Below are 406,910 nucleotides of genomic sequence, written 5' to 3'. Positions count from 1 at the left end.
CATTGTAATGGATTCGCTGTGGGGAGTTTTTTTATCTGGCCCAGTGAAATATTGCTTGGTGTTAGAATTCTTGTTATGCATAAGAATATGCTTGTTTTGATTGGTGCGTTCGAGTTTTGAATTTTCAGTTGGACTGTGTGATTGGCTGGGGCAGGACTAGACGTTCCAGAAGAAGTGCATATATAGCCAGGTGCTGGTGGGAAGAGGGCTAATTGAGAGTTTGAGTGGTTGGTGGAGTCAGGAAGGAGCAGGAACAGGAACAGGAACAGGAGGAGGAGGACCAGGGGTCAGGGAAGGAGGAAGAAGACCAGACAGGTAGGTAGAATGATTTGGTGCATGACGACTTGATTATTATCCCTTTCTCCACCAGATGGTGCTGTTGATTTATGATTGAATGCACAAATATCAGAAGTTAGTCTTTTCCAGTTCATGTTAGGGAAGGATGAGCAAAGGTTGGTCCTGTTTAGAAAATCACCATGCTTGAGCAACATCACTGATACGAAATTCAGAATATAACACAAGAATTATCAGTGGCCAAATAACTTGAGATCTGCTGTAGTTTCACACAATGAGTCTCACAATTAGCTATGAGTCAGCACTATCATGAACTCAACTAGATAACTTCAGTTAAGCCCCACCCCTCGTTTTGTTCCCTTCCCCATGTGGGTAATTCTGTGTGCTTACCAGGATGCTGTGAGGATTATGACAGAATAATGTATTGCACGCTTGAAAGCACATGGGGCTGTGCCCCTGATCATTCCTATTGCCATCTCCCCTGCCACCCTCACAATAACCTCTTAGCTCAGGGCAACCCAAATTATATCAAGTGGGTTGCAAGAGTGCTTTGATGCAGAACCCATGGGCCACACATAACCTTGTCACGCAAGACGGTGGAAGCAAGGCCAAAATTGGACGACCCCCCCTCCCCCAGCCCTTTCATTCCCTTCACAAAGCTGGCTAAGCGAGGTGCTGGGCTATGGGAAGGAGGCCCAAGGCTCTGTCCAGGGCCAGGAGCCCCCCAGCCTTCTTCTGAAAGCTGGGAAAGTGCTAAGTAGGCTTTGGGAAGGAGCATAGCTGTCAACTTTTCCCTTTTCTTGCAAGGAATCCTATTCTGAATAAGGGAATTTCCCTTAAAAACAGGGAAACATTGACAGCTAAGGAGGTGCATATTCTCTAGCTTTTTCAAGCCACTCCCATATCCTCATAGCTCTTTAAACCCCTTATTTTGCAAACTGCCTTGAGATGGTTTGATGAAGGGTGGTATATAAATTTAATAAATAAATAGATGAATAAAACCCCATCATATCCTCACAACTCCTCTGTGCCCTGCTTTAGTCAAACCTCTTCTGTTATTTAAAACTGCCATTTAAAAAACTTGTTATCTGTATAGGAAGATATAACTCAAAATCAAAAATGAGGTAACGGCATATAACAATAAATGCAAAAATCTGTGGAAAAGATGAGCCCTGTGATATATGGCATGTAAAGGGTTAAAATGAGATTGACTGTTACACAATTGCTCCTTAGTGGGTGGGATTTATAGTGTGCTTGTGTGCCAGTCCTCTACCAACTCAGTTTGGTGCAAGCCAGCCTCAGAGCTATTTGTTTTTCCTCTGTAGTTCAGCAACTGCTTTTTTTGGTGAATGCTGTGGTGTAGGGTTAACAGGAAGGTGTGCAACCATGTGAGTAGATACACAAAGGATCCACCGAACCATATTGCATGGTGTCAGAGCTGGGCCTGTTCCCCATAGACATCTCAGCACAGTGGTTATGGCACAAATATGAGTTTCCAGGGAAGCTGGTACTTCAGGGCAATGTGGCCAGCAACTGGAGAAAGTGGAAGCAGGAATTTGAAGTATACAGCATTGTTTGCGATGCAGTTTTAAAGGATGGTGAATCAAAAACTGTCCTATTTCTGCATGTGCCTGGGGAAGAGGCTAGGAAGGTTTTCAATATCTTTCAGTTCACCAAATAGTCAGATAAGTAAAATATATCATTTGTTACCAGCAAATCTGAGGCCTACCACACTCCTAAAAATAATGACTTGACAGAAACAAGTTCTTCACATGAATTCAGATGGAAGGGGAAAGCACTAATCGCTATGTCACTGATTTAAAGATGCTTGCACAAACTTGTGAGTTTGGAGAATTGCTTGTCTTCCTCATTAAATAACCATGCTGTTTGTAGAGCATGCTCAGGCAGGCTGAGGGCTAGGTTGCTAAGAAACCTTTATTTAAATCCTAACTTGTGCTGTAGACATTTGTTAATCAACTCCTGGACAAGGACCATAATCCTTTGTGTACGCTGTGCAAAAGGTATCCCCTGCTCCCTGGTGTTCCAGTTACTGTTGCTGGCAAGCCTATTTATTTCTAACTGGACACTGGTGCAGAGAATGTGGCCAAATTATTGCACAAGAAGGTGAAACCAATCCCAGCAAGTGTCACCCTGACTGCATTTGGAGGGACACTCGTAGCCTTTTGCAAGAAAGGTGTTTTGAGGTGGACCATGCAGCATGTGAGACTATGCAACTCATCAGGTGTGTGAACGAAGATCATGCCACTTGGCCACTGCTAAAGATGTAGCTCCTTACAGCACACTCCTATGTTTTTGCTGGTCTGAGACACTTTCCAGGAGTTCATTACATTTATGTAGACTAAGTTGTGCCCCTAGTTGTTTATGGATGCAGGGATATCTCCAACACCATAGAGGACCAATTGCAACCAGCCCCACAGTACCTCAAGTTTATTGGGTCGTCTCTAAAGTGACTAAGTCTATGTCCTGAACCCCAGGCTTACCTGGCAGCAAATCCGAAGTCCAGGGTCAAGCCACACGACCAAAGTCCAAAGGTCAGGAAACACAGTCCAGAGTCAATCCAAGTAGCCAAATTTGAAGTGCAGCAGTCAGAATGCAGTCCAGAGTCAAACCGAAAGCCGACTCCAGGAGCATTCAAGCAAAAGTCTATCAACAGGGGCAGCAGAGCAAACACAGCACCTCAGCTCTGCTTCCCTCTTTGTATGCTGATTGCAGCATCTGGGCTTGATGAGGCTTGTGACCCTCACCTGTTCTGAGCCTACTCCAACTGAGGAATCACACGCCTTCTCCCAGAGCTAATGAGCCCCACCTGGCCAGCTAGGGAGCTGGGCTGTGGGGTATTGTCTGCCCCAGCCTCCTAGAACACCCCTCCCTCTGCTCCCTACATCTCAAAGCCCACTGTGTTCATGGGGACAAGAGCCCCTCTGGCTCTGGTGATGGGTCCTGCCGCTCTGGTTCCTGTGCATCCAACCCCTGTCACCCTCTGAGTACTTCCTTCCCCCTCCCCTGCTTGCCCCAGTGTGTCCCAGTCCTGGCTACACCCCTCGCTGGGACCCTCTTCCTCCTCCCCATCATCCTGCCAGTTCATGACAGCCTATAGCTGAAGTATTATACAAAAGAAGAATGGGTCGCTTAGGCTGTGTCCTGACCCTAGAACTTCAAGAAGGCTGTCAGGAGACAATTTTACATTCACACAGATGTTGATGTCCAGAGAAACTTGGCAAGGAAGAAACCCTTTGCCATCCTCAATGAAAAATATGACTACTGGCAATGGGTAGGAGACCCAGCCAGATGGGTGGGGTGTAAGTAAATAATAATAATAATAATAATAATAATAATAATAATAATAATAATAATAATATATTATTATTATTAATTATTCTCAAGTCGTGGACTGAAGCCAGGTGACAGCAAAGTAGATGCCATTAATAAAATGCCTTCACTGGATTATAAAAAGGGTTTGCAACAGTTCTTAGAGATTGTTCAGTATTTCGTTGAGTTCATTCCCTCTTAGGACTGTGCAGTGTGGCAAGTTGTCCAGAACAACTAGCTTTAATCCTTCCTGCAATGGTACCTATTTATCTGCTCGCACTGGCATGCTTTCGAGCTGCTAGGTTGGCAGGAGCTGGGACAGAACAACAGGAGCTCACCCTGTTGCGGGGATTTGAACCACTGACCTTCTAATCAGCAAGCCCAAGAGGCATGGTCACAGCGCCACCCGCTCCCCTAAAGAGTGTCATAGTGTGTGCGGGGGGGGAGGGGCTGGTTGACAGCAAGAGATCTGTCTTCATCTGTTTAACCACTTCATGCAAATATTCTGCAGTAAAGAATGATATAATTTAATCATATTTCCTTGGCAATCCAAAATTTAGAACTGCAGGTACTTTCACATCATACCCGTAGCAATCTAGGTGACAAACCAGGGGAAGTGGCATCTGAATGTGCTCCACCTGACCTATTCATAGATTAGCAGACAAAAAGGTTATTTAAGAGGTTATCCAAGATAACCTGAGACCATATTTACCTATGATGTTTGTTCCTTTATCACCGGCACAAAGACGACTTGGGATTAGGAACTGAGAATGACTTACTTGTAGTGAATGGCTTCAGTCACATCACATTTTGTTTTTAGTGATTTGTCCAGCCACTCTTGGGAAGTTCTCCAACGCATGAAAAGCTATGTGTTTATTAGTTAAAATATAGAATTAAGACCACTACTGCATAGACATTTTACTTCAGTAGTTTCTGATTTCCAGCCACCACCAGGAGGCAGATGGCTCTTCTATATTAATTTTCAGGTACCCAGACAGTTTTCCTTACATTTTACTGCTCTCTGCAATGCTGATAAAATGGGCATTTCATTTGTGGGGAACTGGTTTAAGATACTGGTGTATGTTCGTTTGTCATTTCATACCAATTGGTGTTGAGAGGGAGGCTAAGGAAAATTATTAAGCCCATGAAATAAATTTATGTGTTTAGTTCCCGATTTATTACGTTTATACCCCGTGTTTCAGAAATATTTTCCATGGGGCAGCTTATAAGTTTTTAAAAACCTTCTTACAGAAATTAATGGGGCACAACACTGCCATAACTTGCTGCAGGGTATGAGACTCTTAAGGTAGGAAATCTGTTTCACCCTCTGTGTTCTTATGTATTTATTAATCAGTAAGAGATTTACCTAATTCAGTATCATGTCTCTACCAGTGACTAGTATGTGTGTTTGTGTTGAGCGATTCATACCTTGTTCACTACCACCAATTTAAAAATTTTGCATTAAACATGCAACTGAAGCACAGTAGATAACTAAAAAGAACATCTAGGAAAGCCCAACCTAAGTCATGCTTTAATTTATTCACTTCATATAAAAATCTCTTAAGAATGCATCTGAACACAATATATAATACTATAACAACATACATTGTGTGAAACTTTGAAACAAAATAACCACCTGGAACAATGCAGTGTTCAACAGACATACAAACCCATTGATCATGCACAACTGTGCTATTTCATCAACTAGTTAGTCACAAGTTGGACTGAAAGCTTGGAACATAGTTTTACAAACTGAGATTGGCACTGTATACATGCCTAACAAGCTTTGTTGGAAGAAGTTTCACAGCACAATTATCACACCAGTTCACATTTTGTCATAGAAATTCACATTGGGTTGTTCATTAATTGGAAACTGACACTTAACATTTTGTGGCATTTTACTGTAGGTTTCCTCTTTCAAAGTTTCAGTAGTTTCACATCATCTGAACAGATGATTCTAAATATTTCTCCATCACCCACCAACTGTGATGATTTCCCAAATGCCAGTGGAAATGAAACCCCCGTGAGCCAATGCTACCTGAATGCCCTCTCTGGGTTCAATATGTCTCTTTTAAGCTATGTTCAGGTTTTTCTACTTTATGCAATACAAAAGGTTACAAGAAAGGCAACTCTTATGCAGAGTATTCTACACAAGTAACATCACCACTGACAGGCAATGTTAATTTATATAAATTAATACTTACAAAACATTACATTATATACATTAAGTAATAAATACACTGTTATAAACAGTACTGGACATGTTAGAGCTCAAGGCAAGTGCAAGAGAGAAAAGGGGACATGAACAGTGGGGAGGAGAAAACACAAAGGACCAAGCGTGCAACTTCCACCGAGTGTTTTTTTTTAAAAAAATAAGGGGAGGAGCATGTACATCACATTACCTCAGTATGTTGACTTTTACATGTGCTGTATTGTGCTATGGAACAGAAAGCTACACTTTATCGTGTGCAAAAGAAAGGTCAAAAACAATTAACCAGGGGCGGGTGGGGGGGGGACATTTTTCAGTAGCTAACAACACAGGTTTTGCAGGGTTGATAAAGTGACCAATGGTGCAGTAATGCAAAGAGGAGGGCACCCTGCTTTATTTAGCAAGTCAACGTGATTAAACTGCAATAAAGAAACAAGTATTGCCCCTACAAAGGAAGACCTATTTCGTTAAAACAGGAATATTTTTTTAAAAAATTATACATCAATATCAAACATGTTTTGTTGTGTACTTAGTAGGTTTCTTGAAAAGACGTGGAAGTTCTTTTTTTTTATAAAAAAGGCACACGGGTCTGCAGACAGGTGGACAAGTTTTAAATGCAGAGTTACAAATCAGTAGTTCTACATGCCAGACCTGTCTAGATTTCAAAATCTCTTAAGAATAGAAAATATTTCAGCCGAGTGTTGTTCACGATCAGGCTTGTTCAGTTGCAACTCACACTGGTTCCAGATTTTGATTTTTTTGGCTGACAAAGCTTAAGCTGCAATATAAATCACCTGTTAATTTCCTGAGCAATCACTACACGCTCTTTAACCCTGACTCCAATCTCAAGTAGCTGGAAAGGTCTTTTAGCCAATGGTAGGTGCTGACCTAAGACCTCGATTTCAGGCTAGTTAGCAAGACAACCTGCATGTGCATGAAGTATTTAAATTCACCCTTACAGATAACAATATATTAGGTATCGATAGGTGATGTATCTTCTGTCACAATTTCTATATTAGCTTCACTTTGGGAACCCCTTCTTCCTGGGTCAATCACACAAAGTGTCTTTGTACTGCTGAAGTAGCTGATACCATCACTCTCTTTCTCAGGCCCATCAGAGTCCTCTTCTTCAAGCGTAAGCTCAAACTGGAACTTCTCCATCAGGCCCTGACAGTCTCTGTTGCGTTCATCAAGGGGAGGAGAAGGGCTCTGAGGGATCATGCTCTGGTACCAATTCCTGTTATCTTCTAGAGTATCCAGGATATCTTGGGCGTCCGGCTGTACTAGGTCTGCCCACGTCTCCCAAAGCGGGTGGACAATGTAATCAATGAAGCCAACCTGCAAAGCAACAGAAAGAAGTTACCACGGGTCTAAATTTGTTAAGAACAAAAGAAAGAACTGTAAGAAAATACACAACATGAAAAGCTGCCGCTATAATGGGTGCACAATGTGGTGAACTGCATTTAAGCTTGGGGGGTGGGGAGAGAAACTGAGAGCTGAAATTGACACGTCCTTCCATCCCTACCTCTGATGTGAAGTTTTCTAACAGTTTATAACTGTAAACATACTTTGCACAACGCACTCTATCTTTGGACAGAAGCAGAGGGGTGGATGATGTTTCCCTTTAATATTTATATTCTCCTCCACCAGGAAAGAGAAGGGAGGCAACTGCTCTTACACCCAGCCCCTTGCACTCAGTGTGGGGATACAGTAATGTTCTGTGGAAATGGTGTGTCATTGTGGGGAAAGAATGATGCCTTCACGTTTTGTCTGATGAGTAAGCTCTGAACTGAGTTAGTTCTAAGTTGCTTGACAACAGGAAGCGCAGAAGAGAGAAAACTGAATGGCCATAAAAGCTATCGTCTTCCGCCTGGCCAAAGTTTGTCACTTAATTCCAAAAGCTGCTGGACGGCAACTTTACAGAGCAGGAAAACAGCTCTCCAAGGAGCCCATCGCAGTCCTAGGATGTTTGGTTTGGAAATCACATTTGCCTTCTTCAGACACAACAGGATGTTAAATGAGCCGTTATAATTCCATTGTAACCATTGAGACAGCTTAAGCCAAAAGGTGACGAAAACTTCCTGCAGAGTATGCTCAGGAGAGACCTTTAAGTTAAATACAGTAGCTTTGCCTGGTTATTAGAAGGTGGGGTTCTTCAACATTATATAGCCATAAAGAAACGCCACTAGAAATGTTTCAACTTTTTTAACACTAAGTAGAAAGTTTATTCTCTTAGCAGACAACTTGAACCAGGAAAATGCATAGACTTTGTTTTACCTGTTTTGGGATTGTAAAGGACATTGTTTAATCTTTTTGTGCTATCTTTTCCATTATTATTAATTATTATTATTAGTAGTAGTAGTTTTTTTCAACTTGATTTTCTCCCAAGGAATTAAGGGCAGCATACAACTTCCCATCCATTTTATCCTCACAATTTCTGCTATTTTTATCCTGTGAGGTAGGTTAGCCAGTGACAGTGAGATAGACCAGCCAAAGATAACCTAGTGAGCGCTCAGTCCCTACAGTTTAAGTTCCACTACTCAAGCCTAGGCACAGCCAATGTGGTGCCCTTCAGATGTTGTTTAATTACTGCTCCCATCATTTCTAACCATTAGCCATGCTGGCTGGGGCTGATGGGAATACAGAGAACACTGTATTGGCTACCCTTGATATAGTCATTACCCCAAAATGGTTCTCAAGCATTTGCAACTAGAATTGGGAATATAAAAAATAATAATGATTATATCCCTCACACAATGGAGACGTTCATAGCTGACAGAAGAGGATTTTTTTGCTAAAGTCCACAAAGGTTTCAGAGACATCTAGATATTTGGAATCAATCTGTGTTCAGCATCAGATACAAAAATAAACCTTCTGGAATTACCAGTAAATGCAAATAACACAGAATTGGGGGTGGGGAGGACATCCACCCCACCTTAGAAAAAGCTCACACTCATGGCAAAACCCCAACTGAATATGTGGCGGTGGGGGGGAGTAAAGTAAAGTCAAATACCTGTGACTTCTCTACAGAAGCTGTGTGCTTGTCACACATTGGGCTGATTTCCATTCCTCTCTCCCGTTCTTTGTCCCCCTGCTGGAAAAATTCCTCCATGATTCTGTCTGTCCACTGTCGATAGAGTTCAAGGGATTTTGTGGGATTACTTAAATCAGCACAATGGACCATATTTCGGAGAACCTGTAATTGCATAACCTGCATTAATATGAAGGCTCACATACTCAGGGAGAATAGAAAAACATTTCATTCTCTACTTGCTGGCACATCCTGTACAATTTCACATTAAAAGAAGAACATTTCGATCACAAAAAATACCCTTATTTTGGAGTATTTTATAAAAAGAACATTAAAATACATTTTTACTAAGTCAAGATGTGGATTATTTGGTGAGAGGTCATGTTATGTCACCCTAATTAACTGTGGATATGCACGATGAGCAATAATTTCGGTTTGTGCAAGCTGCACTAACACTCTCCTGAATACTCAAGTGCAAAACTAAACTAAACCTAAACCCCAGAAGTGGGACTAAATCAGGGACTAGGAGTCCTGTTTCATGGGTCATGGAGGAAAGGATTCCAAACCTGAAGGGATGGGGGATGCAGGACCAGCCCCAAAAGGGCTGTGGGACCATTGCCTCTCCAACCCAAGGATGCGGCACTGCCATTCTTGGACTTGGAGGACTTTACAGCAGATGTCCTGAGGCTCCTCTGCTCCACTGCAGTATTGGGGAAGGCTTGGTTCTTTTAAGTAAAGCAGCCCCTTGCAGTGCAGGCAGGGCTACCAAAAGGCTTTAGTTGCTGCTGCTATATAAGGGCTCAGTTTATTCCTTGCTGGAGTGACTTCAGAGCTCTGCCTTGTGTCTTGCCTGAACCTCTCCTTTTCTTAGATCCTGGTTGGGCCTTGGCTCACCACACCACAGAGCAGGACAAACATCTGCTTATACCAGCTGCACTTGCTCCTGGTGGAGTACAGGATCAGGTTTAAGGTGCTGGGTTTAACCTTTAAAGCCCAATACCACCTAGGACCCTCGTACCTACGGGACTGCCTCTTCTGGTAAGCCCCATGGAGGACCTTACAGTACAAATAACAACACCCTGAAGATCCCGAGCCCCAGGGAGATTAGATGGACCTCGACCAGAGCCAGGGCCTTTTTGGTCGTGGCCCCAGCCTGGTGGAACACTTTCTCAGAAGAGACCAGGGCCCTGCGAGATTTGACATCTTTTCGCAGGGCCTGCAAGACAGAACTGTTCCGCCAGGCCTTTGGCCAGGTTCAGTCCGACTCATTTTCTCTTTGTATGAACAAGTACGAAGGAGGTTTACCAGCCCGCTCACAGGTCCTTATAATATTATTGGAAATAGTTGGTCCAGGTGAGTATTAACCACTTTCAATTTTAACTTGAGGATAGCCATTTGTCCAGTCTAATTTTAATTTTAATTTATTTGAATTAATTTTGGGATGCATTTTAATCCATTGTTTGTTTGTTTTTATGCATATTGTGTTTTATATGATGTTAGCTGCTTTGAGCCCAGCTCCGGCAGGGGAGGGTGGGATACAAATAAAAGTTATTATTATCTATTATTCTTATTCTTATTCTTATTCTTATTCTTATTCTTATTCTTATTTGTTACTTCACAGGAAACTTCCATCCTACCCTTTAGCTTAGAGTTGCATTCCACATTACTTTACGCTGCTTGTGCCTTAAAGATACAAGTGTGGAAGAAAGAAATGTGTCCAGACTCTCGTGTCTTGAATCTGATTCAAGATCAGTTGGGAGAGAGTTAGACTGAAGATCTAAAGGTCCCTGGTTCATCTGGGTGTCAGCAAATCCTACAGAGTGTTAGTATCGTAGTGAGACTGAGGTACCCAATTTCAAATTCTGTCTCAGCCATGGGATGAACTATCTCTCAGCCTAACCTCCCTCAGTTAGTCTAAAAAGTGTCACTTTATTCCCCCCCCCTGACCTTTATAGAAGACGTAATATGGAATGCCATATAATCTACCTCACATAGTTGCTGTGAGGATAAAATGGAAGACAAAACTACATTTACCAGCTTGAGCTCCTTGGAGGAAATAAATCAAATGAAAAGTGGTTTTGTAGCACCTGAGCTGTCAAACTCGTGAGTCTGATTCAGAATTTGTGACCCTGATTTATGCAGGTTCACAGACAGTGCCTGCCAAGACTGGCATCTAGCTGGCCCTTTGTTTTTCCATGCATTATAGATATCCGAATGTCTGTCTAGTCGTGTTTCTTTCCACCCTACTTACTTCCTAGAAGCTGGAATATGTTATATAACTGTTGTAGCTCTCGGTTGCTACAGGAGGGCCAAAGGTTTAATGTAGGAGATTCTGTGAAGGGATATTTTCCTTTCATATTTATGTAATGCTTATTTAGAAATGGGAATTCTGTGCCAACTGGGAGAAATTTAGAACTGAAGAACAATGGGCTTGTCATGGGGCACTGTGCATTGCCACAAAGCTAGTTACTCTTCTGGAATATCTGTTGTGTCTGAAGCACTGAGGAACTGTAGGACAAATATTTCATCAAGATAAGGGTTAAATAAGTAGCCTCAAATAAAAATATTTTTTTCAAGTCACAGAAATTTCTAGGAATATTCTAAAATGGATGTTTCTAGGTGTATCATCATCAAAGTGGAAAAAGCAGGTAAACTATTGGAATGGAGTCCCTGTCTTTAAGAAATAAACTTCTTCTTTAGCCACCCATGACAAGTCTTAATCCTTGGAAGCCATAAGCATGTGAAGAAGAAACTTTCAGATTGCACAACACTTGGCTGTACTACAAATCCAAATGATCACTGAACTGATTATACTCCTTATGACTGTGGGATCCTGTCTTCTCCAAGTGGGTTTGAAGAATGTAGGAAACCACAAACCACCAGATTCCTATCTTGTGGAGAGGTTTATATGATTATATAGTTTACGTGCGCAAATGTCAGTGTGCTTATCAGCTCAGTCACGTTTGCAACTGCCGTTGCAAGCACAGGGGAAATTTTGCGTTGCAACATCTACAGTAGCATATAGTCAACGTTTGTCCCAGCTGGTTTCCTCTTACTACCCCCTTTGGTGCAAGTCACTTCCACAGCCATTACTATGCCATGCTAAAGCTGCAGGTGGCCTTGTATCCTCACCTTAGAAAGTTGTCCCAGCCCGCCCCCCGCCCCCCGCTCCCAACTACCAGAAAATAGGCTGGCTTTTTCCACCAGAACAACAGTGCAATGCCTTGTGCTAGAAGTTCTTTGACGCACAGCAGAACAAACTATCAGGTTCTGGACACACCTTCTCCACAGTAAATCAAGAATATAACTTGTTATGTTTTCTGTTTTGATCCCTAAAGGAAGTCACAGTAAGCAGTATGCCTTTTTAAAAGAGAAGTAGCATCACAAAAACAGAAGCTCCCGTACACACCTGTATTCTGTCTGTGTAGTTATCTAGAAGCAGAACTCCGGAACTTGTCACTTTTTTAGTTTCCACCATAGTCTTTAGGTCTGCCAGTAGGGACATGTGTTTGGACATATCTGTGGCCAAGACCTATACGAAAAGAAAAGTAATTGTTGTAAATGCAAGGAAGTAGAAACCTGAATTTCGGTTGCATACATTAGAAAAATGAGCAGTAAGAAGTTTTCAGGGGGTGGGATACCCAATCCTTACCATGTCTATCACCATTTTCCTGAGAGTTTGACGTTGCTTCTTGGTCAAGTTCTGGAAGATGTCACAATGCTCTTCTTGTAGCAGCTTAAAACCCACAGCAAGGTGGTGATTTTCCAAGACTGACTCATCATTGTACATCAGAGCAAGCTCAGAATCTGACCAAAAAACCCACAAAAAAACAGATAATGTAACTCATTAATTCCTAAGGAAATTCATCTTCAGTATATTCAAGGCTTCATGATTTAAAATGAATGTATTATATTTATTACGTGATTTTTTAAAAAAGTTCTAATTAGTAAATAAGTTTCACGAAGTATAACTGCCCAAATTGGTGGTATGTGTGTGTGTGTGTGCGTGTGTGTTTGTAATAAACATAGGACTCACTTGTATTAATAAGAAACTGGTTGGAGACACCAGGGTGATCCACATCATGAATTGCTGCTGCAAAAATGGCTGCAAGAATTTCCAGATCAGTGAAGACAGCCTAAGGCAAAAATGAGCAATAGATAGATCATAATTTTGAACTCATTAACCACGCACACAGACATCAACAGGAACCAAATCATAGGCATTTCTTAAAGTAGGACTAGACTGTTTTAGTCACACATTATTAAAATGACACAAACAGTTTAAAACTTTCAGGACCATTTGCTACTTTCCCTTCATTCTGACACATTCTTCTGGGCTCAATAGACCCTGTATACCTACTACAGGTAATGTAACTGCACATATATAAATCTACTGCATTCAATATTAAGTTTCTCCATGTAAAAATTAAAATTTTGATATCAGAGTATTGCTGAGAAGTTCCATCTTAGAAATCAAGGTCTAAATCAGGCTTCCCCAACCTCGGCCCTCCAGATGTTTTGAGACTACAATTCCCATCATCCCTGACTACTGGTCCTGCTAGCTAGGGATCATAGGAGTTGTAGGCCAAAAACACCTGGAGGGCCAAGGTTGAGGAAGCCTGGTCTAAATTAATCTTACTAACTATATACCCAAACCCTCCAGATGTTGCTGGACTACAATTCCCAACCCTCACTGCCCAGTGGTCATGCTGACTGGGGTGATGGAAGGTGAAGCCCAACATCTGGAGTGCCACAGGTTCTCCATTAGTGGTGTGGAAATCAGCTTAATTGTGCAACTACCAAGAATGCAAGAGCATATCGGAACAGCTGTAGAATCCCAGAAGGGTGAAAGCAACTACAAAGGAACAGGAATTAAAATAAAACAAAGAACTGCTGTAAATAAATAATTAACCTTCGAAACAAATTCACTATTGCAACATGAGTATTTCTCACTGCAGGTGGGGAGCTACTCACATCCAAGGCTGGGGTGGACAGGAGGACATGTGTTGACTGGGCTACATCAGCTGCATGGAGACTGTTGTGGTAGGCCACATCGGAATGGTAGTGGTCTTCCAAAGTCATCATGTAAGCTATGAAGGTATCTGATGAAATCTTGAATGTCTTTAGCAGATCTCTCTCCTGTTTCAAGATAATTTAAATTGCAGAAGGTTATAAGGTGATGCAAACCTGAAGGCTTCATCATAGGGGTGGATGGGATGGGACTTTTTGTTGTTGCTGCCTTTAAATGCAACCATCTGAAGCAATATATAACCAGTGAAATTACGAACCTGAAAAATAGCATACATAATGCAGGTGAGAGGTCTACTGTGTGAATATCTTGCAACGTTAAATATGTTCAGACCCCATTTATTCAGATCCTCCAGCTCCTAGAGGGGGAGAAAACACTCAATATTAAACAAAAAATAAGGGATTTACAACACTAATGCAATGAAGGCAAGCCCATAAGTAGTCTATAGCTATATTTATAAACTCAAAACTCTCTCTCTCTCTCTCTCTCATAAGACAGTTATCGAAAGAACATTATATATCATGTAAAAGGAACAAGGAAGAACATCTCTTCCTAAATTGAAGCTACATATTTGAACATAAAGTTGAACCTTGATTTTCAAACAGCTTAGTTCTCAAACGTTTCGGCTCCCGAACGCCACAAACCCGGAAGTGATTGTTCCAGTTTGCGAACTAGTTTTGGAAGCCGAACATCCGATGGGGCTTCTGTGGCTTCCAATCAGAAACCCTGCTTTGGTTTCCAAACGTTTTGGAACGGATTCTGTCTGACTTCCAAGGTATGTCTGTATTTAACTATTTTTTGCTACCATGCTAATTATGTGCTAGGGAGTAGTGAGTCAAAACTACACCCTGTAATGGTGAATTCTTAAGCTACATAACAGAATACTTTTCTGATATAATCAGAATACACGTTTGAATACTGGTGTTATATACTATATTAAGCAGCTGATCAAAATCTCTCTCTCTCCATTGGTAGCAAGTGGTATCTTACACCAAAAGACTAAAATAACGATAAGTTAACTGCACTCACCTTGGCTAGATGGTCTTCCTTTTCTGTTTTCACACCAAATCTTGAAATGCTAGTATTATTCAAGCTTGAACTATGCATTAGCTTTTTCACACCACTGATCTGTGTCATGAGCTGCTTTTTCTTCTTCTCTCTATCCTTCTGTGTGGGAGAGGGAATCTCTACATCATTCTGTTTGTCTGTGAAGAACATATAGAGAAATGAATTACAAAGTTTATGAAGCAAAGTATCATCTGTTTTAATATCACTTGTGTACAATGTTTATATTATACTACTTGCTTATTCAAAATAGTTTAAACAGTTTAATGGATTTATAAATCTAATGCTTGGATACTGTTACAAATAAAGACAAAAACTACTACTATTGCCAAGATTATTTTTAATGATTAATAACCAAAGGTGGAGCTATATGATGGATGAAGTCAACGGGAGCCATTAATGGCAGAGGCCCTTAAAAAGGGACCAATATCACTGACAATTTTAACACAGTGATATCATCATTATTTGTTCAATAGATATTTTGTGCACTTGATCAGTGCTTGGATAAAGATTGTGGATCGAAGTGTTCACTTTGTGGGCCAAAGTGTTCAACTGTCAACACCTAAGAATATCCACTGAAGACAAACGAGTTATTTTTACTTATTTTTTTTTTTATAAAAGCAGGCAAGTAGGGCTGTCCTGGTGAAATGGGCAAGCCACTTCAGGCCCAACCACAGAGTTATCTGACATGGCTGCTCTAACTTTTCAGCTTTATAATGCACCATGATGAATAGCCCCAGGCAAGCAAACACCATTCTCAACCCCACTACTTCAAGCCTGGGGAGTATGGAATATGGATGGTTGCTAAGCAACGTCCTGCAACATTAACTTCTGCCCTCGATAGCACCTGTATGCTCTTATACTTCTAGATTTTACTAATTAGGTTTTTCTTCTGTTTAAAGGTGGCGTAAAGGAATAAATCACGCTCCCTTCATACGCCACGGTTTCATCTGCTGCCCAAGACATGCCATGATGAAATGCGCACCCCACAGCATTTTTTCCAGTTTCTTTGCTCAAGCTCATCCCTACACAGCACTGGGGCTTCTGCGGTCACCCTGCCTGACCACAGCTCCTTTCATTGCATTGGAGACTGATTCCTAAAGTCCACTAAAAAAGACTTTCAATGAGAGAAACAAATGACTACACTCAAAGCAGAAGTCCACTAGGTTCTTAAAATGGGTTGTTGGGCGGCGCAGTGGGTTTGGGATTGGAAAGGAAGGGGTTGGGGTTGTAAACATAAAAAGAGCCTGCTGGATGAGGCCACTGGCCCACCTAGTCCAGCACCCTGTTCTCTCAGTGTCCAACCAGATGCCTGTGGGAAACTTGCAAGCAAGATTCGAGGGCAAGAGGACTCTCTCATCCTGTAGTTTCCAGAAACTGGTGTTCAGAAGCATTACTGTCTCCATAGTCCTCTCCTCTGTGAATTTGTCTAATCCTCTTTCAAAGCCAATTCAACTGGTAACCATCACTGCCTCCTATGGGAGTGCGTTCCATAGTTTAACTAAGTGCAGCTACATCACTGAAGCATCATTGCACCTGTAAGAACAGCTCCGCATGCACATCAGAGCCTGGCCATGCTTGTTAAAACCTAACTTACACACAGAATGGAATGGGTTTGGTGCTAAATAACTTACCCAGGAAAGTGTTTGAAATATATTCAGACACTTGGTTCCCCGATCGGCTCATTTCCGAAAGGTGTGTCAGTTCTCGGTTCAACATTCTCTTGAACTATTGGTAATTAGAAGAAAAGAAAACCCAAACCATCAGTTTTTTTGAATGATACGTGCACAGTAAATAAAATGGGACATTATTAACTAACCTAAAGATGACATCATTCAGCAATGCCTTTATCGATAAACTATAAACATATAATAAATATTTTTAGACGACATGGTGCGATTTAAGGTTATGGTGCTGTCAGTTTTTTAAAATATCATTTTAAAAAAGAAGATACATTTTACCTAATTCTGGAAAACTATGTCGATTTTAGAGCAGTTTTTGGTCTCACAAGTTATAAACCTGTTCTAAATCTTGATCACGAGCGATTTAGCTATTTCCCACATACAACACAAAAGCAGCATCAATTTATATTTTTTTTTGCCAGGAAAAAATGAAATGTTAATATGGCATTTGCCTGGACTATCAAGTTGCATACAACTTAAATATACTTTGTGTAAATGATCATAAAATGATGCTCCCATTTTTCATGACATTCTATTTGTATGTCAATATTACACCTTACTGTACAAGAATCTAACATGTTTAAGCCTATATAGCAATAAATATGATCCTGATATATACTTTACATATAAATAACACAACTGGACATTATTATTTGCTTTTCTTTATTTTAAACCCACCTTGATATAACCCCAAGATACAGATAACAAATAGTTTGCCTCAGGCATTTTTGGAAGACTTTGCACGCCAAAAGTGAGAAATCTCTTATGAAGAATTCGCAGATCAGAGAGAGGAACTCCTCAGGAAGAAGGATTTCCCGGTCAGTGAGATTAATATGGGTAAAACTCAACAATTTCTGTAATAATGGCTACTTGCTACCCCAAGACAACACCAAGGTTTGTATTCCAGGTTTGAAGAAAAGAATGTATTGTTGGAGGCTTTGTCGGCAAAAGACACACACAAAAATGATGTAAAAGGGCTGCGTAGAGGAGTGAGAGCTAATCCAACTGTTTCCAGCAAGCTGCCTTAAAGCACTTATGAATTATGAATAGTCCTGGCTGCTTAGTTGTCTGAAGGGGGGTTTCCAAATTAGTGTTCCTTTGCTGAACTGAGCGAAAAAGAACTGACGGCTGCTTTTGTAGGCATTGCTCGATTTAGATATACAGCCATCTTTTCAAAAGAAAGATTAAAATGGAGGAAGCCCTGTGCATATCTAAACAAGGCAAAATAAGGCGAGCAGCCCCCCTCCTCCTCTTCTTCCTCCTCCTCCAGATCACTGCATTGCCATTAGGGGAAATCCCCTTTCACTCACAGAGATTTTTAAACACAGCTTTAGGACACTGATTTAAAATTATAATTGTTTTCTCCCTACCATTTCCAATATGATTTTGTATTTCTTTACATATACAGAGAAGATACATATGCTCACATCTGGCTAAGAAGTATTTTAATGTTTCAGTGCAAAGAAAACCAGACAGCTTTCACTTCTGAAATTCTTAGCAAACATAGAAAGCGATGTGATATCTGCAGAGCAAAATGTAAGATGATTTCCATAGCCTGTTCCCTAAAAGAAGTTATTCAGAAGCCCAATGTGATGCAGGATGCGGCATGTTGTCATTTACAAGCCCAGGCTGCAAAGGAACCACGGCATGCAAACGCTGCCTCTTCTTATGTCAGTTTATGAATCCACACTAAAAGCACTCAGTAAAGTGAAATAAATCAGACTGAATGATTGTTGTCATTTCAAGCACATTTGCACCGCTTTTGTCTCTTCCCCCCGACCACTTTAGGAGTCAGGGATATTCTAAAAATAAAGGTGAGCTTCATATTATTTCTGTTTTTAATTAGCAGCCAGCGTAGGTTCATAATGTAAAGCTGCTTTCTTCCCCACCCCCACCCCACATATCTCATTCCCTTCTTCAAGAGTTCATATACAGCTGGTCAAAAGAATACCATGGTACTATGGCAACAGCACCACATGACAGCACCCTCCTTTACAGACAGGCTTCCCTTCAGATTACTGTCATGCAGCCCTAATGGCCTGCTACAGGAATTCCAAGAGTGCTTTAAGCAAATTGGAAGCTAATTCCTGAGATCTAAAGTGTGTGTGTGTGTTTGTGTGTGTGTAAAGCCAGTCTAGTAATATAGAATCTCCGTCTCTTTGGACAAAAGAAATCCTGCTATTTGTTGGTTCAAACCTAAGCTACAAAAGCTTCGACCAGAAAAATATTTTTATCTACTTCTTAAAAGCTGTTAAGCATTTTTGGTACCAGAATCATGACGTCATGATCTATATCATGATAGAATACATATGAACTATAAAGAATAGTCTGTTATATGGAAGTTGCATTAGAAGTATTATTCTTTCTTCAGTCACAAAGTGATTTATTCAATACGACCTTTAGCAACAGAAAACAGTAACATTTGTTTCTTTTAAAGGTAAAGGGACCCCTGACCATTAGGTCCAGTTGTGGCCGAGTCTGGGGTTGCGGCGCTCATCTCTCTTTATTGACCAAGGGAGCCGGCGTACAGCTTGCGGGTCATGTGGCCAGCATGACTAAGCCACTTCTGGCGAGCCAGAGCAGCGCACGGAAATGCCATTTACCTTCCCGCAGGGGCGGTACCTATTTATCTACTTGCACGTTGACGTGCTTTTTAACTGCTAGGTTGGCACTGCTCCACAAATTCACATAAATACTTATTTAAACTGGTTTTTAAGTGTAGCCACAGATAAGCCCCCGTTCCCACAATCAGTGCTGCTTCTCACTTCAAGCTCTTCCCCTTTATTTATTCCCATGTTAGTGGAGTTAATGCGTAAGAGAGGTTGAGTGATTATATAGTAACAGTGGGTGCTTCCAGATTGTTGCAGTTTTGTGGGTGGCATTCAATGGCACACTGGCAAATTCAGGTTGCAAAATTAAAGTGGGTTTTGAGCCCTTGCACAATAAATCGCTCCCCACACCTCCACCATAAAGTGCTGTGATTGATGCAATGTCGTATAACTTCCCTGCAAACAAATCAGGATGAAGGCCTGGAAGCAACCAATACATATTTTGCAACTGTGGGGCAGAGCTAGGTCTATTCCTTTTCCTTGCTTATTTTAACTCCTTGTGGAAAGGCAAGAGATTTACGATCCCATTCTCTGTACAGCCATATCTTGGATCCTGAACGCCCTGAAACTTGAATGTTGTGGTTCCCGAACGCTGCAAATCCGCAAGTGATTGTTCCAGTTTGTGAACGTTCTTTTGGAACCCAAACGTCCGATGGGGCTCCAATTGGCTGCAGGAGCTTTTTGCAGCCAATCAGAAGCTGCGATTTGGTTTTCAAATGTTTTGGAAGTCAAACAAACGGACTTCCAGAACAGATTCCGTTCAACTTCCAAGGTACAAATGTACTGGCAAATTGCAGCGTAGCTTAGCAATAAGTGCCATATTACAGTTTCAGAATTGGTTCCAAGTTGACTGTTCTATTGATATTCCATTCAATTTCCCGCATCTCTTATGGCTTGGAATAAGTGATATCCTTTTGAAATATGAAGTCTTGGCAATCCAAACATTTTAATAGCTTCTCCCCATGCTGATCCTAGGGTCAACCTTTTATCCTAATAATGGCTTGGAAAGGAGCTCATTGGGTAGAGAAACATATTATTTACTCTCCTTTCAGGCAATAGATCATGTTTTGATTTTTTTTTAATCAAATGCTTAAAATAGTATACAGGTGTGATTAGCTATTGTTTAGATAAATTGCTTGTTTGGTCTTTACCACATATGAAGAACCAGCCTGCCCAGAAATTTAAATTGTACCCCATGCCCAGATAATATGTAAATAATTTCACAGAACTCCTTGTTTGCTTGCAACAAGGTAAGCTAAGTGTTGGAATTCAAACTACATAAATTAAGAAGTTAAGAAGTAGAGACCTCTGCTAACTCTACTCCGCAGGGCTAAAAAAGTTTGACCTGAAGAGGTTCCATTGGAATTGACTGACCAATCACCACCGCTAAACAGAAGTTGCACGGGATTTTCTCCATCCTAACAGGTAGAAACAAGATTGGTTTCCAATAAACCATTTATGAACCTTATTCTTATCTGCCCCCACCCTGAGGGCCACCTTAGACTGGTAGATGAGACATCCCGCATGTCAATCATTTGACATCATTGTGGGCTTGCTAACTGCTTCACGCACCACTTCCCAAAATGCTTTACACAGCCAGCTGGTTGTTAGGTGCTTGGGAACCGCAGCACAAGGGGCTTTGTCAGCCCTATGGCTGATGCTTTGGAAGTGCTAAGCACAGGGCTTGCAAAATACATTGTGCAGTGCTTCCCAAAAGCCTGAGAGCCAGCTGGCTTTGGGGCATTTTGGAAGCACTGCACAATGTCCTTTCTTCACAGCCCTGTTTTCAGTGCTTCCCAAGCATTGGGACAGCAAAGTGGATTTCTGCAAGGATCAGCTATGCTATCGGCTTTCCCATGGGAAACCAGTTGCACAGCTGGTCCTACAGGTTTGAACTCACCACACACCAGCTGATCGATAAACCATAACTATAACAAAATTCCCCCATTCCTCCACACACCAGAATACTCTATGATGTTCACAGATCTGAAGTGATTGCTGTGAAAATGAAATAGCTCCAAGTTGTGATGGAAAGCACTAAGGGATTCGTTCAGAAGCCACGAATAATTTTGACCCCAGAACAAAATAGCCAAGACTGAAAACTAGCAGCAGCAGAACAACATCTGTTAGACACATACCCTTCAGTCCTCTGTGTGACTGCTTAGTTCATTTTCCCAAGTGGGCTATATACGCAGTAACAGGAAAACTGAACAGGTTGTATAACCAGTTCAATGGCAACACGAACCTTGCTAACAGCAGCCTATGTTGTGTCTTTTAGATTGCAGGAAGAGCACACAGCCAATACTACCTATACATGCTTTGTCCAAGTAAAAAAACAAATCTGAGAATCGGCCGTCAAAGAATGTTCAGAGCTTTTAGCTACTCTGGCTTATTACTACTCCTACAGTACTCAGCTGCCCTCACTTTCTACACAGATAGGTAGCCGTGTTGGTCTGCCATAGTCAAAACAAACAAAAAATTAAAAAAAATTCCTTCCAGTAGCACCTTAAAGACCAACTAAGAACTGACTTAGTTGGTCTTTAAGGTGCTACTGGAATGAATTTTTTTTTGTTCTCACTTTCTACAGTTTGGGTTTGAATGGGAAATATGTGATTGAATACTTTGGATTTTGGAAGAGAAAACACACAATCCTGGTGTTTATGTGCAAACAACAAAGAGTTATAAAACTCTGAAATTAAATATAAGCTACAACGTATCTGAACCGTTTCCTTTACAGACTGCGAAAAGAAGTCTTTTAAATTGCCTGCCAGCATTGTGTGCTTCCAAGTGGGTGCTCTGGGAGAAGCGTCACATGGACAGAGGCAGCTTCTGGTGTGCGTCACTCTCCGACCGGCTCATGATGGGTTTGCTCAGGAATATGTCATAAGATATGGGCAAGAGAAGGTGTGAATGATGCTCCCTGTGAAGGTCAGGAATCTCAGCCACGTAGGCGCAGGGGAATGACTTTCAAGCTCATGAATCTCATTTAGGACTCAGATCAATGGACTGGTGCGCCAACAACTTAGTCAAAAGCGAAAGAACGTCAGGCTTTCAATTAAGGAAGATTTTATTCTGAGAACCAAATCAATATAATCTAAGACATTTAATTTTATACTGAACACAAAGCTATGGCTCTGTAATATTAATAAAGGAGTTTGGATAGGAAGTAGTTTTCTTAAATTTGCTTACAGTTGGGGAAATAATATATATATAATCTGACCAGCAGTCTACAGGGGAGAATTGCCTTTCTGCTGACATTTGAAGAGCCCAGTCACCTATAAATTAAATAGGGCCTACATGAGAGCAGGCTGAAGACTGCATGGGTCTAAGAAAGAGTTCCTCTCATACTCATTGTCCACACTTCCTTTGCTCACAATACACTTCCTTTCAGATGGATGTGTACAATTAACAGTGAAATACTTTGCATGTCTATTCAAAGGTAAGCTCTGTTAGGTTCAATGGGAGGTAAGTGTGTGTTCATACAACATGACAAGAACCGTCATCATGAACATGACAAGAACATAGCCCAGCATTCTGTTTTCAGGGTTAATGCTCACTTAACTTTCCTCTGCTTTCTTCAGGCATGACCTGCGATTTAAAGTTCAATTGGAGCAAACATTCCTTTGCAGCAAACCCAAATTGACGTCTGCTCTGATTTAGCTTTAAAGAGTGGGTTTTTGCTCTTTAAAGCTCAGGGGGACAAAAAAATACCTCACCAACAACTGCTCAGACATGGAACATTAAAGCACAGTCCTCTGCCTGGGAAGAGTGAGGCAAAAGGTAAGTGTGGAAAAGCCCTCAGAATGACCAACCAAATGCCTATAGAAAGCCCACAAGCCTAAATGGCAATCTGAAGAAGCACCAGTTTAATTGGATGCTACTGGAAGTTAGGCATGCCCAAATCTAATTTGGATGAATTGAGCAAGAGCTGAATTCAGAACAGGGGTCCATTGATGTCAGTTGCATTCAGATATGCTGCTTAACTTTCTCTTGGTTTTTGCCATGCCACTCAGTGGAATTTCCGTGATAAAGGCGGGGAGGAACGTACAGGGCATTGATAGGTTATGACTCTGCTTAACAAAATGTAATCCAGTGACATTTTGAAGCAACTGGTATATAGATAAATTGCTTGCTTGGTCAGCAACTTCAGATGGAGTCTTATTGACACTGAGTTTGCACCATACAAACAAGCCTTTATAACATTCATATGGAGCACTGACTGATGTCAGATGCTGCATAGAAACACAATTGTGCCTGCAGGGTAAGCAAATACTGATTTCCCCGAATAAATCCATGAATACTAGTGTAGCCCTCTGTAAATATTTTTTTAAAAAAATCTAAATTACTAAAAGTGACATGTAAAATAACTATTGCATATAAACAAGAGAAAATTATAACTATTTTAGGTTAGGTAAGTTGAATGAATGCTGCAGTTTGTATATTTCAGTGAGCTTTCACAACTTAATTTGCATTCATAATTTTTCCCCGCATGTAGAGTGAGATTAAATTGTATTATTTTAATTAAGACAGTGAAATAAAGATACTGCATACACATAATCAGTTACAAGATCACACTTTGTGAACATCTGAATAGATGATTAAGCTTAAAACCCATTCTATCATTATCTTTTAACAATGGTCAATGCAAATGTAAAGCTGTGAAAAATAGATCCCAATTGTGAAGTTTTCCTGTTATGCATGTTTTCAGGCTACTGTAAAAACAATTATGAGCTAATTAACTGTGCCAGACATTGAGTCATTCTTCAGTTAATAGGTTTGCCTATTGTAAGAATTGCTAAGTATGATGGTGTCCCTGCTTTTCTTCTTGTTTTTAAAAACACTGCACTTACAATTCTTTAAAAGGCTTTGGGAAGTACTACTTCAGATTTGCATTAATGTTGATGTTTTACATTTACAATAATAAATTAGTCACCTCCCTCTCTTTACTCAAAAGACAGATGGCAATTTGACCAGTGAGCCAACTATATCCACTGACTATCCCTTGAAAGACTGAGGTCCAGCTCCGAGGGCCTCCCTGCGAGAAGTGAAGCTGTAGGGAACCAGGCAGAGGGCCTTCTTGGTGGTGGCACCTGCCCTGTGGAATGCCCTCCCACCAGATGTCAAGGAAATAAACAACTCTCTGACTTTTAGAAGAGATCTGAAGGCAACCCTGTTTAGGGAAGTCTTTAATGTTTGATGTTCTGTTGTGCTTTTAATTCTGTTGGAAGCCACCCAGAGCGGCTGGGGAAACCCAGCTAGATGGGCGGGGTATAAATAAATAAATAAATAAATGAATAAATATTATTAATGATCCTGGGTAAATTTGTTTATCAATGTCTGTCACATCAACTGCATGAACTTACTATTAGAACTGACAAAGTTCTTGCTACTGAGCTCACATCCCACATAATTAACCTCAGCAACTAGTTCTTGGTCTATTTAATATAAAGTACACTGGGCATAATCCACCTGTCTCAAGGCAGTAGATGGACTTGATGATTTTCCCTCATGCTTTCTAGTCCTGTAATTTTCTAAAATAAGTGCCAGCGCCAAGAATGAGGACTTTCAGCATGCTGGACACATGGAATGATCGGTCAATTTCATGATAAATTACAACCTTTTTTACTTTTCTTCATACTTCTTTCCATGGGAAAGCATGGAAGGGCTTGAATGGGAAAGAACTGCATAGGATTTTTAGATTAATTCAAGTTGTAAGGTATTCAGACGAAATCAGTCTTGCTTTTAAAAAACAAATCTGGTGCAGAAGTTCCACGTGAGGAAGAAACACAATCAATGATAACATGGGAGAAGTTGGCATTGTCTGGTGCCATGTTTGGGGAAAGAGACTCTTGCTAATCCCACTAAATTCTTTATTTGGCACCATGCTCAAACTCAAACAAAGGACGTGAGTTGTATTCAGTTCCAAACAGGATATCAACATCAATTTAGAAAAGGTGAGAGGATACATGTCTGCACATCACAGAGAGATTTAGTTTTGAATCTTGGCTGAAGAACAAAAATATAAAAAATAAATAAATGTACATTTCCCTCATGATCAACCTCATTATCAATTTTCATTTATCTCACAGCGGTGTTACATTTTCTTTTTTTAAAAAAGGGTGGGGGACAAAGAGGAAGGACAGTCCAAAATAAACACATTAACTCCTCTCCATCTTTTCTTATACAAATTTTGGTCTCAAATCAATTGCTTATTGAGCCAGTTTTGCAAGATCATTTGCAAGATCATTGGCATTCCTGAGACAATGTTATGGCACATTAAAATCCTTTATTAATTGTTGATTTCAATTAATCAATGTCACCCAGTGTTAAGGATATGAAATGGAACTGCTCAGTTTCCAAATTTGCAAGGGAAAATAGCCAAAACTCTGTTCCTCGGTGCTAACTAAGCCCAAAAAACCAGGTAGCACGCCATAAGCTGCATCTGTATTCTGTTAAGGCAACCATCATCTTCCTAAATCAGAGTTGGGTATTCTGCAAACTCTAAAGTTCTAGGTAGGATATTAAAGGTAAATAAACCCCAGTGAGTTCTCGAAGTTTGCCCACGAGGGCTAATGGTCATGGCTAACTTCTGTTTATTAATTCCAATGGGTCTACGCTGAATAGGGCTAGTTTTGGACACAAAGCTTATTATGTCCTATTATTTATATTTATTTATTTTACATAAGTTTTAAAAGTATTTAGTCTATTTTAGCGCTATACAAATGTTTAGCAATGGTAACAGCAACTCCCTAATTTGGCAGTGCATCCTAAATAGGCCCAAAAAACTAATATTTGCACAACTCACTCCTTGCTATAGAAAATAATCTGTTTGCTTTCCTCTGTGCTAGAAGAACCTGACTGAAAACAAAGTTAGCCAATCCAGTTATTATCTGGTGGAATGTTCCTCAGTACCTCCATAAACTCTCACAAAGAGTTTAGTAATAATAACTTAAGCTACTAGAGAAAGAATTAGCTATTTAACGCTTATAGTCACTAAATTGCTCCAGGGTATGTGAGATTTAGCGGGACGCGGGTGGCGCTGTGGGTTAAAGCCTCAGCGCCTAGGGCTTGCCGATCGAAAGGTCGGCGGTTCGAATCCCCGCGGCGGGGTGCACTCCCGCTGCTCGGTCCCAGCGCCTGCCAACCTAGCAGTTCGAAAGCACCCTCGGGTGCAAGTAGATAAATAGGGACCACTTTCTAGCGGGAAGGTAAACGGCGTTTCCGTGTGCAGCTCTGGCTCGCCAGAGCAGCGATGTCACGCTGGCCACGTGACCCGGAAGTGTCTCCGGACAGCGCTGGCCCCTGGCCTCTTGAGTGAGATGGGCGCACAACCCCAGAGTCTGGCAAGACTGGCCCGTACGGGCAGGGGTACCTTTACCTTTACCTTTTATGTGAGATTTATTATAAGGTTATGATTCATTTAAGAAATCTATTGATAATAATGGAGCACCTCTAATGACTGATTAGTCTAAACATTCTTTCCTGTAGCAACTTTCCTCATTTGCTTAGGCAAGGACAAATAGCTGTAGCCTATCAGGAGAAAGCAATGCCAAATCAAAGGTCATAAATCTAGGCAAAATTCCCTGATTTACAGCTATTAAACTCCACTTTAAAAAAGCAAAGGGAATGAAAGGAGTAGGTTTTATAGCTGACTGCCCAACAGCTAATCTAGACAGTCTTTGGGAGGTTTATGGCTATTTTGCAATGTATATTAAACAAAGGAAGTTACAGTAAACTGAAAAGCAGGAACAGTTTGACACACCTTTAGGGAACCATCACGTACCAAGTGAGCAAGATCTAGAGCTTGCAAACTTATAATAAGACACCCCCTTCTTTCCCAATATGGACATTGTGCAATGAGGCACATAGACAGCTGGAAGGCAGCCAGCAGTTACCTCCAGAGTTTACATTAGTGTCCTCGTGTTTAGTTTATTTAGCCTCCTAAAACTGAGGCGTGACCCTGCGTGTCTTATGTGACTGAAACCCCTTTTGAAATAGTGCAGTGAATGTTTTGTTTACACCAATAGATTTTCATTTACAGATAACAGACAATAGTCTAGTATGTAAATTGCTAACAAAAGACAGAATAGAGCCATAATGGAACATTTCAGCAAGCGCCTACGTGATGTAGGGACACATACCCCTTGGGGTCATTTAGGTAATTCTGAAAGATCATATCCTGGTGTGCTTTGTGAAGGTCATGGCTCGCTTCAGTCAAGTCACATGCCCATAAATAAAGGCAATGAAGTCATAAGGTGGGGCTGGGGGGCTGGAGACCCAAGTCCTATTAGGAAAGGTCGAAGGAGTTGGGTATGTTTAGCCTTGAAAAGCTACTGTTAGGAGTAACATGGTTACCATCTCTAACCATTTGAAAGAGTGTCACATAGATGACTCTTGTCTCTGCTGTTCCTGAAGTTAGAACCTGAACCAGTGGGTTCAAATTACAAGCATGGGGATTTCTGTCAAAAATTAGGAGTAGCTTCTTGATGGTATGAGCTGTTTAGATAATCATGGATCAGGGAACAGCATTTTAGAGGCAAGGTGCCCAAAGATGTGTATTTTGGGGTGCCTGTAAGATCACGAACTTGGAAAATAAAGCTTTTTCAGGGTGAGATCTTGACCTGAAATCACAAGCACATAATGACCACCATGCTCTCAAAGGGGGGGGGGGGAGGGATGTCCCAGTTTTTCTGGGGAAGCTGACAAGTTTGACAGTGGTTTTAGAAGGGAGCCGACTCTCCTTCCTTAAAAGTTCTTTTTCCAGTGATAGCTATGGCTTCCTATCAGGGATGGTTCCTGTATCAGAAGGGGTTTGGATTAGATCAGGTCTGCCATGGGGAACCTTTTGCAGTCCAAGGGCTACAAACCCTCTAGGCAACCTCCACACATGGTGGAGGAACAAAAACATTTTTTTTTTACTTTTGTACAGAAGGTTAGTTTCTGCACACACTCATACAGACACCTCCATTCTCCATCCGGAGAACCAAGAGGCGCTATCATAATTGAAGGACACATTCCAACGACATAAAAGCACTCAGGTTGCAAAGCAGAACCAGTGAGAGGTGTGGTCTGGGGTGAGTTCTGGGAGCCTGAAGGGCCACATCTAGACCCCAGGCTGGAGGTCCCCACTCCTGATTTATACTGTTACTGAAGTACCTTTAAACATTATGATTCTATAAATGTAGAAAGAAGACATGCATGTTCTCCAGGCCTATGAGCAAAACACGATATACAAAATTATCATCTAGGTAAAGGCTAAATTTCTTCAACAAGCTATGCAAATTGGCTATAAGCATGCCCAGGATACCTGAAGACCTGACTGAGTGCAGTATTTATGATTTTTTAAATATACTGTGCAACTTATTTCTATCTCAGCTTTATACAGGCCATGGAAAAACACAAAGTGATGTCTGTTCTAATAACGAAAAGCAGGTTGAGTGTATTGGGCAGGTCATTATTTGGTTCCTCCTTTTAGGAGGCAATGTTTTAGGTTCCATCCAGAAGCGTTCAGATCTCAAATTATTATTCATATTTGTCAGAAGCACTAGTTTTACACACTGAGTGACTTTAGTTAAAACGATAAAGTACACTTGTATACCTGCAATATATGTCATGCTACCTTATGAGATTTCTAAAAACCACCACTTCCATATATGCTCCACCTAATAATAATCAGCCACTAAGATCTTTGTGTGGAAAGGATTCTAAAATGCAAATAAGGAATGCCAATAAAAACAGGATTGGAAACTTCATCAAAACAAAGAGTTGCAAAAGAAACACATCATGAACCAGGAGCCAACAGCAGCAGGAAGTATGCTAATTTGTATTTTATAGCTGAATGGGATTAACACAACATTTGTGTATCATTTTAATGAAATGGGAACATGCCCAGCCACAGTGAATGCTTTGCTACTTTTTGCTGTTTGCTCCTCCAGGGACCTTCTGAACTGTTTTCTACGCTTCTTCATCTGAATGTCAGAACCACACGCTGTTGAACACCAGAGATTAAGTTCCTCATATTCCTGAGTAATGTAATTATTCATTTCAGCGACATTTGCGTCTTCTTTTTTACTACAAGTATTTTTACAAACAGGATACATTCATCCAAGGTTCTTTTTCCCATCACCAAAATGATCAAGAAACGTATTCTGGTAACATTTTTGAATAAGTGAACTACACTAGAAACCAGTCACCCCCCTCTTTGTCTACTGTTTTTGCAACGCTGTACTTCAAAACTACGTCTGTCAGGAAGGAGACAGGAAATTCGAGTCACACTTACAACAGCTGTGCCATGCCCACTATCATTCTCAAATGACGTAGTTTGGCTTCAGTGGCAAAGGGCCAGGAACTTAGCAATAGCAGAGGTCAGGAAGATAGGTCACTGTTTATACAGCTCTTGCACTTGGGATCATGCTGGCTCTATATGCTTTCTTCCTTTCTCTACTGTTGCTCTTTCCGTTATTCTTTACTCAGGGGGAGGTAGAAGCATCCTGTTTTCAAAGCATCAGACTGTTTTGCTACTGCCATATCTCTGCGCAGACGGCGGAAGAGAGGCAGATCATTCTGATACTTCACGGATGTGGAAAACTTGACAATTAATTAATTAATTGACATATTTTAAGAGGCTTCTTAAGAGCTTTTGAAAAGCTGCAATCACGCTGTAGTTCCAGCTGCACGACACATGTCCAATATCCAAATCCTTTAAAAGCACATAAGGATACATTTAGGTGAAATAGTAAGAATTGTAGAGTTGGAAGGGACCCTGAGGATCATCTAGTCCAACCCCCTGCAATGCAGAAATATGCAGCTGTCCCATATGGGGATCGAACCTGCAACCTTGGCGTTATCAGCACCATGCTCTAACCTATTTTACACAATCTAGTAAAAAAACTGCAAATTAAAGATGAGAGGAGTGTTGGGAGTCCTTTGCCTGAAACCTTATTCTATCTTTATTGCCTCCTATTTAATTGCCACGTAGCCCTTTTTTTGTGTAAAATGTCCATATCTCATTATTGCTCACAACAGGGTTGTGAAGTTGGTTATTAATCCCTAATTTAAATACAAATTAGGGCAACCCAGTCAGCTGGGCAGGGTACAAATAAATTATTATTATTAAGCAGCATAGTGCATGATGGCGACTTGAGCAAGGTTAAGTAGGTAGTTTGTGGCTGGGTCTATGAAGGCTGGATATTAAAAAGAGGGTTTTGTTAAAGAAAATGTTGAAAACAGCGTGTGAAAACTGATACCTTTGCAGAAGGAAGCAGAGTAAGATATTAGGCCCCATAGCTTGCTTATCATAAAAGGCCACGTACAGTGGTACCTTGGGTTAAGAACTTAATTCGTTCCGGAGGTCTGTTCTTAACCTGAAACTGTTTTTAACCTGAGGTACCACTTTAGCTAACGGGGCCTCCCACTGCCGCTGCTGCGCAATTTCTGTTCTCATCCTGAAGCAAAATTCTTAACCCGTGGTAATATTTCTGGGTTAGCGGAGTCTGTAACCAGAAGCGTCTGTAACATGAAGCGTATGTAACCATAGGTACCACTGTACTAGTGTTAATAAGAGCACCTGGAGAAAGTTATATAGAGTGGTTATATAGGTTAAGTACTTAATTCGTTCTGGAGGTCTGTTCTTAACCTGAAACTGTTCTTAACCTGAAGCACCACTTTAGCTAATGGGGCCTCCTGCTGCTGCTAGAGCATGATTTCTGTTCTCATCCTGAAGCAAAGTTCTTAACCTGAGGTAATATTTCTGATCTGTAACCTGAAGTGTATGTAACCTGAAGCGTATGTAACCCGAGGTACCACTGTATGCTGATTCTGGAATCATGTACGGTATGTTGTAGCTCAACTGACTGCATTAACAGTGCAAAAGACTGTTCTGTTGAACAGTGCCTGGATCACAGCAGATAAGGTGCCCATGGCCTCAGGGAAGTAGATGTGCCTTTTGTTTAATCCATCAATATTCAGGCTAATAGCCAATGAAAGAGCGACTCTGGTGTAAATACAGTCCAAGCGATAAGGTGTTAGAGATATAATGGGGAGATTTTACAATTAATTACTAATTAATTACTACATACAATCAGCATGGCTCTCCAAGTGGTTTGGTTGAAGGCATACATACGACACACAAGCATATCAACACATTTTTACCCCTTTTAGAAATGTGCCTCTTAACATAGCAACACTTTATATGACTTGTCATTACATATGCAACTACTAATACAGTGGTACCTCAGGTTACATACACTTCAGGTTACACACTCTGCTAACCTAGAAATAGTGCTTCAGGTTAATAACTTTGCTTCAGAATAAAGACAGAAATCGGGCTCCGGCAGCGCAGCAGCAGCAGGAGGCCCCATTAGCTAAAGTGGTGCTTCAGGTTAAGAACAGTTTCAGGTTAAGAACGGACTTCTGGAACGAATTAAGTACTTAACCGGAGGTACCACTGTATACAAAACCAGAACACCTTTCTTTTACAATGTACAATGCAGTAACTGAAATCAAAGCAATACATACTATATTTGCTGCATGACAACTGCGAAGATAACTGTACTGTAATTATCAGCACCACAGACAATTTACTAAAAACAATTATTTCCAAAGTTATTGATTGTCCCAATTATAATCCCATCAGGATTTTAAGTTCCATTCCTACAAACACTCCTTTAACTTGATATCGCTGCCTAATTGTTGCTATTCCTTTGTATCTAAGGGATAATTAATACAAAATCAGGAATTGTTCTGAGTATGTAAATATATACAATAATCCACCCCCACCCCGATTTACAGATCACCTAGGTACCCAACACCTATTTAACAAAATCAAAGAGCAAAACTTGATTTCTGGATACAACTGTGTTCTGCGTGAGAGCTTGCAAAGTTTGACACCACACATGTCTACTGCTCCACCTCCATAGTGTAATGATAGGAACTACCAATATTTAGCAGCTTTAATAAGAAGCAGAGGTGGTGTGTAAGAGTTCACCCATTTTCTTTAACTTTGTTTTTGGTAAAATCAGTAGCAGGTCTGATTGCAGATACAGCTGTATATGTGGGGAAAAAAAGTTTAAATCCCTATGCAACTAAATTCCATTTTTCAAAACCATTTGGTGGGGGGGGGGGAGAAATAAATATTTTCCTCTTACCTTATTCGATGCCATTTCGCTAACAGATCGGTAGGTCTGAATGGTTTCAAGTTGGTCTAAACACCAGTCCAATTCCTCCAAAGTTTCCATTGCTAATTTTTGATAAGATTCCTCTGCAAATAAACACACAGGCATGTAGTTAGGCTTGAGTGATTGCAGGCTTTCCATGGTGGAATCGCTGACACGGCTCGGACCGAGGCTGCTGTAGGTGCTGCTGCTGCTGCTGTGCTCTTTCATCATGAGTTCTGCGAGCTCCTGTTCCACTCTCCAGCAGAACAAATCAATGCACGTCTCGCCTTGGAGTGGCTGTTGTGGTTTCATGGGCTTTCTTCTCTTTTCTTTTTGTTCTTGCTGGCTTTGAAGAAGCAATGTCAGTACTACATCAACAAACTTCCTCTCGTAGGGGATGTAAGGGGAGGGACCTCTGACAGGCTCATCTGCATTGTACATTATGCACTCACAGAACAGATGAGGAAAAGCGAGTTCTTCGTAAGCAAAGGGGTTTTTTTCCGTCTCCTCTCAAGCATTAATCATGCGTTGAGATTTTTTATAAGACTTTTAAAGTGTCACCGAGTGAGATTAGGCAATCAATCTGCATCTCTCAGTTTTCCCTTAAAAAAACTAACTTCAGATAAAAAACAAATGAGCAGGAAAAAATAACTGGAAGTAAACTCCCTGAACTTCTGCAGCTGTGATAATCCTCTCCACAGAAAGATCGTTTGCATTAAAAGAGGAGGGATTTTTCTTGTTGTTAAATCCGTATCTATTCAATTAGGTGTTCAATGAAATGTCTCTTAACAGGAAACCACAGAAATACTGGATTTTTATTTAAACTGGCAAAATGGAAATCCTGCTTCTTTTAACCAACTTTAAACTCCCCTTTAGTTCATGCCAAAGTCACAAGGAAATTCTGAACTGGATTTCCAGAGGGATTTAAAATTTGACTGTAGTAAGGTAAAGGTAAAGGTAAAGGACCCCTGACAGTTAAATCCAGTCGCAAACGACTCTCACTTTGCTGGCTGAGGGAGCCAATGTTTGTCCGCAGACAGTTTTTCCGGGTCATGTGGCCAGCATGACTAAGCCGCTTCTGGCGAAACCAGAGCAGCGCACGGAAACGCTGTTTACCTTCCCGCCGGAGCGATACCTATTTATCTACTTGCACTTGACGTGCTTTTGAACTGCTAGGTTGGCAGGTGCAGGGATCGAGCAACGGGAGCTCACCCCGTCACGGGGATTCAAACTGCCGACCTTCTGATCGGCAAGCCCTAGGCTATGTGGTTTACACCATAGCACTACCCGTGTCCCCCTTTGACTGTAGTACACTACCATTATTTTCCTGCCTTTGCACATTTGATCTGGGGAACAAGCATTTATCTAAAATCTTTTCTAAAGCTGCAATCTTAAATGGACTTATGAGGCTAAATTTGTCCTGTTGAACTTACTAAGATTTACTTCTGAGTAAACAAATAAACGTGGAGCTTAGGTGGCGCTGTGGGTTAAAGCCTCAGCGCCTAGGACTTGCCGATCGAAAGGTCGGTGGTTCGAATCCCTGCGGCGGGGTGCGCTCCCGCTGCTCGGTCCCAGCGCCTGCCAACCTAGCAGTTCGAAAGCACCTGCGGGTGCAAGTAGATAAATAGGGACCGCTTACCAGCGGGAAGGTAAACGGCGTTTCCGTGTGCAGCTCTGGCTCGCCAGAGCAGCGATGTCACACTGGCCATGTGACCCGGAAGTGTCTCCGGACAGCGCTGGCCCCTGGCCTCTTAAGTGAGATGGGCGCACAACCCCAGAGTCTGTCAAGACTGGCCCGTACGGGCAGGGGTACCTTTACCTTTACTAAACAAATAAAGGATTCTGCTGAAGAGACCCACAAAGAATCACAGGCAGGTGTGGCCCAGGGAGGGCATGGGTCTCCTCTCCCTTTCGCAAAATGATAAAACAAACAAACTTAAGGAAAAAAATAGTTTCCTTATAAGAGGTTGGGACTCCAGTGACCTGCCATCTTAATTTGCCAAGAAACACCAATACAAGCACATTAGTAAATGCAAGTTTATGTAAATTTGAACACAGGCTTGTGACCTTTAAGTACTTAGTAACTGTCTGGACTACAGGTAGCAAGCACCTCAGATTTGGTGATAAAAATTACTTCTAAAAACCCATGATAGTCGTTGACTCAAAAGTTATGCACCAGCATAAACCTGTTTGCTGGTGCAAGGATTGTGGGAGCTCAAATTATATTTAGGGTTGAAAGACAGCCCCCTACCTCATTTGCAGGTTGCAAATTTAGGGAGGGGCTATTTTATTGATTTTGGGTCAAATCCTTTTGGTTCATGTGGCATGCCTATGATGGCAAGTGGTGCTTTTCTCTTTTTCACTTTAAGCAATGTAAGTGATGTATATTTCTGCCACTGCCTGTGGCCCCAGTGGAATCTTTCTCAGTGGCTGCCACTTGTGGCTACCATTCTGCCCTTCCCTTGAATGCCCTTGGTATAATGCTTTGACACGTAGCATAATTCCAGGAGAGAGAGAGAGAGAGAGAGAGAGAGAGAGAGAGAGAGAGAGAGAGAGAGAGTAGAATGATGGCTGCTGGCTGCCAAAAATGCCATGATATTGTTGCTGGAAATGGCATAGGAAGTCCGAAGCAAAACAATGCATCATTAGTCTGAAGATGGAAAAAAAGAAAAGAAAAAGAGCAGCTGCCATGACTGCTCAGCACCTGTTCAATAAATTTATATCTATCTTCATTCAGGGTGTCACTGCAGGAACTGTTACACACACACACACACACACACACACACACACACACACACACCAGTATATATATAAAACACTGAGATTAGGTAAAGGTAAAGGTACCCCTGCCCGTACGGGCCAGTCTTGACAGACTCTGGGGTTGTGCGCCCATCTCACTTAAGAGGCCAGGGGCCAGCGCTGTCCGGAGACACTTCCGGGTCACGTGGCCAGTGTGACATTGCTGCTCTGGCGAGCCAGAGCTGCACACGGAAACGCCGTTTACCTTCCCGCTGGTAAGCGGTCCCTATTTATCTACTTGCATCCGGAGGTGCTTTCGAACTGCTAGGTTGGCAGGCGCTGGGACCGAGCAGCGGGAGCGCACCCCGCAGCAGGGATTCGAACTGCCGACCTTTCGATCAGCAAGTCCTAGGCACTGAGGCTTTAACCCACAGCGCCACCTGTGTCCCAGTAATAATAATAATGATAAATTTATTATTTATACCCCACTACTACTAGTAATACCACTCCTCCTCCTCCTCCTCCAGGTACAACTATTTCTCTTGTCTTCCAAAATAGTGCAAACGCAGAAATAAATAAGGAACACAACTGGGAATTCTATTCTATTCTTCTATTCTATTCTATTCTATTCCATTCATATACCAGCCATCAACATGATGCCTTCCAAATGGTTTGGACTACAACTCCTATCAGTCACAGCCAGGAAAGGAGCTGTTGTCCAATATGGTGGGCACCATATCGTTGGAGGATACATGCACAGATATAGATATAGATACAGTTATACCTCGGGTTGAAGTAGCTTCGGGTTGAGAGTTTTCGGGTTGCGCTCCGCGGCGACCTGGAAGTAACGGAACAAGTTACTTCCGGGTTTCACCGCTCGTGCATGAGCAGACGCTCAAAATGACGTCACGCACATGCACGGAAGCTGCAAATCGCAACCTGCGCATGTGCAGACATGGGTTGCATTCACTTCAGGATGCGAATGGAGCTCCAGAACGGATCCTGTTCACGTCCAGAGGTACTACTGTATAGATATAGATGATATAGATATAGATATAGATATAGATATAGATATAGATATCTGTGCAGCTTTAAATCTCTAAGCAGTAGAGAGTACTCACCCTCCCTTCCAACTCAGGGCAATTAAAAGGAACCACGTGCTTTCACATAAAGTTCTATTCCGAGTGCTTAAAAGGGCTACAGCAGGAGAGTTATTTTCTCTCCAATAATAGTCATACTCAGAGTAGACCCACTGAAACCAATGGATTTAAATAATCTGTGCTGCAAGTTCATGCCATGTAAAACACGACCTCCTGCACCATATGTGACATTGCAGCCAAGGTGGTTTGCTTTCCTCCTTTGGAGAAAGCAGTGGGGATTCAAACCACTATCCCCCACTATGGAGCATTCCTCCCCCCCCCCCCCGCAGTTGTCTGCAGAGGGGGAAATATACTGTTTGGCATAAGCAGTTTTCTCAAGTCTTCCCGAAAAAGGACAACTGTGTAAGGGGAGAAATGATGTACATATACAGCTTTACAAGAGGGCCAATAATTTAAGGAAGGCCGCATTTCATGTTAAGATGTTACTTGAAAGAGAGGAAGTTCCTTGGAAGTATTATCTTTCACATCAGTGTCACAATTTCTTATAATTCACTGAGCAAGAGGAAGTGGAGTTGGCTTGTCTGTGGCTGAGAACCTGTTATTGCAAAATAGCTGCTTATCTGAGGAGCCTCCACACGCTTCTTTATGGTAGTAGTTCCAGTAATGGCAACACATTTAAGGCACAAATACCAGGCAACAGTGAAAGGGGATCTCAATAACTGTGCCTATTTTGTAAACAGCTTTGCATCCATGCACTCTAGTAACACTTTGATTTGGGTCTTCCCTATACCAAATGTTAAGTAGTGATGCAGAAACACCATTTACCTCGAATAATACCTGGGCCCCTATCAGCTTTTTCTATGAACAATGGGGGAAAGTGCTAAAAGGGATCACAATGGTTTGGCACGTGTGAGTTTTTGTTCTGTCACTTGGAAACTGTAGTGTGGGATGAAAGCAGGAGGGAATGTGGAGGAGGAAGATACATCCACAGTTTTAGCAGTAGCAGCATTGGCAGTAGGGAACTGGCACACATTTCAGTTGTGCATTGCATATCACCCCCATTGTCCCCCCAGAACTCCTCCCCATGTTGAAGTAGACCGAATGATAGTAGGTAATCATAGGGGAAGGAGGCAGGGTTTGTAGTGGGAGATCACCCCCAACATATACTCACAACTAAGACTGGACTATAATGCAGTGATCAAATAGAAAGGATGGCTTCACATAATATTGAATGAGTAAAGAGTTAAAGTAATCGAGTTCTGGACATGAACCAACAGCTGCTATAGGATTTGCCAGTCTGATCTGCTAAATGCTGTTAGCAAATAGGCAGAAATGGGACATTAACTTGAAATATGTTTTGTTATTAACTACAACTGGAGTAAAAGCTCAAGGATGAGAATATCCAACACAAATAGGATGTCTTAGCATTAAAAACAGCAAAAATTCATATTATGAACCCATTGTTTGCAAACTTTGTTAATGTCACTACTTCTAATTAGTTGCTAAAGTTAATACTTTTAAATAAAAACTAACAGGCAGCTATTAAAACAATCGAGTTTATATTTCTGTAGTGGTTCAGGACCCAGAGGCATTGACTTGTAGCAAAATATTCAGTTTCACAAAAATCCTACCAGGAGATCACAGAAGAGAACATTCTACAGTGGAAGAAAAAAAGTGTTATTTACTTCCGAGCATGATTTGACTAAGCAACCACCATGTGCTTGAAAGTCACGTTGGAGATTAGAAATGTGGTTGAGAAAGAGAAATAGTGACCTACAGCAACTGACTGCACACACATCTGGGCAGGGTTCATCTGATTGTTAATTAATCCCAAATTAAACATGAACGCGAGGAACACCCTTTATTTAACTTTCAAAGTTAAAAGAGTAGCATTTCATTCAGGCATGTCCAAACATAACAGAAAGTAGATAGCCAAGCAAAAAATTGTGGTCTTCCACAGTTTATACGTATGTGAGGCTGTGTCTTTACGCATGCACATTTATATTAGATAGCACTGATTTAATAATTCTTATTTGGGGGGAAATAAAGCTTCATAAACCGCAGCTCTAAAATGCACATTGTTGGGAATGAATCCAAGTGCTGAGGATCCTAGCTTAGTCCTTGCCTGGAATGCCTAATTAGGATGCCATTGCTTCTTTTACTTGGATATTTTTCAAACTGATTTAACAAATACTTTGCTGAATATTTTATTTTGTGGCTTGATTCCGAATAAACACTGATTTGTGTGTTCAGCGTTCCAAACACTCTGCTCCACCCAGACAAGTCTATAAAGTTGTGGGAGGGAGAAGCTTCCCTGTGACAAGATATGAGGCTGCTTATTAATAGCAAAATCATGTGGATGGGGCCAAGTGCATGGGCAATTCTTATTCCAGAAAAGAGGTATTGCAATCTGCATGACGCTTTAGCATGCAGCAAAGGTTGTAAATAGGCAACACAATCCAGATATTTTGGTAAACACAAACATGCACACACCCTGACATTTATTTCAATGCATGGAGCTGATTATGTGCACAAAGGAACTGTGTGTGAAAATCAACTTCACCACCAAAATTAGGGAAGAGACTCAAGATCTACCCACACTGGAAGAATGGCAGATGCAACTGATGGACTATATGCAACTAGCGGAGATGACCGGCAGAATCCGAGACCTGGGAGAAGAAAGGATTGAAGAAGATTGGAAGAAATTCAAGACCTACCTGCAGAAATATTGCGATTTAGTGGAATGCTAAGAAGGATGCTTGGTTATAAATAATTGGCTATCATTAAAATAGATTAAGAATTGATATTTAAGCATGTGGTTATAGATTTGGAAATAAGATGATAATTTGCTTGACAAAAATTATTAAAGATGTAAATGGGAGCGGGAGACGTGAGGAAGCTCAAGAATATTATGAAACTCTGTTAAAACAAAGCAATAATGTTTATTATTATTGTATTCTTTTTTTAAAAAAAACCTTAATAAATATTTATTAAAAAAAAAAAATTAGGGAAGAGACCATTCCTGGCAAAAGAGCACAGGCAACACATAAAAACTTTTATACGTAGAACAGTTCATGCAGAACACACCATAGCTATGACAGCTATATGCCTGCACATTTCAGACTCTTGCTTTTGAGACAAACAATGGTCCTAACACTTTCACAAGACTAAGGAGAGTGATGACACTTGGTAACTAGAGTCTATGAGCTAAGAAATCCCAAAGTTGTCTTACTCTGGTTTATGTTACTGAATCTTCTCGTATTCAGATGGCATCATGAACTGAGGTGAGAGGAGCTTGTGAGAATAAAATATGGTAAATTCTATTTATGACCACATTTATTTAACCAACAGAATATATTTAGTGATAAAGTACTTGTGATTTGCAGGTTCCAATGGGAACATCTGCTTGTTTTATTTAGTCACCCATTTTTTAAAAAATACCGCTCTTCATCTGTAAAACATCCCAGGGCACCAGAAGCTTTCGACTGCAACTATCCTGCAGGATGCTTGCTTTGCCTTGCTATAAAGTTCCACGGAGAAAGGCAAATCATTATGCTATAGGGGAAGAAGCCAGCAATATATATAAATCATTTACTTTTGTGGAGAGTGTTCTAGCCAGGTTGGATGCCCATTTCATTTCCAATAGGAGTTTTGAGAAGGCTCCAGTTCTATCGAAGAGTGCGGAAGCCTTGAGAACCAGTGCAGTCATTTGTCAGTGCCTTGTATGAACAGGCTGAGTTTGCTAATAAAAAGGAAGAGCACCTTAGAGAGTGATTGGCACTTGGAATTCGAAGCAAAGGGCTTCCTGAAAGGACGGAGCTAATAGGGGGCTCAACCTTTCACAAAGCCATAAAGATGGCAAAGTAACCAGCTGTGCAAACCTCGGAATAAGGAGCAAAGAAAAATTGGGAATGACTTTGAAAAAGTAAGCTCTGCTTCACAAACACTATGGGGTAGTTACAGCAGCCATTCTAAAAAGGGTAAACTCGCTCGTGTCTGCAAAATCAGGTGAAGTGAAAGTCCCCAAAATCAATCCAGCTACTTTAAAAAAAGCACTCTGCACCAAAAAGGGGGGAAAGGGTGGGGGTGGGGAAGCTACCATTTCTCAAGATGCTACCATCAGTTCAACATTACAAGGGATTTGCCCAAAGGTACCAAGGAGCTTGGTTCAACTGGAACTCTGCATGAATCCTGGGATCGTGTATTTCATTTTGGTTTTGTTCTGAACAACAAGCATGGTGACACTGCAAGGAAATAATAGAGGAAGCTACAGTGGTCCAAGCTAAGGATACTCCCAATAGAGGAAGTCCCTGCAGTTCCTGCCAAATACCTTCCGCATAGTAATTGCCTTGCAGGGGAATTTACCTGCAGTAATGAGTATGTGTAATTGATACGTATGAAAGTTCACGCCTAATTAGTCGCCAAAATGTATAGCATATCTAATGGTAGTGGGCAGCTAGTTCTTCTTAGGCTCCATATTTTGTAAAGACACTATCCCACCCTGGAGAGTAAACTTAGCTATTTGTGGGACAATCCTTAATTTCAAAATAGATGCAGAAGCTGATGTAATAGTTATTTATGAGGAGGTTTACGAGGGATTCCAAAACTCCTCAACCAGCGTAAGCTAAAACTGTTTTTTACACAGCCTAGTGGGTTGCCTATTAAATCTTTTATGCTTTTCCATACAAACAAGTTAGAATGAGGAGCAGCTTGTGTTCATCATGCCGGGCAGTATTTTATCCCCATTTACCATCTATACAAAATCACTAGGAACCATCACCAGGAAGTCTGGGGCGCATTGTCATCAGTATGTTGACAACACCCAGCTCTATTTTTCTATTATATCTGAGACAGGCCAGGATGTGCCTCAGTGCTCCAAGTGGTTTTTTGACAAATACCTTGGATAAACCAAATATTCTTGGAAATCTTGCCACTTGGGATTACAAATGCTTCTGAGCTTTTTCAAAAGTAGTTGACACAACTCTGAAAATCTAGGAAGACCATAATAACTCAGTTGATGTACACGGCACTTCAGTGGAAGTCTATGACAAAGTCCAACTGCAGAGCAATGTCTTTGCAAAACGATCTGACACCACCAAGCAAAAAGAAGTTATACTATCAGCCATCACAATTTGATGTAAGAACTACACCTACAGGTGGAGGAGGGACAAAAGCCTTATAGAATCAATAGGAGCCAGCAGAGCTCTGAGGTCTTGGGAATCAACTATTTTAGTTGTCTGATGTTGTAACATCCATGCTGTTATCTTTGAGTTCCAATAAATTAATACTTAGCCTGGTTCGAATATATTGTTTTACTTTAATAACCATTTACTCTCTCCTCCACTAATTCTGTTCTCTTTATATATTTTAAAGCAATTTACTCCATTTTGAAATGTTATCCCAAAAGATGCACTTGTTAACCTGCAGAGTTATTCCTCAATGTTCTAACTTTTTGTTAGAATTGACAGACAAGCAATTCATCATTTCCTCCATGATTCATGAACATACACAAGAATTCAGCTGGGCGCTGAAGAACTAAGCCTAGGCAGTAAAATGATAATGTGATGAATCATCCATTTGCTCTGGGAGAGAGATCTGTGTAATCTTTCGTTTTCATTCAATGTCCGAAGATAAGTCTCTCTGTACTCTTGGCTATTTCTGCTTCTACATATCCATTGACTGTGGTATTTCTAGTATGCAGGCAAATCCCATTCCTTGATTCCCCTTATGATATCATTGCTAAGTGACATTTGACAAAATGTTTCCTGCATTTTGCTACTTCCATTTGGCACCATACAAGTGCTGTCACTTTTCTTTCTGATTTGTGGCAGCCTCAGTACATTGTTTCCTGCATTTGGCTCTTGGCAGAACTCATTGCCAGGATAAAGAACTAGGCTGAGGCATTAATACTTTGTGGGCAAAATTCAAAACGTCCTTTCTTTCTTATCACAATGTTTCAAGTCCCTTTGTCAATCCATTTAGAAATGCTTATGGAAAGATGAAATAACACTCCCTGACTAAGGCAGTATATGCAACAAAGCAAATAGGGGGAAATATATTTTAATTATGTTAAAAAGTCCACAAATGTCTACTGATTTTTATGAATCTGATTTCATTTTTATGAATCTCTTAGTCCTGACCCCCTTACAGGCACACTTGATAGGGATGCAGGAGAAGGCCTTCTTGGTAGGTGCTCCCAGATTTTGGAACTCGTTTCCTAGAGAAATTACTATCAATCATCATCATCATCAATTTATTTGTATGTCGCCTTTCCATAGCTATAACCATGCTCAAGTGGCTTGCAACAAGATTAACATCTTTACAAACATAACAAAAATAAATAAAACACACCAAAAAGTACACAACCAAATGGAAACAATATCCACATAAATCATATGACGGATCTTAAAAAAAAAAGGTACAAAAAATAATATCAATATTAATAACAGCAACAACAAACCCCAACCAAAAGCTCTAAACAATATCACAGCCAAAGAGCCTGTTCAGCAGCTTTCGTAGCTGAAGGCAGGCAGGCGGTCTCCTTTCCTCCCAGGCCAGGTAGGAGAAGGCCAGCAAGGCAGGGAACAGGTCTTCCTGGGCTCTCAGCCAAAATTAGACTGGTTCCCTCCTTGTTGCCCTTCCACTAGTAGGAGTGGACTTTCTTGTTCCAACAGGCTTTGGGAATTGACCGTTTTTAAGGAAAGGGCTGGTACTATGATGTTTTTATTGTAATAATGTGTATGTTTTAACGCTTATTTTTATTTTCTTTAATGACTGCTTTTCCCCTATGTTTTTAGCTGTTTCTTTTTTAGCTGTAAGCCACTTTGAGTCCCTGTCCCAGGCTGGAGGCAATTAGCAAATATGAATGTTCATGAGATGTTGTCAATAACTTGCTACTTATCCACTGACCTCTATTTCTATGAAAATATGTCTTGATAATCCACATCTTTATTTAAGTCCACTCATAGGTTGTACGCGGATTAACTGAAGAATGAAACCTGAAGCATTTATTTTATGCATCAAAATAAGCTTCTGAGTGCATATGATAAATCTATTTCTTGCATGTTAAACACCTGCATTTTCTGGCGCACACGTGATAAAATAATGACAATGTTCTCAGAGTTTTCTCTCATCATTATTGTTTGTTACATGCACGAAAGCTTGCTGAAACACTGTAATTCTGTACACAATGGAATAATCCATAATCAGCAGCTCAGAAAAAAAATCCTTAAAAATAAAAGTCTGCTAATAGACCTAAGAGTGTTTCTAAAATCACTTTTTAGCAATTTAACCATCCTTGACTAACAAAACTGTGGTTTAATGCCTGTGGTTTTGATGAATTTTTAATGAAATTCATTTTCTCTTGTGGTGAAATCAGTTTTAAAAATAATCTATTGCTAAGTAAATCACAGAGAGGAAGAGGGATGAACTAGAAGAACCCTCCTTTAGTTATTTAATTTTTAATTAGTTTAACTGGGTTATTTAACTTTTCTTTCTTTCTTATTGGGCTTAGAGGCAACCCAGAAAACTCTACAGGTTAAGGCTGGTACATACATTCAACCCATCCAACAATCACCTTCACATAGTGGAGAAATAGGCAACTTCATCTAGTAGTTTCATATAAATGTTAATAATATGCTGTAATATAATGGTGGGGTCTAAAAAACCTAGACAAAAATACTGGATCTTGTTTCTCATTGCTTATTTAAAGTTATTTTAACATTTCCAGTTACCTAAGACTTCTTTACTTTCTTCGCATAGCAAACAGACCATGAGAACTTTATACCCACCCTGGAATCTTGGCCCTAGGTGACAATTTGCTACTTAAGAGTCACAACATGTCAGCCATATAATGCAATTTAAAGATCAATTAAAAAAACAAACACCCAACTGCTAGGATTGCTCTGTAAGGCTGCAATTCTAAACGTGCTTTAGAATAAACCCCACAAGATACAGCAGAAGTTGCTCCTGAGTAAATCTGCCCAAGACTGTGAAGGGCACTGTTAACTACGGGAGCCTGAGTGACTCATTCTTAAGCACAGACCCTTCTAAGATTTGCTAACCAGTGGGGAATGAACTTGGTGCAGTATTCCATACATTACGTCAATGGTGCAGTTAGGGCTCAAACAAGAGGTTGAGGTCTGGGGCCTCACAGTTCCATCTTGACAATTCTGAGAATGGCAGGTGATGAGGGCACTAGCAAAGCACGCCACATCAACACCTGGGCCAGCATGGCCATGCTGGAGTTGTCTTATTGTATGTTTATTGTTTCACAAACATCCTTTGTGTTGTGCATCCATGATGACTTGTGCTCATGATGCTACTGGGAAGGTCGGGGCAATCCCGCTTTTGATACGTTTAGCAGCTACGTAAGTTCTGAGATGGCCACACTGCTTCACTTTCAGCCACTGCATATCCTGCTAGTTTTTCATACCACAGTCATTTTACTTTATTTTTGTCCTGCTTTCCTTGTGCAATAGCTCCGCCAGACATCAATAATGTGGTAACATTGGAGGAGCATCACAGAACAACTTCTAAAGCAGAATCAATTCACTACTATTATTATGTCAAGAACATGTAGCAGAAGATGCCCACAAGAAAACACCAATCTAGAGGCGCCCTTCTTTTTTCTTATATATATATATATGGTTAAAGATGCTCATTTTATTATTTTTACTTTTGGAATCTATTATCTGTTTCTACAACAAAATTGTCCTTCTTCCAAAGTAAATGTGTTTGGAATCAACAAAGCAGCCATGATTATACAATGACACTTAAGTGAGTTTAAAATGCTAAATTGTACATGTTCAAAGTTGCTATTATTATTTTTTAAAAAGATTGGAAATTTCTCTCTCTCTCTCTCTCTCTTTCTCAAATAGCCACCCACACAGATAATGAAGAATCTAGATGTTTTTAAAATATGGAATAGCAGTGGGAGAAAGAAAAAAATTACATTACCAACTAAAGCCCCCTCATCTCAAATTACCTAGCTAAACCACTGTATTATTTGCTTAGTTCACAGGGATTAATAACCGCATAGATAATGGCATGGACATATTTTCCACAGGGTAAAGCAAAAACAGCAAGTCTGCCTTTCTAATTAAGTTTGAAAAAATAAGGTGAATTGTCATCCAAGAGACACTTAAAAATCCTAATCTATAGTTTCTGGGTGTTAGCAAAGTATCTGGTGCATTTATATAGTTGTTCCTAATGCTATACCCGCTTATTTGATTTTGCTTATGCTGTCTTTATTGTTGCTTTTTATTGTTAGATATGGTTTTAATGTAACTAACTGCGTAAAGTGGTTTATGGAATTTAAATTTAAATATAAAATTGAAAACAAATGAAATAAAAATAAAAATTCAACTCAAGTAGTACATGTAGGCACTACTTTTAGTCTTCTTCGGTAGCGAATGGTAGCATCAGAAGTAAACTTTTCATGCTCTCATAATCATATCATGCAATAATGGATTCTAGCCGTGTCCCAGATTTTCCAAACTGGTGCTGACATCAGAAGGAGCTAGGAAAACTGAAGGCATGGGATATGGCCCATAACAGCAAGAGTTAAAGAAACAACTTTGACTAATCATTGCCACCTACTTTCTCAGTGCTTGAATGAGTCATCAGGAGTAGTTCTCATTTTCTAAAACTCAGCTTCAGAAGTTTATATACACATAGTATTTTGAATTTGATTTCACACAACTTAAAAGTTTGCTTTATTAAAAATTTGGCACGTGCAAATCCTTCCTTGCAGACACACTGTTGATATGCACCCCTTCTTTTATTTTGAGGCGCCTAAATTTCACCCTTCCCATTCCTAGCTGGCAATCTGTGAGACCAGGATGATAGGTTGCTGGGATGGCTCCAGTGGCGTAGCGTGGGTTGTCAGCACCCGGGGCAAGTAATTTGCACCCCCTAACCCGTGGATTTGCGCCCCCTAACCCTAACCCCCAGATGTTGTGCCTGGTGCGGCCGGCCCCCCCCTGCACCCCCCACGCTACGCCACTGGATGGCTCAAAGGATCACTGCTCTGAATCAGCCCCAGGTGACAAGAGTCCAATGAAGTTCTCATTTGGACATGGAAATGTATAGATGCAAGTTAGTAAGTAAGTAAGTAAATTGGAGGCCTGAAATCACCTCGAGAAAAGCAATGTCAGCTTTGGGGGAAAACACATCACTGTAGAAAAGCTATCACCACTCTCAATAAAGCACATTTAATTAACCCGGGCCTTCACTTTCAGACAGACTCTTTTCTTCAAGATTGAGTCTGTCTGCATATGGTATACAAAACTCAGAATTCAGCTCGGTGGGTTTTTTAAAGAAATGTAGTATGAAGTGATGCTGGAGCCCCCCTGTTTACATTGGAGCACATTATGAAAGGAACTTGGCTTTGCTAGATGGAGGAATCTTCCTAACAGACTGAAAAAAGCAGGGAGCAATAAGGAAGGGCAAATGGCAATAAAACAGAGGCTCGATTACCTACAAATCGCTAGAAAACAATTCTAGTGCTTTCGTTGTAAAACATACCTGATTGTTCCATCAAAAGGTAAGGTCGTCCACCACATGTTTAAGGGTGCCATATAATCCTCCGTTGTGGAGCTCTAAAAGGCCTTTTAAAGAAAACTCTTGCCTGTCAGATCCATTCTGTCTGGGACAGCTGCATATCCTGCACTGTGTATCTAAAGAGGATGGGGCAGGCAGCTCTAGGATGTATGTATTGCCCTGGTTAACATAATGAATGAATCTGTCAGTCACTCTCGTCTTGGAAGAGCGCTTGCCTCCCCTCCTCCCCTCTGGAACCTCAGAAGGGTTCCTTGGCTACGCTCGGGGAGTCCCACTGACATCACTGTTGCTTGCTCAGCTGCCATAGATGGCAGTTGGACTGGGTGGAATGGCTGAGGGCATGATGGGTGTAGCACGTGTGGAATGCCTAACATGAGAGTCCACAGGTGTGGGTGACAGGGAACAGTTTACATCGGTTGCTATGGAACCGTGATTGGCTTACACATCTTCAGAGCCCACAGGAGGCTCGCTGAGGAGAAATGGCAGCGATTTTTTAATAGACTCCATGAAATCAATCCTTGAAGAACGTCTGGAGTCAAAGGCTAAAAAGGTTTGGCTGACTTAATGTTACATGATATATGTAAGCAAGTCCATCTACAAGAATGTAAAATTAGCGTTGCTTTTCAGTCGGAGCTGATCACAAGAAACTACTCTTTAAGTCTCTCATTTAAGGTTGTTTATGTACATAGTAACAGAATGGCAACCCCTGAGCGAATCTACCAACAATGAAAAGCAACGAAATTTTCTAAAAGACGGAAGAGGGATTGTGAAGCAGAGAGACGTGAAGGGAGAAACGCTGCCTCTTATTTTTCTGAACTTCTAAAAAGAAAACCTGATGTTCTTCTTTTAAAACGTGTCTGCCTCTAGGTCTTTGGCACAAGCTTACTGCTGGGAGGGCCAGCAATCTATTTAATGACTGCATTGACGTCAATAGCATAACTGAAATACTTAGTAAGATGCATGATTCCAACTTTCAGGGGGTGTGTATTTCTAAGCAATGGGAAAATGAGAAGTGGATTCTCTGTGGGAATGAACTAGCCTTGCAGTGCAGGAAATGAAGCCACTATTGTAGCCAGGATCATTGGACACTAGTCAGTTAATTTGGGGTGGGCTGGGGGGAGTTTATCTGACAAAAGAACTATTCTTCATTTTCTCCAGCAGACTTCGTGTATATTTTAAAGATCGCAATATTTTCATTTACAATGCAAAACGACAGCTTATCTTGTTGGCTGTTCCCAACTATTTGCAACAACATCAAGCTTCATTAGAAATTTACTTTTTAATTTTTTAAAAAGCTTTCACATTAAAAACAAAACAATTGAGAGGCACCGTTGAGTTTCCTAATTTAGATTTCTACCAGTAGGAATCTACTGTGTTATGTTTTCAAAAACACACAGTATAATCTAGCCAGTCTAAATTCTTTTAAAGCCAGAGGAAGGACCATAGTTCAGTGGAAGAGGCCATGCTTTTCATGCAAAAGATCCTGGGTTCAAAACCTGGCATTTTCACAAAGAAATAGCAGAGACTTGTCTGGAACCCTGAACAGCTGATGCCAGTAAGTATATATACAATAGTGAGCAAAATGGACTAATGGTTTAAGTTGGTATAAGGCAGTTTCCTATCATTACTACCCATTTATTGGAAAGTGACCCCCTCTGAACTTTATCAGACAGACTCATCTCTGAGTAGTCATGTTTAGGATTGTTGTGCAAGCCCAGACATTTCAGTGACACACGGTTAGCTTTCCTGTTGAATCGGGAATTGTGGGTAGGAAGGTGGAAATATCTAAATTAATGGTTCTTGTTAGCCTGAGTAGCACTGAGTTAGAAACAAAAGAGGAATGTAAATGGGTAAAATTGATGGTAATTGCAGCCAGACAGGTTATAGCGAGTAATTGGAAAAACGCAGAAGAGCTAGGGGTGAACCAATGGAGGGAAAAATAGAAAAATATTATAATCTTAGAGTATCTAACTGTGAAGATACGTAAAATGAAAGGGTTTAAGGTCAGTGAGAAGGAGGAGGATTGGTTTGAGAAAATATTGACTTATTTGGGCAGGTTTGAACAATTTGGGGCAATTAAAATGTTAAAAGTTAAATAAACCTTGTGGAGGGAGGAGTGTTAAGGTATATAGAATTGTACATATGGTTGATTTGAATATGTTATTATTGATTATGTATACCCAATGTATCAGCCACCTGGGGGTTTTCACTGTTTGTTTTCACTGTTTGTGTTTTGGTTGTTGGTAAAAAAAAAAACACAACCAAAAAAACTTTCCTATTGAAGTCTGTGTTACTTGCATGATTAATCTTGGCTTGCTTCTATCCCTCCTTACTTATGTGATGGTGATACTAGCCATTTTCAAGTATGTGTTAAATTTAGATATTTAGCATGAAACCACCCTACTATAAATTCTATATTAACATTTTTATTTTTTGCATCTGAACTGGTTTTCATAGAAGTAACGTAACTTCTGATCTTTAAAGTCTTTTTGTCACAAAGGCAGTAATTTTATATCCCTGTATTCCTAGTATAGAGCTGTCCTATTACTAGAGGTCAACTTAAATGGCTTCAGTTTAGACCTACCTGGATACAGTGAATAGTATATGGGTCTGAGAGATTTGGGTTCAAATCCTACACAGACTCATTCTGTGGCCTTAGGGAAATCACTGCTCTACCGTGATTCCTTTGTGCCTACCTCATAAGGTTATTTGAGCAAGAAAACCACAATGAAGACTATGAAGTACTCTGCAAGTGATATATGACAAACAGTTATAGTATTTTATCCTGCATAACTGAGTAGGTGCATGAATTTGCGTCTATATCCCAAAGCATCAGCATGCATACCCTGAGCTAGGTGAGAAAATCCTCAGAGATTGTCATGAGATTTGGGGCTATGATGGCAAATTCCTGCAGCTCATTTACTATATGCACATCCATAATCTATATGGATTAAAATAAAAAGTTCTCAAAATAGTTATACAATTTGGTTACGATGATATTTTAGATAATTTACAACCTAGCCATTTATCTTTTTCTTTGGACTTTCATGCACAATAAGACACAAAGTACATTTGATTGTTCATGTAAAGGCATGTAAGGAGTTTAAGAAAAGGCCAGCTGATGCAGTAATAAAGGGAAAACACCATTTCACACCTGCTCATAACAGCAGAGCTTTTACTATACTTAAAACCCATGAGCCTTGGGAAACTATGCAATTTGTTGCACACACCGACAAGCTAATGTTGCAAAGCATAAAAGCCAGATTTTGTACTGTTGGGCATGTAATTCATTACCATGCTGCATTTATTTTCTTTTGAAAACACTTGAGGAGCTTTCTCTTTTTCTCTCTCTCCCTCCCCACCCTCAATCTGTTTCTGTAACAATTCACTGTCATAATAAAATGATTCCATCCTTTAAAAATTATGCTACAGCCCCAACAGACTCAAGTAATACCTGCACAGTCCAATATTATCTATGTCTACTCAGAAGTAAGAACTCCACTGTGTTCAGTGAGGCTCACTGACAGGAACTCATACTGGAGATGCCGATTTAATCTGTAAAATAATTCATCTCAGGGTGGTCTATAACATAATTTAGCTTTCAGTTCAAGTAAAACATTTATACCTAATTTGTTTATTTAGAACTATTCCCTTCTTTAAATAAACATTTATACAAAAGTTACATTACAGCTTTGTCTACTGCCAAAATATCACAGAATGATCACTCCAATATTCACAAGACAGTGATTGAGGATTTAGAAGTATCCTAAACTTTCATTTTTCTTTCAACAGCAATGTTGATGATTAAAGAGTTTGCTTGTCCATTTGTATGGAAGGTCAAAATTGATTTTATTTTCTATAGTATTTTCACAGGTAAACATACTCCTTTTAAAAAAGAACGGATGGTAAGTCTTTTCCCCACTCCTTGTCCGTTTCACCTGAACTCCACCATACCTTCGGACTCATGGCATGGTTTAAGTTTCAAACATTTGGAATACCTTGATGGATTTTGTGTGTGTGTGTGTGTGAGTGACTTAAATTCACAAACTGTTCAACTATAACATAGGAAATTGCCTTATACTTTGGTTTACCTAATTCATTATTGTCTACAGTGACGTCCAGCATCTCCCCATATTTGAGATACAGGTCTTTCCTAGTCATTCAATATGGTGTCATGGATGAAACCTGCAATCTTTTGCATGCAAAGCATTTGCTCAACCACTGACCTATGGTTCTTCCCCATGCTTCTTTGCCAGCCCCCACACTTGAGGGGGAAAATACGTATTTACCTGGTGGAGGGTAGAAGAGCTAAAGGCACCATAGCAGCAAATAGCGCAAGGAGCTTGACTATAAGTTCCAGCGTTCTTGGCAGGCAAGGATGTGTAGAACAGGTCATTTCAAGGCAAGGAGAGATTCCAAAATGCTCAGCAGTACTGTGCTGAAATCTGTCCTGTTCAATTTCTCGAAATCGTTCTTCATATGCAAAAGAGGCTTCCATTTTTTCTACCTCATTGTCCAGGCAGCTTAGAATTTCTGTGGGTTTTGAGCTTACCTTATTCCTGCAAGGTGGCCAAGGATAGTATATCTGTTTGCCTTTCCAGTAAACATTTCTCCAGCACTCTGCAGCGTGTCTCTGGCTGCTGTACTTCCTGAGCTGAAAAAGCCCTCTGGAAGGAAGTCTTCTCCTGGGCTTTGATTAAGTGCAGGCACCCAGGAGGCAGCAAAGTCATACCACTGGAGAGATGATTTGAAGAATGAAAGGTCACTCACAATTCCTTCTTGGCCACCGCAAAAGTAAGGCAAGCGTGACAAAAACCCACAACTCATCCATGATAATTTCATTGAAAGTTTCTTTTGCCTTTGATTATTTTTTGAATACAATTTCTTTTCTCACTAGCTGCTGGAGAATGGCTGAAAAAAACATATAGAAGAAATGCTACATCATGTTACTACCACTCAGCTATAATGAATATGCCCTATGCATCTACAGTGGTACCTCGGGTTAAGAACTTAATTCGTTCCGGAGGTCTGTTCTTAACCTGAAACTGTTCTTAACTTTAACTAATGGGGCCTCCCACTGCCGCCGTGCGATTTCTGTTCTCATCCTGAAGAAAAGTTCTTAACCCGAGGTACTATTTCTGGGTTAGCGGAGTCTGTAACCTGAAGTGTCTGTAACCTGAAGCATCTGTAACCCGAGGTACCACTGTATTCCCATATGCATCCGAGGCTGACATAGCATGAGACTGCTTCCAGCTGATAGTGGAACTGCAACTTCTCAGAAGCATTAACAGCATGGAAGCAGCATGTAACTGTATGAATGCAGTGGTACATTTTTGCATATATATTTTTGCTGCCAAGGGTTGTGGTACAGCAACTTGGATCAGTAACAATATCTATTATATTACTGTTGCCTTGAACTAAAAGTTTTTCACACAGTTGCAGAACAGATGTTCCCACAAACTAGATTTATTTATTTGTCAAATACTTGCCTTTTTGACCCCTTAAGAGTCTTTTTAATTTGTGAAAACAGTTCTGTGTGTTCCTGTGGTCTGTAATTACAACAAAATTAAAGGAGGGGGGAATCTGGCTGGATTTTAGGACAAAGCACAGGGTGTATTCCTAATGCATGTTATTCATCCTCTCTGTGGCTTTAAGACTAAGGAAAACATCTCATGACAAGACTGGACAGCTGTTTAAAAGAACATTAAATTAGTAGTATAGTGTAGTAACAGAATGTGAGCTGGGAAAACTCCAGTTCAAATCCTGCCCGAGCCACAAGCTCACTGAGTAGGCATAGGCAAGCCAGTATTTTTTCTGCCTCAGCTCCCCACTGGCAAAATGGAGATATCAGCAAAGGCCTACCTTACAGGGTTGCCATAAAGTTTTCTGCCATGTTGTGCATGAAGCATTTTCAATATTAAAAATGCACTAAACATTATATCTGTGTTGAATATTACTCTGTCCTGTCCGAGAGATGGCTCCGTCGGTAGAGCGTGTGACTCTTCCTCTCGGGTTGTGGGTTCAAACCTCACATTGGGCAAAAGATTCCTGCATTGCAGGGTGTTGGGCTAGATTTATCTTTGTGGTCCATTCAAACTCTACAATTCCACAATTCTACGATTCTATGCTCTGCTGTGGGGCAAAGAAACTCCTTGTATAATCTTTAAAGAAAACATAATGAGTGAAGAATTGCCGTTTGCTTGCCAAGTTCTGGAAATTCTATTTAGTGCCAAGAAATGTGTTGTGTTCATTTCCAGTGCAAATGCTGAATGAGGTCTGCCTCCTTCACCAAAGAACATTACACTTGTCAGCTGGCTTTAAGCATTTTGTGCTTCTCATAACAGGATACAATTCACACTTCTAAAGCAAAGAGAACAATCTCCTCTGATTCAACTGATGTTAGTTGATTGTGTGTCTTCTATGATGATGTTAACAAGAGAAGCAACCTGTGATGGAAAATAATATTGATCTGCTAGGAAACACCACTCGTATACTTTAAATATCTGTGCATCTTTCTTAGACACTTGGACAAAATAAAAATAAATTTGCACCTAGTTTGTTACAGGCATGAGGAAACCGACCCTGCAGATGTTGCTGGACTACATGATTCCTGACCACTGGCCATGTTCTGGGGCTGATGGGAGTTCCTCATCCCTACTCTATAAGTATATTGTTTCAAATAATGGGCAAGGTAAACATGTATCTCCACTAAAATAAAACTTAAAAGCAAAGTACCGTAATCTATAGTGTAGTTTACACTTAAAAAAAGAGAGAACCAAATTAGTGCAATTAATATAAAGAGACATGGTCGTATCCAACCAAGATGTCCTTTTTGCTTGCACAATGCAAATTCCTCTCCCTCTTCTGTTCATGCTCCATACCCATTCCAGAAGAACCCCCAGAACAGATTATGGAGGCACAAAGGGGGAAGAGTGTCCTTGCACAAATGGGGTGACCTTCTTGGAAACAACCCCACAGTAGATGAATGCATATATTGAACTAGTGGTTAAGGACACGTGAAATTCTGAAATTGCTATGAACACAGTGGGCAGCCTTCAGGGGGGAAAAGGTATGCAAAGATCAATATTATCTCTTTAAACTACTGACTAGGATTAAATCTTAGGACTTATAATTGGGAAAATATTTTGAAGAGTCCAAGAATGTTTTCATGATTATCACAGCCTGAATTTTTATAGTCACAAGCCACATGGGTTGACACACCAGGGAATTATAACTTGGTGTGTATTGTTTTCACTAGGCATAGAACTGTTTCTATTATTTGTATTTTTTTCTTCTCCCTGTGACTAAATATCAACATTTTGACCAGATATGTGTAGCAGGGATCTTTAAGGGGATCCTTTGATTGATATTTCCATTTTAAAAGAAAGCAGAAACAAAAAAGACCATATGTGAAATTATTGTCTTTCAAAGGAATACTTGTGAAATGATAAAAAGTAACATTGTGTTGGCATTTGGGGTGCATGGAAGAACTGGGAGCTTCTTCACTCATGATTACACAAGCAATATTCAGTATTGTTATACCTGAGCAGTCAAATGCCATACAACCATTGCTAAGGCACGAATGATGAGGATTGAACTGCATTTTTCAATGAGAAAAGATTGCTGTTTCAGTTTGAGGATGATTCAAGACCCCGCCCCCCTGCACGAGAATCACAACAAAAAATGGGAAACAACACTGCTCCTTGTTTCTCAAACAACCTGAAAGTGTCAACAGAACCCCCACAGAGACGATAGTCTTTTGTTGGGTAAAATAATTTACTCTGCCATAGCATGAAACAGAAGCCAGAAGAAATAAACAAATATAGATATGTATATATATATTGCTGACCCTACTGAAAAAAGTATTTAACTTCTTGATCTCTAGTCTTTCTTTTTTCTGAAAGCTGGCAAGAAATATGTCACATTTATCCAAACGAACAGAAACTCTCTTATTAAGTTTAATGGTTGCTGTCTGGGATTCTAAATGGCCATCTGTTTCCAAATTAATCACACTTCCTAAATTCGGGCATCATTTCCTCTCCCCGCCTTTTAGAGTAAACTAAACATTTAAAAATGTATGGATTTGCTTATGTACCATTGGAAGATAAGAACATATGTTGTTATTAGATGCATTATCCAAATATCAAGGCATGGTATTGATGGGAGCCCAATCACGCAGAGGAATTGCTGAGCAAAGTGTTGGCTTTAGAAGCATAGTGGTAAAGTTGTACAGCCAACAGAACTGGGGCCAGGACTGGCAGTCTTGTGTCCTGGAAGCATGAAGTGAGTACTGGCATGTATAAAGAGCTGAGATGATGGTGACCTATGCCAATGACAATGTGTCCTATGAAGGAAGTTGGAAGGAACAAAAGGATGAGTGACAAAAACCATGAGTAATTTCTAGAATTGTTAAGAGAAGCTGCTTTGAGCTTCGTAGCAATATCCTTGGTTCCAGCTGATGCCTCTTGCACAAGAAGACAACAAGGCATAGCACTTGCACCAGTATCCCAGCACTGATCATCAGTAAAGGGTTTTTGTTGTTCTTGTTGGCAGCCATCTATCTCAAGAGACAATGGAGAATGCCTCCAGGGCTGAAGTCAAACTGCTGCGCTAGCAGCAGCTAAGTGACTTCTCCAGGGCACAAGCCTGGGCAGTGTGTATGGAGGTCCTGGGCTGCCCAGATGACAAGACCCCTCCCCCCGGCCTCACTGATGTGGTTCAAAGGAAAGCAGAGCAATACATTTGACACCAGCTTGGCTGCAGGAGTTGCTGGAAGGAGGCATACAAGGGCCATCCAATCATCTTAGGGACTCCACTCCCAAAGATATCCCACAAGGCAGCAAAGGGTTAGGATCAGAATTTTCCTTCTCCTAGATTGGCTACCTTCTCAGATTGACGAGACCCATCTGCCCTTCACTTCCCCCTACAGCACGTGCAGAAAACTGCCTTCTTGACTGTTGGGACCCACTAATGATCTTGTCCACTCAATCCGCCAGAGCCTGTCTTTGCATGTAGGGAAAGTCCCTAACTCACTAAGGGTTTCTTGAATGAAGGCTTATGCTTAGGGCTCTTACATGGCCCAAGAAGGCATATACAGTTATGAGTAGGCCTGCTGCATGAACTTTGAAAAGGCTTTTTCATAGTCCAAGATGACTTATGAATGATTAATGAAATGCAATACAGTATTTCAGCTTAAGAACACACTGCCAACAGTTAGGTACAGCCAACATGGGGTCACCAACTTGTTGCCTTTTGGTGCACCTATGGCTGCAAAAGTCTTCCCTGTTGTCCACATGACCCCCTTTTCCCTGCTGAAATTAGGCTTCAAAGAAGCATTGGAGCCAATGGAATGGGTTGCTCTGCATGTTTAGTTGCAGGATGTGTGTGCTGCCCGTGAGTTTCTTCTGTTTGCAAAAGTGCTCCCAAAAGTTTGTGACCCCTGCTGTATCTGCACAAAGAGACAGTGAAATGCATCACTCTGCTACAGAAGTCTCTATGTAAAGTTGTATAACCAGGTTGGTCACAAATCAAGTGTAAAGCCACCACACATTACATCACTGAATCTTTTCCTATATCTCTTCTTTTCTATTACTGTTTCCCCCTTCTTCCAGCTAATGTGTTGCATGCATATCTTGCCATCTGCTGGATTCTCTGTATCCAGTTTTCTCAATGGACAGTCGCTAATCTTTCCACAATAACAATCTTCTTAGTCACAAACCATCGCACATTTTTTAAAAAGTGCTTCTCCTGGATTACCCACTCAGGTTACAGTGACAGAATTGTCAAATAGTTTTCTATCCACCTCTCATGAATGATCAGAACAAATACAAAGAAACAAGGGGGAAGCACTGCAGTTCTGATTATATTCTGTACAATTATGACACAGATTTGCTCTATGCTGTAACTGTACCTAGCCCTGATGATTGAAACATTATATCTCTAATGGGTTTTAATGGAATCAATAGTACTGTTAACTGTTTATTAAAATAAAAAATTATTGCCACTTAAACACTGTTCGTTCAACAGAATACATACCCTGAATGTTAACCCTGGAGACTGGTGGTTGATTTGCTGCCGGTGACCTCCTGTATAGGTATAAATAATGCATCGTGAGATTCATATTGCCAGGGCTGGTAGGTACCTGTTAATACAGTCAGAAGGGGTTTTTTCTTCTTCTGCATTTCACATGAACAATTGATGGTTATGTGAATTGTGTGAATGTAGAATATTTTCATATGGATCAGCTTTTAGCAATGTTTTTTCTTCTCTCCATGTATCCATAAGCAGCAAACTGGAATGTTTTGCATAGAGGATACAGTATATTGCCTGATCCATGTGGCACTTGCCACGTGGCGCAACTGCCACATTCATTCATTTGCAAGCAACTTCCACATGAGGGCAAGTTTAGGAAAAGTGAGGTTGCACTCTATGAAATCATGAGCTGGAAGGAGCAGTGCTTTTGATATGAATAGAGCAACACATGCATACTTATTGCATTGGGATGCCTTTACAAGTCTAGAGAAAGAGAGAGAGCGAGAGCGAGAGCGAGAGCGAGAGCGAGAGAGAGAGAGAGAGAGAGAGAGAGAGAGAGTGTGTACTAGTTTTATGTGACATTCTAGGTTGCTTTAATACCACTTAAAGCCTTTCCAAGACCAACAAAAATAGACATCCTGTGAAAAAGCCAATTCTCTCAAATAACCATCAGTTTAAACTGGTTTCAAATGAGAATAAATTATAATGAATTCTGTTACAAGTGCCTCCACGATAGTAAAGAGATGATAGAGGTTTTGAAGTTATAGAAGGAATGCTTCATTTTCTTCAGGCATAGCCATGAGAAATAGCTATCTGATGTGACACTGTTTCACATTGTACAATGCAGAAGGGGCATGTAATGTCTGACTTCAATCTTTATTGAATTCAACACTTCTTGGCTAACAGCACAATCCTAACAATGTCTGCTCAGAAGTCACTCTTACCGAATTCAGTCAGGCTTACACCCAAGTGACAGTGGTTAGGTTTGCAGCCTTTCCCCTGCAATCTAGAGGGCTAAGAAAGTAGACTAGAAGTTGGAAATTCTTAGTTTAACTTTCACCTTGGCATGAACCCATTAGGTGGCTTGACACAAGCCACTATTTTTCTCAGCCGTGTCCTCGTCCCAACATTAGTGTAATGACACTACTGTCTAATAATGGGCCATACTGATTGGGGCTGATGGGAGCTGGAGTCCAGCAACATCGTATCTGCCTTATTACTGTTGTCATACAAACCTCAATAGAATACAATGTTTTAAGCAGTTGTGCCATTGGCCATGCTTAGGAGTGCCCGATTTATAGCATACTGCTTTGCACTCACAAATAGTTCAACAGTCTAGGTAAAATTCCTCGACACATTTTAAACTATTAGTGACTAAAATCCAGTTTCATTAAAATCAGTTTGATTTTGACATGAGTTCAATATGAGTCAGGCTGCATGCATTACATTGGGCCTCATGCTTTTTCACTATAGCTCCCTCACTGAACAAAGTGCCAGCATTGGTAAAAATCAGTCTGAGATTGAAGATATGCCTTATGGTACAATTCTGTGCATATTTTGTCAAACCTAGATTTCAGTGGTCTTTCTCTTTAGTAAGCATCCATAGAATGGGAGCTCAGTGAATTTTGTAGCACCTTTTTTTTAAAAGGAGACAACTTACTTGTTTGATGCTCCTTGCAGATTTGTCAATAACGTGAAGTTATTCCTTACACTTCTCAAACTAGCCAAGACCTACAAAAAAAGAAGGCCACACTAAATATTAAAACAAGTGCAAGCATTCAGAATGTACATATAAACATTTAGACAGTTAAATACTCTAAAGCTTCATTGATTTAAGTAGTGGGAGAGAACTAAACACATGATTGACACTTTCCCATTAAAACAATGGGATTTCACAGTATTGAATTTGACTGGATCGTGCCTAACAAGCAAAAAAGCCGCTAAATATTCAACATCATTATACAATATACACAGCTGACCTCATACACCCTTAATCAGGACAGTTATTTGTAGGAAACAATTAGCACATGAAGCTGATGCAAAAGAAGTGATAACTATAATGCAACTATACACAATCTAGTAATGCCATGATATTTGGAACAGGATGCCTGGGTCAGGGTGGGGCCGGAATGGGGGGCTGTGATCAAGACATTATGGCTGACTATACAGTAAGACCTGTGACAAATCAGGAGGCCAGATGCAGTGATGAAGGAGGAGGAATCACATGGGCCAGGATCCTTATGAAGCAAAAGTGCAATACTCATAACTTCACTCTAGGCTCTCAAATGCCTCAGATAGGCCACCATCTGCACTAGAATCAGTGTCACAATATTTGAAACATACCTGAGCAAAAGGTGTAACTATCAGGTCATCTCCATGTCTAGCAAGAAATGAAAAGAAAAAGAATCCCATACAGTATTTTAATAAACAACCACATAGTCAAGAAACATGATGCATTCTCATATTGTTTGAAATCTTTGGGCAACATCTCGTGTTACAGTTGCATACTCATGCTGTACATACAGATTAAGATGTGCACTGAAACACACATGTAGCAACTTTGAATCACTATGGAAATTCTGTTTCTTCACTGCTACACACAACCTTCCTAGTGTTGCATCTGATTTGGCCCTCGCTCCCTTGCCTTCTAACCCCTGTCTCTGTGACGCACATTCATCTTGCATCACTTGGTCACGTATGACGTTTTCCACGTCTCTTTCCTACCTCCTTAGTGTACCTCACTAAATGAGGTAAGTGATTATGAAAGAGTGGGCGGGCTGCAGATACCTTTTGGGTTGGTTGCAGACTAGGTTTAGGCTGTAAAGTATATTTTGACACTATCTGCACTCATCACAAAGCCAAACCTGTTAAGAACTAGTCAGCCAATCTGTGGGTTCCTGGAGAGAAGATGGTGGTCACTTTGGTCCTCTTCTGATCCTGCTGCTACCCAGGGATAAGCTATGGCTGGACTAAGCTTTACATCTGAGCCCTTTCTTATAGCTTATGTTGCTGCAGAGAAAGCACAAACTGTAGGCAAGTTACTGCTCATGGTTTATCTGGCTTCAGATGCAATGCTAAGCCAAACCAAACCATGGCTTTATTCACGGAAGGACCAGAGGAAGAGCAAAGAGCAAAGAAACAGTGTAATTCTGTATGGGAACCTGAATTTTGTTCTTTTGCATTAAGCTTCGATTTGCATGGTTTGGCTTAGTGGTACATGCAAACAGTGCCAGATGTGCATGTATATGTTAAGGGGAATGTAACTTGAATGGTTAATGTGCATAGCTAGCCATTGTGCATATTCACCAGGCCTCATGAAGAATGTGCACGGAATCCGTCCATGAGGAGGGAACTGTGCACATTTCCCAGCCAAAATACATAATACCCAATGTGCATTGGGGGGAATGGGCATATAGTACATTGCATAATCTCCAACAGGCTTTGGGGTAGGTCCATTTCTTGAATGTATTTTGTATGTTCTTCGGACATATGCACATTATCAAATTAGTATGTGCAGTCTCCAAGAAACAAATCCTCTTCTTTATTTCTTGTTCAGAAGTCTGCAATCTGTACTCCCCAGGCTAGGCTGTTTCTGACCCACTGTGTAATGTTACGTGGTCCACAAGATACCCTCACACTGATTGACCAAGAATCAGGAATGGGGGGCTTGAAAGCTTATTAATTAATTGATTGATTGATTGATTGATTGATTGCATTTTCATCCCACCTTTCCTCTAAAGGAGCCCTTTTTCCTGCAATCCAGCACCCCTTTTAACCACTATCAGCTGTTTCCCAGACAGCTGAGTAGCACCTTCCACCCTCCTTCCAGTGTGTAGGGTGGTGGCATGTAAGATCAGATGTACTTTACACTTTCTCTCCCAGCTTTCTTTTACCTGCTGGGTAACCCTTCTTCAGGTGGTTACATCTTCTTTCCCCTGTGATTCCTATTAGGATTGGCCCTAGCTACTATAAAGAAACCCATTAGCTTAATAGCAGCACCAAAGGAGGGGAACTTCCATGAGAAATGTGGGAAGGGGAGAGAAGCTGTAAAAGTTCCCTTTCTTGTTGCATAATATTGTATAATATTGCATAACATTGTATGCATAATAGCTGGAAACTGTACAAAATTCAGCCAAGATTTGCACATTCTCCAGGGCCTGTTGAAGATTGTGTATACTGAACTGAAAATGTGCACAAATCCCTCTTCATGGAAGGAATAAATGTACTTTCTCCATGAGGCCTGATGAATTTGCACAATGGCCAGTTACTATGCACATTAACCTAATCACTCAACTTACATTCCTATTAACATATATACAGTAAATCTGCAATTTACGCAGGGATTACGTTTCAGGGATCGCAGCTAAAGCCCAATCACATATAGCCAAAGGACACTGGGGTCCAAAGACATTGGGTTCTTTTTTCCTAGGGTCTGATCCTATTTTTTAAATAATTGCCAAACACATAAAGCTGAATGCACGCAAGTTAAATGCACATACATTGTGGGCTTACTGTATCTATACCATTGCTTATATATATCTATATATTTATGCCAACCTCAACTTATTTATAAGCTGGAAAGATACTATGAAAGGATTATCTGCTTATGATAACATATATTCAATAAGAAACTCTTTACCACCTATACTATACCTACTATACCTCTGTTTTATGTATCCATACAAGGCTGCTTCTAATGTTCTCCAATTATAGTGTATATTCATAAGAAGAAAATAATCTGAGCAGGAACTACCACTCGGTTCTTGCAATACACGGCAATAAGAGCCAGGAAATTCAAAGTTAGGGCTGTACACTCCCTCTCAGCTGGAAAAAGAGCAAAGCCATCTGAGTAAAGGTCAACTTTAAATTTTCTGGCTTTCATTGGTTTTAATGCTATTTGCAGGGATTTTCAGTGAATTTTCAGCATGGTAGTTACAATGCATGGTAGAAAGGGCATTAAAATCTTTGGGGTTTTCATTAAATATATATTCTCATTTATAATCAACCATATACACGCTAAACATTTTATTAATTAAAAAAAAACTGTATCCTTTTGACTTAGAAATGGCATGTTACAATTGTGCTGATGTGTTTATATTGCTCTGGATATTTTATTTATATATACTGTATACAATTAGAGATTATAGCCTTTACTTTTTGTGCATTAGTTGTTTTACTTGCATCTCAAACAAAAAAAAACATTTTTTCAACAGTCCCTATCATAACTTAGCATTATAAATAAATCACACTAAAGACATAATGCCCTACCATCTGGTTTATGTTTTTAAAGACTTAAAATGAAATTCTATACTCAAAAGTAAATGACACTGAATTCTTTGAGTTTTACTCCCAAGTAAGTATGTATAGGATTGCAACCTTAAATGCATAAGGAAAGAGGATGGAAAAGGTAGAAGAGGAGAACCATTTGATAATTCCAGAATAATGAGGTAAGTTTTTGTTGAAAGCCAACTAAAGCCAAACTTATCTTCACCTATAAACCCTTAAATCTACAACACCAAGTAGTTTTAATAACATTGCTGCAGGACTGTACAACCACATATAGCTAATGTAAGACATGCTCAATAAAAACTAGTAGCCAAGGGCAATCAGAATTTACTGCTTAACCTAGGCCATCAAATTGTTTATATGCGTTGGTACGGCACATGGTCCTACTAGAGTATATTGTGATATGTGTACTTACTGTTCACTTGGTAGAGAGGAATTCCTGGACATAGTCTTTGGTGAGAGGTCATAGTCACTGTCTGATCTATAAAGAAATGACTCTCTGCGCTGGCTGTGCCCTGGAAAAGTGGTATGGAGCACAAGTCCTGAAGAAGAGCCAGCCTGAGGGTCCAGTGGGCTGCGACCGGGTGAGGGGCCATTTTCCACATCAAAGCTGTGAATAAAGCAAGCATGGCTGTTACAGGATAGCATATTCTTCACCTTAGATCATTACTTTATTCAATGTGTTCAAATACAAACAATATCATTCACTCCTCCATGTTGCAACAGGGAAACGGAGATGCAGAAATGCAAAGCCATCAGAACAATATTTTCCATGGGTGGCTGCCATTGTGCTTCTCTTTGTCTTTTTACTACCATTTAGTTTTCATTTTGTTAACAGCGTTTCTTGTTAAAATCGTCCCACCATGTACTGCACACCATCATCTGCCTTTCCCAAACGTTCTCTTCATGCATCATCTCCCTTAAAGCTCTCTGAGAAATCTATACATCCTTTATGTGAGCTTAAAGCCACCTTTGAATAACCTTTGAGAGCACTCACTGTGGACACAAAGAAAAGCAAATGAGATGTCAAAATGCAGAACACACAAGATTTGCAGTAAAACAGCAATTCTGTAAATTTATCTCCCAGGTGAGATAAATAACAACAACAAAGGCAAAATCAACCAAACAAAGGTGATTTCAGATTTGTCTGTAAGAATTGGTTATTCTTGGCACCAGACATTCAATGGTAGAGTGGTACCTTGGTTGTCAAAGTTAATCTATTCCAGGAGTCTGTTCAACTCCCGGAACCATTCAAAAACCAAGGCACGGCTTCTGATTGGCTGCAGGAGCTTCGGAAGCCACATCGGACATTCGGCATCCAAAAAACATTCGCAAACCGGAACACTCACTTCCGGGTTTGTGGCATTCAGGAGCTGATTTGTTTAGGAGCCAAGCTGTTCGAGAACCAAGGTACCACTGTACAATGCTTCCTTATACAGCGGTTCGTCAGGAACAGTAGGCATAATCACATCATGTGGCTTTAAGCTGTTTGTGGCCAATGTGAAAAAGTATTCTCTTTTGTCTTCTCTGAACACCTGGACAAAACATGCATTTACTGAAGAATGCTACTATATACAGAATCCTCAGAGCTCCAACCCTTACTCCAGAGTATAATGGATGGAGCCATTGCTACAAGAGCTCAGATAGCCTATCCATCAATTCCACCAATCTCTTTTTATAGGCCTGACACCAATGTCTTTAATTATTGTTCCCTCGGAGACAAAAGTGTAAGGGCTCCCTCACCCAAATCCCCTTTCTCCTCTAACCTCTCTTTGGAGGATACCAACCTCTTAACTTTGTTCCCCTAAACTGCAAGCAGGATAGAATGGATCCCAACAATCCTCTCCTTCTCTCAGCTTTTCCTCTTCCTACTTCTTCATTAAGCCCATGCCTCCCACAAAGCATTTCTGCTTTATCACTGCATGATGGGAGGAGCGCTGCGCTGATCAGCCTGATCTGGTTTATTGCCAGCGGAGGTTCCTGCAAAGACTTACACAGACATAACACTATTCATGTTTCCTCCTCGCAGATGTACTGGAAATATTGAAGGGGGATATTTTAGGAGAAATGCGTACTAAAATGTGTAGAATTTAAATGCTGGCCTTTCATGTGTTCTTTAAAAAAGTTCTTTTTACACACAAAACAAAATAGAACTGACCTGTGATACATTTCCAGTGAAACTGAAAGAGGACAAACTCAGGCTGATCTGAGCAGCAAGCCCTTGTGTTCATGGTTTATTGTTTAGAATATGAGCCAGCCTACTAGTCTTGAATGTTTCCAGATGTGAGCTGATTAAAAATTGAATATACTGAATCATTTGCAAGGGAATGCTAAAAATGTTCATTCATGCTGGAGAAAATAGTCTCATGAATCCACCATGAGGAGATACACACACACACAATGCTGCCATTTGAGATGCCTGATATTATACTTTGAATTTATACTGTGGAACTCTTGCGATGTCTTTTTCATAGGCCGTGAAACTTATTTTGGCTCATTACTCAATAGGGGAGATAAACGGCTTGAACTATAGTAACTTAGTTGACTATATAACTCAGTTGATTCATTTGTGTGAGGAGGGGGAGTTAATATTTTTTGTTTTCAAAACACTGTGTCTAACATTGCTGTTCTGAAGTCCTTATTTTGGAACTGATAAGGACTGCATCCTCCTATTTTCTTCTCAATATCAAGATACTCCTACCCTAATTACTGTTGAACAGATAAAAGTCATGCAGTATGAGATGCAATTAGTGCCTTAAACTGTTTACATGTTCTGCACTTGAACTGTGTCTTGTGATGGCTAAAATCAAGCAAGCTGAACACGAGAAAGTTGGAAAACATCTAATTTTCCTTGCTTAGTCATGTAGTTGGTTGTTTGCCATGGGCACCTTTGCAAACCAGAGAAACTGCTGTGGGTACCACATGTTGCAGAACTCTCCCCTCCCCAGCTGTAACCCCCTGAAACTGCCCTCGCACCATGATTAATCTTGAGAAGAGTGTTCTTTCAGCTAAAGAAGGCTTCTTTCATGCCGAACTTCAATGAGGAGATGTCAGCATTAAGAACATCTCTGTAGGAAAAGATGCACTTACAGGTGCCATATTAGTGGATGGTGATATTGAATGGGGAAAGTATTCTCCTGTACCATACAGTTTCCTGACTAGTACCTTCTTTTTCTGCACCGTTTTAGGTTATACAGTTCCAGGTACGTTTATGCAGCATGAAACATTCCTTTGCACTTTCCATGAAGTGGTGGCGAAGGATTTCTCCCCCCTTTTAATTATGCATGTTTTGGTGTGTGAGGATTTATGCTCTATTGAGAAAGTGCACCGCAATAGCCTTGCGGTTTTTCATGTGAAAGAGAGCACACACACACACACACACACACACACACACACACACATATATATATATATATATATATATATATATATATATATATATATATACACACACACACACACACACACACACACTTGTATATATAGAGGGAAACCAGTGCAGAGATTACCATATTTAGTACGAACTTTACAATTTCTAAAACAAAATCATCAACTTTTTGTTTAGAAAAAACTCAGAAAGTACAGTGGTACCTCAGGTTAAGAACTTAATTCGTTCTGGAGGTCAGTTCTTAACCTGAAACTATTCTTAACCTGAAGCACCACTTTAGCTAATGGGGCCTCCTGCTGCTGCCATGCCACCGGAGCACAATTTCTGTTCTCATCCTGAAGCAAAGTTCTTAACCCAAGCTACTATTTCTGGGTTAGCAGAGTCTGTAACCTAAAGCGTCTGTAACCCAAGGTACCACTGTAGTGGTAAAGCACTTTAGCAATCTATGAAAGTACAGGTAGAACGAACATCTTAACACCATAAAACTTGTCAATAGTTAGGGATGGAGCAACAGCAGCCATCAGTGGAGGCTAGTCAATAAGGTCAAATGGGGCACTGCTCCACCAACTTCTGCCAGCCCCCAACTTCCTTTCTTACAACTTAAGTCTAGCAGAGTGGCTTTAATTAATTCTGGCTCTGTCTACTGTTAGTTGCTCCCTGCCTTCCACCATTGGATACCAGCCAACACTGGTAACCATGGAAAACTTCAAAAACTGCCATTTTTGATGTATAACTTGCTGTTAAAGTGGAATACACAAGATGAAACGGTTAAATCGGCTATGGTAAAGTGGGCACAGGATATTGGATATAACATCATGTTTGAGGACTGGGAGAGGTTGTGGACCACTGGGCTGAATTTTACTGCATGTAATGCCTTGAAAGAAAATGTTATGAAAATGATTTATAGATGGTATATGACTCCAGTCAAACTTGCAAAAATGTGCCACTTGTCCGATAACAAATGTTGGAAATGTAAAGAAAGTGAAGGAACATTCTTCCACCTCTGGTGGACCTGTCCTAGAGTGAAGGCTTTCTGGGAAATGATATATAATGAGCTGAAAAAGGTATTTAAGTATACCTTCTCTAAGAAACCAGAGGCCTTCCTGCTGGGCATTGTCGACCAGAAGGTGTTAAAGAAGGATCAAACTTTTTTTATGTATGCAACAACAGCAGCAAGGATACTTGTAGCTAAGCATTGGAAAACCCAAGATCTACCCACATTGGAAGAATGGCAGACGCAACTGATAGACTATATGGAATTGGCTGAGATGACCGGCAGAATCCGAGACCTGGGAGAAGAGACGATAGAAGAAGATTGGAAGAAATTCAAGATTTATCTACAAAAATATTGTAAACTGTATGAATGTTAAGAAGGATGCTAGAGTATAAACAACTTGGCACCATTAAGCTAGAGGAAGTGAATTATGAAGATAAGCTAAACTTAAGAAAAGATTAATATTTGGAAGTTTTAGGTTATATTCAATGTTTTAAGATCTGAATAAAAAGACACTTAAAATTAGAGATATAACATTGGAAAATTAGATAATAAGAATAGAAACAAGGGGATAAATTTGCTGGACAAAACTTTATAGACAAGAACGCAGGAGCGGGAGATGTGAGGGAGTCCAAAGAAGTTAAGAAAATTAAGCCAAGAGACGTGTTATATTGTTTTGTTTATTGATATTGTAATCAAAATAAAACTGTTAATAAATATTTTTTTTTAAAAAAAACCCCAAAACTGCCATTTTTGTCTCAATTGCTGCCTTCAGCACGCATTTAAGAAGCAAGTAGACTTGCTCACATGGCCAACACATGTTGCACAAGGCACGCTTGGCAAATCCAGACCGTGATTAACTCCCGCCCAGAAACCAATGTCCCCACTGTGGAAGGATGTGTGGATCCAGAATTGGCCTCCACAGTCACTTACAGACTTATTGTTAAAACCGTGCTTATGGAAGACAATCTCACTCGGCTACAAGTGATCGCCAGAGAAGAACTGCCTGTATGTGTTCACCCAGATTCTCTTTGAGATTGGATAACCAGAACTGTGTTCTGTGTTCCAGATGCAGTTGCACCATGTATTCATCTGAGATTATGCTTGCTGTTGAGAGAGAGGAAATGACAAATGCACTTGAAATTTGTTCCTACTATGCAAATCATTGCGCACAGAATTTCTGGTGACTGTAATTCATTCTGTCCCCCCAGTAGTTGAATATGATTGGCAGAAAATGCTAGCAGCACATGAAAATATTATGCTTTAAAAAATATCTCCTTCTCAAACAAAATATTTATTCCTGAATTAATTCCATAGGATTACACTGCCATTGTAAAAAATAAAATAAAAAATCTGATATTAATCAGCATCCTGAAGGTCCCAGGCCTCAGAGAGGTTAGGCTGGCCTCAACTTGAGCCAGGGCTTTCTCGACTGCGGCTCCAATCTGGTGGAACGCTCTGTCACAAGAGACTAGGGCCCTGCGGGACCTGACATCTTTCCGCAGGGCCTGCAAGACAGAGCTGTTCCACCAGGCTTTTGTCAGGGTGCAGCCTGACTCCCTCCTCTGGCAATCTGTACAGAATTTTGCTTAACGGTTGCCATCAATTTGATTTTAATTAATTTTTAGAATGAAATGTTTTTAGAATGTTGGATTATTTGATTGTTGTTAGCCGCCCTGAGCCCGGCTTCGGCTGGGGAGGGCGGGATATAAATATTATTATTATTATTATTATTATTATTATTATTATTATTATTATTATTATCATCATGTATGTCCACATTATGTGCTTTTCCTGCCCCAGACTGAACTGTTTGCTACCCTTTGCTTTCCCTTTATAACATCAAATCACACTGCAGCTTTGATAGTGCGCAATGTTTACAAAATTGACCAATCCCAAACAATCACTCATGTTTAATTACTATAATTCTAATGTTTTTAGAACTTCAGCTATGTTTCATATCAATCCCCAGAAATTCCACTGCTAACCTGACAGACCAACAACAAGCATCTGGGTCTAATTTGCTCAAAGAGCATGTGGGATGAGATCTGAATCTCCGATGTGAGCCCAGCAGAGAATGTTTTCACAGCTGCAAAATCTTTGAACCCAGAAGAACTCATAACTCATCCACTAAGACTTTCTCTTTATTATCTCTTAAGGGAAAGGGTGGGAGATGAGTTTACTATACTGAGATATTAAACATGCATGGACAAACTCAAAATTGGTCTAAAAATCTCCTGGCAAACTTGCTGAATGCAAGACACTGCACTTCCAACTTCACTTTCTGAAAGTTTGTGTAATACAGTGGTACCTCGGGTTACATACACTTCAGGTTACATACGCTTCAGGTTACACACTTCGCTAACCCAGAAATATTACCTCGGGTTAAGAACTTTGCTTCAGGATGAGAACAGAAATCGTGCAGCGGCGGCACAGCGCAGCAGCAGGCCCCATTAGCTAAAGTGGTGCTTCAGGTTAAGAATAGTTTCAGGTTAAGAACAGACCTCCAGAACGAATTAAGTTCTTAACCCGAGGTACCACTGTACTTTTTTAAAATTTTGTGAACCGCCCTGATATCTTATGATACAGGTCTAATAAATAAGTCTAATAAATAATATAATAAAATGAAATAATAAAATGAGTTAGTGTAGCCACTATAGTTTCCTAATAAATTCTGCAGAACTTCTAGCTACAGCTATCTCATTTGCTTTACATTTACTCTGAAGTTGATATTTTTTCAGGCCCATTTATTTTGCCTTTCACGGAAGTGGCTTCCTACACTGCAGGAACATTTTCAGGCCTCCTCCCCATTCAGCAATACATGAGAAACTTTCCTCCCACAAGTTCTCTGGCACATGCAGAGAACCTCAGGGAGGGGGATCAGTGTTGACTGCCAATTAGCGCTGGTAGTACGCCAAGCAAAACTTTGTGGAGCTCTGTGTGTGTGTGTCTTTTTAGATAGCTAGAGATATATAAACAGTTTAGCAGGACTGCACTAGCACTCTTGTGACTCAGAACAAAGAACTTGTATATCCATAACTGGATCTTCTCACATAATTTTATTTTCCAAAAAGCAGCTGTGGGAGGCCTGATTTGGATGGGGGCTGCAAAATAGAGCAGTGGGGAACCTAATCTTTTCTCCTCGTTTCAATTCTCTGCTGCAATACATTCCCCCTTCCAAACCGCCATTAACTGCCGACAGAAAACAAAGACAGGCACCCTCTGTGGCACAAATTCTAGCTTCCAAATATTGCAATTTTTAGACTTTCAAAATCAACATACACTAAGCAAAGAAAGCTAGTATACATGCCATTATCATGTATCATGCCAGCAAGATTGTGGCTGTCTCTGGCGAATACACTATAATGATCAGGAACCATTCACCTAATTTGCACCAGATTAATAAGGTGGCATTTAGAAGCCCATGGCATGTAGACAACACCTCTGTCATTTAAGAAATTCTTTCCATGGAACTCAGAATTCCAATTCAAATGTCTCCCAAGTTCTCTTAGAATTCATATTCCCAGTCTTTAGAAGGTCAGCAATGTTTAAAATATTTTCATCTTATATATCTCATTTATTGTCCCTATTTACAATCGCAAATACCATTAATTATCTACAAAAGATCTTATTTTGTAATCGTATCATGGCAGGAAAGTTACTCCATTGCAATTTATGATATTATGAGAGTACAAGGACAATTTGGGAGAACTTCATAATGATATCTCTTTCCTTTGTGGGAAAAATGAAGGTATCTTAGAAGCTTCAGTTATAACTTATTTCATGTGTATTTGTTTCTAACCTGCTGCTTGATTCACAATTTATTCTCCTTTTCTTACACAGTCCGTGCGAGCCAAAACAGTCACACCCAGAATGTTAGCTTTTCAGGTAGAGTGTTAACTTTTCAGCTGCGTACTCAGTTGACGCTGAGTGATTAAGTTTATAAATTATGCTCACCATCCATTCACAAAACTAAGAAACAAAATCACATACAGAATGTCTCTAGATATTCCATTAAAACGTTATCTGTTTCATAGTCATTTGATTCAGATACCAGATCAATCCATGCATGCAAATACATTCCTCTGTCTCCTCAGCAACGTATAGCACACAACATGAGGGCAATAGCATGGTTCATGTGCATTCGCAGCTTTATTTAGGCCATCTGAAAGGTCAGTGTTACTCAACTGTCATTTCTCCTGTTTCGATACACTTTTAAATGTGTTTCACATGTAGAAACTCATCCGCTTCGTACAGATAAAAGGTAAATGGATGTGACATCACAATGATTTCTCCCTTAACTTCTGGTTAACAGCCACATTCTTATTCACACTTTTTCGTACTTGAATTAAAACTAAATCTCAGTGTAATCAGGAAGAGGATTGAATGGTGCCAGCAATATTTAATATGATCCATAGCTTGATGAAAAGTAAATAATGAGTTGAATCCAAGTAAGCTATATTTCAGTAAGTCACCTCTGAATAGGACGTAACTGGATTCAACACTATTTTCTTTCTTGTTAATTCTGAATACAGTGGTACCTTGGGTTACATACGCTTCAGGTTACAGACTCCGCTAACCCAGAAATAGTACCTCGGGTTAAGAACTTTGCTTCAGGATGAGAATAGAAATTGTGCTCCAGCGGCGCGGCAGCAGCAGGAGGCCCCATTAGCTAAAGTGGTGCTTCAGGTTAAGAACAGTTTCAGGTTAAGAACGGACCTCTGGAACGAATTAAGTACTTAACCCGAGGTACCACTGTATACAAAGAGGCAAATATAAAACCTTCTTTAAAAAAAATCAAAATCAAGCGATTACTGTAATATAATAATGATTGTGTCTTTGAAAGTATTATCCTCCCATTTCCTAGACCTGGAGTGGGGAAACTTTCTGCATTAGAGGGCCAAACTCCCTCTTGGGCAGGCTTCCAGGGGCCACATGCCTGTGCTGGAAAGGGTTAGAGGAAAAGTGGGTGGAACAAGGAATGCCCATGTTGTATTTGTACAGTAGGTTAGTTTCTACATGCATCTCTCTCTACCCTCTGTCCAGACAAGCAAATTATTGGAGTTCAAGGACATATTCCAGCTGGGGAAGCACACTCAAGGAGGCCTGGGAAGAGGGGCTGTGGCTGAGGAGGGAGGGAACCTGTGGATAATTTTAAGGGTCAGATGGAGATGGTTGGTGGGCTGCATTTGGCTCCTGCCCCTGCCCATTCTCATGCCTTTCATAGAGAGTATTAAAGTGTTGGGCGGAATATTGAATGATAGCCTAGTGTGGCCACTCCTTAATGCCTTTTTGCTTACATTTCTGTAAACATATAAATGGCTGTACAGTGGAACCTCGGTTCCCGAACGCCTCCGTTGTCGTACGTTTTGGTTCTCGAATGCCAAAAACCTGAAAGTAAATGCTTCTGTTTTCAAACATTTTTCAGAGCCTGAACGTGTGATGCAGCTTCCGCTGAGTGCAAAGAAGCTCTTGCAACCAATGGGAAGCTGCACCTCAGTTTTTGAACGTTTTGGAAGCCGAACAGGCTTCCGGAACGGATTTCGTTCAAGAACCAAGGTACCACTGTATTTGTCTTTCTCACTGATAAAGGAAAGCAATGGTTGGTTTCTACAACTGTAGGGTCCTTTAGATCACTACATTTTTAAAGAACACCCCAAAGGTAACACCAGGGGTCAGCAAACGTTTTCAGCAGGGCGCTAGTCCACTGTCCCTCAGACCTTGTGGGGGGCCAGGCTATTTTTTTGGGGGGGAATGAACGAATTCCCATGCCCCACAAATAACCCAGAGATGCATTTTAAATAAAAGCACACATTCTACTCATGTAAAAACATGCTGATTCCCTGACCCTCCGCAGGCCGGATTTAGAAGACGATTGAGCCAGATCCGGCCCCCGGGCCTTAGTTTGCCTACCCATGGGTAACACGGACAATTGTTGCTTGTTATTTTAAGGAGGCAAAATGTAACACTGCAGTAGGCTCTCAAGATGGAGCAGTTTTGGGTAACAACTGACCTCAAAGTTAACCACTCAAAGATGAGATTATCACAAGCTCGATGGATGCTTCTGCAACCTCAGGCCTCTCCCTCTCTGCTTCATGTCCTGAGTCTGCATGGCTTCCAGCATCTGGCTCTTCTCTCTCAATCAAGCCTGTTGCTTCTTCAGCATCCAACCATTCTGTCCCCCTTCATCCTCAGACCTGTCCTCAGGGTCCCACCACCACTTCCCTGGCTCTGAGCCTTCCTTCTCTAGGGCTTCCCTAGGGAGTTTTCTGGCTAGAGCTTTCCACCATTCTTCAACATCCAGCCAGTCCCTGAAATCAACTCATGCCATCATGATTTAAACTCTAAATACTGTAGAGGTGTCAATAGTGAATACTATTAATGAGTCCCATATTAGGAATCATAGCAAGCAGCTGCTATTCAGTGAGTGCCATCTACTGGAATACTGCATCCCAGCTGTAGTTCTAGTCATTGCCATCATAATTACTCAAAAAACCCACCCCATCTGAAGGCAGAGGTGGGCAACTGGATGAAGTTGGCAATACTATGTAGAACTATCTAGAGAAAACATGTTTAAATAATAGAGAAAGAGATGTACGGATCAGACTAGATTGTGACTCTTGCCTTTTTAAATATTGCTGGCTATCAGCTGCCACAAGGTCTAAGCACCAACTTGTCAGATTTTCCGTTCATGATGCCCACTAGGAAATGCCATTTCCAACACATCACCATTTGGTCTTTGAGCTCTTTATCACATTACCTTTAATTAATTTAGAATTGGAATTAACGTAGATCATTCTATAAATCACACCAGTACAGCATTGTAACTGTTATACCATAGTAACTTGCATTTTAGCCAGATTAGGAGATTTAGTGAAAATCCTATCTTTAACCACCTTATTTAACTTGAAATACAAGAATACATTCTTGAAAGAAAGTAAGATAATAATCTTTCTATAGTCTCTGGAGATCCATATTAATCTTTATCAGACAGAATGGAAAGATAGTTCAGATCTCAGGTACAACAAATTACTACTGTGGAATATTATTTATAAAACACCATTCAAAAAGTCCAAAGACCGCTTACAATGATAACCATACATACATACTATTGCATATATAAAAATGTTTTTATTACATTTTTATTATATTTTTAGAGTGGCTGGAGAATAGAGGTGGTGTCTGACAGGACCTTGCCATTTCCCCAAATAAAACCCTGCCCCATACTTGCCATTTGACCCATATTGTACTTGAATGCTTTGCCATGTTGAGTAAAAACAAAAACAAAAACAAGGTGGGTTTGGGTTGTTTTTAAATGAGGGAAGTGACTTAATCAGCAAAATGGCACAGTGAAAATAGTTAATTCCCTTCCTTCCCCCCTTGCCCTGCACCTTAATTTGCTAATCTTCTGGGAACTGTTGAGGAGGGGATCCAACTGCATAACGTGTAATGGAACTATTCAGAAAGCTAGCATATGTATTTGAGGCACTGCTAGCAGAATAAGGAGTAGAAAACAATCCAAGAAGAACAAATTGCATTCCTTATGGCTAAAGCAGAAGTTATAAAACCAGCAAAAGCAAGATAAAAAATAAAGGAAAGTTTCCCTCCCCACCTCCTACTGCCTTCTAGATGTTAACCGAAGGCAGGGCAGTAGGTGGCTCTGTAGCATTACTTGTCAGCACCAAGTATTCTAAGTAGGAGGGAGGCATGTAAGCAAAATATTACAGATCTGTGTTACTGTATTAATTCACTGAAATATGCATTTTAGGAGATACCAAAGCACGATTGCGCACGATGAAAATACACATTGATTTGCTCCAGGATTAAGTGCAAAAGAACTCCGATGTGCGATTCTGTGAAAAATACTGTGGGTTAAACACACCCACCCATCCCGAAACCACATTTTCTAGACTGTTACATAAGACCTAGACATTATTTTTTTGCCTCAGCTAAAAGTGCAGAGCTTTAACTATAGAGATGCTAAAAGAAAACTTCAAGCGTTATTTTTCTAAAGGAAGACCAATTTGATATTAATTGAAAGTGAGTGGCGAGAGGTGGACTAAGTTTGTCATTAGTGAAGGCTGCTTCTGCCTGCCATAAACCACCCTCCTTGCCCTGAGAGCTGAAAGGAAAACTATAAGGGGCTTTCTGGTCTTTTGAGTATGGGTAGAAAAGTTGGTGTGGGGACGTATTGCTTGTGACTATTACTGTCAGCAGCTTTAGAAATATTTTGAGCAGAAACCTGTGGAAAATATGGTATATACCGTACTTTTCCATGTATAAGACAAAGCTTTCCCCCTCTAAAATTATGTTCAAAAATGTGCCTCATCTTATACATGGATAGTGAATGGGGAGGACAGGTGATTGGCTGCAGTTGTGGTCAGCGACGATTGTTGGCTGCTAGAAGGGCTGCTTTGGATTGGCTGCTGCTTCTCTAATTGGGTTGGCGATTGGTTTCTGCAGCAAACACTGCTGTGGATTGGCTGTCGCTGCCGCGATTGGCAGCTGCTGTTCTGGGACGCACGCGATTGCCAGCAGACAGCTTTTCTCAGTCAGGTAAGAGATTTTTTGCTGGGGAAGGGTCTGTTTGTGATTGGCTATTGCTGTGGCAAGTGGGCGATTGTCAGCGTTGATGCTGTGTGTGAGCAATTTTTGGCAATTTCTCCCCCTAAATCTGTAAAACTCAGGTCAATCCCCCCCCAAGCTAAACAACTCTGAGCCATCTCCCCATTTTCTTAAATTTGAGTCCCCCAAAATGGGACGGGTCTTATACAAGGGGGCGTCTTATAGACGGAAAAGTATGGTAAATAAAATATGGCTATATTCATAAAACCTTGAGTTACAATACGCCCCACCATGAACGAGCTGTGCAATTCCTAATTACAGCAAAAATCAAGAGATTTTTGGACATTTTCTTACAACTTACCAGTAGGAAGTAAGTAGCTCTGACTGTTTCCTCTAAGGAAGACTGCTGAGCAGGTATAAATTATGATTGCCAGGCTCTTCACACATACTTTTTAGTCACAAACATTTTGATCCAGCAAGGAGTTCAGATAACTAGGAACTGGGGCCGTTTGACCAAATATCGGTTCAGAAATGCAAATATTGAAATGTAGTTGTCATTATTTTTATTAGGACCCATGGGGGGGGGGGAGTCAGGAGATTCAGAGTAATCTCAGTATTTGGATTTTGAATTGTTGTTTGTTGTGTGTGTGTGTGTGTACACATACATACACACACACACATATATATAAATAAAAAATACATTATTTAAAAAGAAAGAAAGGAATGCAAATATGTTTCCATCCCCATCCCCTTAGCGGCGTTAGTTCTTCATTTCAATAAATATCATTGCAGTTGGCCTCTTTTCTAAATCCCAAATCTGAGATAGCCACAAGATTTAAAACCTCAGGTTTCATTTAAAATTAAAGTAAATCACGGCATAAGGCCTCAGGGAAGCAGAAATGGTTGAAAATAGGTCCCAGGCTCTGCAAATTAGTTTCACAGATGAAGGGGGAAATTATCAGAATAATATTTTGGTCAACAGCCTGGTTTTCTCTGGATCTCAAGGGATTATCAAATGGGTGTTAAAACAATATGCTACTGTCCTCCCTCATGGCCTAGTTCTACATTAGTTCAGAAATGTATCATGTGCAGCCACTTTCCTTTGCGCGCATGCTCCTCCTTCAGTTGCTGGCCTTGGTGCAACTAGTAATGACATGACTCCATGCCTTTCAAATTTCCAAGTTTATTGAGCCAATACGGAGCCAGAGCGGGCAGCATGTCAACAACAGCAATGGCCCTGCCATTTGGCAGAATGAGGCAGCTGCCTAGGTCCAGTGATGCAGGAGAATGTGGCAGGGAGGGATCTTGAGAAGTCATCCAACCCAACCACAACCATGTAACAATGCTATAAAGCCAACAATGATCAAGATAAACTGATGGTCAAGTTGTATCAAGCTCAAGAACCTGATTCAGTAGTATGCCCTGATGCAGACATCCTGTTTGGATGTTGTCTTTATTGGACAAAACAAAGCACATGCAGAGATGTTAGAGAGTGTCCAAGGTGACAAACTCACAAAAGGAAGAAATTCTTGTTGCTGCTGATACATTTTACACAACACTCACCTGAAGTGGATTTAAAACACACACATACATCTATATTTAACTTCCCTCCCTGCAAGCACCTGTTATGGGGGAGAGAGAAACATAATCACAGGGCTAAAAAGGACCCATGTAGTCCTCTAATGAGGTCTCCTGGGCTTCACTATTTCCCACATGAACGGAATGTTCACGCAAAACTATATACAAGGCTCTCTTGTAGCTATATTCTGCAAGGCCAATAGTGCTGGGAAAACTGTCCTTCAGGGAAAGTTATCCGGCATTGGCACTCTTTTAACTGAATAACGTCTGCTAAGGTTTCTAAGGAATCCAGTGCTCCCCAGAAGATAGCGTGAAAGCCACAAGCCCAGATACACAATCCTTAGATTTTCATACTCCACAGTCCATCCAGATATTAGGTAAAAAGGTCAAGGTAAAGGACCCCTAGAGGGTTAAGTTTAGTCAAAGGCAACTGTGGGGTTGCGGTGCTAATCTTGCTTTCAGGCCGAGGGAACCGGCGTTTATCCACAGACAACTTTCTGGGTTATGTGGCCAGCATGACTAAACCTCTTCTGGTGCAACGGAACACCATGATGGAAACCAGAATGCACGGAAACGCTGTTTACCTTCCCGCCGAAGTGGTACCTATTTATTTACTTGCACTGGCATGCTTCTGAACTGCTAGGTTGGCAAGAGCTGGGACACAGCAACGGGAGCTAACAGTGTCCTGGGGAATCAAACCACCGACCTTCTGATCAGCAAGCCCAAGAGGCTCCATGGTTTAGACCACAGCACCACCCACGTTCCTATATCATCCAGATATTAGCACACCACTAACAGAGGAAGCAAGGTACACCCTGCCAGGTACTAGACAGTTGCAGCCAGTTGCTCACACAGTTGGACTATGCCACATATTCTAATATACTTTACAAACAACCCGCATGGATCACCAACCATTCTAACATGTATTTAAATACCAGCTTCTCATCGAATGTAAAATTGGTCCAAAACTGAGGACTGTGCATCTGCACATTTTTACATGTATGCATAAAGGTATTCACACATGTGCTCCACAGAGCAATTTCCAGTCCTGAAAGACCTTTCTGAAACGTGCTTTAGCACTTAAGGCTGGATGATGTCCAAAACACCAATCAATCGTGAGACTAAGAGAATTATCTGTCTACCAGCCCCAGGGAAAGTCTGGTAAAGAGCAAGATCAAAAAAGCAAGAGAAATCTAGTGGGCATTGCCTTTATGCAACACCATGAAGGTCACATGCGACATACTCTATTAATCAGCCACATCAACCAAAAAGACTATTTGAGCAAGGTAAACAAAACAAAAATGGCCAATATTAGAGAGTCGCTATTTACACAGCTGAACCGAACATAAAGGATGGTCAGCTCAAGTTGGACATGAAATATGTTTAAATTTCACACATGATTATAGTAAGGCTGCATTCTGCAAATTTATTGAAAAAATATACTATTCCACAAGACAATGTTTTATTTTTCAGATACTGTCATCTAAATACAGCTAACTTGGGTATTTCACAGTAATCTGACTGTTCTGGAGCTTTCTCTCTCTATTTGCTTCACTTTATTTACTTCTGTTCTCTGAATATGGTTTATTGAGTGATCAGAATTACACAGATTCATGTGCAAGGAACCGATGTGTGTGTGTTATATGTCATTTGATGTTTACACATTCTCTCCTATTCCTCCAGCAATGCCTAGCCTCGTTCACATTTCATGCAAAGCTATGGTTTGTTTAAGCTGTGTGATATTCAACAAACCATGGCCTGTTTACTGAAGGCTTGGCTTGCTTTCTCCCTGCCTACTCTTCACTGCCTGCCAATATCCTAAGTAATTTTGCAGTGCCCTAACCTGGCATTACCAGACCCCTCTCCACTGGCTGCCTGTATGAAAGAGTTGAGATCTCCATCAAACTGTTTGGCTGATCGCAGCAGCAGCAGCAGCAGCAGCACCATACCAGCACCCCCTGCCTTCTCCTTTCAAAGGAACACCTGGCATTTCTCAAGTCAAGAAGCTCTTTAAGCTTTTCCTTGTACTGCTCTGCTCAGATATTTGTTTTTCGCCGTTTTGTAACTCCCCATCCACTTTTGGATAAAGTGAATTCCTGGCAAAACATAGGAGTCTTTGGGGTGGGATGGTGTACAGCGTACAGCTTCCGGGTCATATGACCAGCATGACTAAGCCGCTTCTGGCGAACCAGAGCAGCGCACGGAAATGCCGTTTACCTTCCCGCCGGAGTGGTACCTATTTATCCACTTGCACTTTGGCGTGCTTTCGAACTGCTAGGTGGCAGGAGCAGGGACCGAGCAAAGGGAGCTCACCCCGTCACAGGGATTTGAACTGCCGACCTTCCGATCGGCAAGTCCTGGGCTCTGTAGTTTAACCCACAGCACCACCCGCGTCCCATGAGAGAATTTAGGAGAGCCTTAATTCTTCCCTTAACCCAAACTTTTCTAAAATTGTACAATCAATGTTAGTTATTGCAAACATTAATTAAATATATGTTCAAAAGATAGGGAAAAACAGCATTGACACAGCTATTCGTTCTCTAAAGAGCACCTTTGAGCTTGTAAGTACCTGGAGAGAGAAATCAGAAGGATATTAAACTGTGTAAAATATTTGCAAGTTTAATTCATTTTTTGACAAATTTATGCTGGCAAGCAGATTATCATTTCACACAGTTCATCCTGTGTCCTTACGTTCACCCTGTTATGTGAGCCTGCAGAAAGCCATTGCTCTGAAATCTTACTACGGAGTTCCACATGTTATGAGGCAACACTATTTTAATACAACTTAATAACTGAAAAGTGGAGTAGAATTGGACATGGGTGAGTTGATGAGGGAGGGGGGGACTACAGTGGTACCTCTGGTTACGTACTTAATTCGTTCTGGAGGTCCGTTTTTAACCTGAAACTGTTCTTAACCTGAAGCACCACTTTAGCTAATGGGGCCTCCCGCTGCTGTTGCTGCGCCACCGCCACGTGATTTCTGTTCTTATCCTAAAGCAAAGTTCTTAACCTGAGGTACTATTTCTGAGTTAGCGGAGTCTGTAACCTGAAGCGTATGTAACCTGAAGTGTATGTAACCCGAGGTACTACTGTATACTGCAATGCCCTAGGCTCCTTAGATCATCTTCAGAGATATTCATAGCCACTTATTTTCTTCCTGTCAGACCAGTGGGTTCTTTGGTAAAGCCGATCTTGTGCAATAAATTGTGCCAGCTTCAGCTTGGACATACTGTCCAGCTTTGAAGGATAAAGTGAATTGTAAGGAGGGAGGGAGAGAAACTCCTCTTCTACACTATCTAAAAGAATCTGTGCCAATCTATTCTCCATGAAGATAAAGAACCCAAGCTGCAATTGTTAGTAGTGGAGCACCCCAGGATTGCTATTTGCCCAGGAGAAATGTCTAAATCTGACCAAAACATTGTCGACAAACTGGATTTACCAATAGCTACTCCCTTTATCAAAGCTCCAGGCTGTTCTGACTAGGCTTTTAACTTGCTCGCAACACAGCTCAAAATAGAACTTAACTTTGGTGGACATGTGAAACACCTCCTCTTCTTGATAGAACATCATCCACAGAGCAATGCACAATATGTAATTAGAAAAACCAAACTTCTGTCACATTTGAGCATTATTTATAACCCAGGTTTTCTGTTACTTACTTGAGAACATTATATTTATAGCTGTATGTTCCAAGCTATATTAATTCATATTCTTCTTTCTGAATGTGTCTGCAATATTTCCTATGCTTTCAACTATTTTAAAAACATTTATTTTAAGGACAGATTGTTATTTAAGGTACGTACACCATACATTTAAACCCCACTACTCCCCACAAAGAATCCTGTGAACTGTAGCTTACCCACCACAGAGCCACTATTCCCAGCACCCTTAACACGCTACAGTTCCCAGGATCCTTTGGTAGGGGGAACTAATGCTCTTTAAATGTATGGTTCATAAGTCAGCAGAAACCTAACTTTTGAACAGGTACAGAACCAGCATCTTCCCTCACGGGAATCTGTCTGCTAGTATATTTTATGCTGCTTCTGTTGCCCTTTTGGGCAGAAAAACAGCCTATACAGTGGTACCTTGGGTTACATACGCTTCAGGTTACAAACTCCGCTAACTCATCTGTAACTCCGCTACCTATCTGTAACTCCGCTAACTCAGAAATAGTACCTTGGGTTAAGAACTTTGCTTCAGGATGAGAACAGAAATTGTGCTCCGGCAGCACGGCAGCAGATGGAGGCCCCATCAGCTAAAGTGGAACCTCAGGTTAAGAACAGTTTCAGGTTAAGAACGGACCTCTGGAACGAATTAAGTACTTAACCCTGCGGTATCACTGTACATCTAATTATAAACCAATAAGCAAACTCACGCTGAGGCTATTGACTTCTGTTCTAGATCAATCCAACTTTACTGTTTATATGAGAATACAGTACTGCAAAGGCCGGAACCACACACCCACACACCCACTGTTAGGCACTTCAGTCTCACTGAAGTAGGCTGCAAGATTGCAGCAAAAGATTGCTCAACTGAGATAACAACAGTGATGGAGCAAGCAATAAAAGAAACAGCCACTTCCTTCCCAGGAAAAATGTACTGTCTAAATACACCAAAATCCAGTTAATCTTTCAAAAATTTATGACAAGCATATAAAGGCATAGCCTTTTGCGCACAAAACTATTTCACACACTCATAAAAGTTGCTCTCCCAATAATTTTTTTATTCATTTTCTGCATTATATGTAACAAAAGGGTGAATTTTTATAAATAATGAAGTGCGAAAGGCTAGAGCGGAGCACTCTAGGTAGCTCCGAATAATACTTCAAAATGACAACTCCAAGAAAGGATAACTGCATGCCATTATCTGCTGGTGGTGCATTGTGATAGAGAAGCATTAGCCCCAACCAGCTGAGTGCTACTTTGTGTAACTACAGCATGTGCCAGACTGGCCTTTCAAAAACGTCTCCCCTTGGGAATTATATATATATATTAAAAACAGGAATTCAAAGTTACCCGCTGAAGTTCAGCCTTTCGGGGAAGAAAGCAACATGGACTAGACAGGCTGTGCGCTTGCAGAGCTTAATCACGTTTAACTTCTATGGAGAGCTTAGGGGCTACTACTGCACTTAACTACTGAAGACAAATTTGGGCCTCAAAGTTTCTCTACTCCAGCAAAATCTGGGCTTCGGAGCAAGTTATAATCTAAATATGGCAAGCCAAGGCAGAAAGGCTTAAATAGGGATCCAAAGATGGGGTGTAAACGTAAGGAACAAAATGTGCGTATGTATCTAGAGCGTTGTGTCTCTACTACAGCACTTCCCATGGCAGAAGAGAGTTTTAAACCACATTTAAAGCAGCACAGCAGCTTCTCTGTGCAGTGTTGAAAAAATGCAGCTGTGAAACTAGGAAATAAACTATATGCCCTCCACATATAAATATCATTCCCTTATTTGGATATTGATCCTACTTCTTACTATACAGATTATAATGATGATGGCTCAGTTCAGAGGCAACATTAAGCTGTGGTTAAGCAGGAGTGAGCACTCCCTTCCCTCTCATCCCCTGATGTTTGGTGCCAGGCCTGGTGTCAACACCTGGCATGGCGAGGTGAATTCTGGAGGAGCCCATGAGCCCAGAGAGCTCACTGCAGCTGATGCTGGCCTCCTTTTAATAAAAGAAAAACGCAAACATAATTATGGCCTGGCACTATGACTAGAAGTACTAACATGTACTATGTTGGGGGAAGAGCCCACAGACACCGGACGCAATGAGGACGGCAGCAGTGGCTTCAGCTGCTTTGATCAGTGCTTCTCTTCACAGATTCAGGCTGAAGTAGTGCCAAGCAGGCTGGAGCCGTGTAGCTTTCAGCTGGAGCTGTCCATTCTGCTGCCCACTGCTGTCTGTCACCTTCACTCCCTTGTAAGCATGCAACATGCGGGTATGTGTTAACGTTAGGGAAGAAATGTAGGTGGCTGCTTTACATTAAGTCACACCAGCTCGATATTTTCTACACAAAATAGCAGTGGTTCTTCAGAGTTTCAGACAGGGGAAATTCCCAACGCTACCTGGAGAGGCCAGGAAGCTGGTGTTCTACCACTGAGCCACATGTATTTGGGTAACCCACTTTGCCCTGGGCCCCATCAAACCAGGTGCCAGTCCTGTCTGGCCTGGATGAGAGGAGAGCAGAAGTATAAACTATTAGATTCCAACTAAGTGGAGTTTGTCCTTCTCAGATCTAGCGACAAACTCTAGTTCACTAAAAAATATGAAGCAGGTGCTTCCGATCTCCTCCTTGCAGCCTTGCTGGAGGAAAGGGAAAGGAGGACAGCATGAGCCCAAGTGTCAAGGTGCTACGAGTGGCTCCTGGCTGGTTGCCCAGGAAAGTATAAAGACAATGAAAAGTTTCTTACAGTCCTTTTTGATTTCAATCTTTAAAGAGATAGGCTATAGAACCCAGCCTATTGGATAGTGGCATTGGCCTGAGTGAATCTCCACCCCCCCGTCTCTCCCACTTCCTCATTTGTCATCCTCATGACCTCCTCTATGGGTACTGCTAAGTGCCCTCTGTCTTTGAGCTCCTTGTTCTCCTACTTTTAAGGCTCACTGGGTTCTGGGAGATGGAGGGCCTGGAATCCTTTCAAATGACAACGTGTCAGCCAGGTGTTGCTCTGGATCTCCCATGATTTCCCAGCTTTTCCCCTCATCTGCCTCTGAGCTGTGACCTCCCTCACACACTTGTTGTAAATCTATACTGTCTTCCTCTTCCTCCTCCCTGGAAGGGTCAAGATGGGGAGGCGGTCTCCACCATTCCTCCTCTGCCCAGTCCCTGACACCAAAGCTCATTCACCTAATCCAGTGGGTTTAACATTATGCCCAAACTGAATGTCAGGAGCACTGCCAGGTCTGAGGGGAACCCAGGTATGACATCCTAAATGGGGTCTCCATACCATCATGGCCATTCTCACAAAAGAAGAAACCCTGTTTTCCCAAGGGGACTGTACCACTTGGTTTAGTTTAGTTTAGTTTGGTTCCAAGGCAGCTTACTCCTGAAAGCTGCTGAATGAGGCCCTGGAGGGTCACCGAGGGAGCAGGATGCTGGATGGGACAGGCCTTTGGTCTGATCCAGAAGGACTCTTATGTCCTCAGCTGCAGGGGGAGGGGGCAGAATGCAATCAGTTCTGTAGCTCCAGTTAGGGAGGTTATTCTCCTGTTTTCTACCATGTGGAAGAAAGAAAGCAGAAAGGGTCATACCACTGACTTGCTTCAAAACCTAGTAGGGGGGAAAAATATATTGGGAGAACTGGAACTGAAAATGATATGTTTCTTTTATTAGTTTTCAGATAGTGGATTCACAATACTGACTTCTTGCAATATACTGCAGGGTGTTGTTGTTTTTCCTGGGGGAGCTATTTCTCCCGTGAGTCTTAACCCAGGTAGTGGTTTATACACTCCAATGAAGAGAATTTAAATAGAGTATCACATGCTGGAGAGTCTGCAGAAATGAGGAATTGTGTATCAATATCAAGGAAGCGACATTATTACTTTTTTTAAAAAAAAGCAGTAAGATTTAATCTTGCAGTTCTCCATTTAACTGTGAAGACTTAATTTCTAGATATAACCATGCTCTGATAATATTTTCATAATTACAAACTAATAAATAAAAATCATCCAGAAGGAATAATAACAATTTCTTGATGAGCTAACCACACGGTGCTTGGAAGAGAAGAGTAATAAATAGATTCTCTTATCATTACCTCTGCTGCAGTCGATGACTCAACACTGTACTGGCATTATATCCCAGAATAGTCATGCTTCTTTTTGCACCAAATAAGAAATTAACTATGCTGGACTTTTCAGCAAACTCATTTTTTTGTGAATTGACAGTAAGGACCCTGTTTTAAAAGACAGAGGGGCTATTTTTTGAATGTTTCTATTAAGCACATAACATGGTTTAAAGGATTGAATTAAGTCACTCGTTAATTGTTTCAAAACATTAGTATCTGCATTGTTGTTGTTTAGTCATTTAGTCGTGTCTAACTCTTCATGACCCCATGGACCAGAGCACACCAGGCCCTCCTGTCTTCCACTGCCTCCCGCAGTTTGTCAAACTCATGTTTGTAGCTAGTATCTGCATAGTGTTTTTTTAATTTAAGTAGTTTCTTTTCATTGCATGTCTCAAAGCATCTTACAGAACAATAGAATACATATATGTTGCAATCTTTCTTCACAGTGGGGCTGCTCCACTCCCTTGATCATTTTTGACTGCCCTTTTTGAGCCTTTTCCAGATCTATGATAACCCTTTTGAGGCAAGGCAATATAGATTTGTACAGTGGCATTATGACATTGAAAATAAAACTGTCAGTCTCTTTCCCTGTGATCTCTGGCACGACATTCACCTTTTTCACTGATCAACAGCTTCAACATCTTGGCTATGGATGCACACCTCTGTGCTCCAGCTCAGCCACTGGAGGGATACTCCATTGTCTGCCAAGGCAGATGGATACCAACAACAATATTTGTACTAATAAAGTACTAATAAAGTTATAAAAAACCAAACATCTGGAAGCAAGCAATGCTCAATATTTAAACAGAGAACAGGAACGGACATAATCAGATAGATAGATAGATAGATGATAGATAGATAGATAGATAGATAGATAGATAGATAGATAGATAGATAGTAGGCAACCTAAAGCCCGGGGGCCGGATACGGCCCAATCACCTTCTCAATCTGGCCTGCAGATGGTCCGGGAATCAGCATGTTTTTACATGAGTAGAATGTGTCCTTTTATTTAAAATGCATCTCTGGGTTATTTGTGGGGCATAGGAATTCGTTCATTCCCCCCCCCCCAAATATAGTCCGGCCCACCACATGGTCTGAGGGATGGTGGACTGGCCCACGGCTGGAAAAGGTTGCTGACCCCTGGGTGGCACACTCTGGGTGGCTCCCAACAGAATATTAAAACACCAAACATTAAAAACTTCCCTAAACAAGGCTGCCTTCAGATGTCTTCTAAAAGTCTGAGAGCTGTTTGTTTCCTTGACATCTGATGGGAGGGCATTCCACAGGGTGGGCGCCACTACTGAGAAGGCCCTCTTATTTCCCCATGTTTCTGCCTTGCCTGTCCCTGGCTCTTAAATACAACATAGTCCCTCTACACTTCATACACAAACAACCATAAAATCTGGCTGCTTTACTTGCCACCTTCCTACTCAAGAACAAATTTATGAATCTTTATAGCGGGCAATTGCAACCAATGGGAAATTGATGTTTTCCAAAGACTAATTACAACATAATGTATACTTAGAAGGTCTGTATTTACAGATAAAAATGGACCTTATCATTCTAAAATAAGTGAAATTAAATCTATCACTTTTTACTCTATTGTTTTTCAACATTACTGCCTGTCACGAGGCAGCTTTGGAAAAGGAATATATTCCTGTTCTTTCTTCTCCCACCCCAAATAATCTATTTGCGGTCTTTGGAGAGGAGCTGCCCACATGTTAATTCTCCATCCTCATTGCCTTTTTCAACACTTCCCAAATTAGCATCATCTCTTGTATTAATTAACAGGCTGTTTCTCCTCATCGTTCACATCATTAATAAACAAGCTAAATTAAAGCAAACAGGAAAACTACTTTAATCAACCCACACATCTTCAGAATTTCAGTAGAATATCCGATATATTTCCGTTTGTTTCTTCCTGCACAATTTTTATATGCAAGCTAAGTAAAACTTGGAAGGAAAATTCTACCCAAACAAATTTTCCTCTTGATTGGAAAGCTACAGTCAGTGGAGAGCAATTATAGCAAATTTGCCAACAAAGAATTGTCTGAGGCTCAGACACTAACGATCTCACTCAGAGAAGCGGTGGAAGTTTTGAAGTGGTGCCTGGAGCCACTTTTGGAATATGAACCGCTGGAAGCCTTGCTCTAGACGAGACAGAGGTACTATTAATTGAGAGTTGTTCCATTCCAGGAAATATTCGGCCCTTTTGGATAGGCCTGCACATCCTTTAAAAGTCAGGTTCCCAATTTAGGGTGCTCCAGTGGTGCCTGTCATTGTAGCTGACTTGTACAAGTTTGTATATTAAGAGATATTCGGTAAAATGTTATGTGTCTTACAGAGGTAAGGAGCGAGCGCGAGGAGGGAGGGATAGAATGTTGGGGTGTGCTGTGCTGATTGGCTGATGGTAAGGCCGTACACATGAGGGAAGCGAGAAGGGGAAGGGTGGCTGGTGTTGCTGCTGAAGAGTAGGGGAATAGGGCAGGGTTAGGACTTACATTAGGAATAGAGTTCTAAGCGCATGTTAGTTATGATGTATGAACACTGTATCCAAGCACTGTATTGAAAACAAACCGTATGAGCACATGCTATATTCAGCTGTTGCTACAATAATAAAGACTCGTTCATTCAAACTACGTCTCATATTTGGCCAAGCTATCAAGGCTGTGACAAAGTCAGCCAGAAATATTAGGTCTATATCGTGGCAGCAGAAAACCAGTGGTTAGGAGATTGCTTGAGGTATTGGAAGCCCAGAGTGTGAAGAGGTGTGTATGAATCTGAACTTACGATACGGTCCATCTCTGTAGACCATGGCATGAGTATAAGATTGACAATAAGCCTGATATGACAGTAGATCCTTCACGATGAGCTTTAGTGAGCTTTGAACAAGCCTGATTCCAGCCTTCTGCTGAAAGGCATTCAGGAATATCCCCGAGTTCCCACACATTTGACTTATAAGATGCACCACATGCAAATTTTATTCAACTTAGAGTAAACCAACTTAAATTAATGGACCAGAGTTCATTGTTTTAAATGGGCTTACTTTGAGTAGGACTAAAATTTGATAGAAGCCTTTGAGCTGGATTCATTGTGATTTACAGTGTGCAGAGTTACCTTTGAAGAGAATTTGGAAACACTAATTGGTCCGTAACACAACTATCAGAATACTTCTTGGCAGTATCCAACTGAACAGTTGTGCAAGCACTTATGGCTACACAACCAAAATGCCCCCCCCCCTCCTCTCGTGAGCCTCTATAAACCTGCTCCAAAGGGTGGGAGGAAACCTATAGCAGATTTAGGGAGTGCACAAGAGGAAATGAAGTTCTGTTCTACAGCCAAAGGTGCTTGTGGAACAGTATAGTTGGAAAGAGCCCAGAATGTTTCAAGAGCTGACTTTACCTGTCTGCCTAATCCCAATTGCTTTGCTTCTACTCTACGTTTCACCCATGAGAGGCAGGGTCCTTTCCTCTACGGGTGCCAAGAGACTGGCACATGTAGCCAAAGGATGTTTGCCCAGCCACTGATGGCAAGCAGCCCAGCCTTTTCTTATTAAGCAGGCTTTTAAATGTATTGCTTGTGAATCTTTTAAACCATCATTTTAAATTTTACAATGTGACGAAGTAAATCATAAATAATACTGCATTTTATAATGGGTTTTTTGGTGTTCCAAATGTATTTTTGGGCCAACTTGAGTACTATTGTTACTGTTATTAGAAAGGTAGGATAGAAATGTTTGAAAATAAATAAAATAATCTACATACAATTAAGTTACCAAACGGTATCTAAAAATGCACTGTTGGTAGCCTTGAAGGTGAAGATAATTGCCTTTGAACTGCTGGAAAAAACTGAGCTTCCCTGCTGCCACAGACCTTTGCTCAGAGAGCCACCAGACAGCACAATCAAACTGACATTGGGCCCCAGGCTTATTTCCTTTGCCCAGTTCTCCTAAAGAGCTACTTTCTGTGGCCGATGTCAACTACATCATATTTTTAAAGGAGAGATGTGAAATTAACATGCACAAAGTATTTCTGCAGAAATTCCAGTTTAGGGTACACAGACATCTTCATTTCTTCTGGAAGGCCATCTCACATTCTCTGCTTGATTATCTATCAGGCTTGTTGCAAAATGGTTCAGCTTTCTTCAGAGAGTGCTTTTAGCTGTATTCGCAAGTATATTTGCTCAGTGAAAAATTAAAGGTTTCTTGTGTAGAGTAGTAATCCATGTGAGACTTATTGGCTCTGGAAGCCAATAAACCTCTTGATCCCACAGGATTTCTGCACCAACCCAGACATCTACCAGAGTCCTATCAGCAGAATAAGAGCACTTATTTCCTTTGCACCTGCGCAAACCACAATCCAAACTCCAGTGATTTTCCCGCTGTGCTGCAGCAGTCCTGGCAACTTCCTGTGATATATAATCACAAGAGGAACATTAAGGCTTTGTACCAGGTATTCTGTATGGATACAACACTGTGACCCAGCTTTATGTAAGAGACAGGGATTTACATAGAAAATGGGATGAGAACTACATATTATTAGTATCATGTGAGATATCCACTTTTCAACAGAAAATGTTGTATGCAGCTATTACGGGAATCTTAGGGTCAGAGAGTGGAACTTAGCCCAGTGAGCTGCCAACATAGACTACAGGATTTGCATGAGCAAAACAGGCAGGGTTGTTTTTTCCAGGGGACCTGACTCAGTTCCAGCACCTCTCAGATGGGTTCTGGAACCCCTCAGTTGAGTTCCGGCACTTCTCAGGCGGGTGCGACTGCCATTCTAAGAGAAAGAGGGAGGCATTCATGGTGAGTTCTGACACCTATTTTTGTAGAAAAATTGCAATGAATCAAGATAAGGATATGCAACATCAGCTCATGCAATTGGCAGGCCAAATGAAGCCTCAAGATTGGGCAAGCCTCATACAAAATGCTGTAAGACTGGCCTATTTCATGTTTGAAAACTAAGGTTAAGAACTTGATAGAGAAAGCCCCTTTACAGGGTCCTCCAGCATATAAGTCTATTTAATTTTCCCAGTAATGTCTGGGATTTTAAATGCAGTATTTATGTCCCAGGGGAAATTCTGAAAGGCAGAGTTTTGTCCTGGATCTTAGGCAAGTGAATTTAAAAATCATGGTTTTTGGCATATATTTTTTAAAAAGCTCAGTTTTGGTGGTCTCCTCAAAAGAAGATCCATTTTGTGGTCTACCCCCCCCAAAAAAAGCTCAACAAATTTTGGGGTGTCCTGGTTTTTACTTTTTGAAATATGGCAATCCTAACAGAATGGGCACCTTTGTGGAGACACAGTGCAGCACCATAGTGGCTGTTTGTCCTGCCTCTGTTTCTGTATTCTGGGAGCATGAATGATGGGAAAGAAACAGAAAGCCTCTGAAGGGCACTGCAGTGTGAGGGAACAGAAGAGCCACAGGCATTTGCATGACATGAGTATGTGTTGGTACCAGGGAAAGTACTCCAGTGACTCAAAAGTGAGGACAAAATAAAAAAATTCCTTCCAGTAGCACCTTAAAGACCAACTAAGTTAGTTCTTGGTATGAGCTTTCGTGTGCATGCACACTTCTTCAGATACACTGAAAGAGAAGTCACCAGACCCTTCTATATAGTGAGAAGGTGGGGAGGGGTATTACTCAGAAGGGTGGTGGGAATGGGTGATTGGCAGATAGCTGTGATGAGCCTGTTGACAACTCTTAACGACTGCAATAGGTCTTACAGGAAAAAGCAAGGGGTGAGAAGGTGAAAAATGGCTTTGTCATGTATAATGAGATAAGAATCCAATGTCTTTGTTCAGACATAAGTCCATTGAATCCAATGTCTTTGTTCAGACATTATCTGTAACTCAAAAGTGAGGAGTTGAGGATGGTCCACATCTTCTGAAGCGCAACACAGGAATTTTACTTGGTGTTACAGCGCCTCTCTTAACCTTCACAAAACGGGAAGAAGGGCATGAGGCGAAAATGTACAGGGGAAGAATCCAATACCTTAAGGCATAATACCATATCCGTGCAGACTGTGATGTTGTCTATCTCACAGAATCAAATTATGCTATAACCAGTACTATGTTGTTGTTGTTCATCATACTGTACACATGCCCTCCAACATTTCTCTGATGAAAAAAGGATGTCCTGTTCCTAATAATAATAATAATAATAATAATAATAATAATAATAATAATAATTTTACTATTTATACCCCGCCCTTCTGACTGGGTTGCCCCAGCCACTCTGGGTGGCTTCTGACATATATAAAAACACAAGAAAACGTTAAACATTAAAAAAAACTTCCCTAGGGCTGCCTTCAGTTGGCTTGGAGGTCGGATAACTCCATACCTTCCAACATGTGGCTGATGAAAATAGGGACATCCTACCATACCCTCCGGCATTTCCATGTGCTGCGCTGGCTCGCCAGATGCAGCTTTTCATGTTGGCCACGTGACCCGGAAGTGTCTGCGGACAGCGCTGGCTCCCGGCCTCTAGAGTGAGATGAGCGCACAACCCTAGAGTCTGTCAAGACTGGCCCGTACGGGCAGGGGTACCTTTGCCCTTTACCATACCCTCCAATATTTATTCAATGAAAATTGGGATGTCCTCAGGAAAAGTGGTACATTCTGGGATCTAAACAGAAACTGTAGTCTGGGACTGTCCCTGAAAAATAGGAACACTTCGAAGGTCGGCTGTACAAACTACAAACTTTAAGAAATATAAGATGAATTAACGTTTGCATTACTTTCCCCCCCTTCAATGCAGACATTCAGCTGCCTGCAAAGCTCTAAATGGTTTATTTGGGGAACGTTGCTCCTTTTTAATAATGCACACTCCTAACACACTAATGCCTTTTGTATCATTACTAATTAATGCAGGTAATTTCAGTACTTTAAATCAGTAAAAAGCTACATCTAATCTGTAAAGATATTAGTGTAGTGCAAATAATGCTAACAACAACAACAACAAAATCCTTTTCACGTAGAGAAAATTCCCTAGTATGTATATTAGCAAGCAAAAGCATCTATTTCAGCTGCTTATTTTACTCATTCTTTTAAAAAAACCTTCCACAGCTTTAAATGAATTAATTGCAGTTAAACTAGATAATTCTTTCTTGTTTTTACCCCCTCTCCCCACGCCAAAAAACCTATAAATATGACATAAGCAGATTAATACTGAACACAATGGGTTGTTGGGAGGCAGAGGTGGCATTTTCGTTTTTTAAAAAATCCTCCTACAATTGAAGCATCTTGTTTAAATCCTTATACACATTTACAAATTCATCATCTTTCAAGGCTGAAAGATGCAGATAAGCAAAGCTCTGTCATTTTACATCTTTCTACATCTGCATTCTGCACTTGCCTTTTAAAAAGGCATCTCTCCACATCCTAGCTAACGAAATGTTTTGTTTTTAAAAGTGAAAAGAATTAATGTGGGAAATGAAACAAGCTAGAATGAGAAGAGACAATCCCTAACTTTTCCTGAGCAGTGGATTATAGAATCAGTGCATTTTTGTTCCATTTATGTGCAAGTTTACTAGGCGTCTTGGACTGGTTTGAAACCTCCCAATGACGTCAATGGGCCAGAGAAATTAGAGCTAAGCTAGACAGCTGCACTGCACTGAATCTACTGAGACTTTATTCTTTTCTCTCATGGTGACACCCGAGACAGATATTATCAATCAGGCGCTCCTGGCTCAACACCAAAGCAGCAGTGTTTCAGCATTCTGAACCTTGCAATTGCAGCAATTAGAATAGCACAGAGCATCTTAGAAATATTATTGCCCAGCATGATTATTAATAATCCAAATAAAACATAAGGTTTCATATATAACTGCAGAGCCATTAAGTATGAAATCTGCTTACTGATCTGTAACATCCTTTAAGGGGGGAAATCCCAGTAGTAAAAACTGGGAAATCACATTAAAAGGTTTTAATTTACTTCCCTTAAAAGTTTTCTTTCTTTTCTGCAGTGAGGAATTATAAAACCAGCACAGCAGATGAAGCAGTAACACCTCTTTCATAATCTAAAGTAACCTGATTTCTCTCTCTCTCTCTCTCTCTCTCTCTCTCTCTCTCTCTCTCTCTCTCTCTCTCTCTCTCGTTCAGTAATACATAGCAATTATTCTAGTCTCCCTTGACTATTAAATATAACCAATAGACCTATATATAGAGACAAATATTTTCCCCTCCAGAACGCTTTGGTTATTTCTTTATGGCCTACTCTAACTTATATTGATTTTACAATATTCTCAGCTTTAGTACAGATTTCTTTCCAACAAATGCTGCGCTGCCTAAAAAGAGTCAGCAATGGAGGCGTGGAGACCGTCGCTGCCTTGGTGAGGAAAACCTCATGTTTCAGTGAAGAAACTGACACCTGTCTACAGCAATTGACAGGGTAGAAGGAATTTAACCCCCCAAGGTACCCCACAGTGGTAGGCCACCTCCAAAGAGAAATGGGATTATTCCTTTGGGTTGTCCCTCTTTGGAGTGCTGTGAGAGTGCCAAGCCTCCCACCCCCTGCCTTGGATTGCCCCTGGTCTGGGGGGTAGGGGGGTCCCTCTGGAGGGGAGTGAGCTCCCTTGTGAGCCTCAGGGCTGTCTTAAGCATATACGGCGCCGGGGTGCAAAGATCCGCCCGGCGCCCCCCCCCCCGGTTGCCCAGTCCCAGGTGCACAGGAGAGCAGAGCCGGCTGCCCACCTCAGCATCTCACCGGCTTAAGCGCCCCCAAACTTGTGGCGCAGAGCCACCCACAGCTTTAAATTTCAAGGCAAACTGGCATGGAAGAGTATGTTTAAACCTCTTTCCTGTTGGCCAGTTCATACCATAATTCTTCCCAACCAGGCTTTTTGCATGGAGGGAAAAATATGGCTATCTGTATCTCTTTTCAGTTGAAAGAAAAACTGATCAGCCGGCAAAGTGTTAAGTTGCATTTTTTTTCTCCTCTCCCCTCCCGAGTTTGTTTGCAGAAATTGCCTGCTTCAAAGTGTGGTGACAAAAAGAAAAAAGCTAAGATAAAAGGTACATATAGGTAAGTGTAACATGTTGTTTGTCCCTGAACCTCACCCCAGGTTCATTTTCTACTCCAAAACCTTTCAACTGCAGATTGGATTTGGTACTAGGGGAAAATATATGCTCTCTCATGCGCATCTTACAATTGTGGCCGCATGTGATGAGTTACAAAGAAGATAATTTGTGAGGAGCAACTATGATGAGAATGCTCACCCACGTTCCTAATTCTACTACTTTCCTAAACTAAGGAAATGAGTGTGGAGACGGCTGATAAAGAGTCAAGTTAATCAGTTTTGGGTCAGGCACTTTTCATTTAATCTGCATTGTGCTTTGTGTGCCAGTTGCAGAAAGGCAGGGCAGAAAGGAGAGTTTTGCAGACAGAGCATTATGCATGCCAGGGAACTGTGCTCAGTTTTTATAATCACCAGAGCTAGAAATACAGACGTACGGCCCTCAGGAAGTGGAACTATTGAACAAAGCTTCCAACAGGGCTATGGGCAGACATGGCATTTGCCAGTGGCTCAGTGCCAGATTTATGTATAAGCTAAACAAGCTATAGCTTCGGGCCCCACTCTCTTGGAGGTCCTAAAAAAATTTAAAGGAAAAAAACCTGGATGTACATTTCCAAAATATAAGATAAAAAACAAATGAAATAAAACCTACATACAGCAACAGTGTTTTGTGCTGTGTAGGTGCCTATGATGTAAATAATGGGCCCTGCCTGCTCCCTAAAATATCACTGGTTTGCTCATTTCTATATATAGGGTGCCTACATTCTGCATGGACTGGTTGCATGGCAACCTGTGCAAATGGCTTTAGATACCCATTAGATCCATAAATCCCCATATATCATATATTGCACACAAAAAACAGCAGCAATTTGTTGTTGACAAAGGACATATACAGGGCCCCATTATAGCTTAGGGTCTAATCAAACCTAAATCCGGCCCTGAGGTGGCTTATAGTTTTAAGAAATTTTAAAGTGCTGATAGCATTGCCTTCAGTTGCCTCTTCCTAGTAATTAGAGGGTACAGTTGCTAACATCACAGATGCAGTTTTATACAAACTTTCAGGAATCTGGCACCTGGGACATCACATCAGGAACGCCCCGTGAAGTATGCTTTTAGATTCAAGCATGTGCACACATACTCAGATTTTCTTTATGTATTAGATTATAAATCCATATTTCATCTGCTGCTTGTGGGCTATGTTCTGTTAAGCTTGCAGCTGGAAGCTGATCCTACAGTTCACAGTGAGTAATTGCATATAAGCTATTGATGGCCATAGGGAAAGACTGCTGAAGGTTACTGTGCTAGCAAAGCTGTGATGATCTGATGTGTTTTCCAGTTCAGTCACAGAGAAATAGGCTTCACAATCATTATAGCACAAAGCCAGGCATCGCAAGTCCCATTCTTAACTCATTAAACCCAGCACTCAGTAGAAATCAATTGGAATTTCTGCTGAAGGAATACTGGGATACAAAAGAGGAAGAGACATGTAATCACTAGGATAGTGAAGTTTGCCAAATAACCTTTTTTTGTAAACAGCTTCCTGAATTGATTATATATAGACTACACAAACAGCTTCCTGAATTGATTATATATAGACTACACACACATTCCCAATTATGTGAATATAAACATGCCTGTATTTATGTTCTAAATCTCACACATTTGCAAACAAGGTCCATATTTAATATAGTCCCATATAAGACGTTATTTAACTAGAAAATGTGACATCCATGAATATACCATGAGATGGACCAGAAATTTAAAATGTATTACATAAAAAAGGAAAACATACAAGATAGGGGGGATGTCTCAATGTCAGATTTTTTTTTTTTAGCAGTGATGAGTGGGATAAAAATAGGTAAGGTAAAGGTAAAGGTACCCCTGCCCGTACGGGCCAGTCTTGACAGACTCTAGGGTTGTGCGCTCATCTCACTCTAGAGGCCGGGAGCCAGCGCTGTCCGCAGACACTTCCGGGTCACGTGGCCAGCGTGATGAAGCTACTCTGGCGAGCCTGCACCAGAGCAGCACATGGAACGCCGTTTACCTTCCCGCTATAAAGCGGTACTTATTTATCTACTTGCAGTTAAGTGTGCTTTCGAACTGCTAGGTGGGCAGGAGCTGGGACCGAAGGACGGGAGCTCACCCCGCCGTGGGGATTCGAACCGCCGACCATGCGATTGGCAGCATGTTAATGAAATCTGTAGAATTAATCAAAATGGGAAGCAATAGTTGTATATATAGGATAAACCTCATGACCCAACGCTTCGCGTACACTGCATTCCCAAAGTGACTACTTTTAAAGCAAACCAATATCCTTTATACTATATTTCACCATCTGCCATGGATGCTTCAGTTGAGATTCCTGCAGTGCAGGGGGTTGAGCTAGATGACCCTGAGGGTCCCTTCCAAGTTCACAATTCTATGAAGACAATAGAAAGGGTAATGTAACCAACATCTTATTAGGATGGTAAAAACACACACAATCCCTATATTAAAAAAGCTCAGTGAGCAAGAAGAAGAAGCACTGAAGCACAATACTTTATTACCACAAACACGCCCCCCCCCCATTGCTTCATCTGATGGAATTTTCTTAATCAAAACTATGGTTAAACAATGCATTCTTTGTCTTTATTTGACTGTAGTTTCTTGAGTATGTGAAAATATTTGTCTTTCCTGTTTTCCATTGTGCTTACAGTCTCCTGCTATCTCTCTCCTAAATAGGAAATTTGAGAGAGTAGGAGACCAATTATAGCTTCCTTTAATGCCTAAATTTAAGAATTAATAATGTGCTAGTTCCAGCACATTCAGAGATGGAGTATTATGCTTTAAAAAAATCTGATTTAACTCCGGCATCAATAGCTGAATTTTATTCATGAGAAGTCAGAATGACTGCAATGTGGAAGTCTGCATTAGGGACCCTGAGATCTCCTGCTCCTGGTCTGTCACAAATTTCCTATTAAACCACACCTTCCATTGCCAAACACCCCCACTTCACTGCCTAATATATACAATAAAGCTAATGTGCCCATCCACTTTTGCCTGTAGTATCCTTTGGATTTGTAATGTTCATTAATGGGAAAGAGATTGGAGTTACTGAAATTCCTTTTAAGCCTGCTAAAACATCCCATCCACTGAATATGCTAGAGACAGGCTTCTAGCACCACAGAGGCTCAGTCTTCACTGCAGACCTTACTCCTGTGTAATCGAAGACACAGGCAAAGCAATCTAACCATCCAGTGCGAACAGTGGCAGGTTGTTGGCACAACCTTCTATTTATTAGGTAAAGGGTAAAGGGACCCCTGACTATTAGGGTCCAGTCGTGGCCGACTCTGGGGTTGCGGCGCTCATCTCGCTTTATTGGCCGAGGGAGCCGGCGTACAACTTCCAGGTGATGTGGCCAGCATGACTAAGCCACTTCTGGTGAACCAGAGCAGCGCATGGAAACGCCATTTACCTTCCCGCTGGAGTGGTACCTATTTATCTACTTGCACTTTGATGTGCTTTCAAACTGTTAGGTTGGCAAGAGCAGGGACCGAGAAACGGGAGCTCACCCCGTCACGGGGATTTGAACCGCCGACCTTCTGATGGTTCTGTGGTTTAACACACAGTGCCACCCGCATCCCTTCTATTTATTACATCCACATATATTACTGTACACTCCTCAGCCACTCACCCCGAGATACAGGCAAATGGCTCTTTAATCCACACTCCTCCAGTGCGAAAAACATAGGCTTGATGGAGTTCTCCTTTATGAACCTGAACAGCTATGCTCATACCCTCCTCCTTACCAAGCCAAGACTAGAGAAAAATACTTAAAAGGATGAGAGATGAATTATTAGAGAGGCTGTGTTGCATTTTACTGATGAGGAAGGGGCTATTTGCCTGTGAGGTAGTGGGTCATGCCAGTACTACAGCCCCTTCAATCTGTGTTTGGATTTTTTAAAGTATTATTTCCAAAACACAACAACAGAAAGCAAAATAAACAGAGTTGCATTATGTATTGCTGATACAGGGCAATTCGTTTAACATTATTTTTGGAAATGTTCTGCATACTGCATTTGTCTTTACCTAGCCTCTCAGTGCAGTTCAAAATATGCTTCCTTTAAAAAATTAGTTGCCAGCCAGGGTCACAGAAACCATATCAGAATATATGAACACACAAAAGCTCCTCTACAAACAAATCACATAAACAAAGCTTTTGGGCAGGCAGGGCAAAGTGATGGTGTTTGCTCAGATCAGAAATTTATAGTGAGATAATGCAACGGAGAGCTACCGGGTTTTAGGACGTCCGCAGCACGGCTCTGGTTAGACTCAGTTCCATCATTACCTTCATTTCTCCTCCTCCTTCTCCCCTCATGTAATTATAGCTATGAGTCAACAGTGATGGGAGCTTGAAGGTTGTGCAAAAAGTACTGGTTGCCTATATCTGTTAGGAAGACAGAGGTTTAGAAATAGAATTGAGGGGAAGAGGGCCCTGGTGGAGACTGGGGGGGGAGTTTTTGTGTGGGCAGAGGTGGGTGGCTCAGAGACAGAGACTTGGAGTCAGAGAATAAGGGTTTACATAGGCCTGGTGGAGAATGGGGGGCAGGAACTGGGAAGTTAGAGTTTTTGCACAGGCGGAGGCAGGTCAGTCAGAGAGAGGGGGTTCCGGTTCCCTCCTGTTTGGTGGAGAACTTTGAAGTCATTTCTGCACCAGGTAAAGTAATTTTCAGCCCCCCAATTCTCCCCTGACCTGTCTTTTATTTGCCCAGCCAAAGGTGGCAACCTTACCTGCCCTATGCTCCTTAAGGTAGCTTCCTGCTTCCAGGTGCTAGTGTAGCAGAGAACAAGTCCCATCACCAATGTTAAATTAAGATTCAAATGCTGGTCTGGTTGCCTTCTACTGTGTATGTGGATGGGGGCCATGTTACCATCTTGCTCTGGATGGCTGTACTAAGTAGCATACCATTAATGAAGACGCATCACCTAATGAATGCATCGCCTAAAGAGGGCACAGCTTAGCATGTTCATTTAGATGTATAAATGCAAATACAGAAATAGTTATTATAATTTAAATAGAAATAGTCAGTCTCACCACAGGGGAGAATACTGACCAGGTGGCATCAGTGGCGTAGCGTGGGTTGTCAGCACCCGGGGCAAGGCAAGTAATTTGCGCCCCCTAACCCGTGGATTTGCGCCCCCTAACCCTAACCCTGGTGCGGCCGGCCCCCCCTGCACCCCCCACGCTACGCCACTGGGTGGTATGTGTGCAGCCTCCTGATTAGGTGCTAACTGCTGGTGGGGAACTTCAAGGCCCTTATTTCTAACTTCTTCTGGTTCTTTATCTTGAAACCACACTTGGACTGGTCAGCCCTTGAAATACAGGCCATGTTCAAATAGAGAACTGCCCTCTGACAGCTTTTCAAATACAGGACTTTCCTCTGTAAAGCCACATTAGTAGTCAGACTAGCTGAAATAACTAGGTAGAGGAGGTTCCTGCCTAATTTTTTCAAGTACACAAACATTTGGACCACCCTTCACCTCTTCTTGGACAGTATAAAATGTCACTCTATGAGGTTCTTTGCACTTGGTTCCATGAAGGCACAGTTCTTGACTAATTGCTAAAAAAGGGGCGGGGGAGCATTGCTACTTGGACCTGCATTCTGGCCAACAGCCTTGCTGTAATACTTAACAGATTGGAAGTTATTCAAAGCAATTAATATGCCTGCTTCCCGGCATCAGTAACACAGCCTGAAGTTTTAAGAACTAGCTATGATTTAGGGTGGTGGAGGAAATAGATTAAGCCTTCAAACTTTGCCTGCATAGGTATTCCATTAATATTATTTATTACCTTTACACCTACACTGTCTTGAAAGTTCAATGCAACTGACAACAGCATATCCACATTTAATTAATCCTCAAAACAATGCCTGGAGGTAAGTCTGCATTATTTCCATATTGCACATTGGGAACTGAACAAAGAACCATCAGTTTACTCAAGGCCACTTGATGAGTGGATAGCTGATGAATGGAATTTGAACTTGTGATGCTGCCAAAATTCACTATATCAGCCTTCTGAATATAAATGGTAAGAATTGTGCTGCGTGAGATGTATTTTCTGTTTGGTTTTCGAAGCCCAAATACAGTTTATCCTGGGGGCAAGCGGAGGGTTCACCCCATTACTTATTTCAATTCAGATTCAATTTTGGCTATCTAAACCTAGATTTAGTTCAGGGCCCCATTATTCATATAATTTGCAGAATCTGACAAGACAAAACATTAACACTTAAAGCAAAATTTCTATTTAAAAGTTCATAAATCCAAATGACAGTGCTTCAGTTATTTAAACAACAACAAGAAGAAGAGCTTAATAAGCTTTCATGAGAAATTACAGCTTTTGGTAATATTTAAAATGTCCAATCACTTCAGAAACTGTTGATTGAAATATTTTGAGCCTAATTTAAAAATTGCACATGTCTCAAGCAGATAAAAAAGCATAGGACTTTATGTAGTGGCATTCCTTCTGCTCAAACACAACATAAACTATAATACATGATTATATATTACATTTTCAGGGTCCGAAACCTGCTGATCTTCCAGTTACACTCCTAGTAGACTGATAATAATGCTGGACACAAAGTTAAAACTATTGGGGTGAGTACTGACTACAAGAGACTGCCTGATTTGGGTCAAAATCTGAAAGTCTGAAGCTTTGTATCTACCCAGTCACTATTATGGGGAAATCAAGAAATAAATATGACTTTTTTTTTATTTGACAGAATTAGGTGAAATTTGCAACTTAGCAGCCTCTGTTGTGTGTGATATATGTTACTCTATGCAGAATGTTTCTCTGCTATTGTAGATTTAGTCTTTGCATAATCTGGAAACAGCACTTGTGAGTCAGGAGATAATATTTTGTGTGATATGTAATAATCACACCACACTGGCTTATAAACTGTTGTAAATATTACCAGGGTACTCTGTAGTACAGAATTAGATCAACACTACTATGTGCAAATGCTCCCACTGCCCAGTGCCTCCTTTATGCTAGAGCAGGCTGGAGTATTTCCTGAACCTTTAAGCTTCTTGTGGCTCAAGAGGATTCATTCTGAGCAATCTAAAGCAAACCTTTTAACTCACCCCCAATGTGTTTGCACTGTGTGGAAAGTCAAAGGACTCTACAACATCTTCTGTAATCCTCTCATGCGTATGTTAGCCATGTCTCTCAATTCCCCAATATCCTATTTTAGGAAAGTACAGGTCTGTATCCAATGCTAATCTTTGTCAGAGTAGACCCATTCAAATTAATGGATATAACAAAATTAGGTCCACTGATTTCACTGGGTCTATTCTGAGTAGGACTAGCGATAGATACAACCTACAGAACAGCCCAATAAACAAAATTAGGATGTACCTCTGCAGAACTCTGAATGGATGAGAAGAATTATTGTCAAAAACTTATTATTTATGCCACAGGGAAAGATTAAAGTAGCAAAAACAAAAACACGGGGGCCCTGTTAACTAAACTTTCATCACAGTGAGACCATGTCATTGTGCCACACTTTTTTGCAGATCCAGTGTCAATGTCAGATATATTTTAAGGGATTAGAAGCTTCGGAGGCAGAGGTTCTTAGAACTGGTAAGAATATGTGTGGTGGTATGGTCAAACGAGGTAAACCTGAAAGTGTCCAGTTCAAATTTCACATCAGACATGAATGAATTATGTGGTCTTAAGCTAGCCACTGTCTTTTAGTCCCACTACTAGGAGGAACTGCCCCAAATTGCAGTTGTATACTAATGTAAGACTACTATCTGTATATCAACATAAAGAACCCCACCCTTTAATTCAAGAATTCACAAATGTATTATATCTAAGAGGATGTATTTTTGGAAATACCATTCTACCTCCAATTGCATTGCAATGGCTGAATTCAAACAACATTAATAAACATCTGCATCCCCCCAAAAAAAGCAGTTTGTATTTTAACATTGGCAAAGGAAACTGTATTGATAAAATTATGTCGAAAATGCAACACTGAAAATGTTAAACTGAAATTAAAAGCTACATATTCACAGTCTATATCATCAATTCAAGTTGTTTCATTTGTTGTGCAGTCCTTGTAAACAAGACACGTCGACTTAACTAGAACTTTATCCATAGGATCGGTAGTTCATGTCTATTTACAGCCATTTCCCGCAATCCTGTCAACAACATTTAAGGCAAATTTTGCTATCACACCACAAAGAGAGTATTGTACCAAAATTGAGGAGTGCTGATGCAATGAACCACAAAACACCAGTAACATTTATGAAACATTTATCTTTCTTCCTGCCTTGCTGTATATTCTAATGCATGTTTATATAACACAATTGTGGGTTCAGTATATTTATAGCTATCTTTCACAAACATAAGTAAATTCATTGGTAAAACAAACTTACCATATCCATGAATGACGGCGACTACAGAAATTATTAATATTTAACATCTTCCAATTTTTTGTTGTGTTCTTAAATTTAATCAGAAGCTGGTTTTCTAATTTCTCCATAATTTGCTTAACTTGCACACAGAGCGCTCCAAAAGGTTTTTATACTCTGTAATTGAGTATCAGCTTGCATTTCAGTTTGGATGTCATACATATACAAATATATATATGTATGTGTGATGGGACGATGAGCTGCTTGTGCGTAAAATGCAAGTCCCTCAGAGTTTGATCAGGTTTTCAAACCTCTGCCTGTGACGGAGCCCCTCCAGCATGGCTGCGTCAATCACTAGTAGAATCCGAAAGTGGCTGCTTTCGGAAACGTTTCCAACATAAAAGCTCCTTAACGGAAACACGTCGTCTGGCCTCTCGGCGTGACAGTTTCCGTCGAGGTGTGGGTGTCCCTATAGGAGGTCCTGAGACCTCCCCACTGGTTTCGCTTGAAGCGTCTCTGAGCCATCCCTCCGACTCACTTTCCCTTGGAGTTCTTGCTCGCCCTCTACTGGTTCCCTCTTCCGCTGCTACTGCTCTCTCAACCTCAGGGAGCCTTTGCACCTGCGGCGCTTTAGATGTCAGTTCCCTGACATCCACCTCCCCTCCAGGGCCCCCTTCACCCCCTCCCGTCTCCTCTCCTACTGGCGGTGAGGAGGTAAAACCCCTGAAAGAACCTCCCTCATCTTCCGACGTCGCGAACACTTCCTTCCACTTGTTGCTGTTCCTACTCTCTAGGTACTCTTCGTCATCAGAGTCCACTCCATCTTCCAACTCCGACTCCGCGAACCCTTCCATTTCCTCTTCCTCATCGGTGGTGCCGAAATACTCCCTCCTAAACCTTGCTATAGGCTGAGGTTTCCTCGGGAACCTTTGGTGGAACGTTTCTGTTAAAACCTCGTCATTGACTTCCTCTGCACTTACCCAGGTGTTTTCTGACTCCGGTTCCCCTTCCCACGCCACCAAATACTCCACCTGATTACCCTTCCACCTGGAATCGAGGATTTCCGCTACATGGTTGCGGCGTTCCCTCTCTTCCAAGGCTGGTCCCCTGACGTGCTCCCCTTCACGTCCCCCCCTGTATGGTGACAGTAACGACCTGTGGAACACTGGGTGCAATTTCATGTGGTTGGGTAATCGGAGTTTGAAAGCTACCGGGTTGACCTGCTGAATCACCTCAAAGGGTCCCAATCTTCTGGGCCTCAGTTTCTTACAACCCCCTTTGAACGGCAACCCTTGGGTTGACAACCACACTTGATCCCCCACCCTTATGGTTTCACCTTCCCTTCTGTTCTTGTCTGCCTGCTTCTTATATTGTGCCTTGGCCCTTTCTAAGTTGAGCTGGAGCTGCTGATGGATGGCTTCCATCTCTTCTACAAAATGTTCAGCCGCTGGAACGCTCCATCTCTCCCCTCCTTCCCCTGGAAATGCCCTGGGGTGACACCCGTAATTAGCCAAAAAGGGACTCATCCCTGTGGACACATTCTCCGCATTATTGTAGGCAAATTCTGCCAACGCCAACTTTTCGACCCAATCGTTCTCTCTGTCATTGACATAACACCTAAGATATTGTTGAAGAATGCCATTTGCCCTTTCCGCCTGCCCGTTGGTTTCAGGGTGCCGGGCAGTTGAAAAATTAACTTCCACGTGTAGCAAGCTCATGAGCTTCCTCCAGAACCTGGAAGTAAATTGTTTGCCTCGATCTGAGATCACCCTCGAGGGAGCCCCGTGCAACCTAAAGATATGTTCCACAAACAACTTCGCCGTTTCTTCCGCTGTGACTGCATGTGAGCATGCTACAAAATGGCACATCTTAGTTAACAGGTCTACTACTACCATGATGGCTGTTTTCCCCTTGGACCTTGGCAGATCCGTCATAAAATCTATTGATATCGCTTCCCAAGGCCGTTCTGGTGTGGGTAAAGGTTCTAATAACCCTGCCGGCGCCCTTCTTTCCCCTTTGGCTCGCTGACATTGGTCACACCCTCTTACATACTCCCTTACATCTTCCCTCACCTTAGGCCACCAAAATTCCCTGGTAACCAACCACATGGTTTTGTGTTGCCCAAAATGTCCCGCCGTGGGGCTATCATGCAACTGCTTGAGTACTCTCCCCCTCAATTCACCTTCGGGTATATACAGTGCCCCTTTGTAATACAATGCCCCATTTCTTTCCTCAAAACCTCCGGGGCTCTCGCCCTCCCCCCTGAGACCTCTGAGCTTATCCTGGGCATATTCATCATTTTCCGTTTCCTCCACCAGTTCCCGTTGCCCCACCAGCGCCGCCCCACACACCCAGCGGTCCTCCGGGATGACATGTCTCTCTTCGATCACCTCCTCCCCTTCCCAATATTCTGGTTTGCGTGAGAGCGCATCCGCCCTGACGTTTTCTGGGCCTGGCACATAACAAATCTCAAAGTTAAATTTGGAGAATTCCTGTGCCCATCTCACTTGTCGTTGGTTGAGCACTCGAGCTGTTCTCCAATACTCTAAATTTTTGTGGTCGGTGCACACTTGCACCTTGTGTTGTGCCCCAATTAATAAATGTCTCCACCTCCGGAATGCTTCGTGAATGGCAAGTAGTTCCCTGTCATACACCGTGTAATTCCTCTCGGACTTATTCAGCTTCCGCGAGAAGAAGGCACACGGTCTCCACTCCGACGCACTCCTCCCCGGTTGAAGAAGGACCGCCCCTATAGCCCGGTCGGATGCATCTGTTTCCACTCTCATGGGTTTTTGTAAATCCACATGCAGAAGTTGTTCTTCCGAGGCGAAAGCCCTTTTCAGTTCTTCAAAGGCTCGATCCGCCTCCACCGTCCAAACAAATTTCTTCTTGCTGCTGAGGCAGTCGGTGATGGGCGCCGTCAAGTGGGCAAAGTTCTTGATGAACTTCCGATAAAAGTTCCCAAACCCCAAGAATCTTTGCACGTCCTTCTTGGTCTTCGGTGTCTTCCATTCCAGTACCGCTTGAACCTTGCCTGGATCCATGGCCAATCCCTTGTCTGACAAGCGGTACCCCAGGAATTCCACCTCCTTGGTATGAAACTGGCACTTCTCCAGTTTCACCCACAGCTGGTTGGCTTGCAGCCTGCCCAACACTTCTCGAACGTCCCTCACATGCTGTTCCTCATCTTCCGAATACACCAACACGTCGTCTAAAAAGGCCACACAGTTCTTGTAGAGCAAAGGTCCCAGAACGTGGTTTATAAAAGCTTGAAAACAGGCGGAGCCCCCTTGTAGACCGAAGGGCATAACGAGGTATTCAAAGGCTCCCAAAGGGGTAAACATGGTGGTCTTCCATTCATCTCCCTTCCTTATGCGTATCAGATTGTACGCCCCCCGCAGGTCCAGTTTTGTAAAAATCTTTCCCTTCCTTACTCTGGTCAAAATGTCGTCAATTCGGGGCATAGGGAAAGCCAGGGGCTCCGACACTGCATTGAGGGCCCTGAAGTCACACACCAGTCTCGGTTTGTCTGTGTTCTTTTTGTCCACAAAAAACACTGGGCTGCCCCCCACCGCTCGGGACTCTCTGATGAAACCTCGCTTCAAATTTTTGTCAATGAACTCCCTCAGCTCCTGCATCTCCCTGTCTGACATGGCGTACAGCTTGCCTACTGGGAGTTGGGCCTCTGGGAGTAGGTTGATTTGACAGTCAAAGGGTCTATGCGGTGGCAGTTTGTCTGCTTCCCTTTCGCTGAATACGTTGCTCAGATCTGCGTATTGCGGGGGCACCTTCCCTTTGCCCATCACTTCCATCCCCGCTAGGGTGACTCTGTCTCCTCCCGAGACCTTCCCCTCCTTGCAGTGTTCTAGGCAATGCGCTGACCCAAAGGAGACCACCCTCTGATGCCAGCCCACTAGCGGATCGGGTAGCGCCAGCCAGCTCATCCCCAAAATGATGGGCGCTCCTCCCAGGATGGCCACATTAAACGCTATCTGTTCGGTGTGCCTTGCCACTCTCATTATCATCGGGACAGTCTGTTGGCTAACTTCTCCCCCCAACAGCTCTCTGCCGTCAATCGTAGTCACCTGCAAGGGGTTACTTAAAGGGATGGTCTGTATCTGGTGCTCAGCTGCAAACTCCTTACTCATGAAATTACAGGAGCTGCCTGAATCCAAAAGCGCCTTGACCTTTAGTGGGTGTCCGTTTGGCAGTTCTAGTAACACCTCTATCACTAAAGCAGGTCTGGGAGGTTCTGGCATGGGCACTTTCATTGCTCTTTGGCCTGGCTGCTGTGCCCCGACGGTGGCAGCCAGGCGTTGGCTTTTACTTGCTCCTTGCTTTCCTCTTCCTTTCCCCCAACAGCTCCTGCCATCCCTTGCCATTCCTTTCTTTGTGGGCAGACTCTGGCAAAGTGCCCTGGCTGTTGGCAGAGATAACATCTCTTGGCGCTCTTTCCCTCCTTCTTCCGCCCTTCACTGGGATTTGAAACTGCGCGCGCCCGCGCTGTTCCAACTTCCATCGGCTCTGCCGGCGGGAAAGATGGCTCTGGAATGTCTGGAATGCGGAACTCCCTCCAACGGTCTCCTTTCCCTTCCCGCCTTTCCAAAGCCCTCGCCTCCTGGCGCGCTCCTATGGCCAGCGCAGATTTGGTTAATTGGTCCATAGACTCCGCCCTGGGCCCCCGGGAAAGCTCATCTTTGACGGTTGAAGAAAGCCCCTCTTCGAAAAGCATTTGGATGGGCTCCGCCGATAGGTCCCACCCCAATTTATGAATCAGCATAGTAAATTCAGTCCAGTACTCACGGACAGATCTGCTTCCTTGCTGGCAAGCCATTAACTGCCTTCGCACCACCCCCTGCTCAATATCGCTGGAAAACATCAGGTCCATGGCACGAAAAAACTTCCTCGTGTCCTTTAAGATCTCATTATTCGCTGCCATCAGGGGTCTAACCCAATCTTTCGCCCCGGATTCGAGATGGCCAATCACATACGCCACTCGCGATTCCTCGTCGGGGAAGTCATCAAACTGCAAGTTTAGAGCGTATTGCATCTCTGTTCTAAAGGCATGATAGTTCCTGGGATCCCCCCCGAATTTCTGCACCAATCCTGGTACCTTTCTGGCGAGCGGGGTGGTTTTCTCCTTTCCCTTTTCTGCATCCTGAGCCCTCCTCTCCTCAAGCCTCGCCGTTTGCAGCGCCAACTGGATCTCCAACGCTCTGTACCTTTCTTCCAGGCTTGGACCCCCTCCAGCTGCTCCTGCACCCCCGGTTCCGGCTGGGTTGCTCATGATGCTTCTCTCTGCACAAGCTGGCTTTCGGTGACTTTCGGATTGCTGTGATGGGACGATGAGCTGCTTGTGCGTAAAATGCAAGTCCCTCAGAGTTTGATCAGGTTTTCAAACCTCTGCCTGTGACGGAGCCCCTCCAGCATGGCTGCGTCAATCACTAGTAGAATCCGAAAGTGGCTGCTTTCGGAAACGTTTCCAACATAAAAGCTCCTTAACGGAAACACGTCGTCTGGCCTCTCGGCGTGACAGTTTCCGTCGAGGTGTGGGTGTCCCTATAGGAGGTCCTGAGACCTCCCCACTGGTTTCGCTTGAAGCGTCTCTGAGCCATCCCTCCGACTCACTTTCCCTTGGAGTTCTTGCTCGCCCTCTACTGGTTCCCTCTTCCGCTGCTACTGCTCTCTCAACCTCAGGGAGCCTTTGCACCTGCGGCGCTTTAGATGTCAGTTCCCTGACAGTATGAATGCAAATAATTTGCTATTCAAAATTCAAGGGTGCATTCAGAACATCTTCCGTGGCCTTCCATAGTTCCCTGCTTATATCAGAGAGAAACATCTATTCTTGGCAAAAAATATCTTGACTGCAGTTTCCTGTTTTCATTTATATAATCCTCCCCCAACGATAATGAAATCCAAAAATGAGAAGGATAAGCAGGAAGTTTATTCACTGTCCAGCCATCAGCTTCAAAGTGAAGTCCACAGTGAAATCCAACATTTGTGGATATGTTTTTAAACTTCACTTACTCGTCATCAAGTTCTTGAACTTCACATTACTCCTGCAGCTGCAGTACCTCTCATTTGACTAGCTCAACACTGCTTAGCATTTCTGAGTGAGCTGGAAGCAGTCCTAACACAGAAAATTGAATTTCGTCAGTGGCATAATACACTGGTAAAGCAGCACAGGGTGAAAAGTGTTTAGAAAATATATTGATTGTTGTTAGCTGCCCTGAGCCCAGCTATTTTATTATTATTATTATTATTATTATTATTATTATTATTATTATTATTACTTCTCATCCTTAGCCATTGAAAGTAAAAAGAAATAGAGTGCTACTTATAGCATCAGCACTTACAGCTAAAGATACCAAGTGAACATTTTACAAGATTTAAAGTCTGTAGCCTTTGAGCATGTGTGCGCGGCGCACATGTGCAAATAGAGGCACAAGGAATTTTGTCTATCAACTTGTTAACTTTCAAATCAACAGCCCAATCAGTGATAGCCAAGCATGAAGGGTCTACTTTTAACAGCTTTCCATGGTAGCTGCCTCCATGTAGCAAGCAGTTTTCCTGCCATGGTTCACTTTTTGTTATAGTTGCAAGCCTAAAAAAAATGCAGTTATGTGGACAACAATCCCATGTCTCACATTGGGAAGCTGTTGCAATTTAAGATGGGGTGGGGATGTGCTGGTTCCCAGGGCTTCTGAGAATGTAAATTATGTTCTGGAATTACTAGAAGAGTATAATTAAATTGAGTCCTGCGGGCCAAGTTAGTCAATACTTTAGGGTGTTATTTTTAATTATTTATAGATAACATTTGTATCTTGTATCTTCCATCCAAACAGGATGCCTCATGGCATAAAACAGTACAAATAAAATAAAAATACAGTTTCAAAAGGTAAATTAACAAACAATCCCACATCAGCACAAAACCAGCAGGAAAATACATCAAAAACAGCAGATAGTGCCATAAAGTGCATGTTTTGACTTGATGTCTCAGTACACCCATTCAGGTCGAGGGAGCCGGCGTTTGTCCAGACAGCTTTCCAGGTTATGTGGCCAGCCTGACTAAACCACTTCTGGCACAACAGAACACTGTGATGTAAGCCAGAGTGCTTGGAGATGCCATTTACCTTCCCACCACAGCGGTACCTATTTATCTACTTGCACTGGTGTGCTTTCAAACTGCTAGGTTGGCAGGAGATGGCACAGAGCAACAGGAGCTCACTCCATTGTGGGGATTCAAATCGCTGGCCTTCTGACTGGCAAGGCCAAGAGGCTCAGTGGTTTAGACCACAGTGCCACCCGCATTGAAAAGGTGGCTGAATCTTCTGTCCTTGTTCTCCAAACCACATGTGAGTGGCATATAACAGGGCATGTCCTGATGTCCACAGCTAGTTGCCAGGTTCATGCAGGGAATATCCAGGTCCTTTTAAAGTGCTAAACAGTAAGCGCCAGGCTAGGGGCACATGTGGATAAGTGGAGTGTGTCAGTGCACGTTAACAAACTAGGTGGGAAAAAGCACACATAAAAGGTGTGAAAGGAGTCATACACCACTGACAGCTTTGCTAATTACTGAATATATATATATACTATATATATATATATATAGTATTTTTTTAAAGGCTGTTTTCAGGGGAAGCCCCATACAAATGGGCACAGGATTTCCATGTTCTTAATTGTTTTTAAAAATAGTAGGGGGGGGAGGCATTACATAGAAGCACAATTTTTGCAGGGAGCCCCTGATTACAAGGAGGCTTTCATCAGATTCAAAGGTAATTCTAAAAGATGTGTTATCACACCGTACAAAAGAAACGTAGGCAGCCTAGCAGCAGGCTAACAGCATGAATGCCACTGAAACAACCTCAGCTATCAGCTGAACAGCTAGCCGCTAGCTGCCAGCAGCATTTAACAATGAGTCACACATTGCTGCTGGAAGAATATCATTATTGGCCTGACTTTTGAAACCAGTGTTGGACAATAATGCCTGTGCATTCAAGTGATGGGCATAAAGAAAAGAAAAATAAGCACTTACGCCATTTTATTAATTGTGGTTTTCAGCGAGAAAGTTTAAACCTTGTTTTAAAAAGGAAACACTGCTGCATATGAAACACTAAAACAAGTTTCAATGGATTAAAGAAAAATAAAATGCTGGCCAGAAACATCACGTGCCCTTTACAGGGATTTCCCACCCTAGGAAGAAGTAGAAAGCTTTATTTCATTGCCCTGACTGACATTTAAAATTAACCACTTTACCCATGTGACAGTACTGATGGTATAATTAGTGCTCATATAAGAGGACTCGTAGAAAGTTGTGGCTGCGCTTTGTATTTCCTATATCTTCTGTGTACCCATTCCCTTTTCATATACCCCATTTTCTTGCACACTGTATAGCTTTCCACCAACATGGCTATTGAGGCCTACTTGACCTGCCTCAGTGGGTTTGCCTATGTCAATGCTACAGGACTAGGAGCTTAAGCTACAGAGCATTGTGATCAGCTTATACCAATGAGTTGTGAACGGATCAAAAGAGAACTCTGTAAATACAGCAGCGTGGATGAATGGGTGGTTCTTGAATTTCCAAGCACTGTGGATAGCACCAACAGCATCAGCGAAAGCTTTTATCAAAAGTTATAAAAAAGACTAAGTTGTTGTTCAGCATCACACGGGATCTTCTGACGCTCTTTGATTCTCAGTCCAGTGTTTCTACAGCAAACCTAAGCTGTCTACTTGGCTCCAGGAAGATGGGCTAAAGTGCATCCTGGAACTTTGCATGGATGCCTGCTTGGAAAGATAGAAACAGAGCATGTTAATGGTGACTTCTGCTGGTTTCAGTTGGAATGGATAGTCCCTGTGCATGCAGCCTCTCAGTAGGACCATCTATCTGGTGTGCTTGTTTCCTTCTCTTGTCCTCCAGCCCATATACTCTTCTCATCCCTTCCCCACAATGTGCTCATTTGATCCACTCCTCAAATGGCTGTTGACTTATAGGTGCAGCTGTTTCAATGAAGAGGATGCTAGTGGACTTAAATCCACGTTTTGTTGTGACCTTTAGTCTTCAGTTCCTGCTTACTTCAGCTGAGATGTTTCTGTTCATGGGCAGAGGACATATTTGGAGAGCTATAGAGATCTCTCTACCTATGGACAAAGAGCTTGGAGCCCTATCCCAGGATTTCTTTTGTTTTCTGATATCTCCTCAATGCATGTGGTGACAGGCAGCTTACCGGGGGCTGTATTAGCTGTCTGCAGGTTCTATGGCTATTCACCGTGCTTTTTTGTTATGATGGTCATAAAATATGAATTGTGCATCGCTCATGCAAGGTTCCCACTTTTACGTGATGTCCCCCAGAGTGCAGCATCATAAGACAGAGTCCTTGGTGTTCAGTAGCCCCCTGACTTCCTTGAGAAGTTTTTTGAGGATGCATAGTGGAAGTGAATGATGAACAATGTTGGATACAATCTATGCACTCACACACATGCAACAGCAGCAGAATTCTGGATGCAATTTATCACTTTCAAAATTCAATTACTTTTGCTCCTAGAAGTGAAATGGAGTTTTGGCCCATTTTCATGCTCTAGAAATTGCAGAGTCTGTTAGCCCACATCATTAAAAGGACGATATTAACATGCTTTGTATTGACACATAACTGTGGTCCAGAAATGGCATGTATATTTTATGCTCAAGCAATCTGTCAGATAAGAGGAAGTCTGAAAAAGATGCATGAGAAAGAAACTCCCACACACCCCAGCTAGATACTGGGTACATTATTATATTTTTTTGCTATTTCCTCCTGATACATAATACATATTTATGGACATGGCAGCTAATTTATTAATCCAATAAAATACTGACAATAAGGATAACTGTAGAATCACAGGACTGAAAGGAACTCATGTATAATATCGCCCCACTCTCTGCGTGCATGAAATTCAGCCACCATTCACCCCCTATCCATATCACCTAAATTATAGTAAGTCACAGAGAACAAAAGATCTCACACCTGAGATTTTTCGATGATGCAACTAATCAACTGGGCAAATCATCCGGACAGCACAACCAAAATTAGCCCTTAGCGTTTCTGTTAAACTACACAAAACTAAGAATAGTTCCAATTTTTAAAAATGAGCCCTACATTAAACAAAGCTTTATTAATTTCCAAATGAATCTGAATTACAGGTGTAATGGATATTTGACTTGCCTGAAGTGACCTGGGACACATCTGAGTCAACATCAAGGATCACTTAATGATTGTCTGGGAAAGCTTCTTTAGCATCTAGATGCTGAGTGGCTCTAAGCAAGCCATAGACTTGTAAGAGGTAAAGTAAGAGGGCAGGGAGGAAGAGAGCAGGGGCTCTAAATTAGATGAACACAGACTTGTACAACTTTAGCAAAAGACAGAATTTTCTCCATGGAGCCTCTTTTATTCCAGGAATATCATCTGGATGAAGCAGAGTAAATTGGAACATTTTTGGAAGCCTAGCTTCTTCACAGGAAGATGTAAATTATGAAACAGTTAAAGTTAAAGGTAAAAGTAAAGGGACCCCTGACCATTAGGTCCAGTTGTGACGGACTCTGGGGTTGCGGCGCTCATCTCGCTTTATTGGCCGAGGGAGCTGGCGTACAGCTTCTGGGTCATGTGGCCAGCATGACTAAGCCGCTTCTGGCGAACCAGAGCAGCGCATGGAAACGCCGTTTACCTTCCCGCTGGAGCGGTACCTATTTATCTACTTGCATTCTGAGGTGCTTTTGAACTGCTAGGTTGACAGGAGCAAGGACCGAGCAACGGGAGCTCACCCCATCGCGGGGATTCAAACTGCCGACCTTCTGATCGGCAAGTCCTAGGCTCTGTGGTTTAACCCACAGCGCCACTTGCGTCCCTTATGAAACAGTTAAGCATCCAGCAAAACAATTCTCTTTATATATAAAAGGATTGGGGAACCTGTAGCCCAGATGTTGCTGAACTACCCTCCTGTCATCATTGACCATTGGCCATGCTGGCTGGAACTGTTGGGGGCTGAAGTGCCATGAAACCTGTAGGACCGCATGTTCCCCATCCCTGCTATGTAATATGCACTGACAAGTCTACTGCCTCTGATAGCTCAGTCATTAGAGCACAAGACTCTTAATCTCAGGGCTGTGTGTTTGAGCCCCACATTGGGCAAAAGATTCCTGAATTGCAGGGGGTTGGACTAGATGACCCTCGTGGTCCCTTCTAATTAACTGTGAAAGGTATGGGAGCCCAAATTTTGAAAGGCTGGCTGCCCCCAGTCAGTGATAGCTGTAGGACTATAAACAAAACATTACAAACTAATTTAATAACAAATATTGAAACGCTAAACTATAAAACTGGCAAGTCCTTTAGGCGAGAGAACCTGTTAATAGAAAGGCAGGCCACCGAATGGTTCTGCCCATTAAATTAACTTCCTCTTGCACACAATGTTCAGTAAACATACTTGGCTTCATTCAAAATCAGCTCAATATTTATGAGCTATCTCTGAAAGCATTCCAAAAACAGCTCATCTCTGTTGGCAAGTTCTCTCCTGGCTTGTAATGATTGCTGATGCTCTTCTGTGCATGTGCCTATTGTATTGACTCTGGAAAAGGTAAAAAAAAGAAGTGTGGAACTTAAATGCGCATAACCCTGTGAAAACAAACACAACCTAAAAACTAGGAAATGTTTTAGAGCTAGATGGGAACATCACTGCTTAAAATGTTTACAAAATCATGATAATTGACCTGAAGAGAGAGGGCACACCAAACAGAAACTTGCTTGACTGAATGGTCTGGTCAGCTAGTTCACAGAAAGTGATGAGAGTTTCACTGAGAGTAAGCTTACTGAAGAACACTTAGCACAGATGCCCACCTAGAAGCTAATGTGCAGAACTTCATTTTACACTGTGAGCCGGTGTCAGGCTTCAGGGGATCCGGTCCCCTTCCCTCACGGCTGGCAGCCAGAAATGGGAAAACAAGAAGTTCTTACCATGGTATTTTATTCACTATTCACAGAGAGAGAGGGATGATGCTGACTCTCAAACAATGGCATTGCTCCGAGTAAAGTCCCACCCCCTCCGTCTCTCCTATTCTACTTCATCCCTGCGCTGGCTGATCTGTGCTTTCTGCCTCTGAGCTTTCTGTTCTACTAGAGTCATACCTTGGTTTTTGAAAAGCTTAGTTCTCGAACGTTTTGGCTCCCGAACGCCACCAGTGACTATTCCGGTTTGCGAACTATTTTTGGAAGCCGAATGTCCGATGGGGCTTCCGTGGCTTCCGATTGGCTGCAAGAGCTTCCTGCAGCCAATCAGAAGCCGCGCTTTGGTTTCTAAATGTTTTGGAAGTCAAATGGACTTCTGGAACGGATTCTGTTCAACTTCCAAGGTATGACTGTACACTCAACGCATGCTGGGTCCTTGGAGAGGGAGGATTAGGAATGCTTTCCAAGGACACTAAGTCCTAGGTCTAGTCTCTGACAGCCAGAGAAGTTTTTATGGAAATATATCCAGGCAATATGTGTGGTAGAATTTGTATGTTGAATCGGGTAACTGTTATGCCTTGGGTGACATAACATATGTCTCCCCTTCCCCCAGGTATGTTCTTGTTAATGAGAATAGACTGACAGCTGTTCCACGGGAACAGGAAGTTTCGGGGGCACGTTTAATTCACTGAAAATAGTTCTAGTATCCTTCCCCACAAAAAAGGGACTTCTCGCAGGTATTTTAAAAACATGTCCACTTCTTTGTTTCATTCTGAGATGCTGCAGGCACCAATTTCCTGGCATGATCATCATAACCAAACTGGAATTGGAAAGAACAGCTTTGGAAGCAATGCATGGCTGGCTGGCTGGCACCTCCTGTGATAAAACCTTTACCACGCAAATTCAGTTTGGCAACCAAGTTTGTCTGCTGCCCAAAGATATGCAGGAATGCCAAAGAATGCAGAAATTCACAATTTCCCAAAACCAAAGCAGTCTGTAGTCTATAACACATAGCTCCCAACACCTAAGTGTCCTGGTTTAACTGCGGCTCACAAGGATTGGCTTAGATATGCCATTTTGGTTTGAATTCAAGTTGGACAGCAAAAGAAGAAAGGCAGAATCAGTAGCACAGCTTTTCTAGGTCCACCCCAATAGGAGGTGACTTACGAAAATCTTCTCTGTGTATGCATGGCAGCTGCAAGCACTTGAGAAGTACATCTAAAGCAGCACATGCTTTAGATGGGACGGGGATGGTGCTGTGTGTACAGTGCTGTGTGTACAGTGCCCCCAAAACACATCTGCATCAGGCAGTGAATGCACATTATCATTAGGTGTGTACACACTCTAGAGTTGTTCATGTATGCCAAAAAGTAACCTGACTTAGCATAGTGGCTCAGAGGCAGAGCTGAGAAAGGAATCAGAAAGTACGCAGTTTGGATCTCACACCTGGCATGAAATTGCCACGTGGTTTTAGGCAAGCTCTACTCTTTTCTCAGCCTCAGTCCTTTTCCCTGTCACCAGCTGTATGGTAAGGAGGTTTACACAATGTTATGCCTATGCTTGGGGGGGAGGGGAGAATTCAGCCTTGGAAAAAATATCTCCCCCTCTTCAAGAGTTTCATTTTAACTTTTTTTATTTATTTACAAACCCTCGGAGGCTAATTTATGCAGCACAATAGCGCTGATTGATTTTTAAAAGGATGAAATTGCTTGTGGCTTCCAACAAATTACTCAGCTAGACCAAATCCATTCAACTCAGTCATTATTACTGACTATACTGCTTAATACTGCAGAAACTCTGATTTGCAATTCAAATTTCTATGTCTTCAACAGATAGCATGTCTGTAAGTGTGATCTGCACCCTGTAAAGTGGTAAACAGGGATCACACGCTGCCAGTTAAGCAAATCCTCGTGCAAGAAGAAGTAAAGAAAAATAAAATTTACTGGAGAAAACGAACTCAAAGAGCCAAATGTTTATGGCTAGTGCTAGTTCTATAAGTATATTGTTCTACATTTCATTATAATGTGATATGTTGTCAGTGTCAGAACTGCTACACACGGTCTAAACATGCTGATCAGGGATGCAGAATCACCCCACTGCTTTTGCAAGCATTCGAATCAAATGTTGTTGTGTGCTGGCGGGGGAGGGGGACATAATTAAGGGCTTTAAGAGTTTTCAATGCAGAATACAAAGACTTGCGCATCTACATCTTCCACCTTCCATTTCTTCAGTGCCAAGACCCAACCTGCCGCATGGCAGAAAATTACAGTGGTGGCGTGTGTGGCTTCTACGAAGGTCCCAGATGAAGCTTCTTTTTCCACCAGGGCCTGTGATTACAGGTCCTGGATTACAGGGTTCTGTCTTGGGCCCGGTCTTATTCAACATCTTTATCAACGATTTGGATGATGGACTCAAGGGCATCCTGATCAAATTTGCAGATGACATCAAACTGGGAGGGGTGGCTAACACCCCAGAGGATAGGATCACACTTCAAAACGACCTTGACAGATTAGAGAACTGGGCCAAAACAAACAAGATGAATTTTAACAGGGAGAAATGTAAAGTATTGCACTTGGGCAAAAAAAATGAGAGGCACAAATACAAGATGGGTGACACCTGGCTTGAGAGCAGTACATGTGAAAAGGATCTAGGAGTCTTGGTTGACCACAAACTTGACATGAGCCAACAGTGTGACGCGGCAGCTAAAAAAGCCAATGCAATTCTGGGCTGCATCAATAGGAGTATAGCATCTAGATCAAGGGAAGTAATAGTGCCACTGTATTGTGCTCTGGTCAGTCCTCACCTGGAGTACTGTGTCCAGTTCTGGGCCCCACAGTTAAAGAAGGACACTGACAAACTGGAACGTGTCCAGAGGAGGGCAACCAAAATGGTCAAAGGCCTGGAAACGATGCCTTACGAGGAACGGCTAAGGGAGCTGGGCATGTTTAGCCTGGAGAAGAGGAGGTTAAGGGGTGATATGATAGCCATGTTCAAATATATAAAAGGATGTCACATAGAGGAGGGGAAAAGGTTGTTTTCTGCTGCTCCAGAGAAGCGGACACGGAGCAATGGATCCAAACTACAAGAAAGAAGATTCCACCTAAACATTAGGAAGAACTTCCTGACAGTAAGAGCTGTTCGACAGTGGAATTTGCTGCCAAGGAGTGTGGTGGAGTCTCCTTCTTTGGAGGTCTTTAAGCAGAGGCTTGACAACCATATGTCAGGAGTGCTCTGATGGTGTTTCCTGCTTGGCAGGGGGTTGGACTCGATGGCCCTTGTGCTCTCTTCCAACTCTATGATTCTATGCTAATAATAATATGTGCAATAGCTGTTTCACACTGGGGGTTCTGGGGCTTGAAGTCCTTGTTCTAGATGGGGAAAATAAATGCTCAGCTCCCTCGAAGTATCTACTGCCGCTGCTTCTACCTCTGTCTTTCCCTGCCTGTAGGTGAGTTTCTGCTCCTTGGAACATGGGGAACATGTAGAAAAGTATCGCAGATCAAGGCCAGCATAGTGTGGCAAGTACAACTGTGCTTGCCTTAATTCTCCTTGCAAGTGTTTGATCGGGGTGCTCAATTACACGAGGGCCTGCCCAAATGCTCATCACATCCCTATCACAAAGAACCGGTGTTAAGAGATTGCTGCATTTTATTTTATTTTTTTATAAAAAGCCTGTACTTGGAACAGAATATATTAGTCTCAAGTAGTTCTGTGTGCCACCCAAGGTTGCTTTGGGCTTTGGTTTCTCATGCAGTCTTCCTATCCCCTGCCCCTCAAATGCCACATAAGAAACTACTTCTGAAACTAAGAGCATTGTTTTATAAAGAATATCATGTCAAAGGATGGGAGGAGTTAGAAATGGCATGCAGGTACTGTAGGGCACCTTTCCCCAACCTGGTGCTCTCCATATGTTTTGGACTACAAACTCCATGATCCTCGGCAAGCATCTGGAAAGTCCCTGGTTGGAAAAATAAATGTAAAGTAGATCGTTGATCACAGCCATTTTTTCCGCACTAATTTCTAAAAACGCTGAGAAATAATCCAGTTGTAAGAAGTTGTTGGGTTGCTGTTACAGATGTCATAATGCCAATTAATGTGTCAGAAAGTCATTTATTCTCTCACCTAACCAGAAAAAGCAAGATGAAATAGAAATCAGAAGCAAAATTTCTCTAGGGAAATCCCCAATGCTACATGTCTGAACAAGTGGGATGCATTTAATGTGGCATATTGGAACAACACTGTTAAACGGTGGAGGTTGGGGCAAATGGGGCAGGCCTCCCCCACCACAATCTTCATTCCTCCAAGCCAACCTGCCCACCTTTTTACTTATATCAAGTGCAGGGGTGGCCCTCACTGTCTGCTTCCTCCTCCTCCTCTGGCTGCTTAAAAACCATACTTTTAAAAGAGCCCCTCCCCCGGCAAATAAATCCGGGAAATTGTAGTTTACCCTTCACAATTCCCAGCACCTTAACAAACCATTCTCCCAAGATTCATTGTATGGTGTACCTTCAACCTCGGTCATAGCTTTCACCTTGCAGAACTCAGCAGGGTGAAGGAGGACTACGAAGGTAGAAATAGTTGTTTCTGGTTCTGGCTCCCTCTCCTGTTGGCTTTCCTGCCTCCCGCCCCAAAAGTCCCCATGGCAACTAGCCACGCCTGTTTCTAAAGTATTGGAAAGAGGCAAAGAGTAAAACACCAAACGACACTTGGTGCTGTATTAAAACATCATGGGAACGTTCTAGCTGAAGCTGTATTCTCTAACTAAATAATACTGAGCGGTTTTTAATAATAAAAAACCCTAAATAATGTATCACAAATAATCACTGAATGGCAGATACATTACAAAACGACATCTAGCTTTTACACATCTCCATTATAGATGTTAAATAGATGATAGATAGATAGATGATAGATAGATAGATGGATGATAGCTAGATAGATGATAAATAGACAGATAGATAGATATAGCTATATGTCAAAAAAAAATTTACAAACAATTTTAAACCGAATGCAAGAATGTGTTCTGATAAATGCACATTAAAACACATCCCCATCTGGATTACATTTTGTATTTAAAAAATACCTTAAGGGAGAGTTCATTACTCATTTCCCTTTGTATACATCTGAAGCTTTTAAAATATTTCACAACGGTTTATATATAAGATGTTCCACCGGAGATCTGTAACTCAAGAGATATACCTTAAAGAGACTAAAATTATGAGTAAATGTAATCAAAAGGAAAACACACACACACACACACACACACACACACACTACACATCCGCCTTCTACATGAAATGACATTTATCAACCCTGCATACATGTCTGTATGGTTGCCTTTAACATTTACCAAGAAATGATGGCATATGATTTTCTTCCAATTCTAATTTAAAAGAAATCTACCATTTGTATACTTCCATTTCAGGGCTATTTGGATTAATAAGTAAGATTAGTTTGGGAAGATGTATTAGTTATTAATGGAAAACAATTATTATGATATACTGCAAATAATATCCAGTAGTGAACTTTCCCCTGCATACATTATACATCCTATTTCAGAATACGTCAGTGCCAAACTATAACAGCCTTTCCTGGTTGCAAAACATTGCCACTATTTTTCTGACCTATGGATACTGCCTAGCAATGTTATTCCAAGCACGCTGTACTGTACTTACCCCCTTCATCCCACAACAGGCAACAAGAAGCAGTGTTAGAAACAGAAAGATGAAAGCTAGGAGCTGAATGGCACCTTAAACCTGGGTCATGGACGCAAATAACAAGAATACAAAGCTGAAAATGAATGAACTGCAGCTAAAATCTTACATTCATTTTTACATGGTCTAGTCCTCATCTGAAGATTGTAAAAAACAAAGCCATGCTTCCCCCTGCCTGCCCCCCTAATATTCTCAAGGGGGTCTCTTCTCCAGTCTTCAGAGAGTGGCTGGAAGTGGGAAGGCAGAAAAAGGTCCTCCTTTCCTTCCACTCTGCAGTTTTAACCTGAAATCTTAAGGCACAGAACTGTGCCCAGAGCCCAGAAACTGCTTGCACTCATGAAATTCCTTGTCGCAAAACGCACCTAGAGCAACGGGAGTTTCGAACGCTGGCAAGTAGATATCTCTCCGGAGACTTTTGCTGAAAAGTGGCTTGTAAGTAACAATGGACAAAAAACAAACAAAACAGCAGCAGCAGCAGAGCCATCGTTTGTCTCTCAAAATAGCAAGCAAGAGCTTATTGGAACATAAGAACTCACAGAACTCAAAACCCCCTGGGTTCTCCCTACAGAATCCTCTAAAGCTCCGTAACAGAACTACAGGTTCAATTGTTTGCAACTGCAGCCAGGAAATAAGGAGGCATGATTCAGGGTGAAATTGGTTAAACATGGAGCACATTTATGGAACGAACCTACAAAAAGATCTTCAGGGTGCTAAGTGATAACCAATCAGGCAAACCCAACCTGCAATGTGAAAAAGGAGACACTGTCCATTCCATTGGCCCATTCCAAAAAGGTGCCTTAGGATGCTCACCAAAACCTATCCTACCTGTTGAATTCCCGCACATACCCAGCAAAATGTGACCAAATCAACCTATTTTTACAGGCATCCAACCCAAAGGAGCAGGGCTGGGGGAGCGACAGAGAGAGAGACAGTAGATAGTGCAGAGTAGGGGGACTCCTTGTTGACTGAGTCAATTAGCCAAAAAAATCCTGCAAGGAATTTGTTACAGGTCCCACTCAGCTCCAAATACTACCAGATATTCCTGCAATGTGCTTAGGAAGGGTGAGTAGATGCCAAAGAAGTCTGAAGATGCCAGAGAGGGGGCAGAGGGGCTTAAAACAGTCCAGTAAGAGGTGCTCCCCCATGGCAACATTACGTGTTTGTACCTGCTAAGTGTTGTGAGGCTCACCAGTGCCCCTCCCTGGAAAAGCTGATGGGCCAAGTGGTGAGCAAGATTCCAGGAAGGAAGGAAGAAAGGAAGGAAGAAAGGAAGGAAGGAAGGAAGGAAGGAAGGAAGGAAGGAAGGAAGGAAGGAAGGAAGGAAGGAAGGAAGGAAGGAAGGAAGGACAAGTCTCTAGTGTGGACAATAACATCAGCGATCTTGCATTTCTGAGAATTGAAATGCACGCAAGAATAACCAGTTCATCTCATCTACGACTTTTTAAAAGAATCACTTAGAAAACAGCACTGTTAAAACAGGCAAGGTTTGGGTGAATTCTGGAAGCTTAACGTCTTATTTTACAAGTGGGACCCGTAAAAAACATTGCACTGCATACTCCAAGATTCCAGCCAGCCATGCCCTCCCTCCAGGAGACTATTCCATCCCCACCCTTGTCTTGCATTTTTATTTTCTGACACACAACACTCCATTGCTACTTGGTCCATGCTGGATTGTGCTTTGCTCCCTTGGGTTGTTTGTTTTTGGGGTTTTTTAAAGATACAAGTGCATTGGTGCTTTGCAAATCTCGAGTTTCTGCTTAGCAAGCAGGTCACCCCTGCCATTTCTCAGTTCTCCCATTTTAGCCGGCCACACCGGGCGCAACATCTGGGGGTTAGGGTTAGGGGGCACAAATCCATGGGTTGTTGTTGTTGTTTAGTCGTTTAGTCGTGTCCGACTCTTCGTGACCCCATGGACCAGAGAACGCCAGGCACCTCTGTTCTCCACTGCCTCCCGCAGTTTGGTCAAACTCATGCTGGTAACCTCGAAAACACTATCCAACCATCTCGTCCTCTGCCGTCCCCTTCTCCTTGTGCCCTCCATCTTTCCCAACATCAGGGTCTTCTCCAGGGAGTCTTCTCTTCTCATGAGGTGGCCAAAGTACTGGAGCCTCAGCTTCACATTCTGTCCTTCCAGTGAGCCATGGGTTAGGGGGCACAAATTACTTGCCTTGCTGACAACCCACGCTACGCCACTGTTCACCAGCTGAGTTTGCTGTTAGATGGAGTGATGGGTCTTCTAATGCTAAAATGATGGAGAACGAAGTAGAGGAATCCAGTCATTCATGAACAGCGTAGCCATGCACATTTTGGATTTAACGTCCCTAGGAGCATCAGCTTTACATCTATCTGACCACAGTACTAGCTGTTTGAACTAACAGCAAGAGAAGGCAGTTATTCTGAATGCTTATTTAAGAAGCAATTTACTGAGAAGCCAGAAGGGAAAGTAAACACATATGGGTACCACATTGCTTCTTTTCTCAATCCCATTTGACTTTTAATTTATGTTGACTTCAGACATATCTACACATACAAAATCAGAACTTTTTGCCCCTTCCTTCTTTTCCTCTTTTCAGTCACATTAACTGAAACCAGGAGGCCATGAGAAAAATAAAACTGTCCAGGATTCTTGTTAAAACTGCTTATACTCATAAATTGTGACTTTTAAAGCAGTGTTGTGGCATATTAATAATTGTGGCATCCTATCTGAAAACGTATCAGTCAAAACAACACAATTTGCTGTACAGATTGGCATGCCTAGTTTGCTAGATGTCGTGTATCTTGCTTAATTTGCCCCAATAGGAATATACCCGACTTAAATCTGTATTGCATGCCGCATAAAGGGATATAAATTATCAGCCGGAGTAACATGTTATATGTAATATAGGAAGCAGAATGGTAAATCAATCTATGGCATAATCATTACAGCCCAGGTAATTTTGGTCCCTGACAACATTCAGCAAGGAAAACAGCTTTGAAGATAGTGTTCAACTTCAATTATACCGCTGCTTCCACTGGGTTTCTTTGAATTACTTTCAGTCAGAGCTTTGGCTGTGTATTGCCTACATCCTAGCATCCTAGAGTCATGGGCTCTCCAAGTGTGAGTGGGCCTCCCTATGGAGATACAGGCTATTATTAGGATACACAGAAGATAAAAATGAAAGAGGAAAACAAAAAGCAAGTAGAGGAAGAATTGCATGAGAAGTAAGGGGAAAAACAGGCCGATTAGAAACAAAATTTATGGGGGTAGGGAAAATACAACTACACTATCCTATCCATCTAAGTGCTAGGACCCTTCAAGAATAAACTTAGCTTGTTCTCAAACACTTAATTCCCAGTTTCAAAAGCCTGATTTCATAGACTCATAAAACTGAAAGGGGATCCTGAGGGTCATCAAATCCAACCCCCAGCTATGCAGGAATCTCAACTGGATCATACATGACGGGTGGCCATCCAATCTCTGCTTAAAAACCTCCAAGGAAGGAGAGTCCAACACCTCTCATCCCAATCATCCATATAACTGCACATCCATAGTTTCCGACAAACACTTGGACAAGTCTTCAAGAGATTTACTTTACTGTCAGGAAGACCTCTGTGTGTTTAACAGTTAAGCAAACGGAAGAGCTTTACCTGTTAGTTCCATGTGCCCCTCAGGTGTCCCATAGAGCTCTATATCTAGCCCGGCAAGTCTTAGGAAATACTTGGTATTTTGGTCAATAATATAGTGCCACTTCTTTTCTCTTTTTTGCAATATACAAAATGATTTTCATAGAGGGTTTGGTTTTTTTAATGGATTAACGAAGACAAATTTTAACAGAGCTAAAGACTATTGAACAGCATGTTTTCATACAAAAAAAACTGCTCTGTATTTCAACAAGGACTATATTTTGTATGATGAAATATGCTTTAAAATGTTCAAGTAGCTCTTTTTAAGAAACACTCGTTATTTTAGGAAAATACAAAATTAATTATACTTAGGAAATGTTTGAAAAATCTCATTAACTTTTTTCAAGCCTGGCTATAGAACACTGTTACAGCATTTTCCGCAATGAAAACTGAAGCATATTTGTTTCCTTGGAAACAAAGCCTTTCACCTTCCTTCACAGAACCTTAACCCAAAGAGAACTCGTTAATGAGGGCCAAGGTTTAGTTATTTTAAGCCAGAAAAAATGATAACACAAAGCTATATTTTTATCATTGGAACTTCAAAAAGGCCACTTAACCCAGCTGATTGAATGAACAATATCTTCACATAATCTAAAGCAATTAAACCATTGAATTAAGCACAAATATATTATTTGTCTGAATGACTATAGTTTATTTGCATTTTAGTGTTCTGTTGAAACACACATGGTGAAATGATAGAGCAGTGGGATACACATTCAATCATGATTAAACACCTTGTTTTTTTTCTAATCTTCACTAATAACAGGGGTCATATTTAGCTGGAAAAAAGTGAATTATTCTATGAACCCTGTGGAGCTATCATCAGAGAGTGAGGATCCTGAAGAGGTGGAGGCAAAGATAATTAATTGGAGCTAAATGACCTGGAGGAGAGCCTGCATAGGATGAGGGAGGTGGCATTGGTGCCTCAGGAAATGCCAGTGCTGGTGGATGGAGCAGAGAGCAGGAGCTGGATCCCAGGAAAGTGGGATCAAGTGGGTTGTCAGAGAGCTGTTCCACCCCTGTGATTTCAGACACCTTTAGTCAGGCCATCCCCAGCCCATCCAGTCTGTCTGTAAGGAGCCTCTCACAGGGGAGTTGTATGAGAGGAAATTGGATACTGGGTCCACTGCCAAGGGCATGGAGATTCCAGCACCAGCATGAATAAAACTCACACATTCCATGCCACTCACAAAAGTGCTCATTTGCTTTTCCAGAGCATTTGCCACATTCAGGCTTGCACCTGCCCACTCTTCAAACCGAGAAGGCACAGAGAATGCAGCTTGTTGGATCAATATCTCAGATCCTGCTTAGCCTTGCCTTTCATCTGCTGTGCCTTTAACTCTAGTACTGCCAATGTGTCACTCAAATCTATGCACAGAAGAGCTTAGCAGAAACAGGCAGGTTTGTAGTTTGCCCTGCTTCCAAGACTTTCAGTTCCCATGTGTGTTGCTAGGGACCTTCTCTGCAGGTCTTGAGTTTTTCTGAGTGGGTAATGAATTCAGGGAAAATTGAACTGAAGGGAGGCGATATTGTTTATTTTGTAGAATATTAATCTGAGAAAATCAATTAATTTAAGATAACTATGTAGATATTATTGAGGGCAATTTAATCAGGGGTAATTAAAGAGAATACAGTGGTACCTCGGGTTACAGATGCTTCAGGTTACAGACTCCGCTAACCCAGAAATAGTACCTCGGGTTAAGAACTTTGCTTCAGGATGAGAACAGAAATCGCGCAGCGGCAGTGGGAGGCCCCATTAGCTAAAGTGGTACCTCAGGACTTCCAGAAAAAATAACCTGAGGTACCACTGTATAACTGATTTGGAGCAAGATTTGTTGGAAAACTGAGTTAAATAGGAACTAATTTGGGATGATCTGGAGTGGAGTACCAATTAATTGAGGCAATTATCTGGGATGGTTTGGATGGGAAATTAGTTGGTTTGCCCCCTGGGACATTTAAAGTCTAAATCTGCAACCATACATATAAAGTAGAATTTGCAAATTGTATGCAATTAAAAAAATAATACATTTTTAAAAATAACACAGCCTCAATTTTGCAGTGCTTTTTAAGTTTGCGGAAAACTTTTCTTCTCTCTCAAGCCATCCCACATTAGTCTATTTTATTTATGAAGTTTTTAATTCTTGTTGGTTTTTATGTTTTAATACTACTTTATGATTGATATTCTATTTCTGTACACTATGTACCTATGCATTTGAGATGTAAACTTATTGTGGCTTACTGATATTATCTGTATATTTTTTCTCTTTTGTTTTCTCCACTTTAATTTTATTTTCCCCTTTTCTTTTTTATTTTCCCTGTTAAATTTGCAGATAAAAAAAATGCTTTTTTTCTTTACTTTAACTCTTTCAGTAGTTTACTGTCAATATTTTCCATAAAAATATATTTTGGGGAATCTGCATGTAAATATTTATGTGTATTAATGCACCATGTTACGGCAATGTTTAACAAATGAAATAATTTCAAATAGAAGGGAATATACCAATGCCTCGCTTGCTCTCAGACGAATGAATGAAGGAGAGCTGCCTGTCATGTGAAGTGCATCAATTTATTTTAAATTTCGGGCAACCATGCTGTTTAGTTGTACCTTCAGAACTGAACTAGGTCTGTTGATGAATGCTAATGAAGTGCCTAAGGCAGTACAGTACACCAGAGAGACAACCTTCACTGTTGGAGGTGACAAGCGAACCACAGACGTCAAGATGTCCTGATGTGACAGGTAATCAGAAAAAAAACAACGTTTGGAGTATTCAAAACACTGCCTGCACATAAACTCTATAATTAAATTACATTCTTTTGAAGTTGCTGTGAAAGGACTTCCAAACCTAGGCTTAAGATAGTTTTAAGAGTTTGAACCTGTTAAAGGGATAAATCGTTAGTAAAGGATTCATTAGATCCCTGATGCTGATGCTCATCATGAGTGAGGCACATGAGTCAAACACTCCCTTGGCCACAAATACAGGTACATGCTGAAGCTCCAGGATAGGAAGAGGGGCAGATAAGCATGCTAGATTTTACTAGTGTCTTCAAAACACATACAGTGGTTCCTCAGGTTAAGTACTTAATTCGTTCCGGAGGTCCGTACTTAACCTGAAACTGTTCTTAACTTGAAGCACCACTTTAGCTAATGGAGCCTCCTGCTGCCACCGCACCGCTGGAGCACGATTTCTGTTGCGTGGACAGGCGGAGTCCCCAGATCCTGCGCGGTCCCCCCGTCATGTAGAATAACGACTCAAGACAACGTGCTATGGGATTAAATTGGCCACAACTTTATTAAATTTCAAATGTGGGTAGACCTTGGCTCAGGCATTGGGCGTTCTCCCTCCCCAGTCCCCAGCCGGGGACCTAGGGAGCATCAGGGTTATCAAGTGTGTGGGGGGGGGATGGGCCGGCTCTGGAGAACATATGTTCAAGCAGAGATAGCCGCCCCCGTAACGCCGCCGCCGCAGGGGAGAGCAATGATGACCTTCCGGCGTACGGTCAAAGCCTCCCTTCAGAAAACCCCTTTAACGGGGAACCCGGGTATCGCCGCCGCAAAGAGGAAGATGGACAAAAGGATTCCGCCCAAGGCCTGATACCGCCAAAGTTGTGACATTTTGCTACGGGAAAGGCGAAACCTGCCAATGCAGGGAAATTCCTTTCCGGCCCTTTAACAGCGACCTTAACGTAGCAGCGCCCGCATACCTGTGAAGAAAAGTTAACCTGCAAAACCTGTGAGGAAAATTAACCTGCAACATAAGACATTGACTGAGGGTGGGTAGGGTGGGAGAAGCTCTGGAGCCAAGTGAGAATTCCCAGGTAAGATCCTCCCTCCTTTGTGTGGGCAGGTAATCCCTCCCCTACCTGGCCTGGTCTCCTTGGCAACTCTTCCCCCAGGTGGGATTGGACAACTGACTGAGGTAGGCGGAGACCTCCAGGTATCCCACCTGAGGGAAGGCAAAGCCTAGCCTATGCTGTTGGAGCCGCTCCAGATCTAGGGGCTGCACACGTCCACGCAAAGGGCGCCCCCCGTTTTAAGCGGATAGTGGTCATTCTCATCCTGAAGCAAAGTTCTTAACCTGAAACACTATTTCTGGGTTAGTGGAGTCTGTAACCTGAAGCATATGTAACCTGAGGTACCACTGTAGTTACTTGGCTAAGGAAAAGAAAGCATGTAACCAGGGTAAAAAACAGGGAGAGAAACGCAGAACACTCTACATGAAGATATTGTTTTCTGGGACAATAAACCCTTCTAAAACAAAAGGAACTTCTGGTCTCGATAGCCTTGTTTTGTTCTGCCATTCCTGTGCTACTGGCTCCAAATGATTTCTTCTGGCTTTCAGTAGCAGTTCCTGATGCCTGTGCCAACTTTTAACTTCGACTTAAAGATTAATAATAGTCTTTTAACTTAAATGTCACGGGCACCTTTAACTCCCTCTATCTTGCACTCTTCAATAAGCAATGCCAGCTACAAGGAGGCCAAATATATAGTTCGTCTTTAAAAAGCTAGTAGACTGCCAAACTTAAGGAAATACCAATTTGGTAATAGTGTGGAATAATATATTTCCTAAAGTGATCATTACAGTAATAGCTAGGGCAGATATATATGCACTTCAAAAAGCAGCTTCATTCCAGATGAATACTTTTCTGTATCAGACTATTACCTACTAAATACAGTGTCCAGAGACATTCTGTGCAGCTATCCACTACATATTCACTCCTTAGCTGAGCTGTAAAATTGCAGATAAAATGAAACAGCTACAGACTTAGCCTTTACAGTACCACTTCGTGCTTAGAATTTTGCATGCAAGTATAAGTAACAAACTACAAAAATATAATGCACCTCAGATAACAACATTTTACAAGGGCTGAAAATTCTTACTAGGGTTATAGTTACAAACATAACCCTAAAAATAAATAAATAAATAAATAACTTATTCAATGTTTGCAATAAATAATAATATAGAAATGGGATCACTGTTGGTGGGAGAAATCCAATACTATTAACTGCAAACGGTTTCACACTAAAGGCTGCATACAAATTATGGAAAGTTTAGTTTGTTAAGGGTGCTGGGAACTGTAGCTCTGTGGGAGGGGGTAAGCTACATTTCCCAGGATTCTTAAGGGGAAAGACGTGTGCTTTAAATATATGACCTTCATTCAGCAAAAAAGTAGAAGCTTGATTTATACATTTGTTAAAACCTTACATGGTATCTATCACACAGGCATCCTTTAACTGGCTAGTGAGAATGATATGGGGAGTAAAGGGAAGATACTAGCTCTAAAATCGGATTAGATCAAGCAAACTAAAACTTCACAAGCTATCAAAGCTCACTGTTACCATGCTGATGGTATGACTAAAAAAGTGGTGTACAGTTGTACCTTGGTTTTCAAACAGCTTAGTTCTTGAAAGTTTTGGCTGCCGAACGCCGCAAACCTGGAAGTGACTGTTCTGGTTTGCAAACTATTTTTGGAAGTTGAATGTCCAACGGGGCTTCCGCAGCTTCTGATTGGCTGCAGGAGCTTCCTGCAGACAATCAGAAGCCGCGCTTTGGTTTCTGAACATTTTGGAAGTCGAACGGATTCCATTTGACTTCCAAGGTACAACTGTATAAGCCTTTAGAAAAAATTAACTCAATACAGCTGCACTTAAGACAGCAGCAAATTAGACAGTGTAATAACACAGTCAAGAACACACCCTAGTATCCCGCATTAAATAATCCAAACACCTCCAGTGTCCATAGTCTTCAAATCAATCCTGCTTGTTATAATCCCTCTTCACCCATAAGGTTGATATCCCAGATTACTTAATGCAAGTGAGTTACCCTTGCGTGCTCTCATTTTCATTTGCAACCTGCAGATGAGTGAACTATATGATCTGGGACCCTGGGAGTCCTCCTTTCCCCAATGGTGCTTCAAACCTGCAGGAGTCTGTCTTTTTATAGCAAGGTAATTTAACTGTGTGCACACAACATATTTTCAAAATATACCAATGGCTGAGGCATTGAAAGTTCCAGAACGTGGGATATCATGGAGAGCAAAAGGAAATAGATCTGAGCAACAACCTTTGTAGCTGAGAATTTGGGAGAAATACCTTACAGGGTTTGTCTGTTTTCATTTTAACTATTTCAGCCCAATTCTATTCAGAGCCTAATCATTTTAATTAGCAAGGATTCTGGCATGTTTAACTTTGAATAGGATTGCATTGCAATGCTCCAAAAGTAAGCCCAATTACTTGGAATTAGGCCCCTCTTAAATCACTTTGCAAACATTGCAAACTAGCTGGCTGCCTACCTGCTAAGCATTATCCTGCGATGAGCTTCATTGTTTCTACCTTTTCAATTTATAATAATCTGACAGGCTCTCTACAAGATGCTTGCAACCACTGCAGAGATGGAGACCACCCAGCCAGCACCATAATCAATAGAGGAAAGCAACCTGTGGGTGGTTTCCCAAGATAGTCAGTTTCCAGAAATAGAGAGCTGAGACTTTGCAAAGAAACCAGCTCAGAATTGCTAAGCAGTCTCTTCAAGCCAAGCCCTCTGTTCCCAATCCTTGACAATTCCACTTGAAGCTCCATAATGGCTGACTTTGCTTTTTTCTCCCCAGTCAGCAAGTTCCTTCCTTTTATTCTCTGGTCCCCAGTTCTTCATGCACCTTTGAAGTGTTTTTAAGGGAATGGCGAACTCAAGCCAGGCCAATGCATAAATTATTTAAACGGGATCCCAATTGCAGGAAAACTAGAAGCTCACTGTTCAGGACAAGCTATATTCTAAACTCCCCCTGCCCTGCTGCACAAGCAGCCAAGCACATTGCCCACCCCCAAACTTCTTGTAACCCCAAATAAACATGGAAGAGGGAAGAATTAATAGAGAAAGAGACTGGAAGGAAGAAAAAATAACAGAAATAAACTACCTAGTAAACTGACATAAACTACCTAGGAAACTTTCCTATAAGCAATCACTGATCACTTAGAAACTTCTTCGAAGACTAAAGAGCTTATAAAGTGTTTCACAATTAACATACAATTGCACGTCAATTTAAAGCAGAGCTCAGCCGAACCTTATTAGCTGAGCAGAAGGCTGTATTTTAAGAAAGTGTCTACTGTACTTCGCACTGTTTACATTTGCTATGGCAATTTTTGTTTCCAATTTCTCAATATTCCCACAACACACAAATATGAAATATCACAGAAGAGAAATTTAAAAAAAAAACATGCAGCCTTCCTTGTTTAGAATCTATTTTTGTAACCGTTAGTTTTCCACTGCTGCAAAACAATGCTGTTTACCTTCAAGTAAGTGACAAAATGAACAATTTGTTGCCTTGCATTTTAAATTAGCTGCAACAGGCTACATGGAAGCATTAAGTATCTACTGCTGCCCACAGATTTAAACAGACAAAATAATTAGGGGACGAAGGGTGGTGCAGACAATTACTGGCAGAGAGGAGTTATGCATACCTCTGTACAGTGGTACCTCGGGTTACAGACGCTTCAGGTTACATACGCTTCAGGTTACAGACTCCGCTAACCCAGATATAGTACCTCAGGTTAAGAACTTTGCTTCAGGATGAGAACAGAAATTGCGCAGCAGCAGCGGGAAGCCCCATTAGCTAAAGCAGTACCTCAGGTTAAGAACAGTTTCAGGTTAAGAACGGACCTCCAGAACGCATTAAGTTCTTAACCCAAGGTACCACTGTATGGGACGCAGGTGGCGCTGTGGGTTAAAGCCTCAGCGCCTAGGACTTGCCGATCGAAAGGTCGGCGGTTCGAATCCCTGCGGCGGGGTGCGCTCCCGCTGCTCGGTCCCAGCGCCTGCCAACCTAGCAGTTCGAAAGCACCTCCGGGTGCAAGTAGATAAATAGGGACCACTTACCAGCGGGACGGTAAACGGCGTTTCCATGTGCGGCTCTGGCTCGCCAGAGCAGCGATGTCACGCTGGCCACGTGACCCGGAAGTGTCTCCGGACAGCGCTGGCCCCTGGCCTCTTAAGTGAGATGGGCGCACAACCCCAGAGTCTGTCAAGACTGGCCCGTACGGGCAGGGGTACCTTTACCTTTACCTTACCACTGTATAATGAAAACACAATCATGGCAGTAACTTTTGTCTTCTAATTCAAGTATGTGTGACTGTAGGTAGAAGCAGTGAATGGGACAATCAGATATGAGATATGGGGTCCCAGTGGACCATCAACCACATTATTCGTCAAAACAGGGTGAGACTTGAGTCGAGAGCATCAGACTGAGGTCTCTCACAGGAAAAAGAGGAAGACTCTTCAGGTTCGAGGATACTGTTTTGTAGCACCTGAAGCAGAGATGAGGATTCTTTCCTGACTGAGGGCCCGCACTCCCTTCTGGGCAAGCTTCCACCCTCCCAGTGGTGGGTGGGGCAGAGGCAAAAGTGGGTGGAACCATTAATGCAAATTTTACCTTGGTATGATAGGCTTAAAAAGTAGAGACATCACTTTGCCAACAAAGGTCCGTATAGTAAAAACTATGGTTTTTCCAGTAGTGATGTATGGAAGTGAGAGCTGGACCATAAAGAAGGCTGATCGCTGAAGAATTGATGCTTTTGATGGTGCTGGAGGAGACTCTTGAGAGTCTCATGGACTGCAAGAAGATCAAACCTATCCATTCTGAAGGAAATCAGCCCTGAGTGCTCACTGGAAGGACAGTTCGTGAAGCTGAGGCTCCAATACTTTGGCCAGCTCATGAGAAGAGAAGACTCCCTGGAAAAGACCCTGATGTTGGGAAAGATGGAGGGCACAAGGAGAAGGGGACGACAGAGGACGAGATGGTTGGATACAAGAAAGAAGATTCCACCTAAACATTAGGAAGAACTTCCTGACAGTAAGAGCTGTTCGACAGTGGAATTTGCTGCCAAGGAGTGTGGTGGAGTCTCCTTCTTTGAAGGTCTTTAAGCAGAGGCTTGACAACCATATGTCAGGAGTGCTCTGATGGTGTTTCCTGCTTGGCAGGGGGTTGGACTCGATGGCCCTTGTGGTTTCTTCCAACTCTATGATTCTATTATTCTATTCTATGATTCTATGATAGTGTTCTCGAAGCTACCAGCATGAGTTTGACCAAACTGCGGGAGGCAGTGGAAGACAGGAGTGCCTGGCATGCTCTGGTCCATGGGGTCACGAAGAGTCAGACACAACTAAACGACTAAACAACTAAACAACAACAACAAAATGATAGGCTAGTTTCTATGCACATTCATGCTCCCCTCTTTGTTCTCTATCCAGGCAAGCAAGAGGCATTATCAGAATGCAAAGACACATTCCAACGAGGCAGAAACACTTGGAGAACATGTAGAACAGGGCTGAGGAGGTGGGTGTTGCCAAGGGAAAGTCCCATGAGCAAGATAGTGAGGCCTGGAGGACCACATTCAGCACCTGGGCCTTAAGTTCCACACCCCTGACCTGGAGTTGATTTCTCTCCTTTCTTCTGCCTGACATTGTGCTGCCTGGGTTGTGTGGCTGGAGGTCTGGCCCAACCCTGTTACCAGTGGCCCTTCACAGTCTGAGGTTTTGAACTTGAGACCAGATAGCTGCAGCCTTACCTATATCAGTCACTAACAATGGACCTCCTCGGGTTCTGTAAAGCTTAATATGGATATTTTTTGTCACATTAAGTTTAAAAAAACACACACCACCCTGCATGTTTGAGATAAATTCTGAAGTCAAAAGAGTCCTTAGGCTGGAAATTTTAGGTGCAGGCGACACCACTCATTGTGCACCCTGTGAGCTAATTTTCCAGATCAAGTCATAAGTTCAGTCTGATTCCACTCTTCCAGATGACTTGCACATTGAGCATTCACCCTGATTTGTTTGTCTGGCTTTTTGTTTGCTCGTTTCGGAATTGGGTTTGTTGCATAAGAACACCTAATCCACTTCAACTGAACAACCTAAATTTGATGGTTTAGGATAGAATCATGCCTGCAAAATAGTCACAGTCTGGAAGCTTTCCTTGATTGGGAATAATAATAATATTAATATTTGTTGTTACTGCTTCTGTGTTACTAACCTCTACTCCTCATAGAGAAGCTGCTCAGGCTTCTATACTGCTTCTTTGGTACAACCACCACTGAAATAAATAGAGCTTATCCTTCCAACCCTCCACCAATAAAGTGTTTTGAGGATTTGTATCTAAAGCTGCAGCCCTGGGGCTATTTAGTCTAAGAACGAACGACATTCTGACACATGCTGTGCTGCTGCTGTTATGAGCCATTTTGCTTACAAACAGGGACTCCAGAGAGTTGCAGCTTCCAAAAAGATTAAGGTCCCAACTATTAGTTTGGTATAGCCATTCCCAAAGTGATATTTATTGATACAGATGCTCTCTTGGAAGTCACACTGCCTATAGCTAATGAACATTTGTTATGCACCCATGACTTACAGAATCTAGGGGCAGAACAGAATTAAAATTGCTGAAAACATAAAACAATAAGGGTATTGCTGAGGAAATAACCACTAAACTTATTATTTCATAATTTTCCAGTTTGAATTAGTTTCTGGGAGTAAATAAAACGACCAAAAGAAAGTCAGTGCAGCTTTAGATTATGCGCCGTAAGAAAAACATTCACCTTCTGCTATCAGAGCTAGAAAATCAAGTTATGATAAATGCACTGGGGAAATTCAAACACAAAACTAGTGGCTAAGAAACAGTGCTTCTTAGTTTAAAATAATTCATGGAAAAATCTGGCAGCATCTCATGCCATCTTGACTGTGTCACTGGAAATGAATAGAATATTCATGACTTCTTGACAGTGTAAGCAAACTTCTATGATGTGTCCCGCCCCCACCTTGCTGCATATCAGGATAGAGCCGTATGCTAACATGGGGAAGATTCAGGGGAATCTATGCATGTATGCTAACATGGGGAATATTCAGACCTGATTTTCCTGCTGTCATTCCTGTTTTTCTTGACTATAGTTGATGCCACATTTGAAAAAAACGGGGGGGGGGGGACAGTGCACTTAACTTGAACATTCAGTGGTACAATGCTGGTAAGGTTCTGAAGAGGCTCTTTCATTAACTACTCACCAGCAACAAGAGGTCATACAAAAGAGATATAAGCACAGGGACCTGTGGCAGACACAGGTGCCAATTCTGTCCCCAAGCTTACTTTGTAAGTGCAATTATAGGACTTAATAAGGCCATCCACAACATTAGGGGTCCATTCACCTGCTCACCCCCTAATGTGACAAGCCATCATCTGCCAGCAATGCCCTTGTGCATTCTACACAGTGCAAGCAGGCCATTCTGTATATACAAAAGAAGGGACACAAATCTTCCATCAGAAATGGCAGTATCAAAAACACAGTAGGGAAACATTTCAGCCTCCCAGCACACTCTGCAACTGACCTTAAGGTGGCTACACTGGAACAAAGAACTTCAAAGGGTGTCTGCAAAACGATGCTGATGAAACCATCCAGAGAATACAGTGCTGTCACTTGTGGACTGAATCACATGTCAATTGGCTCAGCAATGCCAGGATGTTTACTGTTAATAAAATTATTATCACAGCCTGTCCTTTTCTGCATTTCTATTATTTACAAACTCATTTTGCACACACAGCCCAAAAAGAAAAGTGTGTGTGTGTACACACCTAAAATTCAGGATAACACTTCATATATCTGATGAAGTGGACTACATCCATAATACATGTGTAAATCTTTAAGGTGCCACAAGGCTATTTGTTGTTTTTTTAGTTAAATATGCCACTTTTCTATACCAAGTGTAAAAAAAAAATGCTTCAAACAATTTTAGAGAGACAGTGGGTTTTCAAGGAGAAAAAAGAAAAACAATGACTCACACACTTTCCACCTCTTGTAATCTTGCTAAATAAAGTAACAGGAGAACAAAGCTGGTATGCAGCCTCTGGCTACATTTGTGTGTGCATCAAGCGAGATGGCACAGGATCAAGAAGCGAACAAGCCTATCTTGAAATCACCTTTGCACTGCTGCTGTTCAGCCTCAGTCATAGCCAAAGAGAAATGCAAGAGAGGGGCTTGAAATATTTCCTGGCAGCGCTACGACCTTCAGTAAACAACAAGCAATCGATTTTTGAATGAAAATAAAATGGTTAAAACCTATTTCCTAGCTATCCACTTTCTTTTTTATTGTTCTCCTTCCCTTTTTTCCACAACCTGGAGTTCATCCACAATTTACAATTGCTTCAGCAGCCTGGTAAGTCCAGATACTGCACCCCAAGAAAAGGCTGAAATGGGGATGTTAGCACTGACTAAGTCGATCTCTCAGACAAAATCAGAATTGCATCGTATTTTTATTTTATTTTTAAATGTCTTTTTAGATGAAAACACACACTCCAATACCAACTACAATGTAAAAGCAACGATAAATACCCCAGCACGATGTGCATTTGTTATGAACATCGGCTCAGTCACATGGGAAGCAACCTCTAGCTGACAGAATTTCCTGTATCCACCCCTTCATTTATTCCCATTTGCAGGTCATAGTCAGGAAAGGCATATTTCAAATATTATTTTGCATTGTGTTACTAACTCTACAGTGAACTATAGAATTTCATTGCCTCTTCCGAGCGACCAGTTGTCTTTAGTCATCCCTCAACTGTCACCTAAAAGCAGCCACTGTATAAAGCTGCTTGAAATATTCCCATCCCAGGTGGTTGGTGGTATGAATGTTAACTTTAAGAGCTGGCCTAGTATTGATTTTGTAACCTGCCCTGGGAATCTTTTTGGTTTAAGAACAGAACAACAATGTTAAGCAAATAATATAACTAACAAGAGAGTAGCTGTATTAATCTACTACAGGAAGACACCACAAAAAGCCTTTTAACTCCTTAGGTCAAACTGTATGTGACACAGCCACTTTGTAAGGCGCAGAAGAGATGTAACATTCATCTTCTTCTTTTCTCACTATTTCCCAATTCCTAATCACCCAGACTCCTGTTGTCCCAATGCCACAGGATTTCAAATATATTTGCCCTCTCGAAGTATCCAAATTGTCCCACCGGAAGAATAGCAGCTCTGTAGTTAAACCCTATAGTTTTGTGTTGTCCCTTGCAATTATTTTGTTGTCCTCTCCTCTATCCTCAGGAAAACAATTCAGCAGGAATTTTAGGGAAGGCAACAGAGCTTGCCAAGAAAGGGGAAAGGACTGCAATAAATACCAATCTGTAACTGGCCAGGGAAGCCAGCAGATAGCTGCTAAATTCCTTCTCAGTATTGACACTCAGGCCATGTGCTATTTGTCCTATTGGGGATCTGCTCTTGCCACTTAAGTCAGGGATCATTACTTCAGCATAAAAGACCTACACTTGCTGTGCCTGTGATTATCTTATATTCTTGGTGTATTGTGCTGAGTGTATAGTATTATGGACTGATGAAGCTGTTAAGAAACCTGCTTAACATCCGGAGTACAGGTCTTCTGATCAATTGTACTACTTTTGCCGTGGGATGGTAAGGAGGTGCTCGTCTGCAACTACTACTTACGTATGACCCCTGCCTCTACATATGGCCATGTGAAGAACCCTTTCTTGCAACCGTTCCCACGTACATGACTTTGTGCTTCCAGTAGATAACTAACTGTAGAACGATTTGCTTGTTTCAACTGTGCTATGACACTATTATTATATACATTATTAGCAGAGTTGTGCCACTAGTTGACTGTATGTCTATAAGTATCTCCAGGCTTTGATATGCACGTTGCACTTTAATTTGCTGAACTAAGTAAAATTGCCCTTTATATTTGCAAGCTGGTTTGGTGTTTTGGTTTTGTTGTATTACATAGAAAATAGAAACCATGCAAACCAGTGAACCAGAGAATTATTTTATGCAGCTTTTTTTTTTTTGAAGGCTCAGAGCCTGACATGTGAAAACTAAAGCAGAAATGCAAAGGCTATATTTTAGTTTAAGCATTACTGTTATTAAAACCATGATAAATAGTAATGTAACATTAAATGCAATATTGCACAGCAAGCCTCTCTTTCACTTACTACCAGTGTGACTTAAAATTAATCACATATTTTCTAAAAAGAGACAAGTGGCTGCAATTGGGTCATTGCAACCCATGGAGCAAATAATATGCCAATATAAGAAGTACAAATGTGTGCAGTATTCACCAGGTAACAAAGAACGGCTTAAACAACAAAAATTCCCATGGCGCAGTGAAGCCTAACATGTTCATTTCGCCATAACCTTTTGTGGACTAGAGCTCATTTTGTCACTTGGCAGACATGTTTACTCATTGGGATGAAGAGAAACAAGTTTGAAAACCGTGGTGCAGTGATAAATACATTTTTGTATATAGTTGGAGCTACATCGAAATGTTGTGGGTCTACTGCTGCTGTTTGCATTACACAGGGCCACTGCTTATACCATTTCCCCTTCACTGTCAACTTAGGACACAAATCCATACATCTGACAACATGGAACCCTGTTGATTTTGCTATAAAAGACAGAATCAGCTATCCCTTTGGATTAGAATGGCTTCTATCCTTGGATCATAATGGATAAATAAAAAGTTTCCTAAAGAGTTCTTTAAACAGATAAAAGACACACCGCTGAGGTACGAAGTTTTTGGCAGGCAGAGATATGAGAAGTTCTGTGGGACTCCATTTTCAAAACGACATTTGAATTGCACCCTATTGCCTTCAAGAGTTATGGATCTAAGAGACAGAAATAGACTCCACAGAAGTGACTTCCAGATTTGTATTAAAAACATTTCTCAGATAAAACCACCTGCATATATTTTTCCCCATTCAGATAATGCCACCCATTAAAGTTGGAAAGTATACTTTTGGCAACTACGATGAAACTGAACTAAATAGGATTCTTGAAAACTTAGGAAAATGCGATGTGAAATACTTGCTCATTTTTTTTGAGTTTGCTCAACTACAAGTGTAAATGCTGCAGACTTACGGTATCCCGTAAGAAACCAACAGAACAATAATAAATCCATTAAAATGAATGCCGTCATCAAGATTAGATTACTTTGGATTGCGTTCTAATATTTATAGAAGGCTTAGGCAACTATTTGGCTTGTGCCAGTAGCTGTTGCTGATGGGACAGGTATGGCAGAAGATAGGGAACACAAGAGTAGGCAAAGCCAATGGCAGGTGGAGTCCACTAGTTCTATCCTCCCCCCCCCCACTGACTTGTACAATGGCAACACAGAGTTAAGATGAGGAGGCCAAGATGCAGTGTCTTCACCCCCTGGATAGGACATAAGAAGACAGGCAGGTGTGGGCAGGCTGAGGGTAGACTGAGGTTGGTGGGACACTGCTGTGTTTGCCCTAATGGACCAGTCTTCACCAAGTACACTGCAAATATTGGAAGTGGGAGAAGAGTCACTTCATTTCAATACATGGGTTTGGGAGACTAAGCGTACCCTAAGCATGGCAGTTTGGGAAGGACCCATATCCTCCAGAGTGCTTTTCGGTGTACAGATCCAACTGTAAGTCAAATCATCTCAGATTTTATTGCTGATGGGAAACCAGAATCATGAATGATTCTCACATCTATTCACGGTTTGTGCTAGTAATGTAATGAGTCAGCTCTTTAGGAGAAGCCTATTCATAAGCAATGGAGGTCTATTTTTCTAGAATAATGGCTCAGCATGACTTGCTCAACGCCACACAATGGAAGAGAAATAAATAATCAATCCAGTTCCAGTTATTTCAACAAACATGGAGATTAAAAGGTAAGTCTCAACTGAGTTTAAAAGAGCTGAATTCCAGAGTGTGTTTAGAGAGGCAAATAGCTGCTGAGAGTTCCAAGACTGTCAGAAAAGCCACAAAATATGAAGTAGAAAATGTTTTCTGAATTGTTAATAGAAGGTCATAACCTCCACACAGCTACCTGACTTAAAGAATTAAAGCAGCCACCTGCTAAGAGCTGTTCCAAGTTGAGTTAAATACCCTTAACTGTCTCTTCCTGCTGTTGCTGGACCAGCACACAGTGTATTGCAAGCTAGTTAGCCTCTTACTGATAATCCTTTGGTATGTGATAGCCTCTCCTATGCAGTATATGTTCTGCTGATTGTGCTAAATTATCCATGCTTCAGGTATCTCTCACCTCCACTTTGTGAAATTCTACATAAATGTGATATATACCATATTTTTCCGTGTATAAGACAATGCTTTTTGCTAAAAAAAAAGGCAAAAATTGGGTGTTGTCTTATACACGGATAGTAAATGCAGAGGGGGGATGTGCGATTAATGGCAGCAGCAAGCATAAGAATGGCAGCGGCAACTGGGCGGGTGATGGTGGCTGTGGCAAGGCCTGCTGGTGACTGACTGCAGCAATTGGGCAGGCGATTGGCGGCTGTGACGAGGCAGGCAGGCAATTGGCAAGTGGGTGGGTGGGCTGCTGGTGGCGGCAAGCGGGCAGACAATTGGCGACTGCGAAGAGGTGTGCGATCGGCAGTGGCTGTGGCAAGTGATTGGCAGTGGCAGGCAGGCGGGTGAGAGATTGGCGGAAGTGACCTTCCCCCCTAGAATAAGTGCCCATATCTGTTCAATGTCTGAATGTCTGGAAGTGAGGCAGGTTGTTCACTTCCTGGCTAATCTTGTGTTCATTGTACATGCATTTGTATATGTGTGAATAAGGCAACAAATGTGAGTGGGTGCTTCCTGCTCAAATCCCCCCAAAAGTGGCAGAAGGTTTGCACTCCTCTGGAATTTTAAGAAAGTTGCATATCGTTTTGCAAAATACAGTTTAGTCTGCAACAGGAATCAGAAATTGTTAATCAGAAACTTTACACCATGGAAGCAGAATTTGTTTTTGACCTACTGAGAGCAACACTGCAGTTATATACTAACCTATGTAATGGAAACTCAACAGTCCTCACCCCACTGAAAATCTACTTTGGGGGGGCACTGAATCCTCTTCTGCGATTTAATGACTCCAAATTGCACCCCTTCAGCTGTTTTTATCCCCCATAATTTCAAATACACGTTTGCCCTTGCAAATAGGCAGCTAATGGAAGAGCCACTTTGAGAGCATGATCAGAAGCAGACACGTGGTAGGCAGAGAAAGAATTAAACAATCTCTTCTACCTGATTGAAACATTTCATTTGTGCATTTGATTCCTTGTTTGTTGCAGACATATGCAGGTTATGGCCAATACTTTTGTTTCAATAAAATTACAAAAACCTAAAACTTGATGGTTCTGTGTACAGAAATAGTGGAATTAAATTAGCATAAACAAATAGCACACATCCTAAGTCAGGATCCTGACCATGGGGAGCATAGCACAAATCAAGTCGGAACTCCAGGCACCTGTGAATTGCTCTCTGTAGAGGCTTGCAGTTGCAAAGGACAGACATATTCAACATTTCCTGTGAAGGGAAAAACTAAATTATAATGGTCGTTTGCCTGGATGATAAGTCATAGGAAAATAAGAAGCTGCCTTATGCTGAGTCCCAGGTACTGGTCCATTTAGATCAGTATGGCCTACATTGAATGGCAGTGGCTTTCCAGGGTTTCAGCCCTAACAGGAGATGACAGCGACTGAACCTGGAACTGTCTACATGCTTTTCCTCTCCCAACCCCACCGTCACACTTGATATCCATGGCTGACTATAGGAAAGTGGGGCTTGACCTTGCCTTGAAACAGTGGACACTCTCTGTTCTTAAAAGACTTACCAAACTGAACAGAAAACTCTATAGATGTAGAAACCATAGTTACGATTTAAGGGTGATTTTTACAAAGTGCTGTAAGGAAAAGAAAAGGCACTCTATTTATTATAAGACAAAGCTGACCCAATCATATGCAAGCCATCTTCAGGGACAGCAATTATGGTCACTAATTTGTGAATGGGAACAATATCAAGTCTAGCAAGTAGCTAGGAAGGAACAGCTGCATGAATTGGTGAGCAGGGGGACAGGTTGTGTAGCCCTAGGCACAAAAGAAGGAAGCAGAAGGAGGGAGAACAAAAGGTCAGGAATGCATGAAAGAAACCTGATGTTCTCAGTATCTTATGCACAAAGGATGGGTTTTGGGTCTCAGATTATGAGAAGCATCTAAATACAGATAAATGTCTAATCTCAAGTTTTACATAGAATAAGAAAACTGTAGAACTGAATAACAGATTTAAAAAGTTAATTTTTAGTTGCCTTGTCGCCTATGTACCAGTATATATGAAAATGTAAAACATTATTATTTATATTTTTTATCATTTCTGTTAGAATAATGCATTTTTTTGTTGGTTAGTGCTACAGGCTTTCTTAAACTTGACATAGTTAAGAGTATCTGGAGGTTATTGAATATGTCACAAAACCGCTCACCTTCCCAGGAGGGCAGAGTTGTGGGCTGGCCATGAGCACTCCCCATGCACAGCGGGGGAGGGGGGCATGGTGATGCCGCTCACGTCATTGGGAGTCCCTGCCAAATCACGCCCCCACAGCCAACAAATCAGGTCAACTGTGGGGCGTGGCTTACCGGATTTAAACTTCCACACGGCCGGTGCCCATTCTCCTTTTTCTCCTCCTGCATCAGATCTCCTGCCCTATTTTCATGCGTTTGTCATCTTGGCCTTGCTATGGACTACGGTTGGTCACCTGTTGAGGGGGCCAGGTAGGAATTTTCCTACTTGGCAAATTGGCAGCAGCCATGTGGTTTTCTCCTGCCTTGTAGCAATCGTCACAACTTTGTAAAGTTTTGTGGTTAGGCATTGGTAAACCTAGTTTATGGGAGGGGAGGTTTTGAACTTCACCTGCCTCTCCTCTTTAAGGGTATTCCGTTAAAGGGATCCAGGGATGTGGATCTTGTCCAAAGCCCAGGTATGGGATAGGGCCATGCCACGATCCCATTGGGGACCCTGGGGGAGCTCACAGTTGATGTACATCAACAGAGCTCCCCATACTGGTGGTTGACCCTTATGGGACTACCTGCATGGCAGGCAAGTGTCAGATATAGCCGGTTCAGTTGCAATGCCTCAGCCAATACCACTTACATCTGTAACCAATAAAGTTATGGCCTTATTTATCCCATTAACCCAAAATATTGGTGTCCATGTGTTTCATTATCTAAGAAATGGGCTGGTGCTCGGGGCCTCGGCATGCAAAAAGACCAGCATAGTCATTAGCTACAGAAGCAAGTTAGTTCTCATGAAATTCTTCCATTTGCGCTTTCACTTTCGGGACTGAGCATGTCACAAAGATGATCCTATACTCTTTGAAAGTAAGCCACTGGAGCCATGTGTCAGAATAGGTGAAATGACATTTAAGTCACTCATGGCACAGAGACGGCTGAACTTCAAGTGTCCTAAGTGGAGAGGGACTATTTTAGAGGGCACTCAGTTATAGGTTACATACAGAGGTTTCCTTTTATGGTGAATTGCAATTCTCTGACTGCTCTTCTGCTCTTTCTTCTGGTACCGGCATCTTTTATGCTGAGAAGACAACTAAATAAACTAGGAAGCAGACATGGGGGCTGAGGTAATTACAGCTACATGACAAACTATCTGTAGGATTTATATTGCTTTCTAACCCCAGGACTAAAACATGCTCCCGACTATTAGCTAATCTATCTGAAGAAAGGTATTTTTTGACCTTCTTTCCTTATTTCATCAATGTCTCTCAGTATTGTCTCATACTTGATTAAAAACATGACTACATCTTTTCTGCGTGAAATTAATTAGAAAACCAGGACGTTCTGTTGCCATTCATTTCACCACAATCAAACGTCCCCTTTAAAAAGCATTTGGTGAGGTTTACTGTAATGTTGCAATATGTTTGGCTTTCACATGCTGATGTACAACTACTGTCCAACATGAAAAGTGTACAAACAAAATCTGCTGCTAAAGTAATCCAGATCAGTTAAGTAGTTTTAAAATTGTTGTTCTGCCTCCATTACCTGTGTGAAAATACCGTGTTCAGCGATTCTTTACCAACTTCTTATTCCTTCTCTTATCCCTCAGATATTTTATTCTAACATTCAGCACTAGGATGTCATCCCAACACATGGTACACCCCTCTCCCATTCACATAGTGTTCACCCCAAGCGAGAACACTGTGCCTACATGTTTGCTTTACAAGGCCTTAACAACTTTGGCTCAGGGTACCTTAAGTACCACCTGATTCCTTTAAATGCTTCCTAGCCACTGAGGTATTTGGGAAGCCACACACTTACTACTGTCAAACTTCCAATGACTAGTAAAAACCTCTTTATTTCAGGAGGCATTTTAAGAAAGTTGTCCAATTTTATGGTTCATTTTAACCGATTTTATCTTTATTGTTTCTTTTAACCTTACTGTATTGCCACAGATATACAATGTATACTGTCTATGTAAACAGAAAATAAAAAAGTCAATGCATTTCATACAAAAATATCCTGGAAGGATAAATTAGGCTTGAGGGAGCTTGAATTGTGAGGTCCTCCCTGAACTCTACAAGAAGGTTCCACTCTCTAGACACCCTTTCCCAGCGTTATATAGCTAAACAATGTTCAGGTTTGGGTCTAACATCCAGTCATGCACCACTGCCCTCAAATGCTATACAAAACAGTGGAAGAAGGCTCCAGAGAGGTGTCATGGAACATTTTTTTCATTTGCTCCTCCTCCATCCTGAAACATGTCGCTACAGAAACCGTGCCACTTGTAGGATTCTCAAGACTAAAAAGTTGGTTTATGGGCATATCCACTCTGGTTTTATCTTTATTAATACATAGCAACTAAGGCAGCATGTTGAATCTAAGTGGTCGGTTTTACAGGTTTGAAAATCCTTCTTTCCACATGGCATTGTTGCATGCCACTCTAATCTTCAAGTGGTGCGAGATTCCAGACTTTCCAGGTCCTTACCCAGGGTTCATGTTTTCTTTTGGGAATGAGGCACAGCAGAGACTGTGGTGTCTTTAAGATATATGGCTTCTTTACACATATATAAAACCTGAGTGTTCTATGGAGGTGTTCACAGAACTAACTCACCCAAAGGATTTTGTTTTTCCCACAGCTGCAGCCTTGGATTCAAGCAGAGATGCAGCATCACACTCACTCTCTCTCTGCTTGCTGCTCTGCTTCTCAGTCATATCACCGCTAAACTCTCTGCTCTCAACTCTGGCTTTTGTCGTTCTCACGATCTACAAACTGAGGGAGGGCCCCCATCTATTTGCCACCTCCCACAAAGCCCTTTTCTTTGTTCTCCTTACACCTCACCATAATTCATGCCTTTCTTTTGAGTGCTTTGATTACAAGTTTACCAAAAGAGCAACTGTTCTTCCTGCCCAGCTGACACACAAAAAGTACCCCATCTCTTCCTTCCCACCTCTCATTTCGCTTTTATCCTCTTCCTTATTTTCCCATTTATTTATTTTCCATTACCTCTGCAAAGGCCCAAGACTGTAACAATAAGAACATAAATTAATTACGAAGCACCTCTGTTCTTTCCAACTGTTTTATATTTCCCAAAGGGACAATATATCTTCCCTCCTCTCAAAAGTTAGTTTCTGCAATCAAAATCTTAATCAAAATTATTCTCCATTTCTACTATCAATCTATATTTATTTTTACAAATAATGGAAAAGCTTAAAATTAGCGAAAGGAAAAAATAATTGATTGAAAATTATTTTGTCAAACATTTCATGTGTGCAAACCTATACCTGTGTGAACAAATATCTCTGTGTTGAAAAATGTTATTGCCCCTCTGTTTCTAAATAAGCTCTTGCCCTATCATAGCTCTGGGTTTTCAAATAATTGAATAAAAATGGGACCAGGATACAACCCTGTTTTGTGCTGAAGTTCTTTGTTAAAAGGTTATTTGGAGGAAGATCTAAATCTGTAATAGACTTTTTAGTAAAAACAACAGATGGCAATCAAACTGGTGTTCAGTAATTAGTTCAAAGCAGACCTTTCTCAATGGTTGACATCACTGAAAAGAAGTTGCACTGGGCTACAGAGGCATCTAGGTTGATGGTGACAGCATGACAGCAAACAGAGATTCCTTATAAACAGTCACATATTTGAAAACAACAAGGAAGAAGACAAAACTTATTGTCAGTGGTTCAGTATCCAGTGCTAAAACCTGCCCACAGCAGCCCATTACTTTCTTTAAGAAGGGAATAATAGTATGTAATTTGTAAACCATGTCAACTAAATGTAAAGGGAAGTGATTGGTGGGAAGCAATCTATCTCCTTTTTTTTAAAATAAAAAGCTCACTACCAAGCTCACATTCCAGCCCAAATGAAGTAATGAAATTAATTCATGAAATCAAAGAGCTTACAAATGACATCAACCCACAGGGCCAGTGTTACTTTTTTGAAGATCTCATTGGGAATCTTGTTTTCGTTTGATACCTCATGGCTGGAAAGATGAGCAATTAATTTATCTGCATCTAAAACAGCTATCAAACTTACAAATAATCAGTACTGGTCCAGCGAATTTCTAAACCTTGGGCAACTTTAATATAGCAGCAAAACAAGCAAACAAATGTTGTTTCTAAGCCATATTTGAGATATTAACATGAAACAAACAGCTCCAATCCTAGCAATTGTTGCCAACATCTACAAGAAAGGGATGTATTGAACAGAAATGTTTGAACAGGACCAAAATGGTATTTGTGTATATTGCTTTTTTGCCTTTATTTGTGTTCTAGAATCCCTTTTCTTTTAAGAATAAGAATATTTTTCTCATTTATACCCCACCCATCTGGCTGGGTTTCCCACCACTCTGGGCAGCTTACAATGTACCGGTATCTAAAAACATAATAAATATATCAATCCTTAAAAACTTCCCCTAAACAGGGCTGCCTTCATATGTCCTCTAAAAGTCAGATGTTTATTTCCTTGACATCTGAAGGGAGGGCATTCCACAGGAAGAGTGCTACTACTGAGAAGGCCCTCTGCCCTGTTCCCTGTTACTTCACCTCTCGCAGTGAGGGAACCAGCAGAAGACCCTCGGAGCAGAATATCAGTGTCTGGGCTGAGTGATGGGGGTGGTGGTACTCCTTCAGGTATTCTGGGCCAAGGTCGTTTAGGGCTTTAAAGGTCAAAAATGTACTGGGAGCCAGTGAAGATCCTTTAGGACCTGTGTTGTATGGTCCTGGTGGCCACTCCCAGTCACCAGTCTAGCTGCCACATTCTGGATTAATTGTAGTTTCCGAGTCACCTTCAAAGGTAGCCCCACGTAGAGTGCATCATAGTACTCCAAGCAGGAGATAACCAGAGCATGCACCACTCTGGTGAGACAGTCTGCAGGCAGGTAGGGTCTCAGCCTGCGTACCAGATGGAGCTGGTAAACAGCTGCCCTGGACACAGAATTGACCTGTGCCTCCATGGACAGCTGTGAGTACAAAATGACTCCCATGCTATGGACCTGGTCTTTCAGGGGCATGGTTACCCCATTCAGGAGCAGGGAGTCCCCCACACCCACCCGCCCCCTGTCCCCAGAGAATTGTACTTCTGTCTTGAGAGGATTTAACCTCAATCTGTTAGCCGCCATCCATCCATCAACTCTCTCCAGATTTAATAGCCAAATGGGAATCTTCCATTTTGATTTTTCTAACAACTTGATCGACAATTTCTGGCTTCATAACATTTGTGTTCAAAACAGGATGCCATTTTAGGTTTAATTGTAGGTAACGTAGTCATCACTATAAGAGTTAATTAAACTCTGTCAATTAACTAATCAAACAATACAGTATGAGGGGATATTATATTATTTTTTTAAAAATATTTTGCTTACTAAAGGTTCTGACTGTAATGCAATCATAATAATTATTATTACAGTATTATCAATTCCCAATTATAAATATAATAATTATAATTAAGTAGTGAATAGGTTGAATATCATTTGGAAGCTTAGTGTTCACCATATAAGTATTAAACTTGGCCATGATTTGTATGAAAGGCCTTCAACATCTTCATCTATGACTGCATGTAACTATCAGACCTACACTGGAACAATGAGTTGAAAATCAGGTAAAATCCTATTTTCTAATCCAGGTGGCCCCTACCTTTTACAATTTAATGAAGTTATGTAAAAGCTGTTTTCAGCTGTTTTCCTGCCGAAACATCCTTAGGATGTTTTAAAGAGGAAAATGTAGTCATTCATGTGAAGGCCCAGAATAGAAGCAATTAACTGGTCCTCATCTCTGTTCAAGCGTTAAATCTCCAACCAGCATAATAACGACATTTGCATAACTATTTCCTAACCATTCAAGGGGTGGACAGAGATCCAACCACAAAGAATCATCATAGTATTGAGACCTGGGAGAAAAGATAGACATTAACCAGGAAGAAAGAAAAATAATTACCAGCCCAAACCCCAATCACAAAAATGGTGTAGGTATTCAAAAGTAGATACTTTCACTTTCAGGTCTCAGCTTCAAGCCCTTTTCTGTCTTAAATTTTATTCCACGGTACGGCTGCTTTATCCCACTTTCTGCATCCCTCTTCCTCGCTCTTTATATTCCAAGACCTTATGTGAAACAGCATTTTAAGACATATTTTTATGTAGAACAATAGCAAGGGTGTCATACTGTTTTATGAGTTAATAATATAAATCCCACGTTGGGATGAACTGTTTGAATTTTGGCTCCCTACTCTATGCTCCAGGGAACCTTGATATTGTTTCTCAATTTTATTATTCTTACGCTTCTATAGAAAACTTTTTCAGACATATGCTTAAGTACCCATGAGGGTCAAATGCAGTAAAATAAACTAAGAATACTAATTACAGAATAATTACAAGCATACAGAGATATTTTGTGGCTCAGATAATGAATAACTGACTTATGCTTGTGCATTAAGACAGGAGAAATTAACACAAATGAAAATTAAGAAATAACATTTGCAAGTCCTGTGGGGTTAAATATACATTTCCTCTTCAAGGAACTTAATACACACAACGTAATACACATGAACCTTGCACCCAGAGTTTTAACACCCTGAGCCTTGATTAAATTCTAACACTTACATTCCATAAATTTAGAATCAGTGCCCAGAAACTCATAACACTGTCTTTGCAGAGCGGTATGGGAAAATGCTGTATCCTTGAAATCCAGCAACCCAAGATCACAGTTACCTAAAAGTGAAACAGTCCTTACAATACAACCTTGGGAAATATAAATGCAGCTTACGTTCGTGCTCAGCACAGCCTCAGGGAGAGGGCAGAGTAAGGGGGCCCATCATCCACGCAGCCACCAGTGGCCCCAGCTGGCCATAGGGGGCTCACAGGATGCTCTGCTCAAAATGGCCAATCATGGCAGGGGGTGGGGTGGGTAGGGAAAAAGCCAGTTTAAATGCCAGCTGTGTTTGAGCAGGCAGTGCAGTCGGCAACCAGACTACCCAGCAGAAAAATGAATTGAGTTGGATCCATAGCCTATGTTCTGGAGTGGTGTCACCCATACCCCTCTTATCAGGATCAAAATTCAGGGCAGTAAAGGGGTCCAGAGGGAAGACTCTGTCCGACGGTCCAGACAGGAGCCATTGGGCCATAGAAAACCTAATGGCATCCTGGCAGGATCACCGCATTTTGATCTTTTTCATGGGCAGATCCCTAAACCCAGAATTGACCCTGAAGGAGTAATCAATCAGCAGATGGGTTGGTTGGTTGGTTGGTTTAGGACATATCCAGTTTCTAGACCAAAACCTACTACACCTGTATTCAATAAAGTTGTGGTCAATTTTTATTCCTGCTTATTGTCTTGTCATCATTTCTGCTATTGCATCTCACCCCACCGGGGTCACTGACCTGCTGTGCTTGGGCCCGCAAATGGCCCACATATGGCTACCTCAAGAGAATTTATTTCAAGATTAATTTGGCAATTTGCAATTAAATAATAGATTATTTATCTTGTCAATCATGCTCTGATATGCTTTCATCTTTGTATAACATATAAACATTATTTCAAATGACAAGAGAAATTTACATTGAGAAAATTGGGATTACATAACACGACAGGTTTTAAAATACATTTAGAGACAATTTTAGAAGGAAGTTGAGTAGCATTTAATGGAGCAGGGAAATAAACTAGATCTATGGAACAGTCAATTTTCCTTAAGAAAGTTTTTCCCTTTCCTCTCATGCTATTAATTTTTTCTTTCTTTCCAGTTCTGGCTAGATTCATGGGAGGAAATGGGATGTTCACCAACTTTAGGCTTGCCTCCAAATGTCACCTAAAACAATTTGAAGTGAATGCGAGTGAAGGATGAGTGCATGTTGTGAAGAGAAGGACTGAGGCAAAATTTCTTTATATCCGCTGAGGAAAATAAAAAGAATTTGAGCCAGCTTAGCAACGTTTCTCAGAGTAGTTTTGCACATCTCTCATTTCAAGATAGAGACAGTTTGACAGAAACATGGAATACTCCTAATATGTAATGCTGGGAAAGTTATGAAGTAAACAGCTTTTTAATATTTATGTGGTGAGCACTAGGTCTCCCTCCCTTTCCCCTTCATTTAGCTTTTTCTTAGAAGCAGACTACATGCTACATCTAAATGATTATAACAAAGGTCCAGCAGCCTTTTTAAGAAAGAAGGAAGGAAGGAAGGAAGGAAGGAAGGAAGGAAGGAAGGAAGGAAGGAAGGAAGGAAAGAAAGAAAGAAAGAGGGGGACAATTTAAAGAGCGGGCAGTTTTGAGTGGAGTTTTGAGAGGTTCTGAAACCTTCTATTGTCAGCAAATTTTCTGCTCATGATCACTTAATGGCTTCCCTATCCTGTATGATCCAGAGGCATGATTACCATCTGGACCCAAAGAGCTGCACAGAGAGTTTCATCCACTAAAAGGAGCGTTGGACTTGTTTTTCTGAAAAAGCACGTCCTCTAATGCCACACAGGACCACCTCATTTTTCTACCTGGGCAAAAGACAAGATGGTGCCATTCCAGCCAACAAAAGCTGACTGAACTGGGAGATGAATCTTAATCTGGCAATGGAATAGAATCCTACAGTGCACCTGAAGGCACAGCAGGTGTGTTCAAGTAGTATGATGGACCTGTGGTATACACAGCAACTCTGATGCCACATGATAAAACTGATATATTGTGACATAACATGGGGATTTCATGTTCAAAGATGGAGGACAGAAGAGAAGGCAAACCTACTTCTGGGTGTGACTAAATTAGTTCCTTGCCTGGTGGGTTCATTGAATTTTGCCCACCCACAAAAGTATGCCCAGTAATCTCCATGGAGGGAGTAGGCCAGAGCACACATAATTTTACATACATAAACTCCCCAGGCCCACCATTGAAATGAATGAGGGAGCTTGAAAGAACTCCCTGTGCATGTCACAGCACACCTGGGACTCTGGTATGGTACCTATAGCAAATCTTCATATTATTTACAAAGCAGCACTATTTCTGAGGCAAACCCATTTGAAAAATGGGCACATTTTTTCCCTTTTGCTACCAAAATTGTTACTTTGAAATAATTTCCATATTAATTTTGAAGATAACCATATTTTCTGAAAACAGTAAGAATTGCATTAGCTAATTCTCTGTAGTGTAAAACACACACACACATCCTCAGACAAGTGAAAGGAATGAAGTTATTTTGAGTTGTGTAACTAGAGGAAAAGAAACAACAGACATTCTCTTATACTGCATTTCTCTAAATATCTATGTTTCCATGGCAACAAGCTCTATCCTTCTGTGTTTACTAATCTATTCTGCTCAATCAATACTTTATGGTAATTGTTTCCAGGGAAAATGTCTACTCTATTTTATAAGAATGCACACTGGCAAAATATAATTTCTAAAAGCAGTGTCTGTGCATTAATAAACAACAAACCTTTGAAAGCAAGTTAGAAATGTAACATTATATTATAAATGTAAAATTATGTTAGCTATGAAACTAATAACCTTGACTATGAGATGCATTATTAGATTGAACCTGCAAAATCAATATTCCTTAGCTCAATGCTTGATCCTCTTGGGAAATTTCTGCAATACGTCAGACTTTTGCAAACTATTTATCACCAAACCATGGATCTCTCCACTGCCAAATCAGCAGGTGTCGACTCTGTCCTAATCTCCTTAACCTCTCCAGTGCAAATCCCCTTCATGCACTAGGGCTTCCATGAATATCCTCAGCTAATTCATCTTACTTGTCTTACTGTTTCCAAACAAGAAAGTTCTTCATCTGCATTCCTCTGGTCAGATAACATTCTTCAAGGGTCACTTGACTTTCCATCTCTCTCTCTCCTTGTATACTCTCTGTACCTACCAACACCACCAGTTAATCACGAAAACTTTATCCTTCCTCACATTGGTACTCCTGATCATAGCACTTCGCCTTGTCTTATGTTGCAATAAATAAGACCCTTCTTCCATAATCCTTTTGACAAAATGATTCACACTTTAATTATCTGTAACTTCCTCCTCTCTGGCTTTCCATTCACACATCTTAGCTCCCTCACCTTTATCAATAATTCTGCCATCAGAATTGTTGAAGAGGCTATGGGGCACTCAAATATTCCTCCATTTATGTTGGGAGTGCCCACCTGTACAGGAATGTTGGTTAGAGGTAAATAACCTCCAGGAACCTACAGTTTTACCACAGTGTGAAACACAGCTCCCTTAGGGGTTTGTGAATATTTCATATTTCATATGTCTCTTAGTTCTGACTTTGTATCAATTTAGAAAGTCTGTACAATGTCCCTGCCCTGCCTTCATTGGGCATTATTGTACAGTGTGCATATATATAAACAAAACCTCCAAACTAACCAAATCATCCATACTTAGATGATATGATATCCCTCCACAAATCCTTACAGTGCTTTCCTGTCCAACTATAGGCCTAGCACAAATATTCAGAGCATGGCATTCCCCACTTTTCCCTTACATCCCAATATAACCTTGCCTGTGGCCTTCACTCCTCCAGCTGTGCCACTTTCAACCATGCATGACACCCCACCTCAAATCCTTATCGTTGAATTGTGCTGTACCATAACATCTGCATGATGTCACCTCTTAATTCTCCATTCTTCCTCAAAAATCACGTCTAAGTACCTGTAAAATGTATGTGAGCATATTCATCTACTGTTTACTTTGCCTCCATTTATCTCCCCGCCCTCTATTTTCTGTGTCTGCTGTGGTGAATTTCAGATAGTAAGCTCCTCAGCCAGAGACTCTGGGTGTTTGCCATTATTCCGTAAAGCACCATGCACATCAATGGGGCTATATACATAAACAACAACTAATGGTGCAAATGTTTACTAAATATGGAAGACTTGAGTTGGCACATATCTGTGATATCTGTTTCCAGACATCCCCATTCAAATTTTTGATAGATAGGCCCAAAGAAAGGCAAACAGAAACATGGGACAATCAAAACAGAGGGTTATCTTTTTGGAAAAAGTCCGTCTCGTGGCATCCAGCAAAATACCAGCTCTCTGCAACTATAATTTCATTTTATGAACTTGTAAAAAATATTACAAATTGCAACAAATGATGTAACGATTTCATAAGTCAAATATAATAACAAAGGATCAAATATGGTGAGTGAAAATTTAACACACAGAGGTCAATGGGAACTTCGCCGCTAAGCAGTAGTCCTGTATGCTAGAAGACATCTGTGTAATAACCAACGTGGATCAGATTTTGCAAGACTTGGCAGCACTGAAGTATGTACTAGCTGTGATAGAATCAGAAGCAAGCCAGTGGTTTCAAGGGAAAGACTCAGAAAATCCAATAGTTGGATGATGATAAATATATGCCAAGGTCAAAAATATGTAAACAATATCAGGAATGAAAACCAAGCTATAACTTCTAATGGTGCAGAAACAGAAGGGAAATGGAGGAGAAGCAGGTAACAGGCAGGAATATTCTGAAGCAAGGTTAAGCTGGGTTGCAGTTCAGAGGTAGAGCATGGGCTTTGTATGCAGAATGCATCAGTTCAATTCTTGACTACGGGTGGGAACGAAGCTGATAAGAAAATGAGCAAGAGCTGCAGCTCACTGGGTTGTGAATGCAACCTGCCATTTCTCCTGTGTAAGCTCATGATTGGTACAGATTTTTAAAAACATCTTTCACACATAATTCCCCCCTGACTGCTTTTGAATCCAGAGCATGTTTTTTTGTTCCCCAAAATGAAAATAAATCTTTCTTAAAATATCACCTTTCCCTCCTTCCCAATCAGCTGCCTGCTTTAAAGGTTCTGGATAGCTCTATGGTAAAAGTAATAGACCTGTTTGTTTTAACAAATGCACCACTTGCTTGAAGGGTAAACTGTGTTGAATTAAATGGAGCTTACTTCTGAGTAGGCAGATTTGGGACAGGAGAGTTGGAATCAATCAGAATTGCGCAACTCGCCATACTGGGCCCAGGCCATACAAATACTATGAAATGTGAACCAGTACAATCTAAGCTTGAGTGACAAAACCAGTCATCACTAAATATATAGGCATAGAAGCCAGTCTGATCTCTATCTTTCACATCTTCAGGTAGAGATAAGAATGTCACCAGTTTGAATCCCTGGAGAGCTGCTGCCTAGTGCTGTAAAAAAATATTGAGTTAGACCACAGACCAATGGCCTTACTCACTGTAATGTAGCTTCCTGTGTTCTTAACGTCCAGGTTAATCTGTGCAGACCCATTTATTCTCAATTACTCAGTGGCGTAGCGTGGGTTATCAGCACCCGGGGCAAGGCAAGTAATTTGCGCCCCCTAACCCTTGGATTTGGGGGACGCAGGTGGTGCTGTGGGTTAAAGCCTCAGCGCCTAGGACTTGCCGATCGAAAGGTCGGCGGTTCGAATCCCTGCGGCGGGGTGCGCTCCCGCTGCTCGGTCCCAGCACCTGCCAACCTAGCAGTTCGAAAGCACCTCCGGGTGCAAGTAGATAAATAGGGACCGCTTACCAGCGGGAAGGTAAACGGCGTTTCCGTGTGCGGCTCTGGCTCGCCAGAGCAGCGATGTCACGCTGGCCACGTGACCCGGAAGTGTCTCCGGACAGCGCTGGCCCCTGGCCTCTTAAGTGAGATGGGCGCACAACCCCAGAGTCTGTCAAGACTGGCCCATACGGGCAGGGGTACCTTTGCCTTTACCTTTTAACCCTTGGATTTGCGCCCCCTAACCCGTGGATTTCCCTAACCCCCAGATGTTGTGCCCGGTGCGGCCGGCCCCCCCTGCACCCCCCACGCTACGCCACTACAATTACTGAACATTTCTGAAGGTCGGTGGTGGAATATTACACACCTAATAAGTGCAGCTTTTGAGGCCTAGTGTCATTCTCTTCCATATATGACATACTTCTTTTGTTGTTATGTTAAACATTTAATTTAATTTACTTCTCCCATTAACTACTTTGAATGTAGAATTCTCAGAATTTCTTCCAAACTCACATTATCATAATAATAATCCATTAAAAATGATTGTAATAAAAGAAAGAACTAATGTGGGGGGATGTTACTGATTAACTTGATGCTAGACAACGTTTAGATTCTTCAAGCAACGTACTTCTACAAAATTAAAAGGAAATTAATTATTATGCTCTTATTTTGAATTTTGTAATAAATCATGCTAAACTTAATTACTGTTAATTACGAAGTTTGATTGAACATACGTTTAATGTACTGCTTTGGCACAGCTTAAAAGGTTGTGTCAAATGAAAAATGGAGCCTTATAGGGTTCATGCTGCAAAATGGTAAATCTCAAATCAAAAGCTGAGCAGTAAGAGGAAGACAAAAGCAATCAGTTCTATGAAAGATAAAGGTAGGAAAAACAGAAAATAACCTGTCCCTTTCCAGTTAAGAAAAGAAAAAATACAAACCTGCTTGAAAATTTGCTAAGAGGAGACTTGATGAATGGGATTACTCCATCTGTTAGGTAAAAGTAAAGGTACCCCTGCCCGTACGGGCCAGTCGTGTCCGACTCTAGGGTTGTGCGCTCATCTCACTTAAGAGGCCGGGAGCCAGCACTGTCCGGAGACACTTCTGGGTCACGTGGCCAGCGTGACGAAGCTGCTCTGGCGATCCTGCACCAGCGCAGCACACTGAAACACCGTTTACCTTCCCGCTATAAAGCGGTACTTGCACTTAGGGGTGCTTTCGAACTGCTAGGTGGGCAGGAGCTAGGACCGAAAGACGGGAGCTCACCCCGCCGCGGGGATTCGAACCGCCGACCATACGATCGGCAAGTCCTAGGCACTGAGGTTTTACCCACAGCGCCACCCGCGTACATCTGTTAGGAGTATCCTCTAAATCAGAACTTTCCAAACTGTGTGTCACTGCAGTGTGTTGGCTGCAGTGTGTAGGTGTGTCACACAAACACTCCCTGCACTCCTCTCGGGGCTGGAAAGGGGCTAGTTTAACCTCCGGTTTGCTAGTAAAGCTGAATTACTGTGTCACAAAATGTTGCATGTCTAAGAAGTGTGTCACCCAGTGCTATTATTCTAGAAAAAGAGGTGCCGGAACTCACCATGAACGCCTCCCTTGTTCTCTTAGAAATGCAATGGCGCCCACCTGAGAGATGCCGGAACTGAGTTCTGGCAAGTTCCGGCTGAAAAAAAAGCCCTGGTGTCACACTACACACAGTAACTCAATTGCTAAAACAATTTGTGCCCCTCCATTCCTCATCCAGACAAGTAGAAAAGTTGGTATCAGAAGTAAGGGCTTCCCATGTCTGAAGAATGTGCACTTGAATGGCATGAGCTTATCAATTGTGGGTTCAAGAAAACTATACTACTACTACTACTACTACTACTAATAATAATAATAATAATAATTTATTATTTGTACCCCGCCCATCTGGCTGGGTTTCCCCAGCCATTCTGGGCGGCTTCCAACAAAGATGAAAGATACACTAAAATGTCACATATTAAAAACTTCCCTGAACAGGGCTGCCTTCAGATGTCTTCTGAATGTCAGGTAGGTGTTTATCACTTTGACATCTGATGGGAGGGCATTCCACAGGGCGGGCGCCACTACCGAGAAGGCCCTCTGCCTGGTTCCCTGTAACTTGGCCTCTCGCAGTGAGGGAACCGCCAGAAGGCCCTCAGAGCTGGACCTCAGTGTCCGGGCAGAACGATGGGGGAGGAGACGCTCCTTCAGATATACTGGAAGCTCCTGCAGCCAATTGGAACCACCGTCGGACATTCGGCTTCCAAAAGAACGTTCAAAAACTGGAACAATCACTTCTGGTTTTCGATCGTTCAGGAGCTGGAACATTTGACTTCCAAGGCATTCGGGAGCCGAGGTACAACTGTACAACACTCAAGTAAGGGTGATTTTAAATGGTATGTGAAAACAGAATCACATAATGTACAGAATCAATTAGGCTAATGGTAGGACTGGCTCTGCTTTGGCTGGGCAAGTGAGACTGATCTTCATATATTACACAACACACTGCTGACTGCGCATCACAAGATACAGAAAGAATTTTTGACATATTAATTGCTTAGGCCAGGTCACTTTCCCTACAGTGGCCCAGGGTCAACAAGGTTGTTTATTCGGCTTAATGTGGCTGTTTTGATGTTATATTATCAGCATTGTGGTGCTTGAGTTGGGCATTGTTTCATTGTCCCAACTTTCTACACAAATGTCCAGTGCAGACCCATGGGTAAATGAGTATAGAGAAAATAAAATAACCCCAGGAAGAAAGTCTTTGTACAAGTAGGGTGAAACAGAGAGGGCACCTCAGCAGACCCAAAAATACAATATTTATTGTTATCGTTACACCCTGTAATGTTTCAACTTAAAAACTTCCATGTTGACCTGCAAGATCTGTGTCAAAAGAACTTGCCTGCAAAAGCTGAGTTTGAGTTCCCATGTTCCTCAATCAAGGTGTTGCCTCTAAATCCCAAGTTTGGTATCTGTGTTTTCATTTAAACTGCAACGTCAGCTAGTTCAAATATTAAATCAATACGAAATCACAACAGTCAAAGGTAAAAATACACCTGGATCATGGGTTTAAATTCTTTACAATACAGGGACTTCCGGAGGCGGCGCAAAACGGCAATGGCGGTCCTCTTTACCGTGTGAAGAGGGGCTCCGCGAAAAAGGGTCGTCCGCTGCGGCAAAGCGGAGACCCATTAAGACAAACCGTAGGCAGAGCGAGCCTGCGGCCGTGGGACTCGGCGGGTGCCAGAAGCCCCCCCAGAAACGAGGAAGGGACCTCGTAAGAGGCTCCGGAACGTGAAAGGGGGAGCGGCGCTGTGAGTTCATCGCTCTTTTCGCGGAAGTGAAGCCACGCTGCTGTTGCTGATGAGCGTCGACCTTTCTTCTTGAAAATCATCGGAATTGGCTGCAATTTACCCGTGAGTAAGGGGTACTAAAGATTGACTAAAGATTGACTCAAATTCATTTAATTCGGCTGAAAACGGGAGGCGAGTAACAGGAAGTCCGTCTCCCGGTCCTGCTAATCAGAGCAAAGCAAAGAACCCGATGTGGGCTGAAGCGCTCAAAAGAGACTTTGAAATTAGTATGAAGGGGCATTAACAGACTGTGTTCTTCTAGAAATTAAAAAGATTGAAGGATTAAAATTTTTTTTGGTTTATTGCGCTAAGGAATCTTCCCCCTATTGTGAAGTGACGTGGAATTGAAGGGGATAACCGAGCTATCGGACTGCCAGTGTTGCAAAGGAGTACTGTCAGGCTGCTGAAACTTTTTCTTAAGTATAAATTGTTGCATTGATGGATACACTATCGCTTTAATACTGATATTGGAACCTCTCTGCTACCTTGTGGCACTATTTTGAAACAGAACTATCTGAAAGCCTCCTTTTCGAACTTGGGGACTATAAAAGTTGAAATAGGAACTTTGATGGTGGAAAAGAAACTTTCTTTCTTATGAAAACCCCCCCTAGTGGATTTGCGGAGGCATAGAGGTCTGGGAACTGTACCTTATTGGGATTTTTTGTGGTTTAATTGTTTACATTCTGGACTTGCCTTTCTCATGGATTGAAAGACTATTTGACCTTGAACAGAGGCAGCTGGGGAATGAGTGGCCCAGGGAAAACAAGAGCATCTAAAGCTAAGGAAGCTTTAGCTGAGGAAGCTAAAGAAAAGAAAAAAGATAAGAGAGCTGGGCAGCTTGTTCAAACAACGTTGACTCATCAACGCAGATCCTCGGTACCAACTGTGCTGACGGCGCAGGAGGAAGAAGTTGAAACGCTTGCAACAGAAGATATGGCAACTGGAGGAACTGATCCAGTCTTGAAACAAATTTTGGAACAACTGGCACTTTTGAATAAGAAGGTGGACGATCAGTCATCTAAAATTGACAGAGCTACATCTACTATCAGCAAGTTAACAGATCAGGTTTCCCAGCATACTCAGGCTATTGAGAAATTGCAAGGAGCTACGGCGGAGAACTACAAATTAGCTGCGGAAGCCAATCAAAAAGCTGAGCAAGCGTGCAAAAAGGTGGAGGAGATCAAAGGGGAAGTAAGACCTCTGAAAAGACAGGTAGGAGAACAGCAAGCCTACCTGTCAATGGTGGAACTGAAAAGTAAGGAATGTAATCTTAGGCTGAGGGCTGTCCCAGAGCTGGAGCAGGGCAACCTAGAGGAATTTTTGACGCAGTTGTTTTCTAAATTTTGGGGGGTTGAGGAAGATAAAGACTTCAAAATTGTGACGGCCTTCAGATTGGGAAGATCGGTTAAGAAAGACAAGTCCAGAGACTGTTTGGTTTGTTTGAGAACAAGAGAGGAAAGAGACAAGATACTAGGCCAACATTTTAAAAAATCTCTGGAAGTTGAAGGCAAAAGGGCAGAAATTTATAGAGACATTCCTAAATATCTGTTGGATCTTAGAGCCTCATATACAGACTTGGCTAAATTGTTAAGGTACAACGCAATCCCTTACAGGTGGGAATTTCCTCAAGGTCTATCATTCACCTATAAAGGAAAGAAGGTAAGAATTAAAACACCAGAGGACCACCAGAAGTTCCTACACGACAACGAGGAGGACCTCCAAAAGAGAGCTGTAGATTCTTGGCCTCCACCACCGGGATCACCACCAAGACCCGTACCATCTGGAGGCGGACCGGCACCACAGCCTTCGGGAACGGAGGACAAATTAGATACCCAACTGTGATATTTAAGAAGTAGACCAGGATGTCTCTACAGCTTCTTAGTTGGAACATAAATGGCGGGAATTCTCCAGAAAAACGGAGAAAAGTATTTCATATTTTGAAAAAAGAACAATTGGACATTATTTGCCTGCAAGAAACACATGTGACAAGACTCCACAGAAAAGTGTTAATTAACAAAAGGCTAGGCCAAGAATTTATCTCATCGGACAAAGTTAAGAAAAGAGGAGTGGTGATATATGCAAAGGAGAACTTGTCACCAAAATTCGTATTTAAAGATGAACAGGGTAGAATTTTGGCAATTGAAATTCAGACACAAGGAGAAAAGTTCTTAATTCTAGGAATATACGCCCCAAATGATGGAAAATCGGAATTTTTCAAGAAGCTGCATGAGACTATGCTGGACTATTTGGATTACAACAACATTATCATGTTGGGAGATATGAACGGAGTCGCCTCAGTGAATATGGATAAGTCGCAAAGTGCTAATATAACGAAAGACGGCAGACTACCAAAAACCTTTTTCGAAATGACTGACAATTTGGATTTGAGTGACATATGGAGGATCAAGAACCCTCTAGGGAAGGAAGGAACTTTCTTTTCTGAGGCCCACATGACATGGACGCGAATCGACCAAATATGGATAACTAGAGGGCTGGCACCTAAGACCAGAAAAGTGGAAATCTGCCCAAAAACCTGCTCCGACCACAACGCTTTGAGAATGGAATTGAGATTAAATACAACCGGATCTTTCAGATGGAGAATGAATGACGCTTTGTTAAGAGATCAGGAGATTGTTAAGAAGGCCCAAAAAGTTTTAAAGGATTATTTTGAAATAAACTTAAAGACAAATGTGGAAAAAAGAACAATCTGGGACGCAAGTAAAGCAGTTATGAGAGGGTTTCTAATTCAGCAGAACACGATTAAAAAAAGGCTCTGGAATGAAAAGAAGGAGAAGATTTTGGAGAAAATAAGAGAAGGAGAGAAAAAACTGAGATCCAGGCCTAAATCAAAGGAAGTATTGAGAGAAGTGAAGTTTTTCCAGGCACAATATTCGAAACCGATAAATCAAGAGGTGGAATGGAAAATTAAACAAATGAAACAAAGATCCTTTGAATCTGCTAATAAGTGCGGGAAGTTGTTGGCTTGGCAGTTGAAAAAGAGACAAAAGCTTAACACAGTTACAAATCTAGAGATTGAAGGGAGAATGGTTCAGAAACCCGAGGAAATTAGAAAGTGTTTCCAGAGATATTTCAAAGAACTTTATTCACAAAGGCCACAAAAAGGCTCGGAGGTGGACCAATTCGTCACAACTAATGGATTACAAAAAATACCCCAGGAAATGAGAGCAACCCTGAACTGTAATATTACAATCCAAGAAATTGAATGCGCCATTCAGAACCTCCAACTGGGCAAGTCTCCGGGACCTGATGGACTTACTTCCAAATATTACAAGGCATTGAAGGATTCATTGATACAACCATTGTTGGAAGTTTGTAACCAGATTATGGAGGGGAGGAAGGCACCGGAAACGTGGAAAGAAGCTTTCATCAGGTTGATACCAAAATCAGAAACTGAAAAAACTCAACTTAAAAACTACCGTCCTATCTCACTCCTAAATGTGGATTACAAAATCTTTGCAGACATTTTGGCAAGCAGGTTTAAGAAAGTATTAAATGAAGTGATTCATAAGGACCAAGCAGGCTTTCTCCCTGGCAGACATTTATTTGACAACACAAGAAACATCATTGACATTTTGGAATTTTTACAGATTAACTCAAATACAAGAGCGGTGTTGATCTTTATTGATGCGGAGAAAGCCTTTGACAACATTTCTTGGATGTTTATGAAGAAAAATTTGGAAAGGATGGGAGTAGGGCGGGGGTTTGAAAATGGAATAGAAGCAATTTATTCAGAACAAAAAGCTAAATTGATAGTAAACAACGTGGTGACAGAGGAGTTCAAAATTGAAAAAGGGACACGACAGGGGTGCCCTCTATCTCCTCTGTTGTTTATTTCAGTCCTGGAGGTGCTATTGAACATGATTAGAAATGACCGGTTGGCACAGGGAATTGTGGTCGGAGAGAAACAATATAAATTGAAAGCATTTGCAGATGACTTGGTATTAACATTACAGGAGCCAGCCTCTAGTACTAAAAGAGCGTTAGAATTAATTTCTGACTTTGGTCGGGTGGCGGGATTCAAGCTGAATAAACAAAAAACTAAAGTTTTAGCAAAAAACTTGACAACTACTGAAATAGAGGAGTTCAGAAAAGAAACAGAACTAAATGTGGTTAAAAAAGTAAAGTACTTAGGGGTGTACCTGACCTCCAAAAATTTGAATTTGTTTAAGGACAATTATGAGAAATGTTGGTCAGAGATCAAAAGAGACTTGGAAACATGGTCAAGACTGAAACTTTCCTTGTTGGGCAGAATAGCTGCTATAAAGATGAATGTATTGCCGAAAATGCTATTTTTGTTTCAGGCCCTCCAGATCGTGGATAAGGTGGAATGTTTTGGAAAATGGCAGAGGGATATATCTAAATTTGTCTGGCAGGGCAAAAAGCCCCGAATAAAGTTTAAAATACTAACAGATGCGAAAGAAAGAGGGGGGTTTGCCCTGCCGGACTTGAAGTTATATTATGAAGCTGCAGCCCTCTGCTGGTTGAAGGATTGGATTTTGTTGGAGAACACCGATGTCCTCGACCTGGAGGGATTTGATAATGCTTTTGGGTGGCATGCATATTTGTGGTACGACAAGGTTAAAGTTCATAAATCGTTCAAAAACCATATTGTCAGAAGGGCAATTTTTATGGTCTGGTCAAAATATAAAGACTTATTGGAGAGTAAAACTCCGAGGTGGCTCTCACCGATGGAGGCCAAAGCACGTAAAAGACTCAATATGGAGGCCCACTGGCCTAAATATTGGGAAATAATTGAAAAAATTGGAGATAAATGGAGGTTGCAGAGTATGGAAAAGTTAAAAAACAAGGTGCGAGATTGGTTGCATTATGCTCAAATCCAGGAAGTTTTTAAAGCGGACAAAAAAGTGGGTTTCCAGGAGGAAAAATCGAAACTAGAGACAGAGTTGCTTGAGCCAAAATCTAAGTTAATTTCGAGAATGTACAACTTGCTGCTTAAATGGAATACACAGGATGAGATTGTTAAATCCTCCATGATAAAGTGGGCGCAGGACTTGGGGCACAACATTATGTTTGAAGACTGGGAAAGGTTATGGAACACCGGAATGAAATTCACGGCATGTAGTGCCTTGAAGGAAAATATTATGAAAATGACATACCGGTGGTACATGACCCCAGTCAAGCTTGCAAAGATATATCACCTGTCTGATAATAAATGTTGGAAATGTAAAGAGGAGGAAGGGACATTTCTACACCTCTGGTGGACCTGCCCGAAGGTGAAGGCCTTCTGGGAGATGATACATAATGAACTAAAAAAGGTGCTTAGACTTACCTTACCCAAGAAACCGGAGGCCTTCCTCCTGGGCATGGTAGACCAGAGGGTGGCTAAGAAAGATAGAACTTTCTTTATGTACGCTACTACAGCAGCAAGGATCTTGATGGCAAAGCACTGGAAGACACAAAATCTACCCACACTGGAAGAATGGCAGACGCAGCTGATGGGTTATATGGAACTGGCTGAAATGACTGGCAGAATTCGAGACTCGGGAGAAGAAGAAACGGAGGAAGTTTGGGAAAAATTTAAGGACTATTTGAAAAAGCATTATAAGTTGTATGAATGTTAAAAAATGCTTCTCTCTGGGAAATTATAGCTTCAGTATCGGTAAATCTTTGAATTGGTAAATAAGGCACAACAAGACAGAAGTGGTGTAATGTAATAATTTTATTGTGTTGAAACTGAAAATTAATGGATTCGGATTGAAAAGTTTAGAGACCAGATATCACGATAAAATGGAAGATATATTATTATGTTTAAAACAAGTCAACAAATTGCTGAGGTTTTGGTTTCACAGAGAATGCAGTGTCCGGAAGATGGGGGGAGTCCACTAGATTTATGGAAACATGTATTTGGAATTTGAATTTTGTATATTATAAACCTAATAAAAATTATATAAAAAAAAAACAAAAAAAAAATTCTTTACAATACAACATTTCAGAAAAGCAGCCAAGCAGATTTCATGAATGAATAAACAGAATGCACAAGTTGATTTAAGGGAAGGGAGAGGTTCATGACTCATGCTTTGCTAAAGGGGAAACTGTGCTGCAATATTAAATGCATTGTGATTTTACTGTTATGAATACATTATAGCAGCATTGTATAACAGGTAATAGTTATGATACTGTACATAAATGGATCTGTTTCTCCTCTTGTTCTTCCTTCCTTCATGGATCTTCACCCCTCAACAAAACTAGCCATGTGACATAAAAAATAGATATCAATTAGAATATCTACTTTTTTCTAGATGCTGCCATATAGGAACCTATTTCTGCTGAACAAGAGGCATAACTTCAATAAGCCCATGCATTTCAGTGCTCCAAGTGTATTTGAGTCAATACTCCATGCTTTATGTCCTCAACTTCCAGGTTCGTAATGCAACTTCCAGGTTCTGCGTCATCTTCCTACTGCTTGCTGTCAAAACTGAAAAATATTAACTGCACCATACTTAATTTCTCCCCAGCTACAATACTTTTCATATTATTTTTTTAAAAAAACCAACCACCACCAAATTGTCCCTTAAGCTCAACACCTTTTAAAAATGCCTTAGATCTTCTAATTTTATTGTAAAATATGGTTTGTTTCTGATGGTTGCATTTTAAAGTAATCCGATCTTTATTACAATCAGATTACACACTAAATCACAGTTTTCATTGTTCTTTAAATGGTTGTGATCCACTTTGAGAACATGTATGAGGGGCAAGATATAAATAAATTAAAAATCCACATATACAGTACACATTTATCTGTAAGATGTACATGGAACAACATTCTCTGCCCCCCAACACCTTCTGAATGGTATTCCAGAAGCCAGATTTGTGTCTCATTTTACACAGATCAGAAACATAAAGATGCTTAACATCAGTTTCACTATTTGAAATCCTTATTAAAGACAGGAAACATTTCTATGAATATTTTTCCATGAATTTAAACTGTTACTCTAAACAGGAGTTCAAAAGTCCAAAGTAGCAATTAATCTCCCTGTTCATCCATTTCATAATTATCTCTAGCATTTGTATATCCTCTAGGAAAATATATATATACCCAGCAGAGGAGAGTTACACAGCCTTTTGCAAATCCCAAGAGACATCATGTCAAGTTAGAGTATACAAAAGCCTTACTTATTGCATACTATTTACATTACTATTTTCATGCTCTGATGCCCATGACCTCCTATCCCAAACTTTATTGCAAATAAAGAAATGTTTATTTTGCTTGCATAGCAAGTATTATCAGCATTCTGCTTTAATCCTTACTTTATTATACTATTTTGAAGCAAATTGCAGGGTTAACATTGTCATTTTAAATAAAAACAGCAAACAAATTCGAAAGGAAGGAATGGGCTTTCTGTGCCAAGTTGCAGCACCATTTGACTCAGATGACAGCTGGAATTACTGTCTCTGGAACCCCTTTCTAAACACAGCACCATATCAGCCAATCTCCTGAAGTTAAAGCAGGAAATGAGTAGGACATTTCCCTTTCTTTTGAATAGCAAATAGTTGTTGACTAGAGAGAAAACACAACATTGCTGACTACTCAGCTGGGGGCTTGAACAAATCTTAGCGCTCACTGCCAATCAGTCTTGTGATTGACCACTCTGAGTCAGCTGAAGCACCTTAAATTTTACTCCAAAAAGCTGCTCAGATTCATGCAAACACAGCAAACTATTTTTCTGTAAGGTAAGATGCAGCAGCAGCAGCAGCAGCAGTAGCAGCAGAGCCAATTATCAGCAGCAACCTCAGTATTGGGAAGCCAGGGATGCCACACTGCCACCCCTCCCCCCCACAACTTCTGCTAGCTGCATGAGAAAGAACACAACCACATGGCTAGACAGATCACATGGACCTGCTCTGCATGCTTCAGTTGAGATTGCAGGCGGTTGGACTAGATAACCCGTGGGATCCCTTCCAACTCTCCAATTCTATGACCTTTCTATTAGCTTTCCAGTACTCTACAGATGGCTACACAGGAGGTTCTTGCTAGAACAAAGGTGACTAATGCATGTACCTTGGGCTAGATATGGTTTTGAGTGGCCTGTGGTCCCCCCTCCAGAGTTGGCCTGTGTCAGGGCATTTTGTTTGTCGCTGCTAATGTGAGAACTGCTAGCAGTAGCTTCCATCGATCTGGGGAAAACTGGAGCCTCCAATATGGTGAGAACCCCCAACTGGCAGCACTTTATGGAACAAACCTAATGCCCCACCTCCTTCAAATCATTACAAGGTAGGGGCAGGATTGTTCTCTTATTTCCTTACATTCCCTCCTCAAAACTCACATTTTCCAAGAAGCCTTTACATCAGAGGTCAGCAGGGACTAGTCCACTGTCCCTCAGACCTTGTGGGGGGCCAGACTATTTTTTTTTGGGGGGGGGATGAACGAATTCTGTCAGGGAACTGCCATCGGAAGGACAGGAGGTGGAAGGGCTCACAGAGGTTAGGAGAGACTTAGCAGCAGAAGAGGGAACCAGCAGGGGGAGAGAAGGAGCTCCGAGGGAAAGTGAGTCGGAGGGATGGCTCAGAGACACTTCCAGTGAAAACAGTGGGGAGGTTTCAGGACCTCCTATAGGGACACCCACTCCTCGCCGGAAACTGTCGCGCCGAGAGTCCAGAAGACGCGTTTCCGTTAAGGAGCTTTTATGTTGGAAGAGATTCCGTAAACGCCCACTGTCGGATTCTGCCAGCGACTGACGGAGCCATGCTTAAGGGGCTCCGTTATAGACAGAGGTTTGCTGACTTGGCCAAACTCTGAGGGACTAAGCTTTTACGCACAAGCAGCTCATCATCCCATCACAAATTCCTATGCCCAACAAATAACCCAGAGGTGCATTTTAAATCAAAGGACACATTCTACCCATGTAAAAACATGCTGATTCCTGGGCAAGATTGAGAAGGTGATTGGGCCGCATCCGGCCCCCGGGCCTTAGGTTGCCTACCCCTGCTTTACACCATCTCCCCTAATCCCTTTACCTTATTGTAACTAAGTCAAAGTATGTGTAATTGAAATAGTGTGTTGTTGCCAGCCTATCCACAATCAATTTTCCTCCTTCCCTGCTGTCTATTTTATATGCATATGGAATGAGGTAGGGACCTGTCATACCTCTGCTTTGTAAAGCACCATGAACACAGATGGCGACAGATATATATTCATCTATAGGAAACACGTGGATCAGATGGCTAACATGGTTCCCATGCAAGCATGATAAGCCCCAAACAACAGAGGTTCATAGAAATGCATGTAACAGAGCTCCAGATTTTGAGGTCTGCATGAGGCTGATGAGTAATGAGAATTGGATCAAAGCAGGTTTATCACTGATCCCTTCCTCATCTTTAAACCAACAATGGACACCTCACCCAGCAAGCTGGCTGAAATTACTTTGTCTACACTGGGATGTCAAACTTTTATTTTCTGGTCTAAGGGAAGATCTGCAGAACACGAGAGAATCCAATCTAAAAAGGGCAAGATTAGAAACATGAAGGTAAAGAATAGTGGAACAAATCAACGACACGGGCCTTGCAGACTTCAAGACTCCAGTTATTTTTCAGAGTTCCCTGCTTCAACCCTTTCCATCATATACAGTATGTGTCTTTACCTACTTTTAAATGCATATACTTTTACCCAACACTTCATCCTTTTGTCTGCATTATGGTGGCTGTCACTTCCTCCTCCCTCTATGTTTATATAGAACTTCTCCATCTCTCTGCTACAGTGACAATGGAAACAACTTTAATGGCTTCTCTAATGCATTAACTACTGTTATGTTATACCACAGTCAGCTCCATTTTTTCATTAGGTCTCTCCCCCCCCCCCCACCTGCAGTTAAGAGTCAGGAATAAATAAAACTGAATGAGTCAGCAGAGTTGCCTCTCAGGAAAACCTGCTAAAAAGAAAGATTCTGTATTTCCAACCTCCTGCACTTGAGCCTTAGCTGAAGACAACTGTACAAGCAGATGGCAGCGATTAAAAAACACACCTGCCCATGCCCATTGTGCCAAATCTCACCCTCTTTCTCTAAAAAGGAACCCTTTCTCCCAAAATAAAACAACCATTGGGATTTTGGAAGCATTCTAAAGTGCAGTCTAAAAGACGTCCAGTTCATTCAAAACAGCTACGAAGGCAAGAAGACTGCTTGCAGTCGATTTAAATCTAAAAAGTATACGTTTCCCTGCAGCAGCCATTTAGCAACGGGCCCTTGCACAGAGAATAGAGCAGCTCTAGCTTTGTTTCACAAATGGTTTGAATGACGTCATTAGTGTCATGGTTACAACATTGCTGCATAAAGCATTGGTCATGCTTCTTGCCACTGATATAATGGATCATTTCGAAGAGCAGAGCTGTTCGCAGATTCCCTCTCCAAATCTGTAAAATAAGGCTAATTCCTCCCTTGCAGGAATACAGGATTTGATATTCTCCCGTGAAGAAGGCTAAGAAAACATGTTCCAGTTTTTGCCTTATTGTTAATGTTCTACATAAATAGGGATTCAGTCTAAATCAATGCACCTGTGAATATTATCTGTATCTGCTTAGCAAAGTTACTTTTTCCAAAGCCTGACTCATTTTTAGGCAATATCCACTGCCAAACATAATGAAGAGAATATGGTTTTTTGTTTTTTTTGCAAATTTCATGTAGCCTGATGGTAACAGTCTTGTAGCCACAATTAGCAATTTGAAACATAAGAAAAGCAAAATAAATGAATACACTTGCAGACAGCAGGTGGACACATGCTTTTTAAAAAGAGGAATTCACATACATAATAAATACAGAATTCATTCTTTTAATACAAGTCAGTATAATGGAGAGCTCCTGAAAGCTTCAGAAATCTCTTTTCTGAAACTGGTAGGTTCTCCAAGCCTGCACTACTTACAAAAGGAACTTAACAAAACTCCTTCTATTTTGATAAACATTTGAAACCACAAAATTAATTTATCAAGCACTAGGAATTCCACACAATCTACGGATGCATGAAAACATCGCCACAAAAAGAAAACAAGTTGCCTTTATAAGGTCCATTCAGGCTAGTTGTTGTCAAATCACAACATCTCTCCACAATTCCAGCTGTTTTGAGATTATCTTTATTTTCCAGACCTTGGTATATTGTACTAAAAACATATTTCAACAGCCACAATGGACCACTTTAAAGCAACACTGATATACCATTGTAGTTTTAAGCAACTTTCCTGGGCCTCAGTTTTAAAATAAAAAGCCATTGCAATGCTACTCCTCACACCATTGGTGTATCATCAGAAATCTCATACCATGCATGAGGAGCCACGTTGTGTCTCTTTCCTATACCGCTATCACTCTTGAAAATTTGTTTAATTTAGGAAGGGCTGCAGCGTGGCCTCATCCCTGTCCTGACTGGACCCAGGTGTCTCATGTGATGCATGCAGCAGCAAGGAGCTGAAGTGCTTGCAGCCCACATTCTGCTAAAGCAATAGTAAAATAATTTAATGGGAATGTGATAGGCCAGTTTAGCAGGGGGTAAGTTTAATTTTGCCAATATTCCTGTAAAGCTGGAAAATTTAAGTTGGGAACTGAGACAGGAAGACAGCGACTTTCCTAGGGCCATCCAGTAAGTTCATAGCCCAACTAATGTCTCAAGGTTCAAACACAAAACCTCATGGGCTTTAAGACTACAATTCCTCACATCAACTGAGGTACATGAAGGGGCCTACTGCAGATGACACAACCTTGATGGCAGAAAGCGAGGAGGAATTAATAGAACCTTTTAATGAGGGTGAAAGAGAAGAGCGCAAAATATGGTCTGAAGCTCAACATAAAAAAAAAACTAAAATCATGGCCACTGGTCCCATCCATAGCTGTCAACTTTTCCCTTTTCTTGTGAGGAATCCTATTCAGAATAAGGGAATTTCCCTTTAAAAAAGGGAAACGTAGACAGCTATGGTCCCACCACCTCCTGGCAAATAGAAGGGGAAGAAATGGAGACAGCAAGAGATTTTACTTTATTGGGTTCCATGATCACTACAGAGGGTGACAGCAGTGATGAAATTAAAAGACGCCTGCTTTTTGGGAGAAAAGCAATGACAAACCTAGACAGCATCTTAAAAAACAGAGACATCACCTTGCCAACAAAGGTCCGTAAAGTTAAAGCTGTGGTTTTCCCAGTAGTGATGTATGGAAGTGAGAGCTGGACCATAAAGAAGGCTGATCCCCTGAAGAATTGATGCTTTTGAATCATGGTGCTGGAGGAGACTCTTGAGAGTCCCATGGACTGCAAGAAGATCAAACCTCTCCATTCTTAAGGAAATCAGCCCTGAGTGCTCACTGGAAGGACAGATCCTGAAGCTGAGGCTCCAATACTTTGGCCAGCTCATGAGAGGAGAAGACTCCCTGGAAAAGACCCTGATGTTGGGAAAGATTGAGGGCAGAAGCAGAAGGGGACGACAGAGGACAAGATGGTTGGATAGTATTCTCGAAGCTACTAACATGAGTTTGACCAAACTGCGGGAGACAGTGGAAGACAGGAGTGCCTGGCGTGCTCTGGTCCATGGGGTCACGAAGAGTCAGACATGACTAAACAACAACTGCATGATACATTGCTTACTTCTCCTAAACCTTCCCCACCTCCCAGCTTCTTTGAAACACTTTAGACAGTCCAGTATGATAACTGCTTATCTGCAAAGGATGGCTTTATTTCAGGACTGTTGCTTCACAGGCCAGCTTCTACCATGTCCAAAGTTACTCTCAAGATGCCTTTCCGTAGGCCTCTTCTCTTGAGGTGGCTGAACTTGGCAGGCAGAGCTTAAGAATTCATATGGCTTCCTGTGCAGGAAGGGGACTAGGCAGATCTGGAATACAGCTATTTCCTCTTCAGCTCCACCCAATGGAGGTAAGGGAAGGTGCCTAAATAATGGACCCTGCTGGAGGAGTAAGGGCCAAGCCTCTCAACTTTGTGTGGGGAACTCTCATCCAGCCTATTCTCTGGACTTTAACTACTCTGCTTCCCCTTCTGTGGGACTTTTTACTGCCTCCAAGTTTCCCCACCCCATCTGGCTGATGCCCTGCATCTGTATTCCTTCCATTCCATCAGTTAGATGAGGAGCACCCCACTCCACACATGCGGACCCTCCAGGCAATGGCCAGGTATGGTCTCCTCAGAAGTCATTACCTGGTTGTTGTTTGGTGATAGGGATTGGAGCCTACTTAAGGGCAAGGTGCCAGCAAAGGACTTCCAAGTCCCAGTGGCTCATCACAGGGACTTAAAAGCCTGACTAGGTAATTACATTTGCTGTAATGGAATAATCATTACAACAAAGACTGTATAACATACAGAATTGGACATCCCAGCATGCTTAGGAATGAGTCAGTGACTATTTAAGCATAGTTTAGCCTTAATATTTCTTCATACGAATTCCATTCAATACCTTTACAAAGATATAGACGGATAAAAAAATATACATGTAAGTGAGAAGGTTGTTGACATACTTCCATAAACTGGTGCTTGATTATGAACTCAGTGGAACCAAAAATTCAACAAAGCCATGCTGCAAACAAAATCGTTCTAACACAATTTGTAAGTCTGAAAGATTTCTAGCCATCTGTAATGATAATAATGGGATTCATCTTGATGTTATTAGGGCAGAAAATTGTAACTTGATAGGAAATTCACACGAGATGACAACCTTTAGTTTCCTATACTGTCTTTCCATTTCAAAGGAGTAGCTGGAGTGCATGAGTAAGATACACAAATGAATTAGGGCAAAGAATATCAACTCAAGCACTGAGCGCCAGCTAGCAGCATAGAAGTGTAGCTGCACTGAGTCAGGAACTACAGACAAACCCAAGATTTGATTGGGTTAGGGTTCAGGTTGAGGTTGAGGTTCTTATAGGGCTTCTTCTAAATGCAACCTTCAATTGGATGCTCTGAAGCAAGGATCATCATCCAGTACAGATTTAATTAAAGCGATCAGAATCAGCAAATATGATGCAATGAATCATATCTGATTCCTTTGCAATCTGAAAAAAAATATGATTATGCTTTCACATAATCTCCCTTAGGCCTGGAAGTGCAACTCTGTCAATGTTCCCATAAAAGGAGTGGAATGAAAGCTATGGAGCTCTTATCTCAGTAGATGGGAGCTAAGTGACAGTTGTGGTGGGTTGGGATGGAGGTGAAGAAGAATAAGGGAATAGGAATATCAGTTCAGGGAACTTGGCAGGATGCAAGCTGTCATGCAAAGATATTGCTGCTGGAAAGGCCAGAATAGCTTATCACACTTGCATGTCACAGCCTCTAAAAGGTGAGGAAGGCTGGTAAGGAAGACAAGAGAAGAGCTGGAATGCCAATGTGGGGAAAAAGAAGTGCTAGGGAGGTTCGGGCAAGTGAACCACCTCAGGAATGACTGGCAGCCACTTGTCTGCTAGGGCTCCCTTTGTTACTGGGAGGGATTTGGGACACAGCCCGTGGGAATGTGATCTGTGGCAGAAACAGCTCGTTCTAAGGAAGGGACAGGTACCTTAAACCAGTGTTTTCCAACCTTGGGCCTCCAGCTGTTTTTGAACTACAATTCCAATCATCCCTGACCGCTGGTCTTGATAGGGATGATGCGAGTTGTAGTCCAAAAACAGCTGGAGGCCCAAGGTTGGGAAACATTGCCTTAAATGACGATACCAGAACACACAGAGAGACAAGTTTGAAGTCTCCAGTTGCAATAGGTATCCTGTTGCTTCTTGAGTAATACTCCTGTTTAATTGTCCTTCCCTCAAAACAGCTTCCATTCCATTTGAAAACAGAAGCTGCAATCAGGTGTGTACGCGTCAATGCACTAGAGTTCAGTGCAGGGAACCAAAGCAGGTAATGGACACTGGGTGAAGACACCACTGCCCACTCCTGGTGTGAACAGAAACATATAAACACAACTTGAAACACAGGGTGGGGGTGGGTGCAACCTTGCTGCATTTCCAGCCACTAATGTGTACATTTTCTACTATGGCTATCAACCTGCTCCTTTTTGCTCTAGGCTCCTTTATGGGGCAAAGCTCTGCCCACGGATTAAAAATTGCTAGGCAATGTATTTACTCCCCCAGGCCCCACCCTCCTAGAAGAAGGAATAGGAAGGATAAAAGAGAGCCTATACAAGACCCACATCACCTGGGCCACAATGGCCACCAATTCCTCATAGTGGATCTAACTGCTGACCAAGAATCTACCTGCTTCTGGGAACAAGACTGCCAATCAACTATTCTCCTAAAGAGAGAGAGGGGACAATGATGCGTAAACATACACACAAAAATGCCAGCAGGGCTGCAGGCAAAAAGCATCCACTCTATTCTGTTGGACATCAATAATTCAATACTAAAGCAACTAACTCTTGCATCAAAATCTGTTCTTTACTGAAGTGCTCTGTCTCTAAACGCTAATATCAATACACAAAACTGAGATGTAGAAGATTCCAATGAGGTTGGTTAATGGTTTAGAGTTTCACTGAATTTTGAGAGGGAGTAAAAGTCTATTGATTAATTACATTTCGTATTATGCGTGATTGTTTCATATAAACAAGTTTCAGAATTAATGCATGTTACTGCAATCACCCATTCAGTACTATCACAGCTAACACTGAAAGCAAAAGTGAATCGTTTGAGCAGCTGGGCTCTTCAAAAGAAAGCAATATCTCTAAGAACTTTAATTGAGTAATAAGTCAATTATGCGACTTGGCTTGTGGAACTTCTAGTCTATGTTGCAATGAAGACTACATCTGTTAATGTTTATATATTCCTCGTTAGTGGCCAAGAAAAAGAAAGGAAGATACATCCCATAAAACAGCATCCTGTACATTATACAACCTGTTAGAGTATAACGACAACAGCAGCCATCTTTCACTGTGAACATTGCAAAAAGACCCTCTAATAAGCCAACAAAAACATAGGCCCATTACCAGCCAACTGATAAGTCCATTTTAAGCAGAGGGAGCCAGACTTCATACTGACTTATTACCCCATTAGCACACACACAAAAAGATGGGTTATCACTTTTCCTGGCTGTTGATTAGCGAAATGGGCAAAGGTACAACGATGTTTGAACACAGCAGACCTACAAGTAATTGCATATAGAAAGCTCACCTCATTATAGTCACTTCCTCCCCAATTTCTGCTTATTTGATGATGTTGTCACTGAATAGGGCAGATATGATATAAATATTTTACCACGACCCTGGAAAACTTGTTTACTTTGTATGATATATGAAGAAGCATTTCATAATTCAAGACTTTGTGTTATTGCCCCAACTCTATTCATTATTTTCATTGCCATGATGCTACACTTTGTCAAAGGGAAACTCCCCACCGGAGTAGAAATCATATATTGAACAGCTCTTCAATCTGAGCAGGCTGAAAGCAAAGAGTAAGGTTACCGTAACTTCTGTCATAGAGCTTCAGTATGCTGATGACAACGTAGTGTGTGCACGCTCAGAGGATGACCTCCATCCTAAATATCTTCGAAGAAGCTTATGAAAAGTTTGGCCTATCGCTCAACATCAAAAAAAACAAAGTGTTGCACAAACAAGTACAAAATAATCCCTCTGCAGCACCACAAATCCAACTCAGTGGTGTAACGTGGGAAAATGTCAATCATTTCTCTTACCTGGGCAGTTATCTTTCCACAAGGGCTAACACTGATGCTGAAATCCAGCACCGCTTGAACTCTGCAAGTGCGGCTTTCTCCCGATTGAAGTGCAGAGTGTTTGAGGACTGGGACATTCGCAGGGAAACCAAAATGCTTGTTTACAAAGCTATTGTATGACCAACCATACTGTATGTTTGTGAAACATGGACCACTTACAAACTCCATCTCCAACTCCTCGAAAGATTCCATCAAGGGTGTCTCTGAAAATTTTTACACATCACTTGGGAAGACAGGCAAACTAATACCAGTGTACTGAAAGAAGGAAAGATCACCAGTGTTGAAGCAATGATTCTTCAACATAAACTTCGTTGGACTGGTCATGTTGTGCGGATGCCTGAATATCATCTTCCAAAGAAACTATTCTATTCCGAACTTTAAAATGGAAAGCGTAATTCTGGTGGTCAACAAAAGAGGTTTAAAGACTGTCTCAAGGCAAATCTTAAAAAACGTAGTATAAACACTGACAACTGGGAAACACTGGCCTGTGAGCACTCCAGTTGGAAAACAGCCTTTACCAAAGGTGTCATGGGCTTTGAAGACACTTGAATTCAGGACGCAAGGGAGAAACATGCTAAGAGGAAGGCATGCTTGGCAAATCCACGCTGTGATCAACTCCCACCCTGAGACCAATGTCCCCACTGTGGAAAGACGTGTGGATGCAGAATTGGCCTCCACAGTCACGGACTCATTGTTAAAACCGTGTTTATGGAAGACAATCTTACTCAGCTACGAGTGATTGCAAAAGAAGAAGAATTCAAGACAATGGTTATAAAAAATAACCATTGTTTACTGGCTTGCTTTGGGCATGCATTCTTTGATGCTAGAAACAAAACAGTATGAATTATTGAAGATAAGAAGTCTCACCCACCTCATTAGACAGACACATTGTGGGATAATTTGTGGACACTTATTAATCTCTTTCAGACTTTGATAGGGGTGTGAGAGAGAAAAAAGGTCATAGTGAATTCTAGTAAATCACTTCAGATATTCAGTGTGAGTTCTGCCTTGCCCAAACTCCAGAATTTGTTGACAACCTATTGTATACTAAGAAACTTGGTTCAGCTGGGACTCTTCACATACCTTGATCTGCAGTTTTTGATTTTACTTTAAGAGTAGTATAGAGGGCTATTGTGGTGGGCTGAGGAAGCATTGGAGAAAGTGGGAGCAAAGAGAAATCTTCACCTCAAGCAGGCAGCTGCTCCCTGACACAGTTAATTCCAAACTTAAATACCAGAGCCAAGGTGAAATGCCATGTATGTTTTGGCATAATCTGGTCAAGAACCTCCCACCAGCAGTAAAACTGAGGACCAGCAGCAAGCCTACTCACCCAATCTCAAATTAATTAAGAAGCTAGGGGGTTACATTCCGTGAGAAATTTTATCTCCTTCCTCTCTTGGCCTGTAAGAACATAAGAAGAGCTTGCTGGTACAGGCCAATGACCCATCTAGTTAAGCATCCTGTTCTTACAATGGCCAAATGGATACCTATCAGTGAAGACCCCCCCCCCCTCAGTGGAGACACCTGTACAGAAAACCAATTGTGAGATGGCTATGTTTACTCCACTTCTATCTTCAAGGATGTGGAGGCGACAATGCCATTTGCACAAGTGGATCATGAATACCCGGCCTCTATGGAGGAGTTCCTATTTGTTTTCCTGGTCCCAGATCTCAGGACAACAATCACGCAAAGAAGCTATGCCCACTCCGCTCTTCAGAAGGTGAGTGCTGGAGGAATGATCAAAGGCTTTGCTAGGCCTGGCCTAGCCTAGTACTCTGACATGCTTTACCTGGTTTGAACATGTAGATCTGGAGGCCAATGTTGGGAGGCTGCACTGACTTCGTAACGTACAGACACAGCTAACAGTTCAAGTTCTGAGTATGAAGTGGCAGTATCAAAAGAACCTGGACATTTAATAAAACTTCTACTTTACAATACCTAGGCAAATCTTAACTGAGATTTCTATTTAATAGGAAAGTGCAAAAGCAGGTATGCAGATCCATTTTGTTTGTACTCTTTAAAAGCTTTATTCGCAAGTAGATAATCAACTCACCTCTACTTTGGAATATGATATAGGTGCTAAATTGTGAAAATTGTATAGTCCTCTTGTTTGTTGCCAGTATAGCTGTGGCCTCATCATGTAGCATGACCTAGATCCATAGAGCCTCAAACACCAATGGCTGCTAGGACTATGCAAGTATTTACATTGTCAAGCATGTTAAAAGGTTAATCAGAAGATGGCCAAAACTAAGTTTTATTAGCATACTGAGAATGTCAGGATTCTGCAAATGTTGTATAGATTTTCTTCAGGTGACAACAGCTTTCCATGAAACACCTGACCTTTGGAAGGTTTTCTATATCTATCCTGTCTCAATCCTACCTGGCAGATGTAATTCTCACATCCAAACATATTAGTTATGTTTAGGAGAGGAATTGAAAATAATTGTGTCTGAAATGGACCTCTGGCATTTCTTTGTTCAATAGAACATTTTTTCCTTTATGTACACTCTTCTGGCTTCATAGCATATGCTCAGTTAAAAATTAATCTCCCTTCTCTATCAGTTTCCCCCTCTATAACTAAGTAACAATTATCCCTAATTATCATAGCCACATCCTTTATTTTATTAGAACCAGATGCTACATAATTAATTTCCAAATCTATCCAGATCTTTAGTCTATGATCTGTTAGTAGGCACTTCTTTGGCTAGAATAGAAAAGACTGCATTTATTTATGAATGAAAGCTTTTCTCAGATTTTATTCTGCCTCTGATAAGAGTCCCAGCTCAAAACGCACATGGGATTAACTGATGATACCTGTGGCTTTTGTTTCCCCACCTCTGGCACATTCAGAAGCATTAGAAATCTTACACTTAACACATTTAGCATTTGTTTCTTTTTCTATTAAGAAGGGGAAAAATAATGCCTCAATGCCTTTCACTAAAAGAGTGGAATCTAACAAAAATATAGCTTGCATTGCACTGATGATAAAAGGTGAATAATATGCAGTAGGATTCTATCTCAGTTTGTCTCACAGCAAATCAGTGTGTGAAGGACAGGAAAACTGAGAAATGTTTAGTGTGGGAAAAGGCTTAAAGATATAATGGCTGAATTTTGAGTTATCAAGCATGGTATTCTGTTTCTACATGGATTTTTTTTTAATAAACAGTCTGCCCAATAGCAGCCTTCCCTATACCCTCAAATGCTTTGAAGTGGTCCTCCATTGCAGTAGAATCTCATGTGGTGTGTGAGGTTGCCACCAGAAGGAAATCATGCCCTTGTTGTGTGTGTGTGTGTGTGTGTGCGCGCGCGTGTGTAAAAGCTGTCTGATAGCAATCTGCTCAGCTTTAATCCAAAGCTCTTCCATTCTTCTCAGGGATCCCAAAAGCAAGTTTCCAACTATGGCAAGCTTGTACCTGAGTTAGTTAATTCCAACCTACTAGTATCAAGGGGGGGGGGGATTTTAGAAAAAAGGAAAGCTACCTGACAAAAAAAAGAACAATATTGTTTTCTCCACCCTACTCAGGCGAGCACAAGCCGGCATTGGACGGTCACTCACCCAAACCCCACCAGTTAACTCTATCAGTTAACTCTATCAGTTAACTCTATCAGTTAACAGATGGTTTATAATTATATAATTATTTAAAGTAGTATTATTTATCTCTTCCTTCCCCCTCTTTCTTTTTACTCTATCAAGAAGTAATATTTAGTTTTACTACTAAAACTAGTAGTATATAGGTATTATATGCTACCTATATATTATCATCATATATACTGGTATGATATTGTTATAATTATGCTTTGGTGTGCCCCACCCACCCAATAAAACTTAGGAAACTTGGGAAATCCAGAGCTAAAGCCAACCCAAACCAGCAGCCTGGTGGTTCTCAAGTCATGAAGAACATCTGTTCCCCTCAACTCAGAACAAAATAAATAGCGGAATTCACAGTGAATATTGGCATAAACAGCATCTACATTTAGAATATACAATTGAAACTTGCCAGGGATTTTGAGAAAGTGAGGCCTGGAACAAAATACAGTGGTACCTCGGGTTAAGTAATTCATTCCGAAGGTCCATACTTAACCTGAAACTGTTCTTAACCTGAAGCACCACTTTAGCTAATGGGGCCTCCCGCTGCTGCTGCGCCTTCGGAGCACAATTTCTGTTCTCATCCTGAAGCAAAGTTCTTAACCTGAAGCAGTATTTCTGGGTTAGCGCAGTCTGTAACCTGAAGCGTATGTAACCCGAGGTACCACTGTATTGCAACGTAGGAATGGGTTCTGCCCAGGGTTCCAGCCAGCCACGTCTTTTCATTCCATTCCATGCTCGCACCACACCCCTCGCCTGTTTTACCATTCCTTCATGGGAGCTGAGCATAGAATGGGGCTCATATATACAAGTTAAGGCACAGCCCATGTGTGAGTTTCCTGCGAATGATGCTGCTTGCTTAGCAAAGGCTAGCATGTAGAATTACCTGCAGTGCTGGTTTCTTGAAGCAGAAGGCTGACACAAACATCATAACAATAACCTTGGGCTGTAAGTAAGAAACCTGTCAAGTTGAAGGGGGACCTATGGCAGCCTGGACAGACAAGGAGAAATATTTTATTCAACTTTTGATACCCTCTTTCTTGCGCAGTCTCACAAAAGGCTACTGTGAAATAATAATAAAAAATAGAATAGGGAATCCAAAGCCATCTACTTGGATAATGTGTTTAGAGATACTATTTCTCTGTATTTGTTAAGGTGCATAGTGGGAAAGAGTCAAAATTCAGCCAAGAAAACTTGCATTAGTATAACCTCAGAGGAGTTAAGTCAATGATGTCCAGGGGATTATCTCTCTCTGTATATACAAGTGATTCTGAGAATAGCAGCACAGAGCCCAAACATGGCAAATCCATCTGCCCAGCTCAATTCTAGCAGTTTAGCAAAGGGTTACCTGAAATAATGGATTTTTTTAAAAAAATCAAGCTTGCAAGAAATACAAAAAGGTTAATTAGAGATTTTCAAGGAGGGAGGGAGGGAAACATGTGCCAACAATAAAGAAAAACAAGATGAAAAATCTTGGGAGGTATGGGAAACTTATACATGCATAGAATCGTAGAGCTGCAGAGTTGGAAGGGACCACAAGGGTCATCTAGTAGTCCAACGCCTACGACCCTGAGATTAAGAGTCTCATGCTCTACCGACTGTGCTTATATTGTAAAAAGACAAAAACCAGCTTTAAATCATGCAGAACTGAGGTTTCAGGCAAAGTCAACAAGCAATAAAAATGTACATAATGTACAGCTGAAAACAAGATTAGCAATTTGCAATATTTTAACAAAAACATGCAGTTTACGTTATATGTTAGTGCTCCTTGTAAGCAGTTGGATGCATGGATTGGGACCTGAGAACCATGGCATGCTGAGGCAGATCCCAAAGACACCTAGGCAGAATTTCAGAAGTGAGACTACCCGAACCTATCACAGAAGAGTAAATCCAAAGGAAGAAAGTTGGTCCAAGGACCAGATCAAAATCCAAAGAGGAGAGGGGAGCAGAAAAAACCACAACAACTCTTGGACTAAAAAACCCAAGAACCATAAAAAAGAACCACCAAGGACAAAATCTAGTTGTTATTAGAGTTGGATGGGGGGGGAGGGGAGAGAGATTCATTTCTAAAAAGGGGAGAGGGGTGAGAGACGCATTTAAAGCTGACTCTATCAAATTCAAACTTTTCAGAACAATATGTGAACCAAGATGCAACCATCCTTCAAAATTCACACATATCCAAATTTTGCAACATAGTTCTCCAACCAAACAGTGTTTACAAAAATGCATATATTAGGAGGAAGTATACAAAAAGAAAATAGAGGATAGTAGTGCAAATAATTTTTTTTAAAATAATTTTTATTCATTTTCAAACACACAATAAAAAACAAACAAAACACAAAACAAAAACATACAAAACATTTAAACACGTATAATTTCATAATCTTACTTTCATGCACCTTCTTTCCTCCGACTTCCCCATACCTCCCTTTCGCTGCATCCTTATTTTACAATTCTTTAGCAACCCTTTAGTCAATTTGTCTATTATTTCCCTTTCATTAAATTTCCTTAAATTTATTAGTTACAACTGTAATTCTCTACTTCTTACCCCTTGACATCTTAACACTCCTCAATTTTACAACAATTTTTCAGATATATTTTAAATTTCTTCCAATCTTCTTCCACTGTCTCTTTCCCCTGGTCGCGGATTCTGCCGCTCATCTCTGCCAGTCCCATAAAGTCCATCACCTTCGTCTGCCATTCTTCCAGAGTAGGTAGTTCTTGCATCTTCCAATACTTTGCCAGAAGAATTCTTGCTGCTGTGGTAGCGTACATAAAAAAGGTCCTGTCCCTCTTTGACACCAATTGGCCAACCATGCCCAAGAGAAAAGCCTCAGGTTTCTTAGGAAAAGTCCACTTAAGGACTTTCTTAATTTCATTATAGATCATTTCCCAGTAGGCTTTAATCTTCGGGCAGGTCCACCAAAGGTGGTAAAAGGTACCTTCAGCCTCATTACATTTCCAGCATTTATTATTGGGCAAATGATAAATTTTTGCAAGCTTGACTGATAGTAGTGCAAATAACATACAAAGATGCATTCTACCAGGGAAATTTTTTCTTGCAGAAATGTGCACATTAGCCAAAGCTGCATATTAAAATGTGTTTCCTCGCCAGGACTTTTGAAAATAAATAAATATACTGCAAATTGCTGCAAAATGTGTGTAACTGAATCCAAGATCGGAACAATGAAAAATGGAGAAAACGTAAATGGACAGATTCTTCCATCTGTCACTGTTATCTAGGCCTGATCTTAGAAACATTGATAGTTGGGCCATGGCAGAGATAACCAATCAGCCATAGTGTGACAGGCTGGGCTGGGGGATAGAACCAGGGAAGACAGTACTATCCCCTTTTTCCTTCACCCTCCAGCCTTCTCCAGCCTGCTGCCCCTTGATCTTTTGGACTACCACTTCCACTGGCAGAGGCTGATGGGAGTTGTAGTCAAAAACACCAGTTGGAGGAGGGCACCAGGTTGGGGGAGGCTGCTCTGTGCCACATCACAACCCTCCCTCATCCAGCATACATCAAATGTATTTTATCATGCTCAGTTACTAAACGACTGTGGTTTTATTCTCAGTTACTCTCTTTCAGCTTAGTCACTCCTATTCTCATTTATTATCTTCTTGCATGATTAAGTGTGGTGACTGACCTTTAGGGAATTTTGATGGGTCTCTTTTGTATGCCAGCATAGCAGTGGAATGGTTTTAATTATGGTACAATCATGATGCAACTGTGTAAGGAGCAAGCACTTCATTCAATATTTTATACAGTTCTGTGTTAATAAAAATGTGTAGTAAGAGTAGATTTGCAATTCATTAGTCTTTTCAGCTTAAACAAACGACAGAGGAAATACTGCAGTGAAAATATACTACTTATCGAAAACAGCATAAAAGGTTTTTAAAAAAAGATTAAGTGGGTTCTTCATGTTTTAAATAAAATAAATAAAAATAAACTTAGCTGAACTGCAATGTGCAATTCTCCAGTGATACATCTTGGGAGCATTTTGCTAAACTTAGTGTTCCTAGTCCTAACAAATTCAGAGATTCATAATAAGACACAATTCAGAATCTTTTAAGAGATCTCAGGTTTGAATTTTTTGAAAAAACAAACACTGGCCTTATCTCATTGCATAATTTCCCCACAGTGTGTAGGAACAGCATATCAAAACAGTGTTTGATCTTCCTCTGAATCAGGTTTATGCACAGTTCTTATGGGAATATATTCCTGAACATAAAGTCTGTGTGTGAACTGCACAGCATTTGCTCCCGAAAAATGTCTACAGAGAAGTCTAGTACTTCTTGCTGGGTTCATGTGATCATAGCTCCGCTTTAGCCTAAATGCCACAGTTTTACCAACCGAAGAGACTCAAGACAATGCAATGCTGGCACCTAAGAATAACAGTCTCCAAAGAAGTTCTGTTAGAGCGAAGATTCCCATTTGTGAAACAGAACTTCCCCTCCCTCTCCTCTCCCTGTGTAGACCCTCCAAGTGTCCCTATTTTCCAGGAACGTCCCTGATTTAGAGAAGCTGTCCTGGTTTCTGATTTGATCCTGGAATGTCCCAGTTTTCCTTCGAATGTCCCTATTTTCATTGGAGAAATGTTGGAGGGTGTGGTAGGATGTCCTAATTTTCATTGGAGAAATGTTGAAGGGTATGAAGAAGTGTGCATGCACACGAAAGCTCATACCAAGAACTAACTTAGTTGGTCTTTAAGGTGCTACTGGAAGGAATTTTTTTTTTGTTTTTACACGTAAGTTAAATGTGTGTAACTTATGTGTGTATACAGGTTTTTTCTGTTTCCAGTAAGCTTCCAGAGGATTTCAAATTGAATGCCTATGTGAAGGAACAGCATTATTGAAATCCTGAACATATCTAAGCTTATTATCTCTGCAAAATAAAAAATAATATATGCAGTGTATTATTTGCTGCCAGAAATGCCATTTTAACTTTGCATCACTATCAGCAAAGTCCATGAAGATTACTAAAGCTAGATTTTAATTTGTTCATAAGGATTAACCACCACCACTTGTTTATGGATCACAATTACAAGGAAATCAGTTTACATCACAGAAGACTTAGAGTTAACACACACAAAAATCTGCATTCATTCTCCAGAAACAGAGTTTATAAATTAATTACTTCTATGGGGTTAGACTTGCAATATTGGTTTCCGTCATGTAGCAATTGTAAGATTGGATTTTGAAAATATATCAAGAAAAATTCTCAACTTTAGAGCCACCTACGGCAATTAAATATGTATTCTGCACTAATGAGCATCAGAGCTTAGACGCTGTAGTGAAAAGCTGAATGCAAGGCATGGTTTGATAAAGATGCTTTGACTATTATCCAGCAAAGTATCCCTAGGTGCTGTCTAGTACTCAGCATGGAAGTCTGACCCATTTATCCACATGCCTAAATAAGGATCTGACACTTACCTTGTACTCAATTTTAAGAGGTCACAATTTGCTCATTTTATCTGCACTCTGTGAAGCTTCAGTACTACCAACAAATTACCAATGGGAGGGTTTTGAACCTAAGCACAATGACATACCTTCCTCAGAATTTATTAGCTTACTGAACTACTTACTGAACAAATACATTCTATTCTTTAAGCACACAATCTGTATAACAGTTTTGAGAACAAGGGCATTTAAAGGAAAAGCCTATGCCCCTGAACAGTCTTCCTCTCATAATTTTCCAAAATCAGAAATTATACATCATCTAAAACAGAGGTTGGGAACCTCAGGCCTGGAGACAAATACAACCTCTCTGTCCCATGGGACTCACCCACAACCTTCCCTGGCCTTGCTTCACAACCTCCTTTGTGGTGTTTTTTTGTTTGTTTTTTGTCTGTTTCTTTTTGCCTGGGTGGAATGTGCCTCTTGAACTCTTAATAATGGCTCTTGCTTGTCTGGATGAGGGGAAGGGAAGGGTTTGTGTAGGAGCTACTTTACAGTACAAAGGACAAATTTACATTCATTTCCCTGCCCACTTTTGCCTCTGATCCCACCCATCACTGGCCCCCAAAAGGCTGCCCAAAAAAGGAATATGGCCCTTAGGCTTAAAAATGTTCCCTATCCATCTTCTAAGGCAATGTAAAGTTCATTTCAAGGAGTTAATGGGTGGCAATATGCAAGGGTTATTAGGAACACATTTTCAAATATTACGTTTGTTTTAAATGTGTTTAAAAATTGTATGCTATGATTTGTGGTTTTGTGCATGCATTGGGATTTAATTGTTTCCCCTTCCAATGGCATTTTCATGGCCTCGTACGTAGAATGCCAGTCTAAAGAGTCCCTCAACATTAGTGAGTAGCTTTTCAGGGACATCGGGGAGACGGCAGTAGAAAGCAGGAAGTGAAATGCATTCAGGCAACCATGATAGACTGCACACAGTCTTTTGGTTCCCAGCATAGATCTTTGTCAGGATGCTGTCAGCAGCTCCCGCCTGGTTGCCAATGAAAGTATAAAGACAAGGAAAAGTTTCTTACCGTCCTTTTTTATTCCAATAAAACCCAGCCTCTTGGATAATGGTGTTGCATCAATGCCTCCAGGGAACTGGGTTAGTCCATTCTTGCCAACTCATCCAGCAGGGTTTCACTCAGCCCTGCATGGTAAATAGCCATCAAGGCTTCCTGATTCCATGCTAGCTCCTGTGACAGCAAACTGAACTCTGTACTACTCCATTATCGAGTAATGAAAACATTGTGGCCTAATTTGAACATTAGATTGCTTGGTATCTGATCACTGATTTCCACACTGTGGCTGCACACCAAATAATCTATCAGGAGAGCTATGGCCTGGCCAGGATGCAGGCCTGTTATAGCTGCTGGGGTTGACCAGGCATGTGAGCTACACCTGTCCTGAGCTTTCTCCAGCTGAGGAATCACACATATCCACCCCAAGCTAACGAGCCCCATCTGGGCTATGGGTGCTTGCCTGCCTTCCCTCAGAACTGACAGTTGTAAGTTTTGGAATCCTGAGATCAGGGGTGGTATGTCCTATTTTATCACTTTATTGTCTTGCTTTGAAATCAGAATGGTTTTCTGATTCATCTGTCTGTTCGCTGTCAATTGTGCACAGTTGATATAAAGCTGAGTACAAGTGGGGCATGCAATAAAATATTGCAGTGTGGATCACTCCTGTTAAGGGTTCCAGGAAGGCATGCCCCTTTTCAAGCTACTCCATTCACTGACCATTTCCATATTTTTCTCCCACTCGAATAAACAGTTAGCATCTTGGGCCCACCAAACCAGATGTTTGGAGTTTAGTGTAATTTTTGGGTTTGTTTTTTTTTTAATGTATTTCTTGGGACTCCAAGACTGCTGATATCTCCCTAGTATGTGTGCTTAAATGGTTCCATTTTGGTTGGATAAAGATACACAGTTTGAAAATGAATCTTATAGCAGTAATCCTGTTCAGGCATTTTCCATACATAGAACATAGACAGAACATTTCTACTGCAAAAGGAAGCAGTGGGACTGTGCCAGTTGTTTTTCTTCCGACTTCTTGCAGGGCACACACAAGAGGCTGAAGGCAGGATTGGCAGCATGGTTCTTCGGTCTCCTTCTCCATGCCTGAACAATGCCTGGACAGGGCTAGTGTCAAGGAGGCTTGAGACTTGTCTCAGTGGTCTATAAATGCACATTTTGTAGACAGTAGTGGTCCAAGCATTAAATTTCAAAGAATTTTATTTATAAATAGCGAGTAATTTGCAGATGAATTAAATGGATTTTGTATCAGCAGCACTTTAGCAGCATTTATTTTGAAATTTAGGAAATGAATATTATAACAGCACTCTAAGGATACTTGAATGAAAAGGCCTTGAAGACCTCTTCAAGACAAGCACTATCACATTCTATTTATTCCTGAACATCCTTCACCTACTTTTCAAACTGATTTCTTTTTACTGAAGCCCTAAGCTTACCTTTAATTGCATCTACAATTACGCTGTGATACAACAGATTTCAGTAGACAAGTTATATAAATAAGCAGCTATGCAAAATTCAGCTGCAATAGGAAAATTGGAAGCATCCATGTTTATGAGCACCCATGTTTGGAGGCATGAGCCTCTGAATGTCAAACACTGAATACAAACAATACAAACAGGTCTATTGCCTCCACTCCCTGTTTGGATACTTCCCTGCCCCTTATGCCTTTCAGCTGTTGGAAACAGTGCAGGGTGCTGGAATTGTTTATTTATTTTAGGCATTTATTTATTTTTATTTAAGGTATTTATAGACAACCCTTTGCTAATATTTCTCCCAGGACCCTTCATAGTGCAGAACAGCAGCAAACAGCAAGGTACATGAAACAAAATAATTAAAATGTACAACAACAATTAAATGTCCATTAAAGCAGCAGAGTGGAAACTTCATTTCTGGTGTTTAAAACACAGCATACTTCCAATACTTAAAATACAAAACCATTAAAATGCCCGAGAGAACGAAAACGTCTTAACCTGACAGATACCTAAAGGGTAACAGAGCAAGGGAAGGTGAGGTTGTTTGGGAATGGACTTCCACAACTGGGGCACCTTCAGACCTTGCTTTGACAACATGAGATTGCTCCTAAGTTCTTAAATGAAAGCTAGCTTTGATTTTTGTGCTTCGCTTTTTGGGCAACACTTTTAAGCAGGAAGGCATAACGTTCAGAAAAATGCTCATATTTTCTGTGTTCAGCTCCAGTCATGCTCAGTGACAGCAGAAGAATAGTGGAGAAAACTCTTTAGACGTTTTAACTGGAATAACTGTCATAGGCAGGCAAACAAATCGTATAGCACAGCTTCCAAAACCAACAGGATACTACTATCCTTGTACATGTCCCTTTGCAAAGAAACTATCCTTATAGGCTTCGTGTCAACAGGATCTGGTATCTGAGCAGGAGATCCAACTTAATTCTGCCTTAGGCTGCAATCCTAAGCATATCTATACCAAGCAATAAGTCCCACCGAGTTAAAGAGAGCTGACCTAGTAAACACATATTTAAGTCTCAAGAGAGATCAGGCATGAAAAAGAATAATTAGAATGAAGGTACAAGTGGATTTGATTGGGAGTCATATGCTGAATGAAAAACTAATGAAAAACGTAAGACTAACCATATTTCATTAAACCTACTAATTTCTTAAATACTTTGAGCATAAGCAACTAATGAGAGCGTATAGGCTCTTTGTAATTTGACTTAGACTATTGCTCTTCAGAACTAAGCAGCATGAAGTTCTGAATGAAGACTGTACTTTACTGTGGTGGGTAGGGAAGAAAGATAAAACAACCCGTCTGGAAGTATCTTTTCTCAGCAGCTTTGCATAGATGATCAGTTTTCAGAGAAGTGGAATTGTCATTGCCCACTCTGAATGCATTCATGGTCCCTGGTCAAACCAGGTCCACAAATGATTTAAGCTCTACTAGTGAAATGTTCAAACTAGCTTCTAGCAGTGGTTTCCAAAGGGTGTGATGTGCCACACTGGTGTGACAGGAGAGGATGGCATGTGTGGTGGGAATATTCAAGGACAATCAAAGAAACATTTAAACATCTCAGTGTAGTGTAGTGGTGTGGTGTAGTGTAGTATCAATTTATTATTGTTATTATTTGCAGAATTTGGATAGATAAATTTTCAAGATGAGAGCAAGAGCTTCATGTGATACTGAGGACAGTCCTAGTTGCGATCCAGAAAATGCTGTTAGAACAGAACACTGGAGAACACTCATTCAATTTGAGACCAGCAACAGGCCCAAGCAACTCTGTCAACTCTTACAAATATGAAAGTTCAGAAAACAGAAAGGCTTATTTGTGTAGATGAGAAGAGATGAGAGTTTGTTTGTCTCAAATTAGACCTAATATATATGAGATTACCTGGCAAAAGCAAGCTCACAACACTCATTGAGCTTGTATACATATTTAAGGTACATATATGGAAGAGTCATTTACTACTATATTTTGGGAATGATTCCAGCTCTTATGTAGCTGCATTGTGACCCACGATCGTATTATAAAGTACTTGTGTTCTGTGTTATAAATCAAGCACTGCCAAGAGTTGCTTCTTTTTGTTTTCCAATGAATTTCTTATCAATAAAAAAAAATAGTTGTGGTGTGAGCAAATGTTTATTCTGAAAGTGTTGTCCAGAGAAAAAAGCTGTAGAAACACTGTTCTAGCAGCACCAGTAGTTTGTTTTTTTGGGGTTTTTTGACCCACACAAAATGACCACTTTGTCTTGCCATAAAAATCACAACAGCAAGCAATAAAGTAAAGCAAAGCAATTATTGTTGCAGCACACCTGGATATAAATTTCGGCAGCAGAAGGAACACAGCCTAACTTAAAGGATTTTGATGCTTTGTGGAATAAGTGTACAGATCTACAAAGGTATTCATCCTCCTCGCACCGTATTCTCACAGCTGCCCAAACAATGATATATTGTTATATTTTAATGGGTATATGCACATATATAATTGGCACATCAACCATACCTCATAACTACTAACGCTCTGGCATATATTCCTCCAGATTTCAAAAAGAGAGAAAAAGAAAAAGGGGGTTCAAATAATAAATGCATCGCCATGAGTCCACTGCATATCAATATAAGTAATTGTTTACATTGTTAATAAAAAATGGCACATGGGGGAACCTTGGAGGGGGAAAATCTTACACAACCAGCAACATGGCGGTTATTCTGTTAAAGGCAACCAACATTCCAATGAATGACAAGAGACTGTAGGCAGATCATTTCATCTGATGTTCTTCTGTCTGTTGCGGTGTTACATGACAAAGCCTGAGATGACTCAGTATTATCTATTGCTTTTTAGTTGGATGTACTATTGGCAGGATGGGCCATTTCTGAGAGTGCAAGTGGAACCTGGCTCACAAGAGTTCACACCTTCACTTGGCTTCCCTTTAGTTAGTGTGGAGATCCTGGTTCTGTGCAAAGAAAAACTTCTCAGGAAAGTGGATTTGTTTTGCAATACGTTCAAGCATTATGGGCTGAGCAAATCTGCAGTCTGAGCCAGGGAATGACGAACTTTGGCAACATCAGTATGTGCTGCTTAGTGGATCACTTTCTCCCAAATGAACCTGCTGTATTTTAAGGTTCTCTTCAAAGGAGATACTTTAAGCTTACAATGGCTATCATCAAGCAGAGGTTCTTCTTGACTGTGACATCTGTTGGATGTCTTCCCCAGGGAAGCTCCCCTTGTGTATTTTAAAACCTTATTTTGCCAGAGCTTTTAAAACTTCGGGGACTTGAATCTTGAATTTATTTTATTTTACTGCTATAATTTTTAATGTTTTGCTTCCACTGTTTCTTCCACTATTGTTGTGATTACTTGAATTTATTGTTTTAATACTTTATATTAAAACTTTTCTGCTCTTATACGGTACTTTGTTAGCTGTCCTTGGATCATTAGAGCTGAAAGACATCGCAAAAATAAAACACTGAAAGCCATGCTAGAGGCTGATGCAGCCATGAGGCTGAAATTTAATGTAAAAATCTGGATTCTTGTGATTCTACAAGCTTCACAAAACAACTTCCAAACCATTTGTTCTAGTGGGTGAGTAGGTAGAATTCTCTTATTTGCAAATACAAGTAGTACTACAGATTGTTTGGCAGATTAATAAATGTCATCATTTGTGTACATACAAATTCAGCGTTCACTAGGCTTGCAACAAATGCTAATACTATCAAAATACAACAACCGTACTAATTAACCATCAAGCAAGACACTCAGACCCATCCAAAATGAAAGACAAAAGCACAGCATTTGTCCATTTTAAAAGATATTATGTTATGTTCCAAATGTCTGCCTCTGAAAGCAGGGACAAGGATAATGTAATTTGCAAGTACACGATTTACACATGTTTACATTCTCCTCTCACAATATAAACACATGTAAAACAAAAAAGACATTTAAGTGTTTAAAGTTACTGCCATCTCTTTATAAAGCAGCTGCAAACCTGCATAAGCACACTCCTGAGTAATTATCAGGAGGTTAATGGAAATGTTTCTGTGAAAGCTATTGCAGTGCTACAGCTTATGCAACATTAAAATATGCCATCAACTATAACCAAAATCCTTTAAGTAGCCAAAAGAAGCAGCAGGAAACAGTTGGGCAGTCCAGAATAAGAAATAAGTTTATTAACAAATCTATTTATCCAGTAGTTTAGGACCACATTTTAAGAACAAGAAAAGTAACTCATTAAATATTAGGTTCAACACAGCTTCCTACCCTGGCCCATGTGTAAAGGGCAGTGCACATAAGCCTCACTGCACACAACCAGTACCTGCACCAAGTCTCTTGAACTATACCATGGCTGTCCCAGTCACAGAACTCTATACCAGATATGGTGCTTCCATAGAAGGCTTGCCACACCCAGAAAGCGTCCAGATGTTTGGCCCTCTGTTAGCCTGCATACATAAGCTGCTCTGCTTGGACCCCACAAAGGATATGGACAGAAAAAGAAACAGCAACAGCAGAGAGGCAAGTATTTCACCTTTATTGAGATTCTTCTGCTTAGGAGGCTGCACCACAGAAACTGGAGAGGAACCTGAAATGGCTTCACAGGTCTTGCAACAACACAGTAGTTGAAGGACCAAGGGTGCCAGTACCCAACAATCTAATCATGACAACCTCCCATATCGAATGAAGATTGGTTCATAGGTAGGGAACGAGTATAAGTAATGCAAAAGGCCAATGGAAAATGGAAAATGCAACCCACTTTGCATTTGTTCGTACAAAGCCAGCAGGACAGGGGCTTTACAAACATCCTTCAGACGAGAGAGGTCCACAACTGCCATAGGGCTGCATAGAGTTCTGTAGGGCTGCTTACCGCAGAACAGCTCACACTCCCTGAAGGAAGGCCATTTCGATTCCCCATGAGATGAAATCCTCAGAAGAGTCATGTCAGAGAGTAACTGTTGCATGGGCTCATATGGAAGGGGACATCAGAACTTTAGAGCCTTTAGGTAATCAGAACTTTAGAGCCTTTAGGGCTTCAAAGTTAAGAACTAGCACTATGAATTATGCACTGTGAGAGCCTTGGTCTATACTGGATAAGCAGCTGGGTCAGCTCATTTTGCTCTAGCTAAGGTTTCTGAACTGTCTTCAAGGGCGGTTTCACATGAAGTGCGTTGCCACCATCTCACCTAGAAACCACCAAAACTTTAATGGCAGCAGCCTGGTCTCTATTTTCCAGCACCAGGCATAGCCAGTGAATCAGCTGGAACCAATCAAAAGTGCTCTTGGCACAGCTGTCACCGGGGATTTCAATAATACTGGTCAAGCAGCGTTGTTTCCCATTGGCCTTCTTTGTGGCCAACATATATCAGATGTAATAAAAATAAGGAACACTACCAAGTGCTCTGCTGCTTCTGCCAGATACAGAGAGATGAAGAGTGTACCATCTTCATTTTTATCTCTCTGTCACTGTTTAACAATCTGAAGAGAAAACAAGTGGAAATCTTTTCCCAGAATCTATCTACAGTGCTATTAAATGACCAGCTGCCCATATATCTGCTGACGTATTTGACTGACCTCTTTCTCATCATCCTTCCAATAACCCATTTGTACTGTCTCTAAGCCGGATAGTGTCTTCAGACCAAGTGAAACAAACCATACTCCAACTGCAGCACTGGCAAAGGGATAGCTAAGATATTAGGACAGTGAACTACACAGAACTGACTCGTGCAGTTAATTTCGAACCATGAGAAAATTGAATTCTGTGACATTTCTTTTTGGTATGGTAAGCCCCAAAGAAGGATACATTCCAAGATAATTTGATTTATAATAACATGCTGCCTGAAATGTACTCCCATTGCTTTTCTCTATGGTATATTCTATTATGAATATATTGGCTTCAATCTGTGGTCATGTGGCATCAGGCTTCCTTTTCCCAATGTACTTGTATTGGTCAATATTCAAAACAGCTGCTACAGCTGTTCATTTGCTATAAACAAATGCCAAAAAGAGAAGGAAAGCTCCTTTTTAGCAAGTTATTTTTTTAATGCATCAGTAAGCATTTTCCTAACACAAATATAAACTAAAATATTTTAAATTATTCCCCCCCTGCACTGTAAGTAGATGAAATTATCAAAGGGAATAGGTATATTTCATATATGTATACATACTTATATAGCACATACAATTTTTTGTCACCACCTAGCCCTCATCCTGCCTTAGTTTATAAATTAGGTATCAACAAATATGTTTATAGACATGAGAAAGGGTTTTTTTATCTTAAAAAACCCACACAATCAAGTTACAACATACTTGGGAATGTTAATCAAACATATACCTAAAAATGCGGGAACTAGGTGCATATCCATGAAACATATCCAGAGTTCATGTTGGGAAGAGAAAAGCCACAGCACAGATTAATCAAATCTAATCAGGTTCCTAATCCTTTATTATTTTCTCTACCATGATCAATAGAACAATTTCCTACTTATTTTCTGTGATAACAAATTCCAGATCAGAGCGTCAGCTACATCACCACACAAAGGGCTGAAAAACCAAAAACTGTCAGTTTAAGAAAACTGGCTGCCAGCTAGACCTTTCTTGAAGATGCTTTGTGAGAGGGAGATATTTGCCCTACAGTCAAATGACAGTCATGTCAAAATTCTAGCACATCACAGTCTTTTACATTGGAGCGTAAGGTTCCAAAAACAATCCATTGCAGGATAAGATTCTCAACACTGGGGCAGACTGCTTGGAAAAGATATATTCTGAAAGTCACATTTAGCAAAGCTTAACTAGAATCCTCATGAGCAACATATTGTTTGCTTTGAAAAACATGACGTGAAGGACAGTTGCAGAAATAATGTAAATATACATAATTTGACTATTGCAGCAGGTACTGTAAACAGATAACAGGCTTTCTTTTTTCTAAAAAAAAAGTGTAGAAAGCAAAGCCACAAACACCCTTTTAAATAAATATGAATATCAAGGTAGCCTTACCACGTATGTGCCACTGTAAAACGTCGCCGTTGACGGATGCTTTTATTCACCAGCAACTTTCTGAAAAAGCATGGAGAGTTCCTTGGAGAGCTGCGGGGGGAGATTTTTGGAGAGGTGGGTCTGTTCCCCGGCACTCTGGGAAGCTCCAGTTCCAAATGCATTTGTTCTTTGAAAGTCTTTATGTAAATCTCCGTCTCTGGAGCAGCAAGTTCCTTAGAAGAATCTTTTGCTGTCATAGCTTGGATGTTGTGTTAGCTTTCACCATTCAGAAAACACAACAATAGCACAGCCCAGAGACATTGCTGCAGATTCAAATGCTGATAAATCGAGAACCTCCGTGCCAGTCATTCAGCCAGCTGAGGTCTGAATGAAAAGGCTGCCTAAAGCAACAGCAGCATAATCGAAGAACAGATAAGTCAATCCCTTCAGAAAAGAGCTTGATCAGTCCTGGCTTTCCCTCTGAAAATGCGCCAGAGTGCTTTCTGTGTCAGTAGCCTCCTTGTGGATGTGGTTTGTCTGCAAGCTACATGGTGTGACACTCGCTGAATTCATTCAGCTGCATATACCAGCTCATGAAAAATGCATAAGGACTCCCCATCAGTCCTTTCCCACATTATGTTAGGTTTAAAATACCTGATCAACACAAACTTTGCTTCCCTCCCCCCATTTCTGAAAAATGACACCCTTTATTTTCCTGCTTGTTACAGGATGGCTGTTTGAAATCCAGCATGTTTTATTTTAAAGGGTTTTCATTCAGAATTATTTGCTCACAGCCCACACGGCAGTTGCTCCACCTACAACATGCTTATTGGTTCAACTTATTTTGACAAGTGGATGCAAGTTTGCCCTTCCTTATTCTATACATAAAGGGCACTTTATCAGTCGGACTGCTTCAGAAGAGATCTTGTGCACACACACCAAGAGCCTCCAGCTCATGATCTCTAAACAAAAGCAAGGCTAGAATTGACCATATTATTAGCAGAATGTAAAAATAAAGATCTTCATCCAAAGGCTCTACAGTCAATAGACAGCAAATTAAAACATTTTTTAAACCCGCAAGGGATGGGGGGGAAGCAAAAGCAAATAAATAGGTAGAGTTTTGCTCAATCTTATTTTCTATAAAAGTTTAAGAGCCTCCTGGGAAGTGGCAATCACTGCTATTGTGAAAAGCAAGAGCAGCAAGGTAAGATCACGCTCACTGTTGCTTTATAGTGAAATCGCACCTGAGCCCTAAACAAAAACGAGAGTTAAATAGTCACAATGAACTGTTTAGGAAGAAGGCGTTAATGCCACTGCTTCTTAAATTATCTATTTATAGAAGTATTTAAATACTACTCTCTCATAAAACATTGGGGCAGCATACAGAAATACAGAACGAAATAAAATCTGGCAGAGGTAAGTTGAAAAGGCTACATAGCTTTAAAAATTATTAAAGGAGAACTTCAGACAGGTGAAAGGAAAGGTGAGTGTCCGGCTGATTCTGCAGCTTCTTAAATCTGGTATTTCTATTGCAATAGGTCCTGGTCAACCTCATTCTCTTCTTTAGACCCTTTTAGAGTTTAGACCCTTATCTATACCCATTCTATTGTACCTTTGATTCTATTAGCGAGCACAATGTTTTCTTGCAAAAGAAGCACCATAGGGCGCAGACAATATTGGGCGGGATGCTTGCTGTTCCCACAGGTTATTTCATTGTTTTGTACATTCTATGCAGTTTGTGTTGTTCTTGCCATCAAATGCTTTCCTTGGCTGATGTGCACTTTTTAATTAAAACAACATTACAATCAGTGTTCTAATCACACTGCAGGAAGTTTCCCCTCCCCCTACACTGTGAAAGACACATTACTGAATATTACCATATCCGTAAAGACCTGGTGTGTGTGTGTGTGTGTGTGTGTGTGTGTGTGTGTGTGTGTCACACCCTATCTTTCAAACACGCCATCCGGCTGTTGGTAGTTGCCAGCTACTAGCGCAAGAAGATCTAAGCTATCCATTCTGAAGGAAATCAGCCCTGAGTGCTCACTGGAAGGACAGATCCTGAAGCTGAGGCTCCAATACTTGGCCACCTCATGAGAAGAGAAGACTCCCTGGAAAAGACCCTGATGTTGGGAAAGATCGAGGGCAGATGCAAAAGGAGACAACAGAGGACGAGATGGTTGGATAGTGTTCTCGAAGCTACTAACATGAGTTTGACCAAACTGCGGGAGGCAGTGGAAGACAGGAGTGCCTGGCGTGCTCTGGTCCATGGCCTCACGAAGATTCAGACATGACTAAACGACTAAACAACAACAAAGCAAAAACTGTATGCAGTTTTTGCTCAAACTTCACATAGCGTTATACGGACTTCACTCATTCCTGAAGCACAGCCCATCAAAAACAAACTAGGCAGTGCTGCAAATGATGCTCCAACAGTTAGAGCCTGACAGAATATAGAGCAGCTCTCATAATCAATCACTGCGGGGGAGTGTCTTAGATGTCGGTTCGATGGTGTCAGCAACTTTTCCTCTTGCTGTTGGACTCTATGACGGGAATGGCCTCCCACACTACAATTCCCATCAACCCTGCCCATTGGCCATGTTGGCTGGGGCTGATGGGAGTTGGAGTCTAAGTGCAGATGGATGGCTACAAGTTCTCCGCTCCTCTGTTCCCAAATACAATGGTACCTCTGCTCACAACCTGGGCAGAACGCAACCCGCGTCTGCGTGGGTCACAATTCGTGATTTGCAGCTTCTGCACATGTGTGTGACATCATTTTGAGCGTATGCACATACGGCGAAACCCGGAAGTAACCTGTTCTGTTACTTCCAGGTCACCGCGGGACGCAACCTGAAAAGATTTAACCCAAAGCGTCTTTAACCTGAGGTATGACTGTACCTCCCACAAGGAAAACCCAAGACAAAGATGAGTAGCACCATCTTTTTCTGTATCTGTATCTAATTCCATTCCCCTCCCCAAACATTACACTGTGTAGAAAAAAAGGAATGACATACTTTGTAATGAGAGATCCATACTTCTCAGCCTATATTATAATAATGCTACATGTCAGGGAGTGCACATTAGTAACCATAAAAATTGTAAAATAAAAATCAACTTTTTTCAGACGATTATTTAAATTTGAGTTCAATGAAGAAAATAAAAAATATGGAGGCAGCAGGAAACATGCAGAAGAGAAATAAGTGTGCTTTCCTGAGCTGCCACTATTGTTGTATCTTTTCACCAGCAAAAGGTTTCTCACAGGGGGTATTTTTTGCATTATCAATGCATTTTTTACACCAATGGAAAATGAGTAGCTTTTTAACTTGTTGAAAATGCAATATGTGGATCAATAGACAAACATTTACATTATTCTCTTCTTTCTGCCTCCACTGATAGCCAATGAAGGACAAATGCGCTAAATTTGAATAAAGCTGGGGGGGTAGTTATTTAATGTATTGTGCAATATTACACTTAGAAAGAGTAATACTAACGTTTTACACATAATACACATCTGACAAAAGAATAGCATTTTCAAACCAAGGCAAAACCTTAGGTAAAGGTAAAGGGACCCCTGACCATTAGGTCCAGTCATGGCCAACTCTGGGGTTGCGGCACTCATCTCGCTTTATTGGCCGAGGGAGCCGGCGTACAGCTTCCAGGTCATGTGGCCAGCATGACTAAGCCACTTCTGGCGAACCAGAGCAGCGCACGGAAACGTCGTTTACCTTCCTGCCGGAGTGGTACCTACTTGCACTTTGACGTGCTTTCGAACTGCTAGGTTGGCAGGAGCTGGGACCGAGCAACAGGAGCTCACCCCATCGCGGGGATTTGAACCGCAAACCTTCTGATTGGCAAGCCCTAGGCTCTGTGGTTTAACCCACATTCTTAAGGCATGGCCAAATTGTGCATGACTGCCCTACATTCAGTCTAGACACAAAGGAACAGTGTCCCAAATTCCTCACTACTACCTTCCAATGGGGGATTTTGCAAAGATGCCACCACTAATCACTATTAGTGGTATTTGAAATCAGATAAAGTGACGACAAGACCTTCTTTGGCCACTACAATGAAGCCATCCATGAGTCACAGGAGATGCTCATCGCTCCCCTTCCAGCCCTTACTTAAACATTTTTTTTTTAAAAAATCATTCCCCAAGGCTGAAGATTGATCATGCGGTGAGTCCTAGGATAGGAAGGGAGGTCCTTTCTTGGACTCGTCTCCAGGCAGCGCAGCTTAAAGGGCTGAGCAGGAAGCTGCCCCTCACTCTCATTCACCCACCCCAGCCAATCTGCATTCCACACACACTGACTTTCTCCCATATATTTGAGCCAGACCAAGCAGGAAGCAATGCTTCCTCTTTCATTTGTGATTTCCAAATAAGGGGTTAAACATGTGGCAGGGGAAGGGAGGAAATACTTATCTCAACCAACCTCCCCTTACATTTCACCTCTTCTTCCCAAACCACACATGAGAGCAGCGTTGGGGGGGGGGGGAATTGCTTTGGGAGAATTTGGAAGATCTGCAGTAAGCACCATGTCACAGGGTCTCAGAAGTCAGGGGAAGAAGTAGAAGAACACAACTGGGAAGCTCAGAGGGTGTAAGAGAATCAGCTGAAGAAAACCATGCCCTCTCCAATGTTACTCACCACTGCTGGCAAAATAGGAAGAAGGGTAGCCCTTTTCAAAAGCTTTGGTTGGGAGGGCCAGCAGTTCACCAGTCCTACCTTAAAGTGTGGGGTGGGGAGGAGAGAGGGATTAATTGTGTTTAGAGTGCTGAGGCTATAATACACACAAGACATTCATTCCCACATATGAGCTACATCTCAGACATAGCAGAACTAGGATACCATTCCCACCAGGCTTCTGATCTATCCATTTAACTCTTATAATCAGTGTAATCTCATTTCAGGGCTGTGTTTCAATTTAGAAGCAAACACCTAATTTCGCATATCTTTCTGGCGCTTCTCTATATAGTGGTGACTGTCACGGTTTTTAGTTCCCTCAGTCGTTCAGATCATGTTGAAAAAGCTATTATATTCCCAGCTTGTTGCTTTTTCAGAAATGGGCATTAAAGCTTGTATCGAGAGAAAAAACAAACACCTATGTCATAATATGTGAGTTGGTGGCTTATCTGTTTTGCAGATAAGGAAAGCATTGCCATGCCTTGAAAAGGAACAAATTAATTAGGTTTACAACTGTTAATGCTACTCAGCAGAAAGGCTCCATGGTAAGGCCTTAATAATGCCACCTCCTAATTTTACTGATGAAAGAATCCATAAGGAAAAGAAAACAAGTAACTAGCTCATAAGACATTTTTTTCACAATGAAAGCAGAATAGTTTCTTCTTGCTCAGAAACTGGAATCTGTTTTAAAATAGTACTCAGATAATGGAGGCAGGAAAATGGTACCCTCTTTGGAGATGTTTCAGGAATACGATATTCTCAAATTCCTTTATAAATAGCATGGACCACATAGATCGAAATTAAAGGGTGGATCACTTATTCACTTCTCCAAATGGTGCAACGCAGGTATCAGCAATTTAAAACCATCAAAATACACACGCATATTTTGTGAGGAAACATGCAGCCCAAGAAATTTTTTTGAGAAGATTTAATTTTGCAGATTCATGTGGAATGGAATTATAGGCAAAAGTAGGAATGCAAATCAGATTTGGACACATCCTGAATCACAAGGTGAAGTGAGATCCCTCCTCAGTATTTTGGGTTTGTCAGTGGTGACGTGGGATCTCTACAAGGAAGCACAAGTAGAAACAGAAACAAGTAGAAGCAGTTTGTAGCTCCTCTGGAATCCAAAAAGAAAAACAATACTGCAGAGAAGTATCTTCTGCAAGGAAAATAGCATCTGTAAGCTTACCCTGATGCCAGGCTGAGATGATGGTGGAAGAGAGAGCAAACATCAGAATAGAGAGGGGGTGCAGAGGAAGAGCCCAGGTGGAATGTTTCTACTAGTACTCCCCAATCCCAGTGCTTTGGGAAGAGGGGGGAGTTCTGCAAGAGTGAAACGTCTGTTCTAAGCTTATGCCAAGACGCTCCCCATCCCAGGAGTGGCAAGGAGGGAGGATCTCCTTTGTACATGACAGCTCTAACTTATAATCAAAGGGAATTATTAGGCAAATTCCCATCCTACACACACCCTAACTACTTTAAAGGTGTCCCACACAAAAGCCTCAGGACCTACTTATTTACAATTTAGCAGGTCTATTGCCCAGTGGTACCTCTCTCTCGTTTCTGCAATTTTCAAGCCGATTGCCTGCAAAACACTTCAGCTGTGTAAACACAACATTTAATCCTAGAACCAATGGATAAGGAGGACTTGTTTTTTTCTTGTCCCTAGTCTGCACATAATCTAGATCTATTGCACATTTCTCTCCCCTCCCCAACTGCTTCTTGAGAAACTGGTTTCACTCCCAAAAAACAAAATCTTATTGTGAAACAGATGAAAACGGATGTAAGCAGTCTTGATGATGGCAAATGTGTGTGTATCTACACCTTCCTAATTACATTGTGGGTGGCCATACACCAAGTCCGCAATGCCACCTCATTCTTCATTAACCGAGGGCATGTGAAGAAGGAAAAAGTCTGCATAACCTAATCAATGGGAGGGTTTTCGGGTATCCACTTCAACCCTTGTGGATGAGAAAATAAATCTAGACTGAATGTTGAGGACAAGCATGAACGATGCCAAATTAAAGAAAACTACCTTTTTTGTGCTCACAATTAATTAGTGTATACATAGCCTAGAATAAATCCATTTTCATCCATCCTAAAACTATAACAAGCTATCCTTGTGGGAGAAACCACTGCAGTTATCCTTCTGATATTTCACAGGTTTCGCATCTTCAAAAGCAACCAGCAAATTTCACAATAAAATTTGATCCAATTAGATTTTCATATTTTGGTTATTATCTCCATAGAATTATCAACAATTCTACTTAAGATTCTCAACATTAAAAGCTCTCTCTCTGCATAGTTATAAGTCTAAAGTATCATGCTATATTGGTGTGGCAGAGCACAACATTGAAGCATTTTGTATGCCTTGCTAGGGAAAGATGGGAGGTTTCATTGACTCTTTACAATACTGATGGCAGAGTAATTGGGTGCTTCTCCCAGAAGGTACATTCCATGAAAGCACATTATTTGGATAAAATTAGTTACAAGGCTCCTCTTTCTGTCACTTAGGTCATTGTACCATCTAAAAGGGATTAGCAACAATGAGTCAAACTAAAAGAAAGGAAAACTTCATATAACAGCTGCTAGGAACCTTCTTAGCACAATGTTCTCTAAAAGCCAAAAGATAATGCTAACCCTGTCAACTAAAAAAAAGGGGTGGTTTCAAACAAATTATAGATAAGATAACACTAGCTCCCCCACATCACCCGAACCCAGAAAGGAAGCTTTGGAAAATTCCATGCAAATGATGTTTCTATTTTGCAAAGCAATGCCAGCTTTTAGTACAAGCAATGGCTTGCAATGAACGCTGAGAGAAAATATGGCTGGAATTCAACCTGCACGGATTGGGTCCAGTATCTGGGCAGTCTTCAGCAAGTCAGATCACACCCAGTGCTGTTACACTTCTCAAAGGTCTATGGTGAAGATGAGAAAGACTGCGAGGCAGTTTGCAGAGTTATGATTATCATTACTGCCATCTTATACACTATCTGTCCTGAATAGGTGCTACCTATAATTATGTTTATAGGTGGAGAACCTACCTAGCTGTGTGGGCAGGAGGAACCCACTGATAGCATCTCTCTGATCAGTAGATTTCTTCTGGGTATACAGTATGTGGAATAATATCTGCCTGCGGCGATAGCCAAAATTACATTTAGCTGCTGTTTACTTTCACTAGCCCAGCAGAGCCACTGCAATTAAGGTTAAGTGAATCAGATTCTGTCCCTTCTAAGGCAGCATAAAAAATTGCCCTGCACTTCAATCAGTTTCTTGTTCAAACACTGGGATGACAACTAGAGTGTCTTGGGTACCATGGTAGACAATTATATATAGAAGGCTTTTTATTATTTCTGATGAAAAGGAAGATAAGCAGTTACCTGTGACAATCTAGCAGTTGGGGGAAAACCTGATAATGCAAACTTGAAACAAAGAAAATGCAAAGAAATCTCTGTATCCATCAGCTACAATATTATTCCTTAAAGGATGCCAGTATAGTAAATCAGAGGGAGTATTAGTAGATGGAAATTACCAATCCAGAACTGTGCATGTATGGCTTGCTTGGCATTGAGGACATATCAAAAATATTTACCAAGTGAATGAAGAAAAGCACGGTTTTCTCAGCTTGGAGCGTCATTATGTGCAATCAAGAGGAAAAGAAATATGCCGTAGTTAAATTTCAGAACTGTGGGTGCTGACACTACAGAAGTGAAACAGTACTTATTCCAGGAGGAGAAGAAGGAGTAAGGCAGCTACAAATGCTTCTGCAGTTATAAAGACTTACTGCACACTTTGGAGACAACCTTCACAGAAGCATGTATAGTTGGCTGGCAGCCCGTTCATTTCTTTGTAATCAGCAGAGTGTGGTAAATCATCCTGCATTATTTCACAAAGCTTTGCAAGTGTCTGTGCTGTCATATATGAGTACCTCACATAAACATGATGATCGACCTTTTTCTAAAATGTGCAGGATGTCAACCATACTCTGCTACAATGCTATGGGTCCACAGAAGATAGAAATAACTAGGAGAGCCTTGTTAATTAGACAAAAAGTTGTACAACAAAATCTTTTTGGTGTACTTGGAATATTTCCTGTAGAATGTTTAATTCAGAGTAAGAAAAAGGGGTTGGTGCTGAGAACAGGGGGGGGTGTAACTATGAGCAATATTATCCTGATGCAAATAGATTTTGGGTGAAGGAGGACTATTTGTAGAACAAGCGGAACCCATTTTCTTGTATTTTGTGAGAAAGAATTCTCCCACTCTCCTCATCCCACAGCTTGTTTGCAACATCTGCTACTTCACAGCTGAATGCTTCCAGAAGCCAGCCTCTGAAAAGCTCTTTTAAAAACAGGCAACATATTTTGAGGACCTTCCTCATCTTTTGCTTGACATTTCCAAGATGGTGGGCTAACCAAAAACTGCAGTACATGAATAGTTATAAACTGTATGATTCAGTGAAAACAAGGTTTGATTGCTCAAAAGGGAGAAATTATCAATCCATAAGAATGCAAATTATTATTCCCCACAGCAAACATTAGCCCACCACAGAACTGGGGTTTCAAGTTGATTAAAGTACACATCCCACATAACTAATCCCACTCAAGTCTTTGAAGTGTCTCCGATGGCTGGACAAAACTTCATGTTTATTTTAACAACCATGAAGATGCATCACTCTTTTAGTGGACATCTTCTAAGAACAGGCTGTTGCAGAAAAGATGCATGCCAAAATCAGGTAGTTGAACAGAAAATCCATTTGTTCTATCAACTCCCTTCTTATGACAAACTGAAGTTACTTTTAATTAAAGCATGAGTCTTTTAGATTTCATGAATCATGAGAATGATCAATGCTTTGCCCCTTAGGCAGCTGCTGTATGAAGAGTCAGGAAACTGAAGTCAAAAATTAAGTTTTGAAGCAAGTCAGATACAGCTGAGTGGTAAAGATTCAGCTTGACCTGGAAAGCTTGATAGTCCTTCCAGGCCAGGGGGAACAAAATGACCAAGACATAAAAACATCTCAAGAATCCATCTGACCCCTAATCCTGGATTTAATTTACCCTTTTGTTTTGTGTAGAATTGCCATCCTTTATTGATTCCCTTTCTACAGAATATCCAGGCCACGCCACTGTCAAATACTTGCATGTCTTTTCAGAGCTGATTTGTGGTGACTTTTTAGAATCTACAACACAACTGCAAAACCAGCCTGTACACTGTGGGCAGGTAAAATGACAGACATGCATACCATTGCTTGGAGCAGTGCAAGAAGGGGTAGAAGAGAAAGGGACTGTGCAGTTAGCTGCTGAAGGAAACCAAAATGTTCAGTTTCATTTATACACAAGGTTCCACATGAGGAAAACTGGGAATCCTTAGGGACTGAACCATGCTACCCAGAAGCATAAATAGTGTTGGCACCATCTCCCCTTAACCGCTACAATTTGCTGCTACTGAGGAAGGGAACAGCAGGTGCACAATGGCTAGCAATAATTTTTATTCCTTGTTTTTACAAAAGTATGCAAATAAATGAGGATGAAAAAATGGTTGGGATTGACAGTCCTTAAACAACTGAGAGCAGGGGCTTAAAGTAAGCTAGTTCAGAAAAAGGAAAGGAAAGGCAATTTTAGCTATAGAAGGAATATTAAACTCCAACCACCAGGGAGACAATTGGTGATTAAAGGAAATAGTTCCAAATATACTTTCTAGAAAGTACGGAGTTACTTCTCAGTAAAAAATGGCTTCAATCATTCCCGTTGTTGACAAGCATGGATCTGAGCTTCTGTTTTGTTATTTTGCATTAGTTGTTTGGGGGTTTTAATTTTTAAAAAACCAACCCATGGTTATAAGTACAAATAATAAATAGGTAAACAGCAAATATGAATGTAATTTATTGAGTGTAATGGTAAAAATGACAGTATATTATGTGCTGTATGGAACCATGTTATAACTGCACTTCCAAATGGTCGCAGAATAGTAATACCTCAACTGCGCTAAAGGGTCCATGTCACTCACACATGTTTCTTGGCCCCAACTGGACAACTGGAGAAAGTTCGTCTGAATTTCCACCAGAACTTCTCCCATTCTGACCTGAATGGAAGTTGATCATGTACTGTAATTTCCATTGGTTGAAACAGGGAAGGGTAGAAGAAGTTTGCAGTGAATTGCGCTCATCATGTTCAATTTAATATGGTATTCACATAAAAATTATTCATGTGTGGATTCCTGTTTGTGGAAGGATCTGAAGTAAATCAGTGCACCCAGGATGGTATCCTTTTCTTTCCTCGGTGCTCCCCTTTGCAACCTTAGAATGGAGGAGGGGTCTGCAACTCTTGCAGGAAACCTTGAGCAAAGAACTCTGGATCCTTCCTCCTCTGGCCTAGTTCCTGCAGTCAGTCTTCCTACATGGTTTCATATTCCTTGCTCAGTTATCTCAGATAGCTAGCTTTGCTTCTATGGTTGTGTATGCCAGCCATTGTCATAAGCCACATCACATCAAGTGACATATAAATTCAGGGTAGCTACCCAAAGGGATCCACTGTAGATCTTACCCATCACTTGCACTTAGAGGGGTTCCTTAGCGATATCAAATCCAGGCTTCTCCCTGGCTTCCTCTCATTTTACTTCCTTAAAAAAAACAGAAGATGGAGAAGATAATGGGCTTAAATATGTCTGGCATGCTGACATGGTGTGCCATAATGTACACATGCACACCACTTCCCAACAAGCAACCTCAGACCATGGAACAGAAACTAATACTAAATGCTATTATTGCACCAAGAATATTCTTCTGTATGGCAAAAACATATGCATGTGGTGGTGGTGTGTGTGTGTATGTAAATTACTATTTGAAGTATAAAGCAGGCAGGAGCTAATGTAATTGTAGCTGGTGTTCTCTCAATGAGAACTTCCTCAGCAAGTTTGAATCTAGTTGGTTTCGAATATTTATCAAAGAATATTTAACCGTCTGCTCTATTATTCATAATGGGTAATCACAGTTGGCAGGATGTGATGTGGGCTGCTTTGGGGATTCTCTTCTGAAGTGCACAGATGTATTTTTTACTAATGAATTCAAAATCCAAGCAAGCTTTCCACAGAGAAAAATATATACATGCAGACACACTTCAGTAATTGGAGATTCTGATACAGCACCGGGGAGCAAGCAGAAAGCGGTTTGCATACATTGATGTGTCAATTTTGACTGCTGTTTCCATCCCTTAACTTGACCATTCCAAGCAACTCTCCTGTGACTGTCATCCAATAATGAGATACAAATGAAACAGCAACTTTGACAGATACATATCCATTACGTATCTAAAGTGAAATAGTTCCTGCCACTAAACAGCTCTCAAGTGTTAGTGGCTTCTGACCACATGTGTGTTTCAACTAACATCCTAGAAGAAGCTGAACCACAAATACCCAATACAGTCTATTGTAATGTAGTTGAGTTTTTTGGGATAGATGTTCAGCCGTGGGCTTTTAGAAATGTTAATTGGGTTTTTACCGACATCTCAGGTTAGGCAGACAGATGAGGAAAGGGCACCTACTGCAATATATATATATATATATATATATATATATATATATATTTGCTTTCGTAGATTATATATATATATATGACCAAATACTTCTGGTATAGCAGCTTAAGTTATTCAGAACTCTTCTTCATGTAGAACAGAGTGTTGTCTAGCATTATCTTCAGATGTACAATTCCAGATTATAGGAAGAGCAGATGAAGTACAGAACTACTATGTACCTCCAGGCATCTATTACCGGTACATAAAAGGCATAGAAGCACCCTACAGATTCATTTGGGGGAATGGGCTAAAAAGTAGAAAGAAAGGCTAATGTTTGTGTCAAATACGGCTGCTAGAAAATCTGTCTGATTCATTATTTTTCAAAAGTATTCTATTCCTAATGTACTGGAAAGAGAAGCACATCAGGATTCCTTCATTTTTCTGTTTAAATTCTGCTATATATAGTTCAAATGCATAAGTAGTGCAATGCAGCAATGCTTTTAGGCATCACCATCTCCTCCGCAGCCTTACATTCCTAAATTCTGCAAGCCTTAAATTCTGTTAGAACCATGAACACACTTGCTGAAAGGGACCACTTGGAGACTGTTTGCAGTAAGAAGGTTCAAATAAAGATTCAAACTAGAATTACACGCTTGTAACGACAGAATCCAGATGGAAGCTGAAAACAGGAATATGGATAGGGCATGTAGGGCCATAGGCCTTAAAAATAAAAAGCAATGTAAGGAAGGGAGAGCTGGACCATAAAATGAATTGCAACTGAAAATAAGCTCTTTTAAGTGTTTAGATTTGAAAGTATATTTTGAAATGAGAATGTGGGAACAAAATATCAGTCAAGGCAGTGGCATTTGACGATGTTCATATGATGGTGGCTGAAGGTTCTGACCATAGCAATTTGGGGGGGAGACACAGGACAAGTCGTCTCGATAATTAACTAGTGTTTGAGGGTGGCTGCCTGCTAGATTAGGAATACAAAAAACTAAACCCAGGCTAGACACAAGTTATGGCTGGGGGGTAGGCAGGGCTGGAGTTCCAAAAGAAGTTGAAATACCCATCATTAATGTCATTAGCCTGTATTTATCTGACCAAATGTGCATCTAGGGCCTCTCCAGGACTTTATGCTATTTGTTGATATGCAGAGGGCAATTGTGAGTGACTAAGACATGGTTCAGACACAACAATCTTGGGCTGATAAACTGTGGTATGTCTGATCCATGTTTCATATCCTGGTTTGTAAGCAGTGCTTAAACTACACTGCCGGCAGACAACTCAATTGGTTAGGGTGTGGTGCTGATAACACCAAGGTCATAGGCTCGAACCCCATATGGGACAGCTTCATATTCCTGCATGCAGGGGGTTGGACTAGATGATCCACAGAGTCCCTTCCAACTCTACAATTATGTGATCATGGGAAGCTGTAGTTTTAACAAGCCAGGCTAGGAAGAGGGGTAAGAAGAGAAGGAGAAGGGAGCATATGGGCTCATGGACTTTTTCTTCAGGCCAAGATAATTACATCTTAAATGAGGTGTAAAAGTTTTTTTTGGTTTTTTTTAGTATTAATTGACTTCTCCCAGAATGCTAGGACTGTCCACATGTTTGCAACCTCGTGAATAGAACCAAATGGTTCAAATGTCCTGGAAGGCCTATAAACACCATCTTGATAGGGGAATCATCGGTGCAAGCTGTAAAAGGAGATCCTATATGCTTATCTGCTTGCTTGAGCCTTAGTTTTTGGTTTAGTAAGCTGGGAGAGGGAATGGCAGTGGGGAACGAGCCTCTAAACCCGGAGTGGTTGATTGGGCTATTGTTGAAGCTTTTCTTTTAAGTAACCCATACATGACTAGCCCTTCACAGACAAAGTCATAATGCTTGGTGCTTCAGTGTCCATCCTGCGGCAGTGGCCAGGAACCCTGCATTGCATTGCTATGCATAAGTCTCTTGACAGATCTCTATAAATACAGCTCTAGAACTAAACACTCTAGAATTTTGTGCATCTTTCTTCGGAATCCCTGCAACTAGGTTCTTTGGGGCATCAGTCAATCCTTCTCCCCAGTCTGTACTGTACTTGGACTCACAGAACAGAACATCTCAAGTGTAGAAAACTAATGATGTGTATTTTGTATCTGTGTAATTTTGTTTTAAGAACTTAAAATTAGAAAAGGTACAAAGTGTGCATATCTCATATCTATGTAAACATATTTCGAGTCACAGCAACTAAAATAAATTATTTACATTTCAGGAGTGTTAGCCTTATTCTGCAAAAAACAAAACAAAACAAAACAAAAAGATTTCCAATTGTGATAAAGCTTATAGTAATTTTGCTAACTTGACCATTACTGCATATTCATACAATTTAGCATCCAATTCTAAAATAGTGGGAACTGATGTTGTTTCTCATCATTAACATAAGATTGTCATGTAGCTATGACAAGATAGAAGATAATTTCCCACATACACTTTGGTATGAATATGCAGAAGATCATTTCTCATGGACACATTGCAAATTGATGGTATATATGCCAATGAAAGTGGCTAATACACAATCCCAACCCAAACAAGCCACAGTATGTTGGTTCACACAGATATAACTCTATTTTCTTGCATTTGACTATAATGGCTTAATTTATATGTTCTACTTCAACCAGTTTTTGGATGAGGATACAAGTTAATAAATACATGTTAGTGACTTCTCTATAAATTGTTATATGCACCAGATGTTTTAGGCTCACAACAGTTCATTCCCTAGAAAACTATCCCATGATTCAAACTTGCAATGTTATAAAATGTTTCCACTGTCCTCATTTCAGCTCAAGAAATTTCATTTCGATCACATTCTTTTTCCCTCTCTTTTTAAAGCATTTCCCCTTAAATATGGTTATTACTATTTTAGGATTTTGTGGGCTGCATCTAAGCACTGATTTTTTTCAGCAGCTCAATTCTTTTGCTAATTGGTCCTGCTGAAACAGCTCTCCCAGTTTTAGATACACTTCGAGCTGTCCCACTTTACTTTTGCTGGGAGTACATTACTGTAAGAGAATCATTAAAACATATTCTCTTCCTCTGCTTGTGCAGCTACCTGTATCCAGAGCTTTCTGTATTTTCAGATACCTGCACTGCATCTTGGAATGATTTTCCGCAGCAATAACGAGCCTATTGCGTACCCAAACAATAAATTTCATTCCCAACGAAGACATAGCTGCCTTTGTCCAAACAAGCAGAATCATCTATTCACATTTTAAACCACAACCTGTAGTAAATAATCCCACAAGTGTTTCATGTGATTATATAAGGGAGTTATCGTCACGCTAAACGATAATAATCATACCATACTCATGCAGCTACCCTAAACAGAGAATATTCCTGCTGAGCTGAAAGATCCAAGATATTCATCTGTGACAGCAACAGATGAAAGCTAAATATAGACAGCCAAAACACTTCTCTGTATATTTTCAGTTAAAATGACTTTACTGATAAACCACAGACAGCACAAATTAACTCTTTGGCAATTAGTTTCTTGATATGATTCTATATGCTACCGTACCTGCAACATGCACTAGATTTAAGCACAGCTAAGAAATTCTGAAAAGAAAATGGCTGAAAACCAGGACTTAAGTCAATTTCTAAAGGACAGCCTTCCCAGGATCTTTAGTTGTTTTTGATTTCCATTAAAATAGGTAAAGGTAAAGGTACCCATGACCATTAGGTCCAGTCGTGGCTGACTCTGGGGTTGCGGCGCTCATTTCACTTTATTGGCCGAAGGAGCCGGCATACAACTTCTGGGTCATGTGGCCAGCATGACTAAGCCGCTTCTGGTGAACCAGAGCAGCACACGGAAACGCCATTTACCTTCCCGCCAGACCTATTTATCTACTTGCCCTTTGATACTCCTGTGATATTTTGGTTTCTCTCAATTTCTCATTTTTCCATTCTTAGTTCTCCACAATTCTACATCTGTCGGCACTTAAAAAAAACATTTTCACAAAAATTCATCAGCATTTTGCGAATTGCTTTCGATATACGTATCTTTGCAAGCAAATTTCCCTAATATAATGAGTTTTGTATGTTATTTTCACTAGTATATGCATTTTTATGAACACCTTCCCCTAATATACACATCTTGCTACATATGTGGCTGGAGAACTGCACTGGAAATTTTAAAATATGATAATTTTAAAAGATAACTGCACTTTGGTTCACATATTCATTCAGGAGTGCAAGTCAGAAATTTTTGCATTGAAGTGTAAACTGAACCGAATTTCTCATTTCTTTATTGAACCTTACAATTTAGAAATGGGCTATCCAAAATTCAGTTTAAGATGTATTTTATGAAATGTATCATAGATATAATAAAAGCTTCTCTATTGTTTTCAATCACAATAAGACGCTAGTCTGAGTGGACAGGCAGATTTTTCCACTTCAAACTGCAATGTGATCAAAAATGTGCAGATGAAAACTGACTATAATGGCTCTCACCTGTGGGCAGGACTTTTACATCCTTTCATCTTTATTTACCACCTTCCCACCTTTGTTTTAACTTACCTTGGCTCAAATGGTGGCTTAAGGTTTTGAATTTTCTTGATCATACCTTGTACGGGTACTCACAGTTAAAGACCAACAGTTGTGGGAAAACAACATGGATAATGTGAACAAAACTTATATTGCAAGCAAGCACAAAGCAGTATGTCCAATACCCTGTCCTAATATTTGGCTGAGCCACAGATGCTAGATCTAACTCATTTATTTCCTGCCTGGCATTATTAAATTCAAGTTCTCTCTCGTCCAAGAAAATAATTCCTGTTTTGGTCTGTTGGCTTTACAAAAAGCACAGTCATGGCAAGAAATTTATCACAAATATTTATTCTGAACACTTTCATAGAATAGAAATATGTTATTGCGGTGAGCTATGCCAAGCTAAATAGCAGTAAACATGACCAAAAGGCATATAACCTTTCACTTCAATATGCAAGGAATACTTTCCCATTTTGTTGGCATATTTCCATAGTTCAGTGGACATGCCTTTCAGAATTTTTTTTTAAAAGAAGGCATAAATGACAAGAGAGAGTAATTGTGTTCAACACATATCAAGGTCTATGCTGAAACCAATAAGATTCCTAACCATTTGGGGCAAGGCTTCAGGGTAATCTCCATTTTAAGAAAAGAAGCCCCCAAAGCACACCGAAATATTTTTTCCTAGATGAAGTCTTCAAGTCTATATCCAGCTCTAAAACAATTCAACATTCACGATATCTCCTTGGTTGTCAAGGAAACTTGCGATAATCATAGTAATTCTCTTTTCCAAACTAAGCTATCATTTATATTGTCCAGAAACAGTAGATTGTAATTAAAAACCATTTTCCTATGGAGTACATTAGATGTTACAAACAGCACATGATCTATTTTTTTTTCTTTTTAAGAAATGTCACCTTGTTCTAAAGAAAAACATGGCAGGCATTGAAGGACAAAATGGTGTCTGTGTGTGCAGATATGTGCAAAATGAAAAATAAGCTTCCCTGTCATCCAAAGCCAGCCTTTTCCAACCTAGTTCCCTCCAGATACTTTGAACTACAACTTCCATCAGCCCTTGTTAGCATGTCCATGAGAAGGGCTTGCTGGATCAGATGAGCGGCTCATCTAATCCAGCATTCTCTTCCCACAGCAGCAAAACCAGATGCCTACAGGAAGCCCAAATGCAGGACCTGAGAACAACAGCACTCTCCCCACCCCACATGCCCCAAACATCTGGAGGGAACCAGGTTGAGGAAGGCTTCTCCAAACCTTATCAAACAAGCATAGATCAAGACTAAAACATTAACTAATCTGTATGGACAATATCACTGAACTGGTATTAGAAAAATATTTTTCAGTATTTAAAAACCTATGCTATATTTATGTGGCAGCATATAAATGAGTTCCACACACTCCTGGCTTATATAACATAATGCTAATTGCGTGTCGAGGTCCCCAAGCCACCCCCCAAATAACTCACAACGCACACTTAATTTTTGTTTAAGGTTTTTGGCATAATTTTGGCCACAACTTTATTTAAATACAAAACCGTGAGTGGTTGTTTAGGCATTGGTTAAGACTATCTGTCCCCCCGCCTGGGGACAGAACTGACTTCCGGGCACCACCGAAAGACAGTGCCGGGGAAAGCAAGTCGGGGAGAAATGGAGCTGAGTCACAGACCCTCAATTCTCATCCACATGCTCCCCGAAGGCTTGCCGGCCCTAGTCCCATTCCAGGGATTGGATGAAAAGATGGCAAGCCCCAGGATTCCTTTAACAGAATTCCCTTTCCGCAGCAACCATGGAGGGGCAGGCCCAGCCTATCCCAACCCCTCCTCCACCAATTTATAACCAAAGCCTAACCGCAACCTTACAAGTTGTGACGATTTGCTACGCAGTAGGCAAAAACCAAATGGCCCAGCCAATCAGCCCGATGGACAAAATTCCTACCAGGCCCCTGCCCCAATGGCAGACGACCCCATGACAGGCATAGCAAGGTCAATGCAACAACCCCTTACTCAAGGGCGGGTGGGCGGGTGATCCGTTGCACACAGCAAAGAGAAAGCTCCAGGCTGTGTGCAGAGTATTTAAACATTTTACCCCTCCCACCCAAACTGCAACATAACTTTTACCCCAGCAACCCAGTGAACCAATCACTGCCCCACGCCATCTTTAGAGACCCTGCCTCGTAACAGAGGGGTGGCTCAGCAGACCCCACCGCAACACGTGCTCTCCATGAAGGAGAACACGCTTTGCCTTCTTAGGAGTTCAAATGTTGGTAAGCAGCTGACATACAGTCATACCTCAGGTTGAATGTGCTTCAGGTTGAGCACTTTGGGTTGCGCTCCGCAGCAACCCAGAAGTAACGGATAGCATTACTTCTGGGTTTCACCGCTCGCACATGCGCAGACGCTAAAAATGACATCATGCGCATGTGCGGAAGCCGCAAAACATGATGCGCAGATGCACTGTCGCATCTTATGTTCTATTCAGGATGCGAACGGGGCTCCGGAACGGATCCCGTTCGCATACTGAGGTACCACTGTACTCTCTACACTTTGTTCTTTATACTCCAGCATTTTGCTCATTTTAACCCACCCCTAACATTTTTTCATCACTGAATTCTGTTCCAACTTCTTCGATTTCTACAAAGAACTGGGGTAAGGAAGGAAGCTTTAACTACTGTTTAAATCCAGACCTCTTGTGTTTCCTTACAACAATTCTTGCACATGTAATAATTAACCAAAGCTTGCTGCTGCTCATCCCTCATGTTCCATAGGCTAACCAGAAAAAGCAAGGATAGAAACAACAACTTCTGCCCCATGAAGTCCTCGATTTTATATGGGCAACTGCTGCACCTCTAACAGAGATTCTTGAAGTGAGAGGATCATAACAAGCTCAATCCTAACAAAAAATACCCACCGAGGAACCTTGCTGGCAGGAGGCAGCAGCAACAGGTAACCTTTCTTGCAATCCAATTCTAGAAAGCCAAAGCAACCTTTGTCTGGCTCTTTGAGAGGCTCCTAACCCTTTACACCCTGGGTGACTAAATTATTTGGTTACTACCACAATACGTTTGGTCCCTTCTGCACTTCTATTAATTTAAAAAACCAAATATGTGAATTCTTTACTGGAATCATATCCGTTTCAATTCTAAACAGTACACAAAATGACCTTGAAACTTGGGGATTCCTTCAGATAATGCTGGATACAGGTAACTGCTGTGCAAGAAATAAGTGTGGCCCAGTTCACTCTGCCAGTGTCAGGCAACCATGTGTTAGATGTTAGTTTTGCATAGCAGCGGGTATATGAAACCTGATACTTGTTGGGTCCGATACCTTGAAAATGGCCCTTGAAAATATGAAAAATGAGCACACAAACTGGGAGCAAACATTTTGAGTTCTGCTACATAGCATCTTTCCAAATGCTATCATTCATGTCTGGATGTCCTGAAGACAGGATAGGTATGGCCACTGAACAGCATGGGTGAAGCTCCTACACATGGACTCATTCCTGTTGGACCTTTCTCTGAAGCAACCTCATATACCCAAACCAGATTCCTTGTTTTATTGAAAGTCAGGATTAATTATCTCCTAGTCCTTTGTTATTATTTATTTTGACATACACAGTTCATTGCCTAACAACAATGTATGTCAATAAATGAACCCACAAAAAATGCAAATGCCATTTTTAAAAATGAAATATTTTATGTTTAGCAACACTAAAAAAAAATTATTGCAAATACCAAACTTCATCCAATTTTGGATTGACCCAGAATGCCAGATTAGGCCCTTATAAACTCCCTTTAGCAGAGATTTGCATACTTCCCAATAGAAGATAATCTCAATCTTTAATAATGTAAGAAATATTTTAAAATAAATAAATACCCTACTGCTATTCATCAAAATGTTCCAGGGTGATGTACAAAACTATGAATCAAACTAATTCACACAACATAGAAAGACAATTTAAAACCAGCAAATAAACTTAACAAATACAGTAAGAGAAGAGGAAAAACAGAAAGAAACAAGCAGACAGCAGAGTAAGACAGAATTCCAAAATTTATCTAAGCTTCCCAAACAGGAAGCACCTGTTTTAAGCACCTTGTGTTTAAAAGCCTGTAATGCCATTGCCAGATGTGCTCCTTGGAAAGGGAATCCCAAAGTCATGACTCCAACACGGGGGGGGGGGGGGGGTTAAACAACCCTCTCCATTAAGGAAAAACAATCTACATCTGCTGGTGATCTTAAGACCTTGGCAGGCTGGTATAGGAAGAGGTACTCCTTCAGGTATTGGGCCCCAAGCCCTTTTAAGACTTTACAGGTTTTGAGGGAAGATACAGTAGATCAACTGGAGACTATCTGATGGTTGATAAGAGAGTTGTAGTTAAGTCTCAGCACGATAGCTTTTGAAGCAACCTTCGTTGCTAAATCAGTGTAGAGGGAAACTGCAGCCAAGGTTCTGACAGAAGCCTGGCAGACTCCACAAGGAAGAGGTTGTGGATGTGACTGAGCAATGCAAGTATGGTCCACGGTGCCTAGTTAATGAGTGATAACTGGGGGAGTGAAAGTGAGGTAGGAGCCTCATAGTGTAATAGACTTATCTTTTGTTAAGATGAGAAACTCCGAAGCTCACTTCAGCATCTTCTTAAAGAGGCAGGGACCCTGTGTTATGTTTGATATACCACTAAAGTGAGTTACCTAGCAGCACATGCATTCCTATTTAAAGTAACTGCAAAACCATCTAGAATGAGATGTTGATCCTTTCACACTGTTTTCTTTCATAGCCAATGCATAGAATGTACATAGACTACCAATTCAAGCATAGGGAAATATATTTTGTTAGCTCCAATTTATCTACGTGAGAGAAATAAGTACAGTATATATGTTTTGCACAATTTGTAAAAATATATGTTTTGATAATGATAATACATAAATTCATGCAGGTGTACTGGTGCCTAGAAGGTGTTTTAAGATCAACACATAACAGGATAAAAATTGACCTGCAGTATCAGAAGTCACATGCCAGAAAGCTTGCCAGAATGATTAAAAACATGACTAATTGCCAAGAGATTTTCTGAAGATGCCAATGATTAATGAGTCACTTTGATGTAACTTTTGAAAAACCCAGTCAATATAAAATGTGAATGCCGGTTCCAAGAAATGCTAATGTTGCAGACAATATGCACAAGAAAGCTTTCCCACACACTCTTTCCTTCAACATACTTGAGTATTTGGGGAGGGGGTTTAAGGGAGGGGTAGCACCTCTTGTGGGGGACACGCCATGCTCCTTCTGGAGTAGTTGGTTCAACACTGGCCCTTACCCTACACTCAGCTCTCACCTATGGCCCCTAGAAGCTGTCAGCAAGTGACAGCAGCCACAGGTGGGAAATGGCTTCTACCAGCCTGTTAAACCAGGTGAGTGTAGCCGATGGGTCTCAAACCCTCATCTGGCAGATTGAGTGGACAAGACCAACAATGGGTCCAATAGTCAAGATGATAGTTACAGGGAAAGATGGGCAGATGGGGCTCTTCAACCTGGGATGGTAGCCCATCTAGGAGAAGAAAAGCTCTGATCCTAAACATTCGCTGCCTTGAGGCAATACCCATTTCATGCTATAGGTTTTGGGAGTAAGCCTTGAGGAAAAATCTGTACCCAATGCCTTGAGGGACATCTTCAGAAGAAGAAAAGGCTACGGTGTAAACCTTACACAAATCCTAAAACAGTTGCCTCCTTCTAGCAACTCCTGCAGCTTAGCCGGTGCCGAATGTATTGCTCTGCTTTCCTTTGGACCACATCAGTCATGCCAAGAGAGGGGGCTTCTAATCTGGGCAGCCCAGGACTTCCATGCACACTGCCCAGCCTTGCACCCTGAAGAGGTCACTTTGGTGCTGCTAATGCAGCAAAAAACAATGTAAGAAGTGGCAGCAGCTACAAGTTACCAGTCTCTGCAGCCACGGCAGGTGCTGTGATTCCCCAGCGGTTTGGCTTCACCCTCAGAAGTACACTCCACTGTCCCTTGAGACAGACGGATGCCAACAACAACTTGAGTCTTGATATGCATAGGTAGTCCTATCTTATTTTTCACTTTGGCTATGGAGTAAGTGGACTGCATCACAGTATGAAGAGGTGTCTATAGCTGTACCCACCTGCCTCTATTCCAATTTTATTTCATTTCACATTGTTTAGCAGAATTGAAGCATAGATAAAAAGAAGAGCCTTCCCTTTCAAAATGCAGTGGCATCAAGAAATAAGAGTTTATGAATCTGCGTGGGGAGTTGAAAAGAAATTGTGTAAGTTATCTCACACGTATCTCGAAATGTCCAAGCTCTTCCTCAGGTGCACAGTTTCCCTTCACTACATCCATCCTCTGCAGGTGCTTGTCATTACAACCAGTGCACAAACAACTTAAAAAAACACTTGGGGGTGTGCACTTATGTAATCACAGACAAATGAAGGGGTAAGCATTGCATCTCCAACACCCATCATGTAAACAGGTGCCGACGCTTGGGAATGAGAAGAGTGGAGAGGGTTTGGCTCACTGCTCCAAGGTAACTGTGCAGTATTTTACCGGAAAAGGTATTTGTGACACTACAGCAGACATTCTGTAATGACACTTAGGTTTAGGATTCTGCTGCACAATGCCTATTAAATCAGACATGACCTATACTGCCGTATATCAGAAACTTAAAATCCCCCCCCCCAAAAAAACAAGCCAGTGCTAATTCAATAGTACTTTTAAAACACAAATTAGGAGATATTTCATCCATGATGGCTGTAACCAGTTTGAAGATATTTTATTAAATGCATACTGTATCAGAAAAGAGGTGCAGCAATGCCCTCTTGTGTTGTAAAGAACTAATCACGAACCAGTAATTTCTGGTTGGATTTAGCTAAAACTAAACGAGAACCTGTTTTTAAGAAACATGCACATGAACTTTGTTTATTACATATTTTAAAGGAGAAAGTGTTAAAACTGTGCCAAATCTATAATCATAAGTGCATAGAGGGACAACCATATGGGGCTTGCTCTTTCTGGAAATAGTATATTTTAAGGATGGAAATAGTTAAGTAGAACATATAACAAATTTGGTAAGAGCGGAACACCTGCGTTTTATCTTTCACCCAATCCCACATACCGCATATTCATGGCAATCTATACACTTATTCAGGCTGCCAAAGCCAGCCTTGGATAATCATTTACTATCATTGTAAGGAGATGAATGAGAAATCAAATATAAGCAAAGATCAGCTAGATATTCAGATCAACATTGGTCTTGCCAATCTACACTTTCCCTTCAAATCAAATAAATGCAACCAAAGGAAAAACCTGAAGTAAACACCCTTGGCTCAGCTCCTCAGTTTGTATGGAATATTTATGACCAACTGTTCAAAAGTGAGAGGGGTTTTTTTGTGGGCAGGGTGTGAGTCTGTTAGCACATATGAGGCTGCGGAAAGGTTTTTCAGCTGGGAAGAGAGTAGACTGAACTATAAAACTGTTGAAATGATCATAGTCTGTTGGCGAACCATATAGCTGATGGGGGAAACACAGCTCCAGGCCTCTCTCTTTTTTTCAGAGGAAGAGGAATAACATCATCGTTCAGGGTGACAGGATAACTGATGGATGCTTCTTACTCCCATGAATGAAGTGAGGCCATAAATGGTTTAACTAGTCAAAGGCCTGGGAGAAGATAGGTGTTTTTTGCCTGGCATCTCAAGGTGCCAGCCAAACCTCCCTGAGAAGAATATCCCACAAGCATAGAGCCAAGGCAGAAAAAGCCTGTTCTTATGTTGCCACCCTCAAAACTTCTCATAAAGGAGGCACACAAATAAGGGCCTCAGATGATTGTTGCAGGGTCTGGGTTGGTTCATAAGGGGAGAGGCTGTCCTTACGGTATTGCAGTCCTGAGCCATTTAAGACTTTAAGTAACATACTTTAGACTGAACGTGTTCATTAATAGTGTTGGGATTTTGCAACATATCCAGGTTGGAAAACTTTTAAGTTTTTAAAATAAATGTATGCAAAGGTAATAAGATCAAAGAATGTTTCATCTTTCTAAAGTAATAGAAAGCTATACAGATTAAAGGCAAAAGGAGACAAGCTGTTCAAACATAATGCATTAGGTATCCTAAGAAAAGACACATGCCTTTTCTTTGCTATTCATTTGGGATTTGTGAAAAGAAACGGCTTCACGCCCCCCATGAATTTTTGTTGAACAAGGCATCACTAACATCCAACAGAATTCATTAAGTAGATCTTGCTGAAAGATACACATTCTGCTCATGCCCTCAAATATATTCTAATAGTCTCTGGAAAGTTTTCAGATAAAGTTTCCTTGAGAATATGGACTGCTATTCTTAAAACCTTTTGAAGATATTATAAAGGCAAAATACAGTAATACAGTAATTAAATCAGCATTAAGATTTCAAGCATATATATTGCATCTTTATACTGGAAAAATATTTTACAAATTAAATTGAGCAAGTAGGACCTGCAACAAAATACTGCAGTATATCCGCCCCCAGGAGTGCTCCTGTCTAACAGGTAAACTGTTAGAAGCTCTAGAAAGCCAATTCACCCTCACTACTCCTCAATTCTCTTTTACCCTCATCTTTTCAGCATTCCATGGCTCTAGGTGTACACTTAACATGGTCAAAGGATCAAGGAATAAAGTTTCCTAAAATAGCAACTTTGTTTAAAATTCTAGAAGAGTGTGTGGTAAACCGTTTCACCTCTGAATGGTTTTTATAAAATGGACATGCCATGGAAATCCGGTCGGTTTTGAAACACGAGCATTTCTTGTTATGAAACAGTCTTTCTAACAAAAGAAAGGCCTTAAGATAATACGTAACAAACTTCCCAGATGTAATCTCTCTTCGAGAAACTTACCTATCCTGGTAAGTGGTAATGGCAATGCTGGGAAGGTTCAGTAGGGGCAAAGTCGTGGGTCTAGAAATGTTATCTGGTGTTCTTGCTCTTTCACTCTGCCTTTGGGACAGTGGTGGCAACTGCAAATTACCAGAGCAGCATCTTCTTCCTCTCCAGAGATCTATGCCAAGGGTGTTACTAGATGCGCTATAAGACTTGCTCAGGCCGCATTCTAAGTAATCTTTCACATTCTGTAAAAAAATAAAAAAAATAGAGATTTTGATTTATACAGGGATTCCATTTCATGAATTAGAATATCAATAATGCTTACAAATACAAAATGGAAATGTACACTGTTCATTCACATGAAAAACATATAAAATAGTTTCTTAACATATAGTGTGTGTGTGTGTGTGTGTGTGTGTGTGTGTGTGTGTATACAGATAAATAAGCATATTCAATTCTGCACTAATATATTTTGGCAAGCTGTGTGATTGGCTTCCAGCCTGTGACTACAACAGTGAAATTACAAAATAGCTGTAAATGAGTAAAAAGTCAGTTCAAAATGGTGTTGTGTGCAATTCACCCACCAGCCTAAACAGTTAACTTAAGCACATGCTAAACTTTTTCCTACTGAAATCAAAGGGGCATAATGGCCTGATTCATGTGTCATGCCAAGCCAACTTCACACGGATATGCAGGCTTCCAGAGAGCAGAATGCCACACACCTCTGATCCTATTTGCTGCTTTGTTGCCATGAACCAAGCCAAGGTATTGCTTAGTACAAAGGTGAGGAACCTTTGGCCCATGGGCCAGTTTGGGCATGTCAGAAGGTCCAAGCTGGCCCATAAGTCCGTTTTCCCCAAACCATACCTACCTGTCCACTAACTGATATGAATTATGAGGTTATCAGGTGGGCAAGGTAGAATTCTGTGATAACTGCAAGCTCCTGTTCCCAGAAGGGAACGGGGTGCACAACCAATGCAGCAGGATTTAACCCCTGCTCATCCAAGGACAAAACAGAGCCTGCTTAAAAAACAACAAACCCCTTCGTTTCAGCAGCACCTGACATCATTGTGCCACCGGGTAATTGACAGGTCAGTGGCTATCTACCTGTTAAATATGGCCTGTGAGACTGATCCTGATAATGATCTAGGCCCATGGAGCCAGAAAAGTTCCCCACTCTTGACTTGGTGTGTCATCCAAACCCAGGCTTGTTCGTAAGCTCTTTCCAAATTAACCATGGGGTGTAACCAAGAAAAAAACCTTGTTACAGGTCATGCTTAGTGAAGAAAAGGCTTGACCAACTGCACAATTTGTGAAGCCAAACAACAGACCAGAATACCATATCGGCCCAAATATAACCGGTACCCACAAATATGGCGCACCTTTAAAATTGAAGGGGGAGGAGAAAAAAAAGAAAATCTTCCTGCCGGTGGTCTCCCTCCCCTTCCCCCTTCTTTCCAGAGGCTCAGGGGAGGCATGGGAGCAGCGGGCAGGCTGTGCGCCATTGCCCTGCACTCCTGGCGGTTCTCGGGGGGGGGAGCCGTGCCGCTTTGCCAACGGCCTCCCACCCCGACGGCTCGGGGGAGGCTTGGGAGCAGTGGGCAGGCTGCGTGCCATTGCCCCGCTGTCCTGGGCTGCTTCCTGGGGTGGGGGGGACCTTTGCTGGTGGCATAAGGTCACAATTATAAGCCACACTTTTCCCTGGCAGAATTTGGGGGGGAGACTGTGGCTTACATTCAGGCCAATTTGGTAATACAAGAGCTTCTGAAAGCAATCTTAGTTCCATCACAATAGGAAAATGTCAATAGTTGACTAAAAATATTGAGTAGTAACTTCTTTCTTGTCATTAACATGGCACATTCTTGTAGCTAATAAACTTATATAGCTTTGCTACTTCCCTTTTTTAAAGGGTTGCAATCCACACAAAAGTAAAGTGGGGGAGAGGGGAATTTAGCAGCCTAGTTAAATAATTTTTCTCTCCAACCTCTCATACTTTAAAACTAGTCCATAACAAATGTGGAAAAAAGAGCACACCAGAGCATGAGAAATTCATGTGGACCTTTTGAACATTAAGAATGTTGGGGGCGGGGGATTCAAACAGGATTTTTGCAGGGTGAGGTATCTCACCTTCCAGTGACCCGCATTTCCTCCCAGGGAAGAACTTATTTTCATAAGGAAATAAATATGCTCAATGTTTGAGGTTTGAGACAGAACTCAGCAAAGAGTCCTGGGTGGGGCCCTCCAGCTTTGCCAGCCTGGTGGTGGTGGCAGCAGCACTGCGATCAGCACCAGAAAGCTTTGAGACATGGTTTTAAGTTCCCACACTTCTCTGGAGCAACACTAAGAACATAAGAAGAACTCTCTTCTGAAACAGATCAACACCCACAAAGCGGACATGAGGGCAATAGTACTCTTCCACTCATGTCCCCCATAAGCTGGTATTCATAGGCATCCTGGCTGTGATACTAAATATAATACAGTGGTACCTCAGGTTACAGATGCTTCAGGTTACAGGTGCAGCTAACCCAGAAATAGTACCTCAGGTTAAGAACTTTGCTTCAGGATGAGAACAGAAATTGTGCGGTGGTGGCGCAGTGGCAGTGGGGGGCCCCATTAGCTAAAGTGGTATCTCAGGTTAAAAACAGACCTCCAGAACGAATTAAGTTCTTAACCCGAGGTACCACTGTATATAGTTATCGTGGCTAGTAGCCATTGATAGCCTTAAAGCAGGCATAGGCAAACTCGGCCCTCCAGATGTTTTGGGGACTACAACTCCCATCATCCCTAGCTAACAGGACCAGTGGTCAGGGATGATGGGAGTTGTAGTCCCAAATCATCTGGAAGGCCGACTTTGCCTATGCCTGCCTTAGAGGCTTTGGGGGAAATTAAAACAGTAGGTACAAGCCTGCTGGCACAGGAGACTCAGGGAAGGTGCCAACACAGCAATGGGCATGGAGGCCAAAGATGCTGCATGATGCTACTGGGCCTACCTTTGTACCAATGCCATTTTCCTCTTAAGCGGGAGCAAATTCTGCACCCAATGGATCTAGCTTTATCTCAGCTATGAGCAAGCCAACTTTCTCTATGCAGCCCAATATACTGTTTTTCTGCGAAATCATAAATCATGTGTCACAAAGGGCACTGGCACTTCTTGCTGATATACATTTAAAGCAGCAGGAAGTGTGTGACTGGCTGATGTTCTCAAAGAAATGCCTTAATGTAAGCGCCTGTATCTGTTGTGAATAAGAAGTATTTTAAAAAGGAGGCAAAGTAATACATATACAAACAACTGTGTCAACTAGAATGCAAATTAAGTAGGTGAAGGTAGCCCCCTGTACATATATAAAGAACACACTTACACCATCTGTGGTGACTGTCATCACACTCCTGCTTTTCTTCATGATAGCGATCGAAAATTGTCCCAGTTATGTCAAGCACTCTTCTCAGTGGTGTTTTCCGCCAGACCAATAAACCTAGCAAAAGAGAAGATAATCATATTCTCGGTCCGAGCTGAAGGATCAATCACACATTTTTTCCACAATTGACTCGGCCTTCATATGTGGATTTGTCATGAAAATACTTGGACACAGTAGAACTCCATAAATATAATTATTTTGCAAAATAATAATTGAGTTCAGTTTTGGGAAGATACATTCATTCATTCATTCATTCATTCATACATACATACTTTTATGTGTATGCCACCTTTCCACAGTTCAAGCCATACTCAAGACAGCTTACAAAATGAAAAGGAATACATAACTACAACATAGCAAAAGTACTCATAAACAATCCCAGCTCCAGAATGCATTGTCACATTTTAGATTAAAAAGAAGCAGATGGATTATAAGTTCTTAATTGATCATTACATCATTAATCTATATTTATTCAGCTAAAGTAAGGAAACCATGTGTGTATTTATCACTCTAGAGGAGTGACTGTAAAAATACTAAGGGCCCAAATAATCTTTACAGGTCAATCACCATGATTTTCCCTGTATAGAAGGATGGTGCTTAGAAACAATCCATTTCTCATTTTAATCATTTCCTGAAGCCATGCCAAGCCATGTCATTTTAAGACAATCACAGAAAGATTAATTCACACAATAGGAAGAACTTATAGCACCACCATAAAGCACATGCCTTGCACACAAATGGCTCTAGGTTTCAATCCCTGGCAATTCTAGTTAAAAGCTAGCTGTGGTGGGAAAGATCTGCTGAGTCCTTGGAAACCTGTTGACAGAGCAAGCAGTACTGGGTAAGAAAGACCAATAGCGTGACACAGCATAACTCAGCTTCATTATCGATGAACCACCTGAAAGTTCCAGCTCTTTGCAGGATAGGAACTGAATAGTGCCTTCAATTTGTACAAGCACTATAAAACAGGTAAAAAGGTAAAAGATAAAGGACCCCTGGATGGTTAAGTCCAGTCAAAGGCGACTATGGGGTTGCGGTGCTCATCTCACTTTTAGGCAAGGGAGCCGGCGTTTGTCCACAGACAGTTTCCTGGGTCATGTGGCCAGCATGACTAAACCGCTACTGGCGCATGGAGGACCATGACGAGTACCAGAGCGCACAGAAACACTGTTTACCTTCCCACCGCAGCGGTACCTATTTATCTGCTTGCACTGGCATGCTTTCGAACTGCTACGTTGGCAGGAGCTGGGACAGAGCTGGGACACAGGTGGCACTGTGGTCTAAACCACCGAGCCTCTTGGGCTTGCTGATCGGAAGATTGTTGGTTTTAATCCCCACAATGGGGTGAACTTGGAAACTGGTAACTGATAATGTTGACTCTTTTGAGAGATCCTGGGTTTCACAACTGTACAAAGAAACAGAAAATCAAAAAGTTTTCTAAAAGATAGAAAATCTGTAGACCTCAAGGTCCTTCTAGTGTTATGAGTTTGACGGGGAGGAAGTAGGCTGTAGGCAGAAACCCTTCATCCCCTGCATCCAGCAAGTGTTGAAATATAAGCTGGGCTAGCTTCCTGTTGAAGTGATTGTCTGGGTGATGGGCCATTATGGAAATCAAAGGGGCTCTGTGGGAGACAGCAAATGGGTGGGTCCCCTGCCCCAGCTCATGTTTATTTAAAAGGACGAAGCCAGAATCAGAGTTGAGTGGCAGTGATGTGATCTAGAAGTAAAGCAGCAAGCTGGAGAGAGAATCAGAGCAATATGTGAGAGCAATGTTCGATTTCTGTTTGAATCCAAGACTGTGGCTGTGGAAGAAGCAATACCCTATTGGGTGTTAATGCTATGGGAGCCACTTGTGGTGTAGTGGTTAAGAGCTGTAGTCTCATAATCTGGTGAACCGGGTTTGCGTCCCTGTTCCTCCACATGCAGCTGCTGGGTGACCTTGGGCCAGTCACACTTCTTTGAAGTCTCTCAGCCCCACTTACCTCACAGAGTGTTTGTTGTGGGGGAGGAAGGGAAAGGAGAATGTTAGCTGCTTTGAGACTCCTTCGGGTAGTGATAAAGTGGGATATCAAATCCAAACTCTTCTTCTTCTCTTCTATGAACCCCTCCATCATAGGCTCAGGTTGTATGTATGTGTAAAAAAAACCAAACCATATATCATAAAGACACCACAGTCCCCGCTGTGCCTCATTCCCAAAAGAAAACATGAACGCTGGGCAAGTGCTGGAACTCCTAGACTATCATACCACTTGAAGATTGTGGTGGTGTGCTCATGAGAACTGGTGCAGCAGGAACATACATTTCTCCATAAATACCCTGCAGAACATCTCTTTGTTCTAGAAGCAATGTGCAGTGAAACAACAGTGTGGTCCCTCTTGACTTTCTACACATAACATATAAAACTGATTGAAGAAATGAATATGAATCCAATTATTGGATATCTGTGCTGAGGCAAACGTGGGCTATGAGTGCCCAACAGCAACATTCCACAGAGGCCCTTTGAGCTAACAAATCAATGCAGTATCTCAATGCTTACATAATTCCTTCAAGATATGAATATACATCCTCTGGATTCCCCCATACACACCTCTAACACAGAGTTCAGTAAACAAAAACAAAAACAAATAAACACACTGACACTCAGAATCTCCAGAGACAATAAGAGGAAAACCAAGCTACAAGACAATTTTTAAACAACAAACCACAGTAACTAATCAGATTCTGAACACCAACCAACCAACCAACAGCCTTATATCAAGTCCTCTTGTCAGAGAATAAGCAATGGTCACTTCTCAGCACACTGCAGAATGCCATGCGTGCTCTTCCCTCACATATGAAACCCTGACTTTAAACAATGTATAAAAACAGAAGCAATCCAATTAAATGCAAGTAAACTTCATATCCAGAAGAGACCGTTCTTTTAACTAACTGAAGAAAGTGACTTCCTGTATTTTCAGTCTCTTTCATAGTCCAGCCATTTTCCTGTGGATGAGAACTAGAATTTATGGGTTGCACCCAGTGCTGTACTAGTGGGGTTCCAACTCTCTGAAGCTGACTCTGGGGGCATGTGGGGGCTGGAGGGGGAGGGGGAGAGGAAGTTCAGAATTCCCTTACAGCAGAGGAGCTACAGTGTTGGCTACAACCCAATGTTTGGAGCCTTGAGATCTAGCTGAGTAAAGAGTGCTCTTTTTGTTGATTAGAGGCTGGTCAAGTTTGCCTTTGATTATGAACTATAAATTTCAAAAGAAAACCCCAGTTGCATTACACACCAGTTTCTCAAAGATTGTGCTTGAAGCACTGAAATTCCTGGGTACATCTAAGATCACAACTTAGAAATCTTGATGAAGATCTGAGCTTCATCAATGGCAAATGGACACACTGACCTTCGGCAATTTGGCATTTTTCTCCATTAGCTGGAAGTTAGCACATTTGAGCATTTGAGAGATGGGCAACTCATGTACTGTCTCTATTTCTGCTGTAGCAACCTGGAACATCAAGTCAGGGATCTGGGTCACCATAAGAGATTGTGTTTATACCATTATGTTTTCACCAGGAACCAATGAAGCCCAGATATTCAAATGGCATGAGTAGTTCTCCCAATCTGCCATATTAAGCTTGAGATCATTATCTGATATTTTAACTGTAATAACTGTAATAATTTGACTTAATTGCTCACATTATTCAAATTCTATTACTGGGCCCACATGGGCAGTGACCATTCCTATTGTGCTGCCTGATCATGTGATCCAGAGTAACCTTTTCATTTCTCACATTGCAAGACTGACCTATTTTTAGGTCTGGTAGCTACATCTAATGCCAAATAATTTCTTCATGGCTTATTTACTAGCAACTTATAGAGAGCAGCACTCTTTGGTGTGTGACATCACCATCAAATTTATGCTCCATATCTTGTGTACTTGGGGATATAAATCCCCAAATCTCAGGTATTGAAGAAAATGTATTTCAGCCATTCAGATAAAACAAGGGTCCTTGTATGCTCTCTAGAAACTCCAAAATATTAGTTACTTTCAGCACTCATATTACAGTTCATATTAGTTACTTTCAGCACTCTTTTAAAAAAAAACCTGATCAGTCTACACTTAAAAACAGAAAGTATGGTAATTTCTTAACTCAATTTGATTTTAGAAAACAGCAATATAACCAGCTGATGAAAACAAGAGTGCAACACTGTCTTTTTAGTGTTTGTTAAAAAAAATAATCATAGTTTTCTGTTGCTAGAGGTCAGTACTCAGAACAAGATGACTCAATGTTCGTTACCTACCTCCTTTTCAACATGTCAAATTTCATTAATTCCAACAGAGAGAAACTATTATCCACACCTAGTTTTAAAGTAAGATTATTATCACCTCTAAATTATGGACAGCATGTTCTGAAGGACCAATTTACTGCAGTCATAATTGTTTTGTTTGGATTTTGTCTGAAGCAGATACACGATGACAGGTTTGTAATTACAGAGACCAAACTGTATTTCTGATCCTATAAAGATTCCTATATTTTGGGCGTGGGGGGGGAGACTACTGCCTATTCAACAGGTTAAAGAAGAGAGTTCTGTGGGGTTTTGGAGGGCATTCAACTTTAAAAAATAAATAATGGTGAGAAAAAACAAATATGCTTTTAGAAGGAAATGATACTGATCACTGCAACAAACTCTTACAGACAAACCAAAACAGATGATTTAGGGATAAAAAGCAGAGCCCTGAGAGTGAATTAAGAGGAAAAGCTTTTAGGAAGCAACAAATGGATGAAAGAGATTATCCGTCACACAGATGTAATTATATCACTTGTCAGCTGGGATCACACTGAAACCATCCAATTTCCTTAGCGATCAGCAGCACCTTAGGATCTGCTAGTAACTTTTAACAAAGAAAGCGGGTAGTATAGTCCAGGTTTCACTTTGACTGAACATCTAAAATCACCTGCTTTGCACACATGGAAGAAGCAGGTTCTGCAGTGATCATGGTTCTCAGAAACTGTGCCTTCATGTAAAATTGCTGAATTTTTTAAAACTAAAGTACATCCAAAGTTATTTCAAACTTTTTTATATATAAACAAACACCTGTTTCTTTAATCCTATTCATAGTTTTAAAGGTCTGAACAATTATAAATTTGCTCAATAGCTCAAATAAGGAAAGTTGTGAATTAGACATAGGTTCCCTGCAGGATAGTAGCTGTTCACTGGGGAGGGGCAACAGCAGGCAGACACAGTCTCAAAACAGCACATAATCCTCATTTCATTATGCTAGACGACCAACATGGTGTTGGTACAAAGCTCCCAGATTTGCTTATTTTCCTCAGTCTGACCCAATTGTTAAGAGGGCAGGTCAACACATTTGGAAACAAAGATCTTACACCTTTGACAAGCCTACATAGTACGACAGGCCTGTTTCATTTCTGGCAATAGCCAGGCAAGTCATGTGATGCATCGCTATTGCAGGAAGCAATGGTCTTATTTCAGTGCCAGGTGAAAATGTTCCTCTTCTTGTAGGCCTTTAGCTAATTAAACCATCTATGGCCTTTTAATGGTTGGACAGTGTTCTCGAAGCCAGCAACATGAGTTTGACCAAACTGCGGGAGGCAGTGGAGGGTCTGGCGTACTCTGGTCCATGGGGTCACGAAGAGTCGGACGCAACTAAACAACTAAATAACAACAACAATGGTATTTTAAACTGGGGAGATATTGCTTTTGTTTGTTACTATGTTATGCATTTTTGTGCTTTTAGATTGTAAACCACCCTGAGATCCTTGGATGAAGGACAGTGGTAGCAACTACTACTACTACTACTACTACTACTTCATATCTATGGCTTCTCTCTCACACACAAACACAATCAGCTTCCATTAGGGAGTCTCCTACTTTGGTGTCACAATGGTTAGAGGACTGTAAAGATACATGTCCCCCCTGCCGCCAGAATCAAATCATTAAAAATGAGTATAACATATTTAGTCTCCTTTAAAAATTCCAGTAACTCTTTCGATCTGTCAGAGAAGGTACAATTATACTGCCATTGGTTTTCATTTTCTCCAAACATGATGGGAAAATCTATACTAATATAAACGTGTTACATTGCTTCTTGACACAAGGTTTAAATTTTTGTGCAGAGCTAAACTGAAAGTGCAAGTAATTCTTTCAGTATTCTGACAATGAAAGCATAACTCTACCGAGATTTTTTAAAAAACATTTACTTGTCAATGAGTTAAAATGCATGTCTAAGAGATAAAAGGTATTTTTTAAAAACTTTATAGATTTTGAATATTGTGTTATTTATGAACTAGAAATGTGTATTATTAGTGATTTAAATGCTCTCCATTCTAAGAATGCCAAAGGTCAGTGGCTTCAACCCAGAGAGCCATGAGGGGAGTATTGTTTTCTCCTTCGTTCTGCAGGGAAAAGACTTTAAAATGTGCCTTTAAAGAACCACTCGAAGGTTGGGATACTGAGGACTCATTTACCCATTGATACTGTAGATTAGTAGCTCCTCGTATGTGCCTTGATCCACACGACTTCACCTCAATCAGCACCCACCTCACTTCTTTTCAACAGTAAATTCTAATGTGCCATTTCATGAGATGATTAGGAAAATAATCCAACCCCAAATTATATCTCATTCTGAAGCTGGACACAGTGCAGCAGGCTGTTATGTTGGGCAGTCAAGTCAAAACTTTCCTCCCTCCCTCCTCCTCTTCCCCACAGCCTCTGCTTCTTGCATTTCTCTCATTTGCTAAATTCATGCCCATTTTCCCCCTCCGTTTTGCTCCATCTCTACTTTATTCAAACCTCTGTGTTGTTTAGAACCATTGTTTTCCTCTACTGCGGTGCAACCTGCTTTCTCTTTTTCTCCTCACCCTGATTTCATGCAAATCCAGGGCTGCGATGCAGGACTATAATTCCTCCAGTGGGGCTACATGATGACAGTCTTACATTTTCATGTATATAGGAAGGAAGGAAGAATGCTTTGCTATAGCTTTGGAATGGGATGGGGGATGCAGCATTGTTGCATTTGGACCTGAATGTGTAAATGGAAAGTTGCTGGTTATAATAATAAGAATTGCAAATTCCAACATTGTGCACTGGCAATTTCTATCTAGCTGGGTATAAAACATTTGGAGCTTACTCTCCACAGCTTTTAAACCATTACTTTCCCCCAAGACTGTAAGTCTCAATGAGTGCATGCATATTAATAGTCACCATTTCAGGACACTGCACAATTATCACACAGAAATAAGAAAAACTACCTTCGATTTCCAGAATATCCTTTCCTCATTCCAACATGCAAGTTACAGTGAAGGGTGTTGAGTAAAGAGTAACTGGAGTGCCATTTAATAAATTTCAAAAGGAGCATGTAGATGTTCTGGTAACCAAATCCTATTAGTAGCTACAGATATGATGTCAGACAAAGCAATTTGTGCCAAGAAGGATAAATTATGAAATAGCATCTATTTTAGGAGGATTTGTTGCTTTTCTCCCACCCACCTCCCAACGTTTATTTAGGGCACTTCCCTACATCAATTTCCCCACCAACGACAGCAGCAAATATGCTAAGACTAGAAGCAATTTGCTGAGAACAAGCTGATGGTTCGTGGTACACTGCCATGGTCACTCACACAAGCTGTGGGTGCTGCCCGTGTAACTAACTGGACGTCACATGAGGAAACAGGATGTCGCTGTGGGAGATTTCCACAGTAAAACATAACAAATCATGTTTGCTTGTTAGTATATGAAAGGATTAAGGGCAACAGAGTTTTAAGTGCTACGGTAGGCTCAGTTAGGTCACATCCCCTCTTCTCCTGAGAGGAAATAAAGCCTATTTACTGTTTCCTCTCCCCCTCTTTGCTGCAATGACTTTTCTTAGCAGTCCTGGCCAACGCAAGTTCCCTTAGTTTTCTCTCTCTCTCTCTCCTCAACCAACGTTTTGTCTTACTTTTCAAACAACGGTACTCTCAGGTTTTCTCTTTCTGTCCCAGTTCCAAAGACGACACAAATGATAGCTTGGAAAGTGTAAGGGTGCCTATAATAGAGCCTATTTGCTCTTTATCGACCAGGAATTCAGTGCAAAACTGCATAGCAGTGTCTATAGCTGTGTCTTGGCAATTTCATGAGGCATGGATCTTTAAATTCGTGATGCAGGAGTAACTTAATTGGCAAAGTAAAGGAAACTGTTGAAATAGCATTGAGTTATTAGAGACTCCCATATGCCAACTTTCAGGTTTCATGAAGGACAGGAATGAAGATGATGCTCTTTAAAAAAAAAAAAGCCAATCACAGAGATAAAGCAATATCCCCACCCCACCCCCCCCAAAAATCAGTGGCAAATAGCTACCATTCATCACACCACCTACCTGCTATTTCTATTCACCAACAGGAAGTCAATTATTCTTTTATACAGATAGCCCTCAGCGCTAAACATTCCTGCACTGAAGTGACTCATGAGAACAAATTACAAACCTATTTCTGAAAAGAAAGAAAGAAAATGTGGCAATCTATGGCTGGGACTGACAAAACTATAAAAACCTGCAGATGTATCTTATACAAAAAAAAAACCACCATTCCTCTCTGCAAGTGATCTATAGACTTGCTGGGAGTCTTGGCTGGCTAGTTACAGACTGTGTGACACCGTTAATTGAACGGAAAAGGACACTGTATTCCTAGGGGTGGGGAGAGCTGTTTCCTGGCGAACAGCTTCAAGCCTCACTCTGGACACAGCTCTCATTTTCCAGCAAAGCTTCACTGTGTAGGCCTACCTCATGCTGCATCTTTCTGTTCGCAACTTATACAAGATGGCAGCAGATGAACTGTGACCTTTACAAAATATAACTTCTCCCAAATACGTATAGCAATTAGCAGCTTTAAGTCACGGAACTTAGTTGGGAGCCTTTGGGACCTCTAGATTTCTCAAGCAGCGACCTAGCTCAGTGACAGAGTGTGGCTGAGAGGAATTTACTACTCCAAAGCTGAACATAGACCCTACCCTGATACTGGGAGCCCTAGATACCTATTGCAATTGTTGTTGGTTCTTTTCCCACTCAGTAGCAATCTGAAGGGGAAAGTATTGACTGTTGTTAATTGTTGTTGTTGTTGCTGCTGCTGCTGTTTATTAAGTTATTAAATCCATAGATCTCAGGGTGGTTCAGAACATAAAACTGCAATATAAAAACCACAAAATACATAGTAAAAATAAGAACAACAACAAACCAACAATCCCCTTTCCCAAAGCACATTTAAAAGAGGACCGGATGCCAATCAGCCAAAGGCCTGGTTGAAGTGAACATTTTCGTCTAGCACCTGAAGACCAAAAGCATGTAAAGGGGGCGGAAGGGGAGACAGACCTAAAACTAGATAAAGATGGCATCAAGTTGCCTCCTTGAGGAGAGCATTCCCAAGCAGGAGACCACTGTTCCCATGTTGTCATGAGAACTGTTGTCATTGTTCTCATGTTGTCACTCTCTGTACCTCACCAACAGGGCACTTTTTTGCATGAAACAGATGGTTCTAGGTTCAATCTTTTGCATTTCCACTAAAACCAGTAACTCAGGTAGACTCCACGAAGGATCTTAACCCAATATCCTGTAAAGCCACAAACAGCACTTAACTAGATGGATGAGTGGTTTGAATCGATATAAAACAGCTTCTTTTACTTGTACAGCTACAGTGTGATCTCTCAGGTCAAAATACTGGTTACACAAGCCGATTGGTTACTTTTAACAAGCAGATAAAAAAAAAAGCACCCTCAACTCACATTGCTTCTAATGGATTTCATAGCACAAATCATCTACATTTTACAGATAAGGGGAATTAGGGCAGAAAGAGATTAAGGAACTTGCCCAAGGTCACACATAAACAACCCCAATGGGGACTGTGCCAGTGAAGCACTATATAGAAATCAAACTGCCAATACCGGCTTTAGAAATGCTCATTAAAGAATAAATAACTAGACTATTACCAGTAAATACATAAAAATGCCAACCAGAAATATGCAAATATGAGAATGCATTCAGAAATTATCTCTACCCACCTATCTGTCTATCTATCTGTCTATCTATCTGCTTAGAATACACAACATTCACCGGAAGATATGAAAACCATGTTCAGAAGAGCTGGTTTTCTTCATATTCGTTTTTTAAAGAAGGGAGAACACTATTAAAAAATGTATTTTATTAGGGAGATGTTGAGAACACCCCATGGCATGCGTCCTCAGAACACCAGGGAAGCAATATTTTGTGTAATAGTCCTGATCAGTCTACGAGCGGGCAACTGAAAGTTCTCTGGTTTTCAAAAATTCTATGCATATCCATAGACAATATATATAGTGTTTGATCTGCAAAGGATACCATTTCGCCTCTCCTACCAAAAAGGTTTAGCACAGGAATAGCATCCCGATCTCTCACAAATGTTCCTTCATAGCAATAAAGCTCTGGACATGACATCTCTTTTATTCTTGTACTCCGTGTGAAACAAGCCAGATGGTAGCTTATAATCAGCAGCATCCTTAAGTGATATAAATATAGGACATTTCTAAAGTTGTCTTTGTCTACAAAACTATCAGTTTTGTCTTGCTGCTTCACACTGTTCTTTTGTAGGTGTATTATTTATATGCTTTTGCAGACCTCTGCTCCAATTTCTTCCATTCAATATTCTTAAATAATAATAAAAAAACACCTTTGCATATGAATGGGGCTGTACAGGAAAGCACTTAAGGTCACACTGCAGCAAAGAATGGGAAGTACAGCAATGGGTGCACCGATGAATATGCACACAATGAACTGGGCAAATAATTCTAGAAGCATCAGATAAAAACAAGGGCTTTTGCATTTCCAGTGCTTACATTATATCTCCATCGACACTCCAGCATGCTCTGCCATTAAGGATCTTTCCCCCACCCTCAACTAAGAGTACATGACTAGTAAGCCTCTCCACAGAAAAAAAATATTTCTAACAGTGCTGTTTCCTGAACTTGCGTGGGGGAACCCTGATCCCCTCCCAGTGAGGCTGAATGGAGCCACCAACACAGGCCTGTTGTGTATGGTGATGAGGCAGACTGCCACACCAGCCTGAAACTGATGCAATGAGTAGACGGATGCCATCTTTATGGGGTTTTGGCACCCGGTTCAATCAGGTCTTTTAAACAACTCATGTAGTCTGAGTTTCTTTTTCAAAATCTGTGTTTTGACTTTAGGAGGTGCCATGAGATTTGTTTTTGTTGTATGTGTATTGATTTTATGTCTTACTTTGTATTAAATTATTGGGTTTTTAAACTTATTTTAAGTCTCCCAGAGAACTTTGCGTTATAGCATGGTGTACAAGTGCTATATATAAACAAATACATTTTACAGGGACTCCAGGCAACAAGTTAGTTCGTTTATGTCCAAGATTAATCCATCACAGACTCTTTAGTATTTGCAGATAATCTTCTCTTACTCAAGGATCAAGCCTTGAATTACTTTGAGACTTAGGTTGTGGAGGATTTTACTCTCTACTAAAATCCTTTTCAAACAAATTGCCTTCACTTCCATGTACAATAGAATGCACCTACTTCAATAAACTATTCCCCATATATAATTATGTAGCCACTCCAAAAGTAGTACCAGATAGCATATTATTGTGCCTTATAATTCAGTCATCTTTTTAACTCAGATAAGCCCTAAACCATCTTGACAGCCTGCAAAAAATCCCCAACTCTTTAATTGCTGCATGGTCTGGCAACAACTGAATAGTAAACCATGTCCCCAAAAGCTAGATTCATGCAATTGTTGTTCAGAGCCTCGTGATCTTATTATTGAACATCTAGAAAGAGCAACGGGAGTTTTTGATGCTGACTTCAACAGGAGAGGAACTGCATATAGTAACATACATGCAAAAAATAATAATCTGTAAACCCATTAAAAACTTTATAAATGTTTAGTTGTTATGTAAATACTTGAAGCAGCAATTACATTTGTAGCAGGCAGGGCCTGAGAAGCAGTTTAATGTTATAAGGACACCTGTGCCCCCAACTGTGTGCTTGCCATGCTCAAATTACTATGAGAGTATGGGTTCTCTGGATGTTAGAGGTCTCTAGAACAGTGATGGGGGGGACATCTGGTCCTCCAGATGTTGCTGTACTGCAATTCCCATCATCCCAGGCTACCAGCTATGATGGCTGGGACAGGATAGAGTTGGAGTTCAACATATCTAGAGCAGGGTTTCCCAAACTTGGGAAACAACTTGGATTACAAAAAAAATTCCTTCCAGTAGCACCTTAAAGACCAACTATGTTAGTTCTTGGTATGAGCTTTCGTGTGCATGCACACTTCTTCAGATACACTGAAACAGAAGTTACCAGACCCTTCTATATAGTGAGAAGGTGGGGAGGGGTATTACTCAGAAGGGTGGTAGGAATGAGTGATTGGCAAATAGCTGTGATGAGCCTGTTGACGACTCTTAATGACTGCAATAGGTCTTACAGGAATAGATCTTAACGACTGCAATTCCCCAATCCTGTTCTAAGGTGTTTCCTTATTTGGTGGGGGGGGGGATACACTCCTCAGATTTTATTCTACCCCTGCTACCAATTGGTATACATCTTGTTTTTCAAATTGCAAGGAATGAAGCGCTGCTCAAGAAAGCTAGCTCTTGCAGCTCTGTATAGAATCTTCAATTAATATTTCAGATGCAAAGAAACGTTATCCAGAAACTATCGTGCACAAGCCAACACACGAAATACTTCAGAAAGCGACCAGCATTAAATATGACAAACTTGCATTGCCAATCTATTTGCTTCTTAAGCTCTGGGAGTGGGAGGAGAAATAAAGAATTCTCTGATCTCCCCCCATGAAGTTATGTGAATAGCAGGGCAGGATAAAGACTGTCACATGTGCTATACAATTCAGACCAGGTAAGCTACTCCTACTGGGATTCTAGGAACTTTCAATGTAACATCATGAAAGACTTTTATTAAAATCCTTTCAGACAATAAATCACATCGGTTGGTATTGTACCATCAAAAACCTGCATTTATATCCCATTCTCTAAAGCACAGTGAAAATGTAAAGCTAGAAAAAGTGAAACCAGACGTGAGTATAAATGTGCTTCCTCTTATGCCTCCCCCCTCTTGCACCTACGTAAATGGCTATGCTCCACTCGACTCAGGTTTGGCATCACTTTCCCTATTGCTAATCCTCATTAAAATGAGCCAAGGGATATTTATTATTTTTACTGTTTATTAAATTTGCATAATGCCCTTTGTCCGAAGATTATAGGGCAGTTCACAACATAAAAATACAGAATGAGAATACATAATACATAATAAAACAAAACATATTTAAAAGGCCCTAGAATGTTTAAATGGCCCAAGGCTTGGTTTTAGAGAAATGGTTTTGCCTGAATCCTAAAGATATGCAATAAAGGCACCAGGTGAGTCTTCCTGGGGAGAGCGTTCCACAAACGGGGAGCCACCATAGAAAAGGCCTGTTCACCACACCCTGGACCTCTCCCATAGGAGGCACACAAAGAAGGGCCTCAGGTGATGATTGCAAGGTCTGGGTTGGTTCATATGGGCAAATACAGTCCTTGAGGTCCTGAGCTGTTAAGGCTTTATAAGTCTTGGGGCCAAACTATAAAAGGATCCACACTCTCTCGAAAAACTCTGTCGAACAGCACAATGAGGATATAATGGAGACAGTTTAGGATATTCCTAAACTGCTTTTGTTAAGAGCCTGTGTTAAATCAGATGCATTAGTCACATCACAGCAATGGACCAGATGGTATGGAAAATACTTAGAATTTAATCAGAGCTGAATGACAGCCATACTAAGCTGTCCTTAGGAACAAAACAAAACAAAAAATGCTTTGAGATATAGAAGCCGCTTTTTAATTTTAAATGTTTAAATGTTTGGAGATACTGGTGTGAACTGGGGATATTCCTTGGTTGTATATCCTATGGAAGTCTTTCAAGGCAATTGTTAAAAAATATTGCAGAACACAGTTATACCTTTAAACAAGAAAAGTACACTTATATTATAGCTGCAATACAAACATAGCAACTCAAGACCTTTTGTTTCTCAAACAGAACAACAATTTTCTTTAAACTGCTGGATTTTAAAGGTTAGCTTCTTGAAAACTCCGTATTATTTCTGTTATGGTGAATTAAAAACCTTTAGATGCACAGCACCCTACAGTGAGGCAACAGTGTCAGCTAAATAATCCATAAGTCACAGTAGGACTCATTAAGGAATCACACATCAGAAGAAGCTGGCCCAGGTATTCCTGCCGGAAGCATTCCAAGAAAAGTAGCAGTTCTGCTTACTTAGAGACACAAACCTGAAACACACAAATTAAGTGTTCTGCATATTGACCTTCAAAGTGATACACTCTTTTAAATGCTATTGACTACTTCTGCTCTTCATATATAGTGTGAGTTCATGAAACACATTATCAATTTTTATCCTTGGAAAATGTCAAATTGATTAAAGGTTGTTTCTAAGAAATGGTCTGAGGGCAGCCAACACTTTTCTAGGGATGAGACGAAGCATCTCTGGTCCTTAAAACTGCATGGATGATGATCAATTGACTAGGGAGCATATATAACCACTCTTTGGAGGAAGAACATGTTATAAGTGTAATAGATATATATTCTGCACAGCAGGAGCCCATGATATGCTTACAGCATTTTAAATTATATCTAAATTACCATTGAGAAAATGAGATAACCATGATTTGTAAGCCAATACATTATAACAGCCCAACCCAACCTGGTGCTTCCCAAATGTATTGGACCAGCTGTACTTCCTGGGGGATGATGGTAATTCAAAACACCTGGAGGGCAGAAGGTTAGGGAAGTCTGGATTATTAGTACAGTAAGCCTGCAATTTGCGTACATTTAGATTTTGCACATGCGACAAAAATATTAAAAAGGGGACAGGGTTCCAGGGGAAATGACTTTGGGAATCCCATCCGCTATTGAACACAATGGATTTTGATTGTACACAATTTTGGTTTTACCTTTTTATGATCCCCAGAACGTAACCCCCACATAAGTTGTGGACCTACTGTATGTATTAGAGAAAGGTGTGCAACTGGGGTGTTGTGCAAACGGGCCACTTAGTGAGGTGCTGGGTTTTGTTTTTAAGTGAGTAATTTCTCTTTATGCCCCAAAGCCATGTTTTCTCACCAGCAATAAAATAAAGCACTCTTTTCATTTTTGGACATTTAGCATCTCCCTCAATTTTGCTTGTCATCCGCAGTACAGATTAGTCACATTCAAAAAAGAATTTCATTTTGCATGAGTAATAGATGTTCAATGAAATCTCTATGTGGCCTTTAACGCATGTTGCACACTCATGCACATATTCCTGTAGGCGGATTTTTGCTGTGTGTGACTACAATAAATCTGTCTGTTTTCTACCAGGAGTAACATGTTAGCATACTAGTCTCTACTGATAAAGGTTCAAATGTGAAAAGTGGCTCATAAATGATGCACCGTCATAAACTATTGTAAGATTTTTCATAATGAACATTCTTCATATTCTCTGTGATAATATCGCATAACCATCACCATTCCCTGCTCTGGAAAGCACAGTTGAGGAACATAGGCAGGCAGGATTAAGGCACAATTTTGTGAGGAAGGCTAGATAGCTCATGAAAACCTTAGCCACACTGTGCCTTATGCAATCAGACGCGTCACTTTCATAAGAATTTTAAAGTAACTGTTTTGCATTCCAAAGTGAATGTAAAACAAGCTGGTCTATATTTGTACCAGGTGCAGACGAGTAGAGATAGGTCTTTAGTTTGTGCCTTTAAACATTTAGCATCTCCCTGGAACAGCCACTAGGAGAAAACCAGAGACTTTTCCTTCCATTTTAAATTAACTGTGGTCAACTCTGGTATAAGGCAGGGATGAGAAAGCCTGTGACCCTCCAGAGAGTGTTGGACTATAACTCCCATGATCACTGGCCATGATGGCTACCGCTGATGATAATTAGAGATCAACAAAACTGTCAAGGTAAGGAAGTTTCTCATCCCTGGTTTAAGGAAACAAGACAATGTAAAATTGTGGTTTTCAAGCCTGACTCATTTCCCGAAATCATACTTAAGCTTATCCAGGTTTGTCTGGATTTGAACTTAATAAACTGCACTTAATAAAAAATGGACAGAAAAAAACTAAATGTACTAGAAAGGAGGTAGGATCTGCTAGACCAAATAATTTCAGATGGTTTCTTAACCATTTCCATTTCAAGATATCTAATGAAGCCAATTCTGCAGTTTGCCAGAGAATTTGTTCCTGAAAAGTTAGGAATTTTATCCTTGCTTGTATCTCTTTCACATCACCTCTTATCTCAACATCAGTAGCAAATATCATGTATTCTACCTCCTTATTCAACTCCCATAATCTCACTGCCTTAACACTTTATTCTTCAGACCAAGCATCCTCCAAAATGTCTTGCATTTTCAGTAATTTTAAGAATTATATTAAAAACCACAACCTATTGCAAAAGAAACAAGCACATCTGTATTATTGTTTTTAAAGTACCGGATTAAATGTTTTTGTTAGGTTACAATTATCGTAATACAACAGCAAGTCGCTGAAGACGTGTGATCAATTTGTGCTTCATTAAAATATCCATGTCCTTCTGAATAGCCTGGCCACTTTACTATTTTTTTCAAAAAATTATATCCGGCCTTATCTTGTCAAAAGGCAACCCAAAATGGCTAACGCTATAGAATCACTGGAACAATGAAAGACATAAATCAACAGGGAAACAATATATAGAGGGAAAACAGGAAAAGCAAGAGCTACAGCAGCAATTAAAAAACAGCATAAATATAACAATATATAATAATCCAAGCAAACAACCCAACAGAACTGAAACAACAACAATCAAACAGTTTTAAATTTAACTCAGAGACGTTTTGAAACAGTTGGGATTTGGCCCAATGTCTGAAACAGTTTAGTGACCATATACTGTAGGTATAGGCCTTTCTGAGGAGGGTATTCCACAAAGTTGGTACCATAACTGAAAATGCCCTGCTGCTCACCTGGAACAAGGCCTCCAATATTAAGATTAAAACCAGCACCTTCAGTTATTACTAGAGACAAACAGGTGACCCAAGTACCGTATTTTTCGCTCTATAAGATGTACCAGACCAGAAGACGCACCTAGTTTTTGGAGGAGGAAAACAAGAAAAAAAATATTCTGAATCTCTGAAGCCAGAACAGCAAGAGGGATCACTGTGCAGTGAAAGCAGCAATCCCTCTTGCTATTCTGGCTCCTGGGATAGCTGTGCATCCTGCATTCGCTCCATAAGACGCACACACATTTCCCCTCACTTTTTAGGAGGGAAAAAGTGAGTCTTATAGAGCAAAAAATACGGTAAATGGAATACGATTGTACTGATATGCCCCAATTAATTATGTCAGTAGCATGGTACCAGTACCCAGATATTCATGGGCAGCCTCACATACAGTGTGTTATAGTAGTTGAGCCTGGAGGTAGAATCATAAACTCATAGACCTGTAGAGTTGGAAGGGACCACAAGGGTCATCTAGTCCAACCCCCTGCATTTGTCCAACGTGGGGCTAGAACCGACAACCCTGAGATTAAGAGTCTCATGCTCTACCAACTGAGATGACTAGAGCATGACACGTGTGACTTCTCCAGGAAGGGCACAGAATGTTAAAAGGTAGTCACTACCATCTGCTGATCTTCCAAAAAGTAGCAACAAATGAAAAGGCACCCATACACTATAAGCCTGACCTTTCAATTGAAGGGTAGCCCCGTTCAGAAATGGGCTGCACATCTCATCCCAATGCAGATGGACCATCAGCCTACAGTACTTCCGTCTTATATGAATTAAGTTTCTCTTGGTTCTGATTATTTCCCCATTTAAACTTGTGTATTTATTCTCTTTTCATATGGATAATACTTCTCACAAAATTGGAATCTGTATCTATGAAGACTTTTCTTCTGTCCAATGTAGCCTGATTATTAGCATGATATTAATATATTTAATGAAGCAAACATCAGCTTATCTGCTTTCATAAAAATGTTGACAAGCGTCGGGGACAGATGCGTACAGGACCCTGCTTCTACTTGTCAGCTTCATGTTGATCTGGTGATAACATCTACTTGAACATGGCATTTTAACCACCAGGAATGGATGGCAGTAGGTTCCTGGCCAGACACAGTCTCACTTTTGCCTTCTGTCAGGGCACACAGGCCTTTTTTAAGTAGGTCCAGGGAAGGTAGGGATGGGGTTGCTACAACAATTATTTCAGGGCATTGAGAATTACTTCAAGAACTAGCCCTAGCCTCCCTGATGGCAGGCAAATATTCAGAAGCTCCAAGGAGGCGGGATTGACCCAACAAAGTTTTTAATACTTTGGAACCAATAGGTTAGTAAACTAGGTTGGTTTAAAGTTGAAACATCCAGGTTTCTATCAACATAATGCATTATTTGTCTGTGGGACATCTTTAGTAAGTCATTCAATTTCAAACTCACATATTGTTTTCTTGGAATACAGTCTCACAGTCTTTCAAACACATTAGAGTTCTAATGGCTGCAAGCTGATACTCACATAAATTGCCATGAACTTAGATAATATATTCCTGCTGTTTGACAACTCAGCCTAACCATACAGTGCCCCTGTTCCAGCGCATGCAATGCCAGAGCTAACAGTGTTCTAACACTATGCTCACTCAGCAGCTCAATAGCTGTGGAAACCAAAAGGTAACATGGCGAGACAGACGGCGGGGAAAGAGCCATGCAATCCGTGAAGTATTAGCAAGGCCATAGATAAAGAGGCAGATTCTCAGTCCTGGCAGGATGTCTTCCCTTCTCAGTGTGTGCACTGCAATACGAAGTTTTCAACTGGATCAGTTATAACTCAAGGAAAAGATAAAGCAGGGGTGGGAAAACCCTCCTGACTACAACTCTTATCATCCCTGACCATTGACTGTGCTATCTCAGGCTATGGAAGGTCCAACACCATAAAGACATGGGTTCCCCATCCCTGCTATAAAGGGGATAAAATCCTTACACTGCATCTAAAAAGCCTTTTTTTTTTGCCGTACTTTAAAAATCAGGCATTTACATAGTTGCACATTTGTTTTCCTATAGACATAAACAGGAAGAATATAACTTAAGTATTCACTGAGCCATAAAGCATTGTTTTTACTCTGTTGAATTTAGATTGCTGTTTATTGTGAATTGGTTGTTGCCTTCTTTTTATTTTACGAAAAAATGCTGTTGTCTATAAAGAAGTGAGCATACATCTATGATCTAAAAGACTTCCTTAAATATAGAACTGCCATAAGACATTTCCATTGAGCCATTCACAGCCACAAGAGAGAGAAAATGTAGAGAGAGTTTGAGTGATGCTTTCAATAACAAATCCAGCATAGACTGTGCAGAGTACAATTTAAATATTCCGGTTATGCAAACTGAATAGGAGTGGTCCCCAAGGCAGTTCACATGATTAAAAAAACCACAAATAATTATGTTCGTATAGCTATAGGATAAACTGCAGGGTTCACCAACCTATTTGGGTCAATCAGCACATTTGGAATTTTGAGGGGGTGTTGTGGAAACCCCCCCATCACTTCTCCCTCAGGCAGAAACCATCTGAGTGTGCACATATAGACACTGCCTCAAAGATGGATCCAGTAGGATTTAAACTGATTCTCTTTAATTTGCACAATTTTACAGAGTCTTTAAAAAAAAGAGCTATCAAATTAATATTCACATTGGTAGAGTGTGCAGTAAAAAAATCACATTTTTCTAGGCATGGATCCTTACAGATCCTCATGGGTTTTTTTTACATAGGATGTCAGTGAAACCACCAACAAATCACAGAGCATATCCAGGTGGCCTATGATTTGATGGTGGTTTTGCAGGGATCTCTTTAACAACAACAACAACAACAACAACCAAGGTCCCTAAGGATCTGTACCTTAGATCCATGTTTTTGCACAATGGCAGTGCTGAAAAAGCACAAGAGCCATTATTTCTGTCACTGGAGGCAGATGTGACCTGTACCTTGATGGCCGATGGCGGGCTGTCTCCTTTCACTCACTCTCGTCTGACTCTGAAGCTCCTTACTTTCTCTCTTCCTATTTTTCCCTTCCCCATCCCACAAGATCGCTCCCCTTTCCTTCAACTGCTTTCTGTTCAACAGCTCAGGTTGCCCATCTGAGCCTTGAAAAGCACATAAAGTTGTGAGAGAAAGCATTGTTCTTCCAGCTTCTTCATTCAATTCTGTAGTATTGGGGGGGGGTAGCTAACCACCCTCACTACATCTCACCTAACAATACAACAAATGGGGGGGGGGGTGCTCAGAGGCTTCACCGAGGTATGTGTGTCCCAAATTGTGCCTTTTTGCCATGCTGACATCCCAAGGATTAAAGGATTATCTAACAGTAAGCGTTATAGAAACACTTTACTGATTTGGATTATCTTAGAAGACTGGCCCTACTATCAGAACTAAAAGAACGCCAGCCTCTCTATAGGCCAGTAAGATCATTTCGATCATGGCATCACATCCTACAGAATATCATAGGCCAATGACTCCAAACCAGGCATTTGTCCATTGTCCCTCCCTCTGCCATGTGAAGCAGCAATCATCTTCTAAAAGCTGATCTTTTTGTCCAAGTTATCCCTGAGCTGTAAGATTGGACCCCAATCTATGTCCCTGAATCCCCCAAATCTCTGTTTTACTTGTTTTTTATAGATGTCTAATATTGTTTCAAATTGCATTTTTGTTTTGTTTTATATGGTACATAGTGCATACCACTTAAAAGAGATTTTTTAAAAAAAATATAGGCAGTTTAGAAATGCTTTAAAAATAAATAAGGCAGAGTAATGCAGCTGATTTTGAGTATCAAGAAAGAGCAGTCAGCTGTTATAGTATTTAATTTAATGCTGTATTTTTATTGCCAAGGATTGAAGCAGGGAGAGGCTTGTGGAATTTTCTGCCTCAATTGGCAAAATTACTTCACCTGTCTTTGTTACAGTGCACCCTGTGCTTGGTTTATGTGTCATTTTACATAGTTGCTTTGTTAGATTGCCTCTTAAAACATTTTGTTCAGAAATGGATAGCTTCGCCACTTATACTTTTCATATCCCACAGCTCTTTGCTATTTATAGGGACCCTTAGAAACATGGCCATCACGTATAGCTCTTTATCAGTACAGTCTGTCATATTCTTGACAAGTGCTTTGCAAATTGTTATCCAGTTGAGAACGGATGCTGCTGCTTCCAGTTTCTTTTGTAACATGCCATGCATTTTCAGATGTGAGATTTCCATGCTGACGCAACAGCAATAAAGCACATCCATAATGCATTCAGACCAAACTAATCAACTGCCTAACGATTAACTATATTTCAACTGGAAAGACACCCCCCCGCATCAGTACGGGGTCAAATTAAATGCAACAATAGATTGTCTCTTTCAGTTTTAGCAAATAGCCTTCTGAAAAGTTCAGCCTGGATTGGCACCATGGCACTGGGAGACAAATTTATAATCCTTCCCCTTATTGTCACATTCTTTAAAAAAAAAAAATCACCACTCCCAGCTGCTATTTACCATCTTAAGGAAAACTAGCAAGTTCAGATGTTCAGTGGTAAAAGAAGTGCGGAAGAGTTAACTTTTTCTATGACTTTTCTATGCAATTACAGTGGTACCTCGCAAGACAAAATTAATTCGTTCTGCGAGTTTTTTCATCTTGCGAATTTTTCGTCTTGCGAAGCATGGATTCCCATAGGAATGCATTTTTAAGAAAAAAGAAACAAACTTGCAAGACGTTTTCGTCTTGCAAAGCAAGCCCATAGGGAAATTCGTCTTGTGAAGCAACTCAGAAAATGAAAAACTCTTTCGTCTTGCAAGTTTTTCGTGTTACGAGGCATTCGTCTTGCGAGGTACCACTGTATAGTGATTGCTATTTGGATGTTCCTAGGCTGCTGGTGGTGGTAATGTTTTCTGTTCTTTTTGCGTAAGGGCAGTCATGATGGCCTCATCAATAGGATTTAGTAGCGATGGCATTCAAGGACATATTCGTCCTATATTGGACTGAGGCTTGGGAAGCTAGGAATGCAGGTAGCTTTGGCTGCTAAGCCTGGGTTTTTCTTTCTCTCTTTTTTCGCAGCTTTCTTCACCCAAAAAGATGTGGGTCATTGAGTATAGCTGCTTCTTGTACTGGATAGCGAGGCATACTGCTGCACATTGACATCTTGGAACCTTAGCAGAATGATTCATATCAAATGATTTAAAACCTGAGAGATGCTATGGCTTCTTTGTCTCCTGAGTTGATGGGCATGTTGAAGTCCTGAGCCCCTGCTTATGTAACTGGTAATTAATTTGGGAAATAATGACTTGGGTTCAGTCTCAACTGGTTTACTGCCTCTCAAAAGTGATTGGGCATGACTGAGATACTGAAGCTTTGACTTTGTCTTGAGATCATGGCAAAGATCATGGCAATGGGAAGTACGCCAGGGTTATGGGCAAGATATCCTATGGCCAAGAAGAGAGCTTCACTTAAATCAAATACTGAAATTGCCAATGCAGTTTCTTAGTGGTGGTGGGTGTCCAAACAACAAGAAGAAGTTACGTAGGTACAACCACTTTACTGGTGTGATGAAATTCACCTTTCCTTCTTTCTTTCAAATCCATCTTTCTGACTAGGGATGAGACATTTTCCTCAAATATAATTTGATATCATGTCCTCTTTCATTGTTTATATTGAGTTGTTGTGGGATCTATGTTGGGGTTCTTGCTGTGTTTTGAGCTCTGGTTTGGAGATGGGGGGTGGAAGCCAAGCAAAAGAAGCCCCGTCTCTGGCAGGTGCACAAGTACTGTGACAGGTGGGCGAGCTGGTCCCCCTTCCTTGACCAAAAAGCAAGACAGCTTAATCTGGAACAGCTCAGATGTAAGATGGCCTCTGGGGTCAAATGGCAGGGCAGTCATGGCAAGCCTCAGGGACATAGGCAATAAGGGCTCTTCTGGTAGTTTATTCAACAATGTTGTGGCCTGTTTTAAATCCATTCATTTCACCACCCAACCCATTCTTGTGGGACACTGCTTATAGATGCACACATATCAAAGACAAACATGCCATATTGCAATTTCACTTTTTATTTCTTCCAGAATTTTTCTCAGTAGCTGATTTTAGTAGTTTCTTCTTTTTTAAAAATGATAACAGTTCTTTTCAAATTAAATGATAACAGTTCTTTTCAAATTCCTGTACATTATTATACCAGATCCTTTCCCTCTCCCTTCTCCATATAGTCCTAACAGTTCATTTAATCACTTTTATTTGTTTTAAATCAGCTTGGAAACAAACTTGGAAATGTTGTGATGTTCTTTTTGAGACATCTCCTTTGAATACTTAAACTTTAACCTTACAAAGTATATTACCAATTCAGCTGATATAATAAAAGATCTGTTTCCACACAACTTTTCTCATTACTAAATGAGACTACAATACAAAAAAAAGAGCATGGTTCTACTGCTCATTAAGGCTGAAGACAATTTATGCACAGATTTTTCCCCCAGAGGGGGACCCAAACCTGCTACAGGTCAAACCTCAAACAGGCATGTATTTCATGTCTGGAGAAAAGGGACTACTATGTAATCACTTATTAAGACACCAAGAAATGTATCTTCACCTTCTTGCTCTACTTTTCAATTGACATGAGGGGGAGATAATTTTCTTTTCTGCTGTCATGGGATACATTAACTGTATATGCAGTAATACACCATCTTCCTCCGTGCTTGTGTGTGTTCCGCAGTGAACATTTAGATAGTAAAGGGCCATGCGAAAACACCGAAAGCAACTGACTTACCCAACTTTTCCTCAGCCTTGTTTCTGTGTGAATGCATTTTCAAGGATGGTGGTATAAAAATAGGACGTTGCCTCCTTGTTTATAGGGTTTGTTACAAGAAACATAAAAGAGACCTGTTGAATTAGACCAAAAGCCTATCTAATCCCAACTTCCCATTTCCTGAAGTTTCCAACTAGATGCCATAGGCAGGGAACAGCAATAGTCCTCTGCTGCTGTTCTTCTGGTATTCAAAGGCATGTGGCCTCTTATTCTGGTGGCAATACATAGCCATCGTGACAAAATCATTGATAGTTTTATCCTTCATGAAATCATCCAATCCCCTTTAAAGTCCACAGTTTAAGTATGTACTGTGTGGAGAAGTGAGCCCTGAATCTTCTAGCATTCAGCTTCATTGAACAATTTCTAGTCTAGACAAATACCTCCTCCTGTCAAAGTTCAGTTTGCCATGAATAATTCTGTGCACATCTATCATGACCCTGTTACTCACTTTTTCTTAAATGCCCTGCTGCACAGGAATAGCAGCTGAGTGTCAACAGTACCAGAACCAAATTCAAAGGTAGTCAAAAGCGCAGAGACAGCACAAGAAATGGGGGCCCAAACACAGGGAGTCCAATGACTTGTCAGCGCTGCACACATGTAATTCTCACATTCTGTGCTTGAAACATAAGGCTCTTAAGCCTGAGCCTTCAGAGTCCCACCCAGAGCACAGCTGCAGGACATCGGAGTCACCTGAGGATTTGGTCAGCTCACGAGGACTGCCTTACTCATGAGTATCTCATTTTCTTCTGAGGAGTCCTTGTTCTTAAGTGGGCACTCCAACATCCAGTGGTTGACTGAGCTTTCACCTTCAGGAACCTGCACTCCCTAGGACTCACATGTCCACTCAGCTTCTACCTCCAATACTGTGATGGGGCTGTACCATGAGGAGAAGATTCGGCTGCCATGTTCCCTAAAAGCGACAGATCCTGCCAGATCTCTGAAGTCCCTTGATATGGGCAGCTTCTCTATGATGTTTGTCTTTAGGAGCTTCAGGTCACTCTGCAAAGAGGATTCCTCCAGCAGGGGCATGACATCGAACTATAAAGTCCCCAAAGTTGGGATGTTTCCTCATAAGGGAGTTGCTACAGCCCAATGATCACGTTGGCTGTTCTTTTCTGCATCTTCTTGATCTCAACAATAACATTTTTGAGATAAGAAGGCCAGAATGGTGTGCAATATCCCACGTGCGACTGCACCACAGATAAAGGGATTGAGAAGTACAATATTGTGAGTTTTTCCTTTCTGTGCCTTTCTTAATGATTCCCAGCATGGAATTTGAGTTTTTCATAGCTGTTGTATGCTGGGTCAACACTTTCATTGAGTTTTCCACCACTGACCCAAGATCTCTTTCCAGGTAAGTCACCATCAGTTCAGGTCCCATCAGTGAATTTGTAACATTAGGATTTTTTAATTATTATTTTGCCCCAGTGTGCATTATTTGAAACTTACTTTCATTGTTTTGTGTAGTTTTCGTAACTTGCTTATGAAAGGAAGTCACTTCAGCTATTGCAGCAGAATCAGAGATTTGCTTAACAGCAGTGAAAGATCTGGATAGACTATAAATCCACTCCCATTTGGTGCCATAGCTGCCTGTATTTATCACCATGTAATAATTTGCAACACAGGCAAACAAATATGTGAATCCATCTCTCTTCTGTGTTTTCTAACAATTCTTAGTCTTTCTATGGACGGTATTGTTCATTAAAGAGATAGTCAACATGATGCCCTTCAGATGTTGCTGGACTACAACTCCTTTTATCCTCTACATTGGCTGCAGCTGATACAAGCTGGAGTCCAAAAATAGGCATGTTGGCTACCCCTGGTTCGTTATCTGCAAAGGACCAATTTCAAAATCAAAATATCCATCCCAATATGAATCAAGTTAACTGAATTGCTTCTGGAAAATGCTCTATGCCTGTAAAAGTCCATGTCTATACTGCATGAAAAGTGATTTTTTTGCTCATTTTCTTACATCAACCTATAGGATCCAAATTGTGAGATATATCCAATTAATTCGGATGTTTGCAGTATTCTAGCCAGAAAAGTAGCGTGGCTTACCTCATGTCAAATTGTCTTGTCTTCAAAGAAACACACAGTCTCCTGAAAACACACAAATCTGATGGCATCAGAGAAAAGTGCCTCATTAATTTTGTTTGTGCAAATAAGAAACAATTTCATTTCAAGCTTTAAATGCAAAACAGAAGCTAGAAAGCATTTGGGAGGTCCTTCAACGCAGAACTGAACACCAAATATAGCACACAATATATGAACTAATCTATAGCAGCCCAACACTGCAGCTTTAGGCTGTACTACAGACATGTACAGGGACACAGTAGTGGTGGAACTTGGAACGAACGAACTGTTCAACAATACCCAGGGCTGTCCCTATCATTAGACAGAGTGAAGCAGCCATCTCAGGCACTGGCGGAGGAATGGGGGTGCAGAGGGAGTGGACCGCCCCTGGCACCACTATTCTGGTAGGGTGCCATTGCGGCGCCCCCCCGACAGCCGCCACACACACACCTGGTCACCATGCCCCCACAGTCGGCATATCATGCCCCCAGAACACGCACCATGCCCCTGCGGGCAGCGCCCTTATGGGTGGTCTACACGCCCCCAGGATGTGCGTCACACCCCTGTGGAGGTGCCAGCCACATCCCCACCTGCTCTCCGACCCCGGTAGCGGAGCATGCGGCTTAGCCACTGATCTCAGGTAGCAGATGCAGGGGGCAGAGAGTGGCAGTGAGAGATTGGAAGACAGCTGTGTATGCCGCACAACCTGCCTTTTGACCAATAAAATAGCCTCCTGTCCTCAAGTGTTGTCTCATGGCTAGTGTTCAACCCTAGCTTCAACACTGTTCCACTGCTACTGTAGAGGTAAGATTCAGCTGCCAGTCTGATCAGCTTATGAACATGGAAATGTGGCTGAAGCACCCGAATGCCTTGGGCTGGCCTTGTACCCCATCTGAACCGATTCCACTTCAGAACTACATTTATAACGCTAAAACGTTACAGGATGTATAAATGTTAGGGTACTAATGGAAAAAGCTGGAATGAAAATCAAAGCACACTTTTCAAATATTAGATAGACAATGGGCAACAGTGCTGACAGTCTAACTGCAAAAAAAGGAAGTGACAGGGGGGAAGCAGCAGCCTTATGCAGATGTGCTAAATATGGTGACAATCAGCCTATGGTGGGATGATATCACTCCCTCCTACACATCATGACTATTGCCAGATTTAGAACAGTTGCATAGGTACTAATAGTTCTTTTCCTAAATATACAGAAGATTTCATAACTCAGAGCTTTTTTTGCTCAGATGTTAAGTGAGGGGCAGTACCTCTGGTGGGGGACACGCCATGCTCCTTCTGGTGTAGTTTGCCCACCTTCAGTCCCCACCCTGCACTCAGCTCTCACCTGTGGCTCCTAGAAGCTGTCAGCATGTGACAGTGGTCACATCCTGGGAAACAGCTTCAACTGACCAGGTGAGGATAGCTGGTTGGGTCTCAACCCCTTGGTTTGTTAGGGACTTCTCCCTGAATGTGAAGACAGGCTCTGGTGAATGGAAGGATGAGACCAATAGTGGGTGCAATGGTCAAAAAGATGGTTTCTGCAGGTGCTGTAGAGGGAAGTGAGGGGCAGATGGGGCTCATCAACCTAGAAAGATCATCCATCTAGGAGGAAAAGAATTCTGATCCTAAACCTCTGCTGCTTTGCGGGATATCTACAGGAAAAGAAAAGGCTAAGGAGTAAACCCTACACAAATCCAGAGTGGAGTCCCTAAGACGGTTGGATGGCACCTTGTACGCCTCCTTTCAGCAACTCATGCAACCCAGCTGGTACCAAAGTATTGCTCTGCTTTCCTTTGGACCATATCTGCAAGGCCAAGAGGGAGGTCTTGTCATCTGGGCAGCCCAGGATCTCCATACACACTTCCCAGGTTTACACCCTGGGGGGGGGGGCAATTTCAGTGCTGCTAATACAGTGGTTTGACTTCACCCCCAGAGGCACATTCCATTGTCTCTCAAGACACACGGACGCCAGCAACAACTTTTTCACATGCAGGGAGATGGTGACTTGAGGATGCTATCATTGAGTGCTTCCCACATATGCATTCTGAGCGATAGTTGGGTAGAAGACTGTGTAATAAAGGTAAAAAGGTATACAAAGGACTGAATTAATTCCTAAGTTGAAGCCTTGAGGACACACACATAATACTATGTTCCACTGAGGATTTCTTTCAGGTAAAGACATTTAGAATTAGGTGTTCTGACTGCATTATACACTGCAGCTAATTGCAGCTTCCCATGCAGCCTTTTACCTGAACCCTAAGCATACACATTCATAAACATTACATTAACTGGGCTGTAATTGACAGGTAAGTAAAAGTGGGTTGTAATCTTAGGATGGAATTTAAAAGGGCATAAATGCACCCTGTTTCATTTCAGTGCCATGTTTGCCTCCATTTGCCTGCAAAAATTTGTACCCCTGACATCAGAAAACAGCTTGATTTTCAGTCGCAAGTTTCTAAGGAGTTTCTAAGGAGAAATCAGGAGGAAAACAGAATTAATTTTTCCCCTTTGTAAAAAAAACCCCACCAAAACCTCATATATATGAGTTTGCTTCAAAGCCCTAGTAATAAAAGTAAAGGGCTTTTTAGATTACAGTACAGTGGATAATCCTTAAGAACAAAATATACAATAACAAAATGTACTAATCAATATACCCTGAGAATTCAGATAATCTTCAAGTGAAAACGACTTTTCCACAATATTTTCATCCAGATAACCAGTTCTTGCAGCAGTGTGCTACACTGCTACCATTTTTATGCACAAGTTTTATTTTACCCAACATATTCTTGAACAGGACAACCTACAGCCATCATAGCTTTTTTTCCTCACCATGCTAAAAAATCTGAGGACTAATATATATCACTCATCATCACTCAGTGTGTGTTAGGTGAATATGTGAATGGTCTCATTGAAAGAGTACTGTATTGTGTTTGAGGTAACATCATCATCATCATCAAGTTTTATTGCGGCAAAAGCCAGTGACATTAAACACCACAAGATCAAACAAAAAGAAATCAACAACAACAACAGAAAAAAAAAAGATTACACAAGGGAACTTCGCAGTGTGCCATTCAACAGAAGAGATTTACGCTTCCTGATTACTAAAGTGTAAAATTTGGCCACCTCATATGATATTGAGCTTGAGGAGTCTTCCAGAAGGTATTTTCGTAGAATTTCGGGGGAGGATAACATCAGCAAATATGAAACTTCAACACATGTTCTTTGACCTGAAACGGCTGTTTAACATTATACAAATAATCAAGAGATGAAAAACACGTATCTGAGCTCACCCTGAGATTATCTGGCTAAAATTTTAAGAAAATAGGCATAAGTGTACAAATAATATTTGTATACTTTATTAGCCGTGTAGATTATCATAAAAACAACTATGCTGAATAGCTTCCAAGCAGAGTGAAGCTAACAATAACATCTTTATAAAGTGGTTGATGAAATGGAGATGAACTAAAATCATTTAAGATTTTCTAAACAGAAGACCTTCTAATTAACCCCCTAAAGAGTGCATCACTTTAGCAACAACTTCACTTTCAATGATAAACAGCACTTAGACATACAAGGTCCACCTATGCTAACCACGTGGCTCCCTTTTAACACCATATTATCCATGGGCAAACTGGAACAAGCCATCTTTAAGGAACTTGCCAACGAAGATGATACACAAAGTATATATTTGCAGTATGGACCAGTGGCATGGAAAGTGTGTGACAATTCAGGAACTGTATCAGTTCTGTTTATCCAGGAATCAATTTTTTATGCAATAGCACTACAGTGGTACCTTGGTTTGCAACCGCTTTGGATTACAACCGTTTTGGATTACAACCACGTCAAACCCAGAAGTGTTCCTTTTTTTGGATTACAACCAATTTTGGTTTTGCCCCATTGGCGAAAGCGCACCTTGGGTTACAACCTGTTTTGGTTTACAACCAGACCTCCGGAACGGATTATGGTTGTAAACCAAGGTACCACTGTACTGAAAAATGCACACCAAACAAAACAAGCTATACACTGATATTCATATCTGCTGAAACTGGGATTCCTGCCATCCGAAAACAAATCAAGTGCTCACAAATATTAAAAAGAAGTATTCTGAATATGCCATTATCCATAAAAGCCACAAAGCATCTGTCTATCCAAACAATCCATCTACTGTAAAGATAAAGAAGATACTAAGAAGGAGCACCCTAAGACTTGGGTGGCATACTTTTAATCTACTATCTCCTAAGTAAACCCCTTGCCAGCCACTTCACAATACCTTGAAAAAGCTAACAGAAAGCCTTATTTCATTCCACAAGTCTCCAAATGTCTGCCATCAACCCAGGGTCATATCACTGTGAATAAAGTCATTGAAATACCTGTGCTCATCTTGAAGAAATTGTTGCTTTCAAAAGCAGAATGACTGGCAAGAAATTCAAGAGAACGTTGTATGTTGTAGAAGGCAGATGTCACTGCCACACGCAATGCGTTGGAAAGACTACATAATTTTGCACCCATTTCAGAAATGGCAGGTCACCCATCACAACAAAAGAACTTGAATAACTGATAGAAAAGCATTTTAAACGTAGATACTACCTTTCAGACTTAGAAATATTTCCAACTGAGAGATCATCCAGTCATGACACCCCACTGGTCACACTAGAAGCAAGACATAACTCCTTAAGTCAGAGCATCCCAACATTCTATAGCCTTAATTTAAAGAACAACATTGGCAAGTGTATATGGTGTTTTGTTTTGTTTTGTTTCTAAAACATGATCTCCCTAAGAACTCTTTCTCTCCTTTGCATTCTTCGAATTACTACCTTGGTCCCCAGTATCTGGTCTGTTATGCAGATATATTATGCACAAAGTTGATCAAGTAAATATTAGTATATAGCATCAGATAAAAAAGTTTTGGCCTGCAATAACTTTTAATTTGTAATATTTTTAACTTTATCTGATGGTTATGTTTATCTTTCCTTTGTTGGACGCAACTCTTGAGTGTGTTTGCAGGAGTTAGATGTAAATAGCAAAGTATTGTTATTAATGTTCTTGTAATAACAAATACATTTGGCCTTAAGATGTAATGGGTAATTTTCTGCTTCTACATACTTAACTACCCTTTCAAACTAAATATACATAACACAAATCTTGCAGGTAACAAAATAAAAGAGGAAGGGAGAGAATTTTTGTTTTTTGTTTTCAATTGCATGTATAACTAAAGCCAAAACTAACAACATTATTTAAATATGAAGTACAGTATTGATTTCTTTAGATATGTGACCCCCGGCAAAGATTGCGAAAATGTAAAAAGATCCTCTAAAATATGTTGGAAATGTGAAGATAATGAAGGTATGTTTTTGCATATGTGGTGGACCTGTAAAAAGGCAAAAGACTTCTGGGAAATGATATATAATGAATTAAAAAAGATGTTTAAGAAAACTTTTCATAAAAAAACCTTAAGACTTTTTTGCTTGGAATAACGGGGGAATACCAAAGAATGTAAATAGACTATTTATGTATGCTACAATGGCTGCTAGAATGCTATTTGCCCAAAAGTGGAAAGAGGAGGGTGTACCAACGAAGGAAGAATTGATAATTAAGATGACACCAAGACAAGAAGAAATTCGAGAAAGATTGGAAGAAAATTATAGACTATGTTAAACAACACTGTAAATATGTCAAAACATTAGCAGGATTGGCGTAGCATTTATGAACTAATTTGATATTTTAGTTAAATATGAAGAAGCGAAAATTAATTGGAAAAGTAATTATATGCAAGGGGAAGAAATGAAAAAAAATTGGAAACCGGGGGGTGGCGGGAAGTCAAACAAGATGAATGGGAAAATGTTGTTATTTTTTTAAAAAAAATTGGAAAATAAAAAAGATTTTAAAAAGATTTCTTAATAGTGCATATGGTTTAAAAACCCACTGTTACCCAACCAACATATTAGGTATATTGGCTCCTAAATAGTATAGTTCCAGTAAAAGGATTTTCTTCTTCCATATAGATAATGACACCTTGAAATATATACAGCTGCTGACAATGAACATGAAATAATACAACCTTCTAATTCAGCATTCACTAGCTTTTTCTGTAAATCTTATGCTTAATCTTCAAGGCAGTTACTTTATGGGACCCTCCATGAGTGTCCCTGCACAGCAACCGAATTGATTGCTCTCTTTTTCTTGTTCAGGAAATACATACAATGCTCCATCAATTCCATGCCACCTGTTACCCTCACTGTGAAGTAACCTCCTAAAAACACAAATATGTCCTCCAAACAATATGTAAATCAAAAATGGAGCGACAGTTCTCTAGGTCTCCCTATACCCACAAATCCCTCCACATCACACTACATAAAAGAAAACATTAACTTATATAAGAAGATGTAAAATAAAGGAAAGAAAATGGACCACACAATTATTGTTATTACAAGAAAAAACATTGAACAGAGAAAAACTTAGACTGATTCATTTTGTTTTTCTAATATATGATAAAAGGCAAAAATACCAAAATGTGTGGGCCAGTGTCCTGCCATTCCATTACAAATCTTATGAATGTGATAGCAACAGGTTAGAAAGAGCTGAGAACTTAAGGATTAATAACCGAAATTACTTTTCAAAAGGGAAAAAAATGGATGAAGCGTGCGCGCGCACACTTTGCTTATTAGTGAGGATACCCATTTTTTTCACATGTCTCAATATTATATAAATGCAGCAGTAAAATTCAGAAATGATGCAGTCCTAATTAGATCTACTGTATAATGTGTAAACATTATGGCCAAAGAGATGCGAGTGTAACCTGAACACATCCACCATGCATGTATATCACTGGTGAAGGAGTATGCTAAGGTAAAACCAATATTCCTTGATGCATCATATTAAAGATCAAAAGCAGACTAAGGGATACAACCGTAAGTAGAAGGCATGAACTAGTGTTGTCACAACCGTTCAAATATCTCCCACAGTTCTGCAACCCATTTATCCATCCCCCCACCCAGCCACCCCCCAGAAAGTAGGTCAAAAAGAAAAGCAAGGAAATAATCACAGCGCAGCTATAAGCAAAACAGTGCAAATTGTCCTGCTTTCCACTGAACAGCTAAGCCTCAGTTATGATACCACACACTCACTGCACGGTTTGGGCAGAGTTTTTGTTCCAGAGATTGTTTGGTGCAAGTTCAGAGGATCACCCGCCCGCCCCCCAACCTCCAACCGCCGGCTGCTTCGCCTCAGCTGTCAGCACAGGGAAGAGGCAGGCTAGTCTTAACCTGTCGCCCCCGAGAAGTCTCCTCGACAGGCACCTTGGCACCCCGAAGTTCACCGGCGCTGTTCTTCCTGTGGGTGCTCTGGCGGCGAAAAGGCGCCAGGAGTTTGTCCTCGCCAGCGCGAGCCAGAGAGCCTTGCATATGTGCTGCACGTTCCAGAAGCCAGAACACCGTCGGCAAGCAGGCGGGGAGGCATTTTGGTCTCCCTTTGGGTGGTTTAAACTAATTTTAATACTATTTTTATATTTTTTTAAAAAACCCTAAATGCCTCCTCCGCCCGTCTCCCCACCGCCACCCCGGTCATCTTTTGGTACCCCTCTGACGGGGAAGCGAGTGTGCTGCACACCTCCCCACACCGCCTAGGTAAACAACCCACGCCAGTACCCACGGGTTTTTTGGGTAAGGGGGCCGAAAACGTTGCAGCACCACCTCGGCGTCCCTTGGCTACTCGCCTCCCCCCCCCCCCCCGCCCGGGAGTATCTTACCTTTGCCGCTATCCTTCCTAGCGGAGGCGGCAGTGGCAGCGGCGGCGGCGGCGCGCGCTCCCTCTCCGCCTGCCCGCCCCGCGCGCCCCGAAACGAGGCTCCCTCGCTGCTTCCGCCGGAGAGGCGAAAAGGCGCTTTCTTTTCTGCGCCTCCCGACTAGCGCTCGTTGTTGCTCCTCCACCTGATGCTCCCCCAGCAGCGCCCAGCGGCAGCAGCAGCCGCGTCGGTCTCTCCTCCGCGGCGCCTCTTCGTGAGCAGCAGCGGCAACAGCGGCACCTAAGGCTGCCTTAGAGCTCTGCCAGGCTGCCCAAAGCAGCGCGCTGAACGGCAGCGTAACACAGTTGGTGTGTGTGTGTGAAGGAGGGGAGAGGGCGGGACACCACTTGTCGAGGCTGCTCTGCTCAGCCAGGCAGCTCCAGGCGCTGACAGACCCTCTCCAAGCATGCAAACACCAGTTGCGCCCTGGTCAGTGGGGACGGCAGAGAGCTCGCGTTGCTCTGGGAGGAAGGGGTGGGGGAGAGAAATATTAAATCTCAGGCAGGAGGCTGAAAGATTAGCTTCAGAGATCCGTGGGGGCACAAATGATCTTCTACCCCTTCTTCAATGAGCAAGGGGCGTACTAGCCGTCAGGCAAGGGAAGTCATAAAATGGGGCCTACACGGGATGTTATATATCGCAATGTAGTCTGCACCGCTTTGTCAGACTTCAGTACTCGTCCTTACAAGCTGTTTAGAAGTTTCTCAAATAAGAAGTGTTTGTCTGTGGCCATATTTGCCCAAACTGATACTTCACTGCACATGACATTCCTGTGTTTTTCTCATAAAATTTGCACACCGTCATTATTTGAACATTACCCATTTCCACCTGCAATTTCCTACAAGGAGGTGGTCTTGTGAAAGAGAGGAGGTTTCTCTGTTTGCCCAAACCTGAATAGCCTGTATTTGCTTTACATAGTACAGTATTTTACATAGCACACATTTGCACAGTTGTTTCTTGCCACACACAAATTGTTTTACATGCACATGCGGTATGTACTAAAGGTTTGAAACCAGATTGATTTCCTTATCTCGCCCTAGAAGCCCCACAGTTTTGTACAGTATGCAACAATTCTTAACTGGATATTCTTTGTCCCTTCATGTGACTACAGTTCCCAGGATTTATACTGATATGAGACAGAAACTGAATGAACATATATTCCAGCTAGCAATAAAAGAGGTAAGGCAAAGCAGCATTTGACCATAAAACTGATAGGTCCAATCTCCTTCCACTCCTCCAAGAATGCTACTTCTATAAACCATTTCCGCAAGGGAGGAAGAGGGGCTGTTTTTACAACTGGGCAAGGCTTGAGCAGGCCCTCTGCATAGGGCCAGTGGTGGCCACCACACATGCTGACCTGGGCCTCCATCAGGCACTACCACCCCCAGTTCTGCTCCTTAGTAGTGCTGCAGTTGCCAGTTACTCAGCCTATCCTGGACGGGATTACCTTGTAGTGTTTTGAGGGTGGAGGCCAGGGTATGCCATGTTATATCACCCAAAACTTGGCTGGTGCAGACTGGAGCTGAGTGAGCCCTTGGCACTCATCGCAAAAGCTCTGGTGCCATCAAGTAAGCCCATTCAGGGTGAGTGGGTGAATCACTGGCAGTTCTGTGGCTGCAGCACTGCCTGTGGGAGCAAGAGTTGGTTGGCACTGGTAGCAACAGTGGTGGGTAAGCATTGATAAAGGCTGGTTCAGTGGGGGAAACAGGGTACTGCCCCACCAACCTCAGTCCACCTTCAGCCAGCTTCCAGACTTACAACAAATCTGGGTGATGGAACTGCTTGTCAGCTTCCTCATCCATTGTCTCAAAATCCAGCCACAGTATACATTTAAAGCAGTACCATATCACTTTAAATAGTCATGGCTTCCTAGGAACTGTTGTTTGTTAGGGTTGCTGAGGGTTGTTTGGACACCCCTATTCCCCTCAGAGAGTTATAATTCCCAGGATTCCCTGGGAAGAGGGATTGATTGTTAAACCACTGTGGCAAAAGATGTTGCGAGGTCTGTGGACTGAGCATGCTATGATGTCAGTGAAGCAAGGCATGAGATTCTACAAGGACCTACTTCACTGAAAGACAATACGATTGCAACTTTCAAGTGCTATTCACAGGAAAAAATCCTAAAAGGCCTTGTCCATGGAATATAGAGGAATAATTACAAATATAGAATTCTCCATCTGAGAGGTGGATTGGGGATTATCTGATGTCTTTAATGGGAAACTGTGGTGAGAGTCCTAAGCAAAGGTGATCAAAGCCATCTGTTTGTTGTTGACAGAAGAGTGCCTCCCAGCGAGGACTGATGAAGAGGTGTTGTTGTTTTTAGCAGTTTATGCAATCAAACTGCTGTGAAACATGCTATGAAATTTTTTACCACTTTAAGTTCTTATGCACCTTATAGCATAGTAGTATTAATTGCTATTTATTTTACAATATATGATCAAGCTTCTAGGAACTATGAGCACAGTTCTTTTAGCCCCTATGAAAATTTGTTAATTTTGTACAATTTGGTTTAGTACTGCCATGCAGTGGCTGTTAGAAATATTATAGTTGCCATGAGGTTACATTAGGATGATCATTATATTTGTTATTAATTGTTATGTTTTAACTGAAGGACAGTTTGTTTTATGATGGTTTTAAGTGTTATTTATTTAACTTGAGTTATTTATTTACTTATATTTGATACTGTAATGATGTATTGATTTTTATTTCTGCTGTAAGCCACTTTAAGCATATTTATATGGCAGGAAGAAACAAGAGATACAAACCCTTCTCCTTCCTCTTGCCCTCTCTCTCTTTGCTCTCTTTTTCAACCAACAGTTAAAGCAGACATGTCACTGCTTGCTTCAGCTCCAGGCTCAAAATATAAGTATTTTGCCTGTATAGTTTTTACTGCTGCCTTTGCTGTGAACCAATGCAAGACTATCAAGTAAGTAAATCATATTTTAAACTTACTTTACAAATTGTTTTTTGTTTTTGTTTTTTTTGTTAAGTGAGGTAAGAAGGGGGAAGCCAGCTTACTTCGTTAGTTGGACTTGCTCAAAAGTCAGGTTTTGCAGCCTAATTCCCAAAGCTTCTATTTTGCTGCCAAGGATGAGATTTTAAAACCCTCTTTAACCTACACACACGAAGAGGAAAATTGTAGTTAATATACCCTCTCATACTCATCAAACCCACCCCACAGAAGTCAAATTTAACTTCCTATAGTAGTCTGATAGCGACCATTTTACATGCGTCCAAAATTGATGCACAGTCACATACTTCTTGTTGCTGATCCGGAAGTTGCCCGAAAACAGGGGTGGGGCTGAACAGGGAAAGCTTATGTACACTTCGCCGAAACACACGGGGCAGGAATGGAACCCCTGTGCAAAATGGTCGCCGCCTGTATAAGAAAGAAGTCCATAATTGCTAGAATGAAGAGGGATCTCAGAATTTCCTATTCATTTTTGAAAGCTGTTCATTTTTTTGCTCTGCATTTCTGCATCTCTTAAGATATCATAACGAAATCATGCATAACGATTCCTAAAGTCAAGAAGCAGGGTTTCATCTATGTTTTGATACAATTGGACACCATTTTGAATCAAAGTGGTGGACTGAAACTTAAAAATTGCACCGACTTTAACCACTGATTTTTTAAAAATGCACTGATTTTCCCACCTTAGAATTCTGAGTAATGCTGGGTTTGAGGCTGCTAGTATCTTGAATAAAGAGAATAAAATGTTCTTTGGGAAATTATTTTAAAACATTGCTTCTGTGGATACTCTCAGCGCAATCACTTGCCAACAAGAGCAAAAAGCTACCATCCTTTTTGCACACTGATGGAACATCCATCATAGCCTACATTTGCTCAGGCTACACCACTCTGAAAAGAACAGATGATGCTACCAAGTCTGAAGGAGCCCTGGTCCAAGTGTCCTCTGCCCCCCTGCCCCATACTGCTGTGTTCCTGCTGCTACTTTCCCCACTGCAACACTGGTGACTTTGCTCCCACTCTGTTTACCAGGTGGCAGTGGGAAGAGGTCTCTCTTTCATATATATATATATATATATATATATATATATATATATATGCTTTCGTAGATTTTCACGGGTACAGGAATGCAGGTTTTGGTGTCCTCGGGTGTCTTCCCGTGTAAAAGTTGGGGTGTCTAGGCGACGTTTCGACGAGGTCTCACTCGTCATCTTCAGGCTGGTGCTTTCGGCTTCTTGTTACTGGAACAGAGCTATATATATATATATATTTACTTACACCCATGGTTGGGTGGCTGGGCATGCTCAACAATAAAGTGCTGGTCAGTATTGGGGAATGAAGATGGTGGGCAGGCCAGGACAGTGATGCTTGAAAAATAATTAAAGTAGCAGGTCCTGCATTCATTAAAAAATAAATAAATGCATAATTAATATGACATGAAATATTCTGATGAAGACTGAAGCAATTATGTCGATGTGAACTGTCGTAGATTAAAAAAACACAAAGCAGGTAGGGTGATGGCAATGCCACAGAAGCAACTTGTCATCAGGGCACAAAACACCTCTTCTGCCTCTGCAGAAGTTTAATTGGAAGCTACAAAGCAGACTCTTGCTAATTCTCCCATATTAATTAGGAACCCTGCTGTGGATTTTCAGATTATGCACATTAGTGAATAAACAAACAAGCTTGAATCATCATTACAATCCAGGAAGTCATGCTACAGAGAGCATTTTGTGCTCATTTGGGTTAGTGTCAATTAGTGTTGTTTATGGGGGAAATGTGCTTATATATTGGTAAATAGGCATTAGGGATGATTTTTTGTTTGTTTAAGTAATGGGCTCTCTAATCTCAGAATTTCAGTTGATGTAGTATTTTGTAGCAGTTTTGCAAACAGGATTTTATCCGTGTGTGTGTGTGTGTATGTGTGTGTGTCCCTAAGTAGACTGCACCCATTAGAATTGGAGGACTGTATATATATTCCACCACAGAATTTGGTACCAAGGGCAAAATCCTCCATTCTGACAATCCCAGTGTTCATAATTATACAAAAGTTCTTAACCACAAAGAAGAGCTTAAAGTCTGTGAGCAATGCTAAGGTGAAGTCTCCATATCTAGAGTGGGATTCAGTATTTTTAGTGAATGTAAGAACAAACAGCAAGCTATGTAGTTAAGTAATTTTTGACTCTGAACAACTTGGAGATATCTTACTACCCTTTCCTATTACTGGATCATTTATGGGGGGAAATTGAATATCACTGATCCTGGTATATAGGTGCTCAGAAAATTTCTATTGCTCAGTAGTTTTTTGTATGTGACTTTAATCAATGTACGGTAATATCCACTGTGTTTCTGCCACCCACACGTGTGCTGATATTCTCAAAGAGTTGGTAGGAAGTGTTATTAAAGCTGGAATGATTAAGCATGTGAAAAAAAACCAGTCTTGTAGAATAGGGATCTTAATTGCTTCTGCAAAGAGGCATGCTGCTTCACTACTAAAAAAGGCCCTCCAATTGCAGAGGGGTAGACAAACAAAAAAAGGACTTCTGAATTTGGAGAAGAAGAGAGGTATCATTGGCAGAGGTCTGAGTCCCAGGCTATGTCCATGCAATACATTTTAGGCTGGCCCCTCAAGCATCCTGAACTGTGTAGTTTGTTAAGGTTTCTGGAAATTAGAGTTCTTTGGGGAGTAAACTACAGTTACTAAGATTCTTTGTGGGACTGTGAGACATCACATGCTTAAAATGTATTATGAGGATGTGGCCTCGTCCTTGGTGCTGGGCTCTGGAACTGTTACTCCTTCCCCCTTTTTAAAATATCGACATGAAATCAATTTCATATCAAGTGACAGAAAATGCAGTGACCGAAGGGCTTTGCATTGTCTTTGCTATGTGCCCTACATCAGATAAATAGTTTAAAATAAAATAAGGAAATCTGATCAAAAGAGGATTTAGGGGTAAAAAAAAGTATTGTTCTGCAAATTGATAGACACACACAATTCAACATTAAGTTCAACTGCAGAAGCTGGAAATTAAAACTGGAAGCTGAATGTTGCATTTCAGGCCTAGTTTTAATTACCGTATTTTTCGCCCTATAGGATGCACCGTCCCATAAGGTGCACCTAGTTTTTTGGGGGGGGAAATAAAGGGGGGGAATTATTTCCCCCCAGGCGCGGGGCTGGGGTGGGGGAAGCCCGAGCTTTCCCCGACCCCAGCCCCCAAACAGGCAGCTCTCTGCAAGCCGTGGGAGCCCAGCACTGGCTCCCGCTGCTTGTGGAGAGGTGCGCAAAGCCTGGAGAGCAAGATGGGTCGGTGCGCACCGACCCCTCTCGCTCCCCAGGTTTCAGCGAAAGCCTGCATTTACCCCATAGGACGCACACACATTTCCCCTTCATTTTTGGAGGGGAAAAACTGTGTCCTATAAGGCAAAAAATACGGTATTTATTTTGGCAACATGAAAAAAAAATCATGCAACACAGGCTGTGCTTTCTTCACTGCCAATGCATTTTCTTTAATGTGAACAGACCTGAATATTTATAGTTTTATTGATAGTAATTCCTTTGTAGTACAAACCTAGCCCAGAACTTCTTTGTTATGCTGTTTGTAAAAACCTAAAACTTGGATTGTCTCAGATGTTGTGATTCAAACTGCATGTCTAAATAAAAAGGATTTTTTCTTTAGAAGTAAATGACAGAAAGGAGCATATTAAGACGGGCTCTGTTTTTCAGTACAAGTGGGGTCCTACAGCAGAATCTTTGCAGTGTATCTCTAATCCATGCACAGGGTGTTCCTGTTCAGGAGTCCAGGTGGCCTCAGGCAAGAGCCTTTCCTGCTGTTCAGGCTTCTTCAGAAGAGAGGTTTTCCTGTGAATGACAATGGGGTAAGGTACATCTCTGGAGAATGATGGGAAGCAGGCCCATGCAGAGCTTGTCTGAGGCCCAGGGTGGGAGTTTTGTTAGAATGAAGTTATAAACTCAAAACAAAAAAACAGCCAGTCCCTAGCAGGGTCCCCCTATTAGCTTAGCCTTCCGAGGCCTGGGACAAGTATAGCCAGCTGCCCCCCGCCCCTTTGCATGGGAAGAGTTCTTCCTCTTCTCCATTCTTCTCTCCTGAAACATCCCGCTTTACCGCAAGTAGGTATGGGGGAGAATTTTCAATTCTGTATGCATTTAAAAGCAAACCTACTTAATTTTCTTTTTTGAATATTTTTTATTAAGAATTTCAACATAGCAATTTATCAAAAAAAAACATCATCTTCATTTCCCCCCCATTTTCCCCTCCCCCCTCCCCAAGAAAAAAAAAGCCCAACTTTCCCACCCCAGTCCAGACTTCCCTCAGTTCCTCTCTCTGGTTTTTCAGCACATGTTATTCTCTGCATATTATAAAATTGTAAAGATCCTTAATTTATCTATCTATATGTTACCAATAAAAAGTTTGTGTATGTTTATTCAAAACCTGCCAAGGAGTCCAGTTCATTTTGTTGTTTCTTTAAGTACTTTGTAAAAGGTTCCCATTCTTCTTTAAAGTCACAGTTGTCCTTATCACGTAGTTTGTGTGTCAATTTTGCCAATTCCGCACAGTCCATCAGTTTCTCTTGCCACAGTTCTTTGGTCGGGATTTCTTCGTTCTTCCATCCTCATGCTATTAAGACTCTTGCTGCCATTGTCGCGTACATGAAGATGTTTTTCAATTTCCTTGGCAGGTCTTTTCCTACAATCCCTAACCAAAACGCTTTAGGCTTTTCTACAAATGTTAATTGGAACATTTTCTTCAACTCATTGTATATCATTTCCCATAATTTTTTTATTTTACTACAATCCCACCACATATGGTAAAATACTTAATTTCCATTTTCTGAAACTCTGCCAATTGAAGCCATTTTTCTAAATTGTCACTTCTCTGAATTTTGCAAGGTACTTCTCCAGCCAGGGTATAACTTGCATATACTAGTGTAGGGTGGTCCATCTTTTCATACCAAGTGGACTTCAAGAGTGGTTTGACATGGAACCACCCCGTGCTAGGGTATAACTGCTTAAAAGTGCATAAACTAGTGAAAATGAAAGATTTGCCACTTCCGAAATGTAAGGACAAGTTTTTTTAATATCATAGGATTTGTTCTGCTAGCCCTAATTCCCATCCGCTTTCTGGATACCCTTATAAACTGTAAGAGGCATGAGGTCAATTCATTCTTTTCCCTCTTCCTCCATAGATCTAGAGCACTCTTCAGCAGTCATGCTTTATCCCAAAGAATCCTGATAACTATAGTTTATGGAGGGTGCTAAGAATTGTTGAGTGACTCCTCAGAGAAGAGAACATTTTGTTCCTTTCTCACCTGCTTGCAACCATAGCATTAACTGATAGACTCACACAAGCTGTCCAAAATCTAGTTATTTTAGACACCTTTTTTCCTCTCTGCGATAGAAGACTTAGAGCTGTTGCTTATAGAAAACAGCAGAAAAACCCAGGAATTTAGTATGGCTGTGATTGGGCAGTTATATATCCTCTAGGTCTGGGCAATGTCCAGGGCCGACAGTATATTGTAGGTGCGGCTTGCCTGCCAATTTTGTTTTTTAATAACTTTATGTTATTATGTTATTATACTAGGTACTGCCATACCTCTGCTGCTTGGTTTTTAATAGAATGTTGGCAGCTACTTCGTGTGTGTGTGTGTGTTTGGTTTCATATAAAACTTTCAGTCTCTGCCATTTTGACAGTATTTCAGATGGAGCAACTAATGGAATGTTTAGGAGTATAATAAACAAACTTATGGGCAGGATATTTATTTTACAATAGATTTTCTCCCATACCATGAGAGAGAGAAGAAATTCCGAAATTCCAGTTCTTTCTCCTACTCATGAAATAGCTTTCAGTAATCAATCAATCAATCAATCAATCAATCTTTACTCTATCTTCCAATTTATTTGTAACTCATATTCCCAAATATTTAATTCTATGTTCATTTCTCCATGGTATTTTGGTTATCCCTTGAACATCTTTTAAATTTTCATTCAAAACATTATAACGTAGCCACTGTGCTATCTTATAATTTATTTTATAGCCTGATATTTCGCTGTAACCTTATGACTTATTTATAAGATTTCTGGGAATGAGACACAGGGATTATATTAGTATCCAAAGAGCCATATTGGATCCTATGAATGTGTATGTTTTCTGTTATTGCTATAGTCCAAGGTTAAATGATCAGAAGGTCTGCAGTTCGAATCCCTGCAACGGGGTGAGCTCCCGTTGTTCGGTTCCAGCTCCTGCCCACCTAGCAATTCGAAAGCACGTCAAAGTGCATGTAGATAAATAGGTACCACTCCAGCGGGAAAATAAACAGCGTTTCTGTGTGCTACTCTGGTTCGCCAGAAGCGGCTTAGTCATGCTAGCCACATGACCCGGAAGCTGTACGTGGACAAACACCGGCTCCCTCGGCCTATAGAGTGAGATGAGCGCACAACCCCAGAGTCGTCCGTGACTGGACCTAACGGTCAGGGGTACCTTTACGGATAAATGACAGTAGCAAAGAGCAGAGGGTATAAAGGGCATCCCTGTCTAGTTCCTCTAGATAAATTTCTTTACAAACTTATATACAACTGCATTCTGAGGGGCTCCCATTAATATGTAGAAACATTTAGCTTATTTTTGGATTGTCCTCTTAAAAACTGATACGTATTCAATCACCTGTTAATTATCAATGATACTGTAATGATACTAAGGACATCACATTTGTCTGCAATCTACTTGTTTCTTATTTATAGGACTCCATTTTATATTACTGGGATGTAGTTACAGTGCAACCAGTCAGGAGTATGGGAAGTACCTGTGAAAAATGTCGGTATTTTCAACATCTCAGTCCTATACACATTTACCTGAAAATAAGTTCCACTGAACTCCATAAGTAAGCAACTAAGGATGCGGAAGAAATTTGATTCAGTTCACATTCAAAGGTGAATCTATCAAATTCACACTTTCTGAAATATGTGAACCAAAGCACAGCTATCCTTCAAAATTCACATTTCCAAATTTCACGATACAGTTCTCATACAAACAGTGTTTAGAATTATGCACATATCGGGGAAGTGTGTGTAAAAAGAAATATATTAGTCAAAATAACATACAAAAATACATTATATTGGAGAAATTCCCTGCACAAAACTCTACATTGATTAAAATTGCATGCAAAATGTCTTTATGAGGGGGAGATCTCATTAAAATGCAATGAATTTTCATAAGGATTTTTTAATAAATAAATAAATCACAAATTGCTGAGGGAAATGTGGAGAATTAGATTTCAGACTGGAGAAACTGAGGTAACCAAAATCAACAGATCCTTTCATCGCTAACTGACAGCACTAAACCTGTTGTTAATGCTACTTGCTTGTAAATAAGGTATTGTTCAATCTTTCATTACAATTAGAATTATTTCATTTTTAAGGCAAATATTTGAAACTGAGAAGTGCTTCAAATTCTGGCTTGGATTTCACTCCTATATTGAAATACTTTTGATGGCAATGAATTCCAGAAGAGTATCCATGTTATTCTGCTGCAACACAAATGGACAACAGGTCTGTGCCACAGGACTTTTTATTGTTTCCGCAGTACTTTTGATGCCTTGTGCATTAAAGGCATTGACAGTAGCCTGGCTTTTTGTGTTTTTTAAAACTGTTGATTCCCGGATTTCGCCTCCACTAGACTATCATCTATGAAGAAACACTTATACCACCATTATCTCCAACTGTATTGAATTTGTAGCTCCACTCTAATGCAGTTATGGCCCTGCTAATGCAACCTTGCAAGAACAGATGTTTGGACCAGGATAGCTTCAAGGGTTTTTCATAATGTTCTTTTAGACAGGCTCCTGCCATTGATGAAGTCTGAAAAATGTTAGTTGTCAGAGGCTGTGCTAGCAAAGCAGGATATATTACATATATTTGTAACCTACAGAGGGTGTGCGTGGTTGCTGAGGGTGCAAAACCGAGGGAATCTGTAGGGTCACATAGGGTCCCCATCCACACTCAAAATCCTTCACCCTTTTTCAAAAATAATAATAACCCAGCTATAATTTCCAGTTCCCAGGACTCCAGTAGGCTGTTTGTGTGCTTTAAATGTGCAGTGTGTGTAGCCATGGTGGTACATGTAAGAGTTCTAGCAGTGGAGGGGAGTGACCACATGGTAGGCCCAATGTTGCAGGGAAGGAAACTGTTCTGACTGAAAGCCCGCTGTTTGGATTTGGGCAGAAAAAAGAGAGAAAGCAGCAAGCTCCCATTTCAAGCTCAGCGGTGAAGAGCTAGTAATTTGAGTCAATCGTGCTGTCAGGACAGCACTCTGGAGCAGAAGTCAAGGGACTCACACAGCAGAATCAACAGCAAATGCAACAGGGCCTACTGAACCCCCATTCTGATGGAAGTGAAGTAAAACACAGGGACGGCTGTAAAGTCTGGGCCTACAAATTACTCAACAGAACCAAAGAGTAGGGCACAATAGAAAGGGGATGACAGTGTTGCTCTTCTTTACTTAAGGAAGCTTCAAAAGTGCCTCAAAAGTGTTACGTTTTGTTCCGAACTGTTGTGGTGGTGATCCGTAGCCCTCCATTTCCCCACCTCCCTGGCAGCACCAACCCCTATTAACTCTTCACATTTAATGTGGAGTGCAGATTTCATTCTCTGCTTTCTTGGGCACATAAACAAATGGAGGAGATAGAGAGAGGAAGGGTCTTTTGAACTCTGCTGCTATTGGCATTACTGGAAGGGTAGAGTGGATGGGAATTCTGACCAGAATACCCTTTTGTCCTGGGTTGGGGCAACAACAGCAGAAAAGCAAGGGAGAAGAAGGGATATACAGTACTTCACGTTCTCCCATACAGTGGTACCTCGGGTTAAGTACTTAATTCGTTCCGCAGGTCTGTTCTTAACCTGAAACTGTTCTTAACCTGAAGCACCACTTTAGCTAATGGGGCCTCCTGCTGCCGCCGCGCCGCTGGAGCACGATTTCTGTTCTCATCCTGAAGCAAAGTTCTTAACCCAAGGTACTATTTCTGGGTTAGCAGAGTCTGTAACCTGAAGCGTATGTAACCCGAGGTACCACTGTACTTGTTTTAATTCCAAACTTGCTGGCCACATTGAGGAGCTGCTACTGAGCTAGTCCAAGCTAGTACTGCACTAAAAAAAAACTCTGAGGGCGGGATTCACTTCAGTAGATGCCCTGTGCAAGGACTCCCTGTTGCACAGTGAGACTTCCTCACCTCCTTTCCCATCCCCTGGCCCCCCCAAATTGGTTTGAGGGGGTTCAGGAGAACCTCCAGAACAGCACATGGGGGCAGGAGAGAAGGAATTATTCAATCTGGCAAGCTGAAAAGGTCTTACTGATGGAACGTTTAACATAGCACAGTGTTGAATTTCCTCCTTTATTTTAAAATATTTTCTTATTTGAGAAGAGTATCGTACCCTTAATTCTTGCACTTGGACAAAAGTGGTCTCTTGATGCCCTGTAGGTTGTGGGGGAACTCCAACTCTGAGCCAACCACTGAATGGGAAGATGGATTTAGCAGAGGGACAAATCTCTCCTTCAGCAATTGCTTATAGCCCCCCACATATTTTTAAAGAAGCAGTTGACAATTTAAACCATTATGTAACTGCTTAGATTAAAAAGAAGGTAGGAAATTGCTTCCAAAGCACCCATGGCTCTTTAAGTGGGGCGAGGGGAAGGGTGAGCAACAAATTGAATCCATTATAGCATTACGTTCCACATTCAGCATGGTTATCGGAAGTCATTATGCTATTTGGATAACTGGTTTGAATTGGATCATTTGGATTTAAGGTATACCTTGGTTCCCAGTTCATCCGGCATCATCTGGTTGTAACTTCATTTTGTGGCTGCGAAGGAAGGACTCGAGGTTTCTCTCCAAGTTGTTCAGGGTGGTATACAAAAACGGACGCATTTGGATTTTGCCTGCAAAGGAAGATTATGGGCTCATCTAGACTTCCTTTTGTGCTGTGTTTCTAGGCACAGGTCCACGTTTTAAAGCTCCGTGTCTGAGAGTTTTCTTTCTTGTTTTTTGTCATGACAATTTCCCCAGGAAAGCCTGTGTTTCACCATTGAATTGGAGCCAAGCGCAGTCGGGTTTTCCAAGGATTGCCATTTGCTCTGATTCAGTGGTAAAATGTGGGTTTTTCCAGGGAAAGCACTAGGACGAGAAACAAAAACTGCTCAGACATGGAGCCTTAAAGCACGGGCCTGTTCCTGGAAAGCATGTCGCAAAAGGAAGTCTGCATGAGCCCTTAGAGTACACTTCTGATTCTTCCTTTTTACAGCCACCCTGCCTTGAACTTTCCCATGTCTGAAATCATGTGGGTATGGCTTGCTAAAAATGGATTTGCAGGCCTGATTAGGCCAGAGGTTCTGCACCACTACACTAAATTGTGGTTTAGCATTATGTTCAAACAAATACATGATGTGGTCTCATCCGTGAATCACATGGGTTGGGTGGCTGATCTTGTTACTTCCACTGCCAATATTGCCAGAGCAGACTGAACCCTGTGGAAGTTGCCCTTGTCACAATGCAGTGGGAAAATTCGGGCATAAATCTCCCTTTCCCTCAAGGAACTGTGCAGACACATCAAGTTATTTATTAAGAAGCCTCCACATAGTGAGTCATGGGCACTCGGATTCATGGCAGGTATCAAGAAGTGGCCTATGCTGGCCATATAGAGCCATTCACTTTGAGAACCTTGGCTTGTGTTACTGAGCAATAGTCACTTTATAATTTGAGATGAATCATAACATCAAGGCACACTGACTCTCGCAACAAGTACGTAAGACATTCACCGGTAATTTTGTTCTGCCTCCTCCTCCTCTCTCTTACAGAGCCCTTCTGTATTTCATACTTGAAAGATGAACCAGGCTCTTCACCACTGGGCTTGCTATCAAGAACGAACATCTAGCAAAACGTCTAGCCTTCAGCCTTTCTGCCTTCAAGCAGTAGTGCATGTACTTTGCATGCAAAAAGTCCTACGTTTAATCCCCATCATGTCCAGGTATGTTCCAGTCAAGAGTCCTGTTAGTCAACATGCACAGTACTGAGGTAGATGGACCACTGATGTGACTCAGCATAAAGCATCTTCCTAAGTATCACTCATCACAAAGACATTTTGATGCCTTCTGAATAGTGGAGTATTTGATCTGGGCTGGTCTTTCGCAAAAGTGTCTTCCTATGGAAATTAAAAGCAGGTTAATGAGTCAGGCAGATCAAGGTTTCCCGAGGAGCTGCTTTCAGCAGTTGACGCAGAGGAGGAGGCTGGGTAAGTGTTGATACTAAGCCTTCTTACATTTTGAGGCGTATATGAGTGGGTTACAAAACAAATTACTAATCTAGGCTGAGACTTCACAGGGCTGGTTGTTCAAGAAATGCTGCCATGTTCTTGGTATGTGGGCTGGAAATGTCCCCTGACTGAAACCCTGGAGAGCTGCTGCCAATCAGTGTCAGCAACAATGAGATAGATCTGACTCAGTATAAGGCAATTTTCTATGTTCTTAATAAACTTTGGGAGCTATAATAATAATAATAGCAGAGGTGATGGTGATGGATGAATATTATGTGAGGGTTCTCTGCTCGCCTTCTATTTAGATGAGGTAGTCCAGGTTCACCCAGTTTGAAGTTTGATACTCCAACTACTTGCAACATGCTTCCTATCTCAACCTAACACTATTTTAATGAAGGGAACCTACATGAAGTATCATTTTATAATAATTGCTCTCTTCCTCCCTCTGAAGTCTCCTTCTCTGTATTATATTCATGCACACATTTTATGTGAGCTCTACTTAACCACGTAAATATGAAATGCCAGATAGAGTATATTACATATTGCTTAAGCAGGCCTGGGATGAAATCTCTCGTTATTTGTGCCCCTTTATGCTGTTCATGTATGCATCTTTTGACCTTTTGTGGGTGGTGTTTTCCATTCCTTTTCCCCTTTTTTGTGATACATGTACATATCCTCCAACTGATCAAAATAGGGATGCTTGTTTTTTGTCCCTGAGCTCTCGCAGGAGCCAGATCACTCAAGCGAGAGCGTTGGACCAAAAGCAGGACATTCTGGGATAGACTCGCAAGTCAGGATGGCTTCTGTAATTCTGGGGTGTCTCACTTAAAATTGGATGTTTGAGGGATATGCATGTGGCCACCCTGTGCATGTATGCAACTTTCCACTGGAGTAAATAAAAGTTTAAATATGAACATTTAGTACCGACTCAAGCTTGCCAGCCTACTGATTTTAGCTGGCTAGGCATATACTTTACTGTATATGTATGTGACCTAATAATAGTATACCGGTTTTGCTTACAATTTGCTTACAAAAGCATACCTGAAAATATGAATAGTTCCATAAAACGTCGCAGGCTAGTAGACCTGTTCTGACAATGCATACTCTTTAAGCAAACTGCATGATTTTAAAAACTACTTACTTCCAACTATGAATTCTCAGCACTATAGCCCTAAGGGATACCGCCTACAAAACAAACAAACAAACAAAAAACAACACGAAGGGAGGAAGACAACTGTAATCTCTATGGAAGGTAACTTTTTCTTGAAAACAGACTATTAAGGGTATAATCCTATATTTTGGGAGTAAGCCACATTGAATTCTGAGTAAACATGCATAGTGTTGTGCCTTAAGATATTTATGTTCTTTAGAAAATTAAAGCCTTGTTTTCTCCCAGTTGTAAACCTGTGTCTCAACTGTACCAGTTCTGTGGGACATTCCCCCCCACCCCCCACAAAAACAATCCTTTAAATAGAAAACCAGCTGGGCTAAAACCTTTATCTGTGTGTGTGTGTGTGTGTGTGTGTGTGTGTGTGTGTGCGCGCGCGTTTAGGGATTTAAAAATATATACCATTGGTGTGTTTGAAGGAACATTATGATATGCAAGTTCCCTGCTGTAGTCTACAACTCACTAATAGGGATGCCCAACACTGCAGTCCAATACATGTCTATGCAGAAATAAGTTCATGGAGTTCATGGGGCTTATCCAGGTAAGTGGGTACAGGATTGCAGCCTTAATCAGCCAGTGCACATACTGTAGTTTCACACAAACATTAATTCTGTTTTTCCTGTGCATTATTTAAAAAACTGAAGTTGTTTCCATTATCATCTAAATATAATGGGTTTCCTTACTAACTGAAGGCAAGTAGAAATTCAAACTTGCTTTAGAGACCACAAGATGGCAGGCTACTGCAGCATAAGCCTTTGAACAGAGCAGGGAGGGGGAGAGAAGCTTTTTAGTTTGAAATTCAGAGGCAAGATAAATGCTACTTCAGATTAAAAAAAAATTCTTAAGTGACTTTTGTATTGGAAGGAAGCCTTCTATCATTTGGCCAAGGTATTCTTTTTAAAAAGAATGTAAAGCTCCCGCTGAGAGATAAAGCACATTTTGCTTTTTGTCCTGAGCACTGTATCTAATATCTGCTGTTAGTATGAGCTATGCCATTACAGAAATGTCACCACTTCCTTAAAGTACTTTGGGGGGGGGGGGAGTGGGAGCAAGGAATGGCCAAAGGAACAGCATACATGCCAGAAGAGAAAGTTAAAATACACACCATCAACTAAGTACTTTTTGTAGCCTATGTAGTTGAACATAAGACTACAGGATCCCTATTGGATCAGAACAAAGTTCCAATTAGTCCAGAATTCTGTTTCCGTTGTGGCCAAGTGGGAAAGGCTATGGGAAGCCCACAAACAGGGCATGAATGCAAAAGCCCTCTGTTGTTTGCATTTCCCTGCAACTGGTATTCAGAGGCCCACTGCCTCAGAGACATTATTGCAGTCACTGATTTCTTTATCCTCTATGAATTTATCTAAGCTCTTCTAAAAGCCATTTAAGTTGGTGGCTCTCACTGCATCTTGTGGCAGTGAATTCTATGGTTTAACTGTGCACTAAATCTGGATGACATTCAGAATATAAGAAGAGCCTGCTGGATCAGCCCAGTGGCCCATCTTAGTCCAGCATCCTGTTCTCACAGTGGCCAACCAGACACCTATGGGAATCCAGGAAGCAGGACCTGAATTCAACAGCACTGTCCTGAGGCTTCCAACCACTGGTATTCAGAAGCGTATCTTCGAGAATGGAGATAGAACAAAGCCATGAATTTGTCTGTCCCGAATCTTTCAATAAAAGGTTCAGAGAATGTACTGAATCTGGCAGGAGGCTGACTTTCACAGTAAGGTCTTCACATGTGGCCTCTTGACATGTAAGCGGATCACTGGAAAGAGTGTCTGGAGATGTAAAATACAACTGGGTGGTGTTTTTCTCTAACATTCAAATGATCTCATTCAGCGCAAATGAGCCCAATAAAGCTCAAGTGCAGGTATTTTGTCTCTTAGCATGGCAGGAGACGCACATCTACAGCAGTCATGTATCTTCCTGCAAGTTTCACTTCAGATCTTACAAATAGGCACTGCTGGTTTGTGTATGAGAAACTGCACATCTAGCTGGCATTGCTTCTGTAATGTCTGAAAATTATCTTTGGCACACACCCCTTTTCACCATGTCGGGTCGTTTGCAAGTCTCTGTGAACTTTGCCCTCTAAAACTAACCACTATGTTATGGTTTGAAAGATCTTTATTATTATTCTTTGTGCCAAGAATTGATAAAGAGTCAAGAACCACTGATCTTGGCAGGGACTGACAATTCCCACTTGGCTCCTTTGAAACATATATTTGCTCCTGAAATATGTAAGGAAGCCAGAGGTTTTTAATGAGCTTGGAGGTTAGCATCCCAGGACAACCCAACTGGGTCAATAGGCCTTCAAGGCAGTTCATGGTCTGTGTGTATGCAAGGACAGAGATACCATGTGCCACACCACCACTAAGTGTGCATTGTGATGGTGGGTGGGGGAGAGACATGTACATAGATTGCTGAAATCCTTCCAGTTCAAGAAAGGCATGAAACAATCACAGGAATTGTCCATAATATATGTACAAATTTGCCCTGGTTGTTGGTGACATCTGTCTGTCTTGTGAGACAATGGAGGAGTACGCCTTTGGGGATGTAGTCATGTTACATCATGTTTAGGGAGGAGGGTGCACACACACACATAAATGTCCCCCTGGCTGTATTTGCACATGGACAAACAATAGAAGACTTAAACCTGCTGCTCATGTAAAACCTTGCATTCATAACAAAGCTCCAGGAAATTAAGATACTTCCAAACCAGAATCTCCCATCAAGGTGCTAATCTTTTACTTCATCCCTACTTCATAACTGCATTTCAATTTTGAATGTAATGAGTCACTTCAAGTGTAAATTCATTTCAGTGTCTTACCAGGAAAAAAAAACATGGCTTAGCCTTGAGCCAAGGGGCTAATTCTCAGAAATTGTTTTCAATGTCCAGGGCTTAGCTTCAAAACATATGAGGGGAAAATACAGAGTCATGTTCATATTGTTTTTCCTCACCATTGAATGAACCGGAAAACCTTCTTTCTTGTGAGTACATGACAGACTGTGTAATCAAAAATCAAATATCTTTAATACGGTCAATGACCAGAAAGGACAGACTGTGTAATGACCAAGCAAACCTGAGTTCTGTCACCTGTCATTTTTACTAATTATGCATTAAGATACCATAAAGAGAGTTAAAAGCATATATTGTAGCAGGGGGTGGTTGAAGTAACCATGCCAGCTAGTCTATCTAACTAAGATGGTGAGATTTCACTGTTTCTGACCCCCCAAATATAGTATCAGGTTTTGCATGGTGCCTGAAACAAAACCCAATGAAGCCTTTTGAAAGGGCATGGGGGTGAGCAGGCCCGAACAGAGGCAGCGGGTGGGGCAGCCAATTGGCATGGGTCTATGATTTCCAGGAGGCCTACTCTGAGTCCCTCTGGTAGGATATTGTAAAGAGAGTCAAGGGGGATCCTTTAACACAACATATTAATATTTTAAAGAAGATACATAAAACATTAATACAAGATAAAATATAGATAAGTAAAAGCAGAAATGGGGCCTTTATTTCCCATCTGGCCTGGGCCTGTTACCAGCTTTGCATGGCCCTGAGGGTGAGGGCACAAATGTTCTCTACCCAATAAGCTCTTTCCAGCCGTGGGTGCAGAAAAGGTACCAAAAGGGTGCAAATGAAGCATCAGAATAAAAATCCTGAAATGTCCTTCACAGAAAGCAATCAACATTAGACCACTCTTTTTGAAGCCATTTCTTGGATAAATAACACTGATGGCTCTGTTAATGCTTTTGGCCTCTGCTATTTTGAGCTGCGGAAGACAAAATGCATGAACACATGGTGTGCCAGTGAGGGAGGTCCTGACACTGAACTACTTAGTGGCACAACTATAGCAGCACGACCTGCAAAAGTTGATCATGTTGGCGGCAGCACACAGGTTTCATCCTGATAACCATAGTTTTTACACAAATAGAAACTTATTTGAGGGGGCGGGATTAGATGCAAAGAATCAGTCTGGAAAGAAAATTGATTGTCCTTTATTTTTATGCATATAGATTTGGGTGAAAACAGTTGTTTATGAAATCAGGATTTGGAGACCCTGAGTCTCATCCAGCTCTCCTTGCACACAACTGAGTGGAACAATTAGTGGCTCTGGACAAGTTGCACACATATTGATTTTAATGCTTAGTAGTACCTCTTAGCATATTGTCAGGTACATTGATCTTAATAGATATGTGTACATCACTAAATGTCTCATCACTTCCTCATTAAGTAGCTAAATGTGTGTGAACCTTCTGCTGAAAAGTGATCTGCCTGAGAGTTCGCCCAAAGGGCTGTTGGTGGAGTTTTATTTGTGCTGGTAGTGTTGTATATGCAGCCCACCACTAAACGCTGCAGTCACCAAACATATAAGGAGGAAAAGCAAGTGGAAATCCCTCCCCTGCAAGCCAGTGGGCACAGTATCTAACAACAGCCATGTTATTTTAGCACCTGAGGCAGAAAATCCCACAGGTACCTTTGTTGACTGACAGGCCTACTTGTCATTATTTGCAGGACTCAAGCATTAAGAAGACTCTGCCTTCTTCAAAAGGTAATCTGAACATCCATTTCAAATCATTGTTAACCATTTCAGTTTGGCTTTTTATTTGCTTTTCCATGCATTCGAAAAGTGCTGAAGTTTTCCTGTAATTCGTTATACAGAGAATGGGTTTGCTGCTATAAAACAAAAGCACTCAGATTGTTAAATTTGTCATCATCTTTCTCGCAACTGAGAGCTGGAACCATGGGTGGGAGTTTTGCTGTCAAGGCAGGATGAACCACCCACTCTTTCTGCAGATATTTGGATGATATTTTAACCTTTAAAGCTAAGTTGCTAAGTGACATTGTTTGAAAAGAGGTAGCCTTTCTGTTTTTTGTGTTTTGTTTTTTTAAACTAGGGCACTAAAAAGAGGTTCACATTTCTCAGGTGTGCAGTTTCTCATGCCACAACTCTGCCTGAGTGAGGAAAGACTTCACCTGATCGCCTGGCTTTTGCGAGCTCTAAAAGAGGCTGAAGCTGTTCCTCTCCTTTTGGGAACACACCTTTAATTAAAGAACACGTATAATTGCTGGAATATAACCCTAATGCATTCTGAGCTTGCATTTACCTTATGGTGTTGGAAAAGAGGCTAGAGCTAATGAAAAACAGGTGCATATGAATTTATCTCAAATCAAGGGGCCTTATGCACTCAATTAACAGCTCTAGTGGAGGGATAGGGAAGCATTTTCCAGCCAGTATTTTTGTTGATTTCTGGGCAATATGGCAGGGGTGGGGGGCAGGCACATGCCAATGGTGAGTAGGGCAAGAGAGAGAAAGTGGATAGAGCAAGTAATGTGAATTTTAGCTTGGCAAAGTATGCTAATTTCTACACACACTCACATACCCACCTCTGTAAAGCATTATCAGAATTATGGGCGACATGCCAGCCAGACACAAACACCCAAAAAGGATGCATGAAAATGAATGTAGCCTGGCACAAGTTCTGAAGGTAAGATGGAGAGGATCAGAGGGCCAACTTGGCACCCAGATCTGAGGTTCCCCATCAATTCAAAGAGTTGAGGATTTCAGTGGCATTTAAGAAGGTAAATGTTCTCTGGATTGCTCCCAATGTCTTTAGTCAGTTGCATTCTATAGCTGTTGCTCTCTGCTACCACTGGGTGCCACTGGGTAACAGAAGCATTAGAATCTGATACTATGCAGCAAACGTCCTGTCTTAGAAATGTCTGATCAACTACTATAAGTGTATTGGGAATGTCACCATTGTGCTGTTGGTGGATGTGGGGTTCACTGAAAGGCAAGTGACATGTGGCAAAAATATGTAAATATGTTCTACATAAGATCGTAAATATGTAGCCACTTGAAACCTTCTAATTGCTGCACGCTTGGGCATCACTGCTCTTGCCCCATATTGTGGTCACTGAATTTCTTCACTGGGCTCCGTTTTGCAACTCTCCAGACGCTTTGCGTCCCAAAAGTTAAACAAAGATTCTACACACAGAAGAGTACAAGGATGTTATTAAAATACAACCTCAACAGTAAACATTTTATTCACAAAAATAAATACAAAAGTACTCTGGCAAGTATTTTAAAGCATGAGCTCAAGAGATACCCCACAACTAAGAAATCGTGGTTCAATGCCCAATTCAAGCCACAGTTTCGGCAGGAACAAAAACCCAGAACATTTTTACACTCAAATACCAAGGATAGTCAGACAGAATGGCGTGAGAGGTTAACAAACCATAATTCTACAGACGTACAAAAGCAACGTGGTACTTGTTACTTATGCCACTCACAGGCCACAATTTGAAAAATATAGTTAGATTATCTATCATATAATCATATCTAGCTGCAAATGACCCGTAATAGTGAATAGCATATGTGAATTCAATCTGAGTTATTTTCTTGAAGGTTAACAGAAATGACTCATGGATGTATGGATGTTCCACCTGGATGTGTATTCAAGCGTAACCTGGATAAATAATTTATCACTCAGCAAAACTTACAACTATACTACCAAAGTTGTAAGAATCAACCCTGTTTTGCACTTAGCAGTGGCTGAGGTATATCGATAGGAAGGTGTTGGTTAAAAACTACCATTAGCACCTGTCCTGGATTCTTCCTGAACAAAAGCTATAAGTGCAGGTTTATGTGCAATTTGGGCACAGTACTACCCAATAACATGTGTCAGCATGCACTATGCTATAGAGTCTGTGGGCAGGACCCACTAATTCTGATGGGGTTCTCCTTGTCAACAGAAGGTATGTTATTCCTTCTGACTTTCCCTTCACATCCCTCTGTTCCTACAGCACCATGTGGTAGTGAACAGGCCTTCTATTTCAGGTTTTATAAGTAATGTCAATAATCAGAGTTAATTAATACAGCTTGCTACTTTTTCACCTGAAAAAGTGTTGTAAGCTATGCTCCACGTTCATATAAACATATCACTCCTCTAATAAATATCTGCTACACAATGTGCGCATCACACACACTGTTGTTGAAAGTACTGGGAAGCTATTCATATGTTGCTCTCCAGGGCCAGTGTTCCACCAATTTAAATGACAAGAGTAAGAATCAAAGGATAATAATGGTCATTTCTAAATACCTGTATAGATAGACCTGCATGGGCTTTGCTCACAGTGCGGCATTTAGCAGGTTGTAGGAGCTAGGATCATTTTGACAGCAACTGGGAGCATTTTGACAGCAAAATGTACGAAACGTCCTCTTACCAACTCTGCTGCTAGAGCAATCCACAATGGTATGCAGTAAGCAAGGGTGATGCACAGAGCAGAGGTACCTGATGAGGAAATAGCTGTCATTGACTAAAACAAACCAGCTATGGCTATTAGCTATGGGTGAGGGCACTCCTTCTCCCAGCTCACTTCCACTGAGGACTGGGTGGAAACTATGCTTCACCTATGGTGGTTACCAAAGTAGTTCACCTATGGTGGTTACACTTCACCTATCCATGTAATGCTCTGACTCTTACCAGATCGCAGATACTACCGTGTCAACCAAAGCACTGAGCTGCTGCTTGATTAGTCCTGTACCTAGGAAATGCAAAAGCACCCTAAGGCCATTGCAGTTTAATAAATCAGCATTGTGTTGGGAAGTAGGCCAATTTCGGCTGCCTGACTACCTGCAATTGTCTTTATGACATCAGAGTGCAACATGTAGTGCATGCAAGAGCAGTAACCAGAAACATGAGAGCATTGGGGGTGGGGGATGAGGAGGTAGCATACAAAGACTGCAAGTGATTGTCTTTGGGTCAGGATGTCCTCTGCTTTTTCAGGACATGACTTTATCGTGGATATCTTTGCATTCTTCCTATTATCTAGAACCCAAACATTTTTCCTAAACTTAGTTTCGGGGAGGGGGAATAGTGCTATGGAGAAACCACCAGTGATGTTCTGTTTACAATGAGAAAGGACCAGTGCTGGGATTGTGTATAAGGCCTCATTTTCTATTCCTAGCATAGCCTGGCTAAAACAGCTTCATGTAACAGATCAATAAAGGCTTTTGCTCAAAACCATGAAAGGTGCTGCCTGCCAGTATAGGCGGCCCTGGGCTAAATGAATCAATGACATGAACATAAAACATAGACCCTTATATTTTGACAGAACAGTGTAAAGTAGAAATAGCATCAGTGTAATGCTTAAAATTTCCCAACCCCACCCCTCCGGTGTCTTTTTCATCTTTGTGTGGATAAACAGGGGAATATCAAGGGAGGACCTGTTCACTTCTAATCATATATCCAGTGTTTACATAACAGGAAAGAATTTGGGCAAAAAGCTGTGCATCTTGACCAAATTTACTGTGAGCATCAATACATGTACATCAGCCAAAGCAAATTTGGTTCTGCCTACCTAATCATATCTCCCTCTTGGGACCTAGAGGAACATTTTACTGGTGACCTACATACATTCTAGTTCTTAGAATTTCCAGATATTGTACAATAAGTGGACTGGGATGATGATAAAAACTTGCATGATGCAAATTCCTTGTCTTTTTATATTGGTCCATGAAGGTAAAAATATTCATATTTATTGGAACTGTTTATTTTCATGTCCTCTTGAATGTCCCAGGGCAATTCCGACTGGTGAGGCTGTATTTTGTTATTCACCTCCACCGCTCTCCAGGCAATTTGAACACTGAGATTTTACAAGCCTCATTACAGTGCTCTAAAGTAATGGAAATACTGAGAAAACAGACCATAGATTGAAGAATCACAAAAAGCAATCGTAAAATGAAGCATTATATAAGAGTTGCCCAGGCTTCTAATCTTCACTGTCGAAGGCCTTATTCCTAGGCATCATTAGCGTTAGCTACAGTAATTACTAAAGATTAGGCTGGGGCATAGATAGAACAGAGCAGATGGTAGATGCAGAATATGCAGATGTTGCCTCTTTTATAGGAGTTTATAGGAGTGCAAGACTGAATGTCATTTTGAGATTTTAATAGCAATTCTAGATAGTATATGTATGCACTCTGCTTGTCTATGTCACTGAAACTAAGACAAAGAATAAAGCTCCTGAAAACTTGGGAAATTTCTCTTCGTTGGTTACAGTTAAAAACACGAAGCTATTTTTTTATTACTACTTAAAGAGCAGCAACTACCCGTGATTTTGCCTAGAATTGTGTGTATACTTTAGAAGTGGGTCACTACATCCTCCTAACCTGAATTTCAAAGTACGACAATTAGCTAAGCAGTATGAACAAACAGTAAGGCACAGCATTCAGAGTTCAGAGGCACAGCAAATAGAAAAGTTAAGGTGCTAATCAAGATTAGAGCTATGGTGAAAGAGCTGAGTGTTTTTTTGTTTTGCCTTGCTAACTCATTGTGGTAATGCTTCTTGCTTACAAAACCAACAAGAGTTTTCCCATACATTCAGATAAAACAGCAGGCCACTGATAAAACCAAACACACAATTCCTCCAGGGCTGATTTTGTTCCATGTACTGTACATTCATTAGACAGGTAGCAACTGTGGGTTCAGCTTCAGAAATTATGTAATAGATTTCAGTCTGCAGTGCTTTTGATACCTAAAGTTAAGCTGAATGGTGAAATAGTTACAAATTATTGCCTTTTCTTACTAGGAAAGCTGTGGCTTGGTCCTGTTACCAGACTCTTTGAAATGGACTAGGGTTGCTAGCATCAATTAATTAAATATATATTTAAAAACACACAAACAAATGATGAGTGGTTGGGGTAGCTATGGTAAAAGTCAATAAATTTGCTATCTCTTTGAATGCCTGTTCACAGTGTTGTCACAGTGCTATCAAAAATGGGTTTTTCAGCTGTTTTGGATAGTGGGAACACTTTTGTGGTTGTGGCAAAAGTGTGACTTGCCACAACCACATAAAAGCTTTCAAAACCCCTGTTGACCTGGGATATTGGAGACCTGGACTTTTGTTAGACCAATTCAGTCCACCAAAATCCATGGAAGAAGCATGGCTCTTCTAAGCCAATTCCAATGAGTTATCTGCCCACCTAGAACAATACCTAGAGCATTTGTTCCCACCCTGCTTTTTGTGGACAGAGATGCATCACTTCTCTACAATTCTCTGCTGAAGAGCAACATTGGAATTGGAACACAGCCTATGCTACCTTTGTATCAGCTTCAATTCTAAACTCATTACTAGTGAGTGAGTCTCATTGGGCACACTGAGACTTAACCTCTGAGCACACACAAACTTTGCACTGTCAATTTTCTATCCAAATTATGAAGGAAGGCATGCTGGTGTTTTAAGATCCATTGCTGAGGGCAACAGTATCTTACTCAATGACAAATCCACTTAAAAAACAAAACAATGTTAGAACTTGATAGCCCTGTCCCTGTTACACTGGGTAAATGGATGAAAAATATCTTTGAAGATTTTAATCAGAGACTGGGCATATGCAGGTGTTGGTACTCATATACTCTTCAGGCATCCCCTCCATGCAATGTGGTCCGAATCATCATGATTACAGGTGTTGCTCAAGCATATCCATATTAACAGACTGGCACTGATCCCAAATGACAGGACAAGCTTTAGTGTTGAGAGATTAGATATTAGGAATATGCTTGCACAATGCCACATCTAGTTGTTTAAGACAGCACACACACACAACCCCCCCATACCTATTCAACATTTTTTTCACATGTTCCAGGCTGGCCCACCCATGAGGCAAACGGAGGCAGATGCCTTAGGCAGCACCCCCTGACCCTGTGTGCTCCCCCCCCCACTTCTGGAGAAGCAGTGGCAGTGGGGTTGGCTGCTGCTGCCGCGTCTCCTCTGATGCCACCGCAGTCTCCTCCCAGCATAGAAGTGAGGAGAAGCCACTACCACCTCTCCTCACTGCTGGAAGCTGACGCAGCCAAACCGTAAGCCCCATGACTCCGACTTTGAGGACACGCAGCAGGGGCAGCAGCTGCCAGGTGAGGTGGCACCTCCCCTTTTTGCTTCAGGTGGCAAAACAGTCTGGGCTGCCCCTGCCACCTTCTATTAAAGTCCTGGCTAGAAAATTGTATGAAAATACCCTTGACAACAGTGCTCTTTGGAGGAGAGCTGTTACTAGTTGCTTTGCAGATAATGTGTTTCAGGACAACCGGCATTTGCCTGGCTGCTTTTCCCCAGAAAAGCCCATGGATTAGTGCTGATTTGGAGCCAATGGCAATTGAGTTTTCCACAAATTGCTGTTTGTTCCAGTTTATAGCTGAAGAGTGTGTTTTCCAGGGGGAGGTGGTGGAGCAAAGGCAAAACCACTTAGACCCATGTTTAGAAAGCACAGGACAACCAAAAAGCTGTTCGGAACCTTGTTTTCTAGCCACAGGACAAGCAGAAGAGTGGGTAAGTTCTGAGTCTACTGTGTAGCAAAGCACTTAGTTTGGTACTAAAAATAACATAAAACACCCTACACTCAGTATAAATCAATATATCTAATATAGGGGGACATTTTAAGGGTCTCTTCACTAGATCAAGCAGTATCCAGCCCTCACTTTATTCCCCATGCTCCCAGTCACCCATCCAGTTTCAGTTGCTCACTATATGCTCCCACATAACACATGCTGTGTGCGAGTGCATGTATCTGCCTTTCCGATAACAGATAGGCTTTCTCTTCTCTCCCAAGTTTCTAAAAATGTGAATAGGGAAAAGCACACGTCTTTTAAATGTTCATAAAATGGTGGGGGGAATATGGGGTGATATAATACAAGGCTCAGCGAGGTTGTTGTTTTTTTAAGGTTTTTTTGTTTGTTTGTTTTTTTAGTAGCGCCATACAGCAAGAGAGTCCTTTTCTGGTTTTGAAAGTTCTCAGAATGATGCAGTCATGGAGCAGATGGGGGACAGGGGAGGAAAGGATTTGTTCCTTTTGAATTTAGTAAGGCCACTATGGCATCCAAAAGATTTGGATTCAGCCACATTTCACATAAAAGTTACAATGGAATTATCAGCCAGGGGGAGGGCAGCAAACACATTTTGCCAGGAACCTAATGCTGTTTCGTTGTTGTACCTGGAGAAAATGCAATATTCTTGCAACAGAAGTGCAACGTTGAATAAAATATGTGGGCTATGAGTTAAAAAATAAATAAATATGGGCCTGTTCATTGAGGAAAAATGTGAATCACGAGGAGAGAAAAGAGGCCTTAATCAAGAGTACATCAAGAGTAGTACACTTCAATAGGTGGCAGCTTAGACTTTACCACTGGCTGTCTCATGCAATTTAATTGCCATGGTCTGGAACTGTGGCATGTATGGTATGAAAGCTTGAACAGGGGTTTCACACTTGTTGATAAAGGGATTTAGATCACTGGTTATATCTTGAGGAAACTTCATGCCTTCAGCTAGAGCATTGGTGTGAAAGTGACAAACCCCATTGGAACTTTCTGTTAAACAGATGTCATTTTCACTTTTGAGTGAGCTCATTCCTAAGTAGAACATGCTTCTCTTTGGACTGTCTTCCTCACTGAAAGTTCTACCCTGCTCTGAAGGTTCTGAGAAGCCCTCAGAAGAAACAACAGAAAGAGAGAGCTTTTGGGGGGACAGGTGTTCATCGCAATCAGGCAATAGCAGAAGTGACTGATTTCCCATTGCCCAAGAACTGCCAGAGAAAGATGTTGGAACTAAGGAATCATGGCCTACAAAACCTCTTACAAAAGAACTGCTTAGATCCTTTGATGGCTCATAAAGCCCACTTGACATGGAGTTGGTTAAAATAGTTGCATATTTTATATTAGATTGTCCTGTCATTCCACCACGGGTTTCAGCATCATGGACATTCTCAGAGACACTACCACTATTGAAATGGCCACTAGAGCAAGCTGAGTCATGCTCCAAGTCTTGTGTGGTTGCAAACAGAGAGTCAATAGCTAGTAAGTCTTGTTTGTCTTCGTCTTTCATTGCTTTCTCAATACTGATATCTTCCAACACTATTTCTGACTCCAGAAGAAGAGGACCAAATGACAGTGCTTCAGGATGCTTGAGAAAGAGATGTTCAAAGGTTTCAGGCTAGAAGACAAGATACATTTTAATGCTCATTTATTAATTAATGACTTGAAATGAACAGAAAAGAAAGGTGGGGGAAAGGAAATACATTAAACACTTCAATTTTATTATTCTTAATTTGGCACAACTTTAAAAGCCTGATGAATGTAATGGCATTCACATTTCATGAAGTTGTATGCTTTATTTTAAGTAGTGTGCATAAGCATTATAACAAAAGAGAGATTAGTGCCAGAAATTTGTAACACATTTACATTTATGATACCATTGGAGTTTGGATAATACTGAAGGTTCCATTTCAGGTCAGTCTCTGATGAGCTTATATAACAAAGGGAAACATAATTGTTCTGAACCAGATTTTCATTCTTGTCAATGAAGAGAAAGTATGCATGCATTACATTGGCAGTGCTGAAGCCCTGAGTCTTGCTCCCTATTTATGCCTTTGGAGTAGACTGGTAGGAAAAAGTTCCTACCCATTTCTACTTCGGAGGGCTGGGCTATAGTGCACTTTGGCAGCAAACTGGTTCATACAACTAGCACAATGAGCACCCACCCACTTCAGGGGAAAGGGCCTCAAAATTTGTTAAAGCAATTGCTCTGAGCCAGTTTTTCATTCATGTCATTTAGGAGGAATTATGAGAATAATGGGGAGGGCAAAGTTTTGCAGTACTTAAAACCCACAAGTTGACAAGTAAAATTGGCTGTGGTCAACAATTACAGTCTCTGCAAATTATTAAAGTCCACCCAAAGCCATCCAGCTTGGGTAATTAAGGTTCACAAGTTTTATAGCCTATAGTATATGGAAGAAATGATGTGGTCTATCTACACCCCTTACTTCTCCAATCCGGTAGAAATAATGATGGATATACGTGTCATTGGTACAAGTGTTTATCAAGAGCAGCCAGCCCTTATCAACTTCAAGAATTTAGTCAAGTGCCATACCTAACAGGCTACTGTATCCTGATATCTGGTCAAGTTGCTCCCTACTCTGACGAGAAGTTTTCTGGTATCTGTTAAGTCTGCATGGGGAATTATTCTGGCTTCTTGAAAAATCAAAACTGTTTCCTGCAAATTTGTATCCAGTGGTACTAAACCCATACTCCGATCAGATATTGATTAAAATGGAATGCCATTTTGCTTCCTTCCTACCTACTAGCTACCCAGCGCTAGTTCTAGAGTCATGGGATAAGGCTATGCATTCCAGGTGCATAGCTTCTCCTCTTACCCTGCTCAGGTAGGCAGTTTTTATAAGCCCAACAGAGAAGAAACTAAAGAAAAGTGGCTTATAAATCTATATGACTATCAAAATACAAAAAATTGCAGTAGCTAAAATAGGAGAAGAGAGACTGCTTATATAACACAGGGCTCCCTTGGGTGCTATAGAGATTTTCTGTACAGAGAGACATATGAGGCTCCCACAGATCACACAGTGATAGGGCTTGAGTTTACCACTACAGCTTTCTAAAGCAGCTCTCTGATACTTGACCTACAGAGTCAAATCAAGGACACAGATTGCATATATCAAATAAGCCATATGTTAGCATGAATGAATATGAATTAGAATATGAATTAATATGAGTTAATATGAGTTAGATGTTGTAGGTACTGTTTCCTGGCAAAAAACACCCCACAATGCTACAATGATAAAATAGTTAAATGCAGAGTAAATTGCTTAAGCATTTGGCTGTTAAATATTTGCTCTTGAATATATGCATCAAATGGGAGTGCCAGGAAAACATTTTTACAGCAATTTAAGCCTGTGAAAAGTAACATGAAGGTAGCATTCATAACTTCAGTAGCTGTCATATAAAATTTAGTTTGGATTCAACTGCAAGGTAACGAGAGAGTGCAAAATACAGTCACTCAAAGTCCTACATGCAATTTATTTGTATTCACGATATGAAAAAGTGATCCCACTGACTTCACTGAGGAAACTGTAACTTGGTAGTTTTGAAGGATTGGAGTGTGGCTGCAAAAAATAATGATTTTTCAATATTCTGTAGACATGAGGTTGTCTGAAACATTACTCCTACTCAAGAGTAGACCAACTAAGGTTAATGAAGATGACTAATTTAATTTTTACTGCATGCACCTTTGTTTATGTTGCATTTTTCTTTTGTAGAAAATTTCAATTACATTTTGGTATTTCTATGTTACCTTAGGGCATCCTTTCTGGTGTGGGCAGAATCTTATTTCTCTGTCTTCCCTCTCGTCCTGCTCCCTATCCCCAGCTCCCCATGCCTAAGTAATTAAGAATGGCTGGATGGTAGGTGTTCAAATACCTCCTGTCCCCTGCAATACCCTGGTGTGATGCCTGTGTTCTCACCTCTGCATGCATTTCAAGAGGTGAAAGTAGAAAAAGGCCTCCATTGAGCCATAGGTACAATGCCCTGTACACAAGTGCTATACTTATACTAGGAAGTATAGCCCCTTTAGTGTTTCCAATAATAAACTTTTTGTTCAAACATGTTCAATATTTTTACGAGCTTCTTCTAAAACTGAACTTCTACACCAAGTGCACTGACGTAAACAGAAATTGGAGGGAGGGCATGGAAAATCCTGTTGCTTTCAGAACTCATCCTCTGTTACATATATTGGCATTGCTTTTTAAAATGCTAATACGCTATTGATATAGTCAAGTAAATACAATAAAGAAAGAAAAATGAGTTTAATAGACTAACTAGAAACTGTAATATGCATAACCACAGAGGACCCAGTCAGGGAATTAAGAAGGTTTTCAGAATTATGTTCATTTCAAAGGCAATTTGGAGATGTATACATCTATGAAATGAAATTAAAGTGGAGTAGATGTGCATAGCTAAACAAACAAGTGGGATTTTCCATATATCTTGTTGTGTGACATTCAGTACTCTGATGGACATGAACAGAAATCACATGTACTTCCGTAATAGTGTTGTCAGGCATCTCTTGTCTTTAAGAAAAGTCTCTTCATACAAAGAAGATCACAGACCCATAGAATCTAATAGCTTCTCATTAACACAGAGTGCCCTATTTTGAAGGATTTTGAACTGGAAGTTCCGTTTCTAAGGAAGTTCCTATTTCATATTCCAACTGATAACCTCAAAGTCAGTCGAAAGTTTAAAAGCCATAATGTCAGAGTAATTGGGTACTTTTCTTACTAATCAAACTAAGTAGAGAGGGTTTCTTCCTGAATAAAACTGTTTTAGATGTGGTTACTTATTCATGACAGTCTCTTCTTGCTTCCTGTTCAATTTATAGGCAATATTAGAGTAAGGTAACTGGGAGGAGTTCAGGGCTGTGCCTCTACTGACTATGCTACTCAGCTACAGTGGTACATCTAGTTATAAACTTAATTCGTTCCGGAGGTTCGTTCTTAACCTGAAACTGTTCTTAACTAGAGGCGTGCTTTCGCTAATGGGGCCTCTTGCTGCTGCTTCGCCGCCAGCACATGATTTCCATTCTCATCCTGGGGCAAAGTTCTCAACTTGAAGTAACTTCCAGGTTATCAGAGTTTGTAACCTTAAGCATGTGTAACCTGAGGCGTTTGTAACTCGAGGTACCACTGTACATACGTAGAGCTCTATTGAAGCCACAGAATAATTACGTTCTAGGTGGTCAACACACTCAGCAGCACATACTGTGAAGTGTCGGTTCAACTAGCAAAGCATTTTAAAAGACCATTTATAAATAAATGGAAATATGGCAGAAAGATTGATGTTTCTAAGGCCATGGCATTCTGGACTCCTATTGCTATTGTTGTAAACCAAGGATGGGAAATATCAGGCTTAAATGCAAAATCCGGTTCCCTTCCCATTATGCCACCCCTCATTTAGTCAGCCATATACTACTGATGGTCTCTCTATGCATTCATGTCAGTTAAGGCTGGTTAACAGGAGTCTTGGGGAGTAAAGTGAGACACCAGACAGATGCCAGCAAACAGCAACAGTTTGCCATATCATTCAGTTATGGACTTGTCATCAACGTTAACTATGGTTAGTTTAAACAAGCCTGTTTCAGAAACTGCAGTTTGAAGTAAGTTTGTTTGTAACCAAAATTCGCCCATGTTAACCAAAGTTGCTGGTCTGGATGACATGACAAACTGCAATAAACTACAAGCTGAGCTAAAGGTGTCCAAACTCCTCCTCCCAGCCAAGCAAGAGAAAGAAAGGGATGAGGGTTGCTCTCAAGTGTAGGCTTGTTCCCATGTTATTAAATCATAATGTAGCATGTCCTCCTAACTTCTATCTTGATATGTATGCTCCCTTTAAACCCAGCAAACCCTTTACCTGGTCTGAAATATAGAAAGTGTTCTCAAAATTGTATACCAGTAGTGCAACTTTTGAACAAAATCATTTCCAGCACTATTATGTATGAACAAAATCAGCAGAATAATGAAATGATATGTAAGTAATTCTGTCTTCTGAATTCAAATAGATAATTCTTCTAACAACTCTGTATAGGAAGTCTGGGAGCTGTCACATTGGTTCAGCGGGCAGTGATCATGATTAGACTTCAAAGAATGTCCATTCTCTGTTTAAATGAAATGAAATAAAATTAACAATAAAGATGAGAAAATAAATATTTCACTGGGAATGAAAACTGAAATAACTTATAATGGTGGGAAAACCTAATAAGCAAGCATTCTCCTTGATCATTAGGATATTTCTAGTGCCCATCTCAATTTTTAATATAACATTTGTGATTCCAAGGTAAAATTATCTAATTGTAAACATTGTCATTAAAGCTACAACAGCTGCACTAGCAGAGTCCGGTTTACCAATAAATGCACCAAAATCCTATAGAAATGTACCCATTCACTATGGCAATGCACCTGCTTTGCATTCAGAAGGTCCTAGGTTGAATCTTGGCATTTCCCAGTAGGATTTGGAAAGGTTACTGTGAAAACCTAGCTCCTACCAGTTAGTGTAAACTAGCCTTCCCCAACCTAGGGCCCTCTAGATGTTGTTGGACTCCTATCATTCCCAACCATTACCTATGCTGGCTGGGGCTGATGGGATATTGAGTTGAACAACATCTGAAAGGGAACCAAGCTGGGGGAAGTTAGATACTAAGTGAAATGGTCTGACTCATTCTAAGAGCTTCCTATGCACCAATTGCATGCAGAATATTCTCTTCACATGGGCTACTTTATTATATTCAAAGGAGAGAGGAGAGCCATGCACATATTTCTGTGAGCATGAGAGGTTGCTTCTTGTGATGAAGTGTCTCCAATTCACATAAAAGATCCCTGGATTAGGGCATTTTTTGTTGGATGTGTACCTGTGGAACCCATGTAGAACCCAATTTCATCAATTTAATAGTAGGCATTGGCTTTCATTTCCAGAAAGCCCCGTTCATTCTAGTATTTAAGTTTGCATGAGAGTAGCAGGCACATGATTAAGTTTCATTTCTTTATTCATGGCCATTATTTACAGGGTTGTTAAAAAACTTGATGAGTAAATAAATTAGTTAAAATCAAATAAAGCTCACAAATCACTGAAATGTATTTAAGTGGGGATCCATACCTTTTGGAAGTTAACTCCCTGTGCCCAAGAGCAATTCTTGGGGTTTGGAACATCATCCCAGAATAATTTCTTCATTCTGAAATATGCCGATAAGATATTGATTTGGCACAGTGAAGGATATAATCACTTTTCACTCTGAATACATATTTCACAAATAAAGATTTATTCTTTTTAGAAGCCATCTTGAAACCAATAGCACCTACAGATGCTTTAAAAATGTCAACTGAATTTAAAAATTACCTAATTTCAAAAATTACCTAATGGCATAGCCATTGCGGCACACCTGCCAATGTTCTTGCAAAACACAGATGTTCCTGTTTCCTTGCTCCTTTCACTCTCCTTCCCAGTAAGCAGCAGTAGCACACTTGCGGGAGCTCAAGTAAGCGCCACTGTTGTCGTCGTCCCCCGTCCCTGCTGTCTGCTACTGGAAATTGCCTTTCCATGGATTAATCCATAACACCTTTCAAATTATTCATCTCAATCTAAACTTGCAAACAGATTCAATACAGGAAAGGTTTACCTTTGGTGCAAGACCAAAAGACCTCCAAGCAGCAAAACGGAGCATGAAATAACTAGGGGTAGAATCACATAGAAGTTCACATCATTCTGTTTTTCAATTCCAGCTGAAAATAAGACCCAGCAGTTTAAAACAGCTATCACTACAGAGAATATTTACAATGTAATCCTACAGAATGAACCTTACTCCAAATTAAGTGACCATAAGATTGCAGACTTGGTTGTTTGCATCAGCTCGTACGGTTGAACTTGATTTGTTATTCCATAAAGTTAAATGAGACTTGGATATATAGAGTTGTATCCAATGTTGTGTGAGTGGCATTCTGCTCATGCAATGGGACTTTCCCTTTCTCTTCTCTTGAAACCATGCAATTAAGTAAAAATAATGAAATGCTCATGTATGCTTTAAGTAGAGAGATTGGAATTGCTTACAGATCATTAAGATTATTCATTTAAAAATTATTGAATTTTCCTGGCATAATCAAGACTCAAGATGTGCCATGCCATTGCCAACGTATTATCTGATTTTTTTTCTCATTAAAAGTTAGAGCAAGAAATCTTGGTCTGAAGGAAAAGTGTACTAAAAATGCCAGTTGCTCACCTTTGGAGAATCCATATGTCACTGTGGGCTTTGTTACTCCTTCAGGAATTATTGGGAACAAACTAAATTTGTATTTCTCAATAAGAATGAAATTATCTGGAACAAAGACAACATAGCACATTTTTAATTTGGGCATACATACTAAAACTTCTTAACATTTCCTAATCTATAAAATCCGTAAAACAGTGTGGGCCTTGCAACGCTGAAAAATGAGCATCTCTCTTGATTTCTATCATTAGGGTTAATGTGTTCCTTCATATGTTCATCCCATCCAGCAAGTCCATTGTTTAGGCATAGTGGGAGCAGTTACGCAACAACATCTGCAGGGCCATGGGTTCTCCATCCCTGCTTTACAGCCTTTAGAAATTAGGAAAGAATAAAAAGTCACTACACATAACAATCCTCTGTAACTGTTCATCTCACACAGAGACCATTCAGTTACTGTATCAGTCTTGTCTTAAGAAGGATAATCCACAATAAATTTCAAAGATGAGCTGGGAAACACCATTTCTAACAGAGCAAATTGCACTGTACGCCAATGTTAAATAAAAGGCTATTGTGGAGACCTTTTGGAATTTATGTTAAATGTACAATAGTTGCTAGCCTCTACAGTTTTGCGGTAAATCTTTATCTATAATCAAATACTGGTGGGAAGATATTGAAACACAAGAGAAGCTGTAATAGATTTTTAAGTACAAACTCACCCAAAATGTGGTACTTTCTAACATTTGAGGGAATCATAATCCATTTAATCTGCTCTTCTTCGTTTAAGTTTGTCCATTCAATTACAAAAGATGTAATTATATAAGCCACAGGCGAAAGTGTCCAGGACACAATGACACAACTGCTGTTCACTGGGTAGGCACTGAGAGACTTCACAATGTTTACTGACAAAACAGGAAAACAGCATATTGGTCATCAGGTACATTATTCCTTACAAATTAGGAGAGAACTCATCAGATGCTACAGAGAAGAGTGAAGATCCTTCTTTTTTAGGCATGTGGAGGTACCTGATGAAAGTTGCATTCCCCACCCCCAACCCAAATTCCTGCCCAGATGGCAGGAACTACCGTATGTGGCCTAGCTTTCCCTGCCTCCTAATTTTCTGCTGGCAGCGGAAACTCCTATGATTAATTAGGTAGAAGAGCAATAACATGGCCTCACCACTCAAATAACTACTTGTCTAAACATGAACACATTACAAAATGAGAACAGTTTATTACAAACTAGATTACTGAGCTAACAATACTTGAAGCTATCAAAAAATGTTTTTCTTACCTGTGCTGATTTGTTGTGATAGAGTTAAAATGAAATTGACTGAGGAAGTTCCAATTGAGTTGACAGCTAGAACCTTAATGGCATGTACCTCCTCCGTCCATGAAAATGTGTAGGCAGTATCATTTTCTACATAGTCAGACCAAGTAATGTTTTCTGAAGTATTATGCTCAACCACATAGTCTAGCACACTGCATAAGGAAAGATTCTTCATCAGTGGCTGTAAGAAAAATTCAGATACATTAGGCAGTTCAATTGTGGATTGAGGCTGGTTTGGGCAGAGGTGTATGTTTTTTTAAGGAGCAATTGAGGGTTGGTATTTCATTTTTATGTTAGCAAGACTAAAAGCTACAGTTTATAATAATTACCATGCATCTGTCCATAACTGCCTATAACAGTCCACCTTCGATTACTTCTATATTCCAATAAATATAAATTGAAATATTTAACACAGTTTGCTGGGCAAGCAATGTTGGGTTTAAAATAATCAAACTTAGGTTTTATAGTATGAAGTGTAGTGTAGCACAAAGAGAAGTATTTGGGTTTTTAATTGGTGAAATAAATTTTACATACGAAACCTGATTTCAAACAGCCTTTTCCTTTGTGAATTAATGCTTGTCATTCAGAATCAGACACCTACCAAATCATCATCCTTTCTTCCTATTTGATAAGTGATGTTAACAAATATGAGTGACCTGTGAATTGTTAAGGGAATGTCTGACATCCTGGCAGGCTGCGCAGTAAGGGTGCTTGAAATGCTATTAACTTAATTCAATTTCCCCTTTTGAATAATAATCTATGAATAGTTCTTACTTGCCAGGCCCCTGCTAGCTTTGGCCAACAGGGATTGGACCATGTCCAAAAACAGATTCTCTCATTCTTCATGAGAAAATGTTTCTGTTTATTAAAAAGGTGGCACTTGGAGATTCAAGAGGCTCTTTTCTTTGTTAGAGATCTTTTTCCTGTGCCTAATGGGAAACTTTCTGTCAGCCTAGAGTGGCGGGTCATCATCATGGGATGATCTTCATGGTAAGCTCTGACGTACAAGCCTAATTAGACAGACAACAATCCTAATTTGGCTTGCAAGGCCATTTTCTCCAAGCCATTACCACCTGCCCCACACCAAACATCATATTCTGATCTGTCACAGAGCTCTATTGTAAACCTATGTTTCACTGGTTTTGCTAACAGAAATTACCAGTGTCTTAGGTCTGGTATCCTTCAAAGCCAGCCAACACCCACAATATATATCATGAACATCGCACAAAAAAATAAACCTGAAATAGATTTCAAATATCTCATTTACCCTCCTCCATTGATTTACCTTCCAAAAAAGAGTAACATTTTTCTGGTTCCTTACTGAATCTTCATTAATGGTTCTCCAGAATTCAGGTCCTCTCAAGGGAGCTGGGGGGGTGAAAATACAGTAAGAAGCAAACAACAACCTATCTGGTTATAAATTTAGTAAAAAAACAAAAAACACCAACCCCAACAAACTGAAAGCATACAGGTAAGACACTGACTGACCTTTGATATCCTTAACAACTGTATAGGCGGGTCTGCTCCAATCACTCCAGTAGCCCACTCCATCAATCACACTGCAGCGCACCTGGATGACGTATACTGCGCAGGGATCCTGCACCTTTGTGCTGGCAGAGCTAACTAATGGATCAGAAACCTCCTGCACCTGCAACAAAAAAGGATGTTTAAACAAACAAAAAATCAAACAAAATCATTTCTGAGTGACAGGCCAAGATCTTAAATCTTCAATAGGCTAACTGCTACTTAATCTTCATCCAATTTGTAGGGGCCAAAGCACTCCCCAGTGCATTTTTCATTGTGCAAGTCACACATAAGCTGACCTGAAGAACAGTTCTCCCTGGACACTGTCACAAATTGTCACCTGTAAAATATGCCCAAATTTCAGCCAGTTACCACTTTCCATTTTCCTTCTGAAAACAAACAAACAAACACTGCACCAGAAATGCAATGAATTTTGTCTTTGTGTGTGTTTACTAAGCCAGCCAATGTTAACAGATTGGTGTAGTAAAGCATCCCATCATTTTTTCATAGACAAATAGGCAGAAGGAGGTCAAGAAAGGTCATGAAGTTTATGGGGTGTCAGCAAATGGGCACAAACCATATTTGTCCAACCAAGGGCAATTTTCTACCAGGAGTTAGAAAAACACCCCACAAAACTATTAGCATTGGTTCTCAGTTGTAATAAAGTTGTGGGTTTTTCTTAAAGAAAGATTACAATATTTTCATTACATTTTACTTTAAAATATAGTTTTTGTTTGTAATTGTTCATAATTGAAAATAACCCATCATATAGTGGAAATCTCATTGGCGTGGAAAATACACCCCAGTTTCCCCCTCCCTCACACACAATGGGTGAAAGTTGATCTACTGAAGATAGGCATGTCACAAATGTTTATTTTGCTAGACAAACAAAATGCTGGAATCCACACATTTTTACAAACTAGCAGCAAAACGCCATTGCACCCTTGCATCTCATGATGCACAGGCTAATTTAGATTAAGTGTGGCCATACCTCCCAGGCAATTTCTGTTCCGTTGACAGCATACCGAATCTGAAACTGGAGGTCATTCTTTGGAAGTTCTGGGTTTTTCCAGCTCACATTCAGCAGTCCCGCTTCCCCTGTAATTTCTGCTTTGACACTGGAGGGAGAAAACGGCTTCACTAGAAAGTTAAACAAAATAAATTTTACTGGTTTATGAGGTCTCTAATAGAATCTATAAAGCTGTGTGTCAGTTCTTCCTTACCAAACTGGCATTAGAGCAATGTATTTTTTTATATATATTCATTATAGCTGTATCCTGTCTTCTTAACAATTCATTTATTACATTTTGTTAAAAATATTTATAGCTTGACCATCATCTATACACTGGTACCCAAAATGGTGCCCTACAAGTGTTGTTGGACTCCAGCTCTCATCATCCTTAGGGGGCAAGGCCTGTGATCAGGGATGGTGTCAGTGTGGTCCATAAACATCTGAAGGACACCATGTTGGCTCATTCTGATGCCAGCTTGCTATACAGAAGCATGGAATAAAATGGGACAGGCCAAAATAATGCAGCAAAGCAAATAACATAGACAGAAACAGGGACAGCCAAATCAGCAGAGTACTTCAACAATCACAAGTATAAGACATTAAGATGCCTGGGTAGATAGATAACTAGGAGCCATAATCAGCGCAACACTGGCACCAGTTATGCTTCTATGAGGAGAACATTCTGCAGCTGTGGTGCCATCACAAAAGAGAGGCTGTCTTCCTCACCACAACATTAATAACTTGTACCGGCAATGGAACATAGAAAAGAGCCTCCTCTGAAGATCTTAAGGCACTCCTTCATGCAAGAACTGTTTTGTATGTACTTCAGTAATTTTGAAGTTTTTCAATACCAGTTTAAAAAAAGCAAGCACAAGGATGGCCGTGGTGTGTGTGTGTGTGTGTGTGTGTGAGAGAGAGAGAGAGAGAGAGAGAGAGAGAGAGAGAGAGAGAGAGAGAGAAATACAACTGGACTAAACTATGGTTTCAAGGGCTAAAATATATTGTGTGGCATTCAACTAAGTTTTACACAGAACAGATCCATTGAAACTAATGGACATAACTAAGTTAGGCCCATTAATTTCAGTGGGTCTCCTCTCAATAAAACAATCTCAATCTCAATAAAACAATCCACTGAAGCAGAACTCTATGCTCTATAAAATGGAAAAACACAGGGAGAATAAAAATGTCTTCATATAGGTACCAGATGAGCCTCACTTTGGAGGGCATATTCCATAACTAGGGTGGTACCACCCCAGTTTAAAGCCATGAACATTTCGTTGTTATTAACAGCTTTTCTTTTCAAAATGTTCATAATTCCTTATGTTCTATTCCACATGCCATCTGAAACGTTGGGTATGATACTAAGCGTATCATCACCAAGAAGCTGAGAATCCATATGAACTGGGTGTAGTTTGGGGATAAACTCCCTATGAATGGTATATGTTCAGTTGGAGACAAGTTATAACAGGGGGAAAGTAACAAGGAAGTGATGGAAAATGGAAAAGGAGATGAGGAATATTGAAAATTAAAGCCATTGTTGGAAATATCTAGTTATTGCATGCTGTGGTAATTCATACACTTAATTTTCTTTCAGTTTTAATAAAACCAGCTGTCACTGGCCATCACACAAGCTCACCATCATTGACTGGATAATTTAAATACCATAAGAAAAACAAATGCTTAGAGAAGAGACCATAGTGTGTGTGCATGGGCTGGGGGAGATAAGGAACTGGAGGGGGCAGGCACAAAGGCACTTATGCGAGAAGGAAGCATATTATAGTTCTGTAATTTACAGTTTTCAAATTAAAGTCTGAATTACTGTGGGGTGGCTGGGATTTTCCATATTGTATGCATCTTGAAAGTGTGGCTAGGGTCCAGAATCCCCCCTCCTCTTAAAAGCTATTGGTATTCTACAAAAGTGAAAAGCTACTTTACAAACTACTTTTCCTCGGCAACATCATTTGAAAGAAACTCCTAATGAATTGGATAGCATGCCCAAGTCCCTTGAGAAAGGCAATATACTGCAACCTGTGGGTACAAAAGCACCAGGGGGAATGGCCATAGCTCAGTGGTAGGTAGAGTCATATACCCTGCATGCAGAAGGTCCCAGGCAGGCCCAAATTTAAGCAACTGGAGGCCCTGGGCTAGGAGACCTTGGGAGGCCCAAACTTATCAATGATCCACTCTCAGAAAATGTTTTCACTTACCTACTTCTTTTGGAAGGATACACACTGGTGGTGATGTCACTGTCCCCAGTGAGTGCTTAATCTCGATCCACATTGTGTATCCAGACAGGAGATAAAAAGGCTGAAAAATGCACTCGTAAGAATTATTCCTCTGTGAAGTGCATTCTTTTACCTCCGAATCAGAAGGCATACTTGGAGACTCTGTACAATACACATCACTCCTTAAAAAGACATGAAAACATTGTTTTCAGTTTAGCTATGAGATTATATGCATCTGGAGATTAACAATGCAAAACTGTCATTTGTATATGCTGTAAAAAAACCTAATACAGATGAGAAAGCCCTCAAACACCATGTTTTTTACCCATCAATTTAACAAAATTTGTTTTTAAGAATTTCTCTCTGCCTACTCAGCTGAAATGGACTAAATATCTCTTTCAGAATCAGTCATTTAAAAATGGTTCCCAAAACCAAAACAATCCCTGTGAACACTGAAAAGGGAATAACAACTCATACATATAATTATTCTTTGCTGTTAAATTACCTTTTTCACCAACATATTTTTGCTTATGAAAGGTATCATGGTGCTAGATTTGCAAGCGGGACTGAATTCCCTTGCAAAACAGAAGTCAGGCTTATCCAAGGGAAATTCTTGTGATATTTTGAATGCAAAATAGATGAAGCAAGTGAAGGTTTATATCTCCCCACTGGCTACCTATAACCACTTTCCATGGCGGGGGGCAGGGGGGTGTTACAGCCTTCCAGGTCAGTGAATGGAACCTCAAAAAGGTAATGAGCTTATACTGACATTGCTGTGGGTTATTCTTAGCATTGAAATGGCACCCTCATATTAACATGCTTCAAGGCTTGGGCCTAGACTGAAGCCATTGCTATCCCCACCATGTTCTTTTACCTGTTCTCTGCATCACTGCCTTGTCCCACACTGCCTGAAGCCAGTGGTGCATTTAGGTAATTTTAATCTCCAGGTTTAATACTCTTACAGGGATCCCCTCTTCCGATGGTAATGTGTATTAATTCACTTTGAACCAGTGGCGTAGTGTGGGGGGTGCAGGGGGGGCCGGCCGCACCGGGCGCAACATCTGGGGGTTAGGGTTAGGGGGCGCAAATCCACGGGTTAGGGGGCGCAAATCACTTGCCTTGCCCCGGGTGCTGACAACCCACGCTACGCCACTGCTTTGAACTGCCTCATAGGGATTATGGGAACTGTAGTCCAACAACATCTGGTGGGTACCACATTGATTATCCCTTTGGTAAGTCTATTTGGATCTCGGTACCTCAATTTTAGAAATTAAGCACTATTGAGCTGTAGTCTAAGGAACTAACAAAACATTCAACCTGAGCAGGGCAAATTTTGCAGGAACACATCAGTTTGCATCCTTGGTCATTGTACTTTAGGCTAAGCAAGGCTGCTCTCCATTTCCATTTTAGGTCATGGCTACTCAAACAATCATTAAAAAAGGTTCTTAATGTACCTATTACAAGATAAATATAAATGCACAGACCTTGTGACAGATCCATATCCATCTCGCAAGCAGACACCTGTACAAACGTTCCCTACATTAATGTTTTACATCACAGATGTGATTTGCCCCACTTGACCAAGCCAAGAGTTTGAAGTCTTTCTGAAATTAAGATGTGCCCAGCTCCTATTCAGTTTCACATTAGTTATTCAGCAATGGGCAATGTATTGGCAATTTCACTAGAAAAAGAGCATACCTTGCAGCTTGTTTAAATCACTGGGAACCCTGCCACACAAAATAATAATAATAATAACTGGCTCTAATGTACATCTTGTTGGGAATATGAATGAATTATTCTAATACTGGCCTAAGAGCGTGTTGGAAAGCAGGGGTGGGTAATCTGGGGCCTTCCAGATGTTGTTGGACTTCAGTTCCCATCAGCTGAGCCAGCATGGTCAATGGTCAGGAATGATGGGAGCTGTAACCCATGAATACTTGGGGGATCCCAGATTCCCCATTCCTGCTATAAAGAATCAAAACTACCAATTCTATCTGGAATCTCTCAAGGTAGATGGATAGCTCAAAATACAGATTCTTGAGTAATTTTTATAAAACATGAATCAGCTATACTATTCTCTTTGTACACTATTTTGCAGGCTGTGGAAACTGGTGAAGAGACAAGTTTCTTAATTTCCTTCTCGCTCATTGGTAGCATATTTTCATTTGTGTGTGCACTCATGAACAAAAATTATTCAAGGCTATATGTTACCCTCAATTTTTAAATAAAACTTGTATTTATTTTTATAAAGCATTTCTCGCACACAGAATACTTCACAATCCTTTGTCTTATTCTTCTCCACAATTACTGTGAAGTAGGTAAATAATAATTTCATTTTGAAGGTGGGGAACTAAGGTTCTGAGAGAGCCTACCCAGAGATCCCACAGCCAAGCAGCTTTGAGCCAAATCTAATACTCCTTTCCCTGGCAGGAAACCTCAGAATTGACATGTTGCTGCTGCTGCTGCTGCTGCTGCTGTTGCTGCTGCTGCTAATACTATTTTGTACTCTGCCCATCTGGCTGGATTGCCCCAACCACTCTGGCCGGCTTCTAGCATATATAAAACACAGTAAAACATTAAACCTTAAAAAGCTTCCCTATACAGGGCGGCCTTCAGATGTTTCCTAAATGTTATATAATTACTCATTTACTGAGGGCATTCCACGAGGTGGGTGCCACCACCGAGAAGGCCCTCTGCCTGGTTCCCTGTAGCTTCACTTCTTGCAGCGTGGGAACCGCCAGAAGGCTGTCAGTGCCAGATATCTGTGTCAGTGCCAGACATATGTATCCCTTCAATTCTAGGAGATGCTCAGATCTGGGTCTGCAACTGCAGAATAAACTTGAGAGTGAGTTAGGCTGAGAGGCTTTCCCAGATTTCCCATAAGAAGGGATTTGAACGGGTTTTCTCACATATGAGCCCAATACTCTAAGTACTGCACCACACTGGTTCATTTGACAAATTCTCAGCTCATAACAAATGGTAACAGTATGCTAATTGCAGTGGATCTTTGTGAAATGTTAGCAACCTGGTGTTATAGCTTCATTAAATCAAGTCCAACATTGTTGCCTCTCACATGCTTTCCAAGTACAGTATGTGTTTTTGGGGTGGAACACCACTGTAATTTGAGAAACGCCCGGTGAATGAATGACTAGGATATACAGTGAAACCTCTACTTATGGACGTAATCAGTTCCAGAGGTCCATCCGTAAGTCAATCCAATTGGTGGTAGAAGTGCCATTGTGCACAGGCGCATTTGGCGGCAGCACACTTCTGTGCATGGGCAAATTGCGGCAAACCAAGTATTTACTTCCGAGTTTGCCACAGTCGCAACTTGGATCAGGCCCAAGTAGAGGCAGTCATAAGTAGAGGTTCTACTATAAAGACACATTTGGCCTGCATTTTGACAGTACACTTAGAAGTAGGAATGTAAACACTGCCACGTTTGTATTTTGATAGGCAGGTTTACCTGGCAGCTTCCCAGCTCACTATGCCATAGATTGTCACTGCTAAATGCCATGCTTTGTCTCCAAATGTACCACCGTTAAAAACATATTGACTCATAAGCAGGCATCCAAAGCACTTCAAATGGTTTTCTGCGTCTTCTAGTGGCATTACTTTGCTGTTCTCAATAGGTAAGAGGCTATTCCAGAGCAGCACACCAAAAGGCATGAGAGAATGGAGTTGTGGGGTGGGGGTGAGGAATCTTCCCCACCACCCCCAGTGCAAGGTGAAGTGCTTTGCACATGCACATAGACATCTCTGGATATGACTGTCCCACAATAAGCTCCATATTGATCTTTGATATTATAAAAGCACAGTTCCTTAGCATACACCCAGTGAAGCTGAGTAGCTGTCTAGACCTCCCACTTCGTCTTACACTCACATGGCTCTGTTTTGCCTCTCAGTATAGTCATAGCTTATTCAAAAACAAAACAAAACACTTGTGAGCTCCTGTTTACTCACTCCACTTTGGCAGCAAGTATATGTGCTCCCTTAGAATGACCCAGCTCATGCTTTGATAAACATTAGTCTATTTCATACTGCTTGCCTCTGGTTAGAAATATGTCCATTGTGCCCTGCAAGTGTTTTCAACCCACCTAGCAGGTTCACCCACTTCTGATCAAATAAGAATCCAAATGACTGTGGCCACAATTCCAACTAAGACTTCATAGCAAACCTATGTTCAGTGGCACACAGCAGACATAACCAAGTACTGAGCTAGTGTAAAAGGCGAGTTGGCACTCAGTGATATAAAATGTCCAACTGGGAACATAATAGGTAAGTTCATATGGGTCTCTGGAATCCTTCTGCAAACATCTGCTTTGAATGTTACATTTAAAAAATAGATAAAAAGAAACTATGGTTTAATGTGCATATTACTGAAAAGTTATCCGGCCCTGTTGCTGACATGAAACAATGCAAGCTTTGGCTTGCTGGGACCTTTGAACCTGAACTTGTGGTTGGTTGGTTGGTTGGTTGGTTGGTCATAACCAAACATAGCAAGGCAAAGGTCTACCAGGCTTGCGTTTTGAGCATGCTGCTTTATGGAAGTGGGTCGTGGGCAACTTACACCCAGCAGGAGCAATGCCTCAATGCCTTCCATATCTCTGTGTCAGGAAGATTTTAGGCATCACATGGCAGGGTGGAGTCTTAAACAAATGTGTGCTCTCCTAAGACCTCATTTCCAACATGTTCTCAGCGACATCTACTGTGGCTTGGTCATGTCCACAGAATGGAAGATGGCAGGATCCCCAAGGGAGAGCAGATAGCTTCCACATTAGGGCTGTTAGCAGACCAACTCTGCAGAACAAAGATGCCTGCAAACATGACATGAAGGCTGGCAACATTAACCTCGCCATACGGGAATCCCTTGCAGACTATTGCAGTCTGGAGACAGACAGGTTGTATATTCACAACAGTGACCAGAGGCGGAATGACTTTTGGAAGAAACACAGAGAGAAGAAACGCCATGTTGAACCTGTAGCAGCAAAACTAGATATCTTCATCTACACACCTACAATACAACATGTCTCTTCTGTATTGGTCTTCACAGCCACAAACGCTGAAACTCTCCAACAATTCTACTTTACCCCTGAAGGTGTACTTTTCCATTATCTTCCAAGACAGATGAACGTCAACAACTACATAAACAAAATTTCTTCTTGGGTGAAACAAACCATGAGCCCAGGTTCAGTTCTCATTATAAGCTGCACTCTGGCTTGTTTCCTGGAGCAGCAGGAGGGAGGAGTGCAGTGAGACCGTCTGACCAAGTGTACTATCCTGGTGCTCATTCACATTAAACCATAGTTAAAAACAAACTATGGTTTAATGTGATGTGTGAGCTGGGCCACCGGTTCTTAACCTTTAACACACTACCAACCAAGTATACACAGGCATAAGTAGCACTGTGGTTAGTAAAAGGAGAAATATGCATGGTGGTTATTGTATTCAACCCGGAGGAATGGAACTAGGGAGTTGCTTTGACAGAAGCACTATATATGGGTGAGTCTTAAATTGGCTGATTGGTTGTTGTTTTTTTAAAGTACTGAAAGTATATTCTATATTATTAGAATGGCCAGACATACCTGTGGCACATAAACCTTTCAAGCAGGCAGCCAGAAAGGAAATTGCTTATTTAATTGGCCCCTCAGTGGCATATTTAGCTGTATTTTCCCTCTTAATGTCAGACAAACAAATGCAGATTAAATCAGTACAATTCTCTCTGAAGATTTAGCACAGGATTTTTTTATTTTTTTTATGAAAAGTATATTTCAACTACCAGCATCAAGGGAAGAATAAACATCAACTCATGACTGACCTCCGGTTGGAAAAGCATTGCAGAATTTCACCTGCAAAATTTCAATCAGTGTAAAGATCAAGGGATTTGCTTTTTTGCTACACATTGTCTCTATCTGAACTATGTGCAGTGTTGCAGTGATACAAGATTATGGTGATTTAGAAACTATGGGCCAGTTCAGACATAATTCTGGCATGGCTTCACATTACCTAAACATGCATGGATTAATCTTAGGCACATAGGAACATATGAAGCTGCTTTATACTAAATTGTACCATTGGTGCAACTAGTTCAGTATTGTCTACACCAGCCTAATTGCTACCAGAGAGATATGCTCTACTCCCCTTCTATCCTGCCATGGCTGTGAGATCTGTCTTAAACTAACCACAGCTCCATGTTATGTCTGGACTTGGATGACTGTTGTTAGTTGATACAATGGTTAGTGAAGAAGCCAGAATGATACACCATGGCTTGATTCTAGCTTGTTTGAACTAAGCATAGTTTAAAGTTGTTCTCATTGGTGAAATTGATGCATGAGATAAAAACAGTGGCCCAGATTTGACAGAACACTAGAACTATGACTTAGAGACAACTACTTACACATCTCCTGTAGAGAATTCCAGAGGTGACACGCTACTTAGAGAAAGCCCAACAACTTGTTACTTATACAGTAACTGTGCTTCCTGAAAAAAGGAGATAATAAACCAGGCCCCCTCAAGGCACAATAGGGAGTATATGGGTGGAAGTGTTCCTTCAACACTGGTCATTTTAGATTTTTAAACTGGACACCATCTGTTTTGAACTGATCCCCAAAACAATATCAGTAACCACTTTAGCTTCTAAGGCTTCTATTATTCAAGACCTTCTGTCAGACATTTTCAGGAGTCTAGCTGACGCAATCTTGACAATGAAAATTGTCAGTTACTCACTTTTCAGAAGACAATGGCTTAAGTCCTACTATAAGCAATGGAAGGAGTGAGTAGCAACTAATTTACGTCTCATTTTAATAGGACTTAGCAGTGGCGTAGCGTGGGGGGTGCAGGGGGGCCGGCCGCACCGGGCGCAACATCTGGGGGTTAGGGTTAGGGGGCGCAAATCCACTGATTAGGGGGTGCAAATCCAAGGGTTAGGGGGCGCAAATCCACGGGTTAGGGGGTACAAATTACTTGCCTTGCCCCGGGTGCTGACAACCCACGCTACACCACTGGGACTTAGCAATAATTTTAGCTGGATTAAATCCTTTTACTGACCTCTGAACACAGAGTCAGCAATGTCCTATCAGAGAGCTGATCACTTGATGCAAGTGATAATGGAGATGGGAATGCTTGGATTTAGTCCCCTCCTCTAAGCAAAGTCTGATGTGATAGAGCCAATAATATATTCACAATGAGTAAGCGTGCTCAGCACTATCAGGAATGAAGTCTCTAGTGCCATACATCTAGATTTTCTATGATATTACTGGTCAATTCCTAAAAAAAAGCTCAACAACTTTTGGGGTGTCCTGGTTTTTACTTTTTGAAATATGGCAACCCTATTAGTGAATCTCAAACCTGGGACCTCAGTATATGAGATAAACATTTAGCCTAAACATTGCCATTAAGATCACAGCAGACTGGAAACAGGGGAAAGACGTATAAAAAAAATAATTCCCAAACTAATCTTCCTGATTATAAGACTTTCTATCTCAGGATTTCCTCTTTGATCTAGCAAAAGTGGGCCTCAGACCTGATGCTTGACTGTCCTAGGCTCAACTACATTTATTTGCTTCCTGCTTTTATCCCCCACCATTTCCAATGTGGCACCTTTTCACAAAACATCAGATTAAAATGAACATGTACCTGTAGTATCTCAACAGCAAAGTGCTCTCCGAAAGCAGTGGGTCTGTGTTGGTGGACCATCTGCAAGTCATTTTTTGCAAGTTGCCATATGTTTCACATGTGATGCTGATATTAACATCTATTTAAAAGACAAACTTAATCAACAGAAAATCTAAGAAAAAATGGATTTACCAACAATAATTTAAAAATAAGCAGGGATCTTACCTATTATATATAATTCAGCATAACGGTGATTACATTCCTTGTTTTCATTACAACAGTATAAGGCATTAAAGAGGAAATTCCCTCCAGGCTTCATAGCATTTAAGTTGACAAGTGTTACTTTGCCAATGTAGTCATTCACAAGTGTGTACTGATGCCTAGGGATTTCTTTTGCTAAATTTAACCACCAGACTATCTTCTCCGATGAGATTACTTTATCTTTGGTTTTGTAAATACAATAAAAGGAAACATTTGTTCCAACACTTGCCAGGATTTTTGAAGGGAAATACATGACTTCTGTTACAAGAAACAAAGTGGAAAAAGACAATAGAGACAAACATTATAAATTGGAAGAAAACAATCACATACCAAAATGTATGCAGTGCAGTAAACTTTCAATATATATATAATGAGTGCTAATGATAATTTACAATAGAAAACAATGAATATCCCTTTTCTTCTTAATTGTAGTGTTTAAGATTACTTATCCAACCTGTCACATGTGTTTTAGTCTGTTTTTAGCTTATTGTTGATTTTCATTTGTTTTTGAAATGAAATTTGTTGTTGTCGAATCATCTTTCTTTAACTGCCTTTTATTGATAATTTCAGTGTTTTATTTTGTAGACCACTTCAAGGTTTTATTACAGTCAAGTCGTATATAAATTTTGTTAAAGAAATGAATATATATATATATATATATATATATATATGCAGGTTTTGGTGTCCTCGGGTGTCTTCCCGTGTAAAAGTTGGGGTGTCTAGGCGACGTTTCGACGAGGTCTCACTCGTCATCTTCAGGCTGGTGCTTTCGGCTTCTTGTTACTGGAACAGAGCAGGATCTCAGTGTTTGAGTTCCTATAAATACTGTTGAGGGGGTGTGGTGTATAGCCTCCAATGTTCTGGGCAGAGAGGAAGTTCCCAGGCTAGTGTGCCTTTTCTTCTTTTGTTCCTTAATTACTTGAGGGATATCTTGAGCGATTTCTTGAGTGATATCCTGAGTACCACTTAGGTGGGTCATTAGGTGTGGATTAGTTGCTAAAGTCTTTGTGTCTTGACCTCTTGAACTTTGTGAAGAGTTTTTCTGAGAAGATGGCTGTACTGCACTTAGTTGTGCTCTGGCTTGGCTTCGTGTATAGGGGCGAGCTGTGGTTTTGTGGCCTGTGTCAGCCAGATCTGTGTAGGGATTGCAGGGGGGTGCAGCATCCGGAGGTGCCACCATGGTTTGGCTACTGGATGGTTTGGACAAACAAACAGACGAATAAATGCACGTATCGCAGAACACAAGAACGCCGTCAAAAAAGAAGAAAAAACTTCCTCTCTTTTCCAACACATGAAAGAAACAGGACACGAAATTAATTTTGCAGATTCCAAATTGCTCTTTAACATGGAACATCACCACAAGAGAATAATCATGGAAGCCATCGAGATAGAGAAACACCCTCACAACATGAACAAGCGTGACGACACATCCCGCTTGCCAGACATCTGGAAATTAGCCCTCCCCACAAAAACTGACACCAGATCCAGAGGCACACAGAACGCCATCACCAATCAACCACACCAGACCCAAACCCAGACCCTCTCCACAGATAAATTACAGACACCATCCAGTAGCCAAACCATGGTGGCACCTCCGGATGCTGCACCCCCTGCAATCCCTACACAGATCTGGCTGACACAGGCCACAAAACCACAGCTCGCCCCTATACACGAAGCCAAGCCAGAGCACAACTAAGTGCAGTACAGCCATCTTCTCAGAAAAACTCTTCACAAAGTTCAAGAGGTCAAGACACAAAGACTTTAGCAACTAATCCACACCTAATGACCCACCTAAGTGGTACTCAGGATATCACTCAAGAAATCACTCAAGATATCCCTCAAGTAATTAAGGAACAAAAGAAGAAAAGGCACACTAGCCTGGGAACTTCCTCTCTGCCCAGAACATTGGAGGCTATACACCACACCCCCTCAACAGTATTTATAGGAACTCAAACACTGAGATCCTGCTCTGTTCCAGTAACAAGAAGCCGAAAGCACCAGCCTGAAGATGACGAGTGAGACCTCGTCGAAACGTCGCCTAGACACCCCAACTTTTACACGGGAAGACACCCGAGGACACCAAAACCTGCATATATATATATATATATATATATACAGTGATTTTTTTTCTGGGAGGATGCAGGGGGATGCATACCCTAAACATTTTGTGACTCTTTGTACTTTTGTCCATTTACTGTATTTACTTTTCCCGATTTGAACTATAAAATGGTGATTTTCTTGAGTCAAAATGAGAGTACTTCCTCAACATTTTTTATAGAAAAAAACACTGTATGTGTGTGTAAAATTTTTAGCTACAGGTGGAAGGTTCAGTCAATTTAAGTATTCAGTGAAAGCATACATAAGATACAGAGAACAGCAAACAAGAAATGGCATGCACATGTATAGGAAAAGGAGTCATACATTGAAAAAAGGGCTCAGAGTTTTTCTGCATTGTATACCACTCTATGAAGGAGAAACCATTTTGTCAGTTTAAGAGGACCAGTGTGGTGTAGCGGCGAGGGTGTCAGACTAGGACCTAGGAAACCTGGGTTTAAATTCCCACTCTGCCATGAAGCTCACTGGGTGACCATAGGCTATTCACTCACTCTCAACCTAATGTACCTCACAGGGTTGTTGTGGTTCGAGGACCCGACCCCCGCAATGTGGAAAGAATACACAAGGACACGTGAAGAATGAGGCCGGGCGAAGGCTGTCGCCGCAGCAAAAGGCTGCTGAACACGCCCCCCCTCAGGCACCTGGTTGGATGCCTGCTGAGGGGCGTGGGCGCCAGCCAGGTGAGGTGAAGGCAGGGGGCTAACGCCCCCTGCTAGGGGCGAAGCTCAGGCTCCCGCCCACAACCACTCCCCTCTCCTGCAGGGAGGAGAGTCTTTATAAAATGGGAAGGCAGAGAACTATTTACACCACTTTGAGATCCTTGGGGAAAAGTTGGGGTGTACATGAAATAGATAAATAGATAGATAGATGATAGAGATAGATAGATAGATAGATAGATAGATAGATAGATAGATAGATAGATGATAGATAGATAGATAGATGATAGATAGATAGATAGATAGATAGATAGATAGATAGATAGATAGATAGATGATAGATAGATAGATGATAGATAGATAGATAGATGATAGATAGATGATAGATAGATAGATAGATAGATAGATAGATAGATAGATGATAGATAGATAGATAGATAGATGATAGATAGATGATAGATGATAGATAGATAGATGATAGATAGATAGATGATTGATGATAGATAGATAGATAGATAGATAGATATAGATACAGATAAATAGATAGATAGATGATGATAGATAGATAGATAGGTAGGTAGATGATAGATAGAGATAGATGATAGATAGATAGATAGATAGATAGATAGATAGATAGATAGAGATAGATAGATAGATAGATAGATAGATAGGTAGATAGATGATAGATAGATAGATGATAGATAGATAGTAGATAGATAGATAGATAGATAGATAGATAGATAGATAGATAGATAGATAGATAGATAGATAGATGATAGATAGATAGATGATAGATAGAAATAGATAGATAGATAGGTAGGTAGATAGATGATAGATAGATGATAGATAGATAGATAGATAGATAGATGATAGATAGATAGATATAGATAGATAGATAGATAGATAGATAGATAGATAGATAGATAGATAGATAGATAGATAGATATAGATAGATAGATAGATAGATAGATAGATAGATAGATAGATAGATGATAGATAGATAGATGATAGATAGAGATAGATAGATAGATAGATGATAGATAGATAGATAGATAGATAGATGATAGATAGATAGATAGATGATAGACAGACAGACAGATAGATAGATAGATAGATAGATAGATAGATAGATGATAGATAGATAGATAGATAGATAGATAGATAGATAGAGATAGATAGATAGATAGATAGATAGATAGATAGATAGATAGATAGATAGATATAGATAGATGATAGATAGATAAGGTTTTAGCAACTCAGTGCCGCTTTGGTGCCCACAGCTATGCACATACTATTCTTCAAGAGGACTCCAAAACACACACACAAACACAGTGCAGATACAGAACATCATAATACAAGCGATCACTATAAGTGATCATAGTATGGAAACATTTAGGTCAAATGTCCATATGCTCCAAGCTCAGATTCTAGTACTCCCAGCTTAGGGTGCATGTCACACGAAAAAACAGTTAAATAATTGTATTGAGGCACAGTTGTCCCTAGTGTCCTAATCAGGGTTTATTTTTTGGAACTTAGTCCTGGCACTTCCCAGGTGGGTGCCATTGCCATTCTAAGTGAATGATGGAGGTGTTCATAGTGAGTTCTGGCACCTCTTCTTGTGGAAAAATAGCACTGGTCTTAATCCTTTGGTGGGTGACAAAACACTGCCAGAGTAACCCAATTTGATCACTAATTGGCAAAATACTACAATGAAGTGTTTCACTATAAAGGGTTAGCTTGCTGACTCCTGCATAGTAACTCTTTAATGAAAGAATAAATTTCCAGTGCAGTTCAGTTCAGAGGGAGTTCCCACAAACCAGGCACTGCAATATGCAGCATTACCAATTTACACTAAGTACAGCCTTCAGTGTTAAATATAGGTCTGAACATAATTCTAATTAAATACATAAATATATAATTGTTTAGTTCCAGCATTTTGTACTTCTGGTGTTAATGCACTGAGGTGAATACAAAACAGCTTCTTTGCTGCCACAATTTCATTAATGGGTTAATTCTTTTTCTATTGGTTTAACACTAGAATTAGCCATTGAGAGAATAGCCCTATCTGAGTTCCCTGCAGGGAAGATATTACCCTTCCTAAGGTTCTCGTCATGCTCATCACAACATGGTATGTGACCAGTAAAGCACATGTTTGCTGAATATTAATATTTCATCTTATGCATTAGAGACTTATAATCCTTTACTACATTGTTTCCCATACATTCTGTGTGCATTGCCAGAAACAGTTTCTTACAATATACTGGCAAATGGGATGGAGTCCGGAAAGCCAATTGCTAGAGGCAAACAAAGGAGTGGGTCCAGGACTATTTTTCCTTGACTGCACATCCAAACTGAACATACCCTTGAGATCTTGTAAAGAAACTGAAAAATGCTTTCCTATTCACAAGCACAGGAATTGTGTTTTCTCCTTCCTCACACCTGAACATGATGCCAGAACTAAAGCATGAAAAAATTACAGCCCATCCTTCCGTCACCCTAAAAGTTTTTCTTTCCTTAGAAAATGGGAGAGAGACATGTCTTTCAGACACACTATGCACACTGATGCCTGTCAGTGGGGTTGGCCCACTCACCGGTGGAGAAGTTAAGCACTTTCTGTTTCCATAAAAAAGGTGTTCTCCAAGTGCTTTCCCCACACCATAATAATGGATAGCTATTTGCTCATAGAGGGAAAAGTAAAATTGGCCTCCTTCTTTCCTATGCCCTTTTAAAATGGGGGGGGGTTTCTTTGGGGGGGGGGTTATTGGGTTGTTATTGTTTTTATTTTAATTATGAATTTTGTGGTTTTGTATTTTTATTTTATTCTGTAGACTGCTCTGAGACCAGTGGATATAGGGCAGTATATTAATAATTAATAATAATAATAGTAGTAGTAGTAGTAGTAGTACTGTAGATCCCCTGGAAGCATCCAGACTTGTGGGAGAGTTTCCCATCTTCTCAGTAGGATAAGGAACTCATGGGGGAATATCCCATTAAAAAAAGGATCCCTTGTATCATTCTCCTACTCAGTGGTCACTCAGTGCCTATAACTGGGCTCTGCCCTCAGAGAACTAGAATCTGAGTTTGGAGGTGGGGGGAATGTATGTGCATAAAGCAGTTTCGCATAGTGACTGGATTAAGTAAGAAATGTCCAGGAACTCTTTAATCATTTTGCTCTTTGAAAGTACGACTTGTTCTGTGGTTTCCAGATGCAGAACCATGCCACCCAGCCTGGCCTGGTGAAGAAAGTCCACACACATATATTATTCCTATAACATGTATTCATACATCATGCCTTACAAATAGGGATATGTTTTTCAAAACAGATAATGATCATATGTTGAGATTCATAGGATTGTAGGCTTGGACAGGACCCCAAGAGTCACATAGTCCATTCTTTGTCTTCCACAGTACTAGCAAATCAGATTTCCACCGGGGACAAACCTTGTAAATTCAAGTTATAAGGTGTGCTCCAGTCGCTCCAAAGGCCTGGTCCGTAAAGGCTTTTGCATCGGACTTGAACTACATATGAAGAATCAAATAGTGTATTGCTTATGATCAATGACGTTTCCCTGGTCTTCTCAACCACCTATTAAATTATGTCAAAAACAAACAGAACAACACTATTAATGCCACTCTTGCAACACTTTAACTTGAAGCCAAGACATACATTCAGATATGATGTGGGCTTATTATGGCCATAATGCAAAGAACTGCATGTAGGAGTTCCATGTACACCTAGAGGTTCTTCCAGATCTCCATTTCAAGTCACCACCCACCAAGTAGTTTTTGGATTAATGTACATGGGGAACATCATTAGGTGGAATTGCCAATCCTAATGTGTTCACACAGAAGTGGTTTCTATTTGCTCACACATCTGTTTGGTTTCTGGCCCAAACTGTGCTTGCTTAGCATGAGAGTTCAAAATGTATTCAAAGAGTGCGTTTCTACAAATAGCTTGAGCTAGGCCAAAGTTATGTGGTCCCATTAAAGGTGAATTTTGCCTTAATCTCACTTTAAAAAAAAAACCAACCCCCAGTAATAATCTTGTGCATCAGTGCCCCTACAGCACAAACCATGTTAGTGCAACCCAGTAAAACTCAAGTAATGAGTTTTAATCCCTTTGATCACTTTAATTCAATTGATTTCAATAGTACTTTGGCAGCAATGTTTACTGGACCATGCCATGATATGAAACTATCACTGTTTGTATTAGTTACATGAAAAAGTCTATAGTTCTATTTGTGTTCAGAAACTTTTGTAGTGCATTATTGATATTTTATTTTTTTTAACAAAATTCTCACAAATGAAATGTTAAGGCTGTTAATATTAAGACAAGGATTTTCTAGATCAGAACTTAACTTTCATCTTTGGCTTGCTTATTTCATAGAGTGAATTTGGGAACAAGAAAAGCATCACCTGCCAAACATTTTCAGTTGAATTTGCAAAGCATTTTATTTCATACTGAAGTGGATGTGATATTGATGCTGGGCGAGACCAAGATATCTTTAACTGTCCTTCGTCTGTCATATCCATATGCAGATGTGATGGAGGTTCAGGCTTTACTGTAAAACATTATAATCAACAAGGTAGTTTAAGCATGCTGGTTACTCTGAATAGCCACTTATATTCCCATTTTTATTTTATATTCATTTTTCATAATATATGCATATTATACATTAACATGCATACACACAATGATGCAAAACGTCTTTCAAAGTGACACAGTAACTGGAGCATGCTTTTTAACCTTACGTGGCTTTAAGCTATGAAGGATAACCTACTGCCTCATGCCCCAGTTCACTGAAAGTATTTCAACATATTCATAAATGCTTTCCTGAGTTGCGGTTGTGGTCTGGAAGAGCTGTGGTGGCAGCTTGTTCAGTTTCCAAAAGAAGAAAAAACAATTAATTCAAAATCCCTCTATCATTCAGCATTTGAAGGCTTGGAAGAGAGGCTTCATAGCTGGGATGTAACAATGAAATGGAACCTCAGCCTACAGTTGTAGTGGTGAAGCAATAAAAGTGAGGCGCTTCTTTCAGTGATGAAGAAGACAGTGCAAAAGGATGACATAATGATTTCTAATTCTCAGGGTGACTAACAGCATTCCCTTAATTGTACAAAAGCCAGAGGGGATGTTGTAGGGGACTTAATTGTCAATCCACAAACAGTTGTTAATTTTAAAAAACAAAAACATGCAAGCCACATATGTTAAATGCAAACATGCATTTGGTCCTTAGTCAATCCTATATTGAATGCAAAATTCCATAAGCAGAGGCCCTTAGGGTGGGTGCTGTGGCCAAGTGTTTACTGTGTCCTGGAAAGATCAGTAGCCTCTGCTGGATGGACTTGCACTCCCTTTGAAATAAACCTGTGCATAGTCTGGGCATTCTCCTAGCTCCATCTTTGTTACTCAAGTACAGGTGGCCTCAGTGGCTAGGAATGCCTTTTATCAACTTTGGCTGGTACAGCAGCTATGGCCATACTGGTTAGGGATAGCTTGGAGACAGTGGTCTGTCCACTGGTGGATGACAGGATTGGTTTGCTGCAATGCACTCTGTGGGGCTTTGTCCTTAAGGTTGGTCTTGAAGATGCAGTTGGTGCAGGATACAGCTACTAAGCAGCTGACCTAAGAGACCTACCAACAGCATGTTGCACTGCACTGACTGCCAATGTGCTGCCAGGCTAATCCGTAAACATGGGCCCTGGCTTTCTGAGAGACTGTCTAACTTCCTCCATGGACCAATGCAGTCTCTACAATCCTCAGGAGGGCCATTCGTAGAGGTACCATATGCTCCTGTATCTGTTTGCATGGTCACCTTTAGTGTTCTAGCACCAACCTTCTGGATTTCCATTTTGATGTTAGAGGAATGCTGGCAATGCTAGGCTTCTGAAACTTCAAGATGTTTTCTTTCAGATGAGTGATTCCAGCCATACATACTGGTATTTTCTGTTCAGTGATTTTTATCTTTTTATGGTTCTAGCCTTGTATATTGGTTGGGTATTACGAAATGATAAACAGTGAATAAATACATCTAAGAAAACAATTAAAAGTTGCTATTGGGACTTAAAGTACAATTCAAGCATTTACTGAAAGCACAGTCCTATACATGTTTATTTAAAACTATGTCCCCCTGAGTTCAATGGGAGTTACTCCTAGGTACTATATATGGATGCAGGGTTGCAACCTTAACTGGATATAGTCAATGGCTGTGGTCCAGAGGACTGATTGTACACACAAGAGTATATTCCTTCAAGGCCTTACAGAGGATTTGATGTGAAATGAACTCCACCTAGTGCCATTTTTAATTCTAGATATAATTAAGCTAGATAGTACAGTTTTAAAGTAGCAGGCCACTCAGTGACATGATTTGAAAGAATCACTGTGGCATTATTCCTATAATCCCATCATCTTTCAAAAGCATTAACCTAATTTGTAAGCAACATGAAATGGTCATTCTAAAAGGTTTCAATTAATTACAAAAAAGATACTAAGAAAAATAGGCTACTGAAATGTTCTTTTCATTATGGTGAGAATGTTAAAACACTAAACAGTTCATAAATGGTCAAATGTTCATAAGGAGCTGCTTCTTCAGCCAGAAAGCAACAAAGCATTAAAAGCTTCCGCCATCTGATTGTACCATTTCCCATGACTTGATTAAAAAGCAGAAGCAAAGCTTTCACCTTTTTAAATGCTAAAATTCTAATTTTAAAAGAATCTGTACCTTGATTTTAAAACACCCATTAATAAGCAACCCTTTAGAACTTTATTGAGTCTCAGAGTCTTCTGAATGTACTAGAAAACTTTTTTTTCTCTCAATTGTCTTTTTTCATTGAGCTGGAATGAAGAAGATTCTAGGGGTTGGAATGAGATTTTCCAATAATTTTTGATAGTGATGTCATCCTCAAGAATCCAGGCAGTTCATTTGAGTTAATGTATACATATTTATTTTTTCAAATCCACATTGTGCTGTGAAGATGCAACAGTTTAACGATTCCAATAAATGAATATTTATTTGCACATAGTATGCACGATCCAGCCAGAGTTAGGCATTTAAAAATTCCATGGATTTCAGGAAGGAGTCCTGGGTACAAAAATGGTTATTTATGGAAAACACGTCAAATGGCTGTTTTCTTCAAGCTAGTAATTTTGGCAATTTTACCTGCTTTCAGATGAACATTTCCTCCATGCAAAACTTAAAGCCCATTCTTAACTTTGTGCTGGCAGTACACCTTCAACCATTCAGCTGGTTTTTGTTTCTGTGAAGCAGGCTCTAGGATCTTAACTATTGCCACATTAGATTTGACAGTGGCTGTTCTATGTTTACACTGCTCCAGCCATGCAGAAAGAGGGAGAGCATCCATCCAATTATAAGAAGGGGGAAATCTTGGAGATCGATCTGCCGTGACACCTGATTACTTTATGATCGTCAATCAGCAGTTTATAACGGGTCCGGCACACTTCTTCAAAGCTGCGCCACTGTTGCTCCCTTCAGGTCACGGCTTAGCAGAGTAGAACACACAGCGGTGTAAAGCAGACTTACTTCCTTCTTCTGGCAAGCACACACAGACAGCTCTGTCTATTTACAGCTCTTTATTGAAACATTTCAGCTACAAAGACCGGGGCTTCTTTCAGCCATATCCAAAGGCACGTCTTTCTCTCTCACAGATACACAGAGAGAAGTGAAAGTACAGGGAAAAACTCCTCCTCCTTAGCTTCTAAAAGCTTCTGTCTCCTCCCGGCTTACGTCTGACGTCGGAATGTGACGCACACTCAGAACCCTTAACCATTTAAGTTCTGAACACTCACACCCCCCCTTGCGTTGGATTCCGACTGCACCTGTGGAACATCCTCAGCAAGACTCTGTGAGATCAATCCCTTCCCCAATGCCTTGCGCCCTCTCTTGGCGTCCCTGTTAGGCAACTGTGGAACCACCTCACAACTCTCAGAATCGCACTGTGCGAAACTTACCCACGCACCTGTGGCCTGGTACCTCTCTGGTGGAATACCCTTTGTTGTGCGACTGGACCTCCTAGGCACAAACTCAGGTGTTCCCTCTGACTCACTTTGATCAGCAGGTGTGTCCTCTGCATCATGGGATTCCCCCTCTGACTTAAAGCGTCTTCGGATCCTCTCCATCACACTCACAGGAGAACTAGGCTCACTTTTGGGCACTCTCTTTACAACTTGTGGAGATGCCACATTCTGCTCTTGACCCTGGTCAGTGACCTGGTCGTCATCAGCAGCCTCAGCCTCTTCTTCCGCCTCATCAGAACTGTCTTCTGGATCAGAGAGACATTCTGATAGAACATCACGCCTGACAGGAGACTTTGACTTTACATCCTCCTCACAGAACTCAGCGTGTTTACTGATCAGCACCTTACTCTGATCACCTGAAGGGTAAGCAAACCGCCATGCACGGGCTTCTGGCTCATACCCACAGAAGATCATTTTCTGGAATTTGGCTCCATCTGGCCCTCGCAAAGCCTCAGGCGCAGAGACAATCGCAGGAGACCCAAACTTGCGCAGAAAGTGAACCTGGGGTTTGCGGCCATTCAACAGAGAAAACGGAGTGTCACCTACCAGCGAATTGTAGGTCCTATTCCAGGTGAAGCATGCAGCTCTAGCCGCCTCCAGCCAAAACTGTGGAGGTAACTCAGACTCTGTAAGCATCACCTGTGCTGCCTGAACCAGAGCTCCACTCCTCAGCTCTGCCACCCCCCTCTGAACTGTGTGACGTATCCCTTTCTCGTGAAAGAACTTCTGCAAAGCAGAACCAGTGTACCTAGCATTTCTGTCACTGATGATCGCTTGCACTCTGGTGGAGAACCTTAGTTCCACCCCCTCAATCCAGCTCTTGATCAGCTGTGCTGCATCCTCCTTGGATCTGAGACCATGACTCCAGGAATTCTGCGAAAAATCATCCAGAAAAGTCAGCAGATACCTGGCTCCCCCTAGACTCTGTTCCTGGACAGAATTGGACAGATCTATGTGTACCAGCTCAAAAGGTTTGGTGGTAACCCGTTCCACCTTTGGGTAACTGCACCCTCTCACCTTTGCCTGCTTGCAAGTGTCACAATTAATGGCACTTCCACAATTTTGAATCCTACACCCCTTGGCAACCTCGGGCAGAGTCTGCAAGTCCTCTACCGACCCATGAATTGTTCTCTGATGCCATACGCATGCACATGAGGCATCATGAGTGGGAACTGTAGTACGCTGGTTGGGAACTGTAGCACGCGACGCTTGTGCTTTCTCAACCTTCCCCTCACCCCCAAGAGACGTTTTAAGAACGAAAAGATCATTCTGTCCCCGTTTCACTTCAACAAGTCGTCTTCCTTCTCTGGAGATTGTGCAGGAATCCCCCTGGAAACAAACCTGAAAACCCTTTTTTAACAAATAAGGCACAGATAACAAACAGTGAGGCATCTCTGGGATGGTGCACACTTCGACCTGCTCCTGCAAAACAGAAAGGAACAATGTACCACAGTTAGTGACATTTTTCCGCTGTCCATTTGCAAATAAAACAGTTTGTCCTGTGGAAATTGCTTTGCAATTCCACAACGTGACTGCAGGTGTCTCAGGAACCATGTTGCGGTTAGCTGCAGAGTCAATAACAAAGCAGAGCTCGGAATTTTCCACACAACAGTTCTCAAACACAGCCATGCTAGCAGAAACTTGATAAGACTCTTCCTGTTTACCACGACCACCTGGTTCAGTTCCACGCCTGCCTGTCTTCCCAGGCCTGTTGCCACGGAAACCCGTCTGGTTCCCATGAGAAGTGTCCTTGCCAACATCCTGCCTCGGCTCTCTGCTCCGGTGGGGGCTACTGCCACGCAGACGTTGAACTCCAGTGGAAAAACACTGCCCGGGGCTGCTGCCAGCTGGCCTGGCCTTCCTCCTTCTGGAACGGCGCCTCCCACCAGCCTGGCCCCCCCTGAAGCTCCTTTCTGCTTCAGCACAAGTGAAAAGTCCTTTAAACTTGCCTTTGGAACTCTTCGCCCCCCCGATCTGCTCACTAGCGCTCCTAGAGGCCAAGACATCGGGAACAGGGCCTGCCAGTCCAGCCTCTCCAGGACCCAGTCCATCACACAGACGTGTAGAAGCATTACAACAGCTCCCCAACACTGTCCCAGCCCCCATTGGGCTTTCTGGGCATCCTTCAGCCTCTCCTGGGCTTCCTCCAGCCCCCCCTGGCCTGGCTCCCGCTGAGCTTTCACACACACTCCTCAGCGCCTGCCAGGCGGCCTGGGCCGATTCAACGCCCTCAAGATGAGGCTTCAGCGATTCATCAACGCATGCTCTGAGCATATCCAGCTCAAGTTGCATTCTCTGCTGGCTATCTTCAGCCCACGCAGCCCCACAGCTTGCAACGCCTGTTCCAGCTGCTGGCCAGCTAAGGGGTGATTTTGGCTCCCATTGGCTTGCTTCCCAAAGCCCCTCGACTAGGAACCATCCCCTTATTCTTCTGCTCCATATTGCCCAACTCTTTAGAGTGAGCTTTTCCAGAGGTATATTCTGGCTTTTGGCCATCTTCTCCCGTTCTCCCAAGGTGCCCCAAGCTGTACTTACTCCGTACTCAGTGCTCAGTACCAGCTCCTACGGCTCTCCCTTGCTTGGAGTAACGATTCCAGCTGCTTTTAGCTCCAGCTGCTTCTCAGCTTCCAGCCAGCTCTCTGTATCAGCAGCTCTCATTGCCTCTTAGAAGCAGGCAATTAATCATTCTTGCTCTCCGGCATCCAGTCAGCTCCCGTTGGCCTCCGACGGCCCCTCAGCCTCAGAACGCTAACTTCAAAGACATTCCTGGAGCTCACACCGACCGCTTTACGAGCGTTGGCTGACCTTCCATAACCTCTTGGAGATCGATCTGCCGTGACACCTGATTACTTTATGATCGTCAATCAGCAGTTTATAACGGGTCCGGCACACTTCTTCAAAGCTGCGCCACTGTTGCTCCCTTCAGGTCACGGCTTAGCAGAGTAGAACACACAGCGGTGTAAAGCAGACTTACTTCCTTCTTCTGGCAAGCACACACAGACAGCTCCGTCTATTTACAGCTCTTTATTGAAACATTTCAGCTACAAAGACCGGGGCTTCTTTCAGCCATATCCAAAGGCACGTCTTTCTCTCTCACAGATACACAGAGAGAAGTGAAAGTACAGGGAAAAACTCCTCCTCCTTAGCTTCTAAAAGCTTCTGTCTCCTCCCGGCTTACGTCTGACGTCAGAATGTGACGCACACTCAGAACCCTTAACCATTTAAGTTCTGAACACTCACACTCACCTGGGAGGAACGCAAGCAGGACACTCCTCCTGCCTGCAGATTCCCTACATGTCTCTTAGGGAATTCTTTCCCCCATACACTCTTCTCCTCAGATGAGCTCCAGTACCAGAAGCAGCATAAGAGGAGCTGCAGGGGGAGAAGTGCAGGGAGAGTTCTGCACTATTTATCCAGATGACACTTTTGCTTTTGGACCCTTACTTCCCTCTTTTTCTGTGTGACTGAGGCAGTTCAATATTCATACACACAGAACTTGCCACCATCTTGCGTAGTTCTGCGCTGTGCCACAACAACCACATTTTTAAAAATAAAATGAAAAGGATTTTGCAGGCATGGTTAAGAACTGTGCAGGATAATTCATTTCAATACATTAGAAACTCCTGTCATTCAGGCTTCCATGCCAGCCATACAATGAACAGAACCGGCCTACCAAAGGGATCAAAGTTACTGTGCCAAGAATTTTCTTACTTCGGAAATGAGAGTATGATTAAATCTTAAGGACACCATGAGCTAATAAGCATTGCTCTTCATTTACCTTGTAGAAAAAGTAAATGCTGCATAAAACTGAAAATACCAAGGGCGCGTCCAGGCTTACATTTATCCCGTGCCTAGAAAAAGTTTCCCACTTGTCCCATGCTTTCTAGCCATAAGGTCCAAGTGGTTTTCTGTATGCTCCGCTACATTCCCCTGGAAAACCCGCTCTTGAGTTGTAGCAAACATAAATCCATGAAAATCCTGACTGACGTCTGCTCTGATTCAGCGATAAAAATCGAGTTTTCCCAAGGAAAAGCAGTCGTACAAATGGAAGTCTGGATGAGCCCTAAGATCCTGAACCGTTTCCACCATCAGTTTCATGTTGGGAAAGAATTATGTCGTTATTGTTATGAATTATGGCAGCTTCAAGAACAAGCTTAACATTGCTGGAATTACTATAGGATGAGATATCATGTATCTTAGGGAATTCATTCAGGACTTACATCACTGATTTTACTTATTGTATTTTGCTATATAACTAAAGTATGTTGGGAAAAGCAAAAAATGCCTTGCAATACCAACATTTTATTCTACACTAGCTTATGTATTTGTGTGTTGCTTTGAGGGAGGGTGTTTTCCATAGAATAAAGTTCTGCCATAGTGTATACTCAGTATATATTCTGGAATCATCATTTTGGAAGCTTCCTCAGACTCTTTTTGTTATTCTGATTTTAACACTTTGGCCAATAAACTGAAACTTACCAATATCTGTAGGCTTGACTAACATTAGCGGTGACTGAAGCAATGTCATTCCATCTGTGATCTTGAGCCACATAATGTAAATATGCTTGAACTTTGCTGAAGTTATCTGGCATTTGTATTTTTGGTTTTTTACAGCATTGCAGTGAGTGACCGTGACATTGTCCTTTAGGGAACGTGTAGAGGTACTTCCCAATGATACATCTGTTCTGAATTGTAAAAGAAAAAGAAACCCATCAGTTGTGAATATTTTGTATGAAGTAGCATGTCTAAAGCATTTTACTAGATGTTGTTTTTAAGATGGGTTAATTATTTTAGATCAAGATTCTCTAGAAAGACTATGCTGAACATGCCAGAATGCCACTTTTACCCATACAAAGACAAGAGAAAGGTTGTGATCATTTTGTTTAAATTTTCCCCAATGCCTAGTCATATTAATCAAACAAAAAAGCAAGAGTACTGGAGTTAATGCCATTGTATGTCAAGACCCTGAGACCACCCCCTCACTGATGAATAAGACACAAGGACACGGATATTAGGTTAATGTTATTGGGCAAATTTAGGCCACAACTTTCTTGGTTACAGAATGTGAGCGGTATTGGCTTAGGCATTGGAATTGACCCGACTGTATCTGACTCCTGCCCATCATGCAGGGAGTCCAGTAAGGATCAACCACCGGTAGGGGAGCCCCATCGATGCAAACCAACTCAAGCTCCCCCTGGGTTCCCGACGGGGTCGTGGCATGACCCTAGCCCTGCCCCGGGCTTTGGACAAGATCCACATCCCCAGATTCCTTTAACGGAATACCTTTAAACTTGGGGGAGCAGGTGATGGCCACACCTCCCCTCCCCATCATAAGATTAACCAATGCCTAACCACAAATCCTTACAAAGTTGTGACGACTGCTATGAGGTAGGTGAAAGCGAAATGGCCCATGCCAATTTGCCAAGTGGAAAAATTCCTACCAGGCCCCTCAAGGGCGACCAACCGAGGTCCATAGCAAGGCCAAATTTGAAACCTGAAAAATAGGGAGGGAGGGTGGGAGATCAAGGAAGCGAGTAAAGAGGAAGCTCTCTGGCTTGCACCTCAGTTTAAATGGGTCCCAGCCACGCCCCTAGCCAGTGGATTGGCTGGTTGGTGAATGATGTGACCAGGAACCTCCGGGTGACGCAGGACTTTGTCCCACGCCCCCAGAGGGAAGTGGATGGCCATGTGGTCCACCGCAACACCTCCCCACTGGGAAGTGGAGGGGATTTGTAGCTTGACTGTGCAGCTTTTATTTATCCAAAATTCTGAGGGGGAAAACCATATAGCAACATTTAGTCTTTTCTTAGGAACAACCTACACACTGCATATAAACTTAACATTTTCCAAGTGATTTCCCACATATGTTTGGGTATGGCTCTACCCTCAATCCAGCCTTAAAAACTGGCTATGCCAGCAAATGTCACATAGTTGGAAGTCCTACTGTGGGGATTAAAGGATGGTCTTTGTGCAAGAAAAAAGCCTCAGTATGTATTTTAAAACATACCATAAAATGTTAAGTACAGTGCCGGAAAACAAGAACACATTTTTACTCACTGGAATATGCTTTGAAAGGCAATAAGAAATTAATTTTCAAACTGTGAGATTAAAGCCTTGGAACAAGTAGATAAACTTGCACAATTTTTTAAAAAAAAACTTTGAAAAGAATAATAAGCACAAATGCAATATAAAGTCTAAAACTTTTAAACATAATTTCAAAACAAATCTGGGGCTGGAGAATAGAAGATACAGACTGAAGGAACTGATGTTACAAACTGGCCAATAGATAACCATAGCTGTGAGGCAAATGACAGCCTTTGGGTTGTAGCCATGTAAATTCTACTCAGAGTAGAACCAGCTGAAATTAATGAACCTAGTCCTGTCCATTAATTCAGTGGGTCTTCTCTACTAACATTGGATACAACCCTTTGTCTCCTTTCTGGGGTGGAGGAATGGGGTTTTCTCAGTTTAGCCTGAATCTCACACAAAACAAGTCTGAACAGCGTACACATCAGGTCAGGGTGGTAAATAAGTCTACATTATAGGTATCAATGGCACTATCAAACTGCCTTCTCACTCTTACAGGGTTACATTTGTTTTCAGCAGAAATTTGTTGAAACCTGTTTATATTGAGACAATAGCATAGTTTCCACACAAAGCATACTTCAAAATTCATTAGTCTCAAGTAATCCTCTAACGTTAATGTCACAGAATTTGAGGGGGGGGTTCATGTTCTGTTTTTGGATAATTTGCTTCTCCAATTCCATGAAGAAGAAGGAAGAAGAAGAAGAAGAAGAAGAAGAAGAAGAAGAAGAAGAAGAAGACTCATTTAAACCCAATCGCTCCTGCTATTGCTTTGGAATAAACCATGGAAAGTATTCATATTCTGGCTTTTTAGCATTCTGTTTTGTTCCTTCTGCAAAACTCAAATAAGCCCAAAATATCTTCGGTTGACCTCCCCAAATAAATTTGGTTTTATGCATTTTTCAATATATTGGAAAACTCCCATAGACTCAAGCAAAACTCTTATTGAAAAAAATGTACTATTTTACTGAACTATCCAAAATGTAAAGCACAAACACTACAGTATGAAGTATGTAAGTTTAATGTGTATTAAAGACCTGCTGCAGAAAAATCAATCCTTCATTTAATTGTCCGTAATAGTTAATGCAAGTGTGGCACCAGTCTCACATTAGACCATCCACCATCCAGAGAACTGTGTAATTAACTCCACACACCAAATGGTGGTTTTAGCTTGCCTCGCACACAGCAGTCCAGCCCAATGACCCCTGTTTTGAAACACAGGTTTTTTAAATTTAAATTAATTCATCAGTGTATGAAATGTAAACATAGATGTTTCTATGTTTTTTATCTTAAACTTCTGTCACTTGTGCTGAGCCTTGGTGATAGTATGGCTATTAGCTGAGATAAAGGACCTCCCAATCTGCAGAAAACACTGTTGAGGATACCCTGTGGCCAGGACCCAGATATGCAGCCAGGTCATTTGTTGTTATTTTGCTACAGATGTTCCCTGTATCAAGGGGGAAACAAAGCCTCCAGCTGTAGCCTTGTTTTCTTCTGCACATGTGGAACACTTCTTTGGATGATGACCCACAAATCTAAGTGAATGTGGAACATCCTGAAATTCATGAAAAAGTGACACGTAGTAGAGGATGGGGCAAATGGGGCGCTGTCCCACCAACCTGTCTGCATCAGCCAGCCCCCACTTGCCTGCTTTCTCTCTTAGAAGCAGCCCAGGAGATGGAGTGGCTACCAGCATACTCTTCAGACTCAAGAGCTGCCCTTGTAGAACTCAGCAAGGAGGAGCATGGGACAAAAATTCGGATCCATTGATGCTACGTATCATTGGTTATGGCTCTACCATCTGTTGGTCTCCTTGTCTTCCACCCTACCAGTTCCAACATGCACCAGCCACCACTGCCATTAAGTAAATGCTGAGTCCATGTGCCCACTGGACCACTTTGATCAGTGCAACTGGCACTACAACAGGTGCCACATCATACCCATTCTACATTTATAAGAGCTTGGTCATTTAGTTGTGGCAGCATCTGCACTTTGGAACTCCTTGCCTGTTGAGATTAAGCAGGCACCTTCACTGTACTCTATTCCGTGCTTGCTGAAAAGTAGCACAAATCCACAGCCCCTTTTGAGACTCGTCTGATATGTGCCAATGTGCTGCGGGAGAGTCATACACTGACACTGCATATTTGACACTTACAACTTAGTTACAGCTCAAATAAGCACAGCCTATGTGACAGATGAGCACATAGATCAGCAATGTGCCAGAAGTACTGGGTTCACGCATCTCACAACATTCCCAATTTAAATCCTTTCAGTTCCTGCAATACTGAATGCAGTAGACACAAGTTGCATTTTCTCCCAATCTTGAGGGGGGATATTAAAATTAGGATAAGGAAATTAATAACAAAAAAATGACAATTGTGCACAGTGCGAATAAATTCAGAAATATGAGAGAAGGCCAGCCTTCCAAATAATCCACTGAGCCCCCAAATGATCGTTTCTTCGAAAGCACTAAAAGGCAGTCTGGGGAAAGGGAATGCAAGCTTTGTTGTTGTTGTTTAGTCATTTAGTCGTGTTCGACTCCTCGTGACTCCATGGACCAGAGCACGCCAGGCACTCCTGCCTCCTGCAGTTTGGTCAAACTCATGCTGGTAGCTTCAAGAACACTATCCAACCATCTCATCCTCTGTCGTCCCCTTCTATGTCGTCCCCCTGTTTCCCAACATCAGGGTCTTTTCCAGGGAGTCTTCTCTTCTCATGAGGTGGCCAGAGTATTGGAGCCTCAGCTTCAGGATCTGTCCTTCCAGCGAGCACTCAGGGCTGGTTTCCTTAAGAATGGATAGGTTTGATCTTCTTGCAAGCTTACTATGAGACAATCACAAACTTTATTGGTCTTTTCGGTTGGTGCTTACAGTTCACAAATGTGAGGAGATAATGACAAAAGCTCACAGCAGCAAAGAATATTTCCCTTAGTTTTGCAACATGAAAGGTTAGTTCTTGAAACTGGCATGAAACTGCAGAACTTTATTTTTAAAGTTGTAAAATTAATGTTTTCCTGGACCACACTTCGGATAAACAGAGTGAAAAAATATATACTCTTTATGGTTTGGCTTCAGCTTACACTACACTAGTTGAAAGTGGAAAGTCAGCATTGTTCCACTTGCCATTTCCTTCTGTAGTTCTAAGAGAAACCAGCTGTGGTATTCATTGGCCACTGTTCTGTATTCTCTCTTTTTTATATGTTACAGTTGCATTGTAATGTGATGGAAAATTCTTTGAAGCACTCAAGAAAAATGTTGTTGTTTTAAAAAAAGCATTTGGCAAGGTTTCATTGTTGCCTATTATTCATATTAGAGTTTTGCCAAAAAAATATTGTACTCTAAAATCATCTGAGGAAAATATGTTTTGAGTATTTTTTTAAGGGAAGCATTTGAAATAACTGAGTATATTGGGAGTTTAAACAGCCTTTCAGTAATTAATTTTCAGCTACCATAGAGATCAATGTAAGAAGACATATGTTCATATTGCCAAAAGGTAGAAATGAGAGTTAGATATCAAATTTCTGAAGAAAAGTTCATTATATGAATTGGTTGTTTAGGAAATATGCTCATCCTACTGAACAGCGAAGGAGATGTTCTTGGCCAGAGTTAGAAACTGCCTGGCTGCATCTGCATATTTGATGGTTATGAGGGTACTTGTGACTGCATCCTGGCTATATATGTCTGTTAAGCTGTCTGTTAAGAGATATCATAAATCATGGACAGCTATTCAAAAGTTTGAGCAAAATTAACGCAGCTATTTTTCTCAGTAGATTTATATCCCAATAAATTCTTACACTGCTTGCATTGCAGTCAACATTCAGATACCCAAAAGACTCTGGAACAAGAACTCCTCACTCTGCATGCAGCCTAATTCCACCACCAAATTCCAAGAAATAATCCTTGGTTTCCCCTTAGTTTGACAGACTGATTTTAGAACCCTTGTTGCGGCACAAGAAAGTTAGAGTCACTCTGTTTAAAAAGGAGGCACATTATAATTATTTTTCTCTGCAGTTAACATAGCAATGTTTGAGAGAGCATGTTGTATTCTATAAATATGATGCGGGATGTGATGTTTGAATCTACTTGCTGATACATTTTTCAGCCAATTCTATTCTAACTCAGAAATAAGTTCCACTGAGATCAATAGGTCTCAGTGCAGCCTTCAGTAGAATATACTCAGCTCACTGTTCCCCACAGAGGTGAATGTCCAAGGCTGTAATAGCTATTACATATTTACAGAGAAGCCAGTGCTTTCATAAAATATGGGCAGCCCATATCAACAATTGTAGTATTCTTACGATAGGAGATTGGGAAAGACTGGAAACATGCTGGATCCTGTGTTATATGTTTTTGCACAGTAAGTTTACATTATAGGAGACAAAGATTTACTATAGTATCATGAGTGTCTGATGTTGTGTTTGTAGCTGAGAAGAACATACCGGTAGTCCTTCTACAAGTCCTAACAGAAATGTGTACCATTCATATGAAAAGCAACATGCTTAGATCAATGCTATCATCAAAGTTAACCAAACATACACTTTTATGACTAAATTTTGCATTTAACATAAAGGACACCAGGTCATGTAAGCAAAACATCTAACTATTCAAAAGAACACATGGAATAGCAATAAAAAATTCCAAAGGGGCTGCGTGAAGGGTACTGCTGGAAAACATGCCAACAGTAACTGAAGAAATATAAAGTATCTGATGTCAACATGATGAGGCAGACTAAGTTCACCCTTTATGGCCAAACCATGAAATATTGCACAATAAGTATATTGACAGAAGAGACCTCTGATCTAAATAAAATGCTTTGTTGTTGTTTAGTCATTTCTGACTCTTCGTGACCCCATGGACAAGAGCATGCCAGGCACTCCTGTCTTCCATTGCCTCCCGCAGTTTGGTCAAACTCATGTTAGTAGCAGTTTCATAAAAGGACAAAGATAGAGCAGGGCAGGGGGAAATCCCAATGGTAACAATTTGATTTTAAAGTTTGGTATATAGGGGCAGCTGATAATTTCCTATACTCCTCTCTCAAACCCATTACCACCACTAGTATTAAAAAAAGTAAAGCAGAATTTAAAAAAATATCCTGAAAATTGTAAACTACATAAATTTCACATTTGACATAGATTATACTTACAATGTGTACAACAGATTCACTGAAAGGTCTTCATGCAGGTATGGTGATTTAGTAGATAACTCCACAAGACAAAATAACTCCTCTGTGCTTTCTTTAGACCAAAACTGTAGATTCCATATTGAATCTAAATGGAAAATTTACATATTTTTCAGAACTTCATTGCAAGCCAAAACCACTGAAATACCATGTACCGGAGAGAACACATTTCTAAGAAAGTTTCCAATCCCAATTAAATAATCAAGTGTTCTTAAATTATGGGGCGATCTTAATTCTTTTACTGGTACCAATACCAATAAATTCAAAACATCCTCTTACATTTTCTGCAGTGGCTCCCTGTTTGTGGAATGTTCTCTCGGGGGGGGGGCGGGGTTGGTTGGTACCTTCACTTACACACCTACACACCTTCAGGTGCCAGGCAAAAACATTACTCTTCAACCAGGCCTTTGGCTGATTAACATCCTATGCCAGGGGTCAGCAACCTTTTTCAGCCATGGGCCGGTCTACTGTCCCTCAGACCATGTGGTGGGCTGGACTATATTTGGGGGGGTGAACAAATTCCTATGCCCCACAAATAACCCAGAGATGCATTTTAAATAAAAGGACACATTCTACTCATGTAAAAATACACTGATTCGTGGTCCAGATTGAGAAGGTGATTGGACCGCATCCAGCCCATGGGCCTTAGGTTGCCTACCCCTGTCCTATACCCTTTTAAATGTGTTTGTGGGAAGGGGTGGAGGTTATTAGTTTGATTGCTTTTATTATGTATTTTGTGGTTTTTATTTTGTATTTTTATGTTTTGAACCGCCATGGAAGAAATATGGAAGAAGGGCTGTATACAAAACAACAACAATAATAACAATGATTTTCTACAATAATAATAATGATTGCATACCAAGCATACCTATTTGTTGAGATGTAAAAGCACCGCTTTCCGAGTACGTAAATGCCTTGATTTCCATTTCTGAAGTATATACAAAACAGTTAATATGTGTATCACTCCACTGGCAACATAGGAAATGATCTTCAGTCACCAGTGATGTGCCATTGGCTTTAATTGTACCGTGTTCCTCATTTATGCTAGGACCATTCTCTGCAATTCCAGCGGGCAAAGAAATGTTAGAAGTCTTCTCTGATGGCACACATGGTAGCTGAAAGCTCTGTGGAGGAATCTGATATACCATGCAATAGGAAATTACCATTCGAAGAAAATCTGAGGGTACAGGGAGGGAAAAGGATTAGTCTGAATACCTCATATAACTGAGAGCTAGAACATTTATTAGCACAAGATAAAACAAATTCTGGGCAAAATTACTGAACGCACACTTCCAAAGAGATGCATAAAATCACAGAAATATATTCACTGATACTTAAATAATTTTTTGGCCACCAGCTTAATTCTGGGTTCCCCACCACCCCATTATTTTATTCTGTCATTACTCATGAACAAAACATCTTCAGCAAGGAAGGGTATATATTATAAACGAATGTATTATAGAACAGCATATTTATATTTAGTAAAATTTAGTTACAAAATTCAGGAGTACAAATTATTATTATTATTATTATTTACATTGTTTTATATTGTCAAGTTTTTAAATTTCGCAACTGGTGTTTTTTTGTCTTGATACTGGTCACCCCCACTGCCTAAAACCACTTGTGCTTACTTTGCAAAAGTATGTCTCTGTACGTATAAAGGCCTCGTGCAGTAGATCAGTGTATGAGGAGTGACAACTATTAGCCCCGCCCACAACATTACAGGCAATGTGCAGCCCTTCCCCCTGGAGCTCGAGGGGACAGCACAAATATGTGCAGGGAGGGGGCCTTCCATGTGACCTGGAACCCCCTGCACAGTTAAATGTCCTTTCCTCTTACAGTAAACAAAGCATCACTCATCTTCTTCATATCTTTTATGCCTAGGCCTTGCCCCATAAGACTGGACCCTGCAGTCACTGAATTCCTGCTCTCTGTGTTGTATCACTGTTTTTATGATACTGTTTTGTTGTTTTCATGTTGTAATTCTGTCCACTACGCAGATATCTTTAAATATTGAACAGTTTAGAAATGCTTTTAATTAAACAACCAAATCATTACCACGTGTTTAAACAGGATTCCAGATCACGTGGTAACCTTCATCCACACAGCTGAACACACAAAGGCTCCCTGCTGCAGAAGCATGTATGGATGACAGCAACAACTGCTAGTGAGCACATGCAACATTGTTGGTGGTGTTAGCCAGCACAGCCCCACACATTGGTTCGACACGTGAAGGCGATATATAAAAGCCTAGTGGCTATTAACTTTAAGATGGCAATTCTGACCATATATTATGTATATTTTGTAAGAAATCAACAGAACAGAATCATGTTGCTAATGTTGAGATAATATATAGTGTTCCCTATCTTTTGAACATGCACCTGTGTATGTGGTCAAATTATAAAATTTGCAACCAGGTGGGGGTTTTTTGAATAATTTTGATTGCAACTGTATGCTTGGCTTGCTATATTATTACATTATCTAGAACGATTTCATCACAAAAATGTTTCCTCTGATATGATTTGAGCTATAATATTCGTCTGCCAATCTGTTACTAATTCTAGCATCAAATCCCTCAAAGATACAGAGAAATTCAGGGACACTGGCCAAGTAAGAAGTGCACCAAATAGACGACTAGCATCTTCTAAGATTATTTTCTTATGCTGTTGTTTAGAAAGAGTAGCCGGCAACTTACTCAGCTGTAGAAATCCAGTCAAAATATTATACCAGTTCATCTTGGTCTAAACAGCAGATCTGAGGGCAAAAACAATCAGGGGGAAATAATGTCACACTGGCATTTATAGAAGAATAAAGAATATTTACGACACAGCAAACCAACTCCTACTTAAGGCTGACTGAGAAGGACAGCCTTGGATCTGCTGGATCCAAAGTCCATTGCTTGCTAGTTCTGAGCTCCTATACTTATAGGAATTCCCCCTCCCACTGAAAGCAATGAAATGTGGGGTTTTTAAAAAAATAAAAATAAAATACACCTCCCTCCCAAAGTGAACCAGCAGCACTTTGGAAGTGATGGATTGACTTGCCACTTATCTCTTCTCCCACCCCCACTGCCTAATTAGGATTTCTGTGTTACTAAAATTGCAGTTCTTAGAGATCCTGTACATTTGTGGAAAAATAAAGAAACCTAGAATTCAAAGGCATTTTGTCAGAGGAGTTGATGCTTTCAGCTATGGTAACAGCAGTTCTGCATTTGAACTGTAACAAGTTTAGTTATTCTCCCAACAAGGAAGTTTACATGGTCAAGCATTACAGCAATTTAAAAGGAGTGGTTATAACTGCTATTGTGCATTTGAGAATAACACCAATATAGAAGCCATTGTGGTTATAACATGCAGCCAATGATATAGCAGAAAAACACAAGCAATGCATCTTAGAAAAAGTCAACAGAACTCACATATATTTAGCCTTTCCATTCATTTTTCTATGGCCTTGAGAGCCCCAACGCACACACAGCACTGACTAGACACCCACCATTCATTTCAGTTGAGAGAGAGCAGAGCTATTTGCGCATTCTTTTTGAAGCACAGATCTGCTCTTTCCATTTAAGTAAATGAAAAACGCCATACATTGTGCAAGAGTCCTGTCCCCCCACATTAGAAGTCTACATTTTATATAACGCTCCAGTTATTTAATAGCATGTGAAACAGAAAGAAAATAAAACAGAATATGGGTAGAATTGTCTTCTCACCAGAATAAGGAACATAGGAAGCTGCCTTCTACTCAGTCAGACCATTGTAGGATTTGAAGGTGCTCTTTCCCAGTCCTACAGTAACGAACGCTTCTGGTTACGCACGCTTTGGGTTATGAGCTCCGCTAACCTGGAAGTAGTTGCTCCTGGTTGTGAACTTTGCCCCAGGATGTGAGCAGCAGCCACGCGCGCAGTGGGAGGCGCCGTTAGCAAAAGCGCACCTCAGGATAAGAACAGTTTCAGATTAAGAATGGACTGCCGGAACAAATTAAGTATGTAACCAGAGGTAACACTGTATATCTCAACCTCTTCTGTAAAAGTAAACAGTATCCATTTCTTCTGCAGCCTGTAGTATATATTATCAACATTTACTAAACCGAAATAGCTTTGTCTGCTTAAAAGCCAAAGCCAGAATGTGATGTACCTTTATAGGAAAACTACTCCTTAAGTTATTAGCACGACAGCAGCTGCAACCAGTTAAAGTCAGCTTCAAGAGTTTATAAATTGTCCTTCCCATACATCTGGGACAGGGAATCTCTGACCTAGTGGGTCTAACTAGGCCCACAAGGCCTCCACATTTTGCACATTAGGCCATTTTGGCTAAGCTACATCCACCTACCAATCACTCGACCTCATACATGACATCAGGTGTAGGCAGGTAAAAAGGTGGCCAGGTTGGTGCACCTGGCGCATCAAAGCACAGTGCAGAGCTCTTTACAAAGGGTTTCCAAAGAGCCTTGCACGGAGCTTTAAAGTCTTGCTCATCTGAGCTTCAGAACACCATGAAGGGCTTTTTAGAAGCTTCTTGCAAAGAGTGCTTTGATGCCATGATAATCAGCTGATTGTTGGGACCTCAAAGTGCCGTCCAGGGATCCTTGCTTCATATTCTCTTTCACTATTAGCAAACCATAATTATGATGCATCTTACAATAACCTTAGAAGATACTCCTTCTGAGGAAATGAAAAATTTAGCTATCTCAGATCCATAGCAAACAATTAATTCAAGTAACCCAAATGGATTCTGCAAATTTAGATGTGGCTATTTGTTAAAAATTTGTCCGGGGGTTGGGTGGGTTCTATTTAGTAAACAGCAAGTGAACTGGTGCTTAGTCAGATCTGGACAATGGTAGGGTAGGGAGCTTTAATCCCTTAGCAGTCCAAAAAAGAATAAGCTCTCAGATCATACAAATCAATCCCCATAAAAGCCTGGGTGAACCACAACACTGTTTTCAGTCAACACGGAAATATTTCCAATGCTCATGCCACAAATTACTGTGCAGATTTGCATGTACATTCCCTTCTCTCTCAATATCTGCTCCCGTAAAGACATAGAAAGTGAGTGTTGAGGCAGCAAGCCACTGTGGCAAATTGGGGGTGCAGAGTGATTCCTTAACATCCTGCTTAACTCCCCAGTTCTTTTCTGGAGTCCACAAGAAACATGACACTAAATATGCCTGGATATACCTATATAAGAGCCAAAAGTTCAAGCAGTATATAGCTACAACACCAGCATAGGTGTACTGAGCATGAAATATCCATGCCACATGGTTACAGCTAAATAGTAATGTTGAATTTATTTAGGGAAATCAAGGGTTTGACAACACTGAAAATAAGGGAAGGAAGGAACTTCTAAAATTGGCATCACAAACACACACAAACAGAGAGAGAGAGAGAGTTGGATCCAGATGTATTCCAGAAGAAGAAATACTGGCAGTGCTATTGTTCTGTAAACTGTTGCACAAGAGTCAGTGGAAGACCTCACACACTATGGACTTTCAGGGCCAGATTCAACTAGCAAGTCCCGCATGCCCCCAACATTGGCTCTGGGGAGGTCAAGAGAACCCCCAAAATAGCACAAGGGTGGAAGAGTAGGGAATCGTTCTATCTGGCAAGCAAAAATGCTTGCACCGATGGGACAATTGCCATAGTGCTACATTGATTTCCTCCCTTAGTTTATTTTTCACATGTGTGAGGTCGGGAAATGCTCTTCTGCTTGTGGAAAAGGTCTATTTGCAGAAAAGCATCTCTGAATCTCATCCACTGTATCTTAAGCTCTTTACTTCATTGTCAGACAATGTATTAATCTAGACAGGGTCCTTTAAACTTATTTGATTCCCAAAGTTCATTTGTTGCTCAAGGCATTTTCAAATTGAAGACAAGCTGGCTGTGTCTGGCACACACAAAAACCTACCTCATACTGGAAACTCTCTGGTCAATGTGGAAGCTGACTTTGAAATTTACTGCAGAAGCAATCACATCTAGATGGGGTGGACTTTGGCCAGGGAAGATTTCCCACTGTCCCTGATGCAGATCAAAGTTGGGAGTTTTAGCTAAGTACTGGGTGCTTTGGTGCATGCCACATCTGCACTCATAGAAAGAGGAAGATGCTTTCAAACATTTAAAACCGAATTAGCATTATGTCACTGACAGAGGGAGGATAGGAAAGGCAGATTGCAGGTGTCAGCTGCAGACTTTGCTTCACAAAGGGTATATGGACACACACATAGTCCCATCCCATTGCAATGTTAAAGGATTGCCCTGTGGAAGGCAGCTATTATTTTGCATGCATGCCGATACCACCAGCAACCATTTCCCAACCCTGGAAGCTGCAGATGGCAGTGGGGATGCTCACAATGTGTGGGTTCCTATCCACAAGGCAAGAACTTCTAATTTTAAATGTGGTATGTACAGCATTCACTACTTGAATGCCACTTTCAACAGCATTCCAACAACGAATGCAAGATCAGTCTTAAACGGGAGCTGCTTACATGGGGTGAACTTACGAGGTCTGTAACATTATTTAGGAAGGAATTCAAATTTAATGTGATGCAGCCTCAGTGTCATTAAGTCCATCACTTTAAATCAGGAAATTAAACTGAAATTCATTATTCATATTCACAACAACTAGGCTAAAAATGAAATAAAAAGGGCTGCTGTGAAAACACATTTTATTGCTTATAAAATAAGATAAAAATAAGAAAAATTGTTCTTTTCCATTCCCTAGAGTTTCACTTGGACATGGCAAGTCACAAATGTCCCATCAGTCATGGCTGCCAGTGACATATTGAAGACATTAGCACCAAGAGACCAAACAGGAAGCCAAGGCACAGGCCCAAGAGATGTGTGCTATGTTATTTTTCTGAATTGGAGGAATGTTATTTGCTTACCAAACCAGTTTTAGTGTTATTTACTACTTTGAAGGAATTGAATCTCTCAAACTATTTTATGGATTTAGCCAAGCAATTTGAAATAATAGGTAAAGTCTGCAAAAGCCACTGCAGTAATACACACTGCATTATGTGCAATCTCTCTCTGAATTACATAGCGCACACTTCTAATTAGCCAAGTTGACTGCAAAATTGTATGTGCTCAGTTCAAAAAATGTTGCAATTCTCAGCAGGGGTACAAAGAAAGCAGTCAAACGCCGCACACTGCCCAATCTAATGCAAACCTATTGCAAGCATCTGTCTTGAAAGAATAAATAAAGCAGATGCCCCTCTTCTTCTCATTCAATGCTACAATAAAAAATAGAGGACCCAGTGAAGAAGGGTGCAAGAACTGTGAAAATAATAGCCATGCATACTATTTCTAAAATTCAGAGGATGAGATGTTCTCTTAATAGCCCTCATACAGACTTCCTGCTTGTCAAACATTCTGTAATGAGGAAGCTCACCAATGGTGAACAAGTTGCTGGAAAGAAACAGTTCATCCACTAATACCAACATTCCCCCTCAATTGCCGAGCCAGAGGGACAGTTGGGCACATTCTCAGTTGTGTTTTTATTTCACTTGTGCATGAAGTAATAGCTATGATGTTTTTTTTTCCACAATTCAATTTCCAAAGTTTCATCAGTGTAACAACTTTGTCTCCATGTATCCACACTTTCCTGTACTCTTTCAGCCCCAATCTACTTTGTCTACAGGCTGTAGCCATAAAGCTGTTGTTGCCATGCTGCACCATGTTTGTTGGCAGTGTTACCATGGATATTGTGACACTGGCTGTAAAAATTGTTACGTTCTCTCCAATTGTTCATGTGCTGAACAATTTGCATTTAGCTAAATGACTGATCAAAACAGGAAATTTGAAACATAATTTTAGGGATATGCAGCATCCCCCCCCCAACAAATCAGAAAAGATAGGTCCTCTGCAATATCCCTGAAGTTTTGACAGAATCAAAATTGCAAAACTTAGATACATTTTGAGCTAGCACAAATGCATTAGAAAATGCATGTGCCCAGCAACATGTGAGCTTGAAGACTCACAAGGGAAGACAGTCAAGAAGACAGGACCTTGGACAGCTCTAAATGGCCCTGCTAAACCAGCCACAGGAGATGCTACAACTGCAGGGAGTGTTAACTAAAGTGTTATGTAGCCTAACCAGACCGGAAGTGCTGTAAGCTCTGCTTCAGGAGCAGCTGGCTGATCAGCCAAACAGCCCTTGCCTTATTTTGTAGCTTTTGAGTTCTGTGAGGCTGGGGAGGCAGGAGTACTGCAGAGGACCCACCCTCTGAATCACAGGGTGGTAGCAATGGTCTACTTGAGAAAGTTGCTGTCATGAGTTCCACAGCGATGCCTTAAAGAGGGCAGTTGGGATGACAAGAAGGAGTGGGAGATGCTCAGAGAAGTCTGATCTCGGGAAAGGTCCTAGCAGGTTGGGGGATGGAAATATGGGACCCTAGAAGGACTCTGGCCCAGGATAGGGTCCCAACAGCTTGGAAGGTGGAGATCCAGAACCAAGGAAGAGGCCTAGCAAGGTAGCAAGAGAACAGCCTGCACCCCGCAACACAGGACACCCCAAGTGCAATGTCACAGGCCACTAAGCCAACTGGCACCTTTCCATGTCAGTGAAACACCTTCTGGGGAGGCACCTGGTGATAAGTCTGACAGCAAGTTAGCTCCGTCAGCGTCACTTCCATCTCCAAGGACATGGAGGTGACACCACAAACAAACCATACAAGCCCAGCCTTGATGGAGGACTACCCATTTATTTATCCAGACCTGAGGCTTGGGACATCCACTGCACAAATAGCTGTGCCTGTCCTGCTCTTCAAAAGGGGGCATGTCAAATGTTGCATCAACCTCTTAGCTAAGTCTACTCATGCACTGTCATGCTCTGCTGTGCTTTACTAGCTTGTAACCTGTAGACCCATTGGAATACTGTGCTGACTTCGTTAATACAGCCTTTAATACCTCCAGTCATGTTGACAGTTTGAGATCTGAGGAGGAGAGTCAGAGTTGGGACAGCTGCCTCAAGCTCATCAGAGCCTTCTGCTATCCACTGAAAGGTCCCTCAGTCACAACAATGGTACACAACTATAGCTGAAACCAAATTTCAAGGCAGCCACTCTTCATCTGAAATATGGTAAGATTATGCATTTGTTTTTAAATCAAGCCAGTGTTAAATTTTAGCAACCTCAGGATGTTTGACATACCATATTCATAAAAATTAAACATAAACCATGAAATTTAATACAGGAGTGTACATGATAGAATTGTAGCTAAAGCACAGCTGAAGTCCACAAAACAGCTAAAAAACCCCAAATACCCATAAAACCATTGTCATTAAAACACAGTTAAAAAGCAATAGAACTTTTGAAACAAGGTATAGACGACTAAATTACATGTTTAAAAAACAATTTTTTCAACAGCAAAAGAGACTTTATATTTCCAGCCTGAAGCTATAATCCAATAACCATACATCAGTTTTGAATGAATTTGTTGTTGTTTAGTCGTGTCCGATTCTTTGTGACCCCATGAACCAGAGCACGCAGTTTGGTCAAACTCATGTTCATAGCTTCGAGAACACTGTCCAAGCATCTCGTCCTCTATCATCCCCTTCTCCTTGTGCCCTCAATCTTTCCAAACATCAGGGTCTTTTCCAGGGAGTCTTCTCATCTCATGAGGTGGCCAAAGTATTGGAGCCTCAGCTTCAGGATCTGTCCTTCCAGTTTCCTTAAGAATGGATAGGTTTGATCTTCTTGTAGTCCATGGGACTCTCAAGAGTCTCCTTCAGCACCATAATTCAAAAGCATCAATACTTTGGTGATCCGCCTTCTTTATGGTCCAGCTCTCACTTCCATACATCACTACTAGGAAAACCATAGTTTAACTATACGGACCTTTGTTGGTAAGGTGATGTCTCTGCTTTATAAGATGCTGTCTAGGATTGTAATCGCTATTCTCCCAAGAAGCAGGCATCTTTTAATTTCGTGACTGCTGTTACCATCTGCAGTGATCAAGGAGCCCAAGAAAGTAAAATCTCCCACTGCCTCCATTTCTTCCCCTTCTATTTGCCAGGAGGTGATGGGACCAGTGGCCATGATCTTAGTTTTTTTGATGTTGAGCTTCAAACCATATTTTGCTCTCTCCTCTTTCACCCTGATTAAGAGGTTCTTTAATTCCTCCTCCTCACTTTCTGCCATCAAAGTTGTGTCATCTGTATATCTGAAGTTCTTGATGTTTCTTCCAGCAATCTTAATTCTGGTTTGGTTTCATCCAGTCCAGCCTTTCGCATGAAGAATTCTGCATATAAGTTAAATAAGCAAGGAGACAATATATAGCCTTGTCTTACTCTTTTCCCAATTTTGAACCAATCTGTTGTTCCATATCCAGTTCTAACTGTAGCTTCTTGTTCCACATAGAGATTTCTCAGGAGACAGATGAGGTGATCAGACCCTCCCATTTTTTTAAGAACTTGCCATAGTTTGCTGCGAATGAATAGAGAGATGGAAATGGAAGCAACTGTACCTCTGAAGGGAAGGCATCCCACAGATGAGATACCACCACAGAGAAGATGATACCCCTTCACAGTGGATCTGACATGAACCATAGATACTGTATGTGAATTTGTTTTTCATTATCAATATTCCGACTGATATTTCCCAACAAACTTTAAAAAAACAAACAAACAAAAAACCAACCACCATTAATGACATATCAGCATGTATGTAGCATTTCTTTAACATCAACAGGAACTGGAAACTTTTGATTAATTATGTTTTAAAATCCAGTCCATTCCTATGCTGAATTTGAAGAAATGGGGTGGTATCCAACTAGGTCATACTCAGAGCAGACCCACTGAAATCAATGGGTGAGTGAAGAAGTTATACTCTATTTCAGAACAGCCATAGATGAAACAGCACTAAAATATAAGTGGGTCTTTCAGCAATAGTTCAAATATCAAATTAGTCACCAATGATCAAATGCAAACCATACAAGAGTGGGAACACATCCAATAGTTCTGGCACTAAATGGAAAGTGAAAACATAAACTTTGTTTTATTATTTATTTATTTATACCCCCACACATCTGGCTGGGTCTTCTTCAATTTATCTATTAACAGGACAAAAAGCTTGTGAAATAAAAACATCAACAGCTGTTAGTTAACATGAAATGGGAACAGACTACTGTGCACACCCAAACTATCTTTAAAAATAAACAGCTGTTTTTGAATATTAAATAAATGCCTCCAAAGCATAACATCCTACTAATAATGCATATGGATATAGTGCATATGGCTATGTGTTCTGATTTTCATAACTAACTACATGGATCTCCTATTAATTTCTTTGAGAGCTAGAAGTCACTCCACACTCCTAAAAATTGGGTCCTCCATATAATTAGCTTTTTCTTAATTTGAAATGTGGCTGTATATTACAAAAAGTGTTCTGAAAGAAGTAAAGGCCTTAAAAACAAAGCAAGACTTCTGCTTGTAGCTTGATCCTTTCCCCCCTGGAAACAAATCCCACAATATTAAATGGGACTCACTCAAGATAAGTATGGATGACTGCACCCTTAACTTTAGAAAGCTATGTAATTTCCCCAATTATTCTCTACATGCTCAGCAGAACACCGAGTTCCCCATTCTGTTGCTTTAAGAACTGCACAAGAATATGAGAGCAAGAGTGGGGCTTGTTAAAAATCATCTGCTGCAGGGTATTAGTATTTATTGTAAGCATGTAGTGGTATGTATTTTTGCTGTTGTGCCACGTTTAGGAGGAAAAGTAGCATACAAGTTAAAATAATAATAATACAAACAAAGCAAATATACATTCAAGATACCTTGGGGTTGCGCCACTAAAAGTGAAGGAGTAACATACAGCAAAATGCTATACGTGTTTACTCAGAAGTATATCCCATTGTTTTCAGCAGGAATTACTCCCTAGTTTTCAGCATAGCAATCTTACACTTCTATCAATAAGTATTATCCAACACCAATAGCAGGCCAACCTTGAATAGACTAAGGTAGATAGAGAAATTCTGTAAGCTGTGAAACAAGGGAGCCACATCCCTGGAATTGGAGTAATCGATTCACAGGTTTGTCACACATACATGATTACAGAGTTGCCACACACTTACCAAGAAACAACTATTTTCATGTTACATAAGTAGTCCATGAAACTTCCATGGTTGCTTCCAGATGAGGTGTGCATTCATCCCAACTGGTTTCCACAAAGTTTGTAAAAGATTACATGATGTCCATTGATTACATTGATCATTCGTTCTTATTTGCTTGTGGGGATGTTACGCAACATCAGGTCAAACCATTGTTATTCCACATTTTACAGTGCATTTCCCCATCACTTGTGACAAAAAAGACTTGTATTTTCCCCCTCTCTGAAGTAGCTTCATTGCGCAAGAGGACCATATCCACTTTAAATGTACAACTTGAACTTACTGATATGCACTTTAATCCCATCCACAAATTAGCAACAGACTGGAAGCACCCCATGCTAAGGTAATTTGGAGGGTTGGTTCACATTTAACATCCAAACGTGGCTTGGCATCAACAGGCTCTATGCTCAGGGTTGGCAGGCTGAGAGAAAACTTCAGCACTTCCTCTTCCACCTGCATGCTATGTTTTAATCCATTATTTCCACTTTTGTGTAAAATGTGGTTTACCACTGGGTGACAAACCAGAAAACTGTGGTTTGTATAACTCCTCCAAACTAGTAGGAGAAATCATTGTTTGATCCTGATTTGCAATCCTAGTTCTGAGGTATTTTCCAATCCACAGTTCATGCTCATAGCTTTTTGGGTGCAACAGGTGTGGAATGATTTGGATTCTACATGGTCATGTTTGCATGTAACAGTAAGCTTAAGAAACGAAACTGTGAGTTGTGTTCTGGTGCATGTATCCTGATCACTTCTGCTTTGCTCATCCCTCTTTGAGAAGCAAATAGATTAACGAACCCAGGATTAGCAAACCCAGGGTTGTGATTTATTTCTCCCTAACAAACAAAAATCAGTCTTAAACCAAGTTCGTTGCTTGGCGGCAAATCCAGGCTTGTGCTGCAATATGTTTAAGTCTTTATGGCAAAAAATTACTATGCAAGCTTGTCAGGAAATAACACAGATTACAAAAAGAGAGATTTGATTCTTCAAATAACTTATTCAAACTGCTTTTTTTCATTCCTAGTGATTCAAATCCTGATTTGAATCAATTATTTCAGTGAAGCCATCATGAATACATGTATAAATAATCAGCATATTAAGTCTCACCACGGGTTATTTTGATACTATGGGCCATACCCAATGAAGTAGTTCTGACAACACAAGGCTGTGCAATAAAACTTCCCCTCCTTCTCCTCTTCCTGCAACCCCAATTTGTTCTAGGGTTTCCCTCAACCCTCCGGAGCAGATTTTGAGAGCGTGCGGGGACAGGAGGTGCATAGGGAGAAAGAGGGGAAGTTCCATTGTGCAAGCAGAAATCTTTGCACTAGTAGAAGCACTTCATATATATTTAATAGATCATCACATATCATAATGCCTTCAAACAAAGACAGTGACTCACAGAGGAACAGGCTGCATATCACATTTAGACATAAATATTTTTAACTGAGTAGGTTTTGTAGACACAAAAAGACAATACAGAAAGGACAAGGTCACTCCCCCACCCCCACCCTGCAAAACAAAACACTTATAAAACTCTACAGATTAAGAAGGTACTGCTGGCTGAATATTTATTTTCTGTATAGACATTTCAGTTTTCCAACTGTCTACAGGGAAGAAGTTGATGGAGCATATAAACGTTCCATTTTGGCAAGCTTCTAGAATTGGTCTGACAACTATGAAAAAGCTCCTCACTTTCAGGTCATTTGCTTCCTTAAGAAGTATCTTCTGGCACTAAGCAGAGAATACACAAAATACAAAAAACCCACAACTTCACTATGTCAGTCTACCACCACCATTAAGTTGCATTTACATTAAACACAACACACTACACTACACTTGATCTTAGTCAAAAGACTGAGAAGCAATTGATTGCAGACAAAAGGTAATCAAAGTTTTCTTGACATACATAATTGTCTTCATTGTGGACCTTAGTGATAATTTTTAACATGATGCCAATATTATACTGAAAGTAAATTTGTTTTACATAGAATTTTAAATCATAATTGTTATTTGCAATTGTGGACATTACTTTACGGCTTGTGGTTGGCATCCATCTGTCTTGGAAGACAATGGAAGAGTGCGCCTTTAGGGGTGAAGTCAAACTACTGGGGAGTTACAGCGCCTGATGTAGCTGTAGAGAGGCATGTTTTACTGCAACTGGGGCAGATGAAGACATCCAGTTGTGCTGCTGCAGATGCACCAGGGTGTTTCTTCTCTCTGCACTCCTCCCAATAGTCATTCCTTCTCTGGTCACTGCTACAGATGTGCGACTTGACTGTCTGTCTCCAGGCACTGCAATCATCTGCAAAGGATTTCCCACACAAGACTGATATTGCCAGCCTTCATGTCACATTTGCAGACATCTTTGTAACACAGAGTTAGTCTTTCAAAGGGCCTGGTGCCTGAAGCCTGTTCCCTGTAGAGCACATCCTTGGGGAACCTGATCCTACCATCTTTTATTTGGTGGACATGACCAAGCCAATGTAGCTGTCCCTGAGACAAGAATGTGAGCATGCTAAGAATATGGGCTTCAGAGAGAACATCTTTCTTTGAGATTCTGTCCTGCAATGTGATGCCCAAAATCTTCCTGACGCAGTGCATGTGGAAGGCATTGGGGCATTGTTCCCAGTGGTTGTAAGTTGCCCATGACTCACTTCTGTAAAGGATACACAATACACAAGCCTGGTACATCTCCAGCTTGGTATTGGACATTTCCCCATACCCTTTTGGAGAGGCGAGCCATTGCTGTAGCTGCCTTGCCAATAAATACATGTGTTCAGCTCAGCATCAATGAGGAGGTTGCTGGTTATGGTGGAACCCAGGTAGACAAAATCGTCTACCACCTCAAGCATGTAGTCATCACTGCTGATGCTTGGAGTGCTGGCAACATCCAGGAAGTTGGTCTTCATCAGGCTGTCGGAAAGGCCAAACTCCTTGCAGGCTTGGACAAATGACCACAGAGCTTCCACAGAGTGTGCTGTCAAGGCTGCCTTATCTGGAAACAACATCTCTTGGATAAGGATCCACTGCACTTTTGTCTTGGTGCAGAGACCATACCAGGCCGAACAGACCCTTGTCGCTCCTCGAATGTAAGGCGACACCATTTTCAGTTGAGCTGAAGGTGTATGAGAGCACTGGGGAGAAGAATTTGCCAAAAAGAGTTGGGGCAAGCCCTGTTTCACGCTGTCATACTGCTCGGCGCTGCATTTGTTATCGTTGAAGGATATCATCATCTTGTGAAGCTTATACAAAATAAACTTAAATAAAAAATTGAAAGTTCTGTATTAAAATTCCTGCAGAACACAATTTTTATTTTTATTTTTATTTGATTGATCTCTACACTAAACCTCATTCTCTTAATTCAAGGCAAGATTTATTTATACCCCGCTCATCTGGCTGAGTTTCCCCAGCCACTCTGGGCAGCTCCCAATCGAGTGTTAAAAACCATACAGCATTAAATATTAAAAACTTCCCTAAACAGAGCTTCCTTCAGATGTCTTTTAAAAAAAGATAGCTGCTTATTTCCTTGACATCTGATGGGAGGGCGTTCCACAGGGCAGGCGCTACTACCGAGAAGGCCCTACTTTTCAAACTCCCCTCATTTTCGAACGTAGTTCACCATGTGACACAGGATTATGTTGTCAGGGGGCAGGGGACATAGCCCAAAGCTTCCTTAGCTGTGCAGAAGTAGTTATGTGGTACTATGGTCAATGTCTCTTAGTTTGATGCAAGGTCAGTTCTTGCCCTATTTGCTGTGGTCTCAAGGCATTCAAAGTGAATGTGTGATGAAAGCCACCATGTCTCATGGGCAAGCATTCCCCATAAATGTCTGAAGGAGACTTATAACTGTGTTCAGCTGAACATTCTTAGAACCATGCAGATATTTCCAACGTGGTTATTTAAATACTTCCTTTTCAGCACGGCACAGGGCAAATTAGGGGTAGAATGCATGCGCCCGTGCCTCTGTCACACATTCTTCCCCACGCCGTGCAGGACTTCTACCCCTCATAACTTTCAAATATCTGGAATTCACTATTTGCTGGTATTTGTTATTGTTTAGGGTTGCCATGTGTCCTCTTTTTCCAGGACAGGTCCTCTTTTTCAGGGGTAAAATTTCTGTCTGGGCAGATTTTTAAAATTTGCCAAAATGTCTCTGACTATACTTTCTGGATGAGACATAGACATAACTAGTGCCTGAAGACTTGCTTTCCTCTTCTCTTCTCCTGCCCCACCCCCAGCAATATATCACAGCTTCTATAGCCTGCATATATTTGGGGTATTTAAAATTAGAGTCATCATGGCATTCTCTTTTTTTGCTCTTCAAAATATGGCAACCCTATTGTTATTTGTTAATGCTTCCTACTTTTTAACCTACTTTTATTAAATATTTTCTCTCAAATGTTTACAAATTAACTCTCTGCTATACAGATTTGGTACAGGAAGAAATCTTGTCTAGTCTTAATTGTACTTGTAGGCGCTGCAGTCAGGATCCAAAAAAAATGTGAAACAAATGGAGCCAGTCTTTGAAGCTTTTTTTTTTTTTCAAGCAGCACCTCTCATAATTTTATGCACACTGTGAGTAAGCTGTTCTGGACACAGTGCAAATTCTGAGTAAATCTATATGGGCTTGCTTTGTAGTAGGACTTTCAAAAGCAGTTTGTGATGTGGCATAGGGGTCAGCTATCCTATGAAAATGGGTTTTTTAAATCCACTGGGTGAGCAGAAACTCTAGGAAGCTGCTTAGATCTCATCTATGTAGATAATAAATAATAATTTCAGATAGCCACATGAAGAGTTCCCCCTCTCTCTCTTTCATTACGTACACCTAAACACAAGCCATGGAGCAGTTTGCATCTGCTCTCCAAAATATTAGAACAGCTAATATTTCAAAATAATTTAAAATTGTATTTATTAAGCAAACAACCAAAGGTCTCAATAAAATGACTCTTCACCCTGTTCTGTGTCGTGCGAATCCCACAAGGTTTGAAAATGAATGGAACGTTATTACACTAGGAAACAAAACAAGTGCCAATGAAAACACTTAAGTCCTAAACAGTCCCATTGCATAACCCTTAATTATGCTATCTTTTAATAGCTACTGCATCTTTACATGACTGTTACAAAGTTAATGCCAACAACACATTGCTTGTGTAATTTCAAGCAAAAGAATAGATAAGTTAGGAATGTGTTTCAAATCAATAGAACTGCCGCGCATGTGTGCGCGTGTGTATGTGTGTGCAAAGGGTCCATGTTAGTACATAAGAAAATGAAAGGGGGGAAACCCCACAGCTGGGCAAGACTTTTATTAGTATCAACCAGCAGATTTTGGCTGTACAAAATCTAACATTTCCCACCATTTTAAAACCTATTTCTGGAACCAATTCCAACTGATGTAAATACACATTGACACATTGTGGTAAGCCATAAGCCATGACCTGCTGTGAATGAGCAGCATGCTAGTGGCACACTGCTGAATTGCTCCTAACTTTGTTCCTCCCTCCCTGGAGCCAGGAGGAACAAACCATGAGCCTTGGTTTACCATGATATAGGAACCAGCACTTGTGGCTTTGTTTCTCTCTCTGTCACCCACACCAGAACACTGTCACTCTGACCCAAATTGGCAATCTGAAATCAACAGTACATTGTACCAAAAGCTTTTTAGAATTTGGACTTGGAGCAGCAACTCATGAATGCAAATCCCTGCACAGCCATGATCAAAGTTGCAGCAGTGGCCTAGGGTATGGCATCGCATACACCAACCTACCTTGGTAGCTTGTTGTGATGATAAAAATGGGATAACCCCTGCCTAGGCCACCAGGAGTTCCTTGGAGGAAGGCTAGGATCAAAATGTGGTAGATGTTGAGTCTTCCAACTGCATTACAGGAACTATGATGTGCAAAAATGCCACTGGTAGCAGATCACTAAGAGAGTTGTAGGTTACAGCTCTGGTGAGATTTGCAAAGGAAAACCTTACCAGCGCTCATTACAAGCTTCTCTTCGATTTATTTATTTTTCCAGGCTTTTTGTTTTAGTTTGCAGTCCTTGTCGTGAAAACTTTTGAGAGAACAAGACAAATAGCTCGTTTAAGGTGGCCAAACTACCAAGGAGCTGAAAGCATCTTTGCCTCTCTTTTTCCAAAGGACAAAAGGAGCTTCACTGACATAGACTGAAGAGATCTGAAACATAACCTAGGAAACTCTACAATGATTACAACTTGCAGCTGTAAATGTCAACTCCGAGCGAGTTCCTCCTGTCCTCGGTGGTTCCGCTAAAACTGTTGCACGTCCCATTTGTCAGACGATGAGGACAAGAAGACTGACGCGGATGCGCAGTCTGGTCCGCGGCAGCGCAAACACAAGCCTGCCTTTATCGCCTGGCAAATCGCCTCCCAGCCAGTCGCAACACCTCACACGCTCTTCGCTTTCCCCTCTCTGCGCAAACTTCAGCAGGTCCTTCCTGCAGCACCCTTTATGCAGTGCAGTCCTGGCCATGTTTACTCCGAAGTAAGCCCTCCCTGGCTTCAACGAGACTTACTCTCTGGCCAACCTGCCGTCCCAAGCACCTAGGAGCCACCCAAAGTTAACTGAAAGTAGCCCTACCCGACCAAAATAGTAACACCATATTAATACCAATGCTAATAATACTAATAATAATAACAACGATTAAAGCTCCTGCGAGCTGCGGTGGTTATAGCGGTGTGGCGCACCAAGGCACCCACTGACGCTTGCGCTCCCCAACGCAGCCAGTGCCAAAAGACCCTCGGCCAGAACTAGCCAGGCAGAAGAAGGAGAAAAGGAAAACACGTACCTTTGCTGTGGCGACCAGCTGGAATCTCGGCCGCTCTTTTCACGCAGGGGGGAAGAGAGAAGGGGGAAGGAAGAAGGAGAAACTGCTCCCGCTCCTGTGAGGCGCGCGCCCTTTCCCCTCAAGCCCCACGCTCTTCACCCGGCTGGCAGTGGAACCATAGCTCCCTCTCCCTCTCCCCGCCTCCCCCCCCCCAGCCCCCTTCGGCCTTTATGCCAGCCAGCCGGTCAGCTCGGCGTCGGCGCCGTCTGCAGAGGAGCCTTGAGGCTGGCGGGCGCGCAGCGCTGGTGAGGACAAGCAGCGGGCGGGAAAATGCTGCAGCTTCTCGCTCGCTACCTGTGCGGCTACTAGCACTCCCTACTGGGGACGCGGGAAGCGCCGGCTGGCCAGAGGCTGGGGCCAGCGTCACGTGGCGCCCGAGTCTCTCGCTACCAGGACTTATAACGCGCTCCTTCAGCCGTTGGTGCTGGTCGTGGGAACCTTGCTCGGCGTCTCCAAGGACGGCTTTGGCCACCTCCCGGCACCTGCCGCCAACACTTGCGCGGTTTCAGCGCCACCCAACGCCTCTGGCCTTTCCCGCCACTTGGGCACTATACGCTCGTGACAGCAGCCCAAGTTGTATTCGGTGGAGAGCAGCACTAAGCTTTCAAAAAAGTTGTTGTCGTTTTCCAGAGCATAAATTAAGTACACATAATAGGAAGTTAAATTGCACAATACTTAGGAGCGTAAGGGGGGAAAGGACATTAGCAGTTTGGTACTATTCTTGGGGGACCTGGCCATTTTGTTTCTTAGAAATTTCGCACGGAGGACAAATGTCCACTATAGGTCCACCACATAAACAAGAGTTCCATTTCCCCTAAAAAGCTGCCCCTGAGGTGACTGTAGGGACAAAGTAAGACATACAGTACAGTGGTCCCTTGGGTTCAGGTTACAGACTCCGCTAACCCAGAAATATTACCTCGGGTTAAGAACTTTGCTTCAGGATGAGAACAGAAATCGTGCTACGGCGGCAGCGGGAGGCCCCATTAGCTAAAGTGGTACCTCAGGTTAAGAACAGTTTCAGGTTAAGAACGGACCTCCAGAACAAATTAAGTTCTTAAACTGAGGTACCACTGTACTGTGTTCCATATTACTTATTCCTTCATTGGTAGTCGCCAAGCTTTTAAACATAAAAACATAAATCTACACTGGTATTAAGGGACACAAAGAGAATACACAGCAGATAGCCAGGAATGGTGGATTATTTGACTAATATTGCTTGCTGTGAGAACGAGGACAGAAGCTGGGACTAGGGCCTATCAGAGATCCAGTCCATTTCCATCTTTGGACACCCGGACTCACAACAAAACAAAAAATGAAGAGTCAACACACAAAAACAATGAAAGGCATTCCTCATTCAACAACCAAACGCTGCTTCCTCGATTAGTTAAGGTTCAGAGCAAAAAATAAAAATAATTGCCATGAATGCAAGTCTGAGAACTAAATAAACAGATTGATTGGGAGAACTTTGCATATTGTAAGCCGCTCGGATTCTCACTCCTAATCCCACATTCCCATTTAATTCTATAGGACTTACTTATTAGTAGACTTGGTTGCTGTGCCAGTGGCTTTTTAAAACATATGATGGGGGGGCAGCGCTTTTAAAAAAGAAAATCTAGACCTGCCTAGCGCAGTATATGGTTATAATTTGTGTGCAATGCACACAATGCTATAACACACCTCTGTGTTTCCCTCATGTGTGCATAAATGCTTGCTTGCTTAGTGTCGCATCCCATGGCATTTAGAAACTTGCACAGAGTGGTAGGAAATCCTCACAACTGGGACTTTGGCAGCACTTAATGCAGAGAGGTTTATAGCCAAGCTTTGCTCACGAGGCACCTTGGAAGAGGTCAATAAAGTTTTATTTGGAGTGAAAGATATTAAAAAAGAACAAGAGAAGAAGCCGCAGAAGCATGCACACTGTACTGCAGGCCTCAGCTCACACCTTCTTAGTACACAGACTGCAAAAGAAACAGTGGCCTAGCACAAAATAGCTGCCACCTTCAATAAAAACAGAAAAAGGAAAGGGACAGCAATATGAAATCGTACTAATAATGATGAGTAATACAGTGGTACCTCGGGTTACAGATGCTTCAGGTTACAGACACTTCAGGTTACACACTCTGCTAACCCAGAAATAGTACCTCAGGTTAAGAACTTTGCTTTAGGATGAGAACAGAAATCATGCAGCGGTGGCACAGCGGAAGAGGGAGGCCCCATTAGCCAAAGTGGTGCTTCAGGTTAAGAACAGTTTCAGGTTAAGAACAGACCTCCAGAACGAATTAAGTTCTTAACTCGAGGTACCATTGTAATAGTAACATTGATGGTATCAATGGTGTTTGTGCCTTTGTGCTGCAATCCCTAGACCTTGCTGGTGGCAAGCATCAGGGAACAGATCAGGATGATAATGATGCCTCTGCAATGCCCACTACAACTTTGGAACAATTCCTGCTACAGGGCAGGCAGCAGGAACAAGAAAAGGTTATCATAACACACACACCCGCACCCGTTAATGTTCAGCAGATGTCAATCTCAAGCAGTTGCTTCTTCCCCCACTGCTACCTTTTTAAAAGTCCCTCAAGTAGCTGGCTGCTACTTGCTCTGCACAGCTGGCAGGCAGCAAAGCAAACACAGCAGTCCCTAGGCTTCTTTCCTCCACCCCCTCCATTCTAACACACACATTATAAAAAGTTTCTCAGGTAGTTGTTTGATATGACCAGCATGGAGCAGAGCAAATACAGCAACCAACGGCTGATCCCTGTGCTTGTTCCATCACTTCCAGCCCTGCATTTCCCTCCCGTGGTCAGATCAGTTGCCCACTGCCTGCTCCACAAGGTCAGCAAAGGAAACAAGAGCTGAATGTGCTCCAGTGCTTCTTCTCCCTCCCCTCTTTTTCAAAAAGCCCACAGAAAGCATACCTTCTCCTATCCTCTTTTCCCCCTCCTAAAGCCCTTCCATGGACAAAATAAAGAGATGGACAGCCCTGGTGCTCCCAACACCCTCCAAATAAATAAATAAAATGGGTAGCAACCATCCTAACTGGTTGCTTGCCTTGCAAGTATCTCCTGGCATGAAGTGCAGCTGCCCTGACTTGTCCTTCGCTCCAAAGAAGAGAGGAGTTGACACCACAACCAATTTCAGAGCAAGAACAGGCAGCAAAATAAATGCAGCAGCATATGGATTGACCTCTGTGCTTCATCTCTCCCAAAGCAAAATGCTAAACAGGCCCTAGCACTGCTTCTCTCCCCTTCTCTTTCTATAAAGCCCAGGAAAAAAAGATTCAGATGGACAGAGAGGAGGTGTGCAGATCTGGTTCTTCCTCCACCTGGACATCATCTCAAAAATGAAAAGGAGAGGAGGAGGAGGAGTTTGGATGTGATATCCCGCTTTATCACTACCCTAAGGAGTCTCAAAGTGGCTAACATTCTCCTTTCCCTTCCTCCCCCACAACAAACACTCTGTGAGGTGAGTGGGGCTGAGAGACTTCAAAGAAGTGTGACTGGCCCAAGGTCACCCAGCAGCTGCAGGTGGAGGAGCTGAGACGCGAACCCGGTTACCCAGATTGCGAGTTTATCGCTCTTAACCACTACACCACACTGGCTCTCATCTTCTCACCAACCATCTTCTCACCATGAACATCTTCAGTGACTCAGCCTGTCCTCCGGAGAGGAAGGGGAGGCGATAACATCACAGCCAACTGGACTACTTAATTTACTTTTTTACATTGTTATCTTTTTATCTTTTTTTACATCGCTTAACGTAACTCAACTTCTGCATGACTTGCTGGCAGAAGTGGATCAAGAGTTAATTCAACAAGATGTGATTACAGCACCATTGAAGGGTGGTCCCATCTTGACAGTCAGTTGGTTTGAGCACTGGGAACTTTTTGTTAATAGCCAGGAAAAAGCCTAAATTTCATTGAGAAATTTAGTTACTTTTAGCTGAGTCATTAAAAAGCGTTGTGCATAAAGCAGTTCAGTCCCTTCAGGTCAATGGGACCTGACTGCCGCATAAGGCAAGCATTCTCAGTATCATGTAAAGGGTAGAGGTAGGAACAAAATGGCAACTGAAGCAAAATATTTTGAGGAACTACATACAAAGTCAGAACAAGATCTTTTTTCCATTATATCATTAAAACTGGTAAGTCACAGTTTATAATTTTCATTGCAGAGAATTCTTAGATCAGACAAGTGATCTTGGGACATTGTTGACAGATAATACTTTATCCTTCTTTAGTTTAGAAAACGATATTTCGCCAGTAGAGTTTGTAACCATTAAACACAGGAACAATCTGAAAATTGTTTCTGCATTTGGAAAACCTGTCCAAATTTTCTACTGGAATATTATTTGATACATATATCTTGGTAGGTAAAATTTTCATTTTCTGGGAGAGCTTGTTTGACATACGGTTGGGAGTGCAAGAGTTCACTGAGCAGACTAAGGTCAACATTCTTTGGATATTCTTGTATTAACATGTTGCCACCATTGCAAATCTGTTGATAGCAGGTTCACCAAAAATGAAAAATTGCCAGCTGGACTCCTACAACCTGTTGCTTTTCTGTCTAAGTTGGCTTTAAGAGCATCTATGACAGGAATAAATGAATTTACCCTAAATTTGTCTCTTGGATAAATTTTGTCTAAAGGTGCTGTGCCATCATTGGTTTTTTCATAGTCTCTGACTTCTTCTGATAGTTTTGTACTCTACATTCAATAGAGCAATTTTTTCTTGCTGTTCAGTTTCATCAATATTAGCAATAGTGTGCTGGAAATATTTACACATATGCTCAATGAAATTTGTGAACTGTGGAGTGCTTTGCTAACTTGTTAACAGACTACCTGTTCCAGGAAAAAACAAATGCACCAATATAAGATGTGTGGGATGTAATCCACTGGGAGCAGTCAAATACAACATTCCTTGTTTTGCTAGAGTGGACATGCAAGGGAATGTTTGGTCCAGCCAGTTGAAACTTCCTGTTCCTTATGGCCTGGAGCATCTTTCTTTGCATGTGACTAGTGGGTGGTGGGCATGATCTTTCCAGACCTGGTAAAAGGACAAGGCATCCTGCCACTCTCTCTCTTTCCCATCTTCCTTTCATCCTGTGAACTTCCCGGACTGCTATTTGCAGTCACTAGGTCAATCCACATAAGGGGTAAACCTATTTGTATATTTAAGCCTTAAGCCTGCCTTCAGGGATCACACTGTGCTCTGCCTGTTCATGAGTAAACCTTTTTTTATTGCTTGTGAATAAGACTGTGGTGTCTTTATTCTTTTAGGAGGGATTCAAGGGGTCTTACCAGGAAAATATTAGAACACATTTCAATTCAAGAATGAATTGCGTATTGTCTTAAGAAACTCACACGAGTTTGCAACTAGTTTTCTGCTGTGCATGAGAAGGGGAATGTAAACTCTGCTAAGTAAAGGAACTTGCTAGCACAAGTTAGGAAGGTTATTAATAAACAATATATTCTCTTCTGCCATTCTGAACATTCCCACAAGATGAATGATGTAACTACCTAGGGAGAAAGCTTATCAGGTTGTACCAGATAATAAACTGAACATTAGTCAACAATGTGATGCTGTGACTCAAAAGTCCTTAGTCATTTTAGATGCTTTCAATACACAGAAGGTATTAGTCATGATATGTGTAAGGCAATGCTTACAAAACACATTATTTGAGGAAGCTAGACGAACAACTTCATTTTCATGAAAAAATAACACAGTAGCAAACTCCTTGTGAATGGGAAACTCCTGACTAGGCAGATACAGTTTAGGCTAGTGCCATCCAGTGATTAAACTATATAAAAACGCTATCCATGCTGCAATAGCAGACATGCTATTGCAGAATGGTGGAAAACATTAAACAAGGTCTGAACATCCCACTCTTAGCTGCATTCAAGATGAACAAAACGGCATTTAAGATTAATTCTAATTTTAAACCTATAACTATAAGCAATGTTACTAATCCAACTGTAGCAGTCATGAATCCTCATCGTGCAACTTGCTAGGAAAATGGAATAGGGTCATAGGGACCACGCAATGGTGTTAAGACCAGCAATGAATGTATTGCTTGCATTTGGGAATTTGTGGGTGTTGCCTTACAATATAGTAATTTTGACCTGACCCCTTAGGTAGGGAATCTTCAGCTCCAATGCCAGTCATGGCTCACCAGGGAGTCCATGTTGGCCCACAGGACCATTTCTCCCAAACCACACCTACCTGTCCATCAGCTGATGGCACTGGGTAATATCAGCTGATGGGCACCATGGCAGTGTTCAATTCCGCTTACAGAGCTGGCCTCTGTATCCCACAGGATTGAACACTCTTCTCATCAGCTGGTGAGCAGAGATTTCAATTTTGCTGGGTGTTGCTTTGTCCAATCCAATCTAAATAACTTTATTGTATTAGCCTCTGGCCATGACAAACATGTTGTTTTGTCAGTGTATTCCCTGAAGGAATAGGCAGACCTTTTCCCCAACCCCATGGGTTAACTTTAACAGGTCTTGTCCACCTATCAGTCACCTAATACCATCATTATATATAATGATTGACAGGTGGGTGGCACTGCTCCCCTGTCAAAGTTGACCACCACGGTTTGGAGGGGGAGAGATAAAGATTTGGTCCAGTGGGCCAAAAAGGTTCTACCCCTTGCTTTGGGGCAAGGCATGTGCTTTCGTTTAGTTTCACTTTGTGTTCCTTTAGTAATTTTTAGCTATGCCCAGGCACAAACCAGAAGCTGTTTTGCACTGGCTCTAATAAAATTCTCAACCCCATGAGCATCCACAGGAATTTGTGTAAGAGGAAGGGAGAAAATAAATACTCCAAGCAAATTAACAAGTTAAAGGCAGAGAGAACTACGCGTGCATAGCCTAGCAAAAAGAAGTAGAGAGATATAGGTTGAGGAGGTTCAACCATGTAAATGCACTTCAGAACGAAGAGGAGCAACAATAGTTTATTCTATCCACTGAAAAGAGGTGCAGAAACAAAGACTGTAACCAAAGCAAATCATTTTACACGTCAAAAAGATTGTTCATGCTCAGTCCAGCTTTTATACTCTCTCATACATACATGCACACCCACACCCACCCACACCTGCCAAATAGCAACACTAACTCCAACTTCTGTGTCACATCACACAACTATTTCAAGTTTCAAAGCTGATTGTGGCACTTTATCTTGTGAGGTAGAGCAGAGCAGGTCTAACTGAGTTAAGTACTAACTCAGAACAAAAAAGGAGGGAAACTTGTAGTATGGTGTGCTTCTAATAGTGTGCACACTAATGTATGTATGTTGTGCACACTAATGGTGTGCTTCAAGCAAGCATATTTGTAACTTTCCTACTGTTGAGACTGGAGGTGGTGGGGACAACTGACAGCACTCATCCATATGACCTTAGTGACTGTGTTGGGATACAAGGGTTCAGGCGGTCTGTAGGGTATCCTGGACCCAAGTTGTTTAGGGCTTTGTATATTAATAGGGGAACCTTGAACCTGGCCTGGTAGCATATGGGCAGCCCGTGCAAATGTTTTGGCAGAGGTGCTGCAAGCTGTTAAGTGTCTGCTCCCATAAAAAATGTTAAAGCTTAGAATTCTAAATAAGCCATGGCTCTAGATCAGACACAACTTTGGCTTGTCCATACCTAGAAAGCATGGGTTCTGAGTGGTTTTTCTGCTTCTTCTGCACTTTCTAGGCATGGGTCTAAGTGGTTTTTGCCTTTGCCCAGCTGCATTTCCCCAGAAAAAAACACTATTTGGTGCTAAAACAGAACAAATGGCATTCTACAGAAAACCCCACTGCTGTTTGTTCCAATTCAACACTAAAGATTAGGTTTCCCTGGGGGAAAGCAGTGAGGTAAACACAGGGGTGGATAAGCCCTGAATCACACTAACTTTCTCTGAATTAGGACCTTTGAGAGCATTTTTGATTCATTAAAATTAATGGTTAAGCTTTCTTCTTGATAATTGTTTTAAGTACTTTTTATATTTTTGTGAGTTTGAGTGTGTATGTGTGTGGAGTCTAATGGAGAATCCCATTGTTGAATTAGCCAGGCCAGGGCTACAACGGCCCTAAGTATGGGGTGTTAGTATAAGGAAGTTGCTTTGTGCCAGAGGGCAAATGGGTGGGCTGGTAGTTAGAAGGACAAAAGCCATAGTTGGGCTGGTTTGTGCTGAGCTAGAATCAGACTGCTGGCAGAAACAGAGAATGAGAGCCATGCTTAATTTCTGCTTGAATCCAAGACTGTGGCTGTTATGTACTGAGTTGAATAGGATCCAAAATGCAGCAGTCTGATTGGTCCTAGAACAATAGGATTCAGAATGCAGCAGTCTGATTGGTCCTAGAACAATAGGATTCAGAATGCAGCAGTCTGATTGGTCCTAGAACAATGCAGCAGTATGATTGGTCTGCAGGAGCCACCCAATCCAGCTCCAGGTGGAAGTGAATCCGCAACCTGATTGGCCTACAGGAGAATTCCGGGATTAGCCAATCACGTGCGGCCCATTGTGTAAATAATATATATAAAGCAGATATTGTGGGGGAACTTTCATTCCTCCTCACCACTATGAGCTGAATAAAGACCATGAAATCCACTCTCAACTCCGAGTATATTTTAGTGGCTATGGAAGAAGCAAGACCTTCTGGGGTGTTAATGCTGTGAGTCCCTCCATCTTAGGCTCAGGTTGCATGCATGTGTAAATAAACCTTATATCATAAAGATACCATCATCTCCGCTCTCCCTCAGTTCAAGGAAACCGAACCCCAGGTAAACGCCTGGAACCCATGGAACCTCACACCACTCAGAGATTGGGGTGATGTGCAACAATATTTTATTTTTAAATTGTTGCAACCCACCCTGGTACATCATGGTGAAAGATGGGTAAGAGATCTAACATATAATGATGAGATGTGATTCAGGATTGCTTACCTGTGTTCTCCTCTGAAAATTATAAGAACGCAAACCAGACATTTGCATTGTCAGTTCTGGTAAGAAGCTGTACACAATTGTTATATTTTAATCTGCAATGGTGGGGAATTACTTTGCACCCATTCTTTATAGCAATAGCTATTAAATACCTACAGCTATTATTTAAGTTGATTCATTTACCAGACTTAATTGCCGTGAGTAAATTAGTTTGCACTCTTATTCCAATAAAATGAATAAGAAATAATGTTACTCTGTTGTAGCTGCCTCTTTCTTCAGTGGAAGATTGTAAATGTTCACAGCAAGTGTTTGATATTAAAATATTCAATATCTTCAGTGTGCTTTGGCCACACAGTTCTCGTCTGAATTTATTCAAACAAGGGATCCACAAATGCTTACTAATAGGAAATAAGACTGCACAAATGTTTAAATGTTCAGTTTTGAAAGTCTCTTTCTCCCAGTCAGTCAACATACCTGTCTGAAGTTCATTAACTCAGTTTTTATTTGCAATAATATCCAGAACAATGACAATTTTGTGTATTAACATAATGGCATGAAATACAATAAGTATATTTATCTTGTGAACGCATACCTTCTCATGCTCCTCCCTCCCCAAACAAGGCAGCCTGGTGGGAAGAAAAAACCTGGTTTGAAGCCATAGCAACATTTGTTAAGAAATTAAATGGTGTTCCATCCAAGTACTTTTGGCCATAGCTTTACAGTGCAATATGCCTAAATACCCACGTATTCATGTATTATAGTGTAGCAGAAAGAATTACAAAGCTGTGCCTCTCACTCACATCATGTCAATTTATAAAGTGATTCAGTATTCCTACTGGATTATGTTTTCCAAGGATGCTGAGTTTCAAGGAGACAAATATCAAAGATGCAGATTTTTCTTATATACCACTCAAGTGGCATCATACCAGTAGAAGTGGGGGAAAGAGGTAGAGGACTTTTCCAGTGTAAAACTCATTTGTTTCACTTTCTAAAAAAAACCTTTGGTGGATTGCCTATACATATGGTGGGTTGCCTATAGATACATACTGTACATATAGCGAGATTTGAGATGAGGACAGTTAGTTCCTTCTCTTGGTGTGCAGTCCTGGCCTAGATCTCGCAGAGCCAGCTTGGGACCTGAAATGGGGCGTTCTAGGTGTGGAGAGGTCTCAGCTGGTCCAGGATCAATTGGATCCCAAGCTAGCCCTGCCACTCTGTTAATCCCTGCTGGATAAAAGCTAACATTTGTATTGCAAATGAAATGCTCTGGATGTTTAAAATGTTCTGGGGCTTCTCCATTCAGTTAAAACGTTGGATTGATCCATTCCTTTCTCCCACCCACCCATTAATCATTTTTATAACAAGGAATCAAATAATTTCATCCTTGCACTCTTACCCAAACTCCCTGATATTTAATCAGCATAAGTATGTAAACGATTGTCTCTGATTTTCCAGACATATTCAGGGCTAATACAAACTCCAAAATAGCATTAATCTTCCTACAGTTCTTACACAGTTCTTCCCCCATGCTAGACCACAACTTAAAATCAGGGAGATGATGATTGATTAGGTGCTCTCCTGATGCGAGCGGCTGCACATGGAGGAAGTTAAATTAACTCACATGCCAAATAATCCATGGGGAAGTGCATCTCCTCATTCTTCTTATGGTAAGCACCCTCTGAGGAATTCAACAGAAAAATATTTTGGGGGGGGGGGGTACTTATCAGACTGAGTGCTAGTTTTTAACCCTGTAGCACTTCCATGTATTTACATAATTGTGACTTTGAAACTTTCAGACTGTGAAATGATATCCCCATGGTCCTGGGTGCACAGGTGATTGTATATATATTATCCCCAGCTCACCCTTCCCCAGTATCCACATTTTAAACATGAGCACGGGCTCCAATTTGCTCTATATCAAGATACAGAATTTCCCTGCAATGAGGATAAGTAATAAAACTGGGTGTCTTAATTGCTGCAAATATGTGTACCTCCAAGCAGCTAGAAGGTGGTCAAGAACTGTAACAAAACAACGATGATGGAAGCAAATGTCTCTCACCTGCCCTTAAAATTAGGTTACCAGATTTTTTTCAATGAATCTGGGGGACACATTTTTTTAATGAATCCGGGATTTCGTATGGGGACTAGTTTGTAAACCCGGGGACTAACCCCGGGAAAGGGGGACGTCTGGTAACCTTACCTTAAAAGGTGATGTTATTTGATCCAGTTCTTAGCTTTGGTGCAATAGCAACCTGAGTGCCCCAGAGCTGGCGGTAAAAAGGAGGTGGTGGTAGAACACTGGACAGGTCACATACATAACTAGTCTCACTCCTATGGCAGTTATATAGCAAGGGCAGGCATGTGCTTCACAGCTTTTGTTTAGCCCCAGTTCCATAATGCAACAGGTATTGCAAAGTAAATAGAATGTTAGAAATTGGAATAGAGTGCTAGCATGATAATCAGCAAAACTCCCTTGTAACACTGTAAATGCCATGTCTGAATGCAGCCTATAGCACTGCTTCTGGACTTGTCTACCTTAGAGGAAGTGAGGAGAGCTTAAATGTTCTTTTCATAGCTTCACTGAGACACACAGCATCAAATTAGCAAGACCATACTCATTTGTATTTCACAATGACTTTCAATTATATTTAAAAATGTATTTCATTACAATGTGGCTTAATTTACATGGCTAACATATCCATAGTTCCATCTGCACGGCCAACAGACTTTCATTTTCTCAGGAACAGGACTTCAATTACTGCAGAAATACAACTGAGAGATTTTCTTTCTTTCTTTAAGAAAAATAAAGGCAGTGTTATAGCTGAGGGAAAGGACTAACAATGAAGAGGTGTGAAAGGTGCACTTTTTCCAAAAAACTCAGATGCATATTAACGTGTACTTCAAAGATCAGCATAAAAGGTTTTAATCTGTTTCTTCTGCAAGGTGGTACATCTCTAGCAAAACAAAACGCTTTCTGAGATCCGTATCCTCCTGTCCTCCCACCCCATTTTTCTTGCCTATTAGTATTGAACTTGTCTTGAAATGAGGTTGAGTTTCTTAAGCTCAAGCACTGCTCTGAGCAATCACCAAACAAACAATCACCACGTATTTAACAGATGCTAGGCATCATCGCAAAGCAATTGAGAAGGCTTCAGTACAAGATACTTATGGTTCATAACAGCCTGACAACAAGAAGAGCTTGGCTTTAAGTAAAGGTTCCTTGATAGAATAAGGTCACAGAGCACTTTGCAAGATTCAGATCTGACGATGAAGCATAAACATAATTCCATACACCAATATGATCAAATCTTTCTGCACCAGTTTAAGGACTATTCATTATGGAGTAGGGTTTAATAACACCCAGGGTATATTAAGACATGAGCTTACTGGAGTTTTCCAGGTTTTTCCCTTCCTGGGTTTTAATAATATATTCACACTATGTGCTATTAAGCTGACTTTTCTTTCTTTCTTTCTTTCTTTCTTTCTTTCTTTCTTTCTTTCTTTCTTTCTTTCATTTCCGTTTAAAGACCACTTACTTCAGAAGATCTCAAAGTGGCTTACAACAGATAAAAAGATACAGGGGGAAAATATATATAAAAACAATGGAGCAGATTCAATGAACAAGTCCTGCTAGCAGATTCACAGCTGTCCATGGAGGCACAGGTCACTTCTGTGTTCAGGACAGCTGTCTACCAGCTCCATCTGGTACACTGGCTGAGACCCTACCTGCCCGCGCACTGTCTCACCAGAGTGGTACAGTTCTGGTTACCTCTCACTTGGACTACTGCAATGCGCTCTATGTGGGACTACCTTTGAAAGTGACTTGGAAACTGCAACTAATCTAGAATATGGCAGCTAGACTGCTGACTGGGAGTGGCTGCTGGGGCCATATAACACCAGTCCTAAAGGATCTACACTGGCTCACAGTACGTTTCTGAGCACAATTCAAAGTGTTGGTATTGACCTTTAAAGCCCTAAACAGCGTTGGCCCTGTATACCTGAAGAAGCGTCTCCTCTCACATCTTTCTGCCTGGACACTAAAGTCCAGCTCCAAGGGCCTTCTGGCAGTTCCCTCACTGTGAGAAGTGAAGTTACAGGGAACTAGGCCTTTTCGGTAGTGGCACCCTCCCTGTGGATGCCCTCCCATCAGAAGTTAAGGAGATAAAGAACTACACAACTTTTAGAAGACATCTGGAGGCAGCCCTGTATCAGGAAGTTTTTGATGTTTTCTATATGTATTGGAAGCTGCCCAGAGTGGCTGGGGCAACTAGCTAGATGGACAGCGTATAAATACCGGTAATAAAATTTTTATTATTAACCCTGTTCAAGGACTTCCACTAGCACAACAGGGCTTTCCCTGCCCATCCTCTCACCCATCCCCAAAGTGGCTCTGGGAGGGGTCAGAAGAGGAGAACCAGCCCCAGAGTAGTGTGCAGGTCAATGAGAGGGGGACTGTTCAGTCTGGCAAGTGGAAATGCTGACGGAACAATTGCCATAGCTCTTCATTGAAAAGGTACAAGAAATTAAGGTACAAGAAGTACAAGCACCATGCTAGATGACTATCCTGCAAATGCACTATTCTATGCATTTATTTATTTCACAAAATAATATACCTTTTGACTGTACTAAAACCTCAAAGCAGTTTGCAAATCATTTCGTACTTGACCTTGTTCCATCAACAAACCTTTTACTTTAAGCCAACCAGGTTATTGTGAACCATAAATACCATGTACTGAAGCCACCGTCAACGGATTTGCAATGACACCTAGCATCTGCATGCTTGAGGATGTTCCCTTTGTGGTCACAATACCTTGAGTTGTATGTCATGATCCAAGCATCCCATGACCAATTGTAGCATTCTTAGATATTGCACTTCCATTTTAGGTTCGCAAGACGAAAGGGTCATAGGGCAGCTGCTGAGGGGGCAGTGCAAGACCAACCCACTTTTCACTACTGGCGAGACTCAGACTTGCATGCTAGAAGGAGTATTTGAAAACATTGTGGGGGCAGGAAAGTGAGTAAGACGTGTTTGTGGGAATCACTTGGTATGCCTTTTCAGTGCTAGATCCAAGCAGTGAACATCAATAGTAGTGCTAGACCTTTGGTGCGTCTAAAGGAAACATCACAAAGTAGGGAGAAAATACTCAAGTTCACACAGGTGGCGCTGTGGTCTAAACCACTGAGCCTAGGGCTTGCCAATCAGAAGGTCAGCGGTTTGAATCGCCGCGACAGGGTGAGCTCCCATTGCTCGGTCCCTGCTCCTGCCAACCTAGCAGTTTGAAAGCATGTCAAAGTGCAAGTAGATAGGTACCGCTCCGGCGGGAAGGTAAACGGCGTTTCCGTGCGCTGCTCTGGTTCACCAGAAGCGGTTTAGTCATGGTGGCCACATGACCCGGAAGCTGTACGCCTGCTCCCTCGGCCAATAAAGCGAGATGAGCACTGCAACCATAGAGTCGTCCGCGACTGGACCTAATGGTTAGGGGTCCCTTTACCTTTACATTTTATTCAAGTTCACAGGACTTATTCAGGCCATCTGCTGAGGGGGAAAAGGAGGATGGATGAAATAGTTGCAATAGTTGCGGGTTGCAATAGTTATGCAGTCCAAACTTATACTTGGGATTTATTGTGTTCAGTTGCACTTGCTGCTGGACTTGTGTATGTAGAATTGTAGCCTTTTAAGAGAAGGTTATTTGCAGGCTTAACCTGAAATCACACTTAGTATTAAACTGAATCACAGCATGCTGGCTGGCTAGCTGTTTGGGTGCCACAAATTCTGTAGGCTCACCTTACTGGCTTTACAAAATATGGGGAAATTAATGCAAAAATATGGGCACTAGCAATTAAGAGGGAGAAGCCACACTTTCTCTCATCAATAAACAGGACCTCTAGCATCATGAAGTGGATTATATTGCCTTTAAACATATTATTTGTCCCTCTGGAGTGAAAGTGAAAGAACACCTTGGGAGGAAGGCTTGCCAAACTCTGTACTTTCACTTTCTACCATATGAACTCTACCAGTAAGGTGGTCTAAGTTGGATGCTCCAAGCTTTGATCGGGTGGCTTAAGCAAGCCATCCTTGTGTTTCTATACAAATAATTTGGAAACTCTCACCATTTTGGAGCCTAAGTTATACTGCCTGTATTTTCTTGCTGTCGTATGGAAAAGCACATGAATCTGGCCTTTGATGAGTTTGTAAGTACACCATTTTTAACTTACCAAATGTGTGGCCTCTTTGTACGCTAAGGGAAGTTGGGAACTTTGGAAGCAACTTAGAAGGGGATAGTTTGAAGGTCTAACAGCCTATATTTCCATGCTTTACTTTGCTGCATATTTTGTGATTTTAAGTCTCTGCTGGGGCTGTTCGACCAAAGAGTCCTTGCCCCCAAACCTGGTCTAGGCATCGAGGGAATTCTCTTTTTATTTCACCATATCTGTTTTTCTTTTTAACCACACTAATCCAACATAGAATCCCTAGTCTGATCTATTTATAACAGAGCCAGAAGCAGAGTTTTGACAGACATGTCTAGCAGTGCGTTAATAAAGGCCAGAATGAAAACAACAAGGAAATATAACTTCTGGCAGAGTGGATAAGAAATGTCCCCAGGACAGTGATGAACCATGAAGACACCTATGAGATTAACATTTACTGAACAGGACTGTAAGCACAAGACTCTGCTCTGTGTGTGAAAATGGCACAAAGGAGGAGAATGCTTTGGATGAGCCCAAATGTAGACTTCAGTGCAAACTTCAGTCACAGAATGGTATGAACATGCTGTAAAAAAATATTTTTTAATGAATGTATTCATTGCATTACATGGATATGATGCAAAACCCTTGTTGAATTACCAAGGATAACAGAATTAGATAACTGTCTGTGACTCGAGTCCAAAATAGGTTGACTCATGAATTGCAGTGTTTCCCCAGGTTTTATCATTCTTTCCCCTTTAATTAGTAACAGATATATGCAGTCACCACTGCACTGGTTTGCGATTTCTCCCAAGTTGCATTTTCGCTTTAGCAAACTGGTATGCAGATTAGCAAGTACAAAGCATATAGAAAAAGCCTTGCAGAACTTCTTAACGTGAACACACAGAGATACTTATTCAGGGGAAATATCTGGAACACCACTCAATTTCCAGAATAGGTGGACAATAAAGCTTTCAGCATAAATGGAAGACATCAAGCATACGACATAGCAAACCTTGCCCAAAGTAGGAGATGGATGCAGAAAATCTTGTATTATTTGGACACACATGCTTCTTCCTTATGTTTCTTGGGATTTGATCTGCAGGATGAATAGCAGCAATGATATGTGTTCATATAAACAGAGAAAAAGGATAAAGCAAAAGGAACGGACGGCAGTGATTGAATTAAAAAAGACTGAGGCCTCTCTGTTCCTTCATGCTGCTGAAGCATCATCCAGGTAAAGGGTTTGGGGGCAGAATCCAGACCCCATCGCACTCTCAGTTGGGCTTGGAATTAACGAAGAAATTTTCTACTATTTGGGGGGAAATAGCATGATTAGCTGACCAGATTTCCAAACTGAATGGTGAGCAGGGGAAGTTGTGCACCATTAAGGGGAAAAAGTAAATAAGAAAGTGGCCTAGGCTGCACAGAGATACCTAGGGAACATCAGGAGGCACTGAAACTCAAAATTATCCATTGCTCTTGGTCAGAGATCACCAAACTGTTTGGACCAGTTTCATAATTTTCAGAATGTGCAGTGGGCACCTGCCACAAAATAGCTGCTGTGGGGGGCATGGCATAACACAAAATTAGAAACTGCAGTCACTGTAGTGAAGCTTTTCTCACAATTGTTTTTCCATACCAGGAAAGGCTTCACTTGCTTGCTGAATTTCTGCCTGCCATACTGTTTTTAAAGGCACAAGAACCTTGCTTCCCTAACAAAACCAACCCTAAACCAAATCCTAGGCTACCATCTCTTACCTGGAAGTTACTGTCATTAAACTTCTGACTAGATATGAATACCATTCAACTGACAATTAACCATACAGCTAATTCTTAATGAGTGTGTGGTCTTTGGTTTCTGCAGGCAAGTCACATCCCTAAGCCTCTTTGCAACATTTTCACATTTGCCTTTGGCGGGGAGCGGAGGTTGTTTAACCCCCTTAGCTGTGTAGTGGTATTTGTGTAGCAGCATTCTCGGGACTATCTGCTGTCACATGAACCCATCACAGGAAAGATACATTCTGTTTGCTAGGGGGAAATGCAAAGCCAACTATGGACATTTCTAGACCATGTAATCTCCAAGATGGCAGGACAAAAGCAGGAAATGACCACTAAAGAGGATGGAGAAACAGCAGTCCTTTAGGACTCAAGGGACTCCTACTGCCTGGTGCCCAAACAGCTCACTTATCCATCACAACTCTGATTTCATTCATTGATTAAAAACAGCAATAAGGAGGCTGGTTAATTTCACTGAAATCATAGAGATATGTACCTGCACATTTTCTAATTTTCTTTTTAGAAGGGCTAGAGACTTACTCTACCCCCCCAAAAAAAACCTCCAAAAGCTTGGAGTCTGGAGTCCTTGCCCAGGTATGCCAGTGAAGGCCTGTGTAGGTGCCATGGGGTTCCGGGTTGGTGACACTGAGGTTTTTGTTCAGGGAGAAAATTGGAATCATTCTGTAGGAAGAAGCAAAAATGTTTCTAAAATAGTGTCTTCCTAAAGATCCAGCCACTGGGGAGAGTACATAGGGAAGCATTTAAAAAAAAAAAAAACTAATTTTTTTCGGAGAACACATTATCTTCACATTTGTGTCAACGGTGAACTGCCAAAAAAATAAGCCTTGGACATTTTCACTCTCTTCACACATGGAAGCACAGAGACAGGTCACATCCTTTGTAATAAACTCTAATCTAGCCTTCTCCTGTCCTTTTTTTTTTTTTACTCTAATACTGGTAACTAAGAAAAATAATAGGTATCAAGTGCCTTAATACAAAGTAAATATGCATGTGTAGAAAAGTGCAAGGTAAATGTAAAGCCAGACAGTTGCACCTTATGAATGCGAAGCACACCTGTGTTCTGCAGGCTTGTTTATGGAGTTTAAATTGAAAAAAAAAGTAGTTTCTATAGCAACATTTGCATCACAGTGTGCACTTATGCTGCTGCTGATAGAGAAAGGCATTCTGACATGTGAACCTTCTGCATTTCTTCAGTGTTACAAAGAACAAGTCTGTTGTCCAACAAATACTGCATAAACTTCCCTCCTCAAGGTGGATGCCTTTCAATGTCAATAGGCACATATCTGATCTCTTATGCAAGTTTTAAATGATTATGAGGGGAGAGGAAAGGGTACATCTTATCTCAAACAGCTGGATCGATCTCTCTCTCTCTCTCTCTCTCTCTCTCACACACACACACACACACACACAGAGAGAGAGAGAGAGAGAGAGAGAGAGAGAGAGAGAGAGAGAGAGAATATGCTGGTTCTTTATATGTCTGGTTTTGTTTCCCTTAGAATTCTAATGGTTGCCAGTAGCTCATTTAAAGTGAACAGAGCTTTTCCTCTCTAGACTCACAGCAACTGCAGCAATGGAAAACCAGTACTGTAAAGGCAGGCTGTTAATTGACTAATTCTATTTGTCAATAAAATTGAAGCACACCACTGTGTTCTAATATGGATCTACAATGAGCGTATCTGTATATAATAATATGAAAGGCAGTGAACAAATCCACCCTTTTCCGGAAAAGGTATGTTTGGAGGACCTGGAGGAGTAGGTGAGGGCAGCTGAATTTTTGTCCTTAGAGCCATAAGCAACCTCTGTGGCTCAGAGTGCTGTTAACAGCTAAGACTGATACACCAAGTGCAGCCCTACTTGTTTACTGGGTTTACAGTCATCCGTGCCTTATTAAACTCCCTTCTAGACTCCTGTAATGCATTATTTGTATGGGCTGCCTTTGAAAATAATCCAGAGACTGCAGTTAGTGCAGTATATGGCGGCAAGGGAGATTATTGGGACTGGGCAATGTGAGTCCATTATGCCAGTACTTTTAACATCTTCACTGCCTTCCAGTCCATTTCTAGGCCCAAGTCTCTGCCCCACCTCCTGGCTGATCTAAAAACCCAAGAGAAAGGGAAGACATGCAGAATACTTGATAGGTATATCTATCCAGTGGTTCCAATGATCTGTGTCTCCAGGATAGCCCTTTCATTCAGTTTTTCAAGTGCAGTTGGCAACCACCAGTTTTCCTAAAATGATTACTTCCACCATTTCTTCGAATGAAAGCAAATTAAAATATTCCTTATGTAGTTTGCTGCACTAGTCTGGACAGAGACTGAAATTTGACAAGCACCTGAGTTTACTCTGTATATTGCAGGACACTCTAGACCAGGCACCCCCAAATTCAGCCCTCCAGATGTTTTGGGACTACAATTCCCATCATCCCTGACCACTGGTCCTGTTAGCTAGGGATGATGGGAGTTGTAGTCCCAAAACATCTGTACGGCTAAGTTTGGGGATGCCTGCTCTAGACACAGTTGCCAATACATATGGAAGGCACTAAATTAGCCAATTAATCAGCACATTTTATTGGAGGAACTCATGTGTCTCTCTGGATATTAAACCTCCACTAACATGGAAGGCCCAGCAGGATTATTTATGGTCCTCATGTCACAGTGCCATCAGGGGGCTGTGGACATAGCAGAGCAAGACTTCATTTCCTGAAGGACCCAAACCATCAGATGTTAATTCAATTCTTGGGAGTTTTGAATCGTAGGGGGACTATAGGATTCTTCATGTCTGACCCTAGCAGCACCAAGGACATGTTTCTTTCATGTATTTATCCCACATTGCTGCAAAAATTTTGCATGTTCAGTACAATGTGCATGTGCGTGCATGAAGGTGGGGTTGGGGGAATTGTGCAGGTCCTTCCCATCTGATCAGCACCGCAGGATGAGACCTACTTTATGGTGCTATATACTACTTTATGGTACTTTATAGGCATTCAAATATTATTGTAGTGTTATGTTATGAAGCCATAGAATAGCAACTCCTGTCACATAGTCACAGGCCTAGGATTTATTGTTCATTCTTAACCTGGAACTATCTCTTTTTTCAATACTTATTCTGACCAATGTGTTACCTTAGTTGTTCTATGAAAGCGGTTCTGTAATTATGGTTGGTAGGTCACTTGATACAATTCTTCATGCAACTATTATATTAAAAGCCAATTCAAAATAACCATGCTGTACACAAAATGTGCTTGATGCTTAATAGGATGTACGTGCTGAATAGAAAGATGTCTCAGAGGGGGAGGAAAGTGGAAGAGGACTATGGAACAAATAAGCATGTCTTTTTTCACATATAATATGAAAAATTTCCGCATGTTCTAGCACTGCCAATAAAAAAAAAATGTCTCCAGAACCTGACATTAATTAGTTGCTGGACCATTTAACACAGCAGACACTATAATTCAATTAAAGAGAATATATGGCTTTCTAAAACTCCAGACAAAGAAGCCGAAGAACACTCCAATGTGCAATTTTGCATTTTCTTCTCCTTTTTCCTCTAAATGTATGACTTTATCATACATCATGTGGAAAACATAAATTGACCCTGCAATAGCACAGAATAAGGATATGCTGGTCCCAAAATGCTGATGGTGTCAAATGTGAGAGATGAAGAGTCAGGGGCACCTAAAAACATCACTATCCACAAGTGGGTTCTGTAGTAATTCATAGTCAGGCAGCTGAAGGGAGGGGGACTTTTAATATTTTCCTTCATCCTGACCTTTAATCAAATTGCTAAATGTGAAACGGGGGGGGGGGGGAAGGGTTGTTTGTCATTATGTTATGCATTTTTTGTGCTTTTATATTGTGAACTGCCCTGTCGTCCTTGAATGATGGGTGGTATAGAAATATAATTATCCTCTTAATCAACATCGTCATCATTTTGCATTTGGGCAGCAACATAGTTCTTACTCGGCTGGTTACAATATAATAGGGCCAGGTTTGATGAAGTGAACATGTGTGAGGGTCGACCAAAGTTGTTGACCTTTTTTAAGGATTTTTACCCCAGGGAACAAACTGCCACAGGGGCCGGATTAAACTGGCTGATGGGCCGGATTAGGCCCCTGAAACGGACTTTGGACATGCCTGCAATATAACAATACCACTCAGTGCTGTCCCTGAGGTTACCCACTATGATTTCACACATATTGATCAGTTCCCTTAACCGAAAGGTCTTGCCATGAAACATGTCAAGCATGACCCAGCAATTTTGACAGACAGCTCTTCCCCTTGCAAAGGTTGCATCTAACATTATTCCAAACTGTATTCCCCCCCCCCCATCGATTATAAGACTGGAGTCTATTTTGTATATACACCATCAACTAATGAAGCTAGCTGAACATAAAAGCTACATATAAAGTATGTTTTATTTAATCATAGCAACAACAAAAACAAACAAACATACATACATATGCCACGTGAACATTAAGAGATAAGATTTTTGAACCTTTATCCAAGAAGCAAACATACTGAAGTTACATTTAAATGCAGGTGCCACATTTTTGCCACAGTTGCTTGTAAACAGATTGATAAAAACACAATTAAATCAATCATTAAACATTCTTAAAGACCGTAAAATGTAAAGAGCCATTAGATGCAAGAAAATATTCTCAATTTGTACCATTGTTCGAAAGCAGGCTAGGGAATCACTGGCCCAGGAAATAAGCCACATTGAAAAGCATAGGACTTACTTCTCAGTAAACATTCACATAATAGTGCTGTAAGAAGACAGTATGAATGAATGATCACTTGCTGAAACCTAAAAGTTTGCAAAAACCTGTGGAAAATGCTACAGAGTTAATGAAATTACCTGAAGTGCTACAGGGAAACCTACATTGACTGCTCCTAATAATGAGTTTAACTAGAAGACTTCCTCATTATCTACACATTACAAAAAAGATTTAGAGGTGGGAATAAAATTAGTTTCAACAACTTATAATACCTTACCTTACCTTGGTGGAGACGTGTGCTACAAAATGTCTATCTTGCTATTAGAAGAACAAAACCAAAAACAAGCACAATCATTCAAGTTTGTCCTTTAACCTACTTGCACTAACCGTTTTTACAAAAGAAAAAACCTTTGGGTAACTGATTTCATACCCTCCAATATTTCTACAATGAAAATAGGGACGTCCGATTCCATAATTTTATTTTTTATATTATTTATATCCCACACATCGTATTGGGTTGCCCCAGTACTCTGGGCAGCTTCCAACATATATAAAACCATAATAAAACAGTAAACATTTTTTTAAAAAACTTCCCTGTACAGGATTGCCTTCAGACAACTCAGGGATTGTATAACTCCATACCCTCCCAACATTTCTGCAATGAAAATAGGGACATCTTAAGGAAAAGTGGGGCATTCTGGGACCAAATCAGAAACTGGGATGGTTTCTCTAAATGAGGGACGTCCCTGAAAAATAGGGACACTTGGAGGGCCAGCAACTGCTCTTCCCTCTACAATAAGCCAATTTCTCTTTATATTAATCAGGATGTAATAGAAATAAGAAAACAATTCTGTTTATCATCTTCCAATGTATAGTAATATTATTTATGTGATGTGCAGGAATTACCAACCTTTTTGGACTAGTTGGCATATTTTGAATTTTGAGGTAGTGCTATGGCTGCCTGTCACAAAATGGCAGCCATTGGAAAGTGGCATAGCACAAAATGGCTGCCATGGAGGGTCATGGCATTGCTGCTTCCCCCAAAGACAACCTCCTGCTAATTTTAGGAAGTCAGTTATTCCCTGAGCAGAACCTAGCTGCATACTGCATACTGCAAATATTTCCCACAAACAGTTTCTTTGGAACATAAACCCAATTGCTCACTGTGAGTACTACCCTTCTCTTTTTCTTCCCAGAAGAAATATACTGTAGCGAATGGAGATGTAATGCATTGATCAAATAATGAGTATAGCATTTGCTATTCCAGTAAATGGCCTCAGCTTGAAAACAAACTGCCGTTTGACTACCTTTTCAAATATTGCTCAATACAGCCAACCTTCATTTCTGAGACTTGAAAACCTTGACACCAAAACCCAGCCAGTCTCATCTGACTGCTCTGTGTCCTAAAGTGTGTCCATCAGGTAAACACAATTTGATAGCTACATCAACCTCAATAAACTCACTCTACCAAGTCTGTTAATCCTGATTATAAATAATATGGTAAAACCTCAACAGGCATTGACTCATTTTTCAGACCAAGAAAAAAAACACAATTCATTCAATATTATTTCGTCTGAAAGTTACTGTAGGTTGAAACATAATTGGAATTATGTGAGCATATGAAATTGGTCATAGTTCTGAGTGTCCTTGTTCCACAAAAAGTCCTAGGGTAATGGATGATAGTGGTCTATTAATCTCTCGTTGTTGAGTTCCCAATTAAAGCAACTTTCATATAACTCAGCCACTAATTTTCACACATACACATGTGCACACTTCCATCTTTTAAGGGAAGTTTCCCTACAAAACACCACTCACATAGGATGTGATGGTAATGTATCTCATTTCAGGACCTTGCGACAGCATTGCATCAACGAGTATGTCTTATGTTAAGATGTGCTTTGTGGCATATTGCTAGGAGGCAAGAAAAGTAACACCACTTAAACCTTAGATATGCATTTACCCTCTGGGAGAAAAGAGTGTCGGCAGTTGTTATTCTGTTTCCAGCTGGCATAAAGCACAAAAGAGGGGAGAGAAATATTGCAGGATGTATTTGCCCTGTAAAATGTCACAGTGGTACACTAGTTTATCATTGTGAAGTTTTTAAAATGTCTCAATGACAATTACTTAAAAGATCTAGTCTTGAACATCAAGTTTTTTGGTGTTATTGTATTAATGCAGCCTTAACCAACCTAGGGTCCTCCAGTTGCTTTGAACAAAAAGTCCCATCAACCCCAGCCAGCACATATCTCCTAAGCACTAGTGGGTAGAGTGGTAGAGCAGCAGCAGCACTCACCAGACCTCCTGCCAGTTGAATTTCTTACCCAGAAGGAGAGAAGGCAGGCAGTGGAGAGGCTGGCTTGGTGCAAACATAACAGCAGGAGCACTGAATTGGCATATGCACTACGTCAACCTCCCCACTGCTACTGATTCTAAGAAACAGAATTGGGGGAAGCAATGGACCACGGATGAAGAATTCTGTTGACTAACCAAAGTAGAGAATCAAAGCTTCTCACTAGAAGGCTTCATAGCCTTGGACAGGGTTGGAGAACCTCGGGGCCTATTTGGCCCTCAGGACTTTCGCAATGCCACCCACCGTCCCAGTTCTGCACATGCCTCGAGTGCTTTTTGTCCGGCTCAAATGTGTCCTTCAACTGTGATAATGCCTCTTGCTTGTTTGGATGTAGGGGAGTGTGTTCATGGGATGGTGGTGTAGACATGTCTGCGTGACTGGCACGAAGCCAACAGTACAGAGGTAGGAATCGCATCCACATTTGCCTTTGTCCCTGCCCACCACCGGGTGGAGGACCCTCTGGAACAGCATGGGAGCTGATGCAGGGTGAGGGGGAATCCAACCCAGAACTGCTACATATCTACCCAAACCGTTAGAATGCTGTAATTTGCAAAAGTTAGAAGCAACAACTGATTTTGTAAGCCCGGGCTCTTCCAAGGCTATATTAAATGCTGAAGGAAAATATGCATGTTTTTAGGGGTGTCAATTGCCAACCCCATCTAACCCCCTCACCAAGCCTCCCTAGATCTCACCCACCCACCCCCACCACTAACCTTTGCTTGTCAAATCTGCCTAGCCTTCACGAAGCCCCCATGTACTGTGCCAACCCCAACTCCTAGACTTTGCCATCCTTCCAGTCCCCCCATTAATCTATTTGTCATTCTGGTTCCACCTCATACCACCACTGCAGCCAAGTGGGACCACTGGCCCACCAGGAGGATCACTGCAGGAAACAGACCTGAAGTGGTGGCTAGCCAGTCTAGAGATCTGCTGTAGGCCAACTCTTCATTATAAATGGTGACAGTAATGACAGATTACCAGGCTAGCTAGTTAGCCACCACTTCCAATCACCTTCCTGTGCTATTCCTCCCGCTAGGCTGGTTCTTCATCCTAACTGGTGGCAGGAACAGTGGATCCCCAAGATGGCTGGGGCAAAGCAGTGTGCTCTAGCTGTCCCTCCACTGCTTCTTATCATGCTGCAGTTTGCAGTGTCACACACCTGTGGCCAAGCTTACTACAACGTGAGAACAATCTTACATTTTTATTATATGTATATAGAACAAAAGCTATCACTTATTTGAGAAACGCTTAATTTAATCTGCTGAAAATAAGAAAATCTTAAATTGCATCTTCGCTTGATTGTAGACCCAAATTTGCCATTAAATGTAATTAGAACCTGTTTGTGTTGCATTAAAGGCAAGTTTAGATAAATAGTTCTTATAAGGTTTGTCTTGTCAGAAGTGATAAGTGCCAAACATAATATACAGTGGTGCCCCGCAAGACGAACGCCTCGCAAGACGAAAAACCCGCTAGACGAAAGGGTTTTCCGTTTTGGAGGCGCTTCGCAAAACGAATTCCCCTATGGGGTTGCTTCGCAAGACGAAAAAAATCTTGCATCCCCCCGCGGGTTTTTTCGCTTTTTTCGCCCTTTTCTTAAACCGCTAAGCCGCTTATCAGCTGTTCCGCTGATAAGCCGCTTAACAGCTGATCGCTGGAAGCCGCTTGACAGCTGTAGCGCTAATCCGCTAAGCTGTCAATGGGCTTGCTTCGCAAGACGAAAAAACCGCTATACGAAGAGCCTCACGGAACGGATTAATTTCGTCTTGCGAGGCACCACTGTAATGGGAAGTACTTTTAACTGAGCTTGTTATGCTTACTAGGCAAAAACTGCTGCCCACATTGGTAGAGCCATGTCTTTTGGGGAATTTCATTTTACTGCACTTACAGTAAGTTTTTTACCGTATTTTTCGCTCCATTGGACGCACCCGACCATAGGACACATCTAGTTTTTAGAGGAGGAAAACAAGAAAAAAATATTCTGAATCAAATGTTGTATAAACTACTGTATTTAATAAACAACCAGTATATCAGAATCATATTACAGCCATGTAAAGTGAACAGCAGTCAAAAATGGCATTAAGAACCATCATCACTGTCATTAACAAATGAAGAGAGACTTTAAGGTTTGAGTACTTCTAGTCTTCTGTTAACCCCAAGAACTCATCACTGCTAAAGTCAGAATTTATGAAGCTCAGTTGCTCACAATCACTGACATCACTTTCTTCGCTATCTTCATGTAAAATACCATCTTTGTTTCCATCCAAAGCATTGCTAATGCCACATTTTTTCCTCTCAATCCTCTTCCTCCCCTCTCTCAGCGAACAGCCTGCCCGCTGCTCACAAACATTCCCTTTACTTGAATTACAGTCAAGAAACAGCTGAGCAGAGCTTCTCAGCAGCAGGCTTGGGAGGCTTTCCTTTCCCCCACTTTTTTCTCCCCCACCCCCAAGCAGAACAGTCCCCTTTTCCAGCTTCCTCCTCTTCATCCCTTTCACCCAAACTCCTCAGGTGACGTCTGCAATTTCTCCCCATCACTGCTCCCTCTCCTTTGCCCTCCACCATGACTCTTCACTCACGGCAACCTATGGTACCTCCTCTCCCTTCACCCAGCTTCTTGGTCCCCCTCCTCTCCGTCCTCTTCCTCCCCTCTCTCAGGGAACAGCCTGCCCGCTGCCCCAAACCTTGAGGGGAAGGGCAGGCTGCTGGCAGAGCAGCACCCCCACCCCCATTCAGCAGCCTAGGAGCGTGGGGCATGGGCGCACAGCCTGCCCGCTGCTCCAAACCTTGAGGGGAAGGGCAGGCTGCTGGCAGAGCAGCACCCACCACCCCCATTCAGCAGCCCAGAAGCGTGGGGGATGGGCGCACAGCCCTCCCCTTGCTCCAAAGCTTCCTGGGGCTGCAGGGGGAAGCCGAGGCTGCCGGCAGACGATCGCGGCTCCACCACTACCACCACCAAAGAGCAGTCCAAGAGTGTGCCGCACTCCGGCAATTTGGCTCCAGGGACCACACATTTGCTCCATAGGACGCACAGACATTTCCCCTTACTTTTTAAGAGTAAAAAAGTTCATCCAATGGAGCGAAAAATACGGTACTTGCATTTATATTTTACTTTCCACAGATCAAGGTCAGTGCAGTCCTTACTTCTTTTAATTTGTTATAAAATCAAAAGGGACACAATAATTCAGAAGACACGCCACAAAAAAGACTTTGAAGTAAAATTTTATTGAGTTTTTAAAAAATACATTCACAAATGTATTCTAATACTGTGCAATTCCAGTACTTCAAATGACATAAATTACAAAGGTTACAAAAGTTCATATATGCCGTATATGAAACATCGTCAACAAAAGAATGCAAAGCAATATTTATCAAATACATGCAGCATGGCTTTGATGCACATGCCTCCTGCAGAACACAATAATCTTGGAGAAAGGCACTTTGGAGTAAGATTACTATGAGTATTTAGGGTACCACAATACTTTTTTTTTTTTTTTTACTATATAATGAAAATCGCTAACATAAATGGTCACAGATACTGGCAGGATGACAAGCTTGGAGCCAAATAATATCAGGTTCACAGGAACCTTTATAACCCTTGCAATAACTCTTATTTCACACCACCACAAATAGTAATTTGAGTTTGCACATTAATTGGAGGGTGGGAACTTTCATCACTATATCTCACCTATAAAATAACTTGTGTTCCCACTTTAAAGAGTAAAGCACCTTTTAGAACAGAGATGGCAAAACCTATCTCCTTTTGAAGGTCACACTCGGTCAAGGTGGGTGCGACCAAAGTCAGTTTTGGAGGGGCAGATCCCAAAGCAAGGCAAGGCACACTCTTTTGAATACCCATATTAAATCAGGTTGAAGGCCCTGTGAAATAAGGCCAGAGGCTGCGGGATACCCATCCCTGCGCCAGAAAGTGAACATTATCATTTGCCTTTATCATGCCACCTTTAAAAAGGTGTGTTCTGTAATATCTGAAAATGATGGTGAAAGACAGACTTTTGGAACACCAGGAAAAGAAGATCAAAGCTAAATTTCTATTCCTTCTCTCTTTTTTTTGTTGCAGCATAATTTATAAGGCAACTTCACAACCTAATCCTATGCATGTTGACTCAGGAGTAAATCCCACTGTCTTCAGTAGAGTAAACTTGTGTCTGGGTTACTCCCAAGCAAACGTGTAGAGGAGGGCAGCGTTAATTTTTCATACCTCTACTCTTACCAGAGCTAAAACTACTTTTAAAATTAATTATCTCAAAACTTCCAGCAACACAGAATAGAACTGTCAATGCATGAAATGCATCTGCAGGATTGTATCCCATTTTCTCACTCATGCAAAAGCTCTTCAAGACTGTATTCAAAGCATTACAAACCCTGAGTAATTTAAGAATCGAATAGTCTGAGTATTTTACAAACATTACCATTAAAATTTCTTTGTGCTATTGTCACGAAGAAATGCTTACTACAGTTATTTCAGCAGTTTGGCAAAATGAAACTCTTTTTTTTTGCATTCGATATACTTTCAATACCTTTTTTTCTGTACGTCAGGACTGTTTTGTTTTTAAAAAGCAAATGTTGTATGAAATTTAAGTGTTGAAACGAAACTCCACATCACTACAAATCCATCTAACCTGCATGACAGACCCAATTTACAAAATGTAGGTTGCAGTCCAAAAAATTCTCACAAATTGCAGCAAGTTGCATGTATCCAACTAAATAGAAAGACTAGTACTTAAAAGGCAATACATTTACCCTGTGTTAGGCTGGCACCAGATACAAAAAGCGGACCCATATCCAATAGTGCATGGTTTCTCCCATTGGTTTTGGACTACAACTCCCATCATCCCTAGCTAGCAGGACCAGTGGTCAGGGATGATGGGAATTGTAGTCCAAAAACAGCTGGAGGGCCAAATTTGGGAAGCCTTGCAATAGTGTAAAGCTATTAATGCATGCAAATAATATATGTCATCATATGCGTATGCGTGTACACACATACATACATACATACATACATACAATGCACTCTAAGATCCGTGTCATAGTAAAGCTCCCTGTAAGCCCTAAAGTGCAGATCCATATGAAAATCCATAGTGAAGTCTACCACTGTTCCCAGGAAAAATCATCTCCTCTTCCAAATAGAACAAAAAAGCCTAAAATGGTAATGAAAATTACTGCATTTCCAGCCAGAACAAGGCAACAAGCTCCCCACTTGATCTGAAATACAAAGTGAATAAGAAGAAAGATTTACTCTCTATTCATTGATAGAAAATGCACCCTACTTTGAGCATTAGACACATACAAAGAAATACAACATCAGGATGCTAAAAGCGCTTACGATCAAACAGTAAATTTTGAGTACCAAGCAAACTAATGTAATCTGAAATTGTTACATACCTAAGTAGTCATTACAGGAACTAATTAAACATTTCGCTAAAATGCAGTGATATATATATAAACAATTATTTGTCCTTTATGAGTACAGTAAAACTGGTCGAGATAGCAATTCATGAAAAGTTTACAAGATGTTCAGTGATAATTTTTCAAGCTCATCCACAATGGAAGGGGAAAATAATTTAGAGTAATTTAGCGGCAGCCAGCCATAGTCTTCTCAAAAGAGCAAATTAAAAGTCTGCCCCCATTACTAGAACTATGAAGGCCTGGAAATCCCACTGTCCACACATTGCTTCTCTTTGCCACCTTGGCCAAACTAATATTTGGGTGAAACTGATAAAATAAAGACAAATATGACATCATTTATCTTTGAATTGTGAGTAAAATGGTTTTGAAAAGACAAAGTTTTAAAATAATATTAAAAACAATTTACACTTGTAAATCTCTTACCGCTAAAATAAATTTAAACTGTTATGTTATTATTCCATTGTTATTGCTCTAGATTACTAATAGGGCAATCCTCCATCTGTCTACTCAAAAATAAGTCCCATGAATTCAATAGTGCTTGCTCCCAGAAAAATGGGCATAGGATTACAGGTCTACCAAGCATTATTCTCAGAACTTGGTGCTGGAAAACTACTTTCAAATGCAAGTATATGCAACTTCTCCGGTCAACCTGGGAACATTGAGTTCCTGCAACAAGGAAGGCAGAAAGACGTTTGGACAACACAGTCACTAATCTCTTGCGCTTCTCAATGAGCCTTCGATTCCTGATCTTGTGCATCAGGGGACGCAAACCAATATTGTTTGAAAACATGTAAACTATTAAGCAAAAAGCAGACATGGAAGATTGAGAACAATGATCCAAGGAAGCAGCCCATTTTTAAAAGTTGATGATATAAACTTTATAGTAACCCTGCTTGGCTCAATATACATATTAATGCTATATTATAGGTTTTCTGAACTTTCTAAAAATATGCAAGTTTTTTTAAAAATAAAAATAAAATGGTATTATTACTGCTAGCAGTCTTTTTTATATAAAAGCACCTAAAAAAGCTAGAAGCTGTAAAATGATTGTAGTAAACAAAATGTAGGTTTCATTACATGGTTTTATTATTTGTTAAAGTTATAGACCCATAACACAAACTCGATACTTTCTACCACAGTATTTTATTTAAGTTTTCTCAACTAACAAAAACTAAGATATACCTAAATACCTTTGGAAGCAGTAACTTTCAAAATTCCATCTCTAGCACTGGCACTATTGAGAAATATTGTTTCAATACAATTGATGCTGCAAACCTATAAAGATCTACTGTACTTCAGAGCAAATAAGTCTCATAGAACTCTGTGCAGCTTACTTCAAAGCACTGTGCTGCGTAGCACTTATATTTTTACATTTCATAAATATGCCACATAGATCAGCAATTAAAATTCTATTGGCTTAGCCATTATTCACTTTAAGCTCTTCCAGTAAAGTAATTTTGGGTTTTATATGTATTGTACAGATTTTCTTTCACCAAAAACCTGTAAAAATGTTCCTCCCACCCATGGTTTCTGCTTTTCCAGATGTTTTACAATCTTCAGCCTTTAGCAAAACATTGTTTGGTAAGAAAAGGAATTAGGGCTCTCTCTAGTGGTCGGACTGTATTATTCTTATTTAACATTCTTAACAAAGAGAAATGGACTAAGTATACAGAAGATGTATACAGTCATACCTCAGGTTACAAACGCTGCGGATTGTGCGTTTTCGGGTTGCGGACCGCGGCGAACCCGGAAGTACCAAAACCAGGTCACTTCCGGGTTTCGGCGCTCACGCAGAAACTCAAAATGACATCACGCGCGTGCGCAGATGCGGCGCTGCGGGTTGTGAACGTGCCTCCCACACAGATCATGTGTGTAAACCCAAGGTATGACTGTAGTACTACTACTGGAAAATAAATTAGATAAGATCTTGGAAAGGAGAATTCTAGACATAACAAGTTTATGAAACCTCAACTAAGGGCTCGGGAGTAAGGAAACCAGGGAGAATACTAGTAGATATGAGAAAGATGTAAATATATCTTTACGTGCTTCTGTTCTGGTAACAAAGCACTATGGCTTAATCATTAAGGCAAAGTCAAGTGCACTAACAAAAAACAAAAAAAGTTTGTTTATCTTAACCTGTCCTATTAAACTCCCAAAGTGAATGAGAGCAAACAGAACAGTAAACAAGATAGAAATGTAAATTGGGTGAAACAGACTGTTCACCATTTGTGAATGGGAGGGATGTTTTAGGAACAGTGAGCTGGAGACTGGAGTTTCAAAGGATTTCTAACTGGACACTGCAAGCAAGACAGCCAGCATCACCAAGCATTCTGCTGCCCAGTATGACTGTCCTTAACCCAGTATGGTTGTCATTAACCTATCTTGTCACAGGCAACCAATAGGGGAAGGAGAACAGAGCACAATAATAACATGCAAGGGCAGCAGCTCTCGCCTACTGATGCTGCTGAACTCACTCCTGCTGGTATGGAAGTGGATAGAGAGGAATACCTGAATGAAAGCCAAAACAGCATCTGCGATAGCTAACACAAACACCAAAAAATAATTCAGAAGAGTCAAGCATTAAAGCAGGTAATAGTTCGCTTTCTTAAAGCATGGAAGGTGAGCAACTGCAGATATCAGTAATCGCAACATGTAGCACCTCCTTCTACCTTCCTGCTCTCTGTGGATTTGGAAAAGTTGCCAAGCAGATAATGGAAAGCAGTATGAAGTCCTGCTATGCATACTTGCAAGCACAGGTGGGCATATAAAGGAGCTCCCGTCATCAAAGCCAGACAATGCAATCCGGTGTGTGTTAACTACACCTAAACCACCGTAAGTTCAGCTAGGTGTTTACGCTCCTCTAGACTGCAGCTAGAAAACATTTACTGCAGAGATTTCAGAATTCCACCCGCACAACCAGTGGTTTATTCACGTGAAAACCTTATTGCGAAATAAAGTTTTCAAAAGGAAATGAACCAGAATGCATGTAAACAATGAAAGACCACTAAAAAGTTAACAGTCTGCTTCAGTCTGAGGGCAAAATGGGGGTTCAGCCAAGTGCACTTAAAAACCCCTCTTCAAGCCTTAACACTAAACACATGAAGGTCAGGAGTGAAGGAGCCGACATCTGTATGTACATGTACATGTACACACCCACCCACACCCACAGCACAGCTCACTACAAACTTTTTGCCCTCTTGTGTTCATGCTGGATTCCCAGAGACAATGTGAATAAGGAAGTTATTAGCATCTCTGTCTGCCTCACACCCAGCACTTTCTTTTCAACACTGCCTGAGTCAGCTACAACAACAGTCATTCACAGTACCTCTGGGCTCCATCCCCAGTTCATGTCAGGGTCTGAGCCCAGAGATATGGGGACTAAAGAAATTACCGTATTTTTCGCCCTATAGGACGCACTTTTTCCCCTCCAAAAATGAAGGGGAAATGTGTGTGCGTCCTATGGGGCAAATGCAGGCTTTCGCTGAAACCTGGAGCGCGAGGGGGGGTCGGTGCGCACCGACCCCTTTCGCTCTCCAGGCTTCAGGAAGCTATCCGCTAGCCGTGGGAGACCCAGCTCTCCCATGGCTAGCGGAGAGCTTGCCTGCACCCAGAAGCTTGGGGCGCGCTGAGCTCTGCACGCCCCAAGCTTCGGGATTAGCGCAGCGCTCTGCTAGCTGTGGGAGAGGCGCGCGAAGTCGCACGGCTCTCCCACGGCTAGTGGACACCTTGCTGGCACCCAGAAGCTTGGGGCGCGCTGAGCTCAGCACGCCCCAAGCTTCGGGATTAGTGCAGCGCACCTGGGGGGGGGGGAATTTTTCCCCCCTTTATTTCCCCCCAAAAAAACTAGGTGCGTCCTATGGACCGGTGCATCCAATGGGGCGAAAAATACAGTAATGGCAATAACAGCAACTTTCTCACTCAGAACTGTAACTGCAAGGGCAGGGCAAATCCAAGGCTGTTTGGCTTGGGCTACAAGTTCAAAGGGGGGCTTATATTTAGTCACTTGTTAATTTTTTGGCATTTGACAACTTGCTTTTATGCACACTGGACCTAAATGTGACACTATCACACAGCTGAAAATTTAAGTAAGAGGTGATTTGGTAAAAGGCAGATGTTAGAAAAAGCATTTGTTTAATAACTTATTTAGTGCTTTATTTGTTTTCATGTATTGACATTTTTATATTATGGCTGGGCACCTCAAGAACCAGAAGCATCCAGGCCTCTCTGGATTCCTGAGAGGGCCTGGAAAAGTGTTGGGATAACTTTCTTTATCCTCAGTTACTCTGGGTCCTACACCTCAACTGAGAAGTTAGCAGTGGCTGCCTCACCCAGTATTTCTATTTACAGTGCTAAGCAATTATTATTTTTAATGTAAACTTTTCTTTTTAAAAAAGGGGGCAGCAGCATCACTCACAGTGACATTTGTGAAATTATGCTTGGTGCTGTGTCTGGTTTACTGTGAGCAGCAACTTAACCAGAAGACATTATTAAGATGACTCATTTTGTGAAGTGTTTATCTGCAAGGCAATGTGCCATACACCAGAAAAACAGGGTGTGGGATTTACCTAATGACTCTCATCAGAAGAAGCCCTGTGCAAGGACTTCTGCTTGAGCGCCAAGCTTCCTCCCCCCAAAAATTTGACTGAATGTGAGGGAACAGCATACAGGGGAAATATTTTTTTTTTGGGGGGGGGGTTCCATTCCATCTGGCAAGCCGAAATGCTTGTGCTAATGGAGCAATCAGAAGAGTGGGATGTTTTATTTTGCCCAGGACTGTGAGGGGTCAGAAGGTGACATATAAACTTTTCTTGTGATAAGACCTTACCACTTCAACGCGTGCAAGGATAATAGGAAACGCAAAGGCAGAAACCACAATTCCAGTCGTGAAGAAACATGCCAGCTCCCTGCAGGCACTGCTTGCGGCATCAGTATCATCGCTTACTCTTTTTGTGATGAAGTGGGGAATAGGACTTATGAAGTAAAATATCAAAACAAATAAAGGCCAGTAGACGCTGCAGAATGACAAACACAAAAGATGAGAGAAGTTAATGCTGTTTAAAATGAATTTTATGCACAACCTATTATCATCCTCTGAAATTGTAACAGCTGAGCACAGATATATACACATAATTATATACAGTGGAACCTCGGGTTACCCACTGTCCCCTTTGCAAATACTTCAGGATACGCACGCGACAAACCCGGAAGTAACGGAAAGATTTCCGCCGCCCGCACCTATGCAGAAGCGGTTACGGTCACGCACGCCTGCGCAGAACAGGCGCCTCTGGATGCAAATGTTTCAGGGTAAGAATGGACCTCCAGAACGAATTAAATTCATATCCAGACGTACCAATGTACCGTATTTTTCACACCATAGGACGCACTTTTCCCCTCCTAAAAAGCAAGGGAAAATGTGTGTGCGTCCTATGGAGCGAATGCAGGGGGGAGGCAGGCGGGAAAAGCCCCCAAGAGCTGCACACCAGCTCCGTGCACTCTTGCGGGCTTTTCCACAAGAGGGAGAAGGGACTGACTGGCCGCATCAGTCCCTTCTCCCACCTCCCAGAAAAGCCAGGAGAAGCCGCGATCTCTTTAAAGGAGTTGCGCGGCTTCTGCTGGTTTTGTGGGAGGTGGGTGAATTCCCCCACTTCCCAGAAAAGTCAGGAGAAGCCGTGATGTCTTTAAAGGGGTTGCACGGTTCTGCGGGCTTTTGGGAGAGGTGAGGGAATCCCCCCACCTCCCAGGAAAGCCAGGAAAGCCCTGCGCAGTGTCTCCCGGCAAGGGGAGGCTGCACGGGGCTAAAGGGGAAGCCAAAACAGCGAGCGGGATCCATCCTTGGCTTGCTCCATAGCTGCGCACAACCCCTCTGGCAAGGAGAGGCTGCACGGGGCTATGGATTCTTTAGCCCTGCGCAGCGTCTCCTGGCAAGGTTGTGCTCAGCCTGTGCGCTGCTCTTTGGGGCTGGGGGAAATTTTTTTTTTCTTGATTTCCCCCCCTAAAAACTGGGTGCGCCCTATGGTCCGGTGCACCCTATGGTGCAAAAAATATGGTACATAGGAAGTCACTGAAGTATAAATCTAGGGCCATATACATTTGTTCTTCCACTCACTTCAGGATACTCAGTTTTCCAGCCCAACTGCATTTTCTTCCTCCTCCCTTCTTTTCTGAAGTTTCATCTCTTTAAAAAAAGGGTAAAGGATCCCTGGATGGTTGAGTCCAGTCAAAGGTGACTATGGGGTTACGGTGCTCATCTCGCTTTCAGGCCGAGGGAGCCGGCGTTTGTCCACAGACAGCTTTCCAGGTCATGTGGCCAGCATGACTGCTTCTGGTGCAACAGGAGACCGTGACGGAAAACAGAGCGCATGGGAACGCCGTTTACCTTCCCACTGCAGTGATACCCATTTATCTACTTGCACTGGCATGCTTTTGAACTGCAAAGTTGGCAGGAGCTGGGACAGAGCTCACCCTGTCGCAGGGATTCGAAACGCCGACCTTCTGATCAGCAAGCCCAAGAGGCTCAGTGGTTTAGACCACAGCGCCACCCGCATCCCTTGTCATCTTCTATCTCCGTATCAGCTCAGATTCTAATCTGTGAACCTTTTAGCATTCTACTGCATCTTCTCTGACATGCCAATTTCTATTCCTCAACACCCACTGCTTTAGCAAAGGTTTACCAAACTACCCTCATTTTCCTTCTCAGCTGTCAGACTGCTCTCCCACACATTAAGCCCGTTACAATCTCTGATGCCGCTCATTTCCCTCAATCATCTGAAAGGCGTAAGAATGAAAAAAGAATTCAAGCTGCGTTCATAAATCGCTTGCTTAAGGATTTCATTCCAAATAATCATGCTTGGAACCGTCACACAACATAGAACAGTGATATATCTCGTATTAATTCAGTCTTACCCGTAACTTTCCAGTGCACACCCCAATACAAGAAACGTCAGACCCATAGCTCCAGTGAACGATAAGCCAACCAGGGCTACACAAGTGGAAATAAAAAGAATGACATCACTAACACGCTTAACATTCATTTGTACAATCACAGTCTGTGCAGTTTAATTCACAAAGTGATCCAACATTGCAGTTAAAGGTGTAGCCTCCTGATACAGTAGATGTTCGCTCTCAAGAGGTGGTCAGAATTCAGGCTTGTTGGGTCTACTTTGTTTTTTACTGGAACTCCAATCAGAGCCAATTAAAAACAAAAAAGTTAGAATTAAATACCAAAGTGCCTCCTGAACCTAGGAATTTCTTTCTAGTACCAGAACATAACTGAGCTCACAGTCATTTCATGTAAAAAAAATCCACTCCTGCCTAGCTTTCTTCATTTCAGCAGCCTACATGGGGATGGCGTGGAAATCACCTTGTTGCTGCCATTAGTAATCTAATGCAGATCACCCAGAGATCTACCAGTATATTCTGATCTACCTTAAGAATATGAGGAGCCTGATGGATCAGACCAATGCCCCAACATCCTCTTCAGTGGCCAATGGCATGCCTATGGGAAGCCCAGAACCAGGACCTGGGTGCAAGAGCTCTCCCCACCACCACCACCACTTGCTAGTATCCACTGACAGCCTGATCCTCCATGAATTTGTCTTCTCTTCCTTAAAAGTTATCCCAAATTGGTGGCGGTCACTACTTCTTGCATTTAGACAAGCCTATCTGGATGCAGAGAAAGGCGAGGTAATTTCAATGCTTTAGTATTTTAAATTTTGTGTGTTTTAAAGTAGGGTTTGTTGAATTTTCCTTGATTTTACTGTTTTGTTTTTGCAAACCAATTTGAAGATTGTTTGTTTTTACTATAAAGAGATGTATAAATCTTATGAAGTAAGTAAATAACGTTTGTTTCACTTTTGACAGCCATACTTCCAGGATGGGACCCTCTTGCTGGAATTTTCTTTTTTTTAAGGGTTTCACTGATCACTTAAATTATACTTCTGCAATTGGGATGGAGAGATTTTAAACTTCGTGAAGTACCACACTCCGCATGAGCTGTATACTCATTGCCTTGGTGACTACAATAAACAAAAAGTCCAAAAGTTTGTAATAACCAGTGCTTTTTTCTGGGGGGGGGGACGCACACCCCTAAAAAATTTGTGAATCTAAGTTTGACCTCCTTTGAGGGGCAGTATTTCAATGAGTAGGAAAATGAGAGTACCCATAAACATTTTTTTTTAAGAAGAAAAGCACTGGTAAGAACTATAGTGGGTTTCTTTTTTTGCTTTCGAATCAAAACCGATCGCATGTAAAACAATGGTTTGGGGTAGGTCACAGCAGCTGGGAAAATTCCTGAACTTTTAAATAGGCTTCAAGGGAAAGGAATTTCCAGCAAAATGTGACCGGCCAGAGCCCTTCTCGGCAGTTGCTCCAGAGAAAAGAGCCCTGCCCTCGCCGGCGCCTCCGGATTCCCCACCCCGCGTGCTTCACATCCACACCCTGGAAAAGGGCGTAGGAAGGAGGAGGAAGAGACCCAGCGCCGGCGCAGTGCAAAAAGTTACGCTGCCCCAGAGAGGAGTCTGTTGTTGGCGACAACCGAGAGGGGGCTGCACAGCGAAAGGCTCCTTTAGCCGTATTTGCAGAGGAACTTTCCCCGGGCAGGGGCGGGAGCGAGGTAGCCATAGCGACGGCGGAGCCAGAGAGCCGCGCCGACGGGGAAAGCGGAGGGAGGGAGAAAGAGAGAGAGACAGAGGCCACCCGCCGCGCGAGGAGAGAAGCGGCCCGATACCTTTAATCCCCGCCATGTCTCCTTTTCTTTTGCGGGGCGCCTTTTTTGCTCGCTCTCTCTTTCTCGCTGGACGACGAAGCAGAGGAGGCGGAGAATAATGTGTCGACGTCTTCCGCCTTCTGCTCACGTGGCTCCTGCTCTAAGCCTTCCCCTTCTCACAGGGGGAAGGGAACAACAACAACAAAAGCAGCACTTTCTTTTTTTAAAAAACGAAACTAAGACTCTTTTCACGCCTATGAACTGCCTCAGGGCGGCGCCAAGGCAGTCGAAGTGAGGGGAATTGCCCTCAGAAATTCCCTCAGAAATGGCTTAAAACGCTGGTCCTAGTCCCACTGCTGCTTGTGCCAGATGTTCAAACATCATTTTGTGGATCCATCCACCCGCATTTCCCTTTGCCCTCCCAGAGCATATTCGGATTGCAAAGGCTTGGGCGGCCTCTTATCTCACTTTCAGGGTCAAGCATAGGCCCCACAGAGCAAAAACCTTGGTTTTGAGGTCGGGCATGTGCTCCTCTGATATTAACTCCATCTTAAAAACAAAAACAACAAAAAACTTTAACTTGCTGTTTAGTCTGGGCTGCCATCCCAGACACTTCCCTGGGAGTAAGTCCCATGCGGTTAGCGGGGCCTACTTCAGAGCAGACAGACGTAGGATGGCCCTGTTAGTAAAAGCAAAGACCTCACCAAGCGAGCACCGTCATGCCAGCCATTCATCACTTCAGTTTCAAAAGAAGCCAGTGGGATTTTGTGGGCGTGCTGGTTTTTTCACCCAAATAAATCGCACTTGTATGGATCCATTGATGTAGATTCATTTCCAGCGAGGGTAAGTCTTTTGACTGCACATACCCATGGATACTGTGGTACCTCAGGTTACATATGCTTCAGGTTACAGACTCCACTAACCCAGAAATAGTACCTCGGGTTAAGAACTTTGCTTCAGGATGAGAACAGAAATCGTGATCCGGCGGCGCGGCAGCAGCAGGAGGCCCCATTAGCTAAAGTGGTGCTTCAGGTTAAGAACAGTTTCAGGTTAAGAACGGACCTCCGGAACGAATTAAGTACTTAACCTGAGGTACCACTGTATTTAGAAATGTGGGTGGCATCTGTACAGCCAGGGGTTTCCATTACTTAAATCAAGCGTTAAGCATTGTCTAATTAGTGCTCCTTGGGGTCCTCATGCATATTTATATACCCACACACCTTTCTAATTCATGCTTTCTACTGTTTCCTACTGCAATTTTCCCTGAAAGTGATTTCACCACAATGCCAATGTTTTGTATAAAGCAGATGCGCCAACCTGAATGAAATATTGTGGGGGCCCAGGTAAGCCCTGCACCGCATAATCAATCACATGACGCAGTGCACCCCCCCATTTGAATAGGAATGTCCATCAACTTTGTGGGGGCCTGGCCCCCTCAAATATTTTATTGTGGGGGCTCCCAGGAGTTGACTTCTATGGTATAAAGCTGGGAGACATGGCAGCTAGAAGCATTTTTGCAGTCAGTAAAACACATATTCTATAATGTTTGACGCAAGTTCAGAAAGAGGAGCAATAGTTTTAAGTTTATATAAGAATGAAGTAATTTGCTCCTCTCAGCATATAAAAATGACTTACAGCTGCATTGCTATCTATTCTTTCTTACCCAGGAGTAAGCTCCACTGAACTCAATGGGACTTACTCCTATAAAGACATATAGGATTGTACTGTAAGGGAACACAAGAGAGTACATTCAGGAACAGGTTATTCAGTCCCATGGAGTAGTGGGTTTATTTTCTTTCACCTTCTGCTACAGCAGCCTCAGTATCAATATACTCAATAACATCCCCTTTGAAGGCGCTTTGTCTTCCTCTCTGCATAGGATAAAATACAAATAAAAAGGACTGAAAGTTCTTTCACCTTTTTAATATATATACAAATGCTTTCAACCAGTCACAGTTCATTGAGTATACTGCATATTTACAAAAAAGAGAGATTATAATAGTGGTTTTAGTCAGAACAGTAAACCTGAACATTTACGAGCAGATAGGACCAAAAGGAAAAGGAAAAGCCCTTTTGAGTTCAGTAGTTTTGACACATAGGTCTCACTTTCATGCACCATTGAAAGCACTGCAGTTAGAGAAGGTGTTTAAGTTGGGTAAGTTTTTTTCCTTTTTACTGAACTAGATGAAGCTTAAATGATATATTTATTTTGTTAAAATTTGAATTTATCCTGGGCTTTTAAAAAAAGATCTATTAGTCTGATGCACAAAGCTAATGTTATTTTTGTAATTTCAAAAACTGATGCTACAATAACTGAATCCATTTATATTTCATAAGCATAATTCACACAATATCTACAGAAGTGAATGAAAGATTAAAACAAGTCACAGGAACATGATTCACATTTCAAAATGTTTTTAATAGACAAGCACATACTTGATCAAAACATTTCATAATATGTTAATAAATAACATCCAGTTTGTTATAGTTGTTCAAACGTCTTAATATTTTGTACATATAAAAAGGAGAGCTTGGTGTTTTGTTTCACATTGGCAGTAATGGCAATAAATAATGGATCAATACAACAAAAAGATGGCATTTAATATAAAAATAAACATAGGCTGGTGGACATGCTGTATCTGCAGAAAAGGGTTTCCCACTATAAAGAAAATAGAACAACAGAAAACAGATTGTCTTAAAACACCAATTTGACCAAGATTTTCACGTCATCTAGAGAGTTTTCCCTGCATGTGGAAACCTTTTTGTCCACCGGTTGAACATCAAAAAGGCAGATGCATGTTACCATTTCCCCCCATACAGTGACTTTTGTAGCTACTATTCAACAGCTCCATGAAGAAATCGGCTGCATCATGGGATCCAATGTTTAATGGAGTCAGGTGGCACGATGCCTTCAACAGCCTGTAGATACTTGGTTTTCAAGAAATATATCGAATCAGCATCTATAAACACATTGGACCTCTATAAACAACCAAGTTTCACATGGCTGTTGCTGCACGTTGACTTAACTATCAACTGCTTAAAGGAGAGGAGACCAGATAATATTAATCTACCCCATGCAAGCCAGAGACCAGATTTCATTCAGGTAATGTCAATAAATAAAACTCCCATTATTAAGTTTCTCTGCAAAAGGAGAAACAGTTCAAAGTGCTATGTAAAATTAGTTTCATTAGATGAGAGAACATACTTTTGTTTTATCATCAGATACCATAATGTGAATATATGAACATTATTGCTTACTGGGCCAATATAACTTTAGTAAGTAAGTAAATTTTCGTATTTTTTGCTCACCTCAGATCTTACAAAACTACATGAACATAGTAAGTTACCTATAGAAGTCCAGAAGTTGAGGCTACATGGTAACATTAGCTTGTGTTCACAAATGTTCTGGAAAAACTGGATATTTGATTCAATTTAAATATACAATTTGAATCAATTAAGAACATAACTTCACAATGCTGAAGAAGGCAGCAAAGTTTGTTTCAGAGGCAGGTTTCAAAGTGTTTTTTAACTGGGAAATTTTTTGCAAGGTATTCTTTCACCCTTACTTTAATAATAATGAACAGCAAACAACTTTAGTGGTCTGTTGATTTGGGATAATGCTTCAACAGGCTTTTGCATGTTAATAAATAAATAATAATTTAAAGACACTTCCCAAATTCTTTGTTGGTGTAAAATGTCTAGCTGTCTGCTTGTCTGAAACACGAAATACAGTACTATGTTTAAGGCAGCAGTAAGTTGCCAAAGACATATCCAGTTGCCTAGCTGTCATATTAAAAAAAAAGAAACACTACAAGAAGTAATTGAAGGGTCAAATTATTATGAGAGTTTAGTGTACAGCAAATAACCACATATGAACATCCTTATGCTTTGTTTTGACAAAGCTTGTCCTGGATACAAACTTTCAAGACTAAGCCACATTCCTAGTGACACAGCATCTATTTGGTTTGCAGTGAGAGAGACCATTCATTTCACCTCACTTGTTCCAAGACAAGCAATCCCAGTTTTCTAGAATGCAACCTTACCTACCCTGTTTATACCTGAAAGAACACTATAAGATTAACTTCTAGAACTCCTCTCTTTGCATCTGTAATTCATGGCATACGTAAGGAGCAGCCTCCATACCTTCCCGCTCTCCATACGAAAAGGTTTTAGTGTTAGGGCTAGTCTTATTTTTTTCCAAATTTCCAGCCAGATACTAATTCAGCTGTGAAAATCTTGTGGCAAGGAACTATATGAGCACTAGCACAGGTCTACAGCAATGTCTGAGGAGGTACGCTAATACAAGGGCTTTTGGCCTTGGTTTTCAAATTCTGACCAGGCATCATTGAGCTCCATAAAAATCATCTTTGCATATTGTTCATATGGCTGCCCCGTAGCCTACAAGAAAGCAAAACAAGATACATCACAAACATATTAAAATAAGCTTAAAGATGACACTGTTCATACAGAAAGTCAATAGCAGAGTGTAGGTATAATTTACGGTTATCATAGAAGAGCAAGCAAAGGGTGGCATGAAACCCTGAATTAACCCAGAATAGTTACGAGTTGACAAAAATCTTTTCTAGCATATATCCCCACATCTACTTATCAGGTATTTGTAGATTAAAAGAAACAGTCAACATAGTATAAAGTTTTCCTACCTAGCTGCCTAGAGGCAATTCTTACTCATAAAAGGCAAGCGTATCTTTGATCTGTGCATACATGGGTTTTTTTGCAGCATTTACCCTGGGGTAATAGGGTATGTTTTAGTGACACTATAGAAGTAGGTTGTGGTTGCTCCTGGTACATATTCACTTGCCTTTAGTGAATAAGCTTTATTGCAATCTGTAGTTCTTATGGAGATAGACTTACAACTTCCAATAGGCCGGCGTAGTATTTACCTATTGATATAGTTTTGAGCTATAAAGTAATGTTGTTCACCATGACCTCACACCTTGCCCACACAATCTATCAACATTTACCCTTGTTTAATTTTTTCCAGACCCATCAGACTTTAATTCTTAGCCTAAGCATATCAGTTTTATGAACCACAGTTTTTATTTTAAAACATTTTTTTTTGCTGCAAAACTCAAACCAGAAACATAATTAGTAAACATGCAAGGTCTTATTATTTTCATTTACTTGACTGAGCCATATCACATTTTCAGACTATTTCTGAAATTATCCCAATAAACTTTCCGTAAGCTCCCACACAACTGGTAATAATTGCTACACCAAAGATTTTCAGTGAACTGCAGTGACTCTTCGCTCCATATTGTTTTAAAGTGAAAGTAATTGCAGGGATGGATCAAGTAGGAATCATTAAACTAGTACATGAGGTAACAGATTAACATAAAATATTATTACTTACTTTATCAGGATGCACAACAAGCACTGCTCTCCGGTAAACCTTCTTTACTTGCTCTGGAGTAACAAGATCTGCCATGCCCACAGGTTTCCATTTTGTCTCTCCTTCCCATAGTACTGTGTGCATTGTGGACAACAAGGCTCTTATGTTTCTCTCCTTTCCTTCAATCCATTCAAGGATCTGTGAAAATAGATAATGTAGTGCTAAACCAAATTGCAAGAGAATATCTATACTAGCATGAATACTTATTTGATTAGAACAGTTTATAGTTTGCTTCTTCCCAGTTTGCTTTGAATCTCAGAAAGACAGGAGATAGATATCATCAAATGGAAATGTCAAATTGTTACCTCCAAGAACAGATACATAAAACTGCTTCTGAATATGGAGATTCAGCTAGTATTGTTCTGTAACTCTCCAAATTGCAATTGTGGGATACATGGATATAGCTAGTGACCAAGGAAATTAGTGTGAATCACATGCCCAAGGATTCAACAATATAAATAGAATAAACTTAACAAAATAAATATTAGGTAACTTACATACATAATTCATAATCCTCCAAATGAAAGACTTGTACCGTTATTGGGACAGACCCTATTTAGTCCTTCATAAAAGATTAATGTCAGTTTAATTATAATAATTATTCATGAGTTTTTCTGGTAATCATTCCAACTAGTGATTAGTTGGAACCCACAGACCACATGAAGAGAGTTGGAGCAGAAGGCATAGTGAGTTTTGCACTTCTCTTCCATCTAAACACCTTCATTTGCCATAGTGATCACAGACCTTTTCACCCCTTAAACAGTAATTAGAAAAGAGCAAAATGGGTTTAGAGACCCCCCCCCCATGGCCAAAGCCATTGCTGGGAGAAGCTGGGCTAAGTGGGCTTAGCCCCCCACCGCCACCGCCCCCCACACCTTGTTGAAGGGTTTGAAGCTGGCTGATTATGAAAAAGTGATGAGAGGGAATTAAGGTCTGAGGGAGCAGGCCAAAGGCCACCCTTTTTCCTGATCCAGTCCTTGCTCCCCACACAGGTCAAGACCTAGAACCTGCATGCTGTTCTCAGGTAGCATGAGGGAAGAATGCATGCCAACTTTCACCCACACAGAGCTTAGGAGAACGGAGATGGGGGAACTGTTTTAATCCTTCTCCCACACTATTTTCCTGCACAAATAGGGAGTCTCTACCATCAAGACAGAGTCTTACTTACATTTAGACACAGTCCATTCCCACCTCAGTTTTGAACAATCAGTTCCCTTGTGTGGATACTGAAGCTTTCTAGAAAAATATAGGCATGCAAAACCCAAATACTGACAAGGTCCTGTTACTGATCTTGGTATCATGCTTGCATCGTAAAACATCTCTGAAGTATTAAATATTCAACTATTATACAATCCAGTCAAAGCAAAATCTTGAACAATTTGGAAATCAAATCCAAAGCATTCAGCTTACTTTTAATTTTTCAGGGTCCATCTCCTTGGCCATTTCTTCTTTCCTCATTTCTGCTATTGTTCTTGGTCCCTTTCTGTCTTTGTGAGCATTAAAGCCTTGACCAGATAAGAGGTCTTCAAAATCAGCAGACACTTTTGGTTTGGATTCTTAATGGGAAAAAAGTATAGAGTGTTAAAAGGAAGTATTACTTGATTTAAGAAGATATAAATGTCACATTATTCTAAATACTTTACAAAATCATTCCGTACGATGCAGAGAAGTACATATGGGCATACCTGTATTTTTCCTCTGCAGCGCAAACAGAAGGAGTTTAAGCACTTTTATTCCCAACACCACCGTTGTGAGAAAGATGGCACATTCACCCCTCTGCTGAGTACAGGTCACTCTAAAAACACAAGTCACTTAGCACATCGCCCTTTCTAAAGCATCCATGTACAAGCAGGATTTCCCAGTTGAATCTTACAAGTTTTGCTTGCCCATTTTGAACTTGAACTCACTCAGCAATTTAAACTGAATAAAATAGTGTGATAAATAAGAATTAGATGCCTTCTAACTATTTGCTCACGACATCTGTTAAATCTGACACCCATTAAGTTGATGCAGAACAAATTAGGGTGAAGCTGAACATTCTGGCAGATATGGGACTGCCACCAAATATGACAGCCCCTCTGAGTGAGTTTCTTTCTTCCTATCTTCCCAGTAGCATCTCATGCCAATGGCAAGATGCAAGGTCATAATGCTGCAGGTTTCCCCATCCCTATTCCACACTGATGACAACGGGCAGGGCATGACATCATGTCTGCAATAATATCTAGTTATTCACTTAGAACCAGAATGTCTAAATTAATTTCAAAACACATCGCCTGTATTATAGCTGACTGAATATTTTCAGCTTGGAAATACTCCACCTCTAGGCCTTCAAAACTACAAAACCGCATCGGAAGACTAAAAAGATCAAAAAATCAATTTACCAGAACTGCCTGGTCCTTTTCCACGGTCATTTTGGCCACCGGGCGCTGCAGAAAAACTCACATTATAATTAGGCCTGTTCTGTGGAGAGGAATGTGGCATGCTTTGTGGGGGTTTTGTCTGTGATTGTGGCCAAGAGTATCCAGTGCCTTGTTGCCAGCTGCCTCCTCCCATTGGCTGAGGAGATGGTTTCTGTGGTGACCCCATAGGAGGAAATACTCCACCCATTCCTGTCGGTGTGCTGGGTTTGCTAGCGAAGGAAGGACAGCCTGAAACGTGAAGCAAAGCATTTAGTGTTAATAATACTGCCTGTGTAATAGGAAAGCAGAATTACCAGTTGATATCTGGTAATTTCCTTACTAAGATTCAAAGGACTGCAGGTGGACCTGGGTCCAAGCATTGAGGCTTCCACCCATCCCTTCTATGTCTGAAGGTTGGAGAAGTTTTGCAGTGCAGCACAAGAAGCAAAAATAAAAACCTCTCAAGTCAATAAAGTCTCCAGGAAGCACTTTAGATATGCACACATAAATGTTTGGATTTCACCTACGTCTATATATTCTTTTGTATACTTGTTAAAATCATTTAGTATACAGATTTTTAAATAAAATCTTTTTTTCTACAAAAAACCGGATGGCTCCCTAGGACACACTATCTACCGGAAAAAAACACACACCAACCGCTACTTACATGCACAATCACACCACCACCCTGCACAAATAAACTCCGTAGCCAAGACTCTCATCTCCAGAACCAAACGCCTGGCTGACAAAGACCACTTGACAACTGAGTTACAGAATCTCTCAAATGTGTTAATTGCCAATGGATACCAGCAAAACAGGGTTACGAAGCTAATCCAAAAAGAAACACCCCCCAAAAACCAAGACACAGAAGAAAACAATGGCATGGCCCTCCTTCCTTATATCAAGGGCACTACAGATAAAATTAGCAAAATCCTCCATAAACACAATATCAAAACAGCCTTTTGCACCAACCAAAAAATAGCCAATATCCTCAGAAACCCCAAGGATAAAATCCAGTTGGAAAACCAAGGGGTCTATGAAATACCCTGCAAAGTCTGCCCAGCCACGTACATTGGACAAACAAACAGACGAATAAATGCACGTATCGCAGAACACAAGAATGCCGTCAAAAAAGAAGAAAAAACTTCCTCTCTTTTCCAACACATGAAAGAAACAGGACACGAAATTAATTTTGCAGATTCCAAATTGCTCTTTAACATGGAACATCACCACAAGAGAATAATCATGGAAGCCATCGAGATAGAGAAACACCCTCACAACATGAACAAGCGTGACGACACATCCCGCTTGCCAGACATCTGGAAATTAGCCCTCCACACAAAAACTGACACCAGATCCAGAGGCACACAGAACGCCATCACCAATCAACCACACCAGACCCAAACCCAGACCCTCTCCACAGATAAATTACAGACACCATCCAGTAGCCAAACCATGGAGGCACCTCCGGATGCTGCACCCCCCTGCAATCCCTACACAGATCTGGCTGACACAAGCCACAAAACCACAGCTCGCCCCTATACACGAAGCCAAGCCAGAGCACAACTAAGTGCAGTACAGCCATCTTCTCAGAAAAACTCTTCACAAAGTTCAAGAGGTCAAGACACAAAGACTTTAGCAACTAATCCACACCTAATGACCCACCTAAGTGGTACTCAGGATATCACTCAAGAAATCACTCAGGATATCCCTCAAGTAATTAAGGAACAAAAGAAGAAAAGGCACACTAACCTGGGAACTTCCTCTCTGCCCAGAACATTGGAGGCTATACACCACACCCCCTCAACAGTATTTATAGGAACTCAAACACTGAGATCCTGCTCTGTTCCAGTAACAAGAAGCCGAAAGCACCAGCCTGAAGATGACGAGTGAGACCTCGTCGAAACGTCGCCTAGACACCCCAACTTTTACACGGGAAGACACCCGAGGACACCAAAACCTGCATTTTTAAATAAATATATATAAACATTTAAAGAAGAATATTAGTAGCATTGGGTTATAGATATATATTCCAATGAAGCTTAGGGCAGGTGGAAACGACATAGCTTATATTGAGATGTGCCTGACCAGAAAACAGCAAATAAGCATTTCTTGGAAGATTTGGCATAGATTAAACTTGTAAGTTCCTCAAGAGTGTAAATACTGAATATAATTGCATTCTGGAGAAGTCTACACAAATACAGATCACATATGATTACTCAACCTACTAATAATGGGGGGGGGGGCAAAGAGAGGGAAAGAGATTACGTGTCATTATTTTTCTCCAAGCTATCAGCAATTTGAAGGCTAAACACAACATTGTGCAAAATAAGGATAATGGTATTTTCACTTGCAGGCAGCAATTTCTGGATCAGAATGAAAATCCAATCAACACCAATGTCCTTAACAATTTTTTTTTTACAGAATTCAAAAGCTTCACCCATTTGTTTTGGTAAAGTACCACCAGAACTTTACCATTTCCACCATTTCCTCTGATCACATAAATATAGTAGAAACTATAGATTATTTAAAAATTGGCTTTTTGTTGCTTGTGGGGTTTTTTTGGCTGCTTGGTTTTTTTTTTACTTCAGATATTACTATTCTGCATATTCAACTTATTTTTACTTAAAATCATGGAACCCCTTCAGTACTGCAGACTTTTCTTTTTTTTAAAAAAGAAGAAATAGCCACAAGTTGTAGCACTACGTGACATCAGACACATTTTCTGTTTTTGATCCTGCAGAGCAGCAGAACACCAGCAGAGGGAAGCAGGACACCTAATTTCAGAACCAATGTGAGGTTTGGACACATGAAGTGGTAAACAACAGGGAGCGGAGGTAATGCAAGCTGTTATTGTTATGGTAGAAATTAGGGGGCCAAGGAGGGAAGACGGAAGGGAAGCCTATTTAGAAAAAGGAGGAAAGACGAAAGCATCCCTTGAAGAAGGTACTTGCAAACAAGGCAGTGACCTACATTTTACTCTCAGTTTTAGTACATTTTCATCCTTCCCACCCCCTCCCAGAATTTCCTACTTTGTTCCTCAACTGTATTTACTAAGCAAGGTTAACTTTTCACATACTGTTGTCAATGACAAGAAGTCAGTCCATAACTTTTAGGGTTGTGCCCCACATTTAAGTGATGCCCTATGCAAGCCACACATTGCATTGTTCACAGGACAGATCCATCTGTCTTGGATCTATCCAATTAATCATGATATATGGTTAAAATGGGTGGGGCAGGGAGAGGAAAGGCCACCTTCCCAGGGTAATTTTTTTCATATATTAAAGCCTGTATTAGATATTGGAGGTTAAACCTTGAATTGCAAACACAAATATTTCTGTACAATAGCAGCCATGCACAAATTAGTGTAGCAGTTCCTTTTATCTTCCTATCACATATTAAATGTACTTAATTAGCCCAAGAGATCTTCAGTACTGCTCTTCATGTTTTGTTCAACTGACAAAAGGTTAGTGAGAATATAAGAAAAACCAAACTCAGTTCAACTTCTGCACTTTTTACTGGCTGCCTTTCTGGTTAGTTAGAAGGAGCATGATTCAAAAGTATCAGAGGAGAAAGGCTTTCTGTAAAAATAGTAAAAAAAAGTACTATAGCCTTCTGGGGTTAATTGACATAATTTCTCTCAGACATATTGCTGTAAGGCCTACTTGCAAAAGCTCTATGCATTCCTGCCTTGTGAACATGGATTTTTACTATATTGCCAAGTTTTTATTTCTGTAAACGTCACCTTGTAAATGTCTACTGTTCTGGAGAAGAACTATATAACTCAGTGTTAGAACATCTGATTTGCCCGCAGAAGGTCCCTAGTTTAGTCTTTGGCAGGGGTAGGCAACCTAAGGCCCAATCACCTTCTCAATTTGGCCCACGGACGGTCCGGGAATCACCGTGTTTTTACATGAGTAGAATGTGTGCTTTTATTTAAAATGCGTCTTTGGGTTATTTGTGGGGCATAGGAATTCGTTCATTCCCCCCCCCCAAAAAAAATATAGTCTGGCCCACCACATGGTCTGAGGGACGGTGGACCAGCCCATGGCTGAAAAAGGTTGCTGACCCCTGTTCTTTGGCATCGCCAGATAGGGCTGGGAATACCTGCTGTCTGGTGAGTTGCTGCTAGTTGATATAGACCATGGTCTGACTCAGGTCACATGCCACAGCATACATTTAAAGCACACAACATCCTCCAAAGAATCCTGAAAACTGTAGTTTGACCCCCACTGAGCTATAATTCCCAGCACCCTTAACAAATTACAGTTCCCAGGATTCTTTGGAGGAAGTTGTGTGCTGTAAATGTAAAGCATTTTTGGAGGGTAGGGGGACTGGTGAGAATTTTAAAGCAATGGGGAAAGATCCACATAAGCTGAAACAGATAGGCAGGCTTGGACAATTCCTTCAGTGCTCAACTGGTAATGTCTCTATGGCCTTCTTTACTTCAACACCCTTCCTGACCTGCTCTATCCTTGTTTGCTAATCAAGACTGTAAAAGCCCAATGGGAGTTATTTATGCAAATTAAGGGTTTTTCAAATTCAATTGAACAGAACCATATTTAAGATACATAGCCAGTTTATCATGAGTCTCAGCAGATCCAACACAAATGTGTGTGTTTTGAAGCTTTGTTGTAGTACTGCTGAAACCATTGTTGAATGTGTAAAAGAGGTGAGAGCTTGAAAGCATAGCTTTACTTCATGCCATCCCACAATGTGGTTCTCTCATGGTAACTATTGTGGAATCAGGCAAAGGTAAATAGTAGCCTTTCATGCATATTAAATACAACATTTTATTGAAAGTCTAATCAAGCTACCGATCTGTATTAATTGACTCAAGAGATGGAGCAGATCCTGCCTTCTAAATCTGCCAGTCTTTGCAAACAGATTTTAAAGCTCTCCTCCACTGAATCTGCCTGCTTTTACCATCTTTCTCAGATCAGCCTGTCTTTTCTCTCTCTTTCTGCTTCATAAAAAGCATAACAAGTTGAATATGCAGCAATAATATGTCAGGATCACAGGATCAACCCATGTAGTTCTACAGCATTTGCTCGCCTGCCATGGATGGGTTTGCAAGGGCTATTCATTCCAGAGAAGCAGGCAAGTGGTTAATTGCTCCATTGTGCAATTCACTGTGGTCCCCCTTTCATTGCCTAGTGTAAAAATGCACATCTGATTGAGTAGAATGGGTAGCCAAAAACATGGACAATGTTCAGGTTTAATCTAACCTGCCAGATTTGCACCAAGAGTTCCCAGGTCAGCAAAAGGATCCAGTGTTTGTGGTTTGGCTTGATGTGTAGGTGTGCTGTGTAGTGACCCTGTAGGGCTGGTAGCAGCTGATTTGCTCCCCATACGTAGACCACCTAAGAAGAAAAAAGAGAACGCTTATAAAATATAATTTAATGACCTCAGATACAAAATTAATATAAGATTGCTGCTTCTTATCAGTTGGTCAGCTCAACACACGGACACCTCAGCAGACGTGTAATTTAGAGATAAATGATAAGTACAAAATTCACACAAGAAGATACATTGAACAGAGCATTGAAGGTGTTCCTGCTGCGACCCAAATAACTTTTGGCAAAACTCATCAGTGGTAGCAATTTCTCAGGCTGCACCCTCATTAAATTTTGCCATCAAATGAACAAATACTAAAGAATTTTAACTTTGTTCATGTTCTGTGAAGTGGCTTTTGACAATTGTGTAAATGTAGCTAGCAGTATGAATAATATGCCAGTTTTAATAGCATACAAGCCATTTGCCATGTTTAGGCATGCACAAAGAGAGTTGGGAATCTTTGTGTGTAAAAATGTTACATTTTGCTCAGACTTTTAAAACAAATTTGCTTAAAGCTTAGACTAGTTTTATGTTATATGTTTTGTTTCTGAGGGCCAAGTTATAGACGATATCAAATTTATCATTGCATTTAATGTGCACATATTTAATGCAAATAGCAGCTTCTGTGGAGGGTGATGATTATTGGGATCACAACAGGTAGGGAAAAGGGAGGTTAAACCAATGGGGGATTTATTCCCAATGCAAACAGCAGCCACAGAAGGCATATGTTCATCAGTACAGCAAAAGGTGAGGAAAGGGTTAAATTCCTCTCCCCTGATGTTTTTTATAATTATTATAATTATTAAGCACCAACCATTGGCTGTTTGCCTTGTTTTTAATGCATGTTAAATACAAAGACACATTTAACTTCATAGCTAGTTTGGACCAGAGGTACAATCTTCTTGGTATCTTAGGTGTGAATGTTTTATGTTCAAATAAGAACAAATGAATTTGATAAGTTTATTTAAGATAACTATTAGAGGTCTCCATTTGTGCAATTACCTCATCACATAGGTTCATTCTAATGTAAAGTGGACTATTTGGAAATTAGTGGAAAGTGTCACTGTTCATAGCCAATAGGAATGAACGTCACATAGCAAATCATCTTAAACAGGTTAGAAACTAGTTTCAGACAAACCTGATTTGCTAGGCCATTCCCAATCACCTGAAACATCTGGCTGAATGGAAACAGATGGTGTACTAGAAGAAGCTAAACAAGAAGAGAATTGCCTATTAACATACATTGTTTATCAAAATTAAGGAAATGTCCTTCCAGTAATTCTGGATGCACATTATTTCACTATATTCATAGTTTTGACACAACACTGGGTGCATTGGTTACTCATTGTATCAGAAATTAGTACATGCTATTTTCCAAGCCTGGATATTAATACAGTGGTACCTCTAGTTACGAACTTAATTCGTTCCGGAAGCCCTTTCTTAACCTGAAACTATTTTCTTAACTAGAGGCGTGCTTTCACTAATGGGGCCTCTTGCTGCCACTGCGCCACCGGCACACAATTTCCGTTCTCATCCTGGTACAAAGTTCTCACCTCGAGGTAACTCTTCCAGGTTAGTGCAGTTTGTAACCTGAAGCATTTGTAACCTGAGGCGTTTGTAACTCAAGGTACCACTGTATTAGATTAAGCTTGCAGCCTGCTGGAAAATTTAGATGCACTTATACTAAGCTTTAATATGGAGAAAAGTTCTACTGTAGCCCTCAGAGAAACCCAGCCCATCTAGACCTACAGTTCATAATGACATGCTTTTTGATGCCACACAACCATATTCCATATGTTCATTCTAAAGTAAACACCACAGAGTTCAATGGTGTTTGTTCCTACATAAGTGTATATAGGATTTCAGTCTTTTTCAAATTTTATGGGAAAGAATACAGTCTCCCCAATAAACTTCCTCATATCAAACAATTTCATATTGTTTGGCATGTGAACAATTCAGAGTCCATGGCTTGTTGCTGTTAACTTCAAAACATGAAAATCATATCTTAGTATTGTATATCTGAAGCCCACTAACCACTTAAGAAACTGGAAGAGAAACTATTTGACCTTATGAATAATCTGCAAGTGTATGAAGATATGCTTATCACCACTAAACTTCTATTCAAAAACAAAAGAGTGGGCATTTGAAATGTTTCCTACCCATATTGAAAGGATCTCCTTGAACAGTAGGTGAAGGACTCCGTGCTCCTTGAAGAAAAGGATCAGTGGTGGCATTTGAGGAACCAAGAAAAGAACCTAGAAGATCAGGGGCAGGCTTCTTGGGACTACTGCCAAATGGGTCAAAGGCAGCTGCTGCAAGAACAACATATTTGTTCTATTAAACGTGTATCCCATTCACCCCAAGACCACTATTAAGCTGTGTTCCTTTACTCCAGAGCAAACCCATATTACTCCTAACTGTTTTGTACATAAAAATAGGATACAGTTAGGGAAGAGATTAAGGATTTGCCATCAAATCAAGAACTATAGAAGACAAAGACCCGTGTAGAGGTATTGATTACATTGATTGCTCCATCTTCTGGCGGAGGAAGGAGCAGGAGAGGCTGAAACGAGAATGACAACCTTCTTCCACACGCACGTGAAATTGAGAGTTTATGGGAGTGTGTTTAAATTTCAACTCGGGCAACCAAAAAAACAATCAAGGCGGCAATAACTCCTTGCAATAGGCAAGTTTGCTCTTGATTTGCATTTGGATCTTTCTCGTTATGTTCTGCAGCTCTCTCATTTATACCAACTGTTTCCTCCAGAATGTACATAAATTTCACTAGCACACAAGTTCAGGGAGTTCATTCACTTTTAGCATTTCAGTACTTTCTTCTCATGTTTCCTTTCTGTTTGTGTTCACTGTGAACTAAGATATTTCTTCTTATCTTCTACATTTAGTTAAGAGGCTAGAAGGTTTAAGGAACAGCAATTTGGACACAAAGAGGAAGCATTTAAAATGCATGTTGCCTCTTATGTACCCAGAAGGTGCCCCTGAGCTGTTGTGGTGCCATGTTTAGGTGTTCTGTCAGCTCAATGTGAATGTGTCAGTAATGTCAGTGCACAGCAGGTTTTGTGACAGATGTTCAGAATCAGGTTGAACGGAAGAAAATTTCACACAGCACCAAGAAACAGGAGGGGCTTTGTATCATCAGAAAATTTGGGATAGGCATAGTGCTAAAAGGCAGGTGGCTAAAAAGCAGAGAAGAGAGCAGGAGTGGGATGGCAAGTGGGAGGTAACAGAAGCCTAGGAAAATGGGGAGTGGAGCCAGGTAGAAATAGAAGAAAATAGCAAGAGAGTCTGTTAAAGGGACAGAAGCAAGTCTGTGAGGATAGCAAATAAACTTTGATAGAAGTATGGGCAGGGACTGAAATTCATGCATTTATTAGGACTATGCAGGCATCTTTAACTGCATACCAATAGTTGTTTATCAAGGTTTTTCATTTTTAAGGACAGAATAATGTGATGAGTTTTAATAAAAACCAGCAAATTCTAAATGGTTCCTGTTGCAACGCACGTAAACGTGGAAAAATATGGCACATTCCCCCCCTGCAGTGCCCAGTTGCTATTGGATCAAATCACTGACAACAACAGCACTCAATCAGTGTCGGGGGTGGGGGTGAGGGGATGACATATGACTGCTGCCAGCATGCGCTAAGGAAGGATAGGCATTTAGCATGCTGTCACAATCAGAAGCAAGCTGGCAGTTGTGATTACGTGCTAAAAACTCAGCATGTTCCACTGGCAGCCACAACATGCACTGCCTCCTTGGCATACACTATGGGGCTGAAAGAGAATCAGGTAAACAATAAGCATGGCTGTTTTGTTAGGGGGATTTCAGAATTTCTTACAGAAAACAAGTGACCAGAATGACTTGAGATAATAAAGGATTTGTGACTGATACAACAAGAAATTTCTTGTTCTCATAAACAAAGGCTTGAGTTCTCACAACTGTGAATGGAAGGGAGTTAACAGAAGGGGACTTTTTCATTCTCCCATTACATCTCCAACTTCCTGCACCCAGCAAAAGGGTTCTCACCTGGGTCAGGAGACTTTCCTGAGAAGTGGGGGATGGGACATCACAGGAGCACCAAGGGCAGGAGGAAATTTCCCAAATTTGAAAACACGCAGAAAGTTTTCTCCCATTAACAATTTTCAGAACCAAGCCAATGGTTACTCCAAGTTAATAATCATGAAATAATACTATCTGAATCTTGATTGTAAAAATTAGAAACTAAAATTGACAGCTTAGGCTACCGTGCTTCAGACAAGTAACTGTTAATATAAAACAGCATTTATCTTTCTTAGAATTCTGCAGTTGTTTAAGGGTTTGTTTGTACAATCTTAAGTTCACTTTGCCACATCAATTTGCATTTTTTAAAAGTCCTCATTAATATTTGCCATCCTTTTAGTTCACATTTCTCTTGTGATACTATTTTTGCACATTTCCCCTAGTGTCATGTATGTTATTGTTAACAATATATGCATGTGGTACGCATTTCAAATGTGAACTGAACTGAGTTTCTCCCCCATTCCTAGTAGAAAGAGAATCCTATTTAGAAATGATTGCCTAGAAATTTTTTTAGAAGGTTTTGGGTTTTTTAAGTGTCACAATTAGGAGTTTTTACCTTCTCCTACTCTTGGGGACAGAGATGGGGATGCTGAAGCTGCAGACCGTCGTGGGGTGGATTGTGTGGATCCAGTGCCACCCATCTGAAATACATCCTCAACAGCCGACTGTCCACCTTGATTTGGTCCTCCAGAGTTACCAACCCCAAAGATATCACTCAGCAAGTCTGAGTTTGAGGGCGGTGCGGCAGGTGCTGCTGGGAAGTTCTTGCTCATAGGACTGCCTTCCAAGCCTAAAAGATCGACATCCTCTGGGGGTGGTGGACCTGGTGGCTCTTGATGCTTCTTGGTATGCTTTGGTGCCCCGTGGATTTTGTCACTGCTGGTGTTACTATGCTGACTGGAGAGGGATAAGAGTTCATCATCTGACTGCTCACTTTCTTCATGCACCAGTGCCGCCCGGTCCTCAGAGCTGGGATGAGAGCTACTTCTCTCCAGTTTTTGATCTAAGTGGTCAAAAGAAGCTCAATATTAGCTAGTAGTTCTGTTGATCCTTCAGTGCTAGATACAAAGGGGGGGAAATACCCCTTCTCTCTCTCTCTCTCTCTCTCTCTCTCTCTCTCTCTCTCTCTCACACACACACACACACACACACACACATCCCACATGTGGAAGTAAACACTACCAGCAATAGCAACGTTTACACTTCACCCAAGTACTTTGGGTTAAACACACAATGGAAAACACAAAATTGGAAACGCACAGTGCTGACAGCACATTGATTTTCCAAGGGACATTATTACAGTCAACTGCAATGATGAGCAGAAAATAAGCCTGTCATGAGAACTTGGCCAGCATGAATACTATGCATGTCTATATGCTGGCCAGTTCTTTCCTATGAGTCAAGAAAATGCTTATGCCTTGCCATGGGGCCATGTGAACACAGCATTCCCGAGCTCCTTGGGGACAAGAAATGAGATAAGGGATAGAAGAAAACTAGTATGCGAATTATGAGTTCTGAAAAGATATGTTACCCATACCTTGCCAGCTGAGAGATGACAAGAATGCACCCTGCCCCACATTCTTCAGGTTATCTTGTGGCGCATCTACAGGACCTCTACCTATAATGTACAAAGCGTCAAGGCATACCAAAAATGTGTGAAATAAATGGCCAACTTTGGCATTTTCATTAAAGTCAAAACTGCAGCACTATAACTATAGAGCTTTTACCTGCCAAGGCAAGGGTGTCCTGGTGTTCCTGGTGTGATGAGAAAAGAATGCTGGGGTTGATATCTTTTGTTGTGAAATTTTCCCATGGAGGTGTTAGATCAGTCTGTCTATCAGCAGAATCTATTTCTATCTCCAACATGACATGGAACAGCTGGGGGTACTTGTCTGATGAGTCGCATGCATCCAATTCAGGTCTAAACATTGACAGAAAGTTCTTCAAATTAAAATAAAACAGTTTGAAGATATCCTATTAAAATCAAATATTGAGCCTACATAGAATGAGCACAAAGAAGTACTTGATATGGCTGAAATATGTCGCATTCTATATATGTATCTTTAAGAGAGGCCACCCAAATGTACCTTCCAATTATAGGCCTATTAGCCTGCTCTCAATAATTGGGAAACTATATGCCCATTTCCTCAGTAGCAAATTGACAACTTTTCTAAATGAACATAATATACTATCTGAAGCCCAGGCAGCTTTCCGTGAGAATCATTCAACAACAGACCACTGTCTAATGCTGTCCTTCCTAGCCGAGAAGTATACCAGACACCTACAGGGTAAACTCTTCGTGGCCTTTATGGACCTGAAATCAGCATTTGACTCCATCCCCAGATCCCAGCTATGGTCCAAATTGAGTCTGATCTTGCAGGACAAACGACTTCTCTTTCTTATAAAAGCCCTGTACAATGGAACCAAACTGCAGGTCCGATGCGGTCGACAGGGACAGCTATCAAACAGCATCGAGATGACTAGGGGGGTGAGACAGGGTTGTATTTTGGCCCCCACATTGTTCTGCCTATTCCTAAATGACCTAGAAGAGAACTTAATGGACCCAGATGGACACATTCCAAAAATAGGAATGAGAAGGACCCCTTTGTTGTTGTATGCTGATGACGCAGCCATTATCTCGCGTTCCAGGCCGGGCTTGAATTATCTGTTGAGGAAATTTTCTGATTACTGTTCTGGAAATGGTTTATCCATTAATTATGAAAAATCTAAAATCTTAGTCTTCGAAAGAAGATTCTCCCAGTCTAAATGGGTGCTGGATGGCCATAACCTGGAACAGGTAAAATACTTCAGTTACCTAGGGCTCACATTCCATCATACAAGATCTTGGAAGCACCATTGGCAAACCTCCCTTCAAAAGGCGGAGATTACAAAGCTAGCCATACATAAATTCTTCTTCACAAAGGGCGGCAAATATGTTCCAGCAGCCTTAAGGGTTTTCAACGCAAAGCCCGTTTCCCAACTCCTGTATGCAGCAAATGTCTGGCATAATGGGGACCTGCCAAAGCTAGATGGCTTTCAGGCAAAATTTATACGATCTCTGCTGCAGGTACCTAACTGCGTCCCCAACTCCGTACTTCTGTTGGAAGCTGGTGAATGCCCAATTTCAGCTAGAGCATGGTGGGCTGCCCTAAGACATTGGCTCAGGATTTCAGTGTTTAATCTAGGGAAGGGTCTGTACCAACATATCACCAATGAGGAATTTGTCAGCAAATGGCAGAAAACCATGGCTAAAAAAGCCACCTCTATTGGTCTGTCTCCCCCCCAACTGTATTACCTGGGCTATGAAGGCGCCCAAAAGGCTTTAAAGCAAAGATTATGGGACAATGCACACAGTGACTTGCGATCTCGGTCACACGCAGTCTGTAGTCCACTGGCAGCAGGAGTTCAATATGGGTATGTCTTTGAGTTAACACCTTACATCAAAAACCTGACAGTACCTAACTATCGAAGCCTTTTCACCAAGGCCAGACTGAATGTCTTCCCCTCTGCAGTGCTGGATGGTAGGTTGAGAGGAGTTCCCTACCAGGACAGACATTGCTCGTGTGCTCAAGACATCGAGTCCATAAATCATATTTTGTTACATTGTGCGAAGTATGAGCAGGCCAGGGCTGAACTGATACTACCCTTGCTGGTGCCTTTCCCGGGAAAGTCAGAGGCTCACTATGTCAGGTTCCTACTGGAAGACCGGACAAAAGCTAGAACTTTGGCAGTGGCAAAGTTTTTATCGGTGGTTGAAAGAACAAATGAGCCCTATATTCCAAACAAAGTGCTTGATTAACCTGGAGGTAGGCTGTATGAACTCTGTATTGATTTGTAATGTTTTGTTGGTCTCTGGACCGTAATAAAGATTGTTGTTGTTGTTCTATATATGTAAAGTAAGTTTTACAGAGTGTGACATCCTAGTGGACAGGAGCAATGACAAAATATTACCTTAGTGGATTTTTTTACTTTGTGCTCTCAATCTGAATTGTTTAAAATCTCAGAAGAAATTTCTGATTGCAGATGAAGAGGATAGTTTGGATTTGTAATTCTAGTCCAAATGGGTTCAGGGAGTATTTAATAGTGATCCACAGGGACAGAACACCTACCTTTTATTTTAGAGCATGCAAAATGAAAGTTGATTCACATTTAACTTCCTCCCTGATAAAAAGCTATTTTAGTTCAAAACATGTTGTGCCTCAGTGAGCAGAGTTGTATTAAAGGGCTCCTTTCTGCTACTTCAGAAATCTTGAACCAGCTCTAACATGTATAGAAGCCTTGGGCTAGATGTAGCAGATAAAGTTCTTGCTGTTGCCATAGCCATCCCTGTTTTAGCCCATTTAGCAGGCATGCTACTGTTGCTACCAGTGTTTGTCTCCTTGCTCATCATAACAGAGGTTGGCTTCCTCAGGCAGCAGGCAAAACAAGAGAGCCGTGGCTGAAAGAACTGGCATTAGCTTCTATGGTGGCTTTGCAAAGATGAGAGCAGCTATCTGCTATGGCTCTCACATGCAGGGGCTGGTTCACAGGATGCTAATTTAACCTGCCTACTTTACAGACACCTGGAGTAATGTGCCTTGCTTAGTCTTGCTGACCACTTGTGTTTTAAACATTCAAGTCATGATCTACATGACTTGTATGGATGGTCCTGCCCTGGAGCGGAGGGATAAATTTAGAGCATAATGGCCCCTTGGGCTTTATAATTAAGTACTATGGAGAGAAAGTTAAGAATTTTCACATATGAGTTTTAATCTCAGCCTTAACTTCAAACACATCCTATTTTGCTACTAGGAGAAGTGGAACATTTTCATGCCAGGGAACAGAACATCTTACTCACTAGCAAAATTACAGTGTCTAGAAGGCAAGACTTCTCTGGTTTATTTTAGAATATTCCATAATTAAGGAGCATAATCTTGTTGCATTATTAGGTAGATCTATGACAACCAGTTAAGTATACAGGCTTCTCTGTGGATTTTGTTTCTGGGCCTATGCAGACCTTCTGCTTGAAACAAAACTCCAATGTGCCTGAAATCATGGGATGAAGCAGGAGAATGCCCAGTCTAGTATCTACAACCTTCACTAAAGAGATTTTAAAAGCATGCATTGCTTTTGCAATGAATTATATTAAGATAAATAGGGAACTACATGCTTCATTTACTCTAACTCCTGAGATTTCTATTGAAATAGGTGTCGCTTGATTGCATATCAACACTTATGGGTGTTGCTGCAATAATCCATATGCAGCTAACTACTCAGAACACAGCATCATTTCTAGTCATGAGATACTTACTTATTGAATTTTAATACCGTTGTTCCCAAGGCTATAAATCCAGTGTGAAACTGAATCTGGAATATTTGTGTGTTTGTCATCTAAAAGAAAACATTAAAACACAATTTTAAAATCAACCCCCCTCACAAAAATAAAATATTTGGCGTATAGAATGCAGGTATTAGTAAGTTAGTCTGTAGCAGGCTTAAACAGTTATTTTGCAAATTCAAATCCTTCATTATAACAAAGTATGAAAATGTTGCATACTTTTGGATCAGGGTTAGGAAATATGTATCTTTCTATTGCATTCAATTCTTACAGTGGGGGGAGAAACAGAAGCCCATTTGCCCTGCTTACCATGAGTACATAAAATGTAATAGTATCTGAGTCATAAAACATGATGGCACTCCCTCCTAATATTCATGTGACTAAGACACAAATGAAACATACTGCTCATGGTATAGAATTATTCTGTACAATATAGAGTTATTATCGCTTTTATGTTATCAGTAATAATATAAATTCTGACTTAGTTCTGCATGATCTGCCCACCTTCCCGCCAGTAAGCGGTCCCTATTTATCTACTTGCACCCGGAGGTGCTTTCGAACTGCTAGGTTGGCAGACGCTGGGACCGAGCAGCGGGAGCGCACCCCGCCGCAGGGATTCGAACCGTCGACCTTTTGATCGGCAAGTCCTAGGCGCTGAGGCTTTAACCCACAGCGCCACCTGCGTCCCCTTTCTGAACTGGACTATAGTCTAAAGTGACATCAATACTTGTTCAGCTATATTATTAGACAAACTACCAAACATCTTTCAATAAGTAGCATCACTGCCTCATTCTTATTTTGCTTCCATATCTCCCAGTTTAAAAAAAAAATGGGTGCAGAACTGTGTATTGCAGAAAGGGGATATCTGTTTTCTTTTTGGTCTGCTTAGATGAGCTGAAAGAAGAGCAGTACCAAGCATTACCCCCCAAGTATTGGAATAAATTTCCCTTGATAAAGTGAATGTTTTGAAAAATATCAGGAAACTATTCTCTTTGTCAGCTGCCTCTTCCCTTTTGAGATTTGACTTCAGCAGCTGCTTTTGATCTTCTCATTG

At 41.2% G+C, this 406,910-nt stretch overlaps 5 protein-coding genes and 5 long non-coding RNA genes across 24 annotated transcripts in view; 4 read left to right on the top strand and 6 right to left on the bottom strand.

The window, feature by feature from the left end:
- Positions 1-5,143: 5,143 nt before the first annotated feature.
- Positions 5,144-255,298, bottom strand: PDE4B (phosphodiesterase 4B). 6 transcript variants are annotated; one of them, XM_081915774.1, is made up of 17 exons: positions 255,164-255,298; positions 221,421-221,534; positions 218,077-218,306; positions 62,539-62,733; positions 59,181-59,217; positions 58,498-58,568; positions 56,841-56,890; positions 32,395-32,507; positions 16,593-16,686; positions 14,923-15,098; positions 14,153-14,251; positions 13,839-14,003; positions 12,901-13,000; positions 12,517-12,671; positions 12,274-12,396; positions 8,847-9,029; positions 5,144-7,171 (listed from the first exon to the last, which is right to left on the bottom strand). In XM_081915774.1, the coding sequence occupies exons 2-17, from the start codon at positions 221,460-221,462 to the stop codon at positions 6,806-6,808; spliced, it is 2,199 nt and encodes a 732-aa protein (XP_081771900.1). In that variant the 5' UTR covers positions 221,463-221,534; positions 255,164-255,298; the 3' UTR covers positions 5,144-6,805. The 6 variants fall into 6 exon arrangements, with proteins under 6 accessions (XP_081771900.1, XP_081771901.1, XP_081771904.1 ...); XM_081915775.1 differs by lacking the exons at positions 218,077-218,306; positions 221,421-221,534; positions 255,164-255,298 and adding an exon at positions 192,497-193,122; XM_081915778.1 differs by lacking the exons at positions 56,841-56,890; positions 58,498-58,568; positions 59,181-59,217; ... (2 more) ...; positions 221,421-221,534; positions 255,164-255,298 and adding an exon at positions 51,358-51,376.
- On the top strand, positions 21,923-117,080 carry LOC309372381. The gene is made up of 3 exons (XR_014169483.1): positions 21,923-22,688; positions 22,831-24,177; positions 116,529-117,080. It is a non-coding gene; the product is annotated as an uncharacterized lncRNA (long non-coding RNA).
- On the top strand, positions 47,243-53,232 carry LOC309372367. Its single transcript, XR_014169460.1, has 3 exons — positions 47,243-48,360; positions 51,407-51,599; positions 51,703-53,232. It is a non-coding gene; the product is annotated as an uncharacterized lncRNA (long non-coding RNA).
- Positions 255,299-255,407: 109 nt separating the features above from the next.
- Positions 255,408-322,150, top strand: LOC309372368. Of its 4 annotated transcripts, XR_014169464.1 has the most exons (8): positions 255,500-255,628; positions 256,311-256,378; positions 258,017-258,125; positions 261,892-262,048; positions 265,602-265,731; positions 269,030-269,199; positions 275,169-275,205; positions 319,626-322,150. It is a non-coding gene; the product is annotated as an uncharacterized lncRNA (long non-coding RNA). The 4 variants fall into 4 exon arrangements; XR_014169461.1 differs by lacking the exon at positions 261,892-262,048 and having other exon boundaries at positions 255,408-255,507; XR_014169463.1 differs by lacking the exon at positions 261,892-262,048.
- Positions 265,746-280,295, bottom strand: LOC309372374. Of its 2 annotated transcripts, none has more exons than XR_014169471.1 (4): positions 278,141-280,295; positions 268,991-269,373; positions 267,989-268,114; positions 265,746-266,040 (listed from the first exon to the last, which is right to left on the bottom strand). It is a non-coding gene; the product is annotated as an uncharacterized lncRNA (long non-coding RNA). The 2 variants fall into 2 exon arrangements; XR_014169472.1 differs by lacking the exon at positions 278,141-280,295 and adding an exon at positions 276,042-276,167.
- LOC309372162 (leptin receptor-like) lies at positions 280,305-284,729 on the bottom strand (the record flags this gene model as incomplete). The annotated part of the gene is made up of 2 exons (XM_081915464.1): positions 280,305-283,637; positions 284,619-284,729. The coding sequence occupies 2 exons, from the start codon at positions 284,727-284,729 to the stop codon at positions 282,822-282,824; spliced, it is 927 nt and encodes a 308-aa protein (XP_081771590.1). The 3' UTR covers positions 280,305-282,821.
- Positions 287,531-345,347, bottom strand: LEPR (leptin receptor). Of its 2 annotated transcripts, none has more exons than XM_081915734.1 (19): positions 345,184-345,347; positions 328,969-329,027; positions 327,142-327,450; positions 326,238-326,361; positions 319,491-319,696; positions 311,393-311,538; positions 310,418-310,562; positions 304,170-304,463; positions 303,966-304,083; positions 296,313-296,512; positions 294,085-294,233; positions 293,058-293,217; positions 292,855-292,937; positions 291,534-291,750; positions 290,960-291,142; positions 290,256-290,351; positions 289,659-289,761; positions 289,139-289,214; positions 287,531-288,143 (listed from the first exon to the last, which is right to left on the bottom strand). In XM_081915734.1, exons 2-19 carry the CDS (start codon positions 329,006-329,008, stop codon positions 288,126-288,128), a joined length of 2,667 nt encoding a protein of 888 aa, XP_081771860.1. In that variant the 5' UTR covers positions 329,009-329,027; positions 345,184-345,347; the 3' UTR covers positions 287,531-288,125. The 2 variants fall into 2 exon arrangements, with proteins under 2 accessions (XP_081771860.1, XP_081771861.1); XM_081915735.1 differs by lacking the exon at positions 345,184-345,347 and adding an exon at positions 345,037-345,060.
- A 27,044-nt stretch (positions 345,348-372,391) lies between these two features.
- On the bottom strand, positions 372,392-383,499 carry LEPROT (leptin receptor overlapping transcript). The gene is made up of 4 exons (XM_081915907.1): positions 383,340-383,499; positions 381,518-381,593; positions 379,440-379,626; positions 372,392-374,410 (listed from the first exon to the last, which is right to left on the bottom strand). The coding sequence occupies exons 1-4, from the start codon at positions 383,353-383,355 to the stop codon at positions 374,294-374,296; spliced, it is 396 nt and encodes a 131-aa protein (XP_081772033.1). The 5' UTR covers positions 383,356-383,499; the 3' UTR covers positions 372,392-374,293.
- A 142-nt stretch (positions 383,500-383,641) lies between these two features.
- Positions 383,642-406,910, top strand: part of LOC309372363 — a 130,272-nt gene continuing 107,003 nt past the window's right edge. The window contains exons 1-2 of the long non-coding RNA XR_014169454.1: positions 383,642-384,161; positions 393,871-393,964. This is a non-coding gene — a long non-coding RNA (uncharacterized lncRNA). The remainder of the gene's footprint in view (positions 384,162-393,870; positions 393,965-406,910) is intronic.
- DNAJC6 (DnaJ heat shock protein family (Hsp40) member C6) overlaps positions 385,717-406,910 on the bottom strand; it is a 53,474-nt gene continuing 32,280 nt past the window's right edge. For 3 of the 5 annotated variants that reach the window (XM_081915713.1, XM_081915709.1, XM_081915711.1), the window contains 11 exons: positions 405,830-405,909; positions 402,267-402,460; positions 402,077-402,157; positions 401,096-401,542; positions 398,624-398,776; positions 397,603-397,674; positions 396,356-396,490; positions 391,110-391,376; positions 390,139-390,284; positions 388,690-388,866; positions 385,717-387,716 (listed from right to left, as the gene is read on the bottom strand). In XM_081915713.1, the coding sequence (XP_081771839.1) occupies positions 387,615-387,716; positions 388,690-388,866; positions 390,139-390,284; positions 391,110-391,376; positions 396,356-396,490; positions 397,603-397,674; positions 398,624-398,776; positions 401,096-401,542; positions 402,077-402,157; positions 402,267-402,460; positions 405,830-405,909 (1,854 nt within the window). In that variant the 3' untranslated portion in view covers positions 385,717-387,614. The remainder of the gene's footprint in view (positions 387,717-388,689; positions 388,867-390,138; positions 390,285-391,109; positions 391,377-396,355; positions 396,491-397,602; positions 397,675-398,623; positions 398,777-401,095; positions 401,543-402,076; positions 402,158-402,266; positions 402,461-405,829; positions 405,910-406,910) is intronic. The other 2 variants (XM_081915710.1, XM_081915712.1) reach the window with 2 other exon arrangements.

The sequence above is a fragment of the Podarcis melisellensis genome, assembly GCF_964234715.1.
Source record: "Podarcis melisellensis genome assembly, chromosome: 6".
Lineage (NCBI taxonomy): Eukaryota > Metazoa > Chordata > Lepidosauria > Squamata > Lacertidae > Podarcis > Podarcis melisellensis.
This window is presented reverse-complemented; position numbering and strand designations above follow the sequence as displayed.

Excerpts from the sequence above, each read along its gene's own strand:
- PDE4B (XM_081915774.1), bottom strand. The coding sequence starts at position 221,462 with ATGAAGAAAAGCAGGAGTGTGATGACAGTCACCACAGATGGT. Across the intron at positions 62,734-218,076 it reads ATTACCACTTACCAGGATAG|CTTTGATGTGGAAAATGGCC; the intron begins GTAAGTTTCTCG and ends CTTTATTCACAG. Across the intron at positions 7,172-8,846 it reads CTTCTGTAGAGAAGTCACAG|GTTGGCTTCATTGATTACAT; the intron begins GTATTTGACTTT and ends GTTGCTTTGCAG.
- LEPR (XM_081915734.1), bottom strand. The coding sequence starts at position 329,008 with ATGAACTGGTATAATATTTTGACTGGATTTCTACAGCTGA. Across the intron at positions 327,451-328,968 it reads GACTGGATTTCTACAGCTGA|ATTTTCTTCGAATGGTAATT; the intron begins GTAAGTTGCCGG and ends CTGTACCCTCAG. Across the intron at positions 294,234-296,312 it reads TATCCTTCCAAAAGAAGTAG|TGAAGCCGTTTTCTCCCTCC; the intron begins GTAAGTGAAAAC and ends TTAACTTTCTAG.
- LEPROT (XM_081915907.1), bottom strand. Across the intron at positions 379,627-381,517 it reads TGTGCACTGGAAAGTTACGG|CGTCTACTGGCCTTTATTTG; the intron begins GTAAGACTGAAT and ends GTCATTCTGCAG. Across the intron at positions 374,411-379,439 it reads TCCTTGCACGCGTTGAAGTG|ATCAAGTGGGGAGCTTGTTG; the intron begins GTAAGGTCTTAT and ends TTTGTATTTCAG.